The sequence below is a fragment of the Lissotriton vulgaris genome, chromosome 1_1 (genome assembly GCF_964263255.1).
Source record: "Lissotriton vulgaris chromosome 1_1, aLisVul1.2, whole genome shotgun sequence".
In the NCBI taxonomy this organism is placed as follows: domain Eukaryota; kingdom Metazoa; phylum Chordata; class Amphibia; order Caudata; family Salamandridae; genus Lissotriton; species Lissotriton vulgaris.
The window spans coordinates 1,699,720,567-1,700,297,282 of record NC_141685.1 but is presented as its reverse complement, the minus strand read 5'-3'; the positions used below and the strand labels follow the sequence as shown (position 1 = coordinate 1,700,297,282).

The 576,716-nt window shown below is 46.4% G+C and overlaps 1 protein-coding gene across 8 annotated transcripts; it reads right to left on the bottom strand.

The window, feature by feature from the left end:
* Nucleotides 1–262,249: 262,249 nt before the first annotated feature.
* On the bottom strand, nt 262,250–555,965 carry PFKFB3 (6-phosphofructo-2-kinase/fructose-2,6-biphosphatase 3). 8 transcript variants are annotated; one of them, XM_086918948.1, is made up of 16 exons: nt 555,775–555,934; nt 283,955–284,080; nt 283,669–283,765; nt 281,863–281,929; nt 281,275–281,349; nt 279,230–279,286; nt 276,158–276,282; nt 275,360–275,567; nt 275,074–275,220; nt 274,413–274,517; nt 273,972–274,101; nt 273,503–273,565; nt 273,334–273,398; nt 271,707–271,883; nt 267,880–267,902; nt 262,250–265,768 (listed from the first exon to the last, which is right to left on the bottom strand). In XM_086918948.1, the coding sequence occupies exons 1-16, from the start codon at nt 555,788–555,790 to the stop codon at nt 265,762–265,764; spliced, it is 1,488 nt and encodes a 495-aa protein (XP_086775074.1). In that variant the 5' UTR covers nt 555,791–555,934; the 3' UTR covers nt 262,250–265,761. The 8 variants fall into 8 exon arrangements, with proteins under 8 accessions (XP_086775074.1, XP_086775072.1, XP_086775075.1 ...); XM_086918946.1 differs by lacking the exon at nt 555,775–555,934 and adding an exon at nt 292,441–292,802; XM_086918949.1 differs by lacking the exon at nt 267,880–267,902 and having other exon boundaries at nt 555,775–555,965.
* Nucleotides 555,966–576,716: the final 20,751 nt, after the last annotated feature.

Below are 576,716 nucleotides of genomic sequence, written 5' to 3'. Positions count from 1 at the left end.
GGAGAAGAGACACAACAGATGAGCTAAACAAATAAAAAGGTCTTGATAGCCCGTCTAAACTGAAGGAGCTCATCGATGGCCCGGATTTGTGGAGGAAGAGAATTCCACCAGCTCGCTGCCAGGACTCGAAAGGAGCGGCCACCAATTCTGCTCAACTTAAAACGCGGGACCACTGCTAAGTTCTGGCCTAGCGATCTAAGAGTGCGAGAGGGGACATAGGGGATCAGCACTTTCTCCAAGATTTGTGGGGAAGAACCCTTGAGGATTTTAAATGCAAGGCAGAGAACCTTGAATCTAATCCTCTGCTGCACAGGGAGCCAGTGGAGAGAGCACAGGGCATTGGACACCGAGCACCGCCTAGGCAGACCTGTCACCAGTCGGGCCGCAGCGTTTTGAACCTGCTGGAGCCGCAGAAATTCTGACTGGTTAACCCCCGCCAGTAGGGAGCTGGCATAGTCCAGCTTGGACAGCACTGATGCTTGGACCACCAGCTGTCTTGTGCACAGAGTGCAGTTACTGCGCAAATGCACTCTGGATAAGGATTTCATGAGGGCTCAAGCCTGTTTTCCTATCTGGAGTGCTTCTCAAAGACATCAAAACAAGTGGAAGTGCATCAGTCCACTTCATTCCTGTCGCTAAACACATTTTAGCTATTCTGTTTTTTATTGTATCATTCACTTGCTCAACAACACCTGATGCTTCTGGTCTGTAGGCACAATGCAGTTTTTGCTTTATATCCAATGCTTCACAAATCAATTTTAGCAACCTGTTTTCAAAATGTGTACCACGATCAGTCTCAACCATCACTGGAAATCCATACCTTGGTATGATTTCTCTCAAAAGCAATTTTGCCACAGTAACTGAATCATTGTGACGTGTTGGAAATGCTTCGACCCATCTTGAAAACAGACAAACTATCACCAAGACATATCCGAGTTTGTTGTGAGGTGGCATGTCAATGAAATAAGCTGTATTCTGGTAAATGGACCACCTTCCCGACCTATGGTTCCCATGCTCACAACAGTTTTTCTGTTTGGATTAATCTGCTGGCAGATCAAGCACCTCTAACAAAAACATTCTGCAATTATTCTGAATTTTGGATTGTACCATGTCTGCCTAAATAATCTGATCATAGAATCTCTTCCAATATGTCCTGGACCATGATACATGCGTGCCATGTCAGAAATCATACTATCTGGCATGACTGGTCTGTCATCTTTGTAAACCCAAATCTCATCTTCTTCTCTCTGTCTGTATCCTGCTTTTAACCATGTGTCTTTCTCCTCATCATTTGCCATTTACTCCTTGCCAAGTTTCAACTACAGATGTTACCATAAGTGAGTTCAAAACATGTTCATTTTCTTTTTCCCGATTAATGGACACATTTTCTTTAGCACAAAATGTGGCTATTGTATCAGCATATGCATTTCCTTTTGTTATGTAATCTTCTCCTCTCTTGTGCGCTGTGCACTTTACCACTGCAATTTTTTCTGGAATCTGAATCCCGTCGATCAATCTTTTGATCAACTGTGCATTTCTGATTGGTGATCCCGCAGAAGTTAAAAAACCTCTTTGTTTTTTTTGTTTTTTTTAATAATAATAATAATAATAATAATTTGTGACCAGAGCTGGCCATAGTCATGGACTACGCCATAACCATATTGACTATCAGTCACTATGGTAATTCTTTGCTCTTTTCCCTTCTCACATGCACGAATCAAAGCAATTAATTCTGCTACTTGAGCTGAACGAATTCCTTTGAGACATGAGGCTTTAATTACATCTGCAACTGTACAGACTGAGTATGCTGCGCTCAGAACACCATCATCTGTTCTTAAGCATGAACCATCAACAAACAAAACATAATCTGATTCAGCTAATGGGACATCTTTGATATCTTGCCTTGGTTTTGTGCAATACTCTAATACATCCAGGCATTCATGATCAACCTCATCCCTGACTTCTGTTTCAATACCATCAGGTAATAATGTGGAAGGATTTAAATTCACACATCTTGCAATAGAAATGTTATCTGAAGCAAGAATAACTTTTTCATATTTTGTTAGTCTATTGTTTGTCAAATGCTGTGTTTTGCTTCTAGTGAGGAGAATTTCAACTGAGTGTGGGACATATACTTTTACAGGAAATCCCATAATTATTCCTTCACTTTGCTTCAAACTTACACTTGTTGCAGCTACTGCTTTTAAGCAACCTGGTAATGCTTTTGCAACAGGGCCAAGAACAGCTGAGAAATATGCTATTGGCTTTCTCAGTTTTCCATGTCTTTGAATTAGAACTGATAATGCACATCCTTCTCTCTCACTGCAATACAGCTCAAACTCTTTTTCATAATCAGGCATTCCCAATGCTGGAGCTTCACACAAACTTTTCTTTAATTGCTCAAAAGCTTTTAATTCAGTTTCTGTTAAGCTAATCGGGTCCTTAATGTCTGCTTTTGTCAATCTTTGCAGTGGCTTTGCAATTACTGAAAATCCACTAATCCATTGGCAACAATAACCTACCATTCCTAGAAACATTCTAACCTGTCTCTGTGTTTTTGGAGGTTGCATTGCTTGAATCATTTTTATTCTTTCTGTTGTCACTTGTCTGATTCCTTTTGCAATTCTGTGACCAAGATATTTTACTTCTTGTTTGCAAAACTGTAATTTTGCAGGAGACACTTTATGTCCCTTATCTGCCAGATGGTTCAGAAGAGTAATGGTATCCGTTACACAATTATCTCTTGTTTTTGAAGCTACAAGGAGATCATCTATGTATTGCACTAACATAGATTTTCCAGGCAAATCTAGAGTTTCCAATGATTTCTTTAGCAATTGATTAAAAATAGATGGACTTTCAGTATACCCTTGAGGGATTCTACACCATGCTAAAATACCCTCTTTGAACTGGAACGCAAACATTTGTTGGCTTTCTGGATGCAATGGAACAGTAAATAATGCGTTACATAAATCAATAACTGTATACCATTCTGCATCATGCGGAATCTGATATAAAATTACCGCTGGGTTTGGTACAACTGGGCAACATGGAACAGCGATTTTATTAATCTTTCTCAGGTCCTGAACAATTCTGAAAGTTCCATTTGGCTTTTTAATTCCCATAATCGGTGAATTACATGGACTGCTCTCAATTTCTTTTAAAACACCTTGTTTTATAAATTTGTCTATTACAGGTGTGACACCTTCAATCACTTCTGCTTTCATTTTATACTGAGGAATGTTTGGATAATCTGCTCCTTGTTTTACTGAAATTTTAACTGGGTCTACATTTTTCATCAAACCCATTTCATCTCCAGTGAAATCCCAAATTTTTATATTCACTCTCTCTTTTAATTCTTCAGGTAAATGACTTTTATCAAACACAGGAAATAATTTATTTTCCTCTGCCTCAACCATTAACATTGTTAATTTGTAAAGCCCATCTTCCTCAGGAGTTTGAAGCTCTATACCATCCGGTGAGCAGTATATTTTACAATTCATCTTACAGAGTATATCCCTTCCTAATAGATTCACAGGACTGCTGTCACATACTACAAATCTATGCATGTCCTTAAATTTACCAATTTCAACTTCAACTGGCTCAGTTAAATCTGTTTTTATTTGTTAATTAGCTACACCTACTACTTGGATTTTCTCACCAGCGAGAGGCTGGTTTTCTATTTCCACTGATCTAACAGTAGAACGGGTAGCACCTGTATCCACTAGGAAAGTAATTTCTACATCATTCACTTTACCATTTACAAATGGACCAGATTGATCTACCTCAAGAGTGGCTCCAAGTACACACTCTTCCTCCTCTCTCAGGCACCGTCGGAAGTAATCCTCAGATTCACTCCCTCCATCTTCTTTCATACAAAATTGTTGAGAAACATTTGACACATTCACTCTTGGCGATCTGTTTACCTGTTCACCTCCGCTGAATCCTGTTTCTGCACTGTATATCTGCACATTTACACAGTTTGGAAGTGGCGGTTGTGGTATCTGACTTTGCTGATTCACTACCTGTTGCTGTAGCTGTTGCTGCTGATTTATCTCATGTATCTGTCGCTGTAGCTGTTGCTGCTGATTTATCTCATTCTGCATCTGTGGATTTAATAATGTATTTTTTGAAAAATTTCTGGGTGGATTCTTACATTCGCGCTTCCAGTGTCCAATTACGCCACAATTAAAACATGGGAGTTTCTGTAAAAATCTTCTATATTTACCATCAAATTTGGCTTATTATAATTACCTTTAAATTTCCCTTGATTCTGATCAACATTTTTATTTCCTAAAGTTGCTATTTGTTGTTCAGCCACTTTTACCTGTGCCCACATAGCCTTTTCTTTCAGCTTCTTTAGTTTCGCATCCAATTCATCACTGAAGTATTTTGCTTTTCTCAAAATATCATCCACTGTGAGTGACTGCCAGCCAACTATTCCAGATCTTATAATTTCACCATTTTCAGGTCTTAAGCCATATACAAATCTGTATATAAAATGGCTCATATCCTTTTCACTTAAATTTTCATAACCACTGTATTGTTTAAATACCAGCAGTAATCTTTCATAGAATGAATGTACTGATTCTTTCGGCTCTTGGGTTGTTCTATCTATTTTAACCCAATCTACCTCTTTGGGGGGAATCTTGTTTTTCAAAAAAACAATTACTTTATCGTACATTTTAATTTCATCTGGTGAAGGAGCACCTGTTACCTTATCTCGAAAAGGTTCTTCTCTAGGCCAATCTATAGACATTTTATATTCTGTCCATAGATCTGATGGGACAACTATGTCAAATAATCCATCAAGATCAACCCACAAAACCTTTGAAACCTTTACAAATCTGTCTACCTGTCGATACCATTTTACAGGTTTTTCTCTGTCGAGGAAAATCATTTGTAAACAGTAAAATATCCTGTCTTGTCCATGGGACATGTACATATCCTCCTCCTGGTATTTCCCTCATTGGAAACTCATTTACTACTTCTTCTTTTTCTCTGACAGGAATAGTTCAATTTGCTCTGTCTTCCTCTCTTTTCTTTGACCATTTTATTCTCCATTTGCTTAATTCACCCCATTTTCTCAGAATTACAATTAATTCTTTTATATAAATTATTCTTCCTGTTGTATTCAAATTTTCAATATCTTTTTCAGAGAAATCCACTCTGTATGTTTTCTGCAAATTCTTCTGCTTAGTTAAATCTACTTCTAATTCAAAAGCGATTTCTTCTAATTGATCATATTTGTTTTTCGTTTTCCAGGTTATGCTTTTACAAATAAATAATAATTCATCATCCTGATATGCCTTCAAATTGTCAGTTCCAATCGTTCCAATTATCAATTCCTCTATATCTGCTTTCAATTTTGCAACATCAAGTAATTTAGATTCTGAGCTTTGTGTTAAATCTATTTTACTCGGGCTCTTTTCTGGAGATCCAGAGTCAGATTCTGCACCAGATGGAGTTTTACTTGCCAAACTTTGATTAAAAGTTAAGTCATGCATCATTGTTTTCTCTCGATGTAATTCAGATTAATCTGAATAAAAATTTTCGGCCATTTTCAGAATTTCTGAATTTATTGGAACAGTTAATGTAGTGTTCTAATCTAGGACCCCGATCAATACTATGACCTTATGCCCCTATACGGCTATAATCCATTCATACCCCTATAATGGCATAAACGGTCAAGAGCGATATTCAGAAACTCGTCTCTGGCCTCACACGATCAGAGCCACATTTCAGAATCTCTTCCTCTGCAGCTCATTACAGAAGATGACATGGCAGAAGCCACTATCTTAGAATCCTAGATTACACTCCGAGTTCTTCAACAAGATAAAACTCAGCAACCTGGGAAAGCCCCGCTTGCTATGTTTTGATTAGTAATAGAACTCTAAAGAGCACTGAGAGACGATCACTTCCTAGTGACATCTTTATTGACGTCTTATGTCCAAAAACTTACGTCAAACAAGGCACCTTTCAGGTATAAATATTACCAGCGTTGCCTTAAGCAAACGCTGCCTCAACGATATCGACGATAGCGATGGTGTGGTGAACACAGGAGCAGAACAGCTGTCCCTTGCAGAGCCCAGCAAATGCAAGCTGCCCACGGACGCTGCCCCTCCTCCTCCTCGACGCGCTGAGAGAGACGCTGTCTTTTCTCCTGTCGAGAAAATCCAGCTCCGGCGTTTCCAGCCTACTCTTGCGAGTGACTGGGATATCGAGTCCTGGAAGGAGATACAAGACCTCCAACATTCTATTCCAGAGGTATGGTGTTGACTAAACCCTTAGAGAGAATTCTTGAAGCAAACCTTGGCAAAACCAACTTAACTTAAACTGCTACTTACTCCCTTCCAATTGTTAGGCTTAGGTCAGGTACACTGGGGTAGGAGTAGTTGGAAGCACCAGTTGAGTACGTTAGCCTAATGTATATATGAATGTATATATTTTATTCATTTTAACCATTGTATGGCTGAGAAACCATATCAATGCTTTTACAGTATTATTTCGCAATCCTCCTTTTACTGTATGCACTTTTTATAATAACTAGTCTTGCAATTGTGGCAATTCATTTCTCTTGCATGAGAAGAAAGACTGTTCAATAAATAATACCTTTTATTGAAAACGCCCGTCTCTCTATTCTCTGCACCTTGGTGAAAGTAATCTGCACAAAACTGACTGAGTAAAATAACTGTCTATTGTTTCACACGACTCTAGAGATTGACTCTTATTCTAAGGAGCAAAGTTGTCATGTTTATGCGGTTGTTGGAAAACTGAACCCCTTCTTGCCTGTACCAGGGAAGCTGATCACTTCCTATTCAGTCAAGAAAGTTTCCAGTGACCTCTGAGCTAGTTGGTAACAAACCCAATTAAGTTTAGCATAGTCAGTAGAGACCTGGAAGACCGCACTTCTACGTCTATACTGCTGTTTATGTTATTCCAATGCGCAGGGCCTATAGGGAAAATAGGAACTACACTACATTAAAGCTGAATGTCTAACTTCTTTTTGATCAAATACTGGAAGAACAGGTCCAATCGTTACAGGTACTGTTACTGCTTTCATACTTTTAGTTAACTGCTGTATTAATTCATCTTTTGAACGAAAATATTCTGAAGTATTTGGTAATTCCTCACACCTTTCTGTTCTCATTTCATTTCTTGGGGTCTCATTTCTCAGAACCGGAGTTTCATAATTATTTCTATTTTCTTCTGATATATTAGAATTACATCTTGTTTCTACTCTTTCAGGTGTTTTTCTATTATCCGAATTTGTTTTGGGAGATGTCTCATCATTAATTTCTCTTGGTGGGGCACTTGGGGTAGACCATGAACAAACTGGTTGATAAGGTGGCGGTTTTCTATAAAAAGTTCTTCTAAAACCACATCTTCTGAATCGCTTTCTTCACTATTTTTCTTTTTCTTTTTGGGAACTCTTTTGTCCAGTTGCATCACCAACTAATCTTGCAGGGTACAAACCATCACACATATCTGCTCGTCTCCAACGACGCATTCTATCCTCATGTGTTTCTCTATGAAGACCTAATCCAGCACCTCTTGGAATTCCTCTATTTTCTCGTTCTAATTCAAACATTTCATCCTCTCATTCAGCTAAAGCTTCAAATTGAGTAGGTCTAGGCTTTGGTACAAGATTCATCATCTTTTCTCTTAAATTCTTCAAAACTCCAATATTAAATGATCCATCTTCGGGCCAGGCTAATACACCATAATTTTGGGTATATTCCATCCAATTCTCAATCCAAAGACATGTATGATAGCCATATTCACCCAACATATAAGCTGCAAGTGTCTTATACTTATGAATTAATTTTCCACCTTGCGTAGAAATTTTCTTGTCAGTTTTAATTTTATTTTTCAATTTCTGAAAGCTTCTTTTTCTCTTTCATGTAATAATAATCCATGTTTTTAAACAATTTCCCTTTTTTCAGTAAAGAGCGTAACCTCTTCCTTGTTATTCCGCAGCACCAACCAATCCGTGCGCGCAACTCACCAACAAGCCAATCACGTTAAGCTTCGTCACTATTCTGCTCAACCAATAGAATTACTGTTTTTTCAGGATGAGCCAATCATCTGTAAGCTCGTCTTAGTCACATGAACCAATCAGTGCGCGAATACTGTGACGTATGTTAGCCAATCACAGCGCGACTCTTGTGACGTATGCTGCCGCTGCAGCTTCTCTGTCCCTCGCTCCGCTCATTGAGCTAACACCTCCTTTACAAAATATTTTCACTGCGCCATATTTACAAATCTTTCAATTGAATTCAGTTAGTAACTCCACAAAAACAAACCATTTGTCTGTTTCGCTAAATAAAGTGATAGCTTTTCCAAACATCCAAGTATTCTTTTGCGTGAAATAGACGACGCTATTCTCACAGAATATTATAAATTTGTTGATAAAGTAAGATTACTTTACCCTTCTAACAAGTAATAACAAACTCGTTTCCCTCTGAATGCACATATAGTAACAATTCAGAGTTTCACTTGATCGTATATTACAAAAACATTTACGCACATTCATACGGAAAAAATCCCTAAGCATGCATATGAAATCTTTTAGTAGGACTTTAACCCACCAATAGAAATCCTCACTCGCCAGTAAGATAGACAACGCTTCCTTACCCTTCACTCCAGCTTAGATAACTTCTACTACTCTTTTCACAGTAAGTTTTAGAACAGGACACCAGTCCCTATTCTCGAAAGCTACGAGTTCATAGACAATCCTCACTATACATTCTACCTTTCACACCTAGAGTCCCTAAACTTGTGCTGTACGTCCACAACACTTGTGATATACGGTGATACCACTATTTTGAAACAGAACAAATGCACTGTGTAACTTTACACTACTCATGCCGGCACAACCAGGAATTTTCACACTGCTGGAAAAAATCAGCTACATATAACAACTGAACAAACTTAAAATGTTTTAGTCATGAATCCTATGTAATTACCATGTAACATGTCAGTTACCATAGTAACCGAACTCTGCTACCAAGAAATTGATCCAGCGCTCTGATTGAAAAACTGTCTCATAAACACAACCCATCTCCATAATACTCACCATTAATCATGAATCACATATAAAGGCCCATAAACCATTGAGACAATTTTTGAGCAACTGAATCATGTGGCCTAATTATTCAAAGCTATTAACAAACTATTACAGAATTATATACAACTGCAGTTTATTAATTCTCACCATGGTTTTAAAATCATAACATTTATAATTAAGCCACTAAGGCGAATGGATCAACTAATGGAAACTAGACCATGAATAAACAAGACCAGCTTGTCTTTTCAAAACTATTTATTAACTTTATTTATCATAAGGAAAAAGCATTTACTTTTTAATTCTTTATTGCAAATAAGAAAGCAGCATTTTTAATAAGGAAATGAATTAATGAACTGACATTTTAAAAAGCAAATTCAGAAACATGAAAATTAGCAAATAACAGTTTCCATTCCCTAAAACTATTTCCGTGACTATTTCTCACTCCACCTAGAAAGGTAAAATCATTTAAAGTCTGCTGTCCTTACGTGCGCCAAAGTCCATCAGCATGCCACGTCAATCAGGCAAGAGAGTTTTTGCCCTACTCATGATGTCAGGTTTTATACCTTTATTTTTATCTAAAATTTCTACATTTTACATTCTTTCAATGAAATCCAGGCTCCTTATTGGCTGACTCATGTCAGTCCACTGTTAGGTCGTCTCCGAGTTTGACCAAGTTCAGGCTTCACATAAGCCCTATTGTCTATTCAATTCCAAGTTTCTCCGTTTCCTCAGGAAAGTTACTTTCCCTCGAGTTCTGAACATTACTTCCTAATCTTGGCAGACACACTTTCTTCCTGTCCTTGAGCCTTCTCTCCGTGAGCACATTTTATTCAAGCAACAAATTGTTCTTTCAATTAATGATAGCTGTGCAGCAAAAATCTCCATTACTGCGCAAATGCAAGGCTCCACTCTGGACAAGGTTTCACGTCTGCATCTCTGTCAGGCATTTTTCGAACCATCTTTAGGCCTCACTCTTGGAAACTATTATTAAACAAACACAGGACATCAATCAATTAAGGAATTGAAACCCATTCTGTTACCCACCCCCAATGCTAATTAACCCTGGTAATTATGTTACCTAGCAAAGCACATATAAGCAGCATAATATTTACCTTTCCTAAAGGAACTGCATGAATCTCCACGAGCTTTTATCACAGAAAAGACATAACATAAGCACATAAATAAGCATATGCCATTAATTAAACAGCCGCATTTAGTAATGACAAAGACAATAGACAAGGTTAATTTATTATTTTTCTTTGCGTTTGCAACATAAAGCACATTAGTTTATCCCGCGTGTACTGATAAATGCATTTTTAAACTAAGTTGATTAATAATTTTCACCACAAACTATTAGTTTTATTAAGATTATGGGAGATTAACTTCGCAAGTCTGAGACAAATTTTGCTCTTCACCTTGCTTCATTATAACCAACTGGGCAACTCAATCTCCGGGCTGGACTGTTAAATCCCGATCACCACAGAATAATTTTGATTTCACCTTGATAATCAGAGTCAATTAAGCCTGGGTGCCTTTTAGCGCTAGTCCAGAGTGTGGGGTGATCAGACCAAAGTGGCCTGCTGGTATTTGGACACCAATTCCAGTTTCAATGAGGACAATATCTCTTTGTTTTAACGCATGCTGTTTCAAAGTATGCAAATCTAAGCCAGCTTCTTCACGGGTCGCTCTATGTGGAACCAAGGCTCCTTGAGTAATTTCCCAATAGACAATGGTAGCCACCGCCGTATGGGGTTGCACATTTATAGAAGGGGTCAACATTCGCATAATGGGTGTTTCAGAGTTATTCAAAGGACGAATATTTAAAATTTGTAGGGCATTAACCAAATGGCTTCTCCAGTTATGAAATGAACCATTAGATAATTTTCTCAGTTGATCTTTTAAAAGGCCATTTGTGCATTCAATTAAACCTGCAGCTTGTGGGTGATGAGGAATATGAAAAATCCACTCGATATTGTGTCGAGCACAATATTCTTGTACCATTCTCCCTTTAAAGTGTGAGCCGTTGTCCGATTGAATTTGTTATGGATTAGATAATAGAGGGCAAGTAAATCTAGAGTCTTAAGTGTATTCATCTGAGTAGCACGTTTGTAAGGGGATGCAATCAAATATCCTGAGTGCGTGTCTACGACTGTGCATACATACTGACAACCTCTGCACATTGGTAAGGGACCTATGTAGTCTATCTGCCAAATCTGTGCTGGTGACTTACCTCGATGTAACTGACCTCTCACTATCTGTGGTATCTCTCGTTGACGGGAATGCTGGCAAATGGGGCACTGTAAAATTACAGTTCTAATCACATCGTGGGGGAGATATATCCCTCTATCTGCTTCCCACCTGCTAGTGATCTTTTCTCCAAAATGTCCACACTTCTGATGTGCCCACCTTGCCAATCCAACCAGGTCAGAATTCTGCGTCTCCACCTCTGCCTCAGAGATTTTAGCATTTTCGTCTGCAATGAGGTTAAACCATCTATCAAGTGAATCAATTGAACAGTGAGCGTCCACATAAAACAGAGACACAACACTTTGGGGGAGCATATCCCACACCTCTTTCCACAACTCTTTTCCCCATAATTCTTTATTATTATTATTTTTTTTTTTGGTAAACCTTTATTGACATTTCACAGTTACATTCAAAGTCTATCAACCGTCACGGTTGAACAAGGGTACAGAGGCAGTACAGTCAAACAATGTAGACCAGGATCAATGCAAAAGTACACCTCACAGTATCAATGCGCAACTCAGGAGAGCTTAATAGAACATGGTCACAGGATTATAAAGGTTTGTTTTTTAAATTAAGGGAAAGCAGGATCTGATATAACACAGTTAAACCTCGCCAATACTAGGGTTACACTTGAGACAGGATATTTACGGCAGGACCATCATAGGCAGGGTATTCGTAGCAGAACGTAAAATCAGGATATTCAACAAGCAGTACATAACCCCACCCAAACCGTACCTGTCCGCCACGTAATAAAACATTAGAACAGAAACCCTTTTACTGAACTAGAGAAACGCATAGTGAGTTACCTCTAATCAGACTCACAGAAAAAGAGGAAGAAAGAAAAAAAGGGGAAAGAAAAGCCAAAGTATGAACATGAAAAATAAGGCCATAGAACTAAAAGTGAATCAAAAACGATACCCCACCCCCATCCCCCCACCCTGCACCCCTGCATACGGCCACGGCCTACCCCCCTAGCAGCGTGCCTGTCGCCCAGTGTCTAAACCCGAAATATAGTAAGAAAGAGACGAAGAGGAGAGAAAGAGACAATACTCAACACGAAGTAAAGGAAGAAAAGAAGAAGAAATGAACGAAAACCCCACGAAAGGGGAAAAGAAACTAGGGGGGTCCCCAATACAGGCAACCGACCCCCCCCCCCGCCGCCCCGCACCCCTGCAATAATACTGTGGTGGATAATAAAATGTAAAAGACATAAACAGAGTCAAAATCACATATACAGCCCACCCCCGCAAGCCATCTGGGCAAGGTGGAAAACTCCCCGTGCTAGGGAAAAGAGTCGAGTGTCATTGATGTACATACATTTCGCCGGCCCGAGTCAGAAACATAGCGCAAAATTACAAGCGGGAGAGAACAAGTAGAGCAACACAGTGAGCGGGCAGGCCAACTCAAAAAGAATAGGGTGCCCTGCAATGTTCCAATTAGCTGCATTGTCAGGGGCGTCCACCGCCATTTTGCGTCTGCAATTCCAAGAACATTAGATACGAGAACCAGGACGGCCATTTCGTAGTTGTAAAGCTCAACATCAGGAAAGGCAAGTAAAAGGAAGATGTATCAAATGTGTCCAGCGTACACCCCGAGTACATGACAAATTGTCAAAGAAGCAGTCAATGAAGAGCATACAGGAAGTGATACTTGCGTAAACATCCTCCCACGTCGCAGAGAAAGTCCGAGCAGGGTCCCACCACAAAGCCTGTGCAATAAAGGCCGAACAAGGGCTACATGGACAAGGTCTCGCAACCAAGATGCCTGCGACAATGTGTCTCCCCGTACCGATGGCATCCGGCACCCCCTTGCAGTAAACCATGTCCAATTCCTTCCTTTCAGCGCACGGGGGACGTCCGCTCCACTCCCCTCCATCCACCGTGCGCACTTCCAACGCCTACTGTGGTCTCACCATTGTAAATCACCACTCGCAGGTACTCGTATTTGATACTGCAAGATACAAACAGCAGAGGGGACGAATAACTTTCCGGTAAAGACAGCAGCTAAAAGTTGCCAAATATTGAACCAACATACTGGTTTCTACATGAAAGAAGATTTCCTTACACTTACGACATCCCCACAAGAACCCCTTCGAGGGTTGGAATTATCACCTCGATAAATAACGAACGATATATTGGAGAATAGCCTTGAAAAGGTCGGGGGTTACATTCCCCAAAACGACGAAACACGTGTCGGCTGTGACGTCTCCTGAAATAAACATCAACCACCCTGAATAAAAGGACTGAAAATCAATTTTGTGTGTCAAATGTATGGTGGAAACACATGTTTATATTTGCATTAGTTTATAAAAAGCGTGTGCAAAGGAGTATCAAGCATCTTGTGGCATCTGCCGAAACCAGAAGAGGGAAGTGGTTCTCTTCTCCATTTAGCACCGCTGAATAGTCATAATCAGAGTACCTACAACTAGGCAAAGTGTACACTCCTCTGTAGCGCCATCGCCTAGTAACATTACCACTACCCTAGCAGCAAAATAGTCCTTCCATTAATCTGTGTGCATTATCTAGGAAAATAGAGGTTTTCATCACCTCTTCCTTTAATCTCTGTGTCGCGTCTCTCAACATATACCATGGTTTCTCATTTACTGGCCAGTCTGATTCAGTCGGGTATTTGTGACTACATCCAGCCACAGCCAGTTGTAATAGACTAATCTGGTCATTAAGCCCATAGTTTCTGAAATGTTCCTGAATTGTCTGATCAGTGCTTATCGTACAGAATTTTAATGCATCTCCTTGGACTAACATCATGCCTGCAGCACCCAAGTCATAGATGTAAACCATCCATGTACGTAAGTTCTCACCAGGTCTCTGCCGAAACCTGTCCATAATATCATTAATTTCTTGTTGCGTAAAATCCTCCAAGCTATCTAAAGCTATTCCCCGCTGGGGGTATTGTGGACCACCCTGCAATTTTCTCCGATGTATCGGCTTCGCATGCACCTCTCTACGCTCTTCTGATTTATTCTCGGTCTCAGTCCTAATAGGCTCTGTTTTTTTGTCCTCTTCCTCACCGGAACCTGAAAACTCTGAAGAATCCCAAATATTTCCATCCCACTTCTCGGGATCCCAATCAAGTCCTGCTTTTGCAACGACTAAGTGTACTTTCCTCTTATTAACTCTCTCTCGCTTGTTCCTGTATTTGTATTTGCAATGTGCACTGCAGCCCTTTCCGCTACGATCTGATAAGTCTCTATCTTGTCCAGCAATAATTTATTTTGACATGTTAACAACGTAGTGGCACTTTTGCTTCAACATACTGTTCTTCAAATTCTTTACACTCACACTGCAACTTCACACATTTCTCATATATTACTCTGTAATCATTTAGCAAAATCCATCCTCTCCTTCCTAATATAGGAAGCTCTTCTCCTTTTGTTACCGGCACTTTTTGCAAACATGACACCACCTGAGCCAGTTCGGCTTCAAACAGACACGCATTCCAGTTTTCACTCAAACCAGCACATTTAGCCCAATCATGGGCCAATACTCCATACGGAGTCGATTCCCATCCAGGAATTTCCATTGACAACTGAGAGTCAACCTTTGTTTTCCTAGAAAACATAATTCTCTTTTTCCCCTATCCACCTCTTCCATCCTGTGAGTCACGATGCCAAGATGTAATGACCTGATAATTCTGCCAATTATCAGGACATACGACTGTATCCCCTCTTGGGACCCAAAAGGACACAATACTTCACAATACTTACCCAAGAAAGGAATAATACTAACAACTAACTAAAAATATGGCCATTGCCGAGGAGCTCGCAAATAACAATGACAACAACAACAACTGGCGACAACAACGCAAGAGACCAAAGGCAACAACGTCAACGTACCCCAAGGCACGACAGCACAATACCAAGGGCCACGAGGTGACAACAATGTGAACAAAGTCCACCCAGGTGGGACTACATTAATGCACACTCCTCCTAACAAGGCCTGGGGTGGAAGAATTAGAATTTCGCTCCCGTTAAGGACCAGACAACCTTCTGAAACATTAACTGTCCATTAGAAGGGAAGTCACCCATCCTTCTATAAGCATTTGGTAAAAAAAGGAGCCTGTTCTCCCTTCAAAAAGAATACAGACAAATAATTATATGCTTTGGGGTTTCTTTTATTATACAATGATAAGATGGAAAAGAAATACTACAATGTCACGATAGACATCCTTCATATCAGCACCTAAGCAATTGCTAAACGCAATCAGTGAAACATATAAATTTATAGAACTTATATGTATATAAATGTATGGAACCTGAAAATAGGAGAGGATAGTTAGACGAGAACAGTAAGAATATAAGAGTTAGTGGAACACCTCACCAAGTATCTACACATCCTGTTTCCACTTCGCCAGAGGGGAGTCCGTTTCTCCAGCCGAATCAGGATTCTCTGCTCCACTGTCACAGCTACACGTCTGTACTGTGATGAACTACCAGTGGTCAAGACCAAAAAAAAACCTTTAGTACAAGTGGAAACGTAAGACAAAGCTTTCAGTGAGCCTCGCCCCCTTTTCCCATCAGATTCCATACCACTCCGCGCCAAGGCCACAGCATCGGCTAGCTAGGCGTCTGTTATGACTCCGGAGCAGAGTGAGCACATTCCTCCGACAAGAACCGGTTTCTACCAGCATATGAGGTGCAGAAAACAAGGGAAAAGCATAACACGACTTCTCACCTAGAAAGTCTCAGAAGATGGCGACAGCTTAGAAAATGGAGTCACATAAGCATAGGTCACTACACTCGTAAATGAACAAAATTAGTATGCAAGATGGCATGAGAGTATGCCAAAGCCAATAGGTAAGCACTACCATGGAGCAAGATACAATCAGAAACAGAAAAGGCATCAGCAAGCCCTACTTTGTAGATAATTCATATTATGCAGGCCTACATATCACTATATTAGATCAAAATATACTGAGATGGTAGTGGGCAACGGTCATAATCGAGCCATTTATCCATAAAAATAGCTCAGTCACTACAGGGATGTGACCTTTTGATTTTGTGTTGGGGTTAGGGACAGAGTTTAGGGACTTCTGCCATGCCTTGAGAGGCGAGAGCATCTTAGATCGAGCTCTGTAGCTTTATGCCACCTGACCCATTCAACGTGAGTGCACTTCTTAGGAAGCTTCACGTGCTGACACCTTTTCTGGAACCTGCCTGGGAAATGTTAAGTATGGATGTTACAATAGTGATAGTGTAGGGATAGATTAATGCTTTTTACCTATGAATCTCAAATTAAGTTGACTCTTGACATGGGTGCAGTTATATACTGAGTCATGATTCTGGAACAGGTTACTCTATGTATGCTGCATAGACTCAACTTCACCTATAGATTTGGCTTTGTATTAGTTCCAATGTATCTTTACACCCTCATTTTGAGGTATTTGTATGTCCTGCTGATTTTGCCTTTGGAATAAACTAACAAACTTAGAATTGGGAGTCTGTGATTCATCGGAGTTATGGTTCATTGGAAATGTAATGCATAATTGGTGAAGAACTTTCTCTCCCCTCCACACTCTCAAGCAGGAAACAAAAGGCCATCGACCAGGGGTTCTAGAATAAGTCTAGATTGTTGAACACAGCTCCTTCAGTATGATACTCATGTAGGCAAGTGCTTCTGCGCCCCACATGAGGGTAGTGAATGCTGCAATACAATACAATACAGGCTTCCATACCTTGCAGAACACTTACGCTGTGTTTTTAGAAGTTCAAAACGTCACTGATTTACAAATGTGGACCACTTTTTTAACTATTTGGTTCACTGATGGGGAACACTTTTATTTTGGTACCCAGGACTATCCTCTGTCCCAGTCCGACCTTGTTTGGAACTCGCACATATACAAAATATAATATATAAGCAATGTGAAACATAACAATATAGCATGCAATGCAACTCATCAAAACCTTTTTATTTATAGACATCAGTCAATGTTGCCATCCAGCTTTTCTGACCACTTTATTGAGGGAGGATACACAAGGAGACTGTAGAACACGAAATCGACAATTCTGAGCCTTACACCATACAGAGGAGTATGTTAGCCAAAAAAGCATTGACATGACACTACTTGATGGTAAAGCCTCTTTCGTGAGGCAAGTCTCAGCAGCCTGGTCAGTTGACGTAGAAGCAACAGTTTGCCCATAGTGCTTGGGACCTGAGGCCTGTAGAATGTCGTGTACACAGTAGAGGGGGTTTGACCTCATCTTTCTTCTTTATCCATAGCAAATGATGCATTGTGGCTTCAGTGCAGGGTAATGTGGTCCAAAGGTGTTGCAGTAGCCAGTACTGAAATGGATCAGTGCAAGGACCAGAGGCCGATGGAGATTCCTGCAGGAGAGGCATAAGTGGTGCTATTAATGTTTGATCATCAATTTACTTGTGATCCAATTTGTCAGCGTGGATTCAATGTTGGAATCAAGTATGCGGAACAAGCGTTATGTCAGGTTCGGAGTCCATTAGTCCATTAACAGAATCATCAAAAGGCTCCTTCATGTTTTCTCAACAGAAAAGTAGCAGAATTTTCCTTTTAGAGCCATTAACGTAGTAAATTCACCCATTCTTATGTTATAAAATTTGTAAAATGCTCAGTTACCTAAAAAAGGGTGTCATCTCAAGAACTCCAGTGACAAACAGCCTGATTCATCATTGTCCCGTTTTGCGAGTCAATAATAGCGATTCATAAGGAATCGCTATTACAGACTCGCAAAACGGGATTCATGTAGGAATTGCAAAAAGAATTGCGATTCCTACACATTCCTTATTTGCGATTAGCAAATTGCTAATCGCAAATAAGGAATAACTCCCCATTCATTCCTATGGGCCAAAAGGCCCATAGGAATGAATGTGGAGTATTCCTTATTTGCGATTAGCAATTAGCTAATCGCAAATAAGATAGCGATTTAAAGGGTGCCAGGGGTGTCCAAAGGACACCCTGTAGCACCCCTTAAATGCTAATTGAAACAGGTGTTGCGCACACACATGTCCAAAGGACATTTGTGTGTGCAACATGCAACTTAGAAAAATGCTTTTAAAAGCATTTTTCTGAGTTTTCGCTATTTACAGCGAGGTTTGACCTCGCGGTAAATAGCGGGCCGAAATTGCGAATTCGCAAATTTTAAATGGATGATGAATTGCATTTAAGGAATCTCAAATAGAGATTCCTTAAATGTAATTCCTCGCAAAATTGCGAAATCGCTATTACCGATTTTTGCATTTGGGATGATGAATCCCAAATGCAAAAATAGCACTTCCAAAGGGCCAGATTCTCAGAATCTGGCCCTTTGCGAGCCCATTTCGGCTTGATGAATCAGGCTGTAAGAGAACTGTTCAGATGTATCACCATAGCATAGATGAGAAGTCACTATGCTCTCTTTTTAATGTGATGGAGTGTCAGCTGAAGTGATTTATCGCTCAAAAATGACGTGATTGATTTATGAGTTAATGCTACGTTTAATGTGAATTTATGACATGGTTTCTGTCTTGATCTATGTCTTAACCCCTTCCATGCTCATGACGAGCTCAGATCGTCATGCAGTACACTGCTCGTGTGCTCATGGAGAGCTGAGCTCGTCATGAACAAAGGGATTCTAAAGAGTTCAGCACCAAGGGAGAATTGCTGTAGCATTGAAGGTGTTAACATGATTTACGACTTCAGTTATGACCTGAGTGATTTATGACTGAATGTCTGTGTGCCGATCGACATTGGTGATTAAACTGTGGCCTACATTCCATTTTCCGTGACTGTCTGGCCTGGTTAATAGTGAATATAGATGGAGTAAACGGAGTGTCTGTTAGATGTCTGAAGCTCAGCAGACGAGCACTGACTTTCTCCACTCCTACGCCGAGTTGCCACCTATAATCGACACAGTGTTACTTGCATCCTGCAGTAGCAGCCTAGAAACAACCTTCTCATTATCTGGGCTTCCATACGCCAGAGAGAAACGGGTTTCGGACCACAGCTTAGCGCGGCTTTACTTCACTTGCCTTTACTATGCCACCAATACCTTGCTAGGTTTTTAGGTCGAGCCTAGAGCAGCTCATGCGATGCTTGCTCTACTTTTAGTAAGGGGGTTTTCAAAGTGCTACCAGAGACTTTTGCTGGCCTCAAGCTTGCGTGCGCGTGCACGTGCGCAGCTGCCATGTGGGTTTCTGTCAAGGCTCATTGAGCCTTGCATGTGCCAGCCCATCTGCATTCACACAATCTGTACTTAACTTGGATTTTTCATTATTCAAATTTCTTTTGAGCAGCATAGCATGCCGTTTTTCTTTTCTTGTTGTTTGTCTCTAGGCTTTTTAGTTTATACATATATATCTCCTTCTCCAGTGAACAGAACAAAAAGTAATAACTTTCTCTGCCGTGCCACCGTCACCGTGTTTCTCTTGTCATTGTCAGCGCTTTCCACTTGAATCTTGTGTTTCTCGTCTGTTCCCCGTGCACTAACACTCAGCATCCGGCATGTTCCCCTCCACAAGTCGCCTCTCTGTAGAAAGGTACCACACATTTTCCTTCGCAGAAACTCTTTCCAGACACAGATGCAGACACGTCGAGATTGGCCGAGGCAGACGCTCTCCCATTGGCCGCGGGACACTCTACTCAGGCAGGATCATATATTTCACGAAATGGGGAGCGTAACTTTCCAGACCGGTTTCTGTGTTTTAATGCAAAAGTTTTGAATGCATTTTCAACACACAGCCTTGTATTCTTTGCCAAAACATCACATTCTAACAAATACCGAAATATAGGTGCACGCATGCTGTAAATTAGATCACATCCGATCATTTCAAAATCAAATTATCAGCTTTTTAGTTATTTCACATGTTGTAACTAGTTTGTGTGGGTTAGATACAACAAGGAGTTTGTAGTCGATATTGAATCCTTATTTGATCTCATAAAACATAGCATAAAATATATCATAACGTAAAGTAACGTGAAATAACTTAAGGTAACTTGACATGAGATTAAATGGCAATGGAACATTTTAAATAATGATAGTCTAAGTATAACTATGGCCGCTAGAATTACGCAAATCTGTGGCTGCAGAGTTTTTCACATGATTATTGATTTGTCTCCATCATCCGTCATCTGCTGCATTATCTGTAGCTTCTAGATAAAATCAAAATAGTTTCTAGTTTTAACGGTTCAAAAGTTACTAAAACGCAGTGACTAGTTGCAGCGTAGTGGAAGGCCCTTTGCAAAGGTTGAGAGGCCACCTTTCTGTTGCTTTTTGCTCCACTTGGGAGTTAAACGTGTACATATGAATTACAACCTATCCCAGACACTGTTAACAAGTGTGAAAATGAGGGGAAAAATGTATTAATAGTCTCATAAAATGTAGTCAACCCTGCCACATAATTTGGTCCCCACACACTGCATAGTTCCAGTGGCCTTTAGTATAACGTATTGAAATGAAATCATGTCTAGGTAAGGGATAAGCTAAGTAAAAGTGCCACATGTTTGCATATTCTCTTTAGAAGTCTATACTTTATTGAGCTCGTTGGTAAGATGACATCCAACATGCCCGGTTCTTCAACAGACACTTAGGCGCTTATTTCAAACCCCTTGCGCTGCACGTACGTCACTTTTTGTGACACTCCGGCAGCCCACTTTGCTGCCCCATATTTACAAGAATATGTAAAGCCACCCTGCATGGCTTTTTGTGTCCTTGTAAATATGGCTTCTTATCACTCAGAACTTTGTGTGAAAGGAGCATGCCATGGGTGTTGCTGTGGGTGTTCCCTAGCAACACCCATGGCTTCTGCCACATTCCCAGATGTACAACCTTTCGTAAACCTAGGAATGCGTCAGAATGGGGAGGCGTAGGGAGGTGCAACAAGGAGAAAGGGTTTCATTTCTCCTCGTTTTTAGGTCTCGTCCTATTAATCGTGCAAGCGATAATAGGACGAGAGTATAGAGGCTCATCTAAGCTCTGAAACCATTGCGGATTACGTCTAGTCCATGTGCACATGCAATCGCTTTTTACCATTTGCTCCCCGAGCCGCCTGCCTCCGAGAGCTTCACTTCAAAGGGATCCACTCCCCCGCCCACTGCTTCACACTTTTCACGGCCGCCAGGCCGTGTCTCGCATTTCTCCTCCCCTCCTCCCCACAGCAATGCTTCACACTTTTCACGGCCGCCAGGCCGTGTCTCACATTTTTATTTCCAGAGTTTACAGCTATCTCTATCTCGGAGCCACAGGTGCAGCTCAGGACATTCAGTAGCTTGCTTGCTGTGCACGAGCCTCAAAGGCAAACAACAGTAGGGGGAGTTAAGTCTTCTCAGGCAATAAGACGGGGGGATCGGCTCGCTGGCAAGTCTATCACGTTATCTATTTCGTCAACCGTCCTTCTCCGTCTCACTGAGCAAAGTCTGTGCAACGGACCCTACTTGCTGAGTGTGGAGAACGTGATGCTTTTGAAGCTTGAGATACTCGTGTGAGCAGAGTGAGCTTTCGTCGCTACCTGACTATCTTAAAATACAAATAATGTAGCTTCTGAGTCAGTGTAAAATACACAGGCCCAACCAACAAGTGTATCTCTGATGCTCAGCGCCCAAGTAATGACGTACGAGACGACCCTGTTATCGCTCACTTTCTCCAGATCACTTTCTTGCATTCAGCAAAGAGCGCCCCCGAGCATTCAGCAAAAGGTCAGTATGTTGTGGCAAAGGCACAGCAATTGTCCATCACTGGCAGAAGACACTGTCTGATGCCTCTATTGATGTGAGTGAGAAGCAGTAATGGTGGTACCGTAATTGAACGAGGGAACGATTGAATATATAGTGCCTTCTGCAGATTTCAATCTCTCTCGCAACTTTTGTTTAACACTTTGTGTGCAGTTGTTAACTTTTAATTATGTGTTGCTACTTTTAGAAATGGGTAAATTTTTATGCGTTAAGTGGAATTATTGTGTGTATTATATATGTATTTGGCCAGGAACTCTGCCCGTAAAGTTTGCGACATAATATTGCTTATTTCTTATCTTTGTAGCTGCACTCTTTGCCCCGGGGGAACCTCCCCACACTCAAACTGCACCGTGCATGGCTGATATTTAGAGAGCCATAGCGCATGTCTACTTACTGTTGCGTGTATTTCCTTCCTAGAGAGAGAGCGCGCACATTGACATATTTTCATTATGATCACACACTAAGTGCACAGGTGATATAATGATTAGCTTGCTCTTAAAATACCGTTGTGAAAATATGTGTATTGGTTCTAGGGTGTTTATATGCGATATAGTGGACATGCCGCCAACTTCAGACCCTGAAGGGGCAAAAATACAAATATTTGCACAACTGTCGTAGGAAGTTTGCACCGATTGGTACACCAACTGAACAGTGCAAGAACGACACTCGTCGACCAGCCGGTGCGTAAATGCGTTTGGTTCCGACGATGGATGCAGGCGTCTTTGAAGTGGCGAACCCGTGCCAATTCGTTTGTGCTCCCACTGGTCAGTGCAAATGGTGGTACATCATTTACTCGGCACTGGCGCATTTATGCAACACGCATAACCATTCCACTTGTTAATGTATCCGAAATGTATTTAGCGCTCTAACGCGTCGCTTTGCAACTACATCTTAAGAACTCTTTGGATCTTTGTCAAAACACTTCAATGAGCCAATGAGCATATCTGACTCGTGAGCAGTGCTTGAAATAGAGAAATAGAAGTGCAGGTACTCTGAACCAGAGTACCTGCTTGTTTCTGAGAAGCGCAGGTGCTCTCCAATTAAACTCTGTACCGGGCAGTAACGGCCCATTTAAAGCACTGCTCATGAGAATTATCCAACTGCTCGTATGACATGCTGAATAAGAAACATTTGTGATGTAATCTGGTCGATAGTTTGTATTTTATTAATTGAGGTGAAAATAACATTCACTGAGTTGGTACTAGCTGTTCTTACAGACCTAGACTCGCTGATTAAAGTTATTGTCGAGAAGTGGGCAACACACACTACACACAATACCACTCAGTGCCACATAATTACACGCCACATAATTACACTGCACTCAATGCAACATACTCTCCAAATACCACTCAGTGCCACATTATTACACGCCACATAATTACACTGCACTCAATGCAACATACACTCCAAATACCACACAGTGACACATAGTTACATGCCACATAATTACACTCTACTGAATGCAACACACACTCCGCACAATGCCACTCAGTGCCACATAAGTATATGCTACATAATTACACTGCACTCAATGCAACATACACTCCAAATGCCACTCTGTGCCACATAATTACACACCACATAATTACACTCTATTGAATACAACATACACTCCACACAGTACCACTCAGTGCCACATAATTATATGCTACATAATTACACTGCGCTCAATGCAACATACACTCCAAATGCCACTCTGTGCCACATAATTACACACCACATAATTACACCCTACTGAATGCAACACACACTCCACACAATACCACTCAGTGCCTCATAATTATATGCTACATAATTACAATGCAACATACACTCCCAATACCACTTTGTGCCACATAATTACACGCCACACAATTACACTCTGCTGAATACAACATACACTCCTCATAATACCCCTCAGTGCCACATAATTATAAGCTACATAATTACACTGCGCTCAACGCAACATACACTGCAAATACCACTCAGTGCCACATTATTATAATTACACGCCACACAATTACTCTCTACTGAATACAACATACACTCCTCATAATACCCTCAGCGCCACATAATTATATGCTACATAATTACACTGCGCTCAACGCAACATACACTGCAAATACCACTAAGTGCCACATATTTACACGCCAAATAATTACTCTATCTATCTATCGCCCTCACTCTATCTATACCCTCACTCTATCAATCTATCTATCATCCCTCACTCTATTAATCTATCTATCACCCTCACTCTATCGCCCTCTATCTATCTAGCTATCTATCGCCCCCTCACTCTATCTATCGCCCTCACTCTATCTGTCTATCTATCGGCCTCACTCTATCTATCGCCCTCACTCTATCTATCGCCCTCACTCTATCGCCCTCACTCTATCTATACCCTCACTCTATCAATCTATCTATCTATCATCCCTCACTCTATTAATATATCTATCTATCACCCTCACTCTATCGCCCTCTATCTATCTAGCTATCTATCGCCCCCTCACTCTATCTATCGCCCTCACTCTATCTGTCTATCTATCGCACTCACTCTATCTATCGCCATCACTCTATCTATCTATCTATCGCCCTCACTCTATCTATTGCCCTCACTTTATCTATCTATCTATCTATCGTCCGCTCTCTATCTATCGCCCGCCCTCTATCTATCGCCCACCCTCTATCTATCGCCCGCCCTCTATCTATCGCCCGCCCTCTATCTATCGCCCGCCCTCTATCTATCTATCGCATCACCACAGCATCCCTCAGGGGCACCACAGCATCACTCAGGGGCACCACAGCATCACTCAGGGGCACCGCAGCATCACTATGTGTTACCAAAGCATCAATCTATGCAACCATTCAACAACAACTGGTTCAAATATGTTCTATCAATGTTTCAAGCTTTATTACAAATGTCACAAAAAGATGTTAATATTTCACTTCTGTTCTTGGATTTTCATCACAATAAAATACACTGAACAAACTTTTGTAAATAACTTTTGTGAAGATTAAGCTATTGCCATTATAATTTACAATAACTTTTATTTAAGTATTAATTATTTCGAAAAATTAAAAGACATTGTTATTTGTAATATTAATACATCTAAGTCACGTAAATACAACACATATTGCATTACAAAAGCTGTAGGTGTCACATTTGTGAAAGTTATAACTATTGGCATTGTAAATGACAAAGCTATTAATTCCGCTATTTTCAAAACCAACACCTACATAAAAAATATGTAATTTTCAATACCAAGAGCTCAAACTTTCCTAATGCAAGACCTATTGAATTGCAAATGCTTGTTTTCCCTCTTTCTATGCATTTTGCACCACACATAGAAAGAGGAAAACACCTCTTGTGATTCTTTTGTGAAGGAAGGTGTCCCTTCCTGAACAAAAACAATCATCCCCGCAATGCAGGAGGGTGTTATTTATGAGAAAGTGACTCTGCAAGCCATTTTGCTGCGCCTCACGGAGTCACTTTCAGAGCACAGGGTTGCGTCATATCTACAACGATATGATGGATCCCTCTGCTCTCCCCAGTGGTGGCACACAATTGGCTGCCATGCGCCGATGCATGCACCCTTCCTCCATGGTGCACGGGTGCCTGAGATGCGAGAATGAAAGTTTTTGTGCAGTAAGGAACGCCTTCCTGCACAAACACAATCACAAGAGGTCCTATCTTTTTTATATGTGTCCTGCAGAATGCAGCACACATAGAAGAGGAAACAAGCATTGGCATAGCCAATAGGTCTCGTCTTTGGGACCTTATAAGTGTTTAGCCATGCAACAGTGGATGTTGATGCACTAAGGTGTTTGTGCTGCATAACTAAATACTTATAAGGTCCCAAAAGCGAGACCTATTGGCTATGCCAATGCTTGTTCCGTTTCTGGCTAACTTTACAGCTGCTACCATGCGCTTAGATTCTAATGAGGCATTAGCATTATTAATGAAGATCTTTAAAAATAAATAATAGCATCCAGCCGTGCACTCGAGTTTCATGATGCATCTTGCAGATACAGGCAGCACATTGTAATAGCTGACACAGAAATTATGATGGGCAACAAGGTGGCACAGGAATCATGATGTACATTGTATCCTGGTGCATTATTTCTGAAATGTGCTATTTCACCCTCTCAAAGAAATTTCAATTGGCTTTTTTATCAAGCGAGGCACACTGTAACAGATTGGCACGGTTTCTACTGTGGCGCACGTTTCATAGCGCTGCATCCATTGTTTTCTGTACTCCCATTGGTTGCACTTCATTAGTACCAGTTTAATACCCAAATATAGCAATGAGCAACAGAAAGGTGAGCATTCCAGCTTTGCAAAGGACCTTCCTCTGCGGCAACACGTGTCACTGTATTTTTAGTAACTTTTAAACGGTTTGACCGCGAAACATTTTTCTTTGTTAAAATCTGCAGATTTTTGCAGCAGATGATAGATTATGTGGCAAATGAGCCATATCTATAATTATGAGAAAATCACCTGGGCCGCACAAGCGCATCTTTCCACTGGCCCTGAGTACAGCTCCTGAGTCCCCCCCAGCCCTTGTCTAAAGAGGGTAAACCTTCATGTTGCATCGGTTTCACTTTGTCACACCTCATAGTTGCCGAATCCACACCAATGTTTTAAAGGGCCGGTACTCACCTGTACTGAGTATCGGCACTTCTCTGTGTACTTCCCTTGAGTACTGGAACTTCTACCTGTGCTACAAGAGTACCAATACTCCTAGAGGCAGCTGGGACAGGCTCTGAGTGGAACATGTTTGTGAGGCACTCTGGCAGTCAATAGTGAGTGTATTCCAGCACCTGGTTGCTACTGCAACCTTACATTTTAAGAGTGCGACAAGAAGAAGGAGATGTGGCCCAGCACTCCAATACGCTCGCCATTGACTGTCAGAGCGCCAAAGGCCCTTCAGGGGACATTCTATGTGAAAGCATATTTTTTGTTTTCATGGCCTGGGGAGGTCAAATCCGGGTGGTGGTTCAACATACTGTGATTCTGGCCAAATCACTTAATCTCCCTGTGCCGCGAAACAAAAAAGTATGCTTTCATGTAAAACCTTATGCAAAGCTGTAGGAATCTGGCTCTTTATATAGTGGACCAAAAATAGGTACACAGTGTAACCCAAAGGAATTGCACAGGCACAAATGACACCCCCAAATGCTCTCGTTTCTGATAGTGTGGGCAATCAGGCATATCAAAGGGCAGTTCTAAGACTTTATTGAATACACAAAGGCAGTAAATGAGACACACTAAATAAAGAAATCAGACGCCAATGTATTAAAATAACATGTTATTTGATATAAATTTAGATACCAAGATCATCGAAATGGGGTAAGTACTTTTCAAGTTATGATTTTTTACAGTTTTCAGAAATGGACACTCCATTTTCTAGATTAGCAATGTTATTCTACGGAAAAAAACATGTATTGCATTTGGGCACCTAGCAGTGACTCCCAGGACTGTCCATCTGGGCTTGAGGGGATTATGGGGCAAGGTCCAAGGCCATGCCAACAGGTCTTTTTGGAAGGCTCAGGGCGTCTGGGGGCAGAGGTGTGTCACACCGCTGGAAGTCCCATTCACTACAAAGGGAGAATGATCGGGCCAGAAAGAGCCTGCAAGCCTGTGACTGGGGAATCAGTCTGGCGGAACCGACAGGAAGGCTCAAACCTTGAGATCCTCGGGCACACAGGGAAGCCTTTGGTCCACATCTCAATGGAGAGAGGAGTTGGCCTAACGACTAGGCTGGGCAACCTCAAATCTGGGGAACCGGGTCCGAGTCTCTGCAAGGACACACAACATCCTGTGATTCTGGGCAAATCACTTAATCTCCCAGTGCCTAACAAAAATGAATGTGTCCTCATGTAAGGCAATTGGTGCTTGTGTAATGTGCTCTGATACCCAATACCTTCAGGTCAAGTTTGCGCTATATAAAACTCCATTAAAAATATATATATATATATATATATATATATATATATATATATATATATATATATATATATATATATATATATATATATATATATATATATCAATCCATATGGCTCCCTTTCTTTCCCGTTCTTTCCCGGTAGGCGCTACTAGGTGTGGCCGCGTTACTCCTGCGGTTGAGCCCAACCGCTAATTTATCCAAACAACGATTCCTTCCTCGGAAAGAAATCCTGGAGTCGCAACTTACCCAATATAATTCACAAGGAAGTTGGTTTCAAAGTTATTTATTTCAATCCATGGGGTGTCAAACAAAACCAAGGCAACAACCAACGCGTTTCGACAGCCTCCGCTGTCTTGGTCACGGTCAGTTTGAAAAGTGCATTACCACAGATATATAAACAAACCACATTTCCTGAAACACAAAGTTACCGCCCAGGTGGGCGTGGTTAGTATCACAAGGTCATTGCATCAAGTCCCACCCTTCAGAATTCTGGGTTGTGTAGTTCAAATAATATACTGTTGTTTCCGTTATTTTCACGGAGACATTCATGTGTCTACCCATCACAGTTAGTATCACAAGGTCATTGCATCAAGTCCCACCCTTCAAAATTCTGGGTTATGTAGTTCAATTGATATGCTGTTGTTTCCGTTATTTTCACGGAGACATTCATGTGTCTACTCATCAATTAGTAAGTTCATTTGTTCAGTCTTTGTTGGATGGGAAATGTGTGACCGAGTTGGTTCCGAATATCCGAAAATCACAATAGAGTGAGAAAATCGGTTACGTGGCATAATTGTATATTCCCAAGTGAATCAGAACAGCGACAGCGTATTGATAAACTGGCAATAAGAAATATAATACTGCAGATATAGCCAAAAATAAGAAATGCAAACTTTCTGTTCTCACCGGAAATACTAAGTAAACCCAATTACACCACAAGGATCAATAGAATTTCAAGGAACAAACTTGAAAGAAAATAAATATCCTGACATAAAGGGGAGAGTCAAAACCAAGCATAAGATGGATAAACGGGATGCAAAAAGGAAGGAACATATAACAACAATGTTTGAAAAAGATGAAATCAACATACCCGCAGTAACCAATAAAGACAAAGATAAAGGGAAAAACGATATAAAGGACAAACTAAGATCATGGGAAAAACTAAACAAAAAAGAAATCAACAAATCATGGGAATTGATAACACTACAAAAATATTTGGAAGTAGAAAGAGTACCTCGAGGTTTACGTAACCTAACAATGCCGAGCCAACAAGATGTCACAAATGACTTGTTACAAGAGTGGGGGGAACATTCCCTCAACTCATCTTTGGGATTCATCAAAATCTTAGTAAAACACATAGAAATTGCTCTGAACAAAATAAAGGAACAACTAAGAATCTTAGAAAAAGAAATAGATGGTTTGAAACTAAACCCGGAAATGACTAAATTCAAGGAAGATCTCAGCAAACAAATCGAAAAACACGAGGAAACAGTAAGAGAAAGAAAACAAACTAAATTTATAAGGGATGCAAACGATTATGCACATGGACGCATCTTCACATTTGCCCGAAAATACGATTCGTACAAACAACAAACTGACAACCCAAACATATCCTCATCGAGCTTATCCTCCCTCACATCAGCAGAACTGAGTGATGATGACTCTATCACAGACCCAGCACAGAAGGCTTTTTTAGGGGATATGCGCCTCGTTCTCAGCCAACGCCAGTGGGAACAACATCGGGGGGCGCAGAGATTTACACGAGGCAGAGGCAGAGGAAGAGGGAGATCCTGGCAATCCAGAACCCCAAAACCCCAACAAGAAGGAGCAGAAGGAGAACATTCTACAAACGCAAGAATAGGCACGGAAACACGGGGGATGAAACAAAAGAGGGGCAAATAAATGAAGAACTACAAATAATCAACCTCTCAAAAAGAGAAATAACATCAGCAGAAACCTCGGTTCTAAAGAAAGGGATTAACTTCTGCCCCACTTAACGTATGAACATGGCTCAAACCTGAATTGATATCTATTTATAGATCAGAAAGATCAAATTGGCAAAGTTTTTCATGGAAAAATCCAATAAACCCAAACCAATAAAACCTCAAGCAGAAATCACTTCTACTCTCCTAGCAAAAGAAGCGGAAGCATATCTGACACTGATAAACCTAAATGAAGAAGAAGGCAACAGTATCAATCTAAATAAAGCCATACCACAATTGGGAGCAGGCTCAAGCAAAATGAAAGCCAAATCAAAGTTCTATCCGCAGCTTACACCAGGGAACAAAATTGATATGTTCCAGGAAGCAATTATTCATGATCTTTACCAAATCACGAAAACAAAATGCAAAGATAACTTAACAATTCCAGAGAGAGAAGCCATCCAATCCCTAAACAAAGACACAAGTTTCGAAATAAAAATTGCGGACAAAGGGGGTAACGTGGTCCTGTGGGACAGGGACCTGTATACCACAGAGGCCATGGAACAACTAAACAACCCAGAATACTATGAGAAATTGAACTCAAATCCGCTGGAAAAAATCAAAAAGGAATTTGATAAAAACTTGAGTGAGTGGGAAATGAATGGTCTACTGGATTACGATGAAAAGAAATACCTCACTGTCGATTTCCCCAAAATGGCAACAATATACTTCTTGCCCAAGATCCATAAAAATCCCACGAAACCACCAGGGAGACCAATTGTGTCAGCCAAGGGGTCTTTGTTCGAGCCCCTAGCTAACTACATCGACTATTTTCTAAACCGTTTTGTACAAAAACTCAAATCCTATCTAAGGGACACAACTGACTTTTTATGCATGTTAAAACAACTAACTTGGCAACCTGAATTCCTCCTGATGGATGTGACGGCTTTATATACAAACATTGACAATGACCTTGGTATAAATGCTTGCAAATACTTTCTCCAGGAACGCAATATTCATTTCACAATAACATGCTCTTGGAAATGATCATTAAATCACTTACTAACAATATCTTCCTATTTGGAGAGCTGATTTTTCGACAAAAAAATTGAGCTGCAATGGGCTTTTCATATAGCCCTAGCTATGCTTGTATCGCCATGGGATGGTGGGAGGAGACAGTAGCGTGGAATGAAAAACATTCAGAACACACTAAACATATTGTGTCATGGAAAAGGTTTATCGATGACCTGTTCATCGTGTGGGACGGCAGTGAAGAAAAATTTCTTGAATACTTTGAAATCTTGAATACCGAAACACCTTGTCTGAAATTCACCCACAATATAAGCAAAACTAAAGCCATCTTCCTAGACACAGAAGTATATATAAAGGACAACCGCATTGAGACAACCCTCCACCGAAAAAGCACAGCCACAAATGCAACCTTGGAAGCAACCAGCTTCCATCAACAATCTCTAATCAAAAGCATACCCTATGGAGAATTCCTCCGCTTGAGAAGAATCTGCAGTGAGGAAAAGGAATGGAATAAACAGAGCAAGAACGCCATTCAAAGATTCACCAAAAGAAAATATAACCAAAAAGTGGTACAAAGCTGTTGGGAAAGAGCGAATCAAAAACCTAGAATGGAATGCCTACAACAAAAAACCAAAGAAACCAACCAGGAAGAGGAACCTATCAGGCTGATCCTGAATTACAGCCAGGAGTCAAAAAGAATCAACCAGATCATAAAAAAGAACTGGAAAATCCTACAGTTGGACCCGGTAATCGGTAAGAAAATGGGCAATCATCCTGTAATTACTTACAGAAGAGCTACAAACTTACAAGACCAGCTAATACATAGCCACTACAAAACACCAACTTCCAAGAAAGTGTGGCTAAAAACCAAAGGCTTCATCAAATGTTATAATTGCAAAGCATGTGAGATTGCCAAACCGACAACCCAAATATCCATGCCAAACAAAAAAACATGGCAAATCAGGGAATGCATCACATGCAACAGCCACTATACTGTATACATGATTGAATGTCCCTGCAAATTGAGATATATTGGAAGCACCATATGTGAACTTATAAAACGCATCCGGGAACATGCGCGTGCGACAACACATAAAGACAGAAACAACGCAGTCGCAAAACATATGGAGACCCATCACCAGGGGGACTGGAAACAGTTACGCTTTTTGGGGCATCGAAACAATGATTCCCTCAGAAAGAGGAGGACACAATGAGAAAATACTGCGGCAAAAGGAGTCAAGACACATACTAAACTTCAGGACAATGACCCCTTTTGGCCTCAACCAATCGGAGGAACTATACATACACTTGTAAAATGTCCAAAGGTCTTGAAAGTCCACCAAAAACAATTCCAATCCTGAAAAACAATCCCTATTACAGACAATTTTAATTGACACTTTCACAATTTTTCTTCACAAACTAAACCACAGATTAAAGCAAACCAAAACCATAATATCTGTCAAATGAGACAATCATTCTAAGCCCACTGGAGGGCCAAAAATCAAAAACTAAAATCCTCACCCGGGGACCCAAAACCACTTCGCCAAAAGCAGGTCTGCCGGCGCAACCTTGTGAACTACAAGATCCACAAACCCCATGATCAAGACGCAATGAAATTGATCTCATTAATTTCAATCAGCCCACTGGAGGGCAATATTCGGAACCAACTCGGTCACACATTTCCCATCCAACAAAGACTGAACAAATGAACTTACTAATTGATGGGTAGACACATGAATGTCTCCGTGAAAATAACGGAAACAACAGCATATCAATTGAACTACATAACCCAGAATTTTGAAGGGTGGGACTTGATGCAATGACCTTGTGATACTAACTGTGATGGGTAGACACATGAATGTCTCCGTGAAAATAACGGAAACAACAGTATATTATTTGAACTACACAACCCAGAATTCTGAAGGGTGGGACTTGATTCAATGACCTTGTGATACTAACCACGCCCACCTGGGCGGTAACTTTGTGTTTCAGGAAATGTGGTTTGTTTATATATCTGTGGTAATGCACTTTTCAAACTGACCGTGACCAAGACAGCGGAGGCTGTCGAAACGCGTTGGTTGTTGCCTTGTTTTTGTTTGACACCCCATGGATTGAAATAAATAACTTTGAAACTAACTTCCTTGTGAATTATATTGGGTAAACTGCGACTCCAGGATTTCTTTCAGAGGAAGGAATCGTTGTCTGTTTACACTGAGTGTATCTAAGGTTATATTAGAGTCTGAAGAGGTTAATCGTATTATCACATGAATGATGTCATCAGTGATGTGATCAGTAATGTCAAATGAGATGTCATCAGTGATGTCATCAGTGATGTCATTTGAGATGTCATCAGTGATGTCATCAGTGATGTCATTTGAGATGTCATCAGTGATGTCATCAGTGATGTCACTGACCATGTCATGAATGATGTAATATGTGACATGATCAGCAGTGGATTGCGGGTGCGCGATATATAGTTAGTGCAACTAACTATATATGGAATTTCAATGGTTTTGTGTGAGTAAAATAAGGTTTTGTAAATGCTAATTCCTAACTATATATGGTCTATAACCTATGGTTTTTTCAGTGAATTTTCAAGGTTTTGTAAATGCTAATTCCTAACTATATATGGTCTATAACCTATGGTTTTTTCAGTGAATTTCAATGGTTTTTTAATAGCAAATATCAAAAGCTTTAAAATGTCAAGTACGTGGTAGGTAAACACATTTTCGTGTTTATGCACGCTGATGTGCTTTGAACGCTGCCCCCCCCCCTCTTTTCTTTTAGGAGTATTCTCTCTTTGCAGATAGTGAAGGGTAGGTAACGCAGGCCTTTGCCCCCGTTGTAATCCGTCGTGCCTGCTTCCCTCTCCATTTGATTGATTGTTATCCAAGCATTTACTGTTTTGGAATTGGTTCTCTTTGGTTCATTCTCTATTTATAAACAAGCACAGAGTCGCAATACTCTATTTAGTCTTTGCAGATAGTGAAAAATCGTTAGAAAAAAAACAAAAGGAATCAAGCAAAATCAGTAGGCCACTAATGGGATCTCTTTTTGACCTCGCTAAAATAGAAACATTAGGAACAACACCTCATGATAAATATGAAACTAGTGAGAGGAACTGAGCTCGACGCCATGATGGCTGCAAGACAGCTCGGCTCCGCCGCCCACCCCGCCCAAAACAACGACAAACCCTATGCAGATATTATAAATATATACAACACACCAGCAAAGTAATAGGGTAAAACGTTTTATTAAATAACTATTTACATGGCAGCCTGCTGCAACATCGATCCAAATGCATGCCGCCGTTCCCGGGATTTCTCCCCGACTACTCTGCAGCCTACAAGGCCTCCGGCCGCAACCACAGCGCCAACGATCGCTGCTGACGGAGGGGAGCCTTGCCGGTTTGAGCCACTGATCTGAAGAACCGCTGCCTGCGGTGCCTCCCTGAGCCGCTTGACGGAGGCCCCCGAGAGGCAGTGTGGTGGCGCGGACCTGGAGGGGGCGCTTGGCTCCTGCCCCCTCCCCAAGTCTTGTTGCCCTGGTCTGGCCTGAGATCGCCCCCGACATAGGCGGCCGGCTCCCGGGGTCAGGCGGAACTTTTTGCCTTTTGGTGACTCTTCCATTCTGGACCTTGTCCCACAATCCGTTTGACCTGAAGACACGTCCTGCGGTGCCCTAGTCCGACCATCACATATACCTGCGCCAGGAGACGGCGTGGGGTGCACTAGAAAGGAGAGGCGGCGCGAACGAGCCTCCCCCACCTGCCCAGGTGGAGGTTTCTCAGCTACACCCCAGCGCTTCACTCGGCCAGCTGACTTGCGCCCGCACTTCCGGCACAGTGCCTCGCTCGGCCAGCTGAATTGCGCCTGCTCTTGCTATTACAGCGTCTCACCCGCCATCCAACGGAATTGCACCCAATCTTGCGGTACAGCGACAGGCGGCTGCCACGGAGCTCACGAAATGGCGGTCGGCTCCACAGACTTGGGCCTGGCCTGCAAGGATGGCTCTGCGCAACCCTGGAACTCGGACGCTTGACTGCTAGGGCATGGGCCCCATTCCCAAAAGCGTCCCCTCAGCCTTGAAGATTCTACAAGAGTCACCGGGGCCCCCGACTCCCGCAGACTTCCGGTGGGGAGCGACTGCCATGATTGCTCGCGGAATGGCCACGATATATATATATATATATATATATATATCAATCCATATGGCTCCCTTTCTTTCCCGTTCTTTCCCGGTAGGCGCTACTAGATGTGGCCGCGTTACTCCTGCGGTTGAGCCCAACCGCTAATTTATCCAAACAACGATTCCTTCCTCGGAAAGAAATCCTGGAGTCGCAACTTACCCAATATAATTCACAAGGAAGTTGGTTTCAAAGTTATTTATTTCAATCCATGGGGTGTCAAACAAAACCAAGGCAACAACCAACGCGTTTCGACAGCCTCCGCTGTCTTGGTCACGGTCAGTTTGAAAAGTGCATTACCACAGATATATAAACAAACCACATTTCCTGAAACACAAAGTTACCGCCCAGGTGGGCGTGGTTAGTATCACAAGGTCATTGCATCAAGTCCCACCCTTCAGAATTCTGGGTTGTGTAGTTCAAATAATATACTGTTGTTTCCGTTATTTTCACGGAGACATTCATGTGTCTACCCATCACAGTTAGTATCACAAGGTCATTGCATCAAGTCCCACCCTTCAAAATTCTGGGTTATGTAGTTCAATTGATATGCTGTTGTTTCCGTTATTTTCACGGAGACATTCATGTGTCTACTCATCAATTAGTAAGTTCATTTGTTCAGTCTTTGTTGGATGGGAAATGTGTGACCGAGTTGGTTCCGAATATCCAAAAATCACAATAGAGTGAGAAAATCGGTTACGTGGCATAATTGTATATTCCCAAGTGAATCAGAACAGCGACAGCGTATTGATAAACTGGCAATAAGAAATATAATACTGCAGATATAGCCAAAAATAAGAAATGCAAACTTTCTGTTCTCACCGGAAATACTAAGTAAACCCAATTACACCACAAGGATCAATAGAATTTCAAGGAACAAACTTGAAAGAAAATAAATATCCTGACATAAAGGGGAGAGTCAAAACCAAGCATAAGATGGATAAACGGGATGCAAAAAGGAAGGAACATATAACAACAATGTTTGAAAAAGATGAAATCAACATACCCGCAGTAACCAATAAAGACAAAGATAAAGGGAAAAACGATATAAAGGACAAACTAAGATCATGGGAAAAACTAAACAAAAAAGAAATCAACAAATCATGGGAATTGATAACACTACAAAAATATTTGGAAGTAGAAAGAGTACCTCGAGGTTTACGTAACCTAACAATGCCGAGCCAACAAGATGTCACAAATGACTTGTTACAAGAGTGGGGGGAACATTCCCTCAACTCATCTTTGGGATTCATCAAAATCTTAGTAAAACACATAGAAATTGCTCTGAACAAAATAAAGGAACAACTAAGAATCTTAGAAAAAGAAATAGATGGTTTGAAACTAAACCCGGAAATGACTAAATTCAAGGAAGATCTCAGCAAACAAATCGAAAAACACGAGGAAACAGTAAGAGAAAGAAAACAAACTAAATTTATAAGGGATGCAAACGATTATGCACATGGACGCATCTTCACATTTGCCCGAAAATACGATTCGTACAAACAACAAACTGACAACCCAAACATATCCTCATCGAGCTTATCCTCCCTCACATCAGCAGAACTGAGTGATGATGACTCTATCACAGACCCAGCACAGAAGGCTTTTTTAGGGGATATGCGCCTCGTTCTCAGCCAACGCCAGTGGGAACAACATCGGGGGGCGCAGAGATTTACACGAGGCAGAGGCAGAGGAAGAGGGAGATCCTGGCAATCCAGAACCCCAAAACCCCAACAAGAAGGAGCAGAAGGAGAACATTCTACAAACGCAAGAATAGGCACGGAAACACGGGGGATGAAACAAAAGAGGGGCAAATAAATGAAGAACTACAAATAATCAACCTCTCAAAAAGAGAAATAACATCAGCAGAAACCTCGGTTCTAAAGAAAGGGATTAACTTCTGCCCCACTTAACGTATGAACATGGCTCAAACCTGAATTGATATCTATTTATAGATCAGAAAGATCAAATTGGCAAAGTTTTTCATGGAAAAATCCAATAAACCCAAACCAATAAAACCTCAAGCAGAAATCACTTCTACTCTCCTAGCAAAAGAAGCGGAAGCATATCTGACACTGATAAACCTAAATGAAGAAGAAGGCAACAGTATCAATCTAAATAAAGCCATACCACAATTGGGAGCAGGCTCAAGCAAAATGAAAGCCAAATCAAAGTTCTATCCGCAGCTTACACCAGGGAACAAAATTGATATGTTCCAGGAAGCAATTATTCATGATCTTTACCAAATCACGAAAACAAAATGCAAAGATAACTTAACAATTCCAGAGAGAGAAGCCATCCAATCCCTAAACAAAGACACAAGTTTCGAAATAAAAATTGCGGACAAAGGGGGTAACGTGGTCCTGTGGGACAGGGACCTGTATACCACAGGGGCCATGGAACAACTAAACAACCCAGAATACTATGAGAAATTGAACTCAAATCCGCTGGAAAAAATCAAAAAGGAATTTGATAAAAACTTGAGTGAGTGGGAAATGAATGGTCTACTGGATTACGATGAAAAGAAATACCTCACTGTCGATTTCCCCAAAATGGCAACAATATACTTCTTGCCCAAGATCCATAAAAATCCCACGAAACCACCAGGGAGACCAATTGTGTCAGCCAAGGGGTCTTTGTTCGAGCCCCTAGCTAACTACATCGACTATTTTCTAAACCGCTTTGTACAAAAACTCAAATCCTATCTAAGGGACACAACTGACTTTTTATGCATGTTAAAACAACTAACTTGGCAACCTGAATTCCTCCTGATGGATGTGACGGCTTTATATACAAACATTGACAATGACCTTGGTATAAATGCTTGCAAATACTTTCTCCAGGAACGCAATATTCATTTCACAATAACATGCTCTTGGAAATGATCATTAAATCACTTACTAACAATATCTTCCTATTTGGAGAGCTGATTTTTCGACAAAAAAATTGAGCTGCAATGGGCTTTTCATATAGCCCTAGCTATGCTTGTATCGCCATGGGATGGTGGGAGGAGACAGTAGCGTGGAATGAAAAACATTCAGAACACACTAAACATATTGTGTCATGGAAAAGGTTTATCGATGACCTGTTCATCGTGTGGGACGGCAGTGAAGAAAAATTTCTTGAATACTTTGAAATCTTGAATACCGAAACACCTTGTCTGAAATTCACCCACAATATAAGCAAAACTAAAGCCATCTTCCTAGACACAGAAGTATATATAAAGGACAACCGCATTGAGACAACCCTCCACCGAAAAAGCACAGCCACAAATGCAACCTTGGAAGCAACCAGCTTCCATCAACAATCTCTAATCAAAAGCATACCCTATGGAGAATTCCTCCGCTTGAGAAGAATCTGCAGTGAGGAAAAGGAATGGAATAAACAGAGCAAGAACGCCATTCAAAGATTCACCAAAAGAAAATATAACCAAAAAGTGGTACAAAGCTGTTGGGAAAGAGCGAATCAAAAACCTAGAATGGAATGCCTACAACAAAAAACCAAAGAAACCAACCAGGAAGAGGAACCTATCAGGCTGATCCTGAATTACAGCCAGGAGTCAAAAAGAATCAACCAGATCATAAAAAAGAACTGGAAAATCCTACAGTTGGACCCGGTAATCGGTAAGAAAATGGGCAATCATCCTGTAATTACTTACAGAAGAGCTACAAACTTACAAGACCAGCTAATACATAGCCACTACAAAACACCAACTTCCAAGAAAGTGTGGCTAAAAACCAAAGGCTTCATCAAATGTTATAATTGCAAAGCATGTGAGATTGCCAAACCGACAACCCAAATATCCATGCCAAACAAAAAAACATGGCAAATCAGGGAATGCATCACATGCAACAGCCACTATACTGTATACATGATTGAATGTCCCTGCAAATTGAGATATATTGGAAGCACCATATGTGAACTTATAAAACGCATCCGGGAACATGCGCGTGCGACAACACATAAAGACAGAAACAACGCAGTCGCAAAACATATGGAGACCCATCACCAGGGGGACTGGAAACAGTTACGCTTTTTGGGGCATCGAAACAATGATTCCCTCAGAAAGAGGAGGACACAATGAGAAATTACTGCGGCAAAAGGAGTCAAGACACATACTAAACTTCAGGACAATGACCCCTTTTGGCCTCAACCAATCGGAGGAACTATACATACACTTGTAAAATGTCCAAAGGTCTTGAAAGTCCACCAAAAACAATTCCAATCCTGAAAAACAATCCCTATTACAGACAATTTTAATTGACACTTTCACAATTTTTCTTCACAAACTAAACCACAGATTAAAGCAAACCAAAACCATAATATCTGTCAAATGAGACAATCATTCTAAGCCCACTGGAGGGCCAAAAATCAAAAACTAAAATCCTCACCCGGGGACCCAAAACCACTTCGCCAAAAGCAGGTCTGCCGGCGCAACCTTGTGAACTACAAGATCCACAAACCCCATGATCAAGACGCAATGAAATTGATCTCATTAATTTCAATCAGCCCACTGGAGGGCAATATTCGGAACCAACTCGGTCACACATTTCCCATCCAACAAAGACTGAACAAATGAACTTACTAATTGATGGGTAGACACATGAATGTCTCCGTGAAAATAACGGAAACAACAGCATATCAATTGAACTACATAACCCAGAATTTTGAAGGGTGGGACTTGATGCAATGACCTTGTGATACTAACTGTGATGGGTAGACACATGAATGTCTCCGTGAAAATAACGGAAACAACAGTATATTATTTGAACTACACAACCCAGAATTCTGAAGGGTGGGACTTGATTCAATGACCTTGTGATACTAACCACGCCCACCTGGGCGGTAACTTTGTGTTTCAGGAAATGTGGTTTGTTTATATATCTGTGGTAATGCACTTTTCAAACTGACCGTGACCAAGACAGCGGAGGCTGTCGAAACGCGTTGGTTGTTGCCTTGTTTTTGTTTGACACCCCATGGATTGAAATAAATAACTTTGAAACTAACTTCCTTGTGAATTATATTGGGTAAACTGCGACTCCAGGATTTCTTTCCGAGGAAGGAATCGTTGTCTGTTTACACTGAGTGTATCTAAGGTTATATTAGAGTCTGAAGAGGTTAATCGTATTATCACATGAATGATGTCATCAGTGATGTGATCAGTAATGTCAAATGAGATGTCATCAGTGATGTCATCAGTGATGTCATTTGAGATGTCATCAGTGATGTCATCAGTGATGTCATTTGAGATGTCATCAGTGATGTCATCAGTGATGTCACTGACCATGTCATGAATGATGTAATATGTGACATGATCAGCAGTGGATTGCGGGTGCGCGATATATAGTTAGTGCAACTAACTATATATGGAATTTCAATGGTTTTGTGTGAGTAAAATAAGGTTTTGTAAATGCTAATTCCTAACTATATATGGTCTATAACCTATGGTTTTTTCAGTGAATTTTCAAGGTTTTGTAAATGCTAATTCCTAACTATATATGGTCTATAACCTATGGTTTTTTCAGTGAATTTCAATGGTTTTTTAATAGCAAATATCAAAAGCTTTAAAATGTCAAGTACGTGGTAGGTAAACACATTTTCGTGTTTATGCACGCTGATGTGCTTTGAACGCTGCCCCCCCCCCTCTTTTCTTTTAGGAGTATTCTCTCTTTGCAGATAGTGAAGGGTAGGTAACGCAGGCCTTTGCCCCCGTTGTAATCCGTCGTGCCTGCTTCCCTCTCCATTTGATTGATTGTTATCCAAGCATTTACTGTTTTGGAATTGGTTCTCTTTGGTTCATTCTCTATTTATAAACAAGCACAGAGTCGCAATACTCTATTTAGTCTTTGCAGATAGTGAAAAATCGTTAGAAAAAAAACAAAAGGAATCAAGCAAAATCAGTAGGCCACTAATGGGATCTCTTTTTGACCTCGCTAAAATAGAAACATTAGGAACAACACCTCATGATAAATATGAAACTAGTGAGAGGAACTGAGCTCGACGCCATGATGGCTGCAAGACAGCTCGGCTCCGCCGCCCACCCCGCCCAAAACAACGACAAACCCTATGCAGATATTATAAATATATACAACACACCAGCAAAGTAATAGGGTAAAACGTTTTATTAAATAACTATTTACATGGCAGCCTGCTGCAACATCGATCCAAATGCATGCCGCCGTTCCCGGGATTTCTCCCCGACTACTCTGCAGCCTACAAGGCCTCCGGCCGCAACCACAGCTCCAACGATCGCTGCTGACGGAGGGGAGCCTTGCCGGTTTGAGCCACTGATCTGAAGAACCGCTGCCTGCGGTGCCTCCCTGAGCCGCTTGACGGAGGCCCCCGAGAGGCAGTGTGGTGGCGCGGACCTGGAGGGGGCGCTTGGCTCCTGCCCCCTCCCCAAGTCTTGTTGCCCTGGTCTGGCCTGAGATCGCCCCCGACATAGGCGGCCGGCTCCCGGGGTCAGGCGGAACTTTTTGCCTTTTGGTGACTCTTCCATTCTGGACCTTGTCCCACAATCCGTTTGACCTGAAGACACGTCCTGCGGTGCCCTAGTCCGACCATCACATATACCTGCGCCAGGAGACGGCGTGGGGTGCACTAGAAAGGAGAGGCGGCGCGAACGAGCCTCCCCCACCTGCCCAGGTGGAGGTTTCTCAGCTACACCCCAGCGCTTCACTCGGCCAGCTGACTTGCGCCCGCACTTCCGGCACAGTGCCTCGCTCGGCCAGCTGAATTGCGCCTGCTCTTGCTATTACAGCGTCTCACCCGCCATCCAACGGAATTGCACCCAATCTTGCGGTACAGCGACAGGCGGCTGCCACGGAGCTCACGAAATGGCGGTCGGCTCCACAGACTTGGGCCTGGCCTGCAAGGATGGCTCTGCGCAACCCTGGAACTCGGACGCTTGACTGCTAGGGCTTGGGCCCCATTCCCAAAAGCGTCCCCTCAGCCTTGAAGATTCTACAAGAGTCACCGGGGCCCCCGACTCCCGCAGACTTCCGGTGGGGAGCGACTGCCATGATTGCTCGCGGAATGGCCACGATGTAGCCACGGGGTGCTCTCATGCTGACGCCAGCTTCAGTCTGAAACATCCAGAAACACTGTAGACTACCAATTCGATCAGTTCCGGTAGAGCCCCAACGTGACCCGGTAGAGAAGAACTTGCCCTCCCCTTTTTGACTAATGGTTCTTGTTGCCTGTCCCTTCTGTTGTCATTTAACAGAACTTTTTGGACTGCTGAAAGGGGTTGTGTTCCGACCGCTGTTGGGTGGAGACATTTTGACTATATTCTGGACCTGCGTTGTCGCGTAATGCGTCATATGACGCGCCGCGTTAGCGCACCCGGAAGTGCTCCGGTGCGCGAGGCTCGAAGCGCAGCTTCCCGGAAGCGATCCGGGGCGCGGCGCGGAGCGCGTAACGTAAGCATAACAGGTCATGTGACTTGTTAATAAAACTTTTCATTGGTTCATTTCACTTTTGAGTTCCTAATGATGTAAGGCTAGGTCATGTGACCTAAAAATAACACTTTTCATTGGTTTAGAGCTATTTTTTGTCCCAAATGATGAAAACCCCTCCTTGTTTCCTCACACTGACTTTCATCTTTGTGAGAGGAAGACCTTTTTTCATCACTTAGCAATAGCAAGTGTTGTAGCTTCAGCTGGTGCATCCCCACCACCACCACCACCTCCTAGGAAGAGAGTACCACCTCCTCAGGTAGTGGTTGAGCAAGAGGTGCCCCCCCCCACACCTTCTTGTTGCCTGATTCGGCCAGCTCAATCGATCGAGCATGAGACTCTGTTGTGATCTGAAGAACCGCTGCCTGCGGTGCCTCCCTGAGCCGCTTGACGGAGGCCCCCGAGGGGCGGTGTGGTGGCGCGGACTGGGAGGGTGCGCTTGGCTCCTGCCCCCTCCCCAAGTCTCGCTCGGACAGCTGAGTTGCGCCCACTCTTGCGGCCTACGACATGGAGAGGCCGGGGCGTTGACTAGGCGGGGCCTCCAGCCGCAACCACAGCGCCAACGATTGCTGCTGACGGAGGGGAGCCTTGCCGGTGAGAGCCACTGATCTGACGAACCGCTGACTGCGGTGCCTCCCTGAAGAGCTTGATGGAGGCCCCCGAGGAGCGGTGTGGTGGCGCGGACTGGGAGGGGGCGCTTGGCTCCTGCCCCCTCCCCAAGTCTCGCTCGGCCAACTGAGTTCCGCCCACTCTTGCGGCATACGACATGGAGAGGCCGGGGCGTTATGGATCAGTATGGGCAAATATACACTTGGGGATTCACAAGCAACAACAAGCCTTTGTATTTGGGGCTCAAAATCAACAACAGTGACAGAGAACAGAAGCAAACTAAGCACTCAGGGGCTACGTTTAAACGTAACATCATCTCCCCAGAGGTACATCACCTTACACAGCCTTGGCCTCAGTCAAGCATCAATAGTAAGATTTTCATAGGTGAGTGTAGGTTCATGGAACCACAGCGCCAACGATTGCTGCTGACGGAGGGGAGCCTTGCCGGTGAGAGCCACTGATCTGAAGAACCGCTGCCTGCGGTGCCTCCCTGAAGAGCTTGACGGAGGCCCCCGAGGGGCGGTGTGGTGTCGCGGACTGGGAGGGGGCGCTTGGCTCCTGCCCCCTCCCCAAGTCTCGCTCGGACAGCTGAATTGCGCCCACTCTTGCGGCCTACGACATGGAGAGGCCGGGGCGTTGACTAGGCGGGGCCTCCGGCCGCAACCACAGCGCCAACGATTGCTGCTGACGGAGGGGAGCCTTGCCGGTGAGAGTCACTGATCTGAAGAACAGCTGCCTGCGGTGCCTCCCTGAACCGCATGACGGAGGCCCCCGAGGGGCGGTGTGGTGGCGCGGACTGGGAGGGGGCGCTTGGCTCCTGCCCCCTCCCCAAGTCTTGTTGCCCTGGTGTGGCCTAAGATCGCCCCCGACATAGGCGGCCGGCTCCCGGGGTCCGGCGGAACTTTTTTCCTCTTCCTTTCTGCACCTTGTCCCACAATCCGTTTGACCTGAAGACACGACCAGGTCCCTGAATGTGTGCAGGGGGACGGTATTGATTGAATCAAGATGGCGGCTTCACACAAAGCTGACTCAAGTGTTGCTGCTGATGCTATGCAGACAAAAACTGGTTTTCAGTTTGTACATTCTTCAGGATTTTTCCATCCAAGGCTGGTTGAGAGTTTGTAGAACAATGGCTTCAGATTTTCAACATTCTTCATAAATGTAACAATGTGAGACTCACCAGGAGAACGTCCGTTTATATTTCCTTTCAAAATGCTACCAACAATATTTTCTGAATGGAAGACACCATCTTGTAGCATAAAGAGCTGCGTCAAGGATGGTATTGCCCAGAATGTCTTGTTTTCTAGTGCTCGTAATGACGAAGCCAGAACTGCCGAAAGGGATTCTGGTCCTGCCGCTACTTATTTGAGACATTGAACTATACTCTGGACCTGCCTGGCCTCGACCAAAATGGCGCCAGTATGGGAGCCACTTGCAACTCCTTATGACGTTCTAGTTACTTAGCCTTGACGTTATGGGGGATGTATGCGGTCTTTGTGCGCATGGCGGGGGGGGAAGGGTACTGACTGGGAATACGGACAACCCTATTGATGTCGATTTTTCATTATTGATTATTGTATTAATAAAGCTTCGAAGTAATGTTACCCATGATACTCGCCCATGGTGTGCGTATGGACGATTTTATTGTAACTGATCCTGTTATACTTTCAATTAAAAAATAAACCTTCACTGATCCTGCAACCGTTTGTCACGTTTAGTTTTTTCAATTAAATGGCTCGCTTGTTACATACTCCTATACCCCTGGCTTTTGACCCTTTCCTACGCGCGGTCTGTACTACCGCCCTCGGGCGATCTATGTAATGAACAGACTACCATTGCCGAAACACAAGGGAATGCATCTCAGATGTACAGAAAGGCATCCCTTCAGGCTCGGTCCCACACACCCTTACAGTGAGAATCCCCTCCCCAATCACAATACAGGATCGTTATCAGATAGTAGGAACACGTGTGGTGTGACGGATCTCATGGGGTGGGGGCCTTGATCTACTGTAACTCCTTTGAAGAGGGGTGATTCTTTACAGTTGGGGCCATAAACTACATCCGCAGGGCTAGGTGATAGCCTGGGACTGGCCTGGACAATCGGACACAGAGGAAGAGGAGTGTCAGAGGGTGCGGTAGTGAATAGGGTGAAAGGGCGGGCACGGGGTGTGATTCTCAGGGAAGAGCAGCGCAGATGGGGGGAGGTTTATGGCCCATGCATGAGAGAGAGAGCGGGGGTGACCAGTGCGTGGGGGAGATGCTTGCGAGGGTGGGGAGCTGTGCTGAGGATCGGCGGCGTGCAGAGAGTGGGTCTGGTCAAGGCATCTAAAATGGCTGCCGTGCACGACAAAAGTGTGGCATTGGAAAAAAGGCAAGATGGCGCAGACAATGTTTATCAATACGGATTAATTTTCCACAGAGAGAACGGGGGAGGTCAGAGAGGGGGGGTGTTCGTAGCGCAAGGGAGACGCGCTGGGGACCGGCGAGGGGCAGAGGGGCCATAGCGCTTTCAAAATGGCTGCTGCTTGCTAGAGCGTACGTGCCTAAGTGGGGACAAGGTGGCGCCGATTATGTTGACATCGCAAACCAGATTTTAACACTAAGACATGAAAGTGAAAACTGCACCATTGCTCCCCCCCCCCGACTGACACCCTCCTTTGCCTCAGCTTGGATCATCATTTGCTAAAGTGTTCAAAGACCCCACCGTGAGTATAAGCACAACCGGGGCCTTACTGCACACCCTGAGAAAAACTACGCAGCAAGACAATCTCTACCTTCTCCCTTTTCCATGTTCCAACGCTTTGAAATGAACAATATATTTACTCGCAGTGACAAAATGGCGGTCAACACTTCCTGATTTCCTTCTAATCGAACGTTAACAGACGTCACACAGCAAAAAAAAAAATCCGCTCACGCGCAGCCGCTGGAAGACATGTATCAACATATATGAGCATCCTCAGCCACCCTCAGAAAACATAGGGGGTCAGGATACGTCTCCCGTGCCCCCTTTTACCCATTTCCCACATTGTTTTTCCTCCATCTTGTGATTTAATTAAAACGAAACACAAAATGGCGAATTTCCGTTACGCTACAGGTTTGCGACCCGGTTCGCGAACCGGGAAGCGCTTCTACCGCGAAAAATCAAATTTTTTTTATTTGCCCCACGGGACCCTTTAATAACCCCAACATCATTCCTAGGGGGTCAAGAGGGGTCTACCTTGCCCCCTTTCATTAAATTCCCCCTTCGTTTTTCTCCTCCACTTGTCTCTCGATCCTACCGAGAGACAAGATGGCGGCCGTTCCGGACTATTTAGAATGTTGACAGACACCGGAGAGCCAATCAGCTTCGCTTTGCGACGTTCCGTTACGCGTCAAGTACGCGAACCGGAGCGCTACCCGGAGCGCTGTCACAGATATATCTGTTTTTTAAAACGTTAATTTCTCAAAATCCACTGGAGCATATATATTGAGACCTAGCAAAGGCACATCGGGCTAACAGTCCCTACAATTTTGCCAAGTTTCGTGCAAATCCATTCAGCCGTTCGAGCTAAAAGTGAGGCCAACCGCCCTATGGAAAACTCAATGTTAAAAACGCGTTTTGGGACCCCCCTTTTTTCTCGCCCCCCTCTTGACGAACCCCCCCCAAATTTTCAGGGGCTGCTCAGAAACAAAATGTGCCATTTTCCTGAAAATTTCAGCCAATTCCGTCCACAAACGCCAAAGTTATTAGACATAGAATTTTCAGAAATCCCATAGGGAAAAATCCTAACTATATATACCTACTGGCGACCGCCAGTAGGTAATATATATATATATATATATATATATATATCCAAAATTTACCGTCATAAGTCGTTTGGTGACAGAGAGTCGAGGCCCCGTTTAGCTTTGTTCAAGTGCTTTTATTCGGCAACAACAACACCCAACGCGTTTCGCAGCCTTCGCCGCTTTCTCACGAGTGATAGGTTGTGTTAATTCAATAAAGTTATATACAATAACAAAAAACAGAAACTTAGTCATGTGACCCGTTTTGTGAATCATTTGAAAGTGAAAACATACTCTCTCATTTAAACATTTCTCTTTTACATGTTGCTTTTGTCACATAGTGCCTGTATTCTCCTTAACATAATAATTAAACATTTCATGGTATTTAAATTAAAGTCAGGAAAGATCGTGCTTGCTTGTGCATAGAGGACTACTTTTCCCACAATTCATTGTCCGTTTGGCAAAAATATGTGGTCAACAATACATTACATAATATGCTTTCTTATTCTGAATTACTTCATTCAGTGTGTTGTTTACCCTAGGCCAATTGCTGGCATTGACATCTCCGGGTATAACATTTTGGTCGGGAAAAAACGCGATCATTCACGCATTTCTGAATTGCATCATTCAGTATATTTATCACCCAGACTGTTTGCAGGCATTTACACCTCACTGACATAACGCCTCTGTGGGCTGTTGTAAGCAGTTCATTTCCAACCGGTGTTGTATAGCTCTACGCTACTTGCACACCGTTCATGTGGGTGTAACTCTTACTTGTCTCCTCACACATTGAGCCCCAGTGGGCTTAATCGTTCAAAATTCAGTCCAATATATTCCAGTGCCTTACTGTTTATCTCAAGTTGTACTTAATTCACCCTTGATCTTACTTCCCTTGTGACTTTCATTCAATTCACGCACTCCGCAGTGAACAAATGTGACCTGAAAAAATGAGAGAGCATATCAGTTAAAATCATTGCCTCTGTAGTCATTCAACTATTTGATAAAACAATCATAATCTGTGGAATTCAACGAAAACAGCAAGTTTCAATTACACATCAGATTCAAACAGGCGCTTCTATTGTCCAAGGTGAGATGCCAGTCCCTCATCAATGTTGTGCCCTGATGGAGATAGTGTTTGGAATCCTATTATAAACCTAGATTCAAGTCTTCGTAATTCTTTGACTCTATCTCCACCTCTCTCTCTCTTGGGTATACAATCCAATACCACAAATGATAGTAAACTTGTGTTTTGGTTGTGTTCACTGAAAAAGTGGTGGGCAATTGGGTATTGTTGGTCATGGTGGTTTATGGCCCTCAGATGCTCTAGTACTCTTTTTTTTGCTTTGTGTACTGTACTTCCTATGTAAAATAAATCACATGGGCATTTGAGGGCATACACTGCGTATTCAGTCTCGCATGATAGGTGTTTTTGTATTTTGAATGGTTTGGTGTTGGTTGATAACTTGACCACTTTGCAGTTTTTACTGTTTTTACAGGCCTTGCATTTGCCACAGATATAAAATCCATGTACTGGGTTTGTTCTTTTAGGCACAAATTACCTTCAGAAAAGGAAACTCAATCAGAGATCTGGTAAACCCAGCGAACTTGCCAAAAGCAGTGCCTAAAAGAACAAACCCAGTACATGGATTTTATATCTGTGGCAAATGCAAGGCCTGTAAAAACAGTAAAAACTGCAAAGTGGTCAAGTTATCAACCAACACCAAACCATTCAAAATACAAAAACACCTATCATGCGAGACTGAATACGCAGTGTATGCCCTCAAATGCCCATGTGATTTATTTTACATAGGAAGTACAGTACACAAAGCAAAAAAAAGAGTACTAGAGCATCTGAGGGCCATAAACCACCATGACCAACAATACCCAATTGCCCGCCACTTTTTCAGTGAACACAACCAAAACACAAGTTTACTATCATTTGTGGTATTGGATTGTATACCCAAGAGAGAGAGAGGTGGAGATAGAGTCAAAGAATTACGAAGACTTGAATCTAGGTTTATAATAGGATTCCAAACACTATCTCCATCAGGGCACAACATTGATGAGGGACTGGCATCTCACCTTGGACAATAGAAGCGCCTGTTTGAATCTGATGTGTAATTGAAACTTGCTGTTTTCGTTGAATTCCACAGATTATGAATGTTTTATCAAATAGTTGAATGACTACAGAGGCAATGATTTTAACTGATATGCTCTCTCATTTTTTCAGGTCACATTTGTTCACTGCGGAGTGCGTGAATTGAATGAAAGTCACAAGGGAAGTAAGATCAAGGGTGAATTAAGTACAACTTGAGATAAACAGTAAGGCACTGGAATATATTGGACTGAATTTTGAACGATTAAGCCCACTGGGGCTCAATGTGTGAGGAGACAAGTAAGAGTTACACCCACATGAACGGTGTGCAAGTAGCGTAGAGCTATACAACACCGGTTGGAAATGAACTGCTTACAACAGCCCACAGAGGCGTTATGTCAGTGAGGTGTAAATGCCTGCAAACAGTCTGGGTGATAAATATACTGAATGATGCAATTCAGAAATGCGTGAATGATCGCGTTTTTTCCCGACCAAAATGTTATACCCGGAGATGTCAATGCCAGCAATTGGCCTAAGGTAAACAACACACTGAATGAAGTAATTCAGAATAAGAAAGCATATTATGTAATGTATTGTTGACCACATATTTCTGCCAAACGGACAATGAATTGTGGGAAAAGTAGTCCTCTATGCACAAGCAAGCACGATCTTTCCTGACTTTAATTTAAATATCATGAAATGTTTAATTATTACGTTAAGGAGAATACAGGCACTATGTGACAAAAGCAACATGTAAAAGAGAAATGTTTAAATGAGAGAGTATGTTTTCACTTTCAAATGATTCACAAAACGGGTCACATGACTAAGTTTCTGTTTTTTGTTATTGTATATAACTTTATTGAATTAACACAACCTATCACTCGTGAGAAAGCGGCGAAGGCTGCGAAACGCGTTGGGTGTTGTTGTTGCCGAATAAAAGCACTTGAACAAAGCTAAACGGGGCCTCGACTCTCTGTCACCAAACGACTTATGACGGTAAATTTTGAATTTAACGGGGCAAGGCGAAACCCCGTCGAGGCCCGCCATTAACGAAGAGGCGCAGGCAAGAATTTCGTCAGGCTTCTGGAAAATATATATATATATATATATATATATATATATATATATATATATATATATATATATATATATATATATATATATATATATATATATATATATATATATATATAAATATATATATGTATATATATATATATATATATATATAAATATATATATATATATATATATATATATATATATATATATATATATATATATCTTTGGGCTGTGGGGCTTGGGTGCAATGGTGTCTTTTGGGGTCAGATTCTGGTGCAGGAGTCTCTTGTTGTTGGAGGGGGCCTGCAGAAAGAGGCTGCAGAGGGCGACTGGAAGTCCAGTCTGGGTAAACCCAAGGATGGATGGGCTTAGCTCTTATGGGTCTGGGGATCCCATTGGGACTGTCACCTCTCTTGGACTTCGGCTCTGGAGCGTGGGTACATAGGTGCTTTCAGGCATCGGGTGGCGGCGTACACAGACTCACATCCTGGTCTTTGTTTTGCAGAAGTGGGGCAAACAGAACAGCTGGGCCCCTCGCAAAGTTCTCTCTGTCCCTCAAGTCTCTTGGTGTGCAGGTTGGTATTCCTCTGCGTTGGTGTCCAGATTGGGCACAACAAGCCTTGACTGCTCCAAAGAGTCTGGTACCCCATGTGTTGGTACTGTGTGTCTCCAGTCGGTCCTGGAATCCCCACATTTGGAAGGAGGACAGATGTGACCTGTGGGAGCACTGCTACATCTTCCTGGGTGGCTGCTGCATCAGTAGTCCCCGTAGCCAGCTGGTTAGTGTACCGGGTCTTGCTCTTTGGTGCCTTCGGCTATAGGGGAGTAGTTCCTCTACTCTAAGGGAGTTCATTTGGCAATTTGCCAAGCACTGCAAGCCCTCCAGAATTTGTGAGGTCAGCACGGGGGCAGGACGAGTTACATGCTCCACAAAGGTGGGGTGCAGTACCCAGGCCAGCAGGGTTGGTGCCAAGCCAGTCATGACCCTCGGTTGTTGGGTCAGCAGTCTCCTCCTTCCACTCCTTCTTTTGTTTTAAATGAAATTTAAAGCTCTGGTATTTGAGGGGAGGGCTTAAGTACTCAATTAAGCGGCTTTAAGGAGAGTAAGGGGTATTAGCCAATGGGCTACTTGCCCCTGGGGTCACTATACCCACTAGAAGACCACTTCCTGTGGGGAATGGGCATCACCCTGTCCCTGAATTTCTAATTCCACCACACACACTATGGTGGAATTTCTAAAGTCATATTCACGTCAGACTTGGTCACCATAGAGATGGGCCCAGCCCTGCAGTGCAACACGCTCCCTGCATAGATACTTTTCCCGCCTGTCCTGGTGCCAGATGGATCAGTGCAGGGGGGAGGGGCATCATCTCCTGTGAGAGAAGCCAGACTTGCATACCAAAAGGCTGTAGGCTTGTGAAGCCCCCTGCCTTGGAACACTACTTTTCCTAGCCTCAGGGGAGGAGGAGCGGAGGCTCTCACCCTTGGGGGGTCAGATACTCATCTGGGGTGGCAGGCTGGACTGAACCAGTCAGCTAGCACACTAGAGGGCTGGTATGTTTCAGGGGGGTACCTCTGGGTGCATGTATTAATAAATCTATGTATGTGTGCATGTGTGGAGAAGCGTGGCTCAATGGTTAGAGCGGCAGACCCTGATGCAGGGGTCTGGCCTGGGACCAGGGTTCAATTCCAGCCTCAGCGGCTCTTGGACTCAATCTCCCCGGACCTGATAATTCTCGCCTCAGTGCCTAGTCTAATCATGGGTCCCACTCTGGGCAATAGCTAGCTTAATCTCCACAACGGCCCCAGCAGCGCTTGGATGCCTGGCTTCACCTTGGGGGTGCCCAGGAGTGGACATCTCACAGGAAAGCAAGAAAGGGTTCCACAGCGGTATGAATACAGCGCTACGAGACCTCTGGGTAGAAGGCGCTATATAAATACAAACACATTTACATTTATTAATAAATCCATAATTGGAATCATTGTGGATTTATTAATACCATATGTTTCAGTGAAGTCATCATGTAGCTGGGCAACACATTTTGACCAGTGCCCAGTATTTTATTGTATTGTAATTGCATTTATATAGCACTTACTACCCCAGACGAGGCATTGAAGTGCTGTTTCAGCAAGTAGCAAAACTACTCCGGAACCCAAAAGGATTAGTGGTAAATTTTTATAGTGAAATATGAAAGGAATTACATACATTAAGATGGCTTCCCTGCTCACTTGTAATATCTAACAATAGAACTAGACATCACATGGCATATTTGTTCATGCAAATATGTCCTCACATAAAATATAATGCACCCAGCCTTAGGGCTCAATGCCTGCTGTAGGAGTGACTCGCATATATCAGAAGCAGTGACTATGGCCTGACACACAGGAGAGTGTCATGTTGTGTTTTCATTCATGGTTTGCACCATGTCACGCAGCTTGCCATGGCAGTCTGTGCAACATTTCTATGTGGGTCTCCTAGCGTGGCATCAGATATGCGGCAGCCCTTAGGGGCCCTCTTTAAAACCCATGTCCTAGGTACCTGGCGAACCATTTAATAGGGATTTACAGGGGTGCTAATGTCCTTACCTGATTATAGCACAATTAGACTTTACGTTGTTTTAGGGAAGGAGCACTGATACTGAGATCTGGTTAGCAGAGCTCAGTGCACTGTCAGAGTTGAAAATCAGCATCCATTAGCTAACAAGCATTTACAATGCAATGGTTTTGCCTTTGTTAAAGTTAGAGCTATTGGCATTGCTCTTGACATTATTTTTATTTGTTTTTTTAACATAAATAAATGGCATTGACATTTACAATAGCAGGGCAGGGCACAGGGAAGGGGGGGCGAGGAGAGATGAAGGAGAGCTGCGGGCTCAGGGAAGGGGGGGCGAGGAGAGACGAAGGAGAGCTGCGGGCTCTTGTTGTAATGCTTGCATGGATGAGTTGGTGGATGCATGGATGGGTGCAGGCATGGATGGGTGTATGGATAGATGCATCGATAGGTGGATGGGTGGATGGATAGATGCATATATACAGCCAAGTACTCAACAATTTATGCAATCCACCAACCCATCCAACCAACAACCCATCCTTGCATCCACCCATACATCCATGCATCATGCATACATCCATCCATCATGCATCCATCCATCCACCCACTGCGTCCCACTCCGACCCCTCTAAATATAACTATTTTTTTCTGTATACAATGCGACGGTTTCGCCTTTGTAAAAGTTAGAGCTATTGGCATTGTAAATGACAAATTTTGTATTTATGTGTTGGTTTTGAAAACAGATAAATAAATGGCATTGTCATTTGCAATGCTAATAGCTTAATCTCTCACAAATGTGAGACCTATTGCATTTGCACACACACACAGAGCACAAACACACACACAGAGCCACCCACAGTCATTCACATAGAGCCACCTACACACACAGAGCCACCTACACACAGCCACCCTCACACACACAGAGCCACCTACACAGAGCCACCCTCACACAGACAGAGCCACCCTCACACATACAGAGTGGGGGGACGGACACCTGCACAACGAAGAAGAGCGGGGGTGGGGACGGACACCAGCACAACCAGGAAGAGCGGGGGTGGGCGGACACCAGCACAACCAGGAAGGGCGAAGGGGGGGACGGACACCAGCACAACCAGGAAGAGCGGGGTGGGGGGGGACGGACAGCAGCACAACCAGGAAGAGCGGGGGTGGGGGGACGGACACCAGCACAACTAGGAAGAGCGGGGTGGGGGGTGATGGACAGCAGCACAACCAGGAAGAGCGTGGGTGGGGACGGACACAAGCACAACTAGGAAGAGCGGGGGTGGGGGGGACGGACACCAGCACAACCAGGAAGAGCAGGGGTGGGGGGTAACGGACAACAACGACGAAGAAGAGCGGGGGTGGGGTCTCGCCTTTGAAAAAGTTAGAGCTATTGGCATTGAAAATGACAACATTTTTTTATTTATGTGTTGGTTTTGAAAATAGATAAATAAATGGCACTGTCATTTACAATGCCAATAGCTTAATCTCTCGCAAATGCCACACACAAACACACAGACCCACACACATACATACCTACAGAGCCACACGCAGAGCCGCACACACACACACAGAGCCACACACTTCAGTAGTCGGTGGGCAGCGTGGAGCAGACCAGCATCCAGCCAGACAGGGCCAGCAGGAAGGCCACAATCTCCCCTGCCATGCTAGCCATGGTCACCGGTGAGGGTCACAGGGCACAGGTGTCAGAGCGGAGGGCACGGGTGAGAGCGGAGGGGTGTGAGTTGAGGGCAGAGGGGTGAGAGCTGAGGGCAGAGGGGTGAGAGCTGATGGCTGAGGGTTGAGAACTGAGGGCAGAGGGTTGAAAGCTGAGGGCACAGGGTTGAGAGCTGAGGGCACAGGGGTGGGAGCGGAGGGCACAGGGGTGGGAGCGGAGGGCACAGGGGTAAAGAGCTGAGGGCACAGGGGTAAAGAGCTTCAGAACCGGTGAGACCTGGCCCACTTAAAGCCTTGCTTACCACCATATGTTCATGGGATATGTAGTCTGTGTTGTTTTTTCTTTATTATGTTCTTTAAAGGCTGGTGATTTAAGAAAATGATGCATATTCCACGCCTACTTGTCCTTAATAGAACTGAAACTTTCCTTATCATTAGCTAGGAAATTTCTCATTCTTCACAAATGTTTAAAAATCCATGATTAAAAAATCCCACAACTGTATTTCATATTGTATTCAAATAATAGAACAAAGTAATAAATCATGGATTCTTAACAACATTTCTTTACATAATAAATGAAGGCATGATTCAATGCAATCGTAAGTAGAGTGCATAATACTGCAAAAGAAAAGTGAAGCAGTGCAAAGTGATCATGTGTCAAAAAATGTACAGCAGCATGTATGTATGTAATATCTAATTCTCAAATATGTAACAAGTGGTTACCATTCATGGCGTATTCTGGTCGAAGCTAATCCTGCCCTCATAAAAATAAATATTATCTTGTTTTGATGACTACATCAACATCGCCCGAGTGGACGTAGCGCAAAATTACGAGCTGCAATCAACTCTGGTAATACAATTCATAACATTATACGTGTATACATAGTGATATTCACAAGTTAATTGTGAACGATAATAGGGTGAAATACTGTATGTCTGTCACTAGCTAGTTTGCATCAATCTGCAGTACTTACTCCCAGAAACTGCCCTCTGCCGCCTCCAGCTCCAGACCAGGCATTTATATACCGGAGGTCTCAGCTTTTTGGATCAACAGAACCAGGATAGCAGTGCAAAAGTGTCCGTCAGCTCAGCAATCTCCAGCAGCGCGCGGCTTCCGCGTTTCGATTTAAAAGATTCCCATACCGACCGGAAACAAACCCTAGTGGGCAAAGGTTCCGGGGCTGCTGCGCAAGGCGTGGGATCTCACCCCGGCCTGAGGCAGGGTAATGCGCTCAGCCTGCAAAAGAGGGCAGCGCGAGGAACACGGATGACTCTAGCATTTCATGAATTCTTGGCGCTGCCAGGCGGGGCAAAGGGGATAAGGGTATTCTTAGTTTATCCTCTGTCCGCGTGTCTCCCAGACATCCCTAGCCTCGCGCTAGGGTTGCAGGCGAACACACGTGTGCCCTGCTTGGATAGGTATAAAAGTCCGAGAGCCCATCTGTACTGCATGAATTCCACCCCACAATTTAGGTTTTGATCTCACACACTCCACGTTGCTATACTACAGACTGTGCAGCAGGGATAGGTAAGTAAACACCGCGTGGGGGAGGCGTGTTTAGTTAATCGCTCACGGACATGTTGTAGCTGTAAAAAAGACACGCCTTCATCCCCGCCCGCAACTTCTTCACTGACAGCTGCCGCACCCCTCGCCGCGCTGCCATGGTGATCCCATCGATGTTCTTTAAATACCCTGAGCATTCTACCCACATAGACATATGGGGTTTGTAGTTCTTTCTGTGGGTTTCTAGTTAGATGGTTCTTGGATGGGACTACAAATCCCTGCAGCTATTGTAAATTCTTAGAATGACAGGCGGAGACGTGTATTGTTCCGTCATAAAAATATACAGTGATTCGGAAGCTCCACGGTTTTAAACCAGTGACTGTTCCTTTGCAGTTGTATTTTTGACCCTAACGACAGTTTCAGGGGTCGGCAGAGCACTCACCCGTGGTCGGCATGGAAGAGGAGCGGGAGAGGGGGCGGGAAAGGCGACCACGCCCACGCGAGCAGGAAGGCGGGTGCCGGCTCAATGCCGGACCAGATTCGGGGGCATTCCTGAGGGCTTTTGGCTGAGTAGCGTGACGTCGCCAAAAGCCAAAAATTCTCGGGAACGCCCCCGAATCTGGTCTGAGATTGACGGACCGAGCCTTCTCCCAATGGCTGGCCTCCATTTATGGAGCTAGCCAATGAGAGAGTGGGGACGGTCCAGTCCCCACACACAGATATCATTAAGTTTTTCCTAGCGCATGCGTACTTCGTACGCATTGGCTAGGCAAAACCTAAAAAGGGGGCAAAAAGTGAGGGGGTAACTGCAACAAAAGCCCAATTCCCTACCAAAGCTCTTTAATGCCATCAGACCATGTTCATCCTATATAAAACTTCAGGAAGGAACTCAAGACCTGGCTCTTCGAATGAGACCTGTAGCACAGCGCCTGGAGACCCTCTAGGGTGACAAGGCGGGCTCTACAAGTACTGTATCAATGATTTATTGATTGACTGAGATTACTTGTAGTAAAATGTATTGCTCATTAGAGCAACCGTAAGACCTTCACAAAATGCAATATCATTACAAATGTGTGATTGATTACTGTTTTAATCTGCTTTGGCAATCACATTCCCTACATATTTTAAATTACTGCAAATAAGGAAAACAATTCTATGTAAGAGAAACCTAGATCTATAAAATGCAAATAAATAATTGGCGGTCTCTTGTAGTCTAAGCATAATGGCGTGAGCAGCTCTGCACAGGACATATGTGCACCTCAATTTCCACAGTATGGATAGCATTCCTTCTGTATGGCATTTTGTATAGAATATTTGATACTTATAAACCCATCAACATGCAGATAATCATTGTTGTTAGACTTGGCCCTTTTTTCAGGGTTATCCCGAAACGTTTTGGCTTTCTTCATCCTATTTTTTCTGACCAGGAAGAAGAGTTGGATGCTGTAGAAGGGACTGCCACTCTGCCTGTTGTTTTGTTGCGCTGACCTACTGCTTCTGTCCTGGAAGTGAAAGGACTAGACTTTGCTTTCTACATCCTGCTTCCAAGGTTCTCCAAGGGCTTGTGCATGCTTGTCTCCTATTCAGAAGTCTCAGCGCCATCAAAGACTTCACCTGTCGGTGCCTTCTGCTGAGAGTCCTGACTTGCCAAGTGGTGCCAAGTTCAGTTCCTGGGCCCTTGGAAGTGTAACCTGGTGATCTTGAGGAGAAAATCCGAGCATCAACTCCCAGTGTCTGTTTTATCGCCCCATCGCTATAAAAGACTGGCACAGCGCTTGCTTTGCAGGTGAAGAATTGATACAGTGCCTGCCTCGCAGCTGTGAAATCGACGCAGTGCCTTCATCGTCACTATTGCATATCGACGCAGCGCGTCTTGATTTTCAACGCCCACTCTTCGACACCGCCCCGCAGTAAGGATCCGAGGCCACGTGCCCGGAAACCAGCGCACCACCTCCCCTGCCAGTAAGGAACTGATTCATCACCTCCCCTGTCAGTAAGGAACCAATGCATTACCTCCCCTGCCTAGCAGTAAGGAACTGCCTCATCACCTCCCCTGCCAGTAAGGAACTGATGCATCACCTCCCCTGTGTAGTAAGGAACTGACGCATCGCTTTGCTTTTCCGGTCCATACCTCCCATACATCTTCCACCGTCTTTGATTTTTGGCGCATCTAAGGTACTTTGTGCTAAAATGAACACATTCATTGGTTTCTATGGACTAAATTTGCTTAATTGTTTTAAGTGATATTTTGACTTGTGTATTTTGGATTTTTGTCATTATGGTCTTGTTTTATTCAGAAAAATATTGGCTATTTTTATAAACTAGTGTGGACTCCTTTTGTAGAGTTTTCACTGTGTTATTCTGTGTATGTACAAATGCTTTACACTTTGCCTCTGAGGTAAACTTGTCTTTTTTTTTTTACTGTAATGATACATATTAATCGAACAATTATTAAATATAGATATACATAAAAGCTTGACTGCCAAGCTACCAAGGGGGTGAGCAGGGGTTATGTTAGCTGTATGACTCCCTTACAGTGACTTGTGTGAGGGTCCCTACCTACTTAGATAGGTTGCAAACCGCTGCCAACTAGAGACCCCATTTCTAAAAGTTACCATTACATACAATGCTGGTAATTGAACTATCAGCCGCAAGTGGGTGAAATCCTGAATCTTCTATTGTGTCACATACAGAGACCTCCGAATGTGCTGGATTATCTGAGCAGACTAATGATGTGGAGGCCACAGTACAAGGGTCTGTGATGTGGGACTTGAAGGCTACTCAATACCTGTGTTCGGTGGGGCAGAAAAAGGAACTGGCAGAATGCGAGATAAGCTAATTTAGCTAAAAACATACAAGATCGATGTAGGTAGGCAACTGGGATGAGAATGTGGGTCACCTGGTGACACGTTTACAGTAATTCACGAGAACACACCCTCAATGCAATGCTCTTTAACTTTTTGTTGTGCAACAAGATGTTTGTATGGTGCCCTTTCAAAACATGTAGCATTGTTTACTAATTCGTGTGAAAATGTTGTTGTAAAATGCATTACTTGGAGTAGGATTATCACCTTCCGAAAAACGCAAGAATATTCTGATATAGTTAAATGCCTGTCCCCCGGCCATACTCCCAGACACACCTCTACCAGACCCTCAAGGCCCACCTCAATCAGTGTATTTAAAGCACTGATCCAGACCATTAATACTCTAAGTGCAACCACGTGATTCAGGTCAGTGGCATAACCCGTCTTGATGGTGTCCACCTTCAGAGTGTGGTGAGTGGCACCCAAAGCTCCGTAACTGACAGATTTTCATAGGCTACGATGTATGAGGAACCTTGAAGGGTGAAGAGCAGGGCTTTAGGTGGGCAGGGTCCTGCTGGTGCTCAGCACCGGCAGTTCTAAAAAGCAGGTGTTGAAAATCAGTGTCTTCATTTTTGCCCTTACCCTCGGTGAAAAATATATCTTAACTCTGCAGCAGGACTAGCCTTCACTGCATTTGATGTGACTTCAAAGAGACTCGTTCTAGTTCTTCCACAGTCTCATCATTTCAGAACAGAAGCATTTGAATTGTTATAAAACAATGAAGCGATAGTTGTTGCTTTTCTATCTTATGCAACTAACAGCCATTGACAAAGCCAATAGTCCTGGCCCGTTGTAGGTGTAATGTTCTTTGTTGGATTATATATCTGGATGCAATGACAGAAGCAGCAAAATACCAGTCGGAGGGCACATTATGCTAAGCACAGATTTTTAGAGAAGTGTTTATAAGTCATGCCCTTAATTACCTCGGCCACACCCCTTTGAGAGACCCCCCAGTTTTTTCATCCCACTTAGAGCCCTGGTAAAGGGTGAGATTGTCCCGTAAGCCTGCCCCAACCACCTAGCCACTGCCACGCTGGGCATATATGGGCTGCATTATGCCCCTGATTGAGTTGCAATGTATTCCATATAAGAAAAACACTGTACAGTTTTTTAGGTCTCAGACTAGCGAAGGCTGCGCTTGCGCAGTCTCGGCTCGAGACTTTATGTCTACAGTATGGGGGCTTAAACCCGCCCCTCTTCTCCATTGGCCAGCTTCCTAAACGGAGGCCAGCTATTGGGGGAGAGGGGAGTCACTCCGTTGAAGACCGGATTCGGGGGCGTGTTTTTTCGCTTCTTTCTGTTTTCTTTCTCTCCTCTTCCCATTGGCTGGAATTTTACATTCCAGCCAATGGGAAGAGGAGAGAATGAAAACCACGCCCCCGAATCCGAAAATGACGGGGCTTTCTCCGAGGCATTCCTGCTAATGCCTCGGAGAAAGATGGTGGTGTTTTGGTGCTTTCGCAGGCTATCCATGTGAGAGTGAGGAGGAGCCAGGCAGACATGTCCCACTACAGAGGTAGGCCTGCATATTGTTTTAACTTTTTACAGCGAGCCAAGGAACGCTTCTTTTGAATATGACGGGTCGCTAGATGCCGTTCTCGACCTCTAAACGGGTTTTCCCTGTGTGGATGGCGTGGTCCGCTTTCCAGACGGAGCTCGCTAACTGTTAACAACCACTCTCTCGCTCCTCCTTCAAACCATTCTTTGTTAGCCCCCTGCCGCCTCTTCCACTGCCCCTCTGTGGCTTCACACTGCGCGGGTCCCTCCTCCTGCCTCCTCGTGGTGGTTCGTGTAGGCGCTACGATGTGCCGGCTCCTCCTCCCCCTTCCCCGGCCGAGAGCAGCACGAGGACCAACAGCGCCAGCCCAGCCACCGCAGCCAGCCCTGCCCGAGCCGCCTGCACGCTGCCCAGGCTCTTAAGAGCAGTCCCGCGCTCCCACTATGGTGGTGCTTTTCGAGCAGGAGAGCAGCGGCATCGCCTCTGGGGCTGAGCAGCCGCCGGAGGAATCGGGGCGGCCACTGTGTTAGGCCGCGGCACAGAGTCTGAATAGGTGGGCCCCTTCTGCCCCCACTGCCCCCCCCTAGTATTCCAGGTGATCCGGCTGTGGCGTTCTGGCGCTCATTGGCCTGGATTTAATTGGACCTGTGCTGCGTATGGCCCACGTCCCTTTGTCGGCCTCTCCTCACCTGTGCTGTACTGACGGGCCCTGAGGTCTAGGACCCGCTGCTGGCCTAGTTCGATACCGGTGCCCTGAGTTCCGGTCTGGGCCTCTGCACACCCGTCCTCTGCAGGCCGGAGGTGCCCAACGCAGGAAAGCCCAGGAGCTCTCTGGGCCTTTCAGTCGTTGGTGGGGGGAGGGTGGAGGGGGGGTGCCCTTTGCACTGAGGCCAACCTGGTCCTTCATCCGCTGTGTTACTAGTAAGGGCACTCAGAGTGCCCCGATCTCAGCTTCCTCTCAGTCGGGCCCAGCCGGGCCGCTTCTCCACTGATCACCCCTCCCCGCCATCTGGGGAGGGGTGCTCTCAGCCTCTCCGACCCCCCTTAGTCTTGCTTCTCTGGCCGGCCTTGTCATCCCGGTTTTTCCGTGCCTCTGTTCCCTGCTTGTCATCCCGGTTTTTCTGTGCCTCTGTTCCCTGCTTGTCATCCCGGTTTTTCTGTGCCTCTGTTCCCTGCTTGTGATCCGGTTTTTGTGCCTCTGTTCCCTGCTTGTCATCCCGGTTTTCGTGCCTCTGTTCCCTGCTTGTGATCCGGTGTTCGTGCCTCTGTTCCCTGCTTGTGATCCGGTTGTCGTGCCTCTGTTCCCTGCTTGTTCCTCTGTTCCCTGCTTGTGATCCGGTTTTTGTGCCTCTGTTCCCTGCTTGTGCCTCTGTTCCCTGCTTGTTCCTCTGTTCCCTGCTTGTGATCCGGTTTTTGTGCCTCTGTTCCCTGCTTGTGCCTCTGTTCCCTGCTTGTGCCTCTGTTCCCTCCTTGTGCCTCTGTTCGCTGCTTGTGCCTCTGTTCCCTGCTTGTGATCCGGTTTTTGTGCCTCTGTTCCCTGCTTGTGATCCGGTTTTTGTGCCTCTGTTGTGTGTGGCTCTGTCTGTGTGTTGGGGCTCTGTCTGTGTGTGTGTGTGTGTGTGTGTGTGTGGCTGTGTGTGTGTGTGTGTGTGTGGGTGTGTGTGTGTGTGTGTGTGTGTGTGTGTGTGTGTGTGTGTGTGTGTGTGTGTGTGTGTGTGTGTGTGTGTGTGGCTCAGTCTGTGTGTGGCTCTGTGTGTGGGTGGTTTTCGTGCCTCTGTTCCCTGGGGCTTTACTGGGCAGAGAGCTGTGTGTGTGTGGCTCTCTGTGAGTGTGTGTGGCTCTGTGTGTGTGTGTGGCTCTGTGTGTGTGCGTGACTCTGTGTGTGGCTCTGTGTTTGTGTGTGTGTGGCTCTGTGTGTGGCTCTGTCTGTGTGTGTGTGGCTCTGTCTGTGTGTGTGTGTGTGCGTGGCTCTGTCTGTGTGTGTGTGTGTGGCTCTGGGTGTGTGTGTGTGTGTGTGTGGCTCTGTCTGTGTGTGTGTGGCTCTGTCTGTGTGTGTGTGTGGCTCGGGCTCTGTGTGTGGGTGCATGTGGCTCTGTGTGTGTGGGTGCGTGTGGCTCTGTTTGTGTGGGTGCGTGTGGCTCTGTGTGTGGGTGCGTGTGGCTCTGTGTGTGGGTGTGTGTGGCTCTGTGTGTGTGGGTGCGTGTGGCTCTGTGTGTGGGTGCGTGTGGCTCTGTGTGTGGGTGTGTGTGGCTGTGTGTGTGTGTGTGTGTGTGGGTGCAAATGCAATAGGTCTCGCATTTGCGAGAGATTAAACTATTGGCATTGTAAATGACAATGCCATTTATTTCTATGTTTTAAAAACTAAAATAATGTCATGAGCAATGCCAATAGCTCTAACTTTAACAAGGACCAGACCATTGCATTGTAAATGCTTGTCTATTACTTTCATTTAAGCAAACACATTTTATTAGGGTCATGCAATGAGGCAATCTACTCACATTTTAAGGACATCGGCCGGCAGGGGGTGCAAGTGAAGCCAGTAGAACGTGTTCTGACTACTGCCTAGCTTGCTCTATTCTGAGAATAAACTTCACAAAACGATAATCTATTATATCGTTGATCTCTATTGTGAATATGTTCGTAGAAGAAGTAGAACCCTAAAACTCCGTGTGCAGATATTTATATAAAATGTATTTTGATTTGGAGAATTGAACCAGGAGTGATGCAAAATTACACAATCGGACTCCCTCTGGCAAGAATGGTTTAAAGAATGACGTCAGCCCCTCTCCATCCGTTGTTATCTTATGTTTCTTGGAGCCTCGAGGCAAACAGGTGGCATGACGGGGCTGCGGGAGGTGAAGGGGGGTGGGGGGGGGGGGGGGGCAGGGAAATACAGTTTCTGAGCTTAAGCAGCAGGTAGCTCCGTTAGATGGTTTGACAACAGTCGTTTTACTTGGCCTTCGGAAGAATGAGCTAGACTTGCTGGGATTCGAACAGCTAGCATGTTTAACTCACCGAGTTATCCTGTAAGCTAAAACACGCTCTTTATTTCGCTAAAATGTAAAAAGTGTGTTTGCGGTATAATTATGTACAAAAATCTGAATGTTAGTTTTATGACGACAGAGTCATTGCACAGCAAACACAGGAGTGTAACAGATACCATTAAAAACAGACACAAATTCAAGTATCACATCAAAGAATTAAACATGGATAGGACACTTTTTACAAAAGCCGAGAGGAGAAGACTTGAAATGATGGAACAATCCTCACCTGCACTCCAAAAATCAAAATCGTGGCTAAAACAAATACATTTTAACCACAACTTAGGTGTTAAAGCAAACGATAAATAAATGACGTGGACTAACCTGTAATATTACTAATATTGATCAGCTCAGGGTGGAATTTGCACAAAAAAGTGTTTAATTTGGCGGAGGGCAGGTGAGTGAGGACCCCCGAAAGCGAAGTTCTACTAATAGCACCGGCACTTAAATGAGTAAGCGTAGCGTGTTGCTGGCTGCTGGGTGGTTAAAGGCTCGGGGTTCGCCTTCACGCCTGTGTGATCAGGCCTGGTCCCGCCTCTGGAGGGGAGCAGGGGCGCGCACTGACAACCTGCAGCAGACGGAGAATGGAATGCGCAGGCCCGGACCCCACGCGCACAGCCACGGTGGGGATGGGCGCCCAGTCACATACGCTCCAGGGCGGCGGGGTCAGCCAGGGCCTGTGTGTTCTAAAAACCAGGACCCGCCCCCTCTCGGTTTCTGCCCAAGCCCCTCCGTCCTCCTGGTGAGATTGGGCGCTAATCTTGCTTTAGTCACATAGGCCTTTTCTGCAACCTGCTGTTACAACCAGCAGTCCTGGGGGGAGGGAGGGAGAAGGTTCCGACACAATGCGAAGTCTGAGCAGGCACGCATTTGAATAGCAAATGTCTGACTTGTGCTTTCTGCTCTTGCATCCTCATTGAAGGTTGTCGCGCCTCTATCAATGTTACCAACAATGAGTCAGGGATGTTAATTACAAGCGAATCCGTTCAAGAAATTTGCATGTAAAGCAAATAAGAGTTCTTCAGCCCACATCGGTTGCAACGAAATAATTCAAGCAATCTCTGTGTATTATTTGCACTAGGAGAAGGGTCCTCTGTGGGCTTGCATCCTGCACATACATTTTGGGAGTACCACATGCACCCTGTGACTGAATCACCATCATCAAGGTGCAAACGGTCACTGGGAAGACAATATGGACTCGGAAGCAATACGGACTCATAAGAATCACGTGAGTATTATTATTGGCGCCTTTCAAGGAATGTGGAGTAACTCCCACAGGGTACTCCCTCAATCTGAAGGATCTAAAGACGTCACCAGAGACTTTGAATTTACCCATTATCTGGAAACATGTGGTAGAAACGAATTTTGGTCTAAGGAATCTCATTCATAGTCTTTCGTCGATCTCTGGCCGCTCACCTCAGTCCCGATGAGAACCCACCTAGATGCACAATCAATCAATCAGTATATTTGTAGAGCGCTCTACTCACCCGCGAGGGTCTCAAGGCGCTGAAGGAGAAGGAGGGGGTGCTGCTACTGCTCGAATAGCCAGGTCTTGAGGTGTTTCCTGAAGGTGAGATGGTCCTGGGTCAGTCGTAGGTGTGCAGGGAGGGAGTTCCATGCCTTCGTTGCTAGGTAGGAGAACGATCTTCCTCCCGTGGTGGTTCTGCGAATCCGTGGGACGGTGGCGAGGGTGAGGCTGGAGAAGCGGAGCTGGCGGGTGGGGGTGTGGAACGAGATGCGGTTGTTGAGGTATTCGGGGCCCGTGTTGTGGAGCGCTTTGCGTGCGTGGGTGAGCAGCCTGAACGTGATCCTCTTGCTGACTGGGAGCCAGTGCAGGTTTCTCAGGTGGGCGGATATGTGGATGTGGCGGGGGATGTCGAGGATGCACAGAGTAATCATGCAACATTTGACGGTTGAAAGGTCGACGATGTCGGTGCCTGTACTGATTCTCCATTCACTGGGCCAATTATGCACAGATAAATTCGGCCCTATAAATAAGAGACTGTATAATTTGATATAGCGGACAGGCTTTTGTGAAAAGGATCTCAATTTGTTTTTTGGTATTCTTTTTGTGTTTTATTTTAATTGGATCTTTCTGTATGAACACATGAACACCTTCACACTTCCGCACTTTTGGAGCACCTATGCTTATATTAAATTAAACTGGGTTTTTCTCAAATTAAATGGTATTTAATTAGTCTCACAGACCTATGTGGTTTTGATTGTTAGCTCTTTCTCGCATAAAGAAATTAAATTGCGTATTATATAAGTAACAATAATTTCTCATCCAACAGAATAATTTGTTTATGCATTGTATGTTGTTTGGGGTTAGGCAAAGGGGTTCCTGGGGGGAGGGGTGGTACACGTGAGTTAGGTCAATAACAGCCCAGCACCAGAACTGAAGGTGGGGACCGCAGGTAGAAGTGGGCAGGGGGAAGATGCTTTGGGGGAACTAAGGAGCTAAGGATGCAGATTCTGGAGCAGGCAACAGCAGAGGAAATTCCGATATAGCGAGCACCCCCTCCGACAAACAGCAGCCCAGGGGAACAAGAGGACCAGGATCCTGGGAGTCCGACAGACACAAGATGCGGATCCGCAATGGAAGCATGGGAATATGTGCTGGGCGGCGGAGGAGCTAACAAGGCCCAGGAACCTGCGCTGAGGAGGCAACCATCTAGGGCTTACACCAGGGGCACATCTGGACAGCTATCCATGGTAACATGAGCCATTGGTCTTGACAGCCTGATCCCTCTTGTAGTAAAGGAGAGAATTTGGCACATGGAAATGTATAGATATTTTTTCCCTGCTGGAAATGGAAATTGAAGTGGAGGGGCTAGACCTAGCAGCAGGGGATAACAAGCATGTACAATGCAATAGGTCTCACAATTACATTGTTTTGAGCTATTGGCATTGTTAATGTTAATGTTAAAAAGATTTTATATAGCGCACGGCTACTCTGGGGAGTGAAAATGTTATTGTTTTTTTTTACCTTTCGTGAAGCATTAATCAAGTAATGGCGTTGTAAATGACAATTACTTTTACCCCCTGTTGAACCCCGCATACAGACATACATAGAAACAGTACTACAAACGGACACACCCATGCACACACTGAGAAAAACACGCACCCTGTGAGACAGACACACTAATACATAGAGGCGCACGGGTGCACCGAAGCACATAATCACACACCCTGGCACACTGAGTCACAGGTACACTGAAGCTTTGGGTCGACACACCAGACACTGTCACACTGAGTAGAGGCACACATATGCTGAGAGGGATGTTTTAATTATCAAGCTCAAGGTGCTCACTGTAAAGTCAAGAGGAGTGAAAGACTGACGTGACATTCTAAAGTTGAAACTGAGGAGTTACACACTTCTGCAACGCATGCTCAGCCTCCTGAGCTAAATTTGTGTCAAGAACACATATACCGGAGACCTTGACACAATGCACTTCCATTGACATTGGCAACCTGAGCCTGCGTGTTGACCTCAGAAAAACCAGAGCTGAAAATTATTACTGTATTCACATAGGACAACAAAAGAACACGTCAAGCTTCAGAAGAAAAAACCTTTTTTGAACCATGGACAAATAAGCACAAACTCCATATCCGAGCCTTGTGTTCGGCAAGGTTAGTTTCAACTCATTAACAACTGCGGGTTCACACTCATTTTGGGATTAGGCAAAACGTCTACTTATTAGAGGGAGTATTAAAAAAAGGGGAAAAAGAGGCAGGGCTTAAGAGCTAAAGCACTTTCTTACAATTGCCCCTTATCAGTTCATGGTCAGAACAATTTATCGAACTTGTCAGACGACAGCATGCGACTGTACGACGATAGCTTCACGTGTGATATTTTGCATCGTTAAGTGATGCACGACAACAGATACCGTGGGCACTTTAATGGAGAAACCTTGAAATGACATCCATACGGAGTACGGACCATACCATTATCTTATTCTTACATGCGCTGTTTCCTAATCTTGAGTGCATTAGGACCGCGGTACTCAGTGCCTAAAAAATTCAGACCACCACACACCGACCACTCTGGCTGAGGGACTCTGCTCCGTGGTAACTACATTGGGGATGATAAAATCAGCCATAAGCCTGGCAGTAGATTAGTCTCTCTGGATTTATAGAAGGCTCTCCCCAATCGCTGGCTGGCCACCGACCAATTACTGTGCCAGATATGCAAGCGCACCAAGCACGATGACCCGGCACTCTTTTGGCATGAACGGTAACCACGTTTAGAAGACCATCAGTATCACACACTCTGAAAAGTCTGCCAATAGTTGCTTTTTTTGTAATTTTCTATAGCTCTTTACATGAGTGCCATTCACATTACAAAAGGAGGCATGGGGCAATTATGTGATTTGCCCAAAATCACAGGATGTTGAGCCGAAGCCGAGACTCAAACGTGGTCCTCGAGTTCTCAAGTTGGCAGCCCTGGCCATCAGTCCACTCCTTTACTCACAAGTGTGCAAAGTACATCCTCTGCGGCCCAACGTGGAGCGGATCCCGAAGACCGTCCAACACCGCCACTCACAGAGCAATGGGGGGGGAGGGGCGAGGACTGTGCTTGAACGGACGTCTCACTTACCACGTTCTCAGTGCAAGCCCGAGGTGGCAGTTGGAGTGGGGAACTGGAGCCGTGCAGGTAGGCACGAGCAGGAGGTCTAGCCCCGTACCCACTCACCAAAGAAACATGGTGCGCAGAGTCACAGACTAAGGCTGTGAAGGCTAATGGGCAGAGAAGAGAGGAAAGAACCGCAGGAAGTGACGCGCACGAAATCCAAAAAGAGGCCGGGTGGCTCTCGGTTGCGGCGCTCGAGACAGACTGTGCTGCAAAATGGCTTACATCCACCATCGAGGACTCCGTGACCGTTACCTACCAGTACTGTGGCTCGCAAGTATGTCGGGTTGTCCGCTTTCCTGAGGCTCAGTGTCGGTCAGCCAATAAATCGTCAGCGGCTCTGTACCCTACGCCACTGGAGTAGTACTGTGACGAGAAGGGACGATCAGAGGATAAATAAAGTTCATGGGCATGTGCTCTCCTTAACCAGGACCACATGGTCACCAAGCGCAGCCGCACAGCTGTGAAAGTGAGCGTGCTAAGGCCATGCTCATTAGAAACAGATGGCCACTCTAAAGATAAGAAAGTGCTTCGCGACAGCCGCAAAGCAGACAATCCAGTCTGAATGGGCCGGACGAAAAGGGGAAAGGGCGGCAACAAAAAAGCCTCAGTTCCAATCCGAGGCCAGCGTTTTAAATAAACAATCACGCCAGCCAATGAAATTGAGGGGTGGGGCTTCAAGTCCCCTTCTGAAAACCCTCCATCCACAATAGATCGCCCCGAGCAAGCAGCGCATGCGCACTGCAACGGTAGGCAAGACCTAAAAAAGGAGGAAAGGAAGGAGAGGAGAGGAGAAGAGTTAGGAAGGCAAGAAACTTTGATAACTGGACTAACGCATTTAGAATCATGGCGTGTATAATAGCTGAGCAGTTTACACACTACTCTCAGGATTTATGGTTGTATATAGCCAATATCCATGAAGCGCACAGGCATTTCACGGGCGATATATGGCTGGAGTGTGACAAGGGTTTTAGGCTAGAAATGCAGACATATTCAGACAGTGGCGGCTGCTACATGGAAGCAGCAGTGGGGCGGGGTGAGCGGAAGGGGCAGGGGGGAGAGATGGGTTAAAAAAAAATCACTTACCTCTCTGCCGGCCGACGCCTCTCCTACATCCTCTTCCTAGCTTCTTGGGAGGAGACAGGAAGCAGGAAGCACCAGGGCTCCCAGGCTCCCTGCAGCCAATCACAATGCTTCAATGCAGCGTTGTGATTGGTCTGAGCACCATGACATGGTGCTCAGCCAGGGGCTGGAGGGGTAGGCATGTTCCCCACGCAGGCTGTAATGCAGCCTTCATGGAGAACACAGTATGTGTGCATGACTGTTTTGGGTAGCCCAAAAGGGCAGTCAAGCACTCATGCTCACCCCCTGCTCTGAGAGCATCCCCGCCCCACAAAGATGGCGCAACAGGGAAAACTAAAATGATAATAACAGAGTTATCATTTTATTTTTCCTTTTTTTACACTGCAAAACACAGTGGAGCCACGCTCCGCCGCCTTAGTGGAGGATCCGCCACTGTCTCCAGATATGACATGGGATGAGGAGGATGTCTCTGGCTATATGCATAAAATGTTGCTAGCAAGAGAAGCGAACAAGAGGACTGGCGGGAAGAAGCAATCCCTCGGCAGTCAACATTTAAAGGGAAACAAGAGCAAAGCAGGAGCTGCTCCAGGGCCAGGCCATACACGGGGTGGAAACTGCCAGCACATAGTAAAGGTAGCATGGAGAGCTGCAGGAAATACAAGAACAAATGTACTTGGGACTCAGCAGGCAAATTCAGGCATGTATGCGCCAATTGTGGCGTGGACAACCCCAGCCGAAGAATGCGGGAGTAGGAAAACCCATAACAGCAAGAAAGAAATGACCAAGAACAGACACTGAGGGCCTCGGCAGGACAGTAGGTCTTGGGGTAATGGGGAAACTATGAGCTAGCAAGGACCCCCATAAACAGGCACACACTAAGGGAGTTACTCAATGGTTATCAGAACAAAGAGGATGCACAACTACTTATGGAAGGTCTGGAGTGGGATTTTAAAAGCATTTTTAGAGGGGAGATCAGTACTCAGATAATGAGGAATCTCAAATCAGCCAGTAAACATCCATTAGAGGTACGGCAAAAAATTGGGAAAGGGTGAAACTTGATCTGGTGTTAACCCCGTTAGTAACAAATTAACCAATGGGTTACAGTGGCGCACTCCTGTTTTGTCAGATTTATTTGTAGATAAGCCTAACTATCTTCTATCTCAAAAATATTTTGCGTGCTACACAGGCTGCCTATCCTCTATACTAAAAATAACAGTAGTGTTCAAGTAAACATATACCTGAGAAACTGTGTGCACAGCTGTATGTGTCAACAACTTCAACTAACACTTTTGCATATTTATGACACAAATCACAAGCAAATAATCATTAATCCATTTGTTTTCATTCTTTTTTAAAGTCTTTTTAGATTACACTTGTGTGTTTATATACATAAGGATTTCGTGAAATGTTATATTTACACACTTCCTAAGAGTGTACAATAAGACAATAATAAGGCAACATAATTATTAAAATAAATGTTGTTTTAACATGAATCCATCTTTCTTCGTGTGTTGGCCTATGAATTTCGGGACACAAAGGTTCCTTCTTCAGGGGACCTCTAGAAAAAATATTAAATAACAAAACCATCATTATCCAGAAACACTACCTGTAACTTCCATCACTACTGTTAGACTTGGCATCTTTTGGCGTGTTTCCCCTAAGTTTTTGCTTTCTGCCCTCCCGGTTTTGACTATGTTTTTGCTGGTATAACTTTGCACGCTTTTTGCTGATCAGTGGTAAAGCGCCAGTGCTCCTACGGTAAATTGTGTTATAATTGGATGTGTGACTTACTTGTCAGTCCCCAGTAATGGGCAATTCGGGTGTCGGGGCTTGTGAGTCCACCACTGCTCGTGGGTCTGCAGCACGGATTGTGCCACCCACGTACATAGCCTGAAAAAGGTAGAAGTGAATGCAGTTTGGTATGCCTGAACTCAGCGTCTAAGGACACAGCCTTTAGCGAGGGTGCCCTTTTCATTCTGAGTTCATAAAGGCCACTTTTAGAAAGTGGGTATTAATTTGCTGGGTCATCCCGTGTCCCTCTCCTGTAATGTGGATTGCCTGTCTGGTTTTTGGGACGAAAGATGGCTGGGGAGCAGGGTGCCTCCCGATAGTCTAGGTAGGTCAGGAAAAGGCTAGATAGACCTGGGTTACGATGGGGGAAGAGGGAGGGGATCTCCTTGCACAGAAGAAGAGCTGGAGAGACTGTTGAAAGGAACCACCGCTTTGCTGTGTGCTTTAGTGGGCTAACCTGCAGTGGCTTCTTCTGTCTTGGGCAGTGAAAGGCCTGGACTGGACTTTCTGCAACCAAATTGGAGACTCTCCAAGGGCTTGAGGTTGAGCTTGCCCCCTGTTCACGAAGTCTCAGGAACAGCAAAGACTTCAGGTTCTTCGACCCACAACATTCTGGACTCTGTTTTGTGCTGCAACCCGAAGAATGCCACTCAACGACGTCTACGATGACCCTGTCGAACCCGTGTCCTGAAGGCACCGCAGAGGGCACCGCCGCAACGCGACCCGGGTCTCACTGGCGACGCCTGCTGACGCCATCACCGAGCGGCTGCTCGCACCACGAACTGTGGGCAACGCACTCTGCACCACCTTGCTTCACTCCGAAGCTTTGGCACCGCAGAGAGCACCTCTGCCACACCTCACTGCGACCCTGGTCTTACCGACGACGCCTGCTTTCGCCATCACTGAGACGATGCTCACATCGTGACCTGTGGATCCGCACTTTGCCCTACGTTGCTACACGATGACGCCATGGCCTTCCTGACGCGCCACTTCCCGCTGAAATTGACATGCTGCCTACACCGGGATTCAGGGGCACCGCTCATAATTTACACAACGCACCACCATCATCTCACACCGCAGCCTTGACCCACCGAAGCCGGTGTCATTGACTCTAGTCCGTCAGCTGACGAAAGCACTTCAGCAACGACAACGCAGTTGCTTTCCCCGTGACCTGCTTGCACCATGTCGAGCACCGCCTCCATCTCACACTGCGACCCTGGTCTCATTGACGACACCATCTGATGCCGCCACCTAGCGGCTGCTCGCTCCGTGACCTGGGGGCACTGCACGCCGCACCGCTGCGCTTCACACCGCAGCACCCGACGTCTGTTGGCACCAGCGCTCCGGATCCCATCAGAAAGGAGCTCGACCTGCAACGAGAGTGACTTCAAAGGCCCCTTTGCTCTGCATCTCTGAAAGGTAGTGTTTGCGGGTCTTCTTGACACTGTAGTTGGCCTGCGACTCCGCGGTCAGGCAGAACTGTTTTTGGATTTGTTTTTCACGACGCCGTGATAGCCCCGGAAGGAGCTATCAACATCAAGAAACTATTTTTAAAGCATATTTTTGAAAAGTGAAGATTTTGAAGTATAGTATTGTAGACTTTTTTATCGTGTTTGGTCTTGTCTTACGTATATAATAATGTGATATTTTTCTAAACTGGTGTGGTGTCCTTCTGTAGTGGGTACACTATTTTACTGTTGGTTATGTACAAATGCTTTACACACTGCCTCTAAGATAAGCTGGGTTGCTCGTGCCAAGTTACCAAGGGGGTGAGCAGGGGTTATTTTAGAAGTGTAACTCCCTTATCCTGACTAGAGTGGTGGTTCCTGCCTCACTTTGGCGCAAGTATCAGCTAGCCAGAAATCCCATTTCTAACATTGGTTGTCAGCGGTGAGGACCAGATTTGCGTTTGCACTTGACTTACAGTGATTGGTGTGCACTGCTGCCATATTGCAGACCATTACGTGCCACCTACTAACCCGTTTTCTTTTTGGCCGATTTTTGTGATCTTGCCAGGTGAACTTTCTGCATCATCATGCCGCAATCAATAGCATCATCCGTTGCATCCATGGACATTGTCTTTGAGGAGGATAGGTTGGAGCTATACACGGTGAGAGAATTGAAGTCTGTGTGCAAAAACCTCAATGTCCAAGTCAGAGGCCTCACTAAGAAGGACGAGCTACAAAAGACGCTAAGGGCCTGGGTAGCAGCCAGAGACGCAAGTGGGAAATCTGGTGACCTAAGTGGAGAGGTGGGGGAGTCTAGTCCTAGGAGGGATGTGCTTTTGGGAGGGGGGAACCCTTACAGCCAGGCAGCAGTGGCCTGTACCCAGAGGAACTGGAGGACACGCTTGAGGCAAGGAAGTTCGAGTTGGAAAAACTCAGGATGGAACGTGAGAGAGGAAAACAAAAGAATAGCCATGGAAGAAAAGAAAATAATGTTAGACCATGAGCGAGGTCTTAAGGAGCTGGAGCTAAGGAGTAGGCCCGGCTCAGATGGTGGCAGCAACTTGTCAAGACAGGCAGACAGAATCGTGCACATCCCTAAGAATATGGGCAAGGAATTCAAGAGGGGAGATGACATACAAAGGTGCTTTCAGGGGTATGAGGCAGCAATCCACATGAATGGGGTCCCTGAGGAGAATTGGGGAGCAGGATTGTGGCCTCTCTTCCCCGAAGAAGTGAGGGACACTTTAATAACTTTGGGTAAGGGGTATCACCTCACCTATCCAGACATGAAGGATGCCCTCCTCACTAAGTATGGTCTCACTCCTGAAACGGACAGGGACCAGTTTAGGTCCAGTAAGAAGTCCAATGCCTAACACATGGTTAGAGAGTGTGGATGTGTTTTACCGATCGTTGGATGGCTGGGTAAAAGGCAGTAATGTGACAGATTATCAGGGGCTCTACAATTTGATTACATGGGAGCACCTGTCCAGTCTATGTTTTGCAGATCTGCGCCAGCACCTAGTTGATAGTAAGCTGACTGACCCCAGGAAGCTTGCTATGGAGACGGACCGCTGGGTGAGTACCAGGGTCCACAAGAAAGCGTTTGGGGGAGGGTCCCCAGCAGAAAGGTGGGGGGACAAGGGTAAAACATAGGAGTTCTCTAAAGGGCCCCAAAATAACACCCAGGGTAAAGGTTCCCATCCCTCCAGAGATAAGAAGCAAGTGGTCTCAACCGGAAAGCCGTCTGAGACCGGCCCTCGCAGATGTTTCGCATGTGACCAGGTGGGGCACATGAAGGGGGACCCCAGGTGCTCAAAGGGGGCGCAGCCACCGACCGGTGGGCAGTCCAAAGTGTTGGCTAGCACAACTCTTGGGGAGGAGAAGGAGTACCCACAGGAGGGTGGGGACCCCGCAGAAATGACCCTCGTCTCACTAGGGGACAGTGAGATGGTCCTAGGAGTCCAGGTGCCCCCTAACACAAAGAAATACAGCACCTGAGTGACCATCAATGGGAAAAGGGTAGAGGCTCTCAGGGATACTGGAGCCAGTGTGACCTCGGTTGGGTGTCACCTGGTTCCTGAGACGCAGGTAGTCCCCGGGGCATTCCACCAGGTTATCGCAGACGACAATTCAGAGAGCCAGTGTCTAGTGGTACAGGTTCCCTTCATGTGGGGGGCTCTCAGGTCCCTTGAGGGTGGTTGTGAGCCCCTCCATGCCTGTTGATTGTCTGCTTGATAACAACCTGGAGCAGTCCTTATGGAAGGATGTAGAGCTCAGGTCCCACTTGGAGATGTTGGGGTTGCCAGAGTGGGTATGCATGTCCATTCGGTCGATGGCAGCCCGAGAGGGTGATCAGAGGGACCCGGAGCCTGAATCAGTGGCCCAGGTCCCTGCCAAGAGAAAGAGCAAGGGGCGCAGGAACCTGGCCCCTGAGATTCCCACAGCAGGGAGGTGGCGGACCTCGAGGGGGACGCCCCGGTGCCTACAAGGGAGCAGGTAGCCGAACTGGGGGACATCTCTGAGCTGATCCATTGGCAGCAAGAAGGGGATCCTACCAGGGAGGAGTTCTTCCGGAAGCAGAAAGAGTGCCTTTCTCTGGAGGGTCTGCAGTGGCAGGCCACAGCCCAGGTGACTGGTGATCAGTCCGGATAACATTGGATCTATTGGGAGAATGATCTCCTGTGCAGCGAGCCTAAGGTCGCGGAACATGGATCAGCCCGTGTGCTGGTGGTACCCCAGCGCTTCCGGACCTTCCTACTGGGTCTGGCTCACGACGTGCCTTTGGTAGGACATTTGGGGCAGGATAAGACCTTTGACCGGCTTGTCACCCAATTTTTCTGGCCTCAAATGCGAAGGCAGTCGGATGTGCGTTGTCGGTCTTGCCAAACTTGCCAGGCGAGTGGCAAGAGTGGGAGGAATGTCAAAGCGCCTCTCCAACTGTTCCCCGTGGTGGGGACACCCTTTGAAAGGGTAAGGATGGACATTGTGTGGCCACTGGATCCCAAGACAGCCATGGCCAACAGGTACATCCTGGTCTTGGTGGACCATGCCCCCGGTACCTGGAGGTATCCCTCTCAGGACAACAACAGCTCCAGTAGTGGGCCAGGCATTAATGAGGATCTTTTCCCACGTGGGGACCAATTTTATATCAAAGTATAGGACATCACGGTGGAAGGAGTGTGGTGTGACATACAAGTTCACCTCTCCTTACCACCCCCAAAGTTAACAGTCTGGTGGAAAGGTTCAACCGGACCTTGAAGGCATGCTCAAGGGTCTCACTGAACCCATGATGCCCTCGTACCATGCCTGCTCTTTGCATACAGGGAGGTACCCCAGAAGTCTCTCGGGTTCACCCCCTTCGAGCTTTTGTACGGTCACCCTGTGCGAGGACCGCTCAGCTTGGTGAAGGAGGACTGGGAGGCCGCTCCCAAGAAGACATCCCAGGATGTGTTCAGCACGTGCTGGCCTCCCGCAACCAAATGGCCCGTTTCAGGTAACTCGCTCAGGCGAACCTCGAGGCCAGCCAGGAAGAAATGAGAAAGTGGCATGACCAGAATGCCACCATGGTAGAGTTTCAACCTGGACAGAAAGTGTGGGTTATGGCCACTGTGGAACCTTGTGCCTTGCAGGACAAGTGGATGGGGCTCTTTGAGGTGGTGGAGCACAAAAGTGAGGTCACCTACCTGGTGGATTTGCAGGCTCCTCGGAACCCGTTGCGGGTCCTCCACTTGAACCGCCTCAAACCCTACTTCGAGAGGTCCTAAGTGAGCATGCTCTTGGCGATAGATGACAGGGAGGAAGCGGAGAGTGAGCCTCTCCCGGACCTCCTGTCTGCCAAAGAGGGGGATGGATCGGTGGACGGTGTGACCCTCTCCCCAGCCCTGACCGCGAAGCAACAGAGCGAGTGTCACCAGTTGTTGAAGCAGTTGTCCCCCCTGTTCTCCTTGACCCCCTGTGTTACTCACTGGTGTACTCACGACATGGATACCGGTGACACCCCCCCCGGTGAAACATAAGATTTACCGGTTGGCTGACCAGGTCAAGGCCAGCATCAAAGCGGTCTTGAAGATGTTGGTGTTAGGGGTGGTTGAACCGTCCAGCAGCCCATGGGCCAGTCCCGTGGTCTTCGCCCCGAAGGCCACGGTGCCCGGTGCTGCCCCAGATTTGCGGTTCTGTGTGGATTATTTGGGGCTCAATGCCATTACGCGGACTGACGCACACCCCATCCCCCGAGCCGATGAGCTCATCAATCGGTTGGAAGGGGCCAGATCGTTCGATTTAACGCAAGGGTATTGGCAGATCGCCCTGACCGAGGAGGCTAAAGAAAGATCCGCATTCTCGGCCCCGGATGGGCATTACTAGTTCTGTGTGATGCCCTTCGGCTTGAGGAATGCCCCTGCCACGTTTCAGAGGTTGGTCAACCAGGTGTTGGCCGGGCTGGAGGAATTCAGCGCTGCATACCCGGACGACATTGCAGTGTTCAGGTCCAGTTGGGAGGAGCACCTGCAGCACCTTGGAGAAGTGTTGAGGGCGCTGCAGACGGCAGGCCTCATGATTAAGGCCAGTAAGTGCCAAATCGGGCAGGGAGTCGGTGGTGTACTTGAGACACCAGGTAGAGAGCAGCTAGGTGGCCCACCTACCGCCCAAGATCGACACCATTCTGGCTTGGGAGCCCCCCAAGACCCACACCGAGGTGAGATCCTTCTTAGGACTCACCGGATACTACCGGAGGTTTGTTAAGGGATATGGCACCCTTGTGGCCCCATTAACTGATCTGACTTCCAAGAAGCAGCCAAGGTGATCTGGAATGGGTCCTGCCAGAGGGCATTTGATACCCTGAAGGCTGCCATGTGCACGGCCCACGTGCTCAAGGCCCCCGACTTCTTCAACAAATTTGTCATGCAGACCGACATGTCAGAGCATGGAGTGGGAGCGGTGCTCTCACAACTGAACAAAGAGGGCCTAGACCAGCTGGTAGTCTTCCTTAGCAGGAGACTACTCCCTAGGGAGCAAAGGTGGAGTGCCATAGAAAGGGAAGCTTTTGCAGTGGTCTGGGCCCTGAAGGAGCTGAGACCCTACCTGTTTGGGACTTGAGGTGGGTGGCCCTGGCTCACTAACCTCTGTTGCTTTTGCTGCTCATGATATGCCTTTTATCCAGCACCTCTTTACCAAGTGACTTTGCCTACGGCAATAGTAGCATTCTCTAAGGTCTGGTTGTGCCCAGTCTTCCTGGTCTCCATTACCATAACCCAGTCATGCTCCTGGACTGCCTGTTTGGAATCATCTAAAGTTTTGCGGTGGAGCCCCCCTCGTGACTTGTGCCATCTGCAAAGTTGTGTTCATCGCTGCCCCCTCGAGGCCCCTGATATCAACACCACCATCCTGGATGGATACAAGATCCAGAGGAAGGACCGCTCCAACTACCCGGAAAGGGTTAAACACAATCAGTGGTTTGGTATAGGTTAGCTGGCGCCACTTAGAAAATCTCACAATTGATTTGACTTAAGAGGCTATATCTGACGGTGCTAAAAGGTAGAAGGAACCACTTTAATCCTTCCAAACGCGGCACAAGCCTTGCAAAAGCTATAACACTCCTTAGCACACGTAAGTCACAGTAATGTCATATATACAAGTGTTTCCACATTTCTTCTGATACAATCACGAGGAGTAGTTATTTTTGGTACATCAGTTCGTGTTTATTCCTGTTCACTGGAAACTTTCCATACAGCCGACACGTGTTTCGTCATAATTGGGAATGTAACCCACTACTTTTTCAAGGCTATTTCCAGATCTGTACTCTTTCCATCAGTATGCGGCGATAATGCCAACCCGCATGGGGGTTCTACGGGGTCTTCTGTTGTATATTATTCAGCGTGCGTTGTCCGATCAGTTCCAGGTGTCTGTTTCTACCGGAAGGCTTTCGCCCGTTATGTTCCTGTCCGAGAAGTGTTCCCCGTTCACAATCAGCGTGTCCGCTATACAACAGAAGACCCCCGTAGAACCCCCATGCGGGTTGGAATTATCACCGCATACTGATGGAAAGAGTACAGATCTGGAAATAACCTTGAAAAAGTCGTGGGTTACATTCCCAATTACGACGAAACACGTGTCGACTGTATGGAAAGTTTCCAGTGGACGGGAATAAACACGAACTGATGTACCAAAAATAACTACTCCTCGTGATTGTATCAGAAGAAATGTGGAAACACTTGTATCTATGACATTACTGTGACTTACGTGTGCTAAGGAGTGTTATAGATTACCCGGAAAGGGGCTTCGCCATCGCCCACAAGAACATCCTTAGCTTCACCACCTCCAGCGAACCCTTCTTCTGCACAGAACACCTGCATTTCCAGATCCAGACCAGCCCCAACCCTCATCTACAGAACCCCCCGGCCACCGGACACCCTTTGACACCACCATCACTGACTTCATCATGCCCCACGCCATCGCCTCTATTACCTACATACTCATTGGAGACCTGAACTTTCACCTCAACAACCCCAGCGACCCCAACTCCACCATCCTTTGTGACAACCTTGCCAACATCGGACTTAAACAACTCATCACCACACTGACCCACAGAACGGGACACACCCTCGACCCCATCTTCACAGCAGGGAACAGCATCCACTTCAACGCAACCTTCATGGACCAACCACCACTGCGTACACTTCGCCATTGACAAACCCAAGGCACCCAAACCAGCCCCACGCCCACCAGGAAGAAACTGGAGCAAGGTTACCGACAAGCAACTTAACTCCACCCTCACCTGAGACAACCACACCTAGGCATCCGACGCAAACATCGCAGCCAAAGAACTCCGCATCTGGGTCTCCAACTGCGCAGACGAGCTTGCCCCGCTACGCAACCGCCACAAACAGCGCCCCAGGAAAGCCGCCGGATTCACCACTGATCTCCAAGAAGCCAGGCACACCTGCAGACGCCTGGAGAAGAGCTGGAGAAACACCAAGACAATTGAAAACGACTCCACCTACAAGGACGCCAAGACGCACTACCACAACTAAATCAGAACCACCAAGAGGAACTTCATTCACAACAAAATCATTGCCAACGCCACCAACTCCAAGGAACTCTTCAGTGTCATTCAGGAATTCACCAACCAACGCAGCAAAGCCACAGACATCACCCCAACCCAAGACCTATGCAACAAGGTTGGAACCTACTTCCACCTCAAGATCAAAAACCTCTACGACAACTTCGTCAGCCATCCACCAAATGCCACAGCTGGCCCCCGCCCTCCTGAGACGCCATCCCACCATCTGAAACTGGACTCCAATCACGACGAAAACACCGCCTCGACCATGAAAGGCATCCAGTCGGGGACCCCCACTAAACCCTGCCCTCCTCACATCTACCACAGAGCAGCGCCCACCATAGCACCCGAACTACAATACACCATCAACACTACCTTGAAAACAGGCACCTTCCCAGACGACTGGAAGCTTGCAGAAGTCAGGCCCCTGCTCAAGAAGCCCACAGCTGACCCCACCGACATAAAGAACTACCAACCCACCTCGCTCCTCCCTTCGCAGCCAAAGTTGCAGAGAAAACAGTCAACAGAAAACTGACTCGATTCATCGCAGAGAACGCCGTCCTCGACCCGTCCCAATATGGATTTCGAAGGAACAACAGCATTGAGACCACCCTACATCTGCACCCTCCTGGACTAAGGCCACTCCGCAGCCCTCATCCTACTCGACCTATCAGCGGCTTTCAACACTGTCTCCCACTGCACACTCGACGCCAGACTACATGACGCCGGCATACAAGGAACAGCCCTGGACTGGATCCGATCATTCCTTACTGGAAAAAGCCAAAGGATCAGACTACCACCCTTCCTCTCCGATCCCACGAAAATCACCTGCGAAGTCCCACAGGGGTCATCACTGAGCCCGACCCTCTTCAACAGCTACATGGCTCCCCTCACAGCCATCGTCCGACAGCACGGCCTCAACATTGTATCCTACTCTGACGACACCCAGCTCATCGTCTCACTCACCAAGGACCCCACCACCGCTAAACTCAACTTCCAGAAAGGAATGAAAGACATCGCAGTCTGGATGACCAACAGCTGCCTGAAGCTCAACGCAGAGAAGACAGAAGTCCTCTTCCTTGGAACCACCCCTTCAGCATGGGACAGCACCTGGTGGCTGACCACCCTCGGAAGCCCACCTACCCCCTCAGACCACACCAAAGACCTTGGCATCGTACTCGAATCATCACTCACTATGAACCAACAGGTCAATGACGTCACAACCAGCTGCTTCAACACCCTCTGCATCCTCCGCAAGACCTTCAAATGGATCCCTCCTGAGTCAAGGAAGACAGTCACCCACACACTCATCACAGCAGACTGGCCTATGGAAATGCACTCTATGCTGGCATCAACAAGTTCCCACTCCGCAAACTCCAAACAATACAAAACACTGCTGCCAGACTGGTCCTCGGCATCCCCCGTCACAAACACATCAGCCAACACCTACGAAGTCTCCACTGGCTCCCCGTGTAGAAAATATTCACCTTCAAAATCCTCGCCCGCGCCTCCAAATGCCTATCCAACAATGGACCCAAACACCTCAACAAAAGAATCAACTTCCACTTACCCAAAAGAAACCTCCGATCTTCCAACCTCGCACTGGCCGAAACCCCGCGCATCCACATAGCCAGAGCAGGTAGAAGATCCTTCTCTCATATTGCAGCCAAGACCTGGAACGAGCTACCGGCAGACATCAGGCGCTCCCCCTCCCTGAACACCTTCAGGAATTCCCTCAAGACATGGCACTTCAGCTAAACAGATCTGCGGACCCCTCCCCCTTCAGCACCTTGAGAACCCTCACGGGTGAGTAGCGCGCTTACAATTCCCTTGATTGATTGAGGGCAGTATTTTTCAACTAATGGTAAACTCGTTTTGCTATGTCTCTTTGGGCCTGCTCCTGCTTCTCTCTATCTTTTTATTGCTTTTTCATAGGCTAGTTGAGTATATGGACTTGTATCTCCCACCACGGTTTGGTATCTAAACCAACTATGAAGTCCAGCCCACTCTGAAGCTCAGTTGGTAACCCTTTCTTTAGAATATAGTAGAAATATTTGACTTGTGGGCACGTATTGGTCCACAGCCCTCTGGATTCTTGTCCCCATCTTCCCCTCATCCTATTCAGGAAATCGGCTGTGCTTTCCTCTGGCTTCATGGTCTCCGCCATTAGCCCTCTTACATATAGGGGGTCAGGAATATTTCTTTCAGGGATCAGGTACCTGTGCACATTAAATGTAGTCCTGTCATGCTGCGGATCTGTTTGCATTATTGCTGGAATGCCAGCTTGGGCGAACACTGTATTACTCTGCTCCCCAATTAGACTGCTTGGCAAACTCTTAATGTCTCCTATCGCTAGATTGATACCTGCGGTGTTTTTCTCGAAACATGTAATTAATTCCTCTGCCCCATCCAGGAATGATGGTAATTTTGTTCTCGAACCCGATGTATTCCTCTGGGACCATGGCACGTATATAATCCACGTTATAACCTTCTACAATGGCAAAGGACACACAATTGATGGATGGACTGCAGAACAAATCAAAACATTCACCCCCAGTCAAGAGATCTGGGTGAAATCCATCATTCATTTGCTCACCATGCCACCCCAGTTTAGACCTGGCCATATGCAAATCAGTCTTTACCCTGTGCCTCATGGAAACAGTCCAGCCTGCTTGTTTGCAGTTCAGGGAAGACCTGGCTTGGCAGTTCAGGCTAGACTGTTGCCATGAGGCACAGGGTCAAGCCTGATTTCCATATAGCAGGGTCTGAACTGAGGTGGCAAAGTGAGCTAAAGAATTATGATGGATTGAACCCAGATCTGTGACTGGGGGTGAGTGTCTGAAAAGTTTCAGCTCTCCGTCCATCATCTCATTGTGTTTGCTTTGTTCGCCCTAAGTTTGCAGGGTATGCTCAAACATGGGTCCCTTGCTCACTTTGCCACTGGATTGAAGCTAGCCTGGCTGATGAAGGGTGACCCAGAAACCAGTCCCAAGATGCTTTCCTACGGTTCAGGGAAGGCCCAGCTTGGCAGTTCGGGCTGGACTGTTCCCATGAGGTGAAGGGTCAAGACTGATTTGCATATAGCTGTGTCTGAAATGAGGCAGCAAAGTGAGCTAAAGAATGATGATGGATTCAACCCAGATCTGTGACTGGAGGTGAGTGTCTGAAAACGTTCAGCTCTCCATCTATCATTCCATGTATTTGCTTCTATAATAGCAGGCACATTCTCATGGTAGGTGACTCTGCGGCTTTCTCCTCACCATAGCATTCCCCAATTGTGAGGCATCCTTGCAAGTAGAGGAAGTCCCACTTAGGGTTTCCTCCTTTATGCCTGATGCAATTCTCTGCTACTTCCATATCCTCTGGCTCAAACAATCCTTCCCTCGGCCAAGACCTCTCATATTGGTCCCTCTCCTCAGCCCAATCTGCTAATAGGTCGCAAAAACGGGTACACAAAGGTCCTGCCTTTCCTTTTAGCTATAATCTCCCTCTGGGTTTGACTATCTTTGTCGTGCACCCGTGGGGAGCAATGCATGTTATCATCACTGCTTCCCTCGTGTGCAAGCACTGGTGCCATTTTGTTTTTATTGCGTTTCAGGTAGGTAAGTACTAGGCTGCCTTGTTACTTTATTTCTTGGTCAGTCCCTCTCCTATGATGACTGAATGATGTGGCTCTGAACCCTGCCTTTTATTGGCCTACCACTCTTCCCAATACGGGCCCTGTATCTGGCTTCGCTTTCCTCATGAAGAGAGTGCGCTGTCCTATACTCTCGTTCTAACTCTCCGTTGCGCGCCCTCTCTCTCTCTCACCTCCAATCATGCCTCTCTTTCTTTCGCAATCTGGCCTGCCCCTTTTGCGTAGAGCTATGTGCTGCTTTAGCTTGCATGGCTTCACTCCCAGATTTGTTCTCCTCCTCGGCTACCTGGGCAAACCCTGTAGCCCCACCCTCGTCATCGATTCCCAGCGGACTGGAGTTCCCTTCATCTCCCGAGCTCGATGTATTGCTATTGAGAACTACCACAATCTTCCCTGACACATATATGCTTGCCTGACCCAATGGGAATGTGTATTTTACCTGCCTTTAAGGTGTCACGTGTTGAGTGTGGTGGACAGGGAGTCAAGCGTTTGGGGACCTTCCTTAGGAACATGGGTTGCGCTAATGGCATCTGGGTTTGCTTGCTTTTAAATTTCAATGGCTCAGACCTGACTGACCTGCTTTCGGTATGGGGCTCATCAGCTTTTGCTGTGATTGGTAATGAAAATCTCAGTGATTAGGGAGCTGGTGTAAGAACATCCATCCCTGCATACGGTGGGGGAGGTTCAGATGCCTTGCTCGATATCGGCCTCAAAGTGGTTTTCAGAGTGAAACTTTTCAAAAATAGCGTACACTTCTAACACCGACTCCTTTTTGTCTCTCTACTGCCCTACATTTTTAGTTTTTATACGCGTTTTAGTGTGTTCAATGTTCCCTCCTTAGGCCAGGGAAATGTTTGTGCCTTCGTGTGTGAATGCCACTCTTGGAAAACGTATTAAGTCTTTTTATCTGTTTGGAGAACCTAATCTCCATATGCTTTAGTGGGGAATCCATAGCAATTTTAATAATTTGGATAATACAATTCAATTGATGTTTTTCTAGTTTTCTTTGTTGAATAGTAGGGGCAATTTTTACATCATGCACTCTTACAAATTATGTACTTTGAGCTCAGTGCTTACAATTTTTTTACATCAAACAGTTCAAACGAGCATTTTAATAAAACATGATAAGACTGTATATGTTGTATTGTAACACAGGGCGAATATGCAATATGTTTGATTAGCATTTGCACAATCTCAAATTTTCACACAATACAGTTTACAAAGACAAACAATGGAATATCATCACATACAATAATACAGTTCAATAATGGTTGACAGAAAAAAATTACTTTGTAAAAAAAGTTAGTATGTTCCTTACATTTTATCGTCTAGCAAGAGAAGATTAGCGTGGAATACATTCCTGAGTGAACTGGATAGTCCGCCACTATCGGCTCCTAGACAAAGGTGCTAATCATAGAAACCATTTAGTAATAACTCTGGAATCACCAGCCCCTCTTGGTAACACATGAGTTACGCCCAGTTTCTTGGTTCCACGTTTCCCTACACGAATTCCGCTCTTTAATGCAGAGGCTAGAGGCACCTCCCACATTCCTTCCAGGTCCTACGGGTGTTAAGAAACCTCTTTAGAACTGGGAAATCGTTAAGCTAAAAAACTATGAGACTGTGTCAACTTCGTTCATTCAGGAAAGCTATGCCACAAAAAGCAGCATCCTAGGAGTTATCAAGTGCTATATACTATATTCACCTTAGCTAGCGTCAGCTATCGGAATACCGCAGAGACTGCTTTGCAAGTGATGCAGTTAGGACACATAAAATAGATAATATGCCAGACACTGTCAGGGGCAGGGCGCTAAGGTTATCTTTTTTTACCCTTCTGCCTAGTTTGCCATATGCCAATTGCTTTAGACTATGTTTTAGGTTCAGATGTAGTCTCTTACCCTCTGTGACGGCTGCTTCAAGATGGACCTCCACCCCAGGTATTCAGCAGAACTTCCAATCAATTGTGGTGTCTGACCACCTTTCTCGCTGCGCAAACATAAATCCGTCCGGGCGGGATCACCTACCATTGACTGGGTACAAGGTCGCAATCCTTCTGGCTGGCTTGCCAAAATGTAGCTCAAAGTAGAATTTCTTAAAAAAACAGAAGACAAGAGGTGTTTGGCAAAACATGAACAGTTTGTTAAATTAAACAGTTCAGTCGGGAGAACAGTTACAAGCACTAGGTCTGACTACTGTCTCCATTTACATTGGGTTGGTGTCCTTCTTATATACAAAATACAATAGGTAATAAAAAAGTTTCTGGTATACCCTGTATGGTGAAAAATATTGGTTGATGCCATTAGAGTCATAAATTAATGGTCAATGGTGAGTACAGGTGTGTCTCCACCTTGCGTAGACACAGTGTGGCCAGTGGTGAATGTATCCAGATGTCCGGCATAGGGAGCGTGGAGACTGTGTGACCACTCTGTGTGCTAGGTCCTGATTGGTTATGTGTTCCTAAATCATGTGGCATCTGACTTTATGGTGTTTTGTAGGACTGAGCATACCCATTCCAGCCATGTTTGATTTATTGAGGCAATCTCCCCTGACCATTGTAATGCCCTTTGGTGTTTGCCTGCCAGCTGCACACCCTCCCTCCTGTGACCTATCAATCAGCAATCCCTGGGCCTAGGTCTCAGAGGCTGCCTAGCTACATTTATGCGTGTTGAGATTGATGTAAAGTTCATAATGGCTGAATCTGTTAATGGAGACGAAATTAAATTTTCATCGCTGTATGCCTTGTTTTCCCTTTTAACAGATGCCTGGTGTTTTCTTGTTATTTTTTTTATGTTTTCTACAATTTTTAGTCAGGATTTCCTCTCCATATTCTTGATCCCATTTCAGATTCAGTTGTAATATTTATTTTGGATATTTTTTATTACTGCCTTATAAAGGTTCATAATAAGCCCGTTGGACATTTGTTGAGCTATAATTGTAATTATAGCTCAACAAATACTCCATATGTCCCATTCCCAAGGGACATATGACCCAGACCTACTTGGTTAGCTGTTTTTGCCTCATATTAAGATACAAGGTAATCATTTGTATATAATTCTCCCCTATCTCTACATCCATGCCTATTTCCACAGAGACTTTGCCACATCTCTGGCCGATTGAGTAAAAAGTGGATGTGACCACCACAGTGTCTACAATGTTTATGGGAACAGGGTCTTGCATTATATCAATTTCTCCTTCAAGATTTGTTTCCCCAGTCACACCAAATATTTGAATTATCATCTCCCATTCCCTTGATCAACAAACTGTTCACAAGGTTCTCCAATAATCCTAACCCCAGTAGCAACTCCCTTGCAGTATTGTCTGCTTTATTCATATATGTTGACATGAAACTCAGCTGCAAAACTAGATTATACGATTCCAGGCCATGCAATCAGACACCACCCTCATCATGTATCATCATCCAATTGTTTAAGACAAACCTATTAGGCGTTCCATCCAAGAAACAGAGGAGACAGTTTGCTATCCGATTTCTTAAATAATGATGGCAAGATTTGGTGCATACCACACTAGAATAGGTACATACTCAGGTAGTACCGACATCATAGCCAGTGAAACAGTGTCTACAACCGACAGCAGTAGTGTATTACAAAATGCAACTGACTTCCAGAGACCTTTATCAGTCTTATCAAGTTCAATGTATGCCATTTTTTCCAAGTGTGCTATCTGAATTCCTAGGTATCGGACTACTTCTGTATCCCAGCTTAACCCCAAATATTCAATTTTTTCAAGAATCAATCCTAATATGGAAAAAAAATCTGACCCTCCCTTCATGCCTCCAGATTCTCTGTTGACCCCCACCCCATTCCCCCACTTCTTGTTGTTACTCTCACATTGACATCTCTGCCCCACCTGCTCCTACATTGCTCCATCACCCCTCCTACTGCAGTCTTGTCATTGTTTACAAAAATGCTATTTAAAAAAAACATTTTGAGGGCTGAGTGGCTAGAATTTTCTGTTGGGTATTCGATTTTCAGAATGTACTTTTGCAAACATTTAAAAAAATATTTATTTCCCTCGCCAAGATTTGCATCCACCATCTTGCAATATAATTTTTCTTTTTACATGGCGGCGGCTTCATGTCTTTTGTGCGTGGATGTGTGGTGATGCTTGCGCGCATATATGACATAATTCTGGTGTCCCATAGCATTATGATACATACACGTACATGCTTAAATGATTTACGAATAATTCTATTTCAAAGAGTCCAAAATTCCTTTTCCTGAACATTACATATGAGGTGTCCATTCTTCACAAATAAGTCTAAAAATATCCAATCTCTTGTACAAATTCAATTTAACATGTTCCACCCATAGGTGTGTGCAGGGCCAAGGTCCTAAAAAACAGAAGTAGGGGGACTATGCATGTGACATCATGGCTCATGACATCACGGTGCTTGACATCGCACGTGGAATCAAAGAAAGTGGCATTACAATCCATGACTTCACGGGAAATGATATTGCAAGAAGTGACATAAGGTCTTAAGACCTTACACATAGAAGCCCAGGTTAGATGTCTAACCTGGGTTTCTATGGGAATTCGCAAGGGCATATTATCAAGTCCATTATTGCCACTTTAGCGGCAGTTTCCTGCCGATAAAACGGCGATGATTTTATCGCCCAGTCTTGATAATATGGCCCTTAGTTCTCCTAGAGTGTCGGCTGAAGTCTTAGCATGGGTGTGCACCTCGTGTACAGCTAACAATAAGGGGAAGAACGGGGGGGGGGGGACAGGTATGCTGTTCTGCAGGCTACATATCAAAATCATTGCATCTTTTCTGCAACACTACTGCTCTACCAGTACTGGTGTGTGTAGTAGGTATTTGCGTGGTATGTGTCCCACTTGTGCTTGCTCTGGCTTCTCTTATGCTCCCCTGCTGATCCGTGTCGGGAGCTGTGGAGGTGTTTGGCCTGGTGTCCGGGTCTTGTCCATTACGGTCTCCTTGTGGTCTGAGCGGCAGTGTGTCTTCCTGACTCCTCAGTTCCTACGCATCTCTGCTTCCATCACTGTTCTCTTCTGTGGCTCCATGTATGTGTGTGTTTGTCTCTCGTTCATGCTCAACGTTGTCTGACTCCCACGCGGTGTTTCCGGTGCGAGATGCCATCTCTGGTTTGTCCCATCCTATGACTTTATTGCACTTGGCCATTCTGTCGTGGGACCATACCTTTCCATCGCTTAGTAGGGCAGAGTAGGCATAGGTTTCTCTGACTTGTAGGGGTTGACTGAACTTGCTGTCTCCTTTTTGCTGCAACTGTTCCAGCTTTACTCGGACCCATTCCCCTCTTTCCAAAGCAACATCACGTACGCCATGTTTCCTATTGTAGCAGTCTGTGTCGATTTTCTGGGCCTTCTCCAAGTTACTTAAACTGCAGCTGGGGACCATTTGCTTTGGAGCGTAAGGTTCAGCCATACTGTATTGTCTCGAGTAAACGGGTCGCGGCCTCTCAGGACCTTGAATGGGCTGTATCCCGTTGATGTGGGCGCAATGTGATAAGCCCATTCTGTGTGTTTGATCTCCGTCTCCCACTTTTTTACCGCACTGATGGCAGCCTGCATGGATCTCATAAGTACACGGTTGAACCGTTCCACGAGGCCGTTGCCAGCTGGGTGGTACATTGGGGTATGTTTGGTAGTGATGCCGTTCCCGTTCGTGAATGCGGTCCATTTCTCAGACGTGAATTTGGGGCCATTGTCACAAGTGATGACCTTTGGAATGCCTTCCCTCAAGAATGTGGCAGAAAGGAACAATACCACCTTCTCCACATCAGCTGATTCACACAGTTCAACTTCTGGCCATTTGGAGTGACGGTCATCAGTACTTTGGCATACTTGGGTACACCCTGCGAGTCCAGAATGGGACTCAAAATGTCAACTGCTAGGTTCTCTCCTGGGTTGGTGGGGTTTGTGAACTTCCCCAAGGGTGGTCGCAGCGTGGTTTGCATCTTGTCTGCGTTGCTGCACTGCGTACATGCCCTCACATTCTTCTCCACTTGGCTGTCCACTTCAGGCCACCAATACGAGTTTTTCACACACCTCTTGGTTTTTACAATGCCTAGGTGACCTTTATGTAGTATCGTGAGGAGGCGGTCTACTAGCTAGTGCAGTGGAATCACTTTGTCTCCTCTTAAGAGGAATATCGCGTTATCGCCAATGGAGAGTTCCTCTCTCACTTTGTTGTAAATTGGCAGCAATGGGTTAGCATTAGCAGAAGCCATCTTGTAATTAGAAGTTATCTTATCCGTTTTGTGAAAGCCATTTTGTATTTTTGGCGGCCATTTTGTCTGCCATGTGCTCTGTCCTACCTTTCTGTTAACTGCTCTTGTAGCCTGCCTAGAGACAAACTATGTTTAGCATCTTCCACTTCGCACGTGCCCAAAAGGGCCTAGCTAGTACAAGGCACCTGCTTCTCTAGTATAACTGTCAGGCTATTTTTGTTGCTGTATGGAGAAGTAACTCTCCTCCCACTTTGTTGAGCAAGTAGATTCTGCATGCCCATCTTAGTCATTTTGCATGCTTACATGAGCCAGGACTGCCCCTTAGTTTTATGCTGAGTATGTAACCCTCACATATATAAGGCCCCAGTGTTCTGTACTCTTTAGACTGCCTCACTCAGTTGCTAAGGCTTCTGTGTGACGTAGCCTCACCTCATTTGAGGTTAATAAAACTCTCTGTTATATTTCAGCTTCTGTGCCAATTTCTTCTTTGTTGGTTTAAATGGACTAAGTATCAGTGGAACCCCTGAGAAGTGGATTTTTGATTACTACAACTTCCCAGAATGTCCTGAGGTCTGTGTCCAAATGTTTCTTCTCCGGCCACCCCTGCATGACATACTTTTTTACAGTTTCGATGTGAGGGTCGGCTTCATATGCTGCTTTCCATTCTTGTGCACTTATGACTTCCTCCTGGTCCTGAGTGAAGGCAATAGTATATTCATCCCATTAAGTTTTGGCAGGTGCGTATTTCATTGCTGCAGCTCTGCTAAGATAGTCTGCTACCTTGTTCTTGTTGCCCGGTATGTATTCTACTTCATAGACAAAGTCCAGTAGCCGGAGGGTCATTTTTGCGAAGTGGCGTTGTCATGTCTGCACGAGGTAAGCACTTTGACCAGGGGCTTGTGATCCGTCCGTACTGAAGCAAGAATGTGGAGCCCCAGAGGAACTGGCGGAACTTCTCCATCGCCCAGAAAGGCGCCAGCATCTCTTTTTCAATAACACTAAACTTTTCCTTGTTGGGAGCAAGAGAGCGGGACGCGAAGCTAATGGTAGTGACTGCACTGTCTTCAGATTTTTGTGATAAGACGGCTCCTAATACCTTGTCACTCGCGTCTGTGGTGAGGATGGAGAGGGCATTATGGTTGAATCCGTGTAGGGGCACGGCATCACAGATGTCTAATTTGATTTGGCGAAACTCCTCATTGGCGTCGTGGAATGCATTTTTTTCTTTCAGTATCTGGCGTAGATGGTGTGTCTTGGTGGCGAAGTGCGGTACGAACTTGCTATGGAGCTCTGCTAGGCCTAGGAAGGGTCGAACTTCTTTGTTCAGGGGTGTGGGTGCCGACATAATGGCTTGTACATTCGCTCGCTTGGAAGAGATGCCTTGGTCATTAATTTCGTGTCCCAGGTAGGTACAGTGTGTAGGGCAAACTTGCACTTTTCCCACTCTGCTGTGAGGCCATTGCGTGACAGGATGCGTAACACCGTTGAGAGTTTCTCGTCGTGGTCTTAGCGAGTATTCCCCATTATGAGGATGTCATCCGGGAAGTATTGCATGCCTTTAATGTCTTTAAATAGTTTGTGCATCAGTTTTTGAAAAACATCTGCGGTGGATGCTAGGTCGAAGGTCATGCGTCGGAACACCGGTAGCATCCAAATGGCGTGATGAACAATGTGAGTTTTCTGCTTAAGGGGTATAGCGAGATTTGGTGGTACGCTGCTGTGAGATCGATTGTCGAGAACCATTTAATCCCTTTCGTTTGAGCTAACATCTCATTTACCTTGGGCAAGGGGAATTTGTCCTCTATGATGTTTTTGTTAAGTTCTCTAAGGTCGATACACAGGCGCACCTTACCGTTGGGTTTTGGGCGCGACGACCAACAGCACCAACCATTCCGTGCTTTCAATCGGCTCAATCACCCCGTTGTCTTCCAAGTGTTGAAGTTCGGCTTGTACTGCCCCCCGCAGTTGTAGGGAATGTTCCTTACTTTGTGGCATACCGGAACGGCTCCTTCTTTGAGACAGATCTCGTGAGTGAATTTTGTGAGTCGGCCTATGGAACCGCCGAAAACAGTGAGAAACTCTTCTTGCCACGTTGTGCTGTCTCTGGTGTGTGGGTCATTGGTCATCAGTACTTGTGTGGTACCACCCGGGTTCAGTTGAATCCATAGGGCCCCTTGGTCAGCCCTCTCTAACACTTAGGGACCTCTTTCGGCTACGTACAATTTGCACTCTGATGTCCTTCCTTTAAACTCAAACTGTAGTGTTTGAAAGCCCACCATGGGGATTTTCTCCCCAGTGAAGGTGACCGGATGTACGTCTGTGGGAAAGAGGTGAGTGCCCAAGATGCGTGCAAACTCCCTGTCCCATATGTGGAGCTGAATGATGGTGTACGGGGATCCCGAGTCGGCCACCATGGAGATTTGTACCCCCCCTATGGACAACACACAGGAGGGTTTTTTACTGCTGTTGCTGTTGCAATCAATACCTAGCTTTTGATCATCGATACAGAGCACGTAGTCATCTTCGGTCTCGGATTCCTGTAAAACATATTTGACAGCTGCATGGCTAGGTCTACACCAACACACTTTAGCAAAATGGCCCACCACCCCGCAAAAGGTGCATTTGACTCGGAATGCAGGACAGCGCCTGTCATTAGCTACATGCATAAGACTGCCACATCTGTAGCAACTGTTCTTGTTCTCGCTGAAGGGTGTCTGGGGTCTTGTCTTTGGTGCGGTCTCCTCCCATACTTCGCCCCACTTGAAGCCAGGGTTTTCCTTTCTTGGGATTTCGCTTCCGTCACTTTGCGTACTGTGGTCTTATTGTCACAATCCTTTTTCGCTGCAAATGCGCACCTTTTGGACAATTCTGCCTTCTTAACCATGGACATGATCTCATTGAGTGGTGCGTCCCCACTGACCCACAGCTACTCTTGTATGTTGGTATTGACGGTGTGCATGATTATCTGGTCGCATACGAGCTCATCATGGAGGTGCCCAAACTTGCAGGTGACTGCTAACCGTTTCAGCGCCGCTACATACTCTTTGACTGACTATGTGTCTTTCTGTTTCCTTTGAAAGAAGTTAAAGCTGTCAATGGCGGCGCAGACCACTGGCTGGTAGAGGCTGTCTAGGTCTTCCAGAACGTGTTGAAAGACGTCCGTGTCGGTGGGGAGTCTAGTCTTTTTTACCATGTATTCATATACCCGCAGACCCTCTGGACCCAGGTTGTGCAAGAGGATTTTCTTTCTTTGTTTGCTCGAATATTCCTCCTCCCCTTCATCCTCTAGGGCAGATAAGTAATTTAGGAAATACCCTTTCCATTCCTCCCACTTCATGGTGGGTTCTCCTGGTTTCGGCAGAAAGGGGACCGGGTTAGTAAGGGAGAAGGTTTGAGCACACATGGTGGCTGGTTAGAGGACCGGGGATTAACCAGCGTGAACAATCAAGGCTGGGTCAGGAAGAACTGGATGGATGAGCTGCGGTAGAGCAGTGTACACTGTAGCCTTCCAAGTCTGTTTGGGCCCTGAGAACGTCACAGAGGTGGTGTGGTAAGTGTGCAGCGACGTCCTTGGGGGTCTGTGAGGAACTTGACGTGAAGCAGAGAGGAAGCGCACTCCTGGGCGATCCCTGCGACGACTCGGGTCTCTCTGGTGCTCAGGTTAGGGCTGCCTTTACTGCTGGAGGCTGGCGCATGGAGTGGCAGAGCTGGCTGATTATCTCCACTGAAGGATCCTGCTGCTGCAGGTGTGCAAGCGCTGCATGCACTTACTGTGGGGTGCTGGCCGTCGAGGCTGTGTGGGCTGGAGCCTGGGTCTGTGTCAGCCTGTCTGTGTCACAGCTGGGGACTGGAAGGCCCGTTATCCAGTTGTGCAGCACCCTGGTCTGTGGCTTGCAGGAGGGGACTCTTTGTTCATGTGCGGTTGGCCACGGAGGACTGTGGGGCACTTTACTGCGTGGGGCAGCTCCCCAGTTCTTGGTGCTCAGGAGGGGACTCTGTGCACCTGCATTAGTCTCCCCAGGAGACTGGACGGCCCTCCTCTGTGTGGAGCAGCCCCTCCTCTGTGTGGAGCTGCTCCGTGGGACTATTCTGCCAGGCGGTGGCTCCGTATGCATGCACTGCATGGCTGGAGAGAGCTGCCTGGCTCGTCCCGAGGCTCCGCTGCCACGCTCTCCCCCAAGGCTCCTGATGAGGCGCTGGGAGCGTGTGAGGCCGGGGACAGGAACATCATGCTGGACGAGAACGGCGGGGTCCAGAGCTACTACCGTCCTCGTCGCCAATTTGTTGTGATACCTAATTGCCCTCAATGAAGACACGGGCTGATAGGTACATGGAATATGCACTTTATTTGAAGTATGCTCGGGAGAGCGACGGGGCCGCACACTCCGCTATCACTATATGCGGCAACCTAACATGGCCGCCGGTATCTGAGCCTCCTCAGCCGAGACTAGAACGCAACACCACATAGACGGCGTTCTCCCTGTGAAGATAGTACCCCCAACTTGTGCTCTAGGTGTAAGTACACCTACCCTTTACCTGTGACCCTCTCTTCGTTTTTGTCTCCACAGATAGCCGAGTATGAAGCATGGGCTGCGGTGTACGTTTGGTGGAGTCCCATGATCTTTGTGGGACTTGGGCCGTGGTTGTCGTGAAAGGGGGTGCTGGACCTGTTGACGTGCCAGGGAGACGCCGGCACATTGAGAGGAAGAAGGAATGGGACGTAGAAATGATGCATGATGTTGGCTGCCTATACGTTATCGTGCACCAATAAACACTCCATGACCCTTGAAATAGTGTAAAAGGCCAAATTTATTAGGGCATGGTTGCATAAATATAATTTTATCAACCGTTAACAACTTATAACTTAAGACACAAAAAACCTCAATCTCACTCGTCCAATCATTTCTCACAGCAGCTTTTAAACCCCAATCATCTTTGCTCATTCCATTCTTTCCCAACAAGGTAACGCCCTCAGCTTTTCTTCCTTCACACCGTTCTCCCCCCCAAGGCGTGTAAGAGCCAGCATGTGACCTTTCACCCCAAGATGTCCGTACCGCCTACTACACTATGCAACCCGCCCTAATATTGGCGTAAACAGACTTTTGCGACCCAAAGAACCCCCGCACTCCGTTGACCTTTTCATAATGTAGGGTGGGTGGGTGTACAACTGTAAACTTTCCCTTCCGAAACCTCCCTAACCTGGTGATGCAAAGGATCCGGAAGAGGCCGATTACACCTCGCCAGACCCTTGTACGCACACCACCTGAACCCGCCCCTTCCCCTCTAACTACCTATACCTAACCTTGTCCTGTTTGGTGCATGAATACCCCTGGGGAAAGACTAGCCTGTGTCTTTCTTTACACGGGGGTCAACATTGTCCTTTTTTTCTTTTTCTTCTTTTTTAGCATTTTTTTTCTTTTTTCCAATTGTTGATTAGGTGGGTATTAAAGTATTTTAAGTTAATAGTCGATGTATGGTGTTTACCCTATATTGTATAGAGTGTATCCCTGGGGGATATTGCAACGATAAGCTGCAAATACCTTACATGCAATCCAATTAGAAGGAAGGCCTTGTCATCGTAAGGGGATTCGGCGGCAGGAGGATTAACTCTGAGCAGTGTGTCAGCAAGACTCATGTTTACTTATTTTCTTGTTTGTCTTTCGTGGGCACGTGGAAGGCTAGGTGAACCTTCAGAAATGCACACAACAAAACTCTCTAAAATCACATATTGGCTCGGAAAGACTCGAAAAGCAAAGGCAGTGTTCCCCAGTGAGATTTAAAGGGGCTGTCCATGCAGGAGTGGGCAATGGGCCATTTAGGAGAGCCCACATTTGTAGTCTCCAAGCACATTGAGTGTGGCATATATATACACACGTGATTATTTATTTATTTATTTAATGTAATTTTACATAGCGCAAACATTTCCCGAAGGTGTCAGAGCGCTTTACAAAAGAATCAGTTGCGTTACATAAGGACTTTGGATTACACAAGTTACATAGGAGAAAAGAAAAAATTGCAAATGTACAAGTGGAGTGAAAGGAGGGAAAAATTGCAAATGTACAAGTTATAAAGTCACTCAAGGAAGAGATACAACCAGATAAACTCTAAAATCACATAGGAATGGTAGTAAGTACAAAGGTCTACTACATATACTAGTGGTGGTTAGAGTTATATATACAAGTGGAGTGAAAGGAAGGAAAAATTGCAAATGTACAAGTTGTAAAGTCACTCAAGGAAGAGTTACAAACAGATAAACTCTAAAATCACGTAGGAATGGTAGTAGGTACAAAGGTCTACTACTACTACTACTACATATACTAGTGGTTAAAGATAAATATATATACAAATTACAAATTCACTCAGGATTACATTTTACCAGCGATAGGGCTTGGACAATTATATATTACATATTTACAGAGCAGAAAAGTCTTGCCATCGTTCAGCCACCTGTTCAGGTGGTGTTGCACTCAAGGGTGGTGGTCTTGGGTCTGGAGGGATCCCCGATTTGGAGATGTCCATAGGGGTAGAAGGTCGGATGGTGGTGGGGTAAGCAGCATGCTGGATCCCCGAGCTGATCTTGAGGTCATGCTGGTGATAGGCCATCTTGGTAGCTCCTATCTAGTACAGCCAAATGCTGGGTGCTAACTATGCCCCATTTTTCCTCCCAGGGCAAGACACCACTTGTGTGGAACCCCAGGATCACCCCAGCTGGTCAGCATGGGGGTGCACCCGAGCTTCGCTCACTTCCCGGTCACGCCGACTGCGTCGGTGAGATCACACACCCAGCCGCGACCCGTGGAGGGAGTTGCGGTGGGGCAGAGAGGCGGGCGGGGGGAGGGGCAGGGTAGGGGTGCTAAAAACTGGAATATGGATAATTGGAGGTAAGTAAACAATTCAATTAATAAAACGAATTTCGCAGCAGGCGCTGCATCGCATTTTGCGATGCAGGGCACGCTACAAAATTTGATTTATTAATTACATTGTTTACTTACCTCCAATTATCCATATGCCGGTGTTTAGCACCCTCCACCCTGCCCCTCCCCCGCCCCACCTCTCTGCCCCACCGCAACTCACTCCACGGGCCGTGGCTGCACACACCGCAGCCTCAATCACCGCACGTATTAGTCCCACACATCATCGGTGCATTCATCCTGAGTGAGGTAGACCATCTCTGGCTCTCTGACAGCCGCTGTGGAGATAGGGGAAATGCCTCCTCTGTCACCGCAATCAGTGCAGCCTCCACGGATTAACACCGACATTGGAATCCCACCGGACATACGGCCGCGGCGTCATCTTGTCCCCGCTGCAGTTCAGGCGGCAGATACCTCGGCGATGACTCGATCGGAGGAATGCGAACGGAGGGAAGTGAAATAGGCCCCAAGGTGAGCCACCTACTGAAACTAGGACTCACGGGTTCAGACCGACCACAGGCCCCTTAGGTGGTTAATGCAGATGAGGGGGGAGAATCCAAAATTGCTGAGGTGGTCCATCTCCTGGAGGCTCACCTTGGGTTCTATCAACCATAGGGTAACCAGAACATTCCATACCCTCAGTTTCAGGGAGGTCAGCGGTCGCAACACAACCGCAGTAGGGATGAAGCAATTGTATGAGCATGTGGAAGCAGCAGACAGACATAGAACCCAATGCAAAATGGCCAGGGGCCACAACCCCAGCAGGGAGGGGTGACAGTGTGGGGAGGTAGCACCTCCACACAATACCAAGGACCTAACCCCCAGTAGTTCACCTTCGATTGTATAGACAAACAGCATCCTCCTTTCCCTTTTTATGAACAGAAAGGACAACAGACAGCACTGGGGATTCAAAAATGTCTTTACTTGCTTCCAGGAAATTCATGGTTGGTGTAGGCTGTGTCGATCAGGTGTCCGCACTAGGTTCGGCAACGACAGTGAGTCCGTGGAAGCACAGAATAGTCAGGTTCCCTAAAGCGCCTACTGAAACTAGGCCCCACTCTGCTTTTGATGCCCCAGGGTGGGGTTCATCAACCACACCCCAGTAGCAGGGCAGTCTGATGAGGAGGTGAGAAAGAAAACTGTTTTAAAAAGCAAAAACATAGGTCCCGCAGCCAAAGTCTTGTGGGACGCAATCCAATTACCAAGTAAAAAGGTCCCCATTTTCGGGCATCATGCCCACCCTCTACAATTTCTTTATGGCATTTAGTCCCAACAGCACCCCCAAATGCTCCAAAAAAGACTCCGGAGCAATGGAGGCCTCCCTTTCAATTATGAACAAAGCAATCCAAGTGACAGGAACCAATGTTCTTCTCTCGTCTGGTAAGATCCTAAAACTCCACAGCCCCCCACACGCAAGAGTCAATAAGCCTAGAGGCCTCCGTGTGGGGTGACCAGACATCTCAGATTTGCCCGGACAGTCCCATCTTTTTGGTCATCTGTCCCAGCATATTTTCAGCGTTTTTTTGGAGAACCCACTGAACAAGCCTTTATAAGCCCATAGTTAGTCTATGTCCCATGTGTCGGCTCCGTTACTCAGCGCCATCTTCCAGGCATCTGTACCCCTCTGCAATGCAAAATTGTAGACCTATTTCTATTTTTGTGAAAATGTCCTGATTTTTAAGGGATTGGGAAATGTGGTCACTCTACCTCAGCATAATGACGAGCTTGAGACTCCAGTCGGGGGTTCACTGAACCTTTCAAGGCAGGGTTTGGCCTGAGGGAAAGTGGGGTGCCAGGGACAGAGGCTACAAAGTCTGTACCCCCAGTCCAGATGGATCGCAGGGCACTAAGTGGACCCCTTCCAGGGTGGACCCCCTTCTAAGCATAGTCTGCTTATGTTGCTCCAACCTTGCAGGCACCATCCAGAAAACAGTCTGCCCTAATTGCCAACCCACGGGGAAGACCTGACTTGAGAGTTCGGGCTGGGCTATACCCATGATGAACAGGGTCAAGACTGATTTACATATGGCTGGGTCTGAACTGGGGTGGCAAAGTGAGCTAAAGAATGATGATGGATTCAACCCGGATCTGTGACTGGGAGTGAGTGTCTGAAAAGTTTCAGTGCTCCGTCCATTATCTCCTTGTGTTTGCTTTGTTCACCCTAAGTTGGCAGGGTAGGCCCAGATGTGGGTTCCTTGCTCACTTTGCCACTGAATTCAAGCTAGCCTGGCTGATGAGGGGTGATAACCCAAAATCGGTCCCTGGGCTCTTGTTTCTGGTCCAGGGAATACCTGGCTTGGCAATTCATGATGGACTGTTCCCATGAGGAACAGGGTCAAGACTGATTTGCATATGGCTGGGTGTGAACTGGGGTGGCGAAGTGAGCTAAAGAACGATGATGGATTCAACCCAGATCTGTGACTGGGGGTTATTGTCTGAAAGGTTTTAGCGCTCCGCCCATCATCTCCTTGTGTTTGCTTTGTTGACGGAGATAGGAGAGGGGAAAGAACCACAGAGCTGCCTCTAATCCTGTCTCTGCAGAGCAAGGGACACAATTAATGATGAGGCTCAAAGAAAATGACCACAAGTAAAAGTAAAATCACCCACAAATCAGCCAAAAGCAAAATTTCAGCTAAAAGGTGGGGTCAAGATAAGTAAAACTAGGTATCTGAGGCCACGAGAGAGACCCACGTTACACCCCACGTGCCGGGAACAATCAATCAATCAATCAGATATTTGAGAGCGCGCTACTCACCTGTTAGGGTCTCAGGGCGCTGGGGGTGCGGGGAGCTGCTACTGCTCGAAGAGCCAGGTCTTGAGGTGCTTCCTGAAGCTGAGGTGGTCCTGGGTCAGTCATAGGTGGGTGGGGAGGGAGTTCCAGGTCTTTGCTGCCAACTAGGAGAACGACCTTCCTCCGGTGGTGGCTCTGCGGATCCGTGGGATGGTGGCGAGGGCGAGGTTGTCTGAGCGGAGCTGGCGGGCGGGGTTGTAGAACGTGAGTCGGCTATTGAGGTATTCCGGGCCCAGGTTGTGGAGTGCTTTGTGAGCATGGATGAGCAGTCTGAACGTGATTCTTTTGCTGACGGGGAACAAGTGGAGATTTCTCAGGTGGGTTGAGATGTGGCTGTGTTGGGGTATGTTGAGGATGAGTCGTGCGGAGGCGTTTTGTATGCGCTGGAGACGGTTCTGGAGTTTGGTGGTTGTCCCAGGGTAGAGGGCGTTCCCGTAGTCCAGTCGGCTGGTGACGAGGGCCTGGGTGGCTGTTCTTCTGGTTTCGGTGGGGATCTATCAGAAGATCTTCCGGAGCATGCGCAGGGTGTTGAAGCATGAGGAAGAGACGGCGTTGACTTGTTTGGTCATTGTGAGCGAGGAGTCCAGGATGAAGCCCAGGTTGCGTGCCTGGTCTGTGGGTGTCGGTGCGGTGCCCAGTGCCAAGGGCCACCAGGAGTCGTCCCATGATGAGGGGGTTTGTCTGAGGATGAGGACCTCCGACTTATCCGAGTTGAGTTTGAAACGGCTGTGCTTCATTCAGTCAGCTACCTCTTTCATTCCTTCCTGGAAGTTCGATTTGGCGGTGGCTGGGAACAGGGAGGTTCACAACACCAAAAGGTGCTTACGGGGCACGTGGCAAACACCAGCAACACGAAAGGACAACACTTTATCATTTACACACACATATAGCGATACTGAACTACACAGTAGTATAAAAAAAGAAGCAGCCCCCTGCAGAAAAATAGCCTCGGGAAGGGGGTGCACAGCTACCACGCCCTTAGGCGCGCACTGGGAGAGATGCCTTTGGCAAAACTAGCGTGACCCACAGGACCAGTGCTAAAAGCCACAATTCTCTCCCTCTCTGTCCTCATGAGGCCACATCACAAACATACCTATCACCGATCTGATCACTCAGAATCGGCATGTCAAAGTTCCTAAAACCATCCAAGTAGGATTTGGATGGGGGGTGCTCAGCGGCTTATAAAAATAAGATCTGTCTAGAGAATAATTACCCTCACTCCCCAAATCAATTAAAGACATTTCTAACAGCGGTTGTCTTCCGATACCTCACTAGATCGCGACTAGTAGATAGACGGGATCACAACTCTGTGGTAAAACACAGGGTTTCTGAAACTATTATTAAAGGAGCATATTTGACTAGTGTAGGACTTGGCCCTTTTTGGCTAAAGTTCCCTAAACTTGTTGCTTTTCCCCTAGACCTTTTTTTCTGACATGGTGTTGAAAACGTAGAGGCTTTGGACATTTTGCCACTGCTAAACAGTGTCAAAGTGCAAGTTCTCCCTGTATAAAGTGTAATGGTAATTGGTTGTCCATGATTGGAATGTTAGTCTTACTAGTAAAGTCCCTAGTAATGTGCACTATGTGTGACAGGGCTGGTAATGCAAATGCTACTAGTGGGTCTGCAGCACTAATTGTGCCACACACACAAGTAACTTTAAAAAGGGAACTCGGGCCTGCCATTGCAGTGCCTGCGCACAGTTAGTTAAACTGCCATGTTGTTCTGTCAAGTGCACCCACTTGCCAGACCTTACCATTCCCTTTGTATGCACATCAGACACCCCTATGGTAGGTCCAGGGTACCCCTTGGGCAGGGCGCAGAGCTTGTGAAAAGTAGGACATGTACCAAGGTGTGTACCATGTCCTGACAGTGAAATAATCTCTATTTCGTTTTGCACTGTTGAAAGGCCATCTTGCCCATAGGATTGAAAGGGATGGCTGTATTATATGTTTTCCAGCCTATCTTCCCAAAGGCTTAAGATGGAAAGGTGAAGTTTAGTATGCCTGAACTCACAATGTATTAACCCATCTTTCTATGAAGGTGGTTCTTGCATTGTGTGTTTATAAGCCACTTTTTTAGAAGTGCAGGGGTTTTGTGCTCTAAACCTTTTTGTGTGTCTCTGCCTGGTTTTGGATTGACTGTCTGGATTTGAAAGTGATAGGATCTGGGAAATGATTGACAAGAAAGGGGACTCAGTTGTTCCTGGGGAAAGAGTCAAAAGTAAAGGTAAGAAGGTCAAGGATGGAAGAAGATGGGTGGTGCTCAGTGGAGTGCTACCCTGGGCATCCCATTAGTTGGAATGAATGGCCTCACACACTCTTGCAAGTGTCATGCTTCATCATTGGCCGTTGCTCCTCGTTGGACAGGCGGTGCAATGTCCAACGGGCTCACCTCTAGGAGGGGCTCTTTATCGGAGATCTTTTTTCCAACAGCCTGTGGGTGAAGTGCAAGTGAGGGGCCAAGTAAGGAGTGAATAGTGTAGGTGGGTGAGTTAAAATATAGCAAGGGATACCGGAGAGCAATTTATTCTGGTGGTTCCCGTACTATAAATAAAATCAGTGGGTGGCCTATGATCGTCAGAAGTTAGGTTCTGTATCACGATCTAGGACTACACAACGTTCAGTGGGGTCAACATGTTTCTCGCTTCTGCAATTATGCTGCGATTCTTCAGGACTTATATACATCTATCACAAGGAAGGACCTAAAAGTGTCAACCTATAAACATCAAAATTACTATTACTGTTGTACTACCTGATTGTAACCGCTCTTGCCTAGTGGAGACAAAAGGAAGAGTTATCAAAATACAAGGACAACAGTTACCCATTCTTGACCGTGTGCACACTGTGATTACGTGCAGAGGAGTGATTCTGTGCCTGTGACATTCTGTGAGCAGTGACCAGTAAGTATCCACTATGTTCACTTTTATTACATGTCACCTCTATCACAAAATTAAAATTAGAAACTAAAGAAGAATATTAACAAAAATCTAAAAAACATGATAGCAGTAGTCTTATTCAAGGTATCTTATTCAAGGTATCTAATATGTCTATCTCTAGGGGTTCCTTCGATACTCACCTACAGGTCAAGGAGTACAGGTGTCAACAGTACCCGGTAGGTGTGACATCAAGGGAGAGAGCCAATAGGGGTTTAATGGCTAGAGGGAAGACAAAGATATGTTGTTTCAAAATTGTCAGGGAGCACCCAGTGTCTGGGTGTTACATTAGTGGACTGTTTCCTCTATGTGCTGAAGATCTCGCACACCAGTATGCACCAATAGTGTTATAATCCATTCATCTTATGTCAGGATATATGTGGGTATGTAGGCACATATAAGTAGTCGTTGCCGTAAATCTGCCCCTATAGAGTGATTGCCATATTCATGTTAATATAGGGGTCTCAGAGATGAAAAAGACACCACCAAAGTGCAGCGTTGGCGCTTAGCAGGCGCCACTTGCAGAGTGTTAAGTATTATGGTGTTGCCTAGTCTCGAGGTTTATAGAATACGATCTCGAAATCACAGACAAAGAGCCCTCAAGTTCGGTCGGGTTGCTCAACCTGGCTTAGGAGGCGTCCGGTTGTACACCAAGCGTCTGGTGTCCGGGTCGGTCTGCTAGACCAGCTGCGCTCCCAGTGTGTCTATACAAAGCGCGCCGTGTACTTACTTCTCAGAGCCTTGGTCAGAGCTCTTGCGCCTACCCATCGCTACCGGGATCCGGATAGTGTCGGGTCCCCGGTGAGCTGCTGTATTAGTTACTCGTTTGGGGCGTCACCCTCGTGGCTAGTGGGTCACGTGTTAGGTTAAGCAAACGAGGTCGCCATCTTGGAAGGGGGTTCCAAGTGCGCTCACAAAGGGAAACTAGTGTTTGCATTGAAAGGAGAGTATTGGATTCATAGTACTCTTTGGTAGTGGTTATTAGTAGTGTATCGCTACGAAGACAAATGGGTCAGCCCTCTTATATTAAAGAATTAATCGGGCATGTCGCATCTCTCGTGTGGAATGGCGTTAGATATGGGCGCCATCTTGGAAGGGTGAAAAGGAGGACAGTAAACCCCTTCCTTTTTAATTATTGTTCCAATGGAGCTCTATGTGTGTATTAGCAGTGATCAATTTATATCATTGTGAAACCCTAAGTGGGCATGGGCTGTATGTGTTCAGCTCCCTGTTGGTACCGCCACTCTAGATATGGGATAAATACTGCAGAATATTGAAGACTATTATGTACCATGCCTGGGACATAGACAGTCGATATGTTTACAGACTGCTCCACGGGATGTCTTCATTGAGCCCCCGTTTGTCTGATGATAACCTATGTATCCAGCGCTGCTCTTTGTGGAACAGGTCCTGTTTGGATCTGTTGTTAAGTGTTTCCAGGATCACCCACCAAATAGAGTCAGCAGTGTGGTTATGTTCTAGGAAGTGACGACACATCTTCGTGTTGGTCTTTTTGCATCGGATATTACTGCGATGCTCCGATATACGAGTCTTGACCAATCTGGTGGTCATGCCCACATATTGTAATTCGCAAGGGCACCTAATGAGGTAGATACAATTGGAGGAATTACAATTGGTGTGATTACGAATTTCCCAAGTGAATGTCTCGGTCAAATTGATAGACTTGGTGACATTGGTGAAGGGGCAAACACTACAGGAGCCACATGGGTAGTGTCCCTTCACTGGAGGGAGTTGCCATAGTGTGTTCTGTCTGCGGACCAAATTTTGTTTTGGTCTGGTATGAACCAGGACATCTTTGATGTTACTGGACCTTTTGAAGGCAAACCTAGGGGTCTCCAGAGTCAGCTCTCCTGTATTAAGAATTTGCCAATGTTTCTTGACAATTCTCTTAATGTCATTGGAGATCGGTGTAAAGGTCGTAACACATGTCAATGGCATGGTCTCTTGTGAGGTTCTGATGTTGTCCTCCAGGAGTGCCTCTCTGTTGTTGTTCTGTGCCCGCTTACGAGCTCTGTAAATCTCCCTGGTGGGGTAACCTCGTTCTTTCAAATTTCGTGAAAGGATCCTGGATTCACTCCTGTAGTCAGTGAGGTTGGTGCAATTCCGCCTTACCCGCAAAAATTGCCCAAAGGGAAGGTTCAATCTCAAAGCTCTGGGGTGGTGGCTGGTAAAGAGTAACAGGCTGTTCCTGTCAGTAGGCTTCCGGTACATTGTGGTGTTAATCCTGCCCCCTTCCAGTCTGATAGTCAGGTCCAGGAACGCAATCCTGGAGTCTGAGGCAGTGATTGTGAAGTTCAGAAAGTTGTTCAGGGTGTTCAACCACGTAAAGAACTCCAGGTATTGGTGTGTTGTCCCTGTCCAAAGTATGAGGATGTCATCAATGAACCTCCTCCATAGTATGATGTTAGACTGGTAGGGGTTCATTGGTCCATTGATGTATTGATCCTCAAAGTCTGCCATATACAGGCATGCCACCGAGGGGGCAAAGGTACTGCCCATAGATGTCCCCTGGGTCTGTTGGTAATATTGCCCTTTAAATTCGAAAAAGTTCTGAGTCAGGGCAAGTTCAGCACATTCCATGATGAAGGAAGGTGGTGTTGCTGATGTCCATACTTCCATGTTGAGCATCCTCTCTATAACCCCGAGTGTGGCCCTCTGTGGGATATTGGTGTAGAGGGCCTCCACATCAAGGGTTATGAGGAAGTCAATGTGGGTGCCCTCCTGTAGATTGTCAAGGAGGCGTAAGACATCTTTGGTGTCCTGCACATAGGAAGGGATTCTCTTCACCAGGGGTTGCAGGAAATAATCACAAAATTGTGATAAAGGCTCCAAAATGGAACTAATCCCTGACACAATCGGGCGTCCAGGTACCGGCGTTGTGCCCTTATGAATTTTAGGGAGGGTGTAGAAGTACGGTACTCTTGGATCCTTTTTAACAAGAAATTCAGCCTCTTTCTTGGTAATCCATTCCTGGCACTCTGCAGAGTCCACCAATCCTGTAATAGTGGTTGTTAGCCGAGGGGTGGGGTCCGCCGGGATAGGAGTGTAGTAACGTCTATCCCCTAGTTGTCTTAGACATTCTGTTTCATAGTCTTTAGTGTCCATTAGGACGGTGGCCCCACCCTTGTCAGCCTGTTTGATCGTGATTGTTTCGTCATTACCCAAAGAGTTGAGTATTTGTTTCTCCATGTTGGATAGATTCTGGAATTTCTTGCATGGTCTTAATGTCCCAATGTCCTTGAGCACAGCCTGCTCATATGTTAGGACTTCGTTGGGTATCATCCCACTGTGTGGTGTAAAAGTAGATGGATTGTGGAGACCCGAGTCTGTGCGTGTCTCGGCGGCTTTTCCATCAAAGAAAGCTCTCAGTCTAACTTTCCTGAAGAATTTCTGAATCTCACAAGTCAGTGCAAAATTGTCGGTTTTCGGGGTGGGTACAAATCCCAATCCTTTTTGGAGGATCTTTTCTTCTGGTATCGAGAGTTGGCGTGATGAAAGGTTCACCACAAGGCTTACTTTCTCCCTGTCTTGCTCCTCGTTTCCACCCCTGTGGTTGGTGTGTCCTCCCACTGTACCCTTTTGTCCTGAGCGTTTCCTCGCCTGCGCCCGCGCCCTCTGCCCCAACCTCTGTCTAAAAAAGGTTGTTGGATCAACTCTTGATCCAATCCTGCTACCCCTCCTTTGTTACAGGATCTGGGAAATGTCTTGACCCAGGGAACGAGGTGAGACAGCAACAGGCTGACCTGTATTTGGAGTGTAGGGAGAGGAGTAGCCCCTAGAGATGAAGAGGCCTGGGTTGCTGCTACAAAACAATTGTCCCATCTCCTGCTGAGTGATTGAGAATCCAGACCCCCACTAATCAAAGGAAGAAGGTGTCACTGGCAAGGAGGCACCCAGAACTGGTTTGAACAGTGGTCAGTGCCCCCTGAAACACAAAGACTTCAAAGCCATTGAGGGGTATAACTATGAGAGCTGAAGCCCCTGAACTTTGGAGAATGGCTTGATCAAGATTGAACAAGACTGGAGCTACTTCGTGGTCAAGAGAAACCTTTGCCAAGGAAGAAACAACTGAAGAGACTGAAGCAAAGGACTGACCCTTGCTGTGTGTTCTAGGGCTGGCCTGCATTTTGCTGTTTTAACCAAGGAAAGGCTAAAGGGACTTTGCTGTGTACTGTGTCCCCCTGCTTGAAAGGACTTTGCTGTGCTGTGTCCTGAAGTAACTTATCCCCAAGGGCCTGAGGTGAGCTGGGTCCCTGTCGCGGAAACACAGGAACACAAAAGTTTCCAGGAGACTCTTAGTGGTGCTGTGTGCACATACTTGTTGCAGCCTGAGACTCTCGTAAGGTGTGCCCTGTGATCGTAGGCACCTGGAGTCCAAGCAAGGATCAGCAACGCGGTGTGCATGTGCTTTTTGCAGCCTGAACCCCTTTGTGAGGATTGTCCAGTTATCATGTGCACCGGAATCCAAGTGAGTCTCATCGACGCTGTGTGCATGTGCTTGGTGCACCATGAGACTTTCGTGAGGATTTGTCTTGTTATCGTGTGCATCGGAATCCAAGTGAGTCTCAACTGCGTTGGGTGCGTGTGCTTAGTGCACCGTGAGACCTTCGTGAGGATTTGCCTTGTTAACGTGCACCCGGATTTTTAAGTAAGCCTCAGCGATGCTGCGCGCGTGATCTTCGTGCAGCCTGAGACCTTTGTGTGGAGTGCCTGGTGATTGTGCATCCAAATCTCAAGGAAGTTTCAGCGATGCTGTGTGTGAATACCCTGTGGCAGTCTGAGATCATCGTAACCATAGCGACGCGGAGGAGCTGAGCCGCCGGCCCGAGCCCGTAGTTGCCACATCACAAGGATTGCATTGGAGGCCCAGCTGCTAGACGAGGAGAGGCGAGTGAGTATGCGCCCCACCGGTAACTTGTGTCAACTCCTGGTGCGGGCTCGGAGAGAGATGCTCTCAGCCGCTCTCTCATTCCGGTGGCGCGAGCCTCTGCTTCTGCTCGTATCGTGGTCCGTATTGTCAAGGGAGTGGCAGTATAGGGGCCGGAGTGTGGACCTGCACTTTTTGATTACACCGTACCCGTGTTGGTGGCAACGGTTGAAAGGCTGGCGGAGAGACTGCCTAAGGCACAGTGATCGGTGCCTGAGTGTATTACACATTATTCCATTACTGCATAACGGAGTCCCTGATTAGTGTATGCCGCATTACATTATTTCTGCATAAAGAACTACCTGATTGTCGTATGACGCATTGCATTGATTCTGCATAATGAACTACCTGACTAGCGTATTTCGCATTGTATTATTCCTGGATAACGAATTACCTGACTAGTGTATTACGCATTGCTTTATTTCTGCATAACGACATACCTGGTGGTAGTATTACGCATTGCATTCGTTTTAACTTGCAAAGTGCCGATTGTTGCGTTATGCATTGCATTATTTTTACATTGCAGAGTGTCTGATTGATGCGTTACGCCTACACTATTTTTATATTGCAAAAGTACCTGATTCTAGTATTACGAACTGTATAACATGATATTCGGATTACAGGAGAATGTTTAGAGGTGCTCATTAATACCGCCAGAATTTACAAGCATCACATCTATGACCTTCTCACTGATGCAAAACCAGACATACTATTCATAACCGAATCATGGTCAGGGCCGTTTCTAGGTGTTTTGCCGCCCTAGGCGAGAATTGAAAAATGCCGCCCCCTCCCTTTTACAACCATCACTCTCTCCCCCTCGCAATCAGGCCTCTGTAGTTTCTCACTCTCTAGATACTTTCATTCTTTCTCTTTCCAAAAAATCATTTAGCACTCTTTGGGAACTTTAACTGCCAGTTTAGCACCGAGACAGCTATTCTCGTTGTAACCGACTCCATGAGACGGACACAAGGTGATGGTGGTTCAATGGTTCTGATCCTCCTCGATCTCTGCGCATGCATTCAATACCATCTCTCATGGAATGCTTGTGGAGAGATTACATGCCTGTGGCATACGAGGAATGGCCTCAAAATGGCTTAAGGATTTTCTGACAGATCGATGGCAAACCATTATGCTTGGGCCTTACCTGTCAAAAAAATATCTGTTAGACAAAGGGGTACCCCAGGGCTCATGCCTGAGCCCTATGCTCTTTAATATTTTTATGACCCCATTGGCCTCTATTGATGAACCATTTGGGTTTGAAATTATCTCATATTCTGACGACACTCAGCTTTTATTCCCAATTGGTTCAAATCCTGAAGAAGAGAAATGGTGTTTCTCTGAGGGCATGTTGGCCATCTATAAATGGATGACCAAAAATCGCCTACAACTGAATCCTGGGAAAACGGAGCTGATGCTTATGGGCAAAGCAGCATCCGTTTGGACAGAGGAGTGGCGGCCGGTCCTGTTGGGATGGCCCCCTGTTCCAGCTTCATCAGTAAAAAACTTGGGCCTAAAATTCGATTTAGCTCTTACGATGAAGGGCCATATTTCAGCCACAGTGAGCTCCTGTTATTGCAGCTTGCGTCTTCTGTGCAGAAAAATGCCTTTTCTGCCAGAGAGTCATCGCAGAACCGTGGTCCAGGCGCTGGTAATCAGCCGTCTGAACTACGGCAATGCCTTACTGGCTGAAGTGGGTGAGACACTATTGGCCAGATTACAAGTTATTCAGAACACGGCTGCCAGGATGACACTAAATTGTCTGCCCAGCTCCCCATCACTTCCCTTATTGAAGGAACTACACTGGCTCCCAATAATAAAAGTTCCTCCTTCAAGATCTTTTGTCTGACGTTTAAAGCTCTGGAAGGCAGGGATCCAAAGTACCTTCGAAGGTTGCTTGTTCAACAGATCTCAGACCGTAACCTTATGTCCAACTCCCTCGCTCTATTGAAGATTTCACATATTCGCCTTGTTCGTACCGGTAGCAGAGCATTTTCCTATGTTGCCCCGAAATACTGGAATCAGCTCCCTTTACCCCTGCGGAAATGTACTTCCTATCTGATTTTCAGGAAACACCTGAAAGCATGCTTGTTTTAACCCCATTTTTTCTTCATAGTTGCCCCCCCCCTGTCCTCAGTGTAATTTACTAGGCGAAGTGCCGAGATGCCCCTGGGTGATTCGACCGCTATATAAAAAAACCCTAACATAACATAACCTAACAGTTACAGTGGCAACTCTGCTCGTTTTGCTGCAGAATAGACTGGCCTTGGTGACTTGCCCATCCCAATACCATGCTGTCATCTCATCATCTTCCATCTCATCAAAGGGTGAGCTCAGGAGCCTCTCTGACCTCACTCGATCCTGTGACATGATGTAGGAGGGCACAGAAAAAATCTAAAAGCGAAAAACTTAACTCTGCGCAGTGAAGACAGACAGATGTCAGCTTCCAGTTACCTGCCTCAGAGCATGAGCCTGTAAGTAACTGCATGCTGCCTGAGGGTCCATGCAGCAGCAGCTGAGGAGCAGTAGTGGATTGATGCTGGCAGCTGAAACCAGGAAAGTTGGAGAAAAAAACGATGTGTGAGAGAGACAGTGAGTGCATGTGTGTGCGTTTGTGTGTGGGTGTGATTGTGTGAGAGAAAGGGGAGAGAGAGAGAATGTGTGTCTGTGTGAACATGTGAGCGAGCGCGTGTGTTTGTGAGTGGAAATTACACATTTCTGGCAATGGCAATGGCATATGTAAAGTAATTCTTGGCCCTATTTATTGCCGGCACATTTTGAATAAATGGGGTACACGTCTGGGAAGCGTCAGGCTACACTGGCTTGGCACACCAATGGCTATTGAGCCAATCAGTGTAAAGTTTGACCCCATATCATTCAACATTTTCCCAGTGGAGAATCTCCCTGAGCCCTTATAGCAGAAGTCTATGAATAGGATTGAAACCTGCACTGCTACCATTGATGCTGTTCCTAATTGCTGTGCCTTTCGTACATAGCTGTGCCTTTTCATGTGGTGCTGTGGCTGGTATTGAGGCAGTAACTGGACATTGGGGCTGTAATTGGACTGCATAGCATGGTCATCTGGATATATATATATGCCCGTGGGTATATGATAGCCACATCCTTGTTATAATTGCAGATCTGTTGGAATATGTACAATAACTCAAACAGACCTGTACCTCCTTTAGCATTTTTGTTATTTTATTGACCAGGGATTTAATTTTACTCTTCAGACCATAAATTCCTGCTTATTGCACAACTGCTGCTGAGCCAACACATGCCAGGTTTGAGTCATATTTTATGCAGAGGTTAGTTGGGAGGTGGTTGAGGCGCTGGGTGTTTATGAAAGAAGGCCACGGCATCTGACGTTGTCTTGATACGGCACCTTTAGTTCCCTCCTAGGAACACTGTTATGTTTTTTCGGATTCCCTCCACTGGAGCTGACCGCCCCCAAATAGCAGTGTTTATTCGGAGTGTCAGAGCTGTGATGAGCCTAACCATAATTTCCGAGGCGCCAAAGATAAACAGCAACACAAATGGATTGTTGCTCTTCCTTAACTTTAGAAACATCTTTAGGGTGACAGACGGGCTGCGTTTAACTCTCTCCTCCACTGCATCCCTATGCTGATGCAAGAAAGTGACAGGCACATGGCTGTAACTAATGCTTACTGTATGAAATGACCAATCTAACTGCGCTGTTTAATAAAAAGATGAAGAAAAAAAATAGAAAGTGACAGGTGATCTCAAACTTCTGTTTTTTGCCGCCCTCCCCCTTTTGCCGCCCTAGGCGGCCGCCTAGTCTTGCCTAATGGCAGAAACGGCCCTGATCATGGTTAGGAGAAGATATGGCTCCAGTCCTGCATGAAGCCATTCCTCTAGGCTATCAAATAATCACCCAAAATCGTATAGCCAAAAAACGAGGTGGTCTAGCTGTTGTATTCAGGCAAACAATACATATCATTAAAATTGACAACATCTCCATAACGAATTGTGAGGCTCTTCTAACAAGATGCAATCCTACACCATCTTCCTCCTGTAACTTCCTGCTCCTTTACAGAACTCCACCTAGCAAGGCAACATTCCTAGGCGCACTTCTAGACACAGTTTCAAACCTGATAACAATACACTCCAACCTATAGGTTCTAGGTGACCTTAACATTTGGTTTGATAAACCCAATATGACCCATCCAAAAACTATAATCACCGGCCTAGACGCATTGAACCTGCATCATATTGTCCACAATCCGACACACATCGCTGGACATATCCTAGATGTCATTTTTGCAAATACTGAACTAGTTACCTTTCAAACTATAACTCCAGTCACATGGTCAGACCACCACTTGCTTGCCTTCCAACATAAAACAACGCTAAGCGACTCACCTAAAACTACCTTACATCCATCCACCTATCGGCCGTGGAACAAACTCAATTTGGAACACTTGGAAACACAACTAACATCCAGTACAAATCTGGAAAGCATAAATTCTGTTCAAAATCTATATGAGTGGCTACATGAAGCTTTTGACATCCTGATACCACTCAAAACCACACAACAGAACAAAAGTAAAAAAAGGGCCTTGGAGAAACATAGAAATAAAAGACATAAAACAACAAATTAGAAAGCTGCAACGTACCTGGCTCAAAACAAACGCCAAACAAGACAAACTTCACCTATAGAAAATTAACAGATTATACAAGTCTGCTATCAAAAAAGCTAAGAAAAGGTACTATTCAGACAGAATTCAAAACGCTAAATGTGCAAATAAAGAATTCTATAAAATACTCAATGAATTTCGCAAACCAAACTGCCTAGAAGGAACTCATCCTTTACTCAGGATTTCACAGACAAACTGGCAAATCATTACACGGACAAAGCAGACACACTGGAATCGTACTTAAAACAGAAACAAAGCCCCAGCACTAACCCTTGTACAAAACAACAATCCAAGAATGCTTTAATCAAGCCTCTCCGTTCCTTCCAACACATCTCACACAATGAATTTATGGACCTGGTCAAAGCAAGCAGGCCTGCCGGCAGCCCTTCTGACCCCTGTCCGCCACAAACTTTCAAGACAATTCTTTTAACAACCTCTGCTGCCACTCCAGTAAGAAGAATCATCAACGATTCCTTAACTACTGGAATATTTCCAGAAGAACTCAAAAAGTCATACATACGCCCTTTACTGAAGAAAACAAACTTGGACCCGCTGAACCCTGACAATTACAGACCCATTACAAATGGACCGTTCCTGGGCAAACTGATAGAAAGAGCAGCGTTCGCCCAGATGTACAATTTATTGAAGAGAATGACATACTTTCAGACTTCTAAACATGATTCCATCCGGGAAGAGGCACTAAATCTGCCCTCCTTGCCATCTGGGAGGACCTAAAGAATACAGTTGACCGCAACGGGGTCGCTGCGCTACTCCTCTTAGACCTCTCAGCTGCCTTTGACACGATTGACCATAACACACTGAAACAAAGACTCTATGAAGCCGGCATAGAGGGAACTGCTTTAGACTGGATAGTGTCCTACCTTTGAAACCAAACTAATGTCATCCACCTTTCTCGCCCAAACAATACTCCACAAAAGCAGGGGTCCCTCAAGGTTCTATCATCTCGCCCATGCTTTTCAACATCTACATGAAGTCATTACCAGTACTGATCAATACATTTCACCTCACGTGCTATAACTATGCAGATGACACACAAATACTCCTTCAACTGGAATGCCCCACAGACTTAGGAGTACTTCCATTGTGCATCTATGTACCTTCCATGTACTTGGATCTGTGTGTCTGTTACTTTTGTCCTGAAAAAGCATATCCAATGCACTACCCTATTTCTCATCCTGTGCCTCCATCAATAACTTTAATCTACATATACATACCTCCTTTATGTATCTATATACTTTCAATGTAATTATGGATCTATATATTTATCACTTTCTTCTAATTTAGCATTTCCAATGCACTACTCTCTTTCTCAGCCTATACTTCGCTCAATATATCTTCTAGCCCAACCTTCTGACTGAATCTCAAACTTCTTCTACCCCTTCCAATGCACTACCCTATCTCTCATCCTATACATCTATCAATATATCCTCTACATCCACTCTCTCATTTATCCCAAACTCCATACCACTACTATGATTGCCAAAATAACCCTTTCTAGACTCTCTCCTACTCTACCCCTCCTTGCATCATCTGACACCTCTTTTACTATACCGATCCCCTAAAATAAACCTTTCTAAACTCTTTCCTCTGAGTCCTCCCCTCCAAAACTCCTTTTTACTCATCCAAAAGCCTCCTCCTATTGCTAAGACCTAAAAAATAAAAAAATAAAAAAAATCTTTCACTCTTTTATTCCTCCACTATCCTTTTCAATCGAAATTAACAGACTAACATGTTCACTTCTCCAATTCCATATTAAACTTTACTAATATACTACCCAAATAACTGAATAACATATCCACTACTCAAATTACTTCATTTTTTTTACTATACTAATTTTCAACAGTAATCCTTTATGGGTTCCGGAGTGGCGTGCTACTCCCCAGAAAAGCGATTCAACACCCATCAGGAGTAACAAGTGCTATATGAATGCAAATCTTTCTTCCCCTTTTATCCCTCTGCTATCCTTCTCACTCCAAGTAACTGACTAATATCCACCACTGAAATTACTTCATATTTCACCATATTAATTCACCACTAATCCTTTGTAGGCTTTCTGAATAGCGTGCGTCAACAAGCGCTATATAAATACAAACCATTGTCCTCATCTATCCGTCTGCTATCATGCCAAATCCAAGTAACTGACTAACCTATCCACCACTTAAAATGTACTTGCATGTTTCACTATACTAATTCAACACTAATCCTCTATGGGTCCCGGAGTACCGTGCTACTCGCCGAAAAAGCACTTTGACGCCTCGTCAGGGGTAGTAAGCACTATATAAATGCAATTACAATACAATACAATATGTTGGATTTTTATCGTGTGGTCTTATCGTACATCTTTTCATATAAAGTTTGTACTCGTTTTTATAAAACTTGTGTGGCGTCTATTTGTGGTGTCATCATTGGGTTGCTGTGAGCGTGGTTGCAAATACTTTACACATTTGCCTCGAAGATAAGCCTGGCTGCTCATGCCAAGCTACCAAGGGGGTAAGCAGGGCTATCTCAGAAGGTGACTTTCCTTTCCCTGATGTGGAACCGCGGGTCCCAATTTGGCCTAAGGTACCTATCTCAGGCAACCAGGGATCCCAGGTCTAACAACTAGCTGAATTAACAAACAATAAAGTTCTTTCGAAGCAGGTAACAACAAAAACAAGTGCACCAACATCGATTTCTCGTCAGCGCCCACAACCCAAAGGAAAGAAAGGACATATTCGAACATGCGCCAATGGAAGGAGGGAAAACCCATGGGCCCTGAGTGAGGGGGTCTTTTTAACACCTGCACAGGTGCTCCGTCCCAACGTACAATCGAACCCTTCCATGGCATTGATACCTTTGGACTAAATACTGTCAACAATTCTGAGATGGCCTGAAGAAACACAGCCACTGGAGGGGCACAGAGGGCTCCCAGGGGACCTATATGTCGACCTGTAATATAACGACAAAAGTTATGTATACTTATAAGTTTATGTACTATCTGCTTACTATGGGTTGTCCCACACTTGAGTACTACTGAGGAACTGCTGAGCCAAAATAGATTCACTAATCGGGAGCTACAGCACCTGCGTAGGAAACTCTCATATGTCACCTACAATTACACTAAACAGAACACCAACATCCCACATGCATTGCACAGCACACTTTTACATAACTGCTGGTATCAGCACATGCGCACAGTCAGTTCCCAAGCATCAGCCAGCTCAAGTTATGTCTGCTCATTGATCCCACATGTGGTAGGCGCAGATAGGCTGTACTTGTCCCAAGAAATCAAAATGCCTCATACACCTCTACGTGTATAGGATAAGGGCCAAGAACCCAAAAAAACAAGATAGAACCACACAGGGTACCTGATATGACACCAACCCAACAGTGCTATTTATCGTCACTAACCTCACTGATATCCAAACCAAGCTGGACAGGATGCGTAGGAAGGTGACCATAGGGGAGGATTTCACCTGGCCCGAGATTTCACAGATAAGAGATGTTTGGAGATAGCCAAACCCCCAACTTAGTGCACAAATATAACCACTCCAGTGTATACCTGTGGAACAAAAGTGGTTCTTATTGTGTACGGGGTGGTCTTCTTAAACAACAGGTGGTCTGCTGACATGGAATGCCTACGTTGGGCCATCCAGCTCAGGCATAAAAAGGGGAATGGGTTGCATGAGGAAGGGTTTATTGAAAATATAGCTAAGCCATGTCAGGAAATCTGGGACCCTGAGGTGGGTGGATACACTTGGTTAGAAGACAAAGGTCAACCCATGATTGTACGGAAACTTACACTGGATTCCTTATGTTTCAGAGGAAAAGGAACACTTCCAATGGGCATGAATGCTAACTGCCAAGTTATTTTATGTATTCTGGATATACAATGGGGCACATCCACACTTATGGATTTTTATTTACAGTGCAGTAAACATACCTAGGTATCCATGCACACCCCAACCCTGGTAATTCCAGGAAATTTGTACCAACACTTGTTAAAGAAAAAGACTACCTAGCTGCACCAAGCTCATGAAAGGAGAGTGGCGGACTATTTTGGTTGGGCTCAAAAGAATTTAGGCTGTTCTTGGATGCACATCTGGGGGCAGGGTGAGATAATACCTTTCTTCACCCTGCAGACAAAAGGTAATGCCTGCTGGCTCCAGACCACCCGTGGGAAATGCTCAAAATCATGAACGCAAAAACAGTTGATGGACAGAATGCAGAACAATGTCATACATTCACCCCAGTACAGAGATCTGGGCCTAAATCCATCGTTTTTTTTGCACTCCACACCACCCCAGTTCAGACATGGCCATATGCAAATCAGCCTTGACCCTGTACCTCATGGGAAAAGTCCAGCCCGAACTGCCAAGCCATGTCTTCCCTGGACCGGAATCAAGAATCCTAGGACCTGTTTCTGGCTATCAGCTGTCATCAAATAACAATGGATTAAACCCAGATCTGTGACTGGGGGTGAATGTTTTTCCATTGTGCAACATTCCGTCCATCATCTTGTGTGTTTTGCTGTTCACCCTATGTGGGAAGGGTATGCCCAGACGTGGGTCCCGTGCTCACTACGCCACTGGAGTCAAGCTATCCGCCAGAAACCGGTCCTAGGATGCTTGATTCCGGTCCAGGGAAGACATGGCTTGGCAGTTCAGGCTGGACTGTTCCCATGAGGCACAGGGTCAAGGCTGATTTGCATATGGCCATGTCTGAATTGGGGTGGCTTGGTGAGCAAAATAACGATGGATTAAACCCAGATCTGTGACTGGGGGTGAATGTTTTGCCATTGTGCAACATTCCGTCCATCATCTTGTCTGTTTTGCAAAATCATGACCAGCACTAAGCTCTGCCTCTTTTCAGTCAAGGAAGAAGTGTGAGCCATCCACCTCATGGTAATGCAGCACCATTATGCGTTGGACTTAATGACCACAATGCAGGGAGGGGTCTGTGCCAAGATCGGCGCCACCTGCTGCACATTCATCCCAGGGAATGACATGGACAATGGAACTTTAACATTTGCCATCTAAGCATACTGCATAATCTACATTGGATTGGATTTAGGTTTGTAGAGCACTCGAATGCCGAGGTGTGTTGGTGCTGACCTAAGAAAGAAGAGATCTGACAGTCCCAAATTCTGATCATTTATGCTTGAGGAAACAACCAATTTGTTATTTGCTTTCTAAACACAGTCCTGCTAGGTTGGAGTCTAAGTGTAGTAGGCAGTTGGTTCCACAACCTAACCGCACAGTGCAATATGATCTTTCCCCCCCCCCCCCATCTAGCTCAGCGTACTTTAGCGGCACAGATGAGGCCAGAGTTAGCCGATCTAAGACTTCTAGTAGGAATATAGGAGTAGGAGTAGAGAAGCATATGTGAAGAAGAAGGTGCCCCTGAGTAGGAGTGGTTTTAGAATTTGTTCTCCTGGCTCCCAGAATGGAATTACGTTTTATGTAATTCACTGTTGCCCGTTATCGTTGTGTTTCTATTGGTATGGTGGGGTTATACAATTGGTTATCACCTGCTGTAAAAATTCAGTCATCAAATTGGGTACAATGCAAGTAAACAGGGAGGTAGTGGTTGTCAATAGCAAACTAAAGGAACAACAGGCACCAAGTACAGTAAATGTCGAAATGCTTGGGTCAGATAGTGTAGTTGAAAAATCAACTAGAGGGGAGAATGTTAATATGGAAAATTATGCATACATCAATGAAAATGAAATATGCCTTTTAACAGATTCGCATGTTTTGAACTCTACATCAACTTCGACTCGCAAATATGTAGTTAGGCAGGCTCTGAGACCTACGCACAGGGATTGCTGATTGATAGGTCACAGGTGGGGATGCGTAGCAGGCAGGCAAACACTAGGTCAGGAAAAGCTTGATAAATCCCACTGATAGGTGCAGCGCCATTACAATGGTCAGGGGAAATTGCCCCGGAGGGGGTACGCGCGCTCCTAAAACACACTATAAAGTCAGATGTCACATGAGTCTGGAACACATAGCCAATCAGGACCTAGCACACATAGTGATCACGCGCTCCCCGTGCAAGACATCTAAACACATTCACCAGTGCCACACTGTGTCCATACAAGGCCAAAACCCACCTGCAGTAACCATTGACTATTAATTTATGAATGTAAAGGAGGCAACCAACATTCCTCCCATATATGGTACACCAGAAACTTTTTATTACCTACTGTATTCTGTGTATATAAGAAGGACACCAATCCAATGTAAATGGAGACAGTCCTCAGACCTAGTGCTTGTAACAGTTCTCCCAGCTGAACTGTTTCATTTAACACACTGCTCTGTTATTTTGCTAAACGCCCCTTGTCTTCTGTTTTCTAAGGGATTCTACTTCAAGAAACGCAACAATAGTTTCAACTACGTGAAGTTTGTCATGGTACACTGAACTTGTGTTACTCCAACGGTGTGAGAGAAGCTATATTTCACATATGCCCAAATGGTAATGCAACAGAAGCATTATTCTTACACATGACTTGGTTTTGTTCCAGGTAGAAAGGTTCACAGATAGTTCCTGGGGAGGGAGTATATCTCCCTTCAGCACTAACATTAAAATTCATAAGAGAACAACACATTTTAAAATTGGTGTCAGTTAAACATAGGAAGTTTATCCATTAGATGAGAGTGGATCCCTCTACAGTGATAAATTGGATGTAAGGTATGAGTAAATCAGTGGTAGGACAATAGATCAATATAAAAAAAATGGTACATACAGACTACAACATAGAATTCGCTACCAGAGGGCAGATATGGCTGTCTTCAAGAAACAGTGAGTGCCTGATCTAGGCACTGGAGCAGGTGTGAAGGTCGTCTTCTGGTATTCAGGTACTTGTGGAATTCCAGAAGCTAGGAGGAAGCCCTCATGTGTAGCGGGAGGTCGTTCTGCATTTTGGGTGCAAGGTATAAAAAAGCTAGGCCTCCTGTTCTGCTTTTGCAGATGCGGGGTATGTGTGTGAGAGAGCGAGAGAGAGAGGGCGAGAGAGAGAGGCAGTACCTAGGTGTCTGGTGGGCTGGTGGAAGTGGAAGTGGAAGCGACAGTTGAGGTATGCTGGTCCAATGTTGTACAGTGCCTTGTATACATGTTTGAGGAGTCTGAATTCGCTTCGATTGTATATCGGCCACCAGTGGCTAGTTCTGAGGTGAGGCGTGATGTGAGTGCACTGCGGGAGGTCCAGGACGAGTCTATCAGCGGCGGGCTGGGTATTCTGAAGATGGTGCAGGAGGTAGTTGGGGATTCTGGCATAGAGTGCATTGCGCTAGTCAAGTCTGCTCATGATTTGGGCTTGAGTGATGGTACGTCTGATGCTCTTGGGAATCAACTGAAGATTCTTTTGAGGATGCGCAGCATGTGGAAGCAGGAGGCGCTTACTGTGTTCACCTGTGCTGCCATGTGGAGTTTCTCATCTAATATGATCCCCAGGTTACATGCGTGATTGGTGGGCGATGAAGCTGGACCGAGCTCTGATGGCCACCAAGTGGAGTCCAAGGGGGAGTTCTTGTTCCCGAAGATCAGCACTTCTGTCTTATCCATGTTGAGTTTCAGGCAGTTGGTTCTCATCCATTCTGCTATGTGAATCATGCATTTGGTGAAGTTAGATCTGGTCGTGAGGGACTTGTCTGGCATAGAGATAATGAGCTGGGTGTTATCGGCATAGGAGATGATGAGGAGATGCTGTGAGATCTGATAAAGTCCGCAAAGGGTGTCATGTAAATGTTGAACAGGGTGGAGCTGAGGGATGATCCTTTAGGGACTCCACAGATCAAGTCCTTGGGCTCTGATGTGTAGGGGGGAGTCTGAATCGCCTTGATCTTGTGAGGAAGGAGCATATCCATTCAAAAGCTGGGCCTTGGATTCCTGTAGCATGTAATCTTTTAATGAGGCTGGAATGTGCTAATGTTTAAATGTTGCAGAGAGGTCCAGCAGTATGAGGCTGACGTTTTCTCCTCGGTCTAAAATGGTGCAGATCTCATCTGTGACATCGATAAGTGCTGTCTCCATACTATGATTGCTACGAAAGCCAAATTGGGTGTGATCGAGAAGATTGTGGCATTCCAGGTAGTTGGTGAGTTACTGGTTGATTGCTTTCTCTATCGCCTTTGCTATGTATGGCAGTAGGGGTTGCGTCAGAAGTTGCAGAATTCGTTCGGATCAGCCGATGTATTTTTAGGAGTGCTATGACTGCAGCATGCTTCCACTTCTCGGGGAAAGTTGTGGACTAGATGGAGAAGTTGATGTTGTGGATGAGGAATTTGCTGATCACTGGTCCTCCTAGGTCGTAGAAATGGTGAGGACATGGGCTGTAGGGGACCTGGAGTGGTTGGTCTTCATGATTGAGATGGTGTCTTCCTCATTGAGTGTACTCCAGTTGGCTAGGTGTCTGTCCGAGCGATCGGTAGGTGTGCAGTTTGCTGATGATGTCCTCAGTGTGCGGTTGCTTTTCGAAGTTATTGTATTTGTTCTCGATTTGGTTGTTCAAATAGTTTGAAAGGTCATCACAGAGTTCCTGGGAAGGTAGTAAAAAATCTCCCTTCAGCACTCACGCAAAAATTCAAAAGAGGACATCACATTTTAAAACATAGGATGTTTATACATTTGGATGAGAATGGCTCCCTCTACAGTGATAAACTGGAGGTACGGTATGATTAAATCAGTGGTAGCAGAGTAGATTAATATAACAATGGTAAAAATGTACAACAACATAGAAGTCGCTATCAGAGGACATATATGGCTCACTTCGGGAAACAATGATTGTCTAATTTGAAGTTAGTTCATCATCTTAGTGAGGTAATTTTTCTTATTAGGATAACCTGGATTCCTACAACTAACAAACAAGATAAGCACAATCTGCCCCTTTTCAATATATATCACTATTCCTGTAGGTAACAAGAAAGAGTGGGGTCTTAGATTTGGAACCAGTCATAGACATACTCTTCCCCAGTCAATACCCACTTTACAGAGGTTCTTCACAAGGTTCCTGGATCCCCTTGGAGGGGTTCTTATACCAGGTGCTGCGCAGAGAATGTCAACAAAAGGATCAAAGCATTTTAGAATGAAATGTGTGCAGTTCTTATCATGGAGATTTTTCAAGAGGTAACGTGGGAAATGCACCATACCTTTGTGCGATGTATTTGTTGATGCTGCAAAATAAGAATAACTGGGAAGTTATCGAGGCATTCACCGAACCAATTCCCTTCATTCCCTCTCTTTTCCTCTTATCATTTTCTGCGGAACAAAGGCTATTGACTGTAGGCAAACACATTCTTAGCGAATATATAACAAGAATGCTGATAAATAGCACAGCATGAGAACACATAAACTCTGTTGATAACAATTTGAAAACACAAAATATTTGACAGGACTGCTGTTTCTTAATTGTGTCAAATATCCACAGATCTGTTTACTTTTTGCCCTTTTAAGTCTCACTGGCCAGACAGCGCAAGAACCCCCCCACCTCACTGTGTTGCTCCCCACTTCTCCCAGTTTGTATGTAAAAGCACAGCAACAGGAATATTTGTGCTGCTATATGACTAAACAGCTAACTTTATTCGCTGTGTTTTAGGTCTTGTCTAAGTGTTGTGAGACATTTTGTTAGCTTACACTGGGCTTACAACCTGTCCATTGCTTAACATTGGTTGTCAGTCTCGCCTGCTTCTTATTGATCAGCTTCCATAAGCTTTCCTTCCTCCTCTCCGGTTTTGTACCCTCCCCTGGAGCATGGACGGATTACTTGTATCCTTCCTCTGCTCATTTTTCAGGCACTACTTTTTCTATTTTGTTTCACCACTGTACAAGACAACATGTATCTTCCAGCTGTCTCCTTTGTGTACTTCTCCCCCAGCTGTGCTCCTCTCTCACACCCTCTCTCAATAGCCATCCTTGCTTCCTCCCCACCAACCTTCCCTTGCAGTTCTTCCTTCCCTACCACCCTGTTACCCATTTGCTCCCCAGGCAAGTCTTCCCACCCTCTGCTACCTGCAGTGCTTGAAATGGAAAAATAGAAGTGCAGGTACTCTATACCAGAGTACCTGCTTGTTTCTGAGAAGTGCCGGTACTCTCCAATTAAGTGTATTACGTCATGCTCGAGAAGTGCCAGTGCTGGTACTCCATAAAGGACAGGACCAGCCCATTTAAAGCACTGGCTATCTGTTTGTTCATAAACGCCTCCCGCCCACCCTCCGTTGTCTATGTTTCCCCACCCATGCCCAACCGCTGCTGTCAGCTTGCTTCCCTATCTCCTTCCTCCTGCTCGCTCTCTATTGTAAGCTTCCTTCCCCAGCATCTCCAGCCCACATATCATTGTCAGCTTTCTTCCCCAGTCCCTCCCAATAACCCTATGCTGCCTTCTTGCTCTCCCAGCCCTTCCTGCCCACCCTCCATTGTCAGCTTGCAGACCCATTCCCTCCCACTTACCCTCCACTGTCAGATGTATGCTCCAGTTCTTTCCTTCTACCTCCCATTCTAATCGTGCTCCCCAGCTCCTCCTGCCCACCCTCTATTGTTAGCTTGCTGCCCCAGCCCCTCCCACCCAATGTCTTTTGTCAGCTTGCTCTCACTCCTGCTTGCCCTCTTTTGTGAGCTTGCTTCTGCAGCCCCTTCTGCCCACCCTCAATTCTTAGCTTGCTTCCTCCGCCCTTCCTACCCATCCTACATTGTTCATTTGCCTCCTCAATGCTTACTTCCATTATCTGCGTCCTTCCCCATTGTCTCGCGGGTGTCCTCTACACCCACATGTGTCCTTTTCTCCCTCCCTCCATGTTGCAAGCATGTCAACAGACCCGATTCAGGCGGGAGACTCCTGATCGTTAAAATGGCTTTGTCATAGCTGTCTTCCGCCTCAAATAGACTTTGTTTCAATGTTAGTCAATGGGGAAAATTAATTCCTTCCATTTTTTTTTTAACTATCTCCCTCTTTCATGTTTCAAAATGTTGCCATGTATGGTATTGTCTGGTCTCTCAAACCACTCCCCCATTACTGCTGGACGTGCCATATCACTTTTTTTAAATTATGTTTATCCAAGCTGCAGAGCAGCTACATGTGGGAAAAGAGCAATTTGCTGCACTCACTTAACTGGTATAGGAAGCTGGCTCTGTATATACTATACCAAAGTAAGCTATACTGTGCAAGAGTCCTGGGAATCCCCAGAGGCTTACAGAGGCTCAAGTAAATAATACTAAAAGCTCTATTTGTGGTAATGTGGTCAGGCAGTTAGGCTTATCAGAGGGTAGAGTTAAGCATTTATTGTACACACTCGGGCAAGAAATGATAGCACACACTCAAAGACTGAATCCAGACCAATTGGTTTGTGTAAAAAGTGATATTTTTTTTCTAGAGCCAAGAGGAACCCAGATAAGTAATAGCGTCACCAGAAGTAATACTTTTCGAGTACCGTAAGAACTGTTTTGCAAGGCAGTAGAAAATGCTTTACAGTAGTGGAATTATTTTATAGAATCAGATTAGAACAGTAGAACTGTGCAATAGAAACAGATAGACATCGTAAATGCAATGCATTCCTAGGGAGGAACACAATGTTATGTATTAACAGGTGAGTATTCAACTTACAATCCAGGTATCTGAGGGTTTTGGGCAAGGTTCAGTTTCAGGTAGGTACTGCCCCACCAGCTGCACTGTGGCAGTCGGGTGCAGAGGTCAGTTGGCCCAGTGTAAATCAGTGGAGGCTGGGGCACCGCGAAGAGGCATGGTTTTCAGGTGAGTACCCGCAATTTAAGGGCACAGGCCCGGGGGTAAATATCAGCACGGGGGCCACAAAGCAATACCAAAGTTACACCACCAGTGGCACAGGGGCGGCCGGGGGTAGGGTGCAAAATCGACATAGGCTGTCCAATGCATCTCAATGGAGGTTGTCAGTCGCACAAAGAGGTTGCAGGCTGGGACCAGGAGGCTGATTGAAGGTGACCACCAGCTAGGCAGGTACATTGGAGGGCTGGGGGAGGTCGACGCACCATCCAAGGCCAAAAGGCTGAGGATGCAGGGGTACCTTTTGATGTCAGATCTTCTGGGTTAGAGCCGGTCGCGGTCAGGGGGATTCTTTGTGTAGAGGCTGCAGGCAACTTCGTGGGGTCCAGGAGAGGTCAGCCACCGATGGAGACGGGGTCAGGATTGCTGGGGTAACTTCACTGGACAGGTGAGCCACTCAAGCTTGGGCCGTGGGCATTGGGTGCAAAGTGGGCAGGCATAGCAGATCTGCCTGGATCTGGAATCCTTTGTGTTTGAGTTTTCTAGACAGGGCCGCTGTCCTCAGGAGATTTGGTCTTTATTGAAGAGTGGCAGTCTTCAGGGGATGCTTTGAAGTCACTGGCTACAGGATAGGCATTGTCTTCTTCACAGGCTCGAGAGGTAGGGCTGAGGCCAAGGCAGTAGGTCTCTTCTTAATTTGCTGCATAGCGTCCTCTTCGCCTGTCTTCTTTTTAGCTTGCAGGAATCTGAGGATCAAGGTTCAGGGGTGCACCTAAATACGGAATTCATGGGTGTTACAGGGTCTTGCAGGTGGTAGTCAATGAGCTACTTGCCTTTAGAGTGACTACACCCTTAGAATGTCCCCTCCAGGGCCAGACTGGCCATACAGGCACAGGGCGCTTTCCCGGTGGGCCTGAAGGGTGGGTGCCAGTTTTTGGCCCATGGGTGCCGTTTTTTGTTACTGAGGGCCGGTTATGCAGCTGCGATATCAGCCCCCTGTAACAAATGCGGCCGTGGTGTAATGAGAGCCAGAGGTTCTCAGTAGCCCCCCCACCCCCGGGCCAGTTTAGTGGAGCAGCCAGGGCTAGCTTCCATTCCCAGTCCATCCGTGGTCTTCTCTCTTTGGGGAGGGGGAATTCCCCTAACCTCATTGGGTCGAATCCTTCCATTCAATATGGAAGATTTCCTAATGAGGGAGTCACCTCAGTCCAGGGCACCTTAAAGGTGGCCCTGGCAGAGAGGTGACACATCGCTCCTGATTACTTATTTTTCCATCGACCTTGCAGCCAAAAGTGGGGTTTGGTCATGGGGCGGGCATCTCCACTATCTGACAAGGCCCTGGCTAGCATATCAAGGGCAGGAAGTATTTGAGTCTCACCACCCTAAATGCTGTTCCTGCTTGGGGGTAGGTTTGAAGCCCCTCCACCCCAGACCCAGGAGAGGACCAGGGCTTCCACCTCAGGGGGTCAGAAACATGTCTGAGTGTGGCAGAGTGGTGCAGTTTAGTCAGCTGGACACGTGGAGTTGGTAATTTCTCAGGGAGCATCTCTAAGATGCCCTCTCGGTGCATTTTGTAATAAATCCACCACTGGTATCAGTGTGGGTTTATTATGCTGAGGAGTTTGATACCAAACTACTTAGCATTCAGTAAAGCTATCATGGAGCTGTGGAGTTCATAATGGCAAACTCCCAGGCCTTGTACGCAATATGGCTCCAATGAACTTACAGTATCTGTGACTGTCACAGACACTGTAGGGGCATATTGCTCATGCAGCTGTGCCCTCACCTGTGGTACAGTGCACCCTGCCTTAAGGCTGTGAGGCCTGTAATAGGGGAGACTTACCTATGCCACTGACACAGTTGGTGGGCATGGCACACAGGGATGTGTACCATGTTGACTCTGAAGTTTTGTGTGGTAAATCAGGAAATAGGATATAATTTGAATGGTAGTTTATTTGTAGAAATATCTACACAGCTTATCATCTGCCAGTCACATCCATCTCCAGGTCAGTTAGTCCCACAGCATTGAAACTAAACATTCTGAATGTGACAAGATGCAGTGACATCATAAACACAGTGACAGTTAAAAGCAGGTAACTAAGTAAGGCTGCATAGCATTGAGCATAGAATATAACATACCTCATTTTCTTCAACCTAAATAAAAATAAAATTAACAAAAAAATGTATATAAGTAAAGCACAAATCACAAAACTTTAAATAAGTAACTAAATAAGATTGCATAGCATTGTGCATAGAATATGACATACCTTTTTCTTCAACCTTCAAACAAAATGATCATGACATAAAATATACAAGAATAAAACATTAATCACGAAACCTTCGAGAAATAATAGAAACTCTAGAGCACTTCCTCCTCTGTCCAAAAGAAGACAAATTATCATCCTGTTCATTTGAACTGTGATCATTAGAAAAAGAACAAGATCTAGTTTTGACTAATTTTGATAGATTCCACCAACAACCACCCTCTACTTGAACAGCTTTATTGCAAATTCTGATAACCTTGATAGGTTCACCGAATTTATATTTTGCTTTCTTGTGTACACGGGATTCTTGATTCGAACAAAATCATCAACACACAAAGAAACCATTGAGACACCCTTTTTCTTGTCAAACCATGTCTTTTCCTTGCTCTGTGCAGCATTAAAATTGGTCTTAACAGTTTCCATAAGCGATTCAACATTAATCTGAGAATCTAACCATTTGCACATCCATCCAGGTCGAAAACTGGTATTAGCTTTCCTTCCCCTTAGAACTTCAAAAGTACAACTCTTAGTGGATGAATGAGGTGTAGTTCTGTAGAACCACAACATACTTTCAAGTGATGCTAAAACATCATGTCTACCTTTGACAGCCCACTTGACACACTCACATATGACTCTGTTCATCCTCTCAACGAGACCATTGGTCTGTGGGTGATATAAGGAGCTTTTAAGGTGTTTAATACCACTCAACTTAAGAAAGGATTGAAATTCATCACTCAAAAATTGAGTCCCACTATCAGATCAAATGTTAGTGTGCGAATCACTGTAATCTGCGTTGTTGATACGGAGTAAGTGTGCGAATCACAGCAATCCGCGTTAGATCAAAGTACAAATATCTCCCTTTGAACAGTTTTGCAAAATGATTGGCAAAATCATCGTGGTTGGCAGAAGAATTCCTGTAGTCATAAATAGTACAATGGATTCAGACAGTTTAGTGCTTTAGGAGTTGAATAATAAAGGCACTATGACATCATAGAATACTCATGTTGTAGAAATAGAATGTAAAGAACAAGGACTTTCCAGGCTTGAAGAGTATTGTGACGTTGTGGTTGGCAAAATGATTGCCAAAAAGTGTTTTTCGCTCTTTTTTTATTTTTTATTTAAAAGAACAAAACGGGTGGTTGGCAGCGTGGGGTGACGCTTGAGATTGGCAAAACGCACTGTCTGCGTGCCACGGTGCATGCGCGAGGAAAATACACTTTCAAGCTTGCAGCAATTGTTGCGTATGTAGTTGGTCAAAAGCACTGCTCGTGCGCAAAAGAGTATGCACGAGAAAAGTACTATTAGTGGTTCGCGGCAATAGGTTCGCATGAAGTGGTAATAGTCACGTACGTGTATTTTTAAAATAGTTAAGTACACAAGAGTGCGCGCGCCAATCAAACCACTTAAAAGTATATCAATAGTTTCCAAAATAAATTTCTAAAGATATGTCAGTCAAACATCTATCGGCGAGGCAACAAGGAGATGCTGTGCTCGAAGATCGCAGAAAGAAACTTCAACAGCCGCTCATGAAAACACTCACCGAGATGATGACAGCAGGTAAATATTCGTACTTCTTCTGGTTTTTAAGATAGAATGACTGCACCAACCTCAACGGTAATAGAGTAGTTCGACGTGGACAAACAGGGATTAATAAAATAGCAAAAACTCTGAGTGACAGTCTCGGAGATAATAAAAGAAATGAAAATGACTTAGCTTGAAATGTCCACTTGAAAATTACGTTGTCGATAAATCCCAAGCAATGTGATCCATATAGATTTTGGATCTTGAAGTAGATGGATGATTGAGGATGTGACACTTTAGCCAGATGATAAATGTTGATGTAGTCCACAATGTTGATGCGTAGGTTCTGCTGTGTAGAAGCCTTGTCGGTAAATTTTGTAGTAAATTAGGAAACAGGATATAATTTGAATTGTAGCTTATTTATAGAAAGATCTACACAGCTTATCATCTGCCAATCAAAACACACAGTCTGCAATGGCTGTGTGTATGTGTTTTGTGAGGGGCTCTGAGAGTGGCAAATTGCATTCTGCATCCCTGAGAGACCCTCTCTGGTCACAACGCCCTTGATACCACTGGTACATTTTACAAAGGACGTTCATGCGAGCCAAATGTGTGTCAATTGTGAAAACAAAGGTAGAGGTTTGGGAAAGAACACAGGCCCTGGGAACCTGATTGGCAGGGACCCAGGGCCCACTCAGTCAAAGTGCATCAAATATCAGGCAAAAAGTGTTTGGGGGGTTACTGCAACGGAAACTCACTTTCCCACAACTAGTATCTGAGGCACAGGATGTACTTACCATGACACTCCTCCTGGAGGCCCATAAATCTGCTTACTGGGCTACTACTGAGGACAAAATTGCTGAATCCTGTGGAAACTAAATTAAGTTTGTGACACACACATTTTCCCTCATATTCTGAAAGTCCCATGTTATTTTTTTATAGTTTTGTGAGTGAAAAGTATTTGAAAAATAAATCATTAAATGTATACATATTGAAAACATTGAATTCAGTGTGCAGTGCCAGTTTTGAGATACCTTGAGATGTGTGTTTGCTTTACCTCTAGTATTTTTTTTTTTGATCAAGTGTATTTTATTGACAGTTGCATTCAAATAAAACAGTGCGGTAAACAGATAGACATAGCCCCAGTGCAATGCTGCCCCGAAACCCCTCAATTACAATCAGAAGGCCGTTTTCGGAGCAAAGTTCCATGAGTCCGCACCAGATGGCTGAAATCCCGCATGGCGTGCCAACTGTCTTTCAAAAGCCCCCCCCCCCCCCACGCCCTGCCTCCCTCGGAACCTCCCTAACCCCAACTGCCCCAACCAGAGAACTGACCCCCACCCCCCTCCCCGTTCTGTCCGGTGCGTAATTCTATGTGCGTGTGTGGTGTACCAGCTTGTCCTTCACTGAGTTTTCACGTCTCCTCTCTTGGCGACTTATGGAATTCGTCAACCAGTCTAAGGACTCTAAGATATTTCGGGCAGGTGAGCTCTCGGAATTCTTGGGACAATAGGGATATCAGGGGTGCCCATGTTTCTTTAAAGCTATCCGAGGTCTGTGTGAGGGACGCCTGTATCCTCTCCATACCCAGCATGTACCACAGATGGTGAAGCCACCCCATGTGAGTAGGTTTCCTAGTGGAACCCCAAAGAGAAAGAATATGTTGTGAAGCTGCACCTATTGCCAATCCCATTTGGCAACCTCGAACGGATTTAAGTGGGAAAGTGAGCTTGTTGGGCAGTCCCAAGATCGCATACGCAGGGAAGCGGGGGATCTCCGTTTCGAAGCATTCATCCACATCCCGAAGGACCTCCACCCAGTATTCTTGCACCATCAGACAGTCCCAGAGCAGGTGGAGCATGGTCCCTACGTGCCCACAGCCCCTCCAACACAGGGGGTCGCGGCAGGGGTTACCCCTGTGGAGGCGCTCCGGTGTCAAGTGCCAGTAATATGCCACCTTGACTGCTGCCTCCCGGATGGCTACATTCCGGACTGTATGATGCGCCTGGTAATATACGTCCTGCCATTCCCTGTGTGAGAGTTCCCGTCCCAGTTCCCTTTCCCAACGCTGCTGTCACGCAGATTTAGTTGATGGTTGAGGGGGGGTTAAGATCTTGTATAGGTCCATGATCGCCTTTTTATCCAAGGTTTTGGCGAGAAGCCATTTCTCGTAAGGTTTGAGAGCGCGACCGACATGTGGCATGATGTCTTTACCAGTGAGCCAGTGCCTCAGCTGGAAATATTGGTATTTTTGTGGTTTATTTATGGAGTACCCGTCTTGTATGTCTCTTAGTGACATAAAGCCTTGAGTGTCGAATAGGTGGCCCGCGGAGTTGCATTCGGTCAGTTTCCACTGTGGGTAATGGCCGATAGGTCCTGGAACAGTTCCACTGCATGGCCTTGGAAGCGAAGAGGTTGCTTGAGGCGTGCCGCTTTTAGTATGCGCTCTTTAAGCGGGTAGTCCGGTAGGAAAGCTAAGATGTCCGGCGGGGGACCCTGAGACCGATGAGCCGGGCCCACCCGGTGGGCCCTATCAATGCGAATCTCAAGCTCGTCGTCAGCGTCGAGCACTGCCCGGAACAGGGTTTGAAGGTATCCTACCATGTCGTCCCCTTCCGCTTTGGATGGCACATTTCTGACCCTGATGTTGTTGCGCCTCAAACGGTTCTCCAGGTCCTCTGTGTGAGATTGAAGGTCCGTTTGTTGCTCGTTGAGCCGAATGATTTCCTGCCGCAAGAGCTCTATCTCTTCACCTCTGGCCTGTCCCGTAAGCTCATTCGCGGCCACCCTCTCTCCGAGGTCGTCGACATCCCGTCTGAGTTCTTTGAACTCCCCTGCCATTTCTTGCCTGAAGGTTTGGATATCCTCTTTGAGAGAGGTGAAGAGGGCTTCCATGAACGCTTTGGTCGCTGGGGCCTCTCCCGCGTCATGATCTTTACCTTTCGGGGGAGGCACTTGGGCCGGTTTGTCCGGGCTTTTGTCAACTTTAGGGGTCCCTTTGTTCAACATTTCAGATATGTTGCGATTCCCCTTGCGGCTAGAAGCTGCCATCCTCTTCCCCTTTGCCGGTCCGGAACGCCCCGTCAGGGCGCTGTCCCCGACTGTGCTTCTGCTCGTCCGCTACAAGTGCGTAAGGGGGGAAGGAGTGTTGTGCGGTCAGATGGCGGCGGTATGCAGCGCGGGCCCCCGACTGCCGAACCCAGAGGCCTGGAGCGCGCTGCCTCGAGGCCGACCCCCAGGCGTGGTAGACACTCGTGGGCGCCCCCAGGGGTCCCAGGCACTGTTCTCGGATCCCTCTCTGGTGTGTTGCCGTTTCTGCGACCTTAGTCCTCAGCTTTCCCGCCTCTCCGGGACCCAGGGGTCAATGGGAATCTTGTGATAACGGGGGCCGTCTCCGTTCGCCGTACCCCTTGACCTCTCCCAATCGTTCCAGAGAAGACCCACTCTCACCTCCTCTTATGTGGGTCCTCTGCTGTTAATCGCGACCCTATGCAGCCCGGCGTCGGGCCCCTCACACGACCCAGGGCAGCACCGCTCCGGGCCCTGTAATGACTCTCGTGCCCCTGGGCCCCGGGGAGCCTCCTCTTCAGATGCGTTGACTCTGCTGGGCCTCCGTGGTATCTGCGCCTCCTATGAAGGGTCCTATGCGGGCCCTGGTCGCTCAGTCCGCAACCCCAGAACCTCCAGTGTCCAGGCCCAAGCCAGGGCCTCGCGTGATTCGTGTTGCCGGCCTCTGGGGCACCCAGTTCCTCCGCCTCCGTTGTAGGCCCCCCCTGCAGAGGTGCCGCCTTCGTAGGGCCCCACACAGGCCCCCTTGCTCTTGGCCCTGTCAGGGCCCTGGTGGTTGGGCACGGCACCCGGGCACCTCCGGCGTCTGGGCCCAAGCCGGAGCCTCGCGTGATCTGGGCTGCCGGCCCCGGGGGCACCCTGCGTCGCCGGCTGGTTTCTAAGGGCCCGCCTCTTGCCCCGGGCCCGCTCCGGCCCCCTAGCCCAGAATCTGCCGGCGGAACTCTCGGCAGCACAGTTCCTTCCACCCAGGCGCCGCGAACGGCCCGACTGCCCCTCACCGCCTCGGAGCCGGGTTCGCGATGTCCGCGCCTTCAGGCCTCCGCTGACCGTTCCCGCCTTCCACGGCCTACTCCTCCGCAACCTGGTCTCGACAGGGGCCCGGGACGCCTTGTCAGTTTCCCACTTGTCGGCTGCCTACTGCGGTGGGGGCTCGATGCATGAAGGTCCGCTAATACTCCCGGTCGGGGGATCGGGAACGGGGAGCCCTCTGTCCACACGTCCTATCGAGCCGCCATCCTGGCCACGCCTCCTACCTCTAGTATTTTAAGATGCTGTTTTCTATTATTTTTTTAATAAAACTTTTCAGAAAATAATTGGCAAAGTCAGTAGCTCAGCACTTGTATTATAAATAAGGCTCCTTGTTTTCCGTTTTAACAGATTTTTACAGAAAAATACAGACGGAAAAATATTTATTTTCCTGTCTGTATTTATTTTTAAATGTGGATAAAAACGGAAATTGGGTTGTTTTTGAGTGATTCTAAATGTTGTCAATCATGACTGCCAGGCGAATAGCTGTGCAGATTGACAGGCAAGGGAACCCCAAAGAATAGGGATTTTAGTAAAGAGCCTTAAACAGCTGTAGATTTGCACAACGTTGATACTAAAATGTACATATTTTCTTACAAGTACATATTTACCATCTCAGTGTGTATATATCCTTAAAACCTGTCAGGCGTTCAGGGACGAGTGCACATTAACTGGTTAAATAAATGCAGAAATATACACATTTCAGCTTCATTTTTTTGCAAAACCTAACGTAGATATGGATAAATACAGGTAAAATGAGCAAAAAATAAATATGGATAAATACAGACGGAAATGCCAAAAATATAAATACCACAAAACCGGGAGACCTAATTATAAAGGCACGACTTCTTGGCTTTGCCAATGCTTTTCCCCTCTGAGATACTGAATTATTAAGGCTCCGCCTCGAGGGGACTGTGGGGGGCGTACATGATTCCTTTACCACGCAGCAGCTTAGCACTGCGCCATTATCTCACGAGGTGCGTCTTTAAAACTGCTGCGCTGGCAAAAGAAAGACACCTTTCAGAGATGTTCAGCAATTAAAAACATCTTTCCTCCTACGTGTAAAGGGTGGTGCGAGGGGCTGTCCCTCCTCCTTCCACATACAATCCAGATTATCTCCAGGGGTCAGCGTCCACTGGGCTCGGCTCTTTCATCCCGGCAGGGGTGTGATTCCCATCTCGGTGAACTCGCTGCCAGGGTTAGGCCGCGCGCCAGCTGTCCTTTTCAAGTGATAATAGGGCTTCCTGTGCGGCAGGGGGCGGATGAGTCACACATTCCAGACATTCCTTCTTCTGGGACCGGCTTCAAGAAATTTACCCCCGCATTCAATTTGTGGGAACAAAAACATTGCCTCAGACCTGGCTTTTACTCTTAATACTGATGTGCAGCCTTTTTTACAAACTCCCATTTTTGATAGAGACGATAATAGAGAAATAGCTATAAAAGCGATTGATTCCTATGTGACCATTAGAGTTTATCCATTCGTATCCCTTCCCTATGTATATAGAGATAACTCTAATCACTAGTATGTGCAGTAGACCTTTGTACTCTCTACCATTCCTATGTGACTCTTAGAGTATTTCCATTCATATCCCTTCCTTGAATGCTCCCCCTTGTGTGACTATAACTTGTACATTTGCAAATTTTTTCTGTTTGTATCTTTTATGCAGCGCAGGTAATCCCGAGTCCTTATGTATCGCAACTGATTCTTATGTAAAGCGCTCTGACACCTTCGGGTAATGTTCGCGCTACATAAAATCGCATAAAATAAAATAAAATAAAATAGAGCACCGCACAATTTTGGAGAACTAAGGGGAGGGGCGAAAATACCGTGCATCGTGCCTCGCAGGTCAACAATTTAGCGAACAGGCCAAATCTGCGCTCCCTGTCTCCTTTGGGACAGACTGCACGTCAACATGGGCAGAAACTATCATTTGATCGTTATGGAAATCGTAATCATTATCTCTACATAATTTGTATATAATTATGCACTGCGCTGATTAAGTATTAAACCTGTTTCCGTGGCATCCTGAGGTGGACTCTGGGGATTGATTGCTTGAAACTGGTAAGCTTGGCAGGGGGCGGGCAATGATCGTGATACTCGCTCGTGAATGACTCCTCCTCCTCTACCCGTAGGTCACCATAAGAACCTGCTAGTCTTCACCTGGTGCATGGGCCCAATTCACACGTTTTTTTGTATGTTCACATCGAAACTACAGCGCAAATAGCTTTTGATTGCGTTCCAAGCCGGACATGTCCTGGACGTTTGCCCACAGAGTTAACAATTGTGGGTATTCTCGTTCTTTTGACTCTGAACGGCGGTCCACCTTTTGCCAAGTGTTCCGTTATTCAGATCTCACATACATACAGGTAAAACCCCTTTTCTGAACCTTTCCCTCCTAGAAAATCTTTGAGGATGTACTACCGTCAAGGGTTGTAGTGCATCTATTTCCAGCATAAGAAGAGGAAACAAACTCCTCCCAGAAATGATGAGGTTGTGGGCGAAAGGCTTATCTTTTTTTTTTAAACACAAATATACGTTTGTATATATTCTCAAATGTAAAAAGGGAATCTCAAAAGAAGTTGTCCTGGAAACTTCTGCCTTTCTTAGCTTTCCATGGTACTCACGCAGAGCTTTGTACGTTGTAAATCTGCACCACGAGGTGGAGTAAAACTGGGGTGCAAATGTCAGCCTTGCTTTCAAAGAATGAGGCCACAGTGACTGCTTTCCAAAAGGATGGTTCCAGAAATTTTAAACGGCGAATTGAAACGATGATTAAAGGGGCATCTTCCACCCACATCAAGATGTACGAGATGAATAATTATATCAGGACAGTGTGGGACGCCAGTGACTGACACACCTACCAAATGAAGCATAGTCAAACTCCATAGGTTTCTACACATGCATGGTCTTTAATGTTCCTAGGAATATCATTTCCTAATGTAAACACCATGGCCCAGATTCCATCAAGAGCATCACGCTGGGATGTTTTACACAGACTCTTACATAAATTGGTATATCATTGCGTTTTTACACTGGTCAGCCATGAAAATGTCCACGCAAAATTGCAGATAACTTAACCTAGTCCAACACCTGACCATGGTACGGATGTTGAGAGAGGCAGATAAAGTGCGTAAGAGAGCACAACCTGATCCGGTGTAGACCTTGTTATTTGAAATTGGGTCATCTGGTAACTAATCCAGATTGGGCAACCTGATCCCTGCCCACAGCTCACCCAGTTCAGTAGGAAATGCAAATCTGGTCGAGGGATGTAAAATCAAATTCCATTCATCCATCGCTGCAATTTGAACATTTATGTTTCTACATCATTCAGTGACCCTTTGGTCTCTGTACAGTGATCAAAGTCAGCAGGAAGAAACTTCCACTACTTGTATTTTATTTTGAAAGTGTTCTAATTTTTTAATTTTCTCTTTCTTTCTTCTTTCTTTTTTCTTTTCCTCTCTTCCCCTGATTATACCAGCTGATAGTGATACTCTTGATTGTGGATTCTGCCTAAGATACTTACTTTATCTTAATTAATTAATTTTTCTGTTTTTGGCAGGCTACTTTTGTTTATGGATGTATTTGCTAAGACTCATTTTTGAATTTCAGCTTCTGATTGCTTTTTATCTGTTATCAATTGTATCACTTATACTTGTATTCTGTATCTTCATTTGCTTCTTTACAATAATAAAATTCTTTTGAAATGAAAAAAAGAAAGTGTTCCAATTTTTTAAAAATAATACTAGTTCCACTTCTCAGCTCTGGTACTTCCATTCCATTCCTAACCTGTCTTCGCCTTCTCTCACAATCAGCATCTGGCTGGGTCCCATTGTGAGTACTTTTTCTATTCCTTTGACTCACGGTTGGCACACACTTCACTCGTGGCTGCACATATTGACCAGGTATTTACATTCCCATTCTTCTCCTTTCAGTCGCATTGGTGCCATTTACTAGGCCCTATGCTGATATCAATTGTTTCTTTCCTCGTAGATGTCCCTACAATCCTAGGTCCTGATGAGACCCCACACCGCACAGAGGGTCGAAACGTCTTCAACACAAAGCAAAAAGTAAACCATTAGCAAGCGCATATCATTGTATATAGCCGCTGCATATTTTGTACATATTGAATGCTCGACTTTTAATGATCTGTAGAAACATTGTTAGAAATACTGTCACAATTTAGCACTGTTAATTAAGGTTCCTGTTTTCACTGGGACACAATGCACAATTGTCACATTTTTGTTTATTCTTGACATCATATATACTTAAATATCATATAAACGAATGTGATATTTTCAATCATTGGTTTTGGAAGTTCTTCACCTCCTGACAACACAATAACCTTTTGTATTACTATTACGCAAAAGATTATTATCAAAAATAACAATATTATGTCACAGGAACCATTGTTTCTTTAAGCATTGCAACTACCCTGGTTCCTCAGTGAGTAGGGTCTCCCTGTTTCTGCCCTCGAGTCATAGTGCGGCGGCTGCACAGCGAGGGATTCATCCAACAATTGGATCTATTCCTGAAACCCTATAAGCATATAGGTTTACCCGTGTCCCAAGAGTTATGTTGTCGGAAGGAGAAGCACGTCTTTATACTGATGAATACATTGCCAAAATTATCAGTGGACCGTCCTTGTTCACAACGGAGCCAAGTAAAATTGTAAACTCTAGGCAACAATTGATTGATAGATTGAAGAAAGCTAAGAAAAAGCATGTCAGAACCGAACTTCATGCTTGCATGCTTACAGAGTACCTGAAGGCAGGGATTATACCACAGGGACTACAGATTAGGAACGTCCCAGGCAATTTCCGCGAAGATCCAAAATTTAAGTGCAATTTTAGTCACATCTCGACAACCTGTTCATGCCATTGCATGGTTCTGGGTGTTGAAACAGCACTGGAACATGCTAAGGCAGAAATCAAAGAATTTGAGGAGTTACAAAAAGAATTTCTTGGAGGTGACAAAGTGGCAGAGACCAAAATATTGTTAGACAAATTGAACAAAACCATTGATGAGTTTAATTATTTTGAACTGAAGAAAAAAGTGGATACGGTCAACAAAAGATATAAAAAAATGTCTCAAAAGAGAAAGCATATCCCTATCTTAGAGATGATTACTATACCACAATTGGGAACCAGAACAGACAGAATATGTGGGGGAGGTACAGGAGAAGCCAACCCATTACATTTTCTGAATCCTCAGGAGGATCAGACGACTCAGATGCCCAACCAGGTCCTAGCAGACCAGATAATTGTGCAAGAGAGCTTTTTTTAGAATGATAAAGGAAAACCAAAGGGAAGACCTGGTACCATCACCCAGGGGAACGACAAACACATCGCAAACATTATCAGTGCGGGTCCCCAGCAGTACTAGGGCTAGACACAAACAGAATGACGACCACCCCCACTTTTAACCTGTCACATCATATTTTGTCATCCTCCGAAATATCACTCCTGAGTAAAGGCCTATTCTTTGTGATAACAAAAAAATAATTTCTTCAATCTAAAAGCTGAGATTTTTCAATTTTTTAGAAAGATACGCCTCAAACTTTTCTTCAGAGACCAAGAAACTTTCACACAAGATTCAGTGACAGGACTAGTCCACTGTCAACTTTCTTCCCCACTAATGAAATTATGCCACTTGAACTACTTGCTTTTGAGAACTGCCAGGTCTGGATAAACTGAAAACTACCAAACAGTACATACCCTATAATATCACATCAGAGAAACGCCAGGCACTCAATGCACTAAAAAACGGACAGCTCTATAATCATGAAACCGGCTGACAAAGGGGGCGGAAATGTGGTTCAGGACCGTAAGGACTATGATACAGAAATCCTCAAACAAGTTGGGGAAGAAAGGCACTATAAGAAATTACGTGCAAATCCACTATCAGATATCCACAATGATATTCTCTGTCTCACCACAGAAGGGCTATATCACGAAGAAAGAGTTTGAGTTCCTCAATGCCGAGTGTCCCAGAACCCTGGTCCTGTACACATTACCCAAGATGCACAAAAGTACCACTAATCCCCCAGGTTGCCCTATTTTGTCTGGGTCCCTTTTAGAGCCCATTAGGAGATACATTGATTACTTCATCAAAGACTTTGTCCCTGTCCAAGAAACATATGTGAGAGATACTATGTATATGATCAACCTGGTGGAAGGGATGCCATATGATATAAATTTTGATTGGCTAGCGATCCTTGACATTTCCCCACTCTATACAATATACCCAAGGAGAAATGTATTCAAGTTATAGAGAAGTTACTGGAAACAAGACCCAGACCAATTCAGGTACCCACCTCCTTCATTGTATCACTACTTCGCATTGCACTACAAACCAACTATTTTGTATCAGGTGGTAATTACTACCAGCAGTGCTCCGGAACAAGCATGGGAGTAGTTTTTGCACGTAATCAAGCAAATATTTTATTTTATTTTTATTTTAAAAGTTTTATATAGCGCTAGCTTGACCGTTAGGTATCAGAGCGCTTTTCACACACACTGTAAAAACAGGAGGACATTGCATTACATTGTAGGAAGGCAGTATGGAAGAAAAACAGAGATAAAACAATTCAACATGAAAAATAGATAAACAGTGCAGGAGAGGGACAGAAAACAAAGTCCATATATACATGGACTATGTAGAATAAAAATTAACATTGAGCATTACTAATCTGTACCCTGCCAACATTAAATGTTGGAAACGGTACATTGATGACATTTTTCTTATTTGGTCAGGCAGTGAGGTAGACTTTAACAACTTTGTACTGTACCTCAACAGTATCCAAACATATTTAACATTCACGTCCACGGTACATAGAGCTTCCATTTCCTTCCTTGATTTGAACATCAATCCTGCAAATGGCATGCTATACACCTCCTTACATAGGAAAGCGACGGAGAGAAATACTCTGCTTTCTTACCGAAGTTATCATCCACATACCTTAAGAGACGGACTACCCTCTGGTAAAAAATGTTTGCGCTTAGGGAGAAATTGTACACTCAAAGAGGATTATATGTGTGAGGCAGAAATACTAAAAGCCAAGCTAGTAACCAGAGGCTACCCAAACAGACTTGTGAGAAAGTCATTGAAACATGCCTGGTTTGCCCAGGGAGGAATTTCTAAAAACCAAAGAAAAACCCTCGGTTGACAGACTCATCTGTGTTACCACGTTTGGTATACACACGAACGAAGTCCGAAACCTTATAACCACCAATTGGGATATCATCAAAAGTATCGACCCGAACAGTGACATACTCATGTTTGCGTACAAATGCGGCGAAAACATAGAAGACCATTTGGTCAGATCATCTACTGAGACAAACAAGAGCGAGCCCAAAACACTACATTCTACATGGAGCCTACCTGAAAAAAAAGGGCACGACAAAGGCGGGAATTGTGTTTCATGCCCTTTCACAACCAACACCAAAACATTTGAACATGCAAATGTCAAACATACATTAGAATTCTTTTCTAATTGCAACACATGTAATCTTGTCTCTTGCATATGGTGTCCATTTGGTCTCCCGTATATCGGACAAACCCAGCAACATGTGAAGGCCAGGATTGGACAACATAGGAGCGGTATACGTAAATCGGTAGTCAATGCCCCTCTGGTTTCACACTTTGATGGGAAAAATCACACCGCAGATGATATTAAGTGGCAAGTATTTGACATAGCCAACATCCCTGAGAGGGGTGGTGGCATTGCCCAAATCCTACAACGGCTTCAATGTCGTTGGATAGATAGGACTAACTCCATAGAAAGAGGTCTCAACCCTGTTGAGGAATGGCGAGGCTTTGTGACTAGACTAACACAGTAATACACATGTTAGTACATTTGTATTTGTATGTAACCCCTGTCTGCCCATAATATGAATTCAACATCTGCACACGTACAAGCACTGACCAAGTACGTGATGGTCAACCATAACTGAAATGTTGCAGCTGCTAATCCTGTGTTAGTACCACAATTCTTGCACCTATGCAATATGTGCTCTCACTTATTATTATGCCATATATGTGAATTATTTACAAACATATCCATGTCTGTTTTAAATAAAATGCAATATCGGATTTTAATATGTTTAGCCCTCACTGTTTTTTCCACCAGAAAACCGGATCACGATTTTATCAACGTCTGTATCTTTGTGAGGGTAAAAAATGTATGTACATACATCGACAAACATGCACAAACAGCGCTACTCTCAGTCTTCATAACAGCTACGACAACTGACACTGCTTTGCCAAATTTATGTAAATATATACCCTGTACACGCAAGCCCGATTTGGCCACCCTTTTTAGGTCTCGGCCTGCGTAGGCTGCGCTTGCGCAGTCTCGCTGGCGAGATTTTATGTTTTCTAGTGTGGGCTTAAACAGGCCAGCTTTTCTCCATTGGCTGGCTTCCTAAACGGCGACCAGCCATTGGAGAAGAGCTTTGTCCGTCACGTTAAGCCCCGTCCGTTTCGGATTGAGGGGCGTGTTTTTTTTTCGTTTCTTTCTCTCCTCTTCCCATTGGCTGGAATTTTACATTCCAGCCAATGGGAACAGGAGAAAGAAAGACACGCCCCCAGTCTGAAAATGACTGGGCGTTTCTCCGAGGTATTTCTGCTTTACCTCGAAGAAACATGGTGGTGTGCATGGCGTGGTCTGCTTTCCAGCCGGAGCTCGCTTGTTTTCTTATGAAAAAAACTCAGCTCGAACCTCACTGACTCGACCGAGCTAAAATTACTTGTGGGCAAGATGGGTCACGTCAAATGTAATTGCCTGCGCTGGCATCTCCGGGTTCGCGCTGTGAGCCTCAGCTCTCTTTAGTATTACTTCGTCTGTCTGCTGTGCCATCGAAGCGCTTGCGCTCCTGTCTGTTAGCCCCCTTGGAGAGGCTGTGGACGAAAGAAGAGGCACGCCCCTTCGGAAGTTTGTTCTGTCACCCACATAGATGCACTGAAGGATGGTGTGTGCAGATGTGTTTTGATGCCCTGCCCCCGCAGCTGCTTGCGGACATGCCCCGGATCTGCCCGGGACCCCTGGGGCCATCCTTCTAGGGTTCCTCGCACCCAGTTAGTCCCGCCCGACAAACAGGTTTGCTTTGGTTCCTCGGCCCCTCCTAGGTCTTGTTTGGTTCCTTCCAGGAGCTGGTCCCATGCACTCCTGCCGCGGTTAGACCCGTCCCGTATGAGGGCCCAGGCAAGTTTCGGACACTCGCCCTTTCCTAGTGCTGCCTTTGGGGAGGGCTTTCGCCTTCCTATCTATGAAGAGGGCCGTCCCGCCGAATTATACTCGGGAAGTAACAGAGGGAGCCGCCCCAAGAGAGAAGGAAGCCAGTAGTCTTGGCGGGGGCTGGAGGTCCCCCAGAAACAGCACCCAGGAAGATGTATGATTGCACGGGCACTGTGCAGCCGTGGGTGGGTGGCAGGGTGCACCCAGGGGTCGTCCAGATGTGGCGGGGGAGGGGCAACCTTCTGTGGCCATGGTGGCGGTTGTTTGTGGTGGATAGGGCAGTTTCCACTCTGTCAAGAGTTAGAGGCGGTGCAGTTTGACTGGGCTTTTTACAGCCTTTGTGCAGCTTTGGGAGCAGTTTGTACTCCTTGTCAGACAAGATGGCTGTCTGCAGTCTGTCGGAACAGAGGCAGCTTGTTCCCTGACGAGAGGAGGGAGCAGTTTGCAGTCTGCTTGCGTGGGGGCAGTGCACAGCCTACTTGGGACTTTGTGCATCTCTATGGAACAAAAGTCCCAGATAAAAGAAACCCACTCATCCCCCCCAGGCTTTGAAACATCTGAAAAATCACATCAGACCTACAGGTAAATATCTACTTCACAAGGGAACTGATCTCAACAATACGTTTTAACATGTAATATTTCCATTTATTGAGCTCTATGTTCCAAATTGGGTCAATAAATAGTTGAACACTAAGCAAATTTCATTTCATGCTAAAGTACCAGAGAAGGACATATTAATCCACTGGAGAAATAGCACTATTTATAACCAGAAAAACTAGCTTCAAAGCAAAACTCCCCAACTTGACCAATACATAAATGAAAATGTTGTCATTTACAATGCAAAGGCGAGACCGTTGTATTGCATATGCTTGTTTCTTCTCTTTTCATAGATTCACCCTCACTCTCACTTTTTTACTTTTCATCCTGTGGTCTTTCTTCCATTGTTTATTTTTTAACTACCAAAAACTGGATGGCACCACCTCTCAGCAATCGGCTATCATACCTGTGGTCCATTCCGGTTTTGGCAGGATAACGCTCTACTTAGAGGTCTGACAAACAGCACTCTGTGTCATTTGATCCTGAGCCAAGCTGACTCATGTGGCTTTGCGGAACCGCGCGGTGCATCGTCACGCGCTCTGGAGGAACTATCTGAATTCTAAAGGTAACCCTTCGCTCCCACGCGCAAACACTATCCAGGGCCTCTGATTTACCACAAGACCCTTTAAATTCAACATAAATGTTGTAGTAGCACTGGTAATTAATCACGATTCCTGTTCCTTACAGGACTCGCCCTTGGAGAAATATATACACACCACTGGCAGCAGCTAACTGTGTAAAATTGTATTATAGATAAGGATTAGAATATTAATTGTGCAATCCTGACCTACCTGCATTACTTATAAGGTGCTGCCCTATAAGAACACTATAAAATCGTGAGAAAAGATTGGAGAACAAACCAGTACAGATTGAATCACCACTGTGTCAGTAAGCAGAACATGGGTGGCTCAAAGGTAGCGAGCCTTCTCTGTTTGTCCCTTTCGCTTAAATTGAACATGAGTTCTGTTTTTCAAAGTATAAACATTTTTTCAGAACAGATTAGGAATAAGAAGGCATCCAGTAAAAAAGAATTTGTTTAGAAATGACCCCCACTCAGAATTTCTTTCTACAACAAATCATGGTTATTGAATTATGTCAGCAGGTGATTTAGGTCGATGATGTTTTACACATATGTGATAGACATGGTCAGGATATGCCAATATTGGCTTCAATATTGTATAGAAGATACCCATTGTATATATTAGCATTGTACATAAGTGTATGTTTTTAAATTTGTAAATAGGATTGTAAATATAATGTGTATTTTTGTATACTTACTTGTAGCCCTGAAGAAGTCCTTATGGACGAAACGCGTTGGCTATGATCGTTTGAAGAATAAGAATAAAGAACATTTAAAAAAAAGACCTGCTGAACGGATTCTAATTTTTGCCATACTTGTTTGTTATTTACTTTTTTGTGGGGAGTGCTGGATCACTGTATTTCATTGTAAATTGTGAGATTATTCCCTTGGAAGCTTAGGGGTATTGAGCTTCAGGTCCTTAGCACCCAAACTCTATGATCACGCAGACCAGATTATTGATAGGTGAAGTCATTTTTGCCTTATACCCTGGGTTCTCTTTTGTTGTTGTTTTACAAAGCTAATAGCAAATCATTAGCAAGTGCATATCATTGTATATAGCCGCTTGATATTTTGTAAATATTGAATGGTCAACTTTTAATGATCTGTAGAAATCTTGTTAGAAATACTGTCACAATTTAGCACTGTTAATTAAGGTTCCCGTTTTCACTGGGACTAAACGCACAATTGTCAAACTTTTTGTTTATTCTTGACATTATATACTGTTTTCTCCGTTTTTTCTATATTATAAAATCGAATGTGATACATTCAATCACTGATATTGGTAGTTCTTCGCCTCCTGACAACACAATAACCCTTTGTATTGCTATTACACAAACAATTATTATCAAAAATAACAGTATTAGGTCACGGGAACCATTGTTTCTTTAAGCATTGTAACTACCCTGGTTCCTCAGTGAGTAGGGTCTCTCCTGTTTCTGTCCTCGATTCTTGAAGTTAAGGCAAACTAATTTTCTTCAGATTCGGCATCATGAATGGATGTGCAGTTTTCATGTTTCGCCTTTGGATCTATAATCAAAATAAGGAGTTGTGGCGCACTAAGTGCCATTGCTGGCGTTGAAGGGGCTGATGGAGGCTGCTATGCAAGTGACATGTTTCAAGAGTGAAGGTTAACTCTTTCTCTATGATAATAATGCATCTAATGTTTTCATTCGTGGGCTGTTGAAAAAAAACCTAGTGCCCAATTGACAAAAAAGTGTAAAAGTATGTTTGGAGAGTTATTCTTGTGCTTCAACATACGTTTGCACTGTTTTGGAGTTTGCAAAACCTTCAAGACAATACACTAGAAAAGCTGCACTAGTTGCAGATTTATAGACATGTGAAACTGTTAAGTCTCGCCTCCCAATTGCACAACATGCTCTGTATACCGGGAGGAGCATTGTTTACAATAAAGGTCTTGGAGCTCGCTCATGGCTTAGCATTAATTTGCTTCATTGTCACTCACCTTTCCTGCACACTTGCAGGGTGTCACTTTGGCACGCTACTCCGGAACCCATAAAGGATAAGTGTTGATTTAGTATAGTGAAATATGAAAGTAATTTGAGTGGTGGATAGGTAACCCAGTTATTTGGATTCAGAAGGATAGCAGAGAGATAGAAGAGGGAAAAAAGGTTTGCATTTATATAGCGCTTGTTACCCCTAAAGCTGCGTTGAAGCACTTTCTTGTAGAGTAGCACGCTACTTCAGAACCCATTAAAGGATTAGTGTTGAATTAGTATAGAGAAATATGAAAGCAATTTGAGTGGTGAATATGTTAGTCAGGTACTTGGATTGAGAAGGGTAGCAGAGGGATAGAAGAGGGACAGAGATTTGCATATATATAGCGCTTGATACCTCTGATGGTGTTGATGCGCTATTTTGGCGTGTAGCACGTTACTCCGGAACCCATGACGGATTAGTGGTGAATTAGTATAGTGAAATATGAAAGTAATTTGAGTGGTGGGTATTAGTCGGTTATTGGATTGAGAAGGATAGTGGAGGGATAGAAAAGGGAAAAGGTTTGCATTTATATAGTGCTTGCTATCCCTAATGAGGTGTTGAAGCACTTTTTTCAGCAAGTAGCACTCTGCTCTGGAACCCATAAAGGATTAGTGGTGAATTAATATAGTGAAATATGAAATTTGAGAATTGGACATGTTAGTCTGTTATTTTGATCGAAAAGGATAGTGGAGGGATAGAAGAGTGAAGTATTTTGGCAATTGTTTTGTTTTGGAGGTCATAGCAGTAGTAGGAGGCAGTAGTGGGAGGCTTGGGAAGAGTAAAAAGGGATGTGGAGGGGAAGAGTCAGAGGGAAGAGTTTAGAAAGGCTTGGTTTGGGGGATCAGTATAGTAAAAGAGGTGCAAGGAGCGGTAGAGTAGGGGAGAGTTTAGAAAGGGCTGTTTTGGGAATTATAGTAGTGGTATGGGATTTGAGAAGAATGAGAGAGTGGCTGCAGAGGATATATTGAGGTATAGGGTGAGAAAGAGGGTAGTGCATTGGGTAAGCTGAATTAGAAGAAAGTAATAAATATATAGATCTATAAGTACATGGAAAGTTTATAGATGCATAAACAAAGTAAGTATATGTACATTAAAGATATTGATGAGGTATAGGGTGAGAAATAGCATAGTGCATTGAATATGCTTTTTTTTTTAAAGCAAAGTAATAAATATATAGATCCAGGTACATGGGAGGCATATAGATGCATAAAAGAAGTAAGTATAAGTAGATTAAAGATGCATTCAATAAACTCTGGTTTTCAGGTGTTTTACTAAAAAATTTATTAATTTATTTGTGTATGAATTTTTCTTAACATAATTATTTGACATGTTCATACAAAGCAATGCACATATATATGTACACATCTATAGTATAAATAAATGCATGTTTTTTTTCTTGTATCTTGGGATTTTGAAGCGAGGTGCCACTCTAGAGCGGAGGTCCTATGATGAATGTGTTTGGTGATTTTATTCCTGATGAAGAGCAGTCGCATTCCATGTATCACTTTGTGGGTGATACAAAGCAGCTTGAACGTGGATCTTCTGGCAACGGGTAACCAATGCAAGGATTTCGAGGCAGGGGAGATGTGGTCTTGTGGTTTGATATGCAAGAGTAGTCTGGCAGCGGAGTTCTAAATCCGTTGTAGTATTTTCATAGTCGTTAAAGGTGATCCGTGGAAGATGTTATTGGCGTAATCGAGTTTGGACAGAACAAGGGAGATGGTAGCTTGGACCTTGTGTGGAAATACCAAATGGGGGAAGATTTGTCTCAGAGTTTTTATAGTAACAAAACTTGATCTTGCTAGTTTGTCCACTTGGGCATTCATCAATAGCTTGGAGTCCATGGTCATTCCGAGGTTTCTTACTTCCTTAGATACTTTAGGTGGTGATCCCAGTTCATCAGGCCAGGTGGAAAGCGGAACATAATGTTTCCAATCACCACACGTGAGTGTTTCCATTTTAGAAGTATTTAATATGAGATGGCTCTAAGTCATCCATTGATCCACTGCTCTGAGACAACTGAAAATAGGAGAGTTTCCAATGTCTTTGGGCCATTCCAGTTGAAGGAGTATTTACATGTCATCTGCATAGTTATAGCACATGAGTTGAAATTCATTGCTCAGTACCGGTAATGACTTCATGTAGTTGTTGAAAAGCATGGGCGAAATGACAGCGCTTTTGTGGAGTATGGATTGGACGAGAAAGGTGGGGCGTGGATGACATAAGTTCTGTTTCTGTTTCGAAGGTAGAGCGTGATCCAGTCTAAAGCAGTCCCCTCGGCTTCATAGAGTCTTTGTCTCAAAGTGTCATGGTCAACTGTGTCAAAGGCAGCGAGAGGTCCAAGAGGAGTAGTGCATCAATCCCGTTGCGGTCAACTGTGTTCTTCAGGTCCCCCCAGATGGCAAGGAAGGCAGATTCTGTGCTTCCTTCCGGATGGAATCCTGTTTGGAAGTCTGAAAGTATGGCATTGTCTTTAATGAATTGTGACATCTGGGCGAACGCTGCTCTTTCCATCAGTTTGCCCTGGAAAGGTCCATTTGTAATGGATGTGTAGTTGTCAGGGTTCACCGGGTCCAAGTTTGTTTTCTTCAGTAAGGGTGTATGTATGACTTTTTGAGTTCTTCTGGAAATAGTCCAGTAGTTAAGGAATAGTTGATGATTCTTCTCACTGGAGTGGCAGCAGAGGTTGTTAGAAGAATTGTCTTGAAAGTTTACGATGGACATGGGTCAGAAGGGCTGCCGGCAGGCCTGCTTACCTTGACCAGGTCCATAAATTCATCCTGTGAAATGTGTTGGAAGGAACAGACAGGCTGAGTTAGAGTATTTTTCCTGGATTTAATTTATTCTTGAATGCTACACAATTTCACTCCAGGCCACACACTGCCACTCCACTCCATTCTACAGTGCCACTTCATTCAATACCACTCCACCCAATGCCACTTCACTCAATGCCACTCCATCCGACACAACGCCACACCACTTAATGCCACATAAAGCCACTCCTCTCCATGCCACACAATGTAACTCCACTCCACACAATTCTACTCCACACCATTGCATACAATGCCATCCCACTCCACACCACACAATACCACTTCACTCATTGCCACTCCATTCAATGCCACTCCACTCAATGCTACTCCACTCCACACAATGACAGTCCACTCCATTCAGTGCCACTCCACTCAATGAAACTCCACTCCACTCTATTAATGTTGAATTTATGTATGCTTACTACTCCTGATGAGGCATTAAAGCACTTATCGGCAAGCTACGCCACTCCACTCCAATCCTCTCAAAGGTACTCCACTCAATGCCACTCCACTTCAATTTATGCCACACAATGCCATTCCATTTCATGCCGCACAATGCAATTGCACTCCACACAATGCTACTACACTCTACATAATGCCACTCCATTGCACACAATGCCACTGCACTCCACGCCACACAATATTACTGAACTCCACTCTACACAATGCCACTGCACTCCATATCACACAATTTCACTCCACGCCTCACAATGTCACTCCACGCCACGCCACACAGTGCCACTTCTTTCCACGCAATGCCACTTCACTCCACATCACACAATTTCACTCCCCTCCATAGAATGCCACTCTATGTCACACAGTGCCAATCCACTCAATGCCACTCCACATCACACAATGCCATGCCACTCCTTGCCACTCTACTTCACTTCACCAAAGCCAATAAATCTCACATGTGAGAGACCTATTGGTCTTGCCAATGCTTGCTGTCATGCACATTTCCCCCCAATGAAGAGTTGCACACACAACATTTTGCACTGGAAAATGCAAGCACCCTGTGCAATTGCAAATTTTTTAGCATGGGGAAATAATTTTCTTTCCTGTGCAGAAACTCCTTCACTTACACCCCCAATGAATTTTGAGGGTGTTCGGTTTGACTTTCCTTATAGGAAATAGATGTACTTCTTCCATTGACTGATGTCAATCTACCATCACTTGCAGGGTGAGCAGTCGTGCACAGCATCCTAATGCGGCCCTCCAAGCCCCACTAAATTATCTGTAAGGGCCAAATGCCAAAATCGGACAATCTGAAGCATCTGCCGCTGGGGCTGCCGATACTTCCAGCAGCTGCTCTGCCATGATATCGGCAATATCCACCCCTGGCGATAACACCTCAAGATGGCGCCCGAGGTGAAACGGAGGTAGAAGTGGGGGGGCCGCGGTGAAACGGACCCACGTTATGAGGTAACAATGCAGGGGCGCGACATCATGAGCGGGCCCCCTGCTGCCCTTTCATCTTCCCCGGCGGGCGCCCGCAGCTGGGGCAGCCCGTGATCGCCGGATCTGCAGCCTCCATCCACCTGTGTGGCCCGATCGCAGTGTGTGGATGGGGGCCCGTGGCCACAGCGGACGGGCGGGACAGGTTACACGACCGGGAGAGGTTTTCAATTACAGCGCTCACCCCCTACATATGACGAAGCTGCTAGGAGAGCCAAGATAGACATCAGCTTTTTGTTGAGCAAGAAAGCTAGGTGAAGACCTGGGGATTTGTTTTAACACCCCTCCAGCTAATGACACAGGAGGACTGTGGTGCCCAGTACAGGAGCATGGGAGCATTTAGACCAGGAATCATGTGTGTGCAGCATTGGTGAAAGGAGTTGCAAATACTGAAGATGCTCCTCCTTTTGACTGTCTGGCTCCTTTTTCCCTCTTGTTCTTCCTCCGTTGGGTCGGCTCCTTGGTTTTCTTTGGACTTGGCCCTCGTAGCCTTTGGACTGGAACTCGTGTGCGCCCCGCCATTTTGGGACCCTCTCCTGCTGTCGCTCTTGCCCTGGGTTCATCTTGCCATGTTGAGATGGTTTCCATCGATGCCCACGAGCCGGGTCCGCCATTTTGTTGATTCTTGTCCTTTCCTTTGGTCCCTTGGATTCCATCCTGCTGACCTTCAGACATTTCACTTACGCTGGACTGCCTTATCTCTTTCTCCCACTCAGGTCCCCCTCTCTCCTCTCACCAATCTCAGTCTCCAACTCTTCTCTCCCACATACCTCTCTCTACCCCTTTTTATTTTAATTTTTTTGTATTTTTTGTATTATTTCTCTTTTCAGTCTGTAAATATGTGATACTAGCAGCCCGTCCCGACGTTGTCTGGGTATGAATTGCTGCCGGCCAGTAGTATATTGTTTTGTAGGACTCCGTTTTGATAGCATTTCTTATCTGTGACAGGTCTGTGAAACGCTCCGATTCACAGTGCACTGCTGATGCACTTAAGAGTGCGCGTTCAGTAGTGTGTGAACTCGAGTTTCCCTACTTTATTTTCCCTTGCAATATTATATAGCGCGAACTCGACAACATGGCCTGAGTACATTACAGAAGAATACATTCATTTGTGGTAGGCAAGGGGAGACAAAGCGATTTGCCTGGAATCACAGGATGCTGAGCTGATACCGAGATTCGAAAGTAGCTCCCCAGCTCTAAAGTTCGCAATTCTAGAACTTGTGGCGGGAGGTGTGTCTAAAAGTGTATGTCGGTACTGGCAATCAATGAGAGAGACCTGTGCATTTTTCAAATCGTTGGTGAAAAAATATGAGTATGTTGCTGGAGATGTGGGCCGCTGTGCCACCAATATACTTACCGGGGGAGGGTAAACACCCATTATTCCGCAACTTTCTTTCTGCATACCATCACTCCGCATACTTTCATTACGAAAGTACCATGACTCCGCAATGCCATTATAACGCATGGCATTACATTTTATATGCTTTTACCACACATACATTTACAACGAAATTCGTTGTAAATGCATGAATGGTAAAAGCATGTTTTTTTAACCCCTTCGATGCTCATGACGAGCTCAGCTCGTCATGAGGTACGGTCGAGCTGTGCTGATGACGAGCTGAGCTCGTCATGAACAACGGGTATCAACAATCCCCAGCACTGGAGGGGAAAACCTCTAGCAGCCAAGTGGTTAAAAATGTTTGGATAAGGTAAGTATGGGTATAGGGGTATATGTTTTGGGGTACTGAGGTATATGTTTTGGGGTGTTTGGGTATTTTAAGGGTTCAGATATAGTTTTGGGTTATGGGGTACACGGGTAGTTTTAGGGTTCAGGGCTAGGTTTTGGGGTACAGGGGTATTTTAAGGTTCAGGGGTAGGTTTGGGTTTTGGGGTACAGGGTTATTTTTACGGTTCAGGGCTACGTTTGGGTTTTGGGGTACAGGGGTATTTTTAGGGTTCAGGGGTATGTTTGGGTTTTGAGGTACAGGGGTATTTTAAGGGTTCGGGGCTAGGTTTGGGTTTTGAGGTACAGGGGTATTTTAGGGTTCAGGGGTAGGTTTGGGTTTTGGGGTACAGGGGTATTTTTAGGGTTCAGGGTTAGGTTTGTGTTTTGGGGTACAGGGGTATTTTTAGGGTTCAAGGGTAGGTTTGGGTTTTGAGGTACAGGGGTATTTATAGGGTTCAGGGCTAGGTTTGGGTTTTGGGGTACAGGGTTATTTTTAAGGTTTAGGGATAGGTTTGGGTTTTGGGGTACAGGGTATATTTATAGGGTTAAGATGGGTTAGTGTTTAAGGGTGTTGGGGTATTTTAAGGCGTAAGGGTGGGTTAGGATTATGGGGTGCAGGGGTATTTAAAAGGAGCAGGGTGGACACCCGGAGCTGGAATGTATGCTTTTTTTTTCGTAATCCCGCGCCCGCACACGCCCACGCCCAAGCACACGCCCACAGCACACAATATGAGACATGGCATGAAGGGCAGAACGTACCACACGCCCCCAGCGTTCGTCACGCCCCCAGCACACGCCCACAGCACAACGCAGACACGCCCACAATGGACTACTTTGCTGGCACGGTTCTTTTACCTTTTAAATGTATATGGTGGGCGTCTGCATAGCCTATGACCTTCTGCTGAAGCTGCCCTTTCCAACGCTGTATTGGGTGTTGTGATTGGTGCTGTGGTTCCTAAGATTACCCGCCTCAAAGGTTTGGGCTCTCTCTTTATTATATTAGTATGGATATACTTGTCCAAGCCGAATTGCTGGTAAAATGGAATCCTGAGAAAATCTACTATTTGTATATATACATGTATATAGAGAGAAGTCTAACCACTAGTATATGTAGTAGACCTTTGTACTCAGTACCATTCCTATGTGATTCTTAGAGGTTATCCATTTGTATCTCTTCCTTGAGTGACTTTACAACTTGTACATTTGCAATTTTTTTCTATTTGTATCTCTTCCCTGTGTGACTTTACAACTTGTACATTAACAATTTGTTTTTCTTGTTTGTATCTTTTATGTAACTCATGTAATCCTAAATCCTTAGGTGTATCGCAACTGGTTCTTTTGTAAATAAAAAAAATATACATCCCTCTAGTGGGAGATACCCTGTGTAATCAAACCTTTGTGTATACCCAATGTGTAAACCAACCCATATGTCAATTGAGTAAGATGGTGCACTTGCAAATGGTAACAAGGTTCAAGAAATATCTTGACTTTCACACATCAAATTACAAATATTTTTTAAATGGGACCCTTCATGACTGCATTGAAATGTAAGAATGTGTTAAAGAAAATTTGAAAGGAAAAGGGTTAACTGAAATAGGTAATATTGTTACTTAAGACATATGTTATGTTCATAATGTGGGGCACAATAAAAGCAGAGAACGCTTTAAGGAGCAAAAAAAAAGTTGTATTTTTAGCATCATCAAAAGTATTTTTTTAAATGTTAATTTCCATCCTTCTTCCAATATGCCTATGTGGTAACCGAACCAAGTGTGTCATACCTTATACCAATTCTGTTTGCATTCTGAAATTTGTACTTATGATTTTACCAATACCTATCTATATACGCTTAAAAATCACAGAAGGCACAAAGCTGCTGGCCACAAATCTGGATGAAGATGTCTTCCATGAGACATGGCCTCTTTTATCTATAAAGTTCTGTGCTTTAATATGCACTGCTCTTTTATACGTTTGCATGTCCCTTTACACAAGAGGCCAATGTAACTACTGTATCTGCACACAAATAGTCTTGCCCCTCTAAACAAGTCTCCCAAATGTATTAGAGAGAAAAGTTAAGAAGCGTTGCAAAGCCATAGCCATAGCTGTTGGCTTTGCCAATGTGTTTTAGCCATGCTGTACTTAAGTGTGGCTGATGTTTGGCATGACTAGAAGTTAGTGGCATAGATGAGAGTAGCATGGAGTGTCGTAGAGTGGCATAGAGTGTCATAGAGTGTAGTGACTTGGAGTGTCTTAGAGTGTCGTGGAGTAGAGTGGCAGAGAGTGGAGTGATGTAGAGTGGTGGAGGGTGGCATAGAGTGGAGGGACATGGAGGGAGAGGTGTAGAGTTGAGGGACATAGAGTGAAGTAGACTGTCATAGAGTGTCATGGCAAAGAGTGGATTAGTGTTTTAGAGCGGAGGGGTGTATTGTGGAGGGGCAAGGAGTACAGTCGAGTGTTGTAGAGTGGAAGGACATAGAGTAGAGTGGCGTAGAGTGGAGTGGCATATAGTGGAGTAGAGTCGGAGCATAGAGTACCATGGAGTGTAGTGGTGTAGAGTGAAGTAGCGCGGAGTGTAGTGTCATACAGTTTAATTGAGCGAAGGGTTGCAGAGTGGAGATTCATTGGGTAGAGGGGATTGGCAGGGTGTGGAGTAGAGTGGAGTGGCATAGAGTGAAGGAATGGAGTAGGGTGTCCTAGAGTGGAGTGGCATAGAGTGCATTGTATAGAGTTGAGTCTCGTATAGTAAAGTGTTGTCGAGTAGAGTGGAGTTTTGTGGAGTGGCATAGAGTGGAGCAGAGTAGCGTGTTATTGAGTGGAGGGAAGCGGAAGGGTCTAGAGTGGAGGGACAAAGTGTTGTGGTGTATAGTGTTGTGACGTAAAGTGGAATGCTGTGGGGCTGAGTGGAGTGTTGTGGAGTGGAGTGTTGTGTTGTGTGTCATAGAGAGAAGTGATGTAGAGTGGAGGAGCATAAAGTGGAGTTGTTTATAGTGGAGTGGGTAAAGTAGAGTAAAGTAACGTAGAGTGGAGTGGAGTGCCATAGTGTAGAGTGGCATAGAGTATTGTAGAGTGGCATAGGGTGTTGTCTAGTGGAGTGTCGTGGGGTGGAGTAAATTACAGTGTCGTGGAGCATTGTAAAATAAAGATTTGTAGGATGGAGTGGATTAGAGTGGAGTAAAGTGGCCTACAGTGAAGTGGCATGGAGTAGAGTACAGTAAAGTGGAGAAGAGTGTCATTGTGTGGAGTGCCATAGAGTGGAATTGAGTGTTGTAGAGTGAAGCATTGCAGAGTGGAGTAGAGTGGAGTGGCTTGGAGTGTTGTGGAGTGGAGTGTCATAGAGTGGAGTGGTACAGAGTGGCGCTGAGTGGCATAGATAAAGGTAGAGTGTTATAGAGTGGAGTAGACTGGCGTGCCATTGAGTGGTGTAGAATTAAGTGAAGTGGAATATAGTGGTGGGGAGTGGAGTGACATAGCATAGAGGGAAGTATAGGGTTGTAGAGTGTCATGGAATAGAGATTGTGCTACCATTACAAACAACACATTTTCAATCAAAATGGCCATTACATTTGAACAGACATACAGTTTTACTGATAAAACGTTACAGTGCATAAACAATAATGTGTGGAAATGGCATCTCCTAGTTCATTAATTTTTTTTATCATATTAAAATATTTGTTTTCACCATACTTCAGAATTACAAAACAAACAGCTTCATTAGTCATTTCCTAATTCTGATATATTCTGAAATATTTGAAAAGTTAATTTAAAGACATTAACATTTTATTGTGTGATTGAAAAAATAACATTGCAAGCCTTCCTCCAGCACCCCCCAGTACCATCATGATTGTCACATAAATCCTCTTTCTTTAGGGGCGTGGCTTGGCACCAGCCAAGAAAGCTGCATGAGAAAAGAGCTCCCTGGCGGCCCTCCCTGCATTCGCTGAAAATCCGACCGAAATCCACCTGACTTTGCCCCACAGAGCGGAGCAGTGTGTCCAGTCCAATGATCGACTGCCTGGGGGCTGATGCTGGGTTCATGATCGCACCATGGGGCAACCGTGGAGACCGGGGCCTCTACCGGCGCTGGCTGGCGTTCAAGAGCTTTAAAGGTAGTCCGAGTAACGACTGCTGGGGGCAGGCTGCCCCGATCTGGCCGGGTGGTGTCCACTGCATGTGGCATCGACTCTGGGCAGGGGCCCACTGTCTCTTCTTTCTCCCGCTCCCACCTCAGCTGCCCACTTGCAGCTGCCGGAGGAGCGTTGTGTGCTTGGAGGGGAGGGGCACGGATGAGATTGGGCACCGTTGTCTGCCCTCTCTCTGGGGTGTGGATGAGGAGGGCTGCGGTCAAGACGCCTGAAGTGGGCTGCAGGGCGCGACGGCAGTAAAATACACTGGACGGGAGGATTGCCCCAGGGGACTGGCGGCGCAAGCAGGTAAATAAATGCCCCAGGAGGTTATAACAGACGGGAGATAAGACAGCTGCAAAACAAGGATAAACTACACCCTGCATACCCAGGAGAACAAGAGCCAGCAAACAGGAAGAGGGTAAGGCCGATTGGGCCCAATGAGGGGTGAGGAATAGTGGCAATCTGTGGGCCCTAGATGGGACAGTGATGCCTGGTGACAACAGATCAATGTTTTGGGTGAACTGTATAAATGTAAGAGTTGAACCTGGAAGTGATAAGGCCTAGCTGGAAGCAGGGCCTCTACCACAGAGTGGAGTGAGGGAATTAACGCCTGGGAAGAATCAATGTGGGGCCTTCTGTCGACCCGCCCTGGTGTTGACTCAGCAGGTGCCGCCGATTCAGGCCTTTAGCACAGAAGGGCGCATTCCAGGGAGCACGCCTGGAGGTGAACGAGCTCCACACTAGGACCACCAACATGCATCTGAAGGCTAGTCCCCCCCCCCCAGTCCAATAAACTGGACAAGTATGCGGTGCTCAAGCAGGCAGCTGCAGATGAAGGTGTGGCTGGAGGTCAGGATGAGGTGGTGGAACCCTTGAAAGGAAAATGAACAAGGTCACAATAGAAGTGAACCTCCTCTGGGCGGACATGTACAAAACCTCTAAGAAGGTCACAGCAGCAGAAACGAGCATCACAGAATTGGCCACCAGGAAACTGGAAGATCAGGTACAGCCGTAAGCTCACCAGCACAAAATAAAGGCAGCAAAACTCAAAGATCAGGAAGGAAGGGCCCACAGGAACAATATAGTCTGAAGGTCAGGAAGAGGTGGAGGAACTCTCACTTTTGGCTATAATGGCAGCCATTCATGAACTGGGAACAACCCAAGAAACGAAAATGGACAAGCTCACAATAGAAGTGAACCTCCTTGTGGCGGACATAAACAAAACTTCTGAGAAGGTCACAGCAGCAGAAAGAAGCATCACTGAATCGGCCACCGGGCAACTGGAAGATCAGGTACAGCGGTTAGCCCACCAGCACAAAATAATGGCTGCGAAACTTGAAGATCAGGAAGGAAGGGCCCCCAGTAACAGTATTAGGGTGTGGGGGTCCCAGAGCGGCCAGAGGGCCACTCCATGGACCACTTGTTGGAGGATTTCATACGAAACCATCTAAAACTAAAACGTCTCTCAATTTTTATCTCAGTCGAACGAGCACACAGAGCGCCGGACCTCCGAAGAGGCTGGGAGCCCACCCAGGACAATCATGGCCAAGATCCTGAATTACCAAGATCGCGACGCTATCCTTCAAGCCTTACACCTCAAGGGAAAGCTATCCTACGAAAACACATTAATGTGGTTTTTCCCAGACTTTACACTACTGATGCAATGACAGCAACCCACATTCGACAAAGCCAAGAGGGAACTCCGGGCCGAAGGCCCCAAAACATGATGTTGTACCTGCTGAAGATCAGGGTGTTGGACAATGGCAACTCACAGTATTTTACAGCGCCCAGAGCAGTATAGGACTTGCTTGAAGGCGGACGGAGAATCCAGCGACAACGAGATCGACGGCACTGCCTGGACCAGAGTGGCGATGCCCCTCATGGGGCACACGAGGATGTTTCAGGTGGAGGTCTTTCACCAGAGCCTCGACCGGCGAGCCCTGCTCGATGAGCATTTTTCGAAAGAGAGAACACTTGTGCCCTGCTTGTAGAATGGCCTATTGTCAAAGGGGCAACCCGTTAAACCATCTGGGAATATAAACTGAACTTTTACAAAACGATGCCTATTGTAATAATTCTGTGAATCTTTAATAAAAGACAGGTACCATAAATTATCTGTCTTCAGTTTTCTCAAAAATACTTCATGAATTAATCTCAGGATCTACTTTATCTTGATTCATCCGCTCACTATCCAATCAATTCAATAATTTAAAAAAAAATGGTTTTGTAACTTGTTTTAGTAAACCAAATTTTTGGGGGGAATTAATTGTCTCTTTTTATACTTTTCATTTGTTTTTTACACATATATACATTTTAATAATTTTTTAAACATATATATTTATACAATATACACAATATCTACAAACATTCAAATAAGCACAAAATAATAAAAAGATTTTTCTCCTGAACCAATTGTCTGGTTCCAGTGCCCAATTATTTTAAACAAGGAAATGTATGGCACTTAATTATAGGACCTCATTCCTTTGTCTTGGTCACCACAACATATTTAACAAAAGCCTGGGAAGAAAAAACCTTTGATACTTCCTTTTCTCATTGAGGATCTCGAAAACACTTTTAAACTCAATTCAGTATTTTGGTGATGCCAATATGAACAACAGTCGATGCGTTTCAGCCTATACTTATTTAGGCCTCCTCAGAACTTGGGCAACAAACTTGTCTTTCTAAACAATACAAAAAATCATATATTACATATATACACCCTTTCCATACTTAATTGTCACGATATCATACACCATATCATTAGGTGACCATCCAAACATAGAATTGCCAAATCCCTAGATGTATAGAGGCAACAGAATATTCTCACCCATAGGAGTGCAAATTAAGTGTACTAAAGCTCAACGTGAAGCAACAAAGTAGAAACAAACAATTTCCATTCGAAACCTCATAATCACTCCAACAACCAGAAAATGTGCCCAGTGAAAAGGCCAACTTAACTCAAGTGTTCAAACCATGCTGGAAAATGGGGCAGAAATAAACAAACTATACTGAGCAATGGGCCCATGCTGACTCTTGGTCGAGACAAATTAAATGCTGAGCTATGGACTTCTCCACACTTAAAGGTCTCGTAAGTGTTTAGGTTCTTGTGAACAAATTAGGGAAGGACAAACATTGGGCACTAGAATAACAGGGAAGGTGGGGAGGCTGGGGGGCTGTTAATGATCTATAGGTAGCGGGGCCACTCGACCCCAGCATATAGTGATAGTTAGATTGGTCGACAGGCGCTCTGCAAATTGGAGATCTGGGTAGTTTTAGGCCTACGTTGCAGGGTAGCAGGGTGGGGGGTACTTGCTTCTGTGTTATTTTGTTGTATAAGACGCATGTTTTTCTTAATTTCACTTTGGAGACACCAATATGTAACGTATGTGATATTCGACCATACAGCGACAGGGGGAAGAGGCGAGGGACAATCGGGAGTGAGACAGGAGGGCTGCGATCTATTCCACCATGGCTATGACATCGCCACATAAAACGGCATTAAAGGTCATGACGTGGACCGTCTATGGCCTGGGAGATAAAATCAAGTATACTATGGTTCTACAATACCTGCGTAGACAATCCCCAACCTAGTTCTCCTACAGGGGACGCATTTGAAGGGCAAAAAACTACCTGGCACCAAATCGGTTTGGATACACACTCCTATCTCATGTGGGATTCACATCATGCTCCATGGGGATGGCAATCCTCATCAGAAACACAATACCTTTCCTATCGCAGTGCACGTGGCAGGACCCAGCGGGCAGGTACGTGGTGCTCACAGGGTCGTGGGAGAGCCAGACCATCAACATCTGCTCAGGGGCGGCCTTAGGCATGTGTAAGCTGTGCACCTGCACATGGCCACCAAACCCCAGGGGCCACCACGCCAATATATATCCTCAATATAATAATTCACTGAGGATGGATACATATTTGCGTGCCGGCCCCTGGCAGGGATTTGGTGACCTCCGGCTCTGTTCCAAAACAACCTGACCCCCTGCCTCTTCAAGGGCCTCCGTTCTCCGCCCTGCCCGGACCCCCTCTTCCGGGGCCCCCTACCTACGCTCCATGCCCAGAGCCGCCATGAGCCTAGAGCCGCCCCTGATCTGCTCCACCTATGTACCACGAGGCTCCACGCAGAGACTCTCCCAGAACTTAGTAAACTCCCATTAGATATGTCCCAAAGCATCCTCAAAATGGGAGAGGATATGAATGCCACAATGTCAGTAGAGCAAGATCGGGTAACGATGCCCCCTCAATGGACGGGAGCACAGCCACTGCATGCATTTGCTAAAGCTATGGGGCTTATGGACTTATGGAGGGATCACAACTTGACTGCTAGTCAATACATGCACATCTTGGCGGCACATGGTAGTGGCTCCCGTCTAGACTACATCTTCACTCAGACCATGTATGCAAGACAATTTCATGAGGCACGTCACAGGGCAAGTGGCATATCAGATCACTCCCCGGTCGAGGTGCTTCTACAGGGCCCCGTTCAAGACTATACTCTGCCACCACGCATAGACCCCTGACATTCTAGGGATCGCAAATTCCAAGACAAATTTCAGGAACAAACACAACAATACTTCAATGAAAATACAGGCTTGGTAAACTCACATAGCACTGTGGGAAGCAAATAAAGTGGTAGCCCGGGGTTTGTTCAGAAACCAGTTGGGGGCAAGAGACAAGAGCGGCGCTCCCACTGGGATAAAATAGAACAAGAAATATCAAGCTTGGAGATGTGGTTGGGGCAGGAATGGGCGACCGACCTGACACTGAGATACAAGTTGTGTCTGAAACAGGGAGAACTCAGATACTTGGGGGAGGATGCAGCTTGTGACATACGATAGCCACGCAGAGATGAATATATGATCTTGGAGATAAAGCCAATAAGTTAATAGAATGGCGAGACAGGCAAGATAGGAACTGGAATCGGCTCTCAGAGCTGCGAAAGCCAATAAGTGAATAGCATGGCTAGAAAGGCAAGATAGGAACTGAAATTGGGTCTCAGACCCCCCCAAATAGGACCAGAGAGGAAATAGCAGGAGCCTCCGCAACCTACTAAGAGGCAATATACCAGTCGGTCTCTGGCAGATCATGGGAAGAAAGCACTGATCTGCTCAAAGACATTTGCCTACTCGATCTTTCGGCAGAGAATAGGGAGGCAATTGATTGAGACTTGACGACAGAAGAGATCGTGGGGGCCACCCGGGATTTACAATTTGAGAAGAAGGCGGGTCCGAATGGTCTTAGCTAGAACTATATAAATGTGTGGTACAGGGAGTGGCCCAGCCGATGCTAAACATGTACACAGCGGAGATGCGGGACGGCTGCCAGAAGATCCACGAATGCCAACCATTTTTTAAATTTTTTTTTTTATTTAAAACATAATTTTTATTGCAGCTTTACCATATCACAATTGTTACAAGGGTACACTTCCTTTGCTTCTCAATTTCGCCCATTTACATCCCCAGTCTTACACAGCCTTGTGGCCCACAACCCGGAGGTCGGGCGGCGACCCACGAATGGCAACCATTGTCGTCATTCTGAAAAAAGGAAAGCCTCTGGAGCTATGTAGCTCCTATAGGCCTATCTCCCTGCTTAACCTTGAAGTCAAAGTCCTAAGTGCTAGCAAATCGGCTAGGCCCAGTAGTGACTACAGTAATCCACCCTGATCAGTCAGGATTCATACCACACAGAGGTACCAGGCTTAATCTTCGCTATCTCTATGGAGTCATGCAGGCGACGGCGGCCCGACGGACCGAGATTGCTGCACTGTTGTCACTAGACGCGCGAATGGCATCCGATAGTATTGAATGGCTTATCTTTTTGCAGTCCTCGCCTGGTCGGGTTTTGGACCAAAGTTCTGTGCTTGGGTCAATCTTTTATATTGTGATCCACTAGCGAGGGTTTGTGGGAAAGGGACGATATCTAGATCAATACTGTTGCACAGGGGTACACACCAGGGCTGTCCGCTTTCCCCCTTCCCGCTGGCACTTGAACATCTTGTGATGTGGGTTCATGGGGATCCACTTGTTCGAGGTATAGACGTGGTTGGGGGGACAGGGAGGAATGCATTTCTTTATACGCGGACGACATTCTGCTCTATGCACATAAGCCCCGCCAAACCTTTCATTGACTTATTCGTATATTCCAACTTTTTGGCAGCTACTCTGGCTAAATCCCTAGTGTTCTCACTGGCGGGTGAGATTCCACCCCTCCAATCCTCCTGTGCGGCTTGACAGATGGAGTTCAAGTATCTTAGTATCTGGATTACCAGATTGGAGGATGACTTTATGGCTTCAAATATCTATACACAGCTAGAGAGGCTGCGGGGAGGCGTGGCGTGGCCCACTGGCAGCGCCTTTCGGACTCCCTGATGGGCAGAGTGGTCTTGTTCAAGATGATGGCCCTCCCCCCTACTATATGGGCTTCAAAATACCCCATACTGATTACTGGAGACCCTCTTACAGGCCTTTTCCGGGCGATCGAGATGGAACAGCGTAACCTGCTGTGGGGGGGGGGAGGCAGCACACGAATAGCACTCTGTAAACTGCAGCGGGGTCTATGATGGCGGCCAGGAGCTACTACTTGGCATCACAGCTTGTCAATGTCAATGACTGAGTCCATGCAACATATAATGAGCAAGCCTATCGAACAGACCGCCTCGCCATGGGAAACGGTGGATACCCGGCTGTGCTGTACAGTAAAAGGCGTGATAGATCACTCCCAGTAGATACTCGGACGGTGGCGCAGGCATGGTGCAAAGCCACAAAACTATTGGGATAGGAAACCAAACTAACAGAACAAACTCCGCTCTGGAACAGCAACCTTTTAGGCGAGGTTGGGTGCTTGCAGAGCTTCCGTAAGTGGGATCTCATTGGGATAGACCGTCTGGGGGGCATCTGGTGCAGTGGGACCATGATCACTTTTGAAAATTTACAGCCGAAATGCCAGATTGGAGACGGGAGAGATTCCGCTATCTGCAATTGAGACACGCCCTACAAAGCCATATATCAGAGGGATAACAAATATCGGAGTACTCCCCACTGGACGACAGGCTTCTACTTGATCTGATAATTGACAAAGTGGTCTCCATCACATACTGCAAGATTATGAATAATTCTCCTGACCCACTAGGCCCCCTGATGGAAGCGTGAGAAGCAGATGTGGGACGTTTGGAGAATGATGACTGGGAGGAGGCCACACAGTGCCCTAGGGAAATTGCCATATGGGCGCAGAATTGAATGATACAACTGCGAATCCTACACAGATCATATGTCCCCAGAACACTTAAACACTGCATGGGCCGTTGTGACTCAAAACGGTGTGCTAAGGGATGCAGAGATGTTTTTTCATATCCTTTGGGCCTGTTCCAGAATCCAGTCATATTGGACGGTAGTCACCCGAGTAATGTTGACTGTAGTGGGTCTCCAGGTCTCAGAGGAGGTACAATGGATAAACTAGGAGTGGAAGGGGAGACAAATTGACCAAAACACTTGAAAACATGTCTTAGACTTGTAGACCAGCTAACAAAGAGGAACATAGCATGGACCTGGGGGGCATCGGCGGCTCCAAAGATTGGAGACTGGAAGCGAGATGTAGAATGGTGCCAGGATGCCGAAGAAATTATTTACCAAAGCAGAGGCTGCCCCATGATGTGGGTAAAGATATGGACTACATGGGTCCAGTACAGAACTTAGTCGTGAGGAACTGGGGTGGGTGGAACAGGGAGGGGGTGCACATATGTAATTCTGAGCTTAAAAGGATAATCTCGTATTTTTAATGTACGCTTTAAGATGTGTGATCTTTTTGTAAATGGATCCTCTGATTTGCTGCCTACTATACTTCATCCTGTAACTTTGATATACTGAAGAAGTATAAGAACCAATGGTTCAATACAAAGAATGTTAAAAAAAAAGTCCTTTCACTTTAAATCAATCAATCACAGATTTGTAAAGTGCTACAACTCACCTGTGAGGGTCTCAGCGCGCTGAGGGAGGATGCTATTCTATCTGGGTGTGGAGGTTCAGTCAAAGAGCAAGGTCTTGAGGAACTTCCTGAATTGGGTCAATGAGGCGGATTGCCTGAGTTGGAGAGGCAGGGTGTTCCAGGTCTTGGCAGTGAGGTAGCAGAAGGATCGTCTCCAGTTCTGGTCTTGTGGATCCATGGGAGGGACGCCAAGGCAAGTTGGGCGGAGAGGAGTTCTCTGGCTGATGTGTGGAAAGCGAGGCTGTGGTTCTCATATTCTGGTACTACCACGTGGAGAGCCTTGAATGCATGTATGAGAAGCTTGAATGTGATTCTGTTGATTGGGAGCCAGTGGAGTTGTCGAAGGTGTAGTGTCATGTGGCTGCGGCGGGGGATGTCAAGGACCAGTCTGACTGTGGCGTTTTGGACATTCTGTAGTTTCCTGAGCTGTTTCTGGGTGACGCTGGTTTAGAGTACATTACCGTAGTCAAGTTTGCTGGTGAGGAGTGCGTGGGTGACCCTCTTTCTAGATTCTGTGGGGAGCCATCTGAATGTCTTTCAAAGTAGGTGGAGCGTGTGGAAACAGGAGGAGGATGCTGCATTGATTTGGGGGTTAATCAAGAACAAGGAGTCCAATATGATGCTGATGTGTGCATAGTCCATAGGGGTGGGAGGGGTTCTTAGTACGGTAGACCTCCAGGAGTGATCCCAGGCTGTGGAGGCAGGTTCCAGGATTAACACTTCGGTCTTGTTCGAGTTGAGCTTGAGGCACCTGTCTTTCATTTAGTTAGCGAGGGCCTTCATTCCCTTGTGAAGGTTGGTGCTGGTGGCTGTGGGGGATGTATGACGTTAAAACGCATACTTTTACATCGAATACCATTACAACGCGATTTTTACAACGCAGGATCCTTTACAACGCATGCCTTTACAACGCATGTCATTACATAGCAGATGCTATTACAACGCATGCCATTACAACGTAAGTATAGGTAAGTATATCTTTTTAAAAAAAAAATAATTAATAAATATTTTATTAATTTCATTTAATTCATTTAATTTAATTAATTTATTTTATTTAAAGTAGTTTTTTTAAAACTGAACCCTTAAAATACCACTGTACCCCTATACACAAAACCTATCCCTAATCCCTAAAAATACCCCTGTACCCCAAAACCCAAACCTTGCCCTGAAGCCTAAAAATACCCCTGTACCCCATAACCCAAACCTACCCTGAACCCTAAAAATACCCCTGTACCCCATAACCCAAACCTAGCCCTGAACCCTAAAAATACCCCTGTACCCCATAACCCAAACCTAGCCCTGAACCCTAAAAATACCCCTGTACCCCATAACCCAAACCTAGCCCTGAACCCTAAAAATACCCCTGTACCCCAAAACCCAAACCTAGCCCTGAACCCTAAAAATACCCCTGTACCCCATAACCCAAACCTAGCCCTGAACCCTAAAAATGCCCCTGTACTCCAAAACCCAAACCTAGCCCTGAACCCTAAAAATACCCCTGTACCCCAAAACCCAAACCTAGCCCTGAACCCTAAAAATACCCCTGTACCCCATAACCCAAACCTAGCCCTGAACCATAAAAATACCCCTGTACCCCATAACCCAAACCTAGCCCTGAGCCCTAAAAATACCCCTGTACCTCAAAACCCAAACCTAGCCCTGAACCCTAAAAATACCCCTGTACCCCATAACCCAAACCTAGCCCTGAACCCTAAAAATACCCCTGTACCCCATAACCCAAACCTAGCCCTGAACCCTAAAAATACCCCTGTACCCCATAACACAAACCTAGCCCTGTAGCCTAAAAATACCCCTGTACCCCATAACCCAACCTAGCCCTGAACCCTAAAAATACCCCTGTACCCCATACCCCAAACCTAGCCCTGAACCCTTAAAATACCTCTGTACCCCAAAACCCAAATTAAATAAACGTTTTAAAAAAGATAAACTTACCTATACTTACGTTGTAATGGCATGTGTTGTAATAGCATCTGCTATGTAATGTCATGCGTTGTAAAGGATCCTGCGTTGTAATAGTTGCGTTGTAACAGTAGTCCGTTGTAACTGTTGTTTCCCGGCTGGGGGTTCATTTGTGAGGGAGATGATCAGCTTGGTGTCATCTGCGTTTGAGATGATGTTGAGTCTGTGGCTTCTGAGAATGGCTGCTAGGGGGGCCATACAGAAATTGAAGAGGGTGGGGCTCAGGGTTGAGCCCTGGTATACTCTACAGCTGCTCTCTGTAGGCTAAGTGAGGAATTCAGATAGTCTGACTTGCTGTGTTCGGCCGGTCAAGAAAGAACGGATCCAGTCCAGTGCATTGTCGTGGATGGCGGCGTTGTAGAGTTTCCTGATTATCGTGCTGTGAGAGATGATGTCGAATGTGGCAGAGAGGTCCAGTAGGATGAGGGCTGTGGTTTGGCCCCGGTCAAGGAGGAGCGAACAATGAGTGTGGACTTGGTGATGTGGTTAGTTCGAAAACCAGATGGGGAGGTGTCCAGGTTGTGGTTTTCTTCGATTAAATCTGAGAGTTGACTTTGAAGTAATGTGAATGAAAAGTAAACAGCAAACTCCTTCGAAAGACAAAGGCCAACATTTAAACCCTGTCTTTGAATGCACAGCAAATGTGACAAGATGAGAACTGTTAGACCTGACATCTTTTGGCGTGATTACCCCTATCTTTTTGCCTCTGCCTCCTGTATTTTTCGATGCTGTGCTGGATTCGTTTTTGCTGGTTTAGATGCTTTGGACACTCTGCCACTGCTGATCAGTGCCAGAGTGTAAGTGCTCCTTATGTAAATTGTTATTCTGATTGGATATACATGTTTGGCATATTTGTATCACCATAAAGTCCCTCGTAAAGTGCACTGGGTGTGCCAGGGCCGGTGATGACAAATGCTGCTCGTGGGCCTGCAGCACTGATTGTGCCACCCACAGGAGTAGCTCTAACATGGTGTCTCGGGCCTGCCACTGCAGCGCCTAAGGGCAGTTTAGAACTGCCATGTCCTCCTGGTCCGCGTCCCCGCTGACCAGGCCTAACCCTTCCCTTTTCGTGCACATCAGTCACCCCTATGGAAGGCCCAAGGTACCCCCCTGGGCAGGGTGCAGTGTATGTGAAAGGTAGAGCATGTACTAGTGCAGGTGACATGCTCTGGTAGTGAATTACAGCCATTTTCGTTTTTCACTATTGTAAGGCTATCTTGCTCCATAGGTTAACATGGGGGATGCTGGCTACAGTGGTTAACGGCATTTCTTCCCATAGGAACAAGATAGGACATAAGTATCTAGTATCCCTGAACTCAGAATTTAATAACGCATCTTTTAGGAAAGGTGGTTTTTAGATCCTGTGTTTGAGGACAGCACTTTTAGAAAGTTGCTGTTCTCTTGTCTGACCCTTCTGTGTGCCTGAGACTGTTTGTGTATTGACTGTCTGGTTTGTGAGTGACAGGGGCTGGGGAATGCCCCAGAGGCTGGATGAGTCAGCACTAGGCTGAGTGGAGCAATTGCTACCTGAGTGGTGGGCGGAGTTAGCACCTGGGCTGAATAGGGCTGTGCCTGCCTGCCACAATGCTGGCTCCACCTCCTGCTGGGCGGCTGAGGACCCTGCCCCTCACTCTGAAAGGAAAGATGCAGCCAGCAAAACAAAGTGCTCAGGATCCACCCAGAACTGGTTCAGACCGGGCTCAGGGCCCACATGCACTGAGAGGACAAAGACTTTAGGGGTATAAGTACAGGACCCCTGACAACCGAAAATTAGATCATCCTGGAAATCAAGAAGGAACCTCTGCCAAGGAGAAAGCTGTCGTTGAGGAAGGAAGACTGTCCTGCTGTTGCTCTGCTGGACTGACCTGCTGTTGCTTTGCTGCCAAGGAGAGGGGAAGGACTTTGCTGTGAGCTGTGTCCCCTGTCTTGAAGGAATCTCCAAGGGCCTGAGAAGAGCTGGCTCCCTGTTTCCGAAGTCCCAGGAACAAAAGGACTTCACCCCCAGTCTCCCTGAACTCTGCTGAGAGAGTTCTGTCCTTCGTAGAGTGCTTGATCCAGTTGTAGGGCCTCTAGAAGTTGAACCTGAGCTGGGAAGCTTGAGACTAAGCTGAGAAACTTGTGAAGCTGAAAAGTGTTGCATCGCTCGCTTGCGGAGCGCAACCCCGACAGTGCGAGAAGTTTCCCGCCGCTACGAAGGTCGAGATCGGCGCAGCGCCTGACATCGCTGCCGGAGCCGCCGCACCCTTCGTTTGCGGGACGCACCAGACCGGTGCGGGAGAATCGAACATCGCTGCGAGTGTCGTCGCAGAGCCTGTCGTCTGGGTGAGAACGCCGCGCCGCTTGCTTGCGGACCGCATCACATCGCTGCAGACATCGCTGCAGAAGCATCTCACCGAGGAGCTGCGAGAGAGAGGATCACCGCTGGACCGCGCATCGTCGCCCCGGAGATCGTCGCAGCCCCTACGAGATCATCGCATCGTGCCTTTGCGAGAACAGACTTCCCACGGAACCTACGCCCCGGAATCTACGCAAGCTGCCTTCCTCCCCTTACAGACCGGATTCGTCGCCGCACGCCCGCTGCTGCAGCGGGGCTGTCGCATCACCTCCCCAGGGTCTCAGGAGTAACGCATCGCTTGTTTCCACCGCACCAGCTTCCTGCTTGTGGAACTTTGTTGCATCTAAAAGGTACTGTGAGTAAACGTGACGCAACTGTGAACTTTTCACGCATCTGTGGATTACTTTAACGCAACTTAAAGAACTTTGATTACAACCTGAAGAACTCATTTGAAACCGTAACCTTGAACTGTGTATGTTGGATTTTTGCCGTTTTGGTCTTGTGTATTTTAGAATAAATATCTTTATTTTCCTAAACTGTTGTGGAATCAGTTTGTGGTGTTTTCACTGTGTTACTGTGAGTGTTGGTACAAATACTTAACGCATTGCCTCTGGTTAGCCTAGACTGCTCAGGCCAAGCTACCTTGAGGGCGAGCAGGGGTTATCTAAGAGGGTTATCTCCTCGTCCTGACTAGAAGCAAGGGTCCCTATTTGGACATTGGTACCTACCTCTGCCAACTAGAGACCCCCAGTTCTAACATTGGTGGTCAGGCGGTGGGATTTGAACTTGTATTTGTACTTGACCCACAGTAATTGGTGTACATCACTAGTGAGTGCAGACCACTACGCCACCGCATACTATTGGTTTTTGAGTTTTTTGAATTCTATTTTTGAGTAACTCTTCGAAAAGCATCATGTCTCAGAATGGGAAGGCACCCAGTGAGAGGGCAGAAGTGGAATTGGAGTTTGCCATTGGAGATTTGTATTCATACAAAGTTGAGCAACTTAGGAAATTCTGCCTTGAGTTTGAGTGCCCCATAAAAAGCGCCTACAGAAAAGAGGAGCTGCAGAGAATCTTGAAAGCCCATTGGGAGGCACTAGAGGGAGATGATGATGTGGATGTAGAAAATGCTTTTCAAGGCAACGATCTGCCAGTGGGCAGAGTAGGCTCAGGAGCTGGCAGCAACCACTCCAGTAGGGGCCTCACCCCAGCAGAGTTACAAGAAAATCAAAGAATAAGAGAATATGACTTGGAGGTCATGAAAATGAAAATGATGCAACTGGAAGTAGAGAAGGCGGCAGAGGAGAGCAAGGATGCCCGCGCCTTAGAGGAGAAGAAATTGCTTTTGGCTCATGAATTGAGAATAAAAGAGCTGGATCTGAAAAACAAGGAGGTGGATGCCAGTTCTAATGGTGGCAGCGCGCAGCCAGTGCATGGGGGTAAAGTATATATTCCCAAAGACCTGGTACAGAATTACCATAGGAGTGAGGATATTTATGCCTGGTTCACTTCGTATGAAATTGCATTGAAGATGAATGATGTGCCTGACAAGTATTGGGGGGCGGGCCTGTGGAAACATTTTGAGGCGTCTGGGAGGAGTGCTCTAGAGCCTTTAGAGTTGACAGGCGCCATGACCTACCCCAATATGATGGAGGCCTTATGTCTCAGGTATGGCCTTACTCCAGAGCAGTACAGACTGCAGTTTAGAAACTCCAAGAAGAAAGAGTCTGAGACTTGGATGGAGTGTGTGAATGGGTACTCGCGTGCACTGGAAGGTTGGATGAAGGGCAGTAAAGTAACTGATTCGAAGGGGTTGTTGCATTTAATCAGTTGGGAGCACTTGAGTAGTCTTTGTGTTCCAGAGCTGCGCCAGCATCTTTTAGACAGCAAGCTGACCGACCCCATTGAGCTTGCTAAGGAGGCGGACCGCTGGACCAGTACCAGGGTCCACAAAGGAATTGTGGGTACCACAGCCAAAGGTGGGCAGGGTCCCCAGCAGAAGAGTGGGGGGGGACAAGGGTAACCAAAAGGAGTTCTCACAAGGGCCCCAAAGTAGTTCCCTGGAAAAGGATTCCCAAACCCCCAAGCCTAAACAGCCATGGCCCTCTAAGGGTAGGCGGGACAAGAGAAATAACCAGGGTCCCCCTACCTGCTATCACTGCAACGAAGTGGGCCATATTGCTCCGAAATGTCCCAAGAAGAAGCCCGCACCCACTGGTGCTCCCGCCCCAGCGTTAGCTAGTGTAGCTTTGGGTGGGGATTTGGTTTCTAGGGACTGGGGAGAGCTAGCAGTTATGACCCTTGTCTCGCTAGGAGACCAAGAGGTGGTCCAGGAAACCTTACTGCCCTCTAACACTAAGAAATATGGGCAGAAGGTGACCATCAATGGGAGGGAGGTTGAGGCTCTGAGAGACACCGGAGCCAGTGTGACATCCGTGAGGTGTCAGTGGGTGTCTGACGAGCAAATCATCCCTGGCGTACTCCGCCCTGTAGTGGCCGCTGACAGCTCAGTGCGCCTCTGCAAGTTAGCGAAGGTTTCCTTTGAATGGGGAGGAGTCTCTGGTCTTTTGGAGGTAGTTGTCAGTGATGCCTTGCCTGTGGACTGTCTGTTAGGCAACGACCTGGAGAGTTCTCCATGGAAGGACATAGAACACCGAACTCACTTGGAGATGTTGGGTCTGCCTGCGTGGATCTGCGTGACCACGCGTGCTATGGCAGCCAGTAAGGGCGAATCAGCAGAACTGGAGCCTGAAACAGTGGCCCAGAGACCTGCCAGGAGAGGAAGAGGCAGAGGGCGCGGGAAACCAGCCCCAGCCGTTCCCACGGTCCAGGAGGAAGCAGAACCTGAGGGGGATGCCCTGGAACCTACAGGGGAACAGGTGGCCGAACTGGGAGACCTACCTGAGCTGACCCATTGGCAGCAAGAAGGTGGTCCCTCCAGGGAGGAGTTCTGCCAGGCGCAGAAGGAATGCCCTTCCCTCATTGGTCTGCGGCAACAGGCTGTAGATCAGGCAGCAGGTGGAGCAGTCAAAGATCACTATGTCTACTGGGAAGGTGACCTACTCTATAGCGAGCCTAAGCTTGCTGAGCCCGGTGCAGCCCGTGTGCTGGTGGTACCCGAGCGCTTCAGAAACTTCCTAATGGGTCTGGCTCATGACGTGCCTCTCGCAGGACATCTGGGGCAAGACAAGACCCTACACCGGCTTGTCACCCACTTCCACTGGCCCCAGATGAGGAAGCACGTCGGTTCCTTTTGCAGGTCTTGCCAAACCTGTCAAGCTAGTGGCAAGACTGGAATGAAGTTGAAGGCCCCCCTTCAACCCTTCCCAGTGGTGAGCACCCCTTTCGAGCGGGTGGGCATAGATATCGTAGGGCCCCTGGACCCCAAGACAGCCTTAGGCAACAGGTTCATCCTGGTCTTGGTGGACCATGCCACCCGGTACCCGGAAGCAGTCCCTCTCAGGACAATCACAGCACCCGTGGTGGGCCGTGCATTGATGGGGATCTTTTCCCGTGTGGGGTTCCCCAGAGAGGTGGTCTCCGACCGGGGTACCAACTTCATCTCTCGGTACATGAAGTCTCTGTGGGAGGAGTGTGGGGTAACTTATAAGTTCACCACTCCTTACCACCCTCAAGGAAATGGGTTGGTTGAAAGGTTCAACCGGACCCTGAAAGGTATGATTATGGGCCTAGCGGAGCCCATGAGACGTAAGTGGGACGTCTTGCTGCCATGCCTTCTGTTTGCCTACAGGGAGGTGCCTCAGAAGTCCTTAGGGTTCAGTCCCTTCAAACTCCTGTATGGCCACCCTGTCAGAGGACCTCTCTCGCTGGTAAAGGAGGGTTGGGAAAAGTCCCGTGGGAAAACCCCCCAGGATGTGTTCAGCTATGTGCTGGCCATCCGCAACCAGACACAACGCTTCAGGAAGCTCGCTCAGGCGAACCTGGAAGCAAGCCAGGAAGAAATGAAAAGATGGTATGACCAGAATACCACTCTGGTCGAGTTTCAACCTGGGCAGAAAGTGTGGGTGATGGCACCAGTGGAGCCTTGCGCGCTCCAAGACAAGTGGTCTGGGCCATACGAGGTGGTGGAACGGAAGAGCGAGGTAACCTACCTGGTTAACCTGGAGACTCCCAGGCAGCCCCTGAGAGTTCTGCACGTAAACCGCCTCAAACCGCACTTTGAGAGGTCTGAAGTAACCATGCTCATGGCTACAGATGCAGGGATGGAAGAGGATAGCGATCCTCTCCCTGACCTCCTGTCAGTTAAGGAGCACGATGGGTCAGTGGATGGTGTGGTCCTCTCGCCCACCCTGACCCCAGAACAGCAGAATGACTGTCGCCAAGTGTTGGGTCAGTTCTCCTCTCTGTTCTCCCTGACCCCAGGAGTCACCACCTGGTGCGTCCATGATGTGGACACTGGAGACAGTCTGCCGGTAAAACAAAAGTTTTACAGGGTAGCCGACAAGGTCAGGGCCAGCATCAAGGAAGAGGTTTCCAAGATGTTGGCGCTAGCGGTGATTGAGCCCTCCAGCAGCCCCTGGGCTAGCCCAGTGGTCTTGGTCCCCAAGAAAGCTGCTACCCCCGGTGGCCCGCCAGAACTCCGGTTTTGCGTGGACTACCGTGGGCTCAATGCGGTCACGAAGACTGACGCACACCCTATCCCCAGAGCTGATGAGCTCGTGGATCGGTTGGGAGCTGCCAAGTACCTCAGTACGTTTGATTTGACTTCGGGGTACTGGCAGATTGCCTTAACTGACGGGGCCAAAGAGAGGTCAGCATTTTCGACACCAGAGGGGCACTTCCAGTTCCGTGTCATGCCCTTTGGGTTGAAGAATGCCCCTGCCACGTTCCAGAGACTGGCTAACCAGGTACTGTCCGGGCTGGAGGAATTCAGCGCCGCATACCTGGATGACATTGCGGTGTTCAGCTCCACGTGGGAAGAACACTTGCAACACCTCTGCGAAGTGTTGAAGGCTCTGCAGAAGGCAGGCCTCACTATCAAGGCCAGTAAGTGCCAGATAGGGCAGGGATCGGTGGTGTACTTGGGACACCAGGTGGGGAGCGGCCAGGTGGCGCCCCTACAGGCAAAGATTGATACCATTCTGGCTTGGGAGCCCCCCAAGACCCAGACAGAGGTGAGAGCCTTTTTAGGACTCACCGGGTATTACAGACGGTTTGTCAAGGGATATGGCACCATTGTCGCCCCCTTGACAGAACTCACTTCCAAGAAGTTGCCCAAAAGAGTTGACTGGACGGACGCCTGCCAAACTGCTTTTGAGGCCCTGAAGACTGCGATGTGCACAGCACCGGTGCTCAAGGCACCTGACTTTTCCAGTGAGTTCATAGTTCAGACGGACGCTTCAGAGCATGGTGTGGGAGCAGTACTCTCACAAGCCACTGAGGAGAATGGAGACCAGCCAGTAGCTTTCATTAGTCGGAGGCTACTCCCCAGGGAACAGAAGTGGAGTGCGATTGAAAGGGAGGCTTTTGCTGTGGTCTGGGCTCTGAAAAAGTTGAGGCCCTACCTGTTTGGGACTCACTTTCGTGTTCAGACCGACCACAGGCCCCTCAGGTGGTTAATGCACATGAGGGGTGAAAATCCAAAACTGTTGAGGTGGTCCATCTCCCTACAGGGAATGGACTTTACGGTGGAACACCGCCCCGGTGCAGAACACGCCAACGCTGATGGTCTGTCCAGGTTTTTCCGCCTTAGTGAAGAGAACTCCCAAGAGGGTGGGTAGTTCTCCCCACTTTCAGCTGGAGGGGACACGTGTTAGACCTGACATCTTTTGGCGTGATTACCCCTATCTTTTTGCCTCTGCCTCCTGTATTTTTCGATGCTGTGCTGGATTCGTTTTTGCTGGTTTAGATGCTTTGGACACTCTGCCACTGCTGATCAGTGCCAGAGTGTAAGTGCTCCTTATGTATGACCAGGCCTAACCCTTCCCTTTTCGTGCACATCAGTCACCCCTATGGAAGGCCCAAGGTACCCCCCTGGGCAGGGTGCAGTGTATGTGAAAGGTAGAGCATGTACTAGTGCAGGTGACATGCTCTGGTAGTGAATTACAGCCATTTTCGTTTTTCACTATTGTAAGGCTATCTTGCTCCATAGGTTAACATGGGGGATGCTGGCTACAGTGGTTAACGGCATTTCTTCCCATAGGAACAAGATAGGACATAAGTATCTAGTATCCCTGAACTCAGAATTTAATAACGCATCTTTTAGGAAAGGTGGTTTTTAGATCCTTTGTTTGAGGACAGCACTTTTAGAAAGTTGCTGTTCTCTTGTCTGACCCTTCTGTGTGCCTGAGACTGTTTGTGTTTTGACTGTCTGGTTTGTGAGTGACAGGGGCTGGGGAATGCCCCAGAGGCTGGATGAGTCAGCACTAGGCTGAGTGGAGCAATTGCTACCTGAGTGGTGGGCGGAGTTAGCACCTGGGCTGAATAGGGCTGTGCCTGCCTGCCACAATGCTGGCTCCACCTCCTGCTGGGCGGCTGAGGACCCTGCCCCTCACTCTGAAAGGAAAGATGCAGCCAGCAAAACAAAGTGCTCAGGATCCACCCAGAACTGGTTCAGACCGGGCTCAGGGCCCACATGCACTGAGAGGACAAAGACTTTAGGGGTATAAGTACAGGACCCCTGACAACCGAAAATTAGATCATCCTGGAAATCAAGAAGGAACCTCTGCCAAGGAGAAAGCTGTCGTTGAGGAAGGAAGACTGTCCTGCTGTTGCTCTGCTGGACTGACCTGCTGTTGCTTTGCTGCCAAGGAGAGGGGAAGGACTTTGCTGTGAGCTGTGTCCCCTGTCTTGAAGGAATCTCCAAGGGCCTGAGAAGAGCTGGCTCCCTGTTTCCGAAGTCCCAGGAACAAAAGGACTTCACCCCCAGTCTCCCTGAACTCTGCTGAGAGAGTTCTGTCCTTCGTAGAGTGCTTGATCCAGTTGTGGGGCCTCTAGAAGTTGAACCTGAGCTGGGAAGCTTGAGACTAAGCTGAGAAACTTGTGAAGCTGAAAAGTGTTGCATCGCTCGCTTGCGGAGCGCAACCCCGACAGTGCGAGAAGTTTCCCGCCGCTACGAAGGTCGAGATCGGCGCAGCGCCTGACATCGCTGCCGGAGCCGCCGCACCCTTCGTTTGCGGGACGCACCAAACCGGTGCGGGAGAATCGAACATCGCTGCGAGTGTCGTCGTAGAGCCTGTCGTCTGGGTGAGAACGCAGCGCCGCTTGCTTGCGGACCGCATCACATCGCTGCAGACATCGCTGCAGAAGCATCTCACCGAGGAGCTGCGAGAGAGAGGATCACCGCTGGACCGCGCATCGTCGCCCCGGAGATCGTCGCAGCCCCTACGAGATCATCGCATCGTGCCTTTGCGAGAACAGACTTCCCACGGAACCTACGCCCCGGAATCTACGCAAGCTGCCTTCCTCCCCTTACAGACCGGATTCGTCGCCGCACGCCCACTGCTGCAGCGGGGCTGTCGCATCGCCTCCCCAGGGTCTCAGGAGTAACGCATCGCTTGTTTCCACCGCACCAGCTTCCTGCTTGTGGAACTTTGTTGCATCTAAAAGGTACTGTGAGTAAACGTGACGCAACTGTGAACTTTTCACGCATCTGTGGATTACTTTAACGCAACTTAAAGAACTTTGATTACAACCTGAAGAACTCATTTGAAACCGTAACCTTGAATTGTGTATGTTGGATTTTTGCCGTTTTGGTCTTGTGTAGTTTAGAATAAATATCTTTATTTTCCTAAACTGTTGTGGAATCAGTTTGTGGTGTTTTCACTGTGTTACTGTGAGTGTTGGTACAAATACTTAACGCATTGCCTCTGGTTAGCCTAGACTGCTCAGGCCAAGCTACCTTGAGGGCGAGCAGGGGTTATCTAAGAGGGTTATCTCCTCGTCCTGACTAGAAGCAAGGGTCCCTATTTGGACATTGGTACCTACCTCTGCCAACTAGAGACCCCCAGTTCTAACAAGAACAAACTTTAAAGGCCCGTTTACATGATGCGAGCACTCGGGGAAGAAAATGCTCCACAAGAGGGGCAAAAACATTCTGGAAACCCTAAAACTTATAAAGTCAGCAAATATAAAGCAAGCAACTGTGAGTTACAAAACACAAAGCCAATAGTAGGCAATGGCAGAATACATTCCCAGGGAAACTTTCCAAATATCCCCAAGAAGCCTTTGCCAACCAGACAGCTGCACTCTCATGACCTAAAAATGTCAAATTGGAGAAGCAGAGGAAAAAGGATTGGAGTAGGCATGGCAATGGATAATTAGCACTGCCTCAGCAGGCTGGCTGGCATAGGCTGGTGTTTTTAAATGTCTGAAAAGGCCTTGGCAACCCTTCTTAGCACAACAACAAAAGGAATTGGTGGCCGCTTCTGATGTTGTGCAAGGACTAAAAATGTGAATACGCGCCTGCAAATTCAAACTTGAAAACTAGTCTGCTGTGTAAGGGGTTTGCAGCTTATCTTATTGCTAACCATGTGGTAATGCTTTATCAAGTGCCCATGGGAAGGATGCTAATACCACGTGATACTCAGGGGGTATCATTTGAGACGGCAGGTCTCATGAAACACTAGCAGGCAAAATAATATTTTTAAACCAGGTTCATTTCCAGAGTACCTCAGGGGATTGTATGTGGACGTGGTCTGCAATAGGTAGAGTTAACACAACAGCCACTCAAGGAGAGTGGAAAAGCACTTGAATACAGTCAGAAATCGTGACAAAAGATACCCTGTATATTTAAATCTCGAGGGAACACACAAATCGGATGAATTGAGACAAGGTACATATGTGGGTAGTGATCCTAGTAAGGTGAACACAAGAGGAGAAAATCGGGAGCACAGGCCAACACTTAAATAGACATGGTGAATTAATACTACAAGAACAGTGGAGAAGTGCGTGAATATAGACAAAGAACTTTATAATTCTTTATCCTAACGCTATGAGGTAATGATAAGATTTCATTGGAATGAATTATTTTTTCTTGTGACAGTAGAGACCAGTAATAGTACAGGCTTACTATGTCTTCTCATTTTACATGATATCTGAGTGGCACAGGCACACAAGGCGTAAATACCATAACAGAGGAAGGGTAGCATTCTATTCCAGCTGACCCCTTGTCAAGAAAGTGGATAATTATTTAGTTGGTCAAGATGGAATGATAAATTAGTATTCATTTTTATGGCTATTGTCATTATTACATTTTTGGAGTAAGAAGGAGTTAGAATGTATGTAGATGCCACTTGAACCGTATCAACATTTGTATGAAATTGTTTAGTGTACTACCTGCTCATGCAAATATCAAGTGGAGTGAACAGGTGGTGTGGCAACAAATAGTTTAATTACCTCTGATATGGGTTCAATCTCTGCCTATGACAGTGGTAAATGTAAATGATAACATTTGTTGCAGTGGATTGTGGCCACTCTGTCTCTTGATTATAACTTCCAGTTTTCTTTGCAAATGTGGACTTCACAATACTTTTATAATAAATTGTGTACAGTAGGTTAATGAATATTTGGAAAACATACTTTTTGAGTTCGAAGAATTATGAAGATAGAGGTTATTTAAGGTTGGAAACTGTTCGAGGAAAGTGGACCAATTAGAACTCAGGGCGCTTGAAGTTTCAAATTTTGGAAACTGGCACGCTAATAGATCAGTTTTTTTTTAATAGTTCTTTTTATTAAAGAAAGCATCAGCAAAAATCACATTACAGAGGGTCAGTCAAAGCAGCCGAGCATACATCAGGGGTTACAGGATAAACAAAACTTGCAACCGTAAAGGAACTTCTCGGGGAGGGGGATCATGAAGCGCAGGGGTGGTGTACACATTTCCCCTCTGTAACTACGCCCCCTTTCTCCACCATTTTGCAAATGTGCCTCCCGGTGCACTACTAGTTGGGGGATAAAGTCCCCTTGGCTCCAGAGGGACCTTGGGGGCCAAGATGCCCTCCTGGTACATCCTGTAATCCAAATGCAGTGGAATTCCTGAGAGCTGGTCGGAGGCCCAGCCCCCTTTCTCCACCACTCTGAAAATGTGACTGCTAGTTAAAAAAACTTCGACATTCCCTAAAAAAAGCAATGTGTACAGGGACGTTATAGTTGGGAATTAGCATTTAAAAAAACCTTAGAAATTCACTGAAAAAACCAAAGGTTTCAGGGAAGTTATACTTAGGAATTAACATTTTTAAAAAGCTTGGAAATTCACTGAAACAAACAAAGGTTTCAGTAACGTTATAGTTGGGCCGACATTTCTCTGGTTTTGTATGAGTGAAATGTCAGCCCAACTACAACGTTCCTGAAACCTTTGTTTTCTTCAGTGAATATATATCAGAGGTGGCACCTCCACTAGGGCGGAGGAGTGTCGCCCCAATGCTTTCTCGAAGTGCGAGAAGCAGAAACATAAAATGGTAAAAACGTTCAGTTATTAACATTTTGTTTGGTTGCTGGTGGGCGGGCTGCTCAGCGAGCAGGCAGGGGAGGAGTGGTGTGCCTGCCCACTTCAGAGTGCACAAAGATTGTTTGAACGGCCCCTTGAGGCCGCCCCAACCAGTGATGCGCACTCTGCCCTTCTCCATTTAGGCTGCATTGCAGCCTGCATGGAGAAGATGGCCTCTCTATAAGCCACTGGCTGGGCGGCGCCCGACCAATCACAACGCTGCTTGCAGCGTTGTGATTGGCTTAGGGGAGGGAGTCGGACTGCCTGCTTCTGCTTCCTGTTCTGGAGAGCATGAGCAGAAAAGACGCGGAACCCAGCAGGCGCTAAGGTAAGTTAATTTTTTTATATTTTTTTTAATTAAATTAGCCCTCCCCGCACTACCCCCCTGCCCCACGAGCCATGCAGCCGGGACTGATATATATATATATTTATATATATGCTCTATATTTCTTCCACAACCTTCCCAGTTCCCGTAGCTTTGGCGAAGGATCACAGCACCACAGCCGGCAAAAAAAATTCCAAAAGTGCTTTATTTAAACCAAAGTGACATAAACGGTAGAGGACGGTCTACGCGTTTCGGCTCCCAGCCTTCTACTGGACCAACATATGTATATATATCAGACTCGTAAAATCTTGGGCCTTGGTACTTATTTTTTCTGTTTTTAAAAATAAAGCTCTGATTAAATAGAAATGGAGACTTGGGGGCTCTTAACAACGACACTCTAGATATAACACTTAAAACAGTATAATTTCAGAACAAACTATGTACTGCATATGCAGTGCAATAAAAAGGTTACTTAAAGGCTGGTTACCATTAAGAAAATATAATAGAAATAAAACACAAGTGGACCTTACCCATTGATGAGCACAGGGCCAGCCTCTAGCATGTCCGAGCTGGGCCCATGCCCAGGGCGCCAACCTTTAGAGGGGCACAGGAGCTTCCTGCAGCAGTCTCCCTCCAACCTAACACTAAAGAAAAGAGTAGTAACTACTGGTTAAACTAGTGCTTTCAGATTTCGAAAATTGAGAGGCCTCATTATGTAAAGTTTTTCACTGTTCAACAAACAAATCAAACCCATTTTTCTCAAATTCTGCAACTGGGGGTAAAAGGAAATGTTGTACTTACCATGCTTTGTTTCAAACTTAGATTGCAACATATTGAGCTGTTTTAGATGTGTCTCTAAGTAAGAAATTGAGCAAATCTGGATCTGGATTAGTTGATAAATGTAATGGAGATGAACGAGAGAAAAGCAGTACATTCAAAACAATTAAAGAAAGAAGCAGGAATTGAGAAATACATTTATTGGAAAAAACAAATTAAATATTACATATGACTACTAAACACTAAATATGAAATGACTCGCTGAAGTTTCAATGAACGTGCAGAATACTAATCTACATAATAGACAACCAACCTTATGTTAAGAAAAGTCACACACGCAACCTATGGGGCAGTGAGTGGTGATGATGAGATGGCCAGGGTATGTGCTTACTACATAAACATTTATTATCGAACTAACAGACTAACCATGGCTCAAACTAATTTCATATCTCCCTATACTAATTCACCACTAATCCTGTTTGGGTTCCGCAGTAGCGTGCTACGTGCCGAAAAGCGCTTCAACACCTCATCAGGGTTAGCAAGCGCTATTTTAATGCAAACCTTTTCCTCTTCTATCCCTCCACTATAATTTTTCAATCCAGATAACAAGCTCACATGTCCACTGCTCAAACTAATTTCATGTCTCCCTATACTAATTCACCATTAATGCTTTTTGAGTTCCACAGTAGCGTCATACGTGCCGAAAAAGCGCTGCGAGGCCTCCTCAGGTGTAGTAAGCGCTATATAAATGCAATTACAATATGTGGATGCATACGTATATCAGGGAGGTTTTTGGGAACGCAATGTGACGCACAGCAGTGAAAAGTGTTTGAAGGATATACCACAGTTTGACATGAGATTCTATTTGTGAATTTCAGAAAAATAAAAGGTGCTGGTGAGCACAGGTGATACACTGGGTTTCCCAAATGAGATTCAGAATTCGACCATAGGGTACTAATCTGCGCCATTATACTCCGGCCGGTGTTCCCGCACTGGAATGTTTTTGGGGGCCGGAACCCCGGTTCCGATTTTATCTCCTGGAAATTCCAGCTGGGAAAATCGCTGCGTCATAGCGGGTCCTGCCCCACCCCCGGCCAAAGCAGGGGAGAGAATACAATGATGCCCCTGTCAGGTGACATTCCCCATTCCATAATGGCAGGAGTTCACTCCATGCAGAGATTACAGCTAGTCTCAGCCGCCCAGAATCTCATATGGAATTTAGTCTGGCCCGTTATTTTATATTTTTGGAAGAAAAACGGGTTTACCTAATTCCAAATAAGGAACAAGGAACCTGACAAAATGCACTTTTTGTTCATGTGCAAGATTTGCTGCCTGCCCCCAGGGTTTAGATCCTGACATCTTGCTTGACTAATCGTGTGTGCCAGGGCTAATAATTGTACCTTCCTTGACCCGAGTAATACATAAAAGAGTACACTGGACATTGAATTCCAGTCAGAGCTAATGAGTACTTAATTGTACATATACCCATTGGACGCTCTAGAGTTGTAACCCCCGTTCACCCTCCATTAGTTACAAGAGCTGTCATAGAGTTGTCACTAGAGAGGCCTGGGACAGGGAGGAAGGGGTTGTTGTCTGCTAGCAGAAGCGCTGGAGACTAAACCTGTGAAGATTAGGTGCTGAGTAAAGTAGATGACGTTCAGCCTGCTAGCTCCCATCATTAACTGTATATGCTGAATTAATTTCCCCAGAAACAGCCTGGGCGGCACCATTTCTGCTCTACGCAGCAAGATTGATATTTTCAACAGACTCCAACTGACAACGCCACATTTATCCTACTCATTCTATATGGAAGGACTCCCCTTGGGCATCTTTTCTTCCTCGCGTTCCCCTGGCAACCAGGCCCAGGCTTCATCGTTGACGTCAGCTCTCAAGTAAAGGACAGTGCAGGCGGTGAACCTGCCGGATCGCCATAGTAACTGGACACCCAACAAAGGCTTTTTCGATAAATGATCCACCCAAAGCTGGGAAACTCCAGTGAAGGGATCAGCTTCCGCCAGGAACAATGGCATGGGGGTGGTTATCTCGTTAGTAGTAATCGGAGACTTTAGGCCCTCGTTCAGAGTGAGCCGGAAACGGCCCGGAGTTTACCTGAGTTACTGTACTGATACCAGGGGTTCAAAAGTGGCGGGAAGTAAAAGCAGGGTCATTAGAAGGTGGGATCCTGGGGCCCTCTGAAGAGACTGCATTTCCGGGCCCAATTCACGCGATGATCACTCGTTTCCGCCTGGATTTTCATAGAGATTATGACTATTGCAGTGTGAAACTAAATAGATCTGCATAAATCCTGCTCATCTCATAACTACAGTGGGCCGATGATGCGGTTACCAGTCCCCTTGGGAGTTGAGAGGCCACTGAGGGTTATTGATTTGGGTTTGTGTGGCCCAATTGCTGTTAGGAAAGCGTGCAGGTATGGCCGTGCCCCACAAATAAAGCAACCATCTACTGCGAGCTTTGAGGCTCTCACTTTCTATAAATTCACCCTACTCGTGCCCTTATATATTATTTTTTATTTGTGTAACTTTACGCAGCGCAAACGCGGCCCAAGGGTATTTGAGTGCTTTACATGAGCACCACTTACATCACGGAAGGTCAGAATAATTTATTTTTTTCTGCAGGGGCAGATTAAGTGAATTATCCAGGATCAAAGGATGTTGAGTCCATGGGCAAAACCAGCACAATTCTATTAAAACTTGAGAGCCACATCACAGAAATGTTGTAGTGTAAAAAAGCAGGACGAATCCATGGGCACCATTTTTGCTGCTTATGTAACGTAATATGTGCAAATATGTGCAAAAAAAATCGGTCGTCAATATTACTCAAAAGGGGGGTGAACTGGAGAATATGCATTGAGAAACCATGGGGCATATTCTCAAGGAGTTATCGCCGAGTTAACAGCACTTTATCGCAGCCAAAGTCGCAATAAATATATTGCCCTATTCACAAGTTGGTGCAAACAGCCCATATCACCAAGTTAACCTTCGATAGCAGCCTCAAAAAATACCGCCACAGATGACCCCCGCAACTTTCGCTAATGAGATGCAGAGTAGGCGTTCCCGTGCCAAAAGCTGCTACAACGCCACTCGGCAACATTCTCAATGACCAGTCAGATCGGCGATAAGAACCCAAAACAGGCGATAAAGCGCGTTAGCAGCAGGAATTAACACCTGCTCTGACCTGGTGTAAAGTCTGATGACAGCCTGCACCAAAAAAGGGAGCCCAGTCCAGAGCCACACCTGAAGGGCAACAGATGCCATTGAGCCAACAAACGTGCAGCTGGGAGCACCAACAGGGCCAGAACACCCACCGCCACCACTCCCAGGATCCCCCCTCCCAAGGCTCCCACTCCCCCGGGCAAAGACATGCCACATCAACTACACAAAACATGTACCAAATATTCCGCCTGATGTCGCACAATCACATTTGGTGACATGCAAAAATGAGCATCACATATTCACCTTCAAATTAACAAACAAAAATGTATTCAAATAAACACAGAACAGAAATGAAAACACATGGCAGCTCTCCTGATAATCTGTAGGTTATAGCCTGCAAGACAAAATTCCAGATGAGAAGGTGTGACTTGCGCTCATCAAAGGACAGAGAGAGAGCGAAGGAGAGAGAGAGATACAGAGAAAGACGACAGAGGGGGAAGAGAGAGAAAGACGGACAGAGAGAGGGAGAGAGAGAAAGTCGTAAAGAGAGGGGGAGAGAGACACAGATAACAGAAGAGATGGACAGGAAGAGAGAGTGCCGACTGCGCACCCAGGCCTCACTGCTCACCTGCTGACACCGGTGTGTCTCCAACCACGTGCCAGTTTGTAGTGCAGTTCACCAGGTCCCACATCTGAAAAAGATCCGTCATCTGAAACAGAGTCTAGATACATGTCCTTCAACGGATTGACTTTAAAGCTTTGTGCTTGGTATTTAGGGCTCTTCACGGACAAGGTCCGTCCCCTCTGCAGGACCTCTTCTCTTGGTACACCCCGTCTAGATCACTCCGGTCAGCCTCGGCCTACTTGGTAGTAGTGCCCAAGATTTTGAGGTCCCGGATGGGTGGTCGGTCCTTCAGGTTCACCGCAGAGAGACAGTGGAATTCCCTTCCGTTGGGCCTGAGGGGTTTGGAAGACCTCCCTTCTTTTAAGAAAGCCTTAAAAACATACCTGTTCCCTAGAATAATGTAAATGGATCGGATGCTGGAAACATCATGTATGTGTCATAACAGTCTAAGCGCCAGGATGCCCGTCGGGTGACAGTTATTGCGCTATACAAGAATGCCAATACATACATACATACATGATTGGAAAATTAATGAATGAATGAATTAATTAATTAATTAATTAATGTTTGAGCTTGTAAAGCGCACTGCTACCCGTAGGTTTCCTGGCGCTGTATAACACTGGGGAACCCGTCCTGGCTTTCCCTGTGGGATGGTCCCTGCTGGGAGTCCCCAAGGTGGAGCCAGGCATCCCCGGCGTTGATGGGGCCGTTGTGGAGATTAGGCAAGCTAATGCCCAGAGTTGCCGAGTGGGACTCCTGATTAGAGTAGGCACCGAAGCGAGAATTATCGAGTCCGCTGACCCAAGTCCACGACCCTGCCGCGTCGGGAATTGAACCCTGGTCCCGGCAGACTTCTGCTCCCTGGTCTGCCGCCTCTAACCAATGAGCCACACCACTCCAAAAGTACATACAATTGCACACAATATCATCGCCTGTCTGCCCCTGCGCACCCAGACAGCAGCACCCCAGCCCCTCCCGCCACCCAGCGGTGCATGCCCGCCACTGCGCACCCAGGCAGCTGCACCCGAGCCCCTCCTGCCGCCCCGCTGTGCATGCCTGCCCCTGCGCATCCAGACCTCACTGCTCACCTTCTGCCACCGACATGTCACAATGAGGGCCCACCACGTGCCGGTACAAGCCCCAAGCTCGGGGCCCGCAAACATGGCATCCTCCACATCATGCAGCCCTGCTCTGCGGGCCGCCAGGTTCCACATTTGATTCTGGGTCTTGATTTTGCCATGGCAGAGGACTTACCAGTGCATTCGGCATCATCGCAGGCTCCACACCCGCTCAGCCCTAGAGGTGCCACTAACTCTGTGATCCGCGAGGCGATGCCACATGGCGGTAGGCTGGGGCTGCTTGTTGGCCCTGGACTACACTACTGTCCATCAGGGCACACAAATCCTGAGCAGTCCAGACCGCCGGGACGGGGCATCATCGCAGGCTGCCCACCCGCTCAGCACTTGAACTGCCCCAACCTCAGTGCACCGAAAGTCACCATCCCGTGGCAGTGTGCCTGTGCCGGCCGCAGTGTATCCGGTGCCTCCAAGTCTGTGGGCCAAAAGTCATGGACCCTGTATGATTGGGTATTGTGGTGCGGGCGCTATCATGTCACCTCTGGGCCGGGGGAAAGTGATGTTGCAGGGCCCTAGGCCCTCATGCCTACATGACCACCACCCAGATAGAGAGAGGAAATGGCATCGAGCATGTGCGCCCAGCCCTTTTTATTGGCAGGGTCACATGTCCTGTGATGTGTGTGCTGGATGGGTGTGGTGTGGGTGTACACCAGCTGTGAGGGAGTGGCTGTGGCATGCTGACAACTAGACCTGTGACCAGCAGATCACTACAGGGAAGACCTGGGACATGTAGCATTGCCACCCCCCGTGAGCATAAGCTGAGTGGGCTGCACTGGCTTATGCCAGTCCCGCGTAAGGGTGTGATCAATGACCCCAGGGCTCTGGGCGTGGTTCCGTACTGGGCTGGACAAAGGAGTACCTAATGCATGTGTCACCGTTGTTGTGTCTGCGCCACCAGGACCGCATTCGGCAATGTGTCACCCTGTGACCCAAGTTCTACGTCATGAGCCACATGGATGTAAGAGGAATCACTGAGCCTACATTAATCCATTCTACCACACTTGAAAGACCATAGACATGACACATCTATGTGATTAGGAATGTTTAATGCACATTCAGTGGAGTGTTGCATCTGGAGAAGTACAGGGCCATGCAAGGCCCACATGACGATGTTGGCCCATGGAGGGCCAGCCAGAGTCCTCCAGGGAATGACAAGTTCAAAGGAAAAGTTCAGTCTGCAGTCTGATTGCTGTGTCATTGGTGATCAAATGGTACATGGCAGTCCATGTCGAGGTCCATGGTGAGTGTCGCAGAGTGCATCAGGGGACAATGGAAGCTGATAATGCAGAGGGCAGAACCAAGCAGAAACTGGCCATATGGCGGAGAAGAATGCTACTGCGTTCTTCGTACCATGAAGGCAGGTTCATCCGCATCTTCGTCCACTGCTGTTGCATGTGCCTCACGTGTGGGTGGTGGTGGTCCGTCTCCTGCAATGCGTGGCATTGACACCTCAGTGGCCGGAGGTGGAATGTCTGCCGCACTGTGTAGCACTGACACTTCAGGGGGCGGAGATGTGGATGGAGTAATAGCAGCAGCATGCATCAGGGCCAGGTCTTGTGGCAGCAATGCCATGAGGATGGTCTTGAGGTCATTAAGGAACCCAGCTACCACTCGCTGGTGTGCAGCCGTGGCAGCCGCTCTTTCCGCATTCGGACGCTCCATGGTCTCCATTAACCTCCGCATGTTTCCCAACTCCTGTCTGACATCGCTAGCGCCACTCTGACTGGACAGTTGTTTTATCCTCAGAGTCAGGGCTCCAGCGATGTCAGCCATGAGCCATTGGAGAGCATAGAGCGGACTGTGGGTGTCCGTTAGGGACTGTGAGTGGTCCCTGATGGGACTTAGACACCCACATATGGCATCTAGTTTGTCTGCCATGCGGTCCAAGTCCACCCGCACCTGTTCAGCCAGATTCTCCTGGCACCCCAACACACAGCATTGGAAGGCCATGTGTTTTTCGTGGGGGTCCTGGGAGGCAGCCGTGGTGGTGAGTGCTGCCTGCTGTGTGGTCTGTGCAGGGGGTGGGGGTCTCCTCATAGCAGCTGGGCTGCCCTGCTCCTAGAGGTGTGGTGCGGAGGCTGTTAATGATCTTGGATGGCGACAGTGTCGAAGGTGTGGTGGTCCTCTTCGTCATCAGAGAAGAGAGGTTCGGGCTGCTCTGGAGGAGGTGTCGATTCTTCCTCTGCAATGTGAAAGTGAGATGTAGTTTAACAATGTGTCCACATGTATGTTGTCGCATTGTACATGTTTTCATACAGACTGCATGAATGTGCACATTGTGGCTGTTTGTGAGGTGCTGCCTATTTGATGGGGGACAGTGGACATTTCGACAAGATGATGTGTGTGTGTTTGTACTTGTACATTATCAACTCACATTTACCTGCAATGCCAAATGTGATTGGCCAGTGTCTACACCCAGTCGGCACCAGTTGTGTCCTGTGTTCTGTTGTGGACGTGTTGTGGTTTGTACCACATTGTTGTCAGTGTTGATGTGCTCTGCATGTTATGTGTGTGTGTGCTGCATTTCGGGGGAGTCGCCCCTGCAGCTCTGATTTTGGTGCCCCTTCTCCCTTTCATGCGGTGTGCCTTTGACTTCTGTGCTTAAACAGTGCTGAGATATTGCATACTTGGGTACACTGGACTCTTGTGGGAGTTGGGGGGTGGTAGATGGTTTGTCCCCAGATGTGCTCAGCTCAATTGTACATGTGTGCCATTGTGCCTATCTCTCCCGTCCCCCCAGTCCCTGGTCGTTACTCACCCTGGTGCTGTTGTGTCCGGTCATGTTGAGCAGTGTCCGGTCCCTTAACTCCTGCCTCCGTCTCCCCAATGATGACTGTGGACACCATTTCCTCCATATCGTCCAGCTCCTCCTGTGCCACCTCCAGTCTCCATTGCTGCCTTCCGAGTTTCAGCTTGGTTTTGCGCTTGACATAATTCCAGCGCCTCTTGACCTCTTCCATTGTCCTCTTCAGCACTTCCACTGCATTCACCTTGTCCACGATGGACTGACATAGTCCATTTTTGGTTGCCAATGACGCAGTGGAGGTGACGAACAGTTGTTGATGGTGTTGGACCACCTCTGTTATCAGGATTCTGTTTTCCTGCAGACTGAACAGCTTCTTCCTACTCTTCTTCTCCTTGGCCTTCCTTGACCCCGAGGTCCCAGGAAGGTTCTCTGGGGGGGGCTTGTGGCGTTCTGATTCTCCTCCGTACTTTCTGCGATAACATCCATTGTGCTTTGCTATTGTTTGGGTATTTGTCTGTCTGTTTTTTTCTACTTTTATGGTGATGAATTCCAGGTCTGTCGCTGGTTTTTGCAGATTTTTTTAATGGGATTAGCCTCATCGCAGCTTTTTTTGCGTTCGTGTTTCACATTTTTGCGGCGTCGTGTTGGTTGTAATGCAGTCATTTGACGCCTTATCGTGTGCCTATCGCATGGTACTGCCGTGTACTTCGTTAACACGGCATAATTTTCGGGCGATAGACTGGGATGCTGAAAGTTGCGTCAAGGTAATTTTGAGATGGTTATCACACGTTCTTGAGAATATTCCCCCATGTGTAACACGATTCCTTACAACAGAGCTTCAAAGAAAGACATCATGGTCTTTATCGATTTATTGCATAACACCGACAAGCAGAAAGGTGTTACAAGGGCCACACTGATGAAACCAACAACAGAGATGGCAAAGTAGTTAAATAAAAAATTCAAAAAGCAACAGTTAACAGCTAAGCAACACATGTGTGACTATCGCTGATGTAGGCAGACATATATCCACAGTACTTGCATTAGTCAATATCTTTAAGCATACAGTCATAAACTATACATTTTTATGTGAGGGCAATGCTTGTTTGCATCCTTCAAAGTACAATAAATTAAGTTTCAATGCTATTCTGCTACTCTTTCATAAAAGAGCCAGCCTGACTGCCTAGTGGTGAAGAATCCCAATGGAGAGGGCACAGTAGGTGAAGGACAGAATATGGAGGCTGCATTTAGTAGTATGGAATGACAATAAGATTAGAGTTGGTATATAGGGGATTCCAGGAAGGTGTGTAGCAAGATAGGATGTCTTAGAAATAGATAATGGTCATACCATTCACTGCCCTGAACACAAGTGTCTGTCACTTGCGTATGGCTCTGTTTTTGGCAAGAGCGAGTAGCTTGGTGATGGGATGATGATGCAAAAGCATACTTAGTTAGACTGAAAAGTTCTGTTTGTGAAGTTTAGGACCTTCTTTAGTGATGCAGAGGAATATTGGGGAGGCCCACTAGTCAACTACTGTACTATTTAAGTCTCCTGAGTACTATTAAGGTGAGTGTTTTGTCTGTATTGAATGTCATGAGAGAGCAGACCAGGAGTATATAATTTGGTATTGGGTTGCAGTTACTGTGTTGGCTACATAGGACTCCAACTTCACTGATCCCCAGGAAAGAACCACACAAGTTACAGCAGAGGTGGCATATTTTAGAATGTCTGGAAGTGTTAGCTGGATGAGTTAGATACATGGTTGCAGATAAAGTGAGAAGGTTGAGCACCACAGTATTGGAGGAATGTAACCTGAGCAACCTTTGATTCATCCAGTTTTGGGTGACAGTGAAGTAGTCTGAGACACATGATTGACAGTGGGATTTAACATCAAGAAAAGAGAGAAAGATTAGAGTGTCATCAGTATAACAGCGGTACAAGGTCATAATATATCCCGAAATGGTGTTGTTTAATAGCAATAAAATGAGATGGCAAGGGCAGAGCTTCATGGTACATCTACTGAAACTGAGGTGGGTACTGATATCATGAGGTCCCAAGTCAATAAAAAAAGTTGTCCCAAAAGGTATGAGGATAGCATCATGGGATCTGGGACGCTGATGCCTATTGAGTAGTGGGACGAAAATAGCGTAGGATGGTCAACAGCTTTAAAGACAGTATACGGGCTTAGTCGTATGAGGATAGACTAGAGGTGTTTGTGAAAGGCTATGATAATTGAGAGGAATTCTTGTGATTATGCAATATCTACTGAGTGGAGGGACAGAAATTGTATTCAAGGATATTAAGTAAACTCTTGTAGGCTACCATGAGGCAACTAAAGTCCAACTTGTTTGAAGACTTTGTAGAAAAAGCAAAGTAAAGGCACTGGAACACTTGGAGGGAGTAGAGAGGTCAGATTTGGGCTTTTAAGAAGAGGTAGAGCTACTGCAGATTTGAAACATGTAGGGTAGGGGACATATGTTAGGGTATATTAGAATACAGGCATGAGAGAAGAATGTTGCATGTGAGTGGAAGAGGTAGAAAGAACGCAAGGATTGGAAGCATTATAATTGGGATGATATTGTGACTAAGTGTCTACAGTGTAGATAAGTAGGGTGGAGTTGTAGTGAGGGTGGGAGTGGAAGCAGGATTGAGGTAGAGCAGAGAATAGTGTAGTCAGAGAGTCTCTAAAAGTGGTGATTTTCATGAAAAATAATACGGCAAAGTCAGTGGCTCTTAAGAAAGGTTCATAGATTAGTGAGCACAGTGAAGGAAGAAGGTTGTGTGGCTGAGACTGAAGTGAGACGATAAGGTTTTGAAGTATAAGGATTTTGCAATGTTAAGGCTGTCGGATAACGAGTCCTTAAATAAATTAGGGCATATGGGTTTGGGTGTTGAATGTTCAAGGAAACAAATACAAACAAAGCCAGCAGATTTGGTAGTAGTTTGCTATATATGCATTCAGGGCTAGTGTGGAAACCAGTATCAATCCTGGAAATTATTTTCAAGACGGCCTCACACTACAGGAGACAGTGACTAGAAACATTGTTCGCAAAACTACAGCTTTGAGCGGTCACCTTCTACCATACAGCACTGAAAGCTTCCTTTGATTGGATACACCTAACTGCACTATGATAGAACTGCTGTGATGTCAGAACGAACATGTTCCACATATTATTTTTTAGGTTCTTCTCCCGGAGCATTAGTGAAGTTTTTCTTAAGTGTGTTTAACCTTAAGAATTCTTGTTTTTTTGTGATTTTTAATTGCACCGTAAGCATCTCCAGGGAGATGTTTACCTCTGTTATAAGCTCTTCCAAACCTCACAATACACCTTTCCAGTTCAAACGGAGTATGAGACAATTTTGGGGCATATTTTCAAGAACATGTGATAACCATCGCAAATTTAGCTTAAAGCAACTGTGCATATCGCAGTCTATCTCGAGAAAATAACACCATCTTAACGTCCAATTTCCAACCCGGCGGCACTATGCGATAGTAGCATGATAATGTGCCAAATAACTGCGCAAAATTCAACATGAGTACCAAAAAATGCAAAACACAAACGCCCAAAAAGTTGCGATGCCCCAAAGCGCAATACCAAAATCATCGAAAACCAGCAACAGCCCTGCAAAACCCATGCGTCATGCGGGAAAATTAACTATAAAAGCCAAAACAAAAAACCACACCAAAATAATTCAAACTCCGTAGCACCATGGATGCACCTGGACTGAGTGCAGAGGACAAGCCGAACCCCACAAGCCCCACGGAGGACCAGCATGGAACTCCGTGTTCAGGGAAGGGCAAGGAGAAGAGGAAGAGGAAGATGGGGTTCAGTCCACATGAAGACCGGATCATCGTCACGGAGGTTATAGGACACTACCAACAACTGTTCGTCACCTCCACTGGCAACACATATGGAAATAGGGCAGCCCATCGTCACCAACGTCAATGCAGTCGGAGTGGCGAGGAGGTCAATGGAGGAGGTCAAGAAGCGCTGGCATGGTGTGCAAAGGCAGACCACACGGAAACTCGCCACCAACAGGAAGGCAGTAACGGCGACTGGAGGTGGGAGTCCTGTGCCACAGGAGGAGCTGGATGAGCTGGAGGAAATGGTGTCCACAGTCACCAGAGTGGAGACGGTGGCAGGAGCCTGGGGCCTGGACAGAGCACGATATGACCTGACCCAACAGCCACAGGGTGAGTACGGGGACTTGGGGTACGGGGGAGATGGGCACAATGGCACACATGCACAATCATGTGCAGCACACCGCTCAAGCACAATGACAGTGGAACATGTCCCTGATACCTTTGGCACACTGCAGCACACATACAAACACCAAGTAGGCCCCGTCCACCATGTGCACATACGGGCCCCCTCCGAATAACCAACAACACTACCAATCCATGCACATGTGATTAATCCAGAAAAGCAGCGGCTCTGTGAGCCACACTGACTAAGAAAGTGACACTGCATGACCGATAGCATGGCAGCAGCCTAAATACATGACAATAACACAGCAATCCTGCTGCGGAATGCACTCTCCCTCTCCCAAATCACATTCCAATCCCCAGTAAACTCTGGTTGGCCCACCACTGGGCTCCCATGTAATGTGGGCTTGGCATGGCCATGTACAGCTCCAGCTCCGGAATTCACCCGAATGTGAATAAAACATTAAAAATCACACAGATGTGTCATGACTATGTGCACTCAAGTGTGAAAGTATAGATGTATGTATGGACAATGGTTGCACAAGAAGGTACACCCTTGTAAATGACATCAATGCGCATGTTGTACCCTGAGCCACATGGACAGTTGGATGTCTGTGAAGGTGAGTACTAGCTGTGGCCTCGTTGCACATTAACAACAGTCTTGCAACCCCCCAACGTAGGCACACGTCCATGTATTGAATAGGGCTGTGTGTAGGAATTACCAAATCGGTGGCAGGCCAGAAGTCCAACAGCACATGTGACACCAGAAGTTCACTTTGCATGACTACTCACACACATCTGTGGGGACACATTCTGTTTTGATTCATAGCATTGCTCCACATGGTTAGAGGTTGGACATCACACTCAGATTGCTGGAGACAAGTAAGTGCACAGGCCTGCCAGCAACTATCCCAAACACAGTTTTTGACTCACAGAGGTGGAACAGTCAAAAGGGACCCACCCCCATTGTACATGCGTCACTCAGTCCCTCCCTATGTAGGCACAATGCTCATTGTGGCACACGATTCGCACATCTAATCAACACTTATCACAGTTGACAGTAGTAAAGTTGCGCAGACTTTATTGGCATGTGCGTGTCAGTACAGACAAGGCAAGGGCCACAACATGCAGGGACATGCTTGAGACACTTACACGCAGCATGGGAACATGTCGAGGTGCAAGACATGGCGGTGCAAATGTACACAAACCATTATGGATGGCAATGGTATCAGCCTACCTTGCCTAGCTGGACCAGTCATGTGATGTTTGGCATCTGGCCATTGCCCCGTGTGAGGGGACACGACTTACAGCCCATGGGGTCTGCATAGTGCTGTGCCACCGGACTGCGCTGACTGTTTGCTCTGCTGACAGTGATCAGGTGGAAGGGTCCGACAAAGTCACATGTTGTGCTACATTGCCATATGTGTGCTTAGCCCCAGCAGTATGTCCGATTTGGGAACGTTGCCAAACGACGCTGTGTTAATCCGACCATGGAAGTGCCTCACCTTGCACAGGTGTGTGTACACATGAATAGTGCCACACACATGCATTCTGAGTCCAGACAAAGGCATGTCAACTGCTGTGATGGGATATGTGAGCATTCCCCACGATGCAACAAGGTGTTGGGACCTGTGCTGTGGGTGACAATCTGATGTGGCTGCAGGAACGTAGTTACTCGTCCACGAATGCCAACACAACTTTATGTGCAATCTGTTCCAATAGTACGTTGTTGTCGAGTTCAAGGAACACCAGGGTGACCCAATCCATTAACTGGTCTGGGCAGATGTGCTCAGTCCACGCCGTTTCCCCAATCCGCAACACAGTTCAATAGAGTAGCGCCTCGATGTGGTCACTGCACATGAGGAGTTGTGCAATCTCCCATAGCACATACGCCAAAGATCATTGCATCCCATGAATGGGTGACACAGTGACACTCCTGTTCATGGGCCAACAGGGGGTGCACTGTCAGGTCATAATCCAATTCAGCTACCGTTGCGTTGGATAGTTAGACCTCCATGGGGCACTCGAATGTGCATGATCAACAGTGGAACCAGGGCTGGACACAGGTGACGTAAGCAAGACGGAAACTCAGACGGAAACTGATTCGCCAGACTGCTATTGGCACAGATCCCAACAGATGCATCATTTGTGCAAGGTACAGTTCCACATGACAGGGATTGTGCATGTATCCAGGAATGCCTGACATTGCGTTTGTTGGTCTCATAGCACCAGCACTCCTCAGACCGGCAGCAGTTCTGTGGACAATATGCCGCAGGTCAGGGCAATGAGTTGTATGTGTGTGCAAAGTTTGGACGTATGGGTAGTTTTTGACCAATGTGTCAAGGGCATCCCTTGCAGGTGTAGATCTTGCAGGGAACAATGTGTGTTGGGTGTGGACATGTTGGTTTTTCATTAGCACTGTTCGTGGTGTGGAAGTCATTGGAGGCTGGTTTGGTATCTCATGCAGGGTGTGCCAGCCACATTCAAGACCAAGGTCAGAGGGTCGGTTGGCCTTTCTCCTTGTGTGTAGAGACAAAGGAGCTTTCATTCCTAATTTTAGTCTGACTACTGCTTGCATTTCTGAGATGTGATGTGGCCTTCGTGCTGACTTTGATGCCAGGCCTGTGATTTGGGGTTCACAAATTTCGAGACACACGCAGCTGTTGGCATGTTTGCATGAGCCACGGGTACGATTGGCATTGCGCTCCTTGTTCAGTCTCTCTCTTTCGTTCTCTCTCTCCTTGTCCTTTGCTGAGTGCCTGACACACCTTCTTATCTTGGATATTGTCTTGCAGGCTGTGACTCACAGATTGTCCAGGGATGCCCCGCCATGACTCTTCACAATAGTTGTTTGGATTGAAGACAAATTAGTATGTAAAATTTTGTTTGGTCTTTCAATAGTGCATGAATGACTCAGGCTTTCTGTATTCAGATGTGTGTTGATTGCTGCAATTGTGCGACATCAGGCATGTGCTTTTTTCCATGTTTTCGGGCCATTGATGTGCAGTGGCTCGGTCCGGTGGTGGTGGGGTGTGCCCGTGGTGGGGACTCGGGGGAGTTCTGGCCTGGGGGTGGTGGCGGTAGGTATTGTGGCCCTCTTGGGTGTCTGGCCCGCATGATCAGTAGCTCCATGGCATCTGTTGTTCTTCAGGTGAGGCTCTGAGCTGGGCTCCCTTTTGTGGTGCAGGCTGTGGTCCGACTTTAACCAGGTCAGAGCAGGTGTTAGTTTACTGCTGCTAAAGCGCCTTATCGCATGTTTTGTGTTCTTATCACCGATCTGGCTGTTCTTTGAGAATGTTGTGGAGTGGTGTTGTCGCAGCTTTTGGAACGGGAACGCCTACTCTGCATCTCATTAGCGATAGTTGCGGGGGTCATCTGTGGCGATGTTTTTTGCAGCTGCTATCGCGGGTAAACTGGTGCTATGGGCTGTTAGCACCAGCTTGTGATTGAGGTGCTAACTTTATCGTGACTTTGGCTGCGATAAAGTGCCATTAACTTGGCGTGAAGTCCTCGAGAATATGCCCCTTGGAGTGCTTCCTTTAACATTCCACACCCAGACCCTTTCGTACCTCAGAAACAGAGTCTCTGCCCTGCATTTTGTGGCTAAAGCTTTGAGATGGAGGCTCACTCCGGCATCTAGACACACTGTCAGCAAGCAGCACGCCCGGCAAGGCCACATCAAACATTTCCCCACCCCTGCCCCTCTCCTTGGGTGGTCATTGCCTGCACCTCTGATATCTGATTCCACCCAGATGGGAGAGGAGAGGAATGACTCCCTCTGTGTATTCAAAGCTGAGACCACAAGTGACAAGGGGAGGGCTGCAATAACCAATGTACCTCAAGGTGACTGCTGTCAATGACAGGTGGGAGAGGATGAGATGATGAATTATGCATGGGACCGAGACCCAGGCCAGTGTTCAGCATAAGGCTGGCAGCGCAGTGCACTGAACCACTTAGCAGCAAGACTCATTAGAAAACATATCCAGTGACCTAATGCAAAATGACTCCACCCCCACTTCCAAAGCATGGATGGCCCCTGCGATTGTCATCTCATAAATATACAAAGGGGTATAAACCTAGCAGAGGCCTTGGGAGAGCCCACTCCTGTGCTGGGAGGGGTGCTTACATTGTGCTCGTCATAGAGTAGCCATTTGCAGACCACCAATAGCCATTTTGAATGCTGCAGAACAGGTCCAACGAAGCGTTTACCCTCCGTGGCTGTTGATTACTGACACTGGTCAATGAATGCAAAACATTCAGTTTGTTTGGCTCAATATTTTGGTGTTATTTTACTTTTTTGTTACTAAAAAGAACCGTTTCGCTGGAATTTTCAGACAGGTCTAACGGAGTGGATCGTGTAGTTGAAGTGCGAGAACCTTCTGCGTTGTCGTAACGGATTTTAAAAAAAGCCCCCGTCTGGAGAGACGTAAGCTGGTTACATATTACGTGGTGAGCTGGGACGATGGATTATTCCTAACAGAACTGTGTCAGTCAGACACCATTAACAATCCAAAGAGCATGTGCGCAAAGAGCAGAATACACCGCCACCAGCAGCAGAAGATGCAGACACATTAGGAGGATAAAGTGTTCTAATATTAGCATGGGTCAGACACGACAGAAGACAATTCTCCAGCACATTAGAAAGGCAGGGCCCAGTGATGTCACTAGGACAGGATGTGTGCACATTAGCAGGACAAACGTCCCACCCTCTTTAGTAGGCACAACTTAAAGCGTCAGTTCCAGGCACCTTACCAGAATGCTTCCTGGGCAAGTTAGCAGGTCACAAGGCAGGGATGTGATACAATTAGCAGACCAGGGCCAAAGGGCATTAGCAGGACACTTTCAAGCACATAGGGAAGGGGAAACAGCCTTTGCCACGCAGCACATTTACCACGTAGGTAAGCATTTTGAACTACTACCACGCTGTTCTTTGCCAGGCAGGTATTTTTTATGCATAATTCTTTATGGTTTTAAAAAAAAATAGGGGGTAAAGGGGCGGCTAAAGGGGATTAAGGGTCATTTTAGGCTTTAGAAGTGGGAGAGGCAAGGGTAATTTAAGGGTTTTAGGGTGAGTAGAGGTAAAGGGATGTAAGGGAGATTTTTGGGGCGGTGAGAGGTAAAATGATATAAGAGTAATTCATGGGGTTTAGGGGAGGGCAGAGTTAAAAGGAGGCAAAGGAAAATTTAGGGTGTAAAGGTAAAGTACGTGTAATTTTAGAGTTTAGGGGTGAGAAGAGGTAAAGGGAGACAAGGGTGACTTTAGGATATAAAGGAGGGTAGAGGGAGAGGACACTTTTAGAGGTTTAGAAGAGGGTAGAGGTAAAGGAGGTAAGTCATTTTAGGGTTTAGGGGAGGGTAGAGGTAAGTGCAATTTTAGGGTGTAGGGGTGGTAGTGGTAAAAGGAGGTAAGGGCACTTTTAGAGTTTAGGGTTGGGGATAGGTAAACAGAGGTATGGGTGATTTTAAGGTTTAGGGATGCGAAAAGGAGTTAGGTTCTAGTTTAGGCTTTAGGAATGGGTAGAGGTAAAGGGAGCTATAGGTCATGTTATGGTTCAAAGGTGGGAAGAGGTACAGGGACAGTGCTTAAGCTTTAAAAAAATAAATACCTGTGAGGGTCCTTGTCAGGAGGCCAATGCAGCTTGCATCACCCGTTGCCCCATCCCAGAGCTGCTAATGACAGCACCAACACTCTACTAATCATTAAACTATTAAAAGTGTGATAATTCCAGGTCCCCAAAGCCTCAGGCCCTGGGGGATGGGGTCCCAAGGCCCAAAAAATATTGTGAAGGGGGGCCACACAGCGCCCTTTTTAAAAAAAAGCCAGCATCTCACCGGAGGCCCCGCCCCCTCCCTGCACCACTCTACAAACGCTCCTCCTGGTGCGTTCTGGGTTGGGGATTAAGTTCCGTTGAATCTTAAGGGTGCTAAGGAGCCAACTAGCCCACCAGGTACCTCCAGTAAGCCCCACACAGTGGGAATGCTGAGAGGTGGCCTAAGGCCACGCCCCTTTTACGCCACTCTGCCAGCGCGCCTGTTGGCACATTGCTGGTGGGGCAATGAGGTCCTCTTGTGTTCTGAGGACATCAGGACTAAAGTGGACTTCATCCCCGAGCAGCTGTGTGTCAGGAGGTGCGTTGCAGAGGGGTGTAAAAAGGGGGCGTGGCCACGAACCACTCTCAGCAATCCAGCTGTGTGGGATTTACTAGAGATAACAGGAGGGCTGGTTGGCCCCAAGGGACTCTCAGGAGGCAAGGGGACTTCACCCCCAACCAAGAGCACGCAAGGAGGTGTATTTGCAGGGTCATGGAGAAAGGGGGTGTGGCCTATGTCCACATCTCAGCAATCCCACTATCTGGGGCTTACTGGAGGTATCAGAAAGGCTAGTTGGCCCATAAAGACCCCTACAAGCGAAGGGGACTTCAATCCTCATTCAAGAGCGTGCCAGTGGGCGCATTTACAGAATGGAGGGCAAAGGGGGCGTGGCCTGCTATGAGAACTTAGCAATCCTGCTGTGTGAGACTTTTTGGTGCTAATAGGAGGGGTAGTTGGCCCTCAAAGATGTACTTTGGGTCCAACTACCCCTCCTGTTTCCTTCAGTAAGTCCCACACAGTGGGATTGCTTAGAGGTGTTCGGAGGCCATGCCCCCCTTTCTCCACCACTCTGCAAATGCTTCTGCTGTCACACTATGGTTTGGGGGATGAAGTATACTTTAATCCTGAGGGACTTTGGGGGCCAAGGAGCCCTCCTAGTAGTTCCTGTAAGTCCTACGCAGCGGAAGGCCTGAGTGCTGGTCGGAAGCCCAGCATACTTTCTCCACAACTCTGTAAACGTAACTACTAATTAAAGAAGCGTTTGGAATGTAATAGATTTCATATTTGCAAGAGATAGAGCTATTGGCATTGTAAATGTAAAAGTTTTTTACTAAAGCTTTTTGGAGTGGAGTGGGTGTACGTTGTGTGTAGTGGAATTGTGTGGTATGTTGTGCAGTGAAATTATGTGGATAGAAAGTATGGGGTATTTAGTGTATAGGAATTATGTAGAGTGGGACTATGTGTTATGGAAAGTAATTATGTGGTGTGGAAGTCTGTGTTGTTGAGTGGTAACCTCAGGTTTAGTCTTCCTCTTTTCCATAGAAGCTAAACTATGAACTCAATGAAACAAAAATAAAAGAAGGAACCATTGAGGTGCACTTATTTAACTAGTCAGAGGTATGAGCTGGGCCACTGGAATTATGCGACTGTTTGGCGGCACCGACTTTCGCACAATTATACATTTTCCGCATTAGCCACATACTCTATCTTCTGCTGCCTAATCTGCAGGTTTGAACAAAGAAAGCCTTGTTTCTAGCTCAAACGTTACCAAAAATGCAGCGACAAGTGTTACAGCGTGGTGGAAGGCCCTTTGCAAACCTAGAATGGTCACCTGTTACTTCTTGCTAAATGTGGATGTTAAATTGGTACTAATGGTGTGCAAAACACTCTAGCTTCTTTCTGCGCCTCTCTTGCCTCTTTCTGCTTTTCTGTTGCTTCTTTCTGCACCTTTCTTTCTTGTTCTGCAATTCTCTTGCCTCTTTCTGCACATCTCTTCTACTTTCTGCACCTCTCTTGTCTCTCTCTGCTTGCACCTCTCTTCCCTCTTTCTGCACCCCTCCTGCCTCTTTCTGCACCTCTGTTCCTTCTTTCTGTACTTCTTTTGTTTCTTTCTGTACCTCTTGTGCTTCTTTCTGCACCCCTCTTGCCTCTTTCTCTACCCCTCTTCCCCCTTTCTGCATCTCTGTTGCTTCTTTCTGCACTTCTCTTGCCTCTTTCTGCACCCCTCTTCCCTCTTGCTGCACCTTAGTTGCTTCTTTCTGTACTTCTCTTGCTTCTTTTGGAAACCCCTTCTGCCTCTTTCTGCACCCCTTTTCCCTGTTTCTGCACCAATATTGCCTCTTTCTGCACCTCTGTTCCTTCTTTCTGCACTTCTTTTGTTTCCTTCTGCGCATCTTTTGCTTCTTTCTGTATTTCTTTTGCCTCTTACTTTACTCAAATGGGAAGTGCAAGCTGTCAAGTTTAAAGGTCTGCATGGTCTTGTGACTGAGGTATATGTCTACTTGTATATGTATGCTCACATGTGTTATGCATCTGAAGATGGTAGCTTAAAAAGTGAGTAGCTTCTCCTATAGGTGGTTATATGTTCACAATTCTGCTCTTTCATGCAGTTGCACAGGCAGGCATGTCTTATGTATGTAGGTGTTATAGAGCCCCTCAAATATACTATTGAATACCCCTGTGCCCTTTATTTTGAGCAGAAATACATACACCTTCTTGTACACATATTTGCAGAGTATGCCGTTTGAAACACAGGTGTTCAAGTATTTGTATGATTGTTTTTATGTAACACATCACTAGGTAAAAGTAGAGACACACATTCATACCTTCACAAACCTGGTTAGACTTACAACAGTGATATGCTTAGGATTGCTATTTTATATTTGGTAGACCTAACATTCTGAGCAGTCAATTAATAGTGAACCTTCAAGAGAAAAGTGAACTTTAAGACATCGTGGGAGAAGGATTAGTGATTAGGCTACTTTGTATGAGTCTGTTGTAAGGCACAATCAAAGTAGGCCTCTTTCTGCACCTATGTTGGTTTTTTCTGCACTTCTCTTTCTTCTTTCTGCACCTTTCTTCCTCTTTCTGGACTTCTGTTGCCTTTTTCTACTCTTCTCTTGCTTCTTTCTTATCTTTTTTTCTCTTTCTACACATCCTACCTATGTAGGCGTATTTAGAAATTAGCATTTAAAAAACCTTAGAAATTCACTGAAAGAAACAGAGGTTTCAGGGACGTTATAGTTAGGAATTAGCATTTAAAAAAACCTTAGAAATTTACTGTAAAATCCACAGGTTTCATGGATGTTATTGTTAGGCTGAAATTTCACTCATAAAAAAAACAGAGAAATTTGGCTGAGCTAACTATAACTCGCACCCCTGCAATGCACTGCTGATGATGTCACATATTCCATCACTGATGACATCATCCACTTAATAGCTGATATGGTAACAAGAAAAATACAAAATAAATACAGCCACTCACCAGCTGAAATACTGCACACTCTGTAAATCGTTAAACATCTCCAATGCTGCAATCCATACACAAAGATTAATGATTCATCCCCATGAGGTCATATACAAGGCACTGCACTATCCAAGACCTGCCCAACGTAACAAATATATATTGCGATTGGTCGTTCCTCTTATGTAAGTGCCAAGGATGCAGGGAAAGCTGATAAAAGCAGAGTGCTAAAAGGTAGTCAGTAGTGGACAAAGAAGTAAAATGAGATGGAGCAGGTCAGATCAATGTTTCCCTTTCAGAGTAGTATCACTGGCTGCTCAAATAAAATATGAACATGCACGCAGGCAATCCATTCTCTCACCATGCATTTAAAGTGGTTCAAAGCAAATTGCCAATTAAGGAAACAGCTTCAACATTCTGTTACTGGCTGAAAGTGCCTTTTTCTCGCACTTTTAAATAGAGCTATCTGCACAAACTTCACTTTCTTACGGTCTCCTGACGATGGGGGATTTCTGACTGATTGAATTGTAATTCATTTTAGGGTGAGAAAAAAAAACTAGAATCTGTTTGACATTTTTGTGTTCATGTTTGGAAGCCCCTTGACCACAATAGCCCCGCCCCCTTACATGTGAATTAATTTGTAGTGGCTTCTTTAAATTGGGAAGTGGAGGTATGTGAGGGAGTTGTTACTATGCAAAAATACACTAGACTCATGAAAGACTAATAGACACAAACTTTCGCATTTGGAAACAAGTATTACTGTCCATGCATACAGACAAACTCTTATTTTTGTGGAAGTAAACAGGGACAATCACTCACACAACCACTCATAGACCCGTACAATTGCTCACATATCCAATCACAGATTCATACAGCCACTCGCACATCCACTGACAGACCCATACAGCCACTCATAAACCCACATAGCTATTTACAGATCCATACAGCCACTCACACAACAATACAGCCCTTGACAAACCCACCCACACACACCCAAACACATAGCTACTCACACACTCAATCACAGATAAACACAACCACTCACACATCCACTCAAAGACCCATGCAACAACTCACACACCCATACAATCACTCACACACCTACTCACATACCCATACAACCACTTACACACCCACTCACACACCTATAGTCACTCACACCCCCATTTACAGAGCTATACATCCACTCACACACCCAGTCACAGACCCATACAGCCACTCATAAACCCACACAGCTATTTATATACCCACTCACAGACCCATACAGCCACTTACACACCCATTCACAAACCTACTCGCACACCCACACAGCTACTCACACACCCAAGCACAGGCCCACACAACCCCTCAACCAGCCATTCACAGACCCATGCAACAACTCACAAACCCACTCACCAACCCACAAAAGAACTCACATACCTACTCACAGACCAACACAACAACTCACACACCCACTCATTGACCAACACACCAACTCACATACTCACTCACAGACCCATACAGCCACTCACATACCAGGTCAATTCAACCACTAACTCACCCACACACTGACCCATATATTCACTCACACACCCACTCACAGATGCATACAGCCACTCACACACCCACTGCCCACTGACAGACCCATACAGCCATGGGCGGCTCCTCCACTAAGGTGGAAGAAAATAGCCTCATTGTTCTAACAGCAGAAAAAATAAAATGAAAACGTTGTTACCATTTTTTTTTAGGTGCCGGCCAGGCTGAGGGCGGGGCAGGGCTGGTGGTACAGGGGAAGGAGTGCTTTGCACACTCCAAGTACGCATGACGGCCTGCCTGGCCATATTGGCCAGCTAAACAGTCATGCACACTTTGCATGTTCTCCACCAGGCTACATTACACAGGACAGTGAGGAACATGCCCAGGCTCCCATTCCCCGTCTGAGCGCTAAACCACAGTGCTCAGACCAACCACAACATTACATTGCAGCGCTGTGATTGACTTAGGAGAGCCTGGGTGCTTCTAGCTTCTGGGACTTTTGTATTTCCCTTCTCGCATCCCCCACCCCTCTACCTGCCAGCCACTACTGCATATGACCATTCCCACACTAGCTCTCAAAGGTCACAGGGTTGATATCGTTTGGAAATAACATGTAAAAACTTTAGAAATTCACTTAAAAAACAAAGGTTACAGACATACGACCAGTAGGGAGGTGTTAGCAGACAGGTCATAGTGTCAGAAACCACTAGAAAATTATTCTTTATTCTTGAGAAAGTTGTGAGCAGAGAGGTGAGTTTGTTATAAATGACTGCTACATTGAACCATCACCCTAGAGAAAGGTCTTAGTGAACAGATGTACTTATTGCAATATACTACTGCAGTCATTGATCACAAATGAGAGAGGTCTAAAGAAACTGGCCAGTAAGTCGAAGAAAGAGAACTATACTCAGCCATAACTGTTGAGTGAAGTCTCAATGAACAGCTTAGACTGTCGCAAAGCACTACCATACACATACATTGTCATGGGACATGTGTCAGTGTAGAGGGTAGCACACACGCACACAGCACTTATGTATCCAGCAGTAACTGAGTTAGTTGCATACACAGGGGCCTATTTACAAGGAGATGGCGCCACCACAGCATAATTGTTTTTGATGCAGCAATGGCGCAATCAGTGCTCCACACTGCTCCATATTTACAAACTGACGCATTAGGCTCAATGCGTCAGTTTATAGAGGTCTGAGTCACATTATAACTGCACCAGGTCTAATGTATGCAGGGTAGGCATTCCCATATCAAAAGCCATCTAGAACTGACGCAGTGAACTTTACAACTTTTCACTGCATCACTCTAAGACCTGACTGCATCAAAATCCCTACACCTTTTCAAACCAAGCGTAAGGTTTGGGCCAGGGCTTTTTAACATGGGACTCACCTCTGTGTTCGGAAGAATTGCTGGAGTTGCATCAGTATTATGACCAACTCCAGCAATGCATCACTTTAGCACCAAGGGATGTGTCAGAAATTCTGACGTATCTGTAAATCCTTGCAACATGGAGTACTGTATTGTAAATATAGCGCATCCATTGCATTGTTAAAGCATTTACAGCAGGTGCAAGAAATCCGACGCATCATTGCTGATGGGTCAGTTCTTGTTAATATGCCCCCCATTTATAAACCCCAGCAGTCACTACACAGCCCGTGAGCAATTCATACACCCACTTACAATAGCTCTATTCAAGGTAAAAGCTGTTGTTTTTCAGGTTTGATGTGGAGATAAAGCAAGAGGTTCAGATCTCATAGCCAACACGTATTACGCCACTTGTTGGAACAGGACTGGGGCTTTTTCGCAAGGCTGTAAAATTAATCAACAGAATATTAAAACTGTATAGTTTCAAATTCTTGATGTAGTTAGAATGGATCACTCATTGACAGTGGTCGCACTTGTCTAGAAGCAATAGTGCAAGAGGAACTAAAAAATGAGTGAACCACACATTAGCTGGAGTACAAAATGTATGAGGTCATACATCAAATACAGATATGATTAAAGGAATAAAGACAAAGGCTGAAGTGATGTTGAAATCTACTTTCTGTGCAACCTCAGGCCTATAGGCCAAGAGATCCATCAATGGAGCAATGCCTCATGCCTATCATCTGATCAGAAAGACGAAAAAGCACAAGAGTCAGGGAAGTATGGATTTTATAGAAGCAAGTGTTTCAGTTTTCAGGTGGGCTGGAATGTTAGACTAGCAGAGGACATATCAGCTCTGGTTTGGAAATTGCAAAAGAAAGGATAGAGAGCGTGCAATAATAATGTTATTAGCTTTGATCAGGAACTGGACCTTATTAGAGTCGAAAGGCAAGCGAGTGGTGTACAGTATATGAAAAACAATATTAATAGAGTATTTAGTTAAAACATATTTCAAGTTATTATTTGACACAATTTTCCCTAAAAACTAAATTATATTTTTGAGATACTAGAGTATTAAATAAATATTAGTACTAAATGGCCTGTTATACAATTTTAAAAATACTATAATTTTTTTAAATAAAAGTAATACTGCAGTATTAATTGTTAAACATTTCGCTATCAAAAATATTAAACTCACCACCCAGGACATCCTATCCTTAAAAATTAAATAACTTTTTTTAAATTACTATTTTTTATTCAAATATTTTTAAAATCATAATAGAATATTAATAATGTATTAATGCTTAAATGCCTCTTAAACTATTTAAATTATCCTCCACCCTTGACCCCTGGCCGCTTACATCAAATTGTAAAAAATAAATTACTATTTTTAATAAAAAATATTATTTAAATAGTTTTTTTAAATACTAAATTATCAATTCTTTATTGTTACTCAAAAACATCTTAAACAGTTTAAATAATATACCCCCCCCAACCTGGACCCCACACCCTTACATCTTGTTCCTAAAATTTAAATAACAGTTTTTTATAACAAATTTCAGTTAAATATTTGTAAACTAATACTAGGGAATTCTTTATTAATTGAAACTCAAAGGCCTCTTAAACAGTTTAAATATTTGTTTTTCAACTATGCCCTACCCCTATAGTACTTACACACAATGTCTAAAATACAAATTCCAATTTTTTCTGAAAATATTTTAATTTAAATATTGAGTATTAATTAACAATTTAACTTTTGTGCTGTTACTTTAAAATGTCATCACAACCAACACCTATATAACACCTATATTCCATTACTTAAAATTGAAATACAATTATGTGTACTAATTTTTAACAAAATATTATTGGAGTATTATTATTAATACTCAACCCAGAATCAATAAGTTTAATTTATTTTAAGGGCACCTGACACTTTATGTATTTTGCCTTTTAATCATACTGTTTTATTATCGCTTTACCTCCTGCTTCTTAGATGACTCATACTTCAATGTTCATTTTCACACGACTTTTTAGTCCATTTTATTTTGGATGGCTTCATTGTCACTCTTATTTCTGTGCTTTCATTTGGATAGCACGTCCTGATTTTATTTCATCTTTGCATGTTTGTTCCATTCGCTGCGCATGGCCAAAATACTGCTTTTGTTCTCACCGATTGTCCTTCTGCTTCTGATGGCTGCCCTATCTTTCTTTTGGAGGAAGCACTCTACAATAATGCATCTATGATGAAGCACTTCACAATACTGCATCTGTTTGCAGGCCATCAGTTTCCCTTACTCCCTCTCCTCCTTCAAACACGTTTCAGCGTGGCAGAGAAAATTGTGTTTTTACTGTATGATAGAATTCTCCTTCCATGTTGCATTTGCCCGTCCCTCCAGCCTTCTGTCTTAGTTGCATTTGCCTCCGTCCTCCCACCCTCCATCTCTGTGGCTTTTGCCCTCTCTCTCCATAACTAGGCTTTTGTTTCTGCTTCAAACATTGCTTTACTATCAGGGCTCGAGTCGGGGTACCACGCGACGTCCCCCACTTATTTTACTGAGGGGACGCCATTCCCCCCTGCTAAACAGCAGGACTTAACTCTTTGGCCTCACTGGGACGAGGAGCTTGGCACCTTTAGTGACGTCACTTCCGGTTGTGACGCCACTTCCGGTGACAGCGTCCCCCCACCCTTTCTTTTTATGACTTGTGCCCTGTTTACTATACTATACAACATCAGCTGCCCTATTTTGCTTGTGGATGAAAAGTGCGGTAAACAGGCAACTCCTAATATGCTTGGCGGTGCCGCAGCGGCACCACCAGCAGCATATTAGTCCTCCTGACTTCTGCACGACCGCTGCAGGACCCTTGATCCCCGGTGATCACAATGGTCCTGTGGCGGTTCGACAGCCACACTCCTAATACCGCAGGCAGGCCCGCAGTGTTTCAGTGGTTGGACTGCCACCATGGATAACTTATAATAAGGCCCCAACTAACATTGGGAGTTAAAATCAAGATCTTAATTTGTAAACCAATGGAACAGGGCCCTTTGTAACATTGAAACTTGTGGATAATCTCATGGTAGGCTTCTGTTTTGTAGTTTACAATGATAAGAGCAAGTACGGTTGATTAAATATATATTAACAAAACAAAAAAATCAAATGTCTTTGCTTCGTCTGTATATGCAAAATACATTTTTGATGTACGGAGCTGCCCTTGACTGTACAGGTTTTCAGAGTGTGTGTCTGTTTTTTTTTTAAATAAGACATCTATCTCCAAGTTAACCCGGTTTGCCCCCAGCAAGGGTTATTGTTTTTTTAGCTCGCCGTTACCCCAGCAGCCAATTTAACAAGCATTTACAATGCAATGGTCTCGGCATTCATAAAGTTAGAGGTATTGTCATTGCTAATGACATTATTTTTATTTATGTTTTTGTTTTTAAAACATAAATAAATGGCATTGTCATTTACAATGCCAATAGCAGGGCAGGAGAACAAGCACATCCCAAGAGGGGGCAGGAGAGCAAGCACAACCAACGAGGGGGCGGGGGCAGGAAAGCAAGCACAACCAACGAGGGGGCAGGGGCGCAAGCACAGAAGGGGCAGGGGAGCAAGCACAGCGATGGGGCAGGGGAGCAAGCACAAACAACGAGGGGGCAGGAGAGCAAGAATAATGCAGGAGGAGATTGGGATGGCGCGGCAATTACTGCCTTGCGGTGCTCCGTGGACAGTGTACGCTTTGGGGGCCACGAAGCAGAGGACCTACCTTCTCCTACCCACTGAATGATAAGCACACCCCAGGCCCCCTCATGGCCGATAAAGCTATTGGCAAGGGAAGGAGGAGGACGAGGACTTGCTGCCGGGAGCTGCAGGAGGGCCGATCCGGACAAGGAGGAGGGGGGTGGCCGTAGCAAAGCCTGTTAGTTAGCCAACCACCCAACCCCCTGCCCTCCCCTCCACATTCTGCACCCTCCTGATGTAAGCAGGGCACACAGAGGAATTTGCTGAGTGTTCCCCAGAGGCCGCAACTGCTTTTGGGGCCCCGAGGACAACATCCCGCACCATATTGGAGGGAGCACCTCGAGGACTGTGCTTCCGCACCCGCACAATTTGCTCCCTGGCGCAGGCCTTTGATTCTGTTGCATCTCCTCGACGGGGGACGCGGGGGCCTGCACTCCTAGCTTCTGACCGCTGTGGGGGGCCTATTGCTGCCCTCCCTACGCGAGGTGAACTGGCCTTTGCCCAGTATTGATTTTGAATGCCCTTGGACTCCGTCACAAACAGACTGTCCCTTGCCGGAAAGCAAGCACAAAAACAAGGGGGGGGGGCGGAAAACAAGCACAACGAGGGGGGGGCGGAAAGCAAGCACAACTGGGGCGGCAGGAGGGAACAGACGCACAACGAGGGGGGGTGGAAAGCAAGCACAACGAGGGGGGACGGAAAGCACGAGGGAACAGGCGCACAACAAGGGGGGGGGGCCGGAAAGAAAGCACAACGAGGGGGTGCGGAAAGCAAGCACAACGAGGGGGGGGCGGAAAGCAAGCACAACGAATGGGGGGGGTGGTAAGCCAAGGGAACAGGCGCACAACGAAGGAACAGACGCCAGAAAAACAATCACAACGAGGGAACAGACGAACAACGAGGGAACAGACAGGGAACAGACGCACAACGAGGGAACAGACACCAAAAAACTTACCAGCTCGTGGGGGGGGGGGGTCTCTGTCTGTTGCGCGGCCGGTCAAACAACTCCATGACACCACCATCTTTCTCCAAGGCGAAGCAGAAATGCCTCAGAGAAAGCATCGTCATTTTCGGATTCGGGGGCGTGGTTTTTTGTTCTCTCCCCTCCCCTTGGCTGGAATGTAAAATTCCAGCCAATGGGAAGAGGAGAGAAAGAAAAGAGAAAGAACACAAAAAACACACCTCCGAATCCCGTTTTCAACGGAGTGATGCCCCTCTCCTCCAATGGCTGACCTCCGTTTAGGAAGTCAGCCTATGGAGAAGAGGGGCGGGTTCAAGCCCCCACACTGGGGCCCCTCATGGCAGATAAAGCTATTGGCAATGCAGGGCTGGCAGCCAGGTATCGCAGAGGGCCCAGGAAAAGGGAAGGAGGAGGACGAAGCCTTGCTGCCGGGAGCTGCAGGAGGGCCGATCCGGACACGGAGGTGAGGAGGGGGCGGCCCTAGCAAAGCCAGTTAGTTAGCCAACCACCAACACCGCCTGCCCTCCCCTCCACGTTCTGCACCCTCCTGATGTAAGCAGGGCACACAGAGGAATTTGCTGAGTGTTCCCCAGAGGCCGCAACTGCTTTTGGCCAGGGCGCCCCATATTGGAGGGAGCACCTCGAGGACTGTGCTTCCGCACCCGCACAATTTGCTGCCTGGTGTAGGCCTTTGATTCTGTTGCATCTCCTCGATGGGGGATGCGGGGGCCTGCACTCCTAGATTGTGACTGCTGTGGGAGGCCTATTGCTGCCCTCCCTCCGCGGGGTGAACTGGCCTTTGCCCAGTATTGATTTTGAATGTCCTTGCACCCCGCAAACAGACCGTCTCTTGCCGGAAAGCAAGCACAACGAGGGGGGGGGGGGCGAAAACAAGCACAACGAGGGGGGGGCAGAAAGCAAGCACAACGAGGGGGGGGGGCCGAAAGCATGAGGGAACAGACGCATAATGATGGGGGGGCCAGAAAGCAAGCACAACAAGGGGGAGCAGAAAGCAAGCACAACGAGGAGGGGCGGTAAGCAAGCACAACGAGGGGGGGCGGAAAGCACGAGGGAACAGACGCACAACGAGGGAACAGACGCCAGAAAACCAATCACAATGAGGGAACAGACGCACAACGAGGGAACAGACACCAAAAAACCTACCGGCTCAGGGGGGAAGGGGGGATTCTCTGTCTGTTGCGCGGCCGGTCAGACAACGCCATCACACCACCATCTTTCTCCGAGGCGAAGCAGAAAGGCCTCGGAGAAAGCATCGTCATTTTCGGATTCGGGGGCGTGGTTTTTTATCTCTTCTCTTCCCATTGGCGGAATGGAATTCCAGCCAATGGGAAGAGGAGAGAAAGAAAAGAGAAAGAACACAAAAAACACACCCCGAATCCCATCTTCAACGGAGTGACGCCCCTCTCCTCCAATGGCTGGCCTCCGTTTAGGAAGACAGCCAATGGAGAAGAGGGGAGGGTTCAAGCCCCCACACTGTCAACCTAAGATCTCTCCCTGCTACTGCACAAGCGCAGCCTATGCAGACCGAGACCTAAAAACAGAACAATTCTGTGTAACGGCCTCATTCAGAACGAATAAAAGGGAACATTTATTCCAATCACCGAATAAAGAGTGCACATGAGTTTTGAATGTGGAACCAAACACTGCACGTTAAATTCCTGAATAAATCAGTGTAGATTCCTATTTTCACCGATTTGAAAATGGAAAAACAGGTTGTCATCTACTGTTTCTGCTATCACACACAGACATTCTGTTAAGACAAAAATAGAAAAGAATACCTTTTTCTCTGCGAACCTACTATCCCCATGAACTTGCCCCAGGGCACTGTTTAACTGTGCTCGCCTAGCACCAGTCGCTGAAATAGATCGGATGGCACGGGGTACTGACAACATGACGCCCGTTTGTGGACTGTATCCTCACTCTCCCATATGGTGGCCTTTGAGAGCTTCAGGGCATGGGACGCCATCGGCATCACAACACTGCAGGACATATGGTAAGGCACGTCTATATACACATTTCAAATGTTTGCTGACACTTGCAAGATGAGTAAGTCACAATTTTTTGTTTTCTGCAGCTGCGACATGCCCTGGAGGCCTCCCTAGACTCCCTAAAACCCCATTCCCAATACAATACTCTGGAAACACAGTGTTGGATTCACACTTTGGAAAGGGGTGTCCTGTCTCTACCGCTCACTGGTCAATAGCTTACCGACCCCTTGGTTAACCTCAGGGTAGCGATGAGAGGGGGACCTGGGACTTTTGGATGATGACAACTAGACAGAAGGAAAAATTACCCCTCGGTCACTGGCAATATCAATAAGACTTTGCCTCATCCAACTGTAATACCTACACTGTGTTTATTATAATCCCTCCTGGCTTCATGCCATGGGAGGCACTCCTTTGCCTCGATGTTGGTGGTGTCATCATTCAGTGGGTACTTATTCCACATGATATGGGAGTGCCCAGCTATCCAAGCATACTGGTAGCGCCTATTGTAGGAAAGTGCCCCTTTTTGCATCTTTAACTCTCACTTTTTACCTGACATATGATGCAGCCTGACATATGATGCAACCTGATTGGCAGGCCCGGGGTCCCTGCCAATCAGGTTCCCAGGGCCTGTGTTATTTCCTAAACTTGTACCCTTGTACCCATAATTGGCACATCTCTGGCCACAGGTAGGCAAGCCTCTTGTATAGGTACCATGGATACCTAGGGCACTCTGACCAGGGAAGGCCTCTAAGGCCTGCAGCACGTAGTGTGCCATCCTGCACATGCTGTCATTACAAGCTGCGTGTTTTGGTGCAGAGAAAAGTGAAGATTCGACATGGCACACATATGTGCCATGCCTGCAACCCACTCGCTGAGGCTAGGTAAGTCACCCCTCTAGCAGGGTGCACTAGCCCTATGGTGAGGGTACAGTGCATGAGCCCTGTACCCCAACAATATCTAATCCTGTACTTAGACATTGTTAGTGTAGTAAAGTCATAGAGTATATGATCTGGGAGTTGGTTATTACGAACTTGACAGCTCCATAATGGCTTTACTAAAAACTGGAAAGTTTGGTAGCAAACTTCGCAGCACATTAAACCCATACTGATGCCAGTGTTGGATTTAATATAAAATGCACACAGAGGGCACCTTAGAGATGCCCCCTGAAAATCGATCAGCCCTGGTGTGGTTCCTGAATGGCTGCCCGCCATTTGCCACCACCAGACAGGTTTCTGGACCCCTGGGTAGAGAGCCACCACTCTCTGGGTCCAGAAACAAGGGCCATCCTTGGTAGAGGTGTAGAGCCTCCTCCCCCAGGATGGGCTGGGTCCATGAAAGGGCAAGCTTTAAAGGCCTGCCACCAGCAACTGGCTCCCACTGGTTCTAGCTCCCACTTTGGGAAGGCCAATCAGCGGGCAAACCAAGCTAGAAAGAGAGGTGTGGCCACCTTTGCCATCCTCACCCCTCAGGTGGTGGAGGCGAAGTGAAGCCCAAATCTCAGTCCCCTCCATCTTGAAGATGGGGGGACTCAGACAAATAGGGAGCCTCCCACTGGAAGGTGGCATAATATGGGGTGTACGTGTACCCATTCCAAAGAAGGGACCCATTAGTCCTGACCTGCACACCCCTTTAATGCCCCTTAAATCTAGTATTTAGGGGCAACCCTGAACCTTGCCTTCTCAGAATTGAGGAAGTAAGAAGAAGAACCAAAGAGCCATGCTGACCCAGTAGGAAGAGGACCATTACTGCTTTGGCCCCAGCACTACCGGCCTGTCCGCCTCTGACCTGTCAAAGAAACCAGCGTGTCCAGCATCACCCAGAGCCCGGAGGAACTGCCCTGCGACCATCTTTCAGATTGTCTCCAGTGCGCACCAGATTTGCTCAAGCAAAAGACCCACCTGCAGAATCTGGATTCCGTACCACTCTGCACCCGACGCCCACGGCCCGAGTTAGGGTGTCCAACACCACAAGGAGGTCTCCCCAGCGATCCTGACCTGGAAGCTCGTGCTCCCCGACCTCCCTCAAGTTTTGAGACGACGCCTGCAGCCTCAAACCTAAAGGGCCCGACCACAACCGGAGCTGGTAAGAAAACCAGACACCAGAAGACACCCCTGCACCTGACTCCCCATGGTCTTGGGTGGCCAAACTAACAGTGTCCAGGCATCCCCCAAGATCCCAACTTACCACTCCAGCCAGTGGTAGCCTTAAAGAAATCTCCCAGCCCGAGCCTGCAGTATCATTGCACAACCAAAGGTCTACATTGGAATGCACAGGGTCCCTGACGTCCCAGTGCAGCTGGTGGTACAGCTCCAGTGTTGGTTGATGGCCCCTGCAGTGCTGACCTTAACTCCAGGAGCTTAGCTCCCACAACCGAGTGGCCTGCTCATCAGCAGACCCTAACCGAAGGCCCCCTTAGCCACAATATACCTTACTTTGGTATAGTATATAGAGCCAGCTTCCTAGACCTAACATATGCACTACTTTTTCTCATATCTTACCTAGCATTAGATCTCAAATTAGTTCTCTTGGGCCTTTTGGGTAGGAAGTCACTATTTTTGACAGCTTATTGGAGTGGGCTTCATCATTGCAGAGAGGGACATTGCCAGTCATTGGTGTTCTAAACTAGCACCACCTTTCCTATAAAAAAAGAAAGGTTTTATAAAACGTGTCTTTGCCCAGGAGTCTTAGCGCTAGGTGTCATTGATCTATACAAGAGGGGAATGATGAATGGCTATGGTTTTGGCGCAAAAAGCCATGTTTTAAACGATTTCCTAAATGATTGTCTGTTGGTTTGATTTCTAAGACTGATGAGCAGTGTGTTCCATAGTTTGGGGGCCAAATGGAAAAAACTTTGCCACCCCATATTACAGTCCTTACCCTGGGAACCTCGAGTAGAGAAGCCGATGATGACCTGAGGTTTCATTGTGGAATGTGTCGTCTAATATGCTTACTAGGGGTACCATTACGGTGGCGGGTGGACAAAGTCCGTCCGCCACCGTAACGGAATGCGGGACCGTCTGCCAGGGGTCCGTTGTCCCACACCTGCAATTAGGATGCCACAGTGGCATCCCCCATTCCCAGCATTGTGGTGAGCAGTGCTCACAGAACTGCCAGCCACAATGCTGGAAATGCACGTTGTGCATTGGCATACACAAGGAGACAGGCACCGCGCTGTGCCTGCCACCTTGTCCATGCCAATGTACCCCCAAGTGCACCCCACACCTCCCCAACCCTCAGGGGGACAGCAACAGGCCCCCACATGCGAAAACTGCATGGTGGCAACGCCGCCATGGAAATGCTCAGCTCCGCCCTAATTATAATATGGATGGCGGTTTCTTGCAGACACCACAACCATGTTATGCCCTTTTTAGGTCGAGGACCTAAAGGCTGCGCTTGCTGAGTCTCCGGTCGGAGATTTAATGTTTTTGAGTACGGGGCTTGAACCCGCCTCTCTCCTCCATCTCTCCTCCATTGGCTGGCTTCCTAAACGGAGGTCAGCCATTGGAGGAGAGGGGCGGCACTCCAATCAAGCCCCGTCTCTTTTGGATTCGGGGGCGTGTTTTTGGCGTTCTTTCCACCTGTGACGTCATCCGTCACTCAGAAGCCAAGAACACGCCCCCGATTCCGAAATTTTCGGCCGCCATTTTTTTTTGGTACCGTTTTTTTTTTCTTGTTGTTTGGGCCACCACTTTTACTCACCTACACACCCAAACTGTATCTATGTCATTTACATGTAACTGGTGCGGAGTTTAAAGTGAATGTACAGATCGTTTATAAAGGATTATCAAGTGCAGCGAATAATCTGCGGCCGGTCAGTTAGAAGCACATTCTCCGGTCCAGTCCCGCGCGCCAAGTTGTGCTCTCCGCCGCTGGGGATTGGTGAGCGGCTGAGAGCGCTAGAAGAGGCGTTGTGATTCACCGTCCCTCCCCCGGTCCCTGTGCGGTTGCAGATAAGGGAAGAGAGAGCCGAGACGGGAACTCGGAGGAGTGCAGGCTTCGGGTCAGCTGACTCAAGCGGGCAGCGGCGTGTGCTGAGCGCGCTGCCTGCGAGGAGAGCTGGAAATCGGCCAGCGTCATTGAGGCGAGCTCGGTGCTCATTTTTAGCGGGGCTGAGTAATCGAGGTAAAAAACCCTTTCTTATTTCACAGACGCACCCCACACAAAACACGTCCCACTACCTGGAGCGCACATTCACCTCCCGAACGTTAACTGTGGCAAATTACGCGATTTCCACCTCTTTCCCCTGCTTCATACACACCTTTCCAGGCTTTTTCCCCCTCCCGCCGTCTTTTGTGAGTTGATAGACACGGCATTAAATTGGATTTTGTGTCCATCATTATTAAAATGTGAAGTGTGTCTGTCACAGGGCCCACATCTCGAGGCGGTCAGCTAAATCGCTACCCTCTTGATTATCCCAAATTACTGCGGGCTCTGGAGAGGTGAGCAGTTTAGCCAATTATTGGCATTTCAGGCAGATTTGCGGGTGATTAGCTCCTGGTGGTAGCCAGTCTCGTTGAGGCCTTTGAAGAAGCGGCTCGTGTAATTCTTGCAGCGAAGAGGTAGGGAGAGACGCGGCTAATGACAGCTGAGTCACCAGGGTGATGCAGCCTGTGCGGTGGGCTTTTTGGGTTTAACAAACAGGGCTCCTGCAATAACAAGTGTGTCACTCACCCGCCATGCATAATCCTGGCTTTGGAGGATTGCCACAGATGCTAAAAGCTGAATTAAAGTGTAACCCTTTGTACCACCCGGAGCCGGCAGGGGGACAGAAATATTGCCAACAAGACAGACGGGAGGGGGGCCGCGATGGAGACCGTGGCAGCGCGAAGGGCCGGGGCACAGGCGAGCACTTCATCTGGAGCGGGGAAAGGCCCAGTGGAATAGGAGCGCCTTCTGCCAGAGGCGTACAATAAATGGGCCCTCGATTGGAACATTTTTTCATCTTCCTGGATAGGTACATCTAACAACCCATTGCAGTGCATGCACCTGTATGTGCCCGTGGGAAAGGTTCTGGCCGGTTGTTATGGAGCAATGAAGCCCCCATGTGCAGCTAAACCCCGTATCAGGCCTGTGGTATAGAACAACGGCTACCAAATGTAATTAATATTAAGCTGCCTTGATAATTCTATAGCAGAACGTTGGCCCTGTGCAGTATTTGTGTGTGCGCATGAGCCTGTGCAGTATTTGTGTGTGCGCATGAGCCTGTGCAGTATTTGTGTGTGCGCTTGAGCCTGCGCACTATTTCTGTGTTTTGTGCATGGGCCTGTGTAGTACTTCTGCAAGTGTGTGAACGTGAGCCTCTGAAGTATTTCTGTAAGTGTGCGTGTGAGCCTGTGTGAAGTGTTTGTGTGTGTGCGTGAGCCTGGGCAGTATTTGTGTGTGTGCGTGACCCTGAGCAGTATTTGTGTGTGCGCGTGAGCCTGTGCAGTATTTGTGTGTGCGCCTGAGCCTGTGCAGTACTTGTGTGTGTACGTGAGCCTGTGCAGTATTTCTGTGTTTTGTGCGTGGGCCTGTGTAGTATTTCTGCAAGTGTGTGAACGTGAGCCTCTGAAGTATTTCTGTCAGTGTGTGCGTGAACCTGTGCAATATTTGAGTAAGTGTGTTCATGCGAGTCATTGCAGTATTTTTATTATCTCTGAAAAGTGCTGGCAATGCAGTGAATTTTTGGGTTCGATGAGGCAGGATCGGGTACGGCCGTGGGGGAAGATTAGTCCTAAATATGTACTTTAAAAGAAGAAGAAAAAGTCAGCAGATACTCATTCTCCTCCAAAGACGAATTGTCCGTGTTCCTGTTTTTGTGCCTCTGTGCTCCCCTGTCCGTGTTCCAGTTTTTGTGCTGTGTGGGTGGCTTTGTGTGTGTGGCTCTGTGTGGGTGTATGCAATAGGTCATGCATTTGCGAGCGATTATGCTATTGGCATTGTAAATGACAATGCCATTTATTGAACGATTATGCTATTGGCAATGTAAATGACGATGCCATTTATTTAACGATTAAGCTATTGGCAATGTAAATGACAATGCCATTTAGTTATGATTTAAAAAACTAAAAATGTAATGAGCAATGCCAATAGCTCTACCATTAATAATGCCGAGACCATTGCATTGTAAATGCTTGTTCCGCCTGGTTGACGAGTCGACCAGCGGAAAAGCGGGGGGTGGTCTTTCCGTCCCCCGTGGACCCCCCACCCATACTAATATGGCGTGGGTCATTCAGGCAATGATGGCGGGCGGATCACCCCCGCCGGGCCTGCGGTGGCTTCCGCCGGCCCGGCGGGGGCGATCCGCCCACCATTCTAATGGGCCCCTAAAATAGGCAGGCTTAGCCTGTGTCTTATGCACAATGCACATTGACTTGAATTGGATGGACTGGGAGCCAGTGCAGGTCTTGAATAATTTTGGTTATAGGACTGAATTTAGGAATCTAAGCAGCAGTCGTGCAGCTGTGTTTTGTAGTGTTTGCAGCTTGTGTATTGTCCTCTTGTTTGCCCCTAGGTAGAGAGCATTACAATAATCGCTTTTTGATAGCACCAGAGCAACGATAACTGTTTTCCTAAGACTCATAGGAATAAAAGGTAAACATTTTCGTAGAGTCTTCAGCATAAAGAAGCACGATGAAGTGAAATGAAGTGACCTGGTCTCATAGTGATAGGTGGTCATCTATCATGATACTGAGGTTTTTTACCACTCTTTAACTGGCAGCGGGCAGGGCCCATCTCCTTCTGGCCCCCAGGAGGAGTACCAGAAGGAGATATCCCTACCAAACAAGTAGAGTAGTTATCTCACATCCACCTAATACTGTGAACCATACAATTGTTAAATTTAGTTGCCACATCCACCAGTTTTGAAGATAGATACACCACTATTTGTGTGTCGTCAGTATAACAAATGGTAGTGAAACCATGAGAGCCTATGAGTTTGGCTAATGGGGTGACATAGACATTTACAATGTTGGAGATAGTGGGGATCCCTGGGGCACCCCACACGGCAGGGTGTAGGGGTGAGATTTGTGTTCTCCCATCACAATAGTTTGTTCTCGGTCAGTTAGGTAGGATATGAGAATATTGGAAGTTTCGCCGGTGATCCCTATTTCGGACAGACGATGAATGAGTGTTTGGTGATTAACTGTTTGGAATGTGGCTGAGAGGTCAAGCAAAATCAATATAGCTTTCCCGCCCCTGTCAAGTTGGGCACGTATCTCCTCAGTGGCAGCTATCAGGGCAGACTCTGTGCTATGTAAGGGCCGGAATCCATGTTGCACAGGGTCTAGTTTGCCATTAGACTCTAGGAAAAGGAGCAGTTCTTCGTTAAGAGCTTTTTCAAGAATTTTATATGGAAATGGTAGACAGGAGATGGGCCGGTAATTATTAACCTCCTTTGGATCGTGGGACAGTTTCTTCAAAATAGGCCTGACCACAGACTTTTTCCAATTAGGAGGGAAATGTCCAGCGTCCAAGATGTTGTTAAGAAGGGGTGCTAAATGGTCTGCAATAATGTTGGGGACCTTGTGAAGGACCATAGCAGGACAGGGGTCCATTGGGGATCCCGATTTCGTTGACATTATGAGCCTCTCGACTCGCTCTGGCGTTAAGGGATTACAGTTTTGAAGGTGACCCTGCAAGGTCGCCTCACCTTTGTTAAACCCATCCAGATTATCTCCGGCCTTGCCGCTGGAGAACTCATTGTATACCCTTTTCACTTTGTCATTAAAGAACTCTGCTAATTTGTCACAGAACTGAGTATTAGGACTAAACTGGTTGCTTTCACCAGATTTGGATAAGGCAGAGACTGTTTTAAAAAGTTCACTAGCTGAGTTTTTTGCAGCACTGATTTTCTCAGGGAAAAAAACGTGATTTTGACGAGATTATTGACTCTTTATAATTTACTATTACCTCTTTATAGTGGTTTTTAGGTTTTACCTGGGGCACGGAGCTTTAGCTCCGCCCCCAGGAGAAATCTTTAGTTTTCAGTATGGGGGACTTGAATCTGCCCTCTATTCCATTGGCTAGCTCCATAAATGGAGGCTAGCCATTGGAACAGAGATCTGTCCGTCAATGCCGGACCAGATTCGGGGGCGTTCCCGTGATTTTTTCCCTCTCCGCCCCTCTGTGCACTCATCTCGTGGTGGGCGTGTTGTTTTTTTTTTTCTGTCAGGGCGTGTTTTCTCATTCCGCCGAAGATGGCGCCGGGGCCCATCGACCACTGTTTCTCCTGCTCAATGCTCAGGTAAGCAGCATGTTTTTATCCCGTACTGTTCTGCCAGGAGCGCTTTGGAGATATTTGATTGTGCAGCGGAGGTGGCAGGAAGCGCTGAGAGTGCGTGGGCCCGTCTTCTCTTGTAACCTGCATGCCCGTCACCCCTTCCTCCTGTGCACTCCCTACCACCCCATGCATTATGCTTGCTCACAACCGTCACCTCTACCCCATGTAACGCCATGTCTGCCTCTGCAATCTGCTCTCGTGCAATGCTCTCATCATGCATCACCTCTGTTCCCACTGTGAAGCGCTCCGACGCCCCTGGGCAAAGTCTGCGCTACACACAAATGTATAAACAAATAATAAACAAATAAATATTTAGAAACCAGTGAAGTGTCTTTTCTACCTGGCGTTCCTGCACCTTAATCGGCAGTGAATGAGTCCTAGTTACGCGTTGACATCACTCTCTTCTTCTAATGCTGTTACCAACTTGTATAAACAGCACCCAATGCATCCGCATGAATCTCTCGCATGTCCATCCCCATCGCAACCCAACCTGCCCGCCCCATAAAAGACCACCCCTTCCAGGCCATGCCCTGTGCCCGCCTATCCCCTGCTTCGCGCCTGATCTCCTTGTCATCGCCCCCTCCCCTCTGCTCCTATTGATGTTGTGCTGAGCTCCGCGGCACCCCCGCACCATCCTGCCGCGCGCCACTGTCCCGCAAGACACCGCCTCGTCCCTTCACTTTCCGAAACCTTTGTTACCCCTTAATTACGAGCCCCCCCCCTCCCGCATCGGGTCAAGTCCGGGAGTGGATCCACTCCATTGTCAACTACGCGATGCCCCCTTGCCCGAGTGTGGCACGAGACCTCTTGCCCTCAGACAGCACCGCAACTCAGGCCGCAATGCCTTGCATTTCCTCGCATTCCTCCCTCCCCACCCGCCCTTAGGTCGCCCAGCAGGCACCCCCCACCAGCCCATGCCTGACCCCACCGTCCTGCGCCATCAAAACAAGGACCCCCAGCAGCCCCCTGTCCCCGGAGGCCTCTTGTGCCGTCCATGGTCAGCTAATATTGTGGGAAGTGACTAACAAACTTCTTTTCCCTTCCGCCATCTCCCTTCTCAGTGTTTGCTCGGCCACCGACTCTTTTAACATTTTACTTGCATCGCCCACTCTGCTCGTTTGTCAAGGGTAAACTATTTATGGGTTTACAAATTACGTAATTAAGTTACAAGATTATTACAATTACTCTTAACACAAAGCAGCAGCTACGTAAAAGTCGTGTCCAGCAGCAGCACTAGCACCACCACCAGAGGCTTGGGGCTCGGAGCCGCACCATGGTGGACCTGGGCGGCTGCCCCAGGAGACACCTCTGCGAGCCCCTGCCGCCCCCGCCCTGCTCTGCTGGGCCCTGCTGCTGCTCTGCACCCCGGAGACTCGGCGCTGCTCGGCAGCGAGCAGCACCACCACCAGAGGCTTGGGGCTCGGAGCCGCACCATGGTGGACCTGGGCGGCTGCCCCAGGAGACACCTCTGAGTGCCCCTGCCGCCCGCCCCCCGCCCTGCTCTGCTGGGCCCTGCTCTGCTGGGCCCTGCTGCTGCTCTGCGCCCGGAGAGCTCCGCGCTGGCAGACTTCTCAGGTAAGACCCTCTCTGCTTCCCAGCCTGCCCTCTCCCAGCCTGCCCTCTCCCAGCCTGCCCTCTCCCAGCCTGTCCTCTCGCAGCCTGTACTCTCGCAGCCTGTCCTCTCGCAGCCTGCCCACTCCCAGCCTGCCCTCTCCCAGCCTGCCCTCTCCCAGCCTGTCCTCTCGCAGCCTGCCCACTCCCAGCCTGCCCTCTTGCAGCCTGCCCTCTCGCAGCCTGTCCTCTCGCAGCCTGCCCACTCCCAGCCTGCCCTCTCCCAGCCTGCCCTCTCCCAGCCTGCCCTCTCCCAGCCGGCCCCCTCCCGGCCTGCCCTCTCCCAGCCTGTCCTCTCCCAGCCTGTCCTCTCCCAGCCTGTCCTCTCCCAGCCTGCCCTCTCCCAGCCTGCCCACTCCCAGCCTGCCCACTCCCAGCCTGCCCACTCCCGGCCTGCCCTCTCCCGGCCTGTTCTCCCCCAGCCTGTTCTCTCCCAGCCTGCCCTCTCCCAGCCTGTCCCCTCCCTGCCCTTTCCCAGCCTGTCCTCTCCCAGCCTGTCCACTTCCAGCCTGCCCTCTCCCAGCCTGTCCCCTCCATGCCCTTTCCTAACCTGTCCTCTCCCAACCTGTCCACTTCCAGCCTGCCCTCTCCCAACCTGCCCTCTCCCAGCCTGCCCTCTCCCAGCCTGCCCTCCCCCAGCCTGTCCCCTCCCAGCCCTCTCCCAGCCTGTCCTCTCCCTGCCTGTTGTCGTGTCCCGGCGGCAGCAGGCAGGAGCGTGCACTGCGTCCCCGAAGTAACAGCCCTAAAGCAAGCAAGAAGTACGCCCCCCTCCCACCAATCCCTGTTAGGTAGTGGAAACTGTCCAAACTGGGGTGCAGACAGCCCCTCTCACCTTTCGGCTTGGTACCACTGCACCAGCCGCACTACTTCCCTACTGACCGTTCTCCACTTCAGCCCCGTCTAAATTACAATTCCTGCTTGTGACCCTTTTGCCTGCTTGTGCTTGTTTTCGTGACCCTGTTGCCTGCTTGTGCCTCCGTGTGCCCCTGTTGCCTGCTTGTGCCTCCGTGTGCCCCTGTTGCCTGCTTGTGCGTCCGTGTGCCCCTGTTGCCTGCTTGTGCCTCCATGTGCCCCTGTTGCCTGCTTGTGCCATGTGGGTGTGTGTGGAGGGCTCTGTGTGGCTGTGTGTGTGGGTAGCTTTGTGTGGCTGTGTGTGTGGGGAGCTTTGTGTGGCTGTGTGCGTGGAGGGCTTTGTGTGGCTGTGTGTGTGGAGGGCTTTGTGTGGCTGTGTATGTGGGGGGCTCTGTGTGGCTGTGTGTGGGGGGGCTCTGTGTGGGTGTGTGTGTGGAGGGCTTTGTGTGGCTGTGTGTGTGGAGGGCTTTGTGTGGCTGTGTGTGTGGAGGGCTTTGTGTGGCTGTGTATGTGGGGGGCTCTGTGTGGCTGTGTGTGGGGGGGCTCTGTGTGGGTGTGTGTGTGGTGGGGCTCTGTGTGTGTCATTTGCGAGAGATAAAGCTAGTGGCATTGTAAACGACAATACCATTTATTTATGTTAAAAAAAACAAAAATAAAAATAATGTCAAGAGCAATGCCAATAGCTCTAACTTTAACAAAGGCAAAACCATTGCATTGTAAATGCTTGTTTTCTAGTTCAGAGTATTCTTTCCTCCATGCTCGTTCTTTAGCCTAGCCTTTTTCCTTTAGTTCTTTTAACTCAGATGTGTGCCAATGGGCTGATGGTTGTTTTCTGCAGATGCGTGTATGCATCTCTGGGGCTAGCTTCTTAGCTGCCGAGTCAATCCAGCCGTCAAAGTTAAGGGCTGCGGTCTCAGGGTCAGTATTTAGACTGGGGCTGTGGGAGCGTAAGGTGAATTCCAGATCTGGAGTGTTTATTTTTCGCCAAGGGTGTGTTGTGCCCATCCTATTATTGTTTGATTCTTTCAATGGACAAATGGGATGGACTTTGCTGCTGCAGTGGAAAAATACGTTTATAAATCCTGGGGATGTCTGGAAAAACATCACAAAATATGTGATGAATGGTTGCAACATGACAAATCTTTTTCTTCTAGAACATTACTTTTTGTATAGTATTTATTTCAACCTTTCTGCCAATTAGGTGGCGCAAGACCGGGCTTAATGCAGTACTGTTAACATTGTACGTTGGTTTATCTTTGTTATGTTCTCTGAAAATCAATAAACAGATTTATTAAATTAAAAAAATAAAAGAATGCATGTGAAAGATTAATTTGAACAGGAGGTATAGTCTTATCTCATTTTGGAGATGGCCCCAGTGTCGTAATATTAAAGGAAAATAAACGGATAAGAGGAATATGACAGGGAAAGAGGCCAAGAGAGAGTGCACCATTTAAAAAATATTACACCTAAACATAACTCGGTACACAATCCCAGTGCATGAGTATTCCACGTATAAACATTAGTTGAGCTTTAGATTTGGTGCCTTACTGTATCTCCACTCCATCCTCAATGTCCTTTATCTATAAAAATCAATATTCATGTCCAACCCATGAGTGGTTGCAGGTGCCGAGCATCTGCAGAGCTTGCCTCGAACCACTTCAGGGAAGTAGTACACTGTCCCCCTAAAAAAGAAAATATTTCCCACGTCATTTTCCTCTGTTCCACAAACCTCGCCATTGCTTATGAAAAGAAGAATGAAGAGAGAGGAATGCGGGAGAGAAAATCATTTACTATGTTCATGAGTAAAATGGTGTGTAAAAAATTGGTTACAAAAAATACAGTTAACAATACTTTAGTTTAAACCCGAAATTCATTAAGAGAACCACCACTAATGTGTTTCCGTACATACGTATAAATCAGTGGCAGCTGATCTAATAAAAAAAAATGGAGGGGAACGCAAAGGCAGGGGAGGGGGGAGGGGGGCGAGGGAGCCGCTGCGGCCGCCGCCTGTGTGCTCCTCTCCAGATACTGGGCACAGCACAGGCTCCCAGGGTCCAATCACAGCACTGCTCTCATGTTGGTAATACTATTTACTAGCATGAGCTCAGTTCCCTGCAAGCTGTTAAGAACTCTTACTACACCACATCGTTGTCACTTCCTAATTTCAGCGGTCTGTGTCAAAAAGGCCCTAATCTGAACGCCCTTCCTCCGCATTTTTCAAAAGAAAGTAGTGAAATCTATTCTCATGGCCAAATTTATCTATTTTACTTGTGAATCCCTGTATATAGTTGTCAATTTGTACTAGTTTACTATTATGGTATGATTCTAATCTATATTTTTGCTATGCGTGTTTCTATTACTTTCATCTGCCTGTAAAACGCTCTGATACCCGGAAGGGTCTTGTTAGCGCTATACAAAACTTTCACAATAAAAATAAAATGCCATGTCTAACTGCGAAAGCGGCCAAAGAGGAGTTTATGTTTTTAAAAAAACTTTTTTTATTGAACCGTTGAGGTGGAAAGGTCATTGCATACAGTCAATCATTAATTGCAGCAGTGTCACATTTTCGCAAATCAAGCAGTTACTAGGTACATGATATCAGGTGTGGTAGAACAAGATAGTCGCTGTCTATACATATCAAGGTGTCAATGCTTTGACAACGGTGGGGACATTTGGGGGCTCACAAATATTACCACGATAAACATTCCATTTAGTCCAGAGCGCTATCCATTTTCGGGGGCAGCCACATGCTACATATGCTGTTTTCTCCCTTACCATACACCAAACCATATACGCCTTCCAGGCGCTCAGTGTTGGTGGTACAGCTGCTCCTCACAGACGGGCGATGTTCCGCTTGGCTACCATCTGACCCCGTGTTGCCCAGAGTTTGCCCTTGGTGTTAAGGTCCGTGGGCTCCTAGACATTCAGGAGACATTTCTTGGCTTCAAGACTAATTTTCACTCCCCAGAATGTGCCCATACATTTGTGTATTTTTTTCCAGTTTAACGTACACTCCCAGATAATGTGCGAAAAGGAGCCTTCCAAGTCCACATTGCCTTTTACACAACCCTTCCTTACTCCTGCCCATCAACACCAGCCTAGGATCGGAGAGATACACTCGATGTAGAATCTGTAATTGGATCAGTCTCAATTTGACTAAGATAGCGACCTCCCTTGGAGAGGAAAGTGCCACCTGCCATTCCTCGTCGTCCAACTCCAGGCCAGCCTGCCCCCATTTCTCCCTCAATTATATAAGGGGATCTGGAGTGTTGTGTATTAGCTTTTTGTATGTGAGGGAGATAGCTTTGTCCGGTAAGTATCCATCCAGCAGTCTATCTTCTAAAGGAGAAGACTCCGGAATGGAGGACCCCGCCAGGATGTTAGATTGGAGAGAATGTCTTACTTGCACAGGTCTAAAATATTCTGAATTGGCTAGCTCATACGTCTGTTGGAGTGAAGCGAATGAGACCACCCTGTTTGCTCCCCATAGATCCTCAATAAGAGAGAGCCCAATTAGGTCCCACTTGTCAAACCCCTTGGTTCGCCCCAATGTACCCAGGCATTGGGAGTCCCACAGTGGAGTGGCAAGCATGAGTTTTTTGGCCCATCCTAGGCTACGATATGCCAGAGTTGGACTGAATGTGTGTGGACCCTGTCAGTAAAAATGTATATGGCCTGGAATAGAGCGCCCTACAGAAGCCGCCATCTGGGAGTACCCATTTGTCCATCCTTTAACCCGGGTCATCCCCACTGAGGCAGGTGCATTGGTTGATGGCTGAAAGATGTGCCGTCCAGTAATATTTTTTTATGTCAGGGAGTGCTATACCTCCGTTGTACCAACCGAACGTTAGTTTGTGAAGTGATATGCGCGGTTTACCATCCCATAGTTGGTCTCGGAGTGGTTTCAATGTCTTTAAAAACCGGGGTGGAACTGGGTCTGGGAAGTTCTGGAGAGCATACAGAAAACGAGGCAATGCCATAATTTAAAAAAGTGCAGCCCGTCCCAGTAGTGATAATGGCAGCGTCTTCCAGGTAGTAGTGTCTCGCTTGAACCTCTCCAGGGGTGAGAGGAGATTCCGTTCGTAGCGGGTTTTAGCATCAGTTGTGATCTGGGTATTTTCATATTTAAATTAGTTTGTTGTTGTCAGGATCAGGCAGTCTCTTGGCAGTGGTGTGGGGGGGTCTCCAGGCAAGACATATATAGAGAGATTCGATCCTCCCACCCCTCAGCCCACTTGAGTCCCCTGATGGAAGGATCCCTTCGTATCCAGGCTGCTAGTGGCTCGAGGGCCAGGGCAAAGAGTAGGGGCGAGAGGGGGCATCCCTGACGTGTCCTCGTGCCGAGAGGGAACACTTCTGAAATGTTATTGTTTACTACCACTTGGGCCAACAGTTCTGTGTAAAGGAGCCGCACCCATCCGATAAAGTTGGGGCCTTTTTAGGGACCGCCATCAGGTATGCCCATTCGAGCGTGTCGAAAGCCATTGTGGCGTCAAGCAAGACCACTATTGCGTCTTCCTGGATGGTGGTCTGACTCCCCAATACTCCATGAAGTCTTCTCAAATTGAGCGCAATATTTCTGTGAGGCATAAAGCCAGATTGGTCAGAATGAACCAGTTTGTCTATTACCTGCCTTAGCCGGTTCACAAGTAGCTTAGCAAGGATTTTGGGTTCCACGTTTAATAGGGAGATAAGTCTATAGGAAGTGCACTCATCTTTCGGTTTCCCTGCCTTAGGTATGGACACCAGCGAGGCGATACGTTAGTCTTGTGGGAGTATGCCCAGTTCTTTACAGTCTTCGAACATCTTCTTAAGGTAAGGGAACAGTTTGTCGGGCTTGAGTTTGTAAATCTCAATGGGCAGACCGTTTAGGCCCAAGGATTTCCCATCCGGAGATCTCTAATCGCCGTAGCCAGTTTGTCATTGGTAAGTGCACTCTCTAATGCCTCTCTATCGGAGTCAGAGAGGATGGGCAATTGGATGTCTGCCAGTAGTGCAGAGGAAGGAGTTTATATGTTTGAATACAGACATGCTGCCTCTCTGTGAGAAGAAATTAGCTATTTTAGAAAACAAAGGGGAATGTTTACAAGGCCCCTGCGCCACCGGAGTATCACTTTTTTAGACACTCTGGTGGCACACAATGCTGAGCCATATTTACAAGGCCACGCAATGCCGCCACGCAATGCCACCCTGTGTGTCTTTTCTTGGCCTTGTAAATGTGCCCCCCTTTCACAGATTATTCTGCAGGAAAGGGGCGTTCCATGGGTTTTGCTATGGGCGTTCCCATGCAACACCCATGGATTCTGATGCATTCCTAGATTTACAAGGTTTCATACACCTGGGATGCAACAGATTCTAAAGCCTCCCCAGAGGAGATGTTAAAGTGGTGATACAAGGAGAAATACCTTTATTTCTCCTTGTTTTTTGCTCCTCCTGAGAGAGTGCAGGCTGGGCTCTCCATCTCGCTCGGTCTCCAGCCGACACTGGGGGTTCAATCTCATCCAGAACCGCCGCCTGCAACTCCCTGGGCCAGTGAGTGTGGTCCCAGGTCTTCGGATGGCGATCACCGGCTCCCAACACAGTATAATCGATGGGGTTGACGCGGAGCTCTGGGCTCACACACCTGTCCTCGCCATGCCTTTGGACTTTATGATGCCAGCAATTCATCGATTGAGTCTAGTCTGCGCATACTCGACTCCTTTTCCTATCCCTTTTTGAGCTGCTAGAAGGCTTTGTAGGCATGGTACTGGCTTTTAACCCCAGCAACAACAGCTAGTAAAACAAAACAACAAAAGAAGAACACCACCTGCTACTTTGCTAAGAAAATGGCAGCAATATGCTGCCTATCCACTAGTTCAGACCAAGCTTTTACAGAGCCTCCTAATATATTGCAACCATCCAAGACACCCCTTGTTCTCACTCCTTGTCTGCTTTGTCCAGATGCTTAGTTGGGGACTGGCCATGCTTCAATTTTAGTGGCTTTAAGCAACAACACCAAGGAGAAAACCAGGAGAAAGGGAGATTGAGGTGGCCAGTAGGCCAACAATAGCAACCCCAACATAGAGCCAGGCCACCAAGACAGAAACAGACGGAAGATGAACTGGATGAGAATAAAAGGGGTAAAATAAAATGGGACCCCTGGGACCTGCAAATACAGAGCACTGAAGGTGTAAAAAAATTGCAAGGCTTGCTTGCTGGAAATTACTATAGTGTGGGAGGAAGTAACCCTCATGCAGGTGCTTATTCACCCAGCCACCGTCTATGAACCTGCTAGGAAAGAAAAACAGGCCCTAAAGGGTGGGCAGGTAAGTGCACACCAGAGAAAGGAACCCACAGAACTCCTAGGTCCGGAGGTCCGGCGTACTACCAGTGCACTCCCCAAGAGGGTAATGAAAGCGATCACTGAAAATCAGGCGAGCGCAAAAAAAGGAAATCAGCGTAGCCCCCAACAGCTCCTGGGGACTCTGCTGCTTTTCTCGGCGGCAGGCAGAGTGATGTCCTCATGGCGAGGTGGACCGCCAACATGCTGTGACTTACCTTGCTGTCCCTTTTTTTGTCGTCACCTGTCGGCCACGGCCCCTCCTCCCCCCCACATTGAGAGATCACCCCTGTGCTACAGGAGACCTAGTCCAGCCAGAGAGCATGCCACGCTGCTGAATCCCGCAAGGCCTACTGTCTTGCAATCGAAATGATGGTTCTTGCCATCTGGGGAAGAGACATGGGCCTTTGTTTTTTGAAGTATGCCCACCAAAGATGTTTTGAGCCACATGGAGAATTGCATTTGTTGCTTAATATGCAATGGAAGATGGCAGGTGTTTAATAAAAACATTGGGGCATATTTACTAGAGAATGATGCAGAGAAACGCTGCACTTCATCTTGCTGAGCGGAGCAGCATCATTAGAAAAGTGCAGGGATTTACAGCAATACGAATCATCCCTGTGCTTTCCTCCGTGTAGGCACACAATTGGCTGCCTACCGCCAATGCAAGCACCCTGGTCACAGCGCGGCTGGAGGACGGAGCAGAACCAAGTCCCGGAGGTCGTGGGGGCTTGCATGAGCATGACCTGCCACACCCGCCTGTGTCTTCAGCGGGACCCCTGAAGTGCTGGCTGAGCGGGGGCTGCAGAGACCTGACTGCTGCGAGGGCTGGCCTGGCCATGGGGATGCCCGATAGTGCTGCGGATTGCGGAATCGAGAAGAGTGGGCGGTGGAGTGGCCCGCAACAGCCCTTGTGAGCTGGGATCTGAGGGGGGGCCTGGCAGTGGCTCCCTTGTTCGAGACCCGGTTTGTTGCCCTTGAGTTGTCGGGAGCAGGTCTGTCCGCCATTTTGGTTGCTCAGGCAGCCTCAGACCATGCGACTGGAGGCGAGTGGAATCGTCTCCCCAGCGGCGACTGAGTTGGCACTCCTGGATCGTCGCATAAGGAGGGACACCTATTGCTGGTGCGGCGCGGTTGAGAGGAGCGCTGTGAATCTCCTACTGATGCAGGACCTGTTTAGCTAGTTTTGGATCACGGGGTGAGGGAAATTATCAGGCAGGGTACTGGCTGAGAACACTACCGCCCGGCCGATGACCTTCCCGCCCTAACTGGTGGAGAAGAGTGGGCCTCTGGAGAGGTGGTAGTTGACTGAAAGTGCCCCATAGCTCACCCTATGCACTGGAAGTCCTTACGAACTGCCTGGATTTCCGAAAGCACAAAGGGCCGGGGGTCGCTCAGAAGAGGCAGAGTGATCTTAGGGTTTTTAAACGCTCGACGGACGGCCCGCTATTTACGCTGAATGGGACAGGCCTCGTACATTACGGGTACTTTCTGGAGCTCAAGACCCACTCTGATAGAGCGCAGGGATCCCTGGGAGGTCGGACTGGTGGCTTGGTGCACCGAAGTACATGGGGAAAATAAGGGCGGAAGATCATGGGAAGCAGGCTGCTGCGGAATCGCAACCAGAGTCCCTGATGCAACAGCAAGTGGACCAAATACTGAAGGCCATCACCAACACTAGGGACGCCCTACAGCAGGACATTGCGCATGTAGCACTAGGGCTGGGCCTCCTTCGAAAGAAACATGCTAAACTGACCGATCGGGGGAAGAAGATGGAAGCGACGCTGGAGGTCCTGGAGCCGATCCAGAAGACACTGGTGGCCCAGATGAGGGATGTTGCATCGACTACAGGCCCTGGAACAGAGAGCTGAGGATGCTGAAGGCTGAAATGCAGGAACAATATAAGGGTGGTGGGGCTGCTGGAAGGAGGGGAAGGGGCCACATGGTGGACTATTTGGAGGGCTGGCTGAGAACTGAGGTTGCACCTGAGGGCCTGTCTCCTTTCTATACCCTGGAGAGCGCACATAGGATTCCGGCACACCTGCCGGCACCCGGAAGGCCCCCTAGGCTGGTGGTGGCGCGACTACTCCATTATAAAGACAGAAATCTGCTGCTGCACAAAGCTCGTTCATCGGGCTCCTACAAGGTAGAAAATAGTAATGTGTCACTGTTTCCAGATTACACCCTTAAAGTACAGCGCCGCCGTACTTCGTTCTTGGTGGTCAAGAAGGCACTGCAAACCGAAGGGCTACAATACTCATTGATGTTCCCAGCGCGTCTGAGAATAATATTGGACGATAATACACACGTTAGCGATAGTCCTGAGGAGGCATGGGCCTGGTTGGAGTCTTATCGAGCAGGTACGGGAGAGGCAGGGCGCAGTATGAGGCCGCCTGCGGAAGGACCGCGCCCTTGTAGATCACAGCGTGTCAGACGGCGTCGCCCTGGATTAAGGAGGCTCTTGGTAACCCAAACTGAGATGGAGAGATCAGCAGCGCTGCAGGCTGTGTCAGAAATTTCAGAGGAAAGGCTTTCTCCATCGATGATGGACACTGAATCGGAGAAGGGCTCTGTGCTGAATCCCGCAAGGCCTACTGTCTTGCAATCTAAATGATGGTTCTTGCCATCTGGGGAAGAGACATGGGCCTTTGTTTTTTAGAGTATACCCACCAAAGCTGTTTTGAGCCACATGGAGAATTGCATTTGTTGTTTAATATGCAATGGAAGATGGCAGGTGTTTAATAAAAACTTTGGGGCATATTTACTAGAGAATGATGTAGAGAAACGCTGCACTTCATCTTGCTGAGCTGAGCAGCATCATTAGAAAAGTGCAGGGATTTACAGCAATACGAATCATCCCTGTGCTTTCTTCTGTGTAGGCACACAATTGGCTGCCTACCGCCAATGCAAGCACCTTGATCACAGCGCGGCTGGAGGACGGAGCAGAACCAAGTCCCGGAGGTCGTGGGGGCTTGGATGAGCGTGACCTGCCACACCCGCCTGTGTCTTTAGTGGGACCCCTGAAGTGCTGGCTGAGCGGGGGCTGCAGAGACCTGACTGCTGCGAGGGCTGGCCTGGCCGTGGGGATGCCCGATAGTGCTGCGGATTACAGAATCGAGAAGAGTGGGCGGTGGAGTGGCCCGCAACAGCCCTGGTGAGCGGGGATCTGAGGGGGGCCTGGCAGTGGCTCCCTTGTTCGAGACCCGGTTCGTTGCCCTTGAGTTGTCGGGAGCAGGCCTGTCCGGCATTTTGGTTGCTCCGGCGGCCTCAGACCCTGCGACTGGAGGCGAGTGGAATCGTCTCCCCAGTGGCGACTGAGTTGGCACTCCTAGATCGTCGCATAAGGAGGGACACCTATTGCTGGTGCGGCGCGGTTGAGAGGAGCGCTGCGAATCTCCTAGCGATGCAGGACCGGTTTAGCTAGTTTTGGATCACGAGGTGAGGAACATTTTCAGGCATGGTACGTACTGGCTGAGAACACTACCGCCCGGCCGATTACCTTCCCGCCCTGACTAACTGGCAGAGAAGAGTGGGCCATTGGAGAGGTGGTAGTTGACTGAAAGTGCCCCATAGCACGCCCTACGCACTGGGGGTCCTTACAAACAGCCTGGACTGCCGAAAGCACAAAGGGCCGGGGCCGCTCAGAAGAGGCAGAGTGGTCTTAGGGTTGTTAAACGCTCGACGGAGGGCCCGCTATTTACGCTGAATGGGACAGGCCTCGTACATTACGGGCACTTTCTGGAGCTCAAGACCCACTCTGATAGAGCGCAGGGATGCCTGGGAGGTCGGACTGGTGGCCTGGTGCACCGAAGGACATGGGGAAACCAAGGGCGGCAGATCATGGGAAGCAGGATGCTGCAGAATCGCAACCAGAGGCCCCGATGCAACAGCAAGTGGACGAAATACTGAAGGCCATCACCGACACTAGGGTCGCCCTACAGCAGGACATTGCGCATGTGGAACTAGGGCTGGGCCTCCTTCGAACGGAACATGCTAAAGTTACCGATCGGGGGAAGAAGATGGAAGCAACACAGGAGGTCCTGGAGCAGACCCAGAAGACACTGGTGGCCCAGATGGGGGATGTCGCATCGACTACAGGCCCTGGAACGGAGAGCTGAGGATGCTGAAGGCCGAAATCGCAGGAACAATATAAGGGTGGTGGGGCTGCCGTTAGGAGTGGAAGGGGGCAACATGGTGGACTATTTGGATGGCTGGCTGAGAACTGGCCTATCTCCTTTCTATACCCTGGAGACCGCACATAGGATTCCGGCACACCTGCTAGCACCCGGAAGGCCCCCTAGGCTGGTGGTGGCGCAACTACTCTATTATAAAGACAGAAATCTGCTGCTGCACAAAGCTCGCTCATCGGGCTCCTACAAGGTAGAAAATAGTAATGCGTCACTGTTTCCAGATTACACCCTTGAAGTACAGCGCCGTCGGACTTCGTTCTTGGTGGTCAAGAAGGCACTGCGAGACGAAGGGCTACAATACTCATTTATGTTCCCAGCGTGTCTTAGAATAATCTTGGATGATAAAACACACTTTAGCGATAGTCCTGAGGAGGCATGGGCCTGGTTGGGGTCTTATCGAGCAGGTACGGGAGAGGCAGGGCACAGTATGAATGATTACAAACTTGGTATAGCACATGGCTACACAAAGGCATCCCAGCGCTTTTAGACCCAGAGCAAAACACCACAGCTCAGCAGAATAGGAAGGTCTTCAGTCATTTCCTAAAGACCAGATGGTTAGATTCAAGCCGAATGTTCTCAGGAAGACAGTTCCAACATTTGGCTGCATGGAGAGAAAACCGTCGGCCACCCATTCGTGACCTCTTAACCTTCGGGACAGTCAGAAGGTTGAGATAATTAGATCTTAGGACTCTGACCGATTGTTGGTGGCAAAACAGGGGGTGCAGGATAACCGGGCCATTACCAGTTGTTGACTTATGAGCCATACGTATAGCCTTGAAGCGTATCCTTTGCTGCACTGGCAGCCAATGAAGACAACGCACAGCAGCTTTCGCCGAGCAGTGTCTCGGTACCTCGAGTAGCAGACGAGCTGCGCAGTTCTGGACCGTCTGGAGTATTTTAATAGTACCGACGGGTGCCCAGAGATAAACCGCATTATCGTAGTCCAGTCGGGAGAGAATAAGGGACTGGACAAGGAGCCGTCTGGCCTCAAAAGGCAGAAGGGTCAGAACCTTCCTTAGAAGCCTGAGCAGGCAATAGCAAGTTGAGGCAACCTTTCGGGCCTGACATTGAAAACCCAAAGTGGAGTCAAGCCAGACCCCCAAACTCTTGATTTGATTCTTAGGAGTGGGAGGGGGATCCAGACAGCCTGGCCACCAGGGATCAAGATTAATAGGGGCTTTGTATCCCAACAGCATAATCTCGGTTTTTGAACCGTTAAGTTTTAAAAAGGAGGAGTCCATCCATACAAGGACCCTGGTAAGACAGGGGGAGAGATTATTCGTCCCGGAATCAGTACCATCCGCCCTAGCAAGGGAGACAACCAACTGCGTGTCATCGGCGTAGGTGACCAGCTTAATTCCCCAGGGAAGAACCACATCAGCCAAAGGCCTCATGTAGATGTTATACATGGTTGGGCTCAGTGAAGATCACTGAGGAACGCCACAATGCAGTGGAAGTTGTTTAGATGCGGCTTCCTCTTCAAAGACTGAAAAAGTTCTCTCTGAAAGGAAGGACTGGAGCCATTTTAAAGCCACCCCTGAGATACCAGCTTCCCGTAGGTGATGGATCAGAAGTGTATGATTAACTGTATCGAAGGCTGCGCTGAGGTCCAACAGGACCACCGCAGCGCAGCCTCCTGCATCCACAATTTTTCTTGTTTCCTCCACCACTGCAACCAAAGCGGTCTCTGTGCCTTGCTTGATTCTGAACCTAGTTTGGGTTGGGTGAAGGGCTCCCTCGTTCTCAATAAACGAAGATAATGCCAGATTGACATGCTTCTCAGCAATTTTGGTAAGACCCGGCAGCAGAGAAATAGGACGGTAATTAGCCCATTCTTCTGGGTCAAGGCTGGACTTTTTTAAAAGGGCCTTAACTCTGGCCTGCTTCCATGAAGGTGGAACTATACCTGCAACCAGGGAGGAATTGATAACGTCCCTAATAACAGGAACGGCGATCGCCGAAACCTGTTTAAGAATAGATGGAGGGGATGTATAATGGAGACCCAGATTTAAGATTGCCAAGGAGTCTTTCTGCCGTAGGGAGATCAATCGGGAGGGAAAGCATCAAGAGTTATGGGCGATAAAGGCACGTTAAGTGGGGGGACGGTGTCAATATTATCAGACCTGTGGAAAGCTGAATATATATTAGCCACCTTTGAAGCAAAGAAATTGGCTAATTCCTCGCAGCGTTTCTGAGGGTCAGACGCTTCATTCAGGGGACAAGGGGGAGTGACCAGGGATTTAAAGATTTTGAAAATTTCCCTAGGGGAATTAGCAGCTTCAGAGATCTTCCCTTGGTAATAGGAAGATTGTGCAACTTTTAATTGGTTCTTGTATGCCCTGAGAGCCAATCTATATTCGTTTTTGTACTCAGGGGAGAAATTATTTCTCCATTTCCTTTCAGCCCTCTTGCAGGTACGTTTAAGGTCCTTCAGTTCAGCGGAGTACCAGGGCCTTGTATTAGGGCCGGCACGATGAAGTACTTCTATTTTGGGGAGGGTAAGATCTAAGGAAGCCTCGAGCCACTCATTGAAAGCCGCATTAGCTCTAGCCGGATTGTCACAAAATGGGGGGGGGGAGACTTCTTCAAAACGGCTGCCCAGTCCTCCACGGGGAGTTTCAACCAGGTCCTACCCATCTTCTTAGACATTTTAACCAGTTGGGTGGGGCCAGCTGAATCCCACGTAAATGAGAGCAGCACATGGTCTGACCATGGGACAAAAAGAATCTCATCCCATCTTAAACCATCAGAGATTGGTGAAAAGGTGGTCAATCAAGTGACCCGCTGAATGTGTGGGTCCATGTACAATTTGTTGAAGTTGTAACATCCCCAAACCATCCAGCAGGTGTTGCGTAGAGGGGGCATCTGGCTCATCGAGGTGTATGTTGAAATCACCTAAGATGGAAAAATTAGCAGTACTAGTAATAATGTAAGAGATCTTATCATGGAGATTACTACAAAAACTATTGTGTGTTCCCGGAGGTCTATACAACAAAATCCCTGAAAGGGTACATGTGTGGGAGAAAGAAATGGCGAACTCCATGCTCTCACATTCAGAAAGCGGGCTGTCAGAGGTTCGACACTTAAAGGATTTCCTATGAATAATTGCAATCCTCCTCCTCGTCCCATTTGATGATCATGCCTGCTAATCGCATAGCCCGATAGCCGGGAGGCAGGGCGCAAACTATATCAGGGCCAGAGGCCTCTGAAAGCCAGGTTTCCGTGAGGAAAAGGACATCAGGGTCACGTTCTTCCAACAGCATGCGAATCTCATTAGCATGTTTCGGTAGAGAGCGGCAGTTCAGCAGCAATAAGGAGTAGGAAACCAATGTTCCAGCACTTAGTGACCCCAGTTCCTGAGGACCCAGCATGGATTTACAGTGGGCACAAGGAATCATTACCATCCCCGAGGATATAAGGTGGGGGCAAGGCGCAGCATGCTCACCCCTCAAACTCCGGAGAAGTTCCCCACTGTAGACCAAGTTACCTGCAACACTGGGTCCCATTCTCCCATTCTCCCGGCCCCTGGTCCCGTCCTGTCACGGACGGGCACAGACAGGGTTTCCTTAGGCGCTCTTTTGGCGCAGGAGTGGCGCGCCCGCTGAACGCGTCCGCTGCGCGGAAATGTGACCGTCTTAATTGGTATGAGGCCACCGGCGGAAGGACCGCACCCTTGTAGATCGCAGCGTGTCAGATGGCGTCGCCCTGGATTAAGGAGGCTCATGGTAACCCAAACTGAGATGGAGAGATCAGCAGCGCTAGATCCCATGTCAGAAATGTCCCAGGAAAGACTTTCTCCATCGGTGATGGACACTGAATCAGAGAAGGGCTCGGTGGAATCTGATTCGGATGGGACTGAGATGGGAAGTGTTCCACTGCCGCATGTCACACCTGGGACAGCTGACGAGATTGCTGATGCTTAATTTTGTAAGATTCTGACTCGAACGCTTCTAAGCGGGGCCACTTCATGTTTGTTCCCCTCTCCTCATTGGACTAGTCTTGCAGTTGTATTACAGTGGATACGGCTGACAGGTTCTTGCACAACCTCAGAACTGGAATGTGACAGCTCTCTCAAAGTTGCGAGCCTCCTGAGAAATTTGGGCTTGGCTATTAATGGGGGTTTGGCACCAGATAGTGGTGGCACTGTAGGTCTGGTCTTATTGACCACCTCCCCAGTCTTTTTGGTTTGTTGTTCCTAGGTAGCTACTAGAGGAAACAGTTTGTTTGCTAGTTTGGATGGGAACTAGCGTTTTAGTGCCTGTTCTGGGGTGGGGCTGTTTGGGGGTTATCAGGATTTATTTTGGGGTAGTTGGGGCCACCCATGTGCCCAGATGGAGAGTACAGTCAAGTGTAAGATTTCAATTGCAACAGGGGGGGGTTACTTGAATTAAAGTGCATGGCATGGAATGTTAGGGGGTTTCATACAATGCTGAGACGCTACAGGGTGCATACTTTTTTGGTGCTAAGGGGGGTCCAGATTGCTTTTCTCCAAGAAACACATATTAGCCATGTAGAAGGGTTGGCACTGCAGCGCCGGTGGAGAGGGCAATTTTTCTGCACAACATACTCTGCATTTGCACAGGGTGCCTTGATATGGATTAGGGCAGGGTCCCTTTTCAGCTAACACAGCATTTAGTGGACCCAGAGGGGAGATTTGTGGTAGTAGCGGGTCGCCTTAATGGTAAAGATGTGACGCTATGTAGTGTATATGCTCCTAACGCGGATCAGGCAGCCTTATTTAACCACCTCTCAGGGAAGTTAGCACCATATTTGACTGGCCCGGTAATTATGGGCGGTGATTTTAATTCTATAACGGATACAGTCATGGATAGATCCCACCCCCCTATGCCGGAGGCGCCCACACACAGAATCTCCAAAACTAGATGTGACTGGTAGAAGAGATGGGGGCTGATAGATACATGGCGCGCGCAACACCCAGGAGAACAATATTATTCTTTTTTCTCAGCGCTGCATGAATTGCATGTGCGGCTAGATGCAATACTATGCACCCCAGACATACATGCTAAGGTGGGACACAGTGAATATCTCGCAAGAACACTTTCGGATCATAATCCGCTATTGTTGAGACTCCAGTGGGCTCAGGAGCGACATGTGGTTCCGATCTGGAGATTGCGCCCGGAGGCGCTGGAAGACCAGGTCTTTCGTGAAGAGATAGGGACAGGAATCACTCAATACTTTACTGAAAATGAGTGAACGGTGTTGTCAACAGCAACTGAATGGGACGCTTTTAAAGTGGTAGTGAGGGGACTGTGTAGAATTAATATGGTGGGAGTACGGAAGACGTTATTACAGGACGTAGACACAGCAGAACAGGGCGTGCAAGCCGCAGAAAGAGCCCGCCCAGAGTGCCTTGAGGAGCAGGGAGAGGTTTCAGATGCCAGAGAGGCGGTGGCAGTGCAAGTAGAGAGGCTGCGTTGTTTCGACCATAAGAAATACTTGGCGCGTGCGCACGCGGAACAAGATAAAGCAAGCACACTGCTGGTATGGTTGGCCAACTCGGCCCCCGAGGTACGCCCATACTAGAACTGGATTCCCCAACGGGAGTTCCGGTGTACACACAGCAGGGGATTAATGGGCTGTTTTTGGAATACTACACAGTTGTATCAGAGCAAGTTACAGGTTAATGGGGACTCCATAAGGGAATTCGTGACAGATATAGGACTACCGCAACTAGAAAAGACACAGGCTGACCCACTAGGACAGGAGATCATGCTGTGAGAAATTCAGAGTGGGTTACACATATGGCGCGTAACAAAACGCCGGGAACGGATGGGTTGCCAATAGAGTTTTATTCGATTTAGGTCGACCTATTGGCCCCGAAATTATTGACTGTCTTTAACAAGGCGAAAAAGGTTGGAGTACTGCCGAAGTCTACTCGTGAGGCTGTCATTATTCCGTTGCTGAAGCCCGGGAAGAGCCACTCAGATAAAACAGCTCATCACCTCTTGTCCATGCTTACATCCGATTATAAAATTCTGAGTAGAATTCTTGCAACTCGATTGCTCCCATATATGGCCACTGAGACAAGGCAGGATTTATCCCAACTCGGAATACTGTCACCAGTGTGCGGCATCTGCTCTGCATATTGGGGGGAGGACTCATGTTCTACTACCTCCGCCGCCATCCTATCGGTAGACATTGAGAAGGCGTTTAATAGTCTGGAATGGCCATACTTGTTCCAAGTTATGCGCACATTCGGTCTTGGAGATGCCTTTGTGGTGTGGACAGTAAATCTATACAAATCGGCAACAGCTCGGGTTTGGACGGGGCCTTGACTTCCTCCTCTTGCTCGGTAGGGCGCGGGACATGACAGGAGTGTCCGCTCTCCCCCTTATTTGCACTGGCCATAGAGCCATTAGCGGCACATGCCAGACTAGGACGGTAATATACTGGGCTTGACTACGAGGGGTTGCGCAGTATATCTCACTCTATGCCGATGGTTTACTTATGCTTCTAGCTAATACAACAGAGGCTCTAGATCAGAGGTCTTCAAACCTTTTGATGCAAACACCCCCCTGTCAAAGAATTTCAGGCATAAGGACCCCCTCCTGACCAAAATGTTTAGAACTTGGTACTCACCATCAGAGACAACCAAAAGCGCCCCCAATTCCCACAGCAAATTATTTTACGGTGGGGGGAAATAATTAAACAGTGTGTAGAAAAACCATAGGTTTGTGGGTGACTGGTTCGTGGTCTATTGTTTTTTTTTTATTTGTTTCGGTTTTTGGTTAGCATCTTGGCCAAGTAAACAATAAATTCTGAAGGCCACAAGAAAATGCTAAGAGGCTAGCTGACTGGGTGTCCAGTCACCTAGGCTATAATTATGTTCACGTGATATAATTACAGCCATGGGATTGCCCATGTGATTTTTGTGCTTGGGCTATACTCCAAAGTCATCTTGAAGCAGACTACCTAGGCTCACGGTGCATCTCTTGTCCCTATGACCTCTTTCACGTCAGTGCCCCTAGAAGTGCCCTTCTTTGCAGGCCATACGTTCAGTACAGTGGGAGGCTTAGTGTCTGGAAGGAGAATGACATCCATTGTGAACACATGAGCCCATGCACTTGGGGCAGGTGCAGGACAACATGTTGCACCGCCTGACTGGCTCAACTGAGCCTTCATCTTGGGAAGGCCTTTGAAGGGTGAGGCACAGAAGAGAGGCTGTGAAATGTAGCAAAATACACTCATCTAGAGATGGAAGTCAAAAGACACCAGTTTTATTTTTGTGGGTGACGTTCATTGTATCCAGAGGCAGCTACCAACCACAGGTAATCTAACAGAGAGGTAAACTAGATTATTCAAGATCACACAGGTTGTCGGCGAGGAGCTGGGTAGCCTCCAAATCAGCACACGTGGTGATTGTGTGAGAGGCTGGCCTTGACATGAGACAGACAGCTGTTTAAGGCACACCATGGTCTCCTTCTTCTCTCCTCCCTGGTTGATTAATGGTAGCATGTGTTCTATATGAGCTGAAGCCTCACAAAACATTCACTGCTGCAGTGTGTCAACAATATCTTGTTGAAAACGGTCTTACAGCCACACAGAATGGAAGGTGTACACAGTCTTCACTCTTCATAAATTCGGCAATCTCCAGCTATACACCAGCTAGAGAGCTCCGCTCCTCTTCTCAGTCCCTTCTCTCCGTCCCTTGCTTCAGGAAGATGAGGATGGGGGGGGGGTGAAGTTTGCGGTCCTTGGCCCTACTTTCTGGAACTCCCTCCTCCCCAACGTTCGATCTATCCCACTTTACCCTGACTTCCGTAAGGCCTTAAAAACCTATCTCTTCCTGCAAGCATTCCCAGCCTAGTCCTTCCATAGCTGCTACTTGGGTTCAATAAGTCCTTAGCGCCAAGAAACCGCTAGGTAAAAGCACGCTTTACAAATGTTTTTAAATTCAAATTCAAATTCTTTATTCTTTCCAGCACGACTGGTAAAGCGGATATGAACTGGTTCACAATTCCATGCATTAATTCACTATGTTGAAAATAAGTGCAAGCAATGTTAAAATAGCTCAATTTAAAATACCATGCCCAAGCCTTTGCAGAGTTCTACACATGAACAAATGGCTAGCACTTTTCTTTGGAAATGGTGGCAACTGTAGTTGAACAAAGGCATCTATAAACTGCTGCTACAAGAATGAAAACGGAAAGCACACTGAAAATAAACTTTGAAAGTCATAAAAATGAACTGGAGCCTTTGCCCCAACCCTGGCGTTTATACTGAAGTACATTTCAGCTTCCAGGCCACATGTGTGACCTAGATGTTTGATCTGCACAAATCAATTTAAAAAAAGTTATACATTTGAGTACTTGTTAAACTTTGCTGTGCAGGGGCCAGTAGGGAGATTCAGTAAGTAAATGTGGTTTATCCTAATCTGCTCCAAACTAAGACAATTCAGTGGGCAACATAATAGTACCATCATAACCCTCACCGCTCCATTGTGGTGCTGCTTATTTGAGCATAGACTGCACAACCAAATGTGTTTAATAATATTGGGATTGTGTAGGCTTTACCATGTCATATTTTGATGCTGAAAAGATATTTGGTTTTGTCAATTATTGAAAAAAACTATTCTCCATTCAGACAAAAACATGAGCATTGACACTCCCATTTAACCATGCTGCCTGAATCTCTCTGCAGTGATATTTAAACAAACGTAAAAGCAATGTTTCAACCATCAACGTTGTCATCTTCAGTAGTCCATTCACTGCACTTATCTTACAAGCAAGTTTGTCTCTAAAAGCTTAGTTGAAAAGTAAAAAAATATATATGTATAATCTTCATTTTTCTTACTTAACATCTTTCCAAGCATTTCACTGTGAATGTCCTTTGTCAGAAGCATCAAGCCCCACACATACGCGCCACATTTTAAGACAAACATTCTCTCTTCCATTGTGTTTCTTTGGAGCAATCAATGAAATTGAGTGTGGAGCACAGGCAGCATAAATAAATAGACACACATGCTGGAAAGTATAAAAACGAACATAACACAGAAAATAAAAACTAACCGGAGCCTTTGCCCCAATCCCCTCTTGGCAGGTTACCTAATTAAACTGGGAAGCTTTGGGTTGCCTTGGAAATCAGCCGGAAGTAACAGGAGATCCTAATGAAGAGGCAACAACGAGCCACAAAGCAGGACACGAGGTGAAAGCAGGGATGGCCAAGGAAGGCAGCAGTGATGGCGTGGAATATTGCAGAACTCCCTCGAAGTACAGGCTGCATTGCAAAGGTTCTGGTCCATCTTTATAGACAAAGTTTGCGGGCATCTCCTGGTATGCATGCTGCTGTCTTTGATTGGAGGACAGGTTTTGATGACATAGTCTCATTATGATTGGCTTATTTTACCTAGTCCTCCAATCAGAGAGCCTCCTGAGGTGCAAGTATTTCTAATCCAAAACAAAGAAGAAACGTTTTGGATTCGAGGTGGACGTGAGGCTGGTGAATGCGCGACCCCCTTCTGATGACTCCACGACATCCTGTGGAACACGCCCCATAGATTGAAGACCTCTGCTCCAGATGGTGCAACGACTCTCCTTCGCGAGTTTGGTCGGGTTTCTGGACTTGAGATGAACTGGGCGAAGACTTGCCTATTGTCTCTCACACCAATGGCATATGGTGGGAATCTCGATGTTTAACTTATCTGGGCACCAACATCTACCATGCACCCACAGATTTGTTAGATAGTAATATATGCAGAGCTGAGCGAGGGCCCTGAGGTAGCTTAGCATTTTGGGGCACCTTGCTGCTTTTGGTGGCTGGGCGAGTGGCGCTATTGAAGATGGTAGCGCTTCCCCGCTTGTTGTATTACTTTAGGACATTGCCAATTTGGATCCCGGATCAATTTTTAGGCAGATCCGTTCAATGGTCGGGGGGTTTCTATGGGCAACTGGTAGAAGGCGGGTTGCATTAGATACGATGATGCGCCCGAGTGTTGATGGGGGATTAGCTGTGCCAGATTTTGAATTATATTACTTGGCGGCCCAGCTGGAATGGCTTACTCAGGCAGTGGCACTGGAGTTTCGGGCCCAGACGGCCATGATGGACGCTGGATCTTACGACACATATTGTCCTCTATTATCCTCCAGCAACAGCTACGCCTCGGGACGCTCCCTGACAGTGCAGAAGATGAGGCTGTGTTGGAACCGGAGCTGGATTTACCCGCCCATACGACCCAGAGATTTCTTTGGCTATGTGTGCCGCTTTTCCACATGGGGGTGGGGTCCTCGGGGGGAGGGGGTGGGGGGAGATTGGACTGCGCTGTCCGAGTAGGAGACACAGGGGATACAAGTACTGGGGGACTTATATGAAGATGGCACCCTATTACCCTATCAGGCTTTGCAGGACAGGTATGGCCTCCCTCGTGGGGATTTTTTTGCTTCATTCGGCCCTAGTTTCGGCAATACAGCAACATTGGAGGAGGGACTATCGGACTCGAGGACGGCTATGGCGTGTCAGTATGTAGTTTGGCAGCAGGGACCTTCAAAACAATTGCATGCTTATACAGGCGCATGATAGGCAAGGGAATGGAACCGCTGAGAGACATGTAACGAAAGAGGGAAGTGGATCTGGATAAGGAGATTCCTGAAAAGACATGGGCTCAAATAGTTAGAAGAACGTGGAAAAGCACCAGAAATGCCAGATTCCAACTGGTTCGCTTCTTTATACTACACAGGGCATACCTCACTCCTGCCAGGATTAAGTATTTTAACAAAGACACCGCAAAGTAACCTAGAGGGGGCGGAGTTTAACCACATGATGTGGGATTGCCCACAATTAGGACCATATTGGAAAGAAGTGGTCAAGCTGCTCTGTGAGGTCACAGAACGACGAATAGAACCGGACATGTGTAATTGTTTACTTCATTGGTTTCCCCCAAACGACCAAATTGAAAGTAACAAGCACGTTTTTTGATTTGGGATTGTTGTTGGCCAAAAGGGATAGCACAGCGCACTGGAATGCCGCACGAGGCCCCAACGTCAAGAGGTGTAAAGCGGAATTAACTAAATGGGCAACGAGCGAAAGTACAGTCCGGCCTTAAGCTGCCAAGCGGACTAATAATGATAAGGCACTGGAGGGCGCAAGGGCTTGGGAGGCCTTAGTTGTATTGTTGCAAGTGCGAGAGGCAGGTTCAGATGCAAGCTCGATCTTGAATGTGCAAGCGGTGTCGCCCTGAGCCACATGGGCAATATGAGACTAACTGTAAATAACGCTAAATGATTACTGAAGCAGAACAATTAGGGGCTAGCATATACTGTATTAACATTTTCATGTTGAGCAATGCTGAGTAAAATGTTGCACTGTATGTCATAGAATAACCTTAGTTGGGCACACCGGGGGGCGCGGGTGGGCTAGGAGGGAGGTGGGGAACAGTTTTCCAATGACGACGGTTGCCTGCGGTGCTCCTTCTACAGCCGATGCAGGAAGAGCGTGGCAGCCTGGGTTGTCTGCGGTGGCTAGGCTGTAGTGTAGTTCCTATTTTCCCAATAGGCTCTGCGCATTGGAATAACATAAACAGCAGTTTAGACTGAGGTCATCTAGGTCTGTACTGACTATGTTAAACTTAATTAGGTTTGCGCCAGCTAGCTCAGAGGTCACTGGAAACTTTCTTGAATGAATAGGGAGGGATTAGCTTCCCTGGCTCAGACAAGAAGGGATTCAGTTTCCGACAACCGCATAACCATGATAACTTTGCTCCCTCAGAATAAGAGAGTATCTCTAGAGTCGTGTGAAAACAATAGACAGCTATTTCACTCAGGCAGCAGTGCATACTTAGTTTCACCAGAATGCAGAGAAATAGAGAGACAGGCGTTTTCAATAAAAGGCGTTGTTTATTGAGCAGTCTTCTTCCTTATGCAAGAGAAATGAATTGCCACAATTGCAATACTTAAAGTAAAGTGCGTACAGTAAAAGTAGTATTAGGAAATAATACTGTAAAAGCATTGATATGGTTTCTTAGCCATATGATACTTTAAAATAGATAAAATATATACATATATAAATACATTGACTGACGTACTCAACTGGTGCTTCTAACTAAGCCTACCCCGGTGTATCTGACCTAAGCATAACACGTGGGAGGGGATGAGTAAGTAGCAGTTTAAGTTAAGTTGGTTAAGATAGTTTTGCCAAGAATCTGCATCAAGAATTCTCTTAAGGGTTTAGTCAGCTCCTTACCTTGGTAATAGAATGTGGGAGGTCTGGTATCTCTTTCCTCAGGATTCGATATTCCAGCAACCCGCAAGGGTAGGCTGGAAACACCGGAGCTGGATTTTCTCGGCTGGAGAAAAAAAGACAGCGTCTCTCTCAGTGCGTCAAACGGGAGGGGCGGCTTCTCGCATCAGATAGGCTCTCGGGCAAGTAGATGGCCGCTCTGCTCCAAACCACTGTGTGTTTGCTTAAGGCAACTGTTGGTATTTTATACCTGGAAGGTGCCGGGTTTGACGTAAGGTTGGACATAAGACGTCACTAAGAACTAACAGTTCTTTCTGGCCTTCAGGAGTTCTTGTTCAAATCAAAACAAAAGCAGGGGGGATTTCCTGGGCTGCTGGAGGCTTGGTTTGTTTAAAGAATGCGTTGTGCTTTCTAGGAGTCAATGGGAGTAGCCGTGCTGTACTTTGGACTGCATGAGCTATTACTGAATATGGATCTGATTCTTTTGCCTTTATCAGGATATTATTGATTATAACCTCACAAGGGCATAAATCGGGAATATCGAATTAGGGTCCTAGATATAAACACGACACCCACTCCACGGATTGATGTCCATCATTACTAAAAAACGAAGCAATAGTAAACATTCAACGATGCATATGTGTTTCCCGACCCACCCCAAAATACATATTTCGTATTTGAAATGGTATAAGGTAAATCCACGAAAATGAGTGTTGGTACTGTACGCTTTTCAAGCAGTGTCATCATTCAGATAAATGCAAATATATATCAGCTGAATGAATTGCGAAAATTACACATGAAATGGCTCTAAATACAGAAAAGAAGGTCGAGACCATTCCATCACATGTTAATACAAAATGCTGTATATGTGCTTGAGGCGGAGGTAAAATATTGTCTCTAGTATCCTAAAATAGAAGCTCTGTTCTCTAAGAATAGTTCTACTTTAAGCAGAGTACCATGTGCCAAAAAAAAGGTAAATATTTTGGAGAATGAACAAAAATAATTTCGCTTTCAGAGGAAAAAATAGTTGCCAAATATTTTCTGTAGTTTTGTTTTTCAAAACTGAAGGCTCATTGTTTTTATTAAGAGTTATTCTCGTTGATTGGAGAGAACATTATTTCAGAAAGACCCGCAAAAAATTGGTCTACCACATCAGGTGAAAGTTCGACCAAGTATGAAAATGCTGCAACTGTACAGTTTTCTGCGTGATTGCTATCATCGATGGTTGGATCAGCAATGCTCACAGAAGGCTGTACCTGTTCGGTGCTGCTTTCCTCTTGTACCTCACTGCCACCTATTCGTAGTGGTGAAGTCTCAACGAATGCCGTCATCAGAATCGGTAGCCGCTGGGGACAACACGATGCATGAGTCGTTACAGGACCTAGCAAAGTATCGATATCCATTGGTACTGCTGATTGTAGTGTAAGACAGATGTCCAACACGCATTCTTCTCCGCATAGCAGACATCGAAGCACAGGTATGATGCAATCTTGCCAGATCGGTCTGAATGAAAGAAACCAGATTGTACTCAGATCTCTTAGCCGGGCCAATCCGAGGTCCTTAGTGATACGGTCTCGGTATTGTATTGCTAGGATTGTTTCTTCCATCGTTGCTAGAGTCTTGTCTGTGGATTGGCTTGCCATATCGGTGCAGAAGGAGCGAAAATAAAATTCCTGCCACGAGTCCCAAGATTAAGGGTAGGCCGCCAAAAACAGAATGGACAAAATTCGGGAAGATGCCCAGAACTGTTTCAAAGGGTGTTAACAGTCCCGAAAAAATTGTTTTAAATACATGTGCGATGCCACTGGTATCAGACATGTTTAAGATTTGGCTTAGTATTTCTACGAAATGCACGGGGCAATTTGTCGATAAAAGGGAATGTATCTCTGCCGATGTCCTTGCCACTTGCAGATCATACATTTCTTTGGATGACGTTAAAGGCACAGTTGTCTGTAAAAGAATAGACTTCATTCTGCTTAAAGTATCATTTCGAATAGAAGAGATATTCAACCGAGGCCATAACGCAGCCCCCATATCTGGATTGCTGTGTGGATACAATACTTGCATACAGCAAACGGCCCAGGAAGTTACAGTTGTCAGATAGGCTTTTCCTGGCAGCATGCCACAACAGCTGTGGTCACTTATTAAAAGGTAACTGCCGTTAGAAAGTGGTCTAAAAAATGGCTCTATCCGTTTTGCAGGCGTGCCATGCAGGTGACATGAAAGGTTTTTTGAAGACCCTTCGCAGGCTCCATGCAAATTAATACCTTGACACAGAAGTGTACCGCTTAGTGATTTTTTACAATTTTTACGACTAAGAAATACCTCCTTGTTCCCTTCACTATAACATCTGTGTATATAAGGTAAATCCCAGGTTGATTTGATGTATTCTTTACCCAACCTTTCATACTGGCCTACAGGTATATACTCTTGACGGTATTTGAACTGGAAAGTTGTTATGGGAATTGTATTCGTTCCATGTATTATCCATTCAATGACAGGTCTCTCTGACATTGTCAATGGTAATCTCTCGAGTTTTCAATGCTCAGAATCGTATAGTCTGCTCCTTTTTGTTCCAAACTGATTTGTTTATCAGTAAGATTAAAGATACCGAATAATGACGTTTTGTTGATTAAACGCCATGGTACGTAGCCTGAACGCAGATTTTGCAACGTCCAACCAAGCTGCACAATAGAACGTAATTGAGACTGACCATGTTGTAACATTAGTAAGTCCTGCTTTATTATATCGATAGCAGATGATACAATACTGTCCAGTGAATATATTCTGGAGGACAGAGTCGTTAACCCATTGTCCACAACAGAAAGTGATTTTTCCAAATTTATACAATCAATTTCTCGTATTTTTTCTGCTGTTTCGATTTGCATTATTTTCCATGCCTCGTTGTACGCAGCGTATATACCAGCCGCTATGAAACGTTTTTGACGCTGTTTGCGTGGTCCAAATATGAAATCACGCAAGTCAGCACCGTCTTTAAGTAAAGTCAAGTGTTGCTTCATTTCAGCCAGTGTGGATTTCTCTAACCACTCAAGGCATAGTTTCCCTACACTGTATGTTGTAACTATCCCTGGATGTTGTCTCTGGGAGTATCTAGGGTCTGGTCTGGTCATTTTGAACCCCTGTGTTTTGTTCAGGAATCTATCTTGACAGTTATTCGTGTCTGTTGGCCAGATCAACCACTTTTTCCAATCTGGATGTGTTCTGTTTTGGTGTAAAATATGGGATACGTCTATCTCCACATCTGTAGTGCTGTCACTATCAGTCATGGGTTTCGGAATAGACGGTGTATTTAAATCTTTTATCTTAGCTAGTCCAAGACAAGTAGTTTGTTGAATTGTGTCATTAAAGAATATCATTTGTTCGGGGGCCATGCAGGCCCTAAATAATGCTTCTAGGCCTTGTACTTGCCAATCTTTGGAACCCCAGATCGTTTTTGTTTCAATGGTGTTTTTCCAAATTTTGAAACCAAATGTAGACATGTTGTCATAAAATTTTTCAGAATAAATCAGTTTAGTATTTGTCAACATTGTTTTCATTCCTGTCCTACTTAACATTTTAAAATAAAACGTTTCTGGATCACTGTTATTAAACCCTGAGAAGTATTGGAATTTCTCATAAAATGTTTTCGAACTGCCTTTTGGTGGAGTTGGACAGTGTTCCCACTGGTTATAAGATAAAACATTTCTAGGCTGAGCAGTTTTATGCAAATAGTGATCACCATAGTGGTTGTAACAGTATAACTTTTCATAATTTGATGAATCCTGTAAGTAATCATGTTCTGTAAATTTGTCTGACATTACTAAATCTGACATCATATTACTAATGTTTTCAAAGTCCCAGTCATTAGAGAAGGTACTTGGTGTGACAAAGTCACTTAATGAAACCTTGAACTGGTGTGGATACTTCAAGAGCTCAACTGGGCCAAAAATATCATAATCAGTTCTGTCCCATGCTACCCCACCGGGTATTAGTTTGGCTGAGATGTTTACAGATGTCAGTTCTCTTTTCTCGATGTGAGAGGATGTGTGAGGCTTTAGGACCAAGTAAATGTTCTGACTTGCTGTGTCCATTGTACTATATTTTCCATCAATGAATTTTCCCAAACAGAGAACCATGATGAGGCAAAGCAGGAGAGTAAGTACACCTAACACAATCCAAAATTCAATCCATGGTGAAATCAGATATGTTTCTTTTAGTTGGTGAAAAAGTTCAATTAACTGGTCTTTGAGAGTTTTTGTTGGAGGAGTTTCTTCATTCTCGCTTGGATCTTCAGAGAAGTCGTCGAAATTGATGAAGTAGCCAGATGCAGGTCTCTCAATTGTTGGAGTTTTTCCGGATTTTCATTTGCATTTTTCTTTGTTTCATTAGCATAGTCAGAAGCTACATCATTGTAGACTGGTGTTTCTTGACGAACTGTCATTATTTGGGTTTCAAGAGGCACTAGTTCCATGGCATTATTGCATAGTCCTTTTTTATTCACTGCAGGTTTATCAAATTTGATTAGTCTCTCAGCTTGAGCCTCTTGGATTGTAGCAAATTTCGGTATTCTGCTATTTCTTGGGAGTCCACTGGGCCTACTACTTATTATTGGCCATATGATTTTGGTTTTACCAGGTCGATGGATACAACTCTGTTCTCCCTTTTACCAGCAAGGGGCGGTAGTACAACTGATCTTGTTCCGCTGATAGCTAAGACAGGTACTGCTTTTCTGTAAGAAGGCCCAAATTCCTTCTTTACCGCAATCTTCTCTCTGACCAGATCCCCAATCTTTGGAATCCAGACAGGTCTTGCTGGGACAGGTGGTTTTTCTTCAGTGGCTGTTGGCTGTAGTTTCAACTTTACGTTACTCAGGTTTTTTCTTGTTTCATTTAAATCCTGTAAAACAGCCAAACGATCTTTGATATCAACAGATTTATCTTCTACCACTGAAGTGTGACTATTATAACAGTTCTGGCGTCAGCCGAGTGCTGGGGCCACATTTTTAAGTGAATTTAGTCTAAAATTATTATGGGGACGCATTTCTCAGACTGCATTTCTGCGCTATAGACAGCCTGATGCTATCTAATAGTGGTATCTGGGCTACAGGCTGGTCCGGTTCACAACTGCGATCTCTGTTGCAGTCCTTGCAATTTTTTGCAAAATAGTAGATATCTACGCTCATTCCCGGCCACCAGTACTCCGATTGTAGTTCCATCAGAGATTTCAGGAACTCTTGGTGCCTCAGGCCCAACCCCATATGTGCTTCTTGTAGTAAGAAGATTCTCCGCTTCGTGTTTGGAATTACTCTATCCCCCACTCCAGGGATTTGAGCAAATGGAACGGAGTTTGCAGCAATTATGTATGTATTACTGAGCGGATAGTTGAGAGGTAATGCTGCATAATCGCCTTTTAATGAGGCTTTTACCGCCAGCATGGTTTCCCCATCTATTTGTTTTTCTGAACGTTTTTCAGTGGCCGGTTCAACCGCTTCCGCTGTGGCTGTGTTAGCCAATGAATTCCCTGCAACGTGAACGCCATCACGTCGATGACTCAGAGCGTGTATCACGTGAGTCTTTCGTAGTTCTTTCTTTACAAGAACTACTTGTTCCCAAAGCGTTTTATGCTTTATTGTGGCACCTGTGTCATCTTTGTAACCATTTTTGATCCATGTCTGCATGTCACGGTTGTATGATTTGACGCAGAAATACGAATCGCACACTATTAGTGTGGGGAATTCGCGATCGGCATTTTCAAGCGCCATCTTTAAAGTTCTTATTTCAGCTCGCCGAACTGAACATTTCCTGAGTGATTCAGTTTTGGTAATCATTGGTTTGAATTTACCAGAGCGCCAGCGACCTTTAACAATTGCGCACGCTGCTTTGTAAGATTTCTTTTCTACATCGTAGTGTTGTGCGAATCTGTACATATAGATTACGCAGGTATGTTGTTCTAGATGCAGAATTTCAGCTGGCAGAGGATATTCTCGTTCATATACTAGATCTAGTTTTTTCAATTTTGGGTCAAAAAAGTATTTCACGTCTTCTGTAGCAAATACATTTTCTCATTCTATCCATTTTGGATCTAATACCCCTTTAACCAGATTACGTGGACTTGTTAACGCCTCAAGGGCTGATTCTGATGAAAAAACAGCTATTCTTTTGCCTTGGGCTAGGGCTCTTTCTTTTGTTACAACAGTTTGAACCGCAGTCAGAATTTTTTCTGTAGAACTGAATTTTATTTCAGCTTCAGTGTACAAATGTGATTTGTAAGCTATAGGTACCGTTTCTCCCTCATTAGAGGTCAGGTATGTGAATCCGCATCTTCCTGGGATGACTCGGATTACAAGATTGCGTATATTTTCGCGAGTTTGTAATTTTGTTTTAGCTAACATGTCTGTTTGCAATGATCTCAAAATCTCTGTGTGGTTCTGAGTCCAATTGTTTTGTTTGAAATCGGGTCTTATCAATTCAAGGAGAGGTTTAACCCTCTCAGCATAATTTAGAATGTATGTTCTTCCGAAATTCAGGAACCCTAGTATTGATTGTAAATTCTTCAACGTTTTTGGTGCTTAGAGTACAGCACATTTCTCTAAGAAATTATCTGACCGGCTTTTGCCTTCACTTGATCATTCATATCCTAAAAATAGGACAGTTAGATGGGCAATTCGTGACTTTTTAAAGTTGAATTTGTAACCCTCTGACACGAACCCAAGTATTATGGTGTTCACCCTTTTTGAGTGAGTCTCCAGGTCATCATCTGTGAGATAGATGTCAGACATATGATAATGCTTCATCATGATATATTTGTAGTAACTCCGTTACCCTTGCTGAGAATAATCCTGGGCTATTCTTCAATCACTGTGGGAGTCGGCAAAATTGTTTTTGCGATCCAATTATTGAGAAAGCGGTCAAATACCTGCTTTCAGGTGCAATGTTTTGACAGAAGAATCCATTAGAGATATCTAATGTCGTTTTATATTTTTTGCGCACAATGTTATTCATTAGTGCTGTACTATGTGAGTTTTGTACTGCAAATGTTTTACAACAGGAGTTAAGGTGTCTGTAGTCCAAAACTAGACGATATGAATCTTCTGGCTTGGAGACAGGAAACAAAGGATTGTTCATTTGAGAGGTGCATGTTTCGATCACCCCTTGATATTAAAGTTGATCAAAGATCTCCCTGACTTGCTTTTTAGCTTCTTGTTTAACTGGGTACTGCCTTTGTGCAGTGGGCTGATTTTTTTAACTGGATTTTGTGGTGAGGAGAATCCTCATCCCATCCTACATGATTTTTGTATAAAGCTGGAGCTTGGGCTACTGCCCATTTTCTTGCCAATGTGTATTTTTTATGAATCGGGATTTGATTCGAGAAGGCAGGCATAATCATTTCTTCGCCATGAGGGCACTCCCTGACAAACTCTGGTGGCCAGTCTTTCTCAGCTAACAGGATGTCATAGCCTTTTGAACGTTTTTCCCAAAAGAGACCTTTTATTTTCCTAGTTTTATCTCCCTCTATAAGTAATGTTATTTCATATAGTTTATGGGGGACACTAACTCGTGTGTCTGCAGTTTCCACCTGAATGTACTCATTCGTGTCCACTGTCTCCAGAAGATTCATCAGGATGTTGCGAGCTATGGTCACTTCTGCTGCGCTGTCTAGCATTGTCTGTCCCCACTCTCCGTTTTTCAGTTGTGTCCTCAGAATTCTCGGCATGTTTAATCTTAATACTTTCTACCTTCTTTCTGGGAAATTGTAATTTTTTACTTTGATGAGCAGGTTCCTTGTCTTTGGACTGGACGTGCTCTTCTGTGTTCTGACCGTCCTTTCTTTCCAATTTCTGTGAGGAAGATCGAGAAAGATTGAGTGAGAATGATCGAGAGGGACGTGTATCAACCTCTTGATATCTGTCAGGTTTTCTTATTTTATCCCTATCTCTAAGGTTATATCTTTTTTCAGAGGGCTCCCTTTGGGGAGACTTGTCTTCTCGGCCTGGAGATCTCTCTCTCTACGCTGAGGAGACCTTCCACTGGACTGGAAATGCTTTTCCCTGGGAGTGGATTGTCTATTACCATCCCAACTCTTTTTTGGAGTTTTTAAATTATTTTTAATAAACGTTTTTTAGGATTTTCAGTTAGTTGGGGTTTTACCGGTTTCCCACCCAAACTATCTCTTCTTAGCTTTTCATAGAATTTTTCTATGATTCTGGCGAATTCAAATGGTTGGTCTGCTATATCTGTCTCCTTCAATTTCTGGAGGTTTTTTATATCATCCCTTGCCAATTGAACTAATTCTCTATATGCCTTTGTTAATTATTTTAGTTTAACTAGGAGTTCTTCGCTTGACATTATTTCGTAGTCTGGGTGTGTTGCATAGTTGCATAGGACCGGCCCCGTTGCTTCTGGTCTACCTAGTGGACCGAGCCTGGTGATGTGATTATTATGTTTTAGGGCGCCATTAAACCAGAGCAGGTGCTCTTGGTAATTTAGTGGGATTTCAACGTCCTCGAAAGGAGTGTATTAATCCGGAGGTTCCTCTATTTTGTAATAGTGGAAGTCTTTTGTCAAAGCGTGTGCTGCTGGAAAATTTATCCATGAATAGAATACCTCTGTCTGCCGATATTCATGTGCCCCTACCACGAATATGACTGTACCACCTCGTGGTGTCAGTCCGTTTTCTATAAGTTTAAGAGTTATAGTTCTTCTTATATTGACCGGAATGATTATAACACTCGGGTCATTGTCTTGGAGGGTTGTGTCTTCCTCTAAGAGTCGAGCTGCTAAGGCTTCTCTTTCTTTGTCACTTTCTGACATTTTACTGACTGAACGTTTTCTGTTGCAGATCGAGTTTCAAGGAAACAAAGATTAGGTGCACAATATTTTGGAACACTGCATCCTTCAACGTTGATCAAACCAAAAACGAATACATAGGATTCTCATCCTACTAAGTTCCGGCGGATATTAAGCTTTCACCCACTCCAGACGTCTATTGGAGTTTTTACGGGGAAAGGGTTCTGTGTGAAAAAGCACAACTGAGTTACTCTAGTGTCTTGCGTTAGATTATCGCCTTACCAAACGTTGGGCGCCATGTAGTGTAGTTCCTATTTTCCCAATAGGCTCTGCGCATTGGAATAACAAACAGCAGTTTAGACGTAGGACTGAGGTCATCTAGGTCTCTATTGACTTTGTTAAACCTAATTAGGTTTGCGCCAGCTAGCTCAGAGGTCACTGGAAACTTTCTTGAATGAATAGGGAGGGATTAGCTTCCCTGGCTCAGACAAGAAGGGATTCAGTTTCCGACAACGGCATAAACATGACAACTTTGCTCCCTCAGAATAAGAGTATCTCTAGAGTCGTGTGAAAACAATAGACAGCTATTTCACTCAGTCAGCAGTGCATACTTAGTTTCACCAGAATGCAGAGAAATAGAGAGACGGGCATTTTCAATAAAAGGCGTTGTTTATTGAGCAGTCTTCTTTCTCATGCAAGAGAAAGGAATTGCCACAATTGCAATACTTAAAGTAAAGTGCGTACAGTAAAAGTAGTATTAGGAAATATACTGTAAAAGCATTGATATGGTTTCTTAGCCATATGATACTTTAAAATAGATAAAATATATACATACATAAATACATTGACTAACGTACTCAACTGGTGCTTCTAACTAAGCCTACCCCGGTGTACCTGACCTAAGCCTAACACATGGGAGGGAATGAGCAAGTAGCAGTTTAAGTTAAGTTGGTGAAGATAGTTTTGCCAATAATCTGCATCAAGAATTCTCTTAAGGGTTTAGTCAGCTCCGTACCGTGGTAATAGAATGTGGGAGGTCTGGTATCTCTTTTCTCAGGACTCGATATTCCAGCAACCTACAAGGGTAGGCTGGAAACACCGGAGCTGGATTTTCTCGGCTGGAGAAAAAAAAGACAGCGTCTCTCTCAGTGCGTCAAACGGGAGGAGCAGCTTCCGTGGGCTTCTCGCATCAGCTGGGCTCTCGGGCAAGTAGATGTCCACTCTGCTCCAAACCACCGCTTGTTTGCTTAAGGCAACTGTTGGTATTTTATACCTGAAAGGTGCCAGGTTTGACGTATGGTTGGACATAAGACGTCACTAAGAACTAACAGTTCTTTCTGGACTTCAGGAGTTCTTGTTCTAATCAAAACAAAAGCAGGGGGGGATTTTCCGGGCTGCTGGAGGCTTGGTTTGTTTAAAGAACGCGTTGTGCTTTCTAGGAGTCGATGGGAGTAGCTGTGCTGTGCTTTGGATTGCATGGCTATTACTGAATATGGATCTGATTATTATGCCTTTATCAGGATATTATTGATTATAACCTCACAAGGGCATAAATCGGGAATATCGAATTAGGGTCCTAGATTTTAACACGACAAGGCCACCTGTCTGAATAACTAGCAGTCCCAGCTGGGGACGATTCTGATAGGTGGGACCACTGTCAGCACTAGCATTGTGCTGAGCAGGGAAAATTGCATAGCAGTAAGCAGGGCATTAGGCATACTAGGGTTAGAACATAGCAGTGAGGGGCAACAGCCACGCCAATAGGCCATCTTGGTGGCCCATCTAGCAAGCATCTTGCTGTGGGTAAGTGAGAAAGGAGGACTGTCTACAGCGCTCATCGGGGGAGGGGGGTCACAGAAGGAAGCACAGTAGACAATATGGAAAGTGCAAGGGGAGCCCTTGTGAGGAGACCTTCGTGAGACGTCATTGACTACCCTGAACTACTGCCCTGAACTGCGCTGCAACTTGCCGCCCCCGCTTCGCGGGAGCCGCTGCGAGGACTGGTTTGCCGCCTGGAGTTACTGCCCTGGGTTTTGGTGAGCGTGGAGGCGGAGAGGCTTGACTACCAGCACAGGTGTGTAGCGCTGCAGGGACTCGCTCTCCCAGGAGTCCCTGCCTGACCTTTGCCAGCTGGTCTGCGCGCACCCTGTTAGCCCCGCCCACCGGCCAGCATACAGCATAAAATCTGCTTCTACCCTGTTGCAAGTGGGAGCCCTTGTGAGGAGACCTTCGTGAGACGTCATTGACTACCCTGAACTACTGCCCTGAACTGCGCTGCAACTTGCCGCCCCCGCTTCGCGGGTGCCGCTGCGAGGACTGGTTTGCCGCCTGGAGTTACTGCCCTGGGTTTTGGTGAGCGTGGAGGCGGAGAGGCTTGACTACCAGCACAGGTGTGTAGCGCTGCAGGGACTCGCTCTCCCAGGAGTCCCTGCCTGACCTTTGCCAGCTGGTCTGCGCGCACCCTGTTAGCCCCGCCCACCGGCCGGCATACAGCATAAAATCTGCTTCTACCCTGTTGCAAGTGGGAGCCCTTGTGAGGAGACCTTCGTGAGACGTCATTGACTACCCTGAACTACTGCCCTGAACTGCGCTGCAACTTGCCGCCCCCGCTTCGCGGGAGCCGCTGCGAGGACTGGTTTGCCGCCTGGAGTTACTGCCCTGGGTTTTGGTGAGCGTGGAGGCGGAGAGGCTTGACTACCAGCACAGGTGTGTAGCGCTGCAGGGACTCGCTCTCCCAGGAGTCCCTGCCTGACCTTTGCCAGCTGGTCTGCGCGCACCCTGTTAGCCCCGCCCACAGGCCGCCTTTAGACGTCAATATAAGTGCGACAGATACTCGCTGCGCGAGAGCGCGCGGGAGCGCCGAGCGAAGCCCGGGCAAAGGGCGGGCCGTCAGAGGCCGTCCGAGGTTGGCCAAGGTTGGGTTGGGCCTGGTCTCTTGGCTCGCTGCCCTGGAGCTGCCGTTGCTGAGCTGCGAAATTGTCGACCAATCTGTTGCGTAAGTTACATTGACTTTGGTTGCTCATACAGCTCATTATGCCCCCTAAAAAGTTAACCACGTCTACTAACACTATGGAAAATTATTTGGTGCAGGTAGTGGAAAAAATCAACCTTGATAGAAGAGCCTCTTTGGGAATAGACTCATCTGCTCAATCTCCATTTATTGATATCGAGGCTGATGACCCTTTTGGCCTTTTAATAAATAACAGCACTAATAGTGCCACTAATAGTGCCACTCCTGATTTGTTCCCAGATACTATTACTATACAGCCAAGTGGTACTGTTGCTGGAGTTGAAGATCTGAGTGCTAACAAGGTACTGGCTGACATTACTATTAGCCAGGATCAATCTACTTCTCCTCCAGCACCGGTTCTGGGTAAACGGGAATGCCTTAGGTCAGCCAAGAACAGAGTAGCAAACCCCCCGAGGAAATACTCTGAGGAAGAGGAGCATGATCTGACTAGTGAAGCGTATATTACACTTTCGAACGCCCAATTTAGTAAATTGTTAACTTTAATGGACTCAAAAATCAAAGGTGCGATGAAGCCCCTGGTTAGCAAAATAGACAAGCTAACTTCTGAGGTCAACCGTTTGGAAGGTCTACTACAAAAATCAATAGACGAGACTGGGAAACTTCCGGAAAGTGTCTCTGCAAAGATAGAGGAATCTGTCAACAAATCAGTAATTGCAGCCGTTGGTGGTCTCATCCCTGTCACTGCCCCGGTATCGAATACCCTAACGGCAAGGAATAACACTCTCCCAGGTGATTCTCATACTGCCTCGATCCCTGCTCCTGCTGTTGAAGACCCGTTTATTGAGAACGGGACTTTTGAACTTGTGGTTGAAGCTTCCCCACTGGTACTTGTCCTTGCCAATGTTCCAGCTCTGGCTCAAGGTGAGAGGGAAACAGCATCTTCTCTACGAAACAAATCTTTATCATGGTTAACCACTAACATGGTAATTACTCCTTGGGGAAAGCAGCAACTTTCTGAAGAGCTTGTCAAAGCACGAAGGGTTCAGTGGATCGGGGATAGGGTAAAAAAGTTTAAAGGGGAGTGTGTTGTTCTCCACTTCTCTGACCCTGGGGTCTTGCCCAACATCCTACCAAATATTTTACCACCTCAAAGGCGAACGACTTCAATTGTTCCTTTGACTTTGGACTTCTTCTACCCAAGAAAGGGAAGCGGACCAAATTCAAGCATTTTAAGAACTAAATGGAACATTGTGACTAAGAGGGGGAGGAAGGATGTTGCCTCAGTTGACTGGGGTCTGGGGCTAGAAAATCGATTCTCTTCATTATCCAATTTAAGTGATTGTGATTGACAACCACCTATTTGTAATGCTGTGTCTGCACCTGCTTATGCCATAAGTTTATCAGGTTTAGCTTGTTACCCTATAACAACTAGCCCGTCGGGGCTTTTGATTGCTGATTTACCTGGGGCACCGAATGTTACGATTGTAGACCAGGGCACAGGGGGTAAGGTGTTAAACATGCATTCTACAACCAATGGTATTCCTACGACACCAATTTCAGGGAATATCTTATCATGGAATGTAGCTGGTATAGCTTCTAAAATGGAAAGCGCAGACTGGTTTGAATTCATAAATAGGTACGACCTCTGTATTTTCCAAGAGACTTGGGCGTGTGAGCCTACCTTTGCTTTGGGGTATCTAAACTTTCATGTTCCTGCCATCAAGGGTCCCAAAGGACGGCCTATGGGGGGCCTTACCATATGGATCAGGCAGTCTTTAAAGATTGCTGTAAAAAGTGTGGAACTTGACCAAAAAGATATTCAGCTGATACGATTGACCAGTGATCTACCCCTCTCCATGGATGTATATAATATCTATGCCAGAGGTGGTAGTAAAGGTAGATCCGAGGTTCTTACGAGCCTTTCTACTATTCTTGAGATCGAATCTGCAGGAAAAAACATCTTAATTGCAGGTGATTTGAATCGGACATTTGAACCTCTAATCACTGGTGATTCTCCTCTGGGATCAGAGGAAGACAAACTTTGGGACATTCCCACACTTGAGTCCCCCCCGATAACCAGATGGACAGCTGACATCTTAGGTCTAAATGCCATGTGCTTGGAGCATGGGTTACGCGCCCTGAACGGCCGAACCCAATCAGACCGTGTACCCGCCATGACATTTAATAATGGGCGAAGCAAAAGTCGTATTGACTACGTTATTTGTAGTACATCGCTATGGCCATCCCTTATTGACATGGTAGTTACTGCCAGAATAGAAAGTGACCATGACCCGCTATGTGTCTCGCATAACTGGTGGACATCTAATGTAAACCCCTCAACTAATTGTCATTTATTTGTGCCGCCAACGATTACGCAATCCAATAATATGCGTAGGCTAAGATGGTCTGGTGTTAAGACGGACCAGCAGGCCCTGGAAAAGATAGGTGCAGCTGCAGACAAGGCCATTCTGGCACTGGAAAATATCACTGATCTAGCAAATGGACAAGATGAGGTTAAAAATGTTCATACGTCTCTTTTTGACGAAGTTAAAAAAATCTTTTTAAAACCCGCACGAAACATCAAGGCTTGTCCATTTAAAACAGCAAAGTGGTATAACCAAGATTGCAGGAAAGCAAGATCGAAACTAGGAGCTGCAATTAAAAATAACAATCTGACTGAGACTCGGTCTGCTAGAAAGCACTGTAAAAATTGTATCGCCAGGGCAAAAAAAGAATGGGACGAAGATCATTGGCAGAAATTGAGATGTGCTAGCGAAAGTAAAAATTCTAGACAATTCTGGCACATCGTCAAATGGGGTCATGATAGACCTCCAGAGCCTCCTAATAATAATGTCCCTCACGATGTCTGGGTTACGTTTTTTAAAGAGCAGTACTCTTCTAGGGGTCAGCCTGCTAGCAATATTAACCCTACTTATCTGTTCGCAGACGAAGAAGTTTTTATGTTAGGCGAAATCCTGTCTGCTTTGAAATCCGTCCATAGGGGCAGAGCCCCGGGTAATGATGGTGTTCCGGCGGATGTCTTCTTAGATGACACCGACAGGTGGAGTAAGTACATCTGCCTTTTATTAAACCATTTAGCCAGAGGTGCTGAAATTCCAGTTTCTTGGAGGGGTGCCGTCATTATACCAGTATACAAAAAGGGGGATCGTGCGCAACCCTGTAACTATCGCCCAATCAGCCTAATAGACACGGTCCAAAAGGTGGTAGGACGTGTTATCATCAACAATTTGCTTGACTGGGCTGAGGAGCAGAACATTTTATCCCCTTTTCAGGCGGGCTTTCGCAAAGCAACAAGCACTGTAGACCAGGTTTTTCGCTTTCAACTTATACAATGGCGGACAGTGGTACTGGGTGGATGCAGCCTGTATGCAGCCTTTGTTGACTTGCGGGCTGCATTCGACCTGGTGCCGAGGGCAAAATTGTGGGAGGTGCTGGCTGCCCTAGGGGTCCCGATGATTATCCTAACTTTGATTATGAGACTCCATGAGGGCACTTATGCAAAGATTCAATGGGGTGGCTATGGTAACGACACTATTGACTTCCCTGTCGAGCGGGGGGTTCGGCAGGGCTGTTCAATGGCTCCAACACTGTTTACTCTTTTTATAAACAGAATTGTTCCCCTTATGCAAACTGAGCCTGTAGATGCTCCCTCTCTTGCTGGTGCAAAAGTTCCAATTTTAATGTTCGCAGATGACACCCTAATTTTATCAAAATCCCCAAGTGGTCTGCAAAAGGCATTGATAATCTTTGACAAATTTTGTTGTGATCATGGTCTGGAGGTAAATGCAGCGAAAACAAAACTCATGGTTTTTAATCCCAGTAGGAAATTCAAACCCAAAATTACCATGAGCGGGCGCTGCCTTGAAGTCGTGAACTCCTTTACTTATTTGGGGATACATATCTCAAATAATAACAGATGGAACCACCACCTAGATTTAGCTATATTAAGGCATAAACAGCTTGCTGGTACCATCATTAAGGAGCACGCGAAATCCTTAACTAAGCCAATCAATCCGCCACTGATCATATATGAGGCTAAAGCAATAGGGTCTGCACTATACGGGGCAGAACTGTGGGGGCAAGAGAACCTCCAGGAGTTACAGAGGTCAGAGAATAGTTTCCTCCGTAAACTAACTGGCACCCCACAGAGTACTCCCCTCTTGCCACTCAGATATGATCTTGGTAGAAAGGAAATTTCGGCAATGTGTAAACTTCAACCGATATTATATTGGCGCAGAATCTGGACCACCCCTGAGTTGTCACAATATGCAGAAGGATTTGCTGATGTAATCAAGGCAGATCGATTTCATGAAATTAAATGGTTTAGATCTCTGAGAACTGCATTAAGTGAACTAGGGTTGAGTGAATTGTGGTCGGATCCAACCGGGTCACCCTTTCCACCAAAGTTGTTTATAAAAAACCTTTACTGGGAACATGTTGCAAACAAGAGCCTTCTTAGCAATAGTAATGGGTCTATGACGACTGCCTTCCTCGAAGCTAAACTGTTTCCAATGTTTGAGATATACTGGGATATTATATCTAAATCCCTGGATAGGAAACTGTTTTTCCAACTGAGGGCTGGCTCTCTACCTCTTGGTAACTTAACATCTAAATGGAGAAATAGAGGTCCAGCAACTTGTTTAGCTTGTGGGGAAGGGAAAGAGACTCTGGGGCATTTTTTGTTTGTTTGTCAAGCATATTCTGTTCCGAGACGTGTCTGGTTGGCCCCCATGTGCAGAAATTTGGGTACTAAAAGCTCCATGGTAGCCTTACGCATTATTAAAACTACCCCCTTAAATTGGATTATCATAGCGACTGCAAAGTATTTGGGGTGGGCGTGGGTAATTAGGCAGAGATTGCTAGTAGGGTGACTACTCTCTGCCTAGTTGTTCAGAGACTGCTAGTTTATCTATTCTCTGTTCCCATGCCTGGAGTCTATCTGACGAAAACTTATTTAAATTAATTTTTAATCATGTATGTTTTTATAATATGAACTTTGCACCTTGATGGTTATAACTTGATGAAATCTGTTTTTAAAAATAAGGAAAAATCTCCTTTTTAACGTGTCTGTGCTTAAAGTCATGCTGACTCTGTAATTTAATTGTATTCTATTATGTGTTTGTTTGTCTGCTTTTATGAGTAATTACTCGAATAAAGCACTTTTGAATGAATGAATGAATGGAAAGTGCAAGGTAGCTTCTTGTCCAATTTGGAGCTGGCCAACATGGGCTAGGGCAGCCAGTCATGGTTTTTCAAGGAGAGGGCTGCATTTGCAGCAGTTGCACTTGCACCACTTCTAGAGCCAGTGGCATAATCGGTTGCACCCAGTGTGCCGGCTGGTGCACAGGCAGCGGGGGAAGGGGAGCAATGTCAGCACAGCAAGCCATGACCAAGCAGGCCACCTCATCAGGAACAATTTTTCTGCTGCCTAGTATGGTGTTGGGTACTGTGCAATCCAAGCGTGACCAGCTAGGTAGACCTCTTTCAACCGAGAGGTAAGTTAAAAATTGGAATGGGGCTTTTGTGGAGATATTTGATCTGATTTTAGGCATCTCAGTGAGGGAAGAGGGCAATTTGTACAAGTGTTCACATTCAAAAGACTATTCTCACGCATCGCAGGGTGAAAGGAGACAAAACATTGATGAATTGGGTGAAAGCATTCAATATTTTTCATGCAGTAATGATTGAAAAGTTTTCCGAGATGTGTCAGCAATTGTCATGGTGGGGGGTGGGAGAAGAGAGGATTTCAGGAAAGAGTATGATCGAGATTTTAGGAGAAAAAAAGCCACATACCCCGCATTGTTCTGGGATCAAACCGATACCAGTGCATGACTGACCATAGGATGCTTAAAAAGCCAGAAGTCAAAGTGCACCAGCCCTTTTGTCCAGCATCAGGATTGCGGAAAGGTGGTGAGAAAAGAGGGGTCTACTGGGCTGCGACAAGGACTGTACCAGACAGCAAGCTTCCGGCAAATTTAAACACAACTGCTCTGTGAGGTATGCGCTTCTTCTGATCATGCCATCGCTATGCTACAGAAGTTGGGCCCGGAAAAAACTGTTCGCGAAAGACGGCATCAAATCTGCTTTTAGGTTATTGCCTGTGCATCCTGAGGATTTCATTCTACTGTGATAAATGCATACCAATGGCGTGTTTGGTCTCTAGTGCATATTTTAGAAACTAATTTCCTTCCCAGATTGGGTTTTCAAGGGGGCGCAGACTATCTATGGGTTCTTCACTATCTGGACGACTCCTTATTTCTGGGCCCCCCCAAATCATCACCATCCAGGAGTTTGTTAAATTACTTAGTAGTTTTAGAGTCCTTTTAGCCCAAAGGAAAAACATTCGGTACAGTCACAAAGGTCATTTTCCTGGGTATAGAGCTGGATTAAGTGATAGGAGTGGAGTGTGCAAGCTACCCGAGGAGAAGGTGACACTGCTCAGAGAGTCATTAAATGTCTGCCTGGCGCTAGAAAAGTGACACTCCTCAAAATGAGGGTCTTGGTGGGGCAACAGAATTTTGCTCTGTGCATTAAACCCATGGGTTGCCCATCCTCCAGATCATTAGTGCTACCAATGTCTGGCATTAAGCAAAAACATCACAAGACTAGGCTGTCAGTGGTAGCTAGGCAGGGCTTAGGAGACTTTTTGCAGCAGTTCAACGGTCAGTGGTGTGGCCAGCTGTTTCAAGGTCAAATGTCGTTTCAGGGCTTTCACTGATGCGACTAGGAGCGTAGGACTTGGAGCAATTTCCGTTTCAAAATGGTGTGCTCCTGATTGGCCCGAAGAATGGGTTGAGTCTTTGGTGAAAAACATAGCCTTCTTGGAGCGGTTACCAAATAGTAGTTGAGCTGACAGTGTAGCCTGGCCAGCTTCATAACCAATCAGTCCTTTGTTGGTTAGCTGCAAGATAGTACTCAGACTGCTCAAGGAGAAGATATTGCTAGGTTTAAAGAATATCACTTTCAAGGCTATGCATTTACAGAGGGTATTGATACGGGGAGAAGATGTAGCCTAACGGTTAGGACGGTGGACTTCAAATCTGGGGAACCGGGTTTGAGTCTCTGCAACAACGCTCAACATCCTGTGATTCTGGGCAAATCACTTAATTTCCCTGTGCCTAAAAAAAATGAATGTGTCCTCGTGTGAAGCATCTGGTGCTCATGTAAAGCACTTTGACACCGGATTTCAGGTTAAGTTTGAGCTATATAAAACTTCGAGAAGAGAAGAAAAAGAAAATTGAATAACGCTGCTGATTCACTATCTTGCTTCTAGCTGAAGCCGCAGAGAGACCAACATTCCCAGACCATCTGTGGAATCTTGGTGCCCTGTCATAACAGGGCTTGTGGCAGTCAGTTTAGCGCCACAGTCAAGAACAGTCTAAGAGAGGGCATTTCAGCACTATGTGTCATTTCTGGGGCAAGGAGTCAGAGATGGGGTGTTTTCCGAGGATTCTTGGGTTACATTACTTGCTCTGAGGCAGGAAGGCCATTCTGCAGCTAATACCAGATGGCATGCAGCAGCACTATCTTTTAAAAAAATTGGTAGGTCACACTGATTGGTCAAAAAATTGGATTAAAAATCCGTTAAAGGGTTGGCAAAGGCTTGAAGGGAGATGTTGAAGAGAGAAGAGACCCATAGATCTAAGACGTTTGAGCTACAGCAGTTTGCCGGACTGATTTTGAGGTGGGCTGTTCAAGGCAATCTTCTGTTTGGCCTTCTATGGTAAGAATTACTGGCAGGTTCCAGAAAGGACATCCATGGTCCTCGGGTGGGCTGGGTATATGTCAGCTGGCCGGGTAGATCCATGGTGGTAACGCTGCCATTTTATAAGACAGACCAGATGGGCCAAGGGAAGGACATCACATTTATTAGGCTCCGACTTTTGCCCAGTCTGGGCCCTCCGAGAATACTTTGCAGTTCGCTAACATAGACTGGTAGGGGCTCTATTTCTACATGCAGATGGATTGCCACGGTCTAAATTTCAGTTTCCAGGAGTCTTGAAGATGACTTTAATTGCTGCAGAGATTGATCCAACTAACTTTAGTGCTCACTTATTCCGTATAGGGACAGCCCCTTCAAACGCAGGGTCTGGGCAGGATGGTCACATGGTTAAAAAGATAGGACAAAGAAGTCTGGGTGCTACAAACAATATACACACTTGCACATGGTTTAATTAAGGCCACCAGTAGTAACGTTATGATCTCCCTTCTCTAGCTCTTGTATTCGGTACACCAAGTATTATGCCCGCTAGCAAGCTTTGGTGTAGGTGCCCCCTGCATATGGATGGCCCAGGAGGTGCATCAGTCGGACGCCTTTGTGGAGCATGCCAGAGAAAGCGGATTCATCCTGTGGTGGTACACCCGAGAGGCCTGAAGATCAAAAACCTGGGGATGGTGGTGGAAAAACTCATACCAAGGGGGCTTCTGCCTCTGGTCCTGATCATTTTACATTTAGGCAGCAATCATTTGGTATATTTGGCCCGCAGAGATTAGTTTGAGACAAGACGGTGCTTGTAGCATTTGGTAACGCATCTATTTTAAACACAAGGACCTCATTTAACAGGGGTAGTTCCTCAGGGAACTTAGAGCAGGGAGTGTCGCCTAAGAGAGATGAGATGGTCCGCTTACCTAGGGGGACGACCCTCCAAACTGCAGCAGTGGCAGAGAAACCAGGCTGAAGGGTAAACCATGATCTCACAGAATTTTCTCTCGCATGGGGAAAAAATGGGCTGTAGGTGACTCAATATGTAACGTACTCTGTAAAAATCAAGAGCTGTTACAAGCATGTAAATAGGTTTGATGTGTGATATGTTTAGAGTAAAAAGTGTGCATTTATGAAGTACATTTTGTAATAATTAAACACGGCCTGAGTTTGATAGCAATACCTAAAGAACAAAGTCTTATCTCAGGCGGTCTTCTTACCAGGAAGGGTGGGGGAGGGTTTGGGAGGAAGGAGGGGGGGGGGGTTAGTGGTTGGCTGGCATTCAGGGTTAGTGGGGGCTGAGGGAATCTATGTGTCCCATCCATATAAAACCTGTTGAAAAGGATAAATCTATTCCCTTAGACAGTCCAACTGTATTAATATTTGATCCATACGCAGATCAGAGGCAAGATTAAGTCTAGGGTGATAAAAGCTGTAACATTTATTCCCCTTTAATGTTTATTCCCAAAAGGAATGGACACAAAAAATGTTCACAGATGAATACTTTAGCAAGTTAATTTATTGGTCCTGCAAATTCAAAATATACAGAGATTTCTGAAAGGCATACCATTTTAGCTGGCATAGCTTGAAACACAGGCAGTTACTCTAGACAAGTGCATACACAGGCTACACTTACAGTTGGCAAACTACAAGTCAAAGAAACAAAAATATATATATGTATAGTCATCTCTCAAGCTCTGTTGTAGACATTAAATAAATAAATAGCAACTCTATTTAAAAAATGTTAACAAAAAAAAAGTTTTCAAGTGTTAAGTTATGAAACAGGAAAATCATTGGCCATTAAATATTTCCACCCAATGCCGTCCAAATACAAATGCTCCATAAAGGTGAACTCTTGTGCATTTTTGGTTATAATATTTCTGCAATTTCTACAGCAAGGCTGCACAAATATACTCTACAAAACAAAAATATTAACAATAACTATTAGAAGGGACGTAATTGCTTTCTATATGTTGAGGATCTCCATTTCCCCTCAGGTAGACTTCAAAACATCTAAAACACCAATGAAGTAAATAAGACAGTGAATCGTGGTGTTACAGCATCCTGAAGTCGAATAGGCAATACAAAACACTGTCTCAAGTGAAGAACTACATTTCAGATGGTAATATTGGAGTGCTTACTAATATCAACTGAGAACATTGAAAATGATCAACATCAGAGAGGGAAAAAGTAACTTGTCCCAGCAAAATGAAAACTGTGTTGGAATAAGAAAACAAAAAATTAAGTGAGAGGATTGTCCTTTTCAAGAAATGGAGAGAACCAACCAAGTCAAGAGCATTTCAATGGAACCAGAGTCCTATGGGGCCTGCATTATCAAGTGCCTCTCTGCTGAGCCTCCGATTTACCGCCCATCTTTACATACGAAGGCTTAATCATCTCACAGCAGTTCGCAAAATCTTCTCAGAATTTTTCAGAACCCATTTATTTTTGCTCCCACCCTTACTTCAAAAATTACTACTTTGTACACCCCTCTAGTGCAAATCCAGATCTTTTCATAAAAGAAACTGCAGACACCACACACACAAATACACACACACATCAGGCCCCAGAAGGAGACAATAAATAATTGGGTGAGGGCACATGCCTGACTCCATTTGGCAATTCAGTAACTCCACATTTCTGGAGACACTACAGATCAAGCCTGCAAGACTATCTCCTGTTTAGCCACACATGTCCGACAATTTGGAGACCAAACTCAATACACACAGAAGAACATTATAGCAACGATAAAATATGCAAAGAGAAGACAATAACTAATCCTTCCATTCATAAATACAAGGTCTACAAAACCTCCTCACACTGGCAGGCTTCCATTTTAAAACATCAGGGTAAATAAGTAGGAGTTTGGCGCCATACATCAGCTATCAACTCGTGATAAGTCCTCAAACACACAAAGCATTTTCACTTTTTTAGACTGACACATTAGGCACTGTGGTCACCTTTCAGAAAACGCACTGGTAAAGGAAGGACTAATGTACCAGACCTTTCCACAGTGGATTTATGGGTTAACATTAGTGACAAAATGAAGAGCAAAATTTGAGGGTGTAAAGGGAACAAGAAGTGTTAATTTAATTGTAGTCCAATACTGCCGATGGGTTACTGTTGCTCATTATTTAAACCCAATTGGATGTTGTTGCGCTTAACTAGATAACAGCAAGAGTCAAGGACCACCTTTTAGCAACATAAATGTATTCGAAAGTCCTCATCAGCCACATGACCAAGCACAAAAACTATAGAACAAATAAACCAGTTTTGTGGCCAAGGATAATCTGACCTCTTAGTGGGTGCGGCCACACGGATAACCAGGTACATTCTGCCAACCCCCTGCGACTCGTGAGTGACCTAAACGGGAGGACACTGGTGTTGTAAACTGTAAGCTATGCACACAGCTACAGGGCACCACCCACCAGAAAAAAAGTTGTTTATTTAAAACAGCAAGTCCCTGCGCAGACCTTAATAGGCATCTTTTCAACCCCACAATGTATTTCGAAACCAAAAGAGAGATCACAACTAAAGGCAAGCAACGCCATCATATGGCTTCCTGATGGCTTGGACCATTAGGAGGAAACAGATTCCTGGTAGTAGGAGCTGCCCATCTTTATGTGCAGACTCCAGCCAACCAAGGTCAGGTTAAAGTTGCGTCCACTTTTTCCAGTCAGACAAATTTAACTTCTCTCCGCAGAATTACAAAAATTGGGATGAAAGAAAAAAACAATCCTGGTGATCTCAGCTCATCGGACTTGGTCCAAATTAACACCTGTGTAATCAGGGAATCTTCCCATTCTCGTCGTGGCACGTGACACATTTGTATTACTTTAAACACTGGTTACAAAACCCAACTAACCACGTACAGAAAAAACTGCCTGGGATAAGTAGGAAGTAAGTAGATAGGGCCAGCAAGAAACACTTAAGGTGCTTAATTTTTCACAGTTAGTGTCCCAAAGATCTTCTGCTATATATACTGCATTGCAAAATACAATACTCCTATCTAATTGGGCAAGCTGCTGGTCACCTTCCCCTTCCTTTCATTCATTCATTCATTCATCACACAGATGTGCCATACAAAAGTGTCTATGCTTCATCTACAGTATTCTGTGCATGATTCTACCAACTTGCCTAGTCGGCATAAAGTGCAAGCCAGTATACGATACAAGAGGACAGGTACAAGAGGTTCAGACTTGTTTCCATGCGTCTGTTCTCCAGGCACAAGAATCTTTAAAATGAATAATAAAAGAATAGAATATTCGCCTGAAATAAAATGCTTCACCATGCATACACGGAGGTAAGTTTCAATGTATGCGCAATGCTACTGTGCACATAAAATATGCTGTAAATAAAAAAAACTATATTAAAAAGCCATGTATAACAAAAGCCTTTGTACAATCGGAAAAAACGATGGAGAGGGGGTGTGGTGGCTTTGAAGTGGTAAAAAGATTTTATATTCCAAAAGCCAAAAAACACACTTCCCTTCAATCGAAATATATAAAATGATCATGCCTTTGGAGAGCCCATTCATTGCCAGTGCAAAACGCCAAATACCATTTGTACAGTCTTTTTCTGATGCTTGGAGTAACTCTTCGGTGTCCAATGTCATGTTACTCCTAGGAGAGAGTGGCACCAGTACAGGCGGTTTTAATTTTACAAGTCCTCTTCTTACCCTGTATTTTCCTTGTGAGTATAAAAGTACACGCGTCAAGACATGTTGAGATGAAATTCGTAGAACAAAACAGGGTGGTACGAATGACTTCAGAGTCTTCGGCAACAAATAATGGCTCATGTCTAGGAGGCTACTTTCTTCCGCCATTTTCTCTTGAAAAGTCCATTAAGTTTAAGGGTCAACTACAGCAGTAGCCATTGGCCCGGCTTGACATCGAGCCTACCATAGGAGGGTCAACACGCAAGCTTCAGAGATGTAATGGAATGAAAAAAACAAAAGTATTGTTTATTGACTTGTTGAATCCCTGGTGGGTCAAGACTGCTTCAGAAAGGGATTCATGTTCTGCAAGGAAATGAGAAATCTAGTTAGACTTCCGTGTGGCGCATCTACAGGAATAAATGGTGGAGTTCTCATGCAATTGAATTGAATGCTTTAAGGCAAGGCAACATATCAAGTGCTAATCAGCAAAGTTGGCACAAACAAATGTCACTGCAGAACAACCATAAAACAAGATGCTTTTAGAAAGGGAACACAAACCCATTTAAAACATTTAAGTCATTGAAAAGTACTCTCTGATGATCTACTTTCACATGCCTCAAAAAGCGAGCCCTAGGAGACTTAAGACACTTGGATTTTCAGATTTGGGTGGTAAGTGGGTCTCAAGTACGCCTGTTTTTCTCATGCCAAAACCCAAAAGATTGGTGGGGTCATTCTACAATAGTGGCTTAATCTTTCGGCTGCTTTGCAAATCCGCACAGGTCCTGCTTTAAAGATGGAACAATTAGAGGCAGAACATGCATACAGAAAGTCCTTTTGAGTAAATGTATAAATGGGTTGTTATTCCTTTTAACCATTCAAATGCCAGCGTGCTGTTCGACCAATCAAATTTTCAGGATTTGAAGGCTCACCAATCAAACCCCAGCATTTGAAGCCTTAATGTGCCAGTGTAGGTTCAGCAGAAAGCGGTCAGGGACTTCAAAGCCCTACTGAGAGCAGACTTAATTGCTCTAAGCAGAGGTGGCAACCGGGGGAAAAAAACATGTACACATCACATTTTATACACTAAGCGTGCCTTTTCCTTTGCATCTTTATAACCTATTTTGGACCTCCACAAAAATACACAGAAACCATTTGCGGAATAATACTCTTGTTCTCTCAATCATAGCCCAATACATTTCTTTAGACCGTGTTGGTGTTTCCAACTTTATATTTGGGTTGGGGGTAGGGTGAAGTTATGGAAGAATGAAAGGGAGGAAATGTAGGGCTGCTTACTGCAAAGCCAAAGGCCCCTTTGTGTTTCCAGTATCACACTATTTATTATCGGGCTGGGACGGAGAAAGGCTTGGTTAGGAAGAGGCAGGTTGTGGAGCCGACGGGTTTAGGGAGAAAAGGATTCCCGCATAGCCCTAACTGTTATTCTACATGGCACCATCTGTGGTCCAGAGAAAAGGGTTGTGACATTGTTGGGTTGTTAGAGATGTGGACGCCGCTAGCTGGACAAAAAAATATGGTACTGTAAGGAATGGTAGCTTGGCTTTTTTGGCTCAAAAGTTTCTGGCAGAGCAAAAGCTACAAAAAGGTAGACAGGGAAAGAAGGATTGAGCATGTATGGAAAGGAGTCTCAAGGAGGATGGAATTTTGACACCAACGTCCCAAAGTCAAACATCAACAACTTTTAATAATGAGGTCCAAGGAGGCAGTTCCCTCTTTAGGGAAGAAGCCCCCAAATCTACACTACCCCACTCAAGGTTAAAGATCAAGTTTGTGGCGCATAAGTGACAACCGAACACCATAACATTTGGTAGCAACAGATCTATACTTTTTTTGTTCGGATAAAAGCACTATTACAGCAAAAAGATTAGACCTAACAAACCCAGGGCTGGTAAATTAGCCTCACAAATGAGTCTCATCGCTTAACACTGGATCTTTTAAGTCTGCACGGTCATACTCAACATGAGGACCGACTATCTTAATGTAACAAGCTCTTGTCCTTTATTGAATCAGACACAAGGGCATTAAAGAAGCAGAGACATCAAGGACATTCCTTCCCACCAAAACCAGAAGTGCACTAGATAACATGAACACTAAAGGGTGGGCACACACCAAATATCGCCTTCAATAAATGTATGTATTGTGTTACTTTTTAACACTCCTCGTTCACCCATTCCCAACACCTCTATTTATTCCACCCAAACCTCATCACATCCAGTGTGACACTGCTGTGATATACAGCATGTCAAAATACTTCAAGAATCAATTAATAAACTACATTTAAAAAAATGAATACACCTGGCTATCAATTCAGGACTGCAGAAAAGCAATATTAGTAAGTTCCAATAAGCCGACTGTGAGAAGCCCACAATGCTTTCAAAGGGAAAAAGTTGCTGTTAAAAGCAAGAATGCACACCACATTAGTACACAGTGAAAGTCGAAAGAGAAAGAAAGTTACTTACATACATGCCTGCTCTAGTAAAGGCTACAAGGAAGAAAGGAGGAAGAAATGTTACTCAAGGGGCAGGTTGGAAACAAGATATAGGACAGACACATGCAAGAATCAAAGCCTGAAAATGTCTCAGCGTTTCCAAAAATTTACTTCCCATATTGGTATGGAGGTGGAAAAGTTACTGACTGGACTCATTCATATTACAATTTCATTCTATAACATTAATTATTATTGTTGTTATTATTATTCTGCGTGTTTTAAATAGTGCATGGCTACCTAAAAAAGGTTTCCCCGTGCTACGCTGATTGCAAAACGAAGGTTGCACCGGAGTGCTGTCCAAGAGGAAACATTTAGGAAAATTGCAGAGTTTAAAACAGCCACGTTTTAAGCAACTTATATAGAGGGAGTTGTTCGGTCTTAATGTCAGAGGCAGAGCATTCCAAAGTTTTGGTCCAAGAAAAGAAAACACTCGGCCTCCTTGACAGGATTTCCTAATTTCGGGCATTGCGGCCAACCCAAGATGGCTTGAACGCAACGAGCATGCAGGTGAATACAAGGACACCAAAGATTTAAGGTACAATGGTGCTATGTTTGGTAAATATTTGTGCATGTAGCTCAGCGCGTTGAATTGCACATGTTGGGTAAATGGGCTTTAAAAAGTAGTGTTGTGGTTTCAAAGGAAGGGCTGTGTGATAGGAATGTGAATGGTACAGTGTGCTTCCTGAATACTGGAACAACAATATCAATGGGACAGAATATTGAAAATAAAACAAAAATCGACAAGCGAGTCTTGATTTTCTATGCCCTACTCTTTACTTCCCTATATGCACTTACCTTTCCATATTTCGTCCCTCTATATTCTGTCCCCAATATCAGTATGTGTAAGGAAATGCCTGTTTTTGTATAGTCACCGCCAAGTTTTCAGACTGACTCTGCTGGTTATTTAACTCAGAGTGCGCAGAGGCCTGATAACCAGACCTTAGTGCCAGTGTCCCGACCCTAAAGTGTATGTAGAATTGGCTGTACCCAATTGGGATTGGCTAACTTACATGAAGGCCCTAGTATATTGATCCCTGATAACCAGGGCATGTATGTTAGAGTGGTACCCCAGGGCTTGCAGCACTGGCTGTGCCACCCTGGAGGTCCCCCAAGTAAAACGAGTCCCAGAGTTCATCACTGCAGATTGGTAGAGCAGTTGTGCACTGCTAGACTGATTTTGTCATTGTGAGCAACGGCAAAGCCACGACTTCTGTGCAAGTCTGTGCACCTCTGTGCAAGTCATCCCTCTAGCAGGCCTACCTAGTTTTAAGGCAGGGTGCAACATAGAACACAGGCAGGACATGTACTTTACATGTCCTGGCAGTAAACATGCAAAACACTTTGACCCCTCAGCTGTGCTAACTTCAGAAGGGTGCAACAAAATTGAGCACTCCGAGGTATCAAACAACTTGATCGATACATTAAGCTGAACTTGTATCCCAAGTCGAAATTAATGTAACTTGTTGCAGTGTGCAGCTTTAGCAAAGCTGTCACTTTGTTGCCTTTAAAACTCCTATGCCTTCTCGGGCACACATGGAGTCTGTTGCACAAGACAGCTTTCTGCCCCCCTGGAGAGACATGCCTACAACTCAGGAAGGAAAACGGTGAGGGACTGCAGGCGAGAGAGGAGTTACCTCTCTTCTGCAGCAAGCCACTTTGGTGTGAACCTCAAAATGTAGGCTTCAAAGGGGAAGCTGCCTTTGAAGGGCAGGCGTGTCACATTAGGGAGGAGGGCTGTCCTATTTTTTAGGCAGACTGGCATGGGCAGCAGAGGGGAAAACCTGTTTTCCCAGGGGGTGTAGTCCTAAGTATGCCACATATCAGGGGTGGGCTAGGAAGGTCTGAACACCAAGAGTGTCTGTCCAGCTTGGGAGTGGGCAGAATGACGCATACTTGGATAGCCAGATGCCACACTGAGACGGAACCTGGTAGCCCATTGGCTACCAACCGCATTCTGCCCAGAGGGCATGTTACGAGCATAAGAGGGGCACCCCGACCTCAAATGGCTTGGAGGAAGGTTTGCCCAATTTCACAGAAAGACCAGCAAAAAGAGGCTGCACTATCGAAGACTGCAACTGGTAGCTAGCGAAGAGGGGGACTGTGTCTGCTGTTTCATGCTCTAAGAGAATCGGTCTCCAGAGCCCAGTCAAGCCAAGAGACTCCAGGGACCAGCCAACTGGCCTCCTGTTCGCAGCACATGGAAGCAATAGCTGAAGAAGTCTACTAGGGCAAGTGGTAGCCCAAAATCTTCAAACCACAGCCACTGTGCCACACCAATGACCAAGACCTGACGCGCAGAGTTGCACCAGAGTTTGCTTAACCTGGGAGTGCTGACGGAGAGTTGCTGGGAGCCTCAGAAAGTTATTGACCCAGGAAAGATTGGCCTGGGACCACGACACCAAGCAACAGGTAGTCCAGTGGCGATTGGACTTCGACCTGACCGGAAAGGCCCATGTGGGTCCAAACCATGCAACCAGGACCACGTCACTATCTTCGTGGACGGAGGAATCCCTTCAGGAAGGGCCCTGTGAACTGTGTCGCAACCATAGCATCCTTAGAGCAGTTTCAGCATCCTCCGTCCCTTGCATCAGGACCATTGCATCGTGTATAAAGTGCCTGGAACTGCTGTAGGATTGCTTCCTCTGTGAAGATAATGGTTATTGAAGATCTTGCTTGTCCACCTGAATAGTTCCCTGCTGGAGTTGGTTGGCACAAGTATTTCTAGCCAACTGCAGTGACACTTACAGGGTGACCAGAATTGTAAAGCCAAAAAACGGGGACATTTCACAAGAATAGAAGGACTACAATTTTACTTCAAGTGATGAGAGTGCTCCATAGCAAAGAATTACAGAACAGGCAGTAAGAACCGAATTAAAATGCTATGTTTGAACCCAGTAGCTTGCCTGTTAACTAAATTGCTTTCTTGACACAACTGCTAACGATCCCTGCTTTGTAAAATATAGAAAACACCTCCCACCGTTTTTAGTCGACCCCCTCTAAAAACCGGGACATGAGCTAAATTTCTTGAAATCTGCTGGGACAGCTGGTGAAAAACAGGGACCATCCTGGCAAAACGGGGACGCCTGGTCACCCTATCCTAGTAAGCAGAAGAGGGGCGACTGTCCGCCCATGTCCACCTACTCCCTGCTGTGGGAGCTGCTTCGGGAAGAGAGCCTGGGTGCTTGGCACTGAGCTCTTTAGTGGGGAGCATATTTTAGGGCTCCGCAAGGATAGGCAGTGTAGATAAAATATATATTTTTTGTTCACAGATCTTCTGCAAACACTTGCCACTTCAGTACACATAACTGCTGCAGGAAGATTCGGTTAAAATCAACGTAATTTTACCAATGGCCCGTCCCTGCCACAACACTACCCAAATCCTTGGCCGGTCTGAATACTAATACTCGTGTGCATAAATAAAGTACGCACATATTTCATTCAATAGGTCATATAATCGATTATTCAGGTACTTACTAATCATGTATGAAATGAACCCACTCTGAATCACTGATTTTTGCAATTATTAGAATCATTCTGATTGTCTAGGGTATTTTTGGGGAGTATTCAAGTCAATAAAAAGAGTCAATAAATAGAAGACTAAGACAGAAACCTGCGGCAGCACCATTTGGTCTCAAGCAAGGCTAGGAGTAAAACATTAGCTGCAAAAAAAGGCAGTTTGGAGGCAGCAGGAATGCCCACATAATCATGAGACTGCGCACACTCATAATGTACAAACATAAGCAGCAAAATCACACAACCAAAAGCATAAACGGATGAAGGCAGAAGAATGAAACTGACTTGCACAGACATGGACGGCGAGGGCACCTCCTGCGACAGGTAGCTTGGCAGAGCCTCCGAAGCAGAAGCCATGTGCTCCTCAAAGCTGTTGATTCGTGGCTTTTTGGTGGGCTCTGGGCTTGCTAGTGGGGTAACACTATTGCGTCTCATGAGCATGTTAGGTCCCTTCTTTGCTTCCTACAAAGAGGAAACAAAATGAAATAAAAAGAAAGTGGCCAAAGTTAGTACAAAGCTTTATAGCAGCAAGCAAGCACCCACATTCCTCCAACTCATCCAGAATTAAGCGTGCTCTATACTGGGTGTATGTTACACCTAGCCGTGGCAGATGAGGATAGGTTAAGGTGAGTTAATAGAAATATTTTAAAATTGAAGAAAGTGGAATTAAGCAAGATCCAGGAGAGTCTGACAATTTTGCTGTTGCCAACTAGTGCAGGTGACCTTTAGTACGATCCTAGGCTATTTTAAGAACAGAATTTAAAATCAAACCGGGTTTAATAGTAGATATCACATTCTGGTCTCCATATTAACGAAAAGGCATTCAATCATTAAAGCTAGTAATGCCACGGAAGAGACACAGATTTCAAAGTAATGCAAGCCCATCAAAGGGTGCCACAGACCCAGGGGAAAGACAGGAAAGCAGTCTTTCAAAGATATGATGGAGGCAGATATAGACAAGAGGCTCGAGTATGTTATAATTGGGATTTCTGATGGGGCTGTTCTATTAAGGGCTACACGGTCCTTTCTCCTTGAAACGTGCTGTAAAATTTCAGGAATGATTGATTCCACTAGAGTCGGTTACTCCATGGCTGGCGAAGCCGGAATCACGCTCTGTATCACTGGACGAATACATAAAACAAAGGCAGAATTGAAGATTGCCTTGAGAAGGTCATGCTTGTCCAGAGGGGCCAGCCTAGACCCTGCAGTGTTTTAAGAAGTAGGAACGTGAGTAGACTGGACTACTTGGCCTTTATCTGCAGGACGTTGTTGCTTTCATCCCACTGGTGAATCAGAACACTGTCTACTAAACGACTCCACCTCCGCCTGGAACACACTGACTTTCTATTTTTATTAAACTCCACACACATGGTTCACGAATACTAATTTGCACGTTAAAGCTAAACAGGGAGCGAAGAGGAAAGAATAGCTCAAAGTGCCATTAACAGGTTTATGTTGACAAACCCTCAATTAGACTGGGCATCCATCAGAGAAAACTGGTTAAAAGAACTTTCGAAGGAGCACCCCAATAACCACCTCTAAATGAAAGAGCAATATATGTATGCAAATAGCGCCCGCTACCAGCAGCTTGCTTGATAGACACGAAGTAGTACAAAGTTAGTATTTAAAAATCAAGAACTTATACCAAGTTACAAGAGTGGATACTTCCAGATTAGTAGTCCTATTTCCTCCGCTAAAATAATTCTTTCAAAGTCAGTTATTTGCCCCAACGCCCCGCCTCCCCCCCTTGAGGCAATTGAAAATTCTGGAAAGATTGATAAGCCACTGTGTTATTTGGCACTGTCAAAAAATAAAGTCACTATAATAAGGCACTAATAGGATTTTTATAACAGTAACCTAAAAGTAAATAGTAGTAGATTTGCAGAAAGCAAGTCAGAACCAAATGCCTCACCTCTGGTCGGTCCCGGTGTGTGTTCACGGCTTCAATGTTCAAACAGATGGATTCCACTCGACAGCCTTTGAAAAGAGTGAGGAGAGAGGTCATTGCACAATCCTAAAGTAGATAATGGAGAAGCAATAGAAGCTTAACGTGCAGTGCTCAGAAAGGTAAAACCTCTTACCATAGGCAACAGGCGTGAGCTTCAGTACAGTGTGGAGAGGACACTTCAGGTAGGGCATTTCATCTGCAATAGCAAAACAAACAGTTTCAGGGCGTTGCAACAGACCAGAGAGAACATCTTCTATCAACAAATAAGGAAATCATCTAGTCCATCGCTTTTCATATTTTATAGTTCCGCTCCATATTCCCTCCCTCAAAAAGCAGAGGCCCATAGGTACGCGGGTATGTAAGGGGGCGGGGAAGCGAATAAGAGAAGAGGAGTATGGGTGAGGAAAAGGCCACATTTTATGCATTTGATATCTCATAATTTTTTGTAGAAAAGTATGATACTTGAGGGGGTAGGGTTGAAGACCGGTTTACAGCGTGGTTTACTGGAGCATTGGGTGCAAAATAGCATTTTCTGAAGTATTGACATTTTCTTATTAAAAGGAGGAGGGAGAAACTCATAGTTCACTTTCTTCTCTGCTCACCTGCGCTCTTGTCCAGGAAATAGGCCAAGAGGCACCTCATCACCGCCTGGTGACAAATCACGAGGACATTCTCCTGCCTTTCCAACTCCATAATGACCGGCTCCAAACGCTGCACCAGGTCTTGATACGACTGAAAACAAGAAAGGCACATGAACCAATTAAAAGAACAAGTACAACCAATTTCCTTTCACTTTCTGATAGTTTCTAGAAGATTCCCCAATGTTTCTACCACTGAATGTGTAGGACGAATAGGTAAATCGAAATGAGGGCGAGACTCATTTTACTGGTATAAGTTTTGACACCTTGAGCTTAGCTCCAAAGTCCTACTCCAAGGCTTACAGGTATACAGGGCAGTGGTCCGGAGATGTGTCTGTCTAACCTGAGCTATTAAACCACAATGTAGACAAGTTGAGAAAAAAAATAAATGAAATTAAAACGTACCTCCCCCGAGGGATAGCGGTAATAGTATTTGTCCAGGTCTCTCAAAGCAAACTCCTCTGGGTGCTGTTCTTTAATTTCCTCATAGGTCATCTCTTCGCATACTCCCTACAGGAAGCAAAAGCACCCCAAAGTGTAAGTTGATTGTGAAAATGGTTTTTGGCACACACATCACAGCCAGTCAGTCAGTCTAAAGGAAGATGATCAACCAGGTATTTCTGAAATCCAGGGTCCACAGACTGGATTAAAAGAAGGCCTTCCAGCCTGTGAGCGTATACTGTACAATTACAAGATCAACAGTATAATCCTTTCAAAGACTACACAGTGTGGCACCTTCAGGGGCTTAATTTGCACTTTTGATGTCCTTTACCCTATGTCACATATCGCTACATTACAACACTGAATGGTACGGGACGCTCATTCAAGTGGATAACATATTTTTTTTAAAGAGCGCTGCAATACAGGGCCATAATTCACATTAACGACAACCTCAACATTGTAATAACTTGGGAGTGGATGGTAGTAGGATTTATAATTGTACTTGAATTATTCGCGCCACCCAGTTTTGAGTCGGGGTATTAAATACAGAAAAATAACCTTCACACAGCGGAGCCAGTTCAAAGTCTGGACCAATCTGACAAGTAAAAACTACTCAGATCCCTACCGCGTCAATTTCGTTCAGTGCTTTCCATTGCTCATATGGCAGCTTCAGTGCTTCCGCTGTTTGGATGGTCATCTTCAACTGACTGGTCCACACTTTCAGATCTTTTAAGTTCTGTTCCTCCACAAAATGCTTCAATGCAGTGGAAAACTAAAAAGCACAATTACATGCATTAGTTATTGTCATCACTATGCCCTCGCTTGAGCTTATTTCACTTCTGGAGGACATGCTTGCCCTCTAGGAGCATCCTACTACAAAACCACAGCACCAGTGACAACAGCTCCCGTACCTTCTTGCCCCTGTTGGACAGCCCAGAGTCTCCTCCAATCTTCCCCTTCAGGTTGGATTCACTTTCTCCATGTCGGCACAAGTAAATGGTCCGGGGCTGGACGTGAATGTTCATCAAGTAGTAGACTATCCTGCTTTGGATGTGATCCTGGACCTTGTTCACCAGGAACCTCCGGCCAACATCAATGACCTTGATTAAAGAGAGATCCCTGCAACACCAAAACACGAGTTAGAAGGGGCACAAACAACCAATTGTTATCAAGTATCAACCCGTTAGAAAAGCAGTTCTGTCTGCAGTGGAAAGTGTTCAGAGCAGCTACTTCAAGGTGCTAGCCAAATCTGGACTTCTTAACAAGGAAAAGGTTTTTGCAACATACACTGCTAAACAACATTATCTAAAGTGGACTGTGCCGGTCTGTTGCCAAGCATTTCTAAGTGACCATCGAAGTTGAAAATGTGCCCTACTGTCTCTGACAACCAAACAGCAAACATTAGAACGTCCCCCAGCTCAGTTGGTTGGAGTGAAATGTACGACGGTTAGGAAACAGGCTCAACCTCAAAATGCAGACACTCATACTTAATTGCTTTCAAAGGGCATAAGATAAACGAAATTACACAAAACTATAAGAAGTACTATGCAAAAAAAAAAACGGGTAAAATAGCTTTTTTATTTGTTTCAAATAGCCTCAGAATATTATCAATACAAAAACTGGTTAAAAGCATACATGTGTTCTACTGGGCTTCTTTTTATGGAGAGTTAAAAGAGGTTATCAGAAGGGCCAGGAACCCTAGCTCATACCGGTCATAGGCATCGGGGTCCATGGGCTCGTAGCTAGCCTTATAGCAATGAATTCTCTTCATAAAGTCTTCCAGTGCGTCATTTGAATTACAGTCTCTGTAGTCGGGGCTTGACAATTTTACTTCCTGTGAAAATAGGAAAAAAACACGACCATAAATGAAAAATCCAGCGAACACTCCCAAGATGCAAGAACTTCTTTCCCTCCTTTTAACGTTCCCGCGTGAGGTTTCTTTTTTACAGGGGAGCTTAAAGCCCTGATACACCACCACCATTAAACGATTATAAACAACTGGATTTTTTTTTAATGGTACCCAGGAGCCAGGACTCCCCTCGTTAAACGATTCTAAAGACATGTACTTTTTAATTTCACATGAAAGAAGGGTGGATGCAGCCACAGAGAACGAAGGCATCTTGCATCAACTTCAAAGTTGAAAGGGAGCAGTAAGAGACTCAATAAGTGCAAAATTAGTTTTCATTTAAAACCAAGGTAGTGTTAGGAGAGCTCAAAGCGAGTGGGGAAGCAATTTGTCTACACCTCATCAAATAGGAGGTTACTCGCGGCTGAGAAAGTGAAGACAGCAGTTGGAGCTTTCAAGCATACATCACAACACTGCTCATAGGGAAATGCACCTATGAAATGGGCCAAACAAAAGCAGCATATAGAAGATTTTAAATAACACTGCCGGTGCAGACCTCTTGCAAATATAGCCAGCTCAGATTGCCATCAACAGGCTCATAGTTTAAGTCACCAGGATTTCAATACAGTGCACTAAGCCATGACACATTCCAAAGTATGTACTTTGAGCACATTGTGGTCTAAAGGCACTGGACACCCGGACGTGGGTTCAATTGCCTTTCAGTCAGTCCCACAAATCCATATTCGCAAACCTCCGTTTTTTTCTACAAATTCTTGATGACACAACAGATATGACCTACTAGTTGGAAAGCCAGGCCAGTAACCGAGTCTGCATGAGCCCATATTTTTAAGTTCCACTCTACAGACCACCACAATCCCAGGATAGTACACTCCCATCGGACTTGGGCCACCTTACCCGCCGAGACAGAGACGTCACATCCTGTCCCGCCATCAAGCTGAAGAGGTCGCCTACAAGGCCTGTGGAGAAACCAGAGAGACCGGGAGCCATCGTATGTAGCATGGCATGGTTGTTACTCAACTTCCCCCCCCGCCACCCAAAACCCGGGGCAGCAGTAAGCATCAGATCAGACCCCTTCGATGACTGCTTGAAACTGCTGTGGTCATTCCCCTCTAAGAGGGGGCTTGCTATACTACCTTGGCTAGAGGACACTTGTGAAACAACGAGGGCAGCGAGCCCTTACCAAGGGCAGTGGAAGGAGTGTGCACTCTGCTCCGGGGTACTCTTTACAGCCATACACACCAGGGCTGTTCCCGTTGACATTAATGGGCGCTGTAGAGCGAATAAGGCTGCAGCCTTCCACAATAGCACTCAAACCAGGTTCTTCGTGCTGAAGCAACCATGAATAGAAAAATAAGGGTCTTGAAGCCTCGCTCCTTTCATACTGTACCGAGCTAGAAGCTCTGTGGGGGCTCCACGCAGCAGGATATTTAGTGTCCTTTGAAGAGCAGTTAGCATGCTATGGAATCTACAACGGTACCAGAGGCAGCAGAATGAGACCAGGATTGTCCTAAGGAGTCTAGGAAATTACGTTCAAAGGCTCTAGTAAAGCCAGCCTTGGGATGAGCAAAGACACTCCCCCAAGTGTATAGCCAAAGCGCTGCTGAAAAAAATGCATGCTGCATATGGCTCAGTCTCTGTTCAGGCTGTATTCCTGGCGTTCTGTTGCAGTGATTCCCCACCACCCCATTAAACTATGGGCAAGTAACCTCTCCTCATGCAGGTCTGTTGATGCAACCTGCTCACCGATTTTCTATTAACCCCACATTTTAAGAACACAAGCGTTTCTTAAGCCACCACTGGCTCCAGATGGAATGTCTTAACATGCAACATTGTGAAATTAATATTTACTGTTACAATACATAGTTTGTAGAACACTGACAGCTAACCAAACAGTTTCCAATGACACCTGCCTTTGCTGGTGCAGTTTCTTTTTTAGAATTTCATAGCGAAAAAGGATAGCACTATTACAATTAATAACCACCACTTGGAATCCCTCCCTCGTGGTAGCATTTCATTCCATTAGGCCCATCTTTCCAACAGAGAAGGGGGATTAACCATCGCAGTTGCTGCACCCTAACAAAAGCAGACGTGCCCGAAATGCTAGGGTACACTCCCTGCAAATGAGACCACAGAGACATCTTCTCCCACCTCCAGGTGTATCACATTTAGGGTACGATGATGAATATGAGGTTTTGCTGTTTACAGGTCAAGTTTGCGGGTCAATCAGTGGCAGGGTCCCAGCACTGTGTGAAACTCAAGTCAAACAAACCGCTACTATGGAATACACTCAACAGCTTGAAGTCATCCTCATGCTCCTCAGAGGACACACCAAGTTTGGACTGACAAGAGAACGAAAGAGGCAGATTGACAGCCATGAGAACCAATGACTGGGAAGGATGGTCCCCATTAAATATTTAGGTATCACCATTCGACGCACTAGCAGATCTTATCTAGCACAGAGCATCTGCTTCAGAGTGAAGACTAACTGGTGCACTCTCTATCTTAACTGGGTTGAATGGACGCAAAGAAAAGAATAGACCACATTGTAGGTCAGAAATTCTATAGTTTCCTCTATAATCCGCTATAAGCAAGACAGTCGGATGTGAACATGATATGCTCCAAAGACCAGTTTAGATATCCTGAAGGTCTTTTGAGAAAAAATATTCTCCCAAATTCTGCCTTACAGGCACTGTAGGTGCTCATGGGAAAACCAAAAAGAGGCGGAGGCATATGATGGCATCTACGGTCAACGCATCGCAAGCAGCAGGTTGTCTTATTTGAAAAGCTTAGCTTAACCATAATGGAAAGGTAACAGGAACAGAGTGCAGATGGTGCTGTATCAAAGATTTTTGGGAAACTAAGAAAGCGATAAGAGTGCACTTTTCGAAACAACATTCCAGCATTAGTGACTTACCATGACGTTGGTGGCTACAACACTTGGGTCGTCACACACGGATTCGATGAAAAACACCTAAAAAGGTAAAGAGATCTTGATTCAGAGCACACATTTTAAGACACATGTATGCATTATCAGAGGACAGCAACGAAGTAGGCTTGTGCGTACCTAGACAATCCAAAAAAAATAAGGATTCACCATAATTTACACAGAGAAATAAATCAATTAAAAAACATACTTTGAAGCATGTCCTTAGCACTTATTTGCACCCCTAATATTGAAGACAAAAAGTAATTAAAATGTTTATATTGATTACATATCCTAACCACGGACCTAACTTTGTATTGCATGACTTATAAGCACCAGCCTCACAAACGTGCAGATCAGGACAGCCTCCGATTCCCCATGTAACAGCTTTACACCATATTATGTTAGTACAGAGACAACCATAAGCTTTGAAGAGGGAAAATACTAAATATAAGCAACTCAAAAAAACACTGGCAGCTAGGGGAACTGTTGCCACACTACCTTGAGTACGGACTATGTTTCAAATAGAGGTTGCCCACCTCAAATAACCAGCTATCAATTGGTCATTAGATATATGTGAACACAAAGCGCGGCAACAAAACAAAGTATACACAGAGAGAGTTTTTCATGAAAAAAACAAAAAGCAAAAAATAAGACTGATCTAATGTCTCAGAACTATTTTGCTATTATTGTGATGTGTGTGTTCCTAAAGATGCTGGTTCTTTTACATACATATCATACATATTGTGTCAAATCACACCATGATTTATTTAGTTACCAAGGTAACGAAATATAGACTTAAGTGTTCCTTGCATGTTTGCAGCCCGAGGGAAGCCTGTGATTGGGTGAAATGGGTTCGCTGCACTTGTTTGTATTCTTCGAAGAAGAGCACGATTAACAAGACAAACACAAGCAAAGGACCCACTTGTCGTATTATTGTTTTTTGCTTTGGTTTCATGGACAACTCTCTCCATGTATACTTTGATTTGTTGCCTCTCTCTTTGTGTTAAAAAATTAAATAGAACACTGTATGAAAATGTGAACTGGCTTTTCACACCTGCCTCAAGTGACTAGGCATCCCTTTTTTGTGGAAGGACCAGTAATTGGTTCCTCTATTCTGACCTCTCATAAGTATTATAGGATCTCTCCATCTACCCCTTCTGCTTTGCTATACCAATCAATCAAATTTAGCTTTATTCGAGGTAAAACACTCATAAAAGCATAAATACAAACATGACATTGTTACTGCTCCATAGTTACAGTAATCGCTTTGACAGTTCTATTAAAAGCAGGGTTTATCATTAATATAAAAAAGCATTTTGATCAATTGAATTTAAAATACACATAAAATACTGGTATGTTAAAAACATTGTTATACAAATTAAAAATTCAAACATCACCCAGGACAAAATATCATTCAGTGGAAAGAAATTCATTTCTGATGGACGACATCCAGCCCAAGAACTTTGCAACAGCGAATGTGATGACTGGTAGGCTTTGCTATACCTACAACTAGCTTTCCACATAAGGAAGTTGCATCAGCAGCTACACATAAGCCAGTAACTAGGTCCTAGGTTAGTGCAAACAGCACACAGCAGCACTATAAACAAGACAGGGGCAGAGCTAGGAATTAACCTCTTCAGCAATTCATGTGGAAAGAAGTTGTCCAGGAAAAAATGTAACAAAATGGGTTACAGGTCCGAATGGTACATATTTATTAGTAATTCAAAGGTCTCAGAACTAAGCCTTGAGCATTAGTGATTAAAAGTCCATGAAATACGAGTTGGTTATCAATAGTTAAAAGGCCTGGTGTGGTAGACTTCCTGCATGGGGGGGTGGTGTATGGAGTTGTGGGTCATGATTTTCTAGACCCAATCCTGCACCAGGAGATAAAGACTGGGGGTACATGTTCTAAGCTAGGGGTTAAAAGGCCAAGGGGTACCCATGCATTATGGTCAACAGGCCACAACAGTAAATGTCATGGTGGGGGTTTCCAGGACCTGGAGTTACAAGTTTCGAATTAAGGGATTACCAACCTTAAATCCATGATCTTTGGCAAAGTTCACAACCATCCCTCTTCTTTCTCTGGTTGTATTTGTGGCATCAAAAACCTTCAGAATCAAGAATCAAAGCGAAATGATGGTTAAAAGATTAATTCAACAGAGGACTAGAAGTTATAAGACAGGTATTTCCAGGACTAGTAGGAACATTAAACAGGTAAGAAAAAAATAATAAGCACACAGAGTGCAAATATACTGTATAATGCTTCATCAAGAACTACCTCGCCCCACCCCCCCAATTAAATTCCTACTGAAGCCCTCGCGTCTGCACACACCATTTCATTCTTCATTACAGAGCCTATCCCAGTGACACCTCTTTAGCGGAATTCCTCTTTTAGAACAAGATTGGGTGTTCCAATTGAAATTGATCACAAAATGCATTCTTAAGAATAAGGATCTTCAAAGAAGTTTATGAAAGGTCCTTTTAGAACTTGCTTTCATCTGAGCTAAACAAGGCCCAAACCCCTGATTAACCAACATGGAAAGTAAGAAACTAGATTTTGACAAACTGACTGCCATTACAAAATTTGCACAGAAGAAACAATACCAAAACTTGAAACTTACAGCAATCTGGCCACCTTCCTCAGTTAGGTAAGACTTGACATCTCGCAGGGCAGCTAAGGCACAATTTCTGTAGAAAAGGGATAGAAAAAAAGTTAGGTTTAGAAATATACGTAGAAACAGTGCTTTAAATGGGCTGGTACTCACCGGTACGGAGTACCGGCACTTCCGAATTCTCTGGCCGGCAGTACCAGCACTTTTCTTAGTTACGGGAGAGTACTGGTTCCCTCATTTAGAGCACAGCAGGCTTAGGTTCGGTGACTCCTCCAGCTCAGGGCAGACGCCACTCTGCTTCCGAGGAGCTTCCTTTTACAGAGTCACTGCTGGAGATTCCAGCAGTGCTCACTTGAATGGCCCCAGACTGCAGGGGTCTGAGAGGGCTCGACTTGCGTCATACTGCGATCTACAGGGCAGGGTCTAGAAAGACCCTGCACTGTCGATCAGGTGCGCAACGGCTATTAGTCTCAAAGTGTTGAGGGCCCCTCCACCCCCTTCCTCCATCAGGCGTGTGAAATGGGCTGGGGCTGCCAGTCATTAATCCTGACCATTTAGGGAAGTGCACTGGCCGTACTAAAGTGAGCAGCAGCGCCACACAATCCTCTACCTTCCCAAAGATGTTTTTTTCATCTTTTTGTTCAGCACAGAGGCTGCTTTCCTTTGTGTGCCCCTCTGTTGAAGCAGGAATCGAAGATTTAAAGTGGATAAATGAGGTTTCTTCAAGTAGTAACATCATAAGGGCCCACACACAGGTGGAAACAGTAACGTGTGAAGAACTGCTCTCAAACTATCAAATCCGTCGAACATTCTATAAGGTTATTTATTAAGATAAATGAACGTCCCAACAGATGACATAATCAACACTAGTCTACCAATTAAATAAAAGGTCTGGAGAAATATTAGATGAGTATATACAAAACAAGCATAGAAGGAAGGCGGAGGGATGAATGTATAGAAGTGAGGTGGCAGGTGAAGTTAGGATAGCCACTTCCCTCACCAGACATTTGTTGAGTTCTGAAATCTTGAATGGGATTTGAAATGGTATTTTAACACAGATTTGTGTCGTCAAAAATCCTGTGCATTTCTTGTTAACTTTAATAATCATATATATATATATATGTGCTTGCCGACCTGTGTGCCTATTTTTGTGAGAGAAAGAGGGAGAGATTCAGGACACTCTCAGGAGATATTTTAAAGGGAATGGGTGGAAAGCTTTTGTGTTCATTTCTGCGTGTTTCGCTCTCCATGGGTGTGCACGCTTGAGAATATATAAGATTTTCCAAAACAACAACAAATAACATATGGCATTAAGAAGCAGCAAATATTACAAAACAAGGAAATGTTAACATGTAATCCGTTTTGGCTTTCTTTTTGTGTGAGGAGTTAACCTGTTTTTTTAACAAACGCATTTCTCATGTGTTTTGATATGTGCTGTAACTGGTACAGAGGTCATTATGTATTATCATATCTTGCCCTTAGCCCCGCCACTAGCCCAGCCCATTTGCCACACCTCTAACTCATATTTGCGAGTACCTGCACTTATTTTTTCCCCATTTAAAGCACTGCATAGAACCCCATCTTTCTTCCCACCCAAGATGAACACCAAGCAATCAGACAAGGTTAAAGATGTCAAGCAGTCTAAAATTACGTGAGGCCCACAAACCACTAGCTTGATAACCATAAAGGAATGTATTAGTTGACAGGATTGGTAGGGTGGAAACGGAAGATGGTGGCAGGGATATATTGAAGGTGAAAGCATGCTATTTAGAAAGGAAACTTATCTTTCAAGAGCCACTGAAATCTGAAACTTACTTTCTGACTCTCATGGCATCCTCGTTGTCTGGACGAAAGAAATCATAGGAGCTGTAATGTTTCACTGCCTCACGACGGTACTCTCCAACATTGAAAACTACAAGTAAGCACAAGAGGAGAGTTGTTAAGATTTCCACACCCCCACTCCTTTCCGATGGAAAAAGAGAAGCTAATGTCTTATTTAGAACATGAAACAATTAAGACCGGTTTGGCATAGAAAACCGAAGTGGACACATTTCCTTTTCCTACTCCTTACATTTACCAAACCTTGGAGCATCATCCTCACCTTTTGTTGGGACACCCATCCAGTTGAGATAGCGAGTCAGTTTCTTTGAGATGTAGGTTTTTCCTCTTGCTGGAAGTCCAACCATTACAATCACAGTGGGAGAATTGGTAAGCTGAGGTCCGCAAGCTGCAAGATGGAGAGAACGAAATAGTAAGTCATGGACCTCAGATGTTTAGAGTAGTGTGTCAGTGAAAATTCGAGAAAAAAAACAAAAATGTAATAAATACAATGTGATGAACATCAGCCAATCCAGGCACAATCCCACATTTAATGTCCTTAGATGCTGGCATAAATAGGATCAACATAATTATTCAAAACGTTAATTCGGATATATCTACAAAATAGGTATACATCTGAATGTTTCCATCATCCACCAAGTACTGGAAAAGCACAAAACTGCATGCTTTTCCTGCCACTGGAGATCTGGGTATAGATGCAGGTTGCCCCTGGAACTCCTACAAGGGACTTCAAACAAGGCACGGAGCATTCGCTTGAATCTCTGCAAAGGGTGGGAGCTCCCTGCGCAAATGAAGTGTCTAACAGGAGCCCGGGACTTTAATCCGGTTAAGCTTTATAAAAACAACCTCCCCCTTGGGTTGTGCTTATAAACTGGACCAGATCGCCAGCGCCCCAGGCAGAGGCAGTGCACTATTAGCGCCAAACTGTTGAGTCCAAACAACTGGGGGGGGGGGGGGGGGGGGGGGGGGAGGGGGGTGGGGGCGGGCTGAGAGAAAAATTCGGGAGAGGGGGGGCGGGGGCTGAACATTTAATCAGTAGGCAGAATGGAGCAGCAGGGGTTCTTAGAAGGGGGTGAAACAACTGCCAGGCCAAATTAACATTCAAATGGTCTTTTAAAGACCTGTGAAACGTTCGGGTGCGGCTCTGTGTGTGCCCGGGATCTGTCTCAATGCGTTAATCTTGTGTGTGTAATGTAGGAAGGGTATGTGACCGATCACCTAAGCGGATTAGCAAAAGTGAGGGCAGAAAAAGAATTGGTGTCTAAAGTAGTTGAGGTTAAAAATACTCTGGTGCCCCTCTTTGCTCTGGGCCTTTGGCCTGCGTGCCGGTCCAACAGCAGACGGAATCCAGCAGTGACCAATATACGAATCTCGCTGCCATCCACCAAAATGAGCAACGGCCCCCACGTGACCGGCCTGCCCGACAGTAACCCGCTTATGGCCGTGCGTGCGAGGGAAAAGCGGCCTCGTCAGACAAGTGGCGCGGATCAAATTGATGCTTCCGGCAGAACCGCGCGGACTGGCTAATCCCTGCAGGAGCCGGCCTCGCGCGGCTGGAGCGACAGCGGTCCCGCTGACAGGGCACCGAGGACCCCTAGGAAGTGGCGTGACGCAGCAGAGGGCCGCGCAGCTCCGCACACATGACACCGCCTGCATCACCTGTAACTCTCAGTCCCTGCACCGGGGCCACCACACGGCGCCCCGCCCCAGCCTCTCTGCAGCCCCGTGAGACAATACAGATACTAAAGGGCGGCACGGCAGCTGCAGCCCCTGCGCGTCTGTGGGACATCACAGCTTCCTGTGAGAGTCCGGGTGTGAAGGCGCAGAGTCAAGCATGGAACCCCGGGGGGCTACGGGGGACAGGTGCAGCTTCTCACTGGGGGGCGGCAGACAGGAAGTCACTGAAGACCGCATTGTTTGTTATATTAAGTGTTTGGGACACCATTAGTGGCAGAAAACCATCATCTCTGCCCCCTGCAGCTCTCGAGACCTCCGCGTGGCAAGAGTCACCCGGGCCTTCCTGCAGCACAGAGGCATAGGAGCCAGTTGGTGAACCAATGATTGAGTGAAATATTTAAAAAAACATCCAGCCTAGTTTTATTCGAAGACCAGTGCACATTCCGTCACGACCTTTGTCCCGAGGACACTGCGTTGGCACGAACCCCTGATGAGCATGAATGAAGGAGATGCTTTCTAGGCACAGAGAACCCGAGCTTTACCAATGAGAAGTAAAGAAGTCAGTAAAGGTGAGTGATTAACAAATAACTGCTTCCAAGACTCCATACATGGTCACAGCTGGCGGTTCACACCCCTTGCAACGCCTCCAGTTGGAAGGGGCAGATAGGGCAAGAAACTACCAGAAGAGTCCTGGACTGCCTGCCTCAGACTCAGTCACAAGCGGGGATGGGATCACTTTTAAAAACAAGCATCTGCAATGCAATAGGTCTAGCATTTACGAGAGCATGAACTATTGGCTTTGTAAAGGACAATGCCTTTTATTTATGTGTTTTTAAAACAAATAAATAAAAGGCACTGTCATTTACAATACCAATAGCTTAAACTCTCCCAAATGTGAGAGTTATTGCATTGCAAACACCTACGGCGCCCGTGCTATATGTTTATTTAAAAGTGGTAGGAGAGAGCTTGTCCTGCAGCTATTTCAGAAAATGGTGCTCGGAGGCTGTAATTAAAGCCTACAGAGTAAGAACACGCGTAACAGGGGGTGTCGCCATGGGAGGTTACAAAATGAGACAAGACGGTACTAAAGGGGGACTACTAAACTATTGACCAATGAACAGCTACAGTGGACAATGACAAGCCAATGAAAATTATGGGCGGAGCTTCAAGTCCCTACCTGAATACAGCAAACCTCACAGTTCAAGCGCTGCCCCGGCTCACCCTACAAGGTGGGGAGTTAGCCCAAATGAGGTACATTCGAAGGACCAAAACTTGGGGTCAGAGAGCAGAACAGATTGCTGCTGGTGGTACCATACTGTCTCTCGGGGTACCCTAGAGTGACTGCAGGGTAGCACCCAATTAAAGAAGCTTGGGCTAGCGGTACTATTACAATGAAAAGCGAAGCGTCTGTGTCCAGATGCATTTCTTCTCCAGTATTAAAGACAAGCATTCCAACTCAAACCATGGGGTTGAGGAGACACATATTAGGATAATTTACACAACTTTATTCTAAACAGGTTGTTTTATATCTGGGTTTCTAGCCTCGTAGCTGAGGAGCGACCATTGTGCTGGTTACTATTTAGTCCAGACCACTGGAATTACGCCTGTCCGCAGCTGCAAGGTTTCTCGCATAATTTTCACCACATATTTCACGATTCAACATCTGCTGCATAATTTGCAATATCATCAGTACAACGTTTAGTGAAAAGAGATAAAAAAAGTTCGTTGGAGACAGCAATGCACGTGGTACTGTGCAGTGTTCGATCTTTGCAAAAGTTAACTGGTCAAATATTAGATGCAGGCTACTTTATATAAGCATTGGACTGGTATTAGAAGGTGGAACCTTCACCCAGGCTATCAATGTGTGCCAAAATGAAAACAGTATCGCCACAGAACGTGCAGCATATTTTGCCTTTTTTCCGCAGTTGGTTCCTCCATTGCCGCGTAAATCCAGTGGTGGTGCTGTAAATTGCCATCTACCCGTATTTTAAGGGGTCCCGTTCACGGTCAGCTACTTCGGAATTCTGCTGGTTCGTTTTACTGGATTGTCAATGCCATTCCACAACCGTCGAGGTGTGGAATCCAGTCTTCTGCACCACAAGAGCTAAAAGACCCATTTGGACAGAACAATGTCTAGCTCCTGATAAAAGCCATTGTTGTCTAAACAAGAAAGCAAAATATTTGCTCAAATCAGCAGACTGAGCGGAAGTACATTATGTGGCAAACCTCCAATCTGGGCTATTAGCCAGGTTGGTGCGTAGCTCCAGGAACCAGGCAACCCGTAAACCATGGCCATCTGCTCCAGGAGGAGTTAATAATCAAGCGGCTCCCCTCCACTCTAGTTTGATTCGAGTTCGGATAAATCAATATTAGCAAAAACTGTACAAACCTTCACATCTAGTCTTAACAAGTGTCACTCCTACTGGAATGTTATTCGTGAGAAAATATTTGCCCTTTACGAAAAGGAACAATTGGTACATTGCAACAGAAAAGTACACCCATAAGTGTACTGGACGCTGAAGGGACTTCTCAGACAATATTTACTTATGGTGTCTAACTAAACATCATCTCTCTCCACTGACCGTGTTTGCCAATGTATAGGAGAAGGAAACCACAGAGTACAACTAACTCGAGTAAATATTCCAAACAAAAAGGACCCAAACCAATCCCTTTGTGGGGGAAATTCATTTTGACGACCCTGAGCAGAATCCAATGAAACATGAAGAAGGAATAGTGGAAGGGAGGAATACAGAAACGAAACTACAATTGACACATTTTTGGAAACGGGATGCAACGCTCCGAGTCAGCATTTATGACTCAGTGGAATGGACAGGGCCTTGGAACCATGACAACAGCGTGCATTGGGGACGTGAGCGACGTGCTGCATCGCGAGCCTTCCAGGATTCATTTAGGAGACGACGCCCATGCCCTCAGTGCGTGACATATTGGCGACTAAAGGCAAACTGAATTGAATACATAGACTTGCCCACCAGCGTAAACCTCCCACGACACCCCTCCCTCCGCTACCCAAAAGACAACCTCTGCTGGGCAATGTACACGACACATTTGGCCCGGACCCAGTTCGACTTTCCTCAGTCCGGCCACTGCTCAATACCAGGGGCCTCCTCTCAAACCTACTACCAGAAGCCTCCTCCTGACACTCACCGGCATGGCTGGAAACTCCTGCCAGTGACTCAAAGTGCCGTTCTTAGGAGCGCTGCTGAAAGCAACGACACAGGCAACCCACTACACGCCAACATCCATATGGATCAGGGTGGGAGGCAAGAGCTATGGGCCCTTAAAGAACTTCACCCATGTGAAACAACACATCTCCCATCACTGTGGCGGGGGAAGGGAATACAGAGTGGAATTCTGCTGGAGGAACCACAAATGCAGGCCGAGGTCTTCAGAGTGCACCAACAGGCCAAGTCTCGGACACTTCTTCACACTTTTTGTTAAATTGCTTACTGCTGGGAAAACAAACGTTTCTATGTGGCTTTCGAGACGAAGAAATCTCGTCCCTGCCCTAAGCTTGTTCAGGAATCGCAAACATTGCACAAACGCCACGTTTCCTGGCAGCGCTCGCGGCGGCGTAAGAAGCATGCACTCCCATTAGTTTATTTTAGTCCACTGCGCGCAATACTTGGATATTTTAAGACAGCGTGCGTCTCTTAACCACATTAACTCTGAAATATGATTAGAGAGCTCAAACAAAGGCCCGGTGCTGACTCAGCTGTTAGTCAGCCGGCTTCCCCAGACTGGGATCCTGATATCGGAATAGCCCTCCCTCGCCCAGCCTAGTCTCTGGGCCCTCAGCCAATATAGCATTTATGTGCTGGGCTGCGAAGTTTGTCTGGTCTGGCCCACAAGGTGGGGGTGGAAGGGGATTCTTCTCTCCGCCAATCACAGCTCCGTGCTGGGCTTCGAAGTCAGCCCGGACCACAAAGGGGGGTGGGGGAAGTGGAGGGGAGCTATCAGCGCCAATGGCATCTCTGTTCCGGGCCTCGACGCCGGCCTGGACCACAATGAGAGGAAGGTGAGGGCTCTGCGCCAGCAACATCATCAGCTTGTCTCCGCCACCATCCTGGAAGCCGATTGGAGCCCAGCCATACAGTGGATGTGACGTGTGTCGAGTCAGGAGTGGGCCCACTGCAGACAGGCGGCGGGGCTTCTCTCGGGTGGGTGGGGTATTGGAATGGTAAAGAGGACTGGGCCTCGGACATTTATGGGGTAAATTAAAGGAGGAATTGTTAATTGTCGGTGTCTAGATTTGGACCAGGAGGGTCGAGATCACTGCTGTGTGAGAGATGGGCAAACAAACTAATCACGACGCATCACCATTTCGAATGCCAGGGTGGTGTAATGCAACGTAGACCCGTTTCGTAGGCAGTGCGCTACAACACCCCCTCAATGAATAAAACCAAGCAACGGTACAATAATTCATGCAGCCTGCATAGACTTAGGATAACATTTCTGGCGCTCCATGTGTTATTCGAATCAGGAGGAGTCAATTTTCTACCCGAATACATAATTATACAGCAGTGGTATCTCACTTCGAGCGCCGGAAGCTCGTCTGAGGGCTCCCAGCTACAATTAACACGTTATCGATCACCAATAAAGGGCCTGCTATTTATAAAGCACGGTGGGGGCGTCCAAACACCACCCACCCTTCCCGATCAGTCTCACGATCCATCCGCGGCGCCTCCTGCTCGAGTGAAGTGCAGCTGGTTAGCGCCTCGCCGGGCACCAGAGAGGAGAGCCCATGGGGGCGAGGAAGGGCGCATATATGCCCAGGCTCGCTCCGTCTTGTATTATTCTGCCACTTGTTGCCCACACCCAAAGAGAAAACGTGAGGAAGAAGGGGGGCGGCCAGAAAAGCAGATTGGGATCCAAACCAAAATGCGCGTCACTTTTGATTTGTTTTACTGTCACTTGCACCCTCGGGGAAGCAGATGCTTCTGTGGACGCCGGGAAGACTTATGCATTTAACTACTCCAGCCCTACCATGGTTGGGTAAGTTAGAAATAGAATTAAGTTGTACAGTGAGGCGCTAGAAGCACAAAGACCACCCCTGCTCCAAAGCCTGTAAAGTACAGCACAATGTACGAAAAACGCTACAGTCAGTGAACAAGGTGGGTGCAACAAGCGACCTGAACCCCTGACAGCAAAGCAATACACACCTGCGAAGCACCTTCCCAAGACGCTACAGACACATGTAAATGTATTGCGACTTATATAGCGCAGGTATCACCCGAAGGCAACAAGGCGCTTGCCTTGGGAACCCGCCCTGGCTTTTCTCTGTGAGATAACCCCTACTGGGCATCCCCAAGGTGAAAGCCAGGCATCCCGCAGCGGGTGGGCCGCCGTAGTGGAGATTAAGCAAGCTATTGCCCAGAGTTGCAGCGTGGGACCCCATGATTAGAGTAGGCACCGAGGCTGTCATACCAGCGCAGGCAGACATCTTTATAATACGAACATACGCATGCGCTTTCCAACTCTTCTTGTATTTTGTTTGCTTTTGATACATGCACAATTGTCACCTTTGCCTCATGTAATGTAACAGTTGCTTTTGTAGCAAGCCCACTTGTAATTTTCTCCTCATGTAACGCTACTGTTCCTATTGTGAAGCGCTCTGACACCTTCGGGTAAAGTCCGCGCTATATAAAAACGCATATTATAACGGCTAGTGAGAAGCCAGCCCTAGTGCCTAAGGCCGTACTGAGCAGAAGCAAGCCCTCCCCCCCACTTTAATCTGTGACTCATTCAAGCTGAGGAGGACCTCCCAGGAGGAGGCATCCTGCAGAGTGCAGCCCCCTCCCCCAGATCTGACGTGACTTGGGGGTGGGCGACAGACCCTCTCCTAATCACCGCAGAACACATCTGCGCTATCATGCAGTTACACCGAGCGTAACAAGGGTTAACTGGACCGATCACAACTGTGGTCAACCTAAGCAGGACAGTGGAGCCAGCTCTGCAGCGGGCACGGGACAATATAAACGAAAAGACCCGCGGTTTTCATCATCGGGCCGCCGAACTGGTTCCATTAAACGCCTCTGCTCAAGATATCAGCGTTTTTACAAATATCAAGATTATGTGAATAGGCCAGAAGCAGTTTGCGTTTCACGGGGGAGGCGCCAGAATAAAAATAGAAGTCACACACCCCACGAACTCAGCATTTTATTCGCCCTTAAAGAAAACGTGCCGAGCAAGGACCAGTAATAGAACCGTCCCGATTGCGTCCTTCAGGCTATATATATATATATATATATTTTTATGTATTTCTCCAGCAGGTGCATCAAGCCACTAAACTATGTTGTGGCTCATGGTGCGTAGCTTAAGTTTCTCCGAGACAGTCGCGCGTCGGCCTTTACTGCACTGCCCGGGTACCAGAGCACAGGCTGCCCGACGCCGGCGCCCACGCACGCACCAGCAGTCTTTACCAGTGCAGGCAGTGGTCAGACGCAGCTGCGTGACTCTTGGCTCCACCCACTTGCCGGTGAAATACGATCAGCTGCCGGCAGCCGCCAACACAGCATGCGCAATACACACGCAGCACGACTGGCCAGCATCACCCGCGAGTTATCAGGTAAAGTGACCGAAATACATACCGGCACTGCATGCTCATACAACCCCCGGCTTCCCACCTTTAGGCTGTGGTGTCTCGGGCAATTCACCATACACACACTGTGCATTAGCACATCATGTATGTGTTGGCGCGCCCCCTATGCGTACTCTCCTTCATGCATGCCTTCCCATAGGCCAACCATCCAATTTTACATAAAGTCTTCAATTGCACCTGAACTAAAACCTGCCCATCAGCAAGACTACCGGCTCAGTTCCGCATCGGGGTTTCTGAATGCCGGCATGCCTGCCTCTTCTGCGCATGTGCGCACCACCATCCTTTCACACGCTCACCTCGTACGAGCTTGCATCACTCTGCGATGCCACATGCCGTCGGGTCCCTCTGGTGCAGACCTGGACCCGGCTCTACCCTCACCATGCACGCCATGCATTCCCTCCCATTCTGAATTCCTTCAGCCCCCCTACGCTGCGCAAGGCTCCAACACTCACCCCTCAGCGGCAGGGCAGGGCGGTCATCCTTGGGGACCCAGATCTTCTGGATCCGGCTCTGGGTGAGCTCCATGGCAGGCATGGTGGCTGAGGGGCGCTCAGCTGCGTAGGGTACGGGGTGCGCGTGGAAGTAAAGTACGTGGGTAGAGTCTGGGTGCTGCTGGCTACCGGCGCCTCACTGCCTCTGTCCTCTCACAGCCCCGGTGCTGGCCATGCTGCTGCCGTCCCCTAGTTCCACAGAGCCCTCGTCTCCTCAGCCGGCCCGGGTATTTGTCGCACTGGGACGTACGATGCCCCTCGAGATCCGTGCCCCTTGGTTCCTCACGCTCTGCAGTTCTTGCTCTCTGAATTGTCTGAATCCCGGCTGCCTCCCGAGCCGCTAGAAAAACCCCAGCCAGCAAGGCAGGGCGGGTGACGTCACAGAGGGGCGTGCCCAAGCCAGGGATTTCACTTCTCGCTCAGGAGACACAAATCGTGTTGACTAGCCTGCCATCTAGCGAAAAACCTCGGTACTGTTTAAGGATTACTGGCGCATTTCCCTATACCTGCTCACCAACAAAGATGCTGTAGCCGACAGACACATTTCCATAGAAGCTATGCAGTCGATTCCTTTCACTGGTAAATAGTTAAAGAGCGAAAGGATACATTCACATCTAGCTAAATCGCACACCTGGGAAATGTAAACTGCGCGACAACATCGCACTAATTATGACATAAAAACAAAACCACAATAGTTATGAGATTTGAGCCATGGGACTTTCCCATTAGCACGAGAAGGAGATTGTTCGAAGATCAAGACTGGACACTGGACAGAGCAATGTCCCGGGACACCTGTAAAAGCAGTGCTAGATATTCCACCAGGGATTTTGTTTTTTTACTGAAAAACAAAATCCCTTGTAGCCACCATTTACATAAACTAACCATTGCCCAAGCCTACACGGGTTTATTGGGTTTCCCCACGTCCTAAAGACAGATATTCCACCAGGCAGGGCCGGCGTAGGGCAGTGCGACTGGTGCGACCGCACTGGGCACTGACCTGGGGGAGCGGGTTGTGTTTAACAATAGCTATTTAAAAAAACACCTTCAGCAGAGTTCCTTGTGCGTCCAGACTTCAGGCAGCATTACAAATGTCAAGAAAACTCGTGTGAATAATGTTACTGCTAGAGAGAGGCGGATCAGTGTTTTGTCTAGAGGCAGTTTTGACTCACCATAAAGTCGCGCAGAGGCTTACTATGCCGGCCGCAAAGAACTCATACAGTACAGATCTGAATTTTATGTGGCTAGCTGAGTGGATCACTGCTTTTGCCACAGATATCTTTTTGTTACCGTAGTTTATAAGATATAGCCCTAATATAGAACAGAGACTGTTATAAGTTGTTATCAAAGGCCTGCATGCAATTTGCCTGAAATAGGTTAGGGATGGTGCTGTGTAGAAATGGATAAGGGGAGAGTGGAAGATAGTAGAGAAGGGTGTGACAGAGGTAACGGGGAAGTTTAGATAGGATTAATGCAGAAGGGCAGATGAAGGAAACTCTATAAGACATGTTGTGAAACATAGTGGGGGGTTGAATTACGACGCTCGTGGAATGATGATAGGAGTGAACATAAAACTTGGAAAAGCACAGGGTGATAAAAAAGCATATGAGGGCACAGAGAATGCATATGAAGTATTGATCGTGATTACATGGGGTTTTTCACATGGGGGTACACGGGGTTTATTGCTTACAATGTTGTGCGAAACCAAAGGACTGAGAACTGTATATGTCTGATCCAGGACACAATAAAATTAATGATTTTGTTGTAATGATTTAATTGTAGTTCCCCTGACGAAGGGCTATGAAAAGCCCGAAATGCATTGGGTATTAATAAAGAAATGCTGGCTCGATGAAATCTTGAGTTTTGGTCGTATTCCTGATGAGGCCTGTGGCACGCTGTGAATATATGAAGCATTCAAGACGCATGATTACATATGCCTGTGGAACATAAAAGTAAAAAGCATAAAATAGACTGGACAAAAATTGTTAAAATGGATAAAATTGATTTTTCGAGATCTTTGGAAACTGAGTTAGGATGGAACATCCTTTTCAGCAGTGCGACTGGGAGCGGAGCATCTTTATGCTCCCCACTGTCAATTCTTAACTTGTGTACCATCAACAGGGCAAGGTACATGCCCAGTTTAACGCACGCAACACGCAGATGATGATTAAAACGGATTATCATGAGTAACGCGGTGTGCACACCACCCCCCCCTTGTTAAAATAGGTTAGGGCATTCTGTCTGCCCCCCCACCAGTCTTTCATTATCTATGCCTAATGTTGCTGAAAAGATCTTGCTTGGGTAGATATACTTTCTTATTTCTAAAGTCAGCCTTTACCAGTCCTTTAAAACAAATGAAATGTATGTGCAAGAGGGGCAATGGAGAGATAAGGGGCACTTTTGCCCCGTGTTCCTGAGGGAATCCGAGAAAGTGGTCATAGCGGGGGTAGCAAAAATGATCGTCACACCATCCGCTTTAAATCCTGCGCTGCTAGCAGGCGCTAGTGACTCCACTCCATCTCAAGAGAGAAATATTACAGCAGCACCCCTCCCCCCCCAGTTCTTCCTGAAGCCCCCAAAACTGTACCCCAGTGATTCGTGTGGAGATAGAAAGAGTCCGCAGACAAGGCCTATACAGACTGCAGCAGAGTGGCAAGTCCATGGGTACACTAAAGAATAGATTTTATAAGGCTAGGTAGGTGTGGTAAGGTCCTGTCCTACACCCGTTAAAGAGAGACAAATTCAACCTAGAGTAAATATCACAAAAACTACCATTGGCACTCAGACTGTGAAGAGACATTCTCCTGAGTGCGCAGATCACAATAAAGCACTTTTCCAAAGTCCTCAACACTCGTTCCAGTCAGCTGTTTTATTTACAAGTCCACCTTGATCGGGTGCTTCCCAAACTTTTTAGAATTAAGACCGAATTTTAAAACAGCAAACTTGTGCAACCCACCTAGCTTTAATAGGCATGAGCAGACATTTTTTTTAATGCAACCAAAGCATCGTGTGGTAGCGCACTGTCATTTACAGGCAGCACATTTTCCATTGAAATGGGCACTAAATGGGGCGTGGCTTGGACGTCAATGTGGACGAGTGCCTAGGTCCGCTGCCTCCATAACCCCAAGCAAATAATTGCGATTTTGTATAAGCGAAACGAGTACTTCCGAGGAAACAAGAATAGCCCCAGGCGTCGGGAGAGCTGCAATACCTTAAGGAAACTAAAACCCTTCCTTCCAGCCAAAGATCTCCAAACTGAGGTACAAGCTCTGGTCATCCCTCGAATAGATTACGGCAGCATCGCCCTCTGCGGTCTCCCCCTAACTACCACAGCACCCATAAGAGCTTCTCTAAACGCCGCAGCGAGACTCATCACTGGATCAAAAAAACACTCACACATTTCCCCTGACCTGAGAGCCCTGAACTGGCTGCCTTTTGAAGCCAGAATACATCTGAAAATCGCCTGCATCACGCACAAGGCTGTCCGCCTGAGCACACCCGGATATCTCTCCCAGAAGCTGACGATTTCCGAAGGCTCTAGAAACACTAGAGCAGAGGTCTTCAAACTTTTGTAGGTTGAGCCCCCCCAGCTGATTTTTTTTAGATGTTGGGCCCCCCACCACCTGACAAATTTCTGGAATCGACCGCCACACGCACATTCCGGGCATATCCAGCAAATAATGTTCAATACAATAAAAGTGCTTAGTAAACTGCAGGTTTGTGAGTGAGTGTGGTGAAATGACAGAGGCTTATTATGGCAGTAACCAGGGATCAGGGTGGAGGAAATAATGTACTGATCCCTCAACAAACTTCCAGTCTTATGATTAGGGTTGCCAGCTCATTAAGTAAATGCTTTGTACAGTAAAAAGCTGCCAACTTCTTTTAAAAACATGACAAGCTGTAAGTGGCTCTGTGTGGCAGCAGAAACTGCTGCCGCACATGACCTGCAGCATGCTGCCGTTTTAAAGTTCTGCATCTTAAAGATTTGACAAGCAGAGTTTCTGCCCTTCCCCAAAGCCTGAAGCACATCATGCTTGTTTTTATGTTAAATTTGGACAGGTGCCAATACCTAAATTACCAGAGCGATTAAATACTTGGGTGTTGTTTGGCCAGTACCCAATCATCTTTATGGCCCACCCATGCTTCTTTACGGCCCTCTATGTTTGAGCAGGGCCAGCTTGACAGCCTGGAGTGGGAGGTCTCAAAATGTCCAAACCCATCAGCTGTCTTCAGAACGACAGCGTGCCTTTGGTTCAGGGCCGGCTTTAGGGTGGAGGGGCTGATGGGGGAGCACTGGCCGCTGACCTGGAGGGGCGGCGCTGTGTTTAGCAATAATTTAGGATGTAAAAAAACCTGCTGCGGAGCTGCTTGTGCGTCCAAATCTCAGGCAGCAATAAAATGTGAAAATAGCTCTTCGTGAATGTTTTTGCTAAAAGAGAGATTGAAGGTTTGCCTAATGGCGGTTTTGACTCGCCATAAAGTAGCGCAGAAGATTAATATGCCTGCTGTGGAACAGATCTGCATTTTATGTGGATAGCTGAGTGGATTAGGAAAGCAACCTCTTTAAAGCAATAGAAATGTATGTGAGAGAAGGGGTTTGGAGAGATGAGAGGCACGTTTACATGGTGTTAGTGAGGGAATACGAAGTTGTAATGGGAGTTGGGGGCGGCAAAAAGATTGTCGCACCAGGCGCCCCCATCGCTAATGCCGGCCCTGCCTGGGTATGACTCGAATCGTAGTAATGACACAAGAGGTTTATTCGTCATCACGCTGTGGAAACAGACTCTGGAGCGCTGCAAACATTGAAGTCCAAATACATGAAAATGGAAGGAGACTGTGATGGCTTGCCGGTTCTCTAAAGCCCGTGATTAATATTTTCTTTTGCAGATTACCCCACTGAAAAAACTTGTTTTTTATCCGGGTTTGCAGCAGTCGGCGGATGAAATCAAATCTTGCCCTTCAGAGCGTGCTTTGGAATGCAGGCGGCACGTGCATTGCTCAATAGATGGACTCTGCAATAGACAGACTCGCGCGCGCACTGTTTGCGGCTGTCATGCTCCTCGTGACCACTGCTGCTGAGGATTATGTACAAGCTGACTGCTTGCGCTCACAGGCTCTTTGTAATAAACTAAACATAAAAGATGCTCACATCTTGCCAGGTAATCCTCAGAATTGAAAGTGAGAAAAACATGTTACATTCCTGCTCCACACGCTCCTATTCTGTTTAGTTAAAAGAAATAAAATGTAATGCAAATACGCTGTATGAAGAAATGCGAGGCGGTTGACGGCTCCAAGTATTTCTTTTTTTAAACGGAACCAAATTACAGCAGCATTTTGCACGTTCGGCGTTTTGTAGTGTTTTTGGTTTATCCAGGTTTTCACTCTTCGCCAATATGATGATGTGACCAGTAAGCACTCGTGTCCACTCCCAAAACTTCTATGGAAACTTTGTTTGCTTTCTGGGAAGATAACTTTTCCAGGAGGTGGTTAATGCAGTGGGAGGCAAGGGGTCTCCTCTGCTAAAACCGGCGTGTCTGTTTCTTTTCTTTCGGTTTTAGCAGTAGAGATTCCTTGCCTCCCACTGCAGCTCGAGCATGTCAGCGAAGAATTAACCCCCTCCTGGGAGAGTTATCAAGACAAAAGAACAGGTCGATTTCCCCTCCCTCCCCCCTCCAACCATACCGGCTCTAAGAAGACTTGCGACGGACGGACGGACGCAGCAGGAAACAAAGATAAGACTGGGGTGGAGTGCGAGCCCCCCCTGGGATGGTGTCGCGCCCCCCCAGGGGGGCGCGCCCCACAGATTGAAGAACTCTGCACTAGAGGTACAAACAATCTCCTGCTAAAGCCCTAAAGATTCCTCAAGGAAAAAACGTATAAACGCTCCTTCTCAGGAATGGCACCCAGGATCTGGAACTCACTCCCCCCTGAAACCAGGCTCATCGCCTCTACCATACTTTTTCAGAAAGAAGTAAAAGCTATCCTCATGGCTAAATACACTTGAATTATTACTGGGGATGATTTTACAGACGCTGTACCATTCAGTTCTACTGATCTTTTCTGCATTTTTGTATGACTCGTGTTATTGACCTGCCTGAGTGTTTACGCTATCAATTATTTGTACTTGTTTCATTATTGATGTATCTGGTTGACTATGTTCCCACATGTACCTTCCCCACCCCAATTGTTATTTACTCACACGCTTTCCTTTCGTCTGTAAAGCGCTCTGATATCTGCAAAGATCTTGTTCGCGCTATATAAAACTTTCAAAATTAAATAAATAAAAAATAAATAAGCAGCACTCTCATACTGACAGATCTCACCCGAGAGGGACGAGCTACACAAGATGGCAATCGGGGCTCGGAAACAAACCAGAGGAGGTTAGTGCAGAGGAGAGTGTGCCCCAGAACTCAGACACGGCCAGCGCCTCCACCACCCAGATATAAGCAACCCGTCGGTGCTCAGCATGAAATAAACGGGGGATTTACGCCGGCGGACGGAGCAGGCAGAAAGCCTGAAACGGCGGCAGAAAGCAAAAGTGCGGCTGGGCGAGCCATCTTGACGACCACACCCATACCTCGGCAAGCCCCGATCAAGCACCGCATATGGGCAAATCGCTACAAGCAGCAGAACACCGCAACATAATCCTATAACGCCATAACCACCCTAATCGGAACCGCCGCTGCGAGCGAACTAACATTGGACCAGGACAAAAGGGGGAAAACCGAACACAGGGGGGGCGGCCATCCTGTGAAAACTCTTCAAAGTTACGCAGTTCCGTGCACGGGCTAATCACAAGGGCACAGAAACGGCGGATACACCCGACCGCCACCGGAGCACCAACCAAATGCGGGTCGGCGCAGTGCTGGGAAACCGAAAGTGAAGGCCCCATTGGGGGCGGCCATTTTCTGAGAACACAGCTCTCCATGCAGGGAGTTGCAGCGCAGAGAACCGCAAACGCCCAACCGTGCTGACACAGTCTAAGCTAACCAGCCCAACATATCAGAGGACTAGCAACCCAGCGGAAGGCGGCAAAGGTCAACGAGCAGTAAGCGCGAACAGACACCACCTTGTCAGCTGATGAGGGAGAACAAACAACAAACAAACAAGGTGAAGAGGGAAAGAAGTAGCTCGAACAGGAGCCGACACGAGCGTAGAAGGCCAGAGAAACTAGAGGCCGCAAGAGGGGGAAGAAGAAGAGAAACAAAGCCAGCTCACCCAGGCCGCACACAACAAAAGCGGGCTCACGCAAGAGGGAGAGCACCCGAAGATGACCTGACTGGGAGGAACGCCCCCCCCCAGACCGACCAACCACCACTGCCAGTACAGAACCCCAAAACAGAACACCGGTAAAGGGAGGACGAGGGAAGCCGCATAAGCATAAGCCAAGCTAAGCACAAAAGCACAACCTAGGCAAGCATACCGCAGGAACAGCAGAGCGTACCAGACAGAGGAGCTGGCAGGGGCTAAAGCAAAAACCAGGACAAGGAACATCAGAGAACCAAGCAGATTCAGAAAACAACTCACAACAGCGACAACGAGAGACGCCTCAGCTAAGGCCCTATCCTCACTTCAAAAGGAAGGTAGATTAGGAAGCCTCCAATTCAGAAGGGGGCTAGACATAATGGCAGGACAGGAGGGGAAACCCTCCAACAACCTCAAGAAGCCCAGGAAAGAACCACCTGAATCACCCTTAAAGCAAAAGAACAAGACTACCTTGGACATGATCCTAAAGAAGGTTAACGAAGGCAACAAGGTGGTCAAATCTACAAAAATTACAATAGACAACATGCAGCTTGAGCTAGCGGCAATAAGAGCAGACCTGCACAACACCAACACTAGGATAGAAACAGCGGAAAAACGCATTAGCCACATTAAGGATGCAACACTACAAAGCAACAAAGCGCTATCCACTATCACCAAAGCCTCCAAGGTCCTCCAAAAACAGCTGGCAGAGCAGGACGACCGAGCGAGAAGAGGAAATATTCATATACTGGGGGTCCCTGAAGGAACTGAGGACAAAGTCGGCGCCTGCACCACCCTGCTAGAAAAGCTAATACCACAGCTAACCGGCCTCAAATTCGAAAGACAGTTTGAAATCGACAAGGCCTATAGAGTGCCAGCAATGAAACCGCCACAGGGCAAAGGACCACTACTGATAATATGTAGTCCGCTAAGATCAAACCACACCGAAGCAATCTTTGCATGGGCCTGGAAAAATCCGAATCTGAGTTGGGAAAGCAACAAAATAATTCTCACCCAGGACTACTCAAGACAAACAGTGGAGACCAGAAAGGGGTTCCTGGCACTAAGGGACACACTACGCAGAAATAACATCACATTCAGCTTCGCAGGACCGGCAAGATTCAGAATCACAGACAAGTGGTGGACACTGACTTTCGATGATCCAAACGACCTAAAAAGATACATCCAAAAACTCCGTCACGTTGAGAGCGCGGAGTGAGAAGTTCACAGATCTAACTCGAATCGGAATATGAATTCATCCGCTCGTATGTCTGTTAGACAAAAGGGAGAGCGGGCAGCGCCGTCTACACTGGTCCTGCCACGAACTCCGCAGCGAACTTCTCACTCCGCGCTCTCAACGTGACGGAGTTTGACTGAATGTCTTACGTAGACGGCGCTGTCCGCTCAATTTCTCTTGACTACAGGAGACCAAAGCAGTTAATTTGTTTTCCTGCATTGTGCCAGACTCGTGGATCCTTGAAGGATCGACTTTCTACAACTCTGAGTTGAGGTCTCCACCTTATTTGATTGACCACGACTTCCTAGCATGGCGTCCCCTCCATGTACAGAGCCCGGCTGGGCCGTACTCCATGAATTGCCCCTTACCCCTCCCTGTGTGACGTCCTGATGAAGACCCCGTGAAAGGACTTTAATTAGCCTGCTGATAGGGGTCGAAACGTCGACTGTTTTCTTTTTGTTGAAATTCCGGCACACCCCCGATTCATCTAGTATTCAGATGTGACCGTTGAATGTGATTTATTGACAATGCTTCAAATTTCGCCTTGTATTTTGGCATTTGTACTATAACTGTTTTTATACTGTCACTAATTTTGTAATATATCTGTTACCTTTTTGATACTGTGTTATTTTTCCTTGTCCTAAACACTCCCTTGAGCACTACCCCCTCCCTCCCTTTTCCTCCCCCCCTTGGGGCTTGCTATTTACCAATTTAATTCATATATTGCCACTGGCAATCACGCAGTGTTTGGTAATAAATCACAAATACCAATCGAAAAATTGCCTTTTCCAATTTTTGCTTTACTGGTTGCCTTTAATTTTATTCCAGTGTATGTTATTCACAATACACTCTCCTTACGGTAACTCTATCAGGGAGACACAATGAACACACCGCGCGCAGATGGAGGCTCAATGACGCCGTCCTTAGAAACAAGGCCAACACAGCAGAGATAGAAGGCTCCATCAGGGACTTCCTAGAGTTTAATGACACCCCAGAAACAGACAGGGGCGCCCTCTGGGATGCCCTGAAAGCCACCTTCAGGGGGAAACTACTGTCCATCAAAGGAAGAATGAACAGAGAGAGAAACAAAAAGGTTACAGAGCTAGAGAAAGAGATAAAAGACCTAGAGACAGGCCACATTGCCGACCTAGGAGACAGGAACACTCTCACAATACTGACAAAAAAGAAATACGAACTGAATAAAATCCTCAGTGAAAGAGCAGGAACCTGGCTGAAGAAATATAAAGCCATCAATCTCTGCACTGCTAACAGAGTGGGGAAGGCACTTGCCTCCTATCTAAAAAGCAAGCAACGGCAACATGCGGTAGCCGCGGTGACGGACTCTAAACACAAATCACAAACCGCAAGCAAGGAGATCCTCAGGGTCTTCAAAGAATTCTACGAGGAGTTATACAGGGAAGACCAGAACTCAGGAAAGGAACAACCAACCTACCTCACAGCGTATCTATCTTACACCGTGACTACCTCTAGAGGCGACCTCAGCGCCATGCCTCCTACACCTTGGCGACCATCCGGAGGAGAACAAACTTTTGACGTACGGCTATATCCTTTATATGTATCAAGCCACTTACCAGTGGTAGTGCCAAAGAACTTGGAACTTGGGGAGAACTCAACAGTGAGCTTTGGGGGAAGGGAACGTTGCTGTCGCACACCCAATCAGCAGGTGACGGGGGTGGAGGGAAGGATGGGAGGGCGGCGGGGGCGGGGGGCAACAGGAACAGTCATATGGGATTCTCTTATCTAGCTATCTATTCTTAACTTTCCTTTTCTTCACCCTTTTCCCCCCCACTCAGGGACGGACACAAAACACCACCAGGCAGGTCAGATGACACACACGGGGACAGACAGACAAGACCACCAGGGGCACGGGCCAGTACAACAACACAACCTAACACACACGGAAGAGGCGCAACAGAGAGCGACACACTACACACAAAATGACGCACACCCAGCAGGGCCAACTCCTGACCAACATAAAAGTTGTCTCTTTCAATGTTAAAGGTCTCAACCACCCTGTTAAAAGAAGGAAAGTCATAGAGCATCTAACCAAGCTGAAGAGTGATGTGTGCGTCCTACAGGAGACAAAATTGTCTGCAGACGACACTAAGAGGCTAAGAGCAAACTAGATCGACCAATCTATTTGCTCACCGGCAAATCATAAAAAGGGAGGGGTGATCACACAAAAAGGCCAAAATGACGCTACAAGACTCTTACGCCGATGATGAAGGGAGAATCCTAATTACTAGCCTGACCGGGGGGGGGGAGACAATACACATCGCAAACATCTACGGACCAAACCCTGAGGACAGGGAGTTCTGGGACCAGGTCGAGAGCAAACTAGGTGAACTTCCACAAGACGACCTTCTCATAGTAGCAGGAGACCTAAACCAGGTGCTAGATCAGTCCACAGACAGACATTCCCCCAAGACCCAGCCACAGTACGCAAGGAGAAAATATCCTTAAAAACATATGCGCCAAGTTCCGACTCAGGGACCCATGGAGGCTCCAAAACCCAGACGCAAGAGACTACACCTTCTACTCACATCCCCACAACTCCTACAGTAGGATCGACTACATCCTAATCTCAGAATCACACACGCGCCTCATAGACCAGACAGAAATAGCACCAAGATCTATCTCGGACCACTCACACATCAGCCTAACTCTATCAGGGAGACACAATGAACACACCGCGCGCAGATGGAGGCTCAATGACGCCGTCCTTAGAAACAAGGCCAACACAGCAGAGATAGAAGGCTCCATCAGGGACTTCCTAGAGTTTAATGACACCCCAGAAACAGACAGGGGCGCCCTCTGGGATGCCCTGAAAGCCACCATCAGGGGGAAACTACTGTCCATCAAAGGGAGAATGAACAGAGAGAGAAACAAAAAGGTTACAGAGCTAGAGAAAGAGATAAAAGACCTAGAGACAGGCCACATTGCCGACCTAGGAGACAGGAACACTCTCACAATACTGACAAAAAAGAAATACGAACTGAATAAAATCCTCAGTGAAAGAGCAGGAACCTGGCTGAAGAAATATAAAGCCATCAATCTCTACACTGCTAACAGAGTGGGGAAGGCACTTGCCTCCTATCTAAAAAGCAAGCAAAGGCAACATGCGGTAGCCGTGGTGTCGGACTCTAAACACAAATCACAAACCGCAAGCAAGGAGATCCTCAGGGTCTTCAAAGAATTCTACGAGGAGTTATACAGGGAAGACCAGAACCTCAGCAAAGATGGCGGAGCCACGCTCCTAGATAAGATCCCAATGCCCACACTCACAGAGACACAGAGGGAGACACTAGACCTAGACATCACAGGCGATGAAATCGAGAAGGCAGTAGCGAGCCTCAAGGACAACAAAGCCCCCGCCCAGACGGCTACTCAGCGAGGTTTTAAAAGCAATTCCTACCCCTAATCAGACCGACACTGGTAGAAGTGTTCTCGAGCTGCATCCAAAAAGGGAAAATGACAACCACAATAGCAGAGGCCAATATCATAGTGATCCCAAAAGAAGGTAAAGACCCACAACATCCCAAGAACTACCGGCCATTCTCCCTAATAAACGTAGACTGTAAGATCTATGCGAAGATCTTAGCGACAAGACTCAACACGCTCCTGCCCAAACTCATACACTGCTTGCAGGTAGGGTACCTCAAAAATAGGATGTCCCACGATAACACCAGACTCCTATGCCACCTAATAAACCATGCCTCCTCCAGCACCAATGCAACTGTCATGATCGCTTTAGACGCGGAAAAAGCCTTCGACAGAGTGTCATGGCCCTTCCTAGACCGTTGCATGGGCTAATGGTAAAAAACATGGTATCTCCACTCCCAACCAACTAAACAACCAAGGCACACACACCACTTTTGACGCCATAAAACACATGCTCAAACTAGAAGACATCGAGCTCTACAATTTCCTCAAGATAAAGGTGGCAGTCACAAAGGCAGAACTCAACAAAGTGACCCCCCCAATCCTACAATACGCAGCGAACCTAAATAAGGTAGGACACCAAACATCCCACCTCTACAAGCGCCTAAGCCCAAGCACATCCAAGCTCAATAACAAAGTTTTAGAATACTGGGAGACACCCCACCATAGACGTCTCACAGAGAGGGAAAAGTCTAACCTCTGGACGTCAGCGTCACAGAAGAAAGTCACCACCACCCTAGCTCAAACTAAATTCTGGCTCCTACACAAGACATACTGGACCCCCTCCCGCCTAGCGTCTATAGGGATATGTGACAGTGACGTGTGCTGGAACTGTAACAAACATAAAGGAGACCTGGCACATCTAATATTTCACTGCCCTAAGGTCAAAAGATTCTGGTACAGAATAAGCGACTTCATAAATAAAGCCCTAGGCCTCTCATTGCAGCTAGACTTCCAAGGGCTGGCGACGGCCTTCATAGCACCGTCAATCCAATTCAAAGAGGACAGAGCTGATTGATCTCCTACTCAAAGCAGCGGTCAAGACGGTGCTAAATAACTGGAAAGACACAGGGAAAGCAACCTTCAAGGTCTAGTTCAACTGGATCACCTTCCTACGAGGGGCAGACACCGTAACCTCAAACCAAAGACCAACAACAGACACAAAGGGCGAAATGTGGCTCTCCCTAGACAACTACTTGTCCTCACACACGCCCCCCTAGACCGCTAGCCAAACGGTACGACACACCCACGTGCATAGCGGGCGAAAAGCCTGGCCAACTACATCAACACTAGCACACCGCGTTCCACCCTCCTTCTCACTCTTCTATTTTCCTTTCCCATTGTTTCTCTTCTCGTCACCGGGGGGCACAGACACGGGCCGATGACAACACCGTACACCGAACATGCGATTGTAGCAGGCATGCTTACAAAAGGCCGTTTTGTAACCCTAACAGTTGAGAATGTTGTCAAATTATTATTTCCACCCTGGTCGACCCAGACTGTACCCCTGTATACTGTACCTTGTATATATAAACTCTTTTTTTGTTTCAATAAAAATTACTGGAATTAAGAAATAGGCACTAAATTTGCACAGGCCTTCAGTTTTATTGCTAAAACTGTATTGCACACAAAGGATAATGTGTGGAAATCGGATTTCAGTGAAGAATTATCATTTGTGCCTCACCAATTTAAGTGTCTCGATTTTTTTTTTTTTATCCAAAGATTATTATATAATTCACCTTACTTTTCTGTCTGTGACTTAAAAGTGAAGAGTTTGTAAACACCACTTTGTTAGAAGATATAGCCTGACATTTCACCGGTCTTAGAAGCACAGCAAATGTGATGAGATAATTACAGAATTTAAATGCATCTTTATTTATTGCTTGGACTTTCCAAACCCCCAACAAAAATCAGCTCACGACCCTCCCACAGTTTGGGAAACACCGACCTAGCCTGAGAAGAGAAAGGAAAAATGACTAGAAGGAAAGGTGTGGTCTTGTAGGATGCAGAACCTCAACATGCTTGCCACCAGATGTAACAATGTACAGGAGCAAGAAAAGTCCATACGCCCACTGAAATAAATCATTTAAATTAGATAATATAAAGCTTTCTGTTAATACATATTCAAAAACCCTCCTGAGGGAAGTGAATATGCTCTAAAGGGAAAGGTATTGGCATGATTCCATGCTAATCTTAAAAATATAAAGGGCAACTTGGAGCGATGATGTGCCCATTGCTCATTGGATGCTTCGTGTTTTGTGGAGGCAACACCTTCCCACAGATTTTGTCATTAAATATGAGTGAGTACATTTGCCATTTTTTCTATTTGTATCTCTTCCCTGTGTGACCTTACAACTTGTACATTTGCAAAAAAAATTCCTGTTTGTATCTTTTATGTAACTCATGTAATCCTAAGTCCTTATGTATTGCAACTGGTTCTTTTGTAAAGCGATCTGACACCTTTGGGTAATGTTCGCGCTATAGAAAATCGCATTAAATAAAAATAAAAAATAAAAAAAATGATCCGTTAAAATAATGTTGTACACTCTACTGCCCCAGAGCAGGATCATTCAGCCAATGTGTTGACTATGTGTCTTACGGTCTTTATTGGGTCTTTATCGGGATCTCAACAGTCAAACATCTAATTAAGGAACATAGTGCTTTATTACCAGGACCTTCCACACAAGGTTTCTGAAGCCCTCCCCGATTCTTCAGACTTGGATGTGATCCCGCTAATGCCATGCATGCAGACCACCTACCCCACCCATCTAATTACTTAAGATGTGCTTCTGAGACTGCCCACCAAAGCGTCTTTCGAAGGCCAGCCCACTGTGTTCTGCCATCTGGTTCTGCTATCTGGTTCTGCTATGCTGGACAGGAGAGGATCAAGAAGGTCAGACGGTGGACCTTCTAATAGCCGGCCCAAAGCTTAAAACACCTTGTCCTAGAAATCTCAACACTCAAGGAGGCCCTCGCAACGTGTCTCATAGCTGAAAAATAGCCTACTTTTGTGCAGGATCTATATCACAATGGATTGTTCGTCCTGCACAAGGTATACAGCATGTGTGCAAACAGACCGTGTGCATAATGTATGCTAGAGAGCGGGACCAAGTGCATCGCAGGCGCAAAAGCAGTAACAGTCCTCATTCACAAAGGGATGCAACAACATACCTTGCTCTCTGTGAGCTTCTTTTCCTATACCTGTGAAGATGCAGGTTTTCAATGATGCAGGGAAGATGCAATGCTCACAGGTGATAAATGGGCCTCATTCTTCCATCGGGCTTCATCCAACCACACTACAGAAGACGTATGCACGGCCTGAGAATTGAATACTTAATTTCATTCTGCTCTTTGTGGCCATTTAAGGAAGGGCACTCCCTAAAATATGCGGGCGTACCATGTCCTTCACATCACTTGGTTCATGAGAGCCAATGCACTGCTAAGGTGTCGGGCGTGTGTCTGTTCATCTAGTTAATGCCTGCCGTACTGGGCTCTGCAGTGAAGCAAACTCATAAACTGACATGAATGGTGGCGAGCTTAGTTACATGAATTTGCCCTTTGTCTAAACACCATACAAGGAATGAGTTTAATGACTAAAATATTGTCATGTTATCAGTATTCTTAATAAAATAACGTATATTGTTTATGAACTGTGCCCGAAGCGGTTACAACACAAATAATCTGTCTAAAGGGTCACATGAGAGAATTGCTCCGAAAATTGCATCACTGAAGGCAATGGAATCGCCAATTTTACCTACAGAGGCCATGGAGGGTGGCAACAACCGTATACCCTGTTTTTGGTGAAATAACAATAGCTACATACGTGCTACAGCAAGCCAGCTTGTGTTCCCTATCATAGGCATCTTAGTGGAAAGTTTAACTTACAACAGCATGTCCATGTTGGATGATCCCTGTTACAGCTTTGCCAGGCTGAGAGCTTCAAAAGACTTGGTAAAAAAAAAAAATGCTCAAAATAAAAAAAAATAAAAAAAAGATAAGGTCCGTAAACCCTCTTAACGGCTTTGGGAAAACAGCAGTCTTGCTGACTTTAGGGCAGGCACATGGCTATGAGTTTAGAAGCTGGTGAATTGGCTTCTGGCCAGAATGGTGTGGGCATGGTGTCGGCTTCCCCTGCAACATCTGCTGTGTACTTAATAGGCTACCAGCACAGATTTGTTTCTGAGTGCATTTGAATTGATGCTAAGAGAGTTAAGAAAGGGAAGAAGAGCGGAGAGGTACAAGGTAGACAAAAATGAACGAGAGCAATAGAAAGGATGGAGAAATATAGGCAATAAGAAACACAAGATGGTTTAGAAATAGAAGGGAAATTAAAAGACACAGGGATATGTGGGAAAGGGAAAGAAATTGGACTTGGTTTGAGAACTATAGGAGAAAAGGAGAAGAGAGTAGTTGGGAGAGAACCTACAGAATAAAAAGAGAGAAAGGTAAGCAGAAGAGAGAGAAAGGAGTGGGAAGTGAGGGTGAAAGGTAGAAAGTATAGAAATATAAAAAAAGAAAGAGGAGGGCAAAGCATGGAGATATTCAAGAAAGGATGAAGAGATATAAGGAGAATAGAGGAGGAGTGAAAAGATGCAGCAACAAAGCAAAAAGCATAACAAATGCAGGGGAGAGAGGGTCGTGCAGAATGGAAGATAGCATGGAACATCGCATGCTATTACATTGCGTTCCTTTACAATGGGGTTGTTACAATACAGCGTTGTTAGAACGCGATACCTTTACAACGCAAGTCATTAGATTGACTTGCTGTAGGGGGGGCGCTGGACTTAAGAATACTATAATTTACTATTCCAACTAGAGCCTGCGCAGCAGTAGGGAAGGTGTTGGAGTAGTAAATTATACTATTCCTTAGGGTAGAGCGCTCTAACAATGCGGTTGTTGTAACGACTGCATTGTAAAGGAACTGCGATGTAATGACTGCGTTCTAAACGCTGTCTACCTGCAGAATGTAGCCATCAGTAGAGAATAAAGAGCAGAGGAAGAGGAGCGATAAAACGTGAGTGGGGAGAGTGGAATACGAAAGGTTATATGGTACTATCTGGAATCCAAGGTGGCGAGCGCATGCTACGGCAAATCCACAGAGCACTGCAACTAAAACAGCACTGTACGAGAATAGTGTCACAAAGATGCATACATCTCTGCATTTACCTCATCACCACGGAAGGTAAGGGAGAGGTCATTTAAATCACAGGCATTTCTCGAGGAACACAACTGCAGCCATGTATTTTCAGGGATGGCAAAAGGAACTGGGAATGCCTCATCTGAATAATGATAGGGGTCAGCTTGAACTCCAAATCTTACATAAATAAATCCTTTGAATTTCTTCGTGATACTTTGCATTGCAGAATCAGAGTAGCCACGGGAAATGGCTTCTTAGCTCAATAAAGAGAAGCATATATATTGTTTATATTAAGAACCCCACATGGCCCATAGGTTTACATACACCAGAGTGCCAAAGTACGCTTTTTTGGGGGGGAAATGTGGAGGGGTTTTTCTTTGACTTGCCACTACTACACTTTTCCTCATCAATTTTGACAATACAAAGTGAATCCTTGCCACATGCTCCTCCTACTACATTTGTTAATCAATTATTTTATATTTATATTCCATCTGCTTCTACATTATATAATATATGAATGTTATCCCCTTATGTCAATTAATAAAAGAACTCCACTTCCACTCGGGTTCCTGAATTTTTCTTAGCAGGTGGCTTGGATTCATTCAATTTCATCTGAGACAGTGCAGATAACTGTTATATAATTATTAAATAATACATTGAAGTCTGGAATTCTTGTATTAAAACTTGTCTCTATTTCCCTTCTTACGGCTGGGTTGGGACACCTCTAATTATCTGTAATAAGAATATGAGCATCTGCTCAACTGTAGTGATTTATAATAGCTGAGGTTTGAAGCCATAATGACTCCCAGACCCAGAAGACGAGGTGAAAGATAGGCCATGGAGCATCATTATAGCTGCAGTTTCAATGATGGAAATGAGAACTGGCTTTTCATTCTTAAGACTTTTTTTCTAAAATGAACAGTGATCAGCAGAAAGGAGATATTCATGGCAACATGTTAATTTTTTTGCACGCTTAGTTCATGAAATGTAAACGATTTATAGGAGTGCGCAAATGCCTCAAGGCGCTAGTGACTAGTCCTAAGGCAGAACTCGACAGACAACTGACTCAAAGTTACACAGTTACTGTTTGTCTCCTTACAGGGTAAAGAGCCAGGTTTTAAGGCCTTTCTGAAGGGAACATGCACAGGCAAGTAAGGTGCTGATGAAGGGAGTTCATTACATGAAAGAAAGAATCAGACTATATGTTATTACAGTCTTTTTTTTTACATCTGACTTACATTAAACTGATTTGAATAATTTTATGAACAAATTATTAACTTTTTTTTGGCGTGTTTCATTTTGCGCTCCAGATCCTGCCTTTATTCTTCAAGTGTGCAGCCCTACTGTTTCTTTCATATGAAGCAGCAAGACACCAAGGACATACGCTTTTTGTGAGACGTGTGATGGTGCATCCTTGCATCATAAGGACTAAATGACCCTCTGATGTACGTTGAAAGGATATCACAAGTCACCTATGAGTTCTATGACCTTTCAAAGTAACTCACACTTCAACCTCATTCCTTTGGATGGCCACAGAACTCCTTCTTTATGATGTATGGCAGAGTACTTTATCCTGTTTGAAGTGGTGTTGCCATTTTAGTGCAGCACAGGGATGCCTGTTGGTAGTGTCAGTAGGTGACCCACAGCATTTTGGGGCTCCAAACGAAGCTTCCTCTGACGTAGTAGCCATTTCCAGGTCTCCCCTGGGGCATGGGCTTCACCCCAGCAGTCCAACCAGAAGCGTGCATAGGATACAGACCTAAGTGTTGAAGGTTATGTACCTGCTTGTCACATTTGTGGTATGTTTGCTTTCTACAGTTGCATCGAAGAAGGGATAACAAGGTCCAGTCCACTTGGAAGCCATGCCCTGTGTTCAAGAGAAGAATGACCAGGTCTGGAAAGAGAGGCCAGACTCAAAATCCCTAACCTGAGGATAAGTACATTCAGTTTGGCCCTGCCAATATTGGCAGCAGCACAGCACCAATAGTTGTCCTAGCTTGAAAACAGAAGATCAATTTAGGAATAAAACAATGAGCAGGGAAATTTCACACAAGAAATCTAGAAATAAACAAGAGAAGAAACGGGCTGCTTTCCTATTCGTCCTCTTCTGAGGAGGTTATGGTACTGTGGTCCTGAACTATTCTGGAAGGCCTTGGACAGGAGGCATCCTTTTCATCTAAATGTCACTGCCACAACAAGAATATCAAGTGAATCCCGAGGAGGCAGAGGTGGATCAAGATCTCACTAGACCCTCCGGCACCAGCCGGTGTGTGTAGATATATAAATTTCACCGAGGCCTTAACGCCATTCTTTTCTTCTCACAAGTGCTTTCCTTTTCCTGGAGTACAAAGGCCTTACATTTTATGAATAACTTAGAGTTAAATGGGTACTGCTGCCATGAGCTCTAACCCAAAGGTCACAAATCAATATCCGATCAAGGTCAACTCAGTCTTACACTCTTCCAGGGTCAGAATATTGAGTGCCATTAAATGGGTAACATTTACACCTGTCCATTACAGTGTTAATAAACTATAAATGCAGTGTAAAGTGCGATGTAGAAGCCAAATTATAATTTATATTCCCATTTGAATTCCATTTTCAAGCTAATGTTTTTTATTAAAATCCTGGTATGCCTCCCAGTTGGAACTCATAGTACAAGCCTTTCGAGACGTTTGAGTATTATCTATGCTTTTTGACTTATTTAGAAAAGCAAATACGGAAATGAGTGCAACAAATCTTGACCTCCAGTCTGATGTTGAAATTCAGACAGATATCAGTTCAATTCTGGATCTGGTTTCCAATTATTTTCTCGGTTTACCATGATTTCAGATGGCATTCTTCAATTAACTCTTGAATTCATTTTGTAACGTTGAGCACATGTGTTCGAAAGTGTGTGGAGGCGTATTCAGTATTGTTTTAGTTTACAGAACAAGCTACCCCATGAGAATAATAATTACTACACCATAGAACAATGGCCCTGTTTGTAAAACATCCTTCTCAAATCGGCTTGCTGTTATAATCTAATTCTATTTATGCATATGCATATTTTACATAACTACACCAATTGCTTAGGTTTAATTTAGCCAGACACTTCCAAATAAAAGACAGTTTTTTTCCAACTGTCTTATTTATTTTTAGGGAGTTGTATCTTGCGCAAATTCGACCCGAAGGCCATGAGCACCAGTTACATTACGCAAGGTCACATTCATTTGCCAGAAACCGGTCCCCGGAAACTTGTTTCCTTTCCAGTCAAAGAATTGGCTTGGTAGTTTGGTCTGCCCTGTTCCCATGATGCACTGGGCCAGGGACAGACTAATTTGCATGTAGCCAGGTTCTGAGCTGGGATGGTGCAGTGAGCTAAAAAACGGTGATGGATCAAGCCCTGATCTGTTGACTGGGTACGAGTGTTCTGCTTAATTCAGATGCTCTGTCCATCACCACCCCCTTTTCTGAAACATTCATTTTTTAGGCACAGTGAGACTAAGCAATTTTGCCCACAGTCGCAGGATGTTGACCCGATGCTGGCACTCGAACCTGGTACAAAGTTTACAGCTCTGGCCGTAACGCCACATCCTCTCCCCTGACCAACAGTTCACATAGAAAACACATGATAAATGGTCATCTGGAATTACAAGAGACAATAATAGCGCGAGCTGAGACTACGCAAAATTTACTATTTTTTTACTGATGTATGCGCTTTAAATTAGTCTCACGCGTGAATGAAAAGATCAATGCGGTACTACACTTCTTTTTTATACTACAAGAGTCAAAACAACACATTAAAAGGGATACATATTTATCATCAAACATTTGGTTGCCTGTGTGACCAGCGAACTACAAAGATATGATGTTCAGTTCTAACAGAACAAAGATTTGCACATTCCTCAAATAACATATAGATTGAATCCGAAACCATTTGCGCCGATATACACTGTTGAAAACTGCTGTGTGTGTGTGTGGGGGGGGGGGGGGGGGGCGGGGGGGGGGGGGTCTTTGGTGGTGCTTTGACACTGTAGAAATACGCAACACAGACACAGGTGCATCTAAGATTGTAGATCAGTCAGTCGTGCACTCCAGACACAGACAGCTTTCCTTTCAGCTATTTACTGTCGGTGCACGTCGCTCACGTTCCCAGCGTCCCCACCCCAATGCTTTCCGGAATAATGACTTCCGCGTTCGCAGTCTGTGACACTTTTAAAGTCTTTAAGGCCACTTGCCACCTTATGCAACATCCTCGTGGTTGTAGTAGATGAGGTAGACAAACCTTCTAGGGAGAGGTTAACTAGGAAGGGGGAAGCACGCCTACGGGCCTGCCATTTGCAGGTGAGCAACTCCGCACTAGGCTACTTGGCAAAGAGAACGAATTCGTGCACTGGGATTTGTGGGGGCGCACTTGTACAACTACCTGAAAAGCGAACAGTGAAAACACGTTAACGCCGCGTGCTTTTGGAGCAGTATGAAAACTGAACTGGTAATACAATTATTTAAATGCCAGCAGTACCCATTCACCCCCCCCCCCTCCACCCCTCCCCCCCTCGCCCGCACCCCCCGCAAGCATAGAGCTAGTAAGGAATCTACAATGGCGGAGTAAAAAGGGCCAACACGGCCCGACTCCGCTGCTAGAAATAATAATAAAGAGCGAACATGAAATATATTGTGGAGCTGTAATACTGCAAGGACGTGAATGACCGCACGTAAACCCGGCGGCCATTTTGAATCTACAGCTACGTCAATTTCCTAGGGAAGCCGCCGCAAGCCCCTCCCCTGCCCAGTCACAAGCCCTGCACGCCTACTCCTCGTGTATCGGTTGCTGTTGGTCTGCGATCTTCATGCGCCTTTCAGCCAATCGCACAGCAGCCCACGCCTGCCTCTCGTGAACCAGCAGGGCTTTTTGGCTTCTTATTGGCTACGATACTCACGCCGTCTCCCAGTGCACGGACCTAGTCGTCTCTCATTAGTTGTCTTCACTCTCACTGCTGTAGCATTTACGAATCACGCATGCCCCTCGTGCAGAGTTTACCAGCTCCCCGACTTCACCACGTATAGTAAACAGCAAAACTTGGCATAGACTGTGTATCCTATGACTACAAAAAATATTAATAAGCAACCCAGCCTGTTAAAACTGGTTTGTTGAAATACATGTGTTGATGATACTTTAATAAGCAACTCTGTTTTCGACCCATTTCTCAAGGTATTTTCCAGGACATACACAAACTACTCACCCAAATACAGTAAAAGGCAGTCTGTTATCACGAGAAATCACACAATTAATCTCTATGAGCCCCAATAAAGCCATATACACACATTTTCCATATACAGCAACACACATACATTCAACCCTCAAGCATAAATTCTGTCACCCAGGTGTAACCTGTTCAAATAATTCACTTCTAGTTAAGCAGCTTATGCTGCATTCTAAATGCAGCAACAGACATAATACCGAAGCCTGCAGCTTGTCTGACTCTAATAAATCAACCATAATCAAAATCAAATCTGAATCAATAGGAATAAATCCATATGCCTCTCTAACAAAACAGTCCTTATTGTACTTAGCAACCAGCAAGAAAATGCATTAACGGCCACACTTTTTCAAAAGTTGCTTCTGATTTATAGAATCCAGTGGGCATTCATGAACTTTTCCCGCCATGGGAAGGGCCTAATGGCAAAATGAAGCAGCTAGAGCAGTGGTCATACCACCAGGATCCTTGAGACCTCAGGGAATTGGATTGGAGACAAAGGTGCTCTCCTCCGAAAGTAGGATGGGGCCTGGTCTTGAGCAGAGGCGGGGAAGGATGCTTCCCCTACTGATCCAACTGGGTCGTAATACCTAATGAGGAGGGCATTTCATAAAATCTGAGAAGTATCAAAGGAGATGAAGGAAGGACTTCTTTTAACCCTATGCAAGTCACGAGAAAGAGGAGAATGTTGAGGAAAGCAACACTGTGGGATATGAAAATCTGGTGGCGTAACAGAGAAAGTTGACCACATTGGAGAGAATATGGAGTATTATGGTGAATTAATCCTCTGCGGTATCTGAATCCCGCATGGAGGCTAATTAAAATGGGTGGAATTAAACAAAATGAAACCAATTTATAAAGCGTGCAGCTACTCCAGTGAAGTGTCCAGGCCGTACCCTGCCCAGATCTATCAATCAATTAATCAATCAATATATTTATAGAATGCACTACATACCCGTGAGGGAATCAAGGCGCAGGAGGTGGGGAGGTGCAGCTACTGATCAAAGAGCCAGGTCTTGAGGAGTTCTGCCGTAGTTTAGTGGGGAGGGTGTTCAAGGTCTTGCGGCGAGGTGGTAGAAGGATCTGCCGCAGGCGGTCGATCTTCGGATGCGAGGGGCTGTGGCGATGCCTGTCGAGCGGAGCTGGCGGGTGGGGGTGTAGAAGTTGAGTTGTCTGTTGAGGTATGCTGGGCCGGTGTTGTGGAGGGCTATGTGTGTGTGGAGGAGGAGCTTGAAGAATACCTTCTTGTTGACGAGGAGCCAGTGCAGGTCTCTCAGGTGGGGAGTTATGTAGCTGCGGCGGGGGATGTTGAGGATCAGGCGTGCCGAGGCGTTCTGGATGAGTTGCAGCCGTCTCGGGAGCTTGGCCGACGTTCCTGCATAGAGGGCGTTTCTGTTGTCCAGCCTGCTGGTGACGAGGGCCTGGGTGACTGTTTTTCTCATTTCGGTGGGGATCCACTTGAAGATCCTGCGGAGCATTCCGTGGGTGTTGAAGCAGGATGAGGAGACGGCGCTGACCTGTTTAGTCAAGGAGAGGGTAGCGTCGAGGATGCCCCCTAGGTTGCGTGTGTGGTCGGTGGGTGTTGGTGCTGTTACTAGTGATGTCGGCCACCAGGAGTCTTCCCAGACTGAGGGGGTGGGGCCAAGGATGAGGACCTCCATCTTGTCTGAGTTCAGCTTCAGTCGGCTGTTCTTCATCCATTCAGGGAAGTCTTTCATTCCTTCGTTATTGATTTTGGCGGTGTGGGGGTTTTTGGTGAGGGAGATGATCAGCTGGGTGTCATCGGCGTAGGAGATGATGTTGAGGTCGTGCTGTCAGGCAACGTGGGCGAGGGGTGCCAAGTAGATGTTGAACAGCGTCGGGCTGAGGGAAGAGCCTTGGGTTACGCCGCAGATGATCTCGGTGGCTTTGGAGTGGAAGGGGGGGAGGCGGACGCTTACAATTAGTCCAAAAAGAAAAGATGGGTTTTTAATTTTTTCCTGAAACCGGCCTCACTATGGATCGAACAAAGAGAAATCGGAGGCTCTTGCCATGCTTTACCTGCCAACACTGAAATTTAACGTCCTCCCTATCTGACCAGCCAAAACGCAGGAATCTCGACAAGCAGATCAGTGGCCGAGCGCAGAGTTCTAGAATGAGTATAGTGGAGGGTTCTACCGAACAAGTAACTGGGGCCAGATTGTAGAAGCCACGATGAATTAAGGTTAGAGCTTTAAACACAATCCTTTTCTTATTGAGTAGCTAATGCAGTTCCCTCAAATGGGAGGAAACTGAATCTCTCCTAGGTAAGCCCAAAATAAGGCCGGCCTCTGCGTTTTGGACTTTCTGCAATTTTGTGATCTTATGATCAGGCACAGAGATATAGAGGCAGTTTGAGTAGTCCAGCCTAGATGTTATCAAAGCATGAACTACTGTTCTTCGGGCCTCAACTGATAGAAGTTCAAAAATGTGTTAATTGAATGCAGGTGACCAAAACTAGTCCCAGCTAGTGACTCAGTCTGGGTGTCCATATATAGCTTTTCATCTATTTTTGCTTCCAGATTGTTAGCTGTCAGCGTTGAGGAGAGGTGAAATGTCCCATGGCCCACTATAGTTAGTTCAAAGGCTTCTGGCCTCCCCAAACAGAAGAATCTCAATTTTTTTCGGCATTGCACTGGCGGCATCTCTTACACGTCCAATGCAGGACATCCTCTCCGATATACAGGCAAAAAAAGGAGGAATATTGATTTAGATGCTCTCATCCCAAAAGTTGAGTCATACTGGAAGCAACTCTAGAAGGAGGGCTTAAGGCTCTCTACAGAACATGCTCCGATTACCCATTTCCAGTCCACAGAAATCTTATGTAAGCGTCTGATATAATCCAATCTGCATATGTGATCACCATTCTGGAGACGACATCGGAGCAGTCAAGGTATGGCTGACTTAGTATTGCTGTGATACTGGAAGGCAAAAATCTACGTAAACCAGCATTGCTAGTCAACTGCACTCCTCCAGTGATCCACTACATTATCCCTGCCTGGGTAAAGCTCAGAGTTCTGGAGAGAATCATATGAAGACGTAACAAGAACCCACTCTTCACCTATCATTGACATATTACTTTGGCCATTATTGAGAAAGGCCTTCAATTTGACAACGGATGTTACATTACCTGAGTCTGCTACCTCGAACTGCTATTACAGAGGCTGGTAAGATTTGCTCTTTTAACTCTAGTTCTAGTACCGCAGGAGTCAGATGCAATTTAAATAGTGTCCATGGTCGAACGAATGATCAGTCTCCGTGAAGGTCAGCTGAAGTTAAAGTATCAAAATAATGGTGGGGGCTGACCCAATTGCTAGAGCTGTACAAGCATATTGTGGCAAGATGCTTAAGTCACTGCATGGTGAGAACTTTGCATCTCGGATCAACAAAACCTTTAACCTGGTCTGACAGCAGCTCTATTAACTTCTTATAGCTAAACATGTGCGGAAGGAAGTCTCCGAAGTGTACTCGCTGCATGAACTGAAAGACTCTCAAAGGCAACAGTAGCAGCTGGTCACTTTGAAACGATAGCACCTTATAATCAGATCTCCATTGATGTCCTATAATTTGTTCCCCCAAGTTGGGTCACTGAGAAAATCCTTGTAATCACAGTGCATTTCAACTGTTACACACAGCCCAGTCCATGTAAAGACTGGAAACCAGGATTATGGCAAAAACCCTGAGGGAGAAGTTTTTTAAGAATTAGGGCTGGCCAATGAGGCTGTACATCTAACAGAAAAAAAGTCAAGGAAGGTACTTTGGTCAAAGAAATGTAAATGTATGGATATTTGAAGAATAACATTTCCTACCCCTCTCCTTGGGCTCATAGGTTAATGATGAGAAAATAATTATTAATATGCTTAAAAGGGGGATAGAGAGCCCAAGAATGTTCTTCTGGAGTACAAGCCTCCACTTGCCACAAGAGAAGATGGGTCACACATGTTTGAGCCCAGGGTATTAATTCTGAAATCAAAATATATATTTTTAAATGAGACATGAACACAGACTGCATCACGTAATGATGCTGGGATAGTGTGCTGCCGGAATTACGGAAAAGATGGCAGCTCCTAATGCCTCCATTTTCCACAATGACGCTACTCATGTGACAAACAACCTATTAACCCCAAATCTTACTCCTCTTCAACCACGACACCACAGACCTAAAAAATTACTGTCATGTGATGGACCTGGACCACCTGAGTGATTATTTTATCTATCCGATTTTAAATGTACCGCCCAAGCTTACAACCCTTTGTTTTAAAATGTTGCCGTAATACCTCATTTATAAGGTCATTTACTCCATAATATGTGAAAAACATACATCTTCATTATAATTCATAAAGTAACTTTAACGCATTTTTACATTCAAATGTATGATAAGATCTAGTTTGCTACTATATTTGTATAGTTCTCACACACTCAGATTCCTACTCAGGAGTCCATACAAAATCCCCTATAGGATCACAAACCTCTGAGGTACCTGCATGTAAAACCGCGCTTATTTTTCTTAGTTCAAATTTTATATCACAAATAAGTGCATCTTGCATGACACATTATCGCTTATGTTAAGATGAGTTGCAAATATAAAGGATAACAACAGTTCACCAGATCAGAGCATTAGCTGCATTTCTTAGTTTGTATTTGATTGATGACGGCTATGATTGAATGTCTACAGATGTCTATTTTTTTTTTAATGTATACGTAGGCTTGCATCAAACATTCACTGCTTTGCAGTGACAGGTAGAAGAGCATAGATACACAGTCCTCATAATACAGTGAATCCATGCAGCATGCATATAACCTACTGTTTTGTGTTACAGATCTGACCTGTATTATGGATGGTGTATATTTACTTGTTTACATAATAATCATTCCCAAGTCTGTAACTCAATGAAAATGAGATTCTAAGAAGGTTGCATCAGCCCGTCCTATGACGAAGTGACTAAATTGCTTCTTCTAATTATCCGCCACACTTTTTTTTTTTAAAAGAGTGTCTCCTACTTTCTGGGCTCAAGGAAGATCAGAGTGGGTATCCAGTACTGGTTGTACTGGTTGGTGAAGCTAAACAAAATTAATATATAAACTGCTTCCCCATGTTTCTATTATCTGGAACACATGCTCCTTCTCTTGCCTCAATAGACCTGCTAATATTGTAATTAAGTATTGCTCACTACCCTTGATGAGGCATTGACAAACTTTTCCGTGCTTAGAATGTAATGGGGAATGTAAGGTGGCTTAGTGAAGGGTAATATAAATTGTTATTGGGAGTGGTGGACATATAAGCCTGTTAGTTGGATGAATAGGATAAAGGATGGATAAAGGATAGATAAAGGAGGGAAGAGTTTAGAAAGGATTATTTGGGATTCATGGTAGTAAAAGAGGTTTAGGAGGAGTAAGAGTGGCGGTAGGGGTATTTTGAAAGAGGAAAAGGATGAGTAACGTAGAGCTCTAGAGAGAATTATAAAACATTTTTTTTTAAAGAATCTCTGCTGAGGGAGCAAAATATATAAATAAGAAGGTACATATCAACACATTTGACCAGGTTTGGGGACCAACATTAATTTGATAATTTCCCGGCTGTTAGCACTTCTTGACAAGATGAATAAGACTCTTGTTTGTGTTGCAAACCATAAATTCCTCTACACAACACATACATCCAATCCACCCCACAGAGTTCCACATTGTGCCACATAATTTACTCCACACCATAGACTTCAACATCATGCCATATAATTCAACTCCATTACATGCCACTTCACGCCACACAATGCCACTCTACTTAAATCCACACCATGCAACATAATTACACTCCGCACCATTCCACATATTTCAATTGCACACCAAATACATCCAGTCCATAGCACATGGCTAAAAGACATGGCAAAAGAAAAGACCACTACACCAATAGCTCTCGATTGCCGAGACCTATTGGCTTTTCCAATGCTTGTTTTCTCTCTGCAGGAAAAACATTGCATCCCCTAACCACCTCCATAACCTCTCCCGTCGCCCCTCTCTTTCCCTGCACTTCAACACACCTAGTGGCTGTTCATTTTTGTGGCGGAGAATTTGGAAGAAGAAAACAATTTACGCCTGGCCTGCCAAGATTCATTTTGTGAATTCATGGCAGCGTACATGAATTGTTATCTTGGGTCGTAAAGATGTCTGCCGTTGTGAATAGGGCGCATTCGCAGCACAGAACAACGCCGTTATCGAAGGAACATTTGTGAAATCACAACGGATCAGACGTAGGAAGATATCGACGCCTGGGGACACTTTTAAATGCACACACAGGGAGAGGCAACTTGAGTCAATGAGAGAAATACCTTTGTTGCAGAACAGTCTGTTTGTGAGGGGAAATCCCCGATTAATGAGTCATCAAAGAGTCCTGCCAGCATAATGCTTTCGAAGGCATTAAGTCCAGCCTTTTCATGCTGTTTTCTGTCAAAGTGATTCTGATTGGGCAACACCCTTTCCTGGAATTTCCACCTTAGGACGCAGTTCACAAACTCCAGCCCTTTCCTTTGCTGAATTCAGTGATCGCCAACAAGTAGAGTTTGGAAATTTAGCACATATTTTTCTACGTTTGTGACAATTTATTTTCCCATGACGCTTACAACATAGCACTTCCTACCACACGTTGCCATTTCTTAGTGCTGAAAATCACATAGGTTAGTATTATGCAATTTATGCTAATTGCTAATACATCTACCGACCTCGGCCGGATGGAGAGCAGAAACCACCTTTCCTGCAAATGCTTCTCAAATTTTGGAACATAATCTACAGTTGCAGTGTGTGAATTGGATTGCAGATGCTGTTCCCACGGCTACAACCAATTGACAAAGCCAATAAGTCTCAAAGGTGAGACTTAGTGGCTTTGTCAATGCTTGTTATTTTGGGGAGTAGTTTGGGAATGAAGGCCTGTGCAAGGTGGAAATGTGCCAATAGGCTGCCATCACGGCACCAAACACCTGGGTAAACAAATAAAGTAGTGACCCCTGTTTAAAGGCCTAACATAACCCAGAGGGCTCCATGGCCTGTACAAAAGCAACAGGTGCTTCCATGCAATTACACTGGAAGCTTATGTGAAGTAAGAATATTAAGTATGCCCAAATACTGAGTGGGAGTCATTCATGGTGCTGTTAACCCCTACTTGGGGCTTCGATCAACATCAAATTATAGATATAGTTAATTGTTTGGGTTCACATAAAGATGGCAACAACAGACCTGGAGGAGGAATCGCCATAGTCTACTGGAACACCCTCAGAATCTTGACCAGCACAGCGGACACCCCCAACACCGCCGAACATCTACACTTCCAGATCCACACCGACCCCAACACCACCCTCAGAGGAACACTTGTCTACAGACCCCCGGGGCCCCGATCACAGTTCATCGGCGCCATCTCCGACATCGTCAGCACACACGCCCTTGCGTCCACAGACTACATCCTCCTCGGAGACCTGAATTTCCACCTCGAGAAAACCGACGACAGCAACTCCGCCGCCCTGCTTGACTACCTCGCCAACCTCAGACTCAAACAGCTCGTCACGGCCCCCACCCACACCGCAGGACACACGCTAGACCCCATCCTATCTGCCAGCAAACACATCACCTTCAGCCACAACGCCGAACTCCATTGGACGGACCACCACTGCGCCAGCTTCACCTTCAGGAAACCCACCACGCAGCACCACCCGTAACAAATCCTCACAGCAGCTGGAACAGGATCACCAAAGACCAGCTCACCACCACCCTCGCCCACAACCCACCCACAGACACCACCGACACAGCCGCCCGAAACCTCAAGCAATGGATCAATGACTGCGCCAACACCCTCGCCCCGATCAAAAAACCCTCAAACCGACGTACAGACAGCAAGACCAGTTGGTTCACCACCGACCTCCAGGAGTCCAAACGGAATTGCCGAAAACTCGAGAAGAAGTGGCGCTATGAGCAGACACCGTACAACCACGCTGCCCTCAAAGACGCCAGCCGCAAGCACCACCAACTCATTCGAGCCACTAAAAGGACCTCCTTCCAGGAACGTATCAACAACAATGCACACAACAGCAAAGAGCTCTTCAACGTCGTGAAGGAACTCTCCAACCCCAGTTCCAGTGCCAACGACATCCCACCATCGCAAGACCTCTGCGACTCACTAGCCTCCTTCTTTCACAGCAAGATCGCAGACATCCACAACATTTTCAAAACCCGGACCCTACCAACAGCCGCTAACACCTCTGATTCACCAACCCCCCCCAGCCTCACCAACCACCAGCTCTCCTGGACCCACGTCAACGACGACAATACCATCAAGACCATCAGCTCCGGCTCACCATCCAACCCTTGTCCACACCCCATCTTCAACAAAGCCAACGGCATCATCGCTCCCCAACTCCGGACGATCATCAACAACTCAGAGTCTGCCATATTCCCGGAAAGCTGGAATCACGCCGAGGTCAACGTACTACTCAAGAAACCCACAGCGGACCCAAAGGACCATAAGAACTTCCAGCCCATCTCCCTGCTCCTGTTCCTGGCGAAAGACATCGAAAAGATCGTCAACAAGCAACTGTCCCACTTCCTTGAACAACGTCCTGGACCCGTCCTAATCAGGATTCTGCAGCAAGCATAGCACCGAAACTGCCCTCATCGCTTCCACTAATGACATCAGGACCATGCTGGACTATGGAGAAACCACGGCCCTCATCCTCCTGGACCTCTCGGCCACCTTTGACACTGTCTGCCACCGCACCCTCCGCACTCACCTCCACGACGCAGGAATCAGCGAAAAGGCCCTGGGCTGGATCACCTCCTTCCTCACCGATAGAACCCAGAGGGTCCAGCTCCCCCATTCTGCTCGGAAGCCATCGAGATCATCTGCGGCGTGCCCCAAGGATCATCCCTCAGCCCTACCCTTTTCAACGTCTACATGGCACCACTCGCACAACCTCAACATCATCTCCTACACCAACGACACCCAGCTGATTCTCTCACTCACCAAGGACCCCACCACCGCCAAAACGAACCTCCACGAAGGACTGAAGGCCGTCGCCGACTGGATGGAGAACAGTCGCCTGAAACTGAACTCCGACAAGATGGAGGTCCTCATCCTCGGCTCCTCCCCATCCACCTGGGACGGCTCCTGGTGGACGGCCGTGCTGGGAGCCGCACTGACGCCCACCGTCCAAGCATGCAAGCTGGGATTCATCCTGGACTCATCACACTCAATGACCCAACAAGTCAACGCTGTCTCCTCCTCCTGCTTTAACACCCTCTGCATGCTTCGCAAGTTCTACAGATGGATCCCCACCGGAACCAGAAAGACGGTCACCCACGCCCTCGTCAGCAGCAGACTGGACTATGGCAACACCCTCTAAGCTGTAACCACGACCAAACTCCAGAAAAGACTGCAACGCATACAGAACGCATCGCCCTCGCCACAGTCCCACGCATACACAGAACCATCATCACCACCACCGGCGGCAGATCCTTCTCCTACCTCGTCGCCAAGACATGGAACACCCTCCCCACCCATCTGCGTCTGACCCAGGACCTGCTGACCTTCAGGAGACACCTCAAGACCAGGCTGTTCGAGCAGTAGCTGTTACCCCCCCACAGCGCCTTGAGAGACCCTCACGGGTGAGTAGTGCGCTTTACAAATGATTGATTGATTGATAAAGGCATATTTAAACTAGTTTTGTGCCCTTAATAAGTACTCACTGACTGGTCCACCCCCCTGGTCATTCTGAGATATAGTATGAGGGCTGGGTTGTCGGATTCCTCTGGTATATTTGGGGCTGGCTTGGTCTCTAAATTACGTTCAGTTTTGGTTACAAAGGACACCCCTGCCTAGTTTGGCTTATGAGCCCGGTCCGAGGCGCCTTTTTTGCCAGCGGTCTCACTACTCTAGCGGGTATTCATGTGGCCACAGAGGCTTTGGCACTTTAATGAAGAACCTCATCAGTACTGGGACAGATGACTAGCGTGCAGATGAGGTGATCACTTATCCAACACCAGGATCGTCATCTTTGATTAATATCCACGAGGAGGTGGACATTGATTGGTTGCCATTTACTAGTGGTTCAGGGTAACAGTTAATGGATGCCCGGCGCTGTTGCCTTTGCCCACTAAGGCTTGCCAGAGTTACAGGTCAATCCAACACTCTTGGTACTCAAAATCAACCAAGACAATGGGCCCAGAAGAAGACTCTTAGTGGCAATACCTCTGCAATCATTCGAAATATGCCAGGAAGAGGGGGCTTCAAGACAAAACCTCTTGAGTCATTCAGTGTGGCCTGGTGAAGGTGACGCCCCGCCTACCCTGGGACAATTGCAAGCCTGACCAGCTTGGGGTCTGGTCTGTGGTCAATCCACCTTTGGTGGGAGCTATGTTTCACTGGACTATGGTTTCCAGATGTATAGTAAACCTATTTGAAGCCGTAAGAGTAGTGCATCAGTAGTATGTTGAAGTACTGCTTGTTGTTTGTTCAGGTTGGCAGTCTGTTGTGGGTTGCGTCATCATTGGCTGCCTTTGCATTGTCTGTACGTTAACCCATTACCTTGTTTTATAAACTGCAGTATAACTTTCTTCCATCAAAACCAGTGTCCTTCTTCTTGGTATTCAGGAGTTATATCCATTCATGCAATTGCCTTAATGAGTTTGATTTTGTTGCATGGGTATGGAGATATCAATTCTATGGTTTTGGTGGCTTTGAATTTTTTAGGCAAAGATAACTAAATACAAGCATTTCCAATGCAATAGGTCTCGCATTTACATGACTTTGAGCTTTTGGCATTGTAATTGACAATGTCTTTTATTTATGTTTTTGTTTGTAAAACAAATAAAAGGCATTGTCATTTGCAATGCTAATAGCTTAAACTCTCGCAAATGCGAGACCTATTGCATTGCAAATGCTTGTTTTATTCTGCCGCTTGCCTGCTCTTAAATGTTGGTAAGTATGTATTTATGCAGCTGATAAACATGACGCTGCTTACTTAACACTTGTAGATCGCCCCTTGGCTCCGGCTGATGGTGGGGGCTCCTCTGCTACTGCGAGAGCAGACTATTACTCGCGGATGACGGGCACCTACCGAAAATATGTTACTCCTCTGCTTTGCCCTACTGTCTGCACTTTCAAGAAGCATACCTTTGCCTTGTCGCGAGAAGAACAGACAGAAGCAGCTGAGTCCTGAGAACCGTTCCTACAGTCCCTATAGCCAGGGTCCATGAAAAGCGTTGAAAGGAGTCCGTTTTTTTAGGTCTCAGCCTGCCAATGCGCTTGCGCATTGCTGGCGAGAATTATAGTAAGTGGAAAAGAAAAGTCTACCAAAACGGCTGCGGATTAGCCACAGTTCATGTGAGAAAAGCGCGTGCACGAGGCCAGCAACGTCACACACCACCATTTGTCTGTGCCTCGCATCAGACTTCAAAAGCTGCGTCCACCCCCCCAATCACACTTCAAAGGCTGCCGCTCCCCCGCCCCGCATCAGACTTCAAAGGAATGCGCTCCCGCTCCCCCGCCACAGCAATTCCAAGAGCTTGTTTCAATCCTCTGCTCCCCTTCTTTCTCTAACTCTGTTTCCGTCACTCCTCTTTCTTCAATGGTATCCACTCCCCGCTTCTGCCCCCAACACAACTCAACCTACGTAACTGCTTACTCAGTCCCCCCTTCTCATCGCCACCACCTTTCATTCATCAGATCACACCCCGACTTTCCTCCAGTCACACTCCTTTGCCGCGCTCGTGACCCACCCGTCCCCCTCCCCCCCCCCCCCCCATCACTACTACACGATCGGCACATCTGGCCTCCGCCCGGTTTCCAATTAGTGAAAAGCTGCTAGTACCTATCCTTTAACAACAATCACCAGTGTCTCTTGTAAAATGCGACAAAAAAGGGTGTCTTCACCATGGTACTCACCAGATTTAAACACTGCTAAAATCAACTGCAGACAGAAAGAGCGTGCTTGGAGAGCATACTATGATGTAGCACATAAGAAAACTTACTGTGCTGCACTAGAGGATTATAAGAATCTAATCATTCATGCTAAATCCACCTACTACTCCAGGAAGATTCAGGACGCTGCCCATTCTGGCAGAGAACTATTCTCTACTGTTAAAGTCCTACTGAGTTGCCCACGTGATGCTAATTTTCTGTCAGACAAAGCATTCACGGGCAAGTTGGCATCTTACTTTTATAATAAAGTACAATCTGTCTACAATGATCTGTCTAATGCAGAAAACAGCTTACAAATTGAGCAAGACAGGCACGATGCCACTAGCAGCACCCAGGGTGGCCTGTCACTGTTCTCTTCACTTAATGAGAACACTTTGACAGACCTGTTGTTAAAAACTAAGTCTGGCTCACCTATGCAGGCCCAGAGAGGCCGGACTCCGGGCTCCCAGGTGTATGTTGTTTATTCCGGGCGGGCCCGTTCTGTATATTAAGAGAACCTCCCGTGGATTGGATCTCGATTGCCTCAGCCTTACTGTTGGACTTTCGCCACAGTCTGCTCTGAAGAGAGACGCGCCTTATCTATGCGGTAAGCCTTTAATTCCGGGACCCCTATACTTGATTTCCTACCTTGATCCTGGTTGGGCGCCCTCCTTAACCCTCAGTGTTTTCATTTTATTTTGCAGCTACGCCTCTGGGGTACCGTGTACAAGCTCGGTCCCTTTATCTGCATTTTTTTACATCAATTCCCGGTGGTTACCTAAGAAATTGAGCGGGAATATTCTTCTTTTTAACCCTCGGTAGGTAGCGACATACTTCCCTTTTCATTTCGGAGCCCCGCCTGAATTTTGGAGGGGTAAGCTTAATCTCTTAACTATATTACTTTATCTCTCACAGGCTTTGAGGCCCTCTCCAGTTGGAGAGAATCCCGGGAACATGAGCCCTTATTATCGGTGTGACCTCCCTTGCCTGAATCGGATCTACCTGCCCTTGGTAGGTTTTGTAATTACGAGTGGGTCTCGCTCGAGTATGATTTGGACTGTTTTGGTCTCTTTTTGGGAGATTGACATTTATTATAACTTCCGGTATTTAGAGAGAAAGGAAGGCCCTGCTCTGGGGATCGTGCGTTTGAGTTATATATATATGGGAGATACGCGCTACGATGTGTTCATGAATTGCAGCAACTTGAATTGTAGGGTTGCCCAGTGTTACTCAGAAATAGAGGGAGACCTACTGTGAGATTGTCTGGACCGGGACAGGGTGTATTTAACCATTTTTTCATATTCTTTTAGAGCCAATTTTCAGCCCTTCAGTTAAGTACTAATTTTTCCATTACTTACTGCTTATGTTTCACCCCAGCTGAAAATAGGGGTATGTACGGTTTTGTTTGATCTTTCCTTCATAGGCATGAAAGGATGGTACACGGGTTGAATGTCACTCTTTGTAAATCGGCGACATGCTGGTGGTTTGTCATGTATCCTTCACGCACGTTCTAAAAATGGCCTAAATTCATCTGGCGTCGTGGGTAGGTGTTGACACTTGGTGGCACCTCCCTCCCCTTTTCATTTCTTTCTTACTCTGCTCGTGGGCCGTTTTTCTTATCTTAGCCTGAGTATTTGTGATGGTCTTTAACTTTCCTCTGGTTATTACTCCTTTTTGGTACTCCTTATTCTTGGGTTCTAATTCTTCCAGCAACATAAAATGTGTATTTATCAGGCGTTTTTCATTGTCCCCGCAAATGTTTTGTAATGTGAAGCAGTGGCCTGGATTCGATGTATAAATAGCACTGTATTTAACAAATTGACCCTCCTGGTATCTCTCCAGTGTTCTGATAAAGTACAGAAGAAATTACATGTATCCTATTGCGCCCTGAAGAAGGATTGGTGGATATCGGTCCTGTACCGAAACGCGCGTCAGCGCTTTTTGTATGATGTTGCTTCTTCTCTGTATTTTTAAACGTGTATATATATATATATGATCGGCTATTTTTTGTCAATTGGTTGTGAATTGTGTATATATTGTTGAGTGGTATGATTGAGGATGGTTTGGATGAGTGTGATTGGTGATTGTATTGAAGTTGTGTGGGGGTATGCTTCACATGTATTTTTGAAATGTAAATAAGAATTGTATATATATTTATGTTTTTTGCTTTTGGAACTACAAATGAGAAATCTCAGTAAAATAATAATAAACAGACTAATGTTTTTCAAATAATTAATTCTTGTGTGGACAATGATGATGTTTTGTATCAAAGATTAGAGTGTGTGCCTTTATTTAATTATTGTTCTAGGGGAGGTTTTTCTGTTTTTGATTACAGTTTTTTCCCTGCTCCCTTCCCCTAGCATTCATACACAGGGACCCTCGTGTGTTTTTGACTGGCTCACCTATGGACCCTTGTCCATCTCATATACTCCACCTGGCCCCAACAGAGACTAGCTCACTACTACTGCAGATCCTTAATCAGGTTCTGAGATCAGAAACCTTCCTGCTAGTATGGAAAAAGGCCTGCATTCGGCCGCTGCTAAAAAAGCCAAAGTTAGATCCCACTGATGAAAAAAACTACCGTCCTATCTCCTGTCTGTCTCTGCCAGCCAAATTAGTGGAGAAAGCCATGAACTTGGAGTTATCATCTTATCTCGAGACAAACAACATTTTCGATAATACCCAATATGGCTTCTGTGCAAATCATTCAACAGAAACAGCCCTAATCATGGCGGCTGAGGAGATCCGAAAGGGAATGGATGAGGGAGGCAGAGTTACCTTGGTCCTGTTGGACCTAACAGCGGCCTTTGATACCGTAAATCATGAGGTACTCATCCAAAGGCTCTACGACGTTGAGGTCAAGGGCTTAGCTTTGGATCTCCTCACCTCCTTTCTATCCAATAGACTCTCTCCTCTTCCATTGGCTGGAATTTTACATTCCAGCCAATGGGAAGAGGAGAGAAAGAAAAACACGCCCCCGAATCTCAAAATGACAGTGCGTTTCTCCGAGGAATTTCTGCCTCGCCTCGGAGAAAGATGGTACTGTGGGACTGCCCTCCTGACGGCTTGTTTTCTATTTCTATTAGCACACATTGTCAGAATTCCCAGAGGGAAGCAATCGAACGAGTGCCTGGTTCACTCGTTTCACTGATGCCACTCGCGATATAGTTGAAGGGGGGAGGGGACTTTTAATTTTTACAGCTACTCCTTTGCGCTTGAGTCTGCAGCACTGCCTTCTATGTTGTGCGTGTCTACGTGCCGGCACGAGACCCCTGGGTATCCAAAGTCTACAATTCCCTGTCCCCTGCCTCACGTGCTGCTGGTGCCCTGCCGGCGTCTTTCGCTGCCACAGCTAATGGACCCCTCCACTCCGGGGAGAGGTGTCCTCATCCGTGACAAACCACAAAAGGACGTTTTAAAAGCAGAGGTTCGCGGTCATTTGATTCTCAGCTCCGCCCCTCCCTTGACAAATGGATGCTTCCATACCGCCCCTTTGTAGGACTTTTCGGCTGCTAAGCTTTAGTTCTTAGAGAAGCTGAGGGAACAGGTGGGGTGGCAGCAGAGTTGAGAACCCAGAGGGTCGCCGGGGACACTGGGACACGCAGGCTGCGCATATTTATCCTTTGCCTGCTGCAGGGCGTACTTCGGCTCTTTCTGGAGCTGCTCGACTCCGCTCGCCTCCCCCTTCCCTATGCCCGCAGCCCTCCTCCGTCCCGCTCTCCCCTTCCCTCTGCCGCAGCACTCCTCCGTCCCGCTCTGCCCTCCCCCTTCCCTCTGCCCTCCTCCGTCCCGCTCTCTCCTCCCCCTTTCCCTCTGCCCGCAGCCCTCCTCCGTCCCGCTCTCGCCTCCCCCCTTCCCTCTGCCCGCAGCCATCGTTGTCCTTGCTTTTCTGCCCCCCGTTCCCTCTTTGTGCTTGCTTTTCTGCCCCCCTGTTCCCTCGTGCTTGCTTTTCTGCCCCCTGTTCACTCGTTGTGCTTACTTTTCTGCCCCCCGTTCCCTCGTTGTGCTTGCTTTTCTGCCCACCCCGTTCCCTCGTTGTGCTTACTTGCTTTTCTGCCCCCACTGTTCCCTCGTTGTGCTTGCTTTTCTGCCCCCCATTCCCTCGTTGAGCTTGCTTTTCTGCCCCCCGTTCCCTCGTTGTGCTTGCTTTTCTGCCCCCCCTGTTCCCTCGTTATGCTTGCTTTTCTGCCTCCCCTGTTCCCTCATTGTGCTTGCTTTTCTGCCCCTGTTCCCTCGTTATGCTTGCTTTTCTGCCCCGTTCCCTCGTTGTGCTTGCTTTTCTGCCCCCCTGTTCCCTCATTGTGCTAGCTTTTATGCCCCCCTGTTCCCTCATTGTGCTTGCTTTTCTGCCCCCCCGTTCCCTCCTTGTGCTTGCTTTTCTGCCCCCCCCCTGCTCCCTTGTTGGGCTTGCTTTTCTGCCCCCTGTTCCCTAGTTGTGATTGTTTTTTCTGGCCTCTGTTCCTCTGTGTGTGTGTGTGTGTGGCTCTCTGAGTGTGTTTGTGTGTGTGGCTCTGTGTGTGTGTGGCTCTGTGTGTGTGTGGCTCTGTGTGTGTGTGGCTGTGTGTGTGTGTATGTGTGTGTGTGTGTGTGTGGGGGGCTCTGTGTGTGTGTGGGGCTCTGTGTGTGTGTGGGGGGCTCTGTGTGTGTGGGGGAGCTCTGTGTGTGGGAGATCTCTGTGTGTGGGGGGGCTGTGTGTGGGGGGGGCTGTGTGTGTGGGGGGTCTGTGTGTGGGGGGCTCTGTGTGTGTGTGGGGCTCTGTGTGTGTGGGGCCCTGTGAGTGTGTGGGGGGCTCTCTGTGTGTGAGTGTGTGTGGGGGGCGCTCTGTGTGTGTGGCTCTGTGTGTGTGTGGGGGGCTCTGTGTGTGTGTGTGGCTCTGTGTGTGTGTGTGGGGCTCTGTGCGTGTGTGGGGGGCTCTGTCTGTGTGTGTGTGGCTTCCATCTGTGTGTGTGTGAGTGTGTGTGTGTGGCTCTGTCTCTGTGTGTGTGTGTGGCTCTGTCAGTGTGTGGCTCTGTCTGTGTGTGGGTGTGTGTGTATGGCTCTGTCTGTGTGTGCGTGTGTGTATGGCTGTGTGTGTGTGGCTCTGTCTGTGTGTGTGTGTGTGGCTCTGTCTGTGTGTGGCTCTGTCTGTGTGTCTGTGTGGCTCTGTGTGTGTGTGGCTCTGTGTACTACTCTGTAATGCTCACCTATTGTCATTGTAAATGACAATACCATTTATTTATGTTTAAAAAAAAACGAAAAATGAAAAAATGCCATTCGCAATGCCAATAGCTCTAACTTTAATAAAGTCGAGACCATTGCATTGTAAATGCTTGTTCTGTTGCCTCTTCAGTGTCTACATAGTACATGTGTGTGCATAATGAACCACATGTTTTTGTACGTGTTTCCCTTTTCTGTATACGTTTTACTCCTGTCTATGTGTCTTGTTACTTTGTTATGTGTCTACTACCGCGTTCCTGTGTTTTTAGGTCTCGACTAGCTCAGTGTCTCATCTGCCACCCACCCCATCAGCGCGTCTGTGCACGTGCTATTCTCTTGCCCCCCACCCTATTTCCATCTGTACAGAATCACTATCTTCGCTTCCCAGTCCCATTTGGTCTCATCATCTCCGTCCGCCCCCCCTTCTTTCTAATCACTCTGCTAGTTCGACCCTCACTTTCCACTTCTGATCGTCTCTCTCCCACCCGACCAGTCCCCCACAGTCAGCTCGCCAATTGCACGACTGTCAAACCCCCACTTCAATCTTTTTCTCACCGTCACCTTCGACCCACTTCCCTCATGGTTGTACGGAATGCATGCAAAGTCCTTACTACCCCTAAGAAGCCCTAAAGCGAATCGCAGCCCCCCTCGCCTCACCGTGCAGCAATCCCACCCTGCGGGTGCCACCTCCCTCTACATAAGCCCGGTCTTTGTAAACCTCACCCTCAAAACCCTCTCACCCTCCTTCACCCCCTGATCCTCACACCCTCGCACCCCCTCACCCACACTCACATGCTCTCACCCTCACTCACCCCCACCCACCCTCACCCCCTCACAACCCTCACCCTCACACCCCCTCACACCCTCTCACCCTCAGACTCGCTCATCCACCCTCACCCCCCTCTCACCCTCACCCCCACACACCCTCACCCTCACACCCTCTCACCCTCACACACCCTCTCACCCTCACACACCCTCTCACCCTAACTCACCCTCACACCCCACACTACCTCACCCTCACACCCCCTCACCCTCACACCCCCTCACCCTCATCCCCTCACCCTCCGACACCTCCTCACCCTCACACACCCTCCCTCTCACACCCCCTCACCCTCACCCCCTCATCCTCAACCTTACACCCCCTCATCGTCACCTCACACACCCTAACACATCCTCACCCTCACATCCCCTCACCCTCCCTCACACCCTCATCCTCACACCCCCTCACCCTCACTCACCCTCTCACCCACTCTTTCACCCTCACCCACCCTTTCACCCTCACACCACCCCATCACCCTCACTCACCCTCTCACCCTCACACACCCTCTCACCCTCAAACCCCCTCACCCTCACACACACCCTCACCCCCACACCCCCTCACCCTCACACACCCCCTCACCCCCACATCCCCTCACCCTCCCTCACCCCCTCACCCTCATACCCCCTCACCCTCACACCCCCTCAACCTCTCAACCACCCTCACCCTCTCACACTCCCCCAACCCCTCACCCTCACACCCCCCTCACCCACCCCTTCACCCTCACACACCCTCTCACCCACCTGCACCCTCACACACCCTCTCACACCCTCTCACCCACCCTCACACACCATCACACACCCCTGACCCTCACACACACCCCTCACCCTCACACCCACCCTCACCCACCCTCCCCCACCCCTTCACCCTCACCCACCCCTTCACCCACCTATTCACCCTCACACACCCTCTCACCCTCACACACCCTCACCCACACTCACCCTCACACCCTCACACCCCCACCCCCTCACACGCCCTCACCCTCCCTCACACCCCCTCACTCTCAACCACTCACACCCACTCACACCACCACACACCCTCACCCTCACACACCCCCTCACCCTTACACCACTCACTCTCATACACCCTCATCCTCACACACCCTCGCCATCTCGCCCTCACTCTACCGCCCGCACTCTACCGCCCGCACTCTACCACTCTACCGCCCTCACTCTACCACTCTACCGCCCTCACTCTACCACCCTTACTCTACCAATCTACAGCCCTCACTCTACCACTTTACCACACTCACTCTACTGCCCTCACTCTAATACTCTACCGCCCTCACTCTACCGCCCTCCCTCTACCACTCTATAGCCCTCACTCGACCGCCCTCACTCGACCGCCCTCACTCTACCACTCTACCGCCCTCACTCTACCACCCTCACTCTATCACTCTACCGCCCTCACTCTACCGCCCTCACTCTACCACTCTACCGCCCTCACTCTACCGCTCTACCGCCCTCACTCTACCACTCTACTGCCCTCACTCTACCACTCTACCGCCCTTACTCTACCAACCTCACTCTACCACTCTACCGCCCTCACTCTACCGTCCTCACGCCCTTTCTACTGCCCTCACTCTACCGCCCTCACTCTACCACTCTACCGCCCTCACTCTACCACTCTACCTGAGGTTCCGTGACAATTGTAAGTGGTGTTTTCGACTCGCACGAATATGGGCGAGTCTAGTATCTATGAACCGCAAATGACGAGTTTAGTAAGTGTGCGCAGTTTCGCTGTGCTAACTTAAACCGTTCGTTTGTTACGTGGGTTTTTCATCTGTACCCACGGGTTCCATCTTAGATACGGCATCCATTTTGTCTCTTGCCCTCAAGTAGCCAGCGAACGGACGCTGTTCGCTTCGCGACCCTGGGACTCCCATGATATTTGCGGAAGACACATGTTCTTTGAAAGTGTCTTTATGACGAGGGGGTTGCTGCTGTAAGGCAGATGACGCCGCTCGAGGCTCATCTTGCCGCACGGACTTATTGTCTCAGCCGTGCATCTCATTAGGCACGTCCCTTTGATGCCTGTATCTCGTGCTTCTCGATACCTCCCTTTTTTACACCCTTTCCGATCTCCCTACTGTCTCCGTCTTCCTCTGCACCTGTCTTCGTTCCTCTTTCGATCTACTTTACTGCTGATTGGAATTTGCTAATGGTGGGAAGATGGGTTTTTACAGTTGGGAACCGCCAAATGTTTCCGCACTTATGTTCCGGACCTTGTGTGTTTCAAAGTGACCAAAGCGACCCCTCTGAGAGCGACTTGTGGGAACCAGGTTGTAAACTATTGTGTATCATGTTATCCTATGGGTAAAAACTGTATAAAAGGAGCGATCCACAAATACAATTCGAAGCAGTCTCCCCGAACTACACTCGATGTACTTCCTGTGACTTCTGTGTTCCCTGCAGTAAATAAACCTTGACTCTTTGACGCCGAAGGAAGTGTCCCGTGTCTCTGTGACTTGTACGCCGGAGCAGGTTACCCACGAAGGTTTCAGGTGTTGTGCCCTGGCACCGCTGGGTCCAAAAGAACCCAGTCCTTCAGTTGGCGCCCAACGTGGGGCTGCATCAGTGGTACCGGTCCAAGCCCGACGATCGTGAGGAACTTCGTGTGAAATCTCCGAGGGAAGGTGCACCCCGCTTCATCGATCCTGTTGTCGAAATAAGTGGCCCGAAGACTTTTCCCGCGAAGATTCCCGCCTCCTAACGGCTGCGACGGACTGCTGCCCTGACTGTAGACCTGTTTTGGCGCCTGGCGTAGACCTTGGTATAGCGAGACGATTGACGGGCCTTCCTGAGGACGCCATTGATCTTTGAGTTAAGTATTTGTGGGTCGCTCCCAGAGTTCTTGGTTGTAGACACTTTAGCGAGTGTCTTTGTTGTAAACACTTTAGCGAGTGTTTTTGTTGTAGACACTTTAGCGGGTGTCTTTGTTGTACACGCTGTGTGAGTGTTTTTGTCGGTGACACTTTGCTAGCGTACTTTGTTGTTGTTGTATTTGTTTGACGACTGCAGCCGCCAAAGACCGAGGGTTTAGTTCTTTGCTGGGACTTGGTAAATCCCGAAATCCCGTAACCCTTGAAGTTTGTGAAACTCGGCTAGTGTGCAAGATGCCTGGTCGTAGTACTTTGTTCAGTTGCTTTAGACCTTGTGGTGCGGATTCCCTGCTGGAGGACTCGTGTCCGATACCTCCGGTTGGAACTCCTACTTATGATTTATATAGCAAACATGGGCTAGGCCCGATTGCTTTTAACGATTATTGGATAAAATATACAAAGAAAGACGGCGATCTTCGTTGGCCACCTCACGGTAGCTTCGAAGCGTCGATCTTAGATAATTTGGAAATAAAGTTGTTCGAACGCAAATCTAGGCCGGCCATGTTTGATGCCTTTCGGTTCTGGCGCAAAGAAGCCCGACAGAAAGAGATCAGACAAAATAAACGTAGTCAGCGAGATACTGTTGCTACTATAGTGAAGAAAGCTGAGCAGTTTCAGCGTGATAAGGAGGATAAGGATAAGGAAGTGTTTGAGAGATTACAGCGTATGTCCATAGACAAATGCTATCCTGCTTTGCCTACGGAGTCGGATAAGAAGGAAGAGGCAGTTGAGGATTCTTTAATGTCTTATCTTATGAAGTCGCCACCTCCGTACGTACAGGGTACCGCAGCTCCTGTGGTCCCTGCCGTACCTGTTCTTCCACCTGTTATTCCTCCACCAGTTCCTCAACCTGCACCCGCTCTTCCGCCTGTTCCTGCTCCTTTGCCTATTTCTATTCCTACTGCTCCTCCGCTTCCACATACTCCTGTTCCCGCTACTGCTCCTGTGTTGTTAACCCCTGTTGCTGCTAATGTCTCTACTCCTTCTCTTGTTAGTCCTGTGTCTTATTCTTCTCCCTCTACTCGTAATCGTAATTCTCCCCTTGCGACAAACTTCTTCCAGTCGCTCGGACCTGTTTTTGGGTCTGCTGGTTCTGATGGTCCTCAGAGACGTAGCCAGCTTCCTGGTAATAGAGAACGTGTTGCGCTATACAATATGGCGATGGGTTGGATGATAAACCCTGTTAGAAATCCACCTCGTGTTGTCCTCGAAACGTTTGATCAATTCAACATACCAACTCAGAGATATGTGTTTGATGAAATGTGCAAGTTCTTACATGATCAGATAGTGGTTAATGCGCCTGACGAGGTGCTGACCGCCCTGTCTGAACTTCGGCTCCAGTTCGCAACTGGACTGATAGTCGACACTAATGTTCGACGTGCTGTTGAGCACTTACTGTCTCTTCGTCCCGCTCCTATTCCTCATGCATTGTTCGTTGAGGACATTGAAAAACAAACCGAGTCTGGCCAATATCCTATGCGTGAAGTTCCGCCAGTTTGGATACCAATTGATAATACTGGTGCCCAGCCAGTTCCGGCACATTTCCAGAGAGTGTGGATACACCTCCCATGGAAACGATCGGAAGTGCTTCAGGTGAAACAAACTTTGCCCGATCCTCGCAAAAATCCTGCTGGGTATTACAAGGAATTATCGCAGCTCGTAGACGCTACGATAATGAATCTTGCCGATATCGACATGTTGTTCGGTAATATCGTACCACAACCGGTATGGGCGAAGATTCGTCACCAAGATCACGCAAATGAATTAGGTGGTGATTGGAATGCCATTACAGCGGCAGACGCTGGACAAGTGGCTGCCACAAAACCCGATCAGTTGATTGCTGAACTTCCTCAGCGAATCATTACATTAATGAAAACGCTTATGCCAGCTATGAAGGTAAATTGGGATAAGTTGTCAGCCTGTAAGCAAAAGAAAGATGAGAGTGTCTCGGACTTCTTTACGAGGTTCGAGGAAGCATTCGTTGATCATAGTGGACAGGATATGGGTACTGAGGGTGGACAGAGGTTGTTTGTGGATAAGTTTGTGTCAAACTTATTGCCCGACTTGAGCCATAAATTAAGGAATTCTGAAAGTGCGTGGGCCGTTTCTACCTCAGCTCAGATATTGGCTACGGCACAATATTACGAAAATAGAGAAAAAGAGGAAAATGACCGTGCCGATAAAAAAAGGAAAGAGCTAAAAAATAAAGTGTTGTTACAACAAGTATATCCGCCGCGTTCTAATCAGAATGCGCCTCAGCAGAATAGATCGCAGTCGCAATCGAATCGATCGCAGCCGCGTAATGATTCTTCTTTCCAAAGATCTTCATTAGGGTACAACCAATGTGCTTATTGTAGACAGGAGGGACACATTAAATTCAATTGTCCTGCTTTAAATGACCGTAGTGGTGGTAATTCGTCTAGAGGAGGCCGTGGTGGTGCACAGCACGCATCACATGGTAGAGGTCGTGGTGCTCAGAATGATCGCTCTGACCATTCATCAAATTCTAATAACTGTTTCGATCAACGTGGATCATCGCAAGGACGATCTGCGCAGTACAATGTAGACGATTATTACGTCGATCAGGGAACTGACGATAGTAATTACTAGGACAGCCAAAGACAAGGAGAGGGAGTGGTATCAGTTCCGGTTGATCAGAGAGGGCCTTACGTCGCAGTTGCTACATCGGGCGTCGTTGAGCCTTTTCTGTTGGACACTGGTGCAGCGAAAAGTTCTATCATGCATTCGAAACTCCCTGGCGCACCTTTGTCTGGCTTAACAAATGTTTCCGTTGGATTCTCTGGCGCCCCCGTTAGCAATCCAGTTTCGCGCCCTTTGCCCCTTAAAATTGGGCCTCGTGAGCTCGAAGCTCCATTGATTTTGTCTACTGGTTGTGGCGAAAATCTTTTGGGTCTGGATTTGCTTAAACGCTTGTATGCAACTTTGTATTGTTCTCCTGCGGGTGTAAAGCTTACGTTAGGAGAGAGAGTAGTCTCTCCCATGTACTTGTCTCTCGATAAGCTTCCACCGGAATTGGATTCTCTTCCTGCGTCTTTGTGGGCGACGGGTCCAAATGATGTGGGCCTACTTGATATCTCCCCTTATGTTGTTCAGTTGAAATCTAATGTGCGCTTGCCACGTATTCCCCAATACCGTATCTCCCTTGATGGTGAACGAGCTTTGTTAACGATCATCTATGATTTGATCGAGAAAGATGTCATTGAAGAAACTCGGGGAAACGTGTGTAATAGTCCTGTACTGCCCATTCTTAAACGTACTGATCCTACCAAACCGCCTGTTTATCGTTTTGTTATCGATTTACGGGAGGTAAATAAAATTGTGGTTCCTCAATTCCCTGTTGTGCCTGACATCACGGCGCTACTGACTCTGATTCCAGCTACTGCTTCATGGTTTTCGGTGATTGATTTGAAAAATGCATTTTTCAGCATCCCGATTGCCGAAGAGAGTAGGGACCTTTTCGGTTTCTCTCTTGGTGGACGTAGCTTCCGGTTCAAACGCGCTCCTCAGGGCTACTGTGAAAGTCCATCGATTTACAGTCAAGCTTTGAAGGGTCAACTAGATGCGTTTAGGTTGCCGGTTGGTGCGGCTTTAATCCAATACGTCGACGACTTATTGGTTGCTGCTGATACTCAGGACATCTGCAAAATCGCTACAGTGTCGTTGCTGCAACATCTCTGTGAGTTAAATCACAAGGTGTCACCTTCTAAACTCCAATATTGTTGTCAAGAAGTAACCTACCTAGGTCACTTATTGTCAAAGGAGGGAAGGAGATTGACCCCAGAGAGAATTGCAGCGATTGCACGCATGGCTGTGCCACAAACCCAAAGAGATGTGCGTGCCTTTTTAGGTATCACGTCGTACTGCAGGCAGTGGATTCCTAATTTTTCATTGCTAGCGAAACCATTGGTGGCTCTTACGTGCAAGGATGTTTCGACTCCTTTACCATGGACGGAAGAATGCCAGAAAAGTTTTTCTGAATTACGTGATTCATTGTGTTCGGCTCCTGTGTTAGGTACCCCTGATTACAGTAAACCGTTCACGTTATATGTTCACGAGAGGGAAGGTTGTGCTTTGAGTGTCTTAACGCAACCTTTTGGTGGTAAACAACGTCCATGTGCATATTTTTCCTCGACCTTAGACCCAGTAGCTAGGGCATTGCCGAGTTGTTTGAGAGCAACTGCGGCAGCTGCGGTCTCCATCCGACAATCAGCAGGATTGGTCATGGATAATATGCTTACGGTGATGGTTCCGCATGCAGTCGATACTCTTTTGAATCGTACGAAAACTCAGCACTTGACGAGTGCGAGGTTGTCTGGATACGAATTGACGCTTTTGGCAAGCCACATTCAGATAAAACGTTGTAATGTCCTAAATCCGGCAACTTTGTTACCAGTTAGTGCAGAGTCAGATGAAGTAGCAGAACATGACTGTTACTTGCGGACAGAAGAGGAAACAAAAGGTCGTGTGGACCTTAAAAACACCCCATTGGAAAACCCGGATGGCACCCTGTATGTGGATGGGTCATGTTTTAAGTTGCCGAATGGTGATGTGACTACTGCTTATGCTGTGGTGACATTGAATACTGTTGTTGAGACTGCGAGATTGAATCAGAATTCTGCCCAAGCTGCAGAGCTGATTGCTCTCACTAGAGCATGTGTATTAGCAAAAGGTAAACGTGTGAATGTGTACACCGATAGTCAGTATGCTTTCGGTGTAGCGCATAGTTTTGGACGGTTGTGGCGAGAGCGTGGTTTCTTGATGTCGCATGGCACGAAAATACAGCATGGCCAGCTTGTGAACGATCTTTTGGATGCATTGACTTTGCCTGCTCAAATTGCAATTATTAAGTGTAGTGCGCATCGTAAAGTGACGGATGATGTTGGTCGTGGTAATGCGTTTGCAGATGAGATTGCTAAGGAGACTGCTCGGAACCTTAGCACTCGAATGTATGTGACAAGTTCGGTTAGGTGGCCTACAGAATCAAGTATGTGTGAAAATACCATAGAGAGTGTGAAAGCTATTCAGAATGAGGCCACCGACACTGAAAAGATGAAGTGGAAAGAAAGTACGGGAAGGTTGGATGTGAATGGTTGCTGGATTGATTTGACGGATCAGAAAAGATGGATGTTGCCTGATGCATATGTACTGGCCGTTGTGCAAATGGCACATGGGTTAGCACATATTAGCGCGAAAGGTATTTGCAAGTTGCTGGCTGATGTGTGGAAGAATGATGGAATTGCTAAGTGTGCTGAACGTTTGGTGAAGAATTGTATGGTGTGTATAATGTACAATCCTGGCAAAGGAACCCCAACTCCTCCTGGCAGTTTTGCTCCTCCTTCGTATCCCTTTGAGGTGATCCAATTGGACTTCGTCCATATGGAGCGATGCAATAACCTGAAATACGTTTTGGTTGTGGTTTGCGCATTCTCCCGATGGATTGAGGCCTATCCCCTCAAAGACAATACTGCTTTGTCTACTGCGAAAATCCTACTGAAGGAATACTTTCCTCGGTATGGAATGCCTAGAGTCGTGTGGTCAGATAACGGAAGTGAGTTTGTTGGAAGTGTGATGAAGAGTGTGTGTAAGGGCCTTGGAATCAATCAGAAATTCCATAGCGCCAATCATCCTCAGTCAGCTGGATTGGTTGAAGGGTACAATGGCACCCTTAAACTAAAATTAGCGAAGATTCAAGCTACGACTGGACTTTCGTGGCCTGATGCTTTGCCCCTAGCATTACTGTCAACTAGGGCGACTGTACACTCCCGAATAGGGCTTAGTCCCTATGAAATAGTGTTCGGCCGTCCTGCGAATGTGTGGGGGGTTCCTAGGCCAGGAATATTCTCTGATCTTGAGTTTCCGATGTTGATCGATTACTTACATGACTTGACTGCTAAACTGAGGTTAATTCATCAACAGGTTTACGACGCCTTGCCGACGCAGACGGAGGGTCCAGGCCACCAGCTCCAGCCCGGGAACTGGGTGGTTACTCGTAACTTCTCACGAAAAAACAATCTGGACCCCCGATTCACCGGACCTTACCAGGTGCTCCTGGCCACGAGGACTGCCGTTCGTCTTGAGGGGCGGAAAAATTGGGTACATGCTACCCATTGTAAGCGAGTCCCTATTCCTTTGCCGGCAGACCCGTGGATAAGGAAAGGCATTGCGTCAACAGAAACAGAAACATTGCCGGCGTTTGTACCTTTTAGCGACGCACAGCTTGTTGGAGAACCCTCAGTGCAGCAGAAAGCCACTGTTGAACATTTGTCAGCAAAAGACTCAAGACCAGATCAACGAACTGATCAGCAGGACGCTGTCTCTTCAACAGATCCTTTGTTCGACGAGCAGACACGTCCAGGGAAACATCGATATTCTTTGCGATCTCACACTAAGGACAAATAAAATTTGCTTGCTTTGCTGAGATTGATAACTGCAATATCCTCGTTTCCCATGATCAATTTTGAACATTCGTATCATTGAAAGTTTTTGTATATATATCAAGCTTCTTCCTTGTATCTTTTTCCTTCCACAGCTGAGAAATATTGTGCTAAATAAATACATATTGTGTATTGAGGGCCGTAGGGCCGCGCGCGTACTTCCTTCTGGACAGTAGGTCTTGACGCTAGGTTAAAGACCGTCGGTTCCTAGGAACTCCTGGGGATTGACTATTGCTGCACAGAACGAAGTGCGTCAAGAAACGTTGCGGACGGTCGTAGGGAAATGGCATTTTCGAAGCTGAATGATTTGGAAGGAGCTCAGGCGTATAGAGTCAAGCTGCAGAAACTTAGTCGTACGAAATGTTTTGTATCCCAATTGTTTGTTTTGTTTTTGACTGCTTCTGCATTTTTGGCGGGTGGGGTGTATTACACTATGTCTTACTTTTTCCTTGCTACTCCTACTCCTACTCCTTACCCTAACCTTACTTCTACTGCTTCTCCTCATTCCTTTCATATGTTACCAGAACACGAACAGGCTAGACGTGTAGAATTCCGCAATAATTCCTTTATCCAGCTCCTCCATCAGCATCAGTTAGTGGTTAACACTACTAATTGTTGGGTGTGTGGGTTGATGCCACATACTACGGGTAAGGGAATTCCATATCTGGTGTTACCGTATAGTTCCCAAGGGTCAGCTCGAGCATTCCAAACAATGTTTCGAAGCGCACTGGGTTCCCACCCCACGCAAGAACGACGTTCCCCCAACTTTGGTCCTACCTCGTATCAGAGGCTGCTATCGATGGCTATAGAGGATATGGAAGATGAGATCCATGATCCTTTTCTTATCCCTAGAGAAGAGGTACAAGCCTATAGGGTCCTAAGTAGAGGGGAATATAGTATGTTCACTAATGAAAAGCAGCTTAAAAGCTCGTCTCCAATATGGGTCGTACCCCACACTGGTAATCTTTGTCTTGTGGGTCGTGGCTCGCAAGCCTCACTTGGAGTAAGTGCTTGCACTGAAAGTTACGTTCTGCCAATGTCCCCGTCCCCTGTGTTTCTGGCTGCCAAGGGTACATACTTTATCTGTCATGATCGTGCATACACATGGTTGCCCGCAGACTTCATGGGCTCATGTTTCGTTGCAAATCTGTTGCCTCCGACGTTTACTGTAGATGCCGATTATCATAAGACTAGAGTTGTACGAGGCGTAATTAGCGAAGAGGATACTGCCGGTCAAGAGGCAGGAGACTTTTTCAAGGGTTTCCTCCCGTTTTGGGGACCTATGGTTAATAGTAGGAACCTGAGACATTTGACTCGAGTGGTAGAATCGACAGCTAATATTACTGCCAGTGCCCTTGGTAATATCACCACAGAACTTCAGGCGGAGAGACTTATGACATTACAAAACCGTATGGTTTTAGATGTTGTCCTAGCAGATCGCGGTGGGGTGTGTAAAGTGATCCATTCGAGCTGTTGCATTTTCATTCCAGATAATGCTCCTACTGTCTATCAAGCCATCTCGAAGTTGCATAAGATCTCCGAATCCATACACGTGGATGTAGGGGATTGGACGCTACTTGGTTGGTTTTGGGGCCTGGTGTCGGCTTGGGGTTGGAAGATTCTGACGATCATCGGGGTTGTGGTAGTGTTCCTGTTCACGTGTTGCCTTTGTGTGCAGTGTGGTCCTGCCTTATGTGGCCTCTGTGCTACAACGTGTATGAGACAACCATCTGTTACCAAGGGGACTCGATCGGACAGAGCTATGCTACAACGACATCTTGATGGTCTGATGAATATCGAATATGATTCCGACTAGTGCTTGCCTACATGAGGGCAAAAGGAGCGTCTGAGGTTCCGTGACAATTGTAAGTGGTGTTTTCGACTCGCACGAATATGGGCGAGTCTAGTATCTATGAACCGCAAATGACGAGTTTAGTAAGTGTGCGCAGTTTCGCTGTGCTAACTTAAACCGTTCGTTTGTTACGTGGGTTTTTCATCTGTACCCACGGGTTCCATCTTAGATACGGCATCCATTTTGTCTCTTGCCCTCAAGTAGCCAGCGAACGGACGCTGTTCGCTTCGCGACCCTGGGACTCCCATGATATTTGCGGAAGACACATGTTCTTTGAAAGTGTCTTTATGACGAGGGGGTTGCTGCTGTAAGGCAGATGACGCCGCTCGAGGCTCATCTTGCCGCACGGACTTATTGTCTCAGCCGTGCATCTCATTAGGCACGTCCCTTTGATGCCTGTATCTCGTGCTTCTCGATACCTCCCTTTTTTACACCCTTTCCGATCTCCCTACTGTCTCCGTCTTCCTCTGCACCTGTCTTCGTTCCTCTTTCGATCTACTTTACTGCTGATTGGAATTTGCTAATGGTGGGAAGATGGGTTTTTACAGTTGGGAACCGCCAAATGTTTCCGCACTTATGTTCCGGACCTTGTGTGTTTCAAAGTGACCAAAGCGACCCCTCTGAGAGCGACTTGTGGGAACCAGGTTGTAAACTATTGTGTATCATGTTATCCTATGGGTAAAAACTGTATAAAAGGAGCGATCCACAAATACAATTCGAAGCAGTCTCCCCGAACTACACTCGATGTACTTCCTGTGACTTCTGTGTTCCCTGCAGTAAATAAACCTTGACTCTTTGACGCCGAAGGAAGTGTCCCGTGTCTCTGTGACTTGTACGCCGGAGCAGGTTACCCACGAAGGTTTCAGGTGTTGTGCCCTGGCACCGCTGGGTCCAAAAGAACCCAGTCCTTCATACCACCCTCACTCTACCACTCTACCGCCCTCACTCACTCTACCGCCTTCACTCACTCTTCTGCCCTCACTCACTCTTCCGCCCTCACTCACTCTTCCACCCTCACTCACTCTACCGCCCTCACTCACTCTACCACCCTCACTCACTCTACCGCCCTCCCTCTATCTATCACCCTCCCTCTCTTCCACCCACCTCCTTCTCTAACTCACTGTTCTCTTCTCTTCTCCCGTTCTGATCTGCTGCTCTCTTCCACCCTGCCTCCTTCTTTAACTCACTGTTTTCTTCTCCTGCGCTAATCTGCTTTTCTCTTCCACTCGCCTCTTTCCCTAACTCCCTGTTCTTTTCTCCTGTGCTGATCTGCTGCTCTCTTCAACCCGCCTCCTTCTTTAACTCCATGTACCTTTCTGCTGTGCTGTTATGCTGGTCTCTTCCACCCACCTCCTTCTCTAACTCCCTGTTCACTTCTCTTCTCCAGAGCTGATCTGCTGCTCTCTTCAACACCCCTCCTTCTCTACCTCCCTGTTCTCTTCTCCCGTGCTGTTCTGCTGCTCTCTGCAACCCCACCTCCTTCTTTAACTCCCTGTTCTCTTCTGCTGATCTGCTGCTCTCTTCCACCCACCTCCTTCTCTAACTCCCTGTTCTCTTCTTTACTCCCTCTGCTGATCTGCTGCTCTTCCACTCCGCCCCCTTCTTTAACTCCCTGTTCTCTTCTGCTGATCTGCTGCTCTCTTCCACCTCGCCTCCTTCTCTAACTCCCTGTTCTCTTCTCATGTGCTAATCTGCTGCTCTCTTCCACCCACCTCCTTCTCTAACTCCCTGTTCTCGTCTCTTCTCCTGTGCTGATGTGCTGCTCTCTTCCATCCACCTCTTTCTCTAACTCCCTGTTCTCTTCTCCTGTGCCGATCTGCTGTTCTCCTCCACCCGCCTCCTTTTAAACTCCCTGTTCTCTTCTCCTGTGCCGATCTGCTGTTCTCCTCCACCCGCCTCCTTTTAAACTCCCTGTTCTCTTCTCCTGTGCCGATCTGCTGTTCTCCTCCACCCGCCTCCTTTTTAACTCTCAGTTCTCTTCTCCTGTGCTGATCTGCTGTTCTCTTCAATCCCGCCTCCTTCTTTAACTCTGTTTTTTTCTCCTGTGCTGATCTGCTGTTCCCTACCACACATACAACCACACCGAACCACACACACACAACCACACACATCTATCTAATGCCCTCACTCTATCTATCTATCGCCCTCACTCTATCTATCGCCCTCACTCTATCTATCCCCCTCACTCTATCTATCCCCCTCACTCTATCTATCCCCCTCACTCTATCTATCTCCCTCACTCTATCTATCTTTCGCACTCCCTCTAGCTATCTATCACCCTCACTCTATCTATCTATCGCACCACCACAGCATCACTCAGGGGCACCACAGCATCACTCAGGGGCATCACATCACTATGCGCTAGCACAGCATCACTGAACGCCACAGCATCACTTGTCACCACCACAACATCACTCAGCGCCACCACATTATCAATCTGGGCGACCATTTAACAACAACTGGTTCAAATATGTTCTCTCGATGTTTCAAACTTTATTACAAATGTCACAAAAAGATGTTAATATTTCACTTCTATACTTGGATTTTCGTCACAATAAAATACACTGAACATAATCTCCACAAAAGTTATTTACAAAAGTTTAAGCTATTGCCATTATAAATTACAATAACTTTTATTTATGTATTAATTATTTAAAAAAAGTAAAAGCCATTGTTATTTGTAATATCAATACATCTAAGTCACGTAAATACAAAACATGTTGCATTACAAATGCTATAGGTGTCACATTTGCAAAAGATAAAAGTATTGGCATTGTAAATGACAAACCTATTAATTTCGCTATTTTCAAAACCAACATAAATAAAAAAAATTGTCATTTACAAGACCAATAGCTCAAACTTTCCTAATGCAAGACCTATTGCATTGCAAATGCTTGTTTTTTTTATCTTACGGTGAGCTCTGACTACTTGCACTGATAGCTACATGAACGAGGAAAATAAACAGAAACCTCGAGTGTTAAAAGAAACGTGTAAAGGAAGAGGAAAGTCCGTTTATCTATGTGGCTAGAAAGTTCAGCACCTTCAGACTAAGAATCTGGGCATTAAAAATGAAATACACCACTTCCTTGCCACACACGACCTCATACAACTCTAGGAGCAACAGACACCTCTCTCTTACATGATCTCCAGGAGCACAGTACAATAACTGGACTTTACCGACGGGCCCAGGCGTCTGCGTGAAGTGGGGCTTGTGTGAGAAGGGCTCGGGCCTGTCATGGAAATGAAACCGCATCTAGAAGAAGACCGAGACTAAAGCTGAAGTATGAAGTGCGTTCAAGATAGAAACCACGGGCTGACAGTTGCGCCATTGCCACGGGATACTGTTTAAGAATGTCTTCAATTAGAGCCTCGTCCAGGCCTCGGCCTAGCATAATCAGGCGGGGCAATCGGGGAGCAGGGGGGACTATCGGGAGGGCTTTGCGGCACGGGTAAGCCATTTAAAAGGAAATTGCCTCTGCCTGGCATAGGCAGGCAGGAGCAATCCGGGAGCAGGGGGGACTATTGGACGGGCTTAACGGCTGAATAAGAGAAAAAAGTGCTTCCACTATCGGAAGGGTTTCACGGCCGAATGGAAAAAAAAGTACTTCTCAGCTAATTAAAGGACATAGTATAGCGCCACAGGTAAAAGATCTAGTCTGGGTGGGCGGGGCCAAATGCGGACAGGGCAGTAATAAGGAGGGACTAAGAAGACTCCTTTACAATCAGAAACCACTGTTTCACATGGAAGATGACGCTACCCAATCAAAAAGATGGGCGGGGCTTCAAGTCCCCTTCCAAAAGCATATTGATTACAAAAAGCCCTCGCAGAAGCGAGGAGCGCATGCGCGCTCCAGAGCTAGGTCTGCGAGACCTAAACAGAAGGGATAAAAAGTACGGAAACAAGAAAGCATTAGCAAGGGAAAGTATCGTCCCACCTGCCACTCCTGGCACTACAGCATGCTTCTTTTTAGGCAGATGTGCAAATATGATCAAACAAATTGTTCTCACTTATAGTGCAAGTCTACCAATGGATGAATTGGGCGGACCCATTACCAGCATTATGCTATGGTGGGTAAAAGCAAAATGTAAATGACAGGTGATCACAACAATGGATATAGAGGACTGGCCAAAGTCCCTCTATGTGTGCATGCATGTATATATGTGTGCATGCATGTTTATATGTGTGCATTTTCTATATATAATTGCCTACTTTTTGATTACTACAGCTATCTGTAGACCAGGCCTAGAAAAGAATGGGTATCTAATTAGCATATGCAATTTGCAATGATGTCACATGCAGTGACACTGCAGAAATGTTTGTTGTACAAAGGGAGAGATGTGACACCACTATGATATCCTCACTTAAAAAGGAACATACCTATTTTACAGTTGCACAATAGGTGCAGTATTTGCTATATAATGAAAATATGTTTAAACAATGTATCTAAATAAGAAAATTAGTATGCAGTTCCTAATGTATAAACAAAAATATAAGTGGTTCCTGGAAAAGGAATATGCTCCAATAGGAGCAAGGGCCCTCACACACCCAAATAAGTGTCATGCTTCATCAATGGGCTATCTCCTCGTCAGGCTGGCGCTGCAATGCCCGCCATGCACCTACAAGGGGGCTATTTCCTAAGAGATTTTTTATAAGGCTAGTCGTCTGGCAATTAAATATTAATTGATGAATGCTTATATTGATTCAGAAACTGCCTGCTCTTTAAGTTGTCATTTATAACTGCAAGTAATCAAGTTTGTCTTAAACGTGATATGTCATGCATGTAGCAAACATCTGTGGTACATTGTAAAATGGACGTCCCTCTGTGCCTAAGGACCCAGGCTAGAGAATTAGATATGGAGAGGGTTTTTTCGGAGTAAACTTTATAGCAGAGATTCTAAGCATCAGTAGCATTATTGGATGTCATATAGATTCAGCCAAGAAACAATTCAGGTTACATCAATAACAATAAAACGAAACAATCTACACAAAACAACATCCAATTTTACCAGCCGGAGACAATGAACAGTATTTAATCCCAGTTTTTGAGATTTTTTACATTAAAGCATATCGAATGGAATTCTATCTTGAAGGTATTACATGCCATCCTATTGTGGAAAAGGGACTGGGCTCATGTGAATGACGCATGTAACACCACGGATTTGTTTCACAGTTGGTAAAATTAAATTCTTTTGAATTATTTACAGATTTCACTGCTTTCCAAGAAAGCACCAAATCAAAAACTAATACTAAGATACACATATGCTGTAACGTGTTGGTATTGTACAAGAATCATCTACATTTACTAGGACCTGTTTCAGAGGATGATACTTTGGCTTGAGACCAGGTAATCTGACATTTATGTTCATGGTATCAAGATGCCAATTAAGTTACTTGTCTGTCTAAGCCAAGAAGCATTTCTGACATCGCAACCATGTCATCAGCAAACGTTAGCACTAGAAGACTCAAGAAGCACATTTTGGGTGGTTACAAGTCGGCCTTAACAATAACCTGTGATAGGATGGAGCAATAGAAATTCAGCAATGTATCACCCATGTATCAACCTAATCTTCCCAGGAATATGCTTGAAATGTCAACCGAGCCGGATGTCTAACCATGTATCACTGTACAATAGTCAGATCAGCTTTTTTCTGTGGCAGACCATGACTGTAGGTGATAAAGCCATCTATTAACAAAAAGCTTTCAGGAGGAATCGAACAAAGTTCTGCTGCTAGATTATTCCTTTCACCTTTCTTAAACATGAGACACATTGTATATACGCTTAACATGTCCTGGGTACACTTTTAAACACTGCAGTCACTTTAAATATTGGAAACAGAACTTTGGAACTACTGAAAGGAGCTTCTTTTAATACAACCCAAAAAGGTTTTGACTGTCATACTGTGAGGAAGCCATAAAAAAAGAAGAGCATGAGAGGTGGGGTCGGTGCAGTGAGGGCATGAGGGAAAGGGGAGATAAAGTGAAAGGCAAAGTGAGAGGGGAAAAGAGAGATGGAAAAGAATATGTTCAGGGGAAGGAAAAGAATGAGGAAAAGGTGGAAGAAACAAAGGAAGAAAAAGGACAAAGACAAATGAGGAAATGGTGCATGGAAAAAATAAGAAAAAACATGAGGAAAAGTACAATAAAAAAATAAAGCAAATAGCAAAGAAACGGGCAAGGCAGGAAAAGTAGAACGAAAGAATGAGGAACCCTGGAAGAAAGTAAGGAGGTAAGGGGAAAAAGGGAGAAAAAAGGGGGAAGGGAAAGAATAAAGGTAGAGAAGGAAAGAAAACGGAAGGAAGGAATGGGTGTTATACAACTGACGGCCCGTAATGCAGCTAGAAGTGTTATTGGAAGTCAGAAGATACCTAAATGCTCAGCCATGTACATGTTTTAATGTATGAGTCAGGAGGTGAGGATAGGGTGCACAACGAGAGCCACCGGCTGTGGGGAAAGTACTGCGAATTGTGAAGCTCAGGCGGAGAGAAGCTAGGGCGAGAGAGAGTGCGAATTGTGAAGCTCAGGCAGAGAGAAGCTAGGGCGAGAGAGAGTGCGAATTGTGAAGCTCAGGCAGAGTGAAGCTAGGGCGAGAGAGAGAGCGCGGTGTCCATCCGGCCTCCGGGGGACCGTCTGGCTCCGTGGCTCGGAGGGTGGTCACCGGCGGGTTGCGGACACCTGCAAGTGGACGCGCCTCTCTCCTTGCTGTTTTTAAACTACCGCAGTCCATAATCAGCAGTCACTTTAGCAAGGTTCCAACAATGTCAAATGAACGCTAATGCTGACGTTAATAATACCATTACAGCAGGATGTCAGGCGATTAATTCGGGATTTAGCCCGTCTAATCCGTTTATTCTGTTTGCAGCTTCGTGCCCGGGGCTTTCGCTGTCTCTGCAGCCGTCACATTCCTAGGCACGCAGGCCCTGCCTCCTTACATCCATGCAGCGGTGTAATATCACACTCACTGTCCCAATTCTGGGTCACCAAACACCTCTCCTGACTCCGATGTGGCATCACTGTGCTAGAGCTACGGCCTCTGCTGTAAACAATGATAACGTGTTAAAGGCAAAGCACCTATTTATTTATTTTAAACGTTTTATATAGCGCTAGCTTGACCTGTAAGTATCCGAGCGCTTTACATACACACAGTAAACAGCAGAAGGATATTACATTACATAGTAGGCCGGCAGTAAGGGAGTAAACCACAGAAAAAAATACAGCATGGGAAATAAATATGCAGTGAAGTGGAGGGGAGAGAGCAATAAAAGAAAAGGCGAGAGTGACATAGTCCGGTCACCCACTCTTCTTGAATGTCTAGAGAGAGAGGAGACAACTCAGATAAAGAAGACTAGGTTAGTTGACGTTGGTCATGAAAGTATTTGTTTAGGAGATGGAGTTTCAGGTCCCTTTTGAAACAGGAGAAGGAGGGGTTGCATCTGAGGACTCTAGGGAGAGCGTTCCATATCCTGGGAGCGTTGCCAGAAAACGACCGGTATTGGGTGGTTTTCTTTTTCAATGAGCTGCTTGCAATCTGCAAGAGAGCACCCCATGCAACGCACATGTAATGTATCTGTTGCATTTCAATGGATTTTGGGGAAGGTTTGTTGATTTCTTATCCTGTAAATTGGTATTTTCACTTGTGTGATGGATGGACTTGTGGCTACTGCTTGCACGCATTCATCACCTTGGCACTACTTACGCCATTACTAGTGCATCACAATGAAAATCAAGAACACAACGAAACGTGTCACTGATTTGTTATTTTTCAATGAAAGATACCTCTTGTGTGCTGGAAAATGTTTTAGAGTTGAACATGAACAAGATGATAAAAGGTGACAAAATGTATGTGGAACAGCCATCTTAAAGGTACGTGCCAGACCAAAAGTCCCATTTCTGTGGGGGCAGGAGAGCTGTGAGCTTTCAGAATCCTACAGGGGCACGGGCTGTGGTGTAGGTGGATGCAGGGACTGGGATGGCAGGAATACAATGAGTGCAACTGGCAGTCACTGCCCTCCTCTGCATGGCTGCTGTTCTTTGATAGCCATGCTTCCTTGGCTATGATATTTATGTATTAGTTATTTTTTGCAGTTTTATATAGCACCAACTCGACCCAAAGGAATTGGAGCTATTTACGTAGGCACCAGTTACAGTACACAAGTCCAGATTCATTTTTTTCTACACCTGTGGGCACTGCATGGCTCCAGGCTTGCGGATGTTCTTTGAAGACTTAGCCCTGATTGCCAGTGTAGGTGCTATTTAGCGCAAGTGATAAATGCCAAAACCACTATGTACGTTATTTATCAGGTATAAAAAATTGGCACCTATTATGAGTTTATAGGGGATAACAAGTGGAATTTAGTGTTTAGTGCACCAAATGCACATGATATGGTAAATACTGTATGCTTTTTCCCCTGTTAAATTTTGGCACGCTTGACCTGCCAAAATTTAACAAGCCTTGGGGTAGTTAACGCACCTGTTAATGATCAGATACCTTAAATACCTTTTAACTCGTAATTCAGACCCCTCTGTAAATCTTCTAGGGGCCTCATTAGAAGTGGTTCGTTATATTCCAACCAATGCATAATCAGGGGTTTATGCACGGGTCGGAATATAACGAGCCACTCATAATCATAGGAGTGGTTCGTTATATTCCAACCAATGCATAATCAGGGGTTTATGCACGGGTCGGAATATAACGAGCCACTCATAATCAGGCCCCTAGAAGATCGGTGAGTGCGAACCAAGGCACAGCCATCAAATCTACCTACCTACAAAGTACCCGAACAGGCAATTACCAAACAACAGGTTTAGCTTCTCTACAGGCATTGCATTGCAATTAACTCAGAGAAACACAATATACATACACAAATTAGCTCTGTAGGGAATCCAACCACCTTGCTTTTCACAAGAAGCTAAAGACCTGGCTCTTCACATAAGATCACCCGGTGTTAGCACCTTGAAGAGTGCAATATTGAACTCTCACTTACTGGCAACATACAGTCAACCGGATACGGTGAAAGTCGCAAAGTACCACACAAAAAACTGCCAACTTCTGTGGAAAATTACAATAACCAAATATAGTGACTTGCAAGTGACCACACAGCCCAAATGAGTGTTAAATGGAGGAGGAAAAATACCGGACTGCCAACTCAATAAAGCGAAAACCTGGCAATGAAAATATCATGATCATGTAAACAGCACCACGCAGGATACTCGATGCAGAATAACCCAAATACCGTAAGCGAATGATCACGTACCTGTGATTTAGTACAGAATTCTGTGACTGTCTCCGAACTTATAGAGTGAACTATAAACGGGCACAAGATCAGCTGCTGCTTAAATATTTATTCTCTGCGCAACACATCACAGCTAGTCACATGATAGGGATGCTGACTATTGACAACATTGTCGGCCATTTTAGAGCAGTGCTATAAACACTCGCTGGGAAGAGAAAATAAATCCCACTCTAAGTAGTAAACGACATATGCACAATGAAGAAAAGACTGTATCGTCCATGTGTGATGAAAAAATTAAGATGATGATGATGATGATGGTGTAGGCCGAGTGAAAGTACACTGCTCTTGCCGGAATAAAACAAAAGAATCTCTATGCGGTGCACCGCAACCACGGCCAATCTCAATACAAAACACCATAGCTGTGCTGAAATACTTTTGCCTATTTTGGAAAAGGTGAATAATCGAGGAAGAGCCATACTATGAGCCCTATCTAATCAAAGCAGTGTGAAGGACTGGAAAATGGAAGGTGAACCAAAAGTGAATATGTTACAGTGTATTACTTGACTAAGTGCAAGGCGGTCACTAAAAGTGCAAGCAAAGATAGTTGTACATAATAACTGGAGACTAAGAGCGAATGATAGCAACATGACTATGAGGCCCGAGAAATATACTGAACGTGGACCCAAAAAATGGGAAAAAAGGAACTGCCACAGAAAGTTGCAAAGCGGTGAAGTGAACGGAAAGTGGTGTGGCTCACTGGTTAGAGGCGGCAGACCCGGAAGCAGAGAACGGCCCGGGACCAGGGTTCAATTCCCGACGCGGCAGGGTCATGGACCAGGGGTCAGCAGACTCGATAATTCTCGCCTCGGTGCCTACTCTAACCAGGGATCACACTCGGCAACTCTGGGCATTAGCTTGCCTCATCTCCACAACAGCCCCCCACATTCGCCGGGGATGCCTGGTTTCACCTTGGAGATACCCAGTAGGGACCATCTCACAGGGATAGCCAGGACGGGTTCCCCAGCGGTCTACAGCACCACGACGCCTCAGGGCAGCAGTGCGCTTTACAAGACACATTACAATTACATTACTTGTCTTAGTCAAATGTCAACAAGCATTTACAGCAGTATATAAACACAACTCAATGTGGCCGATGTATAAACATGAAGAAACGTATTGCAAAATAAGCCTCGCTTTTCATGGTGTAATACCAGCGTACATATAAAACAGAATCATAAGACAAGTACCATCGAACAGATACTGTTCCATAAAAACAATGACACAATACATGTACAATACCATTGATGACACTAGATGTAGATTACATTGACATGTCTCAGGAGTGTTCATGAAAATGAATGTGTATGAAACCGTTGTGGCTGGCCAGTTTGTTGTGTGATGTGTGCTAGACTGTGATACAAAACAACCTAAAAAAAACCTTACTGCGTAATGAAACTGAAATGACTAGAACATTGGTGAAATGTACCGGAATGGTCATATAAAACAGCTGAGATCTAATTTGTCATTCAACCCATGTGGCACCATGGTGTTGAATTTTTTGATCCACATCACTTCCTTCTGCGATAATACTTGGCTTGGATCAAACCCTTCTCTGGGTAGCATTTTTTTAGTACTAAATATCTGACTTGGGGAATGTTGTGGTGTTGTTCTAGACAGTGAACTACCAAATTGGAATTAGTATTCTTTGTGTGGATCATACTTTTGTGCTCCCCAAATAAGATTTAAATTTTTCTTTCGGTTTTCCCAATATATAGGAGTCCGCACGGACATTTGCTACAGTAGATCACGCTGGTGGAATTGCAATCAGATGTGTGTCTTAACATCATTCTTTCACCCGTTCTGGAGTGAGAAACAAAATATTGTTGCATGACATTATTACAATGCATGCAATTGTTGCATTTTCGCATGCCTAGAACAATTTCGCTGCCTCTGAGGCTTTTTGCTGCTAGAGTTTCTTTAAGATTGAGACTTCTTGTCAAGGCAAATAATGGACGTTCCTTAAATTAATTACCAAAGTCAGGTTCATTTTGGAAGAGTTTCCATCTCTTGATAATCACTTTTTGATATTATCTGATCTGGTAGAATATTTAGAAATAAAAACTGTTTGGTTGGTTGTGGTTTTGGATTTGTCAATGAGAAGTTTGTTAAGACTTACGTTAAGGACAGGTGTTTCTGCATTGGCTATGAATTCTGCAGGATAACCTTGTTTTAGAAATATGGTTTTGATACGACTGATGTCCATGTTGTATGTGTCTATTGTAGAGGAAATCCTTTTGATGCGAAGCATTTGCTAATATGGTAGATTCTTGATTAAATGTGGTGAATGAAAACTCTGAAACAACAGTGTATTGTTGCGGTCTATTGGTTTCACGGACACGTTGGTGTTGATCCCTTGTTAACTAATACATCCAAAAAGGACAGTTGCTATGGACTGATGTTGTACGCAAATTGAATTCTGCTGTTTTTAGCATTGAGTAACTTGATATTCTTTTCCAAAGTGTCATAAGTATGTGACCAAATTATAAAAATATATTCAATATAACAACGATACATGACAAAATGTTGGGTCCATGCGATATCTTGAAAAATATGTTGTTCTTCGAAAGCAGCCATTCAAATATTTGCGTATGTGGGGGCCCCCCAAAAACCCATAGAGGTCCCGCTGCTTTGGAGAAAGAACTCGTCATCCCAATGAAAGTAGCTGTGTTCTAGGCAAAATGAAAGAAGTTCCAGCAGAAACACCTAGTGGGCACCAATCTTTGGTTGTGATAATCAATTCAATCAATTGTTTAGTACAAAAATATAAAAATATATTGCAACCAGTGACCATAAAACTGAATGTATATCAGTGACTAATCTCATATGCAAAATGATGACTAACAACATATAACCTATGATAAAAAAATTATGTTTTGATCATTTGCACTCAGCAAAAAAATTTGCATATATTTTTCAAACTAAATTGCCCAGCCTAGCCCAATGCATTTCGGGATTCTGTTCAGCCCTTCTTCAGGGGTCACTGTGAAAAAAAAGTTAGACGCATGATCAATATGAGATGCTCATTCCAACACATGGTTATAACACAGGATAATTAACGCCCAGACAAGGCAGAAGAGAATTGGGCCACCTAAACACATTTACACACGGCAATACATCAAAGTCACCGATAGAGTGGACAAATCTGCAAATAAAAGTGAAAAGAAAGATAGCATGATTGTAGAAGGTCAAAAAAATGAACAGACAACACTGAATCCTCATCAGGAACCAAAAGTATCTGAGAAAGAATCAAATTGTACGCATAATCCAATACAAAATTTGGAAAAGCAATGAAAATGTAAAACACCCAAGTGTGTGGTTGCATACTAAAACAGTGAAATCTCAGTTATACTAAGATGAAGCTTACTCTGAACTGTGGCAACTGGGGAACACGGTCTGTGAAGATCTAAAACAGCGAAGATGGCTTCCAAACTGTATGAAATAGAGAAAACAAGAGGTGCCCAAAGTCATATTCCGCAGTCTTTAAATAATAGATTGTAACTGAAGAGCAGAGTGCTTTTGAAGAACAACATATTTTTCAAGATATCGCATGGACCCAACATCTTGTCATGTATTGTCGTTCTATCGATGATATTTTTATAATTTGGTCACATACTTACGAAGCTTTGGAAAAGAATTTCAAGTTACTCAATGCTAAAAACAGCTGGAATTCAATTTACGGACAACATCAGTCCAGACCAACTGTCCTTTTTTTGGATACATTAGTTAACAAGAACGAACAAGGGGTCAACACCAGCGAGTTCGTGAAACCAACAGACCGCAACAATACACTGTTGTTTCAGAGTTTTCATTCACCACATTTAATCAAGAATCTACCATACTTGCATATGCTTTGCATCAAAAGGATTTCCTCTACAACAGACACATACAACAAGGACATCAGTCGTATCAAAACCAGAATTCTAAAACGAGGATATCCTGCACAAATCATAGCCAATGCAGAAACACGTGTCCTTAAAGTAAGTCGTAACGACCTTCTCATTGACAAATCCAAAACCACGACCTTGTTTCTAAATATTCTACCAGAACAGATAATATCAAAAAAAGTGATTATCAAGAGATGGAAACTCTTGCAAAATGAACCCGACTTTGGTAATTCATTTAAGGAACATCCATTATTCACAAGAAGTCTCAATCTTAAAGAAACTCTAGCAGCAAAAAACATCAGACGCAGCGAAATTGGTCTAGCCATGCGAAAATGCAACAATTGCACACATTGTAATGTCATGCAACAACATTTTGTTTCTCACCCCAGAAAGGGTGAAAGAATGATGTTAAGACACACATCTGATTGCAATTCCACCAACGTGATCTACTGTATCAAATGTCCGTGCGGACTCCTATACATTGTGAAAACCAAATGAAAAATTAAAAATCAGAATTGGGGAGCACAAAAGTATGATCCACACAAAGAATGCTAATTCCAATTTGGTAGTTCACTGGCTAGAACAACACCACAACATTTCCCAAGTCAGATTTTAAGTGCTTGAAAAAATGCTACCCGGAGAAGGGTTTGATCATTATCGCAGAAAGAAGTGATGTAGATCAAAAAATTCAAAACCAAGGTGCCACATGGGTTGAATGACAAATTAGATCTCAGTTGTTTCATATGAGCATTCCGGTACATTTCACCATTGTTCTAGTCATTTCAGTTTCATTACGCAGTAAGGATTTTTTAGGTTGTTTTGTCTCACAGTCTATCACACATCACACAACAAACTGGCTAGCCACAACAGTTTCATAAGCATTCATTTTCATGAACACTCCTGAGACATGTCAATGTTATCTACATCTAGTGTCATCAATGGTATTGTACATGTTGTATTGTGTCATTGTTTTTATGGAACAGTATCTGTTCGGTGTTACTTGTCTTAACATTCTGTTTTATATGTATGCTCGTATTAAACCATGAAAAGCAAGGCTTATGTCAACTCCATTTTGCTATACGTTTCTCCATGTTTATACATCTACCATATTGAGTTGTGTTCATATAGTGCTGTAAATGCTTGTTGACATTTGACTAAGACAAGTGAGGCTTTCCGTTCACTTCACCTCTTTGCAACTTTCTGAGGAAGTTCCTTTTTTTCCATTTTTTGGGTCTGCGTTCAGTATATTTCTCTGGCCTCATAGTCATGTTGCTTTCATTCAGTCTTAGTCTCCAGTTATTATGTACAACTATCTTTGCTTGCAATGTTAGTGACCGCCTTGCACTTAGTCGAGTAATATACTGTAACATATTCACTTTTGGTTCACCTTCCGTTTTCCAGTCCTTCACACTGCTTTGATTAGATAGGGCTCAGAGTATGGCTCTTCCTCGATTATTCACCTTTTCCAAAATGGCCGACAGTATTTCAGCACAGCGTTTCGTACTGAGATTGGTCCTGGTTGTGGCGCACCGCATAGAGATTCTTTGGTTTTATCCCTGCAAGAGCAGTGTACTTTCACTCGGCCTACACCTTCATCTTCATTTTTTCATCACACATTGACGATTCAGTCTTTTCTTCATTGTGCATATGTCATTTACTACTGAGTGGGATATATTTTCTCTTCCCAGCGAGTGTTTATAGCACTGCTCTAAGATGTAGTCAGCGTCCCTATCATGTGACTAGCCGTGATGTGTTGCGCGGAGAATCGAGATTTAAGCAGCAGCTGATCTCGTGCCCGTTTATAGTTCACTCTACAAGTTCGGAGACAGTCACAGAATTCTGTACTAAATCACAGGCACGTTATCATTCGCTTACGGTATTTGGGTTTTTCTGCGCGGAGTATCCCGCGTTGTGCTGTTTGCATGATCATGATGTTATGTCCATTGGCCGGTTTTTCGCTTTATCGAGTTGGCAGTCAGGTATTTTTCGATCTCCATTTGACCCTCATTTGGGTTTGTGTGGTCACTTACAAGTCACTACGTTTGGTTATTGTAATTTTCCATGGGAGTTGGCAGCTTTTTGTGTGGTACTTTGCGACTTTCACCTTATCCGGTTGACTGCATGTTGCCAGTAAGTGCAAGTTCAATATATCACTCTTCAAGGTGCGATCACCGAGAGATCTCATTATTCTTTTATAAGTCATTTTTCTCACTCACACATGCTTTCACTCCGTGCAGAGTTTCAGTAATCACAGTAACATTGCACAGAGGATCTGTTTCTTTTCTTTTATTCCAGGGACAGTTTGATCCCCTTGGCTTCACTCTAGTTCAGATGTTGAGTTTCCGGTTTTGCATACTTTCCTGGTTGCAATGTGGATGCCTTCGGGCGGCAATGGCTTTATTTGTACTTCAGTCTATGTAATCAATAACCATTTATACAAATATAGTTCTTTGTTTTTATTATAGTGGCCCTCGAAGAAGGGACGTAATTGTCCCGAAATGCATTAGGCTTTCAAACGCAACAGTAACTCTGGTTATGCCACCACTTTTGTTTTTCTGTATTCCTGTGTCCGTGTATCAGAAAATCATAATACCAACCTATTTGTATTTACAAAACTATGTTTATACAAACTTAAATGTTTGAAATTCAGAATGAAAAGAAATTGAGACATTTCATTTGGAATTGTGTTGTTTGTATCAGTGTCTATGAGCATTTGTTAACATATTCAAAATTAATTTTGTGAAGAAAGACACAAATTAATTTTACTGTGTACTCGGTTGCGTTAGGCCATCCAGCTTGACTAAACATTTACATACATGCACCGATACCACAGACCAACAGGCGTACAACTATCAAATCACACAAATAATATTACATAGGAAAAACATCATCTCTTGGATAACACCCAGTTCGGATTTAGGAAATTCCATGGGACAGAGACAGCCCTGATTAAGGCTGCGGACGACATCAGGGTAATTAGGGACCAGGGAGGCACAGCCATTCTAGTTTTGCTAGACCTATCTGCAGCCTTCGACACGGTTGACCACACCATCTTGGTCGACCGGGTCGAGGGTTTTGGGATTTGTCACACCGCCAAAAACCTAATTGCGTCCTTCCTTGCCAAAAGAACGCAGGCTGTCATCCTAGGACCCTTTCAATCGGCCCAACTCTCAGCCCCATGCGGCGTTCCTCAAGGCTCATCCCTGAGTCCGACACTGTTTAATATCTACGTGTCGGACCTTGCTAAAACCATCAAAGCTCATGGGATGAGCCTAACCTCCTACGCCGATGATACCCAACTAGTGTTGGCAATCAAAGGGGATGGAGATCAAGTGGCCGAACAATTCAAGAAAGGACTCTTAGATATAGGAGACTGGATGTCTACTAACTGTTTAAAGTTGAATTCTGACAAGACCGAGGTACTCATTTTTGGAACACTTCTGCCAGCCTGGCCTTCTAGCTGGTGGCCTGAGACCTTCGGCACGCCTCCCACCCCTGCCACCAAAGTCAGGAACCTTGGCATCATCTTCGATGATGCCCTAAATTTCATGGACCATGCCAATAAAACAGTGTCTTCCGCACACCTGAAACTCAAGATGATCAGGAAAATACATCCTTTCCTTCCTGACTCGGCCATCAAGACTCTGGTCACCTCTCTAGTCTTGTCCTCCCTGGACTACTGCAATGGTCTCTTTCTAAACGCTCAATCTAGAGTCATCACCAAACTGCAAACTATTCAAAACGCGGCCGCCCGCCTGCTCGCTGGCAAAACCAAATTCGAATCCATCTCCAACAGCATAAAAGACTTTCACTGGCTCACTGTGCAGAAAAGAATCCAATTCAAATCCCTCTGTATTGTATTCAAGGCACTCAACAATCAAGGCCCCCAGTTTCTAAAAGATCAATTACAAATGCACAAACCCTCCAGAGCCCTAAGGTCAGCCACTCTCAATCAATTAGTCACCCCCCGCACCAAAACTGTCACCTGGGGCGATCGGCGCTTCCTGGTAGCTGCCCCCAAGCTATGGAACACCCTGCCACTCAATATCAAACTAAGCCCCACTCTTCTTCAATTCCGTAAACTCTTGAAAACCTGGTTGTTCACCCAATAATCACTCCTGCTCAGAGTCATTCACAAATAACTGGTTCATAGCGCCAAGACGCCTACGGGTATAAGCAGCGCTTTAGAAATATTAAAAATAAATAAATAAATAAAATAAATAGGCACCCATAGAACTAGTGAGCAGCCAAAAGGATGAACATTCTAGGGCCGGCATAAGAATACATGTTTACAACAGTAGTACTGAAATAATAACCATGATGTGAAGGGATAAAACATTCTTCCCATCAAAGCCAAAGGGTCCCGAGTTGAGCCGAAGCTACAGAGCACGCGCTTGGCAAATGCTTGTCGCTTTAGAGCACCTGCCAGAACAGTGGTTGTTTTATAGGCAATGCAGTGCTTAATTTGAGCGAGTGGTTTCTGCACTGGCACTTAATTCATGGTGGGCTATTTGTCTGATTTGGAGTGAGCACAACCACAGTTGTTTACTAATTCATATAGGTTAAAAATTACGATTTACCTGCCACACATACTAATGTTATAGTCTGAGTTGACACAGTAACAGGATTGTGATGGTTAGTAGGTGTGTTGGTACTGTCATTGGCAGCGCTGGAAGTGACAATGTGTGATGTAGGCTGCAGTGGCATCCTGATGAGGGCCCTGGCACTGAATATTTATTACAAATTAGGAACTAAGGCAATGGTATCCATGCCGGCAGGCGGGGGTGTCACAGTAGGACTAGTGGTCTTCTCTCAGGGGAGCCTAGAGGCTGTCCTTGGCGGTGGTGTGCTGCCAGCCTTACGTTAAAGGACCACCTTGGTTCTCCCACTTGTTTTCCCGCCACAGCCTTCCTTGGCCTCGCTGGACTTCCCCTTGAAGGGGAACTCCAGACCCCCCGCAGTGTCAGGGGTGCCCCGAGTCTGCATTTCTCAACCCGAACATCGGCGTTAACGCCGCCCGGAGGCGCTCGCACAGCGTGACCGCATCCAATGAGTTACAAAGGGAAGGAGGGGCTCGAAAAGATAACGAGATGAAGACAAAACACAAAAAAGTACGTCACAATAAACACAGCTAAATAATCGAAGCGGCTTCTCCTTATCAGCCCCACGAGGAGAGGCCACAGTTGCCACCCCTGCCAACCAAATTTCTTTCACAACAAACCCCGGGAAGGGGAAAACCATCAGATTGAATACGTGCTCTACGTGTATACAAACGAAGAGACGTGATTTACAACACCGGCTGTGCAACTGCCGCTGAGCGCTTTTCCGGTTACACCACGGCCTGTGGTTTTCCACGCCCAGGCACATTTAGCGGTCACTAGGTAGCGCTTGGAGGGGGTCCTGTAACAGCCGTGCACTTTGCCATCATTAGGATGTCGAGTGTGGCGTAGCTTTAATAAGGGGCGCCTCAAGCACGGCTTTTCTTGCTGTGAGCCTGGGACTCCATAGCTTATCTCTCCGGTTAACTGGACCGAACGAATGGAGGCGGCGCCGTCGCTACTGTGGCACACCCTCTCTGTACCTTTTCCCAGGTACGGAAATCAGGGGCCGCCTCATTAGGCGTTCTGTAAGCCAAATACTTCCATGGGCCTCCCAGGGCCACTACCCCGACCGCACAGAAACTAAAGATACCTAATGCCGCCCGAGGATGGGGTGGCAAAGGGTGTTCTACAGACCGAAAAAAACGTTGTCCATGGTGTGTTTTTTTGTAATGTACTGCAACAACTCCAGTTTTGCAAGACAATTTCCTTCCCGAAATTTGACTAAAAAAAGAAAAACGTTCATGGTGATAAAACATCGATGTTCTTAAATAAAAAAACATGACTATAAGAATGCAATTCCTCAAAACCGACATCAGAATTCAGCCGCTCAAAGAGCATAATGTATCACTGTTGTTAGAAGGAGATTCTGCTGCAGGGGTTCATAGATCATTACTGTGGCGCACAGCACAATCACAATGATCGTTTTCTTTTGTTATATAGCATACACCACTCCCATAATTAACTGTCTTTTGTTGTTCCAGTGCGTTGCCCCAAATGATACTCATTCCAGCTCGAACAGACCAAAGAGCTATTGGCTTTGCCAGTATGTTTTAGCCATGCTGTACACCGGAGTGGCTGCTGTTCAGCATGCCTAAAAGTAGGTAGGGTAAAGGAGAGTGGAGTTGGTTGTCATAAAGTGGAGAAGAGTGGAGTGTTATGGAGTGGCGTGGGGTGCAATAGAGATGAGTGGCATGGAGAGGAGGGAGGTGGAGTGTCATGGAGTATTGTGAAGGGAGAAGAGTGTCGTAGAGTGGAAGGGCACAGAGTTGAGTAGCATAGAGTGGATCACAGTGTCAAAGTTGAATAGAGTGTCGTAGAGTGGAGTGGTATCGTGTGGTGGAGTGGAGCAGAGTGGAATGGTGCAGGGTAGAATGCAGAGGTGTAGATCAGAGTGGTGTAGAGTGCAGTGGTGTAGAGCAGTGGTTCCCAAACTTTTGACTCATGAGGACCCCCATTGAGTCACCGCTGGAAGCCGGGGACCCCCAAGCAAGTTGTATGATTAGAATTTCAAATATTAAAACAGTAATTCGAAAAAACCACGTGTGCACACAAAACAAATACTCAAAGTACTAAGGATTTTAGGGCCAGATGTACGACCATTTGTTGCGAGTGGCAAATTCCAAGTCGCTAAATGAAATGTACAACAGTGTTTTTAACACTGTTTGGGATTGCGAGGCTCATTAATATTAATGAGCCACTCGCAATTTGCGAGCCCATTGCGAATGCCAGGCCTCCCAGGGATGGTGGCCTGCTGGGCTTAACAGACCACCATGTCTGGGACTGCTTTTAAAGAAAGCAGTTATTTTTTAAAAAATGCAGACCGTTTTCCATGCATTTAAAAAAAAAAAAGAAAAAGAAACATTTTTGTATTATTTTCTAAGGGCAGGCAGTGGTCCCTGGGATCACTGCCTGCCCGTAAAAAATAATTTTGCATGCATTTGCAAAGGGGAACGGGTCCCCTGGGGACCACTTCCCATTTACGAATGCATTACCATCTACTTGAAGTAGGTGGTAATTGTGAGTGTTTTGCGACCGCAATTGCAGTTGCAAAACATTTGTACATGGTTTTGAGACTCGCTATTTGGAAGGAAATGCTTCTTCCAAATAGCAAGTTGCAAAACCTATTTAGTCACAAAAAAACTGTGACTTACGAAATAGGCTATGTACATGGCCCAATAGACTTTTCCATGCGCAAACCGGTTTGCAAACCCGTTTGCGCAAATAAAAACGGGTCGTACATCTGGCCCTTAGTATTTTATATTGAAGGAATAGCCCCTCTGTCACATGTATTTCATTTGTTTTACAGCATCTCTCATACCATCGTAGGATGTCAGCACTTTACATCACACACATATAGAGACAATGAATCATACATGCAAATCAGTGTATAGAAAATGTTACATAAGGTAAAGGGGACTGCAAGGTGTAGTATTCACATGTCATTCATACTGGTAGGTATTTTTAAAGAGTGCTTGGTCTGGAAAGCCACAAACTCAGGATTCAGAACATAACACAGTGGCTAGCAGTGACTTTAACATTAAAAATGTATTTCCACCCAAATAATTTTTTAGATGCATCAGGATAATGAATGACTGGGAAAAAACATAAGTTACTAACTGGTACCATACAGTTTGCAAGCAGCTCTTTGATGAGAGTTTATAGGTCCCTCTGCTAGATTACGATTGTCACTTATCAAGTGCACAATAACAAAAGAATCTCTGTGACAAAAGCAGTAACCACAGACCTATGCACATAAAATACTGCTTTTGAAAATGCAAGTTACATGTTCTTTGCAGTAGGCATATTAACCCTCTGTGCTATATTAGTTAAGTCAAACATGCCACTGAACAAAATTCTCATCTCTCTCCAGCAGGTACATTAATCACTGGCATCATCTTGACACTTTTATTGTTGCTCGAAAGCTGCTAATTATACAAGAAATGTTGCTGTGCTTTTAAATCTTCTGCCTACGGACCCCCTGGGAATGTGTCACGGACCCCTGGGGGTCCGCGGACCCCAGTTTGGGAAACACTGGTGTAGAGTGCAGTAGAGTGGCATAGAGTTGAGTAATGCCGAGTAGAATGCAGTGGCGTAGAGTGCAGTCATTCAGAGTAGAGTGGCAGAGTGCAGGGTCGTAGAGTGATGCAGAGTAGTGATGCAGAGTAGAGTAGTGCAGAGAGCAGTGACGTAGAGTACAGTAGTGATATATGGATAGATGTAGCCTGATTACTGTGTTAAGTTAGCATGAGCTTTTTATGAGTTTAAACGCCATTTTTCCTTTCTGCTGCTTTTTGCACACAACACATATCTGCTGCTTTAGCTTTGAGCCTAGTAAAATGTTTTCGGTTCATACGAGAATAATATGTTGTTACACTGATATCAGCCTTGCTTGGCGAGCTGTGTCTGTACAGTGAGTGCTGAAACCTTCAAGGATATCTCAACACAGTAGTTGTTATGAGCACTGATCTTCGCACGTCCCTAGACATAACATACATGCAGCTGCAGCCAAGTTCTGGCTTTAGGCGCGTTTTATATTGCTTTGCACAAGAGCATACCAACACACTTGATGGTGCTTCGCATGCAGAGAGCTGGTTGCTGATGATGTGATCCCTTACCACTAGGATCTTGAGGTATGGGGCCGCTCTGCTAAAACTCAAAAGAGACCTTCTTAGCTATAATATAATATAATATACTAGCTAGCGAGGGTGAGAATTAGGTTTTGTTAAACCCTATTCATTTTAGCATAATACTATGCTTGCACCGTTTGTGTTCTATGGACTAGTGACTATGCTGATTACTTTGTTTCTTATAATATGTTTGCTTGTATTAGCTAAGATACTGCGCTTGAGAGCACTGCATTAGTGAATAAACATTTCAAATATGCACGTGTCCCCTTTTACTCCTGGTTCGGGATTGAAATGATTGTATAACAAAAGAGTGTTCATGTGTTCCACGATACCTGAGGTGTACTAAGTTCATGTTCTGGTTTGTCTAAGCATTGGGAGTTTATGATGACCAATGAGACACTGTTTGCTAGTCTGGTAGGGGATTTTTGGGTACTAAGGTGAGTTTTGGGACATCCTAATTCACTAAGGTTCCAAGCCTCTATTCACAGTTCTGTCTGAGCACGGAATCCCTGCGACAGTAGTTCAGAGAAGAACAGAGTGGCGTAGAGTACAGTGACGTAGAGTGCAGTGGTGGAGAGGTACGTAGCGAGCAGTGGCGTAGAGTGCAGTGGCATAGAGTAGAATGTTGTAGAGTATAATGGAATAAAGTGCAGTGGTACAAAGTAGTTGGCATCAGTGCAGTACATTCAGGTGCATTGGGTGTGCCAAAGTGGTGTAGAGTGCAGTGGTATAGAGTACAATGGCATAGCATAGACTGCAGCGGGGCAGAGTAGAGTGGCATAGAGTGCATGTGCATTGGCATAGAGTAGACTGGTTCAGAGTAGAGTGGATTGGTGTAGGGTAGAGTATAGTGGTGCAGGATGAAGCACAGTGGCATAGAGTAGAGTGGTGTTGAGTGGCACAGCTTTGATTGTAGTGGCATAGAGTGGAGTGGTGCAGAGTAGAGTGGCATAAAGTGCAGTGGCACACATTGAGTGCCGGTGTGGTAGATTAGATTGTTTCAAGGTACAGTGAAGTTGTGTAGAGTGAAGTTGTGTAGAGTGGAGTGGTGCAGGGTAGTGACATAGAGTGCACTGGCTTAGAGTGCAGTTTTGCAGAGTGGAGTGGTGCGGAGTGGAATGGCCTAGACTGGAGTGGTGTAGAGTTTAGTGTCACAGAGTGCAGTGGTGCACAGTAGGTTAGAGGGGTGTGCAGTGCATTGGCGTAGAGTTCAGTAGAGTGGTGCTAAGTAGAGTGCAGTGGTATAAAGTAAAGTGGTGCAGAGTAGAGTGACACAGAGTTTAGTGCTGCAGAGTAGAGTGTTGTAGAGTGCATTGGTGTAGAGTGGCATAGAGTGCATTGGTGTAAAGTGCAGTTGCATACAGTGGTGCAAAGTAAAGTGACAGTGCAATGGTGTTGAGTGGCATAGAGAGCAGTGTCATAGAGTATGGTGGCATACAGGGCAGTGGGGCAGAGTAGATTGGTGTAGAGTGCAGTGGTGTCGAGTGTATTGATTTTGAGGAATGTATGACGTTACAGCGCACACATTCACAACGCAGTAGTTTACATCGCGGTCATTACAAGGCAAGTATTTACAACGAATTGCGCTAGAGGCGCTGGACTTAGGAATAGTATGATTTACTATTCCAACTCTGGTGTGTGGAACAGTAGGGAAGGGGTTGGAATAGTAAATCATACTATTCCTTAGTGTAGAGCGCCCTCCAACGCAAGTCGTTGTACCGACTTGCGTTGTAATTACTGCATTGCTATGGTATTGCAGTGTAATGACCGCGTTGTAAAGGTCGTTCTCCGATTTTGAGTAAAGTGGTGTAGAGAAAATTGGTGTTGAGTGCAGTGGCATAGAATGCAGCTGTATAAAACTGAGTGGCATAGTATGGAGTGGCGGAGAGTGGATTGGCGCAGAGTGGAATAGAGTGGCTTAAACTGCAGTGGCATAGAGTAGATTGTTTGAGAGCAGTAGATTGAAGTGTAGAGTGCAGTGGTATAGCATAGATTAGAGTGGATTGGCGTAGAGTACGATTGTGAGAGTGGAGCAAGGCAGAGTAGAGAGGCATATAGTTCAGTGATGGGGAGTAGAGTGATGTAGCATGAAATGGCACAGAGTGGAGTGGTGCATAGTAGAGTGGTGTAAACCAAATTGGCATCAAGTAGAGTGGTGCAGTGGCATAGAGTGCAGTAGAGTGGCATAGAGGGCAGTAGAGTATCGTAGAGTGCAGGAGTAGTGTGCAGTCATGTAGAGTGTCGTAACGTGCAGTGTCGTAGAGTGGTGCAGATGAGAAGAAACACGTGTTGGCTGAATCATCTGTAATTTGTCACTACCACCTGAATCATCTGTAAATTGTCAATACCAGAACAACTATATTGACTATGTGATTATATTGAAAAGAAGTAAAACAATGTTACATGAAGTCTGGACTTTTAATTGTTTTAGGACTACACAAGGGTTGAAAATTGTTCTACACATTTTGTTGTAATTGCATTAAGTAGGGTGTCAGTTTTACAAGCCAATCTGTTCATATGTATAGCGAGTGCTCCACAATCAATTTGGTGCTGTAGCTTTGGCTATGATTTATATTTCTGTCCAGGATCTGACAAACACACATAGAGGCAACTGATGTGGGAATATGCTGTAAGGGTGGGGATGTGCGACACTTACACCACACGTTGCCCCTTTTTTAGGTCGAGTCTAAAAAGACCGCTTGGAATCGATCATTACTTTTCACAATTCGTGCATGTGTTTTTTGGGGGGGTTTCTTTCTATTGGTCGCAGGCCCGGTTCTAGCGGGTGGGCCGGGTGATCCAGGCCCACCCAAACATGAGCCTGGCCCACCCAAACATGAACCATGGCCCTGACGTCAGGGTGCAACAGCAAATGGCCACGGCAATTAAAACGTTCATCTGAACGTTATTTTTCTTACTTTTCTAGGAGTTTCGTGATTGGGCCTGGGCTTTTTCTCACAGGCACCCCCAATCACGCATCTCCTTTCAGGAAGGTGGGTTGTGTCCCCGCCCACTTGTGTAGGTACAGGGGCATGGCAAAGAGGAGAAATCCTCGTTGGCACCGGGTAATGTGTGCGCACTGTCCTACTGCGTGGATATTTCAGCGCTGGAGAAAAGGAGTTTGTTGATCCAGATTCACCTTTCTGACCCCTTCAGCTGTTTATGAGATCGGGCTGTGCCAGAGAGTTTGAATGGAGCAGTTAAGAGAATGTGTGGCTATTGTTCAGTTTTTTAAAAATCTGCAAAGGCCCAGCTAGATGTATGCTTTGAGGATGTGTGTATATTAGTTCTTTTTAAAAAAAAATTTATGAGGGCCCAGCACGAGACATACTTCGTGTATGCTGTGTATATTTTATATTGTTGTATCGTTATCATGACGGATGTAAGACACAACTAATAAAATGTCCAGATAACTCTGGTGATTAATGATCCTGCTGGAGAGCAATATTTTGTCTGTTCCTAATTTTTAAATGCAGATAAACTGTTTATGTGGATAGCTCAGTGGGTTACTTGCAGTACAGAAGTTACAATCCTAAAATAGGACAGTGGCCTATGAACTGACATCAAAGAGCTGCATACAAACCTGAACGGTATAATTAGAACTTATTTTTTTGGGTGTTGCAATATAGTTAGAATTTACCCTGTCTTTCATTACTCTAATGTTGCTATAAAGAGTTTGTTTTGGCAGATATACATTTTAATCAGTAAAGCCAAGTCCGCAACCACTGGGGTATGCTTTAAGTTCTGTGTTTGTGCTTCTCCAGACCAAACCCTCTTAAAACATGCTGCCCACCAGTATGGATGACATGTGATACCTACACCTTGCAATCCTCATTGCCTTATGTGACATTCCCTATAGACTGATTTACATACTTGTTGGATTCATTGTCTCTGCAATATGTAAGTACTGTGACACCCTACACTATGAGTAGCGCTATACAACAAATGAAATCGAAAATGAGAGAGGGGCTACAGAGAGATGAAGGACACTGTTGGAGGGTGACAATTAGGGAATCCGAAGAGGAGGTCATAGGGGGCTACTGAAAGATGAAGTGTACTGTTGGAGGGTGGTAGTGAGGAAGTCCGAGGAGGAGGTGATGAGGGGGAGAGGCTATGGAGCAATGAGGGGCACTGGTGGAGGGTGGCAATTAGGGAATCCGAGGAGGAGGCCAATAGGGGGAGAGGCTATGGAGCTATGAGGGGCACTGGTGGAGGGTGGCAGTGAGGGAATCCAAGGAGTATATCATGGGGGGGCTACGGAGAGATGAAGTGAACTGTTGGAGGGTGGTAGTGAGGGAGTCTGAGGAGGAGGTGATGAGGGGAGAGGCTGTGGAGCGATGAGGGGCACTGGTGGAGGGTGGCAATTAGGGAATCCGAGGAGGAGGTCAAAAAGGGGAGAGGGGCACTGGTGGAGGGTGGCAATTTGGGGATCCGAGGAGGTGGTCAGGGGGGAGAGGCTATGGAGCGATGAGGGGCACTGGTGGAGGGTGGCAATTAGTGAATCCAAGGAGGAGGTCATGGGGGAGGGTGGGAGATACGGAGAGATGAGGGGCACTGGTGTTATGTTATTTTATTTATAAAGCGCGTAGCTGCCACAGCCAAGTGGCGTCCCAGCGCCTGGTGGAGGGTAGTAGTGAGGGAGACTGAGGAGGAGGTCATGAGGGGGAGGGGCTATGGAGGGATTGCGAGGGCCACTGTTGGAGGGTTGCAAAAAACACAGTTGATGGACAGAATGCAGAACAATGTCTTACATTTACCCCAGTACAAAGATCTGGGCCTAAATCCATCGTTTTTTTGCACTCCACACCACCCTAGGTCAGACAATGGCTATATGCAAATCAGCCTTGACCCTGTGCCTCATGGGAACAGTCCAGCCGAACTACCAAGCCACTGTTGGAGGGTGGCAGTGAGGGCATGCTTGGAGGAGGTCATAAGGGGGAGGGGCTTTGGGGCGATGAGGGTCACTGTTGGAGGGTGGCAATGAGGGAATCTGCAGAGGAGGTCAATAGGGGGAGAGGCTATGGGGCGATGAGTGACACTGGTGGAGGGTGGCAATGAGGGAATCCAAGGAGGAGGTCATAAGGAGGAGGGCCTTTGGAGAGAGGAGGGTGCAGTTGGAGGGTGGTACTGAGGGGATTCGAGGACTAAGTCATGAGGGGGAGGGGCTTTGGAGAGATGAAGGGCACTGTTGGAGGGTAGCAGTGAGGGAATCCGAGAAGGAGGTCATTGGAGGAGGGTGGAAGATTCGGAGAGATGAGGGGCACTGGTGGAGGGTGGTAGTGAGGGAGTCTGAGGAGGAGGTCATTAGGGGGAGGGGCTAGAGAGAGATGGAGTGCACTGTTGGAGGATGGTAGTAAAGGTATCTACAGAGAAAGAGGTTAGTGGTGGGGCGCCAATAAATAACTCTCCACATGCTCTATATACACACAGAAGCAATCCTTGTATCTTGATGACTGTTTGCAAGTAGACATGATGTAATCTATGGCTTGTAGACTACCTCCAGAAGTGACAAATTGGACCGGTAGTGGCCCACCCGAAAGCACCCTTGCTCACCCAAATAAAAATTTCTGGAGCCGGGCCTGATTGGTCTTTGCATGCGAAGGCAGCATGCAATTGGGCAAAGTCGGGTGCATGTCCCGCCTTTACCAGGAATAGTAGCTGCCCACTGCCTACGGCTTGCAGTTACGCGTAGCATGCCATCTGTTTTTTGCGTGTAAGAACAACAGGAGAAAACCCATAGACCTCGTTGGGATGGGTGTATCGTGTAAGCAAAAACAATTCCCAACAGGTATTATGTGAAGACAGTTTTAGAAGTGTATGCAATATGCATTACAAGGAAGGAAGAACCAAGGAGTCAATTGATTTTTAAAGAAGGTAATGTTATTTACCAAGAAGCAAAGGGGGATATTTCACATGACAATACAGTTAAAACAGCACTGTACAGAACGGATCATGTGACAACCCAGTGACACTTGGTGCAAGGTGCTATATACAATTGGTGATGGTGAATGTGCAAGTGCTAAAAACAGCAGTGTAGTCGACGCATGAACCAAAGTATTTACATCGAATAATGGCTCCACAAAACAAGTTGTAATCACTTAAAATACAATTATTTGTATAGAAGCACAAAACGTGAAATGCGTCGTATAATTCAAGCTGTACAGTCGACGGCGTTTCGATCCCCTTTAGTCGGGATCGTCATCAGGACAGGGTTGTCGATGGAAACAGTGCTGTGGGCAGAAAGGGCAGTTTGAGCGGAGGACCACAAGCTGGGACTGGGATGGGGATGGTGAGGCGAGTGGAATGGTGATCAGGTTTTCATCAGGATGGTGAAAGTCAGGATGTGAATGGGGTGTGATGGGGGTGGTGGCCGGAACGGGGATTGTCACGGTGTAATGGGAGTGACTAGAAATGATTAGGACTTAAAAAGGGTCTGGCAGAGGGTATATTTACTTGTGACCAGTGATGTTAAACCAGAGTGTCAGAGAGGTAACGGCGGTAAAAACACATGAGTGGTGGGGGAGTGTCGAGCGTGAGACAAACGGGAAGAAACTTACAATTATATACCCAGGTAACTGAGCGAGGGTATCGGAAGTACGGGTGGTCGCTCAATGATAGAGGACTGCGGGGGAGCAAAGGATAAGGAATTACCAACAATTGACCAAGTTCAGTGGGTGAAAGGAACCTGGATACCCCAATAGGTCGAATTACCTGATCGTTGAATTATATCCGATCCGCGGGCGGGACTTGCTATGCCTGCGGGGAGGAAATTGAATGGGAGTAAGCACGGGCCGGTAGCGTGAGGAGGCATTCATTAATCTCACACTCCAATCGCTCAAGGCGTGTGGGGGATGTTCTTACCTGATTAAAACAGGGCGGCAGAAGGCAAACGGGGCTCATCTGGCGGTAGGGCTGCAAGCAGTGAATGCTGGAGCTACCTGTGCACGTAAGGAGCCGGCACATAAATCAGGAAGTGAATGGCTGGGGGCGGAGTCCTGGGATCGCGAGAGGCAGGATAGGGGGCGTGTCGCGGCGTTGCCGGGGTTACAATGGCAAGCAGGAAGGGGTTGGGTAGAAGAAAGTGGACGGGACAAAACTAGCAGGTCTGACACGGTGGGGGCGTGTCAAGCGATCGTATGCTCGGGTTACGGCAAGAGGCGGGGTAGTGCAAGTCGTGGTAGACGGGCCAAGGGCACAGTTAAAGGTACAAAGTTTCGCTATACAATACCTTGCAAGGCATATAAAGGTAGTGAGGTCAATCAATGGTATCGCAACATGGTATAAAAAGTTACATATTGTAGGAATTGGTTTGAAACCGGCTGGTTAGGTACATGACAAAAGTCTATAGGGGGAACGTGAATTAATACCCCAATGGGGGGTGGGACAAACAGGCCGTGATGGTAGAATCAAAGGCACAATATACGGTACATAATACACCAACTGTTCGTTTCTGGAGAGGTGCAGGAGCTTTCAATTGGTGTTATAACATCATGATATGGAAACCAATTACAATACATGGGGCTCCAAAGGAACCAAGGTTTAAAACCGGATGGTTAAGTACAAGGCAATAGTCTATTTAGGGCGATAATGGAATTAAATAGAGATGGTGTTTGTCCATTCATCAAGAGTGTTTAGCCCATGGTTGACCGAGTCAACCCGTGCAATCCATTTACATTCTGCTCTATTGAGTAGAGTGGACATGTTCCCCCCTCTGATGGGTAGTGTGGGTTTCTCAATGACCATCCATCTCAAGTCTGTATCCGTATGTGATTTTTCCATGAAATGTGTGACAAGTGGAGCAGTGAGTACTTTGCAGTTAATTCTGCTCTTATGTTGCATTATCCGTTGTTTGACCATTTGGGTGGTCTGGCCAATGTAAATAAGGTCACATGGACACCGGATAGCGTAGATAACATTTTGGGTCTTGCAGTTTGAGTGGTGGGATAGTTGATGAATATGGCCATTATACACAAATTCCTTGGTGTTAAGTGTTAGCTCACATACGCTGCATGATTGACATTTGAAGTGTCCAATAACTGGGCTCAATCCCCACGCAGCTGTGATGGTGTGTTTTTCGGTTGTAGTGGTAGGCCAAGTGATCGCCCGGACAAGATGGTTGGCAATGTTGTTGCCCCTCTGGTACGAGAAAAGTGGCGGTGCGTGGAATTGTTCATCAAATCGTAGCACTGGCCAGTTCTTTTTGATTATTTTGGCCACCTTGTTGCTGTCTGGGCTAAAGACAGAGACAAAAGGGATTCTGTCCATAGATTTTTTGTTTTGATTCGGCATTAGTAGATCCTCACGGTGGTTGTACCATGCTCGTTTCTTTGCTTGTTTAACCAGACGTCGTGGGTAGCCTCTATTGATGAGTTTCATGGCCAAGATGTCAGCCTCCCGGAAGTAATCTTTGCGCCATTTACAATTGTATATTGCATACACTTCTAAAACTGTCTTCACATAATACCTGTTGGGAATTGTTTTTGCTTATACATCTGTTTTTTCGGGCACGCGCGCGCACCACTCCTGGGCTTGTTGTTACTTTTTTGCCCCAGACGAGACACCCTACAGCCGCAATGCTGTATCCTCAACCAATACCATCCTTCCCTGTCATTAGTGCCGGCGCGTTACACACGTGTGGCTCTTGCCTATGGGAAATGCACATTAACCGCATTTGATGTTTATTTAGTGTTTTTCCCGTCGCTCCACACTCGGCCTGGCAGTGGGGCCCTGCTTCGCCGGCAGTGAAGCCCCGAGGTTTGGGCGGCAGCTAGTTGGTTGCACGCCTCCTACTGTATGATAAACGAGGAGTTCTAGTGACACTCGAGGGGGGGGGGGTGGCTTGACGTTACACCACCTGCAGTAAAGCCCTGATTTCTAAGGAGAGTGAGGCAACAGTCTCATGCCTTGTGCTAAAGATGTGCACTTGCATCACGCTGTGAAGATGCGCTACAACTTCAAGTTACACATAGTTGTAGCGCCACCTAAATAATAACCTTCATACAGTCATCGCCCTGCACCCAAGTATCCAAGAACTTGAGGCTCCGCTGCAGGTTCCCCAGGGATCCTTCCTAGCTCCACCGTCGATCAACATGTATGCTCCCGGGTGCACCTCATGGAATCACACCATCTGTGTTACGCAGTGTGTGCAGCCGGTCCCTAGGCTAGGAGTGGCATCACAGTACCAGAAAAATATATACAGGTTTATGCAACATATTCACTGCTAGATGTTGGAGGTCTGCCTAAATGGACCAAAGACTGAGGTGCTCTAATGGCCCAGTAGAGCATTGAAACTCTACCGCTGATTGGCAACAGCTACTGAGAGATGCACGAGAGCCAGAGACCAACGCCAGGAACCAGGTATTTTTGAGGGATTTGGAACAGGCTTTAGTGTTTCATGTAAATTCACTGGTCACCGCTGTGGTGGACCAGAAAAAAGTCTAAGTAATATTTCTTGAATGCAAACCATCACACTGAACTTGGAAGCATGTAAGAATGTTGTATTTGTGTGCCCCACGACCCTTCTGTTACACACACGCACACACGCACACTCTCTCGCTCTCTCCCACCTCCGTGGTATTAGGTTTATTCCACCCACAAATGAAGACTAAAGAATTTAATTTATGCTGGTGGCCCCCACAATGTTTAACTGTACTGTGATGTCATATTACCACATGTGTAGTGTTACTCTAGAGCCCAAATTGTGAGCGGCCCGATAATTCTGTTGAGGCTGTTAACAGCAGTTACTGACCCAGTGGTATTGTAAGTGTGGGGAAACACTGGAGTTCCGCGGTGTTTCACCTGAAGATTTCACCTCCTGCAAGCGTGCAGGGTCTTAGTGCAGCACCTGGGCCAAAGCGTAAAAGCGGCAAAGTAAGTCCGATTTTCTTATTTGATGTGTGTGTGATGTGATGTGATGTACATTTATATAGCGCACTACCACTCCAGGGAGCATCTTGGCGCTGGGACTCATATGCTGAAGATGGACAGGAATAAAGTTCTCAATCAGGGCGATTATACCAACGATTTGCAGACTGAGTCTGCCAGGCTATAAATCCATGTCTTAAGGAATTTCTTGAACTTTTTTTTGGGTGTGATGGTACGGAGTTGAGGAGGCAGCGTGTTCCATACCTTTGCACCTAATACTGCCAAGGACTTTCCTCCCTTTGTCATCAGTTTGAATTTTGGGACACTCATTAAGTTGGCTGTAGCGGATCTGAGTTTTCGAGTGGGGTAATATCTATTAAAGTATTTGTAGAGGTATAGTGGGCCATGCTTATGAAAAGCCCTAAAAGCAATCGTCAGGACCTTGAACAGGATGCGCTTCTGTATGGGAAGCCAGTGAAGCTCATCCAGTGCAGCAGAGGCCGAAGATTTCCTTGGCCATCTAAGCACCAGTCTTGCTGTTCCGTGCTGGACCATCTGCAGTCTATGCAGGGCAGATTTATTAGCCCCTGCATACAGGCTGTTGCAGTAATCAATTCTGGATGTAATCAGCGCCACTGCAACCGTAAGCCTGGCAGATAAGGGTAGGAGATCGAAAAATTTCCTAAGGCCCTTTATGATGTTAAAACATGATCTTGCCACTTCCTTTGCCTGCTGTTTAAACGAGAGAGTCTCGTCAAATTTTATACCCAAATTTTGAGCTGCCGCGATGGTATTGGGCGGGGCTTCTTCCTCTTTTGGCCAGCAACTCTGGGGGGAGAAAAGATTGTTGTGACCAAACGGCAACATTTCTGTTTTGGCCGAATTACATTTAAGATGGTTATTTTTCATCCAGGCAAAAGTCGCGGTTAGACACTCTTTTAGGGTCGTTTCGGCGATTACCAGGTCTTCATCAAGAGCTAGGACCAGTTGGGTATCGTCGGCAAACGCTATAGTGCTGATGCCGAAGGAGGAGATGAGTTCGATCAGAGGGACCATATACAGATTAAATAAAGTAGGACTCAAACTGGAGCCCTGCGGTACCCCAGACTGAACCACCTTCTCCTCAGAGCAAAACTGGCCTAACATTGTAATCTGCCTTCTGTCCTTCAGAAAGTTTGTAAACCACTTTGACATGGTGCCCCCTATGCCAGCACTCGTAAGGCGATGTAATAAAATAGCATGGGACACCATGTCAAACGCTGCAGAAAGATCTAACAGGATCAGGACCGCCCTCTTACCCTGATCCAGTGCAGCTCTGATGGTCTCTGTGGTATGCAGTAGTGCAGATTCTGTAGAGTGATGGGCTCTAAACCCGGCTTGGTTTGGATGAAGAATAAGATTCTCCTCCAAATAAGCCACCAGCTGCTCATTGACGCAGGCTTCTGCCAGTTTACAGACAGCCGGGAGAAGCGAGATAGGCCGTAAGTTAGATAAAACTGTCGGATCCCTTAATGCTTTTTAGGTCTCTTGACCTATCAATGCGCATGCACATTGAGAGAAGCGAGACTATAGGGCTTTAAACAGCCTTTAACTAACTGGCGATTTGGTGCTGTGCCCGTGCGCTTTTAGGTCAATGCGCAAGCGCATTGACCTAAAATGCGCGTGCACATCATCAAATCGCCATTTGTTACCCAGCAGCACTCCTCCCACACCTTTGAAGTGAAGCTTGGCTTTACTTCAAAGGCCCCTGCTGCTTCACACCCTCATCGCCGCTCTCCCCGCTCGGCCCCCTGCCCGCCGTGTCGCATTTCTCCTCCCCCCTCCCCTTCTCTGTCTTGGAAGGACTGGAACTTGTTACCTGCAATTACAACAAGAACCCCTGCTATAAACAAATTAACCCTCTGTGGTATCTTCTCTAAATTCAGTGATCGCTTCAGGTTATTCAAAACCCTCGGTATCAATCAGGCAAGTTAACTGTAAGCTGTGTCTGAGGTCTGTGGCCAGAGGTCAGGCGCGCGCATACATTTTCTCTCCTATATTGCGCGCATTAACCTCCTGAGTTATCCTGTCTGAGCTTTGCTTGATAGTTACCCATAAATGTCTTGAGCGTGTTTCTTGACCCGCAGAGGGCGCAGGCTAGAGGCGATAAGTCATGTTTCCGTTTACAGCACTAGCTGTATGATATTGATTGTATGGGGGTTTTGGTCGGTGGGCAACTGGGCCTCGGTGTGGGTGACCCAATTTTAACGTAAAAATCCACACGCAGTAAATTTGGCTTATTCCTTTATCACCCACACAATTCTCGACTGTTCATCAAATAAGCCTGGTATCTTTTCTGGGCGACCACGACTTCCGAAAAAACAAACTATTGACATGATGTATCCAAACAGGTCACCGGTCCTCCTCTGCAAACTTGTGTCGTGTCGGAATGTGCCCTGCTCAAGAACCGCTGTGGGACTGTGTAGCTCTTCTCTCTTTTTCTGCTAAAAGTAAACCGCCTCAGACTCACTTCCTGTAAACAACCCGCAATACTTCACATCTCCCATGGTGAATAAAATCAGTTTTGCGTTCACGCCTCTTATCCAGAAGATATGAATCGAGGAACTTCTTCATACAAGTTGGGCTACAAACTCCTTTTCTATCGATTGCTTGCGTTAGAAGTTCCTTTAGCGCCTGAACTATGTGGTGGGCCACACGGCACCTACTCTGGTGATTTATGAATTCCTACATACGATTAATTCATTCTGAGGCTGTTTCACATATTTTTTTATTCACGTTATAAACGTGCTGAGACTTTTAAGAAATTAGAAATTTTCAGGTAAACCATATCCCATTTTAGATGCATCGCCAACCTTGCATTTCTAAAATTATTTGCCCTTCAGCGGGCTGAGTCTTCTGTTCAGTTGTTGTTTCCTGTCATGTCCTCTTCAAATCGCTTTTGTTCTTGCCCAAGATTGATTGATTAAGCCAGGCACAGATTTTACCGATTTTGTAATTTTAACGCTTTCTTGCCCTCCATTTGGCAGCAGTTATCCAAGAATCACATTTTTACGAGCTGCTGATTATCTTCACTTTTATTGTAAATATTTTAATGCTACTGGATTTTGTTTTTAAAATTTGTTGGTGTTGCGTCTCTCCATCAGGTTTCTTGTCTCTTGAGATTATTCTATTGCAGTGATTTACTTGAATACCGAATATACATTTCCATTTGTTCAGTTTAATTCTTTGTGGTGATCCTGCTATTTTTCTTGACCTCCAGTGGTTTTACTTATATATATTAAGCTTTTCTATTTAATCTATATTCATTCTAATGCCCATTTCTCCTTTTAGGACTCTTCTGAGTTTTGAGATTTTTGAAAAACAGAGTCGATACATAAAATAATATAATCAAGGGACCCGTGCCCCACTGGCATGCACATTGAAGACAGGAGCACATAAAAACATAATAGCTTCCGTGAATTTCAGGGTGACAGTGCAATGTACAGCCTGCATATTCCATTCTACATCCCTCTCACTCTACACCCCTCTCTCTACACCCCTCTCTCTGTACACCCCTCTCTCTCTACACCCCTCTCTCTCTACACCCCTCTCTCTCTACACCCCTCTCTCTCTACACCCCTCTCTCACTACACCCCTCTCTCTACACCCCTCTCTCTACACCCCTCTTACACCCCCCTCTCTATACACCCCTCTCTCTCTCTACACCTCTCTCTCTCTACATACCCCTCTCTCTCTACATACCCCTCTCTCTACCTATCTCTACACCTCTATCGCCCTCATTCAATCTATCTATATATCTATTTATCTATTACCCTCACTCTATCTATCTATCAATTGCCCTTACTCTATCTATCGCCCTCCCTCTATCTTTCGCCCTCCCTCTATCTATCGATCTCCCTCTCTCTATCAATCAACCTCACTCTATCTATCACACTCACTCTATCTATCTGTCTATCGCATGACCACAGCATCACTCAGCACCACCACAGCATCACTCAGCACCACCACAGCATCACTCAGGGGCACCACAACATCACTATGCACTACCACAGCATCACTGAATGCCAGAGCATCACTCGTCGCCACCACAACATCACTCAGCGCCACCAGAGCACCAGTCTGTGCAACCATTCAACAACAACTGGTTCAAATATGTTCTCTCAATGTTTCAAGGTTTATTACAAATGTCACAAAAAGATGTTAATATTTCACTTCTGTTCTTGGATTTTCGTCACAATAAAATACACTGAACATAATCTTCACAAAAGTTATTTAAAAAAGTTTAAGCTATTGCCATTATAAATTACAATAACTTTTTATTTAAGTATTAATTATAAAAAAATAAAGGCCATTGTTATTTGTAATATGAATACATATAAGTCACGTAAATAAAACATATTGCATTACAAATGCTATAGGTGTCACATTTGCAAAAGTTATAACTATTGGCATTGTAAATGACAAAGCTATCAATTTAGCTATTTTAAAAACCAACACATAAATAAAATATGTGTCATTTACAAGACCAATAGCTCCAACTTTTCTAATGCGAGACCTATTGCATTTCCAATGCTTGTTTCGGTAAGGGTCTTATGGCAGCGACTTTCCAGCAGGCTGGGATCTCTCCTGTTTGAAGTGATGAATTGAGAATTGAATTAATCAAAGGGTTGACCTCATCTGTTATGGCTTTTAGCAGTGCCGGAGGACACGGATCAAATGGTGATCCTGACTTAGTTTTAGATATAGCTTTGGAAGATTCCTCCAAACTGATCGGGGTGAAGGTTTCCCACGTTACTAAGTGTGGCTTTTTTTATTTTGAGGATTGTAAAATTCCTCTGAAACCTCCGGATTACTATGGGGAACGTCTTTGGTGAGGTTCATAACCTTCTGTTCGAAGAAGGTTGCTATCTCATTACAGAATGCCTGAGATGGGGGAATTTCCTGTGAGAGTATTTTGGGGTTCCTGAAATTATTGACAATTTGTGCCCCAAACCTCCGAATTCCTGTTACTTCCCTGTCCCCTAACAACCAGGACCCCAGGCAGGTAATGGTAATTCTGATGCGGGCAAAAAAGGAAATGATCACCGGTCATTAGGGCCTAAATCTGCAGTGATTGTAAAATGTGTGATGATGCCAGTGCCACACATTTATAACTCTGCAAGGGCAGTGTACACGAGGGCCAAAGTGGAGGCGGGTTCATGTTGTTGCACAACCTGAATCTCCCCCTGTGGTTACAAGGCCACCAATGGTTTAATAAATAGCGCAAAACTTTCTTTTGCAAACAGTCGTTTGCCTACTAATGATACAATAATTAGACACCCTCACCCTCCTGCGCGCGCTTTGCTTCGGATTTCTCACTAGCAAAGCCTCGGCACTTTTCAAACTGAGCCTGTCCTGCTACCAAAGTCGGACCACCCACTTTGTCAAATACTATAATGGTACCAAATGCACTAAAGTGTAGGATGGGTTTCTACTGATTTGCCCCGCAACGGGGGCTCGACGGCTGTCCCTAATCCCACCACGGAAGACAGGGACCCGATGCAACAGCAAGACGTGTTTGTTTATATAGTTGTCCAAAGCTGCGGCTTTATAATACTCGAGACACCGAGGTCTCGGAATTAACAGCTTGGAGGAAAGTTATTCATAAGAAAAACAAAGCGTGGATTTTAGAGAAAAGGAAGAGTAAAAAGAATGCATATCATCCATCCCAAAAATAAATTGATACTATGCACCCTGCCCTCAGGTACCTTGGCACAATTTCCTTATTTCTGAAAGTGCGATGCATTGACTTTTTTGGGTAATGTCAAGTGTGCACGTTTTGTGGGTGGCCCACCCCCTTGTTTACAGATTTCACTGTGGGGTTTTGCTGACGCTCTGCAGTATCCTTTGGGCTCCGGGCACCGTTCTGTAATGCAGCCAGCGTTCCTCTTCGTGCCCTCGTTCAGGGAGGGGTCCTGTGGCAAGGGCCCCTCACACATTCAAAGTAAATGTTTATCTCATTCTGATAACAACAGGCTCGGTGAGATTAGCTGGTGTGAATGCTTTATATGGGCCCATTGTCTTCACAGAATGTGCACCGTGCATGTATTACATTTAAGCACGGGGCTTGTGCATTTTTTTTACTTGGGGAAGGACTCAGATATGAGTAATGGGTGAGCATGAGAATGCTGGGCGTTTGGGGTTTCTGTTGGCCGGCCATTGTCACTGCAGCTGTAACTTCCAGTTTCTGACGGGGCACCCCCTGCATCGCAAAATGCGATGCAGCGCGTGCTACGAAATTCGTTTTATTTATTAAATTGTTTACTTACCTGCAATTATCCATATTCCGTTGTTTACCACCCTCCACCCTACCCCACCCCCACACCACCTCCCTGCCCCACCGAACTCCCTCCATGGGCCGCGGCTGAAAGAAACCTCCGCTCAGCCAATCTCACTCTGGCAGAAACCCCACACATCTGCAGTTCCAGAGCGGGAGCAAGAGCCTTCTACGTCGCTGCCAAAGCCTGGAACAAACTCCGAGTCGACATCAGACACTCCCCCACCCTACACATCTTCAGGAGGAGCCTAAAGACCTGGTCTTCGGCTAATCCCAGAGCTGCATCTTCCTCCACCCCTCAGCGCCTTGAGACCCTCACGGGTGAGTAGTGCGCTTTAAAATTCCCCGATTGATTGATTACATTTGCACTCATATACAGTTTTACTGAAAAAGTATACAGCGCACAAATGATAATGTGCGGAAACGTATTCATCCAATGTATTGATTTGATCGTTAGCACAGTTTATTTACAGACATTGACATTGTGTTGTGTGCTAGAGAAAACAAGCATTGGCATAGCCAATATGTCTCGCTTTTGGGACCTTATAAGTGATTAGCCATGCAACACTTGATGTTGTTTAATGAAGGATTTTATGCTGGATAACTAAACACTTATAATGTCCCAAAGGCGAAACCTATTGGCAATGCATTGGGGGCCTTATAAGTGTTTAGGTAGAGCTATTGACTTTGCCAATGTTTCTAACCTGTGCTGTAGAGAAGTGTGTCCCAAAAGCGAGACCTATTGGCTATGCCAATGCTTTTTATTTTGTGCAAAAAGGTTGCTAGCAGCACCTCAATCCTCGAAATAAATATTATATATGGGAAAAATAAACACACAGAGAGTAAAGTAAGCTCGGCAAATAAACAAATTATAAATATTTCGTATTTAAAACACATTTATGGAAACTCCCCCAAAAGTAGCTTGTAATTCGGTGTTTAACTGTACTGCGTACTAATAAAGTCACTGCATGCAAGTACAACTCTCCCCATCAACAACATTAGATACAGTTGTATAATGCCCTCCTTGAACTATATACTATATATAAAGGAGAACGCAAAATTAATGTAAAAAAATGTTTTAAAAAAAAGAAGGCTCGCGGAGAAGCTAAGGCGAATTTAGCATTTTTTTTTCCAAACTGTGAAGTGGAATCCTTTGGCCTGCATTCCTCCTCAACCAGGTTGAAATCATTGCGCTCTCGACGGGGTTGGCTGGAGCACAGGGCAGAGACCAAGAAGGAGCAGCAGGAACCAACTGGGGGGAGTGGGGGCAGACTTGACAGCCGGTGGTGAGGGCCAAGGAAAGCGAGACCAGCAGAGGAGGAGAGCGACAGGGAGGGAGGCAGTCAGCTGAGCAGAAAAGGAGGGGCTGACGGCGGGCCTTTGTGCTCTGTGTCCTGGGCCTGGCCGGCAGATGCCATTGCAATATGACTCAATGCCCGGTGTTGTAACCTTCATATTAAAAATACAACACAGGCATAGTTTAGAAGGGTGCTAGACTCAATAAATATATATCCCTCCCGAAGGGCTCAACATGTATTAGACAAAATCCATCACAAATGCTGAGTTGGCAATAATTAGACTTCTCCCATGTATGATAAGGCAATTCTCATGTTAAATCAGGCAACTGCAATGCGGCTAAATACCCAATGGTATTACCTTTGTATCAAAAAATTACAGCACAGGCATAGTCAGCAGTGGACTAGGCTCAGTCAATCAGTCCCACCCAACAGGTATTAATGAAAACGAACAAAGTTGTAGTGTCAGGCTTAATGTACATGGTTAGCAGATAAAACAGCGTGTAAAATGGCAAACGCACCAAGTCTTACCTTCCTGCTGAAAACATTCCGACAGCCTGTAAGTCTGATCCTGCTCCGGCTCTGAAACTGGCAGGTCCCGTGCGTAACCAACGCACTCAACTTATAGAGTCATGTCCCGCATAACGGTGTAAAAATAAATAAATGAGGGACTGGGACTCCATTCGCCTGATGAGGCAAATACGGATGGCCATATTGGAATGGCTGACATAGGCAAGATATAAAGCTGTGAATCCGCATCACAGGGTGAGACTAATGCAGTTGGCCATATTAAGTTGTCTGACAGAAGTAGATAGCGCATTGAGCAACTGTATTTGCAGTAAACACTTACCGTGTTAGAAAACAAACCGGTGATGTTTCCACATTTGGGAACGACAGTTGTTAATAAAAATAAACAAAAATCGAACACGCAAGAGAAGTGGGATAATTTGCAATCTCGTTAACTTAGGTGGAATATAAGTTACAGTATATGTAGGACCCTATAATTCACAATGAAGTGTACATAACATTACAGGCAAGAAGCCATGTACATCGTGCAAAACAAAAGAAACACTGAAAGAAATAGAGTAGGGGGGCTCTTAATGCGAACGAGCACAAGAGGCAAGTGCATGTGCAGAATTGTAGCACCCTGGATTTCATGCAGGAGAGGGATGTATATAATCAATGTGTTATGCACAAGAGGGATGACCTGAGTTCACCCGCACAGAAAGGAGTTAGAGCACAACTGCATCGGCGAACATGGATGATTACACAAAAAGAACGTCCGTGCACCCAGGATGTTTAATAAATATTGCCTAACTCTTCACAATTTCAAAATGCACGTGCTCAATGTATTTGTTAAAAAAAAGCTGGTAATGTTTGTTTGAAGAAGATGTGCGGGCGCGAGCGGGAGTTGTGCGCGGGCGCGCGACGCAAAAGTGAAAGAGATCAGCAACAGAGCTGAAACTGATCCCGGTCCAGATGGCACCTCGGACGGTGAAAGCTGGTGGCTGCACGCGCGAGTAACCGCAAGCCCTAGGCCAGCAAAAGCATAGGGTAGCACTTTGAAAACTCCTCTTACTAAATGTCTCGCAGAGCAGCGCTTGCGCTGGTTCAGGTGAAACCTAAAAAATAACATCTGTACAGTCTTCCTCAATCAGGCCCCCTTAAGCCAGCATGATTATCACATAAATCCTCTCACTTTCAAGTTAGAGAAAGAAAAATAAACATTAAGCTCCATGGAAAACACTGCCTGGCCCTTGAAATATGTCTTTGAATGCACAGCAAATGTGACCATATAAGAACAAGATTTAACCCGTTAACTGCGGAGGTAATTCCGCCGCGGTGCGGGCGTTTCCGTGCGTGGGTGGGGCCGCGTCGGCTGTTGGACGTGTGCAGCACTATGACGGCAGTGCTCGCAACGGCAGCACGCAATGGGTTAAAGGCCTGTTTACAGACGCGTGTTTGTTGAAAATAATAGTAAACAAGGTTTGGGGAACGGGAGGGAGGGACGTACTCGAGGTGGACATTTTAAAGTAAATTAACCCAGCAAATAAAAAATTTGAAAATGTGAGTTACAAACCACAATGCCAATGGTAAGTAACGGGCGAAATGCATTCCTGGGTCAACTTTCCAAATGTCCCCAAGATGTCTTTAGCAAACCAGACAGGTGCATTGTCTGGTAGGCCTCAACCTAAAAAAAAAAATTAAAAAAAAGAGGAGTAGGAGGCGGAAATAGAAAAAGCAGGAGGAGGAACAAAAGATAAAGAAGGAAGAAATACAAAAAGGGGGGAATAGAGAAAAAGGAGGATGAGGATGAATAGAAAAAAGGAGGAGGACGTAATAGAAAAGAATGAGGTGGAGAAAGAAATAGAAAGAGGAGGAGGAGGAAACAAAAAGAACAACCATTGGCATAGCCAATAGGTCTCGCCTTTGGGACCTACAGATTTACATACAAGTAGCAACAAAAGGGAATGATCTGATCTACCGCCAAATAGGAGAGTCACTTGCTCACCTGGGGATGAACACCAGCAGGCCGAGGCACAGAGTGAAACAGGAACGTAGTGGCGGAAGGGATACATTTTTGCATGCTGACGATAGTGTAGGAGGAAGTTAAAGGCAGCTGTGCCTGTGTGGGTCACGTACTCTAAAGCAGCTGGGGGCAAGAACTAGACTGCTGAATGAAGCCAATCGGCTACTTCGGTTAACAAAGATAACGCCTTGTAGTAGCTGTAAAGAAAAGTTTTGCGATTAGGTATAAACCATATGTATATTCAAATAGTCACCATGTTGACTCTTTATTTTTAATTTGAGTACTTTTTTGCCCCAATGGCAGATTGAGCTACTTGCGGATTATTGTAAAGTCATTGGCGGTGGTAAAAAAGCTTTATTCTTCTCTCTCTTCCGAAGTGCTGGCTGTAGTAAACTCACATGAATCAATTTATGCTTTCTTGTGCATCAGCCAGCATGATTTTTGTCTGTCCGGGTCGAACACCCTCGGTGGGTGAAAATCAACTGAAACTGTTCCTACAAGTGGGAAGCGTTTGACCTTAAGTGGTACTGACTGGTCACCAACGCAACATGTTATGGATTATAGTTGGAGGCGAAGGGCTTTCAGTTGTTTAAACAAAGAAAAACAAAGGCACCACAGATAAAGTGCACAAAATAGCTTGTTCCTTCAAACCTACACATAAAATGTTTAATGAGACAATTTACCTTGGAACTTGTATACTCCAAAGGTCTTTCTCCTTATCCTCAGGTCGTTGGCGGTTTATTTTGGGGCACCATCGCCAATTGTGATCTTTTTCTGTACTGGCACAGCGAGTTGCGCTGTGCTCATGTTTGCTAAAGGTCGCGGGAGCTGTTATTTTCTGTCCCAGTTAATTAGTCTCCTCTTATTAATATGAACAGCAGGCAGGACGAAACGAACGGCATCGTATTTCGGCCTCCCCGTTGCTGCAAATTTCGCTGTGGAGTAGTGTTAGTTTTTTTTCTTGCATACTCTGCAGCATCGAATTGTTGAGAAACAGAGGCTGTGATAATGTGCTCTAGATGTCATACAACATAAAGAATGACATGCCCGCCAGTTATTAAAGCCGATATTATACCCTGGAAAAGCTCGGATGTCAGGGTTAATGAGTGTCAGCTGGAAGGTTTTCACATTGCATTGTATGTCCTACAATGAATACCTAAAGGAGGTGGGATTAAAATGACAGAACTGTCCACACGCATTTTCAGACGAATTTAAAATCTATTTCCTGTCGCCTCTTCTTCAGAGCAGTAAACCATGGCTCTCTTTTTCATTCTGCAAAATCTGTGTATTGGGAGATTACTGCACACACCACTCCATTTTATAAAACAAGCCTGGAAGTGGTGCGCACGCGAGTGCGTTTGTGCCCGCCGCTAATGGAGACCACCATCTGTTTCCAATTAACGGGCGCGATAATTGGAAACAGATGGTGCTCATGCTCGCTCCCGAGCACCCTAGGCCCCAGTAGACAGAAGACGGGACATGCACCCGCATTGGGCCAATCGCGTGCTGTCTTTCGTAGAAAGATGCATGCAAAGGCCAATAGCGAGTGGAAAAAAAAGCACAGGCACGAGCCTGTGTTTGGAGTTAAAAGGCCTTTACTTAATGTCTTGCAGAGCAGCGCATGCGAGCTGGCTCAGGCGAGACATAAAAAGGCATCAGGAACAATAAAAAAAAGATGGGGGCGTGGCTACGGCACGAATGGAGTGAGATGCATCTCTCCGGGTCTCCGCTCCACCGTGTCCAGTGATCGCTGCGGCTCCCTGCCGCCGGGCCTGCAAACCGAGGCAGGGTGCCTGGACTGCTGCAGCGAGTGAGTGGCTCCAGTCTGGTCGGTGGAGAATGGCCCTGCAGGCCGTAAGCATGTGAACTCCCCAAACGGCCGCAGTGCAGATCATTCTGGTTGCCATTTTGACGGATTCTAAGGCAGTGGCGTGTCCGCTGGGCGCCAGCTCCGGCCCAAGCACCGAGTACGGACTGCATGCAAGGGTGAGTCTCCTGTGTTGTCGTTGGGCCCCAGGCTGTGCCGTGCCTCGGGAAGACTTGTGGGGGTTCCTCGGGCTCTGGTGCTGCTCAGAGGGGCTACCTGCTGGCCCGGCTGCTCAGCCCTGCGTGCGGTCTCATGGGGAGCCGCGCTTAAGATTCACAGTGGCTTCAAGTGCACTGTGGAGTGGACTCTGCGGTGTTCGGGGAAGGCAACTGGAGAGGGGTATCTTGCCAGCCCTGACGATCTCCAGGGACATGCCAGCTCAGAGGAAATTGCCCTACAACGCCTGGACTCTTGGGGGCCTTCGGTGCTTTCTGCGGCCCATCTTGACCCAGAATCTGGAAGCAACGTCCTTAGGCCCAGTGATCAGGTGTGCGGGGGACCTCCCGGAGGGGGTTCTCCTTGCGAGTGCCTGCCCCTTATTGTACTGCCTGCCCTTGGAGGCGCCCCTTACATGCATTACAAGCGAGCGTGCCTTGGATAGAGTGCCTGAGTTCAAGGATCATGGAGCCAGCTGCAAACTGCGAAAATCACAGTGAGCGGGCGAATAGCGCCCTGCCTGCGAAGCCCTTGGGGGATGAGAAGAGACCTTGCACTGCCCCAGGGCCTGACGAGCTGTCTCCCCCTTTGATGTATGACTGTTTGCTACCAACTGGGGAGCACACGGTGCCCTAGATGCTACAGCTGCTTGCAGGAGGATTCCCCTCCCCCCTGGTGTTTGGCCTCCACTTTTTCTTTCTGCCTGAAGCCCTGCATCTTGCATGTGGACCTCCCTGCAGGCTAGTGGAAAGGGATGCATGAATACTGATTGTCCCCGCGTCTAGCGAAGACCATAGGAGAAGTCGGCTGCTCTTCCCAGGGGTGCACTGGGAGGAAGACTGAATCTGACCTGAGTGCATGCACCTTTGCCCGCCACATGTACATGGTGAGTGCCCTCCCCTTTATTTGCATCATTGCATCCTGAGCGGTGGACTGCGTTGGGGGTGATCACTTCAGACACCACTTTATTGGTGGAACCAGCGTGGGGGCCCTGAACAGAAATTCCTTGTTTGCTTGAGGGGAGACAGTGGGACGCTTTTCGTCACATTCTTCCACCTGCCTGAACAGGACCTGGATTGTTCTGCAGCTTTGATGAAGTGACTGTTACACTCACCCTCTCGGCCTTTGATTTGGTGAAGTATTTGGAGCTTCCTTGTCTGAACCCTATAGCACTCAAAACGCTCACAGCGAATGGCACTGAGCCCTCACCTCCTGTTCTCCCACTGTTTCATCCTCCAGGGCTGACCCCCCCTTCATCGCTGGGCCCACGGTCCTCCCTGTAAACGCTGTCATGCCGCCTAAGAATAGGGCCAATAAAGACACTGATTCTGCGACATCCTGTGACAATCCGGTCACGTCTCTCTGGTCCAAGACGAACTCTCAAACGCAGGAAGATCCTAATTCTACAGCTGCACCATCAGGGAAGTCCAGCTCAGAAGTGCCAATCACTCAAGCGTTCATGACACCTTTCCTACAAGAAATCAAAGATGAGATAGGCTCTCTTCAATGAGACCTTGGGGCCGGACTCCAAGACATACGTAGGGAGGACATGGAAATCGGCAGAAGGGTCGACGATCTCGAACGCACAATATGGACACCAGAACAGAGGACCACGAAAACCTCTGGAAAAGGATGACGGAAATTGAGGAACAGAAAATCACCCTACAATTGAACCAAGAAGACCTAGAAAATCGCAGTAGGCGAAACAACCTCCGTATCTGAGTAGTTCTGCTGGGAACGGAAGCGTAGGACATTCTAGCATATACAGCGGAACTCCTACAAGCTATCCAGGAGAACGAGGAAGCCTCCTCCCATATGCTTGACAGGACCCACTGGGTCTCTGACCCACGCAATCAGCCTATCCCAGACATTCTTACGAGAGTCCACTACTTTACAGACAAGGAAGCCATTTTGAACAAGCATTAGAAATGCAATAGGTCTCGCAGCATTAGAGTTAGTGCTTTTAGAATTGTTAATGGGTTTTTTTGTAAATCTTTAGCATGAGGTTGAGGGTGAGTGAGGGTGAGTGAGGGTGAGGGGTTGAGGGTGAGTGAGGGTGAGGCTGAGGGTGAGGGTGAGTGAGGGTGGGTGAGGGGTTGAGGGTGAGGGGTTGAGGGTGAGGGGTTGAGGGTGAGCGGTTGAGGGTGAGTGAGGGTGAGGGGTTGAGGGTGAGTGAGGGTGAGGGTGAGTGAGGGTGAGTGAGGGTGAGTGAGGGTGAGTGAGGGTGGGTGAGTGTGAGTGTGAGTGAGGGTGAGTGTGGGTGAGGGGTTGAGGGTGAGTGAGGGTGAGGGGTTGAGGGTGAGTGAGGGTGAGGGGTTGAGGGTGAGTGAGGGTGAGGGGTTGAGGGTGAGTGAGGGTGAGGGGTTGAGGGTGAATGAGGGTGAGGGAGGGTGAGGGGATGAGGGTGAGGGGTTGAGGGTGAGTGGGGGTGAGTGAGGGTGAGGGGTTGAGGGTGAGTGAGGGTGAAGGTGAGTGAGGGTGAGGGTGAGTGAGGGTGGGTGAGTGTGAGTGAGGGTGAGTGTGGGTGAGTGTGGGTGAGTGTGGGTGAGTGAGGGTGAGGGATTGAGGGTGAGGGGTTGAGGGTGGGTGAGGGGTTGAGGGTGAGTGAGGGTGAGGGTGAGTGAGGGGTTGAGGGTGACCCATTTTCAGAACACACACTAACAACTAAAAATGTATCGCAACTACTTGCCAAGGCACCACAGTACATGCAAAACTCCACCTGCAATGCATTCTTCCAGATGTTTAAATGTACTGAACCCAAGATATTAAAGAAGCTTGGTCATAGAAACTGTTGAACCTTTTATGAAATTATGGCCGTTGCACCAGATTAACCCAGGGGAGTTGAGGATGTTATCCAAAGGGTCCCTCGGAAAAGGAGAAATCATTTGTGAAGCTGCGGAAATTATGTTAAGTTGAATCGTATACTAGTACCAGGATACAAAACAATGCTTTTCAATTAAATATAAGGTGCAGGTTCACAACAACAGCCACACCGGAAACAGGCTCCACCAACAAACACTCTGGAACATTTAAGATAATGACCCAACGTAACACTTGTAACACAAAAGGTACGAGAAAAGAACGACGACAGGCTGCTATGGTATTAGGCGCACATACATATAAGACCATGAGCACACAAAACACGCCCATTGTGGGAGAAGACGTGCAGTAACACTTCCAGCCCACATAACCAACAGCATGAAACCATGTGCTGCCTTGCAGCACACTGCTCAATGTCAATCTTTTATGTATGCGTCTACATGCGACTCAGTCATGATACCAAGAATGAAGGAACTTCAAACAAAAGTATCAAACACATGCCCATTTATTCTTCATATAATTATTCAGCATTTAGTAATGGATTCATTTCACAACATTCGATTACCAATTCAATATTAACATACTACACTAGTCAACCACGTCATATTTAGTGAGATGTATCACCAACAAGAAAAATAACCCATGTCTTGTGAAAAACATTTTCTGGATAGCTCAGCGAAAATCTACCAGTGGATCCATTTGATCACTCTGCGGAAGGGCTACTGCACATGGGCCAAGGAACAAACACATCATGCGACGGTAGTAAATCATCTAAACGTTGAGGCCGAAGAAACGTAGCGGACACATTTGTGGCTGTAGTTGAAAACTGTTTATCAGAGCATTTGCTAACTCAAATATTTGAGCAACCCTTAAAGGATCTACCAAGCTTACTTCATTTTACATTTCGGAATTCGGGTATAATTGGTACCATTTTTGCCGTGATTAACATGCGGCATTTTTTTCTAAAGTGACACCAAATAAGACGATCACAAATCTTGACCTGTCTGGGCTGAAAAGTAAACTCACATGACGTTTGAACGAATCAGAAATAATGGCATCCGACTATGGTATCAGAGTATTCAGGAACACGTGTTAACTGCTGCGAGTTTTCATTTCTAACATGATAATTCACTACAAGCAGGGCAACAAATAAAACAAATATGTTGCGGGGCAGTAGCTCAAACATGTGTATGTACACACATGTCTAAAACTTTATCCATATGGCAATGAAGCATAGCAACCAGTATACAGATGCACTGAAGGACTGCAATATGGCGCTACCAAATGAAAAGAATGTGTGCTTCTGGTGTACTGCGTTAATCGTGTGTACTAAAGGTTCAGCGAAATTATGTATGAAAGTTTTACACATACAACTTACCTCTTTTCTGGTAAGGGTTCTTAAAAATCCGGTTGCCTGTCTGCCTTGTTTTCAACTCGGTTACTACTTCAACAAGACGGAGGGGAGGGGTAGGAGAAATGCGACACGGCGGGAAGGGGAGGGGGCGGAGCGGGTAAACAAAGACGGACGTGCACGCGCACGCGCTTTTAAGGTCAATGCGCATGCGCATTGACCTTAAAAGTCACGGGCACTGCAAGGAATCGCCACGATTCCTTGCAGTGTAGATAAAGAGTGGATAAGTCGCAATACTCTCGCTTGCTCGATGCGCATGCGCATCGACAGGCGAGACCTAAAAAGGGGCAGGGGATCAAGTTAGTTTCTTACAATGGCCTTTCGGTACATATTTTTCAGGACTTGGTCCTAGCCACGCGAAGACGGAGGAAAGATTTCAAACCTGGCACAGATAAATCGAGAGACCTTAATAATAAGTACCAGTGGGGCCACCCCTTCGCTTTAATGTTCACTTGGGAGGGCAAACCACGGGCTCTTTGTTCGCTGAGAGATGCGAAATCTGCAACTCCCTGTGGAACCTGAAGGGGAAACCTTTCTTCATCGCAGGAATGTCATGACGGGCCTCTTCGCCCGGTGTGGTCCACTGTCATTCTTCCTAGATCCAAAACGCCGCGTACAGGAACTCAAATCCTCACAAACTAAGCAAGACATCATTAGTCACATTCGCTCTCTAAGTGGCTCTTCCTCTCCAACGCATTCACCAAACCAGGTTGAGTGATATTCCGCTGGATGTGCCAGCCCCCGGTTTAGCCCCAAAGCCCCTCACGCCTAATCCTTGTGGGCTTGTCCAGTTATTTGAGATAAGGCTTGATCCTGGTTGTGTATGGTCCACGGAGTGGTCCAACGCACGCTTCGGAGAGTTATGATTGGCCCTATTAGTCGGAATAACTGTGTCTACAGAGGGCGTCACTAAAATCATTGTAACTGATCTCCTTGGAATGGTCCAGTGGTCGGAGCAACCATTGCTTTACCCTACATTGCCACAGGACGACGTAGGTGGCCAAAAACCTCCAAACTTCTATGTGTCTGCTCCCCCCTCATCAGAGTCCCTTAGGAGAGTGACTTTTCTGGAATGGCCTGCCTGAGTGAACCCGGGGTGTTCCTGATAGACTCTGATACTGTTTGGCCCGGCTGGTCATCTTATTGTCTCTTTTATTTTTTCTTCTTTTTTAGTTGTATATTTTCTTCCCTTAGATGCGCTGATTTTAGGGGCTGGGACGTTGCAATTCTCCGGGAGTGCCTCGCTGGGACCCGCTCGAATATGCTCTGTTGGATCGGAGACCGGGGATATCTTTCCAATTCTTCTAATGGGGTGGGTGACCCTTGGGGGTTGCCCAGTAGGTTTACGATGTCACTGTGCTGGTTATGGGAGAAGCACTCTCCTCTTTGTATAATTATGACCAATCTTATTACATTTCTCTACCTAAACGTAAAAGGGTTGAACTTCTCAGGCGCTGAATTGATGCGCCTACAGACAACTTCATTTTAATGACTACATCTCCCAGAATTCCAGTTGATGCAGTGGGAGGATCATTTTCAATATTACCCAGCAAGAGCGTACAGGATGTGCGCGTAATTCTGTTCATGTTGTTTGGTCGGGTGGATATTCGACTTCTGGTTTGTTCTTTTCGTGCCCCTTGGGATTGTTCTGACGCGCTGAAGGAAGCGCAGTGGTTTGTGAAGCCGCGCTGAAGGAAACGTCGATCCCCGGATATCTGCTCTCTGCCGTACGCGCTGATGAAAGTGCTGTGATCGCGCTGAAGGAAGCGCCGATCCCCGGATATCTGCTCTCTGCTGTCCGTGCTGAAGGTAGCGCTGTGGTTCGGAACGCCGCGCTGAAGGAAGCAGCGGTTGTTCTGACTTTATGCTGCAGACTAAGAACCGCGCTGAGGTAAGCGTTGCAGTTTCTGTCAGTGGTTCTTGACTTTGTTTCTTTCCCTGGAGGTCAAAAGATAACTCACTGATTTATTACGTTGTACTAGCGCTTTGGCTTCAGAAGGTATTGTTTCTTTTTTTGAAAATACATGTTCTCATTTTGACCCTTACTTTCCCTCACGGAGAGGATTCATTCACCAATGACTTTGAGTTTGTTATTTTTTCCTTCTTCATTTTGCCTGAAACAAAAGGAGTACTAGTGAACTACTGGATTCCAATCGTTATCACTGTCCCTGTTCTCAGATAACAATGGGAGGGGCAGCTTCCTGGGACTGCTGATGCTATATATCTTTTTGAGTATGAAAGTTATCACACTGGGTATGTATTGACATGTGTCATATATCTTTTGGTTGGTAGTATGTATGATTGGGAATGTAATATTTCCTGCTTTCTTGTTGTAGGTATACAACTATATAAAGGAGAGAAGTATCTCTGTTTGGATCTATGTTGGTAAACAGGAGTACAGATATCTTCCACATCAAGTCCACAGGTACTAGTCAGTCATAGGGAGAATATATGAGAGTAGAAGAACAATATCGCATTGTGTTAACCTTGTATTATTTTGTTGCAGGTCTCCCTCTCCCCGCTGTTCCTTCCCTAAATACCTTTCCCTCACCTGATTGCCTTACTACTCTGTGTTACATTATCCAGAGATGGAGACATCGGGAGGTGGTCCCCTTTGTGCATCATCCGGAATCTAAGGAGTAGACGTGGATCTCACAGAACTCCCCTAACAAGCCCCACCAGGTGTGGAGATATTTGCTTCAACAAGACCCTGATGTGTTTTTTTTTCAGGAGACTCACTTGCTTCCCGCCGACACTCGCCCCAGATTCCCCATTCTATATTGGGCATGCGTTTCTTCTAAAACGGGTGGGGTGACCATTTTTAAGCAAGGCTGGCGAGCGGTGAAATTACGTCAGATGACGGGGAGGTTTCTTAAAGTCTCACATGGCTTGGGGTCGATGATCCTCAACCTTTGTTAACATATACACTCGTAATCAAAATCAGGATGTTTATTCTTCGTTTGCACCTCAGGGGACTCCTGCAGACAATCGCAACTCCTATTGTCTTGGGGGAGGTGTGGGGGGGATTTTAATTTGGTCGGGAACCCAGGGTGGGATTGCACACCGCCGGGGCGATGTTGGCGACACTGCGGAATGCCATAACTGACTTCGGTTTAGTTGATGTCTGGAGACAACTCCACCCGGATTCTAAGGATTACTCCTTCTTTTCTCATGTGCATTGATCGTATTCTCTTCTAGATTATTTTTTCTTTCCCCCCCCTTGATACATACGCTGTGTATTGCGGAGTTCTCGGATATATCCCTATCAGATCATGCACATGCCCCGATCTCGCTGAAACCCCCTGATTCACATAGACAACCCTTACCTCGATGGAGATTGCCCCCTCAGGCCCTCCGGCATCCTGTAGATGTGGCGGATATCCATATGGGGATTGAGGCCTTCTTTCTTGCTAATACCATCTCAGATAACCCCTGAGGATGCCTTCAGAGCTACCATCCGAGGGGTCATCATGTCTATATCAATTGCCAGGACCAGAAAAGGCTCGGTTTATCAAATCAACCCTTTCTAGAGATATTAAGGCTTTAGAACACAAAGACCACATGCAACCGTCCCTTTGCAACAAGCAGTTCCCTGCCAAACTCCACAGTCAACTGCGCTTACAGCGCAACAACAAGGTGGAGCGGCTCCTACTCACCCTCAAACAAAAATTGTACATGGGGGGGGACAAGGTCGGGGCATGTTTAGCACGACGACTCCGAGCTCAGACTATACGAGCTCACATTGCTAAGTTCAAGCATCAGGATGGCACTTGGGCCATCTTGGAGGCGGACAAAAGCTTGGAGCTGGAGAATTTCCGTAGGGATCTATAGGCGAACGCTCCTTGTTCACACAACGCTGTCTCGGCCTTTCTTGCCTCTCGCCCATGGGACCCTATTGATCCTTACTTTACGAAATTGTTAGACGACCCTATTACCCGTGATGAAATTGCCAAAGCGATGAAGCAACTCCCGATAGGTAGGTCACTTTTTATCTGGTTTTCTACCCGCAACTTCGAGACCATTTGCACCATCTTTTTAATAGTTTCACTGACAGCTTAAGCCTCACCCCCACAATGAATGAGGCAGAAGTTGTGCTTATTCCCAAGTAAGGAAAAGACCATACCCTGCCTGCGTAATTTCGTCCCATTGCCGACGCCATGATCTATACGAAAATCTTGGCAAACCGCTTGGAACCCCATCTTCCGGGTCTTATTGACCCCGATCAAGTGGGGTTTATGCGTCACCGTCAGGGGGCAGACAACATCCGCCAGATAGCCCACCTTGTGGATAAAGTGAGATTCAGAAAAATTCTTGCCTGTCTGGTGTCCCTCGACGCTGTCAGGAATATCGTAGGTGCCATTACATTTGATCAAAGAAATCATCAAAACAAGAAAAGGTTTAGAACCATTGTAAAACCATGTATGGTTAACCTCTAGGAGAACCTTCATTAGGGATCTTGCACATTATAAGATGGCCACCGAGTTTACTGCATTATTAGGCACATTTTCATGACACCTGTGAGGCCACTGATTGTTAAGATGTGCGTGTGCGCTTTCCGCTGCGCACTTCAACTGACGTTTAGTCAGAGATAGTTGTGTCACCGCTCTTCCTCATATTTTTATGAGTCTAGGAGCGGTATTCCTTAGTTAGAGTTCTAGAATTTGCGGCGAGTTCCTTTAAGCGTCCAGAGTTGATTCGTCTTCACTGAGTTTAGCAAGAGAAGCTATCTTTGCGACTCCGGTCAGGTCGTTTCTAGCAGCGGTTTCCTCAACGCTTCCAGAGTGGGTTCGGCTTCACCGAGTTTTGAAAGGGAAGATATCTTGCAGCTCTGGTGAGGTAATTTTCAGCAACGGTTTCCTCAACAAATTTAGAAGGAGATTTTCGACCCTCGAGTATTTCGGCAGAGCGAGAGACATTCAAGATATTCAAGTAAGGCGTATCATTACGCGCTTTCATCTCAGCAGTCCTAGTGTTACTTGTTTGCTGCCGCGTTTTCGCACCCTGCCCAGTAAGACCTTGAGACTTACCCCTTGTGCACTTTTCCTCTTTCTACCCGTCCTTTCTTCCCTCCCTAGTTCCCTTTTGCGCGTCAATCCTTTCATGGCAGCTCTTAAGAGGTGAAGACAAGGTAAAAGACATAAAGACTTACAGAATTTATATATATATATATATATATATATATATATATATATATATGTGTATATATATATATATATATATATCTTTGGATTTGCATTAAGCAGAATTCCCTGCTTGATTAACAGGTATATAGCAAAAAAGAAGTACAACATACGCAATTCATTACAGTTTGTTTCAGTATTGTCACTTAAGGTGTTTATTTAGTTTCAGGTTCAGGGAGACAGCTTACAACTTTAGAAGCATCACATGAACAGAGGCAAACACTCCTTCCTAAACTGGTAGGAAGTATTCAGCTCACTAAATGTTAGTAATAATATAATTGTGAGGCGTTGTTGTTTATCTTTTGCCCCTCTGTGCATTCGGTACCATCTCACTCCCAGAATACTAGAATACTACCTAGGAGCAGAGAGGGAAGCAGTCATAGAAGGAGTTGCCTCTTCTTTATTCCAATTCCCCTTTCCCCCCTGTTGGCGCACCCGCTCGGTGAAAGGCAGAGCGAGGCTACTGGTAGGCGGGCATTGGGAGCTATCGCCAGTTCTGCTTCCGTGAAGATTGGTACTTTGACAGACGCGGAGAAGGAATTCAATCGAGTAGATTGGGTCTTTCTCAAGGCTGTCCTTCGGAAGGTGGGTTTGGGGCCTGGGTTGATCTCTAAACTGATGGCTCCTTATGCAAAACCCACTACCCGCATGCGATTTAATGGGCATCTTACGGGCCCTATTCCCATCCATTGCAGTACCAGACAGGGGTGCCCTCTCTCCCCACTATTATTTGCTCTAGTGGTGGAACCCCTAGCCATAGCTATACGTCGGGATCAGGTTATACTGGGTATTCCCATGGGTGATTACAAACATAAAGCTTCCCTTTTTGCTGATGACCTTCTCCTCTCCATGTGCTCTCCACCTACTACCCTCCCTGATGTAGCGATGCTTCTAAGGTCGTTCGAGGACGCTTCAGGATGCAGCGGCGGCTGGTGACATTTGAAAATGGTGAAGTGTAAAAGGACGGGATAAGTGTCCTGTGGCGAGCGAGCATAGCGAGTGAGCACGCCCTTTATAAGGGGGGTCCCAGGAGGATTCTCCTCCGGATTTTTGTTTGAAAGAATTGCAAGAAGGTTAAAATAGCAATTGTGAAAGTGTGTTTATGACATCAATAAAGAGCCTCTGGGTGGAATTACTTGAACTGCAGACACAGTGGCAAACTGGGGTGTTGTGGAAGTCCATTGGGTGTTCTGGACCTCCATTTCAAGGGCCCCAGGTTCTTGTAGGTACCTGTACATTGAAGAAGGTAGAGCTGTGGTACAGAGGCAAAGGGTAAGCTAGTAGACCCAGAGAAAAGTCAATCACATGTCAGGACAGTGTCTCTGAAAGGCCCGCATGGCTGTGGCAGTGTCAGTCACATGTCAAGTTGATCAACTGAAAGGCCGGGTGGGGACAGTGTGTGTCAGTCACATGTCTCACTGGTGCTTCTAACAGACCAGCTGGACTGGGCTGCTGTCAGTCGCTTAGTGGCCTGTCAGGCTGGAGCCTTTGCAATTCTTGTTAGCAGAGCACATGCTAACATCTGTAGACCTCAGAACAGTCACTGGCATAGAACATAGTAGTGACCAAGGAATTGCAGTATCTCCAAGCACTAGAGGTGTGTTAATAGGAATTTCTTAGAACCAATCCAAACCCACAAAGCACAAGAAAGGTCCAAGAGATTAACCTACTCCAAGTAGATTCCGAAATGTTCCGAATCCAATCTGCAGGTTTATTTTCATTCCAACAACTGATGGAATATCATGGATGATATGGAATGGAATGTTGTTACATTTTTATGCCTTGTCGATTAAGCTTTTTGGGCCCAATAGCACTTTATTTGGACAACTGCACTAACAAAGTCATATCATACATTTATTGCCACAGTGCAACTTCACCTATTGTCAAAAAAGAATGCTAGCCTATTTGAGAGCAACATCACAACAGGAAACAACTGGAACTACACTCAAGACTTAGCTGTTTTGATTTCACTGCACTAATTTCATCCCTTGTGCTCTGGTTTATCTTAACCCCATTCTTTGTGACAACATCAGAAAAAAACGGACTTCCTAAACAGCACATGCAGACGGCCCTGAGAGCAATGATGTTTATCATTATTGTTGAGAAGAGGGAGTAGTGGCATGAGCCACTCGAGGATTTGCCGAGTGCCATGTCGAATGGTCCCTCCCCAAATACTACACATCGACATACATACTATATGTCACATACTGGAGTAGTTAACACCTGGGGTACAACTGAAACACAATTGTCTATTAGTGTGACAGATCCTCTACAGCAGTGTTTCCCAAACTGTGGTCCGCGGACCCCAGGGGTCCGTGACACATTCCCAGGGGGTCCGTAGGCAACAGTTTTAAAAGCACAGAAACATTTCTTGTATAATTAGCAGCTTTCCAGCAACAATAAAAGTGTCAAGAGAATGCCAGTGATTAATGTAGCTGCTGGAGAGCAGTGGAGTTTTGTTCAGTGGCAGCTTTGATTTAACTAATGTAGCACAGAGGATTAATGTGCCTACTGCAAAGAACGTGTAACATGCATCTTAAAAAGCAGCATTTTATGTGCCTAGGTTCCTGGTTACTGCTTTTGTCACAGAGATTCTTTTGTTACTGTGCACTTCATAAGTGACAATCGTAATTAAGCAGAGGGACCTATAAACTGTCTTCAAAGAGCTGCTTGCAAACTGCATGGTACCAGTTAGTAACTTATATTTTGTCCCAGTTATTCATTATCCTGATGCTGCTAAAAAGATATATTTGGGTGGAAATACATTTTTAATGTTAAAGTCAATGCTAGCCACTGTGTTATGCTCTGAATCCTGAGTTTGTGCTTTTCCAGACCAAGCACTCTTTAAACATTTTATATACACACTGATTTACATGTATGATTCAATGTCTCTATATGTGTGTGATGTAAAGTGCTCTGACATCCTACAATGGTATGAGAGATGCTACAAAACAAATGAAATACACATGACAGAGGGGCTATGACTTCAATATAAAATACTAAGGGCCAGATGTACGATCTGTTTTTATATGCGCGAACGGGTTTGCGAACCCGTTTGCGCATGCAAAAACCTATTGGGCCATGTACATAGCCTATTTCGCGAGGCGCAATTTGTTTGCGACTCTCTAAATAGGTTTTGCAACTTGCTATTTGGAAGGGGCATTCCCTTCCAAATAGCGAGTCTCAAAACCATGTACAAATGTTTTGCGGTCGCAAAACAGTCAAAATTACCACCTACTTCAAGTAGATGGTAATGCATTCGCAAATGGGAAGGGGTCCCCAGGGACCCCTTACCCTTTGCAAATGCATGCTAAATTATTTTTTTAGGTCAGGCAGTGGTCCCAGGGACCTCTGCCTGCCCTTAGAAAATGAAATGAAAACATTTAATTTTCTTTTTTTTTTAAATGCATGGTAAACAGGCTGCATTTTTTTTTAAAACTGCTTTATTTAAAAGCAGTCCGAGACATGGTGGCCTGCAGAGCCCAGCAGGCCACCATCACTTGGAGGGCTGGCATTCCCAATGGGCTCGCAAATTGAGACCCCATTGGTAATCTCAAAGAGTGTCAAACACACTGTTGTACATTTCATTTAGCGAATCGCAATTTGCCACTCGCAATGTGTCGCCAATTGCGAGGCGCTAAAAGAAATGGTCGTACATCTGGCCCCAAAATCCTAAGTACTTTGAGTATTTGTTTTGTGTGCACACGTGTGTATTTTTTTCTAATAACTGTTTTAATGTTTGAAATTTAACTCATACAAATTGCTTAGGGGTCCCCGGCTTCCAGTGGTGACTCAATGGGGGTCCTCAGGAATCAAAGGTTTGGGAACCACTGCTCTACAGCACAAAGAGAAGAATGGCAGTCCACAAAGGATACGAGTTGCTCACATGTGCATCATTTCATTTTAAATTAGGTTGCCTTTTTAGATATTCAGCCCACCACGCTTTTGACTTGCTATGACAATTCACAGGCAAAACTTAATTGCACGAAAAGCTGGATTAATAATATTGTCCTTTGAAAGAACATGGCTGCGTAGGAATGCAACCAAATGCTGCTATATTATTATTAAAATTTACAAATGTCTAAAATATGTGAAAATCAGGTTGCTTGTTTTTACCCTCAAGAAGGCAAAGCTAGCCTTGGCAACCAGGATGCGATGGCCACTTTGCAAGGCAGTCCCAGCCCAATAACACCATCCAAGCAAGAGCTATATTCTAGTGATCTATAGTCAGAGGCCTGCGTGGAAAACAAACTTTTAGTCTCTTTGGTGGAAAGGACTAGTGATCAGCTAAAACATAGGTTGATATGCGAGTAGTAGATTTTGATCCAAGCCCAGAGGAAGGCTCACAATGCAATCACAGTGAGCAGGTTGGAATGAGTGAGCGCTAACCTATAGATTATCTATCACCTGGCACCCCCACCTGCAATGCAGTTGTGTATCTTTACATATGTACTGGCGTGTTAGTTACTTGCTGCCACCGCAAAACTATTTCACACTAGCAATTCGTGTATGGTCACCGTTGATGAGAAGAATGAAACTGAAAAAACACAAATGACGTGTTCAGTGTTAAGAAGGTGGCCAGTGATGCCTGAGAAAAATACACACAGCTAGGACAGTTCTGTGTGCGAGTCGAGGTAACAAAGTCTTAGGGTTTGGGCAAAGAAAAATGTTGCAAAGGTGCCTGCAGCTGATTACATTGCATGGCTTACCTATTGTTTTTTATATCAGAGCTGGCTAGAAAACCCGCAAAGTCAATCACCCTCAGAGGACTAACGCACTGCCTGGTTTATACACACACACACACACACACAGAATTTGTAAGGCATGTGCAAAGTGGGCCATGGCCCAGGGCCTCATGCTATTAGGGGGACCCCTGATAGAGAAAAGGAGTCGTTTCTGTCCTGTAACTCCAGTTCTGTAGTAGTGGTATTTCTGTTATAGTCTTAATCTAGTGAATAGTCCCGCCCATGTGCGTGGACCCCGGAGCAATCAAAAATAATCTCTTAAAGTGTCGAAAAAATGCAGAACTGCACATACACTTAAGAGAGAATTAAAGACAGATAATGCAGCCTATAAAACCAGGCTACACTGTCCAGTACTTCAACTAGAAATTCCACCAAAAATCCACAAACCGCAAAGCCTGTCCAGATTTCCCTTGCATCAACAGCAAGAACCCCTCTGGAATGATAGAGAGGAAGACCTGGACAGAAAAGCCCCATAGGCTGCCATTGTATGGCTCAGAACAGGATACTGTGCCTTTAACAGAACTTTCCAGAACTTCACAGTATCCCAGAATGCACTGCAGGTCCCTTTTACTTTCAGTTCTTTTTGAAGGCGTAACACGCCAGACCTGTAGCATTCCTTACACTAATATCTCTCTCCACCGGGGAGGAGGGCGGGTGCTTATGACTATAACAGAGATACCCCTACTACAGAACTGGAGTTACAGGTCAGAAACTACTCCTTCTGTAGTAGGGAATCTCTGTGTATAGTCATAATCTAGTGAATAGAATGGCAAGCCCATCCCCACACTAAAGCGGCGGTGGAGAAACGAGAAATAACACCACTATTGTGCGAACAGATTTCGCAGTGAAGCCTGCCCAACCTGAGCGTCTGCCCTGGCATCAGTGTCCAGGCAGTAATGCTTAGCAAAGGTATGGACCGACTTACAAGTGGCCGCCTTGCAGATTTCTGCAATAGGAACATTATGGAGCAAAGCCGTCGTGGCAGCTTTGCCCCTGGTGAAATGAGCCTTAGGTTTACCCCCTAAGGTCTTATTAGCCTTTTGGTAACACAGTTGTATGCAGGACACAATCCACCTAGAGATGGACTGTTTAGAGGTAGCAAGACCGGTCCCGACTGATCCATAATTGATAAACAATTGATCTGACCTACCAATATCCTTGGTCTTATCCAGATAAAATTTCAACACCCTCCTAACATCCAGGGAATGTAGCGACCTTTCCGCTGGAGAGGAAGGATTCTGAAAAAAAGTAGGTAAAGTTATGGTATGGTTAACATGAAAATCAGATATAACCTTTGGAAGAAATTTAGGGTGAGTTTGCATAACAACCTTAGCAGCATGAAATACAGTATAAGGTTCCTGGCAACACAACGCCTGAATTTCACTAACCCTGCGGGCCGATATAATGGCCACGAGGAACGCGTGGAGAAGTTTGGCTCACTGGTTAGAGGAGGCAGACCTGGAAGCAGAGGTCAGCCCGGGACCAGGGTTCACTTCCCGGCTCGGCGGGGTCTTGAGTCCTAATATGTCCATGGACTCGACAATTCTCGCTCCGGTGCCTACTCGATTAATGGGTTCACACTCTGCGACTCTGGGCAATAGCTTGCTTAATCTCCACAACGGCCCCTCGCGGCGGGATGCCTGGCTTTCACCTTGCGGATACCCTGCTGGGGTTATCTCGCAGGGGAATACCAGGACGGGTTCCCTAAGCAAGCGCTTAGAAACCAGTGGTGATATGCGCTATATAAATTCATGTACATTTACATTTAGATTTACAGGACAGGTGCTGCAACGAAGCCTTATGAATAGGTTCAAAAGGCTCCTTCATCAATCTGGACAGCACCACATTCAATTCCCATGAAGGCGAAGGAAGCCGGACAGGAGGGAACACTTTCTTCAAGCCTTCCAAAAAATCTTTGATCACAGGGATCTGAAAGAAGGAAGTCTGTGAAGGGCATTTCCTGTAGGCAGTCAGCGCAGCAAGATGGACCTTAATGGAATGGATATTAAGGCCAGACTGTGCCAGATGCAGAAGATATGGAAGGATGACATCTTCCTTACACGTCGTCGGGTCTTAATTCTTAGACCTGCACCAGATGCAAAACCTCTTCCACTTGTAAGCATAGGAAGTCCGAGTGGAAGGTCGCTTAGCCTCCTTCACTATGTCCATGCAATCTTCAGGTTTATTCAAATGACCATATTGCACTATCTCAGGAGCCATGCCGCCAAACTCAAAGAAGAGAGGTTGGGGTGCAACATCTGCCCCCGAACTTCGTGAGAAGGTCCGGCCTGCACGGCAGCCGTATGTGAGGAAGGAGAGACCGGTGAAGCAGGTCCGTGAACCACCACTGCCTGGGCCATTCCGGGGCAATCAGGATCATCCGTGCCCTGGACTGGGACAGCTTGAGGAACACCGTCGAAATCAGGGGAATGGGTGGAAAAGCGTACAGAAAGCTGTTCGACCAGTTGATCCATAGCGCATTCCCCAGCGTCCCCTGCTGGTAGTACCTGGAGGGGAAGTTTAGGCATTTGCTGTTTTCGGCCGTGGCGAGCAGATCTATGTCTGGAGTCCCCCACCTTGCGAAGACTTCTCCTAGTACTTCGTCATTTATGACCCATTCATGGTTTCCTGAATCAGTCTGCTCACTGCGTCCGCCTGAACATTCTGCACACCTGGTAGATGGGTAGCCGTTATCGTCAGTCCTCTTGCCAGAAGCCATTGCCAGATCGCCTGCGCCTCCTGCGACAGAGTGCGTGATCTCGAGCCCCCCTGCTTGTTGAGGTAATACATCGTGGTCGTATTGTCCGTCTGTACAAGCAGAGAGTTGGTCTGGAAGGACGGATGAAAGGCCTTCAGTGCCAAGTGAACAGCTCTGAGTTCCAGGAAGTTGATGTGATACGTGGACTCCGTCGGTGACCACGTTCCTTGAATCTTTAAGTCTCCGGAGTGCGCTCCCCGGCCCTGGAGAGAAGCATCCATCACGATAGTCTGAGTGGGAATGTCCTTGTGGAAGGGAACCCCTCTGAGGAGATTCTCCGCTGAACACCACCACTTCAGAGCCTGAAGAGCATGCAGAGACAGTTGTATCTTGTCGTCCCAAGACCCTTTCCTCTGATCCCACTGATACTCCAAGCACTCCTGCAGAGGTCTCATGTGCAGTCGTGCGTGTGGCGTTAGGAAGATACAAGAGGCCATCGATCCCAGTAGAGAACACACCGTCCTCACTGTTGTAGATGGAGTGGTCATTAGAGCCTGAGCCTTCCGAAGGAGTGATAATCTTCGCTCCTCCGAAGGAGACACGCTTGCTGACAGCGTATTGATGGTGGCTCCCAAGTACTGAATGCACTGGACCGGAGTCGGGACAGACTTGGACATGTTGATGTGCAACCCCAGCTTGTTCAAGAGAACGCACGTCTTCTGGAAATATGCCTGAGCTTCCGAGAAGGAGGAGGCCTTGATCAACCAATCGTCCAGGTACTGGTAGACAAACACCTTGTTCTTCCTTAGGTGTGCTGCTACCACTGCCATGCACTTCGAGAATGTTCTGGGCGCAGACTTCAGCCCGAATGGCAGTACTGTGTACTGATAATGATTGGTGCCGACTTGAAATCGCAGGAACTTCCTGTGTTTGTGTGCAATGGGCACATGGAAGTACGCATCCTGTAGGTCTATTGCACATAGCCAGTCTCCCAGTTGCAACTGAGGATAAATCTGATGCAAGGACAGCATGCGAAACTTTTCTCTGCGAATCCACTTGTTTGCCTGTCGCAAGTCCAGAATGGGCCTGAACTCGTTCTTGTCCTTCTTGCGAACTAAGAAGAACCGGGAGTACAGACCTCTTCCTCTTTGAGACAGAGGTACGTCTTCTATCGCCCTTTTCCTTAACAGGATATCGGCCTCCGCCTGGAGCTCAAACAGTTGAAACTGCAAGCTGACCGGAGGAATTGATGGAGGCGGGCTGGTGAACCGAAGACTGTATCCATTGCAAACAATATTCAGCACCCACTTGTCCTGAGTAATTTTTCTCCACTCTGCCAGAAAAAATTGAACGCTTCCCCCCACCGGAGCGGGTAACGGATGTAGGGGAAGTAACCGCTCAGGGTCGAGATCCGGCCGGGCCCTTGTTCGCTGTAGAGGACTGCTGTCCCCCTCTACCCTTCTGGCGCTTCTGGAAGGGTCTCCGGAACTGCTGCTGTTGTTGCTGCTGCTGGCCTGAAGACTGTCCTCGTCCTCTTCCCTGTGCACCGAACCGTCTTTGGAATGGGCGGTAGGCCTTCTTTTCTTTGGGCTTCTCCAAGCCCACAGCCGTCAGGGTCTCTGTCTCCGCCTTCATGCGGGCCATCTCATCATCGGCATGCTTTCCGAACAGGGTTTCCCCCGAGAAGGGCAGATTGGTCACCCGCTGCTGAGCCTCCGGCTTGAGTGATGTGAGCCTGAGCCAAGCATGGCGCCGCTGGTTGATCCCATGACAGTACCCATGGGCAGCCAAAAGAAAGACATCCGCAGCCACGCTGATGACCTGGTTTGAAACCAGCAATCCCCTCTTTGAGTATCTCTTGGAAGTCCTCCCTCTTGTCTCGTGGCAGAAGTTCCGCGAACTGTTGCAGGGATTCCCACAGGGCACGGTCATACCGCCCTAGCAACGCCGCATTGCTGGACGCCTTCATTGCCGTGGATGCAGTCTCACACGCCTTCCTACCAGCTGTCGATCCATCGGCTCTCCTTACCAGGCGGTACGGTTGAGGACGGGGAGGTAGAATGTAACTTCCTGGCCGCATTCACTATAACAGAGTCAGGCACCGGGTCTATCCGCAGAAAAGCCGGGTCCGAATCCGGGGCCCTGTACTTCTTCAGAAGTTGGGAGGGAGAGGCCTTCACCACCGCTGGCGTGAGATACAGCTCCTCCGCAGGCTCTACCAAACCAGGCACTAGTGGCAGTGGAGGGCGAGACAAATGCTTCTTGTGAAGCGTCTCAAATATCACGGACGTCGTGGGTGATGGAGCCGTCACCGTGATTCCCAATTTTGCCGCCCCCATCAGGATAACATCCTGGAACGTGCTGATGTCGTCCACCGGAGACACCCTTGTCCCTGGGGATTCCGACAAGGTCGGTGAATAGGTCCTGGTCCTGGACCTGGAGGAGTCCGTACGGGACCTAGATCCACGCCTCCTATGGCGACGTCTTGACCTGGTGGAGGATCTACGTCGACTCCTCGATCTCCCTCTCCGTCCAGAGCGTGATCGAGACTTCCTTGGCTTCGGCCGATCCGCCGGTTCCACCGGAGCGGGCGACTTTGGTTTGGCCGGGGCCTTCGGCTTAGGGGTCCTCTTGGGAGGGGTCGGAAGTCTGGGCAGTGAGACCGACCTCGGAGGAACCGGAGGCGGCTTGTCTGCTGGCAGCTGAGGTCGAGGTATAGGTTGAGGAAGTGGTGGTAGAGGAGGAGGAGTAGGGGCCCTCGGAGGGAGCCCCCTCGGTAATGGAGGCGGGGGTGTAACCGGCCTCTGTGACGGGGTATACACCACGGAGTACACCGAACCCGGTGATCCGCCTTCCTTTCCAACCTGGGACGTTGGCGAAACTCCCATGGTGCCAGACCTCCTTCCACGTCTCTTTGGCGTTGAAGAACGGCTACCGGACAGCGAGCGTCGGTCCCTCGATGGCGAGCGTCTTCTCCTCTGCGTCAACCGTCTCTCCCTCAACGGCGAGTGCCTTCACCTCGACGGCGACCTCGTCCGCCTCGACGGCGACCTCCTTCACCTCGATGGCTATCTCCTGCGCCTCGACGGCGACCTCCTTCGCCTCGACGGCGACCTCCTTCGCCTCGACGGCGACCTCCTTCGCCTCGACGGCGACCTGCGCCTCGACGGCGATCTTCTCTTCGACGACGAGGATCCCCTCGAAGACGATCTTCTCCTTTTCGCCGACGCCGGGCCTTTCGACGTCGATCACTCGACGATGACTCTGACGAGGACGCCTACGAAATCGTCACAGGAGACTTTGTCGGCTGTCTGTTCAGTTTCTTCGACGTCGAGCGTCGACGTTGCTTCGCCCCAGAAGACGGGGGACAGACTGTAGTAATCCCTCTCAACGCCGTAGTCGGTGCAATTGACCCAGACAGAGAATGGGGACGCTTGCTGGTCTTCCTGCCCCTGAGGAGCCCCCCAGAGGCCTCAGCACGGGCAGAGGAAGCCCCTCCGGACCCACCTTGCGCCTTCAGCCTTCTTTCCTCAAGGCCCTGAAGCCTGATCTTCTTTCTGTCCTTCAGGGTCCTGCATGAGAAGTCCTGACAAATCACACACTCCTCTGGGACATGGGAAGAGGGAAGGCAGAGGATACACACCTCATGGGGATCTGATTCGGCCTTCTTCCTGGAGCACTACGGACATTTGTCAAATAATGCAGGCATATTTGACAACAAAAGGGTGCAATAAACAAGAAGAAAGGCACCAAAGTACTTTAGAAAGCACTCAACTTGAAACAAAAGAAACAAAAGTGAAAAATCACCAATAAACCCTTGAAAAGGGAGAGCTCAATGCTCCAGGGTCCTGCTTGCAGGAGTCGGGAAAAAAGAACTGAAAGTAAAAGGTACCTGCAGTGCATTCTGGGATACTGTGAAGTTCTAGAAAGTTCTCTTAAAGGCACAGTATCCTGTTCTGAGCCATATAATGGCAGCCTATGGGTCTTGTCTGTCCAGGTCTTCCTCTCTATCATTCCAGAGGAGTTCTTGCTGTTGAGGCAAGGGAAATCTGGACGGGCTTTGCTGTTTGTGGATTTTTGGTGGAATTTCTAGTTGAAGTACTGGACAGTGTAGCCTGGTTTTATAGGCTGCATTATCTGTCTTTAATTCTCTCTGAAGTGTCTGTGCAGTTTTGCATTTTTTTGACACTTTAAGAGATTATTTTTGATTGCTCCGGGGTCCACGCACATGGGCGGGACTATTCACTAGATTATGACTATACACAGAGATCCCCTACTACAGAACTATGTTTCTTGCTCTGATGCCTTGAATAATTCTTAGATTTTTTTACATCCAGTTTTCCTTTAATTTATTACTTATGTGGGTGATGTATTGGAGTCCAGTACAGATATTTAGCAGAGAAATGTTTGTTTTTCAACACCATGCAACTTCCATAAAAACTGTTTCTTTTAGATCAAAACAGGACCTCAGAAATGAGAAATGGCAGAGGATCACAAAGATTATTTGCAATAATGTTAGTGAGGTGCTGCTGTATTATGATAATAAAGTCACACTTCACTATCCCTGAATATTTGATGTAAACACATTTAGAATTTAAACAAGATTGTCTTTACCCTTTCAGTGGTTTGGCCAAAGATGGCATGAAAGAGCTGAAATTGAATCAGAAATTCGAAGCTGTTACGAACAGAGGCCCCCAAAATACTTTTGGTTCAGGGCCCCCGAAATCTTTAAGATGTCCATGCACAAAGACACACACATACAAATACCAAGTAAACAAGCATTTACAATGCAATAGGTCTCGCAGCATTAAAGTTTGAGTTATTGGCATTGTGTATGACAATGCGTTGCATAAAATGTTTTGCAAACTTTGAATTGGTGAGCAGTGAGAGTGTGTGCAAGAGTACGCTGTTGCTCACTGCGGTTATTCACACAGCTCTGATGATGCACCTCAGGCACGGGGCTGACGCAGTTATTCACACAGCTCTGATGATGCACCTCACGCACGGGGCTGACGCAGTTATTATTCACACAGCTCTGATGATGCACCTCAGATACGGGCTCACAGCTGTTATTATTCACACAGCTCTGATAATGCACCTCAGCACGGGGCTCACAGCTGTTATTATTCACACAGCTCTGATGATGCACCTCAGGCACGGGGCTGACAGTTATTATTCACACAGCTCTGATGATGCACCTCACGCAGGGGCTAAAAGCTGTTTCACACAGCTCTGATGATGCACCTCACACAGGGGTTCACAGCTGGTATTATTCACACAGCTCTGAGGATGCACCTCACGCACGGGGCAGAAAATATAGAAAGTTTGCGGAATCACCAAGAGAAATTACAAAAGACGTCTATTGACAGTCCTTACTTATAGCTAAAGCCCATGATTTTTCGGGGTGTACTAAGTGTATGTCTCACACAGATCCTTGTATCCGCCTACCCTGATTCAGAGTTTCATGACCACACTATGTTTCAGCTCATGCCTAGTTTCATTCAAACTAGCATTGAGTTTTTTCACACATACCATTTGAAACTTGCTGGCACACATGAATACTCACTTCGACTATAAAAGCATCTCATTTCTTCTCTCAGCCCAGGGCAACAGACACATAATTAACTGGACATACAATTAGCTACCAACATCCATAAAAGAAAAAGCATTCGAGCGACAAGCTCTACTAGCCCCAGGCCAAACATAAAGGACAAACAGCATGGCAGCTCACAAGAGATCGAAATCAGAAAAAAACTCCTGCCGACCTTTTTATGAGCTATGGAGCAGAACTATATAATGCACAGAAAACCGTAGACATCACTAAGCTATCACCAGAAACCGAGAGGCACGTGCCACATTCAAGCTACAAGGTAGTTTTTCCATGCACGCAAATATCTTACCGTTCATCAAATCTAAATAGTAGTCTGATATCACACACTTTAAATAGGAACTACAAACTACATGCAGAAGCAAACGATATTCTGGAAAACTCTCTGAAAAACAGACCATTTAAATTTCTTGGGGACTATGCTAATAATACGCCAAGATGATCGACTCAACTGATGACTTCATTTATGCAGACACTCTGTCGTTGATCAAACTACACACTGTATCTCACGTTTGGGTAATCGTCATGGAATGCAGGGCAAACAGATTACGCACTGATACAACAGTGCATATAGGCACAAATTAATTGCGGTGTCAACTAGGGTGAGAAATTCATGAAGTCACACAATTTCCGAACGGCACAACAGCACCGCCTATACTTTATTATGTTGCTCCCAATGTTCATACAATTTTGCATCTGTAATGGTGAAAAGTGAAATGGAAGATGCTCGTAGAAGAGGTCATATCTACAAGAATGTGTTTAATGAACCATGTCACCTCACAGCATTGATCGCGTGCAGGGTGGCGAAAGTGCGTCTCGTCCCTGCGTTTCATGCACATTCTGTTACCTGCATACCCGGCGCCCCAGGGTCCACGCCAGTGTCCAGCACAGCAATAACCATCCCGCGGCCGTCGTACTCTGGGAATCGGGCAAGGAAGCACCCCCCTCGTCACTGGCTCTACTGTCTGCTCTGCTTCCTTAGTCCCTTTAGCTCATGCCGGGCAGAGGCACTGTTGCTGTGCGCAGCGAGCGCACCCTGCCTGGCTCACGGTGTCAACCTGTCTGTGCACGGGCGTAGTGAACGTCCCCTGCCTGACGTACATGCCCTGTTATACTTCCGCAGTCCCTTCTTTGGCTCATGCCGGCCTGCGGGAGCCGTTAGTGTGCGCAGGCGCGGTGAGCCTGAGTCGGAGCTTGCAACCCTCTCGTTCCTTTCACCCGTGTCTGGGCGAAGCAGCCTAGGGTCCGCCGAGGGCACAGAGGTGAGTGTGGGGGCCGGGACGGCAGTGGGGACAATCGGCCAGGTCCTGGAGCTGGGCTCGGGGGGAGGCATGGGGCTCTCTGGTAGTTTCCAGGGTGTGGGGGGTGGAGGGTCCTCCAGCACCCGGCGGATGCCATATCTGAGTTCGAAACTTATCGTGGGGCGGGACTTCCGTTTTGTGAAGCCCGCGCCCACGGAGTGCCTGGAGGAGCAGTGGTGACGCGGGGCTCCCATGCCCGGAGAGCCCCGCAGTTGGAGGCTGCACAAGTCCGGAGTGCCGGTGAGCGGGGAGCGGGGAGGGGGGGGAGGGGTTGGTGCCTGTATCTGTGCGAGTGTCTGTGTGTGGGAGGGGGAGGGGGGGAGATGTCTCTCCGTGCGTGTGTGTGTGCTTGTGTATGTGTGTGCGCATGCGTGCAGGGGGGGTGTGTGCCTGTGTATGTATGCGCTTCCCAGGAGACAGACACGGCGAGCGCGTGGCCTGCGCCGATCGCATTTTGAGAGAAGCGCGCGGCCTGCGCTGTCTCCTGGGAAGCAGAGTCAGTAACAATAGATCTCGGCGAGTACAGTGCTTACGCACTGTATCGCTACGAGACCTAAAAATGCATCTCGTCACTGTTGCTTAAACAACTGCTCTTCACTCCTAACCGTATCAGGTTAAAACCAAAGACCTCGCAGGAGATGGCAAATTCAATATCTGAGCGCACACAAATAGTTACTCATTCATTACCTATGGAACGTCCATTCCCCTCCTGAAATTCTTTACCACTCACACTGATAACTTCACATGGCAGGAATGTTCATCCTTCTATCATGTCAAGAAGTAGAAGGGAAATGCTGAGGTGCCGCTTGACTCCGCTTTCTTTTCTGTCCTGTGTTGCTCAGTTACAAGTAACCCGGACCCGGACACGAAAGCGAAATCACGGCATGAATGCTGATTTTCTTAAATAATCCCATTACAAGAAAAATAGAGAGAGGAGGAAATAAGGAACGCGAAGGGAGAAAAGAAAAAGAAGGAATTAAAATCGGTAAGACTGGAGGAAAGAAATGAAGAAAAGGTAGTTTCCCTCAATCACCGCCGGGACGATACAGTGCTCATGCACGGTGAAGCACTAAAAGTGCAACTTTACTCACGAGTACAATGCCAGATGGTACCCTGACTATGTATGTATGTATGTATAAATTATTTTATAGTGCGCTCCGTTACTGGAGAGTATCCTGGCGCGGCATGGAGCATACAAACTTAGTCTGCATGTGAAAAAGGAAAACATCTATGACTCTGCTCTGAATATTGAAAAAAACGATGGCTCGCTCAAACGAGTCCAAAAAGTGTTTACCTTCTGGCAGACCAATGCGCTATCTTATGCGGAGGGGGAAAAAAGCGTGCGTTCAATGCCCAAATGCTAAGTCACCAGTACGGTAAAATGCTGAAAGTGAAAAGTAAAAAGCGCAGTGGTTAGACTGCTGTCTAAAAAGTATATGTGGAAAACGGTGGCTAAGAATATTTGCAGGGGAGGAATACCTTACTCTAGGACATCATAAACATTCAACAGAAACCCTGCCACCAACACAGAGAGCACAGCTCGGAACCATGCAGCTGGCTTTTGCCACCACAGTAACACATGTGGATCAATCAATCTCATACTTTTCATGACACCAATAGCATCATCAGGCACCCAAGACAGATCCACGTCAGGGGCTATGTATTGACATCTCAACAACATATTGTTATGCTCACGTCAATACTTCAGAAGAAGTAGATGTGAATTAACCACACCTACAGACAGACAGAATTGCATCAAAGCCATATAATGGTCAAAGATGCCTAGGCACATAGCAGCCACTCAGATCTAAGCAATAGAAACCGTACACCCCAGCAGAGTATACGTAGAATCAGTATCCTTCAGAATACACATCTGTGCACATAACACTCCACTCAGATCACAGCAGGGGCTAACCGGCCACCATGCAATATAATTCAGCAGGACACAGTGGCGTAATGCAACACGATGGGACCCAGGGCAGAGTGTGATATGAGGACTCGGAGCCTTCCATACCTCACAGACAGTCATCTGTCTTAGGCTGTATGGCAACCCCCTGAAGGGTTGGGGGACTTTTTACGTTATACCTGTGTCAGTAAACAATATATTAGTCTAGTCTAACTTTGCTGCCCGCTGTTCAATGAGTCACCCACCTGAAAACAATATGGAGCGCATAGAATGAATATACCATATGTTAACAGAGCCTTGACTTCTGGTCAACAGCGAGTACCGTAGAACCTTACAGGTTGTTATGGCACTATCAAGCAACACAAATGGTAATAAAAACTATGCAACACACATAACACCACAATAGCTAATAATAATAATGCAAATAAACGACATTTACTAAGACTCAAACAGGGTTTGGTACTTTTTCTGATCAGAACACATGTTGTGTTGCACAGGGGCAGATTTAAGTGGTGCTACCTGATTTAATTTGATCAATTCGTTGGGGGAGGAGGGGGGATGGAAGATAAACTTGCATTGACCTTCTTGAATACAGTACAGCGCTGTTTGTCAACCTATAAATTCTGTTTCCAGCCGGTGACGGGCGCCTGAGCTGTTTACTCTCTGCTTGGCACAGGTCCGCGCGCCCAGTGTTCTTGGAAGTCCTGCGGTGGCCCCGAGCGCCCGCGCGAGGCACCCGGAGCCCATTCGCTGTGCACGTGCGCACTTAGAGCAGATGCTGCTGAGCAGTGCTGTACTGAAGCCTGGTGTCACTTTCACGCACGCCTGGCCTAGAGGACTCTCTACAAACAAGGAGCCCCCCTCCCCCTGCGCGCAACGGCGAAGGGCTCCTTCTCTCCCGGGAGATGTGCTGGGCCTACCTTCCTCCTATTACAATTATTGTATGTGGCAAAAGCATAGGTACTACCTGCTCGTGTTAAAATATTCCCGTCTGTGGTAAAAAGCAGGTACTACTACCCTAATTGAATCGAATCAAATATGTTGGTCGAGCGTTCAACGCCCTAAGGCGTCGAGGCGCTAGCGTCGTCAGAAAATAAGACCAGATCTATAGCCAGAGATGATCGTATTAAGGAATCTCCTTTTCTAAAAAGAACCATGTAGTTGTTTCCTAAAAGGCAGGAGAGCGTATTCCATAACGTGATGGTGACATCTTTAAAACGTCTTCCTCCCCAGCCGGCTCTATTAATTTTTGGACATGCCATTCATCCTGATATAACTGGAACGGAGAAATCTGCTCGAAGCCACTCTGTTTCCCAAGGGCAGCCTGTGCAGCTGCTTGATAATTTGCGAAACTGAAGTGTTAAGGATTTTTCATCAGCAACCGAGCGGCGGCAGCACCGCCTGTAATTTGCTCAAGTGTATTTTTTGGATGTCGAAGTAAACATCGTTACAGTAATCAATCCTAAACAGCTCTAAGGAGGTGATTATTGTTTTTTGTAAGTCGAAAGAGATGAACTGCAATATATTTTTCAGTGTTCTTAGGAGGTAGAAACATACAGAAGTAGTTTGGTTTGGTAGTAGTTTGGAAATGGGCCACAGCACAAGTTGCAGTGTAAATGAGCAGTGCACACAGTGCATGGATGAGAGTGGGGGCACTACATATGCCCCCTGTAGTGGCGGCTGCTATTTACCGGGGGTGTCGGGGCAGGCTTGGAGATGGGGAGGGTTCAAAATGACAAAAAACCCCACTAGACTTCAGGCCGGCCACCCGGCCGCCGCCTCTCGGTCTGCTCGGCGCCTCTCGGACCTGGAAGCTGGAACAGGAAGCACCCTGGCTCCTGACTCCCCTAGCCAATCACAGCGCTGCAATGTAGCGCTGTGATTGGTCTTAGTGCTGTGGATCGGCGCTCAGGCAGGGAATGGGAGCCTGGGGCATGTTCTGCATCCAGGCTGTTAGGCAGCCTGGGTGGTGCAGAACATGCAAAGTGCGCATGATTGGTTTGGGCGGCCAGAGAGGGCCCATCAAAGCATCATTGCGCACTTGGAGTGGGCAAACCACTCCTCCCCTGCCCTGGTCTGGCAGCCCAGCCCGCCCCGCTAACCACCAGGACAGGAAAACTGAAATAATAATAACGCTAGTTATTATCCTTTTTGTTTTCTTTAACTACTGCTCACAGAGCAGTGGGGGAGACGCTCCTCTGCATTAGCGGAGGAGCTGCCACTGAACCCCCAGGACTACTTTGGAGTGGCCCACGAGGGAAGGGGTCTTTTTTGGGGCCCTCAAAGTACCTTTCCGGCAGCCTTTTCATGGCAGTCGGATGATTAGGTATATGAATGAGTGTATAAGTCTCTCCGTGCATCTATGAGTGAGTGCTGGAGTCTCTGAGTGGGTCTTGAGTGGGTGTGTGGGTCTGTGAGTGGGTGTGTGGGTCTGTGAGTGGGTGCATGAGTGTCTGTGTGGGTGCATGAGTGTCTGTGTGGGGGCATGAATCTCTGAGTGGGTCTGTGAGTGAGTGGATGAGTCTATGAGTGGGTCTATCAGTGGGTCCATGAGTGGACATGAGCCTGAGTGGGTGTGTGAGTCTCTGAATGGGCGCGTCTGTGAGTGGGTGTATGAGTTTCTGAGTGTGTGTGTGAGCCTCTAAGAGCTCTCTGTTTTCCTCTCTTCAGCTCTGTTTTCCCTTTTTTGGTTATTTTCCTGCACTTTGTTCTGTTTTTCCTGCTTGTTTTTTCTGCCATCGGTTTTGCCCTCTTCTGCTGTGTTTTGCCTTTGCTGCTCGTTTATCTACCCTCTGTTTTGCCTCTTGCTTGTTTTTCTGCCCTCTCTTTTGCCTTTTTTGCTCAGTTTTCTGCCCTCTGTTTCGCCTTTTCTGGTATTTTTTTTGCTTTTTTGTTTTATTATTTTGTTTAATTTCTCCCTCTATAATATGGGAGGGGGCCCGTCATAATTTCAATGGGGAGGGGGGCAGCCTGTCCTCCCTCCCTGGGCAGATTTCAGTGCCGGGGACCCTATCTCCCAGGGCGCATCATAATACAACAGGGAGGAGGGCTGCACGGCCCCCTTTCCCGGGCCAATTTTAGCCCCAGGGACCCCATCTCCACCAGGGCCTGGCCTGGAGCCCACCCAGTCACCACCGTTGGGGTACGCGGGAGAAGCCTGAATGCCCCCGCAGTCCCTGCCAACTCCCCACCTCCTGCAGGAGCCAGCATTGCTTGCACAGATAGGGAGCTGCTAAACATGCATCTCCCTTTGTGTGAGAGCAATAGTTTTGTCTGTTTACCTGCCCTCTTGACAGCAGGCAGAGAAACAGGAAAAAACACTGCTCTCAACAAGCAGGAGCGGTTTCACAGCTCTCACTTGCTGAGAGCAGAGTTCGTCTTTGCTCTAACTTGGCTGGAGCTGTCAGAGCTCCCGCTAAGTCACAGCAAACAGCAATGTCCCGGGGGTGGGCACCCTGGGACATAGCAGTAGCCGGCCCAGGGGAGTGGCAGTCCCCAGGGCCATATACAGCTCAAGGAGCAGGGGTTGCGTGATCCCCCCTCCTTTGCTGTTCACAGGCGAGTGCCGGGAGGTGTCGGTCCCTGTTGCCGAATATGGCCCCCTCCCACTTTGAAAAGTTATTTTGGCCCAGAGAGGTGGTGGTCCCGGGCCATGGAGGTCCACAGTGCTCCCCCGTTACTTTCAATTTAGACCCGGGCAAGTGGTGGTCCCTGGAGCATGGGAGTCCACGAGGCCCCCCCATTTCTTTCTATATGGCACCGGGGAGGTGGTGGGCCTCAGGTCTTGTGGGTCTGTGGGGCTCCCCTGTACAATTTATTACTTTAAAGCCCTGGGGAGGTGGTGGTCCCAGGGGCAGAAAAAATGCCATAGGAGGGGGCCCTGTGCTCCTCCCTCCTTATTTTTATTATACATGCATTCCCCTGGGGCCTGGCCCACCTCTGGGTTTTATTATAAACAAGAAACAAGCGCGGAAGACCGCACTTGTTTTATTTCTCCATTTTGCTTTTGCTGCAAATTCACAAATTTGTTGCGATTTAATGGCAATTTGTTTTAGATAGTGCCTTTTTGCACTGATGGTGTCTCTCTGGGACCGAGACCAAGGCTTGGGGGTCAGAGTATTTTTTCAGCATTTTTTCTGAGGGACTCACCTGAAACCGAGTCCCAAGATGGCTGCCAACACTTCCTAATGAACAGATTCACATCACAATCTGCGGACCAAAAGCTAGCTTTCTGCCAAAATTCTGTCCAGCAGTTCGGGCTGCAGGCATGTCTAAAGAGTCTATGGGAAATAACATGGGAAGCACATTTTTTTACCCCCTTTTTCTCAGCCCCCAGTCGAAGAATCGCCCTGAAACTTTGCATGCACAGCAAGATTCACTGGCGCACATTTTTGGAAAATTTTATGAAGATTCGTCAAAAGGCACCAAAGATATAGGCTAGTAAAAAATGCTTTTCCTATGGAAATATGGTCCTAACTATAACTTCCTACGGGAGACCGCCAGTAAAAAAAAAAATAGTATATATATATATATATATTTTATTTTTTTTCTTACTGAAAAAGGTTAGGTTCAGAATTTACACACACAAAACCATAGCCATCCAGAAGTTATAGTTATCTTAAGTAACTGTAACTCGTGCCCTAAAGTAACTATAATTAGCGCCCCCACCATGCAGTTTATTCATCAATATTGTCACTGCAAATGTTGCATGATATTATCAATGATGTCATTGAAGATGTCATGAGTGATGTAATATGTAGGTAATTTGCAGTGAATGGCAAGGGCGCCAGTTATAGTATGCCCATTAAGGGTTTCTCACACATCCCTCCATCACTCCCAGGGGTCAGGGTATCTCTACCCTGAACTCTTTTATCACTTTCAAATGTTATTTCCCCCACTGGGAGCAGAGTTGCAATGAACAAAATGGTGGCCGCAAATTTTCTCTCAGGTTGAGACCAGCTAATCACAGCTTTGCTGTTATTGTGTGGATCCGCAAATCTGTCCAGAGCAGCATCTCTAGATATCCATAAATCTTTTTACTTTAATGGCTCCAAAACTACTAAACAGATTTACACCAAATTACAACAAGCACTCTTTCAGGACCAAGATCTACATTTCTGCAAATGTGGTGCAATTCTGTTCAGCAATTTGGGCTGTAGTTTTGTATAAAATCTCTATGGGAAATTGCATGGTGGAAAATGCTTTTTAGGACCCACCCTTTCTCATTACCCCCGCTTTACGGATCACACCGAAACTTTACAGACAGCAGCTGAAGTAACTGGCAAATTAGTTTTGAAAAGTTTGTGAAGATTCGTCAAACGGCAGAAAAGTTATTAGCAAAACATAAAACACTTTTCCTATGGATACTAGGTCCTAACTATAACTAACTACTGGCGACCGCCAGTAGGTAATATATATAAATATAAATATATATATAAAAAACCAAAGTTGCCCTTGTGGGAAGCCACACACTGTCGGACTCGCACCAACATCGCAGGCGGCAGTGTTAACAGCAGGCGCCACGCATTCCAATTGCCATACGCGTTTCGAGCTGTCAATCGCTCTTGTTCACTGGCACGAGTAAGCAGGAAGCAGGTTTTGAAGAACTATTTATTTAAATGATATGAGTCCCGCCCCAGTGGGCGTGTTAACGGTATGCTGGTCATGGGAGTCTGTGGGCACCCCGCTATTCAACACCGCCAATATCTCCACAAGTGAGGCTCCAACAGTTCCTGTTACCATTTAAATAAATAGTTCTTCAAAACCTGCTTCCTGCTTACTCGTGCCAGTGAACAAGAGCGATTGACAGCTCGAAACGCGTATGGCAATTGGAATGCGTGGCGCCTGCTGTTAACACTGCCGCCTGCGATGTTGGTGCGAGACCCACAGTGTGTGGCTTCCCACAAGGGCAACTTTGGTTTTTTGTATTTAGCGGTCTGCTCTGCCGCGGGAAGCCCTGAAGCCGGATGGCTTTTCCTGAAGGCTGGTAAACACCGGCACTCCTTGGAACTGTTGGAGCCTCACTTGTGGAGATATTGGCGGTGTTGAGTAGCGGGGTGCCCACAGACTTCCTCCCTACAGGGATTACTTATTACATTGAGTTGCAGGACTGGGGCCACTTGGGGAGAGAACTCAGAGTCTTTGGCAGCATAATAGGACAACCATGACCAGCATGCCGTTAACACGCCCACTGGGGCAAGACTCGTATCATTTAAATAAATAGTTCTTCAAAACCTGCTTCCTGCGTACTCGTGCCAGTGAACAAGAGCGATTGACAGCTCGAAACGCGTATGGCAATTGGAATGCGTGGCGCCTGCTGTTAACACTGCCGCCTGCGATGTTGGTGAGAGTCCGACAGTGTGTGGCTTCCCACAAGGGCAACTTTGGTTTTTTCTATTTAGCGGTCTGCTCGACCGAGGGAAGCCCTGACGCCGGATGGCGTTTCCTGAAGGCTGGTAAACACCGGCACTCCTTGGAACTGTTGGAGCCTCACTTGTGGAGATATTGGCGGTGTTGAGTAGCGGGGTGCCCACAGACTTCCTCCCTACAGGGATTACTTATTACATTGAGTGGCAGGACTGGGGCCACTTGGGGAGAGAACTCAGAGTCTTTGGCAGCATAATAGGACTACCATGACCAGCATGCCGTTAACACGCCCACTGGGGCGGGACTCGTATCATTTAAATAAATAGTTCTTCAAAACCTGCTTCCTGCTTACTCGTGCCAGTGAACAAGAGCGATTGACAGCTCGAAACGCGTATGGCAATTGGAATGAGTGGCGCCTGCTGTTAACACTGCCGCCTGCGATGTTCGTGCGAGTCCGACAGTGTGTGGCTTCCCACAAGGGCAACTTTGTTTTTTTGTATTTAGCGGTCTGCTCGGCTGCGGGAAGCCCTGACGCCGGATGGCGTTTCCTGAAGGCTGGTAAACACCGGAACTCCTTGGAACTGTTGGAGCCTCACTTGTGGAGATATTGGAGGTGTTGAGTAGCGGGGTGCCCACAGACTTCCTCCCTACAGGGATTACTTATTATATTGAGTGGCAGGACTGGGGCCACTTGGGGAGAGAACTCAGAGTCTTTGGCAGCATAATAGGACTACCATGACCAGCATGCCGTTAACACACCCACTGGGGCGGGACTCGTATCATTTAAATAAATAGTTCTTCAAAACCTGCTTCCTGCGTACTTGTGCCAGTGAGCAAGAGCGATTGACAGCTCGAAACGCGTATGGCAATTGGAATGCGTGGCGCCTGCTGTTAACACTGCCGTTTGCGATGTTGGTGCGAGTCCGACAGTGTGTGGCTTCCCACAAGGGCAACTTTGTTTTTTATAAATATATATATATATGTATATATATATATATATATATATATATATATAAATATCACCCCTGCGAGTACAGCAAAGATCCACACGAACCGTAAGTGTTAATAAAGTTTATTTAATTCAGGCAGATAAAGATATATATATATATATATATATATATATATATATATATATATATATATATATTATTTAATTTAAAGTGCTAAATAAAACAACTTGTAATATGTTTATTCTAATATTTAAAATCAGCAATGTACAGTATACATTTATCAAAAAGTCGATATTCTTACCTTGTTTCCGATGATATTCCCTTCTACAATTTGTTTGACACAATATTTTTGACATTCACGTTATAAGCACAGAAAGATAATGTTAATGTTAATGATATTTTTGGCACAATATTTTTGTGTGTCAATATTTATTTTAAGTTAATATTTTGTCATGGAACCGGTGACAGAAAGGTACGTTTCTGGGAGTAGACAAAGCCCACTCTATTAATATTTTAAAGAACAGGTAATAATTGGTGTTCAGATCGCTGTCATGCTCAGCCAGACTTAAAATGTTCACATTTGTTTTTCCTACTACCAAATACTTATTTCAAAGCTATATTTTAGGTGGGACTACTCTCATAACAGGTGGACCTTACACCTCCCTCAAAGCGTTAAATTAGCTACTCAGCATATTGTTGGTTAGAGGAAAGGAGTGACTGTTACCATAGTTTTAGAAAAATAAGAGACGAATAACAAAGGAAATCTCAGTGTATGAAGTTCACAAGGACACCATTTTCCGTTTTTTTTTTCAAAAGAATGGGAGATCCCAAAATGGAAAGACGGACAGGTAGGTCTCCTTCCATAGGAAAGAAAAGTCATTAGAGAGTGCTGCAGCCAAGAGCTAAATTGAGGATTTTATCCGATTAGAACAGCTTCTGTAACGATGAGAGCCCCTGAGGCGATAGGTGTAAGTCTTAATCAGTGATGGATGGTGTCTCGCCTCCTGCCTGGCCTGGCTGCCTCCATGGCTCCTTCTGTTTCTCTACTCACAGCAGAAACCACTGTAAAGCTAAGTGTCCATGTCTGGTTTGGAAATCAAATTCACTGAATGGATTAGGGAGATCCTGTTTGGTTACGTCTTCTGGACTACCCTGCTTCTAGCAGGTCAGCCTGTAGCCTGGAAGGAAGAGCACATGAACAATTACCTTTGCCCACGGCATGGAAAAAATGCACACTTAGACGAATGAGGTGGGCTGCCCACCATACAACCCTGCATCCTGTCTCCTTGTCTGCTGGTGAGGTAAGAGCCAAGCAACAGCAACTGATTGGCCACAAGATCTTCTGGACTAAAATCGACTGACCGTTAGAATGACAGTTTCTTAGCAGCTGGGTTGCCACTGATCTGTGAAATACCTGAAATAAATGGGATATTGAAGGAGTAGCTTGGTTCAAAAGATGGGACACAGTTTTTAATTTGAGGAACCAGCTGGAGGGCAACTTCCACTGTCCTGGAAAAAAGGGGACCTCTTTGGCTTTAAGGTCTTCACATTTTACTAAGACATGTTCTTCTTGCCTGGGTGGTGGAGGACTACAGCCAGTGGCATTAATCTTTACTCTTCACTGGAGGCATAGGAGAATATAACCCAGAACCAAAGAGAAGACGGTGCTGCTGTCCTCGAGGAAGACAAGGAGACAGAATGCAAGGTGTGTAGAGAACCTGCTTTTCTCTGGACTAGAGCCAGACTCCGGTGTCCAGCTCACTGTTGTTAGTTTGGCCTGCAGCCACCGCCCATCAGAAAATGCAATGTCTTTGAGAGCCCATACATGTGAATGCATCCTGCGCTGGGGGTAGATCTGTCTCCATGCGTCACGGTGACCGCAAAAGTGTAAGTAAGCATGCATGAGTGCCCAGTACCATTGCAACCATAGCATTTCTTTAACAAATGTGTCTACTAGCAATTCTAACCTAGAGAGAGAGGGCCCTTGAATCACTCTGCTCACTCAGCACCCTGAAAGTGTCCATAAGAAACCCCCAACCGAAAGAGAAACCGGTGTGCTTCCATATTTGCCAATACCCTTACAGTCTCTGTGAGAGGCCACAAATCAGAGATAGTGGGCTTGGGTGCCCTCTTGTTCAGCAGCACCCCTAGGAGTATGAAGAAATGCCCACGACCTATAGTGAGGGTCTGTGTGGCTCTACATTCTGTGGCACACCCGAAGGCCTCTTTGACAGAGACGACTCTGTTCTGCAATGTCGGCTTAATGATATATACAAGCTGTGTTGATTCATTCACTCAGCATGGAGGCCGAGGAGCATCAGGCCATGCCGCTGCTTCTCTGGTGCCCCGACATTCAGTAGCATCCCCCCCCACCGACAAGAAGGTCCAAGTACATCTGTCCTTGCTTCACATACCTTTATTACTATTTATTAAGATTGTGACGGAGTACGATATATGCAGGTGGGATCACAGATACATCTGTAAAGTGCTGCACTTGGCTGGTATCGAAACGGTAACCCTCCTCCTTATATGTTCGTACGTCCTTGAGACATGGTATTAGTTCTAGGGCAATAGTAATATTTATTTGAGTAAGGCATGTTCTACAAGACTTCCAGAAGTTACGAAGCATAGTATCATTACTTGGGTAATATATTTATTGTGTGTGATAACATCTGCTAGCTAACTTTTGAATTTCTCACAACACTACTTCTCCAACAGCATATCCGTCAACACACTCTCATTTACCGGCTGTCACCATGTTTTTTTACTTCTATTCATTTGTCTGAAAACCAAATGCCTACATTGACACTACTGTCATCATCCACTTTTCACAACCAGATCAATCTCTAAAAAAGTATTAACTCCCCAATCCCCTTAACTGTGTCTTCCACTTGAAAGACTGGCTTCATTTGCACTTTATGCCTTGCCTACCAGAAAGCGCATGCGCTGTTGCACGACATATTGTTAGCGAGCCCCTGTGTATCATGTGCACCCCATTGGTTTTACCCTCATATTGCTCCCATCTTTCCACCTAAACATGCTTTCAAGGTTCTGTTTCTATGTAGTTACTGATCCTACATGGGTTGGTAACTGAAAAGAAAAACAAAGCACTCACTTCATTTTGTGATCGTGTGCATGCATATAATTCCTTTAGCCATGCTGTGCATCATGGCTAGAGACTATTGGCAAAGCCAATAGGTCTAAAAGAGAGACCAGTTGCCTTTGCCAAGGCTTGTTGAGTGAAGAGGTTGACCACTAAGCTACAATAAGCTGCTGCACCCTCAAAGTTAAAGTGTGAACTGAAGATACCTGGCATTTCTGTGAGCTTGCAGTGTTTCCTTCGCTCCTTGGTTCGAAGGACAACAGCAGTATTTTCACAAGGATCGCCTAACTCCCACCGGGTCCCACAAACCCTAGAGAAGTGCCTGGCAGTGACCAGGAATGACGGGTGGCAAGGAGCGTTTATGATTTCAAATGGTTGAGAAGCTCAGACTCGAGGCTTCAGTGATCTAGTAGCAACATTCCCAACAGGCCAGCCACTTCCTCTGAAGAGATGTGACGAATGACCAGGAGTCAGCCATATGCAGACGAGCTTTAGACCAGCCTGTTTCTGATTGGGAAAGCAATCAACGCTCTATAACTATTTTGGAGACTCCTGGGGCGGGCGTGAGGTCATCGGTATGACGAAGACTGCTTTAGACGTTAGGAAGGATCTCGGACTGACTTAAAGGGAAAATGGGAGGGTGAATTCTTGTATCCGACGGTCGCTAAAAAAGAGGCTATATTAAAGTGCAAACACCTCCTTGCATGACACAGCTATTGATCGCCTTTCCAAACTATCCCTTGCAAATAACCCAGTGAGACCCCCAAGAACGACCTGCTACAGCGTCACACAATGCCTCCTCTGAGATGCAACTTGTATAGGGCAGATCTCTGTACCACCAAGGCTGCTGTCTGTGTAACTATTTTCCACTGCCTCTCCCCCATGAACCTAACATCAGGTCATTTCACTAATAACTGAACCCCACCTCTTCCACTAAGTTCTTCCCTGTTTGGACAAGAAAGGCTCTCCAGCCCACTTGTAGTTTCTCCTCCCTGCCTGCCTGGCACTCTCTAACCTGCAGAGGTCAAATGTGATCATTAAAAAACACAATGCACAAAATATAACAAAACATTTAGGATAGTTCTAATAAATTAGCAAAAAAGGAGAATATTGTTCTTAAAAGTCTATATACTGCACATTTAGGAAAGTAGTGGTACTGAGAAATCTACAGAAATCTGCTCTGCAGAATCTGCCAACAGCACAAAAGGGTGGATAAGCATAGGAGGCAGCGGGAGATGATCAGAATGGCTGTTTTAGGCTAGGAGCAGATAATTAGATATAGGACCTGATTAAGAGTTTGGCGGTTTGGGAACGGGCTGCCCCGCTCCCACACCGCCAACTCGCCCGCCATTCACCTGCCAGATTGCGAGTTTCATCGTGGTCTTGCTGGCGGCCCTTTAGCGGTCCCACAGCGGTGCCTATTAGAAAGGCACTGCAATGGGAGTGCCTAAGTCCGTTCCAGCATGACATGGACTGTGCAGTCCATGCTGTTCAGGAAAGGGGGTGCCTAGACACAGGGAGCACACCATGTGCCCCCCTGCAGGCCCAGAGGCAACATGGAGCCCTGTAGGGCCCCCTTAGTTTCCACAGTGCTGCAGAGACGCCGCCAAGCATATTGTGGCCTCACACTACCGCTCCCCGCCAGGGATTGCAGTCCCCCGGCGGTTGCGGCGGTCCCATGGCGGTTCGACAGGCAGAGTTGTAATACGGTGGTCAGACTGCCCGTACGGCGGTAGCCGCACTGCAACCGCTGTGCAACTATGGCAAACTCATAATCAGGCACATGATCTTTACATCAAAAGTCAGTTATAGCTAATTATATTTAGAAAACCACTAACATTCTTCTACACATCTAGACGTCATGCTCACCACTGTCATTCCTTAAAGGAGGTTGTAAGGGGTAGGACAACCCCATAATAATTTCTTAGGTCATAACCTAACAATCAAACTCGGGTCAGCAGTCTGCAGCAAAAGTGACATTAACGCACTGTTTCTGCAGACTGGCCCTGGGATAGTAGCATGGTCTCTGAACATATGTGTGAGTATTGGGCAGGCCCCAAGGTATTGGATCTGACCGGGCAGGAATTCAAAACTGGTTTTGAAAGGGGTACCTAGTGGGCTCTAAATTCATGTCAGGGAAAAACAATTCTTAACAACTGTAGAAAGAGGTAATCCATAACAATGATGCAGTTCCTGTTTACATTTCATTTTTATTTCATCTTGCATTTCAAGTGTTTTTTTTAATATACTGAATTTCTGTACTTTTTCATGCAACATATGACTCTTTTTGTGATCCGAGTCACACCAACAGTTAGAGTGAGTCCTGGTTGTGGGTGAGTGTCAGTGCTTCATTTGAGCCAATGGTTGCAGGTAGGGTCCACCGGCACTCTTTTTTGGGGACCAGGACTTATTTTTCACTATCAGAATTTGACCAAGAACAAGACAAAGAAAGGCAGCAAAGCAGAAAAGGAGGGGGAATTAAACGACAGAAAAACTATGATAAAGGGAGAACGCAGGGATGGAAAGGGACCTGCAACAGTGAGAAACAAACATTTGCAATGCAATAGGTCTCGCATTTACACAACTTTGAGCTATTGGTATTGTAAATGACAATGCCTTTTATTTATGTTTTGTTTTTTAAAACATAAATAAAGGGCATTGTAATTTTCAATGCCAATAGCTCAAACTCACGTAATGCGAGACCTATTGCATTGCAAATGCTTGTTTCCTATTTCTTTACATGCTGAAAGCGGCCACCAGCCATTTCCTTTCATTTTCATTACTTTTGTTACAATAGCATCAACTGCACAGGTGCCGCGCTTGCATAAAGAGTAAAGAAATAGAAAAGCATTTTTTTTTCTATTTCTTACTTTTGATGCAATCGTGGTACCCGCGCGGGTGATGCGATTGTAACAACAGTAATGAAATCGAAAGTAAATGGCAGGCGGACGCTTTTCGCATGTAAAGAAATAGGACTTTTGAAACTTGTGCAGCAGTGGAGGGAAAATATAAATAAACTAGGAACTTTTGAAAGGTGCGAGGCTGGGAAGACACAAAGCTGATGCGTTCGCGGCATGAGTTCAAATGAGTGAAAAAATAGTGCAGCAAACACAGGAAATACAATCAAAATGTAAGGGGTCGTGTAAGATGGGTGGTTGTTACAAAGTGAAAAACACACCCAAAGGCGGGCCAAAGAGCACTTCTTGCCAATTAGATCAAAGGAATTAAGAAAGGCACAAGAAGGAACAAATGGAAAGCTGTGGGCGTGGCCTAACCAACCTGTTCAAATACTACATGCCTCACATGTGCGCTGCAAGGCTCGACCTAAAAAGCATTGACAATGCCAATAGGTTTGGTTTAAAGGAATGGTGTGTGGTAATATGAAGCACTACAAATAAATAGAATGGGAATTAATATGTATTTGTGTGGAAGCAAAGAACTGCATAGTAATGTCAGTGTAAGTTAAAAAGTTGGGCGGTCGTTTCACTATCAAGCCAGGCCTAAAAATCTGTGTAGGTTAATGACTGTGCTGCTGCCAGAGAAAGACAAACACTATGAACTATCTAGTTATCCAAGACACTTTTACAGCATTCCAATGTCATGTGTGTCCCCCTGAAAGTTTAAGCTTCACCAGCTGGATAAATGATCAAAATGATTACAACTGCGTGGAGAGCAAACACTTTGTTTTGGGGAAGTTCACAACTTCTGCCCAATCAAAACATGTACTCCAGGCTCCAAACATGTGGGCAGAGCCAAAGCCCCTCTCTAGTAATGATCGCATAATTGTATGGCGGTCGCTGTACTGTCAAGTCAGACCATGAAAAGGAAAGGATGTGTAGGGTGGTGGGCCCATGAGGCATGAGGTAAAATTCAAGACTAGGCAGCTTTGGTATTCGGTACACCAACATTCAACAGTTGCTGTTTGGCTTCTGAGGAAAACTTTAGGCCCTATGGCCTATTCATTTCAAGTTAAGCACCGGTGTAGAGGTATAAATGACAGCTCTGGAGAGGAGTCTGAAGCTAGTGTGAATTTCTCACACAGTGCCTGTCAGTATGTCATTAAGGTGTACAGACTTCATGCACGTGCAACTCTCGGCTTTTCTACAGAATGCACAGACTGATGCTCACATATGTGTCAATTGTAATTGTTATTCTATGGAACAGTATGTGAAGGAGGTGAACAGCTGTTGAAATACTAACAGTGCCATAGGAAAAATGCAGTGCGTAAAGATGAGTTGTGGCAGAGGTCGAAATGGGCAAGACCTGTGGGTCACAAAGTGCCCTTCCTTTTTTAATTTAACAAAAACAGTTCCCCTACTTTTTGGTAAAAGACCACCTTTCTAGGTTTGGTTAATTCTGACACAGCTTTATTGGAAGGGAGGGAGTCTACTGTGCTGTGAAGAGAGGGAGGGACAGACTGCAAAACAAGAAATAAGCCTTTTTGCTAGGATGATTGGTGCCTGAAAGAAAGGTAAATGCGTGCAGTTGCTTAAACTCCAAGGGCCTTATTGATGAGGCCGTGCGTCACTTTTACGCCGCCGGTGCGTCACTTTAGTGACGCACCAGCAGCGTAGAAAATGTGCTTTGTTGCATCATATTTACAAAGTGACGCATCTAGGTAGATGCATCACTTTGTAAACCCCTGCGCCACATTATACCTGCGCCAGGTATAAGGTATGCAGGGGGGGGGCGTTCTGATGAAAGAAAGGGTCATAGAAGTGACGCAGTGAAATCTATACCACTTCTAGGACGCAAATGCGTCAATATCTTATGCCTGCCTCACAGCAGGCGTAAGACTGATGCAGGCCCTTTCACATGGGGCTTGCCCTATGTGAAAGGACACATTGCTGGAGGTGCGTCACTTTTGTGGCACACTCCAGCAATGTGTCACTTTTGCGCCATACAGATACGTCAGAAATACTGGCGTATCTGTAACTCCTTGTGACATGATGCGTCATACAGTAAATATGACGCATCAATCATGTTGCAAGGAGGTCGCACTGAGAAGTGACGCATCGCTGCTTTCACGCAGCGATGCGTCACTTCTCATAAATGAGGCCCCAAATGTACAGGCTGCTAGGAAGCTGGAATTGGGTTGAATTGATGTTATCACTTGAAGCTTCGTAATAACAAATGTTTATTATTATTGAGAGGTATTGTAAGGGTGTTATCCGCCGAGCTGCGAAGTGTTTGCTTTTAGTGAAATTTAACAAAAATGTGTGCAATAGGTACACAGTCTGTGTATGCTAGAATGTATTTTTTGTTTTATCTTAAACCTAAATCTTTTTGTGCATTTTGTGGCAGCCTAAGCTACACTGAGCGTCATGCAAGTTTAAAATAATGACTTAAATACTCCTAGTGCTTTCTGTCACATGCTGGGACCTCGTAGCACTAAAAATGCACATGTTACTATTCCCCACTGCACCAACCAGGATTCAGTTTTGTGGGTCTCAGGTTACGCACACAGACATTGTCAGTGATGGCATTAACCTGTAGAGGTTTCATAACATGAAATACTGCATTTCCCACTAATTACTTTAACTTGCATTTATTATTACTTTAAGATGTGCAGTATTTTAGAAGCCAGTTACCTGAAGGTGAAAGACCAACAAAATAGTTACAGAATATGTTTTTAGCCATGCCCTTTGTCCGTGCCCCACGCTCACTGACTTAACTCCCTTTGCACTCAGGATCACCGTTCCCATACATTTTTTAATGCACTTCGACCACTGGTTGGTAGGCTGTGTAGGGGTGGCGATAAAGTGGATGGCAGAAGAAGAAAGTGGCAAGAGGTTGTGCAGATGAAAATTATCTAAACTATGCCAGATAATTCTTGTAAATTGGGGAACTTCATGTTACGCGTGTTATAAAATTCCTGAAATTACATTATTGCACCAGGTTCGTAATTACACAGCCATTCGCTGTAAAAATGTGTTGCAGGAACAATGCAAACAACCAGAACTCGAGCAGTTGTTGTGTGCAGCAATTGTGTTTTTCGTTTTTTTTAGGGTGGAATGTGTCCTTACATGATAAAGTGGCACGAGGACACATTTCACTTTAAAATATGGCGCTGGGGCGTGGCCAAGATGGCGGGCTGAGCGGTCGCACTCGCTGTGAGCTCCGCCGGACCTGAGCCCTTAACCTACTAATTTAGCACTGGTCTCCCCCCCGGAACCGTGCATTTGGCGAGATAAAGGCGCTGGATGTCGGAGTGGAGGCTGTGAGGGCGGAAATCGCCGGCATTAGAAGCTGAACGGTCCCGGAGTCCTGGCCGGGTGCGAAGAGGGCCTTTGGTCCGGAGCGGAAGTGGAGCTGAGGCTTGGTTTGTGAGACCGCCCGCCTTGGTGGCTGCGGAGGAGCCGCCGTTGCTTCTCGTCGGGCCCCGACCTTCACCACAGCACCCTACCCTGCGGCGAACCCCGAGGAGTTGAGCGGCTTGGCGCCCGGAGGCGGGGGAGCCGCGGGGCTGGTCATCACGCGAGGCCGTGACTTTGGCCTATTCCTCCGGACGGCGGAGGTACCAGGAATCGCGAGGCGCTGCACTCGCCCGACAACCCAGCGGAGGTACCCTCTGGGTATGGAACAGCGTCCCCGGAACCGCAAGTACTGAGAAGGAGGATCTTGTACGTGGCGCCGAAACTGCGGCCTACTTCTCCGGGAGCCCCGGAGGCGCACTTGTGGAGGGATTTACCTGAGATTGGATACCTGTCCCCCCCCCCGGAAAGACCCCTCGGCCGACGCTGATTCATCGCCTTTGAGAGACTGGGGAAGAGGCGTTGGGTGTGAAAGGTCCGGTACAGACTTGGAGGTACGGTGGTGGTACATTTGGAATCAGCCCCATGCTGTGGCGCCTGAGAGGACTTTGCCAGACCGATTCGTGCGGGGCCATCTGAAGAGGAGTCGGGGAGTTCGCCGGCGGTGTCGGCGGTGGTGGACCGGACGGGTCGGGCCTGGAGACTCGGGTGGGACGCCGGTCCCCGGGTTGAACGGATCGTGGGCCGCTCCATTGCTGGACGAGACCTGCCGGAGGTGTGGACAGAGACCCCCACGGCAGTTGGTAGTGGGGCACGTGGCAGTAGCGGCTGGCCGGAGAATCGACTAGCGGCCTTGTCGAGGCCTGCCGAACATTCCGGAAGGCGCCCTAGTAGACTCAATGGCGAACAACAAAGGGTCCAAGAAGGGGGATCGCACCCTGCCGGACATGTTGGGCAGAAATGCCGCGAGACAGGATAGGGGGCAGCCGTCTCCGAGTCTTCCGGGCGGCTCCCACGGAGCGAGTGGAGGGGAGCCCCCGGTCACGAGATCCTTCCTTGAGTCCCTCTTCGGCACCTTGCGGGACGACTTCCAAACCCTCAAGCAGGAGGTGGCGGGTGAGGTCCGGGAGATACAACGGGAGGTGGATGGCCTGGGAGAGAGAGTGGCTACGGTGGAGGGCGCTGGCCATGCCAGGGACGAGGAGATCACGCAGTTGCAGAAAGAGGTTATAAGGCTCCGGGACCAGAATCTTGATCTTCAGTCACATACCGAGGACCTTGAAAACCGTTCCCGGAGGAACAACATCCGAGTCTGGGGTGTTCCGTCCCGAGAAGAAGGGGAGGATGTGGCTGCATACCTGCGGGACCTATTCAGAGAGGTGCTGGGTAAATCGGATGATTTCCCTATTCGTATCGATAGGGCGCACAGAGTAGGCCTACAGCGCAGGGCCTCGGCGCCCCCACCGGACATCTTGGCCTTCCTGCCGGACTATCCCCTGAAAGAACGAATACATCGCGAAGCACGGAAGAGATCGTCCATGGACTTTAGGGGTCACCGTGTGGCACTCTACCAGGATCTTGCGGTGTCCACCCTGCAGAAACGCAAGGCCTTTAAAATTGTGACGGATTTTCTACGGGAGCTTGGCACTCAATACTCCTGGGGGCACCCTTTCCGCCTTATTTTCCGGTGGAATGGGACTCTACACCAGCTGCGGTCCCTGCAGGATACATGTGGGGTGCTGGGTATCACTGCTACGGACGATGGAACTTTCACACCTCGCCAGCGCCGTATCACCAGGGATGGCTGGCAGACGATCCCCGGCCGGCGGTCGTCGGCCTCCTCAACGCGACCGGGTTCGCCTACTGCAGCTGCGGACCTGGATGACGCACCACGAGCTATAGTCACCGACGCTGCGACAAATGAAGTTGCGCTAACAGCTTGAATGAACTCCGGGGGGAGATTGACATCGCCATGTCTGTAACCCAGGTTTGGGGGTTCGGGGGGGCGGGGGGACGGGGGAGTGCGTGGTGGCTGGACGTCCACTTTTTTGACTTTCCACAGGCCTGTCCGTCATGGACCGGGCTTGGACAATGGTTTCTGGTGGGATGTTGGGGGATCCGGGGGGTGGGGTCGGGGTTGTTGAGACAGTTCCAGTTGCGGGTGGGAACTGGGGACCGTTTGGGAGTTGGAGGGGGGGGAAACAGTTCTTGGGGGGATTGGGAGGGGGGGACAGGCAAGGGGGAGGGATCCGGGTGTTGGCGGGGTGGGGGAGGGTCGTCCAGTGCACACTGGGGTTCCTTGTCATTCAGACAATGTATATGCTTCTTGGTTTGCTCAGACTTGAATGCCCCACTTACAGTTTTGCCTTTCTATTTGATTTGCTGAAGAGAGGGAGGGGGACGGGGTGGGCTGTCCGGTGCTTGTTGTTGCCTATGGATATCCGGACATTGGCTGGGCCTCTGGTTTTGATCGATCACTTCTGCCTCACACGTGATAGTGCTCTATTCCCTATTATGTCACCTCTATCACACGGCAGCGGTTGTGCTCCTGCTGCCCTGGTACTGTGGGGCCCCATTGCTTTCTGCTACACCCCTTTACATGCCTCCTGACACTTGCAAGGTAGTGACTCTGAATGTCCGGGGGCTGAATAATCCAGTCAAGAGACGGGCTGTGCTCTCACTTCTGGAGAATACCCAGGCGGACATTTGTCTTCTCCAGGAGACGCACCTCCTATCGCAAGACACGCACAGACTCCGTTCTCATAAGTTCCCTTCACAGTTCTTCTCCTCTTGTACTACTAAAACGGCTGGGGTGGCGATACTAGTAGCCAGACACTTTAGGGGTGAGGTCCTCCACAAGTTTACCGAACAAAAGGGCAGGCACCTTGCATATCGGTTCAAGATAGGGGGCCTCCTGTTTACGATCGGGTCCCTATATAGCCCTAATGAAAGGCAGGACCGCTTCCTGCAGACCGCAATCGAGGATATCACTTCCTCCCAGGACCGTCATATTATTCTCGGCGGTGATTTCAACATGGTCTTTAACTCTGCAATGGATAGATCGGCGCAACGCTCCCCGCAGGTAGGGGAACTTTCTGCGGACCGTAAGGCTCAGCTGGAGGAGGTTGACCTCCTTGATTTGTGGCGACACATGCACCCTATGGCAAGGGACTACTCATACTATTCCTATGCGCACAAGACGTACGCGAGATTGGACCATCTTTTGGTTACCTCCCCGGTGCAGGCGCTGACCTCGGGGTCAGAGATAGGTGTGATCTCCCTTTCAGACCACGCCCCAGTTGAGGCTACGTTATGTTTGCCGCCGGCCGTCTCTCGGCCCAGAACGTGGCGTCTACGTGACACGCTGTTACACAGGAAGGAGGTGGTGGTCCGTATTGAGGAGGCGATCCGGGAATATCAGTCCCGTAATGATAACGCCGACACTAGCCGGGCCACGCAATGGGCAGCGCTAAAGGCGGTGATTCGAGGAGAATTCTTGGCAATTTCTGCGGTTGACAACAAAGAACGGCAGGCCAAGAGAGATGAACTCACAGGTCGGGTTAGAGAGTTGGAGCAGATACATCGTAGGACTGGGGCTCCCCGGATTTGGAGGCGGCTTAAGGAAGCAAGGAAGCTCCTGGCGGCCCTGGATCTCGATCGGGCGGAGTATGCGGCACTTCGGCTGCGTCACACCTTCTATACTGGAGGAGACCGCTGTGGCAAATTGCTGGCCCACAAGCTTCGGGCGACACGTCAGAATCAGCTAGTTAAGGAAATTTCTGATCAGGCAGGGAACGTGGAGACGGAGGACGCTCGGATCGCGGCCGTTTTCCGCGAGTTTTATAAGGACCTCTACACTGGAGAGCCCCCGGATGAGATAGCTATGACTGCCTATTTGGATTCGGTTATGTTGCCATCCCTGGATCCTTTGCAGGCGGAGTATTTCGATAGAGACATCCGGATAGAGGAGGTGATCTCTGCTATTGCCAGACTTAAACATGGCAAGGCGCCTGGTCCAGATGGCTTCACGGCCCTCTATTATAAAACCTTCTGCACATCTTTAGCCCCTGTACTCACACATCTCTTCAATTCCTTTGCTGACCCCGGAGCTATTACACCTGATCTACTCCGGGCCTCTGTTACGGTTATCCCTAAGCCTGGGAAGGATCCGAAATACTGTGGGTCCTACCGACCGATTTCTCTTTTAAACATTGATTTGAAGCTATACACTGAGATTTTGGCCGCGCGCCTCGCTCTTCACTTGCCCGGTCTCATCGACCCTGACCAAGCAGGGTTTGTCCCTGGGAGACAGACAGTGGACAATACGAAACGGATTGCCCACCTTTTAGAGAAAGCTTCCCGGATTCCGGGAGAACGAATGATGCTGGCGGTAGACGCCGAGAAGGCTTCCGGCGTGTATAGAGGAAGTGGACTCCTTCGGCATGGTAGTGGGGTTTAAAATGAATATGGGGAAGTCGGTGGCTTTAGACATCTCCCTCAAGCCGGCTACCAGAGCCGATTTACAACACAGGTTTCCTATGCTTTGGTCTTCGGGTGCAGTACCTTATCTGGAGATTCAAATTGCGCCCACTCTGCCGGCCATGGTTTCGGCCAATTACCAAGCCCTAGGAGCAAAAATTAGGGAGGAATTAGGGCGATGGAGTCGCGGGACACTCTCTTGGCTGGGCAGGATAGCTGCTGTCAAAATGACGATTTTGCCACAAGTACTTTATCTTTTCCGGGCCCTGCCGCTCCAACCGCCGGTTGGGTGGATACCGCAACTACAGGCAGATGTTTCACGCTTTGTTTGGCAGGGTAAGAAGCCTAGAATGCGCAGAGCCCTCTCGCTGCTGACCCCCGAGGGGGGCGGTTTGGGGATACCAGATTTCCACAAATACTTCCAGGCTGCGCAGCTCCGTTATCTAGTGGAATGGAGTAGATGGGAGTCCGATAAACATTGGCTCTTCCAGGACCAGGCAGTGGCGGGGAGACCTTTACAGGAGATTCCTTTCTTGCGTCGTCCCCATAGGCCTAAAAACCTCTACGCTTCCTTTATTACGAGGGTCCCCCTACGGGTGTGGGACGCTACTAACCTTCCATACGGTCTCACCACGTTCCCGTCCCCGCTCACACCGCTAGTAGACAACCCAGATTTCACACCAGGAGTAGAGAGAGGGGCGTTCACGCATTGGAGGCAGGCGGGGTGTCGAGCCCTTTGCCATTTGTATGGCCCTGAAGGGGTTGTCCCCTTCTCCCAACTCCGTCAGGAGTTCTCACTACCGGAGAGCGACCGACACCGCTATATGCAGGCTCGCCACTGGGCCCTTCAGCCGCAAGTGAGAGAGTCAGCGGATAGGCTTTTTCTTCCTTACGAAAAGTGGCTCTTATCGCACACATCGGATGCCAAATCGATCACAGATCTCTACAAGCTTCTGCAACCACCTGCAACACACAGTTATCACCCCGGGAGGGAGCGCTGGGAAAGGGAATTGGGGAGGACACTAAGCCCTAGGGAATGGGAGCACATATCTTATAGGGCACGGCACTCGGCATACCACATGGGACTCACTGATACTCTATCCAAGGTCTCCACCTACTGGTATTACACACCTGAACGAGTCCACGAATTTGATCATGACAAGGAGGACACATGTTGGAGGGGGTGCGGGCACCGGGGGACACTCACGCACATTCTATGGGAATGCCCGTTGCTGGAGCCTTACTGGAAGGAAGTGTTGGATAATATTGACACACACTTCAACATCGAATTACCACGCTTCCCTGCTTACACCTTGTTGGGGCTTCCGAACTGCTTGATGTACCCCCTCAGATCCCGTAGGGGCAGACAGATAGCGATAGCTCTAGGCTCTGCAGTCCAAAACATTTTAATACACTGGCACACTGCTACGATACCGTCCACCACAGGTTGGCTCCATAGGCTGTGGCATGTGTTGGGGATGGAGAGAATGTCCCTCACTGTGGCGGGGGATGTGGAACAATTCAGAGAGCTCTGGCAGCCATTTCATTCCCTATTGCTCACTGAATTTAGAGAACTCACCTGCCCTAGGTACCTCCGCCTTCTGCGGCTTCCGAGCCCGATGGGGCCTGCCCAGTGATTTGTTATTGAAATTTTTCTCCAAGTGAGGCATAGCTTGATGTATTTTCCTTCTGGTTGGGGACTGTGCACTGGACGAGGGGTTGGGAGCGAAGGGGAAGGGGAGTTGAGGGAAGGGAGTTGGGTAGTTGGGGTTCGGGGTGGGGTTGTGCGGGGAAAGTCATTTCATGCTGTGACGGAACATGATGTATATTTCAATGGGGGCGTAACCCGTCAAGATGATCTTGGCTGAGGGTGCACTTGAGCTTTGTGGGTTATTTCCGCCCTGCCGTATTGCTCTTTGAAGATATGTTTTGTCCCAACATGTTATGTCAAATAAAATACTTTAAACCTAAAATATGGCGCTAAATCATAGATTTTCATTATGTGCAACTAAGTGAAAGCAAATTCCACACAACTCTTAAAAATTATGATGTGTGAGATAAGCAGATGGAGAAGAAAACGTTCAAAATTACCGAGAGACGGCAGAGGAAAGTGACATAAGGGAAGCAGAAGTGATTGAAACACTTTGGAGAGCACCTCCCCTCCCACAGATCTAAGCAATGTTTATTTCAGGCTCACAGTTTCAGAATTGAAACAGTTTCACTTTTAATTATTTCCAACAAAATCATTGTTGTTACCCATTTATTTCATACTTCTAACAAGCATTGGCAAAGTCAATAGGTGTCGCTCGATTAATTTGTATGCTGTGTTAAGTGTTTGGATGCCGTAACAAAATTCAAAGAAAGGCATCCAAATACTAGTCAGGTGTGTCATACTTTGCAAAGCACAGGATTTTAGTATTTCACGTTTTAAGTCACATCCTTAATTACGTAGGCCATGCCTCTTGAAAGGACCTCCTAGTTACATTCACCCCTCTTAAAGCACTGGTCACAAGGGATGATGACAGCAGATATGTGACCAAGGAACTACGTTGGAGCTTCACACCCCTCTCATGTTGTTGTGGAGTGCTTCAACAACTGAAGTTGGCTTTTAAATTAGGTGCTCCCTGCAGCAGCATCAGTATTCCTCTGCTTGAAACCCTGGTGTATATGAGAAGTGCCAAACATAGGATCTGCATGCCAGTGATTGTATCTGGTGCTGTTTGATCCTAACAAAATCTGATTTTGTTTCTTTTCACCAGCTTCAAGTCTGGTCTTCCGAACCCTCAGTGCTGCACCGCCTGTTTCCCTTAGGCTCTGTCTGGACCATCCCCCATCTCTACAGTGTGTGCTAGTGAGTTAATAATACCATGTCGCTCTTGAGTTGACACCGTCCAATACTCACTGGTGGCTAAAGAGTGCCTGCAGCAGGGTTGGTATTCTGTTACTCCCAGGAGGGTTCCATATAGTGCTCCCTTGGTAGATGAATCGTGCCGCTCATCAGTTGGGTCTTGGCTACTGGAATTCATTGATGCACATCCACAACACTTTCCACATATACTGTCTGTCCACCCATAGAGATGGTAAGTACTTGCTGGGGGACTGCATCACTTCCCACACTCCCCGCAGCATGCCATGGTTATTTGCAGTGGCATGCAACTCACACACTTGCACCACTTTGTTAATCCTCCCGTGCCTCATCCAACATGTCCCGTATTATGCCAAACTACAATGAACACCATTCGCACCAAGTACTCTGAAGGACTTCTGGGAATGGGATGCAAAACGCAGCTCTTCATGGCCTTGACTGGAGTATAAAGCATTATGTAAATGATACAACTGCACAATCTAACAAGCATTGGCATAGCCAATAGGTCTCGCCTTTGGGACACTATAAGTGTTTAGCCATGCAACAGTTGATGTTGCACCAAGGATATTGTACTGCATTATTAAATACTTATACGGTCCCAAAGGCGAGACCTATTGGCTATGCCAATGCTTGTTAAATTAGTGTTTGATGTATCAATCCGGTCTAACCCCGTTGGCTGTTACTACGTCGAGAGAGTTTGCGTTTTTCTGTGGCTCTCTGCAGAACAGCAAATAATCCTGCTGACATCTGTTAATTGCCACTCAGAAGAAACCCACAAGACACGAGGCTGCATTAAGAAAACAAACCTGTCCCTTCACATTGATATGTGGGGATTCACCACAGATGTATATACGTTGAAATATGCACTAGAAGAGGGACCCCCTCCCTTGCTGATGAAGCTGGAACTAAGCTGTAATATGGTGATCGCACGAGCATAGCAGATTGTTGCCAAGGTGAAAGGCGGCCTGAGGTTGCATGCTCCTGGGGACTCATCTGGGTGCAGAGATACCAGGAGGAGGCTGAGGTGAGCACTGGGGCGCCTTTCACCTGTGCCTCGCAGAGCAATTGAAGTGTGCAGGGAGTGCGTGCGGCCCTATTCTGGGTCCCTGCGGTGCTGTGCAGGCCGCATACATTGCAGATTGCCTGCTCCACTACGGAGAAAGTTGGCTCAATGACCCCACACTGCCTGAGGGCCCCAGCGAGTGCTTTGAAACACACAGGAAGCATGAAGGTGAGCGCAGCCTGCACCTCTGTTTTACATTCCGCAGGATGGTTGTAGCGTCCGGAAGTGGCTTTTCTCTGGCACTGAGCAGCACCCGCATTGTGGTGTATGGAACCATAGTACAGGGCTTCTCAAACTTTTTAGAATAACAACCCAATTCTTAGAACGACGAATGTTCGAGACAACCTAGCTTTATTGGACATCAGGATAGGCAGGCAGCAGACAACGCGCACCCCAACAGGCTCAGGCATGCAGCAGAACAGGAGGTGGGCACCCGATCACAGTGTTTGCTATCCAGGGCCTACACATGCAGTCTGTCAGGTGAAGAGGCGTTTCTTAAAGGGACAGCCGTCTACAGGAGGCACGGGAAATCCTGAACACCTGTTATGTCATCAGATCAGAGCTTTCAATGAGATCATCTTTATTTCATTATAATAACACATTCGGTTTGCCAACGTGACATTCAAACCTGTGCCGCAAGCAGTTGCTGGAGCGCGAGGAGGAGATCTCGGAGCTGAAGGTCGAGCGGAACAAAACGAGGGTGAGTCACAAGGAGATCACAGGCGCGCGCTGGGCTGCTTGGAGACAAGACAAGAGTAAGTGCATGCACAACGTTGACCTTACGGGATCTAACAGCGGCAGGCGCGATAATTACAAACAGATGGCGCCGCTGTTCACTCCCGCAAGGTAAACCCCACACATGCACAAGGGCTCATTGGGAGCAGTGCAGTACATGCATGAGTTTGCCAAAAAGTCCTGAGCGATTCCAAGAGGTCCCATCTAAGCAGCGCTTGCGCGCTGCATAAGCGAGACCTAAAAAGTGCTTTGGGCCTCACATGGGATAAAAAACGACTTAATAATCAATACAGTGCCATTCAATTCAATACAACACCCTAAACATGTTTTCATATTATACGGCAAATACGGCCTGCAGAGGAATGTAGAAGAGTGTGTAAAGCCCACAGCTGACTGTATGGATCCGTATTCTTATCTTATCTTATCTTAAGTGAAATTTATAAAGCGCACTGACACCATAAGTTTCCTGGCGCTATAAAACAGAGTGCGTGGGATGTGAAGAGGCAAGGCTAACCGGATTGGGTGAATAGAAGGGTTTTAAGAAGCTTCCTGAAAATAAGTAGAGAACAGCTAGACTTAATGGACAGGGGAAGAGGATTCCATAGTTTGGGGACCAGGTGGGCGAATCTGCGGCCACCAAACTTGTTTGTTTTAATTTTGGGGGCGGCCAGCAGGTGGAGGTGAGCTGACCGGAGATTGCGTGCTGGTCGGTGCTGCGTGATCAGTGTTTTGAGGAAAACAGGGCTGGTGCAGTGATGAGACTTGAAAGTCAGGCAGCCAATCTTGAAGGCTGCCCTTCGTTCAACTGGCAGCCAATGCAATTTGCGCAGCAGGGGTTTCGCAGACTTCCACTTTGGCGTTTTGTGGAAAAGTCTGGCCGCCTGGTTCTGCACGGTTTGAAGACGGCAAAGCAGCGATTGTGGGAGTCCATGATATAAAGAGTTTGAGAAGTCGAGGCGGGATAGTACCAGGGCGATGACAACCTGGACCAGTGCCGCATGCAGCAGTAGATGGACTATTTTTCAAATTTTACAAAGCTGAAATATGCATGCGGAAATCACAGCCCCTACTTGAGCCTTGAGAGAGAGCTCAGCATCAATGGTCACCCCTAGACTCTTCACGGAGCTGACAACGGCGGGAGGGGGACCTAACTCGTTAGGCCAGAACTGAGGACCCCAGTGTACTGAACTGTACCCCGGGAGGAGAAGCTCCGTTTTTCCGGTATTTAGTTTCAGTTGATTGTGGTTCATCCACTGCTAAATGTGGATCATGACTGAATGGAAATTGTTGGCGGCATCAGGAGAGTCAAGAGGGAAGATGATCTGCAGATCGACAGCGTAATTAAACACTGTGATGTCCCACCTCTTGAGCGAATGGATCAGTGGCCGAAGGTATAGGTTGAACAAGAGGGGCGAGAGGGATGAGCCCTGAGGGACTCCGCAAGTCGTGGGAGTCTTGGCAGCCGTTTAAGGTCCCAGGCGCACGGCTTGTGTTCTGCCGACGAGGAAAGACTCGATCCACTCGAGGGCAAGGCCCTGGATGCCGGCCTGTTCGACACGGTGGAGAAGGATGTCGTGGTCCACCGTGTCAAACGAGGCCGACAGATCCAGGAGCACGAGGGCCTGGGGAGTCCCTGCATCAGCGTTCCCCCTCAGGGCGTCCAATACTGCCAAGATGACGGCCTCTGTGGAGTGGGCCGGCCTGAAGCTGGCCTGGTTAGGCTCAAGATAGCAGGAGCTCTCAACAAAGTTTGAAAGGCACCGAGTGACGCGGGCCTCGATGAGCTTGGACAAGTAAGGCAGGAGGGATATAGGACGATATTTGGTGAGGTCTGCAGGGTCCGCACCAGGTTTCTTCAAAAGAGGCACTAAAATGGCCTCCTTGAAGGAACTGGGAACCGTGCCAGTGTTAAGAGAAGCGTTCAGCAAGGGTAGTATATGATCCAGTAGTTTAAGGCAGACATCCCGAAAGACCGAGGGAGGGCAGCAGTCGTTGGGAGATCCTGATTTGACCCGGGCCACAAGCTCAGCTAAGGTGTTGGGGTCGAGGGCAGGAAACTGGGTGAGAGATAATGGGTTATTGAGAGAGGTGTCTGAGGGCCGCACATGAGTGAGGGGGGGATGGAGTCCTTAATTGATGTATTGATGGTGAATGTGCTCTATTGATAACAGTAAATACTTGCGCCCTAAAAATCATACACATTACCATCCCACTGATCCTCAAAGCAATGGTTGGTTCAACAACACACTCAATTCTCAAATGCAAAGTGTCTGAAATGCTGAAATCCACCAGAGGATGTAGGTCGCCACGCAAAGAAATCTTACACTCCATAGCCATTTTTTCTGAACAACACAACAATACTTTCAAGGCTTAAGAAGTCCACGTTCTTTGTAGCAGTTTTCGAGTGTAAACAAATACAATAATAATAATAATAATATAATAATAATATATAATGCTCCTGAAATACATCAACATAATCCCACAATCTGTAAATCCACCTTCCCCTTACACACAGCAAATTATTCCAGAGGAATCTCTGGCGACCTCTGCTACTGCAAAACAAACAATACTACCAAAACCCACAAGGACTACTGATAGGAAAAACTGCCTTAAGTTATTGCCGTCATCCAGCATCTGCTCAAACAGATCATTCAAAAATTAAAGAAAAGTATCATCATTTACTCTGAAGGCTACATGACTAAATTACTCCAACAAACATATTTAGCAAATTCTTCAAATAGAGCACAGGTATCTTAGGGGGTTATTTCCAATAAATGGCGCAGTGTGATGCTACATGTAATTTAACAGAGCCACACCATTTAAAAACGCAGGGATGCGCTATATTTACACCTCTGTGTTTTCCTTTGCGCTGTTGCTAAAAAAAGCTGCCTAGTGCCAACACAGACACCCTAGTGCAAGGGTGCTTGCGTTGCAGAGATGATTGTTTATGTGCAGGAAGGTACACCTTCCTGCACATAAACAATCTTTAAAGGTGATTTGCTTTTACTATGTGTGCTGCATAATGCAGAGCACAAAGAAAGAGCAAAAATGAGGAGAAGTAAAACTATTTCTCCCTGTTGCTCAAATCTTACGACTGCTATTCAGTGGCATTCGTTTTTGGAGCTGCGTCAGATATACAGATCCTTGTAAATCTGGGGCAGCGCCAAAAAGCATTGGGTGTTGCGGTGGAACGCCTACAGCAACACCCATTGCACTTCACTTTCACACAGATCTGTGTGAAAGGGGACAATAAATACAAGGTGGCGTTAAGCCACGCAAAGTGGCTTTACGCCGCTTTGTAAATATGGAGCAAGGCATTGCAGCACAGAAACGTTGGAAAAAGTGATGTTCCGAACGTCGGAAAAAGTGATGTTCCGAACGTCAGAAAAAGTGATGTTCCGGTGGCGCAATGCCCTTGTAAATATGCCCCTTAGTTCCAGATATCACGCAATCAAACCATTTTTGAAAGAAATAGCAACAGGATACCCTCAGGCAAGCGCTACCTAATAATTAAACATAATTACGTCCGAAAACTACCCATCTATGAATTCAGACATAATTGCGAATTTCTCTTTTACAACTATGGCTGTTTTTCTGCATTTATTTAACTAGCCCACAGTATCCGAGAATCCAGATTTCACAACTTTCTGCCTCACTAAGAGGAGGGTAGAAAGCAGATCGTGGCATACATGCTGCGCAGTAGGAGTATCAAATCAGGTAAGAAGCAATTGTCAGCGAGGACCGATATGAAAGCAAATTAAAAAGAAAAGACTCATAAAAGAGAACACCCAGAATCAGATGCCAAAGCCGCAAACTAGCCAGTTTTATAATTTTATTTTGCACAGTGTGTGCTGCCATGCCTGCCATGTGATTTGCTGTGATTGACTCCTACACCTGCCTTGGTTATTGATTTTGTGCCATTTTGTCACGTGTGCATGTAACGTGTCTACTTATTAGTTGCTATGCCCGGAGACACAAACCAATGTGCAGTGACACTGTACTGAACATGTGTACTGTACACCGCTCCATTCTACCTAATGCCACTCCAGGCCACACTACTCTACGCCAGTCTATGCACTATACTTCACTTTAATTCACACCACTCTACTCCACTCTCCTCTATGTCACTCTACTCTACACCATTATCTTTTAGCCATGCTGAACAGCAGCCACGCTGTTGTACAACGTGTTTAAAAGACACAGGCAAAGCCAATAGCTCTCACGTAGGTGACACAGTTATTGACTTTGCCAGTCCGTGTTTATTTAGTATTAGAAGGCTTTAATTGCCAGTGCCTTTATTTGGGCACATCTGTAGACATGATTTTTCATAGGCGTTTTTATAGGGCATGGAAGGAGTGGAGAAACACACAGGGGCCACAGATAAAAATGGCGAGGACACCTATTAAATGCGGATGCGTATGTGCAGTGGCATATATTTAGTAGCAGTCATGTGATGGGCACTGGAGAGCGCACAGTGAACAGGAGTAATGTAGCTGGGGCACAGGACCCCTTGTACCCATTCCCCAGCATCAGCATTTTCACCCTTACAAGAAAAAAAGAAGAGTGATGGCCGGGTATAGCATTCCAGACCACAGCACTATTGGATCCCGAACATACAGTGCTGCACACCAGTGTCCAAACTCTATTTATCATTGCACAAAATACAGTTGTATTGCTTCAATGTCCCAATAATACATATAAAGTGGGTGTAACTGGGCTGATGCACTGCAAGGTGTTGATATCACTAACAGCAAGTGAAATGTACTAATGTCATATTTACTACTACACAGCGCACGTGGACATAGCACCACATCGTTGCACCAGCCATTAGTAGGTGCAACCAATGGACAATGATGAGGCCCATATAAAAGATGAAAATATTGTGTAGATAAGGGTCTAGGGGGAATTGATTAAAGACTGAAAACACCTCCGCTCCCCAATCACAGTTTACACACTAATAAAGAGAAGGAAGCCCCGCTCTGTCCGTCGGTGCTCCAAACAAGACTTGTTTGGAGCACCGACGGACAGAGCGGGGCTTCCTTCTCCGAGCAGTCAGCCGGGTGAGGTGAGGCTTTCCTCCCATATAAAGCTGGGAAAGAAGAGGTAGCTCTTATCTGCAAACACGTATTTTGCATGTCGGGTAGGGTGGCGAGGGCCACAACTTTACCTTAATATCTTGATTCTTAAACACATTTTTTGCACTTGTTACAATTCCTTCCTGCAGTAGCTTATATTACGTAGCATCTAGGTCCTGAAGAAAGCCGGGTCAGTTGACCATCACAGCTGAAACATGTTGACCGCACTAGTTTATAGCCAGGAGATAGTTAATATTTTCCATACTATCATGTTATTTTAAGCATGGCACTTGGATAATCCTTAATAAACATATTTTTTGTACAAGTAGTCATTTTTAAACCTTCACACACTTGAGCACTGCACCGCACTAGAGCACATACGGTTTGAACATTCACCTTGGCATGAGTCATTTAGGAGCATGAGGTCAGGTACCCAGCGGGGCAAGTTGGCTCAGGGCTGTGGTCCTAGACCCGAATCTCCTTGAGCTCCAGATGACGATGTTCCGCCAGCAAGGGTGGGCCGATGGACTCTTGAATCTAGCCAGGTGGTGGGCAAACAATTAGAATCGGTCTTCCACATCTTTGCAGCATATCAGTTGTTTCCAGTTCCTTTCAGATTTGACTGGCCATATAAAAGACACCCCGCCATCAATGAGTGAGATGCACTGGAGGGTGTAATGCACCAACAGAGAGACCTAAACTGCTGCAACTGGAACCAAATGAACCCAGGGGAAGGCTTCCTGGGGACCAAAGATGAGTCATATCCGAGGGCATTACAGGGCAAAGACATAGACTAAGAAGTAAAATGATATCAAACAATACAATGATATTAAACCTCCTTGAACAAGCTATCTTATCTCTCAGCCTACAACAGGTAGGCCACATGCACTACCAGTGCACGTAAAAGTAACTGTAATCCACTGAAGTCCTCTGGATACTTCCAGAGCAAAAGTGCAGCTGTAGCTTGTGGTGTTGGGCTCTAGGCCCGCATTACGCAAATCAGGGAGACACGAACACCAGGATAGTGGGCTGGCTAATGGGCCACGAACATGTGCGCTTTGCCCCCTTTATTGACCAGGTGACCTGACTCGTGACGCCGGTGGTGGGTGGGTGTATAGTGTGGGTACAGTTACCAAAAAGACTAGACCGTGTCCAGCAGGACACTACATTCCTCCCAAACTTTAATAAAAATTAAAGGAACAAAGTCCGAACCTGCGGGAGGAAATAAACACACAATATACTGTTGTCACAATTTTACAAAAGTCTCTTCAGCTGCTTGACGGATGACGACGGTGGAAACTTCCAGCTGGAACTACTAGTTCACATGGGCATGACGTCCCGATGCTCCGTGGATGTGCCTTTCTGGACTTTCAGCCTCACTCTTGTGGTGACGACAGACAGATGCCAAGATGGTAGATCTGATGGATGTTGTTCTCTACCAGTCCGTCTGGTTTCTTCACTGGAGGCAGCATGGCTTCACTTTGCAAAGCAGAAGTAGTTGAAATGTTAATGTTAATGTTAATGTTAATGTTATGGGGATTTGTATAGCGCTCAGCTGCCACAGCCAAGGGGCGTCCCGGCGCTGTATGGAAGACTGGAGGCAGAAGGGAAGGACACAGAAGAGGGAAAAGAGAAAGGTCATTGAAAGAGGTGAGTTTTGATGGCTTTCCTGAAGGCCAGAAGGTCCTGCATGCCACGGATGGTTTCCGGTAGGCTGTTCCAGAGTTTGACGGCCAGCAGGCTGAAGGCTCGGCCGCCCATCCTGGCTAGTTTAGTGCGGGGAATGACCGCAAGATGTTGTCCTTCTGAACGAAGTGACCTCCTGGGAATGTACTCTGTCAGGAGGGGGCATAGCATAGGGGGGGAGGCGGTTTTAAGGATTTTGAAGGCCAGACAGAGTGCCTTGAACTGAATCCTCTTGCCCACCGGGAGCCAATGTAGCTTCTTCAGGACTCCAGCCACTGAGGAGTGGCGGGGAAGGCCAACCAGAGCCCTGGTGGCAGCATTCTGCACTCTCTGAAGTCTAGTAATCTCTGCTAGGTTGGCACCTAGCAAGAGGGAACTCGCGTAATCCAGCCTAGAAAGGGTGGTAGCTTGAACAATTAGCTGGCGTGTGTGGCAATCAAAAAACTTCAGGATGGGTCTTAGGTTGCGCAGGATGCCAAAACAGGTGGCTGCCACTTTTTTGGTGTGGTGGATGTATTTCAGTGTCGAGTCCACCCAAACTCCCAGATTTTTGACACATTCTTTGGGCTTAGGGGGTTGGCCTAAAGTTTCAGGCCACCAGCTGTCACCCCAGGATTCTGTGTTTTTACCCAGGAGCAGTATCTCTGTTTTCCCGGCATTGAGTTGGAGGAAGTTGGTCGTCATCCAGTTGGTGATCTCAGTGAGGGTCTGTTTGAAATGATGGGCCTTCAGACCGTTGTTACCATTGAGAGCTACCACCAACTGGGTGTCGTCTGCGTAGGATACTAGTGCCAGCCCATTCTTTTTGGCCACCTCTGCTAGCGGCCGAACATAAACATTGAACAGGGTGGGGCTCAGTGCTGACCCCTGGGGCACCCCCTGTCCAATATTATGTTCTTTAGAGAGGTAAGGAGGGGTGGAGACTTTAAAGGATCTGTTGGAGAGGAAGTCTCTGAACCATCCCAGGGCAGTTCCTGAGATTCCAATTTCCTCTAATCTAGTCAGAAGGACCTTGTGTGACACCGTGTCGAAGGCAGCACTGAGATCCAGCAGGATCAGTGCTGCCGTTCCGCCGGTGTCAAGAATAGCACGGAGGTCCTCTGTAACACTGAGCAGAGCTGTCTCAGTGCTGTGTCCAGCTCTAAACCCGTGTTGGGAGTTGTCCAAGATGGTGTTAGTTAAAAGGAAATTGGTAAGTATGGTATTGACATGTGTCTCTATTATTTTGGCTGGCCAAGGAAGAAGTGAAATAGACCTGAAGTTTTCAGGAAGAGTTGGGTCCAAGGTGGGCTTTTTTAAGATAGGGGATACCCATGCCTGCTTCCACCTGGAGGGTATTTTAGCTGAGGAGAGGGACAAGTTAATAATGTTCCGTAGGGGTTCAGTGACCAGGTCACTAGCGTTGCTAAAGGTTTCAGGTTTAAGGGGATCAGCCGAGGAGCCAGATTTGATTTTATTACCAATTTTTTGGAAGCTCTCACGGTCAAGTGTTGGGAAGGAAGAGAGGGTCTGGTAGGGTCCATTATAACAGAGATCTGGGGAGAGTTGGGGAATGTATCATAAATTATCTTTATTTTGTCGGTGAAGAAATTAACCATGTTATTGCATAGATCAGAGGAGGTGTCGGCGGTGACTGCCGTTTTTTTTGCAGTTAGTTCTTTTAAGATTTTAAAAACTGCTTTAGAGGTATTGGTACTGCTGTTAATTTCGGCAGCATAGTACGCTGCCCGGGTTCTGCAGACATGGCGGTGATAGGGTTTTTGGGATTGGACATATATCTGCTTAAGGTTGGTGTCATAGTTCTTTCTCCAGCCTCTTTCCGCTTTTTTACATTCTTTTTTCAGAGTGGCTAATTCTGAATTGTACCAGGGGCTTGCAACGTGGGCGCGGGCCTTAGTCCATTTAAGTGGGATCAGGGTGTCCAATGCTTGGGGGATCCAGTGACAGAACTGGTCGTACCCTAAGTCGGGATCGTCGCTAGGAGGAGGAGGGTTAGATACCAGGAGATTGTAGAGGTCTTCTAGGCGGAGTTTCCTCCACGGACGTTTTTGTACTTGAGGGGTGGGCGCAGGAGTGGGGGCAAAGCTGCAAGGGATAGTCATGATCACCAAATGGTGGTCCGTCCATGCGATGGGGGTGGGAGTTCCTACCACTCCGTTTGTTAGGTTAGAGAAAATGGGATCTAGAAGGTGTCCCGCTCTATGGGTGGGGCCACTCACGAGTTGATTAAACTGGAGAGCAGCGAGATCTGCTAAGAAGGCAGAAATTTTAGGCTCCGTGTCCCGGTCGAGATGTATATTTAGGTCACCTATGATTGTAAAGTTGGAGGTTTTGGTTATGTTGGTGCCCAGGTACTGTAAGAGTGAATTAATAAATGGAGTGTCGGTGCCGGGGGGTCTATAGATTAAGAGGCCTGTCACACAAAATTGGGAATTGGCTTTAATGGAGAATCGTGCGCTTTCGCTGCCCTTAATATCAACTTTAGTTAACTGGCAGGCAAGGTGTGCTTTGGCTAGAAGCGCTAGTCCGCCTCCTCTGGAATTTCTGTTCAGGGTGTGTGTAGTGAATCCCATAGGGGTGGCCAGGTTGATAACCGATTCCATGTCCTCGTGGAGCCATGTCTCAGACATAAACAGGACATCAAGAGAGTGATCAGCCAGGAGATCGTGTATGTCTAGGTGATGCTTCTGCATCGATCTGACATTAAGATGTCCCATCCTGAGGGCGGTCTGAGGGGATTGAGGTGCTATAGGCTTTAAGTTGAAACGGTTGCAGAGTTGGGAAGGGTGAGGCAGTGGATTGGAGATGTGTGCTGGGTTCCTCCTGGTGCATGTACAGTTGTGTTGTCGAAGCCTCAGCAATTCTGGCTTCGAGTAGGATATCTTACCGCTCATGGTATGGCCACGTGTCGGCAGGGGTTCTGGCGCCTGGCGCTGCCTTAGCGCGGACGGGCGCAGACGGGCTTCTCTTAGGCGCGTCTTCGGTGCGCCCTTCGTGCGCCCGCTGTGCTCGTCCGCTGCGCTCCCTCTCCCCTGCCGGTAAATATACTTCCGGCTGTCTAGGTTGGGGCGGAGCAGCTAGACCGCTCACCCAACCAAGATGGCGGTTCAGATCGGGGAAGTCAGGAAGTGAGTGAGAGGCTCTGTAAAAACGGGCTGTCCCCGGAGTCTCCCTCCACTTCGAACAGTCAGCTGACTGGCGGTGGAACGAGGAGTCTGCGGGTGCCGAGTCACTCAGGGTAAGGTGTGCACAGTTTTAAAATCACTGCAGAACACAAACACAAGTATACTCAAATCTATACAAATGTTTTAAAAAATATTCACCAAGTCAATTCATCCCCTGAGATGGATTAAAGTGCTGAGTGCAAATTAAAAGGTTAAAATACACAGCAGCAAGTCGGGCCGGAGAGCGAGAGAGTATGTCCCACTCCTCCGCCTAGTCATCCTAGATGTCCATGAAAGACATCCTTCTCACTAGGACGCCCCTCTCGCGGGTATTCTTCTGCCACAATATATTCCGGAGGCCCTCTTCATCAGGTTTCCACTGGGCCGGGTGTTCTCCGCAGCGTTGCTCCAACTCCACAGTTTGCGTGTGAATGGAGGAGACGATGAGAGTGTCACCACGAAGTCCGTAGCTCCACCTGGAGGGTGGTTGTTGACTCCTGCCTTTGCGCACAAGTTCCTCTTCTTCCCGGGATGTACAAGGTAGATGGCGATGGATCCATCTCTCTTGTCGGGACCCGCTGCCACCGGTGTCCCTGAGGTCTTTGCCCCTTGGATATCCACGGGCTGGTGTGGAGTGGTCAGTTCTCCTTCTGCCGGACGTCTGAGCGCTCTCTCCATCCAGACTTCCGCTCAATCCCAAAGGTTGGTGTTGCCAATGGTCCAGCCTGTTCATTCCTGCAGCCGACAGGTTGTCAGAGGACTTGTAAGTAGGCGCTTCCATCCGGGGTGCTCCTTCGGCAGGACGGCTCACCACGGGCATGAGAGGTGCGGAGTAGGCTCCCGGTTACCTTGTGTCTTGAAGTAGGCCCGGGGCTCGGCACATGCCCCGCGGGCCTCCTGGAGGCTGGCGCCGTTCACAGGGGGTGCCCTCTGCACGGGCAGCTCTCTCCTTTTTCCACCTGCAAGCAGTGGACACAAACGCGGGAAAGACCCGCCTCGTCGCCAATGCGGTGTTGGGCTCTAGGCCCGCATTACGCAAATCAGAGAGACACGAACACCAGGATAGTGGGCTGGTTAATGGGCCACGAGCACGTGCGCTCGAGCCCCTTTATTGACCGGGTTACCTGACTCGTGACGCCAATGGTGGGTGGGTGTATAGTGTGGGTACAGTTACCAAAAAGACTAGAATGTGTCCAGCAGGACACTACATAGCTGAGATCTCAAAAACTGCTCATCTTTGTGCCATGTGCTTTGGAGCAGTCTAGGCCCTCACACAAAACCTGTTAATGTTCTCCAAACCAGAATTAAATATGCTAATGCTAAATTCCCTTGTGCCATATGTGGCACACACATCACAAGAATACAACCTGCTGATATGTTATATGGTTAAAGAAAGAAACAGGACACATGCACTCCATAAACGCAGGCACTTTGCGATACAAAATACTGCTTCCAAAACTTGCCAGCCAAGTTTCCAGGGAATACACATGCTTCTTACATTTGAGGCATGCTACCATTTTGAAAGTGGAGCTTACTGAAAGGTATGTACAGCACACACGAGCACATGAAAACAACATATGTAATCAATTCTAAACTCCATAACACGGGGCAGGGACATGCTTTGAAACTAGGTCTCAAGCATCCATAGCACTATCCATTTGCTGAACCTGATGGACCACAGAGTGCCGCAGTCAGGAAGACACACAGTATTATAAAGTTCTACAGACAGGTATTTTACCATGAAAATCCAAATGCCTGGACCTTTCTGGTGATACTGCTGAATGGACCAACAATAGTATGCAGTATCATTGTGGTCTATTGCACTTAGCAGTATGAGGGGGAATGTCCCTCCATGACTATCCAGAAAATGACAAACCATTTGAATGATGACGTCCACACATAACTGTGGAAGATAAAGTGTTGCCTTTTGTTCTACATAATGCAACAGTGGATGGCAAAGTGAGAAGACACAAGATCACACAGGTCCTCTTCACTTGTAAACCTATGCACAGATGGTGAACAAACTGTTGCACAGCTACACTCCTGCACCTGGTGGCACAGGCTTAGATTTCCAGAGCTTCCAGAGTTTTGGATGTATTCATTCTATGTTATAGTAAGGTTAGAGAACTTTGCATACATGTAGCAACAGCATGGCAGTAAATGCATCATGCTTAGAATTTAGAGGCATGTAGTCAGTATATTTTACTTGTCTGTTTTTGTCCTGGATCAGGTTCTATATTAGTCATCCATGGAGTGAAAAGTAGTAACTAATATGAAATAAATATGTGCTAGAGATGAATTATTAGTTCAGATGTTGATTTAAGTAGATTCCTAGTGTGGCTGTATTATATAAGTAGTGTTTCAAAGCTCAAGCTTGATGGCAGTTATTTACTGGAATGCCCGAATAAGCAGATATGTTGACTAGGGATCATGCATTTATTCTGATCTATAGATATGTCCATTCCTCTGGAAGATAACCGCTGTAACTGCTCACCTACATTCTAGTGGGTCTTCGTCCTCTTATTGAGAGGTTTCCTGTTTTTATTACCTTTTGCAGTAAGTTGGGCGAGAGCTGGGCGAAATTTGTTCATAACATCATTTGTTTTTCTGTAGAACATATGTAGGTTTTATTATGTTCAAGTAGGGAAGAGACATGTATTTTCTTCTCTCCCCTTTTACAGGTGATTTTTACGGTGATCATTTATGATGGAAAGCATTTCCATATTTTAATGGCTTGAATGGAAAACGGACGTGCCCTCAATGACTTTTTCTTGTATGCAAGGACTATAAATGGTGGGGCTAATCTACAGAATAGTGGTCTATTGTGGGAATATTTATTGATCTTTGTAGGATGACTGCTGCTTTTGAATTTATTTTTAAACAAAAAAATGTTTGGGTGTGGAAGTTAGATGAATAGCATTTGGGTAAAAACCACTTTGACAACTAGAGTGGTTTTGGTGTCTTTATTACATCATCATTGTTCAATGAATTTTGAAAATACACAGTCAACATTTAAATCATGTCAAACAAAGAAGAACAATACATTTGCTAATTCGTCAGAACATCAATAACAAAAAAACATTTAACAATTGACAGTTACAAAACCAACAAAATGGCAACAAATGACAATACAAAAATGACCAGTCCTTAAGTTGTGAAAGAAACAATGGCGGCACAGATTATTTAGTGTTCAAAGCTGCAGCCTGCCACAACAAGCTAGTCAAAACAATACAATCACAACAGGTTAATTGCCCTGTTTGTGCACTGATTTACTCTGTAGTTCAACGAGAGTTGCGACTAGCTGGATCAGGTTGACGCGTTTCGGAACCCTTATTTTCTTTGGGGGTTGTCCTCAGGACCAGGACTTGGCCAGGCACATTCATGAATATAGAAAGAACATGGTGGCAGTTACCAATTAATGGACCTTAAGACCACGTGAGTAATGAAGTTTTCTCATGTGTGGCGGAGTGACACTCTGATGAGCATGTGTTGTTTCTGTACCATGGTGACTTTTGTTCGTTTAAATAATGGGCCCCTTTAGAGATGGGGAGCTGATCAGTTCCCGTTCTGTTCAGAAAAATCTTATGTTTGTGTCAATGATGGGTGCCTCAAGCGACGGGGAGCTGATTGGTTCCCGTGCTGCTTTGGGAAATCCTCTGTTTGGCAGCTTCTGAAGTTACGGTGTCCTTCGCAGTCTTTGCATCCACGGCATTTCAAAGAAAGTTTGGGGTTTTATCGATTTCCAAGCAGCAAGAGACTGTCCCGTTTCAGAACTTTTGACAACAAAGTCTGGGCTGCAACTTGTATCACAACTGCCTAGCAAGGATGCTATGGGTCATGAAGAACTGTATACATTCAGGATGGCTGCCACCATTTCCAAGTCTCATGAGAGTCCTGCGGCTCCAAGGGACATCTAATCCTTCTTGTCTGCACACGTGTTTACCATAGAGCATCCCTCAGGATGAGCAGCTTCTTTCTAGGCCAGACCCACACACGAGGCTCTGGGCACTGCATCACTGTGCGAGACTGGTGCCCAAAAGATACATGCATCCCATGGATCAGAACATGGGTCTCTGTTTTTGAGGCATTTATTTTGTTTTTATCATCCAAAGGGCAATACCTCTCAGGCAGTCACTCAGGTTTGAAGTTTCTCTATCATTATGTTTCCCAGATTTAAGAATTATCTGTCTATAGTACCCATATTTGTAGCAGGTTGAAAGAATTTGAGGAGTTCTAAGCTGAGGAAGAGCAGTGAGACTTTTCCTGTAAGGTCTGGATCTGGATGGTGGTGTGGAAATAGCACTTGGCTTGTTTGCAAGGACATGTAATGTCCTTCTGCTTGGTACCTATGTCATTAGCAATCTATTGGATATCATAGGTGTTCTATACAAAGGTTCCAAGCCAGAGAGTTAGACTGGGCACAGCCGTATGTAGAGTAGGTGGTCTTTGAACTCCTTCTTCTCTACTGTATTAAACTCTTGGAACAACAGTGTCTCCCTTGGTGCTTCTTTAGGAATAACTTCAACAGATTTATAATACCCTAAACTATTACAGAAAATAGGGATTGTGATTATAATACAAAACCAGAGCAAAAAGGATAAAAACACCAAACATTATGGCTCACCTGTGAGAATCTTAGCCTATATATGTTCTCAGACTTCCCAGGCTATTCAACCATTCAAAACATATATGTATATACTTTGGTATGACCAGGAGAACTGGGCCACGGGCTCATCGCCAGTAATGTCCTTGAGATGGGAATGGCTTGCGCTTTTGTAGTTGGACCTTACCCTTCTCATAAAAAAAGACAGGTTTATGTAGACTTTGTGCCTGTAAACAGTGTCTGCTTGGTAAATATGGCAAGGAAACCCTTTGCTGGGGGCTGCACTCAGTAACACTTAGATGTAATTAGTGAAAGTAATAAGCTACAATTTACTGGGCTAATCACTTGGAGACCTGCAGTTGGGCATGGTGGAATGGCAGCCACTTATTATAGAGAGCACTCAACATAAAAGCCTTTAGTGAATTGCACACATTTTTATTATGGCTGTACACAAGCTGTTTATATAGTTTTCGTTAAAAGCATTGTGTTAGGCGAATCATTGCATCATAACAATAGGAACCGAGGCATCATTAAGACAACAAGCGATCCATGACGACTCAGGTCAACTCTGTCTCCTCCTCCTGCTTCTTCATCCTCTGCATGCTTTGTAAGATATTCAACTAGCTACCCCAAAGCTCGAGTCGCACCATCACCCAGACCCTAATCTCCAGCCCACTGGACTACAGTGATGCTCTCTATGCAGGGATAGCAACTCATCCTCCTCAAACGACTACAGACCATACAGAACACAGCAGTCAGACACCTCCTGGATCTCCCTAGACGTACCCACATACCTCAGGGAACTCTACCGGCTCCCTGTACAGAAAAGATGCCAGTTCAAGCAAATGATCCATGCATATAAGGCCCTGCACAACTGCGGACCCACCTGCTTGAACCAACACCTGAATGTCCATCAACCCACCAGACACCTCCGCTCCCCGTTCCTTACTCTAACTCTTCCCCCACGCATTCGTCGTAGCATAGCAAATGCGGAAGTCGCTCCTTCTCCTTCCTAGCAGTGAAAACATGGGACAAGCTACCCTTTCATCTATGACCTCCCCATCTCGTCCAGAGTTCCGAAAGTTACTGAATACCTGGCTATTCAGCTAATCGAATGGACGCTGCCAGCACCTGGATACCCTCACAGGTGACAAGAAGCGTTCTACAAATGTACTGATTGATTGATTGACAAAACACACATAACAAAATATTGTTAGACCTTATAGGCTTACACCTTATGGTTAATATGGGTAATTTGTAACGCACTATACCGTATAAAGTGAGTGATCATGTTCCATGTATAAATGGTGCAATGAAAAACATGGTGGCGAAAGTAATCGCTCCTAGAGGATGAAATCCACACCACAAAATGTTGACTTAAGCCAAAAGTCCCAAATACATACTGGTTTTTGCTGAATACACAGCTGTACCTCCAAAATGATGTTTGTTTTATCACCTCTAGCAAAGTCAATAAACAATGGCAAATCAAATAGGTCTCACCTATGCGGGCGCTATTGGTTTGTCAAAGTGTTTTATCCACAATGCACAGCAGCGCAACTGCTGTCCAGCAAGGCTAAAAGTTAGAAAAAAAAGTTATTACGTGGCAAAACTGGCAGTGTTGTATCACCTTTTCTTTCAGGCAGGAGGGAACAAGGAAAGGGGCAAGCAATAATGGTGGAGGGTGTCAGGGTGCGTGGCAAACAAAGATGAGTGGAGGGGAAGGAGTGGCATGGTACGTGGCAAGCAATGACTGGGGAGAGGTATATCGGGAGACGGGGCAAGAAATGACATAGGAAAGGGTGACGGGACAAGGGAAGCAAAGATGCCGCGCAGGAGGGGGTTAACCATAAAGAAGCAACAAAATGAGAGTGAAGATGAAGCGAAACAATAATAAGCAATGGGCAGGCTCTAGGCCCCCAAAATGTCCCACAAGTAATAGCGCATTTGGTGTTTTATATATTTTTACACACACATATACACACTATTAAGCACTGTGTGGGCCACTAAGGCATATTTGATGCCAAACTGGGTATCCTTTATTTAAGTGTTGTGATGCTTTGATAAGACTTTTGGGGGTTGCATGTTATTTTGGATTGCTTCCAAGTCCACAGGAAAGCACACAAAGACATGTTCTACAATGGTTGTGAGACTCTGATACTGTATGATCCCGTAGTCAATGTTCAAAAACCTCCTGTCCCAGTACCTACACTTAATTTGACGTTTAACAGTATGTGTTGCTACATGCCTAGCTATCAATCAAATATGATTTGTATAGCGCTGCTTTTCAAGTGTGAGGGTATCCAGGCTTTGCAGTGTTTTTTTGCTGCTGAGTGTAGTCAATCGAACAGCCAGGTTTTCAGACTCTTTCTGAATTCCTGCAGGGAGGGGGCGGTTCAGAGATAGAGGTAGAGGTCATTCCAGGTCTTGGCAGCTAGGTCAGAGAAGGAGCGACTGCCACACTTGCTTCAGTAGATCCAGGTAGCCTGGGCAAGAGAGGCAGAGCACAGTTGTCGGGGGCTGGTTGGTGGAACTTCACCCAGTGATTAATGTACCCTGGTGCCTGATTGTGAAGGGCATTTTAGGGATGGGTAAGCATATTGAACTGGCATTTCTTGAGAACGGGTAGCCAGTGAAGCTTTCTGAGGTGAAGGGTGATGTGGCCTATCGTGGGAGGTCGAGGACGAGTCTGGCGGCTGAGTTCTGAATGGTGTTTAGTGTTTTTAGCAAGTGTGAGGTGCTTCCTACATAGATGGTGCTGCTGTAGTCCAGGCAGCTGGTGACGAGGACTGGGGTGATGTTGGGTCTAGCCTCTGGATTCTTTTTCGGAGAGTGAGGAAGCAGGCTTAGGATTCTACGTTGATCTGGTTTTTCATGGCGAGTGTGCTGTCCAGTATGATGCCTTGGTTTTTGGAGTGTTCTGTTGGTGTGGGTGAGAGTCCCAGTTCTGTTAGCCACCAGGAGGCCACCAGGAGGTATCCCAAGGGCTCCCGAAGAGAAGTACTTCTGTTTTCTTGGTGTTGAGTTTGAGGCAGTTATTTTGCATCCAGAGAGACGCTGATCATACACAGGTGGAAGGGGGCACTGGTGGTGGCGGGTACTGGGGCTAGAGAGAAGATGAGCCAGTGGCGGCTGGTGACATTTGAAAGTGGTGCGGCATAAAATTATTGTCATACTGTACTTTGCGAGCGAGCGTAGCGAGCGAGCCTGAATAACCTATGGAGGGTTCGGGTGGTTGTCCCCCTGAGAAAATTTTGAAAAAAGAATGGACAAATGGTGCATTTTCCAGCAATTTTCTAAATGCCATAAAGTGTTAAATCATGCTCCGGAGCTTTTGAATTGCACTTTGGTTACCAGTTAGTTTTGACATCAAACCCCGATGATTGCTATATTCTGAAATCACATAACTGCACTGCATTTCTGTTTGAGATACTCTTCAATACCCAACTTAAAGTGCAGACACACGCACTTGCTCAGGATTAAACTGAATATCACTAGTGAGGTTTCAATTAAACCTAGATTCTCAAGAGTATATCGTCAAGTCGCTAAGTGTCAGCCTGTGGCAGTCGTAGATAGTATAACTGGAATAAATAAGTTCTAATCCTGGCTCCCTTTCCATCACATTGTGTAACTAGTTTTCTTATGTATTTACTTTGGGAATACCCACACAACCTTTTTGTGTTAAAGAAAAGCTTTACTTACACAGCGCTATATAATTACAATACAATGCAATACAATGGTGCCTTCTGCCCAAGGACAGTTATACCCCTCCACTGTCATGCGGCAGCCTTGCACTTTGTGCTGTACGTGGTAAAATTCAGGGGTGTCCTCTCAATGAGCCTATCCGTGGCTCTCAGCTGATAGGCTGGAGATTCTGATCATTCTGAGACTAAACTTGGCAAAGCCTATACTTCTGAAAGCGAGTCTGTCAAAGACAAAGTAACTTTAAAAATCCTGTCTTTCAGGCTCCGGTGCTTAGGACGCGTATCCTTCCAACAGCGACCTCAGTGGACCCAGCCCTTGCCCATGAGCACCGCAATACCTGTCCCTCTGGCAGCGAGGGTCGTGCCGCCAATCCTTCTGATACAGAGTCCGACGGGGCTTATCCCGCGGACTTTGGGCATGGAGCTGCATATCGCTTCGACAGCAAGCCTATTAGTACTGCCCGCGCTCCCTTTATGATAAATCTTTCCCAAACAGTGAGTGTGGAGAACGAGTGAGCCTGGCTCTGGACACTTGAATAGAAAGCAGTTTATATTTAGCTCAGTCGGAGGCAGTGAAGACGAGGCCAAGCCTCTACCTTTAGAGTTGTGTTGTTCGCTTCAGTCTGCACAAGGAGCGAGCTGGAACCTGCGTCTACCATTTCACAAGTTTTCTCGCTCTCAGTCCCAGCGCCCCATCAACTAGAACTCCCCTCCCCTCCCCTCCCCTCCTCCAACTCCCTCCCTCACCTGACTCCCAATGCAAGCAATCTCTCTTCTCCCAGGTCCTGCAGCCTTCTCACGAACCCGGCCTCCAACTCCCTCTACATACAACCGCACCTCAGTCCTCGCTCCCTGAAGAGACCTCTTCTTCCCTCGCACACTGTCCGTCATTTCAGTTCACCGGTAGTGGGGGCCTCTGTGGTTTACAGTGCATAAAGCTGGTGCACTAGCATCTGCTGTAGTCCAATGACAGCCATGTTATTTATATGCGCAGACTATCAACTTCACTCTGTTTTTCTGCTGCCACTGGCATGCTTTAGCAGACTGTTGATTTAGATACAGAACCACTGCCCACCAAAATTTACCACACTCTATATACACCAACAGCACAGCTTTTTAACTCAGCACAAATTCAGAAAGGCTCTTCAATTGAGCAGCACATACATTCAACATTATCAAAGCAGTCTGAACAGCGAGGTTGAGTTGAATGTAAAGTACACCATTCAAATGAAAGCACCTTGTCAGAAGTCTTTAAAGCACAACAGATCCCCGGCTAAAACTAGTACCCTTATCTTTACAACTCCATTGGAGATTTCAGTGGAAACATTGTTAAAAGTTCAGGCCCGTGCCAGGCCGGCGGTGGAACACTGAGTCCGGATGATGTCCAGGTCTAATAGCTGTTGCTGATGTCAGGTGAGGGCGTGAAACCAGAGGTCCGGGCACCCTTCAAGAAGGGCGGCCAGTCTCTCAGGTTTCCCACAGCCTCTCCCAGGCTGTCCGTGAGGCAGGACACGCAGCTCCGGCTCACTTACTGTATATGCGCACCTACGCAGTGCACACACACAAACGTCGATTTTACAAGAGGGAACTGCCGCACACAGCTGTATGGTCATGTAATTTGCGTGCATTGATTGCAATGAACACCCACTCACAGTATGAATGATGCACCGTATATTTGTTAGGCCTTAACAGCATCTAGCCGAACCCAATATTTCTGCAGAATTAAACTTTTGCACATTGAATAAAACCTACCTTACCGCCGGCGCCGCCTCAGCTCCTGGCCGGTGTGGCGATGGTGCAGCCGGGTCCACGCGTTCCTGCTACTTTACTTCAGGAACAGGAAGCGGCAGCCTCCTTCCCCGGCCCTAAGCCAATCACAACGCTGCAATGGCAGCATTGTGACTGGTGAGGCGCAGCGTAGAGGGCCACAGCCCGGCCATTTTCTCTATGTAGGTTGCTGCATGCACCCTACATAGAGAAAAAGGGGGACTGCGCATGACTGGGTAGGTCGGCCCTGGGGCCGACCAAACAGTCAGTACCCTCAACAGTGGGCAAAGCCATTCCCCCCCTGCCCTTGTGCAGGACTGCCCACCGGCCCGCCGACAACCAGGCACCAGGCACTTCTGCTTTCTCTCAGTGCGAGAAGCAGAAACATTTTATGCTTCTGCCTTCTCACACTGCGAGTAAGCTGTAGGGCGACGCCCCCACGCCCCTATGGGGGAGTCACCACTGGGATGAGCTGAGTGTTAACATCACATAATATAATGTTCATTCCATAGGTCCTTACCAAAATGGCCAGTGGGGTCATATTAGTGTTGAACAGGGTAGGCCTGAGTGAGGCCCTTTAGGGGACACTGCAGATGATATCTTTGGGGTCCAAAGTGTAGGGTGGAAGGCGGGCGCTCTGGATTCTTCCTGTGAGAAAGGATGCCATCAACTTGAGGGCGTTGCCTTGAATCCCCATCTGATGGAGCCTTTTCAGTAGGGTGTAGTGGGATACAATGTTGGAAGCTGCCGAGAGGCCCAGGAGGATCAGGGCGGCAATTTCTCCCTCGACTAGGAGAGTCCTGATGCAGCCAGTGACTGCATTTAGGGCAGTTTCTGTGTTGTGATTTGAGCTGAACCAAGATTGGGATGGATCCAGGAGGTTGTTCTCTAGGTAGTTGGTGGTTGATGGCTTTACCAGAGTTTTGGCAAGGGAGCAAGTTCTGTTTTCCTAAGGCAACACTACCACCTAAAATTGTTCAACATTCTGCAGTTGTCGTTTTAGATGGAATGTGATGAAGTCACCAGGGTGTATTGACATACTCTAGTGTCCCATGCCTCTGCCAGTAAGTGGGCCACAGAGTCCGTCTTTTAATGGGATTCCGTAAATATTATGTAGTTGGGCCTATGAAGTCTTCTCCTGGACTCTGCAACTTTGGGTCCTTGACATAGTTGCTTTATAATATTATATACTTATATTATAATTGGCACTGACAATCCATATACCACATCATCATCAAAATACAGCTGCCTCTTTGTACCAGCTAACAGTTTTTCTGAAGCAGGAAGCACAATTGTGAATACTTGCTGGTCAAATTGTGTGATCGCTGATAAGTCGCTTTTATGCCACGTGATCCAGGATCCTTTTCTTACAAATCTGGGAAAATCTAGAGTTGATCAGTTTACAGTAAATATTCATTCAACTTAATGCTACTTTGTATATCAACTTCAGGAGGCGAAGGTCTGCAACAGCTCAGCCGGAGTTCAACCTGTGATTTTCTGGTTGGGCACAAACTTCCCCAGCGTATTAACTGACCAGCTCGGTTACTGTACCGGAATGTGTCCAGGAAGTTGATTCTGTCTGCATCAGCAGGACATCCTTTGGATCTTTTGAAAACATTGATGAACGTCTGTGCCCAGTCAGCACTGCAGAGCTAGTACAGAAATGTGCTGTTGATGCCAGCACCACATGCCAGACATGCCTGAGGACATGCAGAGCGACCGGAAGAGCAGAACTCCTATTCTCATACACTTGCATACCAGGTCCTGCTAAATGTGTGATCTGTGACAACATTCAAAGTACTTATGCAAACAAAAAGAAGGAGTATCCCCAACGTCAGGTTTTTTGAGGAAAAAACTTTCGGAGGGTGAGTTGTTTGGCAAAAAAAGGAAAAAAGTCAACCTTTTTTGATAGGAAACCCCTCACTCACCACCTAGTGGTGACTTGCTTCATCATCGGGGTCCACCCTGGTGACCTAGCGTCACCAGGATGTGCTTCGACACCTGGGTTACAGTGGAGCAGGTTGTGACTGTCTGTGCAAAAAAAGTGCTAAAAATTGTCCTGGTTTAACTTAAAATCAATCTTTATTATAAAGTAATCAGAACAATGTTAAAAATTACTGGCGAGATACTCCTTGGTGAGTTACGGCCAAGGTATCTCTATATGTGTCTGAGTGGTTTGGTCGACATGTTTCTACCATCAGGGCAGTAGCCCGGTATTCTTCAGGACCAAAAACAGGTGGATGGGAGGTGTGTGCCCCCTAAAAGGTACACCCTCTCCTGATCCCCTGTGAACCAACTGGAAAAATTACCAGTGGTGGATGTGCTCTTTTAGAATAAAGAGAGCCGTCTGGTTGCAAAAAAAGAAAAAGAGACCTGAAGGGAAAAGCAAAAGAGTACTGATTTCAGTAGAATTTCTATACTTTCCTGTAACGTCGTGAAGTGTCTCTGTGATATGATTAATCATGCCAAGGGACGTGCCCTCCGAGTGATCAAGTATTGTGTTCAATACGGGTGATTGGCAGGGGAGTATTATCCGAGCGTGCACTCTTATCAATAGGTGCTCGTGTTTGTCATGCAGTACATAATAGTTGCCTTCATAGAGATATATACGGGCATGCACTTCATTTCAAATGCATACATACTCGATTTGTCATTCGTCTCGTTCAACCATCTAATGTCTATTGTGCCCAGTGAGTTTCTGTGGGCGTCTCTAGGTAGGTGTGGCAGGTTGTGGCGTGTCCTCGTATGTACATTAATACTAGGTAGTGCCAAGATTTATACTAAGTTGTGCCAAGAAATTGTACCTAATTACAAACAAAACACACAAACGTATAACATGTAGGAGTACGCGTAGATTCCATGGTTCAAACATAGGGCTTACTTGTTATAAGCCTCTAGATTACTTCAACGGGCAGGGGGTAGGTTCTTCTAACCGCCAAACCTAGTTCTAAAATGGCGCGAAAGATAATAGTGGAGTGAGTGAATCGAGCGAAGAGCCCGGTAGGGATCGTAATGGTTCTAGATAATCGATTCCATTTCTGTAGGAAATGCGAGGTGCATTCTACTTACAGTTTGCGGGAGAATTAAACGGCCATTCACCTACTCCTATCCTCCTCTGCTCGGCTAGTGGTGCCGTGCGGGAGTTCTTCCGTTAAATGAGATAATCTCTTCCGGGAAGGGCGTGGTGCCGTGCGCCGGAGGGGGAGGAGTTACGGGGCGGGACCTGATGACGCGGAGTACGCGTGTTTTGGTAAACAAAGCGCGTCCCGGTTACTAAGCATCGAACGGGATGGTTTAGGTGATTAGGGTTATGGGATACTTTTATTTTGATGGGCATTGGTGTCTTGATGTCAAGCCCAGGGTCTGGTGACGCGGTAAGCGCGTATGTTGTAAATAAAGGCGCTTTGGATACTGTTATTTTGATGGGCATTGGTGTAAAGCCCAGGACCTGGTGACGCGGTAAACGCGTATGTTGTAAATAAAGGCGCTTAAAAAGTGTAAAGCGCATGAAAAAAGGGGGGGGGGCACTAATAGCGGGTGGAACTAGATGTGGGAAACCACCTTAAATTATGCAGATTTTTAATGTGGACGTCATTTTATATTCATCTCAAGAGACAAGTGCGTGGGATCTTTACTGCACTTTGGAAAGAAGGGATGAATTGGCCCCATTGATAGTGGGTGAAGCTAGATGTAGGAACATAACTACAGTTGTGCATGTTTTCATCGTGTGATGCAGGAACAAGGTTCATGGGTCATTTGAGCACACTGGCCCATGGAATGTTATCATTGAGTCCAACTTGGTGCGTAGAAAGTCTATAAATCCACCTCTGTTCTTTCTCATAGAGGCGTGACTGTATGTTGGGACCCTGCTGTATTTGCTCAATCACAGTCCACCACATGTCGTTTGGGGTGTGTCCCATTGTCAAAAAATGGTCCGTGAGTCTTGTGTTGTTTTTCTTGCACCTGATTGTGCTACGGTGTTCAGATATCCGTTGTTTCACTTTACGTGTGGTCATTCCAATGTATGGTATATCACAGGAACATTTAATCAAGTATACAACATTTTGGCTATTGCAGTTTGTGTGTGCCCTCTGTTCCCAAGTTTTGCCTTCCTCAAGGTTCAATGTTTTAGTGTTGGTGGTCAAATGGCAGACACTACAATCCCCACATCTAGAATGTCCTGTGACACGTGGGAGCCCCCATATTTCCGTGATTGTGGGGTTAGTAATGGTCAAGGTGGGTTTAGGTCTAGTATTCACCAGAGTGTCTTTTAGACTGCGTGCCTTTTTGTAAGAAAACAGAGGTTTTTCCCATTTGTAGTTTCCTGTATGGAGTATGGACCAGTGTTTCTTTATGCTTTTGCTCACCTGATTGGATATAGCATTGTATGTCGTGACACAGGCTAGTGGAACCTCAACCTCGTTTTTGGTTGTGTCTTCCAATAGAGCTTGTCGTGGCTGGTTACGAGCTCTCTTCTGGCATTTGTTAGTAATTTTCTTTGGATAGCCACGTGAGGAAAGTTTTTGTGTTAGGTCATCTGCCTGGCTCTTGTAATCAGATAATTTACTGCAATTCCTTCTGAGGCGGAGATACTGTCCATAGGGAAGGTTTTCCCGTAGGGGGCGAGGATGGAAACTCTCGTATCTAAGCAAGTTGTTCTTAGCCGTTGGTTTGAAATGCGTTTTAGTAATTAGATTCTCATTTTCCCTTTGTATTTCGATGTCCAAGAAGACCATCTTGTTCCTGTCTATGCAGTGGGTGAATCGTAGATTCCTGTCACGGGTGTTCAGCCAAGTTATGAATTCCATAAGGGTTTCTTCTGAGCCTTGCCATATGGAGAAGACGTCATCTATGTATCGCCGCCAAAATTTTATGTGGCTGCCAAATGGGTTATCCTCTGCCAGGATGTGTTTCAGTTCGAAGTCATATACGTAGAGCCCCGCCACACTAGGGGCAAAAACACTGCCCATAGATGTACCCCCTACTTGTAGGTACAGGGTGCCCTCATATTCAAAGTAGTTCCTTTTAAGGGCCAGGGTGGCACATTGCATGACGAACTGTTTAGGTGTGTGGTAGTTCCAGGTGGTGTTTTCCAGGGTTCTCTCCAACACATTGATGGTGGCGTCTTGTGGGATGTTCGTGTAAAGGCTTTCGATGTCAAAGCTGAGGAGAATATAGTATGGTTCCATTTTGATGTCCTCCAGCATTCTCAGTAGGCTTTTGGTGTCACGTAAGTACGTGGATGTTCCCTGTACAACAGGTTTCAGAAAGAAGTCACTGAATCTTGATAATGGTTCAAGAAGTGAGCCGATGCCTGAGACTATAGGTCTGCCTGGTGGGGGGATCTTGCCCTTGTGCATTTTAGGCACCACATAGAAGTAAGGAATCTTATTGTCGGTTTTGCTCAGATAGTCTGCTTCTTGTTTTGAGATGTTACCTCGGGCTTCAGCTGTCTCCACCATGTTGGTGATTTCAATTCTCAGATCTTCAGTTGGATCTCTGGGTAGTATTTTATAGTTTTTAGTGTCGCCTAGTAGGCGTCTGCATTCTGCATCGTAGTCATCCTTATTCATCACTACAAGTCCTCCGCCTTTATCTGCCGGTTTTATGATTATGGTTTCATCATTTTTCAGGTCAGATATGGCTTTATTTTCAGCTCTGGTGTTGTTATGGAACTGGCCTTTTGCCTCCAATTTTTCCACATCATTAAATACTGCCTGTTCAAAAGTGTTAATCTCGACTGGAACCGAGTGTGGTGGAGGTATGAAGGTTGACCGTAGCCTGAGACCTCAGGTCTCAGGTTACGGTCAACCTTCATACCTCCACCACACTCGGTTCCAGTCGAGATTAACACTTTTGAACAGGCAGTATTTAAGGTATGAAGGTTGACCGTAGCCTGAGACCTCAGGTCTCAGGTTACGGTCAACCTTCATACCTCCACCACACTCGGTTCCAGTCGAGATTAACACTTTTGAACAGGCAGTATTTAATGATGTGGAAAAATTGGAGGCAAAAGGCCAGTTCCATAACAACACCAGAGCTGAAAATAAAGCCATATCTGACCTGAAAAATGATGAAACCATAATCATAAAACCGGCAGATAAAGGCGGAGGACTTGTAGTGATGAATAAGGATGACTACGATGCAGAATGCAGACGCCTACTAGGCGACACTAAAAACTATAAAATACTACCCAGAGATCCAACTGAAGATCTGAGAATTGAAATCACCAACATGGTGGAGACAGCTGAAGCCCGAGGTAACATCTCAAAACAAGAAGCAGACTATCTGAGCAAAACCGACAATAAGATTCCTTACTTCTATGTGGTGCCTAAAATGCACAAGGGCAAGATCCCCCCACCAGGCAGACCTATAGTCTCAGGCATCGGCTCACTTCTTGAACCATTATCAAGATTCAGTGACTTCTTTCTGAAACCTGTTGTACAGGGAACATCCACGTACTTACGTGACACCAAAAGCCTACTGAGAATGCTGGAGGACATCAAAATGGAACCAGACTATATTCTCCTCAGCTTTGACATCGAAAGCCTTTACACGAACATCCCACAAGACGCCACCATCAATGTGTTGGAGAGAACCCTGGAAAACACCACCTGGAACTACCACACACCTAAACAGTTCGTCATGCAATGTGCCACCCTGGCCCTTAAAAGGAACTACTTTGAATATGAGGGCACCCTGTACCTACAAGTAGGGGGTACATCTATGGGCAGTGTTTTTGCCCCTAGTGTGGCGGGGCTCTACGTATATGACTTCGAACTGAAACACATCCTGGCAGAGGATAACCCATTTGGCAGCCACATAAAATTTTGGCGGCGATACATAGATGACGTCTTCTCCATATGGCAAGGCTCAGAAGAAACCCTTATGGAATTCATAACTTGGCTGAACACCCGTGACAGGAATCTACGATTCACCCACTGCATAGACAGGAACAAGATGGTCTTCTTGGACATCGAAATACAAAGGGAAAATGAGAATCTAATTACTAAAACGCATTTCAAACCAACGGCTAAGAACAACTTGCTTAGATACGAGAGTTTCCATCCTCGCCCCCTACGGGAAAACCTTCCCTATGGACAGTATCTCCGCCTCAGAAGGAATTGCAGTAAATTATCTGATTACAAGAGCCAGGCAGATGACCTAACACAAAAACTTTCCTCACGTGGCTATCCAAAGAAAATTACTAACAAATGCCAGAAGAGAGCTCGTAACCAGCCACGACAAGCTCTATTGGAAGACACAACCAAAAACGAGGTTGAGGTTCCACTAGCCTGTGTCACGACATACAATGCTATATCCAATCAGGTGAGCAAAAGCATAAAGAAACACTGGTCCATACTCCATACAGGAAACTACAAATGGGAAAAACCTCTGTTTTCTTACAAAAAGGCACGCAGTCTAAAAGACACTCTGGTGAATACTAGACCTAAACCCACCTTGACCATTACTAACCCCACAATCACGGAAATATGGGGGCTCCCACGTGTCACAGGACATTCTAGATGTGGGGATTGTAGTGTCTGCCATTTGACCACCAACACTAAAACATTGAACCTTGAGGAAGGCAAAACTTGGGAACAGAGGGCACACACAAACTGCAATAGCCAAAATGTTGTATACTTGATTAAATGTTCCTGTGATATACCATACATTGGAATGACCACACGTAAAGTGAAACAACGGATATCTGAACACCGTAGCACAATCAGGTGCAAGAAAAACAACACAAGACTCACGGACCATTTTTTGACAATGGGACACACCCCAAACGACATGTGGTGGACTGTGATTGAGCAAATACAGCAGGGTCCCAACATACAGTCACGCCTCTATGAGAAAGAACAGAGGTGGATTTATAGACTTTGGACTCAATGATAACATTCCATGGGCCAGTGTGCTCAAATGACCCATGAACCTTGTTCCTGCATCACACGATGAAAACATGCACAACTGTAGTTATGTTCCTACATCTAGCTTCACCCACTATCAATGGGGCCAATTCATCCCTTCTTTCCAAAGTGCAGTAAAGATCCCACGCACTTGTCTCTTGAGATGAATATAAAATGACGTCCACATTAAAAATCTGCATAATTTAAGGTGGTTTCCCACATCTAGTTCCACCCGCTATTAGTGCCCCCCCCCTTTTTTCATGCGCTTTACACTTTTTAAGCGCCTTTATTTACAACATACGCGTTTACCGCGTCACCAGGTCCTGGGCTTTACACCAATGCCCATCAAAATAACAGTATCCAAAGCGCCTTTATTTACAACATACGCGCTTACCGCGTCACCAGACCCTGGGCTTGACATCAAGACACCAATGCCCATCAAAATAAAAGTATCCCATAACCCTAATCACCTAAACCATCCCGTTCGATGCTTAGTAACCGGGACGCGCTTTGTTTACCAAAACACGCGTACTCCGCGTCATCAGGTCCCGCCCCGTAACTCCTCCCCCTCCGGCGCACGGCACCACGCCCTTCCCGGAAGAGATTATCTCATTTAACGGAAGAACTCCCGCACGGCACCACTAGCCGAGCAGAGGAGGATAGGAGTAGGTGAATGGCCGTTTAATTCTCCCGCAAACTGTAAGTAGAATGCACCTCGCATTTCCTACAGAAATGGAATCGATTATCTAGAACCATTACGATCCCTACCGGGCTCTTCGCTCGATTCACTCACTCCACTATTATCTTTCGCGCCATTTTAGAACTAGGTTTGGCGGTTAGAAGAACCTACCCCCTGCCCGTTGAAGTAATCTAGAGGCTTATAACAAGTAAGCCCTATGTTTGAACCATGGAATCTACGCGTACTCCTACATGTTATACGTTTGTGTGTTTTGTTTGTAATTAGGTACAATTTCTTGGCACAACTTAGTATAAATCTTGGCACTACCTAGTATTAATGTACATACGAGGACACGCCACAACCTGCCACACCTACCTAGAGACGCCCACAGAAACTCACTGGGCACAATAGACATTAGATGGTTGAACGAGACGAATGACAAATCGAGTATGTATGCATTTGAAATTTTGAAATGAAGTGCATGCCCGTATATATCTCTATGAAGGCAACTATTATGTACTGCATGACAAACACGAGCACCTATTGATAAGAGTGCACGCTCGGATAATACTCCCCTGCCAATCACCCGTATTGAACACAATACTTGATCACTCGGAGGGCACGTCCCTTGGCATGATTAATCATATCACAGAGACACTTCACGACGTTACAGGAAAGTATAGAAATTCTACTGAAATCAGTACTCTTTTGCTTTTCCCTACAGGTCTCTTTTTCTTTTTTTGCAACCAGACGGCTCTCTTTATTCTAAAAGAGCACATCCACCACTGGTAATTTTTCCAGTTGGTTCACAGGGGATCAGGAGAGGGTGTACCTTTTAGGGGGCACACACCTCCCATCCACCTGTTTTTGGTCCTGAAGAATACCGGGCTACTGCCCTGATGGTAGAAACATGTCGACCAAACCACTCAGACACATATAGAGATACCTTGGCCGTAACTCACCAAGGAGTATCTCGCCAGTAATTTTTAACATTGTTCTGATTACTTTATAATAAAGATTGATTTTAAGTTAAACCAGGACAATTTTTAACACTTTTTTTGCACAGACAGTCACAACCTGCTCCACTGTAACCCAGGTGTCGAAGCACATCCTGGTGACGCTAGGTCACCAGGGTGGACCCCGATGATGAAGCAAGTCACCACTAGGTGGTGAGTGAGGGGTTTCCTATCAAAAAAGGTTGACTTTTTTCCTTTTTTTGCCAAACAACTCACCCTCCGAAAGTTTTTTCCTCAAAAAACCTGACGTTGGGGATACTCCTTCTTTTTGTTTGCATAAATATTCCTATCAGGGGAATAGGAGGTATCTCTTGTCACTTCCTAGTGACAATATCCCTTGCTCTCTCCTTTGATTTCAAAAACATTCAAAGTACGACAAGAGCTGCGCTCACTCGAATGGATACTGCAACAGAAAAATAGCCTCCGCTACAGCCTCATCTTCTGCTCTTGCCTGCTCTTGTTTCCCACTTTTCAGTATTTAACAAGGAGACCCCTGCTTAAGACGATGGAGCCACCGGCAAACTTGTTTTAAAGATTGATAGATGGCGGTTGCCACCTTGTTTCATCACCAGGAATTGTGTTTTGCTGGGTGTGCACCATTTTCCTCCTTGGTGTAAACATACTCCGGTGGCTCATTTGATACATGTTTTAGTTTGCAACCTGGTACTTGTAGGGCTCAGCTACTAATAGTACAAGACATATTACAGGATGCAAAAGCGGAGGCAACAGAAGAAAACAACTCGAACTACATGCATTGGACTTCTAGAGCTGCTATCGCGTCAGATGCTGAAGTTACGTCCTTGTAGATATTTAACATAGCACATAGATCACACTGTGAACGTTAGGAATCCTACAGGTTACATGAATCGCACAGACGCGCAGTAGGAGGTACACACCAGCAATAGTGCTATATCTCTACTTGTACAAGAAAGTTGAGTATTGTGATGTTCTGAAGTAGTAGCACACCACCTTTATCACCAATGATGCATGTAATGATTGGGAAATTGGACCAAACCTTGACAATAAAACCACTGAGGCGGTGAGGTTATTGTCCTTTGCAGTGCCTCATGCATTGAAGCTGCCTTTTCAAGTATATCCTATGGGGTACACTGACTGCAGCATGTAACACGTTACAATGATGCCTCTCCATGTGCTGTTCGAAATACATATTTGGTTGAGATATATTCAACATGGAGTATAAAGGTACACCACCACTCAGTAGTTTTTTTAGGTTTCGCCTATTATCATTCACTTGCGAATGTAATAGGCGAGAATTCAAGTGCTTGATCGACTCGTCAAACCACTGCGGTTTCTTCACAGTGCATGTGAGTCACGTGACCACAAAAGCGGGTCACGTGACCACACAAGCACGCGCATCTCCCTAATCCTTTTGCCACACTTCTCCTCCCCTCGCTCGCATTCCCGCCCCCTCACCAGGCTCTCCCGCCCCCATCCGGCTTCCCTCCGCGCATCTGCCTGCCACACTTCTACTCCCCGGCTCTCCCGCCCCCATCCGGCTTCCCTACGACCATTTCCATGTCTGAAGGAAATCAGCCGGGCTTCCCAATGCGATGTCTGCTCTCCTTAATGTGCATTTAAATCTACAGTTGCGGTGATCTGGGCCTCATGATCCGGCAGGCCACCCACTGACGGTGGGGGGATGGAGTGGTCACACAGTCCTGTTCAGTTTGGCAGCGCCCAGTAGCGGCCGCCGTTCCTGTTTGCTGTGATGCGTTCAGTCAGTCCAGGAAGTGCGGGGAGGAACCAGCAGTCGTGGCACCACCGCTGCACTGCTTTTTATGTCGCCATGTTAACAGTCCGCATTTTTCTTATGACCGGTTCTGGATGTGGCGGGCACCTTGATGCACTGCTTGGGCATTCACGAGTAGCTCACCGCAAGCCACAACCCCTTGACCCGCTTTCGAGAAGTAATGTGCCAGCATGAAGACGATGTCTGCAGGATAGTGTGGGCGGCTGTCTGAGCTCGCTCGAGCTGTGGCTATCTTGCAGTCCGGCAAGCTCTACCCCCTTTATATTACATATTTATTGCACTCTTGCTTTTTGACGCCCCAGCTTATTTTTCATTTTTAGTTACCAATTCAGGCATGGCTATCGTCCATGCTTCAATTGGTAAAGTAAAACATGACTGCCAGACACCCACACACGCGGCGGTCCTTTTGAAATGATTTATACGATGTCTGCTTTGTGCACATTTGTCGTGTTGCACCAGGAAATCTTGAGCGTGGTATACAACGTTTAAAACGAAGTTTTTACCACGCACTACCACTACAACGCAGGCATTACCACGCATACCATTACAACGCATTGCGCTGGGAGGCGCTCTAGGATAGGGAATAAGTATAATTTTATATCCAACACCTTCCCTAGTGTCCACGGGGACTGGAGTTGGAATATAAAATTATACTTACCACTATCCAGCACCTCTAAGCGCTATGCGTTGTAACGGTATGCGTTGTAAATACCGCGTTGTAATGGTATGCGTGGTAAAAGTATGCGTTGTAACGTCATACATCCCTTGAGCGTCCATGACATTGTGTACCTTTTTAATTACTTTTTTCACTGTTGTTTGTTTCTTTTTACCCTGTTGACATGCGTGCCTTTCTCACTAGTGTTGCTCCGACATGTAATTTCTTGAGATTCATTCATGTTTTACAACCAATGGGACCAGTATGCACAAGAATAGCTCTGTTGCAGTACATTGATCTTTGATGGGAGCTAAACCCCATTAAATCCTATAATGATCCCAGTGCAGAATGTGTACAGGACAGTTGATTCTCATAGGCAAGCGATCAATGCCCATCAAATGATTTTGACTCAAAACAGTCACCTTGAGCGTCTGCCCAGCCGACCCATTCAAAACGGTGGCCTTGACTTTCACCATCGTTTTTACCAACCGATTCTTTTTATTTTCCAACCTTTTATTATTTATACATGGGTACAAAAAACATAAAATGCAATTAGGTAGCCATACTCTAATATTAGAATAGTACCCAGTTCATTGGACATTAGTAAGCGGCCTCTACTGACAAGTTTTTGAGAGAAAATAAAATAACTTTATAAACCTAAAATTATCCTCCTTCCTTTGCACAAATGCATAAGGAATGCAACCTACCCAGTGTGTATTTTTATGAATTCCTAAATTAAAGCACACTTTATTAAAACTTAAACTTTCCCATTCACAGAGCAACTGATTTAAGATGCTAATTCCCCCACATGCAAGGGTCACATGGAATCCAACTTATGACGATTCCTTAATTATCCTTAGTCGCCGTTTATAAATATAATTAAAAACAAGCACTGGCGTTGCCAATAAGTTTCGCATTTGGAAAGTTGGAGCTATCGGTTTTGTAAATGACATTTTATATCTATACTAGCAGCCCGTCCCGACGTTGTCTGGGTATGAATTGCTGCCGGCCAGTAGTATATTGTTTTGTAGGACTCCGTTTTGATAGCATTTCTTATCTGTGACCGGTCTGTGAAACGCTCCGATTCACAGTGCACTGCTGATGCACTTAAGAGTGCGCGTTCAGTAGTGTGTGAACTCGAGTTTCCCTACTTTATTTTTCCTTGCAATATTATATAGCGCGAACTCGACAACATGGCCTGAGTACATTACAGAAGAATACATTCATTTGTGGTAGGCAAGGGGAGACAAAGCGATTTGCCTGGAATCACAGGATACTGAGCTGATACCGAGATTCGAAAGTAGCTCCCCAGCTCTAAAGTTCGCAATTCTAGAACTTGTGGCGGGAGGTGTGTCTAAAAGTGTATGTCGGTACTGGCAATCAATGAGAGAGACCTGTGCATTTTTCAAATCGGTGGTGAAAAAATATGAGTATGTTGCTGGAGATGTGGGCCGCCGTGCCACCAATTTACTTACCGGGGGAGGGTAAACACCCATTATTCCGCAACTTTCTTTCTGCATACCATCACTCCGCATACTTTCATTACGAAAGTACCAGGACTCCGCAATGCCATTATAACGCATGGCATTACATTTTATATGCTTTTACCACGCATACATTTACAACGAAATTCGTTGTAAATGCATGAATGGTAAAAGCATGTTTTTTTAAAAATGTTTGGATAAGGTAAGTATGGGTATAGGGGTATATGTTTTGGGGTACTGAGGTATATGTTTTGGGGTGTTTGGGTATTTTAAGGGTTCAGATATAGTTTTGGGTTATGGGGTACACGGGTAGTTTTAGGGTTCAGGGCTAGGTTTTGGGGTACAGGGGTATTTTAGGGTTCAGGGGTAGGTTTGGGTTTTGGGGTACAGGGTTATTTTTACGGTTCAGGGCTACGTTTGGGTTTTGGGGTACAGGGGTATTTTTAGGGTTCAGGGGTATGTTTGGGTTTTGAGGTACAGGGGTATTTTAAGGGTTCGGGGCTAGGTTTGGGTTTTGAGGTACAGGGGGTATTTTAGGGTTCAGGGGTAGGTTTGGGTTTTGGGGTACAGGGGTATTTTTAGGGTTCAGGGTTAGGTTTGTGTTTTGGGGTACAGGGGTATTTTTAGGGTTCAAGGGTAGGTTTGGGTTTTGAGGTACAGGGGTATTTATAGGGTTCAGGGCTAGGTTTGGGTTTTGGGGTACAGGGTTATTTTTAAGGTTTAGGGATAGGTTTGGGTTTTGGGGTACAGGGTATATTTATAGGGTTAAGATGGGTTAGTGTTTAAGGGTGTTGGGGTATTTTAAGGCGTAAGGGTGGGTTAGGATTATGGGGTGCAGGGGTATTTAAAAGGAGCAGGGTGGACACCCGGAGCTGGAATGTATGCTTTTTTTTTCGTAATCCCACGCCCGCACACGCCCACGCCCAAGCACACGCCCACAGCACACGATATGAGATATGGCATGAAGGGCAGAACGTACCACACGCCCCCAGCGTTCGTCACGCCCCCAGCACACGCCCACAGCACAACGCAGACACGCCCACAACGGACTACTTTGCTGGCACGGTTCTTTTACCTTTTAAATGTATATGGTGGGCGTCTGCATAGCCTATGACCTTCTGCTGAAGCTGCCCTTTCCAACGCTGTATTGGGTGTTGTGATTGGTGCTGTGGTTCCTAAGATTACCCTCCTCAAAGGTTTGGGCTCTCTCTTTATTATATTAGTATGGATATTGTTATTGACAATGCCAATAACGATATATAAATATAAAATGTCATTTACAAAACCAATAGCTCCAACTTTCCAAATGCGAAACCTATTGGCAACGCCAGTGCTTGTTTTATTCCTGGTTGAAACGACTACACTCACTTCTTTCCACGTGTGCTTTTCACGTGTAAGTATTCACTCACTTTTCTCTTCCGTTCAGCACTGGGTCATCTTCATTCTTCACTCGTCCTTGCCACTTATGATGATATGATTGTATTTTGCTGATACACGAATGGCAGTTATGTCATGGCATTTGTTTACGGAAATAGTGTTGTTTATTTTGCTCCTTCTGGCTCCGCTATATTTGCTCTAGCTTCCAGTGTTTCTAATTAGATTTTGTAATATCTGATGTAGGCCTTGATTATTCTGTCTGCCAAGAGCTATTCAATGTTAAAATATCCCCGCTGGCACCCACACTTCAAATGAATGCACGAGTCACACAATCTTTTCCATAATATGCTCCTGAAATGGTGCCAAATTCCGGTGGCACCGACTATAAAGTGTATACTACTCCAACCCAACCATAAACATAAGTCAGGACATCTTATGTAATAATGTATAAGATATCCTTTGCAATTGGACAATCATGGTTAGCATTTCTAGAGTCATAACTCATACATTGTCATATGCAAACTACCACAGAAAAAAGCATACATTGGTGGTGCTCAAGGGTGGAGATAGGCATAACAACCCATTTGCAGAGATTTTTAGGTCTTATGTCACAACCATAACATTCCTTACCATATATTTTTCCAGTGCTTAAATTGTGCCGGTGCTTTATTACATAACGATTCCCTTAAAAACTAAAATGTTGGGGAAGTTAAAGTTGGTGGATCGCAATGCTGGGTACAACACAAGAAGTAAGGAGACTGCAAATTCCCCAGTGCGAGTGCTAAATCATCTTACACCACCCTCACCGTCATTACAACAAATGTGCCGTGACATGTGAATGAGAGACCGATTATGTTGACGGGTGTGCAAGAAACGGTGTGATTGCCTCAAAGTCCCTAGAGTGCGACTGAATTTCAGTAGCAGTAGAACAAACTGCCATCTCCTCAAAACCTCTGACATGGCTTGCTTGGGTCATGAAGTGCAGGGAGGAGGGGTGCACTCCAAGACCTGGGAGAGGAGGGAGGTATCCCCTGAAACGGGTCTCTGTGAGGAGAACTGTAGGGAAATGTCCAGGATGGGAGCTTCGCGAGGGGACTCTACAGCCACTGCCCTACCCGCTCCATGCAGCAGTGAGAACTGTTCCCGCTACCACAAAGTGCCTCCTTCACAAGCACGAGCTTTGCACGTAATGAAGCGCTTCATTTATTATTACAATTTGCAAAGTTCCAAGCCCATGGACGTTGCAACTTCACAAACCTTTACAAATCAAAACACGCTAAACATGCCAGGGTGAGCGACAACCTGCTTCCTCTGCTATCTTCAGCACACGCTGTCTGTACTTAATTGGTGGGTCTTCTTTCCAACCTTGTACAGCTGTTACTCTGTAGAATATTTCAAAAACTGGGTGTACGGTGGGAACCATTTGTCCAGTCGGCTGAACTTTCCATCGTGTCCTGCAGTCCACCCCTCGATTTGCTGCTCACAACTAGCCCCATCGTTTGGTGACAAATAAACAAACAGGTTGTCCTGCAGCGCGTAAGATTCACTTGTACACGTGGCCTCGAGATGTCTCCGTTGGCTCGTCCAATAGAATAACGAAAACACCGCGTGTGCGCTCATGTCTTGTTCAGGCCATTCTTGGAACTGGAGCTCAGATCGCGATTCACAACAACGTGAAGCAGATCAGCCTTTACTTGGCCTCAAGTTATTCCTGGCTGCTCGAGGAGTTTTACATTCCTGGCGAGTTCTACAAGCCAGAGACGAAAACATGTTTGCTGCCTCTGCAGTTACAGGGCAGCGACATCCGCTCTCCCAGAGAAACAACATAAGGAGGAGTGGCAAAACACGCTGGAGAACAGGTAGTCACGGATCTTACTAAATGCACCCCGGCTCCGATATTTTGACGTGTGGGAATGTAGCAAGACTCGAGTTACACTCTTACACACAACTGGGACGGAAGTGTGTGTTCCTAGAACAGCTTGGATTTTTTTCACTGTAACATAGTAACCACTACACTTTCTGGCCGTCGAAAATGGCCGTATAAGATTGATAAACCACTGTCCCAGTCAGGAAATTCGAGTCTATTAAAGTTAAGGTACGTTTGGTATGCTTATCCCTCACCTTTAATTAAAAAAAAAGGCCCATATGTACAAGGACTGGCAAAAACTACCGCTAACGCTGATTAGCTGCAGTTTCTCACCTCTGTGTACCGCTGACAACTATCGCCTTGTTAGCGACATATGTACAAGATGTCGCTACATGGTGATAGCTTCAGGGATCAGCAGTGAAAACTGGCACTAACATTAGCGTGATGGCGATAGGAATTCCGGCGTTAGCGGATGAAAACCAACGAAAGGGCCATTAGTGGCAAAAAATCGCACATTACGTCAGTCCAATGTGAGCTTTTTTGCCTCTATTGAAAAAAAATAGCCTATCTGTCGACCTCTAATAGAAAATAGGCAAAAAAAAACAATGAATCACTGGACCTGCGCCTGGAGCCTATTGCCTCACTGGACCTGCGTCTGGAGCCTGGATGCGTTGCTAGACCTGCGTCTGGAGCCTGGATGCCTCACTGGACCTGCGTCTGGAGCCTGGATGCGTCGCTGCACCTGCGTCTGGAGCCTGGATGCGTCGCTGCACCTGCGTCTGGAGCCTGGATGCCTCACTGGACCTGCGTCTAGAGCCTGGATCCCTCGCTAGATCTCCGTCTGGAGCCTGAATTCATCACTGGACCTGCATCTGGAGCCTGGATGCCTCACTGGACCTGCATCTGGAGCCTGGATGCGTCGCTGGACCTGCGTCAGGAGCCTGAATGCCTCACTGGACCTGCGTCTGCAGCCTGGATCACTCGCTGGACCTCCATCTGGAGCCTTGATGCGTCGCTGGACCTGCTTCTAGAGCCTGCATGCGTCGCTGGACCTGCGTCTGGAGCCTTGATGCGTAGCTGAACCTGCATCTGGAGCCTGGATGCCTCACTGGACCTGCGTCTGGAGCCTGGATGCCTCACTGGACCTGCGTCTGGAGCCTGGATGCCTCGCTGGACCTGTGTCTGGAGCCTGGAGTGGGATGCAGAGGAGATGTGGAGTCAATGAGCCGTGGCGGTAGACATTGAGGCACAGCGATCGCCCTATCTGGTGGTGATGTCTGGCAGGTCGAATGAAGACACACTGCTGACCTGTGTGAGAAGACCTCCTTGAGCCCCTTGGAGCTGTGAATGGTAGAGGCGTTCCTGCGCACCAATGTAGGGAGGTCGGCATCGCATACTACGATCCGCCACTGCACCAGGATGCACGGAGGAGATTACCAACGGTGGGCGGCACCTCTCTGCATCACAGGCCGGATGAAGTTGCGCTGGCCAGATTCTGTGGAGGGTGAGGCCCCTGAGCTACGCCAAATTTGTGTGTGGAAGCACTGCAACTTCACAACTAAGGGGGCCCTGTTGCATCAACTGTATCGGGAGGTTCACCAGCGGACTTGTCGGCGACTGCTGTACCCAGGCTTGTGAAATCCCACCAGAAGAGCAGAGGCAGCGAAGATACAGGACCCGGCCTCGAGGTAAGATTTCTCTAATTTAAATATTTAAACACCCTCTCACACACACCCCCGCGTCCATGCCCCATCCAGTGTCCTTTCCGGCGTTTTTCCACCTTCAAATTGTCCAGTCACCCCGCAGCATTTCTCAATGGTGGCAGCTGTGCGGTCATGCACAGCGGGTGTACCACTGGTGTGCCAAAGATATATATGAAGTTACAACGTCTACCATTACATCGCATTCAATTACAATGCATACCCAATTCTAAGCATATTGCAACAGTAGGGAAGGTTTTGGATAGCGGGGATGTAAATATTACTATTCCACTGCAGTGAGTGCAACCCTAAAACTAACCCTTGCATGACAAAGCAAACCCTAACCCCTAAAATTCTTCTTTGAGCCCCAAAAACACGCCACTCCTGTATTTAATACGAGGTAAATTACCAACACTTCTTCTTCTTTTCATTGACGGTCCATGTTAATGTCTATGTCTGAAATCATAGTGGCAAGATAGACTACCGTTTACCTCCATTTCTTACAGTGAAATTTGGGCACAAAAGATTCACTTCTTTGCCTCACATCTACGCTACAATTGAAAGTGCTGCTGCCGTCTTGAATTTAAATTGACGTGCTTTCTAACTAAGTAAAAGTGAGTTCAAGTTACTACTGATTGCATCTCTTTTGATCTTTAATCATCAATTGCCTTAGAGAATGCTTTCTTTGGATCTATGACCATTATTTTACCTTTAAATTTGTTTTGCCTATATTCTCCAGTCGCCACACCGACTTTTTAAAAAAAACATTATTAGGCATATAAAAATGTAAAAATAAACATGTAAATATGTATAGGTTTGTACTAAAAATAAAAATTGTGCTTAGATTTGTAAACCAGGTATTAGAACATATATGTACATATTGTAACACAATGTTGTTTTCTTTACAGAGGGTCATCAATTGTATATACAACTAATTTTGTCCTGATGATGGTCTTATGAAAACTTCAAAAAAGACCGAAACGTCGACTATTTTAGTCCAACTCTGCACTTTTGATCTTATGTCATCTTTTGATTTTCTTCTGATTTTGAGTTGAAATCAATGAACTATTGTGCTTAAGCAGTCTGGACTTAATATTTGGATATGTCAAAGGAGGAAACAACTAATACCTTGAATATCTAAATAATATCCATGTATGTACCCTATTCTACATGAATGCTCATCTTTTTTGTATATAAATATATTTTTCTGTCTTGAAAACAAATAATGACTTTCAGACAACACAAAATCCTGTTTTTTCGTATTTTATTGATCGTTTATTGTATATATGGTGTTAGTGTGGTAACACTTTTTGTTCTGACTTTGTGGGACTTTTCCTAAAAATTAATAATACAGGACAGCCACTGATTAATCTCAGGTTTAGGTACTTTGATTATTTAAAACAGGTCCTAATAGTGCTGAGAAATAGGAAAACAACAAAACCCCTAGCTGGCTAACAGAGGTTAGCGACAGCTTGTACATATGGCGATATGAATACTGTCGGAAAGGTGCAGCTAAGGCGGCATTAGCCATATGTACATATGCCCCTAAGTGTATGTGCCACCAAGAGGAAGCTATTCTACCTACCACATCGCTTTAAAAGCAAACTGGTTGCGCTAGAAACTGGGGGCATATTTACAATAAAGTGGCGAAGCGTGTCATTAAGCCAAGAAGGCTATCGACATGCTTTGTCACTTTAGAAACGCCAGGCTGCACCATATTTTCTGAAATATGGTGCAGTCTTGCCTTTCCCCCTGTGCTTGCGCTAACTTTAGCTGCCTAGTGCCAACGCAGGCACCCTTCCACCATAGTGCAAGGGTGCCTATGTTGAAGGGAAGATTGTTTATATGCAGAAATGTCCCCCTTCCTGCACAACCTTTAAATGCTGTTTTTGTAACTTCTAAGTGTGCTGCTTAATGCAATACATAGAGAAGTTGCAAAACGGCATTAAAAAAATGCACAAGGCAGCACACACGGAAACAGCAAAGATAAGGAGAAATAAAGCATTTCTACTTGTTTTTAAGGCAAGGTTTTCCCTGGTCTTTATTTTGACGCTGCCTTCCATTGACATTGCCCTTGTAAGTAGGAGGCAGCGTCAAAATCAATGGGTGTTGCGGTGGAACGCACACCGCAACACCATTGCCCTCCACTTTCACGCTAAATACAGCTTGAAAGGGTGCCTTATTTACAAGGCAGTGTTAAGCCACGTTAATTGGCTTAATGTGCCTTGTAAATAAGGTGAGGCCCCTATCGCCATGACAACGTTACATAAAGTGGCGTTGTGGTGGTGATAGGGGCTTGTACATATGCCCCTAAGCGTCTCATTTAGAGGTGGCCAGCCACAAATTGGGAGAAAGGTTTATCACTTTTTAATAATTATTAGTTCCTTAATCTTAAAAAAAGGACTAGGAGTCACAGCATTGTTTACTGTGTGACAGGAGGCACAGGGGGTATAGGAGAAGAGGCAACACAGAGGAAGGAAAGTCACTTTTTCTCCACACCCGCTCTTGTCCATGTTGCCTCCCCTCGCACCCACCCTCCGTTCCTTTTGTGCCCACCCAGTCCACCAAGCCACTAATAAAACAGGTATTGGTAAATGCAATAGGTTTCGCCTATGTGATTAATAATATCTATTTATTGTTACGTTTTAGCTTGGTGAGTAGTTGTGCAATATAATTTAAAGGAACTCTGTAAAAGTGTTATGACTTGTTTATTGAGAAAGGCAATACATTGTGCATAACAGGTGGCTAGGCACCTGTGTACATGATACTGTAAAAAACCCAGCATTCCCACATCCCCAACCACGGACGTACCAAATATACTTAACATTCACGATAAATAGCATCTTTCGGGGGGAAGGGCTGTTTTCGATAATAATTATTTGATCCCTCCAGCTGGGAACAATTAAGGGTTTATGTTACAGTATTCAAAGGGGGCAGGTAACTGGTGTAACTTGTCCCACTGGAATTCAGAGACTACTTGTAATGAGGAACATGGTCGGTAGCAACATCCTGCAGCAGGAAGTTTTTAAATAACCGAATAAACTGAAAGAGCAGGCCTCAAGGAGGCTTTATACGGACTGCCTGCTGTGATGACGCAATATGCAGAGTGACACCAGGTACAGACAACCCACTCCCCATGCATGCCATCTCACGTACCTTCTACAGTCACTGCAAGTGAAGCCTGAACAGAGAACAGGGCCCGAGAAGAACAGGCAGAGCGCAAGAGTCATGGCCCGCGGCACAGCTACGAGACTTGGGGCTAGATAGAGCAAAATATGGGTTACTTTTTTTTTAACCTTGCCATAAATTCACTTCAGTTATGTTTTTAAAGAGTGTTGTCTTCAGTAAGAAATCTGGTGTGGCGTCTACGCTGTCTATTATAGAACCAGAGCTGTAACGCCAGGTTTTCACTTCGTTACTTTGTGAGATATTGAGCAAATTGTATCTCCCGGTGCCTCAGCGTCCAGACAAAATAAAGTACGACATGTGTACAAAAAAGTTAACCTTTGCAAACAAATGCCTGATGGTACTGGAAGCTCAATACTCATGGGCCTTTGACCCACTGACCTTAAATTCATTCAGAGAAAAAAAAGAGTAAGGTGCCAGCATGCAAACTAATGCTTGCTGACGCAAACAAACTCGTAAAGTGACTATATGCAGGCCAACCAAAACAAGCCACCCGCAAAGGAGAGCCGAATTGTCCGTCCTCTAGTAATTATTCTTCGAGCGCACACGATATTTGCTTAGGCTAGAGTTACGACCAAGCAAAAAGCAACAGCCCTGTCATTTTCACCTGTTTGCAGGGACAGGCAGGAGAGGAGCCCCAAACTAAACCTTTCAGGAATTTAACAGAAACACACGACAGCCGCAAGTGTTAAAACAAATGTGAGGGTATGGGACCGTTTTTGAAGTTCCCACACCACAATAAAACATGAATGGAGTAGAAATGTTGATTCGTGCAAGGAAGGACATCTAAGCCTCACCTTTTGAGATTTCTCTGCCCAGTCGTCAACAACACTTCTTTTGATCTTGGGCACACAATTAATTCCTCAGATATTACAGAGAAGATTTGCCCTACGATATACCATATATCAGGATGTTCTAACCAAAATGTACTCATTTGATTTCACCTCAACGTCATAACAAGGAATCAATGGGTTCAGCGCGTCCTGTGTGTGCTGCTCAGAACACTACAAAATACAGTAATTAGTGAAAGAGGCCTCTTTTAAGACTGCACAACAAAATGTCTTCAAAGTGGAACAAGCCCTCCTGTGCCACTCAACCCAGTACCAGATCTCAGTGCAAAGAACTGCGCTAATTGAGTACAAACCGAGCAGCATCAGCGGGTCCAAGAGCTTCATCTGTGTTAAAAGGGCTCATATGGCACGGTGTGTCCATGCTTTCCCTCTCCCTTCCCAGCACTGGGTCCTACTTGCTGGGGCCTGAGCCACCACCAAAAGCACAGCTTTGATATAAAGGGTTCACACAGCACACAAACAACAGTCATTGACTACCAACTACTAAAGAAGACAGGGAAGATTCAGTGTAGACCATAAGAAGTATTCGCGCAAGAAATCATTGTCCACCTCTTTCTTTTAGGAGCAAAAAAGGCCACTTTATTTTAGGACAGGTGCATCATCATTTCACGAAACACATTTCATTATTTATTTATTTACAAATTCCAACTGTACAATGATCTTGCGAAACTGAATCCCAAAACCCAGAACGAAAACTCCTACCTACTACCCCTAACCTACCCACGCTACCCTTCAGGATGGCCAACCCGCTCCAGGCTGCCCACCCCCCTACAAAAACCCCGCCTCTAGTTAGCACACCTGCACCCATCCTAACTGTGGCAAACTAAGGAAAGGAGCAGCACCTAAAGTACCGCAAAAGAAGAAAAAAGGACCCCCACCCAAATGTAAAAGAAAAAGAGGGAGGGTGGGTGGGGCAAAACAAACCTCCCTGATAGCCACCCGCTACGCAGTTCCCAACCGTCAGCCTGACCCCTTTATATCTGTTCCCTAATCAGTCCCACCTGATTTCCTGATTCTCGCGCGAACCTACCCAGGAAGAGACCGGCTCGTGCCTGGCTCTCCCTGGGTCCCCCCTCGCGCAAGAAATCATTGTCCACCTCTTTCTTTTAGGAGCAAAAAAGGCCACTTTATTTTAGGACAGGTGCATCATCATTTCACGAAACACATTTCATTATTTATTTATTTACAAATTCCAACTGTACAATGATCTTGCGAAACTGAATCCCAAAACCCAGAACGAAAACTCCTACCTACTACCCCTAACCTACCCACGCTACCCTTCAGGATGGCCAACCCGCTCCAGGCTGCCCACCCCCCTACAAAAACCCCGCCACCCAGGAAAACCTTTAGTGTTTTCCTGCCCCACCAAAAGAACAGGAAGGGGCACACCATAACTGAACTTGAAGAACTTTACTAATCAAATCCCTGAGCTCCAACAGGTAAAAAGAAAGACCCAAAGCTGAAAGATGCACTCCGTCCTCACAAAATAAATGATGTTCCGAGACCTGTAAATGATAATGATTCAAACAATATATACCCAAATTATGACAAAAAGGTCGCATCGTCCGGTTCACTTTTCTCCGGGCCTTTTCGAGAGCAGAATGGTTCCTGGCTCCACGCCATTGTAGACGAGGTACAAATTCAGTCCAGATCAACACGGTGTTCACCCATGTGGTTCTTATAATTTCCAGGTCTTGCTTCATGAGTTTCAACAAAGTCAACCCCGATAAAGTAACCAGGTCATTCTCTCCCAGATGTAACACCAGGAGATCCGGAGGGCCCCCCAAACACTGGGAAACCAAAGCTGCCAAGGCGGGAAAAAGCCCGCCCCAGCGCATGCCCCCAGTTCCATACCAGGAGACCTCGTGTGACGTGCTGTTGAGACCCAACGATCTCCCACAGAGCTGATTGCAGCGGCTAAAGCTGCACGTTTAATAAAAGAGTGCCCCAGTATCCACACCCGCCGTTTGCCTCCGGCGACCGACGGCCAAGGACCTAGGAGAAAAAGAAATGTTAGACAAGCCAAAAATGCACTACTTTCGTACATATTTCTCACAGCATTTGGAACGCCAGCGCCCAATGCGCCGGATCTGGGACCAGTCCCACCCCAAACGAGCGGCCTCCGTTGCCGCACCAATTCTAAAGGAATGTGTACCAAACAGAACCGGGTCCTTCCCCAGGCGCAACAACACCTTGCGCAATACAGCCAACAATTGGGATGCCACAATGGGACTCCCATCCACGTGACAAAATATAGACCCTTGTACAAAATGCGGAGAGGAGACAAACCCTTCCCATTCCCCAACCGGGCAACATGCAGAAACTCCACTCCTGCCAAGGAACACCCACTTACCCCGGCCCAACTGATCAGTTTTGGAGGCCCGCAGCCACAGCCGCAACCGCTCACTTTCCAACACCACCTCACTACTAGTCATGCCTACCCTACCCCGTAACCCCAACAATTCAGATGCCCGAAATGCCCCAAAGAACAACCAAATGAAACACAAACGGAATTTGGCACACTCAAAGGCATCATGACAACACGCCTCCAACCCTGGTAACAACAACTGAAGCAGCTCAAAAGTAACAGGCTGCCGGAGCTGGGGACCACCAGCCCGAAGCCTGGCCAAACCTTTCAACATTTTACGAACCAACACCCCCCCAACCGGATCCCTTCCCCACCAAAGCTGCCCATAAAAAGAAATCCCAGCCAATTTGCCCGAAATGGTAGTGGGCGATAAACCTTTGTCAGCCAAATGCAACACAAACTGCAAGATGCCCTGTTCGTCAGACCAAACAGCCCCAGGCGATCCCACCCAATCCTTACCGAACTGCAGAAATTCACTCCAAGCCTTCACATACCCCCGCCTCGTGGAGGCAGCCACCGACTGTTCGACCAGTTGGTGAACCCTCAATCCCCCAGGTCCCATACGTACTGTGGGATCGCTGTCGGTTCCAGGTCCGCCCCAGGAGCTAACTTGCGGAACTCTGCCCACTGAAATCGAGACAAAGAGTCAGCGATGCAGTTAGAGGTACCGGGAACATGCCGTGCTTTAAACACAATATTCAATTGCAGACACCGTAACATGAATGCGCGCAGTAAGCGCAACACCCTTAAATCACGAGCCTTCTGGTGATTGACAAGATGTACAACTGCCAAGTTGTCCACATGAAACAGAACTGATCTATTCCGGAACTCATCCCCCCACAGATACAATGCAACCAGTAGTGGGAAGAGCTCCAGAAAGGCGATGCTACGGCCTTGTTCCTGCCAGTGTGCCGGCCATCCGGCCGCACACCACCGACCGTCCCAAAAGATCCCGAAGCCGTGAGCCCCAGAAGCATCAGTGAACAACTGTACTTGCCACACCATGTCCTCATCCGCAAAAAACAAGGACACGCCATTGAAATCCTGCAGAAACTGAAGCCAAACTGTCAGATCGGAACGGACAGCGGCGGTAATGCGAACCCGATGATGGGGAAGGGTCGCACCGGACATGGACAACCCCAGACGCCTGCAGAAAGTCCTACCCGCCCGCACAACCCGACAAGCAAAATTGAGGTAACCCAACAGCTTTTGTACCATTTTCAAAGCAACTTTCCGTTCCCCCAAGACCAGTTGTATGAAATCTGACATTTCTTGCACTTTAGGGGCAGGCAATCTCGCCATCATAGATAGCGTATCAATTTCAATCCCCAAGAAAACCAGGGACGTACAGGGGCCTTCAGTCTTGTCAGGCGCCAAAGGAACGCCCAATTCCTCCGCCAGTGCCTGAAAGCTGTTCAACGCCGACTGACACTGCCCGGAGCGACCTTCCCCAATGAAAAGAAAATCATCCAAGTAATGACAGACCAGGGAGTGGCCAGTGACAAAAGTGAATCTCCACTGCAAGAAAGTACTGAAAGCTTCAAAAAGGGAGCAGGACACGGAACAGCCCATTGGTAATACTCGATCCACGTAGAAACAACCCTCAAACTGCATTCCCAAAAGACTGAAATCCCAAGGATGGATGGGCAGTAGCCGAAAAGCCGACTGAATGTCGCTCTTGGCCAGCAACGCCCCAACACCTGCCAGGCGCACGAGCCGAAAGGCATCGTCCACTGAGGCATAAGTAACGGTTGAGTCAGCTGGATCGATGAAGTCATTAATGGAGGTACCCTCTGGCCAGGATAGATGATGGATAAGACGAAACTCCCCTGCCGCCTTTTTGGGCACCACGCCCAGGGGCGAAACAATCAAATCAGGCAGAGGACACGACACAAAAGGACCAGCAATTCGACCAGCCGCAAGTTCGGCGTCCAGCTTTTTTCTCACCACCTGTGGACTCTCCTTCACAGACTTCAAATTGTCCGACCACCTACCCACCCTGGGCCCCTGGTATCCGATCCGAAAACCCAGTTTGAAACCCCAAGACAAAATCTTAGCGGCTTCAAAATCCGGATAATCCACTAGCCAGAGATCGAGAACCGTCTGTCTAATAGGAGTAGGAGCCCTTGTGAAAAGACTGCTGCGGCTGGCCCCTACCCCCTGAACCTCGTCCCTGGTCGCCCACTCTTTGTCCAGGAAAACAGTGGGTGAGGGGGTGCTTCCCTCCACACTGAGAACACTCATGCTTGTACCGACAGGCTGGCCTGTTGCAGGAACCCCGGTTAAAGTGCCAGCAAGTGCCAGTGGCGGCTGATTGACCTCTACCCCAAACCCCCGCCCCAGACTGAGCGGGGCGAGCTGGAAAGGGCCGATAATACACTGGCTGTCCGCTAGCCGTGTGGGTCGTAGCAGACGGATTAGCCGATGCCATCCACTGTAACCATAGTTCAGAATCAACCTCACCCCATGAACGCTCGGGAAAGGCGCTCATGCGGGCCCTGAATTCATCATCATAAGACAACCAGGCAAAACCACCAAAATAACTGTGGGCCTTGCGGACAATATCAGCATATTTAAACATATCAATAGCTTTGTCAGGATGACGTTGACAATAAACACTGGCATAAATCAAAAAGGCTGAAGTCCAGTTCTCTATAGATTTCGGAACCCGAGGCCTCCGAGCCAGTTCCAACTCTTCCTCCTTCGACCCCTCTTTTGCCTGAACATCTCTATGGAGGAGACGAAAAACATCCACAAAAGCCCCAGACCAAATCAGATTCTTCGTTTTTTCGGACAAATGAGAACCCAAAGGCATCCCCACCCCAGAATAAGGTAACTTTTTCGGTAGGATACTATCCTCCGCAACCTGTGTGGCAACCTTTCCCCCAGTCCCCACAGTAGAAACTTCATTGGCAACTTGCCCCACAGGAAAATTTGAAATTACCGGCCGCTCAAGCCTTGGTGCCAGAGCGACTCGCTCAACCACAACCCCATCCCCAGTAGAAACATTCGAAAATACCGGCCGCTCAAGCCTTGGTGCCAGAGCGACTCGCTCAACCACAACCCCATCAGCAGCATTTGAAAATACCGGCCGCTCAAGCCTCTGTGCCAGAGCGCCTCGCTCAGCCGTAGCCCCAACCCCAGTAGAAACATTCGAAAATACCGGCCTCTCAGGCCTTGATTCCAGAGCGACTCGCTCAGCCATAACCCCAACCCCAGTAGAAACATTCGAAAATACCGGCCTCTCAGGCCTTGATTCCAGAGCGACTCGCTCAGCCATAACCCCAACCCCAGTAGAAACATTCGAAAATACCGGCCTCTCAGGCCTTGATTCCAGAGCGACTCGCTCAGCCATAACCCCAACCCCAGTAGAAACATTCGAAAATACCGGCCTCTCAGGCCTTGATTCCAGAGCGACTCGCTCAACAACCCCAACTTCCGTACCAACAGACCTTGTACTTTTCACAGGGAGACTCTCCCTAGGTTGCCACACAGACCACCACCCATCCTTACCTTTGGGCAACTGCTCGGACGGCAGCGTGACAGCCCCACGATCTTTCTGCGAAGGTCCAGACCTCACTGCCCCTCGTACACCTGCATGGTCCGCTCGAGACACCTGCAAAACACGAGAAACAGTGGGTTGCCCCATCCCACCCCCTTGGGCCCGTGCTGCCAAAAGCCCACAAGTTGAGTCTCTCAATTCCCCCTCCTCCAAATCCTCAGCATGAAAATTCCCGCAGAAAGCTTGATCAGAAAAGAAAACTTGGTCACTGCCACTGGGCATAGCCCCATCACCAATACCCCCGTCATAACTCTGCCAATCAATAGGCTGAAAGCTGTTTACATTGAAAGCTGTAGAAGAGCTATCCGCTCCAGACAGCCCCCCGTGAAGCCCACCACTGGAAACAGCCGTGTGGACAGTTCCCGGGCCCGCAGATACAGCCGACAGCCGCCCAGCCGACGGCGCAGCATGAAAACCGCGGCCGCTCAAGCCAGACAAAGAAGAAGATCCCGTAACTTGGTCCCCGAAAACGAAGACGCCATCCTCCCCCGAGGAACGAACCCCCGACGCCAAACCATGATGACCCATTGACCCATACTCAAGGCCACCCGCACTGGCACCCGGCCGACCCCTGGGGACCGGGAACAGGGAGGGACCCGCGCCTGTGTGCGCCCCCCGGGGCAACGGACCCCCCCCACGCGGAGCCGAGGGGGTGGAAACGGCGGGTCCCAGGTCAGACACCCCGGAGTCCAAGGACTGGGCCGCCGGGGGTGGCAGCCCGAAAACTGCAGCACCCGCAGCATGAACAACTTCAGCAGGGGGCGGGTCGTCATTTAGGGAGCAAGCCGGCAACTCGCCCGACAGGAACCGGGCATCAGCCCCACCCTGGGGAGTGGGGACAAAAGAGGGGTGGGGGGCAGTACCGGGCCCTGGGACAGCGGGAGAGAGCAGGAAACATTGACCGTTCAGCCACAGGTAAGGCGAGGCCCCGGCCGACAATTGGGGAACCTCAGAGGCGGGGGCGGGGGGTACCCCCAAAGGGGGGGGAAAAGGCACACGCCCAGGCACATCCAAGCTCCGCCCACGCTTGGGCTTGGGGCCCGCCTGAGGCTTCCCTGACTTCCCTCGTACCAGCCCGCTGGGGCTCGGAGCCTGCCGGCCCGCCGAGCGACCCCTCCTCCCCCCGGGCGCCCCACGTGTGCCAGCACTAAAATATGGTAACGCACATACCTGCTGGGAGGCGCCCGGGGCATCCGGCGGGGGTTCCACATCAACGGCGGGCAATACTAGCCCAGGCCCGTCAGCCGGCATAGCCGCATCTCCGTCGTCCTCCTCCTCACCCAGGTCCTGCGATAAACAAGCCTCCACCGCCCGGGATACACCCTCAGAAGCCTTGCGAGGTGGGCGAGCCATGCCGACCCACGCCTCCGCCGGGACACCCGGCCGCAGCAAGTCTTCACGCCCTGCCTCACAAAGGATTTGCACCGCCCTCCGGACCTCAGCCGCTGCCTCCATGACCCAGGATACAAGGGAAACCACGAGCGTCGCAAAACAAACCTCCCTGATAGCCACCCGCTACGCAGTTCCCAACCGTCAGCCTGACCCCTTTATATCTGTTCCCTAATCAGTCCCACCTGATTTCCTGATTCTCGCGCGAACCTACCCAGGAAGAGACCGGCTCGTGCCTGGCTCTCCCTGGGTCCCCCCTTCTAAACTGTGTTACTAGCCTGTATCAGTCCAAACAACACACCTCTTATTTGTAAAGTTCACATTTTCTAAAAACTCCATTTGCTTCTGCTAACAACATATTGATTGGTACAGTGAATGATACCACTCCATCGACAACATATATATGGTCTGCAGGCCTCGGGTCAGATTTCAGGACAAGGCACAAGTCCCAAAGTAAATCAGGGAGGACTAAGCATAGGCAGCGTGCAATGTGGAGTGAGGTCACAGTAAGCTATGTAACCCCCTTATAGCCCTCATTTTAAAAAATATAGATGTATCCTGCAGTTAAAGCTAAGATAAAGGGTGGCTAAGTAGGAACTTTTAATGTAAATATGCGTATTCAGGGTACTTGCTAGTAACAGTTATAAACTGCCGTTCCGTAGAGTAAACAAAAGGAAAGGTGCTTGGTGTACTTTTAGCATTTCTTTCCCGCAGTTGTGTTTAACCAGCACATAAGAACAAATACGTCTCCCTTTCACATTTTGAAGGAACGATGGTGGGTAGTTCGCTGCTTGTGACAACTGTGGCCATGCGCATGACTAAAAAGGTTGTTGTCTTTGGGTTAAATGTGCTAGGCGAAGCCCAGGGGTGTAGCTTAGTCGGTAAGATAGGGGGCGTGAGAGCGTCAGCTTTCCGAACAATCACGTTGGCATAGAATACTAAAATACATTATACAAGCAGGCTGCTTGAGAGGAACTTAAGGGGCAGTGGAAAGGGAAAGAATTGTAGAATAATAGGAGTGCTATTTGAGAAAAAAACACACTCTTTTGTAAAATAACCAACATTTTGAGAAATTTTAAAACAGAGAGGAGAGAAAGTGTGTATGTGTTTTTGTCAGTGGGTGCATGCACAAATCCTAGGTGAAATCCGACAGGCTCTTCACCATACCCGACTGGAAGCACCTGTACCCAACTATTCATCAGAGAACACATTTATTAGGAGGGTGTCAAACCCCAAACACCTCCCCTGAAGCTACGCCCCTGACAAAGCCATGTTGCAAGCCAATGCTCGAACCAGAGCCACTGGAGTTATGCGTTTTTGCGTCTGCAGCATTTTGCTCATAATTACAGATTTGCTGCATTCCCCAAATAACCCATCAACTGCGGACTTCAACAACAATAAAAAATATAGTTCCCACAAAACAAAAGTAACCAAAAATACATGCAACAGATAAGTATCCTTCCTAAAGTGTAACTGGTCACCTTTCTGTTGCTTATTTTTGGGTATCAAATTGATACTAATTAGGTAAATCATTTGACCAGAAACAGTTTACATGTGTTAAAAAAAGCCAAAATAATAAGGTGATGCCAACACAATGTGCCGCATTATTTGTCTTTTGCTGCCTCATAATTTAGCATAAAGTAGTTGAGAGTCCGCACACACACCGGATGGCAGTAGTACTTACAGGACGCAGGAGGTGCACACGAAGTTGCCCTCACTGATATCCACGTAGGTGACACCATGGAAGTGCATAGCCAGGTCTGGGGTGCTGCGGCAAGCAGCTCGCACACTCGTTGGCCCCACAACTTGTTCTGCACCACCCGGAACCCTTCTTCACCATGGAAGTCCCTACTGTGGGACCAAGTGGCGTGCGCACAAGGGGCCAACTGGCTCACTTGGATCACTGGGCAAGGGAGCACACCCCAAAGCCCGCCTGCGAGATGGAGAGCATGCACAGCAACGTCCCTCATGGGAGAAAAAGTAATGCATGCACAGCCGAGAGTGGATGAGGGTGGGACTCAGGAATGCAGATGGTGTGAAGGCGTCGGACAATCAAACCCAAAAAAAGCGCTGTGCATGCAAAACATTTAAAAAATAGTTCCACAAAAGCGGATGGAAACAGTACTTGGACGCTGGGAAACTGATAAGAGAAGCATACAAGGAATAACAGGAAACAGTATGCTACAGCCAATAGAAATGGAGGAAAAGTAAGTGGCAAGCATAGGGATGGGGTGTAAGCTTCTTTTAAGATTTATATTAAATACAATAAATTACAAAAGCACAGTGCAAGTACTGTGCAGGCAAAAACTAAAAAAGTGCAATGAGGTTGCCAGAGCTCGGACCCTTTTGGCTTTGGCAGGTTTTGATTTGCACAGTTTGGCTAAATACGGGCACTAGACTTCCTGAGTCTTAATAAAACAAGGTAGGTACTTTCCCGCACTGCAGGTGGAAACGGCTATTTGCACTTCAAAGTGGCTGGCACTCCAAAGTGACTGCTATTATTGCCCAACAGTTATTTGTGCTTCTTTAACCATCCTCCGAAGGATGAAAGGCAAACAGGCCCTTATGATAAACCTGTGTGTGGATCGCAGGCAGGGGCGGATTGGCAAGGCGGGCATTCGGGAATGGGCCGAAGGGCCGGTGCCTCAGTGCCCTCTGTGGGCCGTTTTTTTTCTCCCCTGTCCCAGTCCACAGAGAGTGGACTAGGAAAGGGGAGAAAAAAAACCGGCCCACAGAGTGCACGGAGACAGAGACTGAGAAAATGAAAGCAGCCTCGCTGTGCGGCCAGACAGTGATTGTCAGCTGTGGGCTCTCCTTCACCCCTACCCTGCCAAGCAATCAAGCTGAGGCTGGGCTGTGGAGGGGTGATTGTTTGCAATAATCAGCCTCCCTGGGGGCCAGGTGTTTCTCAGGCCTTTGAGCCATTTGCACCTCGGCCCCCTGGCGCTCATGCAGCCCAGAAACGGTGTTAGTCTTAACACCTCGCCCACAGCCCTTCACATTCAGGGCGTAGTGGGCGAGGAAGAATGGGTCTTGCTGTGGGGGCCTGGTGATGTTTGGATTTTTTTTGTTTTATTTATTTATTTATGTGATTTTATATAGCGTGGACTTTACCCGAAGGTGTCAGAGCGCTTCACACTAGGAACAGCAATAATACATGAGGAGAAAATTATAAGTGGACAGATTACAAAAGCAAACGTTAAGTTACATGAATCAAAAGTGACAATAGTGAGCAACCAAAATACAAGAGGAGCAAACGATACATTACAGGAGGAAAAAGAGATATGTGTGCAGGTTACAAAAGCGTACAAAATACAAGTAGAGGTATAATACTGCAATTAATGGCAGACACTCCAGCACAAGAACAAACGTCACGTAGGCAATGGTGGCACTTGTGCAAGTATCTAAAGCAAACAAAAGTGAGAGTTAGCAAACAGTGTATTACAAGAGAAAAGTGACTTGTGCAAGTTATAAAAGGGTACCATACACAGGTACAAGGGTAATACTACAGATAAATGGTAAACACTCAAACTGCCAGAACACACTGGGAAGGCACTTCCCATGCACCAGCTTCACCTCAGCCTCCCCCCTGGCTACCTGGCTACCTTGAATGACCCAGAAAGCTGTGTTTTGTGCGCCCCTGCCCAGACATTTTCCCAAGGCCTGGAGGGTTGAATAATTTACTAATTGCAGGGGCCTTACCTCTGTTCATGTGCTCCTGAGCTGAAGGTCTGGGGAGGGCTGAGTAGGTTAGTAATAGCAGGGGCTTTGCTGCTTTTCAGGTGCTCCTGTGCTGGAGGGCTGGAATAATTTTGTGACAAAAAGGGGCCTTGCTATTTTTTTTAGTTGCTCAGCATGTAGGCCATTGTCACCTTGGCCCTGTGTCGTGTGCAAGAACAGTATCCTCCCACTTTCATTCCTTGTCTGTGCAAATGGTGTTTCATGAAAGGGCACGCCCCTTGAATGTTGGCCACGCCCCTTAAATATGGGCCACGCCTCTTGAATGTGGGCCACTTTTTTCGTCAGTGCCCGGGCCGAATTGTGATCCCAATCCGACCCTGATCGCAGGGTCTTCAGGTAAAAAAAGCTCTGTGTCGTTGCCAGCAGAGGCCGCGTCATGGCGCTCTTTTTTTTATTTGCAGCTCTGTGGCAAAGCATCCAAGCTGCTGTACAAGGTGTCTAAAAACATCAATAAATACAATAGCTCTCTCGTAGTTGAGACTTACTGGCATTGCCGTTGCTTGTTTTTTTTATTGCTGGAGGGAGGGAGGGTAGGGCATGAGGCAACACAGAAGAAGGGAAGGTGTAAGGGGAAAACAATGACAAGGGCAAGTGCATCATAGCACTTTTTTGTATTGCGGGGTCGGTGAAGGCAGGAGTCAACATGAACAAGGGAGGGAGGGGCTGGGAGCAAGCACAAGCAAATGGACAGCAGAGGAATGGTGGGAGGGGCTGGCAGCAAGAACGCCGGATGGGGCAAGCAGACAGACAATGGAGGGTTGGGTGGCAGGGCTGAGGACAGGCAGATGGACAATGGCAGGAAAGAAGAGCTGGAGGCAAACAAAGGGAAGGGAGATAAATACATGAAGGGGCAGCTGAGAACCACATACACTCATAGGATGCGCGCGTGTGTTTGTGTGTGTGCGCGTGCGTGTGTCTGTGTGTGTGCCTGTGTGTGTGTGTGTGTGTGAGTGTGTGCACGTGTGCCGCGTGTGTCTGTGTGCCTGTCACAACGGAGCAATGGAGTGCGTGTACACGCGCACGACCTGATCCGATTCCGGCATGCTGCGCGTGACCATCTCCTGTCTATTTGAAAGCATAGCCGATGACTATAGGTCTCGCAGGCGAGACAGCGTTTCACGCTGCATCGCCAGTGCGATACCTAAAAAGCACCTATAAAACCCACAGTAGACGGACAGAAGTAATGTGTACATGCTCCAAGGGAGGGACAAACATATGAAGTGGAAGGACGCCAACAGCAGCTGGCCAATAAGAAGCAAAGAAATACTAGTAACAATGAAGTCAACCAATGGGTAAGCTCAAATTCAACTGTTTAAAAAAAATGTCTCAAAGAGACAATGCATGTACTGTCTAGGTGAGATCTCAAAAGAAACAAACATTGCAACCCACCAGGGTAGGCCTTTTTTGGCATTTGTTCCTTTGGCAGACATATGTGATGTGCAAAAAAAAGAAAAAACAGGCAGAAATATGAAAACAATATGAATAGAAAGAACCTCCCCAGTGCTGTCTGGACAGGGGGTGTGGCGCCTCGAGGGCTCCAGTGTCTTGTCTTGGTGCAAAGATGGGAACAGTAAAGGCCAGCCAGTCCCTGTCCAAGCAGCGATCCCTCCCAAGGAATGAGGGTGCAGGCTGCCACCCCAAGAGGGAATGAGGGTGCAGGCTGCCACCCCAGACTCCTCTCACTGCATTGAAATCTTAATATCCCTATTGGTGCTTGCTCTGTTTGCATACATTTTATTCTGTTTTTTGAGCTCGGAGTCACACCAGTACGGATGGGCTCTCCTGAATACACTGCACTTTCTATAGTCTTTATGTCGACTAAAAACAAAAGAAGAGGGGGAAAAAAAGAATGAAACCGATCTTTTTGATGGCAGTGACTTGGGGGGTGCAGATTGATAGTCTCTGTTGCGGTCCCCCACCCCTACAGTCCTGTGTCTTTATCCGTGCAGCTTTGTTGAACTTTTATTGGTTGCCTGAACAGCAAAGCACAAGTGAAGTCCTTATTTAGCTACAGGGAAAAGCAAATTTCTTTTGCCACACTTTATTTCACTACAACTAGATAATTTCCTCAAAGTACTATTGTTTACGCAGTTATCTTAGTACATAGTGAGGCATGTTTTAGTGATTATACACTGTTAAATGTCACTGCCAGAAAAAAATTGCCCCCCTTTTATTTCCCTTTCAACATAAAAGTACAGTCCATTTACACAAAAGACTTGTCCCTGTGGCCAGCTGTTGAGGCAGAGACCTGTGTTCATGCGTTTCATTTACTTTTCCCTGTAGCGCTCAATCTCTTTCTATGTAGTTATGTAACTATATATTCATTACTTTACTCCTACTGTAGAAAAAATAATAAAAGAAACCTTTGAGATTCTCAAATGCACTACTCTATCTCACCAATTACCTCGCTCAATTTATCCCTTACCTCCGCTCTCTGACTCATTCCAAACCTCATTCTACTTCTATAATCTGCAAAATAACAATTTCTAGACTCTTCCCTCCTCTCTCCCTCCTTGACGCACCCCAAACCTCATTGTAATACTATGATATCCCAAAGAACTCTTTCTAAATTCTTCCGTTATGAATCCCTCCTTTTACTCATCTCAGACCTCATTTTACTACTATGATCCCCTTAATCCGTTTCTAGAGACTCTTCCCTCCTCCATCTCTCCTTTTACTCATCCAAAACCTCATCTTACTACTATGATCACCCAAATAAGACTTTCTGGACTCTTCCCTCTTCCACCCGCCATTAACATACTCAATCAAACTAACAGACTAGCATGTCCGCTACTCAAATGAACTCATATTTCCCTATACTAATCCATCACTAATCCTTTTTCGATTCCGGCGTATTGTGCTACTCGCCGAAAAGCCCTTTGACACCTCGTTAGGGGTAGTAAGCGCTATATAAATACAATTGCAATTGCAATATGTAGCCTTGGAAAATGTTTTAATGTAGGTCACATATTGCACCCAGCAAGTAATGATTGTGAATATGTTGGTTACTTTCCTTGCTGTGTGACTACATTTTATATATTTTCAGGTGATCCCTAACTTAAGGGCCCACGCAAACACAGACCTCAATAGAAATAGATAGGGCTCCTGCTCGGATAAGCGAACAGTCAAAAGTGCATCCTGCAATGAGTTATCAAGAAGCCATTTTTCATCTCAACACCATTAGTCTGTAGTTACTGGAAAGTGGCATTGTTTGTTTTTGGAGGTACAGCACAGCTGCTCCACAGGAGTGAGGTATACCAATCATCCCATGTAAAGTAGCCTCTGTATGCGAGACCAGTTTCCTTTTATACAGTGTGTGACAGTCCTGAGTATTTGGTTGGCATTTGCTTTATAAATGTGGGCTGTTTGTGAAAGATGGTCGATAAGTGCCTTCCAGCACAACAGCCAGTTTCATACGGATGTATAACGTTACAACGCATGCTTTTACCACGAATGCTGTTACAACGCAGGTTTTACCACGCATACCATTACAACGCATTACACTTGGGGGTGCTGGATAGTGAATAGTTAAATTTACTTTTCCAACTCCAGTCCCCGTGGACACTAGGGATGGTGTTGGATAGTAAATTAAACGTATTCCTTATCCTATAGCGCCCCCAAGTGTAATGCCTTGTAATGGTTTTCGTTATAAAACCAGCGTTGTAACAGCACTGCGTGGTAAAAGTTGCGTTGTAAAGGATGTTCCCCGTTTCATACACTACGCCTTCCTATTTTCATTTCATTCAGGAATCCCCAAATATTCCACTCCGCAATCTACCTTGAAAAGGTACCCATGGAATATGGAATTCCTCACTCAGGGGCAGTACCAGTGATGTGCTAGGAGCACAGCCCTGCTTAGAATGTTTGTGCCTCTACAAAACCCTAGAAGAATGCCTATGAAGACGAAGTTTCATCGGAAAACAACAAAGCCTTGCACCCAACTTGACTGGCAGTGTGGTGATGCACAAATGCCAAGAATTTAGAATATAACCAGGCGATCCACTACAACAATCCAAATAATGAATGAAAGTTATTTACATAGCACAGCTACTCCAAGAGTGTCCCGCCGCTTAAGCATCAAAACAAAAACAAAGAACAGAACCTAGTCGGTGGGCCCAATACCCTAACTACGAAAAAGGTACGTCGTTAGCTCTTTATTAAAACGGATTTCCTCAATCATTAACCTCAGATGTGTAGGCAACTGGTTCCACAGGCTCGTGGCCCTGACCATAAAGGAGAAGAGCCCTCTATGCTGCTTTTTAAAGCAGGGTACTGTTAACAGCCCGGCCCTACTGGAGTGCAGCATTCTCCTAGTTCTGTATGCCTTGATGGTTTCGTTGAGATGGTAACGGGCTCTGTCATAGAGGGCTTGGTGTGTCAAGGTTAATGCTTTGAACATTACTCGCTTGCCCACTGGAAGCCAATGAAGCTTCTCACAAAAAAGCGAGTGTACAGTAAGCGGACCGCCATATTTTGCACTACCTGTAGATGCTGGATTAAATATTCTGGGATGCCCACATACAAAACATTGATATAATCCAGCCATGATAGTATCAACAGCCTAACCACTGCGACCTGTGCTTCCTGAGGGATCCGGGGCAAAAGTTCCTGAGCAGACCTAGAAGAATCGAGAGACAGGATTTCACCACCGATGAGACCTGGGCCTTAAAGGATAGACTTGAATTGAACAGAACATCCAGGTCTCTTGTCACCTCCGTGGGGAGCAGCAAAGGCGGTACATCATACAGCCCGGCTCTTGTCCATCCTGGTAGGGGGGTTATCTGGGTTACACTGAAGTTTGTTCTTCCTGAGCCAGTCAAGCAGCGTTAATAAGCAGAGAGCAAAATTTTCTTTGGTGCTAACTGAGTCTCCTTTGTAGGTTAGTAGTAGCTGTGTATCATCCACGTAAGAAATATTCTTAATGCCGAACCATTCCACTATGTATGACAGAGGGGACAGGTAAATGTTGAAAAGAGTAGGGCTCAGGCCAGAACCCCGAAAGAGTCAGTCTTGAAGAAGACCTGTGATAACCTCTTAGTGCTGTATGAACTAGAGCTGTTCAAAGCCTATCTTTTTAATGCTGTGGTCAATTCTGAAGCTTTGCCCATGACTACTGCTGTCTGTTTGATTGCTGGAAGTGCTCGCCTAGAGTAGGCCCCTGGTCAGCCACAGGAGACTTGAGGACCTTCCCAGGCCCTGCTGAAATCCATCAGATCACACTTACTAGAGATGACGATAAAGTTCAAGTGAGTGGATCTACTGGTGTGATTATTCTGCATGCTGAATAAGCTACTCTGAATGACAAGGAGATTCCGCTCCACGCTTTGCTATGCCCCCGCCCCAAAATCCCTCTAGCCCATATGCGGTATGGCATAGGAACAAGCTTAGACCAGCCTTGGTCCTAGGTGTATCCCTGACCCCGACTAGCGGTTCCCCAGCTTGGCTGTAGAGGTCTAGCCCTATCTGGCTCCTCCACCCTAAACCCTAGTTGCGTGAATTGAACTACAAAGCACTTTTTGTGACAATGCCCCCTCCTGGATTTTATTACAATATTTGATTGAACTTGCAGTCAGTCCTAACTCACTTTATTACCCAGAGTGACGCATCTGAACCAAGGGCCACTGACCCAGTGTGGCACGGGTCTTTGGAAACCTAACACCACTCTGCCAATTTCTTAAGCGTCCCAGCTCATAACAAGTGGACAGTCTCATCACCATGCAACACAAAACAAGCACTGGCGTTGCCAATAGGTCTCGCAGTAGGAAAGTTTGAGCTATTGGTTGTGTAAATGACAAAGCCCTTTATGTATTCAAAATGATAACAACAGTGAAAGGCATTGTTATTTGCCATTGTAATAGTTCCACCTGTCGTACTGCGAGATCTATTGGCAACGTGAGTGTTTTTCGTGTGTGAGTGGCGTTGTGTGTGTGAGTGGCGTTGCGTGTGTGAGTGGCGTTGCGTGTGTGTGTGGCGTTGCGTGTGTGTGTGGCGTTGCGTGTGTGAGTGGGGTTGCGTGTGTGAGTGGGGTTGCCTGTGTGAGTGGTGTTGCCTGTGTGAGTGGCGTTGCCTGTGTGAGAGGTGTTGCCTGTGTGAGAGGTGTTGCCTGTGTGATTTGTGTTGCCTGTGTGAGTGGCGTTGCCTGTGTAAGTGGCGTTGGCTGTGTGAGTGTGGTTGGCAGTGTGAGTGGTGTTGCATGTGGCAGTGGCGTTGCATGTGTGCGTAGTTGAGTGGCGTTGCGTAGTTGAGTGGCGTTGCATGTGTGAGTGGCGTTGCATGTGTGAGTGGCGTTGCATGTGTGAGTGGCGTTGCATGTGTGAGTGGCGTTGCATGTGTGAGTGGCGTTGCGTAGTTGAGTGGCGTTGCGTAGTTGAGTGGCGTTGCGTAGTTGAGTATCTATTTAAAACAACAAGGGGACCCCAATTAGTATCAGCGAGGGACCTCGGGGAACTTATCGTACAGACACAACAATGGTCCCTAGCAAGGAGACAATAATAACCAACATAAATATAGACCCAGTCAGTTCTATATTGTAGAAGACATGCCCAGCCGGACAGAGGTCTTCAAGTTTTATATTTCAATAAACGTTTTGCGAAACAATAATGCACCTTCAACAATTCACTTTCGTGGGGCACAAGCCTGTACCAACCCACGACAATACATAGACACAGACAACATACACAGAAGGGCTTACAAGGCAAGGTCAAAAAAGTCTCTGTAAAGTTTCAAAATTAAACAGAGAGATTCCAGTAGGTACCATTACATACTTTCATGTAGTAAATCATTGTACTGGTATATGGTACACAAGGTCGACGACGTTTCGGACCCCCTTACTAAATGCTGGGGTCCATCATCAGGACAGAACAGTAGTTGCCTTATTAAAATTTGAGCCTCTTTAGCCTAAAGGGAGGAAGGGGAACACAAAATACAATAAGTTGGAGTTTAACCACACACATAAGGTTGGTGACATTGTGTGGTGGTTAATAACCATATTTACCAAGTCAAGTGAATTTTACATTCTAGTGTCAGCAAGCACGTGACTGAGTGTTATAAAACTATGTTCATAGTGTCTAGGTGAGTGACAAATACCCATTTGTGGAGGGTGAAAGATTCGCAATTTTAAGATCAGGTGGGTGACTATGTAGTCAGATTAAAAACGGCGCATTGGTGCCTCAGGATTGTGAGGTGAAGTTTATAGACGGCGCAGTGCAACAATTCAATTGCAGGTAAGGTGAAGGTGAAGTTCTCAGGAAAAAACGGCGCAGTGAAATAGTTCAGTTGAAAGTAAGGGTATATAGAGCTTACCAAAAGGCATAAGGTTAAAGACCTCACAGGCGAGCTTGAGTTAAAAATGATGGGACAGGATCGGTAATGACTTGGTGAATCTGAAAAATGGGGGGAAAAAGGCAGCAGTTATAGAAAGGAACGGACAACCTCGGTGCCGGTATTCATTGCAGGGTTTAGGGGCTTACCGGGATTACAAGAATAGTGTGTCAAGGTCCGGGGGCGGAGCGGGCAGATTACCACAATACCGCTTGTACCTATGAAATGTTCGATAAATCAGAACAGGGGAACGAAAGCAGGAATTTACACAACGCATGTCTGTTAACGCCTGGCGGCGGCTTACCTTGCGGTCCCGGAGATACTGGCAGCGCAGAGTCGCGCTTAGGTCCTGGATCCAGGGGGTGGCCTGCGGGGGAAGGGAGGGGTGATGGCCCGGTTAGGCAGGTTGGGCAGGATAAATACAAAAGGGGCATCAGAGCGAGAAAGTGCGCGACTGGTCTTACCGGGTTAGTCGGCTGCACCGGGTTTCCTGGTCGAAGGTATCACGTGACCGGAGTCATTTTAAAAGAGGCTTGCCATTGGATGGGTGGGGGGCATGAAAATGAATGACGGACCAACCGCGGTCGGCCATCTTAAGTGGGGCCATAGACAGAAGAATAAATAAGGAGTAGAAAGGAAGTGAAAAAAGTGACTGTTGTGAACAAGTAATAATTTGTGCAAAAACATTATTTACATAGAGTACATTAATTCAACCAGGGCATTTCAAAAGACTCCTTTCAGAGGGAATATAAAGTTCATTCATTTCAGTTCTTTAAAGAGAGGGATCAGATTAGAGTAGTCCAATCCTCTTGCTGGTTAAGGCCAGAGTTCAAACTGTCTGTCCTTATGATCCATTTGAGCTCCTCCTTATTAAGCAGAAGATTGAGGTCTCCGCCTCTCGGGGGCAATGTTACTTGGTTAATCACCGTCCAGCGAATGTCATTTTCGGAGTGCTGTTTGTCAATGAAGTGCTCCACCAATGGGGCATTGGGAGTCCTGCAGCGTATCCTGCTCCGGTGTTGGGCGATACGTAACTTGATTTTTTGTTTTGTTTGCCCCACATAGATGAGGTCACAGGGGCAGAAAATTGCATATACAATATTACAGCTGTTACAGTTTGTAAATGTTCTTAACACATTTTTAGTTTCCTTATACACAAATTCTTTGCCTTCAATAGTAAGATCACATACCACACACGTTCCACATTTAACATGACCCTTAAGAGGTGTAGTGGCCCAATGGTCATCTAGCGTTCTTTTTGGTGGGGTGGTGGATGGCAGGGCTGCCCTCACAAGGTGGTCTTTAATGTTTTTGCTTTTTTTGAAAGCAAAAAGGGGTCGTTCCCAGTTTAGTTGCCCCGAGTTAAGAATATGCCAGTTTTTTTTTATAGTTTTCGTGATTTTATTGGAGATATTCGAGAAGGTCGTGACACAAACCAACTTATTTGTGGCGGGTTTGGGGTTTTGTACCAGAAGGGTCTCTCGTGGGCAGTACCAAGCACGTTTCATAGAGTTTTTTATGAGGCGGCGGGGGTAGCCTCTTTGTTGTAATTTAGTGGCTAGAATGCTCGCTTCAGAAAAGTAATCTTTTTTGTAAAAGTTATTCCTTCTCAGGCGGAGGAACTGCGAGTATGGTAAGCTATCTTTCAACGCCCTAGGGTGGCAGCTATTGTAGCTCAGAAGCGTGTTTCTGTCTGTAGGCTTACGGTATAGTGAGGTATATAGTAGTCCATCCTGGTGTTGGATGTTTAGATCCAGGAAGGCGATGGATGTCTTGCTATGAGTAAGGGTGAATGTCAAGCCACTGCAGTTGTTATTAAGCCAATGTAGTAGGGCTGGAAAGGTGTCAGTGTTATTACCCCATATCATGAAGACATCGTCTATATAACGTCTCCATGTAAGAATGCCTTGGTGGAAAGGATTGCTGTCGACAAGGATTGTGTTGCATTCCAGCCAATCCATGTACAGGATCGCCAGGGTGGGAGCAAAAATAGCTCCCATGGACGTGCCACGGACCTGCTGGTAATACTCATTATCATATGTAAAAAAGTTTTGAGTAAGGCAGATTTCGAGAAGCTGAATTATGAACAGAGTAGGTACTCTGTGTGGACGGGTTCTTTGATCAAGGATGCTTTGCATTACAAGCAATGCCTCTCTCTGGGGAATGTTTGTATATAACGATTCGACATCGAGAGTGCACAGGGTCTGAGTGTTATGATTAAAAGGATAGTTCTCAACAAGATTTATCATGTGAGTGCTATCTTTTATGTAGCACCTAGTCGCTGGGACAAAGTCTTTTAAGACCTTGCCTTGTAAGCCCTTCTGTGTATGTTGTCTGTGTCTATGTATTGTCGTGGGTTGGTACAGGCTTGTGCCCCACGAAAGTGAATTGTTGAAGGTGCATTATTGTTTCGCAAAACGTTTATTGAAATATAAAACTTGAAGACCTCTGTCCGGCTGGGCATGTCTTCTACAATATAGAACTGACTGGGTCTATATTTATGTTGGTTATTATTGTCTCCTTGCTAGGGACCATTGTTGCGTAGTTGAGTGGCATTGCGTAGTTGAGTGGCATTGCGTAGTTGAGTGGCGTTGCGTAGTTGAGTGGCGTTGCGTTTTCTATTACTTTATATTTACATCGGAAGGATGAACCGCCCAGCTGACATTACTTGAATTCAGAATTCTAACTGCAGAACGCATGTTGGTCAGTAGCAGCGTTTAACTTTAGCTCGTTGACCAATCTGGGTATTGAAATTATCAACACATTGTCAGCTTGTTGCAGTTTTGGCAATTCCGCCATGCCTTCCTTATAAGCCACCCCCGTACTATTCACATTTATTAATGTTTTAATTGTGTGCATTTTTTTTTTTTATAGCAGCTCAGGTTGGAAGTATTTAGAACTGGATAAATAACGCACAGCTCTACAAATTGCGGCCACTTGAGCGTACATTAGGAGCTGTTAGGAGTGGCGCTGATGACTTCCTTCTCTGCTTGCATGTGCCGTTTCTTTTTTGAGCCCTCATAAAAACTAATCTGCGGTCGGAAGTAGCTCTGAAGTTTTAGGTGTGTGCACATGGGCAGGCAGTGTGCTAGCTTGGGGCACCTTGAAAGACACTGCAAGGAGCTAATTGCATAAGACAAGAAGTTATGAATTGCTGTGGGTACATGATAGGCCACGGTGAGGTAATTGAGCAAAATGATAGAGAATGTGAGGAGTTTGCAGTGCCACGATCAAGGAATTGGCCTGTAACTCACTGCAACTAGCACTTTTCACAAGTAGCCCCAGGTGACTTTTCTACACGAGTGTAATCTCACGTAAATCATTATTGTGTTTAGTGTGTCTCTTAGATTTCGGGTGCGGGTGCTTGGCTCTCAAATGTAACAAGAAGCCAACATTTTAGAAGGGAGCGGCCGCGCTCGTAAAAAAAAAAGAGCTGAGGCTGGAAGGGGTTAATATACCACAATGGCTGCATAAAGGTGAGAGGAAGACGGAGCCTCGTGGGTCCGTAAAGTGCTGGGAGGGCGCTGGAGCAACAAAGCAGCAGGGCGTGTGGTTTGAGGAGGCCTGAGGCAGTATGGGGAGGCAGGGACATCAGACGCTGGGGCTGCCCATTCATACCTGGGTGAGAGGAGCCACAAGGCTGCATCAAACTCTGATTACCACTGAAACTGTTGGAGAGGAAGTAGAAAGCGGCACACACGAGTTTGGTGGGGGGGGGGGGGGTGAATCAGATGTTGAACATGCATTGGCGGCCGCAAAATTAAATTAAAAGCTTGCAGGCATGTGTGACTTTCTACGTCATGAGCTGGAGCAGTGCGTTCCTGCGGGGTGCAGAATCAAATCATGTTGCAGAGCCTAGGAAAGCTAATTATGTAACATGTTATGCAAGTGCATTCTCTGTTGTGGAACATTCTGTGGGATTACTTTGTAGTGCGATTTAGTGCATGGGGAGGGGGCATATTTACAAGGCCAGGAGAGAAAATAAAGAGAAACAAGCGGAAAACGAAAGCCGCCGGGAGAGCCTGGGTCGGGAATGCGAGCGAGGGGAGGCAGGCAGATTACGAGGGAAGCCGGATGGGGGCGGGAGAGCCTGGTGGGGGAGCCTGAGGGGGGAGGAGAGAGTGCGATGCGAGCAGCAGCACGGAAGGCAATCAAGCGGAAAACGAAAGCCGCCGGGAGAGCCTGGGTCGGGAATGCGAGCGAGGGGAGGCAGGCGGATTGGGAGGGAAGCCTGATGGGGGCGGGAGAGCCTGGTGGGTGGGCGTGAATGCGAGAGAGGGGAGGTGAGCACACAGGAAGGTACCAATGTAAAAAGTAAAAATTAAACAGACAAGCGGAAAACGAAAGCCGTGAAAAACTAGATGGGCCGGCCAGCAGTGAAAAAAAAGTAATGTTTCGGGAGAGCCTGGGGCGGGAATGCGAGCGAGGGGAGGCAGGCAGATTACGAGGGAAGCCGGATGGGGGCGGGAAAGCCTGGTGGGAGGCGTGAACGCCGGATGGGGGCGGGAAAGCCTGGTGGGAGGCGTGAATGCGCGAGGGGAGGCAGGCGGATTGGGAGAGAAGCCTGATGGGGGCGGAAAATAGCAAAGGAAACAAGTAAGGGTAAAAAAGGTTAAAAAACTTGAAAATTGTTACAGAGCACACAGGAAGGTACCAATGTAAAAAGTAAAAATTAAACAGACAAGCGGAAAACGAAAGCCGTGCAAAACTAGATGGGCCGGCCAGCAGTGAAAAAAGTAATGTTTCGGGAGAGCCTGGTGCGGGAATGCGAGCGAGGGGAGGCAGGCAGATTACGAGGGAAGCCGGATGGGGGCGGGAAAGCCTGGTGGGAGGCGTGAACGCCGGATGGGGGCGGGAAAGCCTGGTGGGAGGCGTGAATGCGCGAGGGGAGGCAGGCGGGAGGCAGGCGGATTGGGAGAGAAGCCTGATGGGGGCGGGAGAGCCTGGTGGGTGGGCGTGAATGAGGGGAGGACTGGGCTGGGCTTGCATGCGATGCGCGTGCATGTACACGGGCACTGCATGAAACCGCGGGGCTGAAAGCCCTTTGGTTTGAAGATGTTTTCGCCACATGAATTCTCGCTACGCTCGATGCGCTTGCGCGCATCGATAGGTCGCGAGACCTAAAAAGCTTTCATTTTCAGTGAATCTCATTAGTAATGCCCATTAGGATTTACTCCGACCTTGGAAAGCAGAGACTACCTTCATTACACCTCAATTACATTACACTACCATTCTAAGGTTTCAATAAAGCGGTATTTCTTTAAGTAACAACCCCGACAAGAATGAAAAGGAAAGAAAACGAGAAAGTGAGTTAGCCCTTCACTACCTGCCCAAGCTCCCCAAGAGAGTGAAGGAGGTAGGAGGTAAAACTAAGCCAGTGCTTAATTTGTAAACAAATAGGTGCCAGGGCTCTCGTCAGGAAGCCACTGCAGCTTGCACCACCACACATTGCCTCTGCCAGCCATGTCAATGATAGTACTAGTACAGTTACTAACCATCACACTCCTCCAAGTGTGCCTATCCGGAATATTTCAGGTCCGCAATACTATACGGAAGGCTTGGGCAGCAGGTAACAATCATTTTTAATGTATATTGAATGTATGATTAACTGATGTTGTGGTCCTCTCTAAATGTGCCAGACAGCGCCACCTTTTGGCAGACTCTCACAAGCGCCAGTGCTCACAATTAAGTGCCTAGCACCGGAAAACACTGGCTCAAATTAAGCAGTGCTCAAACCAAATACATAGCATATTTCTCACAAGAGTCTCACATTTTATACTGTCAGGTGGTCCATAAAATGTCAAAAGCTGGACAAAGGCCTGACTTGCACACTTGTATAGAGGAGTAATGATGATTCAAATGAGTGGGTGGCGTGGTGTCGGACCCGTTCAGGGGGTTACAGGGCACACAGAGACCCTGGGCTCCAACTGTGTGGTTGATGCTGCTTCTCACTGGTGACCTTGAGTCACCATACTATACCTCTCAAACTAGAACAATTACAGCCTTTGCACACTTGACTCTCCAGGTAGCAAGGGAGAGCAGTCGCAAGCTCCTCAGCAAGGGGATGGGGACAAGAGCTCAGATCTCAACAGTCAACCAGCAGACACATTGACCAGCCCAGTACTTATCATTATCATTAACTAATCAAAAGAAAGTACTTTACTGTCACAGCAAAACAAAATAGCACATGGTTCAAAAGGGCTCGTAGTTACAGGGTTGTAATCTTATTTGCGATCCTCAGCAAAGCAAACACTCCTTTCGGTATCCTCTACTCACTATTGAAGTTTCCTAGTGTCTACTGGCCATGGTGTATAGTTTGGCCATAGGCATTAATTAGGCAAAAGTGCTGTTCACTCAAAGGTGCCCTGCTGCCTAGATGCACAAACCAGTTCAGTTAACTTTCACCAATTTGTTTTCACTTGGCAAGTCTTACGTTCGTACCGCAGAGTTCTTCTGTACTTTCAGTCACTCATTCTACTCATAGTTAGGACTTTGGGCCGATCATGGCTTCCACATCTATGGCATCAAATGATCTCTGCCTTTATTGCTGGCAGTTTAGCACCGGTCTCTCAGGCACACAGTAGGATAACTTACAACACAGTGATGCTTGGCACTTAAAGGTTTTGGCACAGTTCACAGCAAGAAACACTCATGTAGAAAGCTGCCCCCTTCACAACTCAGGTTGCTCCTGGCTTCTCCCTTTTGAGAAAGTCTACTTCCTCTGTGTGTTCTTCATGACAGAAAGATGCTGGGCTTCTCTGCCTGAGCAGTTTCTACTCCTGCAGGGTGAGGCTCTATTCTTCCCTCACTCAGCATGCATGCCAGGTTCTACGCTCAAGGCAGACCATCAGTTCCTCCAGCAGAAAATGCAGACATCAGTGATGTCACATCTCCTCTGGGAGATTGTCAATCATGCCTACACCAGACCTAGGATCACAGCAGGCCTTCGAGTACTCTGTGGAGAACTTCCTTGATAGGTCAAGAACAACTTGGAACTGGAATGAAGTGGGGTAGTCTGGATCTGACTTTTACACCTATGTTCCAGACAGAAGGGTGTGGATAAATTACCAAAGGTTAAAGAACTAGTTAGCGATGGATTTTTCTTTAAATATAATTTTCTGGCTTACTCACTGACACAACCTTTGTGCAAGGTGATGGCTCTCACAACAGGTACTAATGATGCTACTACAAATAGGAGTATACAAAACAAGAACATACTAAAGTGTACCATCTCTGAATCATCCTTGTGCAGAAGTAATCAGGGAAAATCAAACCACCAGGCCCTTAACAGAAACTGTAGTTCCAACAATCACACCTAACATTTACCAAATGGTAGTGTTCAGGAACAACTACTTCGCAGCACGTTGCTAACAAGGTCCTCATTGAAATTAATGTTGTCCCTGTTTCCATCCTCATCACATCAGTGTCTGGGTCTCCACCCTCCCATCACAGGAGTGCAGTCACACTTCCACTGTCTGGGCTAGCTGTACCCACCCTCCATCTTGTGGAATGCTAAACTAGGGCCATCCAAAATGGATCCCACTGTTCTCTGTACACTCACTGCACATACACACACCCAGCACACACACAGAAGGACAGCACGTGATCCTGTTTTCACATTAAAGCTGAACTTTAGATGAGTGGGGTTAGTTCACTACGCTCTGTCCTAACAAGAGAAAAAGGTCTACTCATGCTAAACATTCACAAAAAACTCAGTAAGCTGCCGCCACCATATTATGCAAGTTACCCAGCACATGGGCAGTTGACATATGCCCTCTACGAAGGCATGCTTTCTTTGCACCGGCACGTCACAGAACATGTTCTGGACCTCGCATTACCAGACACAAGCCTAGGCCTTTGAGCATGCCAGATTCAAATGATGCCAGAGCCAAATAAAAAGTCAGCAAAGCACTTTCGCATGCAGTCAACCAATCAAGGACGGGGTACTCACCGTTCACCATGCAGGGGCATTCCAATCCCTCCGTATGGCCTAGTCCTAGTGATTCAGGTTGTCAGGTGCTTACTGCATCACGTGGAATTTGATATAAAGTTACTGCTGGATTTCGTACAATCGGACAACATGGGACAACGATCTTATGAACCTTTCTAAGGTCTTGTACAATCCTAAATGTTCCGTTGGGCTTTTTCAATCCCATTATGGGTGAATTACAAGGACTGCTTTATATCTCTCGTAAAATGCCTTGTTCAATCATTTTGTTTATTACTGGTGTTATTCCTTCAATTATTTCTGCTGTCATTTTATATTGGGGAATGTTGGGGTAGCTTACTTCTTCTTTTACAGAAACTTTTACAGGATCTACACTTTTCATCAATCCAATATCTTCGCTGTAAAATCCCACACTTGCTCTTTTACTGCTTCTTTCATCTCAACAGGTATCTTGTCTCGATCAAACACAGGAAACAATTCATTCTTTTCTGACTCTATCATTGCCATGGTCATTTTATATAGGCTATCTTCATCTGGAGTTTGAAGTTCAATGCCATCTGGTGAGCAATATATGGCACAGTTCATCTTACATAGAATATCCCTATCTAACAGGTTAACTGAACTGCTATCACACACCACAAATTGGTGCATGTCTTTGAAATTTCCGATTTCTACTTCTACTGGTTTCGTTAAGGAGGTTTGAATTTGTCTATTAGCTACACCTACAACCTGGATTTTCTCACTCGAGAGAGGAAGATTTTGGGCTTCTACTGATTTAACAGTAATACGGGTAGCACCAGTGTCCACTAGGAAAGTTACTTTTACATCATTCACTTTTCCATTCACAAACGGACCAGACTGATCTACCTCAAGAGTGGTTCCAAGCACACGCTCTTCTTCCTCTCTCAGGCACCGTCAGAAACTATCATCCGACTCACTCCCGCCATCCTCTTGTAACCAATACTGGGGACTCACATTCACTCTGGGCGATCGGTTTACCTGCTCTCCTCCGCTGAATCCTTTCTCTGTACTGTATCTCTGGAGATTTACATTGTGTGGTAGTGGCGGTTGTGGCACCTGACTTTGCTGAGTAACTACCTGCTGCTGTTGCGACAGTTGTTGAATTATTTCAATCTGCACCTGCGGATTCAATGATGTATTTTCGGGGTTAACTCTTGGTGGACACTTACACTCTTTCTTCCAATGCCCTATCCTGCCGCAATTATGACAAGGATACTTTTTCTTAAGCTCTTCTATGTTCCCTACTAATTTAGGTTTATTGAAATTTCCCTTCATTTTTCCTTGATTCACGTCAGTACTTTTATTTTCCAATTGTGCCACTTGATGTTCTGCTACCTTCACTTGTGCCCATATGGCTTTCTCTTTAAGCTTTCTCTGTTTAACTTCAATCTCATCACTGCAGTATTTCGTATATCTCAATACCTCATCCACGGAGCACGATTGCCATCCCATTAAATTATGCTTTATCATGTCTCCTATTTCTGGTCTTAACCCAAACACAAATCGATACACAAAATGACTAATATCTTTTTCATTTAGTTCCTCATATCCACTATATTGTTTGAACACTAACAACAGCGTCTCATAGAATGCATGTAGAGACTCTTTCGGTTCTTGCAAAGTCCTGTCAATTTTTTCCCAATCTGTCTCTTTTGGTGGAATTTTATTTTTCAAAAACACTATTACTTGTTCATAATTCCTCATCACTTCAAGTGAAGGAGCACCCGTCACTTTGTCTCGGTGATATTCAGTTTTCAGCCAATTCACTGTTATCTTGCACTCAGACCATAGGTCTGATGGTACTACTATGTCAATCAATCCATCTAAATCTTCCCATAGCACCTTTGAAACCTTTACAAATCGATCCACTTGTCGATACCATTCTACTGGTTTGTCTCTTAATATGGGGAAATCATTAGTAAATTATAATATGTCCTGTCTAGTCCAGGGAACATGTACATATCCTCCTCCAGGTATTTCTCTCATAGGGAATTCACTTACTACTGTCTCTTTTTCTCTCACAGGGAATGCTAACGTAGATTTATTACTAGCTTTCTCTCTTTTCTTTGCCCATTTCACTTTCCATTTATTCACATCTCCCCATCTTCTTAGTAAAACAATTAGCTCTTTTATTTGTGCAATCTTCCCGCAGTATTCATGTTTTCAATGTCTTTTTCTGTAAAATCTACTCTGTAGGGTTTCTGTAACGTTTTATTTTTCGCAAAATCTACATCTAATTCACTTGCTAATCCTTCCAATTGATCATGTATATATTTCGCTTTCCAGGTAATACTTTTACACATGAAGATTAATTTATCGTCTTGATATGTTTTTAATCTATCTGTACCAATCGTCCCAATAATTAATTCTTCCATGTCAACTTTTAGTCTAGCGACATCTAATACTTTTGGTTCATGTTCTTTTACTTTCAGAGTTTTAAGCCAATCACTTAATTCTTGTTCTGATGGTCCTACTGGGGTTCGTGTTAAATCTATTTTCTCTACATTTCTTTCAGGAGTTACAGAATCAGATTCTGCTCCAGTTGGAAACTTGTATGGTAAACTCTGATTAAAAGTCAAATCAGGCGGTGTTACGTTACTTGTTCGCCTAATCTCATACAAATCTGGATACATTTTTTTCTTTTACTTTTTGCAAACTCTGGTTTAAAGGAATCGTCAAAGTTGGTTCTTTTATTTTCTGATTTTCAAACACTGGAATTACAGGTCCTATTGTTACTGGAACTGTTACGGCTTCTATATTTTTTATTAAGTCCCTGTATCTTTTCAGTTAATTCATTTGTAGAACGTATTTATTCAGAAGTACTTGAGTGTTCTTCATTTTGTCTCTCTACTCTTGCTACACTCTTCCTAATCTCATCATTTTGTTTAGGAGTACTGGTTTCTATCACTGGGATGTTTGAATCATATCTAATTTCTACTCTTTCCGGAAGGTCTCTAAAATTTGAAAATCGTTTCGGGGTTTCAGTAAATCTATCCTCTATCGGTGGAGCATTTCGAGTGGTCCATATAGAACCTGGTTGATATGATGGTGGTCTCCTATTCAATATCTCTTCCAGCACCGTATCCTCTGATTCACTTTCTCCATAATTTTCCTTTTCTCTGACTCCACATTATTCCTCTTCTCTGTACATTTTCGCCCTTCCATTTCATCTACCAATCTAACCGGATATGTTCCATCCCACATGCCAGCATTTCACCACCTTCGCATCCTACTTTCACGTGTTTCTCCCCATAATCCACGTAATCTACCTCTTGGTCCTCGATGATTTTCCAACTCATGCATCTCATCTTCCCACTCAGCTAGTGCTTCAAATTGAGTTGGTTTAGGTCTCGGTTCAAGCTTCATCATCTTTTCTCTCAGATTCCGTAAAATTGCCAACTTAAAAGATCCTACTTCTGGGTTTGCTAGTGCGCCATCATTTTTGGTATATCTAGCCCAATTTTCTAACCAAATGCATGTATGATAGCCATATTTCGTCATCATGTACGAAGCAGGTGTTTTTGGCGGAGGAAGTAATCTTCCCTCTCTCGTTACTATTGCCTTGTCTTTCTTGAATATATTTTTCAATTTCTTAAACCATGAAGCTTTCTCCTTTTCTTCTCCATAATAAAAGTACATTTTTCTGATAATTTCCTGTCTTTCGAAAGATCGCGCACTCTTCTGTATACTGCTTCGTAACACCAGTCTATCACAGCGCGGTTCACACTATCGTACCAATTAGAACAAGATACATTGTCTTAGTGCTTAACCAATAGTCTTGCTGCTTTACTGATGCACTAATCAGCCCTCACTGTGTTTTGGTCACGAGGACCAATCCCTGCGCAACACTTTTTACGTCAGCAGTGTTTCGGCTTCTGCAGCGCCGACTGACACCTCCTTTACAAGGTTTGTCGAGAAGCCGTATTTACAATTTTATACAACTGAATCAATTAGTAACTACAGAAAACAACTCCATTCGTCTGTTTCGCTAGACCAAAGTGATAGTTTTCTCAATCGCACAAGTATTCTCTATTTCCAGTAGACAGCACTTACCTCTTCTCTGCCACAGAATTTTAGACTCGCCGATAAAGTAGCACTTCCCTCTACCTTACCCTTCTCTCAAGCTCGGGTTAAGCTCTATTACTCTCCCAGCAGTAAGTTTTAAATCAGGATACACAATGATCCCTGTACTTGAAGGCTAAGATTTTATAGGCTGTCCTCGCTATGCATTTATCCTTTCACACGTAAAGTCCCTAAACTTATGATGTACGACGACACCACTGTGATATGCGACAATACCACTACTTTGAAACAGACTATGCGATATGCAACTTTATTTGCCACACTTCATCTGCCTGCAGACAGAGTAACCAGCTTCCCACACTTTCCGGAAGCCTTTTCGGACTACATATAACGTAATACAAACTCAACAGAGGTTAGTCATAATTCTGTACATCAAATCCTGTATACATCACCCTATACATTATCCTAGCTAATTCTATAGCAACCTATGCTCTGCTACCAAGTTAATTACGGATGCAGCGCTACTCTGGAAATAATTTCTAAAACTTCATCACCTTTTCCCTGAAGTATTAAATCATTCATTTACTCATCAGTGGTGCCCATAACACTGCAAGTCATTCATATACACATTCTCTCTACTTCATGAATTGGTGTGAATCAAAGGAGAGCTTCTGGGTCATAGCGGAGTGTCTAAAATTTTAACTATCTATTTCTAATGTATACATCTGCAGTTTAAATTGTTTACCATGGTTTACCAATTCGACAAAATATTCAGACACACCACCATTGATTGTCGATAGATCTGCTAGTAAAAATTGGGCTAAGGATGAAAAAGACCAGCTTAATTCTTCATTTATCTCATTTTTATTTAAAGAGAAATCTTCTAGCATGACTTGTATTTATCTACTTGTTTATTCATTTCAATGCAAATAGTTTTTAAGAAAAATAAAATTTAACTCATACATTATTATTTCATTTAATTCAAAGTTTAGAAATAAACACATTATTAATTGGATTATTGGACGTGAATATTAGTAAAAGACATAATAGTTCCCAAAGCTTGCCTCCCTATTCTCTCTAGCTATTAACCTCATCTAAGGACTCCGTACCTATTCAAGAAAATTAAAAGTTTAGAAAATATCAAAGTTCTTACGCCTCAGAAAAGTTCAGCATTGGGACAGCATGTCGCAATACACAGCTGGAAATCAAAGAAGAGAGAGTTTTTCTTAAGTCCGGACGTACTCTTTTTCGCTAGCTAATCTATCTAAACTATGAAACATTTGGGGTCTTCAACAGTTCTGATTGGATAGTCTAAGGGGTGGATGAGCATAACCTCATCATCTCGTTGTCTTATTTCGGCATGATCATCGAAAATTGAAAAAGTTCTTTGTTCTCTTCATTCCGGTCCTTTAAATGGCAATATTGGTCTGCTTTCTCACACTTTCACATAACAGACGTCTATTTTGTTGGCACTCAACTGGTTTTTCAGGGCACACTGTCCTTGAACCATTCCACTCGAGCACAAGCAGCTCATACTTGACTTGCAGCTTTTTCAAACACGCACATGCGTACTGCATCTCAATTTTGGAGTTTATTGAAACGTCCATCTTTGCACTAGGCCTCACAGGCCAGAACAGGAACTATTATAGAAAAAAACACAATTAAACGTTAATTATTGAATTATAACCCTTCTGTATGCCTCCCCTTTACTAAGGTATCCCTGTTAGTTATTACCTAGCAAATAAAGCAACATATATGCACTTTTATTCTCACTTGTCTTCATGTTTTTGCCACAAATACATAAACAGAAAGCACATTCATGCCACTTTTAGTTAATTTATAACGAATGCATTAGTGTTAGACGTAACAAGATCACTCAGTTAGTCAATTATGGTTGCAACATAAGCATATTGGTTTTCCCACGTGTACTTGTGTGTGTGCATTCTATTCTACGTTGATTCATTTTTAAAACCACACAATTAATTCATATTATTGTTATGAGGAAGTGACTTCACGAGGGGTATACAAAATGTGTTTTTTCCTCCTCGCTACATCACACCTACAGCCATTTCAATGCGAAAGGGTCAACTGGAAAGAAAATTAGTTCATTGTACATGCGAGAGCAGTTGTCTCTCAACATTGTCTGTCCACTTTGTATATAACTGAAAAGCGCCGTTGACGTCAGCCCCTCCACTCTGTGGTTGTCTGCGGGGTCGATCCTTTGAAGCGGAGTTTTGAGAGCCTGTGACAGCCAATAGCACGTTTTGCGGGTCACGATAAGGGAGCAGAGGACCGTACTTAGGGGCACATTAGGATCGCGGACGGACTTGCGTCCGTCCGCGACCCCAGAGCAGGAGGGAACCTCCGCATGGCATGCGGAGTTCCCTCCTGTGCAATTAGGATGTGACCGCCACCCTGGCGGTCACATCCTCTATTTTTAACATTGCGGCGGGTGCAGCTTCAAGCTGCACCCGCGGCAATGTTAAAAATACACGCATTGCTTTTGCATGCAGAAAGAGGCAGGCACCGCGCGGTGCCTGCCCCTTTCTGCATGCAAATGCAGGGGGGTACCATAGGTACCCCCCATGTGCACCCCCCACCCCCCCTTCACCTAGGGGGCCCGCAACGGGCCCCCGCAGTGAAGTTCCGTATGCTTTTCCACGGCGGAAAACCCGCCGCGGAAAAGCATAATTTACTGCCCATCCTAATATGGTGGACGGTGTCTGGAAGACACTGTCACCATATTAGAGCTTTTCCGCCACGGTTGTAAGCCGACCGCGGCAGAAAAGCTGCGGACGGAAACCAGGACCCACCAGCCATCCTAATGTGGCGGTGGGTCCTTGGTCAGTCCGCTGCGGTTTTTCCGCATCCTCGGGGCCGGCGGTGGCTTCCGCCGGCCCTGAGGATGCGGAAAAACCGCAATCCTAATGACCCCTTTAATGCTGCATGTAATAAGCCAAATGATAAAACATGTTTGACTGGCCCCACCTCATGTTTTTGATGGTAGGTTAAGGCAGTTCTTGCTCTAAACACCTTTTACTAACATATTATGAAAACACTATTCGAAAAGTTGTAACGCCTTTAAGAACGTTTGAGCGCAGTGGTTGTTTGACCATTTGTTGTGGTGGTGAAGTGTCCTGTTGTTCTTTGTGCACCTGTGCTTTTGTGCTCTATTACAATTTATGATTTTGTTTTATTGTACTGCGGTTGTTGTGTTATATTCGGTTTTGACTGTTGTGTTTAGCCCGGTTATGTTTTGATTGTGTTCCTATATTGCTTTGTGAAAGTTATTGCTTTATGTTTACCAGTTTACTTTAGCCATGTGAAAAATACTACAATACTTCCAGGAAAATATAAGCGCATGGATGTTACTTGCACGCGCCATTATTACCACTGTTTAACTTAGACCCCATAGAATACTGCGGCATGGATTTGCAAATTTTGTGGCACAAAAAAGGACACATAATTGTACCATATAATTACACGTCACATAATTACACTTTACTCAATGCAATATAAATACACTCCACATAATACCACTCAGTGCCACATAATTATACTCTACTCAATGCAACATAAATACACTCCACATAATACCACTCAGTACCAAATAATTACACGTCACATAATTACACTCTGTTCAATGAAACATAAATGCACTCCACATAATACCACTGTGCCTCATAATGACATGCCACATAATTACTCTACTCAATGCAACATAAATACACTCCACATAATACCACTCAGTGCCACATAATTACACTACTCAATGCAACATAAATACACTCCATATAATACCACTCAGTGCCACATAATTACACGCCACATATTTACACTCAACTCAATGCAACATAAATACACTCAACATAATACCACTCAGTACCAAATAATTAACGTTACATATTTATAATCTATTCAATGCAACAGAAATACACTCCACATAATACTACTATGCCACATAATTACACGCCACATAATTACACTCCACTCAATGCAACATAAATACACTCCACAAAATACCACTCAGTGCGATATAGTTACACGCCACATTACACTCTACTCAATGCAACATAAATGCACTCCACATACCACTCAGTACCAGATAATTACATGCCATATAATTACACTACTCAATGCAACATGAATACACTCAGTGCCACATAATAATTAAACGGCACATAATTACACTGCACTCAATACAACATGCACTCCACATACCAATCAGTGCCACATAATTACACTCTACTAAATTCAACATAAATACATTTCACATGCCACTCATTGCCACATAATTACACTCTACTCAATGCAACATAAATACACTCCACATCATACGCCTCAGTGCCACATAAATATATGCTACTTAACTACACTGCACTCAATGAAACATACACTCCAAATACCACTCAGTGCCACATAATTATACTCTACTCAATGTAACATAAATACACTACATAATACCACTCAGTACCACATAATTACACATCACATTACACTCTACTAAATGCAACATAAATACACTCCACATAATACCACTTTGCCACATAATTACATGCCACATAATTGCACTCTACTCAATGCAACATAAATACACTCCACATAAATGCACTCTATGCCATATACCACCAATCAACATAAATGCACTCCACACATGACACAATTTCACTAAGTATAATTTCACTCAACACCACAGTTCCAGGCCACACAATTCAACTCCACATATTTCCAATACACACCACATAATTACACACCAAACAGCAGATTTCAACTCCACAATCCACAACGTACCTCCAAACCACACCAAATAGTGGCACCACATGAGCACCAAACATCACTTACCACCACCATTTTGCATCAGCGCACCACCTAAGCATCACCTAAACATCACCTAAGCATCACGTCAGTCTGCCCTCGGAATCTGGCATCTGTTGATTCTACCCTAGTGTCCGTCCGCTGCTCTTCTTCTAATTTAATTACTGTTTTCCAACCTCCACTCTCCCGTTATTTATGTCCTGCTCCCCCATAACAATTTTTTTTTATAACAAACATGCATGAGGACAGGCAGTAAGAAATTGCCAGCTGTGCAAGTACAAAAAAACTAGAAGACATTTTTTGTGTTAAAATCTTTTTTTTAATCAGGTTCTTCAGTTGTATATAATGTCGTCTTTGTTTGTATAAAAGTTACAAAAAATGCTTAACACTTTTTATTATAACTTTTCAACATGATGCACAGCAGCCACAATGCTCTACAACACGGGTACTCATAGTACGGCCCGCGGGCCAACAGCGGCCCGGCAAGCCTTCCCTGGCGGCCCGCGGACCTTGCACATATCGTACCGGTGTTTTATTTTTTTATTTTTTTATAGAGTGTCTGCCAACACAAGTTGCACCAGCGCGACTTGGAGACTGCTGCTCTGTGGGGGCTGGCCGGGCGATTCCTGCCATAGTGGAGCTGCAGGGGCCTAAGAGGTGAACAACACAGCCTCATTAACATATTAATGGTCTTTTAAAGACCTGTTAATGCGCTCGTTGCGGCTGTGTGTGTGTGCTCCGAAGCTGTCTCCACCCGGGCGGGCGATGGAACTTCACCACAATCTAATTTGCACCTCATCTTTTTTTGTAAATCTTATACGGTGTATCACAAAAACTACATCCTCCCGCTTATGGAGAAATATAAATTCACACCATGTCGCACTGCCTTATACTTCCTTCAAATGTTGTCTGAATATTATGTGTGCTATTGCCTTGCGTCCTACCTTTGTTTGCCATTAATGAGCAGGAGAAATCTCTTAATGATATTAATCATCAGTTGTATAGATTGCCCCAAGACATCTAATGCTACCATGCGCCCGACAAACATTTAAACATATCACCTACAGGAGCGTTGTGAACCCCCGCTTTTGCAGTTACACTGGGAGTGGGATTTTTGGGGGGTTTCTTCTGCCTGAAACTCAGCAGACAAATGCTCATAAATAACGCAAGCAGGAGTAAGGAAACAAGAAAGATGAGTAAATGCAAGAAGGAAGGAATATTGAAAGGTGGATGAATAAATGGATGAATGACTGGGTAGATGTATGGGTGAAAGGTTGAGTGAATTGATCGGTGGGTGGATATGTGAAAGAATGGCAGATGGATGGATGAATGAGTCACTAGATAGGTAAATGGATAGGTGGACGGACAGGTGAAAGGCGGGGAGAGTAAAGGGTTGGATGGGTGAATGTATAGGTGAGTTAATGGATAAGTGAATGAACAGGTGGAAGGATGGCAGAGTAAAGGGGTGGATGAATAGATGGATGGACAGGTGAAAGATGAGAGAATGAAGGGATTAATATGTGGATGGACATGAGATGGGATGGCATAGCAAGGTGGTGGATGAGTTGGTGAAAGGATGAGTGACTAGATGGCAGAGTGGAGGGATGGGTGGATAGAAAAGTAGATGGATGGATGGGTGGATGGAAGAGTGGATAGATGAATGAATTAAAGATGGATGGCAGAGTGGATGGATGGATAGATGGACAGACAGAAGGATGGATGAGTAGGTAGATGGATTAGTGGCAGAGTGGATGAATGAATGGAATGGCTAAAGATGGAATGATGGATTATGAGTAACTGGGTTGTTGGTTAAATGTGGGTGGCCCCTGTTCGAGTAGGCGGATAAAGTTATCATGGAGCATTACGAATTTTAAAATGCTTATCTTTATTCATATTTAACCATGTGAAGTTTAGGAGGGTGCCATGTGCTTTACTGCAGAGTCCCTTGCACTTGAGTCTACTGCATTCAAGACCCTATTAGCTTTGATTCAAGAATAGTTTCTGCCTAATACTAATACACTGGTAATAAATGTGAATTCTTCTTACTGCAGGCAAATTATGGAACAAATCAAGGAGTGCGGAATCCCTGAAGTTGAGACAAAGTGTGGGAGGGAAAGGGAGACTGGGTGAGGGAGTGAGAGGGAAGGAGGGAAAGGGAAAGGGAGGAAGGGGAGGGTGAGGGAGGGAAAGAGTGACAGTGAGGGAGTGAGAAAGGGAAGGAAAGGGAGTGACAGAGTGAGGGAGTGAGAGAGGGAAAGGGAGACATAGTGAGGGAGCGAGAGAGGGAAAGGGAGGGAGGGAAAGGGGGTGAGGGAGTGAAAGAGGGAAAGGGAGACAGAGTGAAGGAGTGAGAGAGGGAAAGGGAAACAGAGTGAGAGGGAGAGGGAGGGAAAGGGAGTGACAGAGTGAGGGAGTGAGAGAGGGAAAGGGAGACAGAGTGAGGGAGTGAGAGAGGGAAAGGGAGACAGAGTGAGGGAGTGAGAGAGGGAAAGAGAGGGAGGGAAAGGAAGGGAGGGAAAGGGGGTGAGGGAGTGAGAGAGGGAAAGGGAGACAGAGTGAGGGAGTGAGAGAGGGAAAGGGAGGGAGGAAAGGGAGTGACAGAGTGAGAGAGGGAAAGGGAGACAGAGTGAGGGAGTGAGAGAAGGAAAGGGAGACAGAGTGAGGGAGTGAGAGAGGGTAAGGGAGACAGAGGGAGGGAGACAGAGGGAGGGAGACAGAGGGAGGGGGACAGAGTAAGGGAGAGTGAGAGAGGGAGGAAGAGGGAGGGAGACAGAGAAAGAGAGCTAGAGAGAAAGGTGGGTATGCCGGGTCTGGTGGCTCAGTGGACGAAGGTGTCCGCTGCAGAAACCAGTGATCAACCTCATGGTCAGTTTTTTTTGGTTGGTCTAGCCCCGCCCCCTCCCCCACTGGCCCCGCCCCCACTGGTGCGGCCCTCAGACACAAACCACACTGTAAATTTGGCCCCCGAGAGACAGAGGGAGGGAGACAGAGGGAGGGAGACAGAGGGAGGGGGACAGAGTAAGGGAGAGTGAGAGAGGGAGGGAGAGGGAGGGAGACAGAGAAAGAGAGCTAGAGAGAAAGGTGGGTATGCCGGGTCTGGTGGCTCAGTGGACGAAGGTGTCCGCTGCAGAAACCAGTGATCAACCTCATGGTCAGTTTTTTTTGGTTGGTCTAGCCCCGCCCCCTCCCCCACTGGCCCCGCCCCCACTGGTGCGGCCCTCAGACACAAACCACACTGTAAATTTGGCCCCCGAGAGAAAGTTTGTGAGTACCCATGCTCTACAACATACCTAAAAGTTTTGGCTAGACACATAAGGTGCCAAAGGCGAGACCTATTGGCTATGCCAATGCTTGTTGTATCCTTGCCTGTCTCCCTGCTCTCCTATCTTTCCACTCATTTCCTCCTTGCTTCTCTCCCTTCCCCCACCTTCCTTTCAATCCCTCCCTTTCTTTCTATGCTTGCCCAACAAATAAAGACCCCATACATTCCTTCTAAACCCAATCTTCATTTGCTTTCGCGCCTGTGCCAGTGAAACAAATGAAGTGGGGGCGCGCCGACGCGGGGACGTTCTGCTGGCCTGCCCTGGACAGAAAAGTGAAAGCTCAGCTGTAGAACGCATCACCCTTATTACCTCCTCATCAGCACTCCTCGGCCCTGTCATAATGATTTACGGAGGTGACCCTGCCCCCAGGCAGCCATTTTGCATGTCAGTTTGATGATGTAAGCGTTAGTCCTACTAGTATTTCGGGCTTCCCCATAAGACCTTTTCCTCCCGCTGACATTTCCCGCTGGTTTCTGTCCAACACCCAACATGAAGTTCAGTATGTGTGTTTAAGACGTTAATTTGTTATTGTATTTATGCTGATATCATGGCAGGGGGCATACCTGGTGACAAAGTGTCTGTCGCGCTCCATGCTCATGTGCTGGGGAGGGTGACAGAGCAGGAGATGGGGGACTTCTGTGCCCAGTGAGAGCGACGTCCATGTCGACGTCGTCTTCCACGCTGGCTGCTCAAATTGAACGAGTGTAGTGATTAAGGTAAATAGCCAGGGGGCTGTAATGATAGTTAATTAGCACTCATAAGAAACATTCTTAAATAATTCGCACGTATTTAACTAGTCAAGATAGCAGCTCAGTTGACAACCAATGACCTTGCTGGTAACTGTTGTATATAGAAAGAAGACTCCAAATCCGGTAAGGTTGCAGGTAAGCAGTTTAATACAGCAGACAGAAAAGTAACAGGACCGTAACCTCATCTGGCCAGGTAGTAACTGCCACAGAATGGAATGGCAGACAGTGACACAGAGAGAACTATGCAAGCAGTCTAGAAGGTTGGAGCCAGAGCATGCAGGGAGAGGACAGATAGGGAAAAGCTATGTACAACACATCTCCCTCCTTTGGGAACAAAATGAAAACAAGGGAAAGAAAGAGCAAAATAACAATAACAGCTGTTAATGAACATAGTCACTCAAGTAAGCTGGAGGATGACGGGAACGTGGACACCTTGAGGAGACATTGGAAGAAGAAACACCAGAGGTAGTATCAGAACACTCATGCATATCATCACACGCAGATGAAGGAGCATCGCCACCACCCACCTCCCCCCGTACAGCAGGTGAGTCACGCGACTCGGAGTCTTGTCGAGCAGACAACATATAGCCACTGCAGCCTGTCTCAGAAGGAATAAGATCGGAATCATGGGTATTGGAGACCTCCTTCTGATATAAGGCAACCCTTCTGTAGTTCCACTTAGCACCATTCTCAAGAAGAACAAAATGGGGAAAAGCTTTCTTAACCCGGAAGGGACCAGTGAACTTAGAAAGGCCCTTGGAGCAGCGACCCGGCTTAACCTTGACCAAATCGCCAGTGGAGATGGGAAGAGGGGAAATATTTGAAGGGGAAGAAAGCTTGTTATCATCCCTCAACCAGGAAGGAGTTAGCTTGGACACAGGGGAACGCCCTCGCATCAGTTCAAAAGGGGATTTTCCAGCCTGCCCATGGGGTGTTGAGCGGTAAGCCCAAACCAGCTCTTGTACACGCTCATCAGAAAAACACCCGCTAGCAACTGACATCTGTATAACACCCTTGACTAGTCGGTTGACCCTTTCACACAGACCATTGCTTTCGGGATTATAAAGACAGGTGCGGTGATGAGATATACCACATTCACGCAAGAAACAAGCCATTTTGGTAGAGGTGAGCTGGGTGCCGTTATCTGTAATGAGAACTGAAGGATAACCCTCATTCACAAAAACAGACTTGAGGAAAAGAATGGTGGAGTCAGTTGTAATCTCCTTCATGAAACGTACAGTCAACCACTTTGAGAAACAGTCAACAACAACCACCGCAAAACGTTGATTTACGGGCAATTCGCACATAGGGCCAATGAAATCTAAACATATTGTGTGCCAAGGCAAGCTTTTAAAGGAAATGCTGCCAACAGATTGAGAACCAATGACCTTGAGACGCTTCTCTCCTTCCACGCACAAGGAGCATTTGACAACACAATCCACAGCATCACTGTTGATTGAGGGCCACCAGAAATTTTCTTTTACACGCCGCTGAGTAAAAGTTTGACCCAAATGGCCCTCATGAGCTAAACCAAGAATCCTGCCCCTCAAAGAGCTTGGAGGAACATAACGATCACCCCTCATGAGAACATTTTTCCCACACACAGACAACTCATTGACAACCTTAAGAAAGGGTCTGACAGCTGGTTCCAAGGCACTTTCTCTTCTCGCCCCCTTGAGAACAAGATCAACTACAGCTTTCAAAACATGATCATCATCCATGCCTTTGGACCACTCCTCAGCTGAAAAGGAACTCTCACACAAAGACACGACATCATGTAAGGAGGCAACAGCCTTGTCATCGCCCTGTTCACACAAGGAATCCCCGGGGTTGGGAAAAGAAACCGGGAGACGCGATAAACAGTCGGCTTGTACATTCCTCCAGCCGTGAACAAATTCAACTTCAAACTGGTAATCCTGAAGGCGAGAAGCTAACCTGGCCAGCCTAGGGGAGCCCTTGCCTGTACCACCAGGTGCCAAAACATTTACTAGGGGTTTGTGATCCGTGCGAAGAACAAACCGAGAACCCCATAGATATGTTCTAAAGTAGTTAACGCCCCATGCAGCCGCAAGAGCCTCTCGCTCGATAACAGAATAGTTGACCTCAGAGGTCGACAGAGGCCTCGAGGCAAAAGCGACAGTTTTCTCACCACACTTATGTTTCTGGAGGAGAACAGCTCCGAGACCAACACCACTGGCATCAACCATCAAAATAGAAGGACGTCTAATGTCAAAGGGTGTGAGAACACCTGAAGACTTAAGTTCAGTTTTGATACAGTTAAAGCAAGACTCTTGCTCACTCGTCCAAGAGAACTTGACCCCTTTCTTTAGTAAAACTCTTAAGGGAGCAGTCTTTGAGGAAAAATCTTTGATAAACTTAGAATAAAACTCAATTAGCCCCATGAAGGACCTGAGTTGTTCTTTATCTACAGGAGGAGGAGCCAGCTCTATCGCTTCTAAGAGATTTTTCTTAGGCCTTACACCCTCAGCAGAGAGACAGAAACCCAGATATTCAACCTCTTCAACCAAGAACGCACACTTCTCTCGGCGCAACGTGAGACCCGCATCCACAATTCTACCTAAGGCATTGCGTAAAACATCATTGTGCTCCTCCAAGGTATTGCCAAAGATGAGAATGTCATCTTGGAAGAAGATAATTTTATCTAGCCCCTTGAACACTTCAGAAACCATGCGCTGGAAAACACTGGCAGCAGAGATTAGACCAAACGGTAAGCGAGTAAACTGGAAAGTTCCCTCACCCGTGATAAAAGCTGTAAGATGCTTTGAGGCATCATCCAGACGAATCTGGTGATAGGCATGCTTGAGGTCTAGCTTGCTGAAAAACCTAGCTCCCTTAAGGGTGGAAACTAATTCGCCTATATTAGGTAAAGGGAATACATCGGCCACCACACATCTGTTCAAGGAGCGTAGATCCACACAGAAACGAATCTTGTTGTCAGGTTTGAGCGAGATGACAACAGGAGAAACCCATGGGGAGGCTTCAATCGGTTCGATAATACCCCCCTGTAACATCTCATCTAAAACAGCCTTGACCTCAGCCCGCAAGGCAAAAGGAACACGCCGCGCTTTGTGCTGTACGGGAATACTGCCCTCTTTTAACAGTATCCTGTGTGTGTACCCCTGTAGCTCACCCAGTTCCTCACGAAAAACCTGACTGTGACTGGCAAGTATGTCATCCACGTAACAATCATCCACAACAAGAACGGGATCATCAGCTCTGGGATTGACAATAATGTGTAGATCGTACTGGTGAGAACGACCCAGTATTGCGGGACCATCCACAGACACATAAATCTTGCCCTGGGTTGACCTGTTCTTGAAAACAATCATTGCATTGAAGTAACCAAGGAGGTTAATTTTTTCCCCTTGGTAACCGGATGGAAAGATGTCACAGACCTCCAAATGTTTGTTACCCCAAACCTCATACAACATAGACGAGGGAATGATAGTCCACTTGGACCCAGTGTCAACCATCAAGTCAACGTTTTTTCCATCAACTAAGAACTTTGCTTTAATAATACGCTCCCTCTTCTCATCACACGCGCACACTGAATCATACAAAATCAGTATTTTGTTAACATCACGCTTCAGTTCATTGTAATCACACACCACAGTAACCCTCTGATTGGCTCTATTCTTACACACTTTTGCAAAGTGGCCTATTTTACCACATTTTAAACATTCTTTGTTATTAGCGAAACAAAATTTTGCATCAGAAGAATGAGAATAACTCCCACATCTAGAGCACATTTTAGACACAAACTTGTTACTAGGTTGCGACTGTGATCTACTGAATGGCTGTTGAGACATATTTTTCTTTTGTAATACATAACCTTTCTTTCTGACAATCGCAACAGCAGCAGCTTCATCATCACTGATATCGCTATTAGTTAATTTATAAGATACTTCCGCAACCTTGGTATCCGAACTAGATTTTGATAACTCTTTAATACATTTTTCGCTCTCCTCGACCACCTTAGCAAGTTCGATTGCTACCTTCAGAGTAGGGTTCTTAGCGGCCCACAAGCGCTCCTGAATTTTTCTATTGTTGACCTGTACCACCAACTGATCCCTAATATGCTCGTCAGCCATTTGACCGAAGTTGCATTTGACTGACAACTCACGAAGGCGAGCAACAAAGTCATCAATACTTTCGCCCTCAAGTTGTTTATTTTTGTAAAACCTATAACGTTGAAGAATTAGGTTTTCTTCCCTTCCAAATCTGTTCTCCAGTCTGGCAATGGCCTCTTCAAATTCATCCAAAGGTTGTGACGTGGCGGAAAGAACTTGAGGTAAATATTTAAAAAGTCTTTGCCCTTCCTTGCCTAATGTGGTCATCAGGATGGCCTTCTTACGTTTGGCAGAGAAGCCCTCACCATCCAAGGCTTCAATGTAGTCATTAAACATAATGACCCAGTCTTCCCAAGGAGTGGAAGGATTGCCAGGTTCAGTTAGAAACTGAGGAGGAAGAGCGATGTTTATAGATTGCGCCATTACAGACCAGCAGCCAAAACAATATGAATACCAAGCACAGGGAGTTCAGTGTCGCAACGAAAGTACAATTCTTTTGAACTTTGACCAGTAAAAAGATTCAGCGCTGCACTTCCTAGCGTTAGGAGTAATCACCAAATGTTAATAAATAACGTATCATTCTTATGAACTTTGACCAGTAAAAAGATTCAGCGCTGCACTTCCTAGCGTTAGGAGTAATCACCAAATGTTAATGAATAACGTGCTTACTTGTGTGGAAACCTTGCGTGCCAACGACTTTAACTTGAAATGAACCACTCGAGCGAACTGCTCGCATCGGACTGATGAACTGCACAGAGCGGACTGAGGAAGTAAACAAAGATGGCCGCCAGCGTATGTCGTCACGAAGGTCACGTTAATGACCTTGCGTAGACACCACGCAGCAACCGGAGGTCCGTGCAGTAGTGCGCAGTCAATGCGCGAGACTCAGCTCGAGACTCCGCTCGTGGAAGCAGATCCAGCAAGACCGTTGCTATGGCCACGCGGGACACACACAAGTGACGTTCAACTCCGTTGCTACGCACCTCAGGCTTGTGACGCTGTGGGTAGCAACCACGGAGGCAAAGAACAAAAACGCTGTTTTAGGAAGTTGAATCCATAAAATCTCGACATCAGACGGTTGCAGAAGGAGAAGACATCGAGAACTCAAAGCGCTGACACTCGTGGATTCGTCGAGGAACGGATCGCTGTTGTAGGATAATCTTTTCTTAGGCTGTAGCAAAAATTTGGCCAGATGCTCCCATCCTGAAGTCGCCAAAATGTTGTATATAGAAAGAAGACTCCAAATCCGGTAAGGTTGCAGGTAAGCAGTTTAATACAGCAGACAGAAAAGTAACAGGACCGTAACCTCATCTGGCCAGGTAGTAACTGCCACAGAATGGAATGGCAGACAGTGACACAGAGAGAACTATGCAAGCAGTCTAGAAGGTTGGAGCCAGAGCATGCAGGGAGAGGACAGATAGGGAAAAGCTATGTACAACAGTAACACTTCCTCGGTTTATGAAGGAATCGATTCAGGTCCTGGTGAAACAGAGCATGGAAAGAGTTCACAGAAAATAAACAACCAGGAACTCCCGGTCCCAGCAACAGACCCAGGGCAGGAAGAGGTGGTTTCAATCTCTAAGGAGGCGGCGAACACAACCTGGTGCAACCCCAGATAAGAGGCAGTGCATGGGTGCAGATAATGAGCGGCTTAATGGCCCAAAGGAACATTCATTCAAGGGAGACAGTTGCTCGTGGTTACAGCACATATAAGAGAGGTGCTAAATCCCAATAAAACCCTAGAGGGGAAGGGGTTATTTGTACAGGACTGTGCAACTCTAGCTGAAGCCCTACCCTTTCATAACGTTGTAAAATACATGGTGCTAAAGGTGTGAAAAGAACCGAAAAAGGCATAATGCCCGAGGTTTGTTATGGGAAGATATCTGTTGGAGCAGTTTGAGGACAGTTATCCCCAAGGTGAGTACCATACTGACACCGATGGCACCAACATCCTTTCTAGAATCAGAGGAGCAATCCCTTCTGAATATGGTGGGCAGGAAGTATATGCCTTTAAAATCGGATATTCAGCGCGCATTTTGCTTTGAGGGCCCACACTTACACAGTATATGCCTCGCAGGCAATCTTAAAAAAAACTGAAAAACAAATTAAATCCTTGGGTCTATTACGTGTTAAGTATCAAAAATTACCAAGTGTTTGAAGCCATAGACTAACCCACACAGATCTAACTGTGGGAGAATCCCTTTTCAGGACGAAATCCCTCACCCACCTATGGTGACATGCTTCATCATTTAGGATTCTCCTCTCAAAGGAAAAACCTAGTTCCTTTGAGGGCTACAGCCCCCTCTCTGAGAGGGAGGAGCTCAGGGATGTTTCTAGACACAATAAGGATATTCTAAATCCTCATGTGATGAGCAGCTTATGTCCTTATGTCGCTGGTGCACTGCTTTTAATCCGGGCAGAGGGTGTCATGAATAATTTGACGCCCCTAGCTAGTTTTATCTACACTCCCCTCACATTTTGCATTTTCTTTGCGCTGCGCCCTCGCTCACACTATTCTGCTCATCACATGAGGATTTAGAATATCCTAATTATATCGAAGTTGCAATTGACAATAAGGCTAGTAGAAAGCCGTCAATGCTTGCAACTTTTTCAAGACATGGTAAATTGTTGAGATTTAATGCCAAGATAAATGGTTTGAAGCGAAGTCATGCAAACAGTTCCACATATTGGATTTTCTGAGGGATATTTTTTTCATTGGCATTACCCCCTTCTACCTGGAACCCATGAGTGGCAATTAAAGGTTTCAGAGAGGCATCTGGGGATATTTCCAAGGTCGTTCTGCTAATTTTCAAACATTTGAAAAGCTTCAGGTTAAAAATGCCAGTAGTTCATACTCCTACTGCTAGCTGGGATTTGTCTGTTGTGCTTAAGAGTTTACAGAAGAAACCATTTGAACCCTGGGATAAGACAGGTATTTTGTGGTTATCGTGAAAAATGGAATATTGCCTCAAATATTACTCAAGCTGGGCTCTTGTATGATAGAGTCTCTCTGTCTAAAATTCCTTCCAGACAGGATAGACTTTAGGTTGGGTCCTAAGTTTAGGCCAAAGGTCCAAAAACATTTTCATTGTACACAGAAAATGATACTACATTAACTTCAGAAACAGTTTCCTCCGTCATTAGAAAATAAAAGGCCATTACTGATCTATTTACAAAGAGCAAGCCATGTTTGTTCTAATGCTCTGTTTGTAGCATACAGCGATGGGAATAAAGGAAAGACGGTCACAATTGCCACATTGATTAGACAGGTCAAGCAGGCTATCTCAGAGGCTTCCATCTCAGCTCGGGGTGTAGTTCTGGAGAATTTGCTAGGTCGTTCTACCAGATCCTTTTCCACTTCATTGACAGAATCAGGTGGGGTTTCCTTATCCATGCAGTTGATACTTGGTCCTCACTTTACATTTTTGAGTTGTATTACAGGTTAGAGCTATATAAAGATGACTCACAAAATGTTGCTCAAGATGTGCTACAAGCTGTAGTGAAGTAATTGTATGCAAGCAAAAAAGAAAACAGTATTTAGTAAACAAATGTCTTTGGAAAAGGTTATCAGTGCCTGGAGGCTTTTTTATATATGTACTTTATGTATAAGACGATTTCAAACCAAAGCATCTTAAACCAACTCACGCAAAGACTCCAGACCATCCAAAACACTACTGTCAGACTCATCTAGACATCCCTTGAAGCCCCCACATCACTCCCCATCTCGCCGAACTACACTGGCTACCCATTCAGAAATTCTGCAATCCAAGCTGCTCATCCACGCCTACTAGGCCCTCCACAACACAGGACCAGCCTACCTCAACAACTGACTCCAACTGTACCGACCCTCCAGACAACTACGCTCCACCTCTCCCTCCCTTGCACGAATCTCCCACGCCCACAGAAGCAAGACAGGAGGGCACGCTTTCTCCTTCATTGCCAGCAAAAACTGGAACGAACTTCAACAGAACCACAACTCCACTTCTCAACTTCCCAAAAAACCGAAGACCTGGCTATTCAATTAGGAGCACTGCCAGGCCTCGCTCCTCCAGTGCCTGGATTCCCTCACGGGTGATAAGCTGCGCCATACAAATCTACATAACATAAATAGCTCCTGAATGAATGTATTAGATATACAAAGGAATAGCCCTGCTTACTCCTGAATCTGCAGAGATTTCAATGGAGACTGACTCCAGTGACCCTTACTGACACCATACTCTTGAAAGGAGTCTCACCCCTGCACCGGACCTGGCGCAGAGGTGAGACTCTATTCAGGTCTGAAAGGTCTGAGATTGGTACAAGAGACTCCATTCAATTCTAAGCAGACATTTGGGAGGGGAAGACGTCAAGAGTTGGCAGTGATAAACCTTCATTTAAAGAACACATTAATTCAGAAACGGTTGCCTATTGGCAATATTCTTATTTGTTCTGATGCAACTTGGAGGACAATTGTAATCCTTTTGGGGGCTTCATTTTCCTCTAAGAGGTTCTTTGGATTAGGAAAGAACTTCCCTTCTTGAGTACCTCTAAATGTCAACCAACATCCAATCCCGCTCCCATTGCAGGTAGCATGAGCAGATTATAGTAAACGCTTCACAATTGTCACCTGACCCCATGTGAAGAAAAGGAGCTTGTCTGTCGCTTTACTGGTATGCATTGATGTTGGACAGGCCACGTGTAAGGCTCGCTCCCCCCCCGCACGACCAGGCCCGAGCCCGGCTCTTCAGGTGTTACACGCAACAACCACCCGTTTCCCGTCTCATATGGGACCCCTGCCCCTGAACATCTCCACATCATGGGCCCGATTCCCTACCGGCCCTCTCGCCCGGCCTGGGCGCCATCTTGGACACAGCACCACGAGGCCGCGTGGCCTCCGATCGACCCTAACCCTGGGCCTGGCCAGGCCCCGACATCCTGGCACCACCATCCACCCAGGAGGTGAGCGGACTACTTGGCAGGTCAATGGGAGAAAGAGGTGTCGATGGCTCTCCCCCGCCAGGTGCCGATCGCCCCCAGCTCCCCCAGGCTCTGGCTCCACCCCCCCGCTGGGTGTCTGGACTCCCTCATCCCGGACCTCCCGACCTCCAAGTGCGAGGGTCCGGACATCAAAGGGCGCCAGACCTATAACTGGGGCAGCTCCAGAGCAGGAAGGCAGTTGTATCCTGGAGTCGAGAGACGCAGTGAAGAACTCATCCTTGACAGACTACTGGCGCTGCCGTAGCCCTGCCTTGCGAACTATCGACCTGCCTGCTGGCGCTGCCGCAACCTTCTGAAACCTTCATCGTCGTCGGGACCTGCTGGCGTGGCCGCGGACCGTTTGTAACCACCACCTTCATCGGGACCTGCTGGCGTGGCCGCGGACCGTTTGTAACCACCACCTTCATCGGGACCTGCTGGCTTCGCCGCGGACCGTCGCTACCTTCAACCATCTCGGGACCTGCTGGCTCCACCGCGGCCCGACCATCTAGAACGCCGAGCTCGAGGGTTGTGAGCTATTTCATCTACCAGATTGGTAACAAGACTGTCCCGCTACCCTTTCCCCAACCAAGAGACTAGAATAGAGGGGACCCCTGAGTCCAGACCTCCTTGTACCATTTCACCGTACTTGAAGTTTTGCTTATAAAGAACGTTGAACCTTATCCTTGTGTGGTGTACGTCTGTGGGGGGGAAGTTACTTGTCTGTACGATCGCTGGAGACGGCTCTCCCCGGAGACCTCTCCCCTTATCCTCGGCCGACCCTCCCGGTCCGTCTAACATTGGTGGCCAGCGGCGCGATCCGAATCAACGCATAATCGTACAGAGAGTAGCTCACCCCACGACAAAACCACAATGTCAACCAAAGAAAGCGGATCCACCGAAAAATTCCAGATGGAGAAATTGGAAGAATACAGCCATCGTGAGTTGAAACAATTCTGCATTGAATTAGGTATCGCTACCACCGGTCTGAGTACTAAAGACGATTTCAAGCACGCCATTGAGTCATGGGCAGAAACCGGGGCCGTCAGACCCCCGGACCAAAATGTCGCAGCAGCGGAGAAAGACACCACGGCTCCCGAGGAGCGAAGAACGGGTCTCTCGCAAGATGAGATCCAAGAACGAGAAAGAAACAGACTACATGAACTAGAAATGGCCCGGCTCAAAATGGATGGCGAACTCAAATTAGCCGAACAAAAACTGAACCTGGAACATCTGCGGCTCCGAGAAGAACGGGAAGAGAAACAGAGACAAAGAGAGCTCGAAGAGAAGAGACTGGCGTATGAACACGAGCGCAAATTAGCTGAGATAGACTTACGCAAGCAGAACAAAGAATTAGGGGTGCCCGAGCAACCGCGCACCCCGGAGGCAACAGAAAAGAAGGTACACATCCCCAAGGATGTCGTTCGAGAATATTTCCGAGATGACGACATACAGCAATGGTTCAAGGCCTACGAGATCGCTATGACCTCCCACCGGATCGATCGAAACGACTGGGGAGCCGGTCTATGGGGGAGGTTCGTCAATGAGGGCCGCGATGCCCTGCTACAGTTCCCAGACCATCTAATGACCTCCTATGACCACATGAAAGCTACCCTCCTCACCCGCTATGGGCTCTCACCCGAAATGTACCGCCAGAGGTTCCGAGACTGCACCCGGATCCCGGGTACAACTTGGGTGGAATACGTGAACTATTTCAGCCGAGCCTTCGAGGGTTGGATCAAGGGAAGCAACGTAACGACTTACGAGCAACTCTTCAATCTCATGGTATGGGAGCATCTATCAAACAACTGCTTCGTCGAGCTCAGGCAGCACCTCCTCGACAGTAAATTGACTGATCCACGGCAGCTCGCCGCCGAGGCTGACCAGTGGGAAATTACCCGAGTGGGCCGAAATGGGTCACATGAACAGAACCGGAACAACCACGGTCAGCACCGTCCCCGAGGAGGAGGAGGGGGCCAGGGACGAGGAAGAGACAACGCCCCGGCCGCTCCCGCTACCAGCACCCCACCCCCGGCCAACCGGGGCAACACCCCGGCGCGACCGGGATACAGAGCCAATGTCACGTGTCACCGATGCCAGCGAGTCGGCCACTACGCAAACGACCCGAATTGTCCGCAGAGCCAGACTCCGAGACCCCGCCAGATGGCTGCCGCCGCCCTGGGGGAAGAACAAATCTCCGAAGAACACGAGGAATGTGAGCAAGAACACCAAGAATGGGAACCAGCCGCCATGGTTCTAGCGTGCCTAGGGGGAAAAGACATGGTCCCGCGGGTCCCCCTACCCGCCAACACCCGGAAGTACAGTCAGTGGGTGAACATTAATGGACGCCGGGCCGAAGCTCTACGTGACACCGGGGCCAGTGTAACGGCCGTCCGATGTCACCTGGTGACCCCAGAACAGATCCTGCCGAACGTCCTCTGCCCTGTCCGTTCAGCCGACAATTCGGAGAGTCTATGTCGGATGGCCTGCGTCCCCTTCGAGTGGGGAGGAGTCTCCGGCATGTTGAAAGTGACGGTCCGGGATGATGCCCCCGTAGACTGTCTCCTGGGAAATGATCTTGAGAGTTCCCCGTGGGCCGCCGTAGAGAGAAGAGAGCACCTGGGGATGTTGGGCATCCCGGACTGGGCGTGCGTAACCACCCGGTCCATGGCTGCCCGTGCCATCCCCCGACCTGAAGAACCTGAATGGCCGGCACCTCCTCCCCCGGTCGCTCCAGTAGAAGACACCGACCGTGCCGTCCCCCCAGAACAAACTTCCGAGGGGCTCGTTCAGCCTCAGGACCTTCCCGGCCTGGATCAGTGGCGTCAGGAGGGGGGGCCCACTCAGGAACAGTTCCGCCACGAGCAGAAGACCTGTCCCTCCCTCGAGGGACTTCGCCAACAAGCCCTCGCCCAGAGTGCAGGGGATACCTCCGGAACCCATTGGGTCTATTGGGACAATGACCTGTTGTACAGCGAACAGAGAATCGCGGAGTTAGGGGCCAGTCGAGTGCTAGTGGTGCCCCTCCGCTTTAGAGACTTCTTGCTAAACCTGGCCCACGATGTCCCCCTGGCTGGCCACCTGGGTCAGGATAAAACCTACAGTCGCCTGGTGACCCACTTTTTCTGGCCCAAGATGAGGAACGACGTACTCCAGCACTGCCGATCTTGCCCCACGTGCCAGGCCAGCGGGAAGAGCGGCCGCAAGCTTAAAGCACCTCTGCAACCTTTCCCAGTGGTCACCACCCCGTTCGAGAGGGTGGGGATAGACATTGTGGGGCCCCTGGACCCCCGTACAGCCCAAGGACATCGGTTCATCCTAGTACTGGTGGACCACGCCACCCGCTACCCCGAGGCTGTTCCCCTGCGAACTGTGACCGCCCCGGTAGTCGGCCGGGCCTTGATGGGGATCTTCTCCCGGGTGGGCTTCCCCCGAGAAGTCGTCAGCGACCGGGGCACAAACTTTGTTGCCAGAGGGACTTCATGTATTTGGAAATAGTGTGGGGTCACCTACCGATTCACGACCCCCTATCACCCTCAAGGAAACGGACTAGTTGAGCGGTTCAACCGCACGCTCAAAGGGATGATTGGGGGGTTGGAAGAGCCCCTCCGTCGCCAGTGGGATGTGCTACTACCGTGCCTCCTCTTTGCCTACCGAGAAGTCCCCCAGAAGTCCCTCGGCTTCAGCCCGTTCGAACTCTTGTATGGACACCCTGTGCGAGGGCCGCTCAGCCTAGTCAAAGAAGGCTGGGAAATGCCCCCTCTAAAGAACCCTCCAGATGTTTTCAAGTACCTCCTAACCCTCCGCAACCAGACCAGACGGTTCAGAGAGATGGCAAAAGCAAACCTGGAGGCCAGTCAGGAAGACATGAAAAGGTGGTACGATCAAAATGCCTCCTCCATCGAATTTGAACCCGGCCAACAAGTGTGGGTAATGTCTCCCACCGAACCATGCGCCCTGCAAGACAAATGGACGGGGCCCTTCAAAGTAGTCGAGCGCAAGAGCCCTGTCACCTATCTCATCGATATGGAATCTTCACGGAACCCCCTCCGGGTCCTCCACGCCAATAGACTGAAACCCCACTTTGTGCGCTCAGAGCTCAGCCTCCTGATGGCCACAGACAATGGAGCCGAGGAGGACTCCGAACCACTCCCTGACCTCCTACGGACTCGGGAGAAGGACGGCTCCGTGGACGGGGTCCAACTCTCGGAGGCCCTCACCCTGGAACAGCGCCAAGGCTGCCGAGACCTCCTGCTGCAGTTCGCCACCCTGTTCTCCCTCACCCCAGGGGTCACCCCCTGGTGCTTACACGGCGTGGACACTGGAGACAGTCCCCCTATCCGCCATCGGGCCTACCGCGTACCAGATCGGGTACGGGCCTGCATCCAAGAGGAGGTGTCCAAGATGCTCACGCTCGGGGTCATCGAGCCCTCAGACAGCCCCTGGGCCAGCCCAGTGGTACTGGTCCCCAAAGCGGCCGCCCCCGGCACCACGCCTGAGCTCCGGTTCTGCGTCGACTACCGGGGCTTGAATGCGGTCACCAGAACAGACGCGCACCCCATTCCCCGAGCAGATGAACTAATCGACTGCATGGGAGCTGCCCGCTGTCTCAGCATCTTCGACCTGACAGCGGGCTACTGGCAGATCGGTCTCACACCCCGGGCCCAAGAACGATCTGCATTCTCCACCCCTGATGGCCACTACCACTTCAAGGTCATGCCATTCGGCATGAAGAATGCCCCAGCAACATTTCAGCGGCTAGTAAACCAGGTCCTGGCGGGACTCGAAGAATTCTGCGCCGCCTACCTGGACGATATCGCTGTGTACAGCCGCCACTGGTCCGACCTCCACCACCACCTCCGAGAGGTGCTACAGGCCCTCCAACGAGCTGGCCTCACGATCAAGGCCAGCAAATGCCAAATTGGCCAGGGGTCCGTGACCTATCTCGGGCACCAGGTGGGAAGCGGTCTGGTGGCCCCTCTGCAACTCAAGATCGCTGCCATCCAGTCTTGGCAGCCCCCCATCACCCAGACCGAGGTCCGCGCCTTCTTGGGACTCACAGGCTACTACCGGCGGTTCGTGAGGGACTATGGCAGCATTGTGGGGCCCCTCACGGAACTCACATCCAAAAACCAACCAAAGAAGGTCAACTGGACCCCAGACTGTCAAGCGGCCTTCGAGAAGCTGAAGGCCGCCATGTGCTCCGCCCCTGTGCTCCAAGCCCCCGACTACAGTCGGGAATTTATCGTCCAAACGGATGCCTCCGACCATGGCATTGGGGCAGTCCTTTCCCAGCTGAACCCCGAAGGACTTGACCAGCCAGTGGCTTTCATCAGTAGACGGCTCCTGGCCCGAGAACAACGCTGGAGCACCATCGAGAGGGAGGCCTTCGCCGTGGTGTGGGCCCTCAAAAAGCTCCGGCCTTACCTCTTCGGCACCCACTTCCGGGTACAGACCGATCATCGGCCCCTGCAGTGGCTAATGCAGATGCGGGGGGAAAACCCGAAACTACTGCGTTGGTCCATCTCCCTGCAGGGGATGGACTTCACTGTGGAACATCGACCCGGGCAAGACCACGCCAACGCAGATGGCCTGTCACGCTTTTTCCGCCTCGACGAAGAGAGTCCCCAAGAGGATGGGTGACTCTCCCCGCCTTCAGCTGGGGGGGGACGCATGTTAGACAGGCCACGTGTAAGGCTTGCTCCCCCCCCCCCGCACGACCAGGCCCGAGCCCGGCTCTTCAGGTGTTACACGCAACAACCACCCGTTTCCCGTCTCATATGGGACCCCTGCCCCTGAACATCTCCACATCATGGGCCCGATTCCCTACCGGCCCTCTCGCCCGGCCTGGGCGCCATCTTGGACACAGCACCACGAGGCCGCGTGGCCTCCGATCGACCCTAACCCTGGGCCTGGCCAGGCCCCGACATCCCGGCACCACCATCCACCCAGGAGGTAAGCGGACTACTTGGCAGGTCAATGGGAGAAAGAGGTGTCGATGGCTCTCCCCCGCCAGGTGCCGATCGCCCCCAGCTCCCCCAGGCGCTGGCTCCACCCCCCGCTGGGTGTCTGGACTCCCTCATCCCGGACCTCCCGACCTCCAAGTGCGAGGGTCCGGACATCAAAGGGCGCCAGACCTATAACTGGGGCAGCTCCAGAGCAGGAAGGCAGTTGTATCCTGGAGTCGAGAGACGCAGTGAAGAACTCATCCTTGACGGACTACTGGCGCTGCCGTAGCCCTGCCTTGCGAACTATCGACCTGCCTGCTGGCGCTGCCGCAACCTTCTGAAACCTTCATCGTCGTCGGGACCTGCTGGCGTGGCCGCGGACCGTTTGTAACCACCACCTTCATCGGGACCTGCTGGCGTTGCCGCGGACCGTTTGTAACCACCACCTTCATCGGGACCTGCTGGCTTCGCCGCGGACCGTCGCTACCTTCAACCATCTCGGGACCTGCTGGCTCCACCGCGGCCCGACCATCTAGAACGCCGAGCTCGAGGATTGTGAGCTATTTCATCTACCAGATTGGTAACAAGACTGTCCCGCTACCCTTTCCCCAACCAAGAGACTAGAATAGAGGGGACCCCTGAGTCCAGACCTCCTTGTACCATTTCACTGTACTTGAAGTTTTGCTTATAAAGAACGTTGAACCTTATCCTTGTGTGGTGTACGTCTGTGGGGGGGAAGTTACTTGTCTGTACGATCGCTGGAGACGGCTCTCCCCGGAGACCTCTCCCCTTATCCTCGGCCGACCCTCCCGGTCCGTCTAACAATTGAGGTCTACATTCAAAGTGCTGTTCGCTAACAAGCCTTGACAGGATCAAGGTGCTCCTGCTGATATAGGACCAGCTGACAAACCCAAGGTCACTGCCTGGGCCTTCCTTTTTTTCACAGCCTGAGCCATACTCCAGCTCTATCACAGCTCAAAAAATACAAAGTACTTTGCTTTCATCACAAAATAGATCAAGATTTGCTAAAGTAAAATACAATCAGTACATAAAGTGATACATAAATAACAAATGTGTAACTTGTACCATTCACCTAGACCCACTCTGTTGACTTTCCAGAGAGTTCCTAGGTGATATATATATATTTTTTTTTGTATTATCCTTTGACAAGCTGACAACAGTTCGGAGCTTTATGTCAATTTTGCAAATATACAAGAATGGAAAGAAGATACCGGTGTTCAATATCAACCATGTTTCCGTGTTAAAGATGAGGTAAAAACTGGCTAGAAACGGAAAGCATCAACGCCAAAATATCAGTATAGATTAATATTAACTTATTAATGCGATTAGCTATTGGTGCCAGTGTTTCTGGATACACAATTTTGATTACTCTGAATGTCACCTTCAGAGGGTTTAGCGGGAGGTCAGAAAGCTAGCTCCCCAGAACAGGGTTCGGACTAGTTAGCTTCCTCGAAAGAGGGGTCTTAGACATTTCATATTCTTTGAGACATAGGTAAACTAACTGTTGCTAAGGTGGGAAGTGTGAAGGACAGTGCACCATGGGTTATGTCCTAAATATGTGCAGAACGGAATTGTGGCCCATTATCAAATAAATGTGCCTGTCTGTCGCTTATTCATTGAATCAGTAAATGAACAAGTTAGGCCATGGATGTAGACAGCACAGCTCTAAGACGTTGATTAGTGATCGCCATACCCTGTGTCCAAGAACTGCTGCCTGCCGCTCATTCACTAACTTGCAGTTACCGAGGTATTGCATGGATTGTAGACCACACGGATCCCGCAGAAACAGGCGTACAGCTCGATTGTACAACTGTGCACCTATTCATGATACCTTCCCCAGGATCTAGATGAAATAGGATTCACTGTTCATACTCATTTACATTTAAGGATTCCCCTACAAATATCCTCCCATGGTATGCCTAGCATCTCTGGGATCCATGCCTCTAGAAATAATTTGAACTTTCTTCCGAGTCTTCCAGCACATGCAGGGCACAGGAGCACCTTCACACATTGCTCATTCATAATGTGTTTGCTCATACACTGATGTTTCATGCCTGCTTCAATTCCTCGTTGTGTTTTAATGAACTGACAGTGGAGTCCCTCATTAGACATGCGTTTGTGAATCTATGAGAAGATATTTACAAGGGCCCAGCAACATTGCCTAAATGTATGAAGTCCAAAGAAAAGGCTCACAACGGAGAGTTCAATCATGAAAAGTCATGAGGCAAGTTCTTAATATTTCGGACTATTTGTTCCAAGCACAAGATATTATGTGATCTTAACCAGGCATCTTATGAGCAAAGCCCTTGCCGAACCTGGTAACATATGGATAGTGTATGACGCTTCTGTAGCCCCTCTCTCAACTGGATCCAGTCCCTCCTCTTCGAAGAAACCGTGCCAGAACTGGACACAATCCTATAGAAGAGCTCTCGCCAGTGATCTTTGCACTGCAACAAATCAATCCCAAATCCCAAAGGTGACTTGATCTTATGTCTAGTGAATACTTCCTTCACACAGCATGCTGTGGTGTAATTATTAACCTAGTGCACAAGACAACACAAGAAAGGAAACTGCACAACTCATGAAACTGCAACTCTGAACTTGTGATTTCTGCATTCACAGGGAGGTCTGATACAAAAAAACTGAAAATAATAACTCATTGTTTCTGTAGAGTATGTGAGTGGGCTTCTGGGAGATTGCTACGTCGATGGATTTAAGGCAATACATTTGGTATTTATTTGATTTATGTTGTGATTTTATCTGAGACACTGTTAAGTAATGGGGACACAATTCATGCAATACGTGGTGGCAAGAAACATAAATAAATAAGTGTGAGCCGAGGACAGCCTGATTAAATAAAAGATAAGACATAGGACAAAGGATATCGTTTGAGAGGGGACAGAGAGCAAAGAAGAGCGGAAAGAGAAAGAGCTGCAGAGGATGGGAGAAACTAGGATAATTGAGTGGAGGTGTAAGGAGGCATTCTGGGTACAAGGCACAGAGAGACAGAGGAGAGCAGGAAGGCAAATATAATAAAAAAATATATAGATAGATATGTGTGTGTATATATAGATATATATGTGTGGGTGTATAAAAATATATATGTGTGTGTGTTTATATAAAATTCCCTGAAAAAAACAAAGGTTACAGGGACGTTATAGTTAGGCTCCGTTTTCACTCGTACAAAACCAGCGAATTTCAGCAGTTACATCCCCATGCACTGCTTATGACCTCGCATATTACATCACTCATGACATGGTCAGTGACACCTCTGATGACATAACTGATGACATAACTCATGACATCTCAAATTACATCACTGATGACATCAACAGAATCTCTCATACCCCCACTCACACCCCCATACCCTCTTGTATGCCCACTCACACACCCACACAACCACTTACATACCCATACCACTTACACACTTACTCACTCCTCTCTAGGGCCACTTATACACCCACTCACTCAATTTTACAGCCACTCACACAAAGATGGCTGGAAAACAAATGAAAAGTCTGCTCCCACCGGGCAGGAGCAATTTTCCAGCTTCCGCCAGCTGGGAGCAGACTTACAGTCAAAACTCCAGAGTGAGAGGAGGAGCTACGCTAGCAAGCAAGATGGCCGCATAAGCTCCCGGCTCCGCCGACCTCCGCCAGCAGCTCGTATATCCTGCAAGTTATCCTGTTTTCCAACCGGACTCCCGTATATATGAGGAGTGACTGACTCTGAAGGCGCAATCCCGAACTTTTTATCACACCGGATGACGGAGATACGCCGTGTTCATTTTCGGCCTACCTTGGAGTGGAAGCCGGGGCCTCGATTTCTAACCCATCCGGGCTGGAATTGAACAACATCGGCTGTGAACCTTGGGCTTTGTCCGGTCTCCCGAACGGGGACATAATCTACCTGTTTTAAACGGCGATTTCGTATCCTGCCTGCAACGCACACGCCACGGCGTGACACATCGTATGCTGCGGCCCTGTATCCGACGCCCGGAGACATAGTAAGCTTGTCGGGGGGTGCGGACGGGAGCCCTGATCAGCGGCGAAGGTGCAAGCTCGTGAGGTGAGAGCGCCCGTTGTTGGTGTCTGCTCCAGATTTGCCTGCTACCCCGGAGTAGCCGGCCTCCGGGGTCTGCATCCTGATCTGTTGCTTACGAGAGGAGATGGAGGGGACGAAAGACACACCACCGCTGCACGCCGTAATGGCGGCCATTAGAGCGCTCCACTCACAGATCATCGTCAACTACCAGGCACTGTCGGTAACAATGGACGATCTTTGCCGGAGACCGGACAGCGGCTTTTTGCCATCATCGCAGCCAGCGGTGCCACCAAAGAAACATCGTGTATCCAACTTAGAGGTCCCTGTGCAGACGCCGGATCCCTTTTGCGCTGCTGATTCCTATGAGACAGATCGCGCGCCCGTGGACATTGTCAGCGTCCCTTGCTTGATCCCTATCTCGCCGAATATCACTATGGACAACCTTGACTGCCTTAACAAGATCACCTGTGACTATTGGAGAGTTTTATCATCCTTCCACGCTTTTCCTCGCTTGCTCTGTGGAGATCGTGAACTTTTATCCTTTATTTGGCTTGCTCATACTGACTTGAACTTTCATGAACACTTTACCTCTCTCATTGTTGCTGTGGCCTGGGTTATAAGTGCTCCAGTGAACATTCGTACTGGCCAGGGTCAACTTGTGGGACTTTTTAGGATACGGGAAAATAATTTAATCTGCTGCTGGGATTGTGACCTGTGAAATGCGGGAGTCGGTGGTATGTTTCGTACTTACCCGGATTGATTGTACATCTCGCTACATTTATTTTGCACTTGTTTCCGGGTGGTCGCATCTGGTGGAGGGTAAGGGAGTCCGGGAGTGTGTTTTTTGTTTCTCCTCCTCCGCTTCTGTCTCTCTTTTAGGGACGTTTCTGGGCGACAGGCACGCTGCTAGTGGGTTAGGCCGTAGCCATTGCAGTGGTGCAGGGTGGCGGGGGGGGTTTGTTATTTTGCCTTTGTTTTGATCTATGGTCCCTTTTTTCTTCTCTTTCTCTCTCTTTAGGGTATTCCTCTGGGCGACAGGCACGCTGCTAGTGGGGTAGGCCGTAGCTATTGCAGGGGTGCAGGGTGGGGGGTGCGGGGGGGGTTTGTTATTTTGCCTTTGTTGTGTTCTATGGCCCCTTTTCTTTTTTCTCGCAGGATCCGGTAGCAATACTTTCGGTTTCATCCTGAAGCATACGCGTGGGCGGGGTTTGGGGTGGGTGGCTATGATGATAGATAGGTAGCTTTGTTCTTCTCCCTTAGTGAACATACTGGCGCTTGCATTTTTACTGTTGGTCTATCTTGATCCATGACTACCTTTTAACGCCTACCCGCATTTTTTATACCTCCAGTGTGTAGCTCCGGATATCCTGTATCTTCTTCTTTATCTTGTTTTGGGGGGGGGGGGGTTAAATATAAAATGAAACCTTATGCATATCCTTGATCTCGAAATGTTTTCAATACATCGTCTATCCTTTACCGTTGCCGGACCCATGGGTTGTCGGCTGAAGAGCTATGTTATTGGACTTCCTGATACGTTCTGCATACATGTGGTGACCGGCCCCTGTCGATGCAGGGCTACTTTTGTATTTGGTGTTGAACGATATAATAAAGGTTTTCAAAAAAAAAAAAAAAAAAAAAAACTCCAGTGAGAGGAAACTGCTATCTTCCAAGTGTTGGCAGGTTCACAGGGCCATAGGTGGCGCCAGAAGGGGGTGTGGGGTGGGGGGTGGCGTTGCCCCCTCCTTTCGTTTACAAGGGCCTGCCCATGGAGGTGGTGGTTCCCGGGGTTGAATATGGCCCCCTTTCTCTTTAGTTTCTATTTCTGGATCTGGGGAGGTGGTGGTGCCTGGGGCCTTCTAGGAGCAAGAAGGGGGTCTTTGCGGCCCCATCCAATTTTGTTTTAAAGCCCCAGGGAGGTAGTGTTCCCCAGGACTGCTGTATGCACAAGAAGGGTGTCCGCACTGCCCCCCAACTCCAAGATTGTCAGCTCTGGCCATTACACCTCATCCAAGACATTACACTCTTACTTGCTTCTTCAGCTGTCTGAAGAGGTGTAGCAAGGATGCATGTGCCTGCTGTGGGAGGTGTCCATCTCTAAATTTGCACTGACCGCCACCACTTGAAATTACAGGAAAAGGCTGCTGATGTGTCTAGGAATAAACCTTTTAGAGGGCTCTTGCTATATGTTGCAAGTGGTATTATGAGTGGATGGACTGTTAAATGCACCATCTTGTAATTGCCATACTTCTGAGTGTTATGCCCCACGAAGGTTATGCATAAACTACAGAGTAACTGCAGAAAATCCAATGGGTAAGCTATTGTGCCTTCAAGCGCATCGCTTTTGTACAGCGTATTAGGCTGGAGTCGTTTGGTTACATTGCGTCCACTGTATTCCCAGCATTCACAGTCCAATACAATCAAGTGCAAGTCTGAAGATCTTTCCTTAACTGACCCTCGCAAGCCCCCCTCAACATGGCCCCCCTCTCATAGGGACTGTGGTCTGCAGCTGCTGGCTGTGTCTACTGCGAAGCTCCAACCAGTGTAGCCTCAGCGCGCTGACTTGTTTTTGTTGCTGGGGCTTCTTTTTACTTTGTAATCAATGTCTTTTTGCGACTGCATGTGATTTTTGAAGCTATACTTTTTTTGAATATTACAGGTCACCCTCCCCATAGTGTCACTGCAACCATTGTGGAAAAAACCACTTCCTCCTTTTTTTTCATACAGCGCAATGGATTTGAAGGTATTGGAGCACTTTATTTGAGAACAAGTTATATTACACAACAACACATTAATTTTTTTGGTAGGCATGGGGAGATTAAGTGATATGCCCAGACTCACAGTATTATAAGCAACGCTGAGACTCAAACCTGATTCCCCAGCTCAGAAGTTGACAGCTCAGGCCGTTACGCCATGTCCGCGCCTTGCTTTCTTTAGCTGTCTGACGGAGGGCGCTTTAAGCACATCATGCAGAGGTGAAGCAAGTATGCATGTGCCTGATGGGGGAGGTGTCCGTCTCTAAACTTGTGCCGACCTGCAGCACTTGTTACACTTGTTAGCACCATCTGGGCATAGGTCGCAACCCATTAGTACCAATTCAACACCCAAATATAGCAATAAGCAACAGAAAGGTGACTAGTCAAACTTTGCAAATAGCATTCCACTGCGCGGCAACACATGTCACTGCATTTTCAATAACCGTTGAACCGTATTGTCACTCTAGAAACTGATTTTTTTAAATCTGCAGATTATGCATTTGATGATGGATAATGTGGCAAATGAGGCTAATCCATAAAATCAGTGAAAAACAGTTTCCAAAACCTTAGAAATTCACTTTAAAAAAAATCACTGCAAAAAACAAAGGTTATAGGGACAATATAGGATAGCTCAGAACCCGGTCGTACAAAGCCAGTGAAATTCCGCAGTTATAGTTACCTGAGCTAAATATAACTTATGCAAGGGGGGCGGAGCTTGCTCGCGACCAAGGTGGCCGCTTGAGCCGAGCGCTCTGTGAAACCGTTAAACTATCCTCCAAATATCCTGCTACTGCGCTGATCTAGCGCCACACGCCTGCGAGAGTCTTACTCGGGAGCCCGTCTGGACTGCTTTGCGGTGCTCCCGGCTGATCTCACCCGCTCTGGTCCGAAGTTGGAGTGACTGACGTGCTGCGGCCTGCCGGGCCTCTACTGCCGGGCCTACATATGGGCCGGAGGCGGAGATTGACAGGACCTCTTGCGGTCGGTGAGCGGGCGGCTCGCGAACGACGCTGCCTGTTGGTTGTGCGAGGCCCCCACCTCTCCGACACCACTGTGGCGGGCCCCCGCTGTGGGCGTACTGACACCGGCGACCGCACTGTGAGCCTCGCGGAGCCGCTCGGTGGGCGGTATAATTGCGGGAGCCGGAACGAGCTCCACTGCGGGAGTCGATCAGAGGAGCGGGGCCTGCGGTAATTACTGGACACCGCTCTCTAGATGAGAGAGAATCGGAGGACGTCCAAAGATTGCTACCGACGGTGAGCCCTGCTACACAACATCCTGTGCGGCCTGGACTGGGGCAGACGGGTACGCTGCTGCGCGCTCGCCTCTCTGGCTTGCGTGTCGACTGATGAAGGCGCCGTGGATTGGAGACGGACTGCCCCATGCGTCAGTGGTGCCAGCGGGTGCCGTCGGAGATGCCCCTGTTGACTGCGAGGTACTGAGTGGCCACGGTGACTCTGAAGGTGAGGCCAGGATACTCCATGCTTGCCGGACACTGTGGCTCCTGTGCGGGATCCTGGGCTGTCCATAGGGGGGCGCTCCTGTGCTACAGGTGACTGAGCTGGGAGCCAGACTGGTCCTTTGGGGTGCTGATCCTCCTAGCAACGATAGAACCTGAATAGGTCAGAATTCCAACACAAAACTGCCCTGGCGGACAGAGAGGCGACACAGGATATTAGCGTCTGACCGGAGTGCTCACCTCCAGGGCCCTCTGCTGTGGTGGCTGGCAGTCTACTGGTCCTGCAGTATCGCCTGGGCATGGGGGGACAGATCGGGGGCATTGTGTACCAGGCAGGAAAAAGGAGCCCTATCCGAGGAGTGCGGGCATGCAGTGGTCCTGGCGGTGGGGGCCCTTAGCAGTCGCGAAACCTGGCCTCTGCCTCCCTGCTCTGGAGCCAACTTACAATACGACACAGCGCTACAAGTGCGATGGTGCCCCAATCGGCCAAGATGGGTAGAGTGGACAAAACGCAGCCGAAGCTGTCATTCAATCAGATGCGGTCTAAATCAAGTGACTTGTCCACCGAGGACGGCACAGGAGGGCGGGAACAGCCGGATACCGACGCTAGGCATGACATTCGCGGTCTACTACTGACTATGGAAAAGAATCTGCAGGGGGGATCACGACCCTTGGCTCCAAGATGGACACGCTATCTTATAGGATGGACCGCATGGGGGAAAGGCTGGACAAGCATGCAGAACGACTCTAGATGTCGGAACGCAGGCTCACGGAAACGGAGGAGGCGCAGACTGCCTCAGACTCAGAACATAAACAGCTGTGCAGGGTTCTGAAGCTCTTACAGGACAAAACAAATGATTTGGAGGCGCACTCTAGGCACTGTACTTGCGCATCACAGGCCTTCCGGAAAAACCCAAACGGGTAAAATGGAACTATACATCGAACGGTTACTCAAAACTTTGCTTGAGGAGTCTTCCTTCTCTGAGATATTTGTGGTGGAGAGGGAGTAACGCTCGCTGGGGCCGAGGCCTCCTCCAGGTGCAGCTCCTAGGCAATCATCACCAAATTACTGCGACATGAGGTGAACACGATATCTTTGTGTACGGACTTCACAGCGAGGGTGCAGGAGGCTCGTTGGCTGTTTGCCCCACTGAAGAAGCAGCTTTGTGATCTGGGGATGGACTATACCATGCTCTACCTGCGAGACTTCGCGTCAACAGGCAAGGCCAATCCCACATCTTTATGGACCCAAAGGCCCTGCAGTCGGCTATGAAAGGATGGTCCAAGGAGAAGAGACATAACCCAGAGAAGCAACTGTCGGATGAAGCGATGGGTGGCCCGTTGGAGGAACAAGACTGAGACCTAATTGAATATCCTTTTGTGATAAGTATACCTGGGTGGGTGGGATGGAGGGAGATGGGGACTGTGAAGAGGAACGTTGGACTGTGAATTTAGATTCCTCGGTCTCGCCCATAGGGGGTCGCTGAGTCTGTTCGAAGGCCCCAGCCTTTTCTGTGACATAATTAACTTAATCAGGGCCTGTGCTGGAGGCAATATGTTTAATGGGTGAAGTGGTGCTGTCCCTCGACCCGAGCGCCTGGTCTCCTAAGATGGGAGGGGTTTCGACGGCGCGACTTGGTCAGCCAGGGTGCCTTCAGGAACTTGATAACTCTTGAACTGATGTTTTATGTGCAGTACCGCCCATTGGGGATCTCTGTTGGTACCTGTGGGGATTGGTACGCTGCAGTAGCATACTATCCTGCTGACGGTGTACGGAGTGTAGCCTTATATAGGCTGAACACTATTGTTTGTTTGTTGAACAACATCCACCCACGCGTGAATCACACTGGGGAATGTTCTTACTGTTTTTGGGGTGTGGGAGGGTGGGTCTTATTGGTTAGTGGGGTTGAGCCGTGGCGAAAGTTGGGGTTGGTCTGACGTGGGTGGGGGGAGCGGGGGGGTCTGGGAGGCGAATTGATGCTAGAAGTACCTGACATTTTATACCAACATGTTTATGTTGGGGAGTTATTTTCTTTAGATCATGTTGGGCTCAGCCTGAAGTCACCCGACGACACAGTTCTTGTGGGGGGGGGGGAGACTTCAACTTTGCCAGACACCCTGCTTTGGACAGGTCGGACGGTCCAGACAGGCGAGTGTCCGCTTCGGCTAGTGTAATGGATACTACGTTGATTCGATTAGACATGTGCGACGTATGGTGCACTAGACATGCGGGACAAGGTGGGTACAAGCACTATTCGGCGTATCATAATGTCATACCAGAATTGACTATTGGTTCGCTTCTCGTCTACTATTAACATGCATACAGTCTTGTACGATCTTACCACGTACCTATTTAGACCATTCCCACCCTTTTGTTGGTATATGCCGCTCCTAAACCGCAAGTGCTCCCCTTCATGTGGCGTTTTCCCCCCTACTCCCTAATGGCCGCTGCCTTTGCGGAAGAGATGGCTACAGCTATTAAGATATTCTTCGAGGTGAATGTTGGGTCTGTTGATTCTTTCTAAACAGTATGGGAAGCTTTTAAAGTGTACATTCGGGGGGTCGCTATTTCTAAACATGCGGTTAAATCGATTCGTACCAGGTTGTATGATCTGGAACGTAAGATCAAAAGGTTGGAAACCGCATTGACTGGTTCGGATAACGCGCTTTGAGTAGAACTGGCGCAGACTTTGCAAGAATACAATGAAGAGGCAGATGCGGAAATTAAACATCTCGGGAAATATGCCACTGCTCGCACATACGGCGAAGGGGAACGGCCAGGGGTGGTGCTTGTGCGACTCCAGCGGTGGAGCAGGGATGCCTCGGCGATCCCGGGAATCAAATCCCCTACTGGAGATACTTTCCTGTCGGACGCCCAAGTAGCGGAGCAGTTCAGGCAATACTATTCTGATTTGTACTCCTCCAGGAGTTGTAGCCCAGACAAACAAATCCTTGAATATTTAGAGCATATCAAACTTCCGTGGCTGTCAAATTGGCATCGGGAGTTTCTGATGCGACCGCTAGAGCGGTACGAAATACTGCTGGCACTCACTGGTATGAGGGCTGGCAGTGCGTTGGGAGGAGACGGTCTCCCGGTTGCCTTTTAAAAGGCGTTCATTGACCTGCTGTTACCACACCTGCTCACGCTGTTCGAGGACATGTGCACATCAGGGACGATGCCTCCTACGATGCGGGAGGTGGTCATAGTTGCTATCCTTATGCCGGGTAAACCACCTGACGAATGCGCCTCTTATCGTCCGCTGTCCTTGTTGAACGTGGACACCAAAATCTTTGCAAAACTGCTCGCTAACCGATTGTTAACTCTTGTCACGACCTTGGTAGCCCCAGAGCAGGCCAGCTTCGTACCCAGCTGGAGTTTGACATACAACCTCCGCACGGACTTTGCAGCCTTACAACATACTAGATTGCAAGTTCACGCCATAACAGTATTTTTAGACATGGAAAAGGCATTCTACTCCGTCGAGTGGCCCTTCCTGCGAAAGTTTCTCGCTCGTATGGGGTAGGTGAGGTGTTCCTACAACTTATTGCAGTATTGTATCACTCTCCCACAGAGCGTATCAAAATAGGCACCCTGGTCCCAGAACCTATCAGAATACAGAGAGGCCCGAGACAGGGCTGCCCCGTGTCACCTATCCTCTAGTCCCTAGTTGCTGAGCCCTTGGCGTGTTCCCTTCGGGAATACCACAGCCACAGAGGTATACGTTTCCCGAATTATCGTCTGATCGTCTCCACTTACGCGGACGACACGCTGCTCTATGTCCGTGATCCAGATACCAATCTATCACCGGTATTGAGGGAGATAGTCCTCTTTGTCTCTTTGCCCGGTCTATGGGTTAACTGGCACAAATCCGTCATGTTCCGCCCTAACGCCTACCACGAAGCCCATTGAGCCTGAATATCCCCTGCAGTGGACTACGAAGGCTGTGCGATATCTGGGGATCAAACTTCACACAGATTCCGAGGTGGTTCTAAAAGAAAATTATGGGGTTGCGATTTCTAAACTGGAAGAGGACGTCGCGTGCTGGATTAGCCTCCCCTTGTTGCTGATGGGGGGAGTGTCCCTTATGAAAATTATTGTTCTGCCACGGTTTCTTTTTCTGAATATTCCCATGATATTACCCCGCGCAGTCTTCCAACGTCTTCAATCCCTCATAGTCCATCTGGCCTGGGCGGGAAAACAACTGCGGGTAGCCTGGCAAACATTGACGCTCCCATATTCTATGGGGGTCTGGGTGCACCAGATTTGGAATTATATTACCATGCCGCCCAAAGTTCCCACACACATCACTGGATACATGGACCGGATGACATCCCCCATGTTTGGATAGAGTCGATAGTTGCGAACCCTAGGCCTCTCCCTTACCTGATATTCACAACGCCTGACAGACACACAGGCATTTTGCAGTCCCTTAACTCAGTTGCACATGCCTGGCAATATTTGCTGTCTCTACAGGAGGGGAACCTATTGTATTCCCCGGTGGCCCGCCTGGAATGGTGCCACTTGCTGGCGCCATGCAGAGAAAGGGGCGTTATAGCTGCTCTACAGACATTTGGAGTCCAGGTAGTGGGGAATCTCTTCAATGATGGGATAGCACGCACATGACTGAAATAGTGGGCGAGGAGTCCCCGTCCCCCCCCCTCACTCTCCTCGCGCAATTTCAATTTCACAGGCTTAGACATGCGCTAAAAGACTTGTTGTAAGAGGTGTCCTGTGCACACAATTATCTTAAATGGTTCTCAAGTGAGAATCCCAATTTAATAAGCGTTCAACATACGATTTCAGAGTCCATCATCATAAGGTGTGTATTTATTAATGGTTCAATGTCGATTCGTATGCCTGCCTCTTTATGGGGTGGTATGAGAGGGAGCACGCCTGGGCCCGATGTGCCTCCCCCTGGACCAACAACATCGTGTTCTGGGGGAGGTACATCGATGATGTGATATGTCTGTGGTCTGGAACTGATGAGGAACTTGCCAATTACTTTGTGTATCTCAATGACAATCCTTACAATGTGAAGTTCACCATGTCTCACAGCAGGAGCAGTATTAACTTCCTGGACATCACGTTCTATGTACAGAATGGTCGGGTCCAAAGTAAGTTATATCGAAAGGAAACCTCCTGTAACTCTGTACTACACGCCTCCAGTGCACATGCCAGTTCGGTAATCAGAAATATTCCGTTTGGTGAACTTGTCCGAGTGCGTAGAACTTGTAGTGAAGAAAGCACATTTAAAGACAATGTAAATGTGACTAAACAGAGATTTCTAAAACGAGGATACGACCAACAAACTGTGGATAGAGCAGTGTGCAGAATCGAGACGGTGGACAGAGAATCCACCTTGTCCAGCAAGAATGAAAGAGCGAGACTGGACAAGGGAGCCAGCAGAGTCAGATTTGTCACCCAATATACATCTCTTAGTGACAAAATCTTCAACATATTCAGGAGAAATTGGCATTTATTGACTGAAATAGAGGGCTTAAAAAAGCATGTGGGTGAAAAACCTTCCATCACGTATAGGAGAGGCACTTCCTTACGTAAAGAACTATGTCCTAGTTATGTGACTACTCCCTCTAACAATAAGAATTGGCTAGCCCCTAAACCCTCAGGCTTCTTTATATGTGGTACCTGCAATGTTTGTGAGATGGGCAAAAATAAGACCACTACCTTCTCATACAACAACGATCGTCAATTCAGGATCACCCACTTTTGTAATTGTAACACCACCTACACAGTCTATGTCCTAGGATGTCCATGCGGTCGTATATATGTAGGTAGCAGTATACGACCACTTAAACTGAGAATTCAAGAACACCGTAGGGCAATCATCAATAGGGACAGTAGACATCCGATAATGGAACATTACAACTTGGAACATGCCCATGATAACACATTCTGGTTCCATGCAATTCAACATATTCCGCCTAACAAAAGAGGTGGCAATAGGGAGCTTACCCTGAGGAGAGAGGAAGCTAAATGGATATGTCGCCTTCGAGCCATCAATCAGGGACACAACTCGGACAGTGAAATGCACTATTTCTTATAATGTAATATCGAGTCATCCCCCCAGTGGTATTCCCTTGACATAACCCTGACTTATTGCCCTTAGGTTGATCTATTCTTGAATTCTGTTTTTATTCTTATGCCTCACTTTCCATGCCCTGGCTTAGGTATATGGGTTGATTTATTCCTGAATTCTGTACGCACTCCTGTGCCTTGCTTTTTCATGCTCTGGCTTAGGCACACAGGTGATGACTGTATCCCAATATGACCAACTACACTGGTCTTTATGATTTGTGATATGTTGTTCTCAACTTTGGATTTATTGTTTTGTTGTTGATGTATACTAATAATTTTTTGTATTGTCTATTTAGAAATGGGTAGGCTCTGCTGTGTTCACTTCTTGTTATTCCATGTGTCTGCACTTGGTACTCCAAAGGTGATTGGGGTTCTTTTCTTACTCAAATCGACTTACAATAACTTGAGACTATTCATGCTTTCGATTAGTTAATTATGGCTGAATTATTATTTATTTATTATTTTACTTAATTGATTTTCTAATTATAAAAAAACTTTTCTTACTCCATAAGGGCTTTGGCAGGACATCCGTAATTTATATATATTTATACTTTTCATATTTGATCTGCCTCTCCCTTCAGGTTAAGTGCAGCTTTCTGTATTAAAAGACTGCTCTTCGAGGTTGACGGAACTTCGTGGACAGTCCATCATGGCCGCTCCATTTTGACTACTTTTAGTCCCTTGTCTAGCTCGCCGTCCGAGGTTGTAATCACGGGGCCCTTTTCTTTGCCTGCATATACCCAGGTGCATGCAATTAAACAACATGTGACCGGTGCGCGGTGCATTTAAAAACGCACCCGACCAGGTCCAGTCTTTCTCGACTGAATCCGTCATGGGGACACTGCAGTGACAGGAAACTTGGAGGTAAGCGGGCGCGATACGGATTCGAAGCTCTAGTATTACTGGGCTCTGTTTTTTGTTAACCTCCATGCTACGGGTGGCGGTGTTTAAGCGCGCCGTTTCTGTTAAGTTCTAAGTTTGCTAATTCCCTCGTTACGGGAGGTGGGTGCATAGCGCTTCGTTTCCTCCCTATTTTTTAACTAAGCCTCCGGTTATTTGCAGATAGTCTACCGATGGTTCATCTGCACAATGTAGGCGATTCTCTGCCTTGGGGAATGGAACGTGTTGTACATTGGTACGCTCTTGGTTTTGGGGGAACACTGGGAACCATTTGGGATACAGGCTATCACGTGAGACCCCTCTCCTCAAGATTAACTTCTCGAGCCTGCGCCAGGTGCTTAAAGGATGGTGATAGCTTTTTCTCTCATAGGTCTGCTTATGTGGTAATTCGTTTTTAAACATGGTTTGACAGTCTATGCTAATATGTCTTGGACTTCTCTGTACTGATAATGACATTTGGTCGATATGTATCTACAATAGGACCAACACTCCAGCGAATAACAATTTTGACCAGCAGTGACCAATTGCTTGTGAATAAATAGTGTAAATTAATGAATATCACTGTGTGGGGCTTAATCCACCTGCCTGTTCATATACAAAACCCCCCTCCTTTATTTTCCTATTACAGCATTTGTGGCAGCAGCTTATTAAGGTCTGCGCACGTGCCTGACATTGGACGCTTAATTGACTTTATTATTGTAAGTATCTCTTGTAAATAGTGAATTGTGAAGAATTAGAATCCCCCCCCCCCTCCATGTACATAAAAAACATTGTCTCTGTGATCAGCTTTTTTGGTGTAATTTTTGTACACATTACTTACTGACAACCTGGATTAGAACGGCAATTCTAACATTCTGAATTTTCCATAGTTCTTTTTTTTATACCCACCTTTTCTTTTGATATAGTGGAAATACTACCCCCTTGGTTAAATCGTGTCATTTACCATTAAGGCCCCTGACGTGCGTGCAACATCCGGATATCGGAATTTTTGATATCGGGTAAGGAGTTTGGACGCCCTGACATATTTATTAGGGTCCGACCTCTGGACATTTAAAACAACCACTCAAAAACCTTTTCTTTTATTTTCAGCATTTATACTATTGCATTGGTCAAACTGTCTCATCTACGTCATTTCGTCGATTCAAGATCTACTAACATCTTTGGTGAGATCATCATATTGTATAGTGTCAACCTTGGCCTAGTCACTTGTACGTAGATGTATGTACATTCTTTTCACATTGGGTAACCCTTTGGTATAGGCTCTCCTAGGGGCCACCACCCTTTGTTGTCTTTTTTCCGCTTCCTCATTCTTTTCTCACATTGGTGCTTTCTTACTTCGGTCTTACTTTATGATTGCTTCATCTCTATTCATTTGTTTGATTTCAAGTACCCGATACTCTGTCACATTAGGTTCTGTCAATGTTATCTATAGTCACCAATTTGTACCACCTTTGTGCTGAGACATTTAGACTTAAAAGCAAGATGCTCCTCCAAATATAGGATTGCCATTGTGGCCCTTTTTAATGTTGCCATCTCGTTTAACAAAAGTTCGACTTAATGTGTTTTTAACCCTGTTTGTCTTTTATTGTAAATGTAATGTCAGTATGTGTCATTAATATTGGTGTATCATTTCTGTGTTGCTTTCAGCCCTGACGAAGCTCCCATGGTTGGGGAGCGAAACGCGTTGGCTGTCTTAAAAATGAAACAATAAAAGAAAATATATTTTTGATACAACGTGGTCCTGGTCTACTTCACATTTGGTGCTGCCTCCTTTCTTCTTCTCAAACAAGAGCAAATAGCCTTTTCTCTTGTTTGTACTGATCTACATTGAACCATTAATAAATACATACCTTATGATGATGGACTCTGAAATCGTATGTTGAACGCTTATTAAATTGGGATTCTCACTTGAGAACCATTGAAGATAATCGTGTGCACAGGTCACCTCTTACACTTGTTAGATAAGAGATAAGTCTCTCTATCTTAGCAGGGGCTGTTTTCTGCTGGGTTTGTTCCCCTGACCTGTTTGCACCGGACCTACTCTACTTTTACTATACCTATTTTGAGGTACCCGCTGAGCGCCATTTCTTCCTGACATCCGTCCAAACCCTTTCTCTCTTTTTGTACTAAAGGACTTGTTGGGCAACAATATGACAGAACCTCCTGAGGTGATGGCCCTGACAGCGGTTATTAAAGCACAAATGCCTATTAGGATGGTCTAGGTTGGCTTGGCAACATGATTTACAGACAGACCTTACTGATGACAAGTGGTCCTATTGCTGCATGAGCACAAAACGGATCTCGTTGAATGGCCGATACAGGTTGGTCCATTTTAAATACCTCAATAGGGTGTACTATATGCTGGAACGATTACATCGATATGGATTACGAGATGAACCCCAATGTGAAAGATGTGGTGCACATGTAGCAGACTTTTTCCACTTAGCTTGGACATGCCCGGGGGTTGCCCGCTTCTGGGGTCTGGTCTTCACAGAACTCAATCGAATCACGGAGCTGGCGCTTGTACCTGACCCCTTACTGGCACTGATTGGATATTCTAAACCTCTTCCTAAGGCTGTCCAATGCTTGATCGATATGGCATTATTAATAGCTAAAAGATGTGTGGCGATATGCTGGCTTGGGGCCCTACGCCTACGATAGCCCAGTGGACCAAAGACATGACTTTCTGCTGCACCCAGACGGAAAACTATAGTGAGTTGCTTGCACCTCGTAATAGCCCGCAGAACTTCTGGGCCCTATATAAGAGTAGGGTGGCAAACTTGGTTGAACCGGACATGAACTCTGACCCTGGGGGGTTGCAGTCCACATTTCCTGACCAATGAAGCCCATTGCAGTAACCGGCCCACACTGCCAGACTTCCACTACATCGTGAGCTCTGCACTTTGTACTCAGAGGGTGGCTGATGCTATATTGGGAATTTATGTTTTTTTTGGGTACTACAAATGATTGAAGGAATCTTCCTTGTATGTAGCCATGGTACGGCGCTACTTCTTTCTGATTACCACATAATTTGTAGTAGATATGCATGATATGTCATTGTCTCTGGTTTGTTATGCATAAAATTATTTAAAACATTTTTTTTTAAAAGTATGACCCCGCAATGCACTGCTTATGACCTCACAAATTACATCACTCATGACATGGTCAATGACATCACTCATGACATCACTGATGCAGAGCAGGAAAGAGAAATCAAGCCCACTCAGCCCTACGGCCCTGGGTTTTGGAACAACAAACATCCTCTATGACATCAGAACCCACAGTTCAGGAAGAAACCAAAAACTCACCCTTTTTAAGGAATCCTACCTCAGATAGGCTAACATCTCAACCTTTCACGAGCTCTACAACCTACCACTGTTTCCTTCTCCCCATGAATCCCCAATGGGACTTGTCTCTTTAGAAGGACTACAAATCCCAAAATGCAACAAAAAATACCTGAACTGTATGAACTACACACAAATCAAAGTAGGTAACTTGAGAGCTCGGTAAAGAAACGTTTTTACCTGATGAGGGGGTGACCAACCCTTTGAGTCGGTCTCTGTGTTACCTCGATTTCTCTTAAATCGAGACGGTTAAGATGACCTATTAGGATGGGCAGGCGTAGAAGTGTAAATGGTCCCATGTAATCAGATGGACCTTTATCCAGCCCTGGCTTTTGAACCAACAACGTGATGGTCGACAGGCCCACATTTGTAAAATGGAAAAAATATATAAGACCTGGATAAAGGTACTCCTGCTGAGATGGGTACATTTGAAACTCCTAAGGTGTGGAACTAAAGGACTTCTCTAGCTGCAGCAGTCACACTACTCAAGATCCAATGTGTCAAAAAACATGTGAACAATAAATGACATTTTAAAATCGCATGATTATTCAGGTGACCCCAGTTACTGATAAAATTCTGTCCTGGTCTCAGTACTTGCACATTATAATGACACACAAATCCAATTTACTCAATTTATTAGAACACTTAAAAAAAATAATGTTACTCTCGGATTACCCCAATTTTTTTAAAGCCAAAATGGTTTCATTTTAATCGTCTCGCGCCTGAAAATCACTTTGCTTTAATGAGGGTCAATGGGGATAATTAAGTTCCCCTCTGTCTTGTTTCAAAATGTTGGCATGCGTGCTGACGTCTTCGTGTACCAAAGGCGTCAACGTGTTTTCTTAAGGCTGAAAGAGATCCATATAGGGACGTCCAGTATGAGTCCTAAACAAAACATTTAACGTGCCGGAAAGCTTGCAAAAGGTGGCGTTTGTTTTCAAAAGCAGTCGCTGGAGGGCTCGGCCTGCCACACCTCCCAGGCTTTCAATCCAGCCCAGTCCGCAACACACCTCCTAGTCTGGAGCTAGCTCGCGCACACGTACCTCTCCGGAAAGGCATCGTGATTCGTGACGTCCCGTGACGCCTCCTGGGGTCCCCTCTGCAGCAGGCCTGCACCTACGGAGCTTCGGCGGTATTTTTGCGTTTTCTTCTTCTGGTGGGCAGAACGGACTTGCTTGCATGCACTTCGCGCTCACGTCTATCGCTCCCTCGTCGTCACGGGGAGGGGAAAGGAACTGGTCGAGAAGGAAGTCGGTTTTGCCTACTCCTCCTTTAACCCTTTTCAGCTTCGTTTCTACTGTACGGCCTCTTCGCTGGAAACGCATCTGTTGAAAATACCTCTTCTGGTATTGTTTATCTTCCGTTTTCGCAGTGATAACGATCTGGTTGTCATGATCACTCAAGTAGTCGTTATTTTATGGATGACGCCGAAATCAACAAGCCGTAGAGAAGGGAAAATTACAAAATAAAAGGTGCCTTGCAGAACTTTTGAAAATGATGCTAGGGCCAGGCTATATGTTCCCGATCTTTGCAAGAGCAGTAAAGTAAGACTGCAGATACCTGGGCCTAGCACCCTGCAGGTCGTTATCTCAAAAGATTCCCCTTTAGGTATTAGAAGACATGTGTTGGAAGCCAAAGAAAATTGTGACAGATGCATGAAACGTGTAGTTTGAAGCACGTGGTGTTCAGCTTTATCACTTTTGCACTGTTCAAGTAGTGAAGTGAGCATCGAAGCTGTGCAAAATAGCATGAATATGGTGCATCAAAGCACCATCTGGAGTAGTGAGCCACCTGCCTCCCCGAAAGTGTACCCATGTGTGGCCTGTACCCATGGCACAGTCAGTTGTGTAAATTAGAAGGCAGGGGACTGTTCATGGTTCCAGCCCACATAGAAGCAGTGTGAAGTGCGTGTCTGTCTGTGTTGCTCTCTCGCTCAGGGTTTAGGCCGGAAGCAGGATGCTACACTGGTGATGAGGACATGGAGGAAGCTGCCCTCACTATATAGACCCGTGTTGTACTGAGGAGCGGTGCAGAGCGCTCGGGAGGCCCCGGTGCCAGTATCACCCATGAGCAGCCCCTGCTGCGCAGAGGGTGGGAGAGTGACTAAATCTTCCCTGCCCAGTGATTTTGTGGATGCACTGTAGAACTGTGATGGTGCCGTGTCCTGCCCGCCCACCAGGGCAAATGACCAGTTACACCGAGGAGTTGCCCTCCAGCCCCACAAGGCACCGCAGCGAACAACCCCAGAGGCATGACTGCTCATTCTTCGTTGGGCCCTCCCGCCATTTAGTGAGCTGGCTGATCCGGCAACTGCTGTACCAAGATGAAAGACCTGGCTCAGTAGACTCACTAATTACTTTGGAACCATGAGAGAGACAGACCCAACGATGAAGCGGTCTCTCTTACTGCACTTCGCTGGGGATTCAATTTACAAACTTTATGAAAACCTGCTAAACACTAGAGATGATCCTCATGGCTTGGATGCAGGGTTGCAGCCTTCTTTGCACACTTCAACCGCCAACTAAATCCAAACATTTCAAATTGCGCCAAGCGGAGCGAGGGCAAGACTTCTGATCAATTCTACACACTCCTACCTGCGTGAGCTGGTGATCATACGTACTGACGCGGCAAAGGAAATGCATGACCTGATCATCCAAGGGTGTAAGTCATCCGTACTCTGAGAGCTTCACAAAAAGCTTGAGACGGTGCTGATCCTAGCTTGCTCCCACGAGCTGTCGAACTGCAGGGCAGAGCGGATGGAAGTGGCACTAGTGAAAGTCACGGTCAAGCCAGATATCAAAATGGCCCCAGGGTCAAGCTGGAGTTGGCAGACTTCATTCTGAAGAAGAGAATGCTGAAAGGCGTGCCATCACCAAATGACCCTACAACATGTGGAAAACTGCAGCTCGGAATCCATCGGCGATTAAGTGGCCAGCGCAAGGAAGGTCATAAGTACAGTGTAGGTATTAATCTTAAAGTAAATTTGCGTATCATCCTCCTATTGATGGTAAAAAAAGGCCAATGAGTTTCAGAATACCCAAAATGGGTTTCGAAATAATTGAAATGCTGGCCTTTTAAGGACCCCAAAAAGTGACTTCACAGGGTGCAGATAAATGTCACCCACCTGTCCAAGTGGAAACACTGGGTGGCCACATTAAACCACTGGGTGGCCACATCAAAACATGACTTTATGTCATGACATGTAAATCCATTTCTATAACTTTTGATCAACCCAGGTGACTTCTTGTCTATCACTGCACTGGGACTACTGAAAAATGGAGGACTGCAGATGGCAAATCTAGTAAACTCGGGATTAAGATAATTGCTCACCCGTGATATAATCAGCACTAATGTGGCCTCACAGACTGCAGCTGTAGACCTTTGAAGTAAATCTACCTGGTCAAGGGATTTCTTCAGGCACATTTCTCTACCTGAATCTGTGTTTTCCTGGTGGGACTGGGGAATAGGAATAGTGAGTAACAATCATCATTGTAACCTGTAAAACCGCACTGTATTCCATGTGCTTTATAGTTTTTCCACATACATTATGTGCATATTCTGTGTTGTAAACCCGTCTTTTCAGAGTGTTTGCCTTTTTTTGCCCTATGTTTGCTGGCTTTAGCACTCTGTGTACTTCACCACTGTTAACCCCTTCGCAGCGGGGATAATTCCCCCGCTGTGCTGGAGGGCGGGGGGCGCGCAGAGCACCCCCGTGCTCATGTCGAGCTCAGCTCGTCATGAGGCACATGTGCTCATGTGCTCATGACGAGCTGAGATCCTCATGACCACACCCGTTTCCGTGGAACGCTCAGCACAGCAGGGGAATTATCCCCGCGTGTGAGCGTTCCACGGCTCGTGACGAGCTCAGCTCGTCATGAGCACCAGAGCACCGTGCCTCATGACGAGCTCAGCTCGTCATGAGCATGGATGGAGCTAGACATTAATAAACTGCATGTGCCTCCCTCAAAAACATATGCAGTACATTGGAAATGCCTATTTGACCTATTTAAATTCTCTACAAATCCATCGTAAATGGTGCCTTAGTGCATCTGTGGCATGGAAAGTTAAATTTCATTTATTGACAGCAGTGTGTCCACTGGCCATATATGTGACAAAAATATACGTGACTGAAACACCACTGCTCTCTGGCTGGGCTGCAGTTTAAATGCCCTGGAAAATACCCTTGCCAAGTAAAAACTTCATAAGTGACCCCTAAAATGTGTCTTGTAAGCACAAAACTCAGATTGCTTATACAAACAAGCATTTGCAATGTAATAGGTCTTGCATTTGCGATAGTTTAAGCTATTGCATTGAAAATGACTATGCCTTTTATTAATCTGTTTAGCTAATTAACACACAAATAAAAGGCATTGGCATTTATAATGCCAACAGCTCGAACTCTTGTAAATGTGAGACCTATTCAAAAAAGCGGCCGCTCTGGTCCCTGCTGCTCGGAAAGTGAAAGCGTGCATGGGGCGCTGAATGTTGCAGGAAAGCATGTCGTGACTGCAGTAGGAGAAACTCGTTGAGAAAATAGTGCTCACATGCTAAAAAAGACGGAACGTGTAGCAACCGAAGTAAAAGGGCAATCCTTATGGGAGGTTACTAATGAATCAACGAGTCCTGGATCACCACTTAGATTAAAAAGTCTGGTGTTGTGTCTGCTAGTCCGCCCTCCCATCAATGTACAGAGGAACATCAAAAAAGGAGGAAATGAGAAAAAGGTGAGAAAAACGTTGACAGAGCCTCAGGGGAGTAACACCAAGGGAGGTTTACAAGCTGGTACTCGCCTGCATCCTCAGGTTCTCATCATTAGCTTCTGCCAACAGAAAGAAATACAGAGTGGATGGTGCAGAATAAGATAAACCAAAAAGTGTAATGTGTATACTATAAGTGACGCTATAGGGATCCCGAAATCTAACTTAGAAGTTCGGTGTGCCCTAGTTTAAAAACAAGCTCGGCAACAGTGGCTATTCTATTTTATTCCTCGCTGTGCGCCTGCTCAATTAAATCCAACATGTTTCATTGCCTTACACACTTCGGTGGCAATTTCATCAGGGTTAGGGTCAGCGGCTTCACTGTACCTCGTTTCTCCGTTTATTGTACCTGCAGAAACACTACATACCACACTACATCAACACATATATGAGACATGCATCAGGTTAAACAAGCATTTGCAATGCAATAGGTCGCGCATTAGGAAAGTGTGAGCTATTGGTACTGTAAATGACAATTATTTTTAATATGTGTTGGCTTTGAAAATCTATAAATTAATAACATTGTTATTCACAAAGCCAATAGCTTACACTTTCCTAATGCGAGTCCTATTGGCTATGGCAATGCTTGTTGGTAGCAAGCAAGGACAGTGCTGTTGTGGTGCTGAGTGATGCTGTTGTGGTGCTGAGTGATGATGTGGTTGGGCTGAGTGATATGGTGGTGTATTAGAGTGATGTGGTGGTGTATTAGAGTGATGTGGTGGTGTTCCTGAGTGATGTGGTGGTGTTCCTGAGTGATGTGGTGGTGTTCCTGAGTGATGTGGTGGTGTCCCTGAGTGATGTGGTGGTGCCCCTGAGTGATGCCCCTGAGTGATGTGGTGGTGCCTCTGAGTGATGTGGTGGTGTCCCGGAGTGATGTGGTGGTGTTCCTGAGTGATGTGGCGGTGTCCCAGAGTGATGTGGCGGTGTCCCAGAGTGATGTGGCGGTGTCCCAGAGTGATGTGGCGGTGTCCCAGAGTGATGTGGCGGTGTCCCAGAGTGATGTGGCGGTGTCCCAGAGTGATGTGGTGTTGTCCCAGAGTGATGCGATGGTGTCCTTTAGTGATGCGATGGTGTCCTATAGTGATGGCATGGTGTCCTATAGTGATGTGGTGGTGTCTTATAGTGATGTGGTGGTGTCCTAGAGTGATATGGTGGTGTCCCTGAGTGATGTGGTGGTGTTGTGTGGCGTGCAGCAGTGTGATGCATGCAGCATTATGAGGCATGCAGCATTGTGAGGCATGCAGCATTGTGAGGCGTGCAGCAGTTTGAGGTGTGCAGCAGTGTGAGGCGTGCAGCAGTATGTGTTGTGCAGCAGTGTGTGTTGTGCAGCAGTGTGTGTTGTGCAGCAGTGTGTGTTGTGCAGCAGTGTCATGCAGCAGTGTGCAGCATGCAGCATTGTGAGTAATGAAGAATGTGCAGCGTGCAGCAGTGTGAGGCGTGCAGCTGTTTGAGATGTGCAGCAGTGTGAGGCGTGTTGCAGTGTGGGGTGTGCAGCAGTGTGAGGCGTGCAGTAGTGTGAGGCGTGCAGCAGTGTGAGGCGTGCAGCAGTGTGAGTCGAGCGGCAGTGTGCAGCATGCAGCAGTGTGCGGCGTGCAGCAGTGTGTGGTGTGCCGGAGTGTGAGGTGTGCAGCAGTGTGAGGCGTGCAGCGGTGTGGGGCATGCAGCAGTGTGAGGCATGCAGCAGTGTGTGGCATGCAGCAGTGTATGGCATGCAGCAGTGTGACATGAAGCAGTGTGCGGCATGCCGCAGTGTGCGGCATGCAGCAGTGTGCGGCGTGTATCAGTGTGAGGCGTGCAGCAGTGTGAGGCGTGCAGCAGTGTGAGGCCTGCAGCAGTGTGAGGCGTGCAGCAGTGTGAGGCGGGTGGTAGTGTGCAGCATGCAGCAGTGTGAGTAATGCAGCAGTGTGTGGCATGCAGCAGCGTGCAGCATGCAGCGTGCAGATGTGTGCAGCGTGCAGATGTGTGAGGCGTGCAGCAGTGTGAGGCATGCAGCAGTGTGAGGCGTGCAGCAGTGTGAGGCGTGCAGCAGTGTGAGGCGTGCAGCAGTGTGAGGCATGTAGCAGTGTGTGGCATGCAGCAGTGTGAGGCGTGCAGCAGTGTGAGGCGTGCAGCAGTGTGAGGCGTGCAGCAGTGTGTGGCGTGCAGCAGTGTGAGTAATGCAGCAGTGTGAGGCGGGCAGCAGTGTGAGGAGGGCAGCAGTGTGCAGCATGCAGTAGTATGAGTAATGCAGCAGGGTGCAGCGTGCAGCAGTGGGAGGTGGCCAGCAGTGTGTGGCATGCAGCAGTGTGAGGAGTGAGGTGAGGGGGTGTGAGGGTGAGAGTGTGTGTGAGGGTGAGAGCGTGTGTGAGGGTGAGAGGGTGTGAGGGTGAGTGAGGGGGGGTGAGGGTGAGGGGGTGTGAGGGTGAGAGGGTGTGTGAGGGTGAGGGTGTGTGAGGGGGTGAGAGGGTGTGAGGGTGAGGGGTGTGAGGGTGAGTGTGTGAGAGGGTGTGTGAGGGTGAGATGGTGAGGGTGTGTGAGGGTGAGGGTTTGTGAGGGGATGTGAAGGTGAGGGGGTGTGAGGGTGAGGGGGTGTGAGGGTGAGGGGGTGTGAGAGTGAGGGGGTGTGAGAGTGAGGGGGTGTGAGGGTGAGGGGGTGTGAGAGAGGGGGTGTGAGGATGGGTGAGTGTGTGTGAGGGTGAGAGGGTGTGTGAGGGTGTAAGGGTGTGTGAGGGTGAGAGGGTGAGTGAGGGTGAGGGTGTGTGTCGGGCTTAAGGGGTGTGAGTGGGTGAGGGTGAGTGAGGGTGAGAGGGTTGTGAGGGTGAGGGTGTGAGGGTGAGGGGGTGTGAGGGTGAGGGTGGGTGAGAGTGTGTGAAGGTGAGAGGGTGTGTGAGGGTGAAAGGGTGGGTGACAGAGTGAGTGAGGGTGAGGGGGGGTGTGAGGGTGAGGGGGGTGTGTGAGGCCGGGTGTCCAAACTTCCTAAGCAAGGGCATGCTGGCTCATACCCATTGAGGCCATTCTGGAACTAATGAAAGCTGTGGAAGTTAAGAATACAGGCAAGGCGGGACTAGCTCGAAATTACAACTTGGTCCCGAGCATGGGGGGAACTCGAGAGTGCTGTTCCGTGGTGCAGCGAAGTGCACCGGAATGAGCGGGCAGTCAGCTCACTTACTATGGTGGCCCCAGCATGGTGACCTATAGCTGTGAATGGGTTACCAAGATGGTGTACGCGCTTGGAGTGGTAATTAAAAAATATAGAGAAAAGGTATGTGAAAGGGCACATACAGAAAAAAGTATCATGGTAGCAAAATGAAACCAACGAGCTCTCCAAAGAAGTTTTTAAAAAGTAAGAATTAAAAAATGGGAATGGCAGTGCAGCACGGGTTGGCAAATAGGGATGGGGAAACAAGAGTGGGTTGGTTTATTTAAATTAAAAAAAGCCAAGCAGGATGGGAATGGGTAGAGGAATAAACAGACTAGCTAGGTGGGGTGAGAGCAACATGGAGAGAGTGGGTGGTAAGAGGCATGGGTGCGCGGGGAGAGAGAAAGAAAAAACATGAAATCCCACAGTGTTAACAATTTCCTGAATGTAAGCAGCAGTAGGAGAAAAGTCAGCTTGGTAAAAGGATGGTAAACAAGCTCTCGGCACTGCTGTGGCGGGAGTGCATTCCTTTGAAGTCTGACTGGGGGGGGGGGAGCGGCAGCTTTGAAGTCTGATGCGAAGCACAGACAAATGTTGGTTTGTGACGTGGCTGGTTTGTGGCTGGTTTATGCACGCGCATAGATCACACGAACTGTGGCTAATCCGCCGTTGGCAGACTTTTCAGACTGCTTACTTGAAATCTCGACAACAAGCATTGCTAAAAGCAATGCTTTAGGTCGAGACCTAAAAAGAATAGTCTATGGGGAATCAAGGTTACCCCGTCTGGACTATTTACCGGGTAGTTGCCAATCATTGGCATACCAGAAATGTACCCAGTACTCGAAAGGGTACTGGGTGATCAGTTTAACATGGAAAACAGACTACTAACGAAGGAAGCCCGCTGGATATACCAGGAGGGGGCAGATCAAAATGGACTGAACGACCTTATAGAATGGAACAAAGTGTCACCGCTCTAGGTCGACACTATTAGACAGTAACATTGCTGTAATATACCCCTGACTGGGAGGTTTTTTTATAGACTGGCTTTCTGGGGGGGGGGGGGGGGGGGACACGTGTTGGTCGCCCTGGTCCCATAAGCTGCCTTTATGACCTTACCACATAGACTCCGGCTGGAGTACAGGCAGCACGTCATATGGTGGGGAGCACCCGTGCAGGAAAACAACTCGATAATAAACACCCTTTTTCAATTGGAGTTTATTCCGTTGGGGTTAACAGAACAAGAGGTGAGATTGCGACAAGAGTTAAAACGGAGATGTTAACACTTGCGAAAGGCATCTCCTCCCCCTTACATGGAGTACATCAAGGTAGAACATACTATACATACTTCGTCAGTGCAAGTCATAGTAGAGGGTTCATAGACATCTGTATAGATTAACACTATGGGCATTTTATATACACCTGCTATATTGAGGCCAGGCTGTGAGACACGTGTTTAGATACTGGTCCATCTAGCATCTGCATATGTAATGAAAATGTCAGTATTGAACACACAGGGTTAAATATGGAAGTACTAGAATCATATTCCCGTAGCAATAGGGTGGACATATGTACATATCCAAAAGAAAAATGAAATACAGTATATCAGAAACCAATGTGTGTTAGATGGCATAATACACACATAAATAATGCAAAACGAAAGCAAGTGTAACAAGCAGATATCCACTCCAAGATGGCCGCCATTGCCGAGCACTTGCGCCTCATTGGAAGACGCGAGGGGACGGAAACAGGTGGTACCAGTAAGCCGGATGTCACGGGGATTAGCATTGTTAAAAGTTATCCGCCCGATCGAGGCAAGGGTCTGAGCTCTGGCTGCACACCTCCAAGCAGTCGGTAAGGAGGGGCAGACCAGGGCTGGATGGGCATGCGCAAGAGTTTCCCTGTGCTCTTCATACAAATTTTTTTAACCGGATAAGGGGATTTCGCTCACAGTGGGGGCATGATTGATTGTGACAGCATGAGGTAGACTGCGCGCCTTTGTAAATAAGAGTCGCGAAGGGGTGGCCATGTGATGTGGAAAACTATTAGGGGCAATGAGAGAGTGTACACGCATACAGTAGTAATTAAGAATATCCTATCTCCATCCTTTCTCCCTCCTATACCTTTACCCCACCCCCTTACCCTTCTAAGCTCCTTTTATTCCGTCTTCCAAAGCTCTTGAAATGTTTTCTTGTAACTGATGTAACTTGTAACTGGTGTCATTTTGAGAATCCTTATGTAAAGCGCTCTGATACCTCCGGGTCTAGCCAGCGCTATATAAAACTCAAATAAATAAATAAAATTAATTAAATAAATAAATGGGCAATTCAGCAAAGACGTGAGAGCATTGTTGTGTTCTATCTAGGACCCCGATCAATATTGTGACCTCATGCCCCTATACGGCTATAACCAATAAGTATCAATAGATATCCCTATAATGGCATAAACGATCAGAGCCATATTTCAGTAACTCGTCTCTGCAGCTCATTACAGTACATGACACAGCAGAAGCCACTTCCTAAAGATTCCTAGATAACACACCGAGTTCTTTCAACAGATAAAACCACCAGCAACCTGGGAAAGCCCCGCTTGCTTTGTTTTGATTAGTAATAGAACTCTAACGAGCACTGTAAGAACGACCAGTTCTTAGTGACATCTTTATTGACGTCTTATGTCCAAAAACTTACGTCAAACAAGGCACCTTTCAGGTATAAATAATACCAACGTTGCCTTAAGCACACACAGCGGTGGTGGTGAATATAGGAGCAGAACAGCTGTCCCTTGCAGAGCCCAGCAGATGCGAGAAGCCCACGGACGCTGCCCCTCCTCCTCCTTGATGCGCTGAGAAAGACACTGTCTTTTCTCTTGCCGAGAAAATCCAGCTCCGGCGTTTCCAGCTTACCCTTGCGGGTGACTGGGATATCGAGTCCTGAGAGGAGATACCAGACCTCCAACATTCTATTTCAGAGGTACGGTGCTGACTAAACCCTTAGAGAGAATTCTTGAAGCAAACCCTTGGCAAAACCAACTTAACTTAAACTGCTACTTACTTACTCCCTCCCACGTATTAGGCTTAGGTCAGGTACACTGGGGTAGGCGTAGCTAGAAGCACCAGTTGAGTACGTTAGCCAAATGTATATATGAATGTATATATTTTATTCATTTTAACTATCATATGGCTAAGAAACCATATCAATGCTTTTACAGTATTATTTCGCAATCCTCCTTATACTGTACGCACTTTTTATAATAACAAGTCTTGCAATTGTGGCAATTCATTTCTCTTGCATGAGAAGAAAGACTGTTCAATAAATAATACCTTTTATTGAAAACGCCCGTCTCTCCATTCTCTGCATACTGGTGAAAGTAATCTTGCACAACTGACTGAGTGAAATAGCTGTCTATTGTTTCACACGACTTTAGAGATTGACTCTTATTCTGAGGAGCAAAGTTGTCCTGTTAATGCGGTTGTTGGAAAACTGAATCCCTTCTTGTCTGTGCCAGGGAAGCTGATCACTTCCTATTCAGTCAAGAAAGTTTCCAGTGACCTCTGAGGTAGCTGGTACAAACCCAATTAAGTCTAACATAGTCAGTAGAGACCTAGAAGACCGCACTTCTACGCCTGCACTGCTGTTTATGTTATTCCAATGCGCAGGGCCTATAGGGAAAATAGGAACTACACTACAGCATGATTACAGGGATGTGTGCAATTTTAACACTCAAGGAGGGGGACCAGATTGACAATGACTGTTCTTCATTTTTCCCTCACAGACTGACTCAATGCAGCGACTGTAACGAGACCTGTAACAAATTTACAGGGGGATATATCAGTTTCTTCTACGGGGTGCTAGTCTGCCAATGATTGGCAACTACCCGGTAAATAGTCCAGATGGGGTAACCTTGATTCCCCATAGTCTATTCTTTTTTAACCTGATGCATGTCTGATATATGTGTTGATGTAGTGTGGTATGTTGTGTTTCTGCAGGTACAATAAACGGAGAAACGAGGTGCAGTGGAAGCCGCTGACCCTAACACTAATGAAATTGCCACTGAAGTGTGTAAGGCAATGAAACATGTTGGTTTTAATTGAGCAGGCGCACAGCAAGGAATAAAATAGAATAGCCAGTGTTGCCGAGATTGTTTTTAAACTAGGGCACACCGAATTTCTAAGTTAGATTTCGGGATCCCTATAGGGTCACTTATAGTATACACATTACAATTTTTGGTTTATCTTATTCTGCACCACCCACTCAGTATTTCTTTCTGTTGGCAGAAGCTAATGATGAGAACCTGAGGATGCAGGCGAGTACCAGCTTGTAAACCTCCCTTGGTGTTACCCCTGTGAGGCTCGGTCAACGTTTTTCCCACCTTTTTCTCTTTTCCTCCTTTTTTGATGTTCCTCTGTACATTGATGGGAGGGCGGACTAGCAGACACAACACCAGACTTTTTAATCTAAGTGGTGATCCAGGACATGTTGAGGCAGTTGTGATAAGCAGAGGACAATGACATAAGCCAATTACAAATATGTGCGGGGAATGGGCAGGGCTTCTATTCCAAACTCCAATACAGCATGCCGCAGAGTAGCACATGAGCTGCCCAGGCTCGACCTAAAAACCACACTACATATTGGGGTTAGTATGCCCTCACAGTGAAATAAAAACCAAAAGCTATTTAGTTCTATAGGCTTGATGTCTCCCTATATAGGCCTAGATGGGATTAAAGTCTTAATTTTCCTCCTCAGTTTATTAAAGGGCTAAAATAATGCTTCCTGCATAGTTCTCAAAATCTGACTTAATAGTGAAATAACATTTTGTGATAACTTAAGCAGAAAAAGAAGTTCTTTACTTTAGAATATTGGTACTGTTTAAATTTAACACACACTTCTCTGTGGATTCCCTGCTGCTTGTGCCGTAGGTACCAGGGGTTGAGTACAGATTCTCTAAGAAATGTGTTTTGGCCCAACCATAGTGGGTTTATTTCATTAGATGTGGGAAGCCTCTCAAATTAACCCACATTTCTGACAGTCTAAACCCCGTAAACAAGCTCATATTGTATTCAACTTGTACGAACTTCTTGCATGTGATTTCGACATTGTAGCAGCACCCTGGTGTTTATGGCCCTCAATTGACTGCAAAGAGGTGAGCAAGTCCTACATGGATGCTATGGCAATCTATATGACATGTAAAACAGCAAGCACGTCAATGCATGTGCAGTCGTCCATTACAACTATGCACATCCCAATACATTACTAATACTACACTCTTTAACATTCCAAAACTAATAAGATGGTATCCCAGCTGGCCTGGAAACTGCAAGGCTGGAAATACGGGGCACTGCCAAAAGAGTTTAATAAATGTCTGACCTAATAGTATAGAGCAGCTTAGCTTACTAAATTAGACATTTTTACTTGGTTCAATTAACACATGTGTACCAAAAGAAAAATTTGTGTATTGAAGACGAAAATGTGTTATTTTTCAGAACCCAAAACCTGACGTTTGGAGAAAAATGGTTGGATTTCCATATATATTAAAGCTGATATCTGAGAGATAAATCATGAGGCATTGGGAGAACAAATAATAATACTATTATTACCATGGTGCCAGGGGCATTGTAGCTATATCGGTTATATATTATACATAAATAGACATTCCAAACTGACAAATCCCTTTTCCCATTACTGCTGGTAACCCTGCCTGATGCACTGAGGTGATCACTGCTACTAATCTTGCACGGGGAGGCCACTAATGTCATCGTGCCTGACATTATCACTATTACCAAGGTAAACTGATCAGTAGCTTGCAGACTGTAGCAGGGTTTCCGTTCTCCCACAGAACTGTGCACAGAGATCTAGAACCTGGGTAAGTTAGGGTGACCCAAAACTCACCTTAGTTTCAGAAATCCCCTTACCAAGCTAGCTACATTGTCTCATCGGTAGTAATAACTTCCCAATGACTTAGACAATCCAGAACATGAACTTAGGGTACCTCGGGTATCGTGGAACACATGAACACTCTTTCGTTATATAATCATTACAAACCGAAACTGGGAGGCAAAGAACACACGTGCAAGTTTGAAATGTTTATTTTTCAATGCAAAGTTCTCAAACGCAGTATCTTGTATAATATCAACATACATATTATAAAAATCAGAGTTAGCAGCATAGTCACTAATCCATAGTAAGCAAAAGGTGATAGCATGTTATGATGCAAAAATCTATAGAATTCTGTATCACCTATATTTCGCGCACCCTATTTAGCATATTATATTATATCTAAGAAGGTCTCATTTAGGTTCTAGCAGGGCGGGCCCATACCTCTAATGGTCAGTAGGAGCAGATCACATCAACAGCTACCAGCTCTCTGCATGCGAAGCATCAAGTGTGTTGATTCATTCCCTGTAACTCTATCTTAAACCCGAGTAGAGCCCAATGTTGGCAGCAACATTATTTGTGTTATGTCTAATGTGGTGCGAGGATCAGGCCTTCAGCAACCTTGTGTTAGGTTATTCTTAGAGGGTGCAGTTCTCAGTGTGCAGACATTTGTACCAAGTGTACCAAGCACGACTGATATCAGAGCAATAACATATTATTCTCAAATAAATCACATCTTTCGTCTAGGTTGAAAGCTACAATAACAATTAGGTGTCGTGTGCAAACTGAAGCCGAAAGAAAATATGGCGTTTAAACTTTTATTAAACTCATGCTAACTTAACACAATATATAGAAACGCAGTAATCATATGACACCCCCCCAATGTTCCGAGGACGGTCAAAAAAAAGAAAAATTAAGCCAATACTATAAGAAAGGCCAAACATGAAAGCAGAGTTCAATAATATTGAGCCAAGCTAAATGTATGTAAATGTATATATAAAAATCAATAATACAAAATATGTATGAATGCCTATAGTGGCCACACAAAATATATAAAAAAAAAAAAAACTTGAACTTGAGGCCCTTTATAAAATCATAGGCCCAGAACATATCAAAGTCCAATGTTCGTAATAGAAAAGGCACCATTCAGAATTACTAAAAAGTCACGTGCCATAATAGTGAAAGTCTCCAAAGCCACTCATGGGTGGATAGAATATGCAAAATAGGTAGCCACAGTTTCCAACATGAAATCACTGTCATCATCCGAAAACATTTCAGCCATCCAATTAAGCAATGGGAAAGAACATACGTGCTCCTCCAGCACCGAATCCTCTAGCAACATCAGAGGACAACTCAGTGGGTTCTCGAGAACACTATGTGCCAGAAAGTCATGCGCCGCTGCGAATATGTCCCACTGACCCATTAGTCCATGCATCGCTGCCAAGGCCATAACCCTTTCGCCAGAACAAACCAACTCGTGAGCAACTACGGGGCTCATCAGCTGAATGAAACACAGGCTGGACACATGTGAAATAGGAAAATCTAAACGATAATCCAAAAGCCGTGCTTAAAGTCGCAAGCGGTAAGGAGCCATAGTAATCAAGCATCCGGTTGCGAAACAGCATCAGTAGGGGCTGAGCGTTTTCTTGCGCAGGAAGGGCATCCATGTTTTATAAAGCAAAATATCACCAGAACGCCTGCAGCTAAAGCCAGCAAAACAGGGAATCCGCCAAACAAACTTGCGAATATAGAATGAAAAAACGCAGGGATAATACCAAATACTTTTTCAAACGTAGTCACGAGACCACTGCTAACCAATTTAAAAAAAATGTGCGAGCCCAGACGTGGAGGAGGCATTAAAGATCTGATGAACCAGCTCGCAGAAATGAAACGGCAAATCAGTATTTAAAAGCGCCTGCACCTCTGTGCGTGTGTTAGCTATGTGAAGGACATAAGTCTCACGGGCCGAGCTCAGGGCCACTTCTTTTTGAGACAAAAGGGCTCTTATTCGGCTCAAACCATTGAACTCCGCTCTCAAGGTTGGGATTCGCGGCCAAATGGAAACATCTGAATTCCCATGCGTGGGTGGATATAACACGTTTTTGCAGCACACCACACGTTCTGATACAGTAACCACATATGCGATACCGACCAATAACCCACAACACATTTCGTTGTTCAAAAGTAAATAACTACCGTTAGACAATAAAGTGAATGTGGGAACTATAGCAGGAACCGGTGTGCCTTTTAAAACACAGGCTAAATTTGGCCTGTCCTGATTACAAGAACCATGCAATTGGATGTGCCTGCATATCAGTGAACGGTCAGGCGACTGTGTGCATTCTTCACCATTCAGATTCACTTCCTTTCCTTCTTTCAGACATCTGTATGTATATGGTAAAGACCATGTCTCATGCAGGAAAGCACTACCTAGTGGTTCATATCGCCCTATAGCAATATATCTCATACAATTTGTAAATTTATACAGAGCAAATGGTAAAGTAATAATACCATGGGTAAGCCATGTAGCAGCAGCCGCCTCAGCCACAGAGAATGGCACAGATTCTAACTTTTCAATGTGTAACATAGAAAATGATGCATCTCGCATGGAAAGCATGCGCTGCTTGTCAGTCAAATTAAATGGGGCAAATAGTGAGGAGACGTTCATATAACTCCAAGGCACTCGACCAGCCTTCAGAGTCTGTAGTGTCCAGGCAAACTGCATCACAGAACGCAATTGATTTTGACCATGATATAATACGGACACTTCATCATGCACAATGTCAACAACAGAAGAAACAATATTGTTTAATGTGTAAATTCGGGAAGAAAGCGTGTTAATACTGTTATCTACCACTGCAAGTACTTTTTCCAAATTTGCTGGTCAATTGCCCTTAGGCGCTTAGCAGCCTCAATTTGAGACACTTTCCAAATTTCATTGTAAACAGCATAAATCCACCGTTTAGATCTACCCTTAGCTGGGCCTTTTATAAAATCATTCAAATCCACATTGTCAGTTAACTGAGACAGATGTAGTTTAACTGCAGCTAACGTGGAATGTTGTAACCAATTCTGACACAGTTTCCCCACAGAGTAAGTGGTGACAGTATAATCAGTTTCAAAACGGGGGTCTGGTCGTACTTGCGTGAACCCTTTAGTCAACCCCAGAAATCGACGTTGGCAAGAATCAGAACTCTTCTGCCACAACAGCCAACCTTCTGGATCCAAACTGGACTCATTAAAGGACGAATTGTGTATTAGAGACTGTATCTCACTAATAGATAATTCAGAAAAATTACCCCAACCTGAATATTCCTCTAATTCGGGGATAATGGGTGTGTTTAATTTTTTAGAAGTAGCCAATCCAAAGCATGTTGTTTGGGAAATAGTAGAATTTAGAAACAACATGTGATTCGGGATGAGACATGCACGGTGCAAAGCCTCAGTGCCTTGTACCTGCCAATCTTTGGTACCCCAAACCGATTTAAGGTCAATTATTCCTTTCCAGAACTCGTAGCCATCTAAAGCCAATCTGTCTAGAAAGGACTTCGAATACAGCAACTTTGTATCGGTAAGTCTAACTTTGGACATGGACTTTTCTGTCATTCTATAATAAAAATGACTCAGGATTTGATTGATTGAAATCTGTAAAATAACTGTATTTTTTCAGAAATGTACTGGAGCTTCCAATTAAAGGAGCCGGGCAGTGCTCCCACTGCGTGTAATTCACAGCAACCCTCCTGGAATTTGTCTTATGGAGAAAATGATTACCATAATGTTGGAAGCAAAACAAATCACCATAATTAATAGAATCTAAATATAAGTCTTCAGCATCAAAAGCCGCATAGTATTTTAAATCAGAAAATAATGCTTCTACGGCCTGAATATCCCAATCATCAGAACGTATATTTTGTTTAATCACATCTCCCATGTTTACTCTAAGCACATTCGGAACATTAATCACTTCAGTGGGCCCATGTATTTGAAATCTAACTGCATCCCACACAATCCCATCAAGGACAGGCCAAGCAGTAATGTTAACCGTATTCAAGTTTCGTTTCAGTCTGTGCGCTGAATGTGAAGAGGAAAGAGGGGCCAATGTTCCATTAAGGTACCGAATTCCTGTTCTTTCTTTAACGTAGTGACCATCGATCAGGCGGAAAAAATAAAACACAAAACCAATTGACATAAAAAGGTAAAATGAAAATAGGATCAACCAAATGTATGTCCAAGGGGGAATTAAAAAATGTTTTTTAAACAACGTGGTATATTTTGCAATAGTTGAGGGTTTCTTTGAAGGTTCCGAAACAGAGTCAAAAGAGAATCTGGACTGGTTGGCCAAACGAGTCTGCAAATCAGGCATCGATAAATCAGCAGGATAGGTGTAGTTCAACTCATCAATGTTAGTAACAGGAATAGTATTTAATAAAGGACTGGATATGGCAGGCATCTCGAGGGACACCTCCTGTTCTGCACCAGATGTAATAGCCAGCACAGAGTGCCTCACCATGGAAGGACAGGACACAGCCGGTGTCATGCTATGAAGAATCGGCCACCCTGTGTGTCTTGACATTGTCAATAGAAATAAATCTGTTTTCCTTACGACCTGGAAGTGGTGGTAAAATGACTGTTCTTGTGCCCTTCACTCCAAGAACTCGAACCGGTGCACGATATGAGGGACCAAACTCTTTCTTGTTATCGATCTTCTCTCGAACCAGTTCTACAACTTGGGGTAGCCAGCCAACTACCGGGATCTGCAGCGCATCATCCGATGTGGAGGGCAAATGTTCCTTTGCAAGACTGTCTCTGGTCTTTTGTAGATTCTGTAAAACATTGCAATGTTCATCTACGTCAAAGGCCGTGGGCTGGGCCTTGCAGTCTAGCCCATCGAGGTCAGGGACATACATCTTGATACCAAAGAGCATTTCGTACGGGGTCCGCCCACCCAGAGACCTTCTAGGGAGATTATTAAGCGCACGCTGCACGCCATTGAGGTGGGCCATCCAGTTTCTGCCAGTGCCTATAACTCGAGCTGTCAAAGATTGCTTTAAGTCGCAGTTCATTCGTTCAACTACACTATTGCCCTCTGGCCTGTAGGGACTCGAAAACTTGACTTGGACCCCCAACGAAACCATAGCATCCTTATACGCCTTAGAGGCGAAAGCCGGACCCTGATCCGAATGGAAGGTACCACAGGCAAAAATTCCCACAAAGACTCGCAAATCCTTAATGACAGTTCGTGAATCAGCGCTCCGATGTGGCCATACCCACACAAAGCGTGTGCATGAATCAACTGCTACTAAGATGTATTTGTATGCAGTATCAGAAGAAAAAGGACCGCAGTGATCCAAATAAACGCATCCAAGCGGTTTATTAGAGATGTACAACTGTGTCTGAGGCGGACGCGCAGCAGTTGAAGGTTTAATCTGCTGGCAAATGTCACATTGAAGGACATAATCGCGCGTCTGTTTGTACAGTCCCCGCCACCAGAACCTCTGTTGTAGCTGAGTTACAGTGGCTGAGACGCCCGCATGCGCAGACGCCACACCTTCATGAGCCGCTGTAATCAAAGCAGCCCTGCGATCCGTGTTGGGAACTAGACGTTCTCCAACATCAGGAATTTTCACATAAGGAACCTTATCGGGACTTAAGTGGTATGTGTATTTAGAAGGGAACCCCGCAGGATATTTACTTCCCTTTTCTGTTGCAGCAACAGCTGCCAAAATGTCATCATCTATTTTGCTTTTGGATCTCGTGACTGCTGCAACTAAGTATTTCGATACCGCTGACTTCGCTACTTCATCAGCAAGCGAATTGCCAACAGCGTGGACCCCCACGCGCTGATGACCGAGAGTATGAATCACAAACACGAGTGGCAACTTCTCTTTAAGTTCCGCCACTCGGACCCAGATCATTTTATGTTTTATTGTGCTACCTTTGGAATCACGAAACTCATTCTGAATCCAAAAGAACAAGTTTTCATTGTAAGACTGAACACAGTAGTAAGAGTCACTTACGATTAAAGTCGTCACACTAGGATCTGCGTACTCCAATGCAAGCATCAGAGCACGAAGCTCTGCTAATTGTGCGGTGCAGTCCCCAAGCGTCTGCGTGTGCACGACACTGGACTTGAACTCATCGTTCACCATGGCACCGACCACAATGGCGCATGCGGAAACGTAGGCATGTTTAGAGCCATGCGCAACCTGCGCCGAACCATCAGTGTAAATGATGCAATGGAAATCCTCCAACGGCCGCATTGCTAAAGGAGCAGGATGAACAAACTCATACTGTAAATACTCCTGCAACCGTAAAGTGGCGTCAAAAATAAACGTGACATCCTGTGATGTCAAGGATGCAGCCCACTGAATCCACCTAGGGTGCAAAGCTTTAGAATTTGGTACACTGGCTTTCGTAACCGCCTCCAAGGCAGGACACGGGGTAACAACCAACATGCGTTTTCCTTGTGACATGGCACGTTCCTTAAGAATCGCCATCTGCACAGCCGTTAAAACTTTCTCCACAGTGGAAAAACGCAGTTCATCCGAAGTGTACAAGTGTGATTTGTAAGCAATAGGTACTGTATCTCCTTCATTAAAAGTCAGGTACGTGAAACCCACCGCCCCAGGGATAATTCTTATCACCAGGTTGGTCTGGTTATCACGAGTCTGTAAGTATTCAGAAGCGAGCAAATCAGCCTGCAAAGACTGCAGAATAGCTGAATGCTCAGGCAGCCAGCATGATTTGGAAAAAGATGGTTGTATCAAAGCATACAAAGGCTTGATACGCTGGGCATATTCCGGAATGTAAGTTCTCCCGAAATTCAAAAAGCCCAGTAAAGATTGTAATTTCTTCAGTGTTGTCGGAGAACGCAACTGTGCGCATTTCTCCAGGAAGTGAGGTGCCAAGCCTTTTCCCTCGTTGTTCAGCTCGTAGCCGAGAAACAACACTGTGTACTCTGCAATGTGCGACTTTGCAAAGTTAAACTTGTAACCTATGTCTGCAAAGTTACAAATTATGCTATTTACTCGACACAGATGCTCCCAAAGATCGTCGTCTGTGAGATAAATGTCATCCACATACGAACAAGCAACTGGGTCGATGCCCTCTAGAAGAGAGACAATGCGGGCGGAGAATACTCCAGGACTATTCTTATAGCCCATTGGGAGACGCCAAAACATTTTTTGCACACCGCCGCATGTAAAACTGGTCCATTGGGAACTTAGACCATCTAATCTATGTGCATAAAAACCATTGGAAATGTCAAGCGTGGTTTTGAACCGTTTACGCTCAAGACTATTCACTAACGCAGAGCCATGAGTATTCTGTACTGCGCAGTTACGGCAATGCGAGTTCAAATGCCTATAATCCAAAACCAAACGATATGAGCCGTCCGGCTTGTTTACAGTAAAAAGGGGGTTATTCATCGGTGACACACACGTTTCAATTACACCTTGATATTCCAATTGTTCAAGGATAGCCGCGACTGAAGCTTTAGCTTCACGCCGTATGGGATATTGAGGTTGAGGCTGCGGCTGAGACCGTAACGGAATCTCATGGCTTGGAGACAATTTATCCCAGCCACACTGATTGCGGTACACAGCCGGCGCAAGCGCCAGAGCCCACTCTTCTGCAAAATACAGCGCTTCCACTCTCGATACAGTGTGCGCGAAACTGGGGAGGATCACCTCCTCCCCTCGCGGAGCTGCGAGAACAAAAGGTGGGGGCCAGTCAGCCTCCGAAAGCAAAATGTCATACGTAGACGAGAGATTTTCCCAAAATACCCCTTTTACAGTTCGCTGCATGTCACCTTCTATTAACAGGACGATTTCAAAAAGACGTTCAGGGGGAGCAACATGCGTATCAGCAGTTTCAATCACAACATAAGTGTCAGTCGCTGTCACCTTCAACAGTGGACGGAGGGCCTCTCTCACTATGGTAATCTCTGCCGCGCTGTCCAGCAAGGTCAGAGCCCACGTCAGATTCCGAAGCCGCGTTCTCACTATCTGGGGCATATCGATGCGCTGTCAGTGCGGCGACTTTCTTCGTGGCAAACTGTGGTCTCTTGGACGTAGTGCCTTCCTGCTGCTCTCCACCGTTACGTGGGCGGGGCTGACCACGTCCTTGCTGGCCACCCCGGCCCCTGTCGCCCCCTCCACCACCGGTTGACGGAGCCGATGAGTCCTGAAAGGAACGAGGAAGCGTTGGTCAGAAGCCTGAAACCTTTCAGGTGATTTAATCAT

Bases quoted from the DNA above. Each gene is read 5' to 3' on its own strand.
- PFKFB3 (XM_086918947.1), bottom strand. From the start codon at position 292,522: ATGCCTGCCATGGAGCTCACCCAGAGCCGGATCCAGAAGATCTGGGTC. The intron at 283,766-283,954 runs GTGAGGATGATG...GCTTACTTGTAG, and splicing joins GATGGGTGTCCCAACAAAAG to TTTTCAATGTTGGAGAGTAC. The intron at 274,102-274,412 runs GTACGTTTTAAT...TCTTGTTTTCAG, and splicing joins ACCGCTATCCCTCGGGGGAG to TCGTATCAAGACCTGGTGCA.